General features: G+C 46.9%; 9 protein-coding genes, 12 long non-coding RNA genes and 1 pseudogene across 31 annotated transcripts in view; 18 read left to right on the forward strand and 4 right to left on the reverse strand.

The window, feature by feature from the left end:
• Positions 1-9,199, forward strand: part of PLP2 (proteolipid protein 2) — a 19,052-nt gene extending 9,853 nt beyond the window's left edge. The window contains exons 3-5 of the mRNA XM_083158808.1: positions 1,771-1,866; positions 6,701-6,791; positions 8,848-9,199. Coding sequence (XP_083014934.1) covers positions 1,771-1,866; positions 6,701-6,791; positions 8,848-8,867 — 207 coding nt within the window. The 3' untranslated portion in view covers positions 8,868-9,199. The remainder of the gene's footprint in view (positions 1-1,770; positions 1,867-6,700; positions 6,792-8,847) is intronic.
• Positions 9,200-14,868: 5,669 nt separating this feature from the next.
• PRICKLE3 (prickle planar cell polarity protein 3) lies at positions 14,869-54,851 on the reverse strand. 4 transcript variants are annotated; one of them, XM_083158809.1, is made up of 8 exons: positions 54,733-54,851; positions 28,156-28,241; positions 25,168-25,348; positions 24,343-24,456; positions 22,640-22,780; positions 21,496-21,699; positions 18,641-18,827; positions 14,869-16,002 (listed from the first exon to the last, which is right to left on the reverse strand). In XM_083158809.1, exons 1-8 carry the CDS (start codon positions 54,763-54,765, stop codon positions 15,320-15,322), a joined length of 1,629 nt encoding a protein of 542 aa, XP_083014935.1. In that variant the 5' UTR covers positions 54,766-54,851; the 3' UTR covers positions 14,869-15,319. The 4 variants fall into 4 exon arrangements, with proteins under 4 accessions (XP_083014935.1, XP_083014937.1, XP_083014938.1 ...); XM_083158811.1 differs by lacking the exon at positions 54,733-54,851 and adding an exon at positions 30,714-30,792; XM_083158812.1 differs by lacking the exon at positions 54,733-54,851 and adding an exon at positions 30,205-30,392.
• Positions 54,852-70,853: 16,002 nt separating this feature from the next.
• Positions 70,854-72,498, reverse strand: PIGH (phosphatidylinositol glycan anchor biosynthesis class H). The gene has a single exon (XM_083158813.1). It carries the CDS (start codon positions 72,380-72,382, stop codon positions 71,726-71,728), a length of 657 nt encoding a protein of 218 aa, XP_083014939.1. The 5' UTR covers positions 72,383-72,498; the 3' UTR covers positions 70,854-71,725.
• A 3,781-nt stretch (positions 72,499-76,279) lies between these two features.
• Positions 76,280-85,157, reverse strand: LOC146035396 (RIB43A-like with coiled-coils protein 2). 3 transcript variants are annotated; one of them, XM_083158814.1, is made up of 9 exons: positions 85,014-85,157; positions 84,582-84,670; positions 82,986-83,104; positions 82,818-82,899; positions 81,562-81,906; positions 80,613-80,731; positions 80,303-80,530; positions 78,429-78,595; positions 76,280-76,470 (listed from the first exon to the last, which is right to left on the reverse strand). In XM_083158814.1, exons 3-9 carry the CDS (start codon positions 83,100-83,102, stop codon positions 76,389-76,391), a joined length of 1,140 nt encoding a protein of 379 aa, XP_083014940.1. In that variant the 5' UTR covers positions 83,103-83,104; positions 84,582-84,670; positions 85,014-85,157; the 3' UTR covers positions 76,280-76,388. The 3 variants fall into 3 exon arrangements, with proteins under 3 accessions (XP_083014940.1, XP_083014941.1, XP_083014942.1); XM_083158815.1 differs by lacking the exon at positions 85,014-85,157 and having other exon boundaries at positions 84,582-84,689; XM_083158816.1 differs by lacking the exons at positions 84,582-84,670; positions 85,014-85,157 and adding an exon at positions 83,902-84,277.
• LOC146035398 (uncharacterized) lies at positions 84,958-88,666 on the forward strand. The gene is made up of 3 exons (XR_014460630.1): positions 84,958-85,237; positions 86,891-87,073; positions 88,061-88,666. It is a non-coding gene; the product is annotated as an uncharacterized LOC146035398 (long non-coding RNA).
• Positions 88,667-96,029: 7,363 nt separating this feature from the next.
• CACNA1F (calcium voltage-gated channel subunit alpha1 F) lies at positions 96,030-200,346 on the forward strand. 3 transcript variants are annotated; one of them, XM_083158817.1, is made up of 49 exons: positions 96,030-97,592; positions 101,781-101,957; positions 102,934-103,210; positions 103,964-104,069; positions 107,117-107,256; positions 107,345-107,487; positions 108,681-108,833; positions 112,933-113,129; positions 115,311-115,414; positions 116,208-116,368; positions 121,651-121,734; positions 124,124-124,205; positions 125,723-125,749; positions 127,935-128,095; positions 128,851-129,076; positions 137,516-137,723; positions 140,920-141,039; positions 142,009-142,091; positions 145,600-145,642; positions 146,303-146,348; positions 146,434-146,566; positions 149,769-149,898; positions 149,983-150,042; positions 152,732-152,838; positions 154,456-154,543; positions 157,366-157,473; positions 158,605-158,657; positions 160,587-160,733; positions 162,894-163,095; positions 164,757-164,915; positions 167,876-167,986; positions 177,000-177,083; positions 177,765-177,785; positions 179,793-179,921; positions 184,904-184,969; positions 185,072-185,163; positions 186,338-186,497; positions 188,503-188,630; positions 189,622-189,718; positions 190,013-190,115; positions 191,051-191,152; positions 192,272-192,402; positions 193,895-193,999; positions 194,096-194,334; positions 196,215-196,337; positions 197,213-197,373; positions 197,454-197,560; positions 198,347-198,604; positions 198,724-200,346. In XM_083158817.1, the coding sequence occupies exons 2-49, from the start codon at positions 101,927-101,929 to the stop codon at positions 199,009-199,011; spliced, it is 6,084 nt and encodes a 2,027-aa protein (XP_083014943.1). In that variant the 5' UTR covers positions 96,030-97,592; positions 101,781-101,926; the 3' UTR covers positions 199,012-200,346. The 3 variants fall into 3 exon arrangements, with proteins under 3 accessions (XP_083014943.1, XP_083014944.1, XP_083014945.1); XM_083158818.1 differs by lacking the exon at positions 177,765-177,785; XM_083158819.1 differs by lacking the exon at positions 121,651-121,734.
• Positions 200,347-224,117: 23,771 nt separating this feature from the next.
• SYP (synaptophysin) lies at positions 224,118-244,465 on the forward strand. Of its 2 annotated transcripts, none has more exons than XM_083158821.1 (7): positions 224,118-224,259; positions 226,301-226,366; positions 234,557-234,681; positions 235,708-235,903; positions 236,474-236,665; positions 238,808-239,126; positions 243,564-244,465. In XM_083158821.1, exons 1-6 carry the CDS (start codon positions 224,242-224,244, stop codon positions 239,105-239,107), a joined length of 897 nt encoding a protein of 298 aa, XP_083014947.1. In that variant the 5' UTR covers positions 224,118-224,241; the 3' UTR covers positions 239,108-239,126; positions 243,564-244,465. The 2 variants fall into 2 exon arrangements, with proteins under 2 accessions (XP_083014947.1, XP_083014946.1); XM_083158820.1 differs by having other exon boundaries at positions 224,121-224,259; positions 238,808-239,111.
• A 5,323-nt stretch (positions 244,466-249,788) lies between these two features.
• On the forward strand, positions 249,789-264,608 carry LOC146035405 (3-hydroxyacyl-CoA dehydrogenase type-2-like). Of its 3 annotated transcripts, none has more exons than XM_083158822.1 (7): positions 249,789-249,911; positions 251,436-251,501; positions 253,274-253,438; positions 258,776-258,940; positions 259,520-259,648; positions 261,869-261,977; positions 264,035-264,608. In XM_083158822.1, exons 2-7 carry the CDS (start codon positions 251,478-251,480, stop codon positions 264,223-264,225), a joined length of 783 nt encoding a protein of 260 aa, XP_083014948.1. In that variant the 5' UTR covers positions 249,789-249,911; positions 251,436-251,477; the 3' UTR covers positions 264,226-264,608. The 3 variants fall into 3 exon arrangements, with proteins under 3 accessions (XP_083014948.1, XP_083014949.1, XP_083014950.1); XM_083158823.1 differs by having other exon boundaries at positions 249,820-249,900; positions 251,434-251,501; XM_083158824.1 differs by lacking the exon at positions 249,789-249,911 and adding an exon at positions 250,022-250,144.
• Positions 249,829-481,888, forward strand: LOC146035406 (3-hydroxyacyl-CoA dehydrogenase type-2-like). The gene is made up of 7 exons (XM_083158825.1): positions 249,829-249,900; positions 469,135-469,202; positions 470,766-470,930; positions 476,587-476,751; positions 477,268-477,396; positions 479,786-479,894; positions 481,464-481,888. Exons 2-7 carry the CDS (start codon positions 469,179-469,181, stop codon positions 481,652-481,654), a joined length of 783 nt encoding a protein of 260 aa, XP_083014951.1. The 5' UTR covers positions 249,829-249,900; positions 469,135-469,178; the 3' UTR covers positions 481,655-481,888.
• LOC146036838 (3-hydroxyacyl-CoA dehydrogenase type-2-like) lies at positions 275,415-287,860 on the forward strand. The gene is made up of 5 exons (XM_083160703.1): positions 275,415-275,471; positions 281,867-282,031; positions 282,377-282,505; positions 285,256-285,364; positions 287,670-287,860. Exons 1-5 carry the CDS (start codon positions 275,415-275,417, stop codon positions 287,858-287,860), a joined length of 651 nt encoding a protein of 216 aa, XP_083016829.1.
• On the forward strand, positions 298,930-303,024 carry LOC146036558 (uncharacterized). The gene is made up of 3 exons (XR_014460850.1): positions 298,930-299,095; positions 302,360-302,524; positions 302,870-303,024. It is a non-coding gene; the product is annotated as an uncharacterized LOC146036558 (long non-coding RNA).
• LOC146036559 (uncharacterized) lies at positions 317,092-319,866 on the forward strand. Its single transcript, XR_014460851.1, has 3 exons — positions 317,092-317,261; positions 319,277-319,441; positions 319,787-319,866. It is a non-coding gene; the product is annotated as an uncharacterized LOC146036559 (long non-coding RNA).
• Positions 331,715-334,684, forward strand: LOC146036560 (uncharacterized). The gene is made up of 3 exons (XR_014460852.1): positions 331,715-331,946; positions 333,988-334,153; positions 334,499-334,684. It is a non-coding gene; the product is annotated as an uncharacterized LOC146036560 (long non-coding RNA).
• On the forward strand, positions 348,626-351,420 carry LOC146036562 (uncharacterized). Its single transcript, XR_014460853.1, has 3 exons — positions 348,626-348,796; positions 350,827-350,991; positions 351,337-351,420. It is a non-coding gene; the product is annotated as an uncharacterized LOC146036562 (long non-coding RNA).
• Positions 380,584-403,531, forward strand: LOC146036563 (uncharacterized). Its single transcript, XR_014460854.1, has 3 exons — positions 380,584-380,721; positions 401,293-401,401; positions 402,970-403,531. It is a non-coding gene; the product is annotated as an uncharacterized LOC146036563 (long non-coding RNA).
• Positions 413,283-427,899, forward strand: LOC146035401 (uncharacterized). Its single transcript, XR_014460631.1, has 3 exons — positions 413,283-413,466; positions 425,665-425,773; positions 427,338-427,899. It is a non-coding gene; the product is annotated as an uncharacterized LOC146035401 (long non-coding RNA).
• Positions 439,194-442,292, forward strand: LOC146035402 (uncharacterized). The gene is made up of 3 exons (XR_014460632.1): positions 439,194-439,360; positions 441,421-441,585; positions 442,168-442,292. It is a non-coding gene; the product is annotated as an uncharacterized LOC146035402 (long non-coding RNA).
• LOC146035403 (uncharacterized) lies at positions 444,462-446,821 on the forward strand. Its single transcript, XR_014460633.1, has 2 exons — positions 444,462-444,675; positions 446,263-446,821. It is a non-coding gene; the product is annotated as an uncharacterized LOC146035403 (long non-coding RNA).
• Positions 481,889-493,030: 11,142 nt separating the features above from the next.
• Positions 493,031-495,972, forward strand: LOC146036564 (uncharacterized). The gene is made up of 3 exons (XR_014460855.1): positions 493,031-493,206; positions 495,101-495,265; positions 495,848-495,972. It is a non-coding gene; the product is annotated as an uncharacterized LOC146036564 (long non-coding RNA).
• A 2,121-nt stretch (positions 495,973-498,093) lies between these two features.
• LOC146036565 (uncharacterized) lies at positions 498,094-500,496 on the forward strand. Its single transcript, XR_014460856.1, has 2 exons — positions 498,094-498,353; positions 499,938-500,496. It is a non-coding gene; the product is annotated as an uncharacterized LOC146036565 (long non-coding RNA).
• A 42,105-nt stretch (positions 500,497-542,601) lies between these two features.
• Positions 542,602-542,810, reverse strand: LOC146039983 (U2 spliceosomal RNA; annotated as a pseudogene).
• Positions 542,811-543,836: 1,026 nt separating this feature from the next.
• Positions 543,837-546,255, forward strand: LOC146036566 (uncharacterized). Its single transcript, XR_014460857.1, has 3 exons — positions 543,837-543,989; positions 544,471-544,536; positions 546,112-546,255. It is a non-coding gene; the product is annotated as an uncharacterized LOC146036566 (long non-coding RNA).
• The last annotated feature ends 14,692 nt before the right edge of the window (positions 546,256-560,947 follow it).

Raw genomic sequence — 560,947 nt, forward strand, 5'->3', positions numbered from 1 at the left:
CCATGAAACGCTGGGTTTTCCCATATGCAAATTGCCCGGCCAATCGCCCCACTGTGTGTGCTCGCAGACAGCGCCTGCACATGTGCATATAAACTATGCAAATGCGCAGTCGCAAACAATCGGTCCCCCGGGCAAACGCTCGGGAGACTGATTGAATCAGAATTACCTTCTTAATCCATGGTATGCTATTAGTTTAGTCCAGAGGTTCCCTGGGGCCTGATTCAGAGTTGATTGCAAAAGCTAAATCTTTCTCAAATGGGCAAAACCATGGGGGTTATTCAGACCTGATCACACGGCTGCGAATTCACAGGCTGACCGATTATCGATAGACTGTGATGCTATTGCATAAGGTCATTAAATGAAATCCGTTGGGTTTAGCTGTTCACCTTATGCTGGCCACACATTAGACCAACTTTCCTCCAACCATCCAACTAGTTGCTTGGATGGAATAAACATCTGGTACTGGATGGGAGCAAAGGACAATCAGAAATGTGCTCACAAGCCCAGGAAAATGGACAAAAACATTCGGTCAAATTGTTTAAATCAAACGGTATCCGGACAATGGATCTAAGGCAAAAAGATAGAACACCATTAGGTCGACACCATTAGTTCGACAAGCAAAAAGGTCGATGTGGGGTTTTTCACTGTTTTTTGAGCCAACATCTGCCGACAGGCGGTATTTCATGCCTTACCATCCACTAGGGCGTGGAGGGAGAATAAAATAGTGTGCCGAGCGTAGCGAGGTACCGTGCCCGAAGCATGGGGAGCAATGCGAGGGGATGCGGTGCACTTTAAACTGTGTCTGTGTCGACAATCGGGTCTAAAAAAAACCATGTCGACCTTTTTGCATTTCAACCTTTTTGCTTTTCGACCTTTTTGCTTGTCGAACTAATGGTGTTCTATCTTTTTGCTTTACATCCCTTGTCCCGGTTCCAAATCAAACAGGTTCCACTACAATACCGTGTCTGAGCGACAGTTTTTGTCCTTTTCTAGATTTTGGGGGGAAATTTCTGAAGTAAATATTACATTTTCTCCCATGCAGTACCATGTTTTTATTCCATCCAAGCAACTAGTTGGATGGTTGGAGGAAAGTTGGCCTGATGTGTGGCCAGCATTACGGTTGAGGTGGACAAGTTATGTTGAGGTGGACAAGGTTGCATCATCTCTTTGCCCATGTATAGTATGATTGGCTTTGCCTATCACATTGACCATGAGAAACACCAGATCTGGGATTTTCCCATAAGCAGATGGTCACTGGTTAACATCTCGGACAAAGTGTAAATTTCATTAGTCACTTTGACAGAAATGCTCAGCACTAAAAATGGATTCCCTCCCTAATTGCCTTCTCTGCCCCTGCACTGCTATTTAAATCATCTGAATCTGAATCTGCAAAAATAAATATTGTTTCATATGTAGATGTATAACATTAATAAGCCTAGCATATATTTATATGCCTAGTGTGAACAGAGCCGGACACACCCCTTACAGCCTTAGCTCCGCCCACCGCAGCACTTGCTTCCACCTGCAGTTGTGCACATATAGGTGCGATGGGTGTAGGGCCTGATTCAGTATAATTTTCGCAAATTTACCAGTTGCAGAGGGGCGCCTAGCACAGCGTAAAAGCCGCCCTGCAATGGTCACTTGTATAAAAAGAACTATCCTTGTCATTTTGATTAATAGTGCTGTGTGGTTAAGGGAGTTCTGGGGAAAGTATCATGTATTGTTGTGGTAATGTGTTCTATATTTTCTGTTTCTCTGTCATCACATTAGGATTTTATACGTGCTGCAGTCGGCAGTGGTCTCCTCATTATTCTGTCCTTAGTGTGCCTAATCCGTGGTGGCGATGGCGCTGGGATAGCTGGATCGGTGAGTAAAACATCTCTAGTGGAGATGTGTCAAACCTTCTGATGAGGGCAGGTTGAGAAGTTTCCCACAGCAACTAATCAACTTGCAGATGTCATTTTCTTGTAAGTTCTATCAAATCAATCAGATAGGATTCTGATAGGAACCAATCAGATTCGACTTCTTATTTATTTAAAGCCACATTACAATATTTAATTATTAATGTTTTCTGCTAAGCGTATAGATTGTAAGCTTGCGAGCAGGGCCCTCATTCCTTTGACTGTCTGTAAATACCCTGTTTGTTGTATCAGTCTTCTTTGTAAAGCGCAACAGAATATGCTGCGCTATATAAGAAACTGTTAATAAATAATATTAAATAAGTGACATTGACCAGAAACCATGAGGTGAGATTTAATAGGATGAGAGATTCAGAAAGTGAGAGATTTGGGAAGAAATCTCCTGGTTTTATTTTTAAAGCGGCAATCATTTACACTGCAAAACCAGTTTGATTCTGAAGTGTAAATGATTGCCGCTTTAAAAAAAACTGGCGATTTCTTCCCAAATCTCTCACTTTCTGAATCTCTCATCCTATTAAATCTCACCCCATCTTTCTAACCAGCAGGGTGGCAGTATTTCTGCAGGTATCCTGCATTCTGCTATCTGGCCTGTAGGTGGAGACAGGTAGCTTGAAGCACAGTAGTGTATGTGACTTACAGTATGTTGGCACGTGATTTTCTTGTGTACTGTATATAGTTTTCCTGTTTGGGTGATCCGATCTTGTATGGTCACACCTACCTGACTTCTTGACCTCTGAGTTTTTTGAGTATCCTGAAAACTCCCTCTTGTGACAGTACTGGATCCTGTTTATTGGAACTTTCCTTGGTCTTTAGTAATTGGAGTTCCTGGTCTGTTCTTGCCTTGCCCGGAGTTTGCTGACCTTTATCCTGTTTCTCCAGATTTATAGGTGTGATTCAGGTTCACTCACAAAGCACATATGGTGTGCTAATGGACAAAACCCTGTGCACTGCAGGTGGGGCAGATGTAACGTGTGCAGAGAGAGTTAGATTTGGGTGAGCTGTTTTGCTTCTGTGCAGGGTAAATACTGGCTGCTTTATTTTTACACTGTATTATAGATATCAGTTTGAAGTATAAACGCCACCCAAATCTAAAGGCCCCCATACATAGAGCCGACTTGTCCTAAGGACAAGTCGGACCCTATTCTCCTCCGAGCCGCCCGGCAGCTCCCCGGGAGGCTCACATACGATGAGGACTTTGATGTGCCATTTTTTACATGTGATAAATCGCATGCGATTTATCACATGTAAAAAAAATATCAGGGAGCTGCAGGGCGGTGAGGAGCAGTGGGGGCGGGAGGCTGGGGAGGAAGCAGTGGGGCAGCAGCGCGTTACCAGGTCAGTGCTGGGGTGGGCGGCAGTGACCATCAGTCTCACTCTCCACTGTCCGTGTCCAGACTCCAGCGCTGTAGAGGGCAGCAGCCGCGGCTATTAGATCTTTAAAATATGTCAAATGACTGCCCGGCTAATGATTGGCTGAGATAGAGCACTCTCATCCAATCAGCGGCCGCGGAGGTAGGCCACTGATTGGCTGAGAGTGCTCTATCTCAGCCAATCAAAAGCCGGAGAGTCATTTGACATATTTTAAAGTTCTAATAGCCGCGGCTGCTGCCCGCTACAGCGCTGGAGTCTGGACACGGATAGTGGAGAGTGAGACTGATGGTCACCGCCGCCCGCCCAGCCAGCACTGATCTGGTAACGCGCTGCTGCTCCACTGCTTCCTCCCCAGCCGCCTGCCCCCACTGCTCCTCACCGCCCCGACTGATCACATCGTTTGTCCCGCCGGTCCGACCCCTGGGGCCAGGTCCGATACGCACGGGACCGCGCATCAAACCCGACCCCATGTCACAAAGAACCGATTTGGTCCGATTTATCGGGCCGATTGATCGCAATCGGCCAAAATCGGTCCAAATCGGCTTGATGTATGCCCACCTTAACTCTCTCTGCACATGTTACATCTGCCCCATCTCTCTCTCTATCTATCTATCTATCTATATATATATATATATATATATATATATATTATCCATTACTTTAGTATGATAGTGCTTATCCTAATATGTAACAGCAATGTAAGGACTAACACTACTTACAATCCCTATGCAGAAACAGGGATTATCTGCAGCGCTGGGTTAATGTGCAATTCTTTAAATGGGGTTCGCAGGTTTTCAAAATTAACAGATTGTTCCAGAAGTTTTTTCTTCTTTTACTTAAAAAAACTTTTATTTATGAAGCCAATATATATGCAAAAAAAACTTTTGCCAAAGATATAAGTAAAAAACTTTTTCCAAAGATATGAATAAAAAATTGCAAAAAATACAAAATATAAAACACAGTATACAGTCTCGTTCCTTGCAGAAAAAAAGTTTTAAAATAGGCTCACCGGACCTCTCGGGGGCAGAATCTCCTACCACTTAGATGTTTCTCAGTGGGATTTCTTTAGCAGGATGAAATGCTGCTCCTTCACTGGTACTCTTCCCTTCAGGCACCACACTGCCACTGTGGTGACCCTTCGGGTTTTCCCTGTGTTTGGATAAAGTATTCCCTCGTGTGTAGGAGATAGGGACAGGTAATCCTTAGAGCCAAAAGAACACACAGCCTGCGTTCCTCTCACCAGCCAGCACCTGCCTGCGCTCGCAGTCTGGCAGGGTCACCGGGACGCTGATCTTTAAATGTATGCTGTGGGGCTCCGATGTTATCTGGATACCTCTCCCAGGCTTCACTTGAATGTATGTGAGCCTCTCGGGGTGCGATTGTATATACCCCGGTACTGCTCCCTTGTGTCTGGCGGCTTTTTACTTTTCTGTGAGCTCCAATCTCCAGCTGCTCATCTACTAGTTTCAACCTCTTGGGTCTTTCTCAAGATGCAGCTGGAGAGTGCAGCTCCTGATTATTTATCCTCCCTGAGAGTTCTGGTTTGCCTGTTCCTGGGCTTCATGTTCTTTCTTGTACATGTTGCCCAGCTTTCTTAAAGTTGTATACACATATAAAAAAGCATGAAAAATTCTTACACATAACTGTGAAGAAAATCTTAAAATGTTTATTTTAGAAAGCATACAATTTATTTTAGAAAACAATTATTTTTGTTTTGATGGTACATTCTTTCTGCAGTGCGCCGGGACGGCGATGGGGACGAGATTCGCCCCCAGCTTCGCTAATATTTTCATGGAGACGTGGGAGGAGTCAGATGTGTGGCGAAGTCTGGGGGCGAGTCTCGTCCTCCATCAACGTTATATTGATGACGTGATAATGATATGGAGAGGGGGTGAAAAAGCACTGCAAGAGGCCCAGGAATGTTTAAATAATAACAATATGGGGATTATTCTAACTTTTATGTCAAGTGAAAAATGTATAAATTTTTTAGATTTAACTGTGTACATTGAAGAAGACAAGATCCTGACAAAAACATATTACAAACCAACAGAGAGGAACGCAGGCTGTGTGTTCTTTTGGCTCTAAGGATTACCTGTCCCTATCTCCTACACACGAGGGAATACTTTATCCAAACACAGGGAAAACCCGAAGGGTCACCACAGTGGCAGTGTGGTGCCTGAAGGGAAGAGTACCAGTGAAGGAGCAGCATTTCATCCTGCTAAAGAAATCCCACTGAGAAACATCTAAGTGGTAGGAGATTCTGCCCCCGAGAGGTCCGGTGAGCCTATTTTAAAACTTTTTTTCTGCAAGGAACGAGACTGTATACTGTGTTTTATATTTTGTATTTTTTGCAATTTTTTATTCATATCTTTGGAAAAAGTTTTTTACTTATATCTTTGGCAAAAGTTTTTTTTGCATATATATTGGCTTCATAAATAAAAGTTTTTTTAAGTAAAAGAAGAAAAAACTTCTGGAACAATCTGTTAATTTTGAAAACCTGCGAACCCCATATAAAGAATTGCACATTAACCCAGCGCTGCAGATAATCCCTGTTTCTGCATAGAGATTGTCCATTGAAATAATCATTGATTGAATATTTTCACCTGGGATTCAGCAGCTGCAGGGGGAGAGCGCTTGAGACTGTGTGGACTGACTTTTTTAAAGACTACTTACAATCCCCTATTAGGGATTTTAGAGATTCACAGGATGTGGTTCGCCTTGACTTGGCATCAGGGCTGTCTTATCAGCATTGTTGCCCCTGGAGCAAGCATTGCTTTTGGGGCCCCTCCACACCCATTCGTGGAGAAAATCGTAAACAAAAATATAAAATCATACCATGCCCCTTCTTTGTTGCCCCTCCGTGCTACCTCTCCACTTGCTTCCATACAGTGAACGTCTGTCAGCACTCTTAATTGGTGGATTGCTCTAGCCATCCAATAATCCGCATGCTGACAGCCATTCCCTGTCTGGCTGCAGGCTGGGATACAGGTAGAGAATGATGGACTCTGATTGGTGAATAGATCCCGCCATCCACCAATCAGCATCCGCATGCCATTCATTTTCTGGCTGCTGGCTATGAAGCAGGAAGAGACTTCTACCCAACTACTCAGATTGTGTGTAATTCCAGCAGACCGTTTTCCCTAATGCCTCCCCAAAAGCTTAGGAAGCAGATTTCCACAACCCAATCTGCCCCAGCTTGAACCCCTCTAGAATTGGGAAGCTGCCCATTGAGCCCATACATTAAGATGGCCCTGCGTGGCATCTCCTTTTTGGAAGGGTTGGTAAGACTACCCCTTGTGGTTAATAGTAGTATGTGATGACAATATGTTGAGGTTATGTGATAACACCTGTAAGTATAGATAAATGGAAACTGCTCAGTGGCCATGACCATGTCCTTGTATCCCTTGCAGGTCTTTGGGCTTCTAGCAGGGATCCTGTTCGGCTATGACGCTTTTATCTCGTTCCCTGCGCTAAGGAGAACGCATGCACCAACTGCGACTGGTGAGTACGCTGCCATTATACCAGGGACACTCTCCCTATGTGCAGCTGTGGGCTGCTTCCATTACTATCAATGGGGTAGATGAATTAAGCCTGGTAAAGTGATACAGCGGGGATAAAGTGGAAGGTGATAACGCACCAGCCAATCAGATGCATTTGAGAAATGGCAGTTATGAGTCATTTGGCTGGTGTGTTATCACCTTCACCTTTCTTACCACTTTCTCACTTACATCTGCCCTAATGTCCCATCATTTGTTGTCTGTAACTATAGCGGGATGTGCTGCGGCAGTGTCCAGCTGCGCACATTGCAGGCTACGTTATGTACGTATCCCTCACACTGATTCACTTTTGAAATTTTGGGGGACTTGTTGCCCCTAGCAACCCATGACTTCTAGGGCCTGATTCAGCAAGGCTCGCTAAGCAGCGGCCGTTTGCTTAACGATCCCTGAAATGCCGCCCGGCCGAAAGTCTAGCCCCCCACTCGCCGAATCCACTTGGTACCGAGGGTATGTACTGTACGCAATATTTCTTTACCCTTCGCTAATAAAAGTCAGTTTTAATAAACTGACTTTTATTTCCTTCAGTGTTTGCCGAAGAGGCGGCGGGCGCTGATATCATGTGACTTCAGCGGACCACCACCGGCAGGCATCACCCCGCCTGCGTTCCCATAAAATGCTGGGCGTTCCCCTGCCCGCTCTCTCCCTCCCGTACCCGTTCGAGCATCAAAATTCAGGACAAAAAAGGGAAAAACTCATGTTGAACTTTTGAATATCGACCTTCCCATTGTCGATCTAAAACTTGTGTCGACCTTCTGACCATGTCGACATATTTTATGTGCCGACCTAAGCCTTGTTGACCCTTAGGTGTCAACCTTATGTATGTCAACATTCATAGTGTCCCGCTGTTGGCATATGTCCGTCGGGATGCCGGGCAACGGGATGTTAACTACATCCCATTTAAATAAGAGTATTAGCCCAAACCATTATGGTCAGGACACGTCTGATTATTTCATTTATAAATATGAATACAGTAAAGTAGTATAGATACTTGTTTCCTAGCACGGCCACCCCGATTTCCATCGGGGTGGTCGTGTCGGAAAAATTGCGTCGGTCGCATCGCATGCGATTTGGTCGCATGCGATGCGACCGACGCGACCTACCTGATTTTTTAATTGAATCAAATGTGAATAGGGTCCCTGGGACCCGATTTTACATTGGATTCAATGTAAAATATTCCCTAGACCCCCAATTTTACACCGTAAACCCCACCCCACGATTGACGCCAACCCGAAGCGCAGCGAGCCCGCGAGGGGCGGCGGTGCGCGTCCTCCGACCTTTTCATTCCCCTACTATCCACATCGGCGTGGAGTTGAGAACATAAAGTGTGGTGAGCCCGAAGTGTGGCGAGCGTAGCGAACCCCGCGAGGGGACGCGTATAACTTCACAGGTATACGCGTACACTCGCCACACTTCGGGCTCGGTGCGCTCGCCACACTTTATATTCTCAACTCCACGACGACGTGGATAGTAGGGGAATGAAAAGGTCCGAGGACGCGTACTGCCGCCCCTCGCGGGCGCGCTGCGGGTTCACGTCAATTGTGGGGTGACGACGGGGCCATATATAATGTGAAATGGGTCATATTGGCCCATTTCACATTGTTTCCTATGTGAGATGGACTTAATCAAGTCCATCTCATCTTGTGCCATTATAATGGCACAAGACCAACGCGATGCTCCCGATTTCAATGTTAAAAAATATTTTAACATTGAAGCCTATGGCAAAATCGTGGGCATCGCGTCAGTCGCGTCGGGGCCAATGTTAATGGTTGCGACCGACGCGATGCCCGCGATTTTCCCTTTGCCGGCAAAATGGACCTGATATCAAAGGAAATCGGGTCCATCGCGGGCATTGTGTACCTTAACTTAAAGGTACACGATGCCCGCGATTGTGGCCGTGTACCGTAGTATATAAAGAAACGTAGCACTATAACCCATATACAAAGGGCAATGTGGCCTAACTTATAGCACCATTCTGTAACCTGTCGCTCTTCCCTTCTCAGAGTCTCCGGATAATATCTAACGCCCGACCCTGAACGGGAGAGATCCCAACGCCTCACACAAGCTACAAGCCAACAACATGCCTCTGCCCACCCTGTGCAGCTCTCCTGGTGATGAGGAAGCCGGCGGCATAGGGAGTGTCGGGCCACAGTGGAAGACGACTACGTGTACACATATAAGCAGATGAATGGGTGACGGTGTTCATGTTAATTGGACGGATGGGATACTTGGTGCGTGTGCTAGTTTGTGTCCGCTGACTGCCGTGGGTCCACTATGGTTGGATGTTTTACTTGTAAAATCTGAGCTTTTTTTAATACTGTTGTCACAACACACAAATAAACATATTAATATCAATATTATCGTCGTGCAAGGTGGGACATAGGGTAAATCGATGCCTTTGATCCACATAAATTAAATATGACATTATACTGACTGCACCTTTAGGGGGGAATTCAATTAGCTACGGTAATTTACAGCTGCTAATTGAGTTCCCCGGGGGTTATTCACATTTTCCATTATAACCCGATTATGAGATGAGAGATCTATTTCACATGGGATGTTGCTATGGGCAACCAATCAGATACTATCTTTTATCTTCTAGAAGGTGCTAAATAAATAAGAAGTAGGTTCTGATTGGTTACCAGCACCAGGCTCAAAGAGCCGGGCCTGGTTTAAAAAAAAATCAGGGAAAAATTGGCATAGGGCTCCGCTGATTTTTTAAAACCTGCCCCAGGGCAGGGTCTGGTTCCCAAAATACGGGGGACAAAATGAATAGGGGTCCTCCGTATTTTAAGAACCATGCCCAACCAGCCAGCAGGGTAATGTCACAGCCGGGGGACTCTTATTATATAAGGTCCCGTGGCCAAAACATTAACCCTACTGACCAGTCAGCGTGGGTAGGGGTCCTGGGGGAGTGGGGACACCTGCCCCTCCAGAACTTACCTGCCCAGACTGAAGCCTGGTGCTGTCCCGGGTACCCCTGGGCTGTGAGTACCGGGCTGATTAAAGTGTAAAAAACAGACAAAACCATTGGGTTTTGCTGTGGAACGATGAGTCCCAGCAAACCTGGAATGCATACTGGGACTTGGAGAACCACAAGTCCCAGCATGCGGCCCATGAATGGGCTTGCTGGGACTCAGTTCCACAGCAAAACCAATAGTTAAATTAAAGCACACTGACACTAGTAAAATAAAACTTTAATACACACAGAGCCCCTACATACTGATACTTGCCTATCTTGAACCCATAGGTAGGTCCCCATCCATCGCTCCCCGGGTCCGGTGTACAAAAACTCGTATTTTTACTATACAAAAACGAATTATTTAGGCGTATTTCCCCCTATGTGTTTTAGCCTGACAAAAAAAAATAAAACACAGGGAATTAGCACGGGCAATTGAATAACCTCCTTATTCTGCTTTACAGGTTATACACTGTAAACCTTGGTATATCTGTACATTTTTGCGTTCTCTTTTTGGTGTGTAGGTGGGCGATGTAAGAGTACAGGGTATCTCATTAAAGGTAAAGTCAGCCTGTAGCAGGTTTTTTCTTAGTTTTTTATTTATATATTATTATGGTTTTAGAGGTATTAGGAGGATGTTAGCAGGATTTCTTTTCCAGTCATTTATGTATCCTCATTTTACACTTTGGGCCTTATTCTAGTTCACTCTTTCTGACAAAATCCATCTTAGATGGACAAACCCATGTGCACTGCAGGTGGGGCAGATGTAACTTGTGCAGAGAGAATTAGATTTGGGTGGGGTTTTACATCAAAGTGAGATCTATATTGCAGTGTAAAAAATAGCAGTCAGTATTTACCCTGCACAGAAATAAAATAAATCACCCAAATCTAATTCTCTCTGAACATTTTAAATCTGCCCCCCTGCAGTGCACATGGTTTTGTCCATTTAAGAAGAAACTTGTCAGAAAGAGTGAACTAGAATAAGGCCCATTGATTCCTCATAGGACACAGAGACAGTATCACTTGCAGAACACAAGGGGGCACTGGAACATCATCACTTGCCGAGCACAAGGGGACACAGGGACCATATCACTTGAAGTATACAAGGGGGCACTGAAACATCATCACTTGCAAAACACTAGAGGGCACTGAAACATCATCACTTGCAGAACAAAGGGACAGTATCACTTGCAGAACACAAGGGGGCACTGGAACATCATCACTTGCAGAACACAAGGTAACACAGGGACAGTATCACTAGCAAAACACTAGAGGGCACTGGAACATCATCACTTGCAGAACACAAGGGAACAGAGGGACAGTATCACTTGCAGAACACAAGGGGCACTGGAACATCATCACTTGCAGAACACAAGGGAACACAGGGACAGTATCACTTGCAGAACACAAGGGGGCACTGGAACATCATCACTTGCAGAACACAAGGGGACACAGGGACGGTATCAATCACTAAGAGCAGTGGTTCACAACCTGGGGATGTGTACCACTGTGGGTACGCTGCAGACCAATTGGGGGACGCTGCAGACCAATTGGGGGTACTTGAAAATAATATTGGTAATGGCGGAAGAAGAGGCAGAATTCTCATTGCCATAGAGATGAACCACGTTGCGTCACTTCTGGTTCCATCATCAGGGTCTCCTCGTGCTTTTGCTTGACCAGCAATCCACTGGGAGCTACCTGTGCTGCCCTCAGACATCAGCGAGCATCTGCCCCGTGCTGATACCAGTAAAGGAAGCAGCGAATCCCCAGAGACAGTACACAGCCAGCAGCTAAACATAGAGGGACCCGATTCCTGACCGCACACTGCTCCTCCGCTACTCCGTAATATAAGGATACACATATCGCTCACTTCCACTCCACTAGTAAGTACTGTGGATATTTTAAATTGAAAGGAGGGGTATTCATAAATGAAACGCCTAATCAACGTTCCACAAGGGTGTCTGTATTGCAAATTAACAAATTTAAAGGACCCTGTCGACCTTTTGGGGTAGACCAATTAACTGTCTTAACTAGACGCTGTGGGGGACATTTACCAAAATGGATTCGTAGAAAAAAAGGTGTATTCGTAGGGAAAAATACACCTTTTTTTTACGAATTTGTATTTTCGGGATTTACAATCCCAAAAATACAACAATTCGTATTCCTAAAGATGGAACATTCGTATTTGTATTTACAAATACGAATGTCCTACACCATCGATAGGATACGACAGAAATCACCATTCAAAAGAATGGTGGTTCCTGATGTACTAAGCAGCCGTACTGATAATACGGCTGCTTAGTGGTGTGAAACACCCACGCAAATACGACAGGAAAATAGAACACCATTTTCCTGTTTGCTTTAAGCCTGCACGGATCAGTCAGATCCGTGCAGGCTGCGTTGTAAAAAAATAGAAAAAAAAATAAATATTAAAAAAAAAAACAGCGTGGGGTCCCCCCCCACAGCTGTAACCAGCACCAGGCTGAAGGAGCCGGGGCCGGTAATTAAAAATCAGGGAACCCGACAAATAGGGGTTCCCCGATTTTTAACAACCAGCCCCAGGCTCCAGGTCCGGGGCTGGTTCCCAAAATACGGGGGACAAAATGACTAGGGGTCCCCCGTATTTCAAGAACCAGTCCCAGGCACAACCAGCCAGCAGGGTAATGTCACAGCCGGGGGACACTTATAATATAAGGTCCCGCGGCCAAAACATTAACCCTACCGACCAGTCAGCCTGGCCAGGGGCCCTGGGGGAGTGGGGACCCCCCCAATGAAGGGGTCCCCCCCCTCCAGGACTTACCTGACCAGGCTGAAGCCTGGTACTGTCCCCGATGCCCCTGGGCGGTGGGCATCGGGCTGATTATGGTGTAAAAAAATAGATTAAACTATTGTTTTTTACTGTGGCACTACAAGTGCCAGCAAGCTGGGACTTGGAGAACCACAAGTCCCAGCCTGCTGGGCATTAAAGGGCCCGCTGGCACTTGTAGTTCCACAGTTAAAAAAATAGTACACAAAACACACTGACACACTTTTAAAATAAAACTTTAATACATACAAAGCCCACACATACTAATACTTACCTATCTTCTTCCCGTAGGTCGCCCTGGTCCTGTGTCGTCGTCTTCTGGTCCTGTGTTGTCTTCTGGCTCCATGTCGACCGTCGCTGTCGCCGTCCGGATCCGACGAAATCCATTTGGGAAGCTGTGGAAGGAAACCATACTCACCTGTCCTAGCGCGACGTAGTCCAGGTAAGTGTCTTGGCAAAAAAACAAACCGAACACCCGAAACCAGACCGGACAGGGAGACGCACGGTACTCTGTGTACATCGTGCGGCTCCGCCTCCCGAATGCCGCTATTGGCCGCCTTGCGGCCTAGCGGCCAATCAGGAGCCGCTAGGCCGCAAGGCGGCCAATAGCGGCATTCGGGAGGCGGAGCCGCACGATGTACACAGAGTACCGTGCGTCTCCCTGTCCGGTCTGGTTTCGGGTGTTCGGTTTGTTTTTTTGCCAAGACACTTACCTGGACTACGTCGCGCTGGGACAGGTGAGTATGGTTTCCTTCCACAGCTTCCCAAATGGATTTCGTCGGATCCGGACGGCGACAGCGACGGTCGACATGGAGCCAGAAGACGACACAGGACCAGAAGACGACGACACAGGACCAGGGCGACCTACGGGAAGAAGATAGGTAAGTATTAGTATGTGTGGGCTTTGTATGTATTAAAATTTTATTTTAAAAGTGTGTCAGTGTGTTTTGTGTACTATTTTTTTAACTGTGGAACTACAAGTGCCAGCGGGCCCTTTAATGCCCAGCAGGCTGGGACTTGTGGTTCTCCAAGTCCCAGCTTGCTGGGGAGGCTTGCTGGCACTTGTAGTGCCACAGTAAAAAACAATAGTTTAATCTATTTTTTTTATACCATAATCAGCCCGATGCCCACCGCCCAGGGGCATCGGGGACAGTACCAGGCTTCAGCCTGGTCAGGTAAGTCCTGGAGGGGGGGGGACCCCTTCATTGGGGGGTCCCCACTCCCCCAGGGCCCCTGGCCAGGCTGACTGGTCGGTAGGGTTAATGTTTTGGCCGCGGGACCTTATATTATAAGTGTCCCCCGGCTGTGACATTACCCTGCTGGCTGGTTGTGCCTGGGACTGGTTCTTGAAATACGGGGGGACCCCTAGTCATTTTGTCCCCCGTATTTTGGGAACCAGCCCCGGACCTGGAGCCTGGGGCTGGTTGTTAAAAATCGGGGAACCCCTATTTGTCGGGTTCCCTGATTTTTAATTACCGGCTCCAGGCTCCTTCAGCCTGGTGCTGGTTTCGGCTGTGGGGGGGACCCCACGCTGATTTTTTTTAAAATTTATTTATTTATTTATTTTTTTTACACATTGCAGCCTGCACGGATCTGACTGATCCGTGCAGACTGCTACAAATAATTTGTATTAGCGGCCGTATATATGTGCCGCTAATACGAATTGTTACACCATCGGAGGGTTACAAAGCAGTCGTATCTGACTGCTTTGTAATTTCCCCTCCGGAACACGACTTTGCATACGACTTAAACAGTCGTATGCAACCGTAGGGGAAATACCAATACGAAAAACTAGGTTTTTCATATTGGTAAATTTCCCCCTGTAGATCTATCAACCAGAACCAGAATGCATGACAGTATACCAGTTATGTAGGGTACACACCAGGATGACCCGTGAGCGGGTCATCAGTGGCTCATCCGACCTGCTCACGGTGACGCGGGGGGGCACGACCCGCTCATGATGTGCACCGTGAGCGGGTCCGATCCGATGGCGACCCGCACCCGGCTGTATGGTCGTCATTGAGATCCTACCTGCAGCAGGTAGGATCTCAATAACGACCGACCGACCCGCGGGACCGCGCATCGGATCGGTATCGGTCCACACCAGGACAGAAAAGGGCCCAATCAGCACACAATCTACATCCAATTGGTCGGAATTGGATCTAGATTGAGGGGATCGGGCCCTAGTCGTCCTGGTGTGTACCCAGCATTAGTGTATTCGTGCCTACAGCAAAGTACTCTTGTCTCTGTACAATTGAATGTTTCCAACATTAATGTTTTATTGGTCTATGAGAATTTATAATACGTTTGTCACAATATAACAATAAACATATCAATATCACACTCTGTTATAGTGCAAAAGGGAGCACCGGGTAGATCAGCCGGCTCAATATCATTGAAATGAAATGTTAAACCTAAAAACACTGCTTAAGTGTGACCAGCTTCAAAAGTGCCAAAGTGTGCAAACCCTGACTTTTTATTCTGGATTGTGCCCAGTTCAAGCAACCGCTTCTGGTTCCTCCAACAGTTGTTCCTGGTCATGATGACCGATGCAGAGCGGAAATGGATGTATTGGATGAAATGTGGTCAGAGTGCTTTTAAGTGTAAACATTGGTTTGGATAGAACCCTGAGATTCCTTCAAGCTGTCTGAGTTCTGTAGGACACCTTAGTGGCAGATAGTGGCCTCTCGATGGCCATGCTACATTTATATCAGGACAGGTTACAGTTCTTTTCTTTCTTCTTTGGTGTGGAGGCTGGAGTGGAAGGAGCAGAATATCCGGGAGGTCTCATAAAAGTAGGCAAAGGAATGGGTTCTCCTAAAAAGTAACCATCCTCCTCATCATCTGAAGAAGAAGAGGAAGAGAAAGATGGATAGGAAAACTGTATGGGTTCCTTGAGTTCAGTGCTAAGAGGAATCCTAAAAGTGACCCGGTGTCCTGTCCGATGTTGACTTCTGAGGTCAGGCATGGAGCGTCTTTGGGTAGATCCACGGGAGAATTCGGCAGGAGCGCCCCTCAAGCTGGAATGGATGGATCTTATAGGAGTTATGTGGTTGGGGCAGGGCTGTAATGTCCTAGACTGGTCTATCATAGACATAGCTCTCCTTCCTCCCCCCATTCTTCGCTCTCCAAAACTTTCTCCCTCTGGGTCTGCGTTCGTAGATGTGCCGACATCTCTTGTCTCCTTGCGTGGAGATACTTCTGATTGTGCTGGGCTGACAGGGCGCTCGCTGCTGCCCGGTGACAGACTGCAGGGCTTGGAGCAGTAAATTTGCCCATGACGTGGTAGGAATGGTCTGCCTAGAAGGGAGGTCCCACACCTTCCACAACAGAAGCAGCGTTCCGATGCGTGCCAATGCTGTCCACCATGCGACAGCTGTCCTTCATCGACACCTAGCAACAAACAGATAATAGGTTTAATTGTGGAAGACTGCCACTGATTATAATGAATTGTTAGAGGAGAACATAGACTTTATAGCTAATAATATACAGTAAGATATTGGGACATATTATAAAGCACAGACAAAACAACTCTCATAAGCAAAAGTATATGTCAGGGTTGGCTACCGGACCCTCACCATGAGGGAGAACATACTCTGTTCCTGGACTTCCCTGGTAATGTAGGATTGCCATCACCTGTGGGGAGCTAGGTAATTGATAAGACAGGTGTTTCACCACAGGTGCTGGCAATCCTACATTGCCAGGGAAGTCCAGGAACAGAGCATTTTCTCCCACATGGAGGGGGTCAGGTAGGCAACCCTGATGTAAGTTCTCTGTTTAAGAAGAGACACATTACGGATACAGGACAGCTATGAAATGTTGGCATGTCTTCAGAATGTCAAAATACGCATATTCAACATCACCAACATTGATACAGTCATACTGTAGACCTGTTCATTATGCCAACATTGTGAATGGTCAGCAGTCAGTCAGAAGCCTATCCATAACTATAATAGCAGTCTAACCATAATTGCAGCCTCAGTATAACAGCCGCTTAAACCTAACCTGAATTGCAGCCTAGCCATACCTCCAAACTGTCCATATTTTGCGGGACAGTCCCATTTTTGGAACTTTCCGCTGTCCCACCTGTGAGCAGCCGTGTCCCATGGCAGGGGGGTGGGGGGATTTAGATGGGAGGCCACCTGTCACTCACTGCTCTGCTTAGCATAGCAGCGCTGAATAGATGCTGTGTTTATGCATGCAGCACCTATTCATGGGAGAGCGCCCCCTTTTGCTGAGGTATAGAATAGACAGCTCAAATGCTGACATATCTGGTTGTCAGAGTGGGGCTTTTGATGCACCCATATGACACTCCCATGACATTCCCACAAGACACACCGGTTCCACACACTCACCTTGTTACTGCTCAGCAGCCACCCCAGCACACCCATTTAACAGGACGATGAACGGACATACACAAAGAAGGTATATATTTGTCAGCCCCTATAGAGCACGCAGTTGTCCTGAGACTTCTTTCATTGTACATTAATGTTGCACCCACTGGGTAATGTGTGGCCTAAGAATGAATCCCTCTCTGATACCAATAACTGGTTATAGTTCATAGCAGGGCCGGTGCTAGGGTGTCCGGCGCCCTCCTGCAAACCATACATTTTGCGCCCTTTCACATTGCAATTGCAACAAGCTGCAGACCGATTGTGGGAGTGCATGCAACATGCGATCCTATGGAGGATCTCGGGTGCATGTACATGTATGCAGACACCATCTCAGTGCTGTGTCCGCAAAATGCTGCAGGCACTAAAGATGCCCATACACGCTGCGAGAATCGCATACAATATGGGCTAGATCGCATCGCACGGCATGCATGCAATGTGTGTGCGATGCGATCCGAAAGCAGTACAAAAAGTATGTGCAGCACTCGTGACTGAGGGGAGAGGAGATGGAAGAAGAGGGCAGGAGATAGAGGGGGCGGAGTGTTGACGAATAGCAGTGGCACTGGCACAGCACACTGAGAAGAGGGAAGGAAGGGGAGGTGGCGCTGCTGCCTGTTCGTCATTTGATTGACAGCTGACAGGCGCAGGGAGCAATGGGTAGGGGGCGGATCCGGACATGACATGTCATCCAGGCATTCACAGACAGCGCTACATGCCTCAGCGCAAGTGACCGTGAGGAAGAGGGGGCAGGTCGCAGGAGGAGGACAGTGTGTGCGTGGTGCAGGGAGCTGCTGAGCCTCTCCATACTGCCACCCGCTGTCAGACAGGCGCTGCGGGCAGCGTGCAGGAGGCAGTGACAGTGAGGGCTGAGGCAGCTTTAGCAGAGCAGGGAGGGAGACAGCGCCGTTTCAGCATGGCGCCTCCCTGCTTTGCAGGAGCTGCTGAGTGGGTAGCGCCGGCCCTGGTTCATAGGAAAGACAGTGTCTAGGTCAACAATTCATAGGTAGATACAAAAAAGGAGATCAGGCACAAGGTCACCATTGACAGAATGTGTCCTGCACATGGACCTCCAATTAGTGTAGCACGTACAGTGCTGCAGAAAGGTCTGCCGGGACCTGCAACATTTTGGGGGTGTGGTCTACTTGAGGGAGGCATTGCCATGCCGGAAATTTGAGTAAAATAATTATGCTGGCGTGGTGGAGGGGAGGGGGGTGTAGTGACACATTAAGGCAGTGGTTTAGCAGCAGCAGCCTCTTCTGTGCCCAACACACTGCAGCTGTTCAGCTGCTGCCCAAAAGGGAGTGGGGAGACCAGGACCGGGCCGGGTAATTAGTAACCGCTCCCCCCCTGCTCTAGGTGGATATTAGCTGTTAAGGTATGAACATGGATGTTAAGGTATGAAACAGTCCCGCCCAAAAATGTAAAAAAAAATTTTTTTAAACAAATGTATCGACTTCATGTGTCGACCATCGCCATGTTGACCTTTTTTGACAATGTCAACCTAATATGTGTCGATTTTTTTTTTAAAATCAGTGTGACCTACTGCATATCAACCTTTTGTCTGTAGACCTAGACATTGTCGGCTTATCATCCGGTTCCCCATTAAACTAAAACAAGTGGTGACACCAGGCTCTGTTTACCAATGCTCTCTCCACAGCTGTCACAGTACTGCGCATAGAGTCTCTCATAGCAGTGGGAGCAATATGGCCGCTTGTCCTTCATTATGTAACTCTGTCCTCCAAGTGCGCATTCACACTCAAAGCAGCAGAAGTGCCTTTTGTGCCAATGGTAACCCTCAGCTTCGGTGCACTCCACGGAGAAGATGACCTGAAAGAAAGAACTGTTATCTATAATTGGCATAAATAGTTTTTCCTGCCAACCTTGGTTGATCAGTTGAAATAAATTGTATGAACGTTATTTCATATAGATATGTGTTTGGGCCCAAATTCACTATGGGCCTGATTCAGACTTAATCACTGAACTGCAAATTTGCAGTATATAGTCACTGCTCAGACAGCAATAAAACCCGCCCCATGCAAGTCTGCAAATGAATTGCGATTGGATAGCTATTCATAATTAATCTGCAATTCACTTACCATTGAATCATTTTCCCAGTCTGTGCAAATGTAAAGGCCACCTATATACTATGCGATTTTGGGACGATTTCATCCGATTTCGGCACTTTGGGATGCGGGATGGGACGCGCAGTGGCGGGTATTAGATTTTTAAAACACCTGTCAAATGACTAGCCATTCTCTGATTGGGTGAGAGCTCAGCCAATCAGAGAACGGCCAGTCATTTGACAGGTATTTTAAAAATCTAATACCAGCCACTGCACGTCCTGTCCCGCAGCGCTGCTGATATCTGTGATCACACCGCTCGGCCAGGTCACCACTTGCCGGCGCCACCAGCTAAGCGCTCAGGGACCCGCTGCCCACCCCACTGCTCCCCCTGATGAGGATCACCGCCGGCCCCCTGACCCTCACCGCCCACCCCCTGCGCCCGACGTGATAAATCACAAGCGATTTATTACATGTAAAATTTGGCTCATCAAGTGCCAAATTGTGTGTGAGCCTCCCGGGGAGCTCCCGGGCGGCTCACAGGAGAATTGGGTCCGACTTGTCCTAAGGACAAGTCGGCCTAATGTATGGGGGCCTTAAGTCTGACCCTTCCACAACTCTATGACTGAGACAGGCTGTTTGAGGACCCTCCCTTAAAATGCCATTCACGCCTGCGTTTTTTGGACACTCCCAGAAAATGGCCGGTTACCACCCCCAAATGCAGACTACCTGTCCATCAAATTGTGAGGGGATTGTGATTAGATATTTTCACTATCTCTGTAGGTATGTTGGCTTGCACGCTACGATCCGTACCCATATGCAGCCATTTGATAATAGAACTGCTTGTGAATTCACACAACAGCAATCAGCTCTGAATAACCTCCTATGTCCACTACTATGTGCTGGAGGAGGACCCTGTTCCTTTTACGATATCTGTGGCTTCCTGCTTTCCTCCATGCCATTCCTCACATTGTGACTGTGCCCCGGTTACATGGCTATCTGTGACTGTGCCCCGGTTAGGGGCCAATTTATCACCATACGCATCTGAGGATAACATTGGCCCAACTTGCAATGCGATAACTGACTACATCTCAAGGATGTATCAATAATCGCATGCAGGGAAGCTCTGGCCATAAAGCTATGTCTGCAACGGGTCTCTGCAGCACTATCGGGGTATTTTTCAAAAATTCTGTGCTGCACTACCAGCACCACCCGTCGCGATGTGACCTCCAGCGCGTGTGCAATCTGCACCCTGCAATTCTGTCCTCTGAGTCCTGTGATTCGCCAGATGAAGCTAACTTTATTAACACAGGACTCACTGACATTTTTTGTTCACATTTGTTTGTTTTTTTGTAAATTTGGCCAGATGCATTTTCCATTACAAGGGGGAGATTTACTAAAATGGGAGTTCTATTTCACACGGGATGTTGCTATGGGCAACCAATCAGATTCTATTTGTTTTTCTTCTAGATTGGTTGTCCATAGCAACATCCCATGTGAAATAGAACTCACATCTAGTAAATCCCCCCAAAGTATAGGAAATGTGATCTTGTTACTTTAAAAAAATGTTAATTAAAGGGCATTTTCATGAAAACTGCTCCAAATGCCCTTGAATGCTTTCCAGTGATACTTATGGAACACCCCTTTTCACATTATTTCAGTGCTTCTATCACATACCTAGACCCACAACACATAGTTGCCTACCCTCCTGCATTCTGCAGGAGACTCTCTGACATAGCAGCAATCTCCCTCTCTCCCTCATTAGTCTAGCAATCTCCCTCATGTCACCTAGCCCACATTACACTGTTACACCATAGTTACCTCCCCTCATGCATTCTGCAGGAGACTCCCTGAAATAGCAGCAATCTCCCTCTCTCCCTCATTAGTCTAGCAATCTCCCTCATGTCACCTAGCCCACATTACACTGTTACACCATAGTTACCTCCCCTCATGCATTCTGCAGGAGACTCCCTGAAATAGCAGCAATCTCCCTCTCTCCCTCATTAGTCTAGCAATCTCCCTCATTTCACCAAACCCACATTACACTGTTACATTTTAGGGGAAAAAAAGAGATACAGTAGATACAGTTACATTGAATCATCAGCACCATTTCCCAGCACTTTACCAAGTACAGTATCTCTTACTAACTGCTTTGGGGCTCATCTACATTTGGATATAAATTATTTTACTAGATTCCTGTCAGATGTAGCAGTACACAACCACGCTTCTAGGTGCCACGTTCACAATCTCTTTTCACAATCTCTCCATATATGGAACTAGACACGCCTTTTGGGAGGAGCATGACACGCCCCCTCAATGGGGCTCTTTGCAAAATTCTATTACCATGAATAATCTCCCTGAAACTAGTTTTCAAACGTAGGCATGTATGCCACAACATTAGCTCATGTGTGCATTCCCTTGGGGACAACACCCACCTCATCACATGCTAAGCACCGCGGACGTTGAAGCTCAGCATGGTGGCGGCCACAGTACACCTGTCCTCCCTGGTAGAAGTAGATGAGGTCACACAGGAGCTCCGAACACTGGGTACAGGTGAAACATTGGGGGTGCCAGCATGTGCCCAGTCCGGCTCTGGATGCAAATACTGCCACATCACCTCCACTGATCTGATGCCCACACTGCACAATAACAAAAGGATTCTTTTAAGTCATGGTCCTAATAATGACCCTGTGATTTACCCGTAGCAATTACAATGGTACAGTTATCTTGCACTAGATTGACCAGAGCTAGGAATCTGCTATAAATTGCAGACCATTTGGTTAAATGACATCAAGATAGTAAGGGCCAGATGTACTAATCTTGATGACACGTAGAGTGATAATCCACCAGCCAATAAGCTCCTACCTGCCATGTCACAGGCTGTGTTTGAAAAATGACAGGTAGGAGCTGATTGGCTGGTGGTTTTTCACTCTCCATTTTATCACTTTTTAAGGCTTAGTGTGATGTCAGCCACCCATCCCAAGCAGGCATGGACGCACCTGTATTAGGAGGGGTACGCCCAACGTTTCTATGGGCATGCCCTTAAAACGTGGGGCGTTCCCCTGCGTTCGCCGCCCTGCTCGCCCATCTGTGAGCGAACACCTCCTTTTTCTCTGGGGATTTGCACATGCGTATATTCACGTATGCACAAACATCAGGACTGGGGGGGGGGGGGGGGGGGCAATTTGGACCTTAACCATCAGGTCTGAATAAGCCCCATAGTAGGGCCAGATGTACTAAGCTTGAAAAGTAATAAAATGGAGAGTGATAAACCACCAGCCAATCAGCTCGTAACTGCCATTTCACAGGCTGTGTCTGTAAAACAATAGGTAGGAGCTGATTGGTTGGTGGTTTATCACTTTCCATTTTATCACTTTTCAAGCATAGTACATCTGGCCCAAAGACTTTTGTAAATACTAACTGGTGACATTATTATTAACATGTATCTCTATAGCACTACTGTATACGGTTGGATAAATGTGATCTTAAACTTGAACAAGGGCCTTATATCAATGTGTCCATATTCACCCATCCTCAAATCGCACCAAAGAGCCCCATGAATTTGTGAAGTGTTCTTACCTTGCGGCACACCGTCCCACTCATGGTTCTGGAGACCGGACGTACAGACCCGCGACCCAAATTTTCCAGTCTCCGTTTTTGGCTGAAGAGTGTCAGCAGCTCCGCCTCTTCCTCTCCCTGCAAAGAGCAGCAGTACCGGGCCTGGCACAGGACCGGCTTACAACTAACAGCAGTACTGGGCCTGGCATAGAACAAACAGCAGCACCGGGGTGTGCCACATAACCATGCAAAGAGCCACACATGGGGTAAGGAAGGAGAATAGGAGACAGTTCAGGTGTACATGAAAAAGCACAGTGCAGGGAATGCCAGAGCTGAGTGCAAGAGAAGATGTTGGAACTGCTAAACGACTTATGGCACATAAGGGGAACTGTTAGGAACTGGGGGGGAAGATTTATTAAGCTTGGTGAAGTGATAATGTGGCTGGTACTTTATCACTGGCCAATCAGCTCTCAACTGTGTAGTTACAGGCTTGGTTTGAAAAATGACAGCTGATTGGCCGGTGATAAAGTACTAGCCACTTTATCACTTCACCAAGCTTAGTAAATCTGCCCCTCATTGCGGTAAGTCTGCGGTGGAGTATGAGATTCTCTATACCAATACAGAGAGGCACAGCAGTGCTTCACCTGAACAGAGGGGAAACAATGAGTTTCACGCGTTTCAAAGGTTCTGTGCCAGGGGCGGAACGAGAACTTTGTGGGGCTGATAGCAAAATCTTGAAAGCCCCCACCCCAGCCTTTGTCACTACAAGGCCCGTAGGGACATGAAAGAGGGGGAGTGAAAGAGAAAGAAGGTGTCAGGAGAGAAAGAGAGAGAAGCCATACCTCCCAACTGTCCCGATTACAGTGGGACAGACTCGCTATTTGGAGACTGTAACGCTATCCCTCCCGTGTGTGTCAATGCCCTGCAGGAGATCACTGCTGCTCTGCACCTGTGCACAGCATTTTCTCACTGCAGGGATGAGTGAGGGAGGGCAGGGAGGGGGCCGATGGCTGCCCAGTTGCTTGAAGAATGCTGTGCACACCCTGAAAAATGATAAAAATGGGGCTTGCGGGACTAGGTCACGCCCACTTTACCAAAGGTTCCTCCCACTATAGCCTATTAGTTTTGCCTAATTTTTGGGTCGGTTGCGCCTGCGTTGAGGCAGGTCCCGAATTTGAGGGTTTGCCAAAGTTGGGAAGTATGGAGAAGAGCTAGTTACGGGAGAAAAAAAAAGATAAAGAGAGAGGGGGGGGGGGGGGGGGGGGTATGGAAGAGTGTTAGGGCCAGATGTATCAAGCTTCAATAAGTGATAAATGGAGAGTGACAGACAGCCAACCAATCGATCAGCTCTACAAGCTAGTTTTAAATAAAATGGCAGTTAAGAGCTGATTGTCTGGTTGTTTATCACTCTCCACTTTAGTACTTTTTGAAGCTTGATACATCTGGCCCTTAGGAAGAGAGGAGGAGAAAGTGAGGGAGAAGAAGGACACTATTTGACTACAACACAAGACTGGGGGTGGGGGGCATAACCGGACAGATGGATGAAGGAGGGCAGCCGTGAAAAGTGGCTAAACCTATCTAATATTGCCATGTAGGCATCTAGACCTCTGAGTTTGGGAAGTTGAAAGGCAGTATAAGGATAGAGAGGCTTGCTGACAGACCAGACCTCAAGCAGTGGAAATGTTGGGCCGAGTCTTCAGTGTGGAGTTGACCATCTCTCTTACCTCACTGTCATGTGGGGGTAGTTGGTGGAGCAGTTGCCTCAGCCTGTATCTTTCTCCTGTACCCTGTACGTAGGGAACCTTGTCCTCCGGAATACAACTGAAGTATTGCTGGATCTGAGAGAGCAGATAATCGGGGGGTAGGAATTTAATCATTGTAAGCCTACCCTGTTTGATATATTAGTAGTACTTTGCCATTGTATAGCATAATCAAAGCTACAATCATTTACAATACAAATACAAGAGTGATATTGCCTAGAAATTTTAAGTGTAATAAATAAAAGTTGTATTTTATATGCAATTTATACATATCAATTTACTAATTGTGCCTCAGAATAGACCAGTGTTTTTCAACCACTGAGCCGTGGCGCACTAGTGTGCCTTGAGCTGTTCTCAAGTGTGCCCCCAGATCTAGAGATGCCCAAACCAGTTTACTGCCACCACCAACTGTTATTTACTGGTCTCTTCTTTTGAGTGACCATTGAATAATTTCTGTTCCACTCGGCCACATGTGAGGAGATGTGTAAGCAAACATCTCCACTTGCATTATAGCAAGCGGGGTCCGGGTGGTGGTGGTGGGGGGAGCGGGCGTTCAGCGGAACGGTGGCTAGGCTGTACATAACAGGCATGAATCAGGCCCTGTGTTCACGACATTGAACTGTGACCTATGATAAGGGGACAAGCCTATGCTATGTGTTATAAGTAAACAGCTATACAATTTCTGACCATTTGTACCACTCCAGTTGTCTCAGCCATGAGTTTTCATGCATGACAATCACTGACAGCACTGGGAAGAATAAGCCTTTATATAAACAACAAGAGATGTACCTGCTCAGGGGTTAGTCCTGGGGGTACCCACGCGTACTTCTCCATCGCAGTGTCAGAACTGCTTTCACCTGAGGACAGGCGATGGGCACCCACCATTCGGCAGAGAGAACGCTCCAGATCCTGAGGAGCTGCAGCGCTGCCATGCTCCTCCCACGGGCATTGACAGTGTTGGCAAATTTTCCTGCGTCAAAGAAAAATGCTGTAAAACGGGTATGGATCGTTTGATCACCATGAAAAAGGTTGACATCATTAGGTCGACGTGACAAAAGGTTGCTATAGGGTTAGGTCGACAGGGTCAAAAGGTTGACGCACGCATTAGGTTGACATGGGCAAGGTCGACAGTCAAAAGGTTGACACAGGGGTTTGCACCTTTTTCTGGGCCCAAATGTCGACACAGTCGACATGGACACAGGAAAAAGTGCTCGCCATGCTTCGGGCTCGCTGCCTTGCTTCGCTTATCACACTAATTATAATCACCTTCAAGCCCTAGTGTATGGTAGGGCATGAAATACAACCTGTTGGCACATACGGTTGAAAAAAACTTGAAAACCCCTTTGTTAAAGTTTTAAATGTCGACCTTGCCCATGTCGACCTAATGTTTGTGTTGACCTTTTGACCTTGTCGACCTAACCTCATGTCAAGCTTTTGTTATGTCGGCCTTGCTGCATGTCAACCTAATGGTGTCGACCTTTTGACCGTTCCCTGTAAAACATGTCACCATTCAGTAACCTGCATAAAAGGAATATACAGTTGTAGAGTGATCACTACATGGAGAGGATATACTGTATAGAAAACAGTAGGCAACACAGGGATTATTGTCCTTTGGGGCATATACATCAACACTGGGAGAATGATACAGTAGAGAGAGATAAAGTATCAACCAGTTAGCTCCTATGAATCTACAGGCAATGTTTGAAAAATAACAGGAACTGATTGGTTGTTACTTTAGGGGCGATTCAGACAAATTAATTCGGCCCCGTGTCTGATGGTGGGGGGTTTGCACACGTGAAAACTCCAGGAGCAGCTTCAGAGGGGACGGGCGGGGAAGACAGGGGGGATGGAGCAGGATAACGCCCAGTGTTTTATGGGCGTGACCATCAAATTATTTCTCTCCCCTTCAGCTGCATGAGAGGGGAAGTGTTCTTGGGAAAAGGTCAACATGGTTCTAGGTCAAAAGGTCATTAGTTCGACAGGCCATTAGTTCGACAGATCATTAGTTCGACAATGTCTAGGTCGACAGTGAAAAGGTTGACATGGGGTTTTTCACTGTTTTTTTACTTGAATGTCAACACAGTCGACATGGACACAGTTTAAAGTGCACCGCATCCCCTCGCATCGCTTGCTGCGTCGGCACACTATTTTATTCTCCCACCATGCCCTAGTGGATGGTAGGGCATGAAATACCGACTGTCGAACTAATGACCTGTCGAACTAACGACCTCTCGAACTAATGTCCTGATGGCCTAGACCCATGTCGACCTATACCCATGTCGACCTATACCCATGTCGACCTAATCATGCTGTAGACCAAATGACCGCATCCCCTCTTGAATGAAGCATTGTCTGGATGGGAGTGAATTACAGTAGCTGACAGTGTCTAGGAATAAAGTCATTAAGTCATCTGTAAAAGGTCGACATTGACAAAAGGTTGACACAAGAAAAATGTGTAAAAGGTCGATGCAATGAATCTGTGTTCGTGGGGGCAAGAGGGTATTGGAAGCAACTAAATAATCTGGTTGTAAATCCCTTCAAAATTGACAAGCTCCTAATTTTGCATTCATAGGCAATGTAGCCTCATCTGCATGATGCTCTCAGCTATGCTACGTCCCAGAGCCAACTCGGGGAGCTGGGAGTTATTTCAGCAGATCTCAGGAATGTGACATATGAAATAACACAGCACAATGTGAGATTAACCTGTGTCACTGTGAATGGAAAAGAGTGAACACTGTAGTAACCCCCTCATAGGACGGGAATTGTACTCAAATCAAATGTATGAATCTTTTTTTTTACAAATGATGTAATTATACATAATATGTAAGGATCTGCATTCTCCCTTATGATACATGAAATTTAACGTAATCCAGTTTCACATTCTGCATTTCTCTATTATATTCCTCTTTATATTCTGCTTATAACAATGTGTTCTTCAGTCTAAGGGTCTATTTATCCTTTTTTTACCATTTCATACGTTACAACTATGGATGACCATTGGTGAGTTATCCATTGATGTTTGCCATTGATGGGTAACATCGATGGTGCGGATCCTTCAGTAAGGGAACCATTGAGATGGTTTCACCCAACGATGGTTGCCCCTGCTTTAGTTTTCCATGACCTGTGGGCCAATCAGGGCCTGGGGGTGGGGTTTTATGGGTGCCAGGGGTGGATGTAAGCTCTGAGTCGCGAAAACCTTAGAGAGAATTAATTTTAAAAAAATCAATCACATTGTAACATCAATGGCGGGAAGCCACTTGGTTCTCCCTAATCAATATTTAAAGTAGTTAACATTGGTCCTAGGTCTTCGATGATTTCAAATCATCGATTGTGATTGGCCGTGCTGAGTGATCACAGACACTTACATTATGAAGCCGCCAAGACGAGGCATCGCTTTTGGATGCGCAATATCACTGCAGAGGCAGATTTTCCACATGGCAACCCAGGCACCTGCCTAAGGACCAGGAGATCCCAAGGGGCCCCATAAAGATATCCTGGCCATCCAAACTATGTCCTCCAGATTAACATGCTACTTAGAATATGTTGCCGAATCAGCATTATAAGTGCAATCATGCTTACAGTTATGCTGGTGATGCAGGCAACACTCTGTACGTAGTATATTTACCTTGTCGACATGCTATAGCGTACATTCCTGGATCAACGTAGAAACTGTTGACATAGTGACCGTCGATCACAAATTTGCACAAATGTAAATATATGAGGTACAGAACCAGATTTGCAAGGGACACCCAATAAACATGTAACATTTTTACATACCTCCACCTGTGAGCAAGGAAGCCCGGACACCGCTCCTTGCAGGAGTAACATGGCTGACCTTGACCGGTGACATTGACCTCTGTTGCCTAGAAGAGATACACAAAGTTCTGACATTAACCTCTGACTACTGCTAATAACAATGAACATAATATTCATACAGCTTATCTACCTCAATAACATTCATTTCCAGACAACTGCCTCACAATGGGGCAGATTTATTAGGCCTGGTGAAGTGATAAAGAAGCCAGTGAGAACACACGAGCCAATCAGCTCCTAACTGTCATGTTACAGACTAGGAACGGGATGCACTAAAGGAAAAATGTGGTAAAACTTAGTTTTTACCGCATTTTGGTAAGCAGGAAAACCCAATTTGCGATGCAGGGGATACCCCATTAAAGCCTATGGGCTTCTTATCGTAACCCGCCACCCTGAACTTACCCCACCGCCCGCATGGACCCCCCCCCCCTCATCTTTGTCCAAGCAGCCTCCTGCTGTGCTGCCCGGACCAGTACCAGTGCCTCTTCCTCCCTAGCCAGATACATCCCCTTCTGCGCACAGGGTGGAGGAGGCGGAGCCTGCTCCACAGCAGCAGCCGGGTAGGAGGAGGGGGGCACCAGGGACCCGTTTACCCTCCACCGGCTGCTTCGCAAACGTTCGAGCAGAGTTAGCATCGCTGCGGGTTCACGTTCATAGTGGGGGTGGCATGGGGGTGCATTTAACATTGTAAGCACCCATTAGGGTGCTTATACAATTTAAAATCGCATCGCATTCTATGGCATTGGGGGGCAGATGTATGATGCGTCGTTATGGGGGAGAAGGGGTATCAGCGCACGTTATGTGCACTGATACCGCTTCTCCCCCATGTATGATAGAGCCGGGAATGCGGTAATGGACAGGGGTGCTATGCGCCCCTGTCCATATCGGCGCTGCTATCAAAATGATAGCAGGCCGAATGTATGAACGGTCAGCATCGCTGACCGTTCCGCATGAAGCCGGATTTGGCTTCGCCAGCCTCAGGCTGGCGAAGCCCTATCTAAACAGCAGGGACAGCGCTGTCCCTGCTGTTAGGTCTGGGCTGCGCTGGGGATCTCGCGTGAACAGCGAGATCCCGCGCATGCCCAGTGCGGCCGGCCGGGGTACAGGAGATAGCGCATCAGTATTAACTGACGCGCTATCTCCAGAAAGGGACATCGCCGAAGGGGGGAGTTAACGCTCCCCCGCTTCGGCAGACAAGATGTTAATACATCTTGTCGATGTCCCTTCCTGCTTCGCCTCGCTATTGAGGCGAAGCAGGAAGTATCATAGCGGCGCGATAAGCGCTGCTATGATACATCTGCCCCATTATGCCATATACAATGGTATATCATTTTAAATTGTATACCATCGGGTGCCAATCGCATCGCATCGCATCGCATACCATTGCATGCCTTATGGTCTGCGATGCTAGTACACAAGTACCATTTTTTCTAGGGGTGCCATGAAAAATATTCTGATACTCTTGGGCGCCGTGGTTCAAAAAGGTTTGGGAACCACTGAATTATGGATTATTTTATCCAAATAATTTTTATTCATTTTTCAGCATTTGAGAGCAAAGGGCTGACTGTCATTTGCTCCGAAACATTACCAGAATTTTGTTTCTACCAGTCAGATTGGACAGATATATCTTTCTGCCTGTACCCAGTATAAAGGTTCACATACACTTGCCACTCTCAGATAAAGTATGTGATATGGGAAAATGTTCCCTTTAAAACAATTTGCAAAAAATGTTCTGTCTCATTTGTTTGATTCAGTTCTCTTTTCTGTTAGGACCTGTGTGAACATTTTAGGTCGTTTTAGGCCAAATATCAGCAGAAATATACAAAATTCTGAAAGGTTTATAAACTTTTAAACATGTGCTTTTTTCCACTGTCACAATCTGGAGTTTATTTACTAAAATGGGAGTTATAATCAGGGCCGGCGCCACCACTAGGCAGCCTTAGGCATTTGCCTAGGGCGCCGGCCACAGGGGGGCGGTGCAGAGCTGCAGATTAAAAGCAGAAAACCAGGTACCTGACTGACGCGCGAGGAGCAGGAGGAACAGGAAGAAAGCAGTCACCAACCCAGCCTTCTGGGAAACAGCAGGTGAGTCCGCAGCACCCCCACACCTGGAGGCTGGTCAGTGTCATCAGCGGGAGGCAGCGCCTGCATCGCCCGCCCCCTGAAGCTGTTCAATTTCATCGGCGGGAGGTAGCGCACGCCCCCCCCCCCCCCCCCCCCCTGGAGATGATCAATGACATTGGTGGGTGGCAGCGCCGGCATAACACCCCCACTGCCCCGTCCGTGTATCTGAATCTGCGGGTGGCAGCGCCCGCCGCCCGCATAACTCCCCCACCCCCTGTCCATGGATCTGGATCAGTAAGAGAGAGCGGCAAATCTCTCAGCACCATTTAAAAAAAATTGCTGGCTGCCTTAGCCTGCGCCTGTCATCATCATAACTGTATGACAGGGCAGGCTGCAGCAGCGCTGGCAGCAGGATCCCCTCACCACTCGTTCCCTCTCTCATGCACTTGGCTGCCCACCTGTCAGTGTCAGCTAGCTACAGGCAGGCAGCGTCCCTCACTCCCCGTGTGTCTCCGGCTTCCTGATCTAAACAGGAAGTCACATGATGCACACGATGTAACTGTGCACTGGAGGAGCCCTGCTGCTCAGCCAGCCTCAGCCCAGCAGTAAGGAGAAGAGCTGCAGGCCTGCAGCAGCCACCCATCAGAGCAGAGACCAGGCAAGTTCTGCTAAATATAATCGGGGGTGGGGGGTGCCACATTAAGGATTGGGGAGGGCTGAGAGTGACATATTAAGCTTTTTTTTGGGGGGGGGGTGTCACATTAAGGTTTAGAGTGGGGGGGGGTTGTCACATTAAGGTTTAGGGGGAGGGAGGGGGGAGCGGGGCACATTAATGTTTGTGGGGAAAGAGTCACAGTAATATATGCCTGGGGGGGGGGGGGGGGGGGGGAGTGTCAAAGTAATGTGCCCCATATATATATACTATATATATATATATATATATATATATATATATATATATATATATACTATATATATATATATATACTATAGCCCTGTACATACATACTACATACACCTGCCGGGTGTATGTATGTATATATGTATGAGAGCGGCAGGGTGTATGTATGTATGTATGTATATATGTATGAGAGCGGCAGGGTGTATGTATGTATGTATGTATGAGAGCGGCAGGGTGTATGTATGTATGTATGTATGTATGAGAGCGGCAGGGTGTATGTATGTATGAGAGCGGCAGGGTGTATGTATGTATGAGAGCGGCAGGGTGTATGTATGTATGAGAGCGGCAGGGTGTATGTATGTATGAGAGCGGCAGGGTGTTTGTATGTATGAGAGCGGCAGGGTGTATGTATGTATGGAGCGGCAGGGTGTATGTATGTATGTATGTATGAGAGCTGCAGGATGTATGTTTGTATGTGAGCGTTGGGTGTATGTATGTATGGAGCTGCAGGATGTATGTATGAGAGCTGCAGGGTGTATGTATGTATGTATGTATGTGAGCGTTGGGTGTATGTATGTATGTATGGAGCTGCAGGGTGTATGTATGTATGTGAGCTGCAGGGTGTATGTATGTATGTATGAGAGCGGCAGGGTGTATGTATGTATGTATGAGAGCGGCAGGGACTGGGTGTATGTATGTTTGAGAGCGGCAGGGTGTATGTATGTATGAGAGTGGTAGGGTGTATGTATGTATGAGAGCGGCAGGGTGTATGTATGTATGTATGAGAGTGGCAGCGTATAAGTATGAATGAGAGTGGCAGGGTGTATGTATGAGAGCGGCAGGGTGTATGTATGTATGTATGTATGTATGAGAGCGGCAGGGTGTATGTATGTATGAGAGCGGCAGGGACCAGGTGTATGTATGTATGAGAGTGGCAGGGACTGGGTGTGTGCATGTATGTATGTATGAGAGTGGCAGGATGTATGTAAGAGAATGGCAGGGACCATGTATGCATGTATGTATGTATGAGAGCGGCAGGGTGTATGTATGTATGAGAGTGGCAGGGTGTATGTAAGAGAATGGCAGGGACCATGTATGTATGTATGTATGTATGAGAGCGGCAGGGTGTATGTATGTATGAGAGCTGCAGGGTGTATGTATGTATGTATGTGAGCGTTGGGTGTATGTATGTATGTATGGAGCTGCAGGGTGTATGTATCTATGTGAGCTGCAGGGTGTATGTATGTATGTATGTATGAGAGCGGCAGGGTGTATGTATGTATGTATGTATGTATGAGAGCGGCAGGGACTGGGTGTATGTATGTTTGAGAGCGGCAGGGTGTATGTATGTATGAGAGTGGTAGGGTGTATGTATGTATGAGAGCGGCAGGGTGTATGTATGTATGTATGAGAGTGGCAGCGTATAAGTATGAATGAGAGTGGCAGGGTGTATGTATGAGAGCGGCAGGGTGTATGTATGTATGTATGTATGTATGTATGTATGAGAGCGGCAGGGTGTATGTATGTATGAGAGCGGCAGGGACCAGGTGTATGTATGTATGAGAGTGGCAGGGACTGGGTGTGTGCATGTATGTATGTATGAGAGTGGCAGGATGTATGTAAGAGAATGGCAGGGACCATGTATGCATGCATGTATGTATGTATGTATGAGAGCGGCAGGGTGTATGTATGTATGAGAGTGGCAGGGTGTATGTAAGAGAATGGCAGGGACCATGTATGTATGTATGTATGTATGTATGTATGTATGTATGAGAGCGGCAGGGTGTATGTATGTATGAGAGCGGCAGGGTGTATGTATGTATGAGAGCGACAGGGTGTGTGTATGTATGTATGTATGTATGAGAGCGGCAGGGTGTATGTATGTATGAGAGCGGCAGGGACCATGTATGTATGTATGTATGTATGAGAGCGGCAGGGTGTATGTATGTATGTATGAGAGCGGCAGGGTGTATGTATGTATGAGAGCGGCAGGGTGTATGTATGTATGAGAGCGGCAGGGTGTATGTATGTATGAGAGCGGCAGGGTGTATGTATGTATGAGAGCGGCAGGGACCATGTATGTATGTATGTATGTATGTATGAGAGCGGCAGGGTGTATGTATGTATGAGAGCGGCAGGGACCATGTATGTATGAGAGCGGCAGGGTGTATGTATGTATGAGAGCGGCAGGGTGTATGTATGTATGAGAGCGGCAGGGTGTATGTATCTATGTATGAGAGCGGCAGGGTGTATGTATGTATGAGAGCGGCAGGGACTGGGTGTGTGCATGTATGTATATGTGAGAGTGGCAGGGTGTATGTATGAGAATGGCAGGGACCATGTATGTATGTATGTATGTATGAGAGCGGCAGTGACCGGGTGTAAGTATGTATGTATGTATGTATGTATGTATAAGAGCGACCGGGTGTATGTATGTATGTATGAGAGCGACAGGGTGTATGTATGTATGTATGTATGTATGAGAGCGACAGGGTGTATGTATGTATGTATGAGAGCGGCAGGGTGTATGTATGTATGAGAGCGGCAGGGAACAGGTGTATGTATGAGAGCGGCAGGGTGTATGTATGTATGAGAGCGGCAGGGTGTATGTATGTATGAGAGCGGCAGGGTGTATGTATGTATGAGAGCGGCAGGGTGTATGTATGTATGTATGAGAGCGGCAGGGACAATGTATGTATGTATGAGAGCGGCAGGGTGTATGTATGTATGAGAGCGGCAGGGACCATGTATGTATGTATGAGAGCGGCAGGGTGTATGTATGTATGAGAGCGGCAGGGTGTATGTATGTATGAGAGCGGCAGGGTGTATGTATGTATGAGAGCGGCAGGGACTGGGTGTGTGCATGTATGTATATGTGAGAGTGGCAGGGTGTATGTATGAGAATGGCAGGGACCATGTATGTATGTATGTATGTATGAGAGCGGCAGTGACCGGGTGTAAGTATGTATGTATGTATGTATGTATAAGAGCGACCGGGTGTATGTATGTATGTATGAGAGCGACAGGGTGTATGTATGTATGTATGTATGAGAGCGGCAGGGTGTATGTATGTATGAGAGCGGCAGGGAACAGGTGTATGTATGAGAGCGGCAGGGTGTATGTATTGTAAGACAGTGGCAGGGAAAGTCATAGACGGCAGGTACCTTTCCCCTAGAATCCTGTCTTATGGCATATAGACTGCAGGCTATTTCAATCTGTGTGGTAAGCTCCAGCTTACAAAGGGTGTTCTGTCCTGGGCTGGTAATCAGGAGAGCACCTGATTCTTTTAAAAAGGAGTCAGCTCTTTCCATAGTGCTCTCTCTCTCCCTGGGTGTTGGAGGCAGTAAGCTGCTGCTAGAGAGAGACAAGGCTGTAAGTACTGCATTACTGGATCTATATCTGCTGTATGTGTCCAGTGTCACATAGTGTGGCCCTGGTATAGAGAGGGACGTTTATTCTGTTTAGTTAGAGCTCAGACGAGCAGGTTTTGTTTTCTGTTTTGCCTGAAGTGTAAAGGCTGTGGTTAGTTTCTTGCTCTGAGTGCTGCAATAAAACTCAGGCAAGCCCTGTTTTGGACCCAAGCCGTGATGTCACTGTCTAAGTCTGTGCCAAATCCTCACCTGTGCCTACCCGTTTGATGCTAAAACCCCACATATGGTGGAGAATGCGAGCAGGCATCTCACTTAAAGAGACATACATCGAACTATAGGACTTTTTGCTACAGCAAGCTGGAAGTTGTTGCTAAAGGCAACCAGCCACAAGTGAGTGTCTGGAGTGCACTGATACTTGCATGTCCTGGCTAAAGGCTGCTGTAACACTGCAACAGGAGACTGTTAAAATGGAGGACCTTTTAAAACACTTGGTGCAGGCAAACGCATGTCAGCAAAAGGTGCATGAGGAGGCCATGCGTGCCCAGGCTGAAACCAATGTTTTGCTGCTTGAATCCAACAGACTAGCCTTAAAGGAACAGCAGCAAATTAATCTGCAATTACAAGAGCAAATACAGAATGTGGCTAAGAGTGTGGCGCAGACTGTGCAAACACCCCAACCCTTGCTTCCAACCACACGGGCTGCAGTACAGAAATCTCTGCAAAAGATGACTCTCACGGATGATGTAGAGGCCTTTCTTGCGGTGTTTGAACGTGTAGCAGAGCGTGAACAGTTACCCGTGGATCAATGGGCAGGTGTGGTAGCACCTTTTCTAACTGGAGAACCACAAAAGGCGTATTTTGATCTGAGTGAGCAGGATGCTAACGACTACGCGAAACTCAAGGGAGAGATCCTTGCTCGCTTAGGCGTAAACATGAGTGTGCGTGCCCGGAAGGTGCATAACTGGACTTTTTCTGAACAGTTACCTGCGCGGTCCCAAATGTATGACCTGGTCCACCTGGTAAGGAAATGGCTACAGCCAGAGGAGTCTACACCAGCGCAGATCGTGGAGAGAGTCGTGCTGGACAAGTATCGATGTTCCTTACCTCCAAAGGTTCAGCGCTGGGTCGGTCAGGGCGACCCTAATGATGCCGAGGGGCTTGTCAACTTGGTTGAGAGGTACAGAGCTACTGAAAATCTACTCCAAGAAGTGCCTCCTGGACATTCCACCCTCAAGAACAGCAAAGCGGCCGGATCATCTGGTAAGACTGTTCCGTTTACTAGAGGGGTGAATAATGTTGTAAAGGGAGGTGGCCTAGATGGGGAACAAACAGTGGAGAGGCGTTCCCAAGGGACAGTGGGGTCCAAACCTGGGTCGCAAAAAGACTGGGGCCGCATACAGTGTTGGCGTTGTCATGGACCTGGGCATATTGCTGCCAATTGCCCCCTTACTTCTGAGCCAATGGAGTGTGATACAGCCTGGCGAAGCTCTTTATATGCACGTTCTGTTTTCTCTGCTGAGACTGTGTCAGAAACTGGACAGCAAATATGTCATGTAAAGGTGGATGGTTATCCCGGGAGGGCTCTTCTGGACTCTGGGAGTTTAGTTACTCTCATCCATGCCAGCTTGGTAGACCCTGGGACACTCACAGGACGTTACATAGGGGTCTTGTGCATACATGGGGACACCAAGGAGTATCCCACAGCTTTAGTCCAGCTAAAGAGTACTTGTGGAACTGTGTCCCATGAAGTGGGCGTGGTAGAGACCCTGATGCATAGTGTGATCCTGGGAAGAGACTTCCCATTGTTCTGGGACTTGTGGAAAAAGAATGTACACTGCACTAGAAATGATGTTAATAATGAGAATGTGTGCCCTGTGATTAGTCCTGAGCCTTTTGATCAGGATACTGAGGTTCAAACGGTAGGGGTGACCACTATTGAATCTGACAGTTTTCCCCTAGCTGTTCTTGCAGGTGAAGCTGAGGAGCAGGAAGAAGCGTGTGATATGCCTGAACTAGAGATGTCACGTGATAATTTTGGGACTGCTCAACTTAGAGATCCCACCTTATTAAGAGCTAGGGAAAATCCTAAAGTCATAAATGGTGAGCCCCAATACCCCAATGCTGACAAAGAGTTCCCATATATGGCCATTAACCAGGATCTACTGTATCGGGTAGATAAAATCTGTGGGGAGATAGTTGAGCAGCTGGCGGTGCCCCGGCCATACCGTAGAATGGTCTTAGACCTTGCTCACAAACACGCGATGGGAGGACACTTAGGTACTGAAAAGACCACACAACGCGTGTTGCAACGGTTTTACTGGCCCGGGGTTCACCGCGCAGTAGAAGACTACTGTAAGTCCTGCCCTGACTGTCAGCTGACTGCTCCCATGACACATTTTAGAAGTCCCCTGGTTCCGTTACCTATTATTGAAGTGCCCTTTGACAGGATTGCAATGGACCTGGTCGGCCCTTTGGTAAAATCCTCAAGGGGATTTCAGTATATTCTCGTGGTGTTGGATTACGCCACTCGTTACCCTGAGGCTATTCCTTTGCGGAATACCTCTTCAAAGTCCATAGCAAAAGAGCTCTTCAACATGTTTACCCGTACCGGCATACCCAAAGAGATCCTTACCGATCAAGGAACCCCCTTCATGTCTAAAGTCATGAAAGAGTTGTGTAAACTGTTGAAAATTAAGCATCTCCGTACATCGGTGTATCACCCACAAACTGACGGTCTTGTGGAAAGGTTTAATAAAACATTAAAGGGGATGTTGAAGAGGGTAGTGAGCAAAGATGGGAAGGACTGGGACTGTCTTCTGCCTTATTTGATGTTTGCGGTTCGTGAGGTGCCCCAATCATCCACAGGTTTTTCCCCTTTTGAGCTAGTATATGGCAGACATCCTCGTGGACTGCTTGATATAGCAAAGGAAACTTGGGAACAGGAGACTACACCCTACAAGAGTGTCATTGAGCATATTTCTCTTATGCAAGACAGAATTGCTGCGGTCATGCCTATAGTCAGGGAACACTTAGAGCAGTCCCAAGAAGCACAAAGTCGAGTGTATAACAGGTCAGCCAGGGTAAGAAGCTTTAACCCAGGTGATCGCGTGTTGGTATTAGTGCCCACCGTAGAAAGCAAATTTCTTGCTAAGTGGCAAGGGCCTTATGAGATCATCGAAAAAGTGGGAAGTGTAAATTATAAAGTGTATCAACCAGGTAAACGGAAGCAAGAACAGTTGTACCATGTGAACTTAATTAAACCCTGGAAAGACAGAGAGGCTCTGACAGCTGTAAGTGCCCCCTCTAGTGATAGCCCAGAGGTGCGTGTGTCAGAGACCCTGTCCAAATCCCAGAAGCAGGAAACTAAAGAGTTAGTACAAAGGAATTATGATGTGTTCTCAGAACTTCCAGGGCGCACCACAGCCATAAAACATGACATTGTCACCGAACCTGGAGTTCGGGTACGCTTAAAACCCTATAGAGTACCAGAAGCGCGTAGACAGGCCATATCTGGGGAGGTCCAGAAAATGTTAGACCTAGGGGTTATCGAGGAGTCTAAAAGTGAGTGGTCAAGCCCGATTGTATTAATTCCAAAACCAGATGGCTCTTTGCGCTTCTGTAATGACTTCCGGAAGCTGAACGAGGTATCAAAATTTGATGCCTACCCAATGCCAAGAGTTGATGAGTTAATTGAAAGACTTGGTCATGCTAGATATTTCTCTACCCTCGACTTAACTAAAGGTTACTGGCAAGTACCTCTTACCGATAGTGCCAAAGAGAAAACAGCGTTTGTCACCCCCGATGGTCTGTTTCAATATCTCTGTTTGCCTTTTGGGTTGCATGGGGCTCCAGCAACTTTTCAAAGGTTAATGGACATTGTTCTTAAACCCCATCGTCAGTATGCCTCGGCATATCTAGACGACATCATAATTTTTAGTGATGACTGGAAGAGTCATTTACCCAAAGTCCAGGCGGTCCTAAATTCCCTCAGAGAGGCGGGGTTGACAGCGAACCCACAAAAGTGTACTTTAGGCCTCGAGGAGGCACGTTACCTGGGGTATGTTATCGGGAGAGGTATAATAAAGCCTCAAATAAATAAAGTGGAGGCTATCCAAAACTGGCCTCGTCCTTCGACAAAAAAACAAGTCAGGGCTTTTTTGGGAATTCTGGGGTATTACCGTAGGTTCATTCCCCAGTTTGCAACCATGGCAGCGCCCCTTACCGATCTTACCAAAGGAGGTAAGGCAGTTATGGTCAGCTGGAACCCAGAGGCTGAAAGGGCATTCCAAGAATTAAAAGTGGCCCTTTGTAATCAACCAGTCCTGATCACTCCAGATTTTAAAAAAGAGTTTGTCGTACAGACTGATGCTTCTGATGTGGGACTAGGTGCTGTCCTCTCCCAAGAAGTTGGTGGAGAGGAACACCCGGTAACATATTTGAGCAGGAAGCTCACACCTGCGGAGAGAAACTACAGTATAGTTGAGCGGGAGTGCTTAGCAATCAAGTGGGCCCTTGAATCCCTAAAGTACTATCTCTTAGGACGCTCCTTTAGATTAATCACTGACCACTCCCCACTTATATGGATGTACCAAGCCAAAGAGAGAAATGCAAGGGTCACGAGATGGTTTCTCAATTTGCAAAATTTCAAATTTACAGTGGAACACAGAGCAGGAAGGCTTCAGGGTAATGCCGATGCCCTATCCCGAACATACTGCCAGTTGGCAGACAGTGTCCGACCCCACAGGTTCGAACAGAGGGGGAGGGTATGTAAGACAGTGGCAGGGAAAGTCATAGACGGCAGGTACCTTTCCCCTAGAATCCTGTCTTATGGCATATAGACTGCAGGCTATTTCAATCTGTGTGGTAAGCTCCAGCTTACAAAGGGTGTTCTGTCCTGGGCTGGTAATCAGGAGAGCACCTGATTCTTTTAAAAAGGAGTCAGCCCTTTCCATAGTGCTCTCTCTCTCCCTGGGTGTTGGAGGCAGTAAGCTGCTGCTAGAGAGAGACAAGGCTGTAAGTACTGCATTACTGGATCTATATCTGCTGTATGTGTCCAGTGTCACATAGTGTGGCCCTGGTATAGAGAGGGACGTTTATTCTGTTTAGTTAGAGCTCAGACGAGCAGGTTTTGTTTTCTGTTTTGCCTGAAGTGTAAAGGCTGTGGTTAGTTTCTTGCTCTGAGTGCTGCAATAAAACTCAGGCAAGCCCTGTTTTGGACCCAAGCCGTGATGTCACTGTCTAAGTCTGTGCCAAATCCTCACCTGTGCCTACCCGTTTGATGCTAAAACCCCACAGTATGTATGAGAGCGGCAGGGACTGGGTGTGTGCATGTATGTATATGTGAGAGTGGCAGGGTGTATGTATGAGAATGGCAGGGACCATGTATGTATGTATGTATGAGAGCGGCAGTGACCGGGTGTAAGTATGTATGTATAAGAGCGACCGGGTGTATGTATGTATGTATGAGAGCGACAGGGTGTATGTATGTATGTATGTATGTATGAGAGCGACAGGGTGTATGTATGTATGTATGAGAGCGGCAGGGTGTATGTATGTATGAGAGCGGCAGGGAACAGGTGTATGTATGAGAGCGGCAGGGTGTATGTATGTATGTATGAGAGCGGCAGGGTGTATGTATGTATGAGAGCGGCAGGGTGTATGTATGTATGAGAGCGGCAGGGACCATGTATGTATGTATGTATGAGAGCGGCAGGGTGTATGTATGTATGAGAGCGGCAGAGACCATGTATGTATGTATGAGAGCGGCAGGGTGTATGTATGTATGTATGAGAGCGGCAGGGTGTATGTATGTATGAGAGCGGCAGGGTGTATGTATGTATGAGAGCGGCAGGGTGTATGTATGTATGAGAGCGGCAGGGACCATGTATGTATGTATGAGAGCGGCAGGGTGTATGTATGTATGAGAGCGGCAGAGACCATGTATGTATGTATGAGAGCGGCAGGGTGTATGTATGTATGAGAGCGGCAGGGTGTATGTATGTATGAGAGCGGCAGGGACTGGGTGTGTGCATGTATGTATATGTGAGAGTCGCAGGGTGTATGTATGAGAATGGCAGGGACCATGTATGTATGTATGTATGTATGTATAAGAGCGACCGGGTGTATGTATGTATGTATGTATGAGAGCGACAGGGTGTATGTATGTATGAGAGCGGCAGGGTGTATGTATGTATGAGAGTGGCAGGGTGTATGTATGAGAGCGACAGGGTGTATGTATGTATGTATGAGAGCGGCAGGGTGTATGTATGTATGTATGAGAGCGGCAGGGTGTATGTATGTATGAGAGCGGCAGGGAACAGGTGTATGTATGAGAGCGGCAGGGTGTATGTATGTATGAGAGTGGCAGGGTGTATGTATGAGAGCGACAGGGTGTATGTATGTATGTATGAGAGCGGCAGGGTGTATGTATGTATGAGAGCGGCAGGGAACAGGTGCATGTATGAGAGCGGCAGGGTGTATGTATGTATGTATGTATGAGAGCGGCCATAATTGAATGGTTGCCGCTCACATGAAGCCACTGCCAGAAATTTTCCAGGGCCACTTTTAGTCTCCAATCCGCCCCTGGCTGTAACAGTACTGGGGCATCAATCAAAGAGCAGCCTTCCCCCCCACCAATGTTCAGCTTCTTCTTGTTAAGGTATGGCACATTGGCACTTGCAGTAGTGGCTGCCTGGGGGAGGGGATTATAATATATTTGTGTATGATATATATATATCTATATCTATATCTATATATATATATATATATATATATATATATATATATATATATATATATATATATATATATATATATACATACATACACATGTATATGTATATACACACATGTCTGAAATATACACACAGAAGATTTGGAATGTTTCCTGTTTGCAGCAGGGCCCTCCTTCCTCCATGAATGTCTGTTTTACCCAGTTTGTTCTTGCAGAGTTCTCAACATTTGTAAAACGCAACGGAATCTGCTGCGCTATATAAGAAACTTTAAATAAATAAATAATGCCTCTTTCTTAAGGGTTAATGGGGGGGGGGGGGGGGAGTCAGAAGAGGTTTTGCCTAGGGTGCCAAAAACTCTTGCACCGGCCCTGGTTATAATTTCAGATAACATATTGCTATAGGCAACCAATCAGATTTTGGTTACTGCATCAAAGGGTTGTCCACAGATTTCACAGTCAGGGTACACTCCTGTGGGCTTTTGATTGTTTGTTCCTAAAGTATTTAACCTCAATAACAGGGGCGTAACTACATTTTGGGCGCCCCCTGCCGTTAACGGGAGGGCGCCCGGGCGCCCGTCCGCTCACCTCATCAACCCCGCCGCATCAACCCCGCCATCCCCCGCAGTCTTACCTACGTTCAGTACGCGGCGCTGGTGTCCCGGCTCCCTTCTTCTGCTATGAGGACTACCACAAAATGTCCGCCCCCATACAGCAGACAACTGTCTGCTAAATGGGGGCGGACATTTTGTGGTGGAGTTTATTTACTAAAATGGGAGTTATAATTTCAGATAACATATTGCTATAGGCAACCAATCAGATTTTGGTTACTGCATCAAAGGGTTGTCCACAGATTTCACAGTCAGGGTACACTCCAAAGCACCTAACGTAATATTACATTACCAGCCCATCACAAAGCTGCTTTTCAACATTGGGAGCAATGACCTCCAGCACCTGGGCACACATATAACAGGAAGCAACAGGTGCTGATAATCAGCCAAACCTTGATAACATCAATTTAGAAAACCTGGACTGGATCTAATTTACCTGCTGCTACTCTAAAGCCTGGACTGCATCTCCCTATGTCAATTTCAGATGTTAAAATACTTGCTTGAACAGCTAAATGTCGTAGACGGTAAAAGAACAGCGCCACCTAGCAGCCATATAATAACAGCATTACCAGTTGAATAAAATAGGAGGGGTCACTTTATCCATAAAGTATTTTTGCTTTTGGTCACACCTCATACAATGCACAGGAAGCGCTGATTGAATGAACATTCTCCTTGACCAGAAACACAACATAATGAAGCAGAGTCTCAGAACAAAGGTTACATAGCAGCAGAGAGAAACCTTGAACAACGTTGGCATGCTTCAGAGACAAAACAACTACTCTGTGACATCACTCTTATCTTCTGGAGGAACAACCCCAAGAGCACAATTATATCAATGTGTATATGATGGGGCTGCTTAAAATGTATAGCTTGGGGTTGGAGGCAAAAATTAGAAATGTGGATAATGTCAGCATTATTCTGGTGGTTATATATTATTTTGGCAAGCTTTAGCAATACAGTCTAGGAAATTCTCTCCCCAGAAAATCTGCAGCAGTAAAGAATTAAAGTTGAGTCAATTTGAATCATTTTGCTGTGGATGAAATAAGACAGACGTCCGATGGTGTTAGCCCACTTTCCAGGGATGGCCATTACCATTAATGATGAAATCATCGATGGTCTATAACCAATGGTATCTACCTTTACCATTGGTGGGAGAGAACCACATGGTTTCCCACCATTGATGATACAGAGCTATTGAATATTTATTTCTTTCCCGAGGTGTTGGGAATCAAAGCATAGCACCTCCCCTGACACCTGGGAAAACACGCCCCCAGACACTTATTGGCCTGCAATTCAGTGAACATTAAAGCAGGGGTGACCATCGATGGATGACAATATCAATGATTCCCTTACAAAAGGGTTTACAGTCACCATCGATTGTTCCCAAATAGTTTTACACCATCCCTTAATCACCAGTATAGTATCTTGTCTGGATTGAGCTTTGTTCATAAATAGGTCCGAAAACTTCCTATGATTAATTATTGGTTTAATTTGTGTTGATAGAAATAAAAATTAGCTTGGACATTTAACAAAATGTGGTAATTAGGTTCATTAAGGTTGAAAGTACTTTGCAAAATCTGGATCTCCTTAGTGTGCCAAAAATAAAAATAATAGAAAGGGCCAGATGTGTCAAGCTTCAAAAAGTGATAACGCAATGAGTAATAAACAACCAGCCAATCAGCTCCTACCTGTCATTTTTCAAACCCAACCTGTAACATATCAGTTAGGAGCTGATTGGCTGGCTGTTTGTCACTCTCTAGTTTATCACTTTTTGAAGCTTGGTGCAGCTTGTCCATGATGTGCAGGGACTAGAGATGTGCGCCCGTCCATTTGTGCTAGATTTGTAGATTTGGGCTTGTATTTGGCTCTGATTCGTTGTGTGGTTTTGGGTTTGGATTTGTCAAACTGCCATGACCAGTTTTGGTTATGGATATTTTTTTTTTTTCATTGAAAAAAAAAAGTGTAAAAAATGTATTCATAGAATTTGGGCTTTTGATTGTTTGTTCCTAAAGTATTTAACCTCAATAACAGGGGCGTAACTACATTTTGGGCGCCCCCTGCCGTTAACGGGAGGGCGCCCGGGCGCCCGTCCGCTCACCTCATCAACCCCGCCGCATCAACCCCGCCATCCCCCGCAGTCTTACCTACGTTCAGTACGCGGCGCTGGTGTCCCGGCTCCCTTCTTCTGCTATGAGGACTACCACAAAATGTCCGCCCCCATACAGCAGACAACTGTCTGCTAAATGGGGGCGGACATTTTGTGGTGGTCCTCATAGCAGAAGAAGGGAGCCGGGACCAGCGCCGCGTACTGAAGACAGGTAAAGACTGCGGGGGATGCCGGCGGGGTGTAACTATAGCACTGCAGCCCCCGGCGCCCGCACATGCACAGCGCCCCCCCCCCCCCCCCCCCCCCCCGCGGTCGCGGGGGCTGCAGTGCTATAGTTACACCAATACTGCTCAATAACATTAATATTTAGTCGCTTCCGGTCTGAAAGTTTTCCTCAAAAATGGGACTAATTCATCAGCACTCTGGACTCTAATACCCCTTTCCCACTGCAGCTCTTAAATGGTAAATTCCCGGGGTTTTTTGCCTTTTTAAACGGGTAGAGCTGCAGTGGGAAAGCTCCAGGTTGCTTTACCCGTTTAACAAATACCGGTATTTGTTAAATGGGTAAAAAGCAGTGTTTTACCCATTTAAGAGCCGTTTTTTGCTAGTGGGAAAGGCTCTGAAACGGTATATGGTAATAATAATAATAATAATAATAAAGGTTAAGAACATGAATGGCTTCCTGCATGTGATGACTGTACAGTGGGGCAAGAAAAGTCCATTTATATGACAGCCAATGTTTACAATGGCTTTAAACGGGTTGCCTTGTGGTTTAAATGGGTACAATGTGAATGTGACAAAAACGATATTTAAATGGCAATTTACCATTTAAGAGCTGCAGTGGGAAAGGGTCTTTATGGCTCTTACCCGTTTAAAGACCCGTTTACAAATACCGGGTCATTGCCCGTTTAGGCAGTGGGATAGCAGCATAAGGGGGAAATTACTAAAATGGGAGTTCTGTTTTAGATGAGGGGCCAAATGTAATTAGCATACCTCCAAACATTTGTATGCTGTGAAGAGGGACACATCTCGCAGCATTGGGGGTGTGGCCTAGTGATATGAGGTGTGGCCTATCCAACGAGGCCACTCCCCCATTTTCAACGCTGTGGGGGCATGGCGATCATCTCTCACATGCGCACACGTCTATTCTGTAGCATTTGTGGCTGGGGAGATAGTGACAGGGGGGTGACACTGTGCCAACTCCCCCCCCCTACCGCCGCGGGACACTGCCAGCCCTAGGCGGGATGTGGGAATGTCCCAAAAAAAAGGAACGTTCCCGCGAAAAGCGGGACAGTTGGGAGGTATGTAATAGGGTGTGAGAATTAGAAAGTTAGAGATTTTGGGAGAGTTTTCCCATTTTTCAAAGCAGCAATCATTTACACTGCAATACCAGGATGGTTTGCCATGTAAATGATCGGTGCCAAACTCTCCCAACATCTCTCACTTCCTGATTCTCACACCCAACTACATTTGTCCCTTTCTATCTATTAACTCAGACCCGTCCCAAATTTAATGGGACAGTGACAGGTAATTAACATTTGTTCCTGGAAATTTCAATAGATTTCAATATTAATCCACTGCACAGTATTCATCTTTGTTATTTTGCAAATTGGATACATTTCTTATTATCTGGGCAGGTTAATTAGTAACGGGGGGACTTTGGCCTGTTCCAATGGTGAGGGGTCTGTGCATGCACGTATTTGCACATGTGTAGGCCTCCTGTGCGAACACCTTTGGCGAGTTTCACATGGGCAGGAGCCGGAGCAGGGAAATTTGATTTTATGGGCGTCCCCATGACAACGCTAAGCATTCTCTTGGGAACGCAGGCTGCCGATGCCGTATTAGGTCGACATGGTCAAAAGGTAAACGCAACCAATAAGTCGACACAGAAAAGGCCGAAGTACGTGTTTCATGGTTTTTTGTGTCTATGTTTGCATAAGTCGACATGGACATTGTATAAGTATACTGTGTCCCCTTGCATTCCCCCCTTATAAAAAAAAAAACCTGAAAAACCAATGTCGACCCTTTCCATGTCATCATATTGCTTGTGCCGATCTTTTAACCATGTCGACCTAATGCATGTTGACCCAGCACCACATTCAAACCTTGCACACAATATGTCACAGGGCTACTATTCAGCAAATGTAGACAGTTGCCTGGAGCACCCATATTTTTGGGGCACCTGAAACAATGAATAGTGAATATTTGTTACTCATTTGGTGACGAACTACACTGTGAGCTGTTCGCTTCATATACGAACATGTGAATTCCTTGCTGCTGCACCGCCATGTTCTTCAGGGACTGGTTGTGCGGCACCTGGTTATGATGTCATAGCCCACAACATTCGATGATGAGCAGAGGATCCATGCCCAGCCTCTTGCCTGCTGAGGTAATAAGCAGTGACGGTGGGGGCATAGCACATGGGTAAAGAGGAGCTGGGGCAGGCTGTAAAATTTAACATTAACCCTTTGAGTGCCAACAGAACTTGTCAAACTAGGTGTGAAAATTGCCAAGCAAACCTCTTTATTAAACCCTTTGAGTTCCAACATTGAGATCCTCAAATATCCGTTAAAAATGGCAGCGCCGCTCACAGACACTGTTCTCTTTTGGGGTGCAACATTTAACTAAGCTTCAGTTAATTGACTCGGCTGTATTTGTATTTATTTATACTAAAAGAATAGTCGCTATAAGGGGTGCCGGCATTTTTAGCGGATATTTTGAGGATCGCTCTCAGCAAATTTGCCACTCAAAGAGTTAATAAAAAATGACCCATACAACAAAATGACATTTCTCTTTATCTGCGTGCCAACCGAATGCTATTGTTTTATTGTACAGGCCTTATAAGGTAAAAGGTCTGTAAGGATGACATGATGGGAATTGCGTAGCTGCAAGGCCAGATGAGACAGCACAGAGCCCCTAGAATCTCCCGGTTCTCAGCTTTAAGTATAAGGAAGCTGTAAACATAAACTTTAATTGGTCAAAAACACCGGTAATTCTGGTCCTGTGCATTTCCCGAGGGCACATTCGCTGTTATCAGATGACAGGTAGAGATCAAAGCCAAAACAAAGGGGAGAGACGTGTAAAATGCCAGGTGCTCCTCATGAGGTAATTCATCTTCCCTAAGAAATGATGGAAGGCATTAAATAGTTAACTATGGGGTCCACATACATCCGGCATACTAGCTGCTGCTCAGATCCTCTTACTGACACTCCAAGCGCTAGAACAGCAATCATGGCACTAGGGGAAAAGACACAGCATTTCCCCCCACATGGTTCCAGAGCCATAAGGTAAAGGTAGAGGTAAGTACAGCTAATACTGCCCCAAGGCCATCCTTACAGCTCTGGGTTGGTAGTACATCGCTGGGAGCTGTTTTCCCGCCTATTATTTCTTGTTACGTGGGATACCAGTGAACCAGTGGCATATTTATAATGGGTGCACCCATTTTTAAATACTTACCCTCTGGAATCCAGCGACGGAGGCAGCAGCGCTGCAGAAATCTGCGGAAAAATGCCCGCCACGCTATTTTTCACACAATCTGCACATGTATAACAGAGTCTAAGCGCTCTAAAGCTCAGACTCCACACTGCTGCTGCACCAGAAATCACTGGAAAAATAGCTTCCGAGACATTTTTCTGGAGATCTGCGCATGCGCAGTAGGGTCTGAGACCCCCATTGCCTACCACACAGCATACTTGCCTACTTGCTGGCTGCCTTTTCCGGGAGAAGGCAGCCAGCTCAGTGAGGCAGGGGGCGGGGCCGCTGCTGCGAGTGGAAAAGGGGCATGGCGGGGGCAGAGGCAGACTGCCTTGTGGTCGTCTCCAAAGCAGTCGCGTCATTTAGCCACGCCCACCGCCGTGTAATGCCAGTATATCAGGCATTACTGCAATTCGCGTCATCTGACCCACGGATCCTCCGTCGAGGGGGCGGGTTCCTGGGAGTCAGACAGCTTTCCGGGAGGGTTGCCCCCCTTTCCGGGAGGGGGACCCGATTTCCGGGACCCTGCCGGCCATTCTGGGAGGGTTGGCAACCCTGCAATACAGCGCTGCGGCCAGCAACGAGGAGGGGTCTGCACATGTGACTCCTCCTCTCTTAAAACACTACTGCAGTGGACCGTAATAAATTTACTTATTACCAGTTATTTATATAGCGCACACATATTCTGCAGCGCTGTACAGAGAGCTTACAATCCATATTCCCTACCACATGTACATTCTAGGGCAGGGTTGCCGACTTTAAGATTCTCCTCTCCGGGAGAAGCCCGGAGAGGAGAGTTTCAGCAGCCGCTCAGGGGGCGGGGCTTACGAGTGACATCACTAAGCCCCGCCCCATGCTGTTAAAGCAGCGAATTCACGGATCTCCGTGGAGGGGGCGGGGCTAAAATGACGCGATTTTGTCGTTTTAGCTCCGCCCCCTCCTCTGAGACCCGAGGATTGCAGCATTTTAATGCCGCGATCCGGGGGTCAGCGGGGGTCCCCCCTGAATCCGGGAGGGTTGCCCACCCTTCCGGGGGCCGGGAGGGGGTACCCGATTCTCGGGAGACTCCCGGAAATTCCGGGAGGGTCGGCAACCCTGTTCTAGGGTTAATTTTGTTGGGAGTCAATTGACCTTCCAGTATATTTTTGGATTGTGGGAGGAAACCGAAGTACCAGGAGGAAACCCACGCAAGCATGGGGAGAATATACAAACTCTGAACAGTTTGGGCCATGGTGGGAATAGAACCCATGATCTCAGATCTGTGAGGCAGTAATGCTAACCATTACACCATCCATGCTCCCCATATAATATATAATATATATAATATATAAAATAACGTGACTTTAAGGCATGTGCCATGACATTACTGTTGGTATGTATATGGGGCATATTTAATAGCGAGCGATGTTCTTCTTATCACTCATTATTACTAATCTTTCTTTTTTGCTAATTATTTTATGGGTTTCCAGAGGAGAAATACAATCAAACAACACAACATGAGTAAACACTGATAATAAATAGACATCAGCAGTTAGTAGAGACCCGTCAGGTATTAGCATACTGTACCATACGGCCCGATTCCAGCAGTAAGTCCCACTCATCGTACAGTCTCCCGCTGCCCAACCCCCGTAGTCAGTTATCGCATTGCGAGTTGGCCCGATGTGATCACAGCACATCTGCCCCCTCAGATGCGGATGGTGATAAATTGTCAGCTTAGTTATGATTGTAGAGTACCAAGAACCAGCCAGGTAGAAGTTATATACGGACTGGCTTATTATTTTCTTTCATGAGGTGAAATGTCTAAGGATCAGTGATGCGTATCAGTCCACCCTGGTGATTTTCCCAGGGCTGTGCAGAGCTCCGGTGGATAAAGAGACATGACGTGAGAGCCAAGAGTGTGACCTTTATAGGTTATGGATCTGATCGGGCTTGGTTCAGGGTGATAAGGGTGTGGCCTAATATCAGGACAACTGGAAGTCACTGTGAATCATGGCTTATACACGCAATAAAACCCTTTAAAAGGCTTGGAAAATAATTTTAGGCCGTTGACAGGATGTGGTCGATAGGTTGACAGTAATTAGGTCGACACATGATGACTGCATTAGGTGGACATGGTCAACAGGTTGACCCAAGCAGTAGGTTAACATGGAAAAGAACAAAAGATCGACATGAAAAAAGGTTGAAATGAGTTTTTCACAATTTTCTTCAATAAATGGTGGTTTTTCATACTTTACTGTCCAAGAGTTACATTATAATAGTGTTCCAAGCCTAGCAAGGCATCATGCCCGGAGCATAGCCAGCGCAGCCATGACACTAAAAAAACCTTATGTCGACCTTTATATGTTGACCGATTGGCTTTCCACCTAATTACTGTCAACACTATGACCCATACCTGCTGTTGACACAGTTACCTTTCTCTGGTCCCCTGTCGTACATAGAGCACTTAATTATCTGATCATAAGAGCCATAGGAATCCATAGGTTAAACAGATCACGTCCGTACTCTGATCCAATTAACCGTGATCTTGTGGTGCAGGGCCTCACATCAATGGATGCGCTTTACAGCAGCAAGAAATCACACAACAGTGCTTGTTCGCGCATAGGGGCTTTTGCAGCTATGTCCTCATACGTCTTTGCTGCAGTCATGACAACAGGGTTGTTTAACCTCCCGGAATGGTTACCCCTCAAGGCCCCCCGGAAAGGTGGGCAACCATCCTGGATACCAGCGACCCCCCCCCCCCAAAAAAAAATCTCCCTAGCGGGGCTAGAGATGTAAATAGTGTCATAAGGCCCCGGCCCCTCCTCAAAGACCCCAAAATTGTGGTATTTACTGTAATATGTGGGGTGGGGCTTGGTGACGTTTACATCAGGCCGCGCCCACCCGAAGTGCTGTTATCAGTCTCCTCTCCAGTAGGCAACCCTGCACAACAAACAGCCCCCCCACCCTCCCCCCTTGGACACAGGTTGCGTGAGAATCTTCTACTATTTTTCACAGAAAATGTGTCTTAGACACAATGCAATGTGACCGGGACACACAAGGAGACTGTGCTGATTTGTATATCTGTGTGTGACTTAGGTCCTGTTCCTCTGCACAATTGCACACACGACAGGGGCGGCAAGTGAGCTTTAGTGGGCGGGACCAAGCTTTTTGAGGGAGCAGTCTAGACAACACAGGCATGTTCACTTGGGGGGAAGGGAGTGACGGCGGCATTCTTGATTTCACTGTGACTTTGTCGGGGATGTTTCGCGGATCTGTCAGAGGAATCCGTCACAGATCCCTCCCAGCATGCGGCTGCTCTTGTCACTCTGTATACGCAGCACAGAGGGACTCTCAGCTCGCAGACTCGGAAGTCCAGCAACGGAGCCGCATCGCTGTCCTTTGCGTTATTGCTCGCAACGGAACTGTCCTTTGCATTATTAATCGCATATGCTAGTGCATATGGGATTATTAAGAATGTGGTACCCGGTGATGTGTGGCGGGATGCAGCGATGGACTTTGGTGCACCCCGTCCCAAGTCTATTAGTAGTCCAGGAGAGCCAACTGAAATTTGGAAGTTTAGGAGTGTTAGTAACTATGTTTTGGAATATGGGGCCTTATTCTAGTTCACTCTTTCTGACAAAATCCTTCTTAGATGGAAAAAAACATGTGCACTGCAATTGGGGCAGATGTAACTTGTGCAGTAAGAATTAGATTTGGGTGGGGTTTTACTTCAAAGGGAGATCTATATTGCAGTGTAAAAATAGGATTCAGTATTGAATCCCGGCGGTCGGGATCCCGGCGTTCAGAATCCCGACGCCGGAATCCCGACAGCCGAAATGCCGACAAGGGGGGGACGTGGATCGCCCCCCCCCCCTTGCGGGCTCGCTGCGCTCGCCACACAGCGGGCCCGGTGCCTCGCTACGCTCGCCACGCTAATTTATTCTCCCTCCAGGGGTGTCGTGGACACCCCATGAGGGAGAATGTGTCGGCATTTCGGCGGTCGGGATTCCGGCGTCGGGATTCTGAACGCCGGGATCCCGACTGCCGGGATTTTAACTGCATCCCGTAAAAATAAAGCAGTCAGTATTTACCCTGCACAGAAACAAAATAACTCACCCAAATCTAATTCTCTCTGCACATGTTACATCTGTCCCCCTGCAGTGCACATGGTTTTGTCCATCTAAGAAGGATTTTGTCAGAAAGAGTGAACTAGAATAAGGCCCATGGTGAGAACAGGAATCTTAGGGATCAGTAAAGAGCACGCGTTCGGTTTCCGGACAGGTAGATAAAATCTTATGGAGTCTCTGAGGAGATTTGGATCATACTCTTCTCTGCTGGAAGCGGATAACAGCTGTCACGCTAGACCAAAAGTGACTTGAAAACATTAACTTCCCACAGCATCACATCTGGGTCATTGATGTACAGTCACCACATTAGAAGGATACATGTCCCCAGGGCCCTGTGTGTCATAAAGCTGTAATTGATGAAACATAAATGTACCTTTAAACTAAAAACCAGCGGATCAGATGATTCTACAGGGCAGACATTTCTAGAAAAATGCTCCAATTCTATTTGTCATATTGTAGTACAGTATGTGTCATAGCGATTTATCACTATTCCTTTTAGATCTTGTTTCGCTTCTTATGGTATTAATGTCTGACAAGTACATTCCCTTTTGAACAAGGATAACTCTATTTCAGCCCCTCTGTCGATGGTGGGGATCTGTGCAAGCCTAGCGAACAGCGCCAGTGCCCGGATAGGAGACAGACAGCATCGAGTCCCGGGACCTACACAATGGATCTGGCAGGTGCTTGGACCATACTTGCCTACCCTCCCCGAATTGCCACATTTGACTGGCATGGGGGTGAGGCTAAGTGATGTCAGCCTTGTCCCGTCCCCTTGACATGCAGCATCTGGTCTCCTCTCCGGTAGGGATGGCCATCGTTGCAATTGCCATCGATGGCAATTCTGCAACCGGCCATCGATAGTGCTTAACTTTGCAATAGATGACCATCGATATTTTTACATATCGATGGTCATCCATTGTATTTGATTGATTGGCCTGTGGACCAATCAAAACACGGGGGCGGGGCTTCGCGGGTATCGGGTGGAGCTATGCTCCGTGTCCCGGCACTTTGAAAAAAAAAAAGCAAAACCTTCGTTTTTGCTATTCCATCGATGGAGGGAAACCATCTAGTTCTCACCCATCGATGGCAAAAGTATTCGACATCGGCCATGAACCATCGATGAGTTCCTCCCGAATATGCATGCATGTTCCTTCTGGCCTGCAAATGAATGTTAATGTAAACATCCATTTGCATGCCTTACGTGCAAACCCGCGGTGTGAGGAGGGGGCGGGCGGTCCTGCATTCACAGGATGGGCTCTGGTGGACTCGCAAGGCTGCGAATTTGCGGCCTTGCGAATCAGCCAGAATAACCCCCACTGAGCAGCATTTAGGACATTAATGGAAAAGTTATATGTAAAGAAAGAAAAGTCAGGTTGAACTTTGAGGTGACGCTCACACTTTTGCACATCTATGAGCCCTGATAGTTGTCAGACATGTCTCCCCAAAACAGCGAGTTGTCAGGCAGCCTGATTTGCGCTGCAATAGCTATCTGGAGGCACTGATGCCGAACTAAGTCTCGCTGCTGCATGCATCCAGGACACTCCACCAGTGAGGTCCAGGAGTAATCGTTGTAAGAAAAACAACAGCAAAGAAACCCCACAAAGGGTAAAAAGAGCTGTTGGCGCACTTCTAGGCCGCCATATTGCAACATCCCACCAACCACACATATATTAAATCCGTCATAGTTACTGCTTACGACTTTTGTGGTTTTACAAACCCAGATCCAGGCACAGGAATAACACTTTACAGTCATGAAGCTCAAATCGCATTGACGGTGCTGTGAGAGTCATGAATTACAACTCACCGTGTCTGGATTAGGTTTTCATTACCCAGGTTCTGGGTGGCACTCCAAATAACAGCAGACGTAACTCACGTCACGGCACTACTAGCGACTGTCAATAACCTGCGGTTGGTGCCGTTTGCAGTGGCAAACGCAGGATTTTCAGAGGGGGTTACCAAATGTAATCCAAAATCTTCCCCTCTGCAGTGTATTGGGGTAAGGACCTTATTCTGTTCTGTTTGCAACCCTTGTGCATTCGCACGGAGGACCAATGTTATGCGTATGCGCATTTCTGCGCAAATGCATGTATATGCTGGGTGCGTGCGGGCACATGCACCCATGACTGTGGGCAGGGGAAGGGGGACTGCGGTGGATAGTCGCTCCCATGAAAACACTGTGTGTTCTCATGGTAATCGGGCCGTGAAGTGGATGCTGTCGAATGTGCACGCATATCTAAGTGACCTGAGAGTCACTTAAATATGTGTGTCAGCGACCATCGAATGATGTGGGTGTTTCCACATCGCCTGCGAATGGATGTTTATGTTAAGAAAGCAGCGTGCAAGGAAAGGGGCAGGTGGACTGGCATTTGGTGGGCGGCCTCTGGGGGACTCGCAAGACTGCGAATTTGCCGTCTTGCGAGTCAACCAGAATAAGGGCCTAATTACAAGTCTGGGGGAGCAGTAACAGCCTTAAAAATTGGTCTTTTTATACACTGGATACCGTATGAAATACAGTATTAATATTTAACAGTACACGTGGTAAGATAAGTGGTCAGAAAAAGTTTAAACATGTCATAATATATAAATACACAAACATAATAGAACCAGTACTGCACTTTCTAAGCTCACAATCTCTCACTTCATGGTAAGGCTCCTGTCTCTTGCTCCTGGCAGCTGCTCTCTGGTTCATTGCGTTATTTAAGGGCACTGATCTGTGCACACAGTAAATGTGGTAGACGAAGCTGGTACACTAGGCATGCGCAGCAGCTCTGCTCTGTCCCTTACACTGCATGATGTGGTGGCACCTCTATTGCTCCTATTATATATATACTATATTACATAGTTCTATTGTTGTCATAATTTAAGGCACTTGCCAAGAGGAGGGGGTTTCCGGGCAAACAGAACCCCCCCCTATGGCTTGGTGAGTTTATCCAATGCTAAGTGATGCTTCCACACCAGACCAACATGAGTAAGAGGAGCGAAAGACAAACAAGGCTCTGATGCTTTCTGCCCAGGAGACTGTTCTTCATTTTTGATGATGTGTCTCTGATGAAAGGAGTGAGGGCGAGACTGCGGCACACATGCCTGCACTTGTGAGCATCTCCCAGACAAAGAATAACAGGAGAGAACCAGTATATCGACACTATGCCGAATACCAGACGTAGCTGTCCACCTTACCTGAGACCGAAGCCTCCTGGAACTGCGGAACATCCTCACACTCTGGATGCCTCCAGATGACTGTTCCTGTAACTCTTTCCTGGTCTCCAGTTCCGTTCACCTGAAACCAGACCCCACCCCTACACAAAAGACAGAACCTCCCCAGGGGGAAAGGCAGCCAGCCCTACCTGGAAAGAGAAGACAGGCACTCCTAGCTTGGGAGAGAGAACACCACCCCCGGAAACAGCTTTTATAGTACAGAACATAGATGTCTCTTTAACTCTTCAGTGTCTGGCCTTGGGAATTTCTATCCAAAATAAACTGGTTATCAGGGGCCACTTGTTTCCACACCTCCAAATTCACATAGAAAAGGGACAAAACATTTGCTACAAAAATTATTTTTTTCATGTTTGTTTAAAATTCACCCGAAGACTTTTATTAGCTCTAGAGGTATCAAGCTTCAAAAAGTGATAAAGCAGAGAGTGATAAATAACCAGCCAATCAGCTTCTACCTGTCATTTTTCAAAACCAGCCTGTAACATGACAGTTAGGGGCTGATTGTCTGGTTGTTTATTAGTGTACATTATTCACTTTTTTAAGCTTAGTCCAGCTTGGCCCTTATTCAGATCTGATCGCAGTACAAATTTGTTCTCAAAATGGGCAAAACCATGTGCACTGCAGGTGGGGCAGATGTAACAAGTACAGAGAGAGTTACATTTAGGTGGGGTGTGTTAAAACTGAAATATAGATAGCAGTGTAAAAATAAGGCAGTCAGTATTTACCCTGCACAGAAACAAAATAACTCACACAAATCGAACTCTCTCTATACATGTTACATTTGACCCATCTGCAGGGCACATGTTGAGAACAAATTTGTACTGCGATCAGATCTGAATAAGGGCCCTTGCCCGTAAGCAGCAATTCAATTATCTGCGGGAATTTGGCTCAAACGGGGATAGAAATGTATCATATAATACAGCTCACTAACCTAGGGGCCTATTTATGATCCAGCCCTAGAGCAGTTCTTTATTACTGATGCTTATCACAGCAATGACCCAGTCGGCCTAAGTTAATTTCGACCTTATAAGATGTCGACCTAGTACCATGTCGACCTTCAGTGTTTGACCCAATGCATGTCAACCTTCCTGAAATCAACCCTATGACCCTGGAATTTTAGACTTACTTATTAAAAAAAAAATATATTTTTTAATGTAAATTTATACATGATTTAAAAATATATTTTTTTAACATAAGATATTTTCATCATTCATTTTCCTATGTTACTCACAGACAATGACAACTTACCTCATCCGGAGATTACCCTGACCTCATTGTAAGCTGTGCCCACTGACCCATCACAGAGTCTACAAGCACTCAATGCGGCCCGCAGGTGCAGCCGAACGTCAGGCTGCAGTGGATGAGGCCCTTTGTGTTTATGGTACGCCAAACCCACTTGCACGGGCTTGTTTTATTTACTCGTACCTGACATATTCAGTGCTAGGTAAGTAGCTGAGCATCATGTAACATCCCTGCATGACATGCGTGATAACACAGGCTGCCGGCAAGCCCGCCATCACTCATCGCTCTGTAATACGGTGTACAACTGAAAATGATGCTGTCATTTTTCAAACACTTCCTGCAACATGACAGTTAGGAGCTGGTTGGCTGGTTATTTAGGCCTTATTCAGACCTGTGCGCTAGGCTGCATATATTTGCAATTTTTGAGAAAGAGAAGGCTGTCATTAGTGTGGCGCACTGGTAAAGAGAGGTGGTTTTAATAAAAATTAACTTTTAATTATTACATCTTAAAATGGCGACATATAAAACACATAACATACATGGGTAAAGTTTTGACAAGGTAAGGATAAAAAGGAATGAATCCTTGCTTAGTGTGTTTCGATATCCCTTAATGAAAGTTATGGACAGTGGTTGTATCAGTGCCACACTCGATGGGTGCACTGATCACTACCTTCAATAATATCACAAGTATCCCCACTGTTCGGGCCCCCTCACATTTATTTTACGATGATTTGGTGTGTCTTGTTTCAAATCTCCTGGTGTGTATCCACACGCAATTTCCTATGCAATAAATTGGTTGGATATGGAGTATTACACTTAAATTGCATTACAACAGAAAGATATGCCACTGTAGGTGTATGAAAGAGGCCGCAGTGAGGTTGGTGAGGCGGATTCGGGTATTTTGCCTATAGCATATGCCGCTCATACACTACCAAACTCTGGCTTTTATAAATACAGTTGGTTTGTTGGTTGGCTGTGGATATGGTGTAAGACACTGTTTATGATGCGTTTGGTTCATCAATAATCATTGTATTGGAGAAAAAGGTGTGGGGATAATATACAGTGGGCCCCTACTGGGTGAGTCCCCTTAAAATTATTATCATGTGATTAAATGCGTCTTATCACAATCGCCCAGTGTGTACCCACAATGGAGATTGGTACAATAAATTGGTTGGTTCATATATTAGAATTTTTACTGAATATTACAGTTTATTTATTTGTATTCGGTAGCACTTCGGCTGTAAATACGTGGAGGAGCTCCTAACGGTGAATGAGGTCGGCAGGAGTATTTGCTTATAGCATGCCGCTCATACGCCCAGGTTCTCTCTGTACACCTGTCTGTTCTCCGGGGATACACACGGGCAGTGTTATTGTAGGGTGTATGCCGGTGTTACACTGGGAGACACCGCAGTGTGATGGTCACAGTGCGGCTCCCCCTGTCAGTGCAACTTTGTATTCCGGTTACACGCTGATGTTACAGGTAGGCAGTATGGACGCCGGACTCCTTTAGCAGCACAAACGGCTGGCTGCTGAGCAGCAGGACTGGAGGAGATCGTGGTCAGGGTCTGACCCCACAACTCCTGTCCGATAGTCTCTCTAGTACTGTCTGTGGTGCGTAACAATCACAAATCAAAATACATTGTATAATGGTAGAATGGTCCTGATGAAGCTAACGGCGATACGCGCGTGGACCACACACACTTAGTGTGCTAAACTCCCATATCCCTTCCCCAATACACAATGTATTTTGATTTGTGATTGTTGCGCACCACAGGCAGTACTAGAGAGACTATCGGACAGGAGTCGTGGGGTCAGACCCTGACCACGATCTCCTCCAGTCCTGCTGCACAGCAGCCAGCCGTTTGTGCTGCTAAAGGAGTCCGGCGTCCATACTGCCTGCCTATGATTGGTGAACCAAACGCATCATAAACAGTGTCTTACACCATATCCACAGCCAACCAACCAACTGTATTTATAAAAGCCCGAGTTTGGTAGTGTATGAGCGGCATATGCTATAGGCAAAATACCGGAATCCGCCTCACCAACCTCACTGCGGCCTCTTTCATACACCTACAGTGGCATATCTGTCTTTTGTAATGCAATTTAATTGAGGAAGTATAATACTCCTTATCCAACCAATTTATTGCATAGGAAATTGCGTGTGGATACACACCAGGCGATTTGAAACAAGACACACCAAATCATCGTAAAATAAATGTGAGGGGGCCCAAACAGTGGGGATACTTGTGATATTATTAAAGGCAGTGATCAGTGCACCCATCGAGTGTGGCACTGATACAACCACTGTCCGTAACTTTCATTAAGGGATATCGAAACACACTAAGCAAGGATTCATACCTTTTTTATCCTTACCTTGTCAAAAATTTACCCATGTATGTTATGTGTTTTATATGTCGTCATTTTAAGATGTAATAATTAAAAGTTAATTTTTATTAAAACCACCTCTCTTTACCAGGGGCCACACTAATGACAGCCTTCTCTTTCTCAAAAATTGTATCTATTCTTCTGTTCTAGTGGCAGCACACCCTAAAATAAAGACTTATTTTAAAGTCTCATTATATGAAAGGGTTATATCACATACACAGATATCCTCACCTGTGCGATTGGAAAAAAGCCTTTTTTTGTGGGCATATATTTGCAGTTAAACGCCGCCCTGCCAAACTCCCCCGTGAATCCCCACTTTAGCATGTCAGCGGATGTGTACGCTTTCACATCCGCTTGCATTTGGCCATACGGGAGAAAAATCTTTCGATGGTCGCTCACCATTTAATGATTTTATTTTCCCTTCACAGATAAAAGTCAGTATGTCATGTGACGTCAGCCCCCCCTTTGTCACATGACCGCCCCCATCCATCCACCAGAAGTCATCTGGCTATAGATAATTAGTGCTTCCCGTGCGAAGCCGGGGTGGGTAACTAGTGATTTTATAAATATTGATTATATTTATTAATAAAGTGTTGTCTTGTGTACATACGGCGCCTGATGGTTTCTTCCCTTTGCGGCTGAGACTCTGCCTGATTCTGCAGCCTGCGTGCCAGAGACAGATTCACAGTCAGACTCAGCCGTAGCCCATTATGGCGCTTCAGCACCGTCCGGTGGCTGTGACGGCTGCCACAGTGGGGAGAAGTGCCCTGGCTGCTAGCGCAGAACTTTACCTGGTGACTGGCGGGGAGCCCTTTCAGTGTGCACTGTGCGCCTGCCGCAGACCCCGCCGGTGCTGGCTCCCCCAATCCGCCGCGGGGTTTGTGGCCCCATAGTTACGCCACTGGCTGGAGAGGTCCTGACATCTTAGGAGAGGCGCTCTGTCTGAGACAGCATAGGGATGTCTGATGGTCAAAACTGATATGTGCCCAATGTTCCTGTGAGTGGTGGATCTCAGATGTTGGCATTGGGCATCTGTCGATCATTGACCTGCCCCTGTCAAACTCAAAATCGATAGCGGCAGGTGTCGGAAAGGTCAATGCATTGCATTATCGGCATTATCGCTTCCAACCTCAAACATGTGGGAGAAGCAGCATCAGCACACACAATGTGCATCGATAGCATTTCTCCCACATAATGTAGCTTAATACACCTACCCCAGAGTTCTGCAGGAATTAGCCGGAGCTCATTTCATCAGTTCATGTCAGTGACATGTTATAATTGGCGCTAAGTTCAGCAACAGACAAATAACTCCAGGATAAAATGGGTTTTAGTGGGAGTTCAGATTCAGGAATACAATTCATCTTTTCTTTCAGACAATGCAGCAGCGATCTCTTTATACGCCCACTTTGGTCTCTGCTTTACTAAAAGAAAATCCTCAGAATTATCCATGGGTATGAATGCGAGCCTTTGTCAGCGAATTCACAAATACTACTAGAAAAATAACATAAAACAATACTCAGAATGCAAAGGAACGTCAAGGGAAATACCTCCCTATTGTAAGCAGGGGATTTAGTTTTTCTGCCACATACACTTGGGGGCCGATTCTGATACGCTCGCAGTGAACCGAAATCGGCCCCTGCCCCAATGGTCGGGGTTTGTGCATGCGCAGGTCCCAAATGCAAACGGCCACGGCGATTTGCAATTTCCACTGACTTATATTTCGAAAGCCGGGGAAATCATTCAATGATCGCGACCATCAAATGATTTCCCCTGCTGCGGGCATGTGTCTTCATGACACGAGGAGAAACAGCGGCAGGGGGGAGGGGCATGCATTCGCCGTGGGCGGCATTGTAAGGACTCGGTAAGCTTGGAGCTTCGCACCTTGCCAAATCAACCAGAATTACACCCTTGATACACTTATACTGTGTCCATGTTGATATTTTGCTTTTGTACAGCTTTTGCCCATGCCAAACCTTTTTCAAGTGTCGACCTATGGCCTGCCGACCAATAGTGGTTGACCTATTGACAGCAGGGTTGCGGGAGTCTCCCGAAAATCGGGTCGTTCCTCCCGGCCCCCGGAAGGGTGGGCAACCCTCCCGGAATCAGGGGGACCCCCACTGAGCCCCCCCGATCGCGGCATTTATATGCCGCAATCCGCGGGTCTCAGGGGAGGGGGCGGAGCTAAAACGGCACAATTGTGTCATTTTAGCCCCGCCCCCTCCATGGATATCAGTTTTTTCAGCTATTTGCCGTAATGGGGGCGGGGCTTAATGATGTCACATTTAAGCCCCACCCCCAAAACTTGTAATGCAAGATTCCTCTCCGGGCTTCTCCCGGAGAGGATTTTTTGAAAGTCGGAAACCCTGATTGACAGTCGACCTTATTACAGTCAATCCTATGACCCATACCCTTTTAGGGAATGGGGGAAAAAATATACTGATTGGCAGGTGATCTACTGAACATTAAATATAATATATTATGTTCTTAACATGGTTGAACTGTACTGGACCTGTCAAATCTCAGACCACGGAGGGTTCAAACAGGAATCCCAGCAGCAACATAAAAGTCCAGGTAAGAGTCATAATTAAAGTCTTAATATGCCCACACATGGATAGATATCAGATCGAATCAGATATCTATCCAATTTCCTTTAAAATCCAGAACACCCATGATCATGGCCACACACAGAACGATTGAATAAACGATCAGAGGGTTCACTCAATCGTTCAGTGTGGCCATGATCAGGGGTGCTCGGGGTCTGCCACTCTGCCCGCCAATGCACCTCTGACTGCCGCCACACATCTGCATCCCACTGCCACTCACAGACAGATGGAGAGGCCGGTGGCTGGGAGTAGATTTCCCGTGAAATAGGGACGCCTCTGATTGGCTGAGAGAGCTCTCTCAGCCAATCAGCGGCCCCCTTTTTCAAATTAATGGGCTGCCGCTGATTGGCTGACAGAGCTCTCTCAGCCATTCAGTGGCAGCCGTATTCATCTGAAATCTCCTGCCCACTGCTGCCCTCTCTCCCTGTCTGCTAGCGGCAGGGGTGCAGAGGTCGTGTGGCGGGGTGTGGAGTTGCAATAGTGGGTGGGCGGAGGTGCCCGCATCGTTCATCATGCTTACACATGGAACTATGTGGCCATGATCCTGCATGATGGGCCGTTCATCTATCCGCCTGCTGAAGAGATCAGCAGACCTGCGGGCACTCACATCAAATCGTCATCAAGCCCACACATGGTATGTTTTTGAACGATTGGTCGTTCCGATCGGTTGGAAATGGCCATATAATTAAAGAAACTTAACGTGTGTGGGCAGCTTTAAACACATCTCATACTTTTGGCCAAGCTTCCAAAATATGGGCCTGATTTAGCTTCAGTTGTAATTTTGGGAAATTTTTTGCGTCACGCAAACATTAATTCACTGAACCCTGTCATGCCTTAGGGGGAGATTCTCTATTACAGAAATGCGGTAAAAACCCAGTTATCGGGGTTTTTACCGCATTTCTGTATTCTCTAACCTCCCTCCGCAGTGTCACCACTGCGGAGGGAATCGCCAGCAAAAGCTGGCGGTTCCCTGCAGCAGCCTATGGGCTTCTTACCGCAGCGGTGTGTGAGGGATCCGTCACGGATCCCTCCCAGCATGCCCTGCGGCCGGCGCGTCAGTCTGCGCATGCGCAGACGGACTCCCGGGTCATAGACCCGGAAGTCCAGCAACGGCGCCGCATCGCAAGGGACAGCTCTTACCGCAAGAGCTGTCCCTTGCGTTACCGCATATTTTAGAGAATATGCGGTCATTAGAAATGCGGTGGCCGGCGAAGAGGGCTGCGGATTTTAGAGAATCCCGCCCTTAGACTGCTCAGATTTTTTGCAATGTAGATTGATTGAAATCACGATTACTGATTTTTGGTAAGCAAACAAAATTTCCCGGAGTTCCAATAAACCCCTCCTGATGGACCAGTGGTGCCCCTCCCCCCCTCCTCCTGTTGCCTGTTGGAAGTTAGCAGCAGTGTGGGCAGTGGTGCCCTCCCCTCCTAACAGACCATCAGCAGCGCACTGAGGGCAGGCAGTGGTGCCTGACCATACTCCCCCCCCCCCCCCCGCTGGTAGTCAGCAGCACCAGCATCACAGGCAGCAGTGCCCGACCCCCCCCCCTCTCCCCCTAACGGACCAGCGGTGCCCCCCCTGTCCCCCTACTGCTGCCTGATGGAAGTCAGCCACCGTGTGGGCAGTGGTGCCCGACCCCCCCCCCTCCTAATGGACCAGCGTCAGCACACTGAGCACAGGCAGAAGCACCCACCCCCCTGTCCCCCACCTGCTGGAAGTCAGCAGCGGTACGGCCAGTGGTGCCCGACTCCCCTCTCCGAGTCCAAAGGGACCAGCGGCAGCGAACTAAGGGCAGGCAGCCATGCCGACCCTCAGGCAGTGCACTGTACGCCCTGCCAGAGTATGTAACCCCATCGACAGCACATGTTAATCCCAGCCACAGTATGTAACCCCATTGGCAAAGCATGTTAACCCCTGGCAGAGCATGCAGCTTCCGACAGTGTGAAGAGCGCCCGTAGGGCGTGATGAAACACCTAGTATATATATAAAATGGGAGTTAAAACCTACCTTCGGTTAACTCCCCTTCTTCAAGGTTCCTGGGCCCACAGGGTTAACATCGGGGTTGTAGGCAGATCCAGATTACCAGGCACCATTCTCCAAAGCTTTAGGCATCCCATCATGCCTGGCTCCTCTCCCCTATAACTCCGCCTCCATGCTAGGTCACTCAGTTTAGATAACAAGTCCCAGTAGGAAGCAGAGAAGGACAGAAGACAAATTATAGTCACGGTACACAATCACTCAAACAAAAAGGAAAGGGACTGATGACCAAGGTCGCATATGCCCCATTTACAGCAGGCATGTCAGGGAGGGTGCCCTGTGGGCCCAGGAACCTTGAAGAAAGGAAGTTAGCCTAAGGTAGGTTTTTTTTCATAACTCCTGTTTTCTTCTTCAGAACTTGCATGCATCCAGACCTGAATCGGTTAGCTTTGATGGTGTGGTTCTTGAGACAGCCGTCTTAAGAAGAAGGGCTTCTCCGAAAATGTAGCCAAGTCTATGGTTCAGGCTCGCAAGCCGGCTTTGGCACGAATATATTCTTTCTTAATAGGGCCGTCTCAAGAACCACACCATCAAAGCTAACCGATTGAGGTCTGAATGCAGGCAATAGAAACATAGAATTTGACGGAAGATAAGAACCACTTGGCCCATCTAGTCTTCCCCTTTTTTAAACATGTTACCTCAAACCATATTTAATCCTTATTTTTTTGTAAGGATATCAATATGCCTATCCCAAGCATGTTTAAATTGTTCTACTGTATTTGCCTCTACCACCACTGATAGGAGGCTATTCCACTTATCTACAAGTAATTCTTAAGGAGCCCATACACGGTCCGTTGTGGACCGACTCCGTTCTGTACTATGCGATGCGCGCTCCCGCGCATCACATAGTACGGTACAAAAAGTATGTGCTGCACATACTTTTTGTACTAGCTACACATCGCATCGGATCGCAGTGCATGCACAATGCATGCACAAGGCATGCGATCCGATGCGATGCGTGCTATTTAAGTCCCAAACGGATCCGTTAAACGGACCATGTATGGGCAGCTTTACTCAAATTTCCCCTGAATCTTCCTCCCTCAGTGTCAGTGCATGTCCCCGTGTTCTGTTGCTCATCTTCCTGTGAAGAATGTCTCCCACCTGTACCTTGTTAAAACCCTTGATATATTTGAAAGTTTTTATCATGTCCTCCCTTTCCCTTCTCTGCTCTAAAGTATACATATTAAGATATTTTAGTATTTTCTGGTATGTTTTGTGATGTAGGCCATGCACCATTTTAGTTGCCTTTATTTGGACAGTCTCTAATATATTTATATCCTTCTGGAGATATGGAACTGAACACAGAACTGAACACAGTACTCTAGGGGCCAGATTCTCTAATCTTCAAAAGTGATAAAATCCAGAGTGATAAACAGCCAACCAATCAGCTCCTACCTGCCATGTCACAGACTGTGTTTGAAAAATGTCAGGCAGGAGCTGATTGGCTGGCTGTTTATCACTCTCCATTTTATCACTTTTGAAGCTTAGAGAATCTGGCCCTAGATGAGGTCGTACCAATGACCTATAAAGTGGCATTATTACGATTTTTTTTCTGCTACTATGCAACCAAGCTTCTGACTTGCCTTCCTCATTGCTTTGCTACATTGCTTCTCTGCCTTTAAGTCACTTGAAATAGTGACTCCTAGATCTCTTTCCTCCTCAGTAGTTTCCATGGTACTTGTTTCCTAGCACAGCCACACCGATTTACATCGGGGTGGTCGTGTCGGAAAAATCGGGTCGATCGCATCGCATGCGATTTGGTCGCATGCGATGCGATCGACGCGACCGACCGATTTTAGACCCGATTTTTTGATTGAATGAAATGTAAATCGGGTCCCTGGGACCCGATTTTACATTGGATTCAATGTAAAATATTCCCAACCCCCCCAAATTTAACGGCGTAAACCCCACCCCACGATAGACGCCAACCCGAAGCGTGGCGAGCGCAGCGAGCCCGCGAGGGGCGGCGGTGCGCGTCCTCCGACCTTTTCATTCCCCTACTATCCACGTCGGTGTGGAGTTGAGAATAGAATAGTGTGGCGAGCGCAGCGAGCCACCGAGCCCGAAGCGAGGGGACGCGTATACCTGTGAAGTTATACGCGTCCCCTCGCGGGGCTCGCTACGCTTCGGGCTCGGTGGCTCGCTGCGCTCGCCACACTATTCTATTCTCAACTCCACGCCGACGTGGATAGTAGGGGAATGAAAAGGTCGGAGGACGCGCACCGCCGCCCATCGCGGGCTCGCTGCGCTCGCCACGCTTCGGGTTGGCGTCTATCGTGGGGTGACGACGGGGACATCTATAATGTGAAATGGGTCATATTGGCCCATTTCACATTTTTCACATTTTCTCACGATTTCAATGTTAAAAAATATTTTAACATTGAAGCCTATGGAAAAATCGGGGGGCATCGCGTCGGGACCAATGTTAATGGTCCCGACCGACGCGATGCCCCCGATATTTTACCTTTCCCGACACGATTTCAATGTTAAAATATTTTTTAACATTGAAGCCTATGGGAAAATCGGGGGCATCGCGTCGGTCGCGTCGGGACCAATGTTAATGGTCCCGACCGACGCGATGCCCCCGATATTGTGTCCTAGCCGGCAAAATGGACCTGATTTCAAAGGAAATCGGGTCCATCGTGTGGATCGTGTACCTTAACTTAAAGGTACACAATCCATAAGATGGTGGCCGTGCTAGGAAACAAGTACCGTTTCCATTATAGTACCCTTGATACTATAGTGAGCCTTTGGGTTTTTGAGTCCCAAGTGCATAATTTTGCATTTTTTAGCATTAAACTGTAGTTGCCATGCCCTTGACCAATTTTAAAGTTTACTTAGATCATCGGTCATATGATTTACCCCTCCTGGTGTGTCTACTCTGTTGCATATCTTTGTGTCATCTGCAAAAAGGCATACTTTCCTTTCAATACCATTTGCAATGTCACTAACAAAGATATTAAAGAGCACTGGTCGAAGTACAGATCCCTGGGGTACTCCACTGGTAACATGTCCCTCCATAGAATGCACTCCATTTACTACAACTGTCTGTTTCCTATCCTGCAACCAGGATCTTATCAATTTAATTGTTTTATAATCCAATCCCACACTTTCAAGTTTATTTAGCAGCCTGCGATGTGGGACAGTGTCAAATGCCTTACTAAAGTCTAGATATGCCACATCTACAGCCCCCCCTTCATCTAGTATTTTGGTCACAGAGTCAAAAAAGTCAATGAGACTTGTTTGGCATGATCTCCCTGCAATAAAATCATGCTGTTTTAGATCCTGTAAGTTGTTTAATTTAAGATATTCCACTATTCTTTCTTTTAATAGTGTTTACATTAAATTCCCTACTACTGATGTAAGGCTCACTGGTCTGTAGTTACTTGCTTCTTCTTTGCTTCCGCTTTTGTGAAGTGGAACTACGTTTGCTCTTTTCCAGTCCTCTGGAACTGCACCTGTATATAATGACTGGTTGAATAAATCTGTTAATGGCGCTACCAACACATCTTTTAGTTCTTTTAGTATCCTTGGATGCACTCCGTCTGGCCCCATTGATTTATCCACTTTCAGTCTTGAAAGTTCTGTTAGGACTTTCTCCCTAGTAAACGTACTTACATCTACCTTATTTTTATGACTGTCATTGCAACTTAACTGTGGTCCCTTCCCTTCTCCTTCTATAGTGAATATGGAGCAAAAGTAATTATTTAGATGATCTGCAATTGCCTTGCAGATCTTCCACCAGCAATCATTAGGCATAGGGTTAGGGTGTGTGGGGGGGGGATAAGGGTTAGGCTGCGAGAAACGGAGGTAACGGCCAGGCTGTGGGGTGGGGGTAAGAGGGTTTGGCAGCAGGAGGGAGAGGGGGTGAGGTAAGGGTTAGGCTGTGGTGGGGCAGATAGGCTGTGGGGGGGGGGGGGGTAGGATAAAGGTGTAAAAGGGGAGGGTTAGGGTTAAGGCATAGGAGGGGGAGGGTTAAGGTAGGTTGCAGGAGTGGAGGGTTAGGGTTATAATACTGAACAAAATTTTGCGAGATTATGTCAGTTGGGATGCCGCCGTCTGTATTTTGGCCGTCAGCATCCTGACCATAGGGATCCCATACCAAAGTTTTTTTTTTGTTTTTTTTTAAGGCCAGTTTTTTTTATTGAAAATTTTAGCAAAGGAAACTGTACTTATCGGTCACCTTTAGGTTCAATTGTGGTGGTGGACAGGGTTACGCTTCGTTTGGTCCACTGATTTTGATATAAATTTTATTTGGTACTGGACCACCAACCCATGGAACCCCTGCAGCATCCAGTTTGGGAAAGACCAGCGGAGTCTGGTCTTTATAATGATCCCTTGGTGCTTTGAGGGGTTGCAGAAACAGAGAGGGGAATTTACTAAGAGGGGAGTTCTATTACAGATGGGATGTTGCTCTAGGCAACCAATCAGATATTATCTATTATCTTCTAGAAGCTGCTAAATAAGTCGAAGTAGATTCTTATTGGTTGCCCATAGCAACATCACATGTGAAATAGAACTCCCATCTTAGAAAAGTTCCCCCATACTCTACATATATTAGGGATGGCATGGATATACTGAATTTGACATATATTTCTCACATATAATATTGGGCAGAACTATATTGCATCAGGAGCCGGTGGAGGCAACGAGCCAAAGACATTAAGGAACCGATTTCAGGGCTCCCTTCAGCGACTGTAAGGTTTGTCTGGGAGTATGTGGCCTCCAAAAGGCTCACACATAGACACAAGGACATGTCATGGATGGCCATCCAGGGGGAACTTGCCTCAGCAGTCATTCATGCACTCCCGAACAGGGGTTAAAGTGAGGGGGAACAGGGTGGAACGGAGTGCACAGTAATTCTCACAGAAAAGCATTCTAGTTTGCAGGGGGATGCCAAAAACTTTACCACTGGCCCTGTCTATGCCTAACGGGGGTAGGGGAGGGAAGGTTATTAGGTGGCATAGAGAAATTAGTTCCCCCACCTCTGCATGACCACTTTAAGCCCTGCTTCTGAAACTTGTGTAGGTACAGACATTGGGGGTTATTCTAGTTCATTCTTTCTGACAAAATCCTTCTTAGATGGACAAAACCATGTGCACTGCAGGGGGGGCAGATGTAACTTGTGCAGAGAGAATTAGATTTGGGTGGGGTTTTTCTTCAAAGTGAGATCTATATTGCAGTGTAAGATCATGCAGTCAGTATTTTCCCTGCACAGAAACAAAAAAACTCACCCAAATCTAATTCTCTCTGCACATGTTACATCTGCCCCCCTGCAGTGCACATGGTTTTGTCCATCTAAGAAGGATTTTGTCAGAAAGAATTAACTAGAATAAACCCCATTGTCCCTGATGCTTCGTTCACGAGGAAACATCTATGCACCACTTCTGGGACTGCACCTACGCACAGTTGTTGTTGGATGCCCTAGAGCAGGCATCTCCAAACTATGGCCCTCCAGATGTTGTGAAACTACAAGTCTCATCATGCCTTGCCACAGTTTTGCCATTAAGGAATGCTTAAACTATGGCAAGGCATGCTGGGATGTGTAGTTTCACAACAGCTGGAGGGCCACAGTTTGGACATGCCTGCCCTAGAGACTGAACTCAAAGTCTCCGTGCCCAGGAACTGTCTTTCGTAACTTTTGGTACTGTACAGACTATCCCAGGCACCCATACGTATGGGGCGACCCAGGAGGCCTGGCGCCTTATAAACTGTGTAAGGAATTGTCTCATACTGAGGAGGGAGAGAATATCTGTCCAGGACTGCTGCAGGCTGGTGCACAGCCTGCTCAGAGACTATTCCATTAGGGATAGCCCTGAGGAAGAAGAGGACTAAACCCCCCTTCTTCTGGTCCTTTCCCCTTGTTTGAACTGTTTGGGACCGTGACCCCTTCCTCCTCACTTCACAATGTCTGATGTTTTTTGATGTCTTTCTATTTATTGTCCTCCCCTTATATGGGTCTGTCTGATCAATAAAGCTTCAGGCTTGTTATTTCCCCTCCCTCACCCCCCTAGTCTTGTATACGGTTGTGTAATGTTAACACAGGGTTCGCAAAAACGCGCTATATCGCGTGTTTTACCCTAAAACCGTCCCCGGGGACTCAGATTTTAAAACTAAAGGGGTCCCCGAGGACGCGCTGTACTAAACCTGTAAGCCGCTGTGAGCCAATCACAGCAGCAGCCGCCGGGACCCAATCATTGAACAGTGGCCGCCCGGCAGCCAATCACTGTAGGTTTTACGGGTTGCTGCTGCTGCGCACCCTTAAGCCGCGCGCCCTGCATTTTGAGAGCAGGTTACTGTGTCAGAGTCACTGTGCGTCCTTCGGCCGCTCCCCGCCATGTAAGTTCATTCCGCTGCTGAGAGCGGGGGGGACAGGATGGGATGCGGCTGTAACAGCCGCTCTCAGTAGAGTAGGTGAGCGGGCTGTCAGGGTGGCGGGGGACTGGATGTGGCTAAAGAAACTCAGAGCAGCGTGTCAGCTATTCCAGCCACATCCAGTCCCCCGCCGTGCTGATAGCCCGCTCACCTACTCTGCTGAGCAGCATGTACAATGTGGTGGTAAATGGGGCAATGATCAGTACACTCTGGTGGTGGATGGGGGGGGGGTCAATGATCAGTACACTCTGGTGGTGGATGGGGGGGGGGCAATGATCAGTACACTCTGGTGGTGGATGGGGGGCAATGATCAGTACACTCTGGTGGTGGATGGGGGGGTCAATGATCAGTACACTCTGGTGGTGGATGGGGGGCAAGGATCAGTACACTGTGGTGGTGGATGGGGGGGCAACGATCAGTACACTGTGGTGGTGGATGTGGGGGGCAATGATCAGTACAGTGTGTGCTATAATGTGTACTGGGCATTACGGTGTGTTCTATATGTACTGGGCATTATGGTGTGTGCTGTAATGTGTACTGGGCATTACGGTGTGTGCTGTAATGTGTACTGGGCAAAAAAACATGCGCTAAATTTTTTGCGCACTGTCCACTGTTTTCAGATTTATATCATTTCTAGTATATATGTATTTTTATGCAAGTGGGCCAATTGATACTTACCCCCCCAACCCACATGTGCCATGCTGGGGAGAGGAGGCTTTATTCCGTTGGGACCCAGAAAAGGTCCGGTAGGACCCCAATTTTTAGAAGTGAAGGGTCCCCGGGACCCACTTTTTTGGGTGGTTTTCGCGAACACTGTAACATTAGAATGCATAGTATAGTCTATAGCGCAAGTTTATCTTGTACTGTACTTTATAATATGTACTATACTGTTTGCATGTGTGCTGTGTTTTGGCTGTGCTGTGACATGGTATATATATATATATATATATATATATATATATATATATTATAATTGTTATCATCTGTTTTTTTGTATTTGTTATGTACAATAAAGACCTGCTTTTTCAATAAAAAAAAAAAAAAAAAAAGGAGACAAAAGACCTTTACGAAGATGGGAGTTCTTTTGAAGAGAGGATGGTGCCCCTGGCAACCAATCAGATTATACTTATTTATTTAGCACATATGATAGATGGAATCTGATTGGTTGCTATGGGCAACATACCATCTTTAATAGATCTCCCATCTCAGTAAGTTTACCCTTTAAAACTAAATTCATAGGGACCTATGTACTATGTTTCGGTGATTCATTGCATGTACTAATGACATTTTCACTTGGCATTAGTCCCTACAGTAGATGATACGGATTGTGAAGAGTAATTTATTTGGATCACTCAACCACTTCCTGTGAGCAAGTATTTATTAACCAGGTTCATGCATGTGCATTGCCTGTCAGTATTAACTTTCTCTGTAGCTAATTAGCAGAAACGTATATGGTAGGTTAGAGCTAGTTTAAAGCAGTTTGTCCCTGATACGAAGGATCAGTGGATTAAAAAAATCAATGGCATTAAACATCGATGGTAGCACCAAACACTGGCCTTCTCTAGAATTGCAAGCCAATCAGGCAAGAGGGCATTGTTGCTTAATAATTAATAGGCTCCATAATGAGTGTTTGCAGCAGTTATTATTCAAATGGTATAACTTTAATACACATCCATTAACATGTGATCCAGTTACCTAATACAGTATTTCTAAAACACATATAATAATCAATCAAAAATATGCTATATAAATTAGGATTTAAATGAGTGGAGAACAATCAAAACAGGATTAATCTTTAGGGACAATTCCTCTTCACTCCAAGACAACAGTGCATGGTTATGCGACTTGGACCTTCAGGGAAGGACCTCCTGGTCACTCTCAGTGCTGCCTTCAGGGACAAGAGCTTCTGACCACTCCATGCTGGGTCTCAGCGCTGTCCCTCAGGGAAAAGAGCCATTTTGGGTTTCAGGGCTGTCCCTCAGGGAAAAGAGCTTTTGACCCTTCCATGTTGGGTCTCAGTGCTGCCCCTCAGGGAAAAGAGCTTCTGACCCTTCCATGTTGGGTCTCAGTGCTGCCCCTCAGGGAAAAGAGCTTCTGACCCTTCCATGTTGGGTCTCAGTGCTGCCCCTCAGGGAAAAGAGCTTCTGACCCTTCCATGTTGGGTCTCAGTGCTGTCCCTCATGGAAAAGAGCTTCTGACCCTTCCATGTTGGGTCTCAGTGCTGTCCTTCAGGGACAAGAGCCTCTGACCTCTCCATGTTGGGTCTCAGTGATGGTCCTATGGGATAGGACCTCCTGACCCCTCTATGTTGGGTGTCAGTGATGGCCCTCTGGGTTGGTACCTTCAGACCCCTCCATGCTGGGTCTCTGTGCTGCCCCTCTGGTACAGGATCTCCTTACCCCTGTATCCTGGGTCTCTGTGCTGCCCCTCTTAGACAGGACCTCCTGGCAGCTTCTGTAGATCTCCTGTAGGCAGTCCAGGCGCGGCTGGGAGTTATGGAAGAGTGGGATGACCTGTGAGAGCCCCCGGGGGTCGGAGGGGTCCCCCAGCAGGATGCACAGGTAGTAGATGACCCTCTGCATGGAGATCCCCTCATTGATGACCACGTCCCGCACCCGGCACATCTCTATGAAGACGGTGCTCTCCCTGCCCGAGGCGTAGCTCAGTGTCTGCTGTATCCCCAGCGAGCCCAGCAGCAGCAGCGACTCCTGCTCCACCTTCAACAGGTGCAGGTAGAGGAGCAGCCCCAGCACGGTGCAGAGGATCGCGGCAGTGAGCACGGCGCTGTGCTGGGTGTACAGGAAGGCGGCGTAGGCCAGCAGCCAGACCCCGCAGGTGCAGCCGGTCAGGGAGCGCAGGGACAGCTTGGGGCTGGTGACTGTGATCTCCCGGCAGCTGTCGCCGTACGAGTTCTGATGGAGGGTTATCTTATTCCCGTCTATATCCGAGAACTCGCTCCCGGACCCCTCCATGACAACGACCTCCACAATCCGGGCTCTTACTGACGTTGTCAGCTGACCGCATAACTTTTGAAAACGACCGTGCCCTTCTTCCGGGAGGAGAGAGGCGTGGCCGTGACGTAGGCTTTGGTTTGGCTGTGACACGTGACTACCTCTCTCCGGCTCTCTGCATGCTGCATGACCTCTGCTGTCAGCCTGCCACTGATGATGGGCCATATACACAGGGAGCGATTACAGAGTGACCTATTTCACAGGGCCTGTGCTAAGATTTCCGACGCCGTCCTGCAAAATCTTTATTTGTGCCCTCGCATATTCAATAAAGTTACAAAGCACACAAATTAAGGATGTGGTATCATAAGGAAGGGGCATATTATTTATTTATTTCAGGGTTGCCGACTCTCTCGGAATGTCCGTGAGACTCCCGAAATCCTGGGACATCTCACGGACTCCCGGAAGTGTACCCCTTTCTCCCGCAGCTTCCGCGCGTGTACTCACTAGGTAGCGGACGTGATGACTGAGGCAGATTACGCCGCCCGGCGCAACGCGGCAGAGGCAGAAAGAAGCGGAGTGACATTCCCCTGCCCGTGCAGAGGTCAAGATCCTCAGCTGTCACCGTGGAGACCAGTTAGCGCTTCCCAGTGACTTTGGCTCGGGTACAATGGCTGCGGGGCTGGGCTGGAGGCTGCTTTCTGCCTGGTGCGGGCTGCTGGGCAGTGGCTGCTCCCTGTGTGCTGGCATGTACGTGATGCGCAGCAGAGCTACTGTATGCATATGCCATGCGACCTACAGTAGTGTCCCATGCATTGTCCAGGTGGGTTGTGGGTTGCCGCCTGTGAGTTGCTCTATGCCTATGGTAAAGTATGTACCAAACATGTAGCCAGCCAGTTCCCCCATAAAACATCAGATATTTACTGTATCAGGTAAATGTGGGAGGTTTGCCAGGAGGGGGATCTGATTTTTCAGGAGCCTCCCAGGCATTCTGGTAGAGTGGACAAGTATGCCCAGCCCAAAGAGCCTGGGCACAAAATTTGGGAACCACTGTCCTAAGGGCAAGGGAGTTTTGACGTGTGAAAGGAGGCCTACAACTAGATAAACTGATCTGCAAGCCTACAACTAGATAAACTGATCTGCAAGCCTACAACAAGATAAACTGGTACTTGTGTATTATAGCGGCGCCCATCGTATCGCATACCATACAATGCCATACAATGCGATGCGATTAAAAATTGTATAAGCACCCTAATGCTTACAATGTTAAATGCACCCCCACGCCACCCCCCCCCCCACTATAAACGTGAACCCGAAGCGTGGCGAGCGTAGCGAGCCCGCGAGGGGCGGCGGTACGCGTCCTCCGACCTTTTCATACCCCCACTATCCACGTTGGCGTGGAGTTGAGAATAGAAAGTGTGGCAAGCGCAGCGAGCCACCGAGCCCGAAGCGTGGCGAGCGGAAGCGGATACCTTCACAGGTGTCCGCGTCCCCTCGCGGGGATCGCTGCGCTCGCCACGCTTTCTATTCTCAACTCCACGCCAACATGGATAGTGGGGGTATGAAAAGGTCGGAGGACGCGTACCGCTGCGCTCGCCACGCTTTCTATTCTTAACTCCACGCCAACGTGGATAGTGGGGGTATGAAAAGGTCGGAGGACGCGTACCGCTGCGCTCGCCACGCTTCGGGTTCACGTTTATAGTGGGGGGGTGGCGTGGGGGTGCATTTAACATTGTAAGCACCCATTTGGGTGCTTAAAAGCACCCTTTAGGGTGCTTATACAATGTTTCATCGCAATAAACTTAATAAAAGGAAGATTTATCATTTCAGAAGTTCATTTTATACCCTTTCCACACCGCAAAAATAACACGGGTCGATCCTGCATTATTGCATGGTCAATGTGTGGTGTGAAAGGGCCAAGTTAAATATCTCAGGTTCAGCAACCTGGCAATCCGACCTGGGATATAAGCATGTGTTATGACCTGGGTCGGACCCAGGTTGCTCAGCATTTCTGTGGAGGAGGCAGCAGCGCAACCTCAGTGCTGCCTCCTCCCCTGACCACGTTGGGTTATGGTGGTACTCCTCTCATCAAGGTTTCTTTGGTAGAGCCTCGGGGAAATCAACTTCTAAGCATCAACTTCTAAGCATCTTCACTTGATGCTTAGAAGTTGATTTCCCCGAGGCTCTACCAAAGAAACCTTGATGAGAGGAGTACCACCATAACCCAACGTGAGTTTTGGTACGCCCCGTGGAATCAAATTCATCTTATATACTCATGACACTACCCAACAGGGAGTTTATATTAAGAGACATTTACGCAAAGATTATATTGTAATTGTGTTTATTTTATTTTTATGTCTCACGTCTCATCACGGTCTGCTAACCAATATCCGGCTTGAGAGAAAAAAAACCCGCCCTGAAAGGGAAGGATTCCGAACTCACATTTTCAAGTATCTCCACCTTTTGCGCCTTTTTTGTCTATATCCCAATTTCTTCCAAATGTAAAATATACACAGGGCAGCAGCCCTCCTTTGATGTTACTCCAATACACATTACAACAGAGGGTAAGCCCACCCTGTGGTCTCCAACCAATCATCTTAAGTGCCAGAGACGTGCATGCGTTGGGCACATGCACACTCTGAATTGTCCTCTATGGACAGAGGGGAGTGGTTACTCCTCTGAGCCACAGCCCACCTGGGGGGCCAGGTACCACCCAGTTGGCGGTCTGTCTGGCTAGGGGGAAGGTTTCCCTCCAAAACATACTTCCAGGAGCCTGCCAGGGGACCAGCTGAACACCTCTAGCCCAGACGTGAGCTCCAGAGATGGGAAGCCCTGATCCCCTCCCGGGTCTCCTGTCCGCCGACGAAGAGCCCCATGTAGCTCCAGGGATCCACTCAGCTTGTTGGAAAGCTGATGTTCCCTGCTACCATACCTACAGCTCCCAGCTTGAAGGATGTCTGGGAAAGCATTCCGTTTTTGGGGTAAGACTGTGGGGGAACCCAGCAGCCCACACAGGACCCTGGATTCCCTTGGGACACAACAACCAAGTACAGTAAGTGCACTTAACATTTACAATGCATTTAGAATTTTGGCGCCAAGCGCCCTCTGTCCATGATGGCGGCCGCAGTACGGAGGGTGCTGTGGCGCCATTAACCCCGTGTGCCGGGGTCTCTGGCCACAATATGCTTAGGTATCCAGTTTATTTAAAAAATATATAAACATCGGTTAACATCAGTTTCACAGTACCAATGTTTAGGTCTAACAATGTTTTGCAACCAATGTGGAAAAACATAATTAACTTTAGATGTCCCAAAGCATTCCCATGTGCGGTGAGGGGACGCGTTCATTGGAATACCCAGCATTTCATGGGAGGTCCTATGAATACGCTGGGGGTTCGCATTCAAATTAGGCAGTAATACGGCTGCTGGGGGTGGACTGCTGACATCACCGGATGTCAGCGGCCCGCCCTCTTCCCGTACAGGGAACACGCAAGGCTAAGACACCAGAGAGTGTCTTATTTTTGGTTGTCCCTTCCAAATCATTCGATGAGTGGCGTTTAATCCACATGCAAAGCTGCAAAATTCACAACGTTGCGTGTGGACCAGAATAGGATCCCAGGTGTTTTTGATTCTATTAAAAAAAACATGAGTTTTTTCCATATTGCAGGGCAGATAAAGTAATTTAGTTTTGTTTTTTAGATGCGGGTGGAAAAGTTACCTTACGGCTCCAGATTTTAAGCCTGATTCAGGTTGGCTCGCTAGGCAGCGTACATTCGCTGCCTAGTGAGCCCATAAATGCCAGCCAGCCCAAGCCCCCCCCCCCCCCCCCCCCACTGCTGAATCACCTCGAATCATGTGTACGCCGAATCACCTGCGGAAGAAGGGGAAAAAATCTACTAGGCGAATAAAGAGACGGTGCTTGCTATAAGGTATTTTTATTGCATGCAAACATTGCCAGCCATAGAGAGGACCTGTGGGCCGCAGACTGGACCCCGCCAGATCACTGACCGCTTCTCCCAGAATCACTTCATTCAGCGACTGGTGGTGTTAAATTGAGAGTGGAAATGTGCGGTTGGGCTGTTGGTGTATACAACTTTATCCAGGTACTCCATGCTGCAATGACACACAAATGGACATTTATTAGTAACAGATATGCAAGGAGACATCCAGCTTCTCTTATGCCTTACAGAACTGTACTATCCCAGTTATTCATATTGGCATTGATATGTAAAAGAATGCACATCGGCCATAGCTGATCGCGCGTTGTCATCAGCATAGACTGGCAGCAGTGATACTAATTCAGAGCTGATTCTGAAAATGGGAAAAAACATGATGCACTGCAGGTGGGGCAGATGTAATATGTGCAGAAAGAGTTAGATTTGGGTGAGTTATTTTGTTTCTGTGCAGAGTAAATACTGGCTGCTTTGTTCTAACACTGCATTATAGATTCCAGTTTCAATACACCTCACCCCAAATATAACTCTCTCTGCATTTGTTACATCTGTCCCACCTGCAATGCAGCATTGTTTTGAACATTTTGAGAACAAATTTGGCCTGTGATGAGATCTGAATGAGTCCCTTAATACGTCTGCATTTCCGCTTATGTCCAACCTGCATTGCTATAGTCTATACACCCTTAATGAGCTTTGCCAACATGAATACACCCCGATACAGCCTGTCTCTTATAAGTGTAGATGCGATAGGAATGTGCACAAATCTGTCTCCCCTGGTTCTGGAGCAAGCGCACTATGAATACACGCAACATAGACTCTGCAAACAGGTGTACATTACATTCTGTATCAGGCCATACATGGTAAATGAATTTCCTATGCAATATTTAAAGTCCCGCGTTTTTTGTATTATATGGGCTGTGATTAAACACCTGTACATTGCAATATATAGGGGTGAGATTTCCCTGCATTGGTATTCATCTCAGTGCTAGAGAATCCAATGCATGGCTAGAAATGATGCCCAGCCCCTGACTGCATTTTGTGTCAGACCCGTCCTCCATCACTGCAAGAGTGAGAAGAGGTTCCCAGTAACAGTGGCAGATTTTACCTATGGGCTGCAGGACTGCAGCTCCCCAGTAAATTCTGTCAGCTCGTCAGCAATAGTGCAGGCAGATGCAGTCCTTGAGACTTCACAGTTCACTGTGACTGAAAGTGACTTCCTGTTGGAAGTCCTACCTGTCAGTCACCGCAGTAAGGCAGCCTTATTGGGAGGTGTTCCCTTCCTCTGGGACTGCCAGTCTCGGCTGCGATAGGTAGAGAGCTGGCTTCCTATAGGAAGCCACTCCCTGCCTTACTGTGCTGCCCTAGCCGGCTTCTATGGACTTCAGCTAATGCAGCCCATAGAAACCAGGTTTTTGCACATGTGCAGTACCATGGCTGCTGCTGTGCATACACTGGCCCTAGTTTCAATTGAATTGTACAGGTTCGGGGACCAGCTGGTGGGGAAAACCCTACAACACTAAGAGCCGCCACTGGTAATGAACAAATAGAGTTGGCACCTGAATACTAACTTACTAAAATACTAAGAGTCAACCCTTCTATCATTCATTGTAGTTCTTTGTGATGCTAATAGTTGCAGAGACTCAGTCCAGCTGTGGTGCCTGCTACCATCGGCATAGAAAGTTTTTGGGAACAGCTGATTGGGCAAGCCACAGGATCTGTCCAATCAGCAGTGTTGAGCTGCTAGCAGAGGTAAGAATCTCCCATACATCTAGTGTCCTAGGTATAGGATCACTGCAGTTCTAGTATTCGGGTGCAAACATGATTTTCCCTTTTTCACATGATGAATGACAGAGTTTCCATGGATTGTACATGTATGTACTTATATACACTAGTTTGGCACTGATTTATCTATTATATGCCCTGTAAAGAAGCCTCCAGGTGCTTTTAGGAACAGTGACGATCGTTGGGGTTTGAGATTCGGACCTACAAATCAGGACGCATGCATCAAATAAAATCATTGCTGCGCTGCACCTGATATCACTGCTGTGTCCGACTCAGGCCCACTCAATGTATGTGTGCTTTCTAATGGGCAGAGCAATGGTGGTGCCAGCTACTCACTGTGCCTTCTGTTCTCTGCCCAGCTGCTGGTTACACTGATCCAGTCTCTTCCTTATCTCCCTGCTAAACTCTTCCTCTTGCTGCTCCAATGTCATTGCAGCGCGTCCCGCCAGCAGCCGCTGCCTGTCCCACTCAGTGTCGCGCTGCTTCTCCTCTTCCTTCAGCCTCTGAAAAAATAATAATGTGATCATGAGGAAATAATACTTAGGAATATTTAGTTGCGCGTCCCCCAGGTCTGACATGGTGCCACACAGTAGTATATCAAATGTAGCATCATGGCTAGAATTGTTCCTGCTTCTGGTCCATTGCACATACCGCATAATGGGCCTGATTCAGCTTGTAGTACTTATGCAGCTTATCATGTGCAATCCACTGTAATGCAAATGCATGAGGAGGTGCATACCACTGCCTGCCTGCATACCACCTCCTGCCTGCATGCCACCCCCTGCCTGCATACCACCTCCTGCCTGCATACCACCTCCTGCCCGCATGCCACCCCCTGCCTGCATGCCACCCCTGCCTGCATACCACCCCCTGCCTGTATACCACCTCCTGCCTGCATGCCACCCCCTGCCTGCATACAACTGCCTGCCTGCATGCATGCCACCCCCTGCCTACATACCACCTCCTGCCTGCATACCACCTCCTGCCTGCATACCACCTCCTGCCTGCATAACACCCCCTGCCTGCATACCACCTCCTGCCTGCATGCCAACCCCTGCCTGCATACCACCCCCTGCCTGCATACCACCTCCTGCCTGCATACCACCTCCTGCCTGCATGCCACCCCCTGCCTGCATGCCACCCCCTGCCTGCATAACACCTCCTGCCTGCATGCCACCCCCTGCCTGCATACCACCTCCTGCCTGCATACCACCTCCTGCCTGCATACCACAGAGGACCGAACGGATCTGAATAAGGTCCATTGTGTATATATGGCGCTGCTGAGGGCATTACGTGTTTAAAAAAGTTTATGCACCAATGTATGCCCCGCCCCTTTGGTAGCTCCACCCACATCAACGCCCATAGTTCCTGAACCTATTTTCCTTCAAAATAAGGACTGTTTGGCAGGGTACATGGAGAGTGTCCTCAAACTTGAATCATGGCACCCTAGAGTATCAGCACTTTTCAGAACGCCTCTAGTCAAAAGGTTTCTTAGTGATAGATAAAAAAAATAAAAACATTTAAATGAAATGAAGTACATTGTGCTTTGCTGTCACTGTTAGAGTCAGTAATGCGATGGTGGACATAGTTGTGGTCATAATTTTCCATATATTTTATGATTGGCAGCCGCAAGCACTGGTTTTGCCTATATTTTTTACCATAAATAATTTGTTATGATCTTGGACCTCCAAACCGAGGCACCCCTAGTGTCTTATACCCCTTTCACATTGCATATAGTCAGACCACCCGGGTGCCGTTCACACGCTGCGCTGACTCCTCCCCCACCCTGATGACGCTCCGTCCAGACCTCGTCTGAAGTCAGCGTCTGGTTCGCTGTGGGGAGCTGAACCTTGCAAATGCCGGGTCACTCCCGGGACAGAATGCCAGGTTGCTGGACCCGGAAATTGTAAAAAGGCCCTTTCGTATCACACAGAGACCTGGGTCGACCCTGCAACAACCTAGGATCGACCCGAGTTATTTTTGCGATGAGAAAGGGGTATTACAGGTACCCCTGCACGCCTAGGTGCCCAGTTTGGGAACCACTGATATAGTACATATATATTTAGGTGGGATGGATTATTGGCTGCCTTTTTTAGTCTTCAGTGCTAAAAATTCAGTTCTATAAATAGGGGAATTCCATAGTGCAGAGCAGACACAGAAATATAATGCTCCGTTGGAAACATAACCCGGGACTATGCTGATCGTGCTACCTGTTTTTCTTGGCATTGCTTCTCCTGAGTTTCTAAGATGGCTTTCAGCTGTTCTGGACTCATGCCTTTCCACCGATCCGGCACCACCCGGTGTGCCCCAAATGAGCTGACCGCCACCTCAGGGTTTTCTGTCAGGATATCCCCTGTCAGGTGGTTGTATATTTCTGCATAGTTATTGTTTTCCTCTTTCTCCTTCTCCAGCCTCCTGCGCTCAGATGCCTCCATAGCCTAGGTCAGGAGGAAAACCAAGGTCAGGAGGCTACAGGGACTGGTGTTGTCAGGTACAGCCAGAGCGCTCAAGAAGACTTACCAAGGCTTGGTTATAATGATTGGTGGCCATGGTTACCGCCTTCCTGCACTCTTCTTCCATCTTGCTTAGGTGTTGAGCTCTCTCATCCAACTCCACCCTCTTTTTGTCATATAAATTATCTGTTTAAATGAAGATGTGGAGAAAAACAAGGTTATTATATGGAAATAGAAGATGGGCATACAGAGAAAACAAGCATTTCTATTCTTTTCATCCGTCCGTCAACTTCAGTTACTCTGAACAACGTTGTTCCGAGACATATCGGGGGGACACATACGGCGAAAGGCTTGTGATATATAGATCAGTTATAAAATTGTGAGCACTATATTTTTAGTAATGTTCCATTACATTGGGAACCTGCAGTATCTTTTAGTGTTCTTTTCATTATGCATCAAGTAACCCAGTGTAGCTCTAATACCCCTTTCACACCGCACAAATAACCCAGGTAGATCCTGTGTTGTTGCCAGGTCCACCCAGGTCGGCGTGCAGTGTGAAAAGGCCATGTCCAATAATCTGGGTCTAGCAACCCGGCAATCAGACCAGGGATAAAAGAAGTGTTAATCCCAGGTCGGACACGGGTTGCTGGGTAGTGTGAACGGGTAACCGGGTCCAGCGACCTGTGGCTAGTTCACTTCCATGGAGGAGGCAGCAGCGTCACCTCAGTGCTGCCTCCTCCCCCACCTGACATGCCGCTGCTCCGTCCCCACCCCCTGGATGACATCAGTGACCCAGCAATAAGCCAGGTCACTGTGAGCAGCAAACAGCACAAATACTGTGTTGCTCCCGGGACAGACCCGGGTCCACATCCTGGGTGCAACCTGGCATTTGTGATGTGAAAGGGGTAAAAACTAGTTGTGGGATTTAAAGAGTATCAGCATTCTACCGAATGTTATTATACTTCAGTATAACATACACTGTCCTCTATTTATTATCACACACTAATCTGTCTGACCTGCAAACTTGTTCTGTGCCTCGCTCCTCTTCCTCTCGTCTTTCTGCTCTGACAACCACCTTTTGGACAACTCTGTCTGTAACTTCTTCCGTTCCTTTTCACTCAGGTCTTCTCCGGCGAACTTTTGCAAGCTGGCAGGACCACATCTGGGGTCATCGTCACTAACTCTAGCAGGCCTATCCTTCTTTAGAGCATCCGGATCGTACAGGTCAAATTCCCTGCGGCCCTCAGGCTGCTGATGTTGTTCGCTGAAGTTCTGCACAGCGAGGGTTAAGTCTCGGGCGAGCTCCTGCTCTCTCTGTTCCAGCATCAGAGCAATTTTATCATATTGCTGCCGGTCTACATCTGAAGGGTCATAATAAGGGAGCAGTTAGATTTGTGCAATGGGTCAAAGCTATGACTGTGGTAGTTACTAGACTTATTAGAAAATAAAGATGACGTTGTGTGATTAATATTGCAACAATTATCAGTGATAAATAATAATACAAATAATATAGTGGTGACTTGCTATTATGTTTCCATATATATCTTATTGGGATGATATTGATGATTCTCTGTAATTGACAACATGTATATATTGACATACATTGGATATAAAGTTGGGGGCCTAATTCAGACCTGTTCACTAGGCTGCGTACACTCGCAGCCTAACGAACAGGTCAGCGCCACCCACACCCCCTCTCTAGCATGCAAGGAGATGTGTTCCATCGGATGCGGCCAAAGGGGAGACCATCGACTGATTTCTCTCCCTTGGAAATAAATGTCAGTCTAAACTGACTTTTGTTTCCTCCGCAGATCGAAAAAAAGAGGGCGGGCCCTGACGTCATATGACATCAGCCACTTGCCCCCAGCAGGCGTTGGCCCGCCTACGTTCCCAGGGGAACGCTCAGCATTTTTATGGGGGTGCTCCGGTCCCCTGTCTGCCCACTCTGGCTCGGCGAATGTGAAACTCACCAAAGCCGTTCGATCACCGGAGCGTATGATCACCGGAGCGGAGGGGCGGAGCGACAGGAGGGGAGGTGGGAGCGACCACTGAGGGGGGTGCCCCGAGAGGTGATGCGCCAGTGGAACACAGCTGCAGGCACCACTGGCGCACACCTGCATATTGGTAGTATGCCTGTAAATTTTCCAGGTAAGCCTGCTGTGGCAGCGCAGCTGAGCCTGGAAAATTTTCATTCATACCAATACACATAAAGAAGGTTTCCCTGCACTCATGATAAGAAGTGTCAGTTTAGCCTAAAAACAAGAATATGTACCAAAGGCCTCATCCCGAGCTTTCTCAGTTCTCTCCAGAGTCTTCCTTTCTTCTACCTGTCTCTCCAGAGTGGCCACATCCACCTAGAGAAAAAACAGGAACCCTAATAACTTCCATACATGATGTAATAATGGAGGAATCCATGATCTGCGATAGAACACAGACGCACCCCTATTGTCCGATGTTTGGCGTTGAATATCCGACTTTGCCTTTGTTTCTCTTTATTTCTTCTCCTTTCGATCGCAGCAGCATCTTTCAGATCTATCGGCAGATCTAACTTATACATGGCTGCAGACACACATAATGGCATTAATGCACCAATGGTAATTATTTATTTATTACAAGTAATTTACTGTATATAGCGCACACATATTCCGCAGCATTTTACAGACAATATTTGGCCATTCACATCAGGAGCTTACAGAGGGTGACAGTGTAAGGTAGGGGGAGGCAGTGTTTGCCAAACAGGCAGAGGGTGTCAACAGGAGGCATGGGGTCGTGGGGGGGAGGGGCACCTGTTGCACCAATGGAAGTTCTGCCTCTGGTCGCACCATTCTTGGTGTAGATTATCCTTCAGAGTATGGTCTCCAGTGTGAGTGAATATGTGTCTGAGTCCGCAACAAGTTCAGTCGGGATCCCGAACAACAGGGGCTATTCTCCCTCGTATCGGTCCACGACCCCCATAGAGGGGGAGTAGAACCAGTGGCGAGCATAGCGAGCCACCGAGCCCACAGCGTGGCGAGCGCAGCATCGGTGTACCAGCAGTCAGGATTCCGATGAGGCATTACAACTCAATCATAATTGTAACTATGTGCGCACACATGTGCAGCGCGACAGATGCATGTGCACTAAATAAAAATGCTTAAATGAGTGCAAAACTGACATTGCGTCCAACTCAGATTTTGGTACAGTAAAAGCAAAAAGGAAAGAAAATATGTAACAGCGCTGATCACCGGATATTTAGGTTATTACAGTTTATTAATAATGCATTTGCATGGAAATAATAGAATAAAATGTAATCGAATACATGAAAGTAAAAATAAAACGGAATGATAAAATAACGTTGGTTAAGTATAGTCACCCACTGGTTCCACTTAAAAGCTGCAAATGTCCGAATCTTTGGGGGGATAGCACACCCCTTTTATTCCATTTGTAACCTCGGGGGGACAATCAATGCCCTTTCCTCTAAAGACGTCTGTGTTGAGGATTTCTGGCTGTGGAAGCGGCTGGTTCAAAGGTTAGAAAACCCAAGAGGGTAGATGGCGATCCCTCGTTTGGCGGTGGACTACCAAGATGGATGCAATGCCGGACTTTGGAATAGATGAAGCAGCAGTGGTGGATCTCTGGCTGCCTTGACGCGTTTCGCTGCTTTACCTGCAGCTTTTTCAAAAGGACCTTTTGAAAAAGCTGCATACGATATGACACTTTTCACATGATTTTTCATCTTGATGGGTTGAAGTCATTTAAAAAAGGGCCATATTGTACTAGTATATGGGGGCCTTAACTTATATAACAAATAAGACAAATCATGTAGTGCAGGTATGATAATAATAATAATAATAATAATAATAATAATAATAATAATAATAATAATAATATAAGTGGCTCCCTTTCATTATTCAAAATAAACGAGATGCACACAGTATGTACTTAAACTGTACAATAAATAGCATATATAAAATATATAAATAAAGCACGTAAAAAAAACAACAGATGATGAATGCTGTATATATAAATAAATGCATATAGGCACAGTAGTACAGACCTGCTTATCTCATCAGACACCTCTCAGCAACAATATGCGTCGCTATAGCAACAGACGGTACCATTATTGTCCTCAGGAAGCAGCAAGTGCTGGAAGGAGAGGGGGATGCTGAGTATTACAAACCTCTCTATGCTCCTACTCCCACTCATACAATGTTTATTTTTGGTCACACACAATTCTAAAAATATTTTAACAAGATGAACGGTTATAATAGCTAATCAGAGAAGCACAGCATAAGGAGAATAAGGGCTTGTGTGACCTGTAACCCCCTTCTGGTGACAATCTGGGGTTCCTCAGTGAGGCAGCCTGTCACATGACTCCTGATACTTATTTCCCTGGTTGCTAACTTGCTATAGTAACTTGAAACTTTAGAAATCCTTTTACATACATTTTTCATTAGCTACTGAATTAGTAGCCCTATAATAGTAGTACCTGTCATAAAGTTCGATTTGTATCCGCCACTTCCCTTAATAGCCAGCAGGGGTCGCCAAATGATTGTACTCCTGCAGATTAAAAAATATATAATAATTGCTGTAAAAATCGAGTCCTCCTCCACGTTGTGGACGTAAGGTGCAGGTCTATCGCGTGCGTCTGCTCTCTATGGTGCACGAGTACGGTTTGCCAGCAGTTATGATGGCGGTGCCCACACTGCACTTGTATCCTTTTACATGGTCTGGCGTTCTGATTCTGAAGAAAGAGGGATTTCTGGGCGAGAGAGATGGTAGCCAGGAAAGTAGATGGGGGTTGTCCGCTTGTTAGCATTGGTTTCCAGTCATTCATTTTGTTGCCCATGCCTTGTAGAAGTTGTAGCCTGTGTATATTCAGTGTGTGCGCGCTGCCATTTTTAAGTAGGAGATTTTTTACTGTATAGGGTCACATTCATACTAGTATGATTAGAAAACTATGTGTTCTCACTTATACTAGTATTCCATAAAAACCTGATGAAATGGGTGAATAATATGTAATATCAAATTTTTTTTCTGTTACTACCACACATTTATTATATATTACGCACACATTTGCTTAACTTGCTCAATCCACTTGCTACAACATGTGATTACTACTTATTCAGTATTCTGTAAGATGGATATCAGAAACTTATGGTTAGGAACCATCGATATTGCTAATCTGATGAAAGTATTTTTCCCATCAAAGGGCCTGATTCACATTTGATCGCTGATTAGCAAATTTAAAGATCGATCGGTTATCGAATGACTGTATGCATACGGATCGCAGCACGCATGTGTGAGGGTGAATAGCAAAATAAATTGTATATGGGACAGAAAAATGGCATTTGTGGTTGTTAAACAACCTTTTTCAGGAATGATTCAGAAAATGTAGGCATGTCCAGGTGATCGGCCTGTCTCTGCTGTAGATTACCGGTAGGGTCAAACTACCTAATGTGCAGTCTATCTATAATCGCTTAAGCGATCAGGTCTGAATACCCCCCAGTGGCTCTTCAAAGCTGCTGTTTTGCAGAATTTAAACTTAGTGTTATTGGCTTATTGTGATTTTAAATTCAGTGGTCAAAGCTTTAAAACCTGCTGTTTAGTAAAGAAACCTCTCAGAGGTGTGGATCATTAGGTTGACCAAACTAAAGTCGAAATGCATTAGGTTGACAGTCAAAAGTTTGACATGGGTTTTTCACGTGTTTTTTGTCCTGAACGTCGACACAGACACAGAAAAAGTGCACCGGAAATGCTTACCATGATTCAAGCACGGTGTCTCGATATGCTGGGCACACTATTCTCCCTCCACGCCCTAGTGGAGGGGAGGGCATGAAATAACGCCTCTTGGCACATGTCAGTTAAAAACCAATGTCGACCTTTTGACTGTTGACCTTCCTAATGACCCTGTCGACCTTAAACCATGAAGACCTTTTCACTGTCGACCTACTGACCATATACCCCTCTAAGAATATCACTTTGTGTATGGGATACAGTTGAACATTTCTTTATCCACAGCCTGAGATTTCAGCATACGTTGTATTTATTCTCAGTGTGGACAGTAACAGCTTGTGCTCTTCTACTGCGTTATGAGGAGGATTTGTGGTTTGCTAGAATAATGTTATTTGTAGGCTGATTACCGCTGATGGTGATACTATCCGGAGATGGTGATTCTCCTCACTACCCTGGCACCCTCATAGGTATATTTCCCTGCTGCACCTCCCAGGGCTCGCAATCCTATCTCTGTAGTTACAGCCGCTTCCAGGTAACTCGGTTATAGTGAAGGTATGATTAGCACGATGGTGTACTGCTAAGACTAGGCCCAATGTTATCGTCCCTTCCATTTCCATAACCACTATACAGCCAGCTGCACGTCCCATTCCCCTGCTCCAGAGGAGCCCAGATCGCTCACGACACGTTATGCCCGGACGCAGAGCCCAGGAAAGGAGGCGTCAGCAAGACGCTGAGCATCACAGACAATGTTCTCCATGTGTAAGTGTCGCTACTCCAGCTCTTCCCTCACCTGAGGCGGTCATGTTCTGCTGTGTGAGTGGGCTCTAATCTGTTCACTTTGTCATATATGCAGTATAATTCAGTATTCGATGCATGTTGTCGCCTAATCCTAGGTTGTTTGTATTGTACAAAGTAAGGCTGTACTAGACTAATTATGAGGAAACAACGTGGTTGCTGAGCAACCATACAAAAGCCGAGCAACCATACAAAAGCATGTGTCAATGGAGAGTGGTAAAGCATCAACCAATCAGCTCCTACCTGTCCTGTTACAGGCTGGGTTTAAAAAAAATGACCGGAGGAAGCTGATTGGTTTATCACTCTCCATTTTTCACATTGCAAGCTTAGTATATCTTGCCCTACTACTTTCCCAGTTGGATAAATGAATGCACACATCGCTGCATAGCTGAATTTAGCAAGTTTTCCTCATAAACAGCTTGACATTAGCTAATAAGACGAGCAGCTAGTAGGAAAGTCTAACGAATAGCTCCGTCGTACAACCAGCTATTCCCCTTTCTGGAGTACCTAATCACGGTATCCTTAGTACATGGTTTGTTCGGCCACTGGCCATAGTCCAAAGCAACGATTAGGAATCGGTAAGAAAACCTGTCACCACAACATTTGCAGTCGTTGCCTGTTCTGACCTTGTTCCAGCTCATCATTGTGTCTCCTGACCAAAACATGGCTCCCTGAGACTCACTTCCCACATTACTGAATTGGGAAAGTTCCCAGCAGACCTTGGGGATGGTCCGGTCCCGCTCTGTCTCTGATTGGTCCTGATGGGGAGTTGATACTGTCAGGCCTTGTTGTACTGCAGTGCACTCTGTGTATCACCCATACTCATCACGCCATGGCCTGTACAGCTATTTAAGCTTTTAAATATGAAGTTTGTATCACATTATTTGCGAATGTCATTCGACTTTGATGTTAATTTAGCTGGCAAAATGGCTGCCCACTTGGTATTTAGTCACAGTCCTCTTTCAAATGAATCTCTGATTTCAGTGTAATGTTGTATTTGTGCAGACACTGGCAAGCGGATGAAGCCCGTATCCTCCGAGTATCCGTCAGCTCTTTCCTTGAGCACCTCTCACTTGTGGTACGGACAATGGACAGATTCGGACCTGCAGTGTCGGACTCCTGACTCACCCTACAGGCATCTTGCCCTTCTGTTGGGTTACATACTGCGTAGACCAGCAACCTGCGGAGATCTCACGTCATTGTCAGCAGCTAGTAGCACAGAACCTTTCCTGGCTCATTACATGTAACTAGATCTCTGACTATTTAGCACTGGGATGGGGGGGGGGGATGGGGGGAATGTAGATTTTATATAGAAGATATTCATTTATTATGTTTAATGGTTTATTATCGTTTCAAAACCACTTTAGAAATAAATGCTAAACAGTCGTGGTGTAGCATTTATTTATTTGCCATTTTAAAGGCATTGATAATCGGCGGCTTATTATGTCTACCCCATAGACTGTAAGCTCATTTGGGCAGTACTACTGTCTATGTACCTTCTGTTTCATGTAATCCTTTAACCTCTGTGTTAGGTTCCCCTCGATGTCGGTGCTTTAAAAACAAAACCTTTTTGTGAATGGCCACTTTTCATAAAGGAAGTTTGATACTTTTTATTTTATCTTCAACATTATTACATACTTGCAGATTTGTTGCTTCTCCACATCGATGCAATAGAGGGCGGGGCTCTAAAAAAATGGACAGGACATGGAAACGCAAATGCGCTATTCATTGCCCACACTGCTGGCAGTGCACAAGGAGGTGTGGCTACAATGACTCAATTTAGTTTAATTGGCGTCATCTGGGCCTCTCCCCACCACCACACACACACTTTCCATCTGTGAGCGTGGACCGGCGGGGCGAGACGTAGCATGCCACAGGTGACTTGCTTACCAAAATTCTCTGTTACTCCCCCTTGTGTTCATTCTAGCACCCTGGGCCTTTCAAAACTTGTGCAGTTCCTCTTTCCTGCCAGGTGTGTCGCTCTCTGCTTTGCTGCCTCCAGCACAGTCTGGTCTGTAACTCGCCATTGAGATACAGACGCAAGATGTGCTAGAAGCACCAGAGCAGAGAGCAACACCCCAGGTAGGAAAGAGGAACTAATCCCAGACTATCACATGCAGTCATATTAGCAGATACTGTATCTATGACAACTGCTCCACATGTAATTGTCAGCCGCAAAGGTGGATTTTCAACAAGCCAACCTAGGCGCCTGGTTAGGGCCCAGCAGGTTCCAAGGGGCCCCATAAAGATATCCTGGCCATCCAAAATGTTCCCAGAGGGAGCATTGTGTGACTATCGGGTGACATCATGACATCACATGGACCTGCCTATACTCCGAAAGTCCCATTGATGTTCTTTGATAGGATAAAAACTATTAGGGCACACACACACTGGTCTCATGCACTGTATGGGGGCAGTCAGGTTACTTTACACGTGACACAGGTATTAACCCTACTTCCAAAAGACCCAGAGCCTGAGTCAGATTTGTACACAGTGCTGATGGTCACGCAGCTGAGCATTTATCGGTAGACTGTGCGCACCAAAGTACAGAAAAACCGTCCTCAATTGAATAGGTATATATATATATGTAAGCCCGCTCAAAGCAAAAAGCTTCCTTCTGTGTTTGTGGATGTGAGAATGAGATGTAGTTTCACTCTCAGTGTTTCGGAAGTAGGGTGGGTACTGTTCAGCGCTTCAACCGTGGCGATTCTGATCTGCTCGTTAAAAGTCCCGAAAGAAGGCTCCTATTTAGAAGATTAGGTCCTTCCACAAAACAGAAATCCTGTGTGACAGGTGGCTGCTATGTTCTCCGTTGAAAAGTTGTTGCGTCGTCTCGGAATGTTTACTAGGAAATGGATGAGAAACAGCGCTCTCTAGTGTAATAAGTGGGTAGTCACACTTTTGAATAAAAGTAATGTGCGTACTGTGTTTTAGTGATTATTGTGCCCATCAGATTGATCTTTAAAACAATGGTTTACCAGGCTTCTACCCGGACTGCAAGTTGGACATTCCAGATGTCTCCCCACGAGTGCCAATGTGTAATCCGATCACATGTGCCCTGTGATTACATATAGGAAAGAAAAGCTCCAATTAAAATAAAAAAATTGGGAGTTTATTTAAGCAAAAAGCAAACCAGCTTAGACGACTAAAGTGCTGGGGTAGAAACAGGCTGCTCTCTACCTGTTTCGTCTCTTACACCCTGTAGGTATGGGTTGGACTTCATCTCTCCTGATGAAGTCCAACCCAAATCTGCATTGGTTCTTATCAAGGTCCATACACACTGGGCGACTATGCCCAGTGTGTATGGACAGCGATGATGCCAATCATCGCTGCAGGGAAAGCCGCTCAGTGCATACACACTGAGCGGCTTTCCCCCTGCCTGGTGCCGACGGAGGGGGCTATGTAAAGCCGTCCTGAAAGCCGCTCATCTTGTGGTATAACCTCAAACTCAAACTGGGTGTTTTGAGCGACTTTCAGCTCAGTCGCCCAGTGTGTATGGGCCTTTACAAACGTAGTAGGTGCTGAGCCTGGTTTTGGTGTTTTCCCTGACAAACAAATTCCTCTCCTGCGCCTGATGACAGAAGCCCTGAGACAGCCGCCACCGGCTCTCTCTGCTGCACTGTCAGAGTGAGGGATGTCACGTACGCAGAGTGGCGGTTCAGCTTGGTGTCCTTCAGAGCGAAGATGTGCACGGTGCCTTTATCGCTGGAACTACACAGGAAGGAACGGTCATGGCTGAAACTGATGCTGGGGAAACAACACATGGAATACAGCTCTATCATTAAAACTGATACTTTTTGCCATATTGTACTGCTGTTGGTTTGGTGTCACTGTGTTTGTTGGTTCAGAGTTTGTTGTATAGAAGTCTTCTTGTGTGCCCTCAATCCTTTTTATGAACTCAAGGGCGTAACTACCATAGGTGCAAGGGGTGCAGCTGCTATGGGGCCCAGAGCTGAAGGGGGCCTATCTTTGCTGTCTAAGTAATATGTTTTACATACAGTTATCAGTTGCTAAATAGGGGGCCCTTACAAACTTTTGCTATGGGGCCTACAAATATCTAGGTACGCCTCTGTATGAACCTGTCTCAGGGTAAATAATCCATGTGATGAGCCCAAAGCGGAAAACGAGCCCGAAGCGCTGCAAGCAGACACGGAATACACGTCAAGTAATCCGCGCCCCTTGCGGGGCACGCTGCGCTCGCCACGCTTCAGGCTCGCTTTCTGCAGCCCCTGGCGGAGCTCGCCATGCTTCAGACTCAGTGTCTCGCTGTGCTCGCTGCACTTTATAGAATCAACTTCACACCGGACGTGTATAGTGGGGGGGGGGGGGGTGCTAAATCGCATCACATGCAAGTCGTATGCAAATCTACACTAAAGTATCTAAAGTACCAACTTTTCTTACAATTTGACTATACAGTATAGTGAAAATCATAAGCCCAAATCGCACCATGTGTATGCACCTTTAGAGGTAGTAGAAACTGTGGGAGAAAGGTTACTGAGATAATAAATTCTGTTCATGCAAATGGTGCGATGCAGCATAGCAGCCATGTGTCTGAATTAGCAAGGACCGAGACGCCCACTATGTCCACAGACAAAGAAATAGCACTTGATGCGTCACACGTGGCACCATAGAAACCTGCAGCAGCCCTGTGGCAGGTGCAGGTTCTCTAAGTACGCACCCTCTCTGCAGATTTGTCTTTAGCCTCCTCCATTACCACCCAGTCATTATCCGGGAACACTGCCTACATGCCCAGTGTTTAGATTGTTCAAGAATCATGTATGCCCAGCAAGAAAGCAAACTACTTTTATGTATATATTTATATGGGGGTGTGGATGAATAGATTGACAAATGTGACAATGATCAGATAAACCAGTTAGAAGTAAAAAAAAAGTAAGTAAAAACAGTGTCTTTCTCCACAGGAGTCAGGGGGCGGTATTCAATGAGCCTGATTCGCCATGTTTTTATGGCGAATTTGTGCTGTTTGGCGAATTTTTTACAAAAACGGTGAATCACCCTATTCAATGACCACATGGCGAATACATTTCAAGGTTTTTTTCGCCATGATTCACCGAGTAGCAATCGCTATCTTTTTATGGTGAAGTGGAATGTGAACTTCTAAAATAAAGTGTTTTGTTTTTTACATTTGGTGTCTAAAAATCAGGAATTTTATTCTGAGGAGGGGCATGCTACTTTTATTCATGTGCTGTAAGCACATGAATATATATTTAATTTTCAAAAAAAAAATTATTTTTTTAATTTTATTTTACACAGCAGCCAGCAGGGGGCGCCGGAGCCGAGCCGCTCATTACATATTCATATATTCACTGCACTGCACGATCGGGTATAGTGAATATACACTCCCCTGCTGGCACCCCCGGGGGGCAGCCTGTGCTGCCTGGCCCCCGGGGAGCCCACCTGCCCCCCACAAACGTTCAGGGGCAGGCAGAGAGACTTCCATCTCTCTGCCTGGCACCCTCCTCAGGCTCCCTGCGGCAATCGCCGCAGGAGCTCATATTCGCCTGTCAAGGGCAGCGAGCCCCTGACACGTTGAATACCGGAGCCCGCTGGCTCCAGAACGTGGCGAATGTGCAGCGAATCCTAAAAAGGATTCGCTGCACCTCGCAGGTATTCACATTGAATACCGCCCAGGGTATTCCCCTGGATACAGCAAAGCAGCTTACAGGTAATCAGCAGCACAGTCTCCAAACTTTCTAAATTAGATTACTCATTCCGAATGGGACAAAAAAATACTAGAAATGGGTTTAGACCACGCTAGAGTTATTGCAAACAATGGGCCTTATTCTAGTTCACTCTTTCTGACAAATTCCTTCTTAGATGGACAAAACCATATGTACTGCAGGTGGGGCAGATGTTACTTGTGCAGAGAGAATTAGATTTGGGTGGGGTTTTACTTCAAAGTGAGATCTATATTGCAGTGTAAAAATAAAGCAGTCAGTATTTACCCTGCACAGAAACAAAATAACTCACCCAAATCTAATTCTTTCTGCACATTTTAATTCTGCCCCCTGCAGTGCACATGGTTTTGTCCATCTAAGAAGGATTTTGTCAGAGTGAACTAGAATAAGGCCCAATATGCCACGTACAGGTGTTTAATTATGTAATTTTTTTATGGATTCATATTTAGTATCATTTTAAGTGGTTGTTATTGGCATATTGGGCCTTATTCTATTTCACTCTTTCTGACAAAATCCTTCTTAAGCCCCCCCATACACGGTCCGTTTTGTACTTTTAAAGTACGTATCGGATCGCATGCCTTGTGCATGCACTGCGATCCGATACGATTGTGCAGCACATACTTTTTGTAACGTACTATGTGATGCGCGGGAGTGCGCATCGCATAGTACAGAACGGAGCCGGCAAAAACGGAGCGTCTATGGGCTCCTTTAGATGGACAAAACCATGTGCACTGCAGGGGGGCAGATGTAACTTGTGCAGAGAGAATTAGATTTGGGTGAGTTATTTTGTTTCTGTGCAGGGTAAATACTGGCTGCTTTATTTTTACACTGCACTATAGATCTCACTTTGAAGTAAAACCCCACCCAAATCTAATTCTCTCTGCACAAATAACATCTGCCCCACCTGCAGTGCACATGGTTTTGTCCATCTAAGAAGGATTTTGTCAGAAAGAGTGCACTAGAATAAGGACCATTGTTTGCAACACCTCTCCCGGAGAGGCCACCCAGAACGTATGCAACCCTGGATTATAGGTCTCTGACCTAAAAATAAACCTGGCCAGACCACCACAAAATTTGGTGCTCAGTTGCTCCCCCTGAAATGGAGTTGAATAGAGGGATATGACCAGGGCCGGTGCAAGGCACCGGAGCGCCCCAGGCAAAGTGTGATGGGGGCGCCCACCGGCTACATAGGAGGGGGGTGTCTGTGCCATCTGAGGGGTACCTGTGGCGCCCACAGCAACTTAGAGAGCCCCGTCGGGTGCCGCCGTCCAGCCAGGAGAGAGGGAGCCACCCGCTGTACCACCCAGCCGGAGTGAAGTGCTGCCTTCCATCATCATCCACCGGGCGGCGGCGTGGGAATTGCTTCTGATTTTGAAAACACTGGCCACACGCTGATTGGCTAAATCTCAGCAAATCATCGTGCAGCCAGTGTTTTCAAATCCAGAAGAGTACCGCGGGCGGCTCCCTCTCTCCTGGCTGGATGGGGGCACCTGACAGGCCTCTGTAAGTTGCTGTGGGCTCCACAGGTACCCCTTAAGATAGCATAGCATACTATTGTAAAGCGCAACAGAATCTTCGGCGCTATATAAGAAACTGCAAATAAATAAATAGCATGGACCCCCCTGCTGCATATAGGGGGGGGGGGGAGTTCACCTCTGCTCACCTTCGCTCACCTCCATCGGGGGGGGACCTGGCTGCTCCGAACTGCCACCCTCCAGTGGCCAGCGCCCTAGGAAAATGCCTAAAGCTGCCTAGTGGTGGCGCCGGTCCTGGATATGACTCCCCAGGCTCTTGCAGCAAGGAGGGATATGACTCCCCAGGCTCTTGCAGCAAAAAGGGATATGACTCCCCAGGCTCTTGCAGCAAGGAGGGATATGACTCCCCAGGCTCTTGCAGCAAGGAGGGATATGACTCCCCAGGCTCTTGCAGCAAGGAGGGATATGACTCCCCAGGCTCTTGCAGCAAGGAGGAATATGACTCCCCAGGCTCTTGCAGCAAAACTGGATCTCTCTGCCATATTAGGTGACTGTAAAGATCCATGTTCCCTAATCCTATACTAGAAAAGGGATGTGATGGCAGCAAATTATATTATTATTTTATTTATTAACAGTTTCTTATATAGCGCAGCACTTTACAGAGAATAGGCCAGATGTACTAAGCTTGAAAAGTGATAACTGGAGAGTGATAAACAGCCAGCCAATCAGCTCCTGCCTGCCATGTCACAGGCTGTGTTTGAAAAATGATAGGAAGGAGCTGATTGGTTGGTCGTTTATCACTCTCCATTTAATCACTTTTCAAGCTAAGTACATGTGGCCCAATATTTGATTTGAACATTCATATCTGTCCCTGCCCCAGTGGAGCTTACAATCTATATTCCCTACCACATGTACACGCACACATATTCACTCTAGGGTTTATTTTTGTTGGGTGCCAATTAACCTGTCAGTATATTTTTGAATTGTGGGAGGAAACCGGAGCACCTGGAGGAAACCCACGCAAGTGCTGTGAGGCAGTAATGCTAACCATTACACCATCCGTACTGCCCCAATATGACCACCCCTGTGCGTATACTGGGGCCTGATTCAGACCTGATTGCTCATCTGCAAATTTGCAGATGACTGTGAGTAGATGGCCCCACCCAAACAGAAAACCCGCCTCTGTGTAAATCTGTGAGGGAATTACGTAAATTAAGGAATCCTATATTCTGTCGCACATCCATACGCAATTGGGTTGGGATTATTTGTTCTACAGCATTATGGTCGACACCATTAGGTCGACATGGGAAAAGGTCGACATGGTTCTATGTCGACATGGTTCTAGGTCGAAAGGTTGTTAGTTCGACAGGTCGTTAGTTCGACATTGTCTAGGTCGACAGTCAAAAGGTCGACATGGGGTTTTTCAGGTTTTTTTACCTGAATGTCAACACAGTCGACATGGACATAGTTTAAAGTGCACCGCATCCCCTCGCATCGCTCACAAAGCATCAGGCACAGTCCCTCGCTATGCTAGGCACACTATTTATTCTCCCACCACGCTCTAGTGGATGGTAGGGCATGAATTACCACCTGTCAGCACAGGTTGGCTCAAAAAAACAGTGAAAAACTCCATGTCGACCTTTTGACTGTCGACCTAGACAATGTCGAATGAATGACCTGTCGAACTAATGACCTTTCGACCTTTTCCCATGTCAATCTTTTCCCATGTCGACCTAATGGTGTCGACCTAATGACTGTCGACCATAATGCTGTAGACCAAATGACCACATCCCATGCAATTAACTCACCATCTAATGATTTTCCAGGTCTGACCCTCCCACAACTCTGCAACAGAGACAGGCTGACAGGCGCTAGTGCTGATGTCACACACCCTCTCTTAAAACCCCTGGGCACACCTGAGTTTTTTTCAGACACTCACAGAAAACAGCAGGTGTCCACCCCAAACGCCTTTTTCCTGTCCATCAAATTGGATTAGATACTTTTTACTATTTCTGTCTCTATTGATCCGTACGCATGCACATTCGATAATCGAATGGATTGTGAATTTGCACAGTAGTAGTGATTTTGAATCGGACCCACAGTATGACCTTGCAAGCCATGCCGTCAAGCTCCCTAGCTTGACCTCAAGAATAGGAGCGTAGACATAAAAGATGGAGGAAGAGTAACTTAGTAGAAGATCAGATAAAACGAATAAACATAATGAAAAATATCAATCCACAATTACCGTTATGAAATCAGAGTTCCTGTCAAATGAGATCAGGGCACAAACAGTAGGACAGCTTAGCTTTTCTGTAAAGTGCAGATGCTTTGCAAACCAGCCTGCCCTCAGTCTGATGGAATTGTCTCCCAGGCAAGATGGAAAGAGTTTGCAAACTGCTTTGCGGATAAAGCATCCGCCATCTGGGATGGGATCTCCACTGTATTAGTGCCAAGCCTGCCAATGTATGCCAACAGTCTTCATGGACCAACTTTGACCATTTGGATGTAAAAGAAATTTGGCCAAATGTAATATCCTCTGAGTTTTTTTTTTTTTAAAGGGCAGGCATATCCAAGGCTGCCCCTTTAAAAACCATTGCTGTGTGCATCTGAGTCTTTAAATCCCACAACCTGTGATCTGGACCCTGCATCAACCAAGCTTCTAATAGGGTGTATGGACATATTCGGTATTGTAGATGCCAACAAACGTTGAATGCTCTTTGTAGACAGGCATTATTCGTGAACCAATTCCGGAAGCAATTGTTAGACCTCTTCTTAAAAACCTAATTTAGATCCCGACTGCATGACCAACTACAGACCGGTATCAAACCCATTTCTAGAAAAGTTTATTGAGAAAGTTGTTGCAAATCGACTGGAAAACTGTCTGACGACCCACGATATTTATGATCCATTCATCTTGATCCTTCGACATCTGCAGCATTTGATACCTAGCGGTTCCCAACCATTTTTCTCTCCCATACCCCTTGATTAGGCTTTTCATTTATGAGTACCCCTCCTCTCAATTTGACATTTCCACAGTAGTTACGAGTGGAGTGGAAGTGAGCGGTATGTGTGTCCTTATATTGAGGAGTAGTGTGCGGTGAGGAATCGGGTCCCTCTGTGTATGGCCACTGGCTGTGTACTGTCTCCAGGATCCTGCTAATGCCTGTAGGATTAATGTTGTTGCTTCCTCTACCTGTGTTAGCAATGGGCAGATGACCACTGATGTCTGAGGGCAGCGTGGGTAGCTCCTAGTGGATTGCTAGTCAGTCAATAACACAAGGAGGCACTGATGACGCTGCAGACGGAATCGGAAGTGACGAGACATGGTACATCTCCGTGACATCGGGAGAAGCTGACAGGGACGCCGTAAGTGCCGCCGTGAAACTACACAAGGATCGACATGATTCTGATATCAAGGTTTAGCACCAGTAGTCAGTAATATCGACTACTTACCGAGAGGCATCTCGGACCACTCTCCTGTCATTATGAAATTAGATCTCAACTCAGATAGGGGTCGAGGCATATGGGGCAGATGTATGAACCAGCGTTAAGTGCAAAAATGCACTTAACGCTGGTTAACTGGGGGGGATTACGATTTTGCTAATGTATTACTAGCGCACCTAACGTGCGCTAGTGACAGCCCACCGAGTTACGCTCGGCGGGGCTGTCCCCTACAATCCCCCCCAGGGATTAGCGGCCAGGGCGATGTATTAACAGCCTTCAAGGCGTTAATTCGCCCAGCCGCTTCGCCAGCTCAGGGCTAGCGTTGTCCTATCCCCCACTGTGGGGACAATGCTAGCCCTGCGTCTGGCTCGGGCTGCGCTGGAGATCTCGCGTTTTTGCGAGATCTCGCGCATGCCCAGAAAGCTGGCCGAGGGGGGGGGGGGGGGGGCGACGGCGAGTGCGCATGTGTGGGGCGTCGAGGGAGACGATAAGGAGAGCCGTTCACGCTGGGGATAACGGCTCTCCTTATCAGCTGGGATGGGGTTAATACATCTGCCTATAACGTTTGCCCGCTTCTCAACGTTATGCTGGCGAAGCGAGAATCGTTATTCGCCAAACGTTATAGGCAGATATAAACATCTGCCCTATGGAAACTAAACCCGTACTGGCTAAAGACACTCGGGGAAAACAGGGAGCTGGCTGAGCTCTGGCAGGAATACTTGATAAATAATAAGACCTACGAGAATGTTGGTATACGCCACGACGCCCTTAAAGCAGTTATACGGGGGACATTTATTAAAAAAATTAATGAAGTAAAAAGGTCCAGTAAAGTTAAAGAGAAGGAACTAGAGGAACTAGTCCAACAGATAGAGGCAGAATATGTTAAGTCACAATCGGCCTGTGACAGGGGACGCATGCTGAAGGCCCAGGAGGAGTGGGCTGAATACTTATATAGTAAAACAAAAAGGAAGTTAATGTTCTCTGGGCATCAGCAATACTATTTAGCAGAGACAGGGGGCAAGCAGTTGGCTTTCCTGTCACACAACAGCAATATAATAACTGGCATAACTAAACCTAACAGTGAAAAGTGTCATAGCGGTAGTGACATAACGGAGGTATTTGCCACCTACTATATTAACCTATACAAATCTCGGGTTACCCAGACAGAGGATGGGATGCAGCAATATCTAAGTCATGCGAACCTGCGAGCACTGACGGGGGAAGAGGCTATCAAGCTAGAAGAGCCCTTTACGCTACAGGAAGTCGCAAGCGCGATCTCGTCCCTCCCGGCGTCTAAAGCCCCGGGTTGTGACGGGATCCCGGTAGAAGTATACAAACAATATGCTGGCTTCTTTGTTCCATACTTAACTGACCTGTTTAATTTACTACCAGAATGGGGTACCCTCCCCCCGTCAATGCTTGAGTCTAGAATAATAGTAATACCAAAAAAAGACAAGAACTTAATGCTCCCTGAATCATATAGGCCGATATCCCTGTTGAATACAGACGTCAAAATCATGGCCAAAATTCTTGCGATGAGACTGAATTCTATTATAAATTTGAAAATCCACCCAGACCAAACAGGGTTCATGCCAGGGAGATCCACCACCCAGAACCTTCACAGATTATTCTATCATCTGCAGAGGGAACAGGGAAAGGTCTCGGGAGCCTTTGTTGTGTCCTTGGACGCCTCAAAGGCTTTCGACACAGTGGAATGGCAATACCTCTGGGCAGTCCTACATAGATATGCGGATCGAGATTTATTGCCTGGCTGAAATTGCTTTATGATGCACCAATAGCCAGAACCTCTGTGAACGGATACAGTTCAAACACCTTTAAGCTCTATAGAGGAACAAGACAAGGCTGCCCCCTATCACCGGCCCTTTTTGCAATGGCAATCGAGCCGTTAGCCTCCATGATACGAGCTACAGACCAGATAAAGGGGATAAAAATAATGGATCATGAGGACAAAATAGCCCTCTATGCTGATGACATGCTATTGTTTCTGGCTGACGCTGATGAGTCTCTACAGACACTGCTGAGGGTGGTGGACGACTTTGGTTCGTACTCAGGACTCAAAATAAACTGGGAAAAATCCAATATACTCCCTTTGTCAGGTTTAATCCTCCCAGCTCACCAAAACAGCTACCAGCTAAACTGGACCCTAAAATTCAAATACCTTGGGATATGGGTGTCCTCGAATATGAAAGACTATGGGGGTTATTCTAGTTCATTCTTTCTGACAAAATCCTTCTTAGATGGACAAAACCATGTGCACTGCAGGTGGGGCAGATGTTACTTGTGCAGAGAGAGTTAGATTTGGGTGGGGTTTTTCTTCAAAGTGAGATCTATATTGCAGTGTAAAATAAAGCAGTCAGTATTTTCCCTGCACAGAAACAAAATAACTCACCCAAATCTAATGGGCCCCATACATCAGCAATCACAATTTATGGATTTTCAGATATTGGGATATTTTGGCCAGATAAATGGATTTTCAGATCTATCCGACTTTGCCCACACATTACAGATTTTTTCAGTGATCGGCAGATTTTTCCATCTAAAGATTGCATCTTCATATCTGGAAATTGCCCCAATCGATTGTCATTTCAGCTGTTCATAATGTAAATAGATGAAGAAAACTAATTGGGAATGCCCACACATCTAAAAAAGATCTGCAGATAATACCAGATTATTAAGCATGTTTAAAAACCTGATTAAGCAATCGATTGGCGATTGTGATTGGGATTGCCAAAAGGGGGAGCCCACACATCTAAAATTAATTGTGGCAATCATCTCCATATCTGAAAATTGTCACAATTAATTGCTGATGTATGGGGCCCTTTATTCTATCTGCACATGTTACATCTGCCCCCCTGCAGTGCACATGGTTTTGTCCATCTAAGAAGGATTTTGTCAGAAAGAATGAACTAGAATAAACCCCTATGTATCACTTAATATAGACCCAATAACGGAGGAATTTAAAACAAGATCTAATATCTGGAAGAAACTCCCGATAACAGTTACTGGCCGCATAAACATGATAAAAATGATAATTCAACCAAAATATCTGTACGTATGGCAGAATTCACCAATATATGTTCCGAAAAGGTCTTTTTTTTTCCCATGTCACTTAAATTGATTCACTTAAATTCACTTCCCCCTATGGGACACTTAGTGCACAATATTAGGCACCCAGCATTTGATGTGGCACATGTAAGCGTTACTTGAATACTGTAATCTTCTTGTTGTTGTCTACTGTGAATAAATATTCTATGTTCGTTTAAAAAAAAAAAAAGAAACTACACAAGTACCCAAAATATTTGCGGATGTAGCCAGAATACCTACGCTGTCCATACACTGTGTATGGACAGCGACGATGGGGACTATCGCTGGGCTGACAATCACTCAGTGCATATATACTGATGGATTTTTGCCTGTTTAAGTGATTTTCCTGGGGGTGGATGGTTTTCTATACAGTAGCAGGACGCTATGGAAAGCCGTCCACCCCTCCGCTCATCTGCTGGTCATACCATCAGATGAGCGCCGGTGGCCAGCGATGATGCCGGAGCATGCAATAGTGCTCTCATCGCCGGACCATACACACTGGGCGGCTTGTGAGCTGAAATCAGCTCAAACAATAGTGAGCTGCTTTCATCTCAAAATCTCCCAGTGTGTATGGGCCTCGAATGTAAAGACGCCTGCTTCTCACATATATAAACCTCTATATAAATATAATGAGGTTTTGCAACCTCTGTATACAGTACATTCCCTATGTCACTGCCACCCCTTGTCCCTCCCCCCACCTGTTTTAAAGGCTCAGCATTCAATCTGTGGTAATCCCCTGGTGGAGGGAGGGATGAGGGACAAGGCTCAGGGAACCCAGCTTGATCTGGGCACTGCTGGGCAGGGTGCAGCAAAAGATGGAGAGAAAAATGCCCCCCTTTTTACCACCAGGTGAGTTCCCCAAAGATGACACAGGTACCCCATTCTCTGCATAACTCTGACTCAGCCTATCACACTTTGCCTATAGATGATCTGTTGCACTTGCATGATATACCAGCTGTACATCTGTCCATCCACTAATCTCTGTATCTGCCGTCTCCTCTGCAGCCTAGGAGTGAGGAAGAGGAGCGATGCACACAATGCTGGGGAATCACTGAGGTCCAGGGCTGCTGGACAATTGGCAAAGAGTCCGGATGAGATTTTGATGACTGACTACGGTTCCCAAAACAGCCTGATTCCCATTCTGTGAGGAGATGTCAGCGGAGTCAGAGGAGAATGGGAAGGGTGAGTCAGGCCATTGTCACTGAGTGGATATAGGCTGACAGCTGTAAGACAATAGTGCCCAGTGGAGAGGAAACTCATATGCAGTCATTGTTTCCAGGCCAAAACTGTTTAGCTCAGCAACAAGTGAGTGACATCCAAGTATACAGTGAGATTACGCCACATAATCAACTTAAATGAGTTTCCGCTGCTATTATAAGAATTGCACTGGCTTGCATGTATGTCATGATGACTAAATATTCATTCAGTGTTACATCTATCTATCTATCTATCTATCCATCCATCCAGTGGTATATGTTTGTCCCAGTTGCCCAGAGGCAAGATAAACATAGATGATTCAAACCTGCATGGGAGAAGTTCCCCTTGGGAGTAGGAGCCCGGTGGCAGATGACTCCATTGTCTCCCAGAGTTACAGCTCTGTATCTATCTGTCTATCTATCTATCTATCTATCTATCTATCTATCTATCTATCTATCTCATAACCATTTATCCCTATCCTTTTTCTCACTGTGAGTAAAGTTTCCCATACACTTAGCTGAGGTATCGCATGCAGCCTCACACACGACACCTTGGCTACAGCCTGCCGCGGAACCGATGGGCTTCCCAGCTGCTGGACCGCATATGATACATGGTACGCTCTGATTTGGCATACGATGCATCGTACGCAATGCCCTTGACTGCCACAGGATCCAACAAATCCTTGTGGCAGGCATGGTAATCTCCGGATACAATGCCATGTGCACAGGTCTGCGCATCGGATCCGGAGGTAAAAGACATATTATATGGCATTTTTCAAACAGTTTATTGGCCCGATGGTTGAAAATCATGTGAAAAATGGCCATAACGTATAATTGTAGGTGTATTTTACATGAATATAAAATAAAATGGCCCTCCACTCCCCCAGAGACAGCCACCGTACAGCACATTTATTTTGTAATAAAGCTGTTTTTTTGTTTTTTGCCATGTTAAATCCATCCAGGCCCTGCTCCGCCGTATTCCAGTGAGGAGGCGGAGCCTTTTATGGAAACAGCGGAGGCGGTCCTCACTTGTTGGCGGTACTCCATTGATGGGGCGGTGATGAATGGAACGGATACACTAAACTCCACGGCTAGTTCCCAGGCACTCAAGAGGCGCCAGCAATACAGCAAGCACAAAAGTCAAGGAGGCAGCGGGGTCCACAGGAATCCAAGAGCCCTTTTTTGTTTGTACCTCAACAACCCTATCCGGAGGGCCTGTATCAGCATTGTAGAATGGAAGTATCCTTCAAAAGGTTTTATATGTTATGCCTCCATTCAATATTCTTGACCTTGTATATGGAACATATCAAGCCATCTTGAGGTGGCGGGCAGTAAATATAATATATTGTAGCTTACATGTAATTGCCTATTTATTTTATTTATAAATAAATAATATATGTATTTAAATATTCTTATTCGGCAATACTTAACCCTGCTGAGACCCGGGTTGTCACTGCTCACACAGGACGCATGGAGATGATGTCATCTCCTAGTGCTCCTGAGTCAGTCAATCAGCAGTCTTTTACGCATGACCTAGGTCATTAATGAATAACCTTGGTTTCTACACTGGCTTGCACCTGCAATAACCCAGAATCTTGGTTCTGTGTGATAGGGGTATATCTGTCATTTTATAGTTAAATGAATGCTAGAAGGTGATGCGTTGCTATGGGCAAATTCTCCACTTTACCTATTTTAAAGGTTTGACACTGTCTCACAATACTGGGGTCATGGGGTTGATCCCTACCATGGCTCTAAATGGAATTTGTATAATCTCCACGTGCTTGCATGGGTTTCCTCCGGGTGCTCGATAACTGGTAATAAATAATCAAAAATAATATATCTCTTCTAAATACTTATAGAGGTAAAAATTGCACATTTTAAAAGCAACAATTTTAAATAAATATCTAAAGGAGACACTCTAGGAATAAATGTTCTATAGTCTTTGTTTTTTTTCCATCTTGACTGTTATTTTCCTTGACACTTTTACCTCAGACCTTTCGACATCCTCATCCTCATGACCATTTTTGCAAACTGCGTGGCGTTAGGTGTCTATATCCCTTTTCCTGAGGACGATTCGAACATAGCCAACCACAACCTGGTAAGGTGCAACGATCAGGCACCGGAGCGCCCCAGGCGAGTCGGGGTGGGGGCGTCCCGGTGCCAGGGGGGGGGGGGGGGGGCGGTGGTGGTGATACCTGTGTAAAAAACTTGCGGCGCCGGCATCCCTGCAGTGCTGGAGCGAGCAGGGGTGTCCGTGCCGCGGGGGTACCTGAGGCGCTGTCATTGTGTATAAAGCTGGCGGCGGCAGGCGGGGTCCCTGCAGTGAATAGAAAATAACTAGCGCTATGCGCGCGGCGGCGCGGGAAGCGCTAGTTATTTTCTATTCACTGCAGGGACCCCGCCGGCCGCCGCCAGCTTTATACACAATGACAGCGCCGCAGGTACCCCCGCGGCACGGACACTCCTGCCCGCTCCAGCACTGCAGGGACGCCGGCGCCGCAAGCTTTTTACACAGTTCGCTAACCCTCCATGCTGGGGGTGAGGGGCGAACTGCCGCCCTCCAGGTGTCGGCGCCCTAGGCAAATGCCTAGAGCTGCCTAGTGATGGCGCCGGCCCTGGCAACGATCAGTGGACACTGGGTTTACTCTTATATGCCCTTATTGTGGGGCTGCCTAAAATACCTATTTTAAAGTAAAAAAAAAAAAAAAAGTTTGCAAAAGTCCAAAACATTTGCTGTTGGCGCTTTTTTCTCCTTTCACTAATACGGGTATTCCAGACCACGGGCACACTAACAGTGCAGCTTTTATTGATATCCAGGCTTCAGCACAGATGGTAAATCAAAATAAATCCGATACTAATGAAGTCACCTGTGCTCAAGCCTGGATATCACTAAAACCTGCACTGTTGGTGTTCCTAGAGGACCGAGGTTGGGAATGCCTGCATTAATACATTTCAAACGTGGCTCCAGTGGCGTTTTATATAGGGTGCAATGTGCGTGGTGAGGGCCCCCCAGGGGGTCCCTCACTGCACACACAGCACACATTTTTTAATACTTACCCCCTGCAGTCCTGCGATGAAGGCAGCGCCATAATCACCGCAAAAATGGCCGCTGTGCCATTTTTCTGGAGGTCTGTGCATGTGTGATAGTGTGTAAGTGCTCAGATTCTATTGCGCTGGGACGCTGCTCCCGGCAGAGAGGAGGAGGCCCAGATGGAGGAGGGTGCAATGAGTCGCCTCCTCTCTTAAAGTGCCCTTGTGTGGCTTTGCAATTTTGTTTAAAATGATCTGTTGCCTCACATGAGAAGAAAGAGAGATCAATGTGGTGTCATCAAAGTCTCAAATGATATAGGGGGAGATGTACCAATCCTTTTAGAAAGATAAAAGTTGCTCAAAGCAACTAATCACCTTCTGACAGTTTTTTAGCACGGGGGAGATGTATCAAGCAGTGCATAGAATGTAGATGTTGACAAGCATAGAAGTTGCCCATAGGAGGCGATCAATTTGGAGGTACATTCTAGAATCTTTTTCCCTTTATAGCGCTCCAAGGCTTGATACATCTCCCCCATATCGCCTGTATCATCATTTGCTTTGTCCTGCTTCTAATTTTTCTGTTAAGATTTTTTGCTGTTGACCAGCTTTATTATTCCATTGAAATAACAAAGTACAGCTATAAAATTTATTCGCACTACTTACTGGGCTCGGAGCAGAGTTAAACATTAGTAGTACCCCTTTCAGATCGCCAAATCAACCCAGGTTATTGCCGTGTTAAGGCGGGTTGACCTGCGCTCTGAAAGCACCACTGCCATGTTTCCTGGGTCACTACTACGGTTGGAAACGGCTGTGACCCTGGTTGCTGTTCAGTTTGAATGGGTAACCCAGGTCAAGCGACCCGGGTCCCGTTCACAGTATGGAGGAGGCAGCGCTTGGAGACAGCGTCAGTGACATTTGCAGTGTGAAATGGGTATTGCTATTCTATGATTGCCAACATGGTCAATATCGACATTTCAATAATGTTGACATAGTAACTGTTGACATTGTGCTGTTGAGATTATTTCTACATCCCCACCACGGTAACCCCTGCCAAGGTGTGATTATCTTTCCTTGCTAAGTGTATCCTTATGGCTTCATAATGGCTGCTCTTCTAATGGGGCCTACACACGGGGTGATTTCAGGATATTTTCTCGGCAATCTCACTAGATCGCTTACAAAATGCCTCTAATCGCTCTGTGTGTAGGGGCCATATCGGTAGCGATGCGCGACCACACGCATCACTTTTACCCGGCGATTAATATCCAGCATGCAAGATAAATCCAGTTAATTGCTAGGCCAGGCCAGTGTTCTCATCAGAGAACACTGGCCCTGACAGATCACTCAGCACACAGAGCTGACACATCGCTCAGAACACTTCAGCATCTCCCCGTGTGTAGGCCCCTTTAGATTATATTCTGTTTGTGCTCTATAGTCCCTAGGTTTAGTGTGTGTTTTTGAGGAGAGACCATTTTTTCACAAATGGAGACTTCAGAGCATGGATTTAGGGACCTTGGACAGGGCAATCTGAAGACAGCTGGATTCCCCTCCCTCCTGCTCTGAGTTATACGCTAAGCTCCAGTGGTTAAGGCTAATTTTAGACTGTTCAACCAGTAATGAGTTTTAATCCGTCACTATGGGCTTTCCCTAGAGGAGGGGTAGGGGTTCCCCTCTACGTGAAAGAGGCTGTACCACGTGAGACAGGGATTTATCACAGGCTTAGATGGAAATGTGGAAATCTAAATGTTGCTGCCTTTACTGCTGTGTATATTATTATTACGCATTATTTGATATATCGCAGGACATCAGCCGCCTGCACAGTTCTCAGCCCAGACTGCAGGGTAGGAATCATTTCATGGTTAGCGACCATCGAATGATTTTGGCCACGCACGCTACCCTGCGATGGAGGCAAAACATCCATTCGCTGTCCGGTGGGGATATTAGCATGGTGGCGGCCATTCGTATGCCCGGCGGGTGGCGTTAGAAGGCTTGCTAAGCAGCAAATTCCCCCTGTTTAGCGAGCCAACCAGAATGACCCCCAATGTATCTTTTCCAAAAAGCGGCAATAATTCATTCATCTGAATTTGAGTTTTTGTTTTTATATGTGACGTTACCTAGGAACAAGTGGAGTATATCTTCCTCATCATCTTCACTGTGGAAAGCTTCCTGAAGATCATTGCTTATGGACTAGTCATGCACCCCAGTGCCTACATCAGAAACGGGTGGAACCTGTTAGATTTTGTCATCGTTGTTATTGGGTGAGGAACCATGCTGAGATCCGGGCATCACATTCTGTGCGTCTTACCCACTGCTTACGCTGAGTCTGCTGTTTGCTTTGTATTGCAGGCTCTTCAGTGTGATCCTGGAACAGTTTTCGCACAAGCAAGGGGACGCACATCATATGAGTGGGAAGCCTGGGGGGTTTGATGTGAAGGCGCTGAGAGCATTTCGCGTACTGAGACCGCTACGACTTGTTTCGGGTGTTCCAAGTAAGATTGGTTTAAAGTGCAATAGACTGAAGCCTGATTTGAAGGTGGACGCAGCGCTGATGTTTGTGCAGTTGAACGATTTTTTTCTTCTTCTGTGTATGTGCAGCAATTGATCAGTGACTGCGGATATTGGGCAGTATGTTCTAACATCCACTGCCCCTCTTCGCCGGCTGCTGCATCCATACTAATCGCATATGCATTAACATATACGTTTAGTACCGCAATGGTGTATGGCCATCTCAAGTTCTTTTTGCACACTGAAAAACTCCTGCTACTCATTTTAATTGCACTTGATAAAGTAAACACAGTGGTAGATTTGGGGGTACTCCATTAGGTGCACATTTTTACGACAGTCAAAAAATTGCCTCTTTTCGACGATTTTAGGTCAAATTTATATTTAACCTATTCAATTATAGTGGCGATTTTTGACTGACAAAAAAATCGTGGATCGGCGAATTACTCTCCTTTCCACATGTTTTATTCGGTACTTTATCTCTCTACTTTCACAAAGTTCTTCAAAGAACACAAAAATAACAAACATTGGTCCAAGTTTGGATAAATCTCCCCCAAAGGCCATATAGATTTGCAGAATGATGTATTGTTGATATATTTATGCACTGAATTTTATACAACACATACAATTTGGGGGTTATTCTGGTTCACTCGCAAAGACACAATCACTCTCAAATGGTCAAAACCATGTGCACTGCAGGTGGGGCTGATGTAACATGTGCAGAGAGAGTTAGATTTTGGTGTTTTATTGTTTCTGTACTGGCTGCTTTATTTTTACACTGCAATATAGATATCAGTTTGAAGTACAAACCCCACCCAAATCTAACTCTCTCTGCACATGTTACATCTGCCCCACCTGCAGTGCACATGGTTTTGACCATTAGAGAGTGATTGTGCCTTTGCGAGTGAACCAGAATAACTCCCTTTGTACACAGCACTGTAGACATATAATTAGTTTTCCCGCCCAGTCCATCTATCAATGTAATTTCTGGTGGCAGTCAGGCAATGTATTTTACCTCTAAGCTACTGTACTACAGAATATACCCCTTATATCGCCACCAGTGCTTTGTGTTCCACAGCTAGTTCTGTGTCCTGTTGGTAGATGCAGAGTTGCATTGCACTGCATTGTGTTGTTGTTGTGTGTTTGGTGTCATTCTCACTTTTGCTGTTGTGCCTTGCAGGTTTGCACATTGTATTAAATTCTATAATGAAAGCCATGGTGCCCTTGCTTCACATTGCACTGCTGGTCTTGTTTGTCATCATAATTTACGCCATCATCGGTCTGGAACTGTTTATCGGACGTATGCACAAGACCTGTTTCTACCTTGGCTCAGGTAACCTTCATTAAAGTTTTGAGTTTTGAGAAGTGTGAGAATGTGCCCCTAGCAACCATCCAGATTCTTGTTTTTATCCTCTAGAACGGGGATTTACAACCTTTTGCAACAACCTTTTTGGCCAGCACGGACGGTGTAATGGTTAGCATTACTGCCTCACACTGCTGAGGTCTTGGGTTCTATTCCCCCATTGCCCTAACTGTGCAGAGTCTGTATATTCTGCCCGTAACTGTGTGGGTTTCCTCCCACAGTCCAAAAATGTACTGTTAAGTTAGTTGACTCCCAACAGCGGCACACTGAACAATATTAAATTACTAAGACATACTGGTCCCCACAAGAAAAAAAAAATACCCATTGGCTCCCACATGAACAAACAATTCACATTAGCCCCCAGATTTACAAAAAATCATTCTTACTGTTCCCCAAAGAACACAAAAATAAAAAACATTGTTCCCAAATAAACAATACAGGGTCCGTACCAGGCGTATAATGCTTGCAGAACACAGAAGAGACCTTATGCCAATGCCAAGTGTTTTCAGTGTGGAGTGTCCCAGGGTTTAGAGTTAAAACCGTGAAAATCTCATGTCAACCTTTTTACTGTCGACATTCCGACCCTGTCAACCTGAGGCATGTCGACCTATTTCATGTGCCGACCTAAGCCCTCTTGACCTTTAGTGATCAACCTAATGTATGTCGCCAGAAATGCTCTCTGCATTGTATAACTGTCACTGATTCTAATTCTATGTATTATATGGCAGTCACTGATATGGCGGGTATTAATGTTCTCTGTTTTATATGGCAGTCACTGTGATGCTCTCTGTATTGTGTTGCAGTCACAAACTCTCTGTATTATATGGCAGGTATTTATGCTGAATGCCATGGCTATCACTGTTGCTCTTGGTATTATATGGGGGGGTCACCACTTCCATATAAGCGGTGACCCCTCAATAATACCACTTTTCTGTATTATTTGATGATCAGTATAATGTTATTTTTATTGTATGGATGCCATTGATGCTCCCTGTATTATATAGAGACCATTGATGTTCTATTATATGACAGTTAATGATCATTGATCATCTGCATATTACATGGCAGTTATTGACTGGGATGTTCTCTGTATTATATAGCCATCACTGGGATGTTCTCTGTATTATATGATGACCAGAAATGCGCTCTATGTTATATGGCGGTCATTGGATGTGTTATATGGCGGTCATTGGATGTATTATATGGCAGTCATTGGATGTGTTATATGGCGGATATTGGATGTGTTATATGACGGTCATTGGATGTGTTATATGACGGTCATTGTATGTATAATATGGCAGTCATTAGTTGTATTATATGGCGGTCATTGGATGTATAATATGGCAGTCATTAGATGTGTTATATGGCGGCCATTGGATGTTTTCAACATGGCTTCCACTGAGTCTTTGACCCATGTGTCCAGGGGTATATAGGTACACATATAGACATGTGACTTTCTACGTTCAACTGTATATCTCCCCCTCGGCATATATGAAATGCTCATCAATTCATCTCTCAGTTGAAAAAAAAAAAGGGAAAAATAATGTTGCACTCAAAAGTCAAAGAGACAATTGGTCATAACATTGTAGTAAACTCTTCCAGTGGATCCAGGCATTGCTCCATAATAGTGTACAGTTATGGATGGGGTTCTCCAGAATGTGTACTTTTGATCATTCGTTCCTTTTTCACTTTTGAATAAAAACTATATGCACAATAACAATATCGTTAATGATATTATCATCCACATCATCTAGTGCACGGGTGTCAAACACAAGGCCCGCGGGCCAAATCCGGCCCGCCAGACCTCGTCATGTGGCCCGCGCAGGGGCAGTGTGTCTAAAACAGGAGTGCTGCGGGCCGCGTCCACGTCCGCGGCCGCCTTACCTGTTCCTCCACTGTCGGAGGCCATGTTCCTGTAGGCACATATGTATGCGGCTACACAAACATGGCCGCCGGCCTCCACGGCTACGTGGAGGAGGGCCCGGCCACCTGTTCCCTCTGATGCCTGGCAGTGACAGACACTGGGTGGGGACGTCATGACGATGACGCCGCCCGCCCATGCGTCTGTAGAGAAGTAGGAGCAGGCAGGGAAGCTGGACTGGGAGTCGGGGACAGTGTGGCCGCAGCAAGCGGTGAAGAAAAGCTGGAAGCCGCAGCAGCTGCAGGACAGACGGAGAAACAGTAAGTGAGGATGAGGATCACACTCACAATAAAAAAATATATATATCTGCTGTTTCCTGAGGTGTCCCCGTGTATAATAATAATAATGCCATGACACCACAGGCTGCTCCTCCTGTATAATCATTTATGTGTCATGGCATTACTTTTATTATATTATACAGGGGGAGCAGTCTGTGGTGTCATGGCATTATTATTATACAGGGGGAGCAGCCTGTGGTGTCATGGCATTCATTTTATATTATACAGGGGGAGCAGCCTGTGGTGTCATGGCATTATAATTATACAGGGGGACCTACAGATACAACCAGCCCTTTGAGGGTGACCAAACTGCTGATGCGGCCCCCGATGAATTTGAGTTTGACACTCCTGATCTAGTGGATGCTCAATATCATTAGCAATACGCACTCCCAGGGGTCGCTGGGTGACGTCACTGAACGATATTGTTCAGTGTGTATGCCCTATATCATTCGTCCCGGAGCTCCGCCGATATCAGTAATGATGTTGGCGGTAGAACATATTGTATAGGGTGCACCCAGCTTTAAAGAAGTCAGATCTTCAGGTGTGTCCCTTTATATTACTAGGTTGTAGGGCAGGTTTTTGATATGTAAGTCATAGATATTGAAGCCCTTAGTTGTCGTCTAGAGGCCCTGAAATAGTGATTGTTTAGAACCAGAACTGAATAGGAATAGGTCTTTACACTTAGGGGGTTATTCAGACCCGATGGGTTCTCTGCTCATTTGCCGAGCCCTACGATCAGATCGACGCCACTCCCCCATCAATGACAACTATGGCCATCCCTATCCTCTAATGGTTAACTAAGTCTGCTGTGTCTGGTAGCTATCGCCCTCTAGAGGCTGGCCAATCCCATTAGCATGGGCCCCTGCCACTGCATTTCCCTGGTGGGCCTTCATGCCCTAGTCTGACACTGCAGTTTACCACCACGGAGAAGCCCCAGGAAATGCAACCACAGCCAATCCTCCACAATTGCAATGGGCAGAGACAGTCACGCACACGCGGATGTTTCAGAGCAATTTCTATGTCAACTCCTTGAGAGAAAAACGTTAACGCTTGTCGAATAAAATGGATTTTCTGGGGAAACATTCATTTAATATCTAGCACACGTTGCAGCAGAACAGCTTTCAGGCACATTATTAAGGGAACATCTATTGTTCTGCCAGAGCACAGACAAAGTACAAAGCCTCTGCTGGACGATTGCTGTTTTCCGACATCCTTAGTTATATTTCAAGTCCGAAGCTCTACAAAGATTAGTGTATGTGAGTCCACGGGGCACCGATGGAGCGGTTTTCATTTGATTTAATCTGTGAAGCTGCGTATGATCACCATATGTTTCTCTGGACTCTCAGGGCCAGCAAGAGATCTTATTATAGTAAATACTGCGGCTGGCCTTGGCATAACGTTTCTGACCTCTGATATAAAAGAGTCGTATTATGGACGTCAGTGATATCTAATATGGCGTCTCTCATCACTGGCAGAATTCTTCATAATATTCCACGATACGAGCTGAGACAGACAGGGGGAACAGATCTCATTATATTTAGAAATTACACTGTCATGTCTGTTTCCTGACACTTCAGGCATACTGGCTGATTCCTTTATAGAGTGTGTCGCTGCTATAGGCACAGGACTGCTAAGCTGTGCTACAATGGGGCTGATTCAGCCTAGCAAACAGGTCTGAATTACACCCAATGTGCAGTCATCCTCTGATGTCCTCCATTCAGCCCTCGTTACGCTGTAATAAAATGATATTGCTGTGTATTACTTAGGGGTTCCCACACCCAGACTATACTTACACAGTGTCAGATTGTTACTACTGTGATTGGTAACATACCGGTAACTGTTTCATTATTTTTTTTTTGCATTGTGTTAGACCTCGTCTCGGAAGAAGAACCCGCCCCTTGCGCTTTCTCCGGCCATGGGAGGGAATGTCACCTCAACAACACAGAGTGCCGGGGCAAATGGGAAGGGCCCAATGGTGGGATCACAAACTTTGATAATTTCTTCTTCGCCATGCTGACTGTATTCCAGTGCATCACTATGGAGGGCTGGACTGACGTCCTTTACTGGGTGAGAGTCGTAACAGCTATACATCACATGCTACCCATTACAACAGCGGTGGCCAACCGGTCAGAGATAAAGAGCCGAAAAATATCGGTAGTCAAGCTAAAGAGCCAACATCATGCGCGCGCCGAAAAAAGGGGCGTAGTCTATTTTGCCCCCTTGGGTGGGTGTGATACAAATATGCCTCCAATAGTGCAGTGCCATATATACATATGCCCCCAATAGTGCCAGATTCACATATGCCCCCCACGGTGCCAGGTATGCACCACACGGTGCCGGGTATGCCCCTACTGTGCCAGAAAGCTGGTATGCCCCCACAGTACCAAAAAACTGGTATGCCCCCACAGTGCCACAAACTGCTATGCCCCCACAGTGCCACAAACTGCTATGCCTTCACAGTGCAAATTTCCCAGCAGCAGCACTCACCATTGTTGCTGCTGCTGCCGGGCGGGGAGAGGACAGTCTGTTGTCCCCCTGCAGTCCTCCTGTCATGTCACCGATGGCAGGAGAGCACAGCACACCACGCGTCTCCTTCCGCCTCACTTCCCTGTGACTGGGCCATCCACCAATCAAAGCTCGCTGGCCATCTCCTGATTGGCTGCTGGCCCGCGAGCTCTGATTGGTGGACGGCCCAGTCACAAGGATGCACAGTAAGGGGTAGGAGAGATGCGCGATGCGCACTCTCCTCCCCTCAGAAGGAGAAGAGATTCAGGGAACCGACAGCAGGGGGGACTGGGACGGACGGTGGGCAGCAGTGGGAGCAGGAGCCGCACTTTACAAGGGGGAGAGCCGCATGAGGCTCAAGAGCCACAGGTTGGCCACCACTGCATTACAACATGACTTCCTGTATCTCTCTAATCTCCTCTTACCTTCTTCCTGCTCTTCCTTCTTCCCTGTGTCTTACCCATACTTACTTACCTGCATTAAGGACCACTTGGGGGAGTAGCGCAAAAATGCACACAGATGTTTTTGGTGCATGTTTCTGCGTTCAGCTGTGATCATAGAGAAACATGACATCTAATCACTACTGACAAAGACAACCTGCAGAACCGTAGACTCGATGTGTGTTGATTCTGCCTATGTCACTGAGGACTATGCGATTGCTCCAGTGGGCATCTCTATACTTTTCTGGGCGGCAGCATTACTTGTGATGATTAGCGAGTCCATAGGCTGAAGAGTCGTTGCTGCATAGGCATGTGCATAGAAAGGAATCAGGTCCTTTATTAAGCTCGATAAAGTGATAAAGTGTCTGGTTTTTATCACCGGCTTCAATCAGCTCCTAACTGTGAAGTTACAGGCTTGGTCTGAAAAAATGAGAGGTAGCAGCTGAGTGTTGTAGCTGGAGTCATTTCTCATCTACATTCCCTGCTCACAAATAACACCCACCTTGCACAATTCTTCTCCCTCCTTGGACATTTAATCTATGCTCTGCCTTTTGGGGGGCTCGTCCAAAAGGGAACCAGGACCAACTCACTAAAAGAAGCCCTTCCATCACTTCCTGCCAGCTTCTGACCCCTCATCCTGTGTGCCTATCCCTGTGTTAGACCTTCTCTGCCTTTCGCACAAGTCCCCTTTTTATATCCTGTTTTCCCTTATATTCCTCCTTCCCTATACTTACATATTGCACTTAGAACATAAGGTTCACAACTAGTCCTTTACACTGCTTCCCGTATTGCAAAATGGCCATTTTTTAAACACAGGGGCCAATTCAGCATTGCTTATAGCGATCTGAATGCAGCCCCAGCCCTGATGGTCGGGTTTGTGCATGCGTATTTATGCACATGTGCAAACCCCAGCACCGAACAGCTTTGTCAAGTTGCACACTTGCCGGGCCATTCGTTGCAGGGAGGGTGGGCTGGGGGCGGTGTCTTTTATTTCGAGGGGAGTCAGCAGTGGGGTTAACTGGACGTGGGGCAGCGTTAAGTTGCTCGCTTAGCAAGCGGTACTGAATTACCCCCAGAGTCTATAAAATGGCAGTAGGCACTGATTGGCTGGTACTGTCTCCACATTATCACTGTCCAAGGCTCATTATGGATATGGGCAGCCTGCAGAGACACATCTGCGGAGTTTGTCATACATGAGGGCCCAGTATCTGTCGCATTCCTCATTATTACCACGTCAGATAATGTACAGTATGTTGTGTTTCCCCACCTAGGCTGATATTGTCCTTCTCTTATGTATCCCCAGATGCAGGATGCCATGGGTTACGAACTTCCCTGGGTTTACTTCGTCAGCCTGGTTATTTTCGGGTCATTCTTTGTCTTAAACCTTGTTCTGGGTGTGTTGAGTGGGTGAGTGCACGTATTTCCTGGAGATAGAAACACAAATCAGTGTGTTAGACTGAGATTAGACATCCAGAATATATTTGTATTATTCAAATTTATACTTTTCGCACAAGCACGTGTTATATGTGCCTGCATCACACTTGGGGGTTATTTTAGTCCCCTCGCAACGGGGCGAGTTCGGCCCTGTTCCGATGGTGGGGGGACTGCACATGTGCACGGTCTTTTATGTGCATGTGTGGGTCCCCTTTGTGAATGGCTTCGGTGACTTGCATAGTCGCTGAGCCGTTAACAGGGAGCAGGGAGTGCCGGCAGCGGACTACTGCGGGGTCGGGTGTTGCCCATGGGAAATCCCAGCGTTTTATGGTCGTCCCTATGAAAATGCTGGGCATTCCCATGGCTATGCGGGTGGGACGAAGTGTGCCGGGGGCGAAGTGTGACGTCATATGTCCGCCCTGTCTTTGTCCTAGTAGTCACAAATAAAAGTCACTCTCCACTGTGTTTTATTTGCAAAGGCAGGAGAAACCATTTAATGGTCGTGGACCATTGAATGATCTCTCCTGCAGCGGTGGCGGCATGCGAGGGGATGTGTCTTCGTTACACATCTCCTCACATGTTAGTGATGGGATGAGGCTCCTATCCAAAACTATATCCATTGGCTCCTATCCAAAACTATATCCATTCTATTAGCAATTAGGCCTTGGGGTGGAACAAAAGATTAAGAACGGACTGGTAGCATTTAGGGCAGCGCTGGTCTCGTATTTCCACAAATTAACCTACTCTCATATCTGTTCACTCGCAGAGAGTTCTCAAAAGAGAGAGAGAAAGCCAAGGCCAGGGGGGACTTTCAGAAGCTGAGGGAGAAGCAACAAATGGAGGAGGATCTAAAGGGCTATCTAGACTGGATCACACAGGCTGAGGACATTGAACCAGAAAGGGAGGAAGGAGACGAAAGACACCACCGTGAGTATCAGAGAACATAGTTTTTACAGGATTATATGAATAAAAAGCACCTTTCCCTGGATGCTGTAGTGGACTCCCCTGAAGCACTAATTCCACCTACTGTATAACTCAAAATTCTATTTTTATTTCAGTTAAGTTTAAATGCAAAACATTACCTCTTTGTTCTTTGGTGTTGCATTTAATCCCACATGTATGGAGTTCCTGTAACAGTAAAGAGAGACTATCCTCATTGCTGTGTTCAGCAACATATTGCAAGTAAGGTAAAGATAGACACGTCTGCTGCTTCAGCAGAAATAAGAATTGCTTCCAAGGACAGCAGCAAACACCTGGCAGCTCTGACTCCTGATAAGGATGCTCTTCACTTCTGATGAGGCAGCTATTCATGCAAGACAATGCATTTTTGCTCCCAACCAGGCAGCTCTTCGCTCCCAACAAGGCACCTCTTCACTTCTGACAATGCAGCTCCTCACTCTCCCTGGAGAGGCAGCTCTTCACTCAGGGCGAGGCATCTCGTTACTCGCGAAGAGGCATCTCTTCACTCCTGGCAAGGCATCTCTTCACTCATGATGAAGCAGTTCTTCACTCCTGACTTGGGAGATCTATACTCCCAATGAGGCAGCTCTTCATTTCCAATGAGGCAGATCTTCATTTCCAGTGAGGCGGCTCTTCACTTCTGGAGAGGCGTCTCTTCACTCCTGGCAAGGCATCTCTTCACTCATGATGAAGCAGTTCTTCACTCCTGACTTGGGAGATATATACTCCCTATGAGGCAGTTCATTTCCAGTGAGGCAGATCTTCATTTCCAGTGAGGCAGCCCTTCACTTCTGGAGAGGCAGCTCTTCACTTCTGGAGAGGCAGCTCTTCACTTCTGGGGAGGCAGCTCTTCACTACTGGAGAGGCAGCTCTTCACTCCTGGAGAGGCAGCTCTTCGCTCCCAACAAGACACCTCTTCACTTCTGACAATGCAGCTCCTCACTGTCCCTGACGAGGCATCTCTTCTCTCCTGGCAAGGCATCTCTTCACTCGTGACGAAGCAGATCTTCACCCCTGACTTGGAAGATCTTTACTCCCTACGTGGCAGCACTTCATTTCCAATGAGGCACCTCTTCACTCCTGGAGAGATATCTCTTCACTCCTGGAGAGACAGCTCTTCACTCCTGGAGAGGCAGCTCTTCACTCCTGATGAGGAAGCTCATCACTCCTGATAAGACCGCTCTTGATTCCCCCCAACAAAGCAGCTCTTCACTCCTAGCAAGGTATCTCTTCACTCGACAGAAGCAGCTCTTCACTACTGGTAGCTCTTCACTCCCAGAGAGGTATCACTTCACTCCCAGCGAGGCAGCTCTTCACTCCCAATGAGGCAGCACTTCACTCCCAGAGAGGCAGCTCTTCACTCCCAGAGAGGCAGCTCCTCACTCCCAATGAGTAAGATCTTCACTCCCAATGAGTAAGATCTTCACTCCCAGCGAGACAGCTCTTCACTCCCAGAGAGGTATCTCTTCACTCCCAGAGAGGCAGCTCTTCACTCCCAAAGAGGCAGCTCCTCACTCCCAATGAGTAAGATCTTCACTCCCAGCGAGGCAGCTCTTCACTCCCAGAGAGGTATCTCTTCACTCCCAGCGAGGCAGCTCTTCACTCCCAGAGCGGCAGCTCTTCACTCCCAGCGAGGTAGCATTTCACTCCCGGCGAGGCAGCTCTTCACTCCCGGCGAGGCAGCTCTTCACTCCCGGCGAGGCAGCTCTTCACTCCCGGCGAGACAGCTTTTCACTCTTGGTCATGCAGCTTTTCCTGATACAAGATACTTGTTGTCAATCAACAACTCACTGCTGGCAGAAGTCAAAAAGAGTCTTGTCTTACCACAGACCTCAGGGAGCCATATTTTGATTTTTATGTTTAATTTAGTCAACTCCACCGAAAAATTAATTTTCAAATATATTAAAGACTATAACTTTTTCAAATGTTACTTTCCTAGCTGCATGTAATACACTGTGATGTAATTCAGTAGTAGGTACAATATCTGTGCCCTGTCACTTCAGGTGACATCTTTTTAACCTGAGTAAAAGCACATTTTGTCATGAGTAAAAGCTCCTTTTTACCTAAGTATCAGCACCTTTTTTAATTGAGGACCATCACCTTTGTTCCTGAGTACCAGCACCTTTGTTCCTGAGTACCGCCATCTTTGTTCCTGAGTACCGCCATCTTTGTTCTTGAGTACCATCACCTTTGTTCCTGAGTATCGGAACCTATGTTCCTGAGTAATGCCATCTTTTTTCCTGAGTACGACCACCTTTGTTCCTGGGTACTTAGGAAAATGTATGTGATTGAAACCTGAGTAACAGCACCTTTTTACCTGAGTTTCAGCACCTTTTTTAACTGAGGACCATCACCTTTGTACCTGAGTACCAGCACCTTTGTTCCTGAGTACCAGCACCTTTGTTCCTGAGTACCGCCGTCTTTGTTCCTGAGTACAACCACCTTTGTTCCTGAGTACCACCATCTTTGTTCCTGAGTACCGCCGTCTTTGTTCCTGAGGAACATTACCTTTATTCCCGAGTACCGGTACCTTTGTCCCTGAGTAACGGCATCTTTGTTCCTGAATACAACAACCTTTGTTCCTGAGTACCACCACCTTTGTTCCTGGGTATCTAAACAAATGTATCTGATTGAATAAAGTATGAAGTGGAGGCAGAGGATGGAGCAAAGTGGTTATAGCTTATTAAGTCTGAGAGTACTAATTTATTGACTATAGCGTTCATTTGGTAACCCGCAGCACGGCTGGTACATACATACAGTATAGAGACTTTTGAGGAAATTTTGCTTACCTTATAATTTTTTAATAAGGAGATGAAGGTGGGTGGTGTTGGGGGCTGGGGTAGTCATGACACTGGGGGTCACCCAGAGGACCCAGGCCAGCAGGAAGTATTTATATATACATTTTAAGAGGATGACAATCTTCAAACAATGCCTCTCACTGAGGTGGGAGTCTGTTTTCAGGATGTTTTAGATTCTGAAACAAAAATAGGTACTTGTGAGTTATCCGGGCGCCCGATTTTTTGATTGTATGCCTTAAGTTAAGGCATACAATCAGATGCGATGCGATATCCCATCGCATCGCATCGCATGCGACCATCGGATGCGATGACCCGATTTTTCCATAGGAATCAATGTTAAAATGATTCCTATGGAAAAAGGGGTCCTTTTCATACCCCTACTATCCAAGTGGGCATGGAGTTGGATATAAACCTGTGGCGAGCGTAGCGAGCCACCGAGCCCGAAGCGTGGCGAGCGAAGCGAGCCCCGCGAGGGGACGGTATTCCGTGTCCCCTCGCGGGGCTCGCTACGCTCGCCACGCTTCGGGCTCGGTGGCTCGCTACGCTCGCCACAGGTTTATATCCAACTCCATGCCCACTTGGATAGTAGGGGTATGAAAAGGACCCCTTTTTCCCATTGAATTCCATGTTAAAATGGACTCAGTCCATTTTAACATTGATTCCTATGGAAAAATCGGGTCATCGCATCGCATCGCATCGCATCCGATGGTCGCATGCGATGCGATGCGATGTCCCGATCCGACCCGATTTTGAAATCGGGCGCCCAGATAACTCACAAGTACCCAAAAATATTAGTACGGAGTGTGTATAATAATGCGACCCTTTGGATTATTAGAGAATATATGTCATTTATCAGTCCCTGCCCCACTGGAGTTTGTACAGTAAATTTCTTGTATACAAGTGTGATCATACAAGGACAGCCAGATAACCTATCAGTATGTTTTGTTTGGTGTATGGGAAGAAATCAGAGTACCTTGCGGAAACCCACGCAATCGCATGGAAAACACCACACCGACTGGTCTTCAATTGAACTCTTGACCTCACTGCTGTGAGACGATGCTGCCATACTGCAGAGAGGCGGAGAGCCAGACTATAAGAAAGCCTTCCATTTAACCAGGGACATAACTAGGACTTTGTGAACCCAATAGCAAAATTCCAAAAGGGCCCCTGTCTCCGTTGTCACTAAAATATCCCTTAGGGGAGTAAGTTAGAGTGATGAGAGTGAAAGAAAAAGTTAGGGGGAGATAGAGAGAGAGGGGGTTTCATGGAAAAAGAGGGAATGAGAGAGAGCGAGAGACAGGAGCAAAAGAGAAAAGGAGGGTGCACGTGGAAATGTGAGAGTGTCAGAGAGGGAGAAACATTGGAACAAGGAAGAGAAAGTGTGTCAGGGAGAGAGAGCGGGAGAGAGGGTGTCATTGATAGCGAGAGAGACAGTAACAGAGAGAGAGTAAGAAAGAGAAAAACAGTATCAGGGAGAGAGATAGTGTCAGAAATGGAGAAACAGTGTCAAGGGGAGAGAGGGAGAGAGAAACAGCGTCAGAGAGAAAATGGCAGGGAGAGAGTAAATGGAAGAGAGAATAAAGCAATAAAGAGTGAGAGTGTCAAGGAGATAGAGGGAGAGTGAAGGGGAAAGACAGTTGGAGAGTGAAGGGGGGGAGAGACAGTGGGAGAAAGAAAAGGATAGAGGAATGGGGGATATAAATAGTGGGGGAGATAGAGGGGTTTCAGATATAGATATATGGTGTCAGGGAGAGAGAGAGCGGGAGAGACAGTGTAAGAGAGAGAGAGACAGTGTCAGAGGGACAAAGAGGGAGAGAAAAACCATGTCAGAAAGAGAGAGATGGATAGATACAGTGTCAGGGAGATAGCAGGATAGTATCAGGGAGAATAAAGAATGTCAGAGGGAGAGAGAGACAATATTAAGGAGAGAGAGAAAGAGTACCAATGAGATAGACAGTGGCAGGGAGAGTGGGGGGAGGGAGAGAAAGAGAGGGAGGTACATAGACAGGAGAAAAAGGGGGAGGAGAAGAGAATGTATGAGAGGTGGAGGCGGCTGCAGCTTGCACGGGGCTTTCCAGAGATGAGGGTGAATCAATGACCATTAGGGCATACAGGTCCTGGAAACAACTCTGTCCCCATAGCAGCTGCACCCTCAGTAGTTACACCACTGTATCTTACCCTCCATGTCTGTATAAAAGACTAAATTGTGTTATTTGTTTTATATGTGTTATTTCCCTGAAAGCCATGAAAGTGTCCTGGCATGATAAAGGCCATAAATTCTTTCATTCATGTTGGACCTCCGTCCATCTGTCTAACATAATAAGACTTGGTTATTGTATAGAACATTTTGTCTTTTCAATCTCAAATCTTGTCCTGTTCAGTGTTGCCATTTATTTTTTGTGCAAAATGTCTGTTTGTCGCGTGCAATGTCCGTCTGTCTCTTACACACAGGCGTCTCTCTGGCCGACTTGACGGGCAGGAGGAAAGGGAGACTTCAATGGTTAATGCATCCTAACCATTCCTCAGAAACCCACAGTAACTCTCTGGCTTGTGTATTCAGTGACTCAGTTGTAGCCTATTTGTATTGTCTGTAGTACATCCCAATGGACTGTGGGCGGAGACTCCACAGGCCCTTCCCTGCCCAGTGACACGTGACGTGAGCCTGCCTGTACTGTGCTGTGCTGTGGCAGTGTGGTGAATAGCTGTATCTATACATGTAGTATTGTAAGACATTAGTAATAAAGCATATATAATGAAGTTTAGTTGTTGAATGTCACAATACTAATTTAAATACTGTACAATGGATATGATTATATAAACTCCACTGCAACATCGGCAAGTCAAGTATACACAGGTTATGATGACATCCCAAAGTGACATTTTGAAACACTCAGTGGCTTTGCAAGTAATAGGAAACTTCAGTACACAGCACCTGATTGGTTACGTGGCTTGCATAGATTTTGATTGGAGCAGGATTGAGCCAGCCCAGCAGCATTGATGAGCCTGATGAAGCAGAAAGGGCTTCTGTCTATGGATGGCCATCGTTGCCATTGCCATACTATGCAATGGATGACCATTGATGTTTTTACTTTTCAATGGCCATCCATTTTTTTGACTGATTAGCATGTGGGCCAATCAAAACACTGGGGCGGGGCTTAATAGGTGTCAGGGCGGAGCTATGCTCTGTGTCCCGGTCCCTTGGGGACTAAAAACTATTTGTTTATGCTTGACATGGTGAAGGGAAACCATCTGGTTCTCCCCCATTGATGGCAAAACTATTCTACATTGACCATAAACCATTAATGATTTTGAAACATTGATGGCTGTTATCTATACTGCCACTGCCTGATATGGGTTGCGGATAGCATCTTGGTGGTCCGGATGCCGGCAGTTAGAATACTATCACCGGCTTCCCAAGTAGTGTTCAGAAGACCAACATCAAAGAGGATGGAGACAACAGATTGACCATTGCATCGTAAGTATGTGGGGCGAGTTAGGCCGAGGTTTAGGCACTAGGGGGTGTCTATAGACAATTGTCCTCGAGCATTGGGGACGGGACCGATTTCGGAATCAAACGAAGTGAATTAATATTGGGTTTGGCTGTGGAACTAAAAGTCCCAGCAAGCCTCCCCCATATGCAGGTACTTTCATAACCACAAGTACCAGCATGCGGGCATTAAAGGACCTGCTAGGCCAGCCGAACCAATACTAAAAAATTAAAATTTTATTAACATGCATGCACACAAATATACATGCCAGCCCGAGACACACATAATTACCTATGTTTACACATGGACTCGGACCCCTTGTCCTATATGGGGGAAAAAAATAAATACTCACCTAAATCTAGTGTAGATCGTCCCTCTTCATTCCCTCTAGGCATCCAAAGGGATAAAACAAACAAACCGCAAAAAAAGGAACCAAACCAACAGAAGGGAACCCATATATTCATATTGGCTCCCTTCCTCCGAATGCCAGGTCCCCTGCTGTCACTTTCAGGATCCAGCAGCCAATCAGGGATCACCATGTCAGAAACGCTCCATTGATTGGATAAGCTCCGCTGACCTGTCAAAGCAAAGCTCCATAGATTCATCTATACACTAATGCCAAACATCCAGGATTTACTGATATTTTCTTGATTTAACACATATTAATTTGCTCAGAAAAAGGTTACATATTCCATAGCGGACCTGGTACCCATTGCCGTACCATTTTATTATACTGTAGATAGTACATACCCTCAAGCTGGAAGTAGTTGTGATTTAAAATAAGCATAATGTTTTTGACACTTAAATCTCTTTGTTGTGTGAATGTTTATTTGTTTTTTATTTTAGAAAGATTAATTCTGATGATATTTTTGTCCCTGATTATCATCTATGGCTGTAGATGGAGATATTACAATACCAGAAAGCTGTCCAAAGTTCATCATCCCAATTAATTAATTTCAATATGTTCTTAATGTGGGTGCTGTCTTTTGTGTATATTGGTTGGTCGTTCTTTCTAGAGGGTGCAATCAATATGTTTTAATAAATTAGACATTAGAGAACCTATCCTTAAAACTAATGGTCTGCCTGTGAGCATAGCCGCCGATAGTGAGACTGGGCCCCATTATATAGAGGGGGCGTGAACACCGGCAGGGGTAATGCATCCAGGAGGGGGCATTGCCACGCCCCCATGGAAAAAAAATGAAGAAGAGGGAGAGAGATAACTTTCTATATATAGACATTCTATTATGGGGTCTTTGTCTAGGTAAAACTAGAAGTGATGTTTAGAATTGGTCAAAGGTTGTGGGCGAGGCTGAAAATGTATCCGGCAGTGAGGTATATTGTTAGCAGTCATGGAGACTTTACAGCAAGTTCTTAAAGCCATAATGTATTTGTATGAATGTAATGTTTATTCCCAATGTTTTGCATCGTCCCTGCAGCCAGCCTTCCTGCCAGTGAGACCACATCACTCAACACAGAGAACCAAGATGATGAGCATACAAACTGCTGCTCCCTCTGCCTGTGAGTTACTACATGTCAGAATCTTCCCTTGACATATGCTGAAGATGTGTTGGGATTAATACAGCCACATTAGACCTATGAAAGAAAACAATATTACGATGCAGTATGGTCAGCAGCAGTGGCGGATCCAGGGGTGGGGCTGCAGCACGGCTGAGAATTCAAATAGGGAAGCCACACCACTGCTACCAACGACCTTTCCAAACTAACTCACTGTCAGTGGGCGTGTCTCCTCTATTTGAATTTTGAACTGTGCTGCAGCCCCACCTCTGGTGCCACCAATGGTTAGCAGATTGGGACCGACATAGCTGGAGGTCATTTATTCAGAGCAGCGGCTCCCACGACTGTACTTCTGCTGGGCAACTCAATCTGACGATGTGCATAGGTCTGTGGGAGAAAGAAAACTGCATTTACATAGAGTCACTTATTCTGGTCTGTTCACAGTAGGGCTGCGTGTGCACGGGAACCAATGTTTTCGTACTGCACATGCGCATTTCTGTGCTTGTGCATATGCAGGGTGCATGCACCCAAGGTGAACAGACTGTTTGCTGGGTGTACGCACCCAGGCGGAGAGGGGCGGGGGCGTCCCCATTAGCCTATGAGAGAGCCCAGCGTTTCATGGACGCTCCCATGAGAACGCTGGGCATTCTCATGCTAATGAGGCCATGCTAATGTCAGCTGCCCGCCCATTTCCTTCCCAGTGTGCACGCTGAGTCACTTTTATATGCGTGCACTTTCCACATCTTTCTACGGCAGTTCTATTGAAGATGGGATGTTGCTATGGCAATCATTGAGATTCTATCTATTGGTAAATAAATAGATTGTGATTGGTTGCCCATAGCAACATCGCATCTTCAATAGAATTCCCATCTTAGTTAATAAACCCCAACCAGTCTCACGTTTGGTTCTCTTTCTCAGTTATACTGCACTATGGGGCCGATTCAGGCCTGTTCATACAGATTTGAATTTGGCCCTGTCTCCAGCCCCGCTACAACTCCGGAGAGTTGTAGCGAAGCTGGCGTTAACCTGATCGCTAGGCTTCAAATATACGCAGCCTAGCGAGCTGGTCTGAATTACCCCAATGTATATTATTTTCCCCGTTTTTTTATTATTTGCATACTGGAAGTGGGGGCGAGTATATCATTATTTCTATGGAATTACAATGAGGCTTTTCCTGTTTTATATACATATACTGTATTTCTGAAGTATTATAATACTCTTACTTCCATGTAACGCCATTCCCCATACAGTACCAAAGTGCTGTTTGCGCTGAGCTTGTGGCTGGCAGCACAATCCACTTCACATTTCCCTCCAGATGTTGGGTAGTTTTGAGTTTTTTTTTTTTTCACGGTCTACTTTGTGCCCTAAGCACTTAGACGTCTCCCATTGATTACTTTGGGCTGCCTGGTTACCCTGACACATGTGACTTGTACACAGCAGATGTAACCACCCGCTGATAGAAATGTTTTCTTGGAGTCTTTTATGTACTTATTACACTATGTTTTGCTTTGCTTATCCAGGAGCAAGTTGGGCCAGACTGGGTGCTGGTAAGTTCTGCATTCATTGTGGTGTTACGGATGTATCTGTGTGGGAGGAGCATGCGTTGTGGTGGGGCGAATGTATCTGTGTGGTAGGCGCACGCATGTATTGTGGTTCTGTGGATATATTGTGTATCTGTGTGAGAGGAGCATGCATGCTTTTTTTGTGGGGAGGAGCATGCATGCATTGTGGCGGGGTGGATGTATCTGTGAAGAAGGAGCATGCATGCATTGTGGTTCTGTGGATGTATCTGTGTGTTAGGAGCATGCATGCATTGGGGTGGGTGCGTGTATCTGTGTGGGAGGAGCTTGCATGCATTGTGGAGTTCAGTTGTAGCTGTGTGGGAGGAGCATGCATGCATTGGGGTGGGTGCGTGTATCTGTGTGGGAGGAGCTTGCATGCATTGTGGAGTTCAGTATCTATCTGTGTGGGAGGAGCATGCATGCATTGTGGTGGGGCGGATGTATCTGTGGGGTAGGAGCGTGCATTTCATTGTGGTGGGTATGTGTATCTGTGTGGGAGGAGCATGCATGTATTTTGGTAGGGCCGATGTATCTATACACACTGATGTATCTATGTAAGTGGAGCAGAGAGGATGGATACCAGGACAGAGGCCCTGATGCACATGTCAGATGCAGCGGAGCGATTTCTTCCCTCCGTCTTTGCATCTAAACCACCCAGTGCATGCATCCAGATAGTGTGGGTCTTTATTCAGGTTCCAACATAGCTCAAAGTACCAATGTTTTGTACTTTGGGCTTGTGCTGGAACCGTACCACACATGTACAGTAGAGGCCTGTGATGGTGGATGCAGTATAGCATCAGACTGTCAGTGATTGACAGAGTGATTCTGTGTGTGGGCGGAGAGAGTGCGCAGCAATCACTGGCCTTGTATGGATGCACACAAGCGAAGGGCTTTGTAGCAGCATCTGGATAAAATTATAGCAAACAATGCTGCTTAATGTCTTACTGTGTAATGGGGTTTACACGCGGAGAGATTTTTCTGAGTCACCTGAGCAATGTAGATCATTCAGCAAGATCGCTCAGCACACAGCGCTGCACAGCAATGTGCCAGCGCTGTGTGCTGAGTGATCTGTCAGCGCCAATGTTCTCCGGTGACCATGCCCGGTGATCTAATTGGTTTATCCAGCATGCTGGCTCTTAATCGCCGGGCGATAGTGACACGTGGAGCCGTGCATTGCAATCTAATCAAATTAAGTCAGATCGCTTAGAAAATGCCTGAAATCTCCCCATGTGTAGGCCCCATTACTTGCATGTTAAAATCTGCGTTCTAAAAGGGTGATTCTGGATAATTCTCACCTGTTCCGATGTTTGGGGCTCTGCGCATGGTATAGCATGTGCCGGTCCCCTTTGCAAATGGCTTTGGCGGCTTGCATAGTCGCTGAGCTGTTTGCAAGGATAGGGGCAGGTGGACGGCGGCAAGCAAGGGGGTCGCCCATGGGAACACCCAGCATTTTATGGGCATCCCCATGAAAACGCTGGGCTTTCCCATGGGTACATGTGTGGGACAATGTGGGCCCGGGGCAGGTGGCTGAGGTCACAGGACGTCAGCCGCCCTCCACTTCTCCGTCCCGGCACTCGCAGATAAAACTCAGTTCCCACTTACTTCTGTTCGCGAAGCCAGGAGAAATCATCTGGTGGATGTTCGGATGGGCAGCGTCTGTTCGCAGCTTACTGAGCCAACCAGAATAACCCCCCCTTATTGCTTCTGTTTACTGTCAGCACTCCAAGGATTGCTAAACCCTATCTGCAGTGCTAGCAATCAATCAGAGGGGTGTGGTATAGGGGTCCGACAGTCGGGATCCCGACTGGCCGGACCCAGACAGCATGGCGAGCACAGCAAAGCCCCTTGTGGGCCACCTATTCTATTCTCCCTCTATGGGGTCGTGGACCCTCACGAGGGAGAATAGCCGGTGGTCGTCTGGAACCCGGCTGTCGGTGTTTTGACAGTCGGGATCCCGACGTCGGGTGAATGCCTGTCGGGACCCCGACTGTCGGGACCCCGTCTCGCACCCCAGTCAGAGAACATAGCACAGGGCAGGGTAAGTGCCTGTGTGGGAACCCTTATAGTGCCAGAGATACTACTTTATAGATGGATTTGATGGGGGAACTCTGTTTGGAAGGAGAATGGTTGCCAATCAATCATCTTTAAATAAAACATTTCTCTTTAATAGCCGAAAGTTGAAACGTTGGAACCGAGCTTTCCGGAGGCGGTGTCGGCTGGCGGTTAAATCTGTCACGTTTTACTGGATGGTTCTGATCCTAGTCTTTCTGAACACCCTGACCATTGCGTCTGAGCACTACCGGCAACCAGATTGGCTAACTCAGATACAAGGTGAGACGCTACAGGAGCACAAGACTGGAATATGCTAATTATGTTTTATTTTTATTTATTCTCACAGAGACATTAAGAGCCATTCTCTTATAATAAGTGACATAAAATAACAATGATCATGCTATTCTTAGATGGAGTTGTGATCAAAGAAGATGCAGCTTGCATTTACATCAACTCTAAATGAGCGCAAGTCATAGCCAGGTGCAAAAGGGATTGTAATGGCCACATCCTGTGCAGGGAGGGAGAGGGAGGAGAAGTCTGTCACTCACTAGGGTTGGGAATTAGGAGATCTAGAGTCAATGTTCTCTGGCTGAGGGCCCCCCTGAGAGATGGCGGCCTGGGGTACAGTATGCGTCCCCCTTTTAATCTGGCTATGCCCACAGCTCTTCGTGTTTCTTTGGAGCATTGCACTGGTTCCTAGTGAACTAGACTGATACAGTGGGGAAGATGTATTAAGCCTGGTGAAGTGATAAAGAGGAAGGTGATAATGCACCAACCAATCAGCTGTGTTTGAAAAATGACAGAAGATGATTGGCTGATGTGTTAGCTCAATACAACTGGCCCAGTGACAGGTTCCTCCTTCTTATTTACTCTGTGCTATACCAGTAATGAATGCCCAATCCATGGTTTTAGGCTATTGACTTGGACAGAATAGGACTTTGCAGCCGATATTCACGTTGTACTATAGTGTTTGCTTCTCAGCACTCCTTTCCTGATAGTGATCATTGTGACTTCCATGACTTCTCCCATTCCAGGCTATGCTAACAAGGTGCTGCTGTCCCTCTTCACCCTGGAAATGCTCCTGAAGTTGTACAGCCTGGGCATCACCGCCTACTTCGTGTCCTTCTTCAATCGCTTTGACTGCTTTGTGGTGTGTGGAGGGATCCTGGAGACGGTCCTGGTAGAGTTCCACATCATGTCCCCACTCGGGATCTCTGTCCTGCGCTGTGTACGGCTGCTAAGGATCTTCAAAGTCACCAGGTCAGCAGGACTAGGTTCTCTGTCTTATGGGCTAGGGTGTACAGGGCTGGTGCTTCCATTAGGCAGCTGCCTAGGGGCTACAGAATCTTTGGGGGGGGGATTCTGGAGCCCCTGTGACTATCACAGAATTAATGATGACTCTGAGGGAGGTGTCCTTGTTCAACTTAATGCAAGAGGCAGGTGTTGAGCTTCTAAGACGCCACCTCCACGTTCACCTGAGGTTCTGGGCAGTTGGTATGGGTGTATGGGTGGTGGTGGGTGTAGTAAGCTGATGTTTTTGCTAGGGTGCCCTGAGGGTGTATATAATGCACTGGGAAATGAAATGGCTGGTGCACATTGTATACACAAGTGGAATAGCCTACAATCGAAGGTGATACAGTAGAGCAATATATACATGCTTGTAATAGACATAAGGGTATTCGCAGGCCATCGATTAGATCTGAATCAGGGCCAAAGAACTAAGGATCTAAAGGAGTTTGAGGTTATTATAAGCTTAAAGAAGGGACCGACTAGACGGGCCAAGTGGTTCTTATCTGCTGACAAGTTTGGTTTTCTATGTTGACATATAGAAGGTTTTTAGATTATTTAATGTATGCTCAAACCCTAACTGCACCCTATCCCTAACTGCACCCTACCCCTAACTGCACCCTACCCCTAACTGCACCCTACCCCTAACTGCACCCTATCCCTAACTTCACCCTACCCCTAACTGCACCCTAACCCTAACTGTTTCCTGACCTTAACTGCACCCTATCCCTAACTGCACCCTATCCCTAACTGCACCCTACCCCTAACTGCCTCCTAACCCTAAATGCATCCTGACCTTAACTGCACCCTACCCATAACTGCACCCTATCCTTAACTGCACCCTAACACTAACTGCACCCTACCTGCATCCTGACCCTACCCCTAACTGCACCCTACCCCCTAACTGCACCCTACCCCCTAACTGCACCCTACCCCTAACTGCACCCTAACCCTAACTGCACCCAACCCCTAACTGCACCCTAACTGCACCCTAACTGCAATCTAACCCTAACTGCACCCTAACCTTAACTGCACCCTAACCCTAACTGCACCCTACCCCAAACTGCACCCTACCCCTAACTGTACCCTAACTGCACCCTAACCCTAACTGCACCCTAACCCTAACTGCACCCTACCCCTAACTGCACCCTACCCCTAACTGCACCCTAACTGCATCCTGACCCTACCCCTAACTGCACCCTACCCCTAACTGCACCCTAACTCTAACTGCACTCTAACCCTAACTGCAATCTAGCCCTAACTGCACCCTAACCCTAACTGCAATCTAACCCTAACTACAACCTAACCCTAACTGCACCCTAACCCTAACTGCATCCTAACCCTAACTGCACCCTAACCCTAACTACAATCTAACCCTAACTACACCCTAACCCTAACTGTACTCTAACCCTAACTGTACCCTAACCCTAACTGGTACCTAATCCTAACTGCACCATAACCCTATCTGCACCCTAACCCTATCTGCACCCTAACTCTAACTGAACCTTAACTCTAACTGCACCCTAACCCTAAATTCAACCTAACCCTAACATACATCCTAACTTTAAATGCAACCTAACCCTAAATGCAACCTAACCCGAACATACATCCTAACCCTAACTGCACACTAACCCTAACTGCACACTAACCCTAACTGCACCCTAACTCTAACTGCACCCTAACTTTAAATGCAACTTAACCCTAAATGCAACCTAACCCGAACATACATCCTAACCCTAACTGCACCCTAACTGCAACCTAACTTTAAATGCAACCTAACCCTAAATGCAACCTAACCCGAACATACATCCTAACCCTAACTGCACCCTAACTGCAACCTAACTTTAAATGCAACCTAACCCTAAATGCAACCTAACCCGAACATACATCCTAACCCTAACTGCAACCTAACTTTAAATGCAACCTAACCCTAAATGCAACCTAACCCGAACATACATCCTAACCCTAACTGCACCCTAACTGCAACCTAACTGCACCCTAACCCTAACTGCAATCTAACCCTAACTGCACACTAACCCTAACTGCACCCTAGCCCTAACTGCACCCTAACCCTATAATTGAATATCAACAGTTTGATGCAATTGCATATGCAGGCAGTGGGTGGTATGCAGGCAGGGGGTGGTATGTAGGAAGGATGTTATAAGCAGGCATTGGTTGGAATGCAGCCAGGAGGTGGTATGCAGGCAGGGGGTGGCGTGTAGGCAGTGGGTGGAATGCAGGCAGGGGGTGGAATGCAGACAGGGGATGGCGTGTAGGCAGGATGTTATATGCAGGCAGTAAGTGGAATGCAGGCAGTGGGTGGAATGCAGGCAGGGGGTGGCCTGTAGGCAGGATGTTATATGCAGGCAGTGGATGGAATGCAGACAGGAGGTGCATACTTGCCGACTTCTCATCTCCCCTTTGCGGGAGACCGGGGAGAGGCATTGCCCGGAGAGGGCAGCAAGCTCACACCTCACAGAAGGAGGGGGGCGGTTCCATCGCCGGGAGGGGAAAGGGCCGCTCCGAGGGTGGAGCCACGGACGGGCTGCACGATCGGGGGTGTGTCTAGTGCGAGCGCGTCATTTTAGCCATTTTTTTCAGGCATTGCACTGCGGGGGGGGGGGAGCTAAAATGACGTGATCGCGTCATTTGACCCGCGGACCCCCCTGCCAGGAGGGGTGTTCGCGGGAGATTAAGGGAATTGCAGGAGGGTTGCGCCCCTTTCCGGGGGGCCGGGAGGGGGACCCGATTTCCGGGACCCTCCCAGCCATTCCATGAGGGTAGGCAACCCTGAGGAGATGGTATGTAGGCTGGGGGTGGTATGTAGGCATGATGGTATAGTCAGGGGATGGTATGCAGGCAGGGGCTTATATGCAGGGAGTGGGTGGTTTGTAGGCAGGAGGTGGTATGCAGGCAGGGGGTGATATGTAGGCAGGATGTTATATGCAGACAGTGGGTGGAATACAGGCAGGGGGTGGTATGCAGGCAGGAGGTGGTATGCAGGCAGGAGGTGGTATGCAGGCAGGAGGTGGTATGCAGGCAGGGGGTGGAATACAGGCAGGGGGTGGTATGCAGGCAGGAGGTGGTATGCAGGCAGGAGGTGGTATGCAGGCAGGAGGTGGTATGCAGGCAGGGGGTGGAATACAGGCAGGGGGTGGTATGCAGGCAGGAGGTGGTATGCAGGCAGGAGGTGGCATGCAGGCAGGATGTGGTATGTAGGCTGGGGGTGGTATGTAGGCAGGATGGTATAGTCAGGGGATGGTATGCAGGCAGGGGGTTATATGCAGGCAGGGGGTGGTATGTAGGCAGGATGTTCTATGCAGACAGTGGGTGGAATACAGGCAGGAGGTGGTATGCAGGCAGGAGGTGGTATGCAGGCAGGAGGTGGTATGCAGGCAGGGGGTGGTATGCAGGCAGGGGGTGGTATGCAGGCAGGAGGTGGTATGCAGGCAGGAGGTGGTATGCAGGCAGGGGGTGGTATGCAGGCAGGAGGTGGTATGCAGGCAGGGGGTGGTATGCAGGCAGGAGGTGGTATGCAGGCAGGAGGTGGTATGCAGGCAGGAGGTGGTATGCAGGCAGGAGGTGGTATGCAGACAGGAGGTGGTATGCAGACAGGAGGTGGTATGCAGGCAGGAAGTGGTATGCAGGCAGGAGGTGGTGGCAGGCAGGAGGTGGTATGCAGGCAGGAGGTGGTATGCAGGCAGGAGGTGGTATGCAGGCAGGAGGTGGTATGCAGGCAGGGGGTGGTATGCAGGCAGGAGGTGGTATGCAGGTAGGGGGTGGTATGCAGGTAGGGGGTGGTATGCAGGCAGGGGGTGGTATGCAGGCAGGAGGTGGTATGCAGGCAGGAGGTGGCATGCAGGCAGGAGGTGGTATGTAGGCTGGGGGTGGTATGTAGGCAGGATGGTATAGTCAGGGGATGGTATGCAGGCAGGGGGTTATATGCAGGGAGTGGGTGGTATGTAGGCAGGAGTCGGTATGCAGGCAGAGGGTGGTATGTAGGCAGGGGGTGGTATGCAGGCAGGGGGTGGTATGTAGGCAGGATGTTATATGCAGACAGTGGGTGGTATGTAGGCAGGAGTCGGTATGCAGGCAGAGGGTGGTATGTAGGCAGGGGGTGGTATGCAGGCAGGGGGTGGTATGCAGTCAGGAGGTGGTATACAGGCAGGGGGTGGTATGTAGGCAGGAGGTGGTATGCAGGCAGGGGGTGGTATGCAGGCAAGAGGTGGTATGCAGGCAGGAGGTGGTTTGCAGTCAGGGGGTGGTATGTAGGCAGGAGGTTATATGCAGGGTGTGGGTGGTATGCAGGCAGGAGTTTGTATGCAGGCAGGGGGTGGTATGTAGGCAGGAGTTGGTATGCAGGCAGGGGGTGGTATGCAGGCAGGGGGTGGTATGTAGGCAGGAGTTGGTATGCAGGCAGGGGGTGGTACGTAGGCAGGGGGTGGTATGCAGGCAGGATGTTATATGCAGACAATGGGTGGAATACAGGCAGGAGGTGGTTTGCAGTCAGGGGGTGGTATGCAGGCAGGAGGTGGTATGCAGGGAAGAGGTGGTATGCAGGCAGGAGGTGGTATGCAGGCAGGAGGTGGTATGCAGGCAGGGGGTGGTATGCAGGCAGGAGGTGGTATGCAGGCAGGGGGTGGTATGCAGGCAGGAGGTGGTATGCAGGCAGGAGGTGGTATGCAGGCAGGAGGTGGTATGCAGGCAGGGGGTGGTATGCAGGCAGGAGGTGGTATGCAAGCAGGAGGTGGTATGCAGGCAGGGGGTGGTATGCAGGCAGGGGGTGGTATGCAGGCAGGAGGTGGTATGCAGGTAGGGGGTGGTATGCAGGTAGGGGGTGGTATGCAGGCAGGGGGTGGTATGCAGGCAGGAGGTGGTATGCAGGCAGGGGGTGGTATGCAGGCAGGAGGTGGTGTGCAGGCAGGAGGTGGTATGCAGGGAAGAGGTGGTATGCAGGCAGGAGGTGGTATGCAGGCAGGAGGTGGTATGCAGGCAGGGGGTGGTATGCAGGCAGGAGGTGGTATGCAGGCAGGGGGTGGTATGCAGGCAGGAGGTGGTATGCAGGCAGGAGGTGGTATGCAGGCAGGAGGTGGTATGCAGGCAGGGGGTGGTATGCAGGCAGGAGGTGGTATGCAAGCAGGAGGTGGTATGCAGGCAGGGGGTGGTATGCAGGCAGGGGGTGGTATGCAGGCAGGAGGTGGTATGCAGGTAGGGGGTGGTATGCAGGTAGGGGGTGGTATGCAGGCAGGGGGTGGTATGCAGGCAGGAGGTGGTATGCAGGCAGGGGGTGGTATGCAGGCAGGAGGTGGTATGCAGGCAGGAGGTGGCATGCAGGCAGGATGTGGTATGTAGGCTGGGGGTGGTATGTAGGCAGGATGGTATAGTCAGGGGATGGTATGCAGGCAGGGGGTTATATGCATGCAGGGGGTGGTATGTAGGCAGGATGTTATATGCAGACAGTGGGTGGAATACAGGCAGGGGGTGGTATGCAGGCAGGAGGTGGTATGCAGGCAGGAGGTGGTATGCAGGCAGGAGGTGGTATGCAGGCAGGGGGTGGTATGCAGGCAGGGGGTGGTATGCAGGCAGGAGGTGGTATGCAGGCAGGAGGTGGTATGCAGGCAGGGGGTGGTATGCAGGCAGGAGGTGGTATGCAGGCAGGGGTTGGTATGCAGGCAGGAGGTGGTATGCAGGCAGGAGGTGGTATGCAGGCAGGAGGTGGTATGCAGGCAGGAGGTGGTATGCAGGCAGGAGGCGGTGGCAGGCAGGAGGTGGTATGCAGGCAGAAGGTGGTATGCAGGCAGGAGGTGGTATGCAGGCAGGAGGTGGTATGCAGGCAGGGGGTGGTATGCAGGCAGGAGGTGGTATGCAGGTAGGGGGTGGTATGCAGGTAGGGGGTGGTATGCAGGCAGGGGGTGGTATGCAGGCAGGAGGTGGTATGCAGGCAGGAGGTGGCATGCAGGCAGGAGGTGGTATGTAGGCAGGAGTTGGTATGCAGGCAGGGGGTGGTACGTAGGCAGGGGGTGGTATGCAGGCAGGATGTTATATGCAGGGAGTGGGTGGTATGTAGGCAGGAGTCGGTATGCAGGCAGAGGGTGGTATGTAGGCAGGGGGTGGTATGCAGGCAGGGGGTGGTATGTAGGCAGGATGTTATATGCAGACAGTGGGTGGTATGTAGGCAGGAGTCGGTATGCAGGCAGAGGGTGGTATGTAGGCAGGGGGTGGTATGCAGGCAGGGGGTGGTATGCAGGCAGGGGGTGGTATGCAGTCAGGATGTGGTATACAGGCAGGGGGTGGTATGTAGGCAGGAGGTGTTATGCAGGCAGGGGGTGGTATGCAGGCAAGAGGTGGTATGCAGGCAGGAGGTGGTTTGCAGTCAGGGGGTGGTATGTAGGCAGGGGGTTATATGCAGGGAGTGGGTGGTATGCAGGCAGGAGTTTGTATGCAGGCAGGGGGTGGTATGTAGGCAGGAGTTGGTATGCAGGCAGGGGGTGGTATGCAGGCAGGGGGTGGTATGTAGGCAGGAGTTGGTATGCAGGCAGGGGGTGGTACGTAGGCAGGGGGTGGTATGCAGGCAGGATGTTATATGCAGACAGTGGGTGGAATACAGGCAGGAGGTGGTTTGCAGGCAGGAGGTGGTATGCTGGTATGCAGGCAGGAGGTGGTATGCAGGCAGGGGGTGGTATGCAGGCAGGGGGTGGTATGCAGGCAGGAGGTGGTATGCAGGTAGGGGGTGGTATGCAGGTAGGGGGTGGTATGCAGGCAGGGGGTGGTATACAGGCAGGAGGTGGTATGCAGGCAGGGGGTGGTATGCAGGCAGGGGGTGGTATGCAGGCAGGAGGTGGTATGCAGGCAGGAGGTGGTATGCAGGCAGGAGGTGGTATGCAGACAGGAGGTGGTATGCAGACAGGAGGTGGTATGCAGGCAGGAGGTGGTATGCAGGCAGGGGGTGGTATGCAGGCAGGGGGTGGTATGCAGGCAGGGGGTGGTATGCAGGCAGGAGGTGGTATGCAGGCAGGGGGTGGTATGCAGGCAGGAGGTGGTATGCAGGCAGGAGGTGGTATGCAGGCAGGAGGTGGTATGCAGACAGGAGGTGGTATGCAGACAGGAGGTGGTATGCAGACAGGAGGTGGTATGCAGGCAGGAGGTGGTATGCAGGCAGGAGGTGGTATGCAGGCAGGAGGTGGTATGCAGGCAGGAGGTGGTATGTAGCCTGGGGCGTGGTATGTAGGCAGGATGGTATAGTCAGGGGATGGTATGCAGGCAGGAGGTGGTATGCAGGTAGGAGGTGGTTTGCAGGCAGGGGGTGGTATGCAGGCAGGAGGTGGTATGCAGGCAGGAGGTGGTATGCAGGCAGGGGGTGGTATGCAGGCAGGAGGTGGTATGCAGGCAGGAGGTGGTATGCAGACAGGAGGTGGTATGCAGACAGGAGGTGGTATGCAGGCAGGAGGTGGTATGCAGGCAGGAGGTGGTGGCAGGCAGGAGGTGGTATGCAGGCAGGAGGTGGTATGCAGGCAGGAGGTGGTATGCAGGAAGGAGGTGGTATGTAGCCTGGGGCGTGGTACGTAGGCAGGATGGTATAGTCAGGGGATGGTATGCAGGCAGGAGGTGGTATGCAGGTAGGAGGTGGTTTGCAGGCAGGGGGTGGTATGCAGGCAGGAGGTGGTTTGCAGGCAGGGGGTGGTATGCAGGCAGGAGGTGGTATGCAGGCAGGAGGTGGTATGCAGGCAGGAGGTGGTATGCAGGTAGGGGGTGGTATGCAGGTAGGGGGTGGTATGCAGGCAGGGGGTGGTATGTAGGCAGGATTTTATATGCGGGTTGGTAAGCAGGTAGGATTAGGTCGACATACTGCAAGGTCGATGGGGGTCTAGGTCAACATGGGTAAAGGTCAACAGGTCATTAAGTGAACACAAGCATTAGGTCGACATGGTCTACTTCGACATTGGGTTTTTTACTGTTTTTTTACGTGAATGTTGCCACAGTCGATATGGACACAGCTGCGCTCGCAATGCTTCGGGAACACTATTTTATTCTCCCACCACACCCTAGTGTATGGTAGGGCATGAAATACCGCCTGTCGGCACACGTCGGCTCAAAAAACAGTGAAAAACCCCATGTAGTGCATTGGAGCCTTCTGAAGCAGGGGAGTTTATAGTGTACTGTACGCTATAATGATTCATGGGATTATGTCAATGACAATATAGTAATGTACAGCGCTGTAAATCATGGCGCTATATAAATGTGTATTGCATACAGGCACTTGGTTGTAGGTATTGATATTACACTAGTAGCTTGTGTGAAGAGATTATATATACTTCATAAGGATAAGGGTGAGTTACCCCATCTGGTACCCCCTCTCTGTGTCTACCCCCCTCTCTCTTCCTCCCTGCCATCACTCTCCTCTCCAAAATGCAGACACTGGGCCTCGCTAAGTAACCTGGTCGCCTCACTGCTGAACTCCATGAAATCCATTGCTTCTTTACTACTACTCCTCTTCCTCTTCATCATCATCTTCTCCTTGCTTGGGATGCAGCTTTTCGGAGGAAAGTTCAACTTCGATGAGACCCAGACCAAGAGAAGTACATTTGACACGTTCCCGCAGGCACTGCTCACTGTGTTCCAGGTGAGGACAGGGGGTAGGCTCCTTCTGTCACCATGCACACTTTCCCTTGTATTAGGAGTTTTAGGGATACATTTACTAAGATGGGATGTTGCCCATAGCAACCAATCAGAGTCGACTTATTTTATTAGCACTTTTTAGAAGATAATAGATAGAATCGGATTGGTTGCTATGGGCAACATCCCATCTTCAATAGAACTCTCATTTTAGTAAATGACTCTAGGTATATGTGATTCATGGTACCCTACATGGTACACTACAACATACAGTAATAGGCCCCCTTATCTCACAGGATCAGGGCAACATGAATACAAAGCAGAAAGTACAGAAACAATATACAGAAACGGGTATGGATGATTGGGCAGACAGCAACTAGGTCAACACCAGTAGGTGAACATGCAGGAACGTCGACATGAATGAAGGTCAACATGGGTTATATCGACAGGTCATTGGGTCAACACAAGCATTATCTCGACATGGGTCGACAGTCAAAAGGTGGACATGGGGTTTTTCACTTTTTTTGTCCCGAAAGTCGACATGGACTCTCACAAGGCTTGCTGTGCTCGGCACACTATTTTATTCTCCCACCACACCCTAGTGGATGGTAGGGCATGAAATACCGCCTGTCGGCACATGTCGGCTCATAAAAAAGGGGAAAAAACCCATGTCGACCTTTTGACTGTCAACCTTATGCTTGTGTCGACCTAATGGCTTGTTGACCTTACCCATGTTGACCTTCAGTCATGTCGACCTTACTACATGTCGACCTTAATGCATGTTGACCTAGTGGTGTCGACCTAATACTTGTAGACCTAGTAACCGTATCCCACAAAAACTCTAGTGACATCAATCAGGTATGGGTCATAGGATTGACAGTACTTACGCACAGGGCCATCTTAACAGCATTATTATATGCATTATATATGGCAGCGATTTTATGCAGCCTAGCAAGCAGCTCTGAATTGGGCCCAATGTTCCATGTGGTGCTTTTTTGGCATAGGTGTATGACGTGGCAACCAACCCTTTCCTAACTCATATCCAGGATTGTACCCCCACTTATGGCTGTTCTGCAAGGTATGGTGAATGGCTACGGAACCTGCATGATGCTGCATGATGTGCTCGTGTAATGTATCAGGGCCGTAACTAGGGGGGGGCTGGGGGGTCACGCGCACCGGGCGCTGGAGGTGAGGGGCGCTGTGAGGTCCGGTGACAGGTGTGTGGACACTGTAGCGGCATGTTACTTTGACTCCGTCCATCTCCTACTAGCGCGGCTGCAGGAAGCGCTGATGACTTCGAAAAGACTTGCCGGACGCTGATTGGCTGAATTCAGCCAATCAGCGTCCGGCAAGTCTTTTTGTAGTCATCAGCGCTTCCCGCCGCAGCGCTAGTAGGAGACGGACGAAGTCAAAGTAACATGCCGCTACACCATCAGCAGCATGGGCTGAGGAGGAGAAGGGCAGCAGCCGTGGCGGTGAGAGGACTGTGCGGGGAGGGGGGGGTCTCCGGCGCCAGGGACAAGGCGTCATTTGGTCCGGTCCCCCCTGTCAGCTGCTAACTAAGCAGCGGGGAATAAACGCTGTGCGCATGCGCACAGCGTCTATTCCCGCAGCCAGGGGGCTGGGGGCATGGCTAGAGGCTCACAGAGCCTCTGGGTCATGCCCCCATAGCATGCCCCCCCCGGAAATTTCAGCGCGCCACCGGGGCGCAGCAGCATCACTGGAGGGTGGGGGGGGCACCAAATGACTGCCTTGCCCCGGGCGCCGGAAACCCTAGTTTCGGCCCTGAATGTATTTCTGATTGATGAGGGGTAGGGTCCCCTGGTGCATGTACAGCCTCCGCCACCTTAATTCGCTATCAGTTTTGTGCCCTAGCGAGCCATGAAGCATCTGATTGGATGTTAGCGCACCTATCAGAATGTGTTTCTTATACATATTACCATCTCCCCATGAAGAACTATTGGTGGAATACAATTTACTAAAAGGTTACTGCCGAGAAAATGTTTCTCATGCGATCCCATCAATATCGCAGTTTACCATAAAGTGCTGTATACAGGTTCGTGGTAAACCTTGTATTTACTAAATTCAATCAGGTGTTTACTAAAGGCAAATTGAATAACAATTATCTCAAAATCACCAGAAATTCAACTTCACGCAAATATAGAACTTCAAATAGACCCTTGGTCCTTTACCATAGACATCCAGGGGCTTAACTCCTACAGTCAATGGAGGCTCCAGCCTCCGGGCTCCAAGCACTGAAGGGGCACCTGCATGTACCTGTGTGGTTCACAGCAGGATCCAAGTGTGACCACTGCTCTTGCAATTAAGCTCTGACTGTGACGCTTCTGTAGTTAACTGGCTCTATACCAGGAGCCCTGCTAACACCTGCAATAGGGCACAAGATGGCTCCTGCCTGGTACTACTCCGATGTAGATGTCACTAGGAAAGGCTTATTTACTAACAGTCGATTTAAAAATAGAAGTTCAAAAGATTGTCCAAAAATCCCCATCTTTAATAGTTCTTTTTAATTTTCATTCATGTGAATAATCTGGAACCACAATATGATGGAGAAAAGCATGTGACAGAAGCACGTGGGGCAAGTTAGTCCTGGGAAGAAGGTGTTTGTGGGTAATACATTGCTTTGGCCAATAGCAATGCTTTTGTATAATGTTGTTAATTTTTAGTCCATTCTATTAGGGTGACTAGAACATATTTAGAACTTCAAATAGAAACCAATGCACCGACAAAAACAAAATGGAACAAAAATTGGACTATGATCTATTTTTAATAGAAATACTGTTGTTGATTTTTGGGGGATGATGGTACTATTTTGGTCAATTTTAAATAGACTCAAAATCGACTTTTAGTACATATACACTTGAGAAAAAGTTGTAACCATTCTAATGGTCTGTTTGATATTATTATTATTATTATTATTATTATTATTATTATTATTATCTAAGGAACTGTAGTAATAATGGGCCAGATGTATCAAGCTTCAAAAGGTGATAAAATGGAGAGTGATAATCAACCAGCCAATCAGCTCCTACTGTAACTGCCATGTTACAGGCTGGGTTTGAAAAATGGCAGGAAGGAGCTGATTGGCTGGCTGTTTATCACTCTCCATTTTATCACTTTTTGAAGCTTGATACATCTGACCCAATGTCTTTTCTATCTCTCTCCCCTTTATGGATACCATCTAGATACTGACAGGTGAAGACTGGAACGCAGTGATGTATGATGGCATTATGGCCTATGGGGGACCATTCTTCCCCGGAATGCTGGTCTGTGTGTATTTTATCATCCTCTTCATATGTGGAAATTGTATCCTTTAAATTAAACACTTACAACTTGAAGTAACTTGAAAATCAGTGGTCAAAATCATTAAGGGCCTCCGGCGGCTCCTCTATCTAGTAACCAACCTTCTCCTCTACCTGATCTTAATGAATCCCTGTAATAAGATTCAGTGCATGTCCTATGACTGTTTTTTCCCATTCCCTGACATATTGTTATAGTGTATGGGGCCCTTAAGTATCTAGCACACAAGGTGATTGGACAGAGCTGCATCTGTTGTAATCTAGCACACAAGCGGATTGGACAGAGATGCATCTGTTGTATTCCAGCACACAAGCTGATTGGACAGAGCTGCATCTCCTTTGATCTAGCACACAAGCTGATTGGACAGAGCTGCATCTCCTGTAATCTAGCACACAAGCGGATTGGACAGAGATGCATCTGTTGTATTCCAGCACACAAGCTGATTGGACAGAGCTGCATCTCCTTTGATCTAGCACACAAGCTGATTGGACAGAGCTGCATCTGTTGTAATCTAGCACACATGCGGATTGGACTGAGCTGCATCTGTTGTATTCCAGCACACAAGCTGATTGGACAGAGCTGCATCTTTTTTGATCTAGCACACAAGCTGATTGGACAGAGCTGCATCTCCTTTGATCTAGCACACAAGCTGATTGGACAGAGCTGCATCTCCTGTCCTAAAACCACACAGCTCGTTCTCTACTCTGCAGGGAGAATGTCTGGTGCAGAATCAGTAGGTGTAGGGCCCCAGAATTCAGGTGTCCATGGCAAGGTGCCATCTGTGTGCTAGATGTGGATATGGGGGGTGGTGATTTGAAATGTACATTTTTGGGGTAGGCTGATTCAGACAGTCAGGAACATTGTATTTAATAGAAAATATTGTTTCGGAGTTCTATGGAAGACTAAGGGGATGTTTGGGTTTGTGACCATGTCCCCCATGGTTCATGCAGAGGCTTCCTTGACCTGAATGTGCATATATTTTATTGAATGTCTTTTTGGCTATTGCTGTGGACAATCTGGCCGATGGAGACAATATTAATAACAGCAAAGACAAGAAGTAAGAATAATGTCACCGTAAGGGATTGCCGGTACAATATAAATGGTTTCTGAACTAATTCATGATGGAGGGCGGGATTTGCATGGAGATAAACATCCTATGTATAATTACATAGAATGTCCATTCATTCCGCGTGTTCCTATCTCATGTAATGCATGTTGTGTAATGTATTTGGCAGATAAAGAATTGCTCACTTTGGGCAATCGCTTGTTACTTGAATTTGCACCTTATTTATAGTAATTGTAGGGGTCCGCCCCACTCATACACCCCAATCTACTGCTGACTCTTGGCTCTAGAGAAATCCATCTATAGCTCTGGTACAGTGCTCTGCAGACTGCATGTAATACACACAGGTGTGTGCAAGGAAAAGCTCTGCTTTTAGCATTACGCAGCTATTGGCTTCTTGTAATGGGTGACCTCCCTAAATAGTATATGCGAGAGGCGTGTTTATTTGTAGAGGGACTGGAGTATAAGGTAATGCCAATGGGGGCTGGAGTTTAAGATAATGCCATTGGGGCTTGAGTATAAGGCAATGCCATTGGGGCTGGAGTATAAGGTAATGCTGTATAGGCTGGAGTATAAGGTAATGCCATTGGGGCTGGAGTATAAGGTAATGCTGTATAGGCTGGAGTATAAGGTAATGCCATTGGGGCTGGAGTATAAGGTAATGCCATTGGGGCTGGAGTATAAGGTAATGCCATTGGGGCTGGAGTATAAGGTAATGCAGTTGGGGCTGGAGTATAAGGTAATGCCATTGGGGCTGGAGTATAAGGTAATGCAGTTGGGGCTGGAGTATAAGGTAATGCCATTGGGGCTGAAGTATAAGGTAATGCAGTTGGGGCTGGAGTATAAGGTAATGCAGTTGGGGCTGGAGTATAAGGTAATGCCATTGGGGCTGGAGTATAAGGTAATGCCATTGGGACTGGAGTATAAGGTAATGCCATTGTGGCTGGAGTATAAGGTAAAGCTGATGGGGCTGGAGTATAAGGTAATGCCATTGGGGGGCTGGAGTTTAAGATAATGCCATTGGGGCTTGAGTATAAGGTAATGCCATTGGGGCTGGAGTATAAGGTAATGCTGTATAGGCTGGAGTATAAGGTAATGCCATTGGGGCTGGAGTATAAGGTAATGCCATTGGGGCTGGAGTATAAGGTAATGCCATTGGGGCTGGAGTATAAGGTAATGCTGTTGGGGCTGGAGTATAAGGTAATGCCATTGGGGCTGAAGTATAAGGTAATGCAGTTGGGGCTGGAGTATAAGGTAATGCAGTTGGGGCTGGAGTATAAGGTAATGCCATTGTGGCTGGAGTATAAGGTAATGCCATTGGGACTGGAGTATAAGGTAATGCCATTGTGGCTGGAGTATAAGGTAAAGCTGATGGGGCTGGAGTATAAGGTAATGCCATTGGGGGGCTGGAGTTTAAGATAATGCCATTGGGGCTTGAGTATAAGGTAATGCCATTGGGGCTGGAGTATAAGGTAATGCTGTATAGGCTGGAGTATAAGGTAATGCCATTGGGGCTGGAGTATAAGGTAATGCTGTATAGGCTGGAGTATAAGGTAATGCCATTGGGGCTGGAGTATATGGTAATGCCATTGGGGCTGGAGTATAAGGTAATGCCATTGGGGCTGGAGTATAAGGTAATGCCATTGAGGCTGCAGTATAAGGTAATGCTGTTCGGGCTGGAGTATAAGGTAATGCCATTGGGGCTGGAGTATAAGGTAATGCCATTGGGGCTGGAGTATAAGGTAATGCCATTGGGACTGGAGTATAAAGTAATGCTGTATAGGCTGGAGTATAAGTTAATGCAGTTGGGGCTGGAGTATAAGGTAATGCCATTGGGGCTGGAGTATAAGGTAATGCCATTGGGGCTGGAGTATTAGGTAATGCCATTGGAGCTGGAGTATAAGGTAATGCCATTGGGGCTGGAGTATAAGGTAATGCTGTTGGGGCTGGAGTATAAGGTAATGCCATTGATGTTGGAGTATAAGGTAATGCCATTGGGGCTGGAGTATAAGGTAATGCCATTGGGGCTGGAGTATAAGGTAATGCTGTTGGGGCTGGAGTATAAGGTAATGCCATTGATGTTGGAGTATAAGGTAATGCCGTTGGGGCTGGAGTATAAGGTAATGCCATTGGGGCTGGAGTATAAGGTAATGCCATTGGAGCTGGAGTATAATGTAATGCCGTTGGGGCTGGAGTATAAGGTAATGCCATTGGGGCTGGAGTATAAGGTAATGCCATTGGAGCTGGAGTATAAGGTAATGCCATTGGGGCTGGAGTATAAAGTAATGCTGTTGGGTCTGGAGTATAAGGTAATGCCGTTGGGTTTGGAGGTTGGGTATGGAGTATAAGGTAATACCATTGGGTCTGGAGTATAAGGTAATGCCATTGGGTCTGGTGTATAATGTAATGCAGTTGGGGCTGGAGTATAAGGTAATTCCAATTGGTCTGGAGTATAAGGTATTGCTGTTGTGTCTGGAGTATAAGGTAATGCCATTGGGTCTGGATTATAAGGTAATGCAATTGGGTCTGGAGCATAAAGTAATGCCGTTGGGTTTGGAGTATAAGTTAATGCTATTGGGTCTGGAGTATAAGGCAATGCTGTTGGGTATGGAGTATAATTTAATGCCATTGGGTCTGGAGTATATGGTAATGCCATCGGGAATTGGAGTATAAGGTAATGCCATTGGGTATGCAGTATAAGGTAATACTGTTGGGGCTGGAGTATAAGGTAATGCCATATAGGCTGGAGTATAAGGTAATGCCGTTGGGTCTGGAGTATAAGTTAATGCCATTGGGTCTGGAGTATAAGGTAATGTCATTGGGTCTGGAGTTTACGGTAATGCCATTGGGGGCTGGAGTATAAGGTAATACCATTGGGTCTGGAGTATAAGGAAATACTGTTGAGGCTGGAGTATATGGTAATGCCATTGGACCTGGAGTATAAGGTATTGCCATTTGGGATTGAGTATAAGGTAATGCCATAGAGGCTGGAGTATAGGTAATGTCATTGGGGCTGAGGTATAAGTTACTGTAATGCCGTTTGGGCTGGCATATAAGGTAATGTTTTATAAGCTGGAGCAGGGGTTCCCAATCTTTTTCGGGTCACAGAACCCTAGAGTAACATAATTTTTCCAAGGCACCCCTAGGCCCCCCAAAATATATAACATTAAGTAGATTGTGTTTATGTGCTTCTTAGGTTCAGTAATGTGTTACAGGGCAGGATTTGCTTCTGATTGTACACATATTTTATGATTGGCAGCCACCAGCACTGGTTTTGTCCATAAATAGTTGATCTTAAATAGTTTGAATTGGTCCTGGACCACCAACCCATGGCCCCCCTGCTAGAAGCTTAAGGAGATGTGTAATAAGGTGACTGTAAGTGATTTTAATTGGTGCCATAAAATCACAGCAGGTATAACTGGATGTGACTACACTTGCTGCCATTTGAAGGATCTTATATGATAAAAAAACAAGGCTTACATCTGTAAATATTCCGTTACAGGGGGGGTAAGAAGTCAGAGAAGACGGAGGATAACACTGTTCAGGTAAGTACTGTAGTTAGCGTTTTTTTTTTAAATTTATGCTCATACTGATGCGAGTATGCAGCTGATAATATGGGGATTATTATCCGAATGGTGCAGAAGTTCCTATTAGAAGCCACATATTTAAAAGGCAATAATGTTTAATTTCCAGTGATGAGTTTGAATAATGGAAGGTTACCGGATGAATTGATATGATATGGGGAGTGTGAGAACCATTGAAGATGGCATTCTTCTTTGTCATGCTAGCAAGCTCTCTCCTCAACTGAAAGTATATTACCCCATGCTTACCCCATGCAGCAAAGGATTCCACCAGTAAATGATTGACCTTGAAATTCCTTTATTTAAACATAGCCATCATACAAATAAGTCTGCCTTTCATGGCCACGGTGAAGTCTGTAGTTTATGGCCAAGGTGAGAGAGTGGTCCATAACTCTGGAGAAACAAACTGATAAAAGCTGTGAGATGGTAAGGCAGAAAGTGCCACAGAAGAGGTGCAGCTCTGGAGAAGTCCAGAACTGTGAAAGAGAAACTTTAAAACCTTTGATAAAAAAAACAAATACTTGGAAATATATATATATATATATATATATATATATATATATATATATAGTGGGGCATAAATGACTACCTTATGAATACTACCTCTATGCTTTCTTCCTGTAGGTTCCCTGTGAGGAGGAGAATGAGGAAAAAGAGGGAAGTGAGGAATGTAAGTAGATGGTGACCTCTCCTCTATCGGTGCATACATATACATTATTAGTACACTAGTAATATGTCTCATTGTGTCTTCATAGCTGAGGAAGAGGAAGATGAAGAAGCCAGCCTCCCAGATTCTCACCTGGATAAACTTGCAGAGTTTGCACCAAAGGAAAAAGTTCTACCAATCCCAGAGGGCAGTGCCTTCTTCATTCTCAGCAGCACCAACCTGTGAGAGACTTTCTCCAATTCTACTTAGTCTATTTGGCATTGGTGGCCTAACAATGGGTTTGTTTGGAATATAATTTTTTCATTTAATAACATGATATTCTTGTTATCACTCGTTACTAATCTTAAATGGGACAGTACCTTAACCAATCAGCTCCTGCCATTTTTCAAACACATGATAGTTAGGAGCTGATTGGTTGGAGTAATCAGTAATGAGTGATAACAAGAATATTATGTGTTATTAAATATACCGCCTAAGTTTCCTGTAGTTGAGGATATCTTAAACCCCTTTCAGATCGCACCTAATTACCGGTTTCATGCTGGTTTGTTGCCAGTTCGACCGGTAATAGGTGCGATCTGAAAGGGCTTACCAGGTCGAGCAAACTGGCATCAACCTGGCATTACAAACCGGTAAAAAAAGCAGGGTTCTTACCAGTTCATTAGTTGGTTTGCTGTACAGTGTGATCGGGTTAATCGGGTTGAGTGACCCGGTTTCCGTTCACACTGATGGAGGCAGTGCTTGGAGCAGCCTCAGCTGTTATAATCTAGTGTAAACAATTTTGTTTTACACTAGATTATAGAAGAAAGCGCTTAGATACAGTAAGGGGCACATTTTCTAAGCTCCCGTGTTTCTGCCATGGTTAATTAGATCAAGCTTGTGGTTTGAGAACCGATAATTGGTGCTAACACTATTGCTATTAATCTAAAATAACCTTTTTCAAATCAATATTAGCAGCAAAGTAGTTAATATGCTTGTGAATGCATATTAATCAAACAACCCTGCAAAGGTCATGTGGTGAGATGCACTAAACAAAATATGCGGTAAAAACCCAGTTTTCGGGGTATTTACAGCATTTTCATATGCAGTAAAGACCCACTGCCGGGGCTTCATTCTGGGGGGTTACGCTCTAGCTGGCATAACCCCATAGCATCTCTTCGCATCCCCCACCACCCTGCACGACCCCTGCCAGTCCACACCCCCCCCCCCCCCCCCTCACCTATGTCCGGGCTGCCTCCTGCAGCCATATGATCCGGAAGCTACTGGGCTGCAGAAGGGGGGAGACCGCTCACATGTCACCGGCCTGCATATCGTTATCGCATATGTTAGCGGTAGCCGGCAATGTGTGGCGGATAGGGGCCATGGATGTTACTGCAGCCATAATAAGAATTCTCCTGCAGGAGACCGATCGTGTCTCACCCGGACTGCTGCCCCTCAAGGTAAACCCCGTCACTGTGCTCTGCCTAAGTGAAGCCAGATGCAATCTGTGAGACTGCACTGGCTTCACTACAACTTGCAGCGACTTCCTATTAGAATTCCGACCTGTCAGTCAACCAAGGCAGTCCCATTGGAAGGCGGATTTCCTCTCTCCGGGATGCCTCTATGGGCTGCTTCGTTTGCAGCCCATAGAGTCCGGGGTCTACGCATGTACAGAACCGAGGCTGATAACCAGTCCGGGTGCCTGTCATTTGCAGTGTACCGGTACTCAATTTCCCTCCGCCACTTTCTGGCTATGTCGCCGTAGGGTACGGAGTTCTGTATGTGGTATGAAATGGCCACTATTCCTGTGCTTACCGCGAATGAATGCCCATGCGGATATCAGGCTAAGCTGCGGTGGTGCAGGTTTTCAGGATCTCATTGCAGTATAAGGTGTCACTTCTTTCAAATATGTGGTATTTTTGGGTCCGTTCCCTAATGCGTTTCCCTTCTAGCTGGGAGCTTTATCAGAGAGTGATAAAGCTTCCAGTTAGGAGTGAAACGCATTAGAGAACCTACCCCTAATATACCCACTGATGTGGCTGTATTGATTGATACATGTGTGTTCTGCTGTGATTTTAATTTGTATTTGAGCAAACTCTTCCGTGATTTGTGTTTAGTAATGAACGTCCGAATGAACACAAACGTTAGTAAATTTACTCCTAACAGCATACTTGCCTACTTTTGAAAACTAGTTTCAGGGAGATTATAACTGGTAGTAGAATTTTGCACAGAGCCCCATTGAGGGGGCGTGTTTAGTTCCATATATGGAGAGATTGTGAAAAGAGATTGTGAACGTGGCACCTAGAAGCGTGGCTGTGTACTGCTACATCTGAGAGTAATCTTTTAAAATGACTTATATCCAAATGTATGTGAGCCCCAAAGCAGTTAGTAAGAGATTTTTGATTGAAAAAGCAGGTCTTTATTGTACATAAAGAATGCAAAAAACAGACGATAACAAATATCACACATATACCGTGTCGCAGCACAGCCAAAACACAGTACACATGCAGACAGTATAGTACATATTATAAAATACTGTACAGTACAAGATAAACTCACACTATAGACTATACTATGCACTATGCATTCTAACGGTAACATTTACACAACAGTATACAAGACTATGGGTGTGGAGGGTGGGGGGTGGGGGAGGAGGAATCACATGCCCGAAGCTTTATTGACCAGACAGACATATATAAGGGGAGGGCAATAAATAGAAATACATCAACAAAACAACAGACATTGTGAAGTGAGGGGGAAGGGGCCACGGTCCCAAAGTAAGAGATACTATACTTGGTAAAGTGCTGGGAAATGGTGCTAATGATTCAGTGTAAATATATCTGACTATCATTCCTTTTTTCCCAAAAAATATAACAGTGTAATGTGAGCTAGGTGAAATGAGGGAGATTGCTAATGAGGGAGAGAGGGAGATTGCTGCTATTTCAGGGAGTCTCCTGCAGAATGCAGGAGGGTAGGCAACTGTGCCTAACAGTCTTGAATAGTAGTGCTCTTTAAACTTGGGTGAATGCCTCTCAGCAGTATTATTGCAATAGACACGACTAATGTCACTTGTTGCCTTCACAAGGATTAGGGGCGACTCTCGTCTGTTTGGTCCCCGGCAAATTTGCATTGGGGACCAATGTTTACGCTCTGTGCATGCCCATATGTAGGGCTGCTGTGCGGATGCATCGGGTGACTTGCATAGTTGTCAAGGCATTTGCACAGGGGGGTGTTAACCAGAATCATCCCCTTAGTGCAGAAGTCTTTTGAAATTCCATGCCCTTAATGTAAAATCTGCCTGTACCTGTAATGTTTTAAGGTTAATGCTGAATTCATATTAGAAAATCTTTTTTGTTATGACATTTCATTCAAATTCTAATTATGATAAAACACTCCAGCATCTCTAATAACCAGTGTATATTATTCGGATTCCCACCTGTGATTCAGGCTCCGAGTTGGGTGTCATCACTTGATTCACCACCACATTTTTACCAACCTCATCCTGGTCTTCATCATCCTTAGCAGCATCTCCCTGGCAGCAGAAGATCCAATACGCGCCCACTCCTTCCGTAACCACGTGAGTGACACCATAACGACGTACCGGCATTAGAACTTGTCGTGTCGCCGGTTCAGCTGACTGATTGGTTCCTTGTTCTTATAGATTTTGGGTTATTTTGACTACGCATTCACCTCCATCTTCACAGTGGAAATCTTACTGAAGGTGACAACTCTCCCCTTGTGTCTTCCTTGTTGCTAATTTGTGTTCCATATCCGGGATACGGTCGTTTTATCGAATGACATTAGGTCGAATGTCATTTGGTCGACCCCACTAGGTCGAATGTGTAAAAAGGTCGACATGGGTTTATGTCGAACTTCCGACTATGTCGACTGCCATTAGGTCAACTGGGGTTAGGTCGAATTGCTCTTTTGGGGTTTTTTTTGGTGCCGACATGTGCCGACAGGCGGTGGTTCATGCCCTACCATCCACTAGGGCGTGGAGGAGGTTATTAAAGCTGTGGCGAGCGAAGCGAGCCACCGTGCCCGAAGCATCGCGAGCGAAGCGAGCGATGCGAGGGTCCGATTCACTATGTCAACAGTGTCCATGTCGACACTGTTGACATTTCGGCCAAAAAAACCCCAAAAAGAGCAATTCGACCTAACCCCAGTCGACCTAATGGCAGTCGACATAGTCGGAAGTTCGACATAAACCCATGTCGACCTTTTTACACATTCGACCTAGTGGGGTCGACCAAATGACATTCGACCTAATGTCATTCGATAAAACGAACCACATCCCCATATCCTATTGCAGCTAGTGCTTATTTATCTGATTTGTGTTCCAATCCTGACGTGTTTAATTGTATTAGAAATGGTATTCTACTGTCTTACTTCTAATTAATTAATTCATTAATTCATGCATTCATTAATGTATTAATTTAGCTTATTTACTTATTTGCTACTTGCACTTTACCAAATTCTTATTCAACCAGTAAGAATAATAGAAGAGGTCAGGGATGGGTTTTGGCATGTTGGACCGCAGGGCCGGCGCCACCACTAGGCAGCTTCAGGCATTTTCCTAGGGTCCCCCCCTGAGTGGTGCCAAAACTCACCCCCCCCTCCGGAGATACTCGGCACATCTATTGCCACCCTCCCCCAACCCCCCACCTGTGGAGCTCCGCATCACCCGGCACCATCACACACACCTCCACCCCGTGAATATAGGGCATATGCCCTGCACAGGGCATATTCCCGGTGGGCCAACAGTTATCTGAGGCCTGTTTTGTTTGCTGGCATGTGACCTCTCCTGCAGACAGCTGACTGTACTTGTTTAATTGCATTGTCCCTTTAATATTGTTATTTCATCTTTGCAGTACAATACAGCACCAATCAGATCCCTCCCAGCATGCCCCACAGGGAGCACGTCAGCTGATGCATGTGCCGATAGGACGCTGGGTCCCTAAACCCAGAAGTCCTATGATCATAAAGGACAGCTGTTACCGCAAGAGTTATCCTTTGTCCAAAGACGCAGATCCTGGACTCAGCACACCTACAAAATGGGGGTGATAAGCCCTCGCTGTGTAGAACTGTACCTGTTGACACTACCCTACCAGGGCAGGCTTAAAGAGGGGGGGGGGGGGCAAAGGGGGTCAGTCTAGCTAGGTTGCCCCATGTGGTTGGCATGTATTTTTTTTTTTTATTTTTTTTTTTAGCTAAAGGTTTTGTGCATGGGAGTGGGGTAGTGCTGCAGCTTCACCTAACTTCCAATGTGACAATGATTAATGATGCTGAGCATCGGGTGCCAAAGCACACTGACTGCACAAGTATGCAGTGCATTACTGGGAGTTGACTAAGTCCCATGACACTTTGCAGAAGAGGGCAGAGGCTGAGAGGCTTGTGCTGAGTTCTGATTGGTGGAGCTTATCATATGCTTCTCAGGCCCATGGAGGACAGCAGCAGCAGCAGCCTCGTCATGGCAGGGTTTTTAATCAGAGGCAGTACTGTGCCTGTGAGGTCTCCTTCAGTCCTACAGAGTAAGGTGCAGAAGGACAAACACAGGCACACCCCCCCACCCCTGCAGTTACCCATTGACCAAGTTTATACTGCCTTTACTCTGGGTTTTGATTGTAATATTCTCCCGTGCAGTTTGCGGCCAGTAATGACAAGTGCAAGGGAGCCCCCTGTCTAAAGTGCCCCGGGCCCCCCAAAGGCTTAATCTGGCACTGACTGGACACCACTTAAATGAAGTATGTCAATCATGCTGCACATTATTGCCGTAAAAATTCCACCGCAGGCCCAGCTGGGGCGGAAGACCCGGGTCACTGCGGATTCCATGTTGAATTTGCAAAAAGGCCTCTCAAAAATGGCTCCTTCTAGGAGACATACTCTAGAGGTTCTACTAAACCTCCCTGGCAAGAAACAAGTATCCCCTTGCAATGAGCATGTAACCCCAGGTAACAAGCATATGTAACCTCTGGCAACAGTGAGGAGACAATTGGACAGGATTACTACATCCATTAAGAAAGGGGGTCAGATTCTCTAAGCTTCAAAAGTGATGAAATGGAGAGTGATAAACAGCCAGCCAATCAGCTCTTGTCTTACATTTTTCAAACACAGACTGTGACATTGCAGGTAGGAGCTGATTGGCTGGCTGTTTATCACTCTCCATTTTTATCACTTTTGAAGCTTAGAGAATCTAGCCCAGTATATGAGTTTAGTCATGTGATGAAAGCAGTAGGAATATTATAGGTCAGCAGTATGGAATAATATAGGCCTGCAGTATGGAATAATACAGGGATAGGCCTGCTTTCCCCACATAATAGATTCTACCAGTTTCTGTGCCAGTTGCCCTATTCTGTTATTATTCTGCTGCTTAATATCAGGTGTGTGATGTGCCCCTCTCTCTCCTCCAGATGACAGCGTATGGTGCTTTCCTGCACAAAGGCTCTTTCTGCCGCAACTGGTTCAACCTCCTGGATCTGCTCGTTGTCAGCGTGTCTCTCATCTCCTTTGGGATACAGTGAGTCAGGAACACTTGTTCTCTCCCTCAGACTCTCCAGAGGGAACAATCTATATTAAGAAAAATAGCCACAAAAACTGAAGCGTAAGGAATACAGGATAGCTAGTAGAGGAAGTATCTATATACCTTCACTGCTAAAGGAAGATAAGGAATCACATATATAGAGATGCACGGAAATAACTAGTGTGAAAGGCAATGATATTTAATGCTGTTGTACAGACAGTGGCATCACTAGGGCGTGTAACCCTTCAGTGGGGTGACACCAAACAGAGCAGCACTTACACCCACGTCCCCATGTCTCCGCCGGCATTCGGTGCCCGCACCTGACACTGACTGTGAGCTGATGGAAAAAATCACTCACTTTCACACACGCCACCGCATCTGGGTACGAGCGCTAGGGTGCACCCGGCTCTCGATCTTGCCAATGCCAGGCGGCCATGTTCTAGTACGTACCCCTTCGTCACTCCACCCACCTCTGTCCCTCTCTTTGGGTGTTACCTAACGATGGGGAAACAAATAAAAGTGTTTTAAAGCTATACCAGAGACTCTGAGTGACACTTTACAATAAAAAGTAGATTGTCATATATATTTATTAACACACACTCCACACATTGCGTTGATACTAGTCACATATACATATGCGAATAGTAACGCAAAGGGCAGCTATCGCTATCAGACCTGCCCTCTGCAATGCGCTTCGCTGCCTGTTGGGAGGCGGTCCATGGGGCGGTAACACCATAAGTTACTACACCGGGTGACACCAACCTTAGTGACGCCTCTGGGTACAGATGGCTACTGAGCCCATTGCAAAATGTAAGTTTGAAGTGTACAGCGTTTGCTGTTGTCCGGTTGCATCCAGGGTTAGCTGCGCTTGTTACATAAATGCCATGCACTAATCAGATTGAGACCACCAAACCGGTGATTATTCATATTTCACGTGCCATGGGGTCTTCAGCGCTGAAAACCCCTCAACCAATTTTTGGGTAAATTAGCTACCGGTTTCATATGTGACTTTACTGTATCTGGCCCATTGTTTGAAATCTATCATCAAAAATAGCATCATGCTCTCTGTACACTTTTACATGTAAGTAAAGCAAAATAAAACAAGCATCTCAGCAAAACCATGCTGCACTGCATACTGTATTTGGCAGATGTAACATGTGCAGACAGATTGATTTAGATTTGGGTGGGTTATATAGTTTTTGTGCAGGGTAAATACCGTCTGATTTTGCATGTAGCCCACAAATACTGGATAGCTTTATTTGTAAACCACACCCCACCCAAATCTAAATCTCTCTGAATGTTCCATCTGCCCCACCTGCACTGCAGCATGGTTTTGCCCATTTCCTTGATAGTTTTCTTTGCTTACAAACATGATTCAGGCCCATGAATTATTAATTAAATTGAACCAGCGTCCCCTTTTGCGTTGGTATAGAACCTTGATGGCTAACCTTGACACTGCAGCTGTTGTTGAACTACACATCCCAGCATGCTCTGCATCAGATTTAGCATGACCAAATAGCAAAAGTGAAGCAGAGCATGCTGGGATGTGTAGTTCAACAACACCTGGTCTGTATCAGTCCTCCCTTCTGACCCAGCACTGTGTTTATTTTGCAGTTCCAGCGCTATCTCCGTGGTAAAGATCCTGCGAGTACTGAGAGTGCTGCGTCCACTGAGAGCCATTAACAGAGCCAAGGGACTGAAGGTAGAGTCTCCACTTACTGTTTTTATACATCTGTTCTGCTGGTATAATTAGTCATCACTACTGCACCGTGGGGCTATGGCTGAATGTTTAAAGCAGGCATGTCCAATATGCAGCCCTCCAGCTGTTGTGAATCCCTTTTACCTACCCTTCTATATTACATATAGTAATAATAATTATCTGTTTGTTTTTTTTAATAAAAAAATACATTTATACTGCTTTCAAACATATGATGTGCAGTTACCCCGCATTTTAGAGTGCCCAGTCATTTTGTCGGGAGCATCCTGTCCCCCTTTCACACTGCCCTGAGGAAGACCTACGAAGCGTACGCCGGCTGACCTAGCCGTGCGCACAATCCTCGAGCACTACCAACTTGTTTATTGTGTTTATTGAATGTATTTATCAGTCCTTTTTAGGACTCTAATGTAATCAGCAGCCTATCGTCAGGAGTCACCCTTAGACCACAATAGCAGCAACACAAGCTGACAGTGGCACAGGGCAGGACTACCGACGCACGGCGATCTTACTGCGGCATCTGTCCCTGCACAGGGAGTGCGCGCAGATAGCTACCCATCGGACGGAACACAGGCGGTCTCCCCGCTAGCCGCAAAACGACCAGCATGAAAGGTCGGCAGCACGGGGAATGACTGACTACGTCCGTCAGTCTTTACTGTGACAGCTATCTCCCTCTTTGGGAGCGCTTGTCTTAACACGGGGCACATTCAAATTGAGCTGGTCCAAGTGTCCCCCTGCGACCGCGGTGATAATAATACCAATAGGTAAACGGCGCAGAGGAGGACGATAGATCCAGTATCAAACCCGCAATATAGCACTCAAACTGGGGCGTTGTCAGAACCGCTCGCTGTCACTGATATATCAGCGCAGTTGAAGGTGATTTAAAGGAGAGGTCATATACACCCAAAAGCCCGCTCTGCAGCACTTATCATGAAAAGTGACTCCAGATAACGGGAATATATGATTGACAACACCAAGTTACTTGGACTTTATTGTATTTACTTTGTATCCAAAACAGGAGTGACACAAAAGGCGGTATGCCAAACACCAGATACTTAATTAATTAGTCTACTGTAACATATTGAGTGCTAAAAGACATCCTAATTAACTGTTCAAAGGTAGCTATCGATATGGCTGGTTGAAAGTTACATATAAACACATACAACATTTAATTGATTTACAATTTGACACCCCTCTCCTCGAACAAATTATTTTGAAGAAGGAGTATAACAGTGGTGTCACTAAATAATAAAAAATACCTGATTGAGGTAGTTGCTCTTGGAAACCGCACGTGCCTTTTAAAACACACTGTTTTCACTCGTGTTTATGTTTTATGTTGTATGTCATATTTCGTGTTCTTCTTTTAAACAAAATCAATAAAAGGTATATTTTATGACTCAATTCTCTATAAATGGTGCACCACCATATGACAATCCTCTTCTTTCTCTCAATAAAAGTATTGCATTATAATTGTCGGTGGTAGCACACCCCTAGATTCACCATAACTCGTATTCATCCTTACAAGAGGGGGCCCATTCCAAATAAACCCGATACTTATCTCCCTTCCTGTGCAACAGATCAAACAAGCCCTGACATACCCCTTTCACACTGAACAGCAAATTACCAGTAGTGCAGCCACTATTAATTTTGGGGTCTGGGGCTGATTTTTAGAGGCCCCCCCCCCCCCACACACACTCACTCACTTACCACCCGGCTCCATGTCCCAACCCCCTTCTGCTGTGCTGCCTGTGCTCAGTGCGCTGAATAAAGCCTTGCTCCCGGACTTTAGGCTTCTTCCCCTCCGGACACTGGCAGCACTGAGCACAGCAGAGGCAGCGACGGGGGAAGGGGGGTGCGGTGGGCAAAATGAGTTGCCCAGGCCCTTCCGTCTCTCTCTCTGGGGTAGATGTATGAAGCAGAAATAAGGGAGGAGAAATTATAAAGTGTCTGCTTCTATCACTGGCCAATCAGCTCTTAACTGTTCCTTTTCAAACCAAGCCTGTAACTTAACAGTCAGGAGCTGATTTGCTGGTGATAACGTACCAGACATTTTATCACTTCTCCTCCCTTATCACAGCTTCAGACATTTATCCCTCAGAGAGGCCGGGCCCAGGACAGCTGTACCCACTGCACCCCCCTGATGGCGACCCTAATTACCGGGTTAAAAATATCAACCCAGTAATTTGCAGAATAACACATGTCCTTTTTCGGCGTGAAAGGTTCAACCCAGATCCTCGACCCTGGTAAATTCCAGGGTCAGAGACCTGGGATTCTATGACCCGGGTTGACCCTTTTGCATAGAAAATGGACCATTGTTATTTAGCAAATTACTGGGTAGAACAGCTTCACCGGGTAATTTGGTTTTCTGTGTGACAGGGGTATCAATACATACCCTCCAACATGGCCCATTACATTACGTCCAAAATGCTCTGTTCCTGGACTTCCCTGCCAGTGGCGGTTACAGAGGTGGGGCTCCAGCACAGTCCAAAATTCAACGAGGGGGGTCACATCAACTGTCAGTGAGTCCAGGACAGTGATGTTTGGGGGCAGTAGGTGTGGCTCCCAGTTTTGAATATTGGACCGCGGTGCAGGCTCACCTCTGTAACTGCCACTGGCAGGGAAGTCCAGGAACAGAGAATTTGTACCTAACGGAATGGGTCATGTTGGAGGATAACAGATATCCAGGTCCGGCAAGATTTCTGTTGCCTAACCTGCTACTTACACCCAGGGAAGAAGCAGAGGACACAGCTGTCACCTGTTACACAGTTACTGCCTTGTTTACACCGAATGATATAATTCTTTCTCCTCAGCATGTCGTACAATGTGTGTTCGTTGCCATCCGCACTATTGGTAACATCATGATAGTCACCACCCTCCTCCAGTTTATGTTTGCCTGCATCGGAGTCCAACTCTTTAAGGTAAAAGCTCAAAGGGGTAAATTTACAAAGATGGGAGTTCTATTGAAGATGGGATGTTGCCCATAGCAACCAAACAGATAATAGATATAATATGATTGGTTGCCCATAGCAACATCACATCTTCAATAAAACTCCTATCTTGGTAAATTGACCCCACAGTATGTTTATCTGTTGCTTTGTGTGATCATTTTGCACAACTGTACCCATCTATCTGCCCATGTGATTTTAGATGAACCAAAAGCTGTCCCACTGAAATGATTTCACCACCTAATCAGGCTTTAGATTTCATAAGTCTCTTATGGGATGTTTCCCATAGCAACCAATCAGATTCTATTATCTTCTAGAAGGTGCTAAATAAATAAGTAGAATCTGGTTGCTATGGGCAACAACCCATCTTCAATAGAACTCCCATCTTAGTAAATATATCCCTGTGAAGGCCCGCACACACACATCGATTTGCTTTCGATTCGATGTTAGATTCGATTTTCTATTAGATCTGGCATGATATCTTCCCATTCGATTTGGCATTAGATCTGTACTTTTGCATTAGATATCAAATTCGATATTGAATTCGATATACTTGCATGGTACATTGTATACATTCGATTTACTAGATGGAATTCGATATTTCCTTGGCTGCACAGTAGATTTATCTGTTCAATTTTGTGAAAACAGGAGCGCGCATCGAATCGAATGCAGTGACACAAAAACCATTCGATTTAGTTTAGGATTCGATTTGATTTTCCCTCTATAACCAAAATCGAATCGAAAATCGGGAAAAATGGATGCATGTGTACAGGGCTTGAGCCCGATTCAGAGTTATGGGCAATTGGGCCAGATGGTACATGGACATTTGCATACGAGAGCAGCTGCCATCACTAGTGACTCATACGCTCACCCTGAATAGCCCCCAGTTCCACCGATGGCACTGGTATCCTACGTTGCTGCCCAGTTGCACCTATTCAGCCGCCAGTGGCTAGGATACATATGACTCTGTATTGACAGCCTCAGGTGTGAGCGCAGTAGTTGTCTAGGTGTGTCTGTACCTGCTTATTGTTCTCTCTGTGGATAATCCGTTTGTCTCATTAGCCTTTATAATTAATCAGTATTAATTGGGACACCTCTCTGCAGGGCAAATTCTACAGCTGCACTGATGAGGCCAAACACAGCCCAGAGGAGTGCAAGTAAGAGATTTGTCACATGTACTGGATACCTCAGTAACTAGCGCTGTGCACATACAGAAGTGTTATCTTACACATAGCCATAAGTACGCGATGCCAGGCCGCACAGCGCAGCATACAGTAGCTACTTTTTCTCTAATTTTGCATCTTATTTGCACCGAAGAGACACAGGCCAGTATTCAATGCCTCTGATTCACCATATTTTACAGCAAATCTGGCAATTCGCCGGTGTAATGGCGAATTTTCTCTCAGTAAAAACAATTTGCCCTATTCAATGGAGACAATTCGCTGCCAACAGGGCCGGTGCAAGGCACCGGAGCGCCCCAGGCGAGTCGGGGTGGGGGCGCCCCGGTGCCCGGGGGGGGGTACCTGTGTTATAAAGCTGGCGGCTGGCACTGTTCATATAGCTGTCGGCGTCCCTGCAGGTGCTGGAGCGGGCAGGGGTGTCCGTGCCGCGAGGGGGCCTGCGGCGCTGTCAGTGTGTATAAAGCTGCTGGCGGCGGGGTCCCTGCATTGAATAGAGAATAACTAGCGCTATGCGGCCGTGCGGGAAGCGCTTCTGATTTGGAAAACACTTGCCGCCTGCTGATTGGCTGAATCTCAGCCAATCAGCAGGCGGCAAGTGTTTTCAAACCCAGAAGCGCTTCCCGCACCACCGCATAGCGCTAGTTATTCTCTATTCAATGCAGGGACCCCGCCGCCAGCAGCTTTATACACACTGACAGCGCCGCAGGCACCCCCGCGGCACGGACACCCCTGCCCGCTCCAGCACCTGCAGGGACGCCGACAGCTATATGAACAGTGCCAGCCGCCAGCTATAACCCTCCATGCTGGGGGTGAGGGGCGATCTGCCGCCCTCCAGGTGCCGGCGCCCTAGGCAAATGCCTAGAGCTGCCTAGTGGTGGTGCCGGCCCTGGCTGCCAATGAACAGCAAATGTCTGGTGATTCACTGTATGCGATTCACCGCAATTCGCCGGTGGTTTTCAATGGGGTTTTTAGTGGAATTCGCCGAGAGTGTATTCAATGCTCAAATGGAGAACTGCTTTCTCTAGTGATATTCACCATGATTCACTGTTTTGCATTCTTCATCTTTTTTAGGTGAACTGGAATGTGATCTTGTAAAATAAAGGTTTTTTGTTTTTTAGGGTGTCAAAAAATCTGATTTTTTATTCTGTGAAGTGGCATGCTATTTTTATTCATGTGCTTGCAGCATATGAATATATATTGAATTGTTTTTTTGTAACAATTTTTTTTTTTACACTTTCGCCAGCAGGGGGCAGGGAGCCGGGAGCCGCTCATTCACTGCACTCTGGTCACTACATATGCAGGATCGGGACCAGTGAGTGCAGCGGCTCCTTATCCCAGCCCCCTGCCAGCTCTTGGGGGGCTCTCCCTGTGTCCCTGCAAGCCCTCCTTAACCCCCTCAGTGTCCGGCGCACCTGTACAAAGTCATGTGCCCACAGCAGGAGAGATTATTGGATGATCGGCGACCATCCAATGATTTCTGCCTTTGCACATATGTCTGTGGTGACTTATATTTGTGGGTGCCTGAAACTAAGTCAGGGCGAGCGGCCGATGTCATATAACGTCAACTGCCTGCCCCTGTCGGGCATCGGCCTGTCCACACACCCATGGGAACACCCAGAGTTTTCATGGGGACTCCCATGAAATACTGGTCGTTCCCAAGTCCCAGCGCTCCCTGTCCGCTCCCTGTCTCCCCCCCTCTGAGAATGGCCCGGTGACACTGTGAATCGCTGCGGCTGTTCGATGTTGGGGTTTGCAACATGCATGGAAATGCATATGCGCAAACCCCAACCGTTGGGGCAGGGGCCGAATTCGGTTCACAGCAAGTGAACCAGAATAAGCCCCATAGTGTATGAAGACACACAGAGGTGATCAGTCCTTAAATGTTTTTACCTACCCTTGTCACAGGGGAACGTTCATTGTGTACAAGGAGGGCGATGTCACTCACCCAATGGTGCGAGACCGAATCTGGCACAACAGCGAATTCAACTTTGACCATGTACTGTCCGGAATGATGGCTCTGTTTACAGTGTCTACCTTTGAAGGCTGGCCAGCGTGAGTACGGGGGGGGGGGGGCTGATGTATGGATGTACATGATCAAAATGTGTTATTGGGGGGGGGGTGGGATTATTCTGATTCACTCAGAAAGGCACAATCCCTCTCTACATGGACAAAACCATATTCACTGCAGGTGGGGCTGATATAGCAGCAGCGAGAGTTACTTTTGGGTGTTTTATTGTTTCTGTGCAGCGTAAATACTGGCTGCTTTATTTTTACACTGCAATATAGAAATCAGTTTGAATTAAAAACCCCACCAAATCTAACTCTCTCTGCACATGTTACATCAGCCCCACCTGCAGTGCACATGGTTTTGTCCATTAGAGAGTGATTGTGCCTTTCCGAGTGAATCAGAATAACCCCCATAGTGTTATTATAATATACTATGCACATCACAAATATATTTATTGAGGTTGAAGTGGCATTGGTTGCAGTTACACTCCACCCACATTCATTAGGCCGACTTGGTCAAAATCCCAACATTTAAACTGTTGACATGTCAAAAAGTCGACATGCGTTTTTTTTTTCTTCGAAACCGAAATGTTTTTATTTCCCAATCCAAGTGGGCAGATTATAATGGTGTGCCCGAAGCCTGCAAGTGGCGTGAGGGGACGCGGTACACTTAGACTGAACCCTTGTCGACATAGACATCACCTAAACAAAACATTTTGACACGTCGACATGTTAAATGTCTGTATTTTGGCCATGTCGGCATCATGAATGTAGGTATTTTTAACATATCAGTGTTTTCATTGTCTGCCAATGCTTGTCGGTCTTTAAACGCCTGTATTTTGAATGTCTGGAAACCATACTGAACCCCTATGCACATATATACCTGTAATATGTTTCCCTGCCAAAGCTTTGATTTTACACCTAACAAAGTGGTATAATATTACTGGCATGGTCACAAAAATTCCCCCGCTTTTGTGTACTGACATTATTTTTATGGATTCTGTACAGAAAAGGTTATAAAGTGATGGCGGTCAGGTGGTATTTCCATGGCAGTATGCAGGGCTGTAGAGAGCTAGCATGGGCCTGGTACTGAGACAGGGTGTGGCCAATCCAGTGGAGGTGTGACCACAGACACTGCTGTAAAATAGAATATGTGCTGTAGAGGGGGATTTGTTCCCCTCTGAACCTCCTGCAGATCAAATAGCCACACTCACAGCAGCCAACACCTAAGGGTAGAGATTTATTTATATGTACACATACCGCATACCCTCCAACATCTGAACTTTAGAAACCGGTACACATTTGGAAAGGGGGTGTGGCCAATGGCAAAGAGGGCATTGCCATAAGTAAAGGGGGCATGTCCACACCCCCTTTCCGACTATGTACAGGGCACAGTGAATTGAACAGTTCTTTATATATAGACATATCTAGCGCTGGCCCTAACTGGGTAATTAATAGCCATACCCAAAAGAGCAGCGCACTAGAGCCGGCACAGACCAGCATCAAGTCTGGTCACACACTCACACGCTGAGAGCTCCCCTCTTCTCCCGCGGTAATGATGCCACAGATGGAATGCGTCCAAAACATAGACTATGCTCCCCCAGCGTCTCTCAGCCCGGGAGTCCGCTGGTCACATTATGTGAGGTCATGACATTCCACAATGCACCCTGGGACCCGCTGCAATGCACCCCTGGGATCGGGTCACGGGTGCAGAAGAGCTAGAATAGGCAGAGAATACCTTCTTCTTTCAAGCCGCGCACTGCGCGCAGGTTCCTATCGCCTGTCAAAGGGCAAGGGAGGGAGGAGCCAAGGAGTACAATCGGTACACTTTGATTTAGCCGGTACAGACCGTTTAAAAACGATACTGTACCGGCTAAATCGGTACAGTTGGAAGGTATGATACCGCCCGCCCTCATGTTCCTTCCTCCCCCAACGCTCTTCACGGGGCGCTGGTGGCCATACGGGTGACCAATGTTCCTTTGCCAACAAACCTGGGCATGAGTCTCCTGAGTTCTAGCAATGAGTTAACATTAATATACATACTGAAAAGAATTGTATTTTATAAGGAAGGGAAAGATGAGAGACAGGTAACAAACAAACATACAGTCCTTAATTCTAGAACAAGGTGAATAATTGTAGAATTTGGATGTCTGTCCATTCCAGGGATTTATTCTGAGATCTCTTCTTCACTTACTCCCCCTATAGGCTTTTGTACAAGGCCATTGATGCCAATGGGGAAAACGTGGGACCAATATACAATTATCGCGTGGAGATTTCAATCTTTTTCATTGTCTACATTATCATCATTGCATTCTTCATGATGAACATCTTTGTGGGTTTTGTCATCATCACCTTCCGGGCACAGGGCGAGCAGGAGTACAAGAATTGTGAGCTGGACAAAAATCAGGTAACTATGATTCTGTCATTCCGAGCTGATTCCCCTCACACAGCGGACACTGATCACTCAAGACATGACACATTAAGACAGTGACCTAGCATTCTAACCCTGTGACCTTACACCAAGACACTGATCTGTTCATTCATGTGCACTGTGATCTGTGCCCTTGCGGAGTCATTCGATAATCGGACAGAATGCGAATTCGCACAACAGCGTTCAACTCTGAATCGGTCCCGATGTTTAGATACGTTCTTCATCCTCCTTCCACCATCGTCCATTCTACTAAGCTATAGAGCACAAAGGGAGTGACCAGAGGTCACACAGGAGCGCTGATATTATTAAAGGACTGGTGGTTTCTCAGCTATCCGGGTTAAAGCTGCTGCCCTCTATTGTAAGAGGTTTCTGTGGACCTCTAATGGAAACTGCAATGATTGGAGTTATTGAATAAATCACCCGCTCCTATTTATAGGAGGCGCAGCTGTACCAAGAAAACTTAAAATAATATCATTATTAAAAACTGTATCACAAATTGTTATTAAGTTTTCTGGGTACAGCTGTGCCTCCTACAAATAGGAGCGGGTGATTTATTCACCAACTCCAATCGTTGAAGCTATAGAGCAGTTGTGGCCAAACCTGTCCTCAACATCTACCAACAGGTCATGTGTACCAGACAACCTGTGGATCTATAGTAGGAATGAATGCAGCAGGTTTGAAAATGTGACAGTTAGTAATGACTACACCTGTCCTGTGCACCAGCTAGGGGATTTGGAAGACGTGGACCAGTGGTAGCTCTCGAGGACCGGTTTGGCCACCTTTGCTATAGAGCAATCGCTCCATCCCGAGATCTGGTGACACATACATTAGACACTGCCTGACCTCTAAGAAGCCATTATAAGGAACTGTCAGTCAGAAACTTTTTGCTTTGACGAAGGACTCTAGGACATGTGGGCATGCATTTAGACTAGAGGAGAGAAGATTTCGTACCCTAGAAGGAAAAACATTTTTACAGTTATGGCAGTTACATTGTGGAACTCACTTCCTGGAGAGGTGGTGTCGGCAGGCACAATAAATACATTTAAAATAAGGTTGGACAAACATCTATTGCGTAAAAACATCCAGGGGTCCAACCGATAATCATAATTTGTCTAAAATGAAATCAGAATACACAACTTATATAAAGGGATGTAGCAAATAGATCATACCCTCTAACCGAAGGTTGACCCTGATGAACGTATGTCTTTATTCAGCCTTAACTACTATGTAGCTAAGTAAGTGAGCAACATTTAGTGGACCATTTACTGACTTGCGCTACATCATGTCTGGATTTCACTTATACTAACAATATGCTAATGTAATGTCCTCACACACCAGTGTTCCCTTCTCAAGTCAAGGCTAATACCTATTTCAATTGCTGCCCATCGTTCTCTTGACTACTTCCAGTCTTCATAAGCCTCTGACGGTTTCTCCAAAGAATGACCACCATGCTCTTTCCTCTGTGTCTGTGCCTGGCAAAACACGACACATCTGACCGCATTCCCCTGTGATTGTGTACGCTGACTGGTCAGTCTGGACTATCTACACCACATATCGTACTCCTCATGTAATGTCCCACAAACACCTTCCCCTAATGCCAATTTACTTGCTGATGCATCTGCTTCATATCTCCCTAGCGTCAGTGTGTGGAGTACGCACTGAAGGCTCAGCCCCTGCGCCGCTACATCCCAAAGCAGAAATACCAGTACAAAGTGTGGTACATGGTCAACTCCACTGGCTTTGAGTATATTATGTTTGTGCTGATCCTACTCAACACCATTGCCCTAGCCATGCAGGTAAGAGACAGCTTGAATGCTTAGATGTACACTTTACGTAGCTTTCTATTAGCAAATATGGTAACATATTGGATAACAAACACTGCAAATGCCACTAACAAATTTTTCCCCCATATAGAGACACATGGCTTTTTTATCGTCAGCACACTGGCCCTTATTCTGGTTGGTGCGGTAATGTCCGCGTGCGTTCGTGCCGCCGATGTTTTGTGTCTGCGCATGTGCAGAGGCGTCTCTGCGCATGTGCGAACGGAACGCACGTCCAAATTCCGCATGAAATGTGTACACTACGATCAGGGGGTGGAGAGGGGCGTGAAGGGCTGTTTGGGCTCATTACCATATGTTTACACCCCGCGTTTCATGGGCGTTCCCATGAGAACGCTGGGCGTACGTATGGTAATGCGGCCGTGACGCACGTGTAGGGGGCGGACATATGACATTGCCGGATGTCAGCTGCCCGCCCAGATCCCTGCTTTTGCACGGAGAAATGCCCGTGTGGTCTGAGGTTGCGGGAGCTGGCGGACCACTCGGTCCTGCATTCGATGGTCTGCGACCATCGAATGATGGGGGAGGTTCCAAGAGATGGAGGAGGTGTATCCGTGAGAAATCCACTCGTGCTCCGTGCGGTCAGCGGCTTACCGCATTCGGACGGAGTGAGCGATCCGTACGAAAGGCGGGGTTTAGGACGCACAGTCCTGCCCGCATATTCGGCACCGACCAGAATAAGGCCCACAGTGTGGATTATTAGCATCCAGTGAATTCCGAAATAAAGACATCACAAAATAAACAAATAATTGATGTCATCAGTAATTACACACCGTTTTGTGAATCATTTAAAATATATCCACTTTTGGAAGTTGGTTATCACAGCGACACATACACCTCCTGTATTACCTGATTCAACAGGGCTTGCTAAGCATGATTAGCGAGCCCTGAAATGCCTGCTGAACTCATGTGACACCAGCCATCAGCCGCCCGCCCTCAGCAGGCTTCAGTCCGCCCCCGTGTTGCCAGGGGAACGACCAGCATTTTCATGGGGACACCCAAAAAACACTTAGTCGTTCCCATGGTCCAGACCCATTTCCGTCCCAGTCCCTCCCTACAATGAACGGCCTGGCCAGTATGTAACTCGCCAAAGCTGTTCGGTGCCGAGGTTTGCACATGCGCAAACCTGACCAGCAGCGCTGCGGCCAAATTCGTATTGCTATGAGTGACCCTGAATTGGCTCCAATGGTTGTTTTTTTTTCGATGGTTGGTTCTGACTGTTGGAACATTCCCAACAGTCAAAATCATGGACAATCCATTCAATGTTCTGACTGTTTGTAGCATTCCGACAGTAGGAATACACGGGGATTGTCCATATCCACGTATATTTGGTCAAAAAAGGCAGCGGATTCCACAATCCAGTGTCCATTTTTGACCATGCAGATTTGACTTTTTAGAAAGTTGACTGTACACGAGCTTCAATGTGGTCGGAAACGGCCGCGTTGAATAGATGTGTGCCGTTATTTGCGATTGTCAGACATATCGGCACACATTGAGAGTGTTGCTTATAGCAACCAATCAGATTCTAGTACAGCATATACAATTTAAGAATCTAGAACCTTATTGGTGCACATCCACATGCCCTCTTTAGAAGTCTTGATAAAATTTTACCATATAGTGAGGGGATAGTTGGTACTTGTGAATTATCCGGGCACCCGATATTTTGATGGGGTCCGAAAAATCGCGTTGCGTCGCATCGCGTGTTAACCAAATGGCATGCGATGTGACGCGACGAGAGAAGGACCCGATTTTAGCAGTGGACCCGATATTAACATTGGAATCAATGTAAAATGGTCCCTGAGACCCGATTTTACATTTATTTCAATGTAAAAATGCCCAAAACCCCCCAAAAAGTGAAAAAAGTGAAATCCCACCCCCATTGTTAACGCCACCCCACTAATGACGCCAACCCGAAGCGTGGCGAGCACAGCGAGCCTGCGAGGGGCGGCGGTACGCGTCCTCCGACCTTTTCATACCCCCACTATCCACGTCGGCGTGGAGATGAGAATATAAAGTGTGGCGAGCGCAGCGAGCCACCGAGCCCGAAGCGTGGCGAGCGCAGCGAGCCCCGTGAGGGGACGCCGACACCTTCACAGCTATCCGCGTCCCCTCACGGGCTTCACAGGTGTCCGTGTCCCCTCGCGGGGCTCGCTGCGCTCGCCACGCTTCGGGCTCGCCACACTTTATATTCTCAACTCCACGCCGACGTGGATAGTGGGGGTATGAAAAGGTCGGAGGACGCGTACCGCCGCCCCTCGCGGGCTCGCTGCGCTCGTCACGCTTCGGGTTCACGTTGATAGTGGCCTGGTTGAGGCAGAGGGCGGGATTACAATTGGGCGGGATGGGTTAAAATCGCGTCGCATCGCGTGGCATTGTATACCATACAATAGCATCGTATTCTTAATGTACTGTAATACAATTTCAACATCGGGCGCCCGGATAATTCACAAGTACCGGATAGTTAAATGACAAGCTTGTCTTACAATAGATAACGCTGCTCGCCGCCTGAATCACCCCCTTAATCCACACAAATGCAAATCTTTCTCTGTAAATGTGGCAGTATAGGTCGAGTCCTGGGCATAATGGTTTTCCTGCTGGCTGTATAGAGTGGTTGTTTTTTAAATAATAATAGTAATAATTAATATTCTGTGTGACGAATGTATTCATAACTATAGGTGTGATTAATGTATATTTTTAACATCCAATGTACAAAATGGATTTGTATAATAATACAGTGTCCATATTATAATAGTTGAACAGGTGACATCATATATTGTATAATAAATCATATAATAGTTTTGGAAAGAAGCAGACTTGCAGTATACATTGCTTAAGTGTTGACGTTAGAACATATGTCTGAATAAATTTGCAATAATTGCTAATTACTTTTTGTGACCTTCTTAATTTGTATTTTTAAGCATTATGAACAGTCAAAGCCATTTAACTACGCCATGGACATCCTGAACATGGTGTTCACTGGACTTTTCACTGTGGAAATGGTACTAAAACTCATCGCATTCAGACCAAAGGTCAGTCCAATCGGAATGTACGTCCAGCATTTCCGGTATTGTGTCTTCTCACTTTCACTGGCTCTCCATCAGCGTATTATCTCAGTTACTAAAAGATGGGAGTTTTATTGAAGATGGGATTCTGCCCTGAAAAGTCTATACTTAGTTTTCAGATGCCCACTATCTGGGGAATTGGGAGCGGGCGCTGATGTCATGTGATGTCAGCGTGGTGGTCCCCTGCATCCGCCCCCTGCCTGCCCTTCCTGGAACTAATGCCTCGGCGAGTGTGAAACTCATCGAAAGCGTTTGCTCCAGTGGTTTGTATATGCGCATATTCGCTCATGCGCAAACTCCAGCACTTAGCAAACCAATCAGTTTTGATTTTACTCTACAGAGTATGGGTGAATTCAATTCCGGGTCACGACTGTCGATTCGTCCCAACAGCCATGACCCTGGCCAGTTTTCGTTTTGCTCTACAGCATATCGCCAGGTGGGATTCAATGTCCCGCTTCACAATCAACGAAAAGGGGGCATGGCCGCAGAAACGGCCGTGGACTGTCATGATTCGGCCGTGATCGCGACAATTGACGAAACGGCCCTGACACCTTTCAAAGTCAGGCCCGTTCTGTTGATCTGTCTCTTCATTGCTGTCGGACATAGGCGCCCGCCGCTATTAGCGGTGTGGAATGAATACCCCACTGTGTTTGGAAAATGACAGGAGTGGATTGAGTTGCACTTTATCTCCCTACCAGCTTTGATAAATCTCCCCCCTTTATGGGAAAATGCTACATGATATTCCTTAAAAGAAAAACTTACTTTCTCTTGCCAGTGCCGCGAAAGCTGGTGTTCCTATACATTGCGAAAACCTGACGATTCGGTTTCAGTGCATGAGAAATGCAGTAAAAACCCAGAAAATGGAAGATTTTTACCACATTTTCACTTTAGTGCATCTACCCCCATTATACTTGAAAACTTACTTTGATATGCAAAAATAATTATTCTTGAGAAAAAAATTCTTCCAGCTTCCCCATTATAGCCAGTTTAGACTAAATTGTACCAGGCTAAAGGACCTCTGATGACATCACAGCCACATGACACACAGCACCAGGGGGAGGAGCAAGGCCAGAACATGGGACCCATAAGGTACCCTTGATGCGCTTTGAGCTCCGCTTTGCTCACCACTGGGTTAATTTAGTGATTAGATGTTGATGTGGTTGGTGAAACTGCTAGTCCACCAACCTTGCTCCTCCCCCTGCCATCACTTGTCACATGGGGCCTTATTTTGGTTCATTCTTTCTGACAAAATCCTTCTTAGATGGGCAAAACCATGTGCACTGCAGGTGGGGCAGGTGTTACTTGTGCAGAGAGAATTAGATTTGGGTGGGGTTTTACTTCAAAGTGAGATCTATATTGCAGTGTAAAAATAAAGCAGTCAGTATTTTCCCTGCACAGAAACAAAATTACTCACCCAAATCTAATTCTCTCTGCACATGTTACATCTGCCCCCCCCCCTGCAGTGCACATGGTTTTGTCCATCTAAGAAGGATTTTGTCAGAAAGAATGAACCAAAATAAGGCCCATGGTTATGAGGTCTGTAGTTCTTTAGCTCACTTGGATCTAGTAGATACCCATTACAGCCAGATAGAAGTGACAGGTGCTTCCTAAATTCACAGTCATGTGACAACAAAATTGTGCAGTTGCCTTGATACAGACGGAGGGTCAATTTAAGCTCCACTACTTTAGTATGACAAAGAAATTTAATGTTAGTCTATCCATAAATGAATGAGAAAGTATAACCTTTGTGTGTTATTTGACTTAAGTGGCTGATAGCTATATATTGGCTGACATAGGGCCTGATTTTGCATGGATCAGATTAAACGCCCCTTGCAAAATTGCAATGCATTTGCAAATTCATTTGCAAGTCCAGGAACATCAAAGAGTACTTTACATCTGAGTAAGTCTGAGTGTACCACTAATCTACATCAGAGACTGAAAGTGGCCAGCTCTGACGTCAGAGACCCAGCCCAAAAATGCCTGGGCACGTCTGCATATTTTCAAACACACCCAAAAAATGCCATGTTTCCGCCCATAAACGCTGGCGTCCTGTCAAACTGCGACTGCTATTCGTTGGCATATTGAGTCGCTGATTCTGTGTGCACATGCGCAATTTGAACGCAGCACATGTGCAGTTCGATAATTGCACAATTTTTGTTTTCTCTAATTAGAGGTCCATTCTGAAACAGACCCATAATCTGTGCATTTGAGTTGGGCGGACAAATCATAACATTGCAGTACCAACAAACAGCCTGCAGGTGGCGATACATGCTTTTTTTTTTTACTTATTGCCAGTACATGGGCTTAGACCAGGCATTCCCAACCAGGGTCCTCAAGGCACCCCAACAGTGCAGGTTTTTGTGATATCCAGGCTTGAGCACAGGTGACTTAATTAGTACCTGAGTGATTCTGATTAAACCATCTGTGCTGAAGCCTGGATATCACTAAAACCTGCACTGTTGGTGTGCCTTGAGGACCGTGGTTGGGAATGCCTGACTTAAGGTGCGTACACACGGGGCAATATGATCGCTGGCAATATATTGCTAGCAATATATTGCTCAGCAATCATATTGCCCCATGTCCCGTTTTCATCTGCGACCAGAGATGGTCGCAGATGAAAATTTAAACACTGCTGGGTGAAGAGGCAGGGGATGTCGCTGGTCGGAGGAGCATGTTTCTCCCACCAGCGACCATTCAGGGGCTGAAAACGGGAGCGTGCACCCGGCGATTTATCGCTGGTGCACACTCCAATCACTGGCAATATGGTCGCGGAGCGACCATATTCCCAGCGATTTCAGCCCCTATCGCCCCCGTGTGTACACAGCATCAGACTGAACAAAAAAAACATTATAAAGCAATGAATAATCTAAACATTAGTTGTATTCTATAAATATAACTATATGGCAATATTTATATATATGCAAATCATTTATATTATACAAATAATTTATATTATGCAAATAATTTAATGTTTTTGATAATGTTCCGTTTTTAACAATTATAAGGGCATATTCAATTGAACGCATGTTTTTCCCCACAAAACTTAACTTTTTTTCCGAAAAACAAACATGGGGAAACTATTAAAAGAAAGCGGAGGAAAACAGCCAAACCCTAAAAAAATAAATACATAATGGATAACAGTATACATATGTCTATCACGGTCCCAAAGAAAAATATTTTCAGTTTTTAAAATGTTTAAAATGGCTTAGTATTGCATTAAAAAAAAACAAAAAAAGTTTAAACATTTTGGGTGACATCTAATGAGATGCAAAAATGTGATTTGTGGGAGCCAAGGAGCCAAAGATGCTAGCAGCCTCTGTAGCGCTGGGACATTGCGGGGTGAGTTGGCTCTGGAGAAGGGTGGACAGTGCTGAAACCTGGGTCGGTAAGCTCGTACCGAGCAGATCTTTGAATCCTACACATAACATGGTCCTCATGGAGAACCACATCCTCAGACCGCAGGCCCGACTGGGCAGTTTTACTAGCAGCTACTAATTCGCCAATCCTGAATGCCCCAAAGAAGGCAAATGAAAAAGCAACCTTCAGCAGCGCAGTCTCGAAAGCGCTATCAGCCACTTTTTCCAGACAGGCCACTAACTCCCCCAGCATGCGCTCATCTATCGGCCGACGAGTGTCAGGAGGCACTGGCCGTTGCTTTGCCCAGCCCCTTAAAGCTTTTGCCAAAATAAATTACCCTGTGGGATCGCGCTCCCCTCTCAGACGGGCGTGGAACGCGATACCTGCCAAAGCCGCCGCCATAGCCGACTTTGACCTGCCCCTTATGTAATGGCCCCAGACAAATGCGACCAACCGGTCCTCGACCGACTTACCGCAAACGTCCGGTGCCGACTGATACTCCTCCCAGTCCCTCCAGGCCGCCGTGTAAGCCCTACGGGTGGAGGGCGCCAGTGACAGCAGTGCCAAACCCGTCATGCCGATTCTATGATCTGCCATACAAGATTTGGACACCTAAGCTCCCGAAACTTTGTGAACTGAAACCTAGACAGGGCGTCCGCTATGGTGTTTTCTACGCCGGGGACATGTCTAGCTCGGAAATTAATGTTGTTCCTCAGGCAATGGAGCACAAGGTAACGCAGTAGCCTAAGTGCCTCCGGGGAAGACGCCCTCTGATTGTTAATGGCGTGAACCACCCCCAGGTTGTTGCACCAGAACACTATGTTCCTATTCGCCAATCGTGTGGCCCATAGCTGTACCGATACTATGATGGGAAACAGCTCCAACAGTAAAAGATTGACTGTGAAACCCCTGTCAATCCATGACTGCGGCCACCGCGAAACACACCATTCCCCTTGGAAATAAGCCCCGAATCCCGTGGAGCCAGCGGCGTCTGTGAAGAGCTGTAGCTCTTTGCTGGATTCTGGTTCTGTGGGCCATATCAGCTCTCTATGGAATTGCCCCAGAAATGTAGACCACACTTCCAGGTCGTCCCGCATTTCCCGCGACAGCCTGACCGTGTGGTGAGGGTCCCGCACCCCCGCCGTGGCCCTCTCAAGCTTGCGGCAGAAGACCCTACCCATGGGAATGATGCGGCAGGCAAAATTAAAGGATCCTAGCAGGGACTGCAATATTCTCAGCTGTATCCTTTTCCTTTGCAAGCACTCAGCAATTAACCCCTGGAGCTTTGTCACCTTATCCTCGGGGAGTCGGCAGCACCCCGCAGCCGAGTCTATTTCTATACCTAAGTAAGATATGACCCTGGTGGGGCCCTCCGTCTTGTCCGCGGCTATGGGGACCCCCAACTCCCCCAGCAGGGAAACCGCCCGGGACAATATATTTGCACATGTGCCATCGTCTCCTGGTCCCACAAAGAGGAAATCGTCCAGGTAATGGGCTACGCCCGCACATCCAGTAGTGCTCTGGATGCACCAGTGCAGGAACGTACTGAATTTCTCGAAGTAGGAGCAGGAGACAGAACAGCCCATCGGTAGGCACTTATCAATGTAAGAGCCCCCATCCAACCTGAAACCCATGAACCTGAAGGAACTGGGGTGCAAGGGGAGGAGCCTAAACGCGGACTCGATGTCCAGTTTGGCCATAAGGGCTCCCTGGCCAAACCCCCGGACTATGTCTAGCACCTCGTCAAATAGTTGGTATTGTACACTACAAAACTCGTCTGGGATGGCGTCATTTATTGACGCTCCGTGGGGGTGTGACAGGTGCTGTATCAACCTGTATTTTCCCGGGGTCTTCTTAGGGACCACCCCGAGGGGGGAAAAACACATGTCCGGCAGGGGGTCCCCCTGGAAGGGGCCCGCCATCCTGCCCAGGGCCACCTCAGCCTGAACCTTCTGGCGGACCACGTCGGGGAAAACCCTGGCGGACCTGAGATTCCTGATGGAGGAAACTCTGACACCTTCGGGAATGGGGAGGGGGAAACCGAAACTGAAACCATCTAATAAAAACTGAGCGTCTGCCCTGTTGGGGTATCCCATTAACCTGCGGGCCAGGGCTTCTACCACAATTGGGGACGGGGCCTTACTTTCCGCCAGTGCCGGCGTCACCCTGGTCACCGCCCTTGCCTGCTGACCTGCAAGATTTGGAAGGGTGCCCCCCCGCAGTTACTGCATTCGTGACGGAAGCGGCACTTGGCGCCCCTGTCACATTTGCCCTCATTAAATGCAAAGCACTTCTCTTTGCCGCCAGCCTTGGAACCGGGTTTTGTCGCTGGAAATGGCTTCCTGCCTGAGCTATCTGAGCTATGCTGCCCCTTCCCGATGACCTCGAGCCATATCTCCACGTGCTTACAGCCCATGGGCATGACCCTGGACCCAGCATGGGCGAGGCGGAATTTCTCATTGTAATTCCGCCATGCCTGACCCTTATAGTCCATGAACGTCTCGTTCACCAGAAACAGGTAACGCAAGACGTTTACGTGTTCACCTGGCCGTGTGCTTAAGTAACATGAGGAGAAGATCAGGAAACCCTTAAGCCAATTGTGGAAGCCTTTGAAGGCCGCCTCACTACCGCTCCCCGCCTTCTTGGCTGCCTCAAAATCCTTTTTCATGTCGACTGTCAGCGTGAAAAAGTCGACAAACTTTCCCCTCTTGATTTTGTCTTTCACCCCCTTACGCAGGCCCCGGGACACGGCGGTATTGGTGCAATGGACCATATCGCCTGCCGGGGGAACTATTTCTTGCTCTGCCTCCTTCCTAGCCCGCTTAGTGCCACCCACTTTCTTAGCTACCGCGCGCGCAACCATTTTTGCAAATTTGCGCGGGCGCTTGGGGGACCCAGACTCGTCACTGCTAGCCGACGAGTGGGAGGAGGAGGATGCACACTCAGAAGTATCATCATGCTCACCGTCTCCTGAAGCCTCGCCTTGAACCACGGGGTCTACCCGCGGCGTGGCCACCGGCCTTGCGGAAGTAGATGCTTCTGGCCTGGACGTAGAAGCCGGGGTCTCGATCCGCAGGGCAGCGGGTGCTGACCCCCCGGCTGGGGCTGGAGCCGCCACTGGGGTTGCTGGCCGAGATTCAGGAGCCCTCCTGGATCGGTCTGTGTCTTCCTCTTGAGACGACCCTCCGAACACGACACTTGCCCCACCGACTGTGGATACCTCGGGAGATAAAGGGGCAACGTTAGGACCATATCCTGAACCCGTCACCCTCCCCGATCCCCCTGCTGTTGTACCAGAGCTCCCCGGGCCCCCAGTCGCATAAACCTGGTTGACCTGTTGAGCCTGAGGGTACATGCTGGGGTGTGTATAGGCCCCCCCCTGAAACGACTGCTGTTGCCCTCCCGGGCCCTGAGGGTTGGGTGCACCAGCACCCTGCCATGCCCCCCCCGAAATACCCCCCGGGAAACCCCCCGGCAGGCCCTGCTGTTTGGGGGAAGTAAGGGAAGGGGGCCGGCTGGCTCCCCGCGTAGGGCCCATACTGTGGGTTAGGCATGGGATACCCCGAGTACCCCCCTGTATTTGGGGCGGAAAATGCCCACTGCTGCTGCTGCTGCAAGGGGGCGTGCATATAGGCTTGCTGGCCCGCCCCGAACCCGGCATGTCCAAACCCTTGGGGTCCCCCCTGACCCGCCGGAGCCCCGGCGAAACCCTGAGGGGCCGTATGGAAGGGCTGCTGGCCCTGATGCCATTGCTGCTGCGGGGCCTGCCAACCCTGAAAGGGAGGGGCACCGCCATCGACCCGGCCACCGACGAAAGCGCCCGCACGGCCACCGTCCCTGCCTAAGGGGAGGAGCGAACCCCTTACTGGGGCCATGATGTTTGCCAGGGATGCCAGAGCCCCCTGACCTGCGCCGCGCTGACCCCCTGTGTTCACCGGCAGAGGGCTCCATGCAGGGCCCCCGGTGATGACCCGCAGCGGGCTGCCCTGCCCCTGTGCCATCGGGGTACTGGTTCTGGGGGGCACCCCCCCATCCCCCCCACTGCGCAAAACCCCACTAGCACTCACCCCGCTGCCTGATGCGCGCGGGGTGACATTCACAGCATCCTCAGCCTGCACTGCCAGGAGTACGCCAGCAGATGGCGCCAAAGTGCTGTCCCCAGCCGCGCTGCTCGCGGCTGGGCGCACTGTGTGTGCGGAGGAAGCTGCATGCTCCCCGCTCACAGCAGAGCCCTGCTGAGCCGGGGAGATGCTTCTGGGCGTGGGGGGAACCCTGTCCCCCTGTGACTGACACTGCAGGAGACGGCGCGCGCACCCGCGATGACGCGGTCGTCCTGCTACCTCCCCTCCCGCCACGCGCTGGCACTGTGACCAGCGGGCGGGAGGCGTCTGACAACCACCGTGGAGGTGGTGCGGATCTCTTGGGGCGGCCGGACATGGTGAAGCTGCGCGTGGAATACAGGCCTAGCAAACAAAAAAGGTACTTAGCTTCGCGTGCTGCTTCACTGTGTGGATCCGGATTCCAAGAGGAAGTTCCTGCCCCAGAGCTGGACCCTAAATACCCTGCATAAGCTGCCTCCCCTTTTGGTGCTAATTGGCCCAGCTACACCACATGCTAACCTGCCTGTGAATCATCACACTGCTCTGTGCTGCATTGCCTGTGACGTTAACCCCCAAATCCCCGGGCTCTTAACTGCACTCTGGCCTAGACTGCCCTCGTTTTGCCTAGTTCGGCCGGGGGACCTTATGTAAAAAGTGTCCCCCAGCTGTGGCATGACACTGCGGGCTGTTGGGGCCCGGTGCTGTCCCCCGTATTTTTGCAACCAAGAGCGGTCCAAGAGTCCAGGGATGGTTTCAGAAATATAGGGGACCCCTACGCTTTTTGTCCCCCCGTATTTTTGGAACCAGATCTGGCTCAATGATCCCACAAATTCGCACATTTCCTCAAATTCGCACATTTTCATGACTAAAAATCGCACATATTCGTGACTAAAAATCGCCCATTATCGCACTTAATCTCACATTTTTGCCCGGAATATGCAGCTCACTAAATATGCGAATTTGCAGCAAAAAATGCGATTTTAAAAAGTGTGATAATGGGCGATTTTGAAAAGTTACTAAAACTCGCATTCTATTAAATGTCACCCTACAAACAAAATTTGTGTTACATAAACATGCAGTTGATTTTGATGCCACTTTTTAAATAAAAACACCTATACCCTATATCCCAACTAGAAATTTTAAAACACCTGTCCAGTGGTGTCTCCTACTTACGTTTGGCAGAGGGGGCTGCCACTACCCCTATGCCCGGAGATCAGACAGCCACCAGCCCCGAGTCCTGGCATCTGTGCAATGAATCCGGACATGTGCAAACCTCGGGTTTTATGGACTGCGCCAACTGCAGCCCATAGATGCTGGCTAGGGCTGCATGATAAGGCAGCTGTCTACTTATAGCACCCCAAACTGGCAAATCTAATTGATAGCATAGACCCGGCTGTCCTGTATTTCTCCTGCTGTGGGAAAAATAAAAGGACAGCAGACAATTGAATAGGCCCTATAGATTCTGCTCAGCCTTCTTCTCTGTGTCACACTTGTCTCACTCTGTGTCACACTTGTCTCACCAGCATTATTTCTGTGATGCCTGGAACACCTTTGATGCTCTAATTGTAGTGGGCAGCCTTGTGGATATCGCAGTCACAGAAGTTAATGTGAGTATTGGATATAAATAATAAGAGTAAACATAAAAATGTATAATATTGATAGCATTTTGCTAATAAACCTTATACAGTCACATTAGCAGTCCCCTGACACCCTGCTTTTTTAAAGTGCATTAATTTGGGAATATGCTTTTACATTTTGCACACAGATATGACAAATTTGAGCAACTGTATGCAGCCAGGCAGTGAATAACTGTCAGCATGCTGGTTGGTGGATGGTTGAAGCTATCTACCAATCAGAGAGCTGACAAACCATTCACTGTATGGAAGCATGTAGCGAGACAGCTCTGGACCGCAGGAGAGGCATCTAATAAGCTTGTTTTATTGGTTCCCATGAATGGGTGTGTATGGGCCCTAGTGCTTTACTTTACCCAGGGCTTACTATGCTTTTATAGATGTCCCCACTCTCTCTCTCTCTATATATATATATATATATATATATATATATATATATATATATATATGTGCGTGTTATATGTTATACATGTCCGGAAAGAATGTTTCTTAATGATTTATTCTCATGCAAACCATTGTGATAAAAGATTGTGTGTGTAAATTCATATGATCTTCCTGTACATTGTCACATGCAACCTATGGATACGTCGTCATCCTCATCCTCATCCATGTAATAATCCATTATCACCTGGTCGTGTCATGTGTGTGTCCTGTCAGAATGGATGGCATGTTGGGGAGGTAAGTAAATATCTTCATCCATTACACTAGAACAGGATGTCATGTATTGGACAGGATGCAATAAAGAATAAATACGATAAATAAATAAAATAAAAACTGTTTTGGGGGTTTAAACGCAATTGCGAATGCACTAAAGCCATTGCAGAGGGTAACACCAGCTGTATCTGGCATTACCCCATAGAAGTCTGGGCTTATCTCCACAGCGCTGTATTGGGGTGCACATGGGACTAGGGATGGCCATCGGCCATCGATGATTCAAAATCATCGATGGTTCATGGCCGATGTTGAATACTTTTGCCATGGATGGAACAGCAAAACGATGTTTTGCTTTATTTTTCTTTCAAAGTGCCGGGACACGGAGCATAGCTCCGCCCCAACACGTGCAAAGCGCCCCCCCCCCCCCCTGTGTTTTGATTGGCCCACAGGCCAATCAATCAAATACAATGGATGACCATCGATATGTAAAAATATCAATGGTCATCCATTGCAAAGTTTAGCACTATTGATGGCCATTTTCAGAATTGTCATCGATGGCAATGGCAACGATGGCAATCCGTACGTGGGACACTACCTGCATGCCCTACGGCCGCCGGCGTCACTCTGCTTATGCGCTAGAGCAGGGGTCCTCAAACTATTTTGCTCTGAGACCCCATCAGACAATAAAAATAATTACAGGATCCCAGCAAGTTACTGCAGAAGGTCATCACATCACATGTGTAGTCAGCAGACAGCACATACATGGCAGCATTGTGGAGGCACAAAATGATGGGAGGAGTCTGAAGTAACAGACAATCCAACAGATGTATCAGACTCCTTAAATCACTGACTGAAATCAGAAAAGTCATCAGCCTGATAGTCAGCAACATGGAGTCGCGACCCCATGATGAGAAGGTCGGGACCCACTTTGGGGTCAGGAGCCACAGTTTGAGATTTTCAGACCGACCTAACCGGTCAGCTGCGCATGCGCACAAAGCCATCGAAAACACAGGCATTGTCCCAGCGTTAGGAGAGGGCCGCTGACATCAGCCGGTAATTCAGCAGAAAATACGACTGGAAAATACTCTTCATTTTCCATCCGTATTTGGCTGAAGCTTGCACGGATCAGTCAGATCCGTCATATCAGTCAGATCCATGCAGGCTTCTCTGTGGAATAAAACAATAATGAAATAAATAATAATGAAATAAATTATTTTAAAATAAATTATTTAAAAAATGGCATGGGGGATCCCCCCCACTCGGTTATAACCAGCCCTGGGCTCATTGAGCCGATCCTGGTTACAGAAATACTGCTGGGGTCCCACTGTATTTCTATAACCAGCACCAGGCTCTTGGCCCGATCCTGGTTCCCAAAATACGGTGGACAAAAGGAGTAGGGGTCCCCCGTATTTCAGAAATCAGCACCGGGCTCAAACAGCCAGCGGTGTCATGCTACAGCCGGTGGACACTTTTTACATAAGGTCTCCCTGCCAAAGCATGATTACCCTGGTTGGTCAGCCCGGGCCAGGTCCCTGGAGGAGTGGGGAGCCCCCCCCCCAATAATGGGGTCTCCCCCTCAAGGGGAACTCCTGTCCGTGCTGAAAACCGGGGCTGTCCCCACCACCCCTGGGCTAAATAAAACATTGGTGGACAGTGGAAGCAGCAGCCTTGGAGTTTCTCCTGTCCGAGGCTGCTGCTGCACCTCTGGGTAGGAGGATGGGGAGGGAGCAGGGAGGAAGGAGGGGAGCTGCTGCTGCCACCAGATGGGAGGAGGGAGAGGAGGCGAGCCCTGCGATGTCTCGCAGCAGCATGCGCTAATCCTGATGACCTGGCAATGGATTTCTCTGGCGGCAGGTACAACCTAGGAGGTGCTATGCAATGCGCACGGGAACGTACATTGCATCGCACCTCCTGTCATATACATGCAATCTGGGCACTGTGAAATTGCATGTAAATTGCCCTTACTGCATGTAAATCGCCCTAGTGTTTGTGCATCTTAAGTGATACATCTCACGTGTGTTCCTCCTCTAGAGCTCAGAAGACAGCTCCAGGATTTCCATCACTTTCTTCCGCCTCTTCCGTGTCATGCGCTTGGTGAAACTTCTTAGTAAAGGAGAAGGAATAAGGACGCTGCTGTGGACATTTATTAAGTCCTTTCAGGTAGGTGGCTTGTATGTGGTTCTCGCTACAGTTATTCCAGTGACCAAACAGAGGGTTAGCCTTTTAAGTGACTGCCCCCTTAAAAAAAAGAATGCTGCATAGCCCTCGTTAACGAGGTCCTCACTTATCTGTACAGACGAGGGAGGGTGGTCGTTAAAGATGTGCAGGAGCGCTCATTAACAATATTGAGTGTACACACTGGACGAGATAGTGCAAGATATCACTCACCTATCTTTTACTATCTCGTGTGTATGGGGCTTAACTGTTCTAAGGGCCAGATGCACTAAGCTTCAAAAGTGATAAAATGGCGAGTGATAAACAACCAACCAATCAGCTTCTACCTGCCATGTCACAGACTGTGTTTGAAAAATGTCAGGCAGGAGCTGATTGGTTGGCTTTTTATCACTCTTTATCACTTTTGAAGCTTAGTGCATCTAGCCCAAATATATTATTGAGGCAGTGCACTGCAATATCAATGTTCTAGTAGGGTACTTGCCTACTTATTGACTGCTCTGTAGCACAAATCGCATAATTGCCCTGCCCACTTCTTGGCGGTAAGCGGACAGAGGGAGGTGTGCTGGGGAGGGGAGCTCGGAGTGCCATGCGATTTTTCGTGAGCCCTCCAGACATTACGGGAGAGTGGCCAAGTGTGCCTAGTAGCCTACCCTATAGTACCTGTTCTGTGGTACAAGGCGCATTGCTTGTTTCATCTTGCAAGGCAGTGGCCCAACTGCAATGTCACTCAGGACAAATCAAGGATGTGCCCGATAGTATGCAAATAAATTCGGTTTGTCAACATAAGAGGAAATGCTCATCCTCCACAATGTCGCCCAAACACAGCTGCAAGATGGCGCATGCACAGATAGACCATAGAGGCCATCTTGGTTAGGGGATAAAGCATTCCTGGAGGAGGAGCCATATTGTTGGAGACCACACATAAGTCCAATCTATTTCTACCATTTAATGTGAAGGACACAAAGCAAATTCCCTCCTGCAAAATCAGAGTTAGTGGAAGCCAGGACTCGGCCTATAGTGCTCTTACTAATGCTAATGAAAGCATTGGAATAATAGTGACACCCACCTGTAAAAAAACATCCCACTCTACGAGGCTAGACCGAGCTTGTCTTACTGGTATTTCTATGGTTCTGCTCACATCCTGCAGACACTATTTTCTCCTCACTCTATTCATGAAGATATGAGTAGCTCATAATAAGCCAATGTAATACACAGCAAAAATAATCAATAAGAAGAAAGGTCAGAATGTGCAGTAATAAACCGTGCAGCGACTCCTGCGCCACACTGGTACACAGTGTGGGTTGTATTCTATGTACTGTGACCAGGGGGCCCATACGGCAGCCATGTTTGCCTTCCAGAAGCATACCTCCCAACTGTCCCGCTAAACGCGGGAACGTCCCGATTTTTTGGGATGTTCCCGCGCCCGGCAGTGTCCCACTGCGCAGGGGGGGCAGTTGGGAGTCTCTCCCCCCCCCCCCAATCTGACAGAATAAACGCTGTGCGCATGCGCACAGCGTCTATTCGCGGGTGGAAACGGGGCGTGGCCTAATTTGCATAAGATGTGCCCTCATTTACATACACCATGCCCCCTTTTCTAGTATTCTAGTATTCATAAAGCTGGGAGGTATGCAGAAGTCCCACGTCAGCTGCTGCAGCCACGCTAAAAATTGCAGCCAAAATGTCGACTGCGCAGTAACAAAATGAGGGTGCCATGTTTCCGGAGACCTGCGTATGCGCAGTAGACTATGGTTAATGTCAGTCAAAGTGCGGCTACATTGCATTTACAATCCATACGCGTTTTCAGTCACTATTTCCCCTCACCTATGCGCAATATGTACGGTATGCATGCACAGTCGTTCGATAATCGCTCACATTGCAAATTCTCTTATTAGAGACCCATGCTGAATTAGGCCCATGGTATCCCTTCTTGTTTAGCAAAACTCCTCAAAGTGGACACAGAATGAAGCACTTCCATGATGATTCAGATATGTGCACATATCAGCAGCATATGCGTCCTCATTGTGGGGGAGATTCTCTAAGAATCTCCGCCCCCCTTCGCCGCCCATCGCATAATTAATTATCGCATATGCTGTAACATATGCGATAATTAAGGCAAAGGACAGCTCTTGCGTTAAGAGCTGTTCTTTGCAGGGCCATCTTAACAGCAGTGTGGGCCCCTGGGCAAAGCAATACACTGGGGCCCTTACCCATTCTCCCCTCCTAGAGGTGGGGGGTGCTATCAGCAGCAGCTTTGATGTCCCACGGGTGGCAGGGGGTGCTCTATCTTCCACTCAACATGTAGGACCAGGAGCAGTAACTTCTGCTAATTACTCCTTTACTGCACAGGTGGTGGGAGGGAGAACACTAATGTGTGGAAGGGGGCACTGAGCTGAATGAAGGGTCCCTTGTAAATTACTTCCAGGGAGGTAGGGGGTGTTTTATGCGCAGAGGAGGGTTGTATAATGGAGTGGGCTTAATATTCGTCATTTTCCGGTGGAAGGGCAGCTTAACTGCAGATATCGCCATTATCTGGAAATAGATTTCTTAGCCTTCAATAGTATAAAAACCTAGAGTCACAACTTTCAGGAGGTGCTGGGGACTTGGGGATCAGAGATCAGGAGCCAGAGCAATCCATTGACAAAAATATAAAACTGTACACCAGACGTTTGGAGCTGGAGCAGGGACCAGCTGCTGGAAGGCTGATATCTCTGGTTCTAGGCATGATAGAGACAAGCCGCTATTGTCGACAGAAAGGGGAGAGTCCCAGCTTTTGGAATATATTCTCAGAAAACCTCTAAGTCATGGAGAACCAGAGAAATATGACTGGGAAATGCAATTAACAGGTCGGATGCGTACTGCTGCTTTGAAGTTGGATATCTCCAGTTCCCCAGGGCCGATTTTCAAAATTCTGGTATCCCTGGAAAAAGGGGATCCTCAGCTATCACATTGGGCCCTTATACACCTGGGGCCCCTGGGCAAGTGCCCATTAAGCCCATACGAAAAGACGGCCCTGGTTCTTTGTGGTGAGAGTCGCCGGGTCCCAGCAGGTCCCGGCGGCTCTCCCCTTCCTCCCACACCCGGCGCTGCTGCTGGATCAGTGCAGGGAGGAGGTCACAGGTCCGGGCAGCACTGCGCTGTGCTGCCCGGACACAGGTGAGGGGGGAGGGGGCGATGCGGGGCCGCGGGGGGTCGGCGCGGGGCGGCGGAGGGTTGAGATAGAAGCCCATTGGCTTCTATGGGGCATCGCCAGATTTCTCTGGCGATGCCCCCCGCCGCGGTCACCCGGCGGGGGATGCTTACAGCATCCCGAAATGCGGTAAAAACCCTGATAACAGGGTTTTTACCGCATTTTTAGCTTAGAGAATCTCCCCCTGTGTCGTTTAAAGGAATGTGGATCTTCATCTATAGTCAAAGATCTCTGCATCTATACAGCCTCATCGCCTTCATACATCTGCTTTTGATTAACTATCCTGGCTGTCAGTGTACATTCGCTCCAACCCTCTCTTTGGTGCAAGATAGGGATGGCCATCGGTGCAGTCACCATCGATGGCAATACTGCACCCAGCCATTGATAGTAACAAACTATGTAATGGATAACCATCGATAGTTTTAGCTATTGATGGTCACCCATTTTCCTCGACTGACTGGCCCGTTGGCAAATCAGTACATGGGGCGGGGCTTTCAGGGTTGTCAGGGGAGGAGCTATGCTCTGTGTCTCAGCACCTTGAAGAATAAACAAACAAAGGGCGGGATGTTCTAACATCCGCAGCCCTCTATCGCCCCCTTCGCCTGCCACCGCATTCTTAATGATCGCATATGCTCTAACATATGCAATCATTAACGCAAGGGACAGCTCTTGCGATAAGAGCTGTCCCTTGCGATGCGGCGCCGGTGCTGGACTTCCAGGACTGAGACCCGGGAGTCCATCTGCGCATGTGCAGAGCACAGCGATGGCCGCAGGGCATGCTGGGAGGGATCCGTGATGGATCCCTCACACAGCGCTGCGGTAAGAAGCCCATAGGCTTCTGCAGGAAATCGCCAGCTTTTGCTAGCGATTCCCTCCACATCGCTGACACTGCGGAGGGGGGACAGAGCAAACAGAAATGCGGTAAAACCCCTTTAACAGGGTTTTTACCGCATTTCTGCTTTAGAGAATCTTCCCGATTAAACATTGGTTCTGCTGTGCCTTCGATGGAGAGAAACTATATGGTTCTCCCCCATCGATGGCAAAAGTATTCAACATGACCATACCTAGTGCAAGAGGTAAATCTTTTATCAGCCAATCATCTCTGAATGGCCTTATTTTCTGGAAGGTGCTAAAATAAGAAGTAGAATGCTATGAGCAAGATCCCATCTAGTAAATGTCATACTTGCCGACTTTTTAATACTCCTCTCCAGGAGAAGCCCGGAGAGGAGAGAAAGGGGGACGGGACTTGGCTTTGTTTTGGGGGCGGAGCAAGACTGACATCACCAAGCCCCGCCGGCATGACAGACAGCCACACTCATTTGCGGGTCCGCGGATGGGGGAGGGGCTAAAGTGCAGCAAAATTAGCCACGCCCCCTCCCCACGGACCCATGACAAAAATGTGTTTTACACCGCAGGGAAGGGGGGACCATGAGGCTGTGGCGTAATGCGGGAGACTTGCCCACCTTCCAGGGGGCCGGGAGGGGGACCCGAATTGCGGGACCCTCCCGTCCATTCCGGGAGGGTAGGTAGGCAAGTATGGTAAATGTACCCCTATGTGCTTGACAGTAGTCATTCACTTTGTTTCTGATTTCAGAGCTTTCTGAATATAGTGATCTAGAGAACAGACCCCGTAGCTGTACTTTGTTCTTACTAGGCACAATCTTGAACCAAACCTATAACCCATGTATGTTTAATTCATGGATTTCCCCTCTGCTTAGGGCTTGGCAGTGGTTGTATACATCATTATAAGTCTCTCCCTGTGTTTCCCCCCCCCCCCCAGGCTTTACCATACGTCGCTCTTCTGATCGCAATGATATTTTTTATCTACGCTGTCATTGGTATGCAGGTGAGTCCAACGCGTGTTGTGTGTGACCCAGAGCTCTCTCTCTCCGAATCACAGTGTAGGCCACACTAACAAATCTAACCTCTGTGTTGTTGCCTTGTGCAGACATTTGGGAAAATCGCCATGCAGGATGGGACTCAGATCAACCGGAATAACAACTTCCAGACCTTCCCCCAGGCTGTGCTGCTGCTGTTCAGGTACGGGGACCATCACTGCGCCATGTCAAGGACAGAGACAGTCCCTTCACAATGATAAACACTTCATTTATTATACAGGTCCCTTATCCGAAATGCTCAGAACCACAAGTATTTTGGATAAGGGATTATTTCGGATTTTTTCTTTCTTTACATACTCACCTGGTCCCCTGGCGGTGCCGTGACGGTTCTCCCCCCCCCCCCCCCCCCCCCCCCCCACTTCCATGGCGTCTATCGGATTCCTCTTCAGAGGGATCCCCGGTCCCATGGATACACTGCATGGGTGCGCCAGTGACCACACCTGGGACTGTGGATGCTGCTAAAGAGGAATCTGATGGCTGCTGTGGACACCAGGGGGGTGAGGTAAGTATAAAAAAGGTGCGGTGGGACACAACAACAACAACAAAGGCTAAATATTCTGAATACCTACGGTTTTTGTAATATTTCGGTTTTGGGATATCTGGATAAGGCGTATATTCGGAGCCAAGTGAGCAGGTTAGCGCCCCACCACCCGAGTACCCGTGCTACCATGCGAGCAGATGTCCGCTTACACATCTGCTCGGATGCGTCCACACAGAGGAGAAATCATTCGATGGTTAAACACCATCAAATGATTTTTCCTCTGTTTGTAACGAACAGTCAGCCTATACTTACTTTTCTGATGGACACTTCCCAACTAATATAGAGCGGGCACCGACGTCATGTGAAGTCATCTGCCACCCAAGCAGGCAGGGGCACACCTGCGTTCTGATGGGCCCGCCCAGCATTTCTGTGGGCGCACCCACAGTTTTTGTGGGCATTCCCATGAAGGGCTGGGTGGCTAAAAGAACGCTGCTTAGTGAGCGGGTCTGAATCAGACCCCATGTGCGCTGCAGGTGGGGCAGATGTAACATGTGCAGAGAGAGTTAGATTTGGGTGAGTTATTTTGTTTCTGTGCAGAGTAAATACTGACTGCTTTATTCTTACACTGCAATTTAGATTTCAGTCTGGACACATCCCACCCAAATCTAGCTCTCTGCACATGTTACCTCAGCCCCACCTGCAGTGCAGCATGGTTTTGCCCATTAGAGAGCGGTTTTGCTTTTGCGATCAAGTCGGAATTTTTTCAATGTCCAAAACGAATAAATCAATGAAAAATGCACAAAGCCCAGGGAACTGACAGGTGTCTCTTTTCTAGGTGTGCCACAGGCGAGGCCTGGCAGGAGATTATGTTGGCCAGTCTGCCTGGCAAGAGATGTGATATTGAGTCAGACTTTGCTCCAGAGGAAGAGTTTACCTGTGGGAGCAACTTCGCTATCGTTTATTTTATCAGCTTTTTCATGCTTTGCGCCTTCCTGGTAAGTACAACAATGGGTAGACATTGTAGACATATAGATTAAATATACTAGATTCCGAGGTGGACCCAGGTAAAAAGTACTCAGGTCTTAGTAAATTTCCCCCATAGAGCTTAATTCGGACCACAAATCCTGCTTTTTTTCTCAAATAGGCAAAACCATGCTGCACTGCAGTTGGGGCAGATGTAACATGTGCAGAGTGAGATTTGGGTGGGGTGTGTTGAAACTTAAATTTTAATTACAGTGTAAAAATAAAGCAGCCAGTATTTACCCTGCACAGAAACAAAATAACCCACCAAATCCAACTGTACTCCACCTGCAGTGCTGTATGGTTTTGTCCATCTGAGAAAAAAGCAGCTTTGCAATCAGGTCTTAAATAGGCCCATAAACCATACTCTGTCCTCAGTGATATTCAGCTATGGCCGACAATTGTTATAAAGGCTCTGAAACTGAAAACTGATGCAATTGACTTATTACCTTATTTTTATAACACGTATTCCACATTGCTTAACAGAGAATAGTGCAGCCTCTTGCCCCAATGGAGCTTGCAATCTATATGCCCTATCACATAGATGCACACTAGGGTTTATTCAGTGTAAAATGATAGTGTACTCAGGGGGTTATTCAGCTTGGTTTGCAGATTTACAAACATCGCTATTCGGCGATGGGTTCAAATCTGTGCATGTGTTAATGCATGAGTCTTGAAATGCATTCTCAGTGCAAGGGCCTGTCGGGGACAGCGGCGACGCAGTGTTTACAGGACAAGGACAGAGCATTGTGGTGGCATAGTCTGGACAATGCAGGCATGTCCAGACCTTTGGAGGGGTGCAGTGGCTCAAAAGATGTCTGAACTACAAGAACCAGCGGGCCCTTTAATTCTTTTTTACACAGCACAATCAGCCCGGTGCCCACTGCTCTGGAGCACCGGGGACAGCCCCGGGTTTCAGGCCAGGCAGGGTTAATTCTGGAGGGAGGGCCCCTTCATTGGGGGGGGTCTCCACTCCCCCAGGATCCCTGCCTGGCCTGATCAGCCACATGTATTAATACTTTGGCCAGGGGAACTAATATAAATAGTTTCCCCCGGCTGTGGCATTACCCTGCTGGCTGTTTGGGCCCAGTGCTGGTTCTCAAAATACGGGGGACCCCTAGCCCTAGTCATTTTGTATCCTGTATTTTTGGCATCCCCTATTTTGTTTAACCCGTGAATTTCTAGAACCAGGACTGGCTCTTTGGGCCCGGCACTGGATATAGCCATGGGGGCGGAGCCCGGGCCATTTTTTTTTAAATATTTATTTAATTTTTTTTTTTTTTACACACTAAGCCTACATGGATCTGACTGATCCATGCAGACTGCCCATTCGTATTAGTATTTGGCGGCCGCCAAATCCGGATTTGAAAAAACTACGGTTGCCTATGCCATAGGTGAGTTCGAATCCCCTCAATATGAAGGTTAGTAAATCTGCCCTACTTAAGAGTCATATTTTCCCGAAAATACGGACCATGCCAGACGTATACAGTTGTAGCCGGCATAGGCTGTATTTGTATATATTAGTAAATTTCCCCCTGATTGTCCTAATCTGTATGTATGCCTTGCATTTGGCAGCGATTGAAATACAAGGTCTTCTGAGGTAAAAGTATGCAAATATTTCAGCACCATTCCCTTGGCTTTATTTCTGACATGATTTTCCTGCTATTATGATGCACTTTAGCCACTGAGATGTATTAGGTGACTCAATTTCCATATAATATAGTCTAGACTCCACCTGAAGCATGGAAGGCCCTGTTTTATATTCAGAGCACAAAACACAAAGTATATACTGTATGAATTCCTCTCACACATTGGAAATAACTAGCCCCATAGATGTGAGCAAGGGAATGTAGGAGACATTCTAATATGTGTAGAATTTATTCATTTTTAAATGTTTATTAGCACTACATCTAGTCATTTAATGTATTTATTTATTTATTTGCATGGATGTGGTGATTGCGATTGTATTTTTCACTTCAGATCATTAACTTGTTCGTGGCCGTTATTATGGATAATTTCGATTATCTCACAAGGGATTGGTCCATTTTGGGACCGCATCATCTGGATGAGTTTAAGAGAATATGGTCTGAGTATGATCCAGAAGCAAAGTAAGTATTGAAGCTCATATCCTTGCCTCGCAACCAAACACCATATCACCAGCCAAACCACAATACGCGCCATCATTATGCCAGAGCACAATACCCACCATCGCCATGCCAAACCACAGAACCTGCCATCACAAGGCCAAAGCACAATACCCACCATCACAAGGCCAACGCACAATACCCACCATCATCATGCCAAATCACAACACCCACCATCATCATGCCAAACCACAACACCCACCATCACCAGGCCAAAGCACAATACCCACCATCATCATACTAAACCATAACACCTGCCGTCATCATGTCAAACCACAATTCCCGCCATCATCATACCAAACCACAATACCTACCATCACTAGGCCAAAGCACAATACCTACCATCATCATGCCAAACCACAATTCCTGCCATCCTCATGCCAAAGAACAATAGCCGCCATCACCAGGCTTAAGCACAATACCCACCATCATCATACTGAACCACAACACCCGCCATCATCACGACAAACCACAATTCCCGCCATCATCATGCCAAACCACAATACTCACCATCATCAAGTCAAACCACAATTCCCACCATTGTTATACCAAAGCACAAAACCCACCATCATAATGCCAAACCACAACATCCACCATCATCATGCCAAACCACAATTCCTACTATCATCATGCTAAACCACAATACCCGCAACCAGGCCAAAGCACAATACCTGCCATCATCATGCCAAACCACAATACCCACCACCATTTTACCAAACCGCAATCTTTGCTTCTTTGCCATCCTCATACCTAACCACAATCCGTCTTTCATCGCTTCATCTGCTCTCTACCACCAAAGCACCTGATCACCTCTACCATGTCGCACCCTCTCTCTTCCACCCCTTCACCCACTCTTGTCCACCGCTTCACCGACAGTCATCCAACAAATTACCAGAATTCTTCTACCCTTTCCCTCTTCATTAAAGAAGTAATTGGTCCTTTGACTTTTTTCCAGGGGCCGTATTAAACACTTGGATGTGGTGACCTTATTGCGCCGAATCCAGCCTCCCCTGGGATTTGGAAAACTATGCCCGCATCGTGTGGCGTGTAAGGTAAGCGGTCAATGATGAGATATGGGAGTTATCAATATGGTCCTACAATCTGCCATTCCCCATTGTCAGATTCATATGTAAACCATCAGGTCTGATTACAAATACAAATAAGGGTCACTGTTTTCTAACTGATAGATCATCTCAGGGGTAGTTTACTGCCACCAATATATTGTATATATCGTGCCACACTATCCCTTGCATCTTAATTACTTTTCTTAACCAAGAATCTACCTCTTTTACATTCTTAACCTCCCCCCATCAGCTGCTACTTACCATCCTTAAATGTACTTACAGAGATTGGTTGCTATGAATATGCCTCTTAACTCTGATGGTACTGTGACATTCAATGCCACCCTATTTGCCCTGGTCCGAACCTCGTTGAGGATCAAAACTGAAGGTATATTTGTCCTTTGTGTATTATAAGTCTGTTGATAAACATTTGCACATTTGGGAAGTAATTCGGGTAAGTCACATTTCATAAAAACCAAAGGGGTAAAGCTTCGTATTTGTTCTTCACCTCTGACTTTTATCATAAACTGTATATTGCTTAATGTTTTATTGTTCACCCTGCAAAACAAATAAAACTTGTCAATTTAAAAAACAAAAACAAAGGGGTAAATATACTAAGATGGGATTTCTATTGCAGATGGGATGTTGCCCATACTTCTTATTAATTTAGCACCTTCTAGTAGAAACTAATATATAGAATCTGTTCCTATGAGCAAAATCCCATCTTCAATTGAACGCTCATTTTAAGCCCCATACACACTAGAAGATTATCTTTCCAATCTGACTGGTTGGAATGAAAATCCGGCCATTTTTGGGAACAAATCACAATCGACCATTTGCTCCAAAACATTGGAAAATGGACAAAAGCAGTCATCTGCATAAATTGATTCAACCAATTTGTCTGAATGGCTATTTTTGTATTTTTTCCGTGTTTAGGCGCAAATGGTCAATTGTGATTTGCTCTCAAATTTCCAGATTTTCATTTGAACCAGCCAGATTGGAAAGATAAACTGTTAGTGTGTGTATGGGCCGTTAGTTACAGGGCTGTTTAGAGCAAATTTGATAGAAAATCAATGATAATCTCATGCAGACAAAAGTACATAAACAAATATTATGGAGCAGTAGGTCTTGAAAGGTTTATATGTCTTATCTGAGAACAGGGAGGTCCAAGTTATTAAAGTGTTACAATACGTCAAGATTGAAAGGATCAGAACATATTTAATATAAAGCTAAACTTGTGTTTTATCAGTGTATATCCAGAACTATGTAGAGCTATATTTACAAAATGCTCTTCTTTGATAATTACAGACCTTTGTGTTTCAGGGAATCTGGAAGCTGCTAACGAGGAACTAAGAGCCGTCATTAAAAAAATCTGGAAAAGAACCAAGCAGAAGATATTGGATGAGGTCATCCCACCTCCTGAAGGTCAGTACTATACAATCAGAAATACACGGTTACCGGCGATGGAGATGCCGCAGCCTAACCCTTAGTATCCCCTAGTGCCTAAACTTGTGCCAGATGACTGCCAGACAGGGGGATCCCGATGGTCAGTATCCCGACGTCGGAATCCCGACTGCTGGTCCCCCAATAGGGGGATCATGATTCATAGGGGCTTTTCTCCCTTGGGGGGGTCCACGACCCTCATAGATGGAGAATAGAACCTGAGCCGAGTGAAGCGAGCCATCGAACCCACAGCAGGGTGAACGCAACGAGCCCACAAGGGGCTTTTTTGTGCTTGCCCCCCTGTTGGAGCTCCGGGATTCCCCCTGTCGGATCGCCATACCACATCCTGCCTAAAACGAACTCCCCCGCCCCACCTAACATTAACCCACCCAGTGTACTTACAATCCGGATGGCGGCAGTCGGGATTCCTGCATCATTGTCGTCAACAATGTCAGGATTCATCTAAAGGCCTTCTGGGCGTTAGTCAAGATGCGGGCATTGGTATTACATAGTTACATAGTAGGTAAGGCTGAAAAAAGACTTGCGTCCATCTAGTTCAACCTGGTATAGATATCCATTGCTGATTTGGTAGGTTCTGGTATTTTACAGACAAATTATATTTCTTATTTGTACCCATGGATGTTTTTCTCCAGTAAATGTTTGTCCAACTTTGCCTTGAACGCATTTAATGAGCCAGCAGTTACCACCTCTCTGGGAAGAGAGTTCCAGAGTTTGACTGTTCTGACCGTAAAGAAATTTTTTCTACTAGCTGAATGAAATCTTTTTTCTTCTAATCTATACTCTGGTATTCTGGTTGGTAATATCCTGTGTGCCCGGTGCTAACACATCCCATACAATTACTATATTCATATTAATGTTGTCATTGTACAGTACCTACTGTATTTTAAGAGTTCATTTTGAAATACATGTCCATGCCTGATTGGTCCTGCCACCTGATTGGTCTGTAAGCCAATCTGTTTTGTGTATTACATCTATGACCTATCAGATTGATAACTGGGCTGGGCAGGTCAAATTCTAATGTGCCTATAGCTGCCAGTTTGATAAAAATAAATGTTATATATATATTTTTTTTTCCTTCAGAGGAAGAGGTGACAGTGGGGAAATTTTACGCCACCTTCCTAATCCAGGATTACTTTAGAAAATTTCGCCGTAGGAAGGAAAAAGGTCTTCTCGGAACGGAAAACCTGCCAAGCAATTCTACCACATTACAGGTTAATAACCCCAATGTCCTACAGTATATATGTGGTTTTCTTATTATAAGTTATTGGTGCATTCAGCACATATCGGGCCTGATTCTGATAAAATCAAGACACACGTGCAAGGGTGATTCACAAGTATCTGCATTAAAGAAGGCATTGGGGGAAATTTACTAAGATGTGTATTCTACTTCACATGTGATGTTGCTATAGGCAACCAATCAGAATCTACTTCTTATTTATTTAGCACCCTCTAGAAGACAGTAGACAGGATCTGATTGGTTGCCCATAGCAACATCACATGTGAAGTAGAATACATTACATCTTAGTAAATTTCCCCCATTGTCTGTTTGCGTGAATAATAGTAATAATTATTTTATTTATATAGCGCTCTTTCTCCAAAAGGACTCAAGGTGCTTAACAGACAGAATAAATATAGGTACTCTTTACCTACAAGGGCGCCCACGATTTTGATCGTGGGCATCGTAAGGAAAAAAAATTGCGTCGGTCGCATCGCATGCGACCAAAAAAGTGCATGCGACCGACACGATGACCGCGATTTCCCATAGGGAACAATGTTAAATGTCCCAATTGACCCGATTTTCCATAGGGAACAATGTTAAATGTCCCAATTGACCCGATTTTCCATAGGGAACAATGTTAAATGGCCCACAGAGGCCAAATAGGCACCCTGAAGTGTGAAATGGCCCCCCAATTGTTAACGCCACCCCACGATCAACGTCAACCCGAAGCGTGGCGAGCGGCGGCGGTACGCATCCTACGACCTTTTCATACCCCCACTATCCACGTCGGCGTGGAGTTGAGAATAGAAAGTGTGGCTAGCGCAGCGAGCCACCGAGCCCGAAGCGTGGCAAACGCACGCGGACAGCTGTGAAGCCCGCGAGGCGACGCGTATACCTGTGAAGGTGTCCGCGTCCCCTCGCGGGACTCGCTGCGCTCGCCACACTTTACATTCTCAACTCCACACCAACGTGGATAGTGGGGGTATGAAAAGGTCGTAGGACGCGTACCGCCGCCCCTCGCGGGCTCGCTGCGCTCGCCACGCTTCGGGTTGACGTTGATCGTGGGGTGGCGTTAACAATTGGGGGGGCCATTTCACACTTCAGGGTGTCTATTTGGCCTCTGTGGGCCATTTAACATTGTTCCCTATGGAAAATCGGGTCAATTGGGACATTTAACAATCGCGGTCATCGCGTCGGTCGCATCGCATGCGATTTTTTAGTACATGCAATGGCCGCGATGGGCGCCCTTCTAGGTAAAGAGTACCTAAATATAATACAATACATGAAAAATGAAGTACAGAAAAGCTATAAACAATATTTAAGGGAATTGCGGAAATGCTTGAGTAAACAGGAAAGTCTTGAGACTGTTTTTGAAGGATTCTAGAGTGGGGCCAGTGTCTAATTCAGAATCAGGCCCATTATCCGAAAAGGTCAAGTACAGGAAAATAATTGACTCTTACTTGTTCTATATTGGTGCACCCTAGGCTGGGCTGAGGAGCTTGCAGGATTTGGGATCCGAGATCCGCAGAGCACTATCCTGCGAGCTTGAAGAGGATGACATTTCTGCATTTAGAGGATTAGGGCTCCAGGTGGGTGATAAAACCATAGCGGACATCACCGTTCTGATGGGGAGGAGGGGAGTTGTGGGTCATTGGTTCAATCATCATCTCATCTTTCAATTTTAGGTTGCCGAAGAAACACCTTTAGGTGAGAGTGCACCAGGCCTGACCAATGATCGTCAGATCTCTTCATCTGTATTGTCCCTCACCAACTCCATTGGAGGCCGTGATGAGCAGACTCCCGCTCCCCGTAGATCCTCGTTGGTCAATCGATCTGGTGGGGGGTCCAAAGACAGCCTGCTGCCACCTCCTCCACCACCAACCAGTATGACCACTGGGAAAAAGAGGCCACTCAGTGCACGCAGGTTTCTATATCATGCACATAAGTTGTCCCTTAAAAATGTTCTAGAAATGGGCCACCTAGTATTGAGGGTGTTGAATTTAATATTTACTATTCAAAGGAGAGAGGTATCAAACCTTAGAGATAAAGTGGAGACAGTGGCTTCTAACTGTTACTTTATAGACAAAATCAAAGATTCCCAAAAACAGTCCTCAAGGCACCCCAACAGTCCAGGTTTTAAGTATACCCACGACTCAGCACAGGTGGTTAAATCAAATTGACTGAGGTACGAATCACATGTGGCAAAGCATGGATATAGTTAAAACCTGGACCATTGGGGTGCCTTGAGGGGTGCCGGGTGACTCGCCAACATTCCAAATTGTGACGGTCCTTTCTCCTACATCGGAATCCTGACTCCCATAGAGGGAGACTAGAATATGTGACATGTGCAAGGGGCTTCAATGCGCTCAACCCCCGCCTCCCCCATTAGTTAGGCTCCTGACAGTTGGGATTCCGATGTCGGAGAAATAACCATCGGAATCCCAACTGTCAGTGAATTATACCATACCCGCCTTGAGGACCGCGTTTGGAAACCTCTGGACTAAATTATTTCAAATAAATGTTCTAGATAAATGATAGCTAGAACCCGCTACTCAACTTTATCTTGCTAAGATTAGATGTACCTCACCCAAGTTGGTTACCCACTCAGTTACTTCCACCTAGTGCTGGTGAGAACCTCCGTCTTCTATGCCCAAGATGGTGACCTAGGTGAGGTTTTCATCTTGTCTCATGGGTGAAACAGTCCCTTGCCCCTTTGTTTTACTGCAGTGTTGCTTGTTAGCATATAAGAAGTTACTCCTTTGCAAAGCAGGTGCTGCCTGACTTCATATACACTGAGACATTTCAATGTTTGTGCTAATGTAGTGCTATATTTCTTTACATTATGAAGTCTGTCACCTGGTTGTCTCCATTTCCTTTTTCTCTGCCCTCAGTAGGGTCTTGACCTGTCGAACACGTTACAATCTTTAGAAACCAATTACAATTCAAACTGTTTAGATTGTATAGATAATGTATAAGTTCCTCCCAGGACCTGATAAAAAAGGGGTGCCGGGTGACTGGCCAACGGTCAGTATATTAAAGTCAAAATCCTGACTGTTCCACTGTCCGACAGTCGGCCAACCGGGGCTATTCTCCCGACCAACCGGGGCTATTCTCCCAACCAACCGGGGCTATTCTCCCGACCAACCTGGGCTATTCTCCCGACCAACCGGGGCTATTCTCCCGACCAACCGGGGCTATTCTCCCGACCAACAGGGGCTATTCTCCCGACCAACAGGGGCTATTCTCCCGACCAACCGGGGCTATTCTCCCGACCAACCGGGGCTATTCTCCCGACCAACAGAGGCTATTCTCCTGATCAACTGGGGCTATTCTCCCGACCAACCGGGGCTATTCTCCAGACCAACAGGGGCTATTCTCCAGACCAACCGGGGCTATTCTCCAGACCAACCGGGGCTATTCTCCCGACCAACCGGGGCTATTCTCCCGACCAACCGGGGCTATTCTCCCGACCAACATGGGCTATTCTCCCGACCAACAGGGGCTCACCACCCTGTCGGAGTACCGGCGGTATACTGACCATCAGGGACCCGCCAGTCATACTGCCCATGTGCATGTACCGAAGGTTATACAGCTCTCATGCATGTGGTGTGCACAATGTACATAAAGTAATGGTTCCATCAGTAAGTTACATTGGCACAGCCACCTGGCAGTCACCCCACAGTACATCAGGACGGGTGATAGCTAACAAGCATGGAATAAATTGGGCCTTCATTTGTATGAATATAGAAATACACATGTGGTCCTGACACGCAATGCCTAATGCTGAATGTGTGTTATACACAGAAGGAGCTCGGACGGGACCTTTGTGCCTCCAACCTTACATGAGCAAGAAGAAACCAATACAGAAGACGATCAGAGATCTAAATCCGGCAATTCCATGTACATTCCCAACAATGAAGCACAGAGGTATATACTATGTGCCATGTATGTATATAGCAGTACTGAGACAGTGAGGTACATACTGTACATTTTAATAGAAACATTTAAATACCTTAAGCCCCTACACATGGGGTGATGGAGCCCCTGTGATGAGCGAGGTGCTTAAACAGAGATCGCTCAGCACACATTGTTGGCACGCATGCCATGCACCAGGGGTATGTGCTGACCAGTGTTCTCTGGTGAGAAACTGGCGATCTGACTAGATCTGACTGCATGCAGGATCTATCTACTCAGGTGATGACGATGCGTGGAACCGTGCAACTCCGTCGCTTGGGGACATACAAGCGGAGCGATCCATGATTCATATGTAAGCGATCTCAGCAAGATCGCTCAGCATACTTGTCAGCGCCAGTGTTCTCAGGTGAGGACACTGGCCCTGACAGCGGCCATTAGAGATTTATCCAGACTGCTGGGGCCTACACACGGGGTGATTTCAGGGCATTTTCTAAGGGATCTCACTAGATCGCTTACAAAATGCCCCTACATTGCTCCGTGTGTAGGGGCCAATAGCGATGCATGGCCCTGCGCTTCGCTATTGCCCAAGAGTAATATCCAGCAGTCTGAATTAATGTATAATCGCCGCTGTCCGGGACAGTGTACTCACCAGAGAACACTGGCCATGGCAGATCGCTGACACATCGCTGTATGCTGAGCGATCTCGCTGAGATGTATCGCTCATTGTGTATTCCCCACCTGCAGCACAGCATGGTGTTGTCCATTGGAGAACCAGTTTGCTTTTGCAAACCAGCCAGAATCACCTCCTATGTGACACCATTTCCCAATATTAAACCTAAATGAGGCTCATCTTATGCTCTCTCATTCTCATCCTTTGTCCCATTCAGGCAGCAGCAGCATTTTGAGGACTCTCTTCAGCGCTCCGTATCTCCTGAAGAGAGGACGAGGGCTCAATCCACACCTGCGGAACCTCCAGCAGCGCCTCGGGCTAACGGCACTCTGGATGGCAGACCTGCCCCTCGAAGGCGGCTGCTGCCCCCTACTCCTGGTAACTGCGAGTCATTCAATGTATTCAGAAGTGGAACCATGATCCTTGGTAAACATTGTAACGCTCTGATCTCACCACAGGTAGTAAATCTGCATTTAGCATCCAGTGCCTGAAAAGACAGGAAAGCTGTGATGACATCCCTATTCCAGGAACGTACCACCAAAATGCACCACCCAACCGAACCAGGGTAACCTCCAATTATCTCTTATCTTCATTATATTCACCCCTCTGTGCTTCTTTTTACCTGTCCCACATCTGTTTTCTGTCACATATTGCCCCACCCTATGGCAGCTGCGCCTGGTTTAGAGGCGGATACAGTGTGCAGTGGAGTGGTTTTTTTTTTTTTTGCCACTGCTCAGTGTTGCAGGGTTGGCGCAAGCATGCTCAAGCTGACACCTGCATATTCTTGCACTTGAAAATCTGAGAAAAATGGCAATCATTTGTGCCCACGTGTGACTTAGGTCCATTGGGCCCGATTCGGGCCTCATTGCACAGCTGCGAATGAGCAACAGCCAGCGTTCAGGTAGTGAAATCCCGCCTTGCAAATCACTGTGTGAATTGGTGCACCCGTTGTGCAAAATTACATGTACAGCTACGGAGGAATTTGCACCCATGCGAATGAGTCCAAATTCCGTTGCAATCCACACACATTCGAATGGAGTTAAAATAGGGCACCAGTCATCGCAGACTCCACGTAGCCAGATACTTACTCGGTGACTGGGATGAAAACAGGCAGACGACTACTTCCTGTCAATTGCTTTGCAAATGGCTAGTGATCAAAACAAGTTGCAGGAGTTTGTCGCTGACGGGCATCGCGCACCCGCATTGCAGCCCAGATGCATGCACAATTCACCGATAATCGGTCGTCGTGTGAATCCACAGGCATGCGATCAGGTCTGAATTACCCCCTGTGCTTCTTACATCTTCTACAGGTTGTGCGTGTTTTTTTTTACTCATATTTTCTGCCCCTCAGGTTTATGGAAGCTCAGATTCCTGGCAAACAACCAATTACTCTTCCAGTAACTCCTGGGCCAACCCCCCAAAACGTGGGCGCCTTCTTTATGCACCACTTATCTTGGTGGATGAGGACAGCACCCTGCCCACCATCCCTTGCACCCATTGGTATAGAGAGGAAGAGGACAAGGCGCCTTACTGCACCTACACCCAGCTCCGCGTGCCTGGGCAGAGACTGACAGAAAAGAGAGGGAGCGCAGACAGCCTGGTGGAAGCAGTGAGTACATGTGACACTACTAATATACGCCGTTCTATTTTAAATATGGAGATGTTTTACATTTTACAGAATTGTTCTTGTTGTTTCGAATGATTTGTGCTTACTTTGATTTTCTGTAGGTGCTGATATCTGAGGGTCTGGGCCTCTATGCACGGGATCCCAAGTTTGTTGCATTTGCCAAGCGTGAGATTGCAGACGCATGTCACATGACCATCGACGAGATGGAGAGTGCCGCCAGTGACCTTCTAAGCCAGAGTCGCAAAGGCAGTTGGAGTGGGAGTACTGGCGGGCGGCCATCTGGAGATGACATGATGGGGCAAGGACTGTTTTACAGTGATGAGGAATCTGTGCACTGCAGGGACGAGGAAGAGCTGAGGGATGAAATGGCTTGTGTGTCCTCATTCTGAGACTCTATTCCTTCTGAGAGGGAGACTACCCAAATACATCAGCACAGACCGCTGTAGGCTGGTCCCTGCTTGCCCAGAGAGTACGACATTATGATGACTAGTATAAGCTACTAGCCCTACTACGTATTCCTTATAGAGGTGAAGAGGGGGTGACAGACATTTTTTTTTTACCTCAAAATGCACCAAAATAGAAGAAAGACTGTTTGGTGAAGGAAAACTATTGCCCAGATTAGAGATGTGCGGGTTTTACTCAGAACTCAAAAAGGGAATCTTATTGGCTCTAGTCTCTCACATGTTAGGGATAGCCAATAGGATCAATCCGGATAAAGCCAAACTTGAGCTAGGTTAGGAAAAAAGAACCAAGTACATTTGAACGCGCACAGCTATAGACCAGAGGCTCCCAAACGTGGCCCTCAGGGGGCCCTAATGGTCCAGGTTTTAAGTATATCCATGGCTCAGCATAGATGGTTAAATCAAATTGACTGTGGTACTAGGGCCTAATTCAGTACTGTTTACACTCGCAGCCTAGCGAACAGGTCAGCACCGCCCCACCGAACACATGCGAGGGGACGTGTCCGAGAACACATCTCTTCTGTGACCATCGAATGATTTCTCTCCCCTTCAGTAAAAAAAAGTCAGTCAGTCCAAGCAGGGAACGCCACAACTGCGTACCCAGGGAAGGCCCAGCGTTTTCATGGTGATGCCAATAAAAAGCTGGACATTCCCATGATGCCTCCCTCCTCCTTCTCCTACCCGTGCAAAGGCCTCGGCGAGTGTGATACTCACCAAAAGCGTTCACTCAGGGGTCTGCACATATGCAAAATACGGGAACCTCTGCTTATAGCCAAAAGAAATGCTGCTCCCGCATAGCATTTATTATTTGTTCACATTTAAAAATGTAATTTAACTTTATGGAAACTTTGAAGTTATCAATATACCGGTAACACACAGAACACAGTGTAGCTCCCATAGCACAAACCGGTCCTGTTTTACTTACTTATTTATGACATTTGCACATGAAACGACGTTGTCTGCTGAGGTACAACGTATTATATACTCCACTGGGAGGAGCTGTTTGTCCCAATCCCGCCCCTGCAATGCTTCATCATATATCCCACTGACAAATGCATTTCACAACATGAATTGCTTGTTAAAAAAAAAGTGTTGTTAGGCCGGGATTTTGCTTCCTTCAGTCGCCCCACCACAGAAATGAAAGCATATTAAATTAGAAGTATTTAAAATATCTGAGGTCATAAGACTGGTAACTGAAAATACGTTCTGTCTATCTGTATGTTACGTTTTATACATTTTTAAGTGTACATAGGAATTTTCACTTATTTAAAAAAAAAAAAGTTCATTATTTTTGTCTCTCTTTACTTTCATCTGCAAACATGGTAACAAGATTAATATGCAGGAGTTAATCTCCAAGTTCTAAATTGTGGGGTAGATATACTTAAGCGGCTTAAGTTAAGCCAGTGGTGGCGTAACTATAGCCACGCAGCCCCCGCAGTGGCGGGGAGGCGCTGAGAAGGTGTGGGCGCCGGGGAGCTGTGGGGCTATAGTTAGCCGCTGCCGTCTGCCTCTGCCGCCGGCGATTCTGTCTTGCGGGTCCCGGCTCTCTTGCTGCTTATAAAAAAAAATGACATTTGGAAAATGGCTGCCCCCATACGAAAGACAGTTTTTGAGGATGCTAGAGGAGGCGGCGGCCTCCTCTAGCAACCCTAAAAATGGTCTGCAGTATGGGGGCAGCCATTTTCCGAATGTCACTTTTTTTATAAGCAGCAGGAGCCAGGAGAGCTAAATAAACGAACTACTACTGGGGGGGCGCTTGCTAAATTTTCGTCAGGGGGGCGCATAATTAATAGTTACGCCACTGACTTAAGCGCAGGTTTATAGAAATGGAGTTGTTTCCATAGCAACCAATTGTATTCTGCTTTATATAGGGAAGGCCATCGTTGATTAACCATCGATGGTACAATTTATGGTTAACCTCGATAATGTGAAACCAACTGCAAGGGAACCATGAACGGTTCCACCCACCGATTGTCACCCCTGCTTCACCATTCAATGGGCTGTGGGCAATCAGCCTGGAGGTGGGAATTCACATGAGCTTCAAGGGCCAATGCTAGGCTCCATGTTCAGACACGTTTCGCTAAATTTATTTTTGTATCAACGATGGTGGGAAACCTTTGGGTTCTCCCCCATCGATGGTAAACTTATTCTATTTTAAAACATCTATGGTCAATGGGAATCCCTAGTGCCATCAAATATCTAGTACCTTTTAGAACATAATAGGTAGAATCTGATTGGTTTCTATGGGCAACATCTCTACTTCTATAAATCCGCAATTTAATTAATATATCCCTGTGAGGAAGAGCGCATCAAGAGAGGAGTCTCTGCCCAGGCCCCGCCTCTCTAGCTGGTAAAGCAGTAGATTCTGGGCACTAGGGTCACTTGGAGACCCTAGTGCTGTCCCAGAGTCTGGTGTGCGTACACAAGTCTCCAGGAAAATGGAGTGGTTGCCATTTCCGCAGTGGTTTTCCTACCGTGCATGTACAAAACACTGGGAAAATGGCCACCGCACCATTTTTCTGGTGGTTTCTGCAGAGCTGCATGTTGCTATTGTGGCACACCGGCATGCTGTGTGAACTACACACACTTCACTCATTATACACATTACATATACTGTACATGTCTGTGAGTCTGTTTAAGTTGTCAGACATGGTTCCAACAGCTGGGGTGGACATAAATCGGGACTAGCGTGGAATATGGGCGTAGCTAAGAGGCGGTGGGCATGGCATTGGGTGGAGGGGGTGTGGTCTAGTGCTGCGACCATAGGCTTTACCATTTTTCAGGGGCATGCTATGCGCTCCCTTAGCCACTGGGCCTTCCTCCTTGCATTGAAGAGATGCCGTGCAGAGCAGCGGTGATCTTCTCCGGCCCCCCCGCATTGCCACCAGCGGGAGGTACAGTACAGCGGAACAGTCTCCAAATAGCAGGACTGTCCCCCTGTAATCCGGACAGTTGGGAGGTATGGGTAAGGATGATGGATGGGGTTCTTCTTCCATAAATAAAATACTGCCTGGATTATTCGTGAATATCTTCCTCTTAAACATACAGAGTGGATGCGGCAGCCAGCGTAAATCTGCACATCTAGATGTTTGTAGGCTGATACCAGTATTATCATTACCTAAGCATTTGCTACTTCCTCAGTCAGGGTGTTAGTTTTCATGTCCCAATAGATTTTCTTGAAAAGAAACTTCAATGACCTCTACAGAGGAGAAGAACACAGCTGGGTAAGGCTGAGCCAAGTGCTCATTTATGAATGAGCAGCCTCTCTGGGTGCAGCTGGTCTGTAGGGAGCTGATCTGAAGGCACCAGGCAGAGCAGAACTCACTGGGATGTGCTCACTTTATGCAACAAAGACTAAACATCTCCACAAGACAAGTGTCACAAGGCCTTGATCAGAACCACGCAGACAAATGGGGATTGTGCTCATGTAAATAAAACATAATAATGTGTCATTCCTTCCCAGAGAGAAACAAATAATTGATATACAAAGTGCACCAGTTATGCAGGACTGAAGCTTTAACATTTGTAGCGAAGCTGGACTAACTACGACCTATTTTACAGAATGGTAATTAACATACATTCCATTCTTGGGACAAAGCGCTGTAGGAGATTGTCTCCTTCCTTATTAGTTCCTTGTATGTTCTCCTATTCCCCACATTTGTGGCCGTTCTGGGGAATTCCCTGGAACGTAGAATATGGTGAGCGACCGGCGAGGAGGACTTTCCCTTGCCAAGAAAAAAAAGCCATCCTCACCGTACAAACCGCCGTCGCCGCCGCCCGCCGACCCGCAGTGAATATACCTCTAGTCCAGAGTTAGAAATACTATAAATCAGGGATTTTCAACCTTTTTTTAACTCTTGACACTTCATCAGACCCCCACCGGGAAAAACACATTGGCCCCCACAGGAAAACAAACAAACCCATTGGCCCCCATGTAAAAAAAAAAAAAAAAAACACAGGTAACAAAAATAAAATACATTGGCCCTCACATAAAAACAAGAGACCAGTGAATAACAGTTGAACTGGTGGTGGCGGCTGTAAACTAGTGCGGGCAGATTTAGCTCCGGTGGCACACTTGTGAACAGCTCAAGGCACAGTGGTTGAAAAATGCCGCCAATGGATGATGGGGAAGCATCCACTCTGGGGCCCACTCTTCTGTGTTTTATGGGGACTAGATTTTACTATAAAGCCGACAAATGTTTTGTTGTTACACCATTGGGATAATTGTGAGCTGTATAAATGAACCACATTAATAGGAATATACAGTATATGGATGATCGGTGGTGGAAATAACCTTAACCAAGAGCTGGCCCAAGCCTAATTTTTTTGGTATACAAATGTAGATTTTGTCGCCCTCACTGTGGATATTGTGGGAGGAGTTACAATGCAGGTAGGGCATCAATTAGTGCATAATTCTGCTCAAATAAAATTGTCAAAGTTAGGGATGTGAGGGTGGTCGTTATTATGGGATGTAGTTAGAATTCTGACAGACAGGATGCCGATGGTCAAAATACTGACATCACTAGTGTTCACTCTAGGATTTATGGCAGCAGTCCCCTATGATAGCCTCCCTTGGATGTGGTGGGCAATGCCATAGTTGTATGATGTTGCTCTATGGGCTATCACAGTTCCCTGTTTAGAGACTTCCAATGAGATCCCTCCCAGCACCCCTGTGGCGTGCACATAAGCTGACCCATGCACAGATAGGACCAATTGATGCCCCACCCACATAGTAGCCCCACACACAATTTCCATAGCACCCGGTGCCAAACTATTTGCTTATGCAGGGGCCGACACTGACTGTGGTACATGTCGCATCACCCTAGTTACAGCCCTGTTTCATCATATTGGCCCTTCATGGGATTGGTGGATTGTTCAGGGGTTTACCCTGCGGGACCAGTATCAGGATGAGCAAAGGCTGCAGTAATTTGGTGAGAATATAGGTTACCATCCTCTGCATGTTCTGCACTGACATAGGCTCCTCCACCAGGCCCGGTAACCTCAGTCACTTATATCATTTTCACACACACGCATAAATAAGTTGGTACTTTTGTATCACGGCGCCACGCTACGCTACGTTGTCAGCGCGTTGTAGCGCGTGTGTCTCGTGCACAGTAAAGGATGCATTTGTCACTGCTTATTACATTGTGTGGGGTGGGTTTTACTTCAAAGTGAAATCTATATTGCAGTGTAAAAATAATGCAGTCAGTATTTTCCCTGCACAGAAACAAAATAACTCACTCAAATCTAATTCTCTCTGCACGTTACATCTGCCCCCCTTCAGTGCACATGGTTTTGTCCTTCTAAGAAAGAATTTGTCAGAAAGAGTGAACCAGAATAAGGCCCTATCTGAGGGTGAAAAACATATCTTGAGCAGAGGCCTTTCTTTCGTCCCCACTGTACCATTCAACAATCTACCATGGTGAAAAGAAAGATCCAGTTTCATCCGAAAATGTCAAATTAATTTTTTGTTAATAAACCTGACTGATTCATTTCATCATCGGACATTCCTACGGCCATAAAAATATGTTGTTCACCATCTCATTTGAACCGCAGCCCTTTAATGCTTTCTCCTGTCTACTTGAGCAAGGTGTTTAGCAGACAAAGTCAGCGCTGTGGTGCTTCAAGATCTTCAAGATGACCAATCGGAAATCATGCGTCAATTATCAGATAGATCTACAGGGTAATCCTACCAATGGAAGTGGAATCTCATGTTATTTTGGATAAGACAAAAGAGTTTTTGCTGCCTGAATTCCTGGTTGTACCAATTCTATATATGCTACCAAAAATTCATAAGGACTTAAATCCCTCCCCCATGATGTCCCATTGTGTCCACCAAAGGCTCTTTGCTTTGGCCTTTAACCACTCATTGATTTCAATTTGTCCAAAATCAACTTCATTCTCTCTTTGTTGGAATTAATTTTGCACAACAATTGTTTTCTGTATAATGTTTTATTATTTTCAAACCTGTGGGTGTGCGATGGGCTCTGCGATCGCCTCAGCATACACCAATAGTTTTATGTTGAATTTGATATTTTCTTTACAGATCCTATAATTTCAGATCATATCTTGTTATATAAGCGCAACATAGATGATCTGTTCTTGATTTGGTGAGGAGATTATACACCGGAACTTGAGTTGTTACAGAATAACAACAAATCTCACTAAGTAATAACCCAGTGAAATTTACCTTTGATATAGATAAAGATAGAGGGCCAGATGTGCTAAGCCTTGAAAAGGGATAAAATGGAAAGTGATAAACCACCAACCAATCAGCTCCTACCTGTCAGTTTTCAAACACAGCCTGAAACATGACAGGTAGGAGCTGATTGGCTGGCTGTTTATCACTCTCCACTTTATCACTTTTTGAAGCTTGATACATCTGGCCCAGAGTCCATTTACTTGATGTAGATATTTCCATTTCAGAAAGTATGTTCACAAAAGACACAGATAGAAATATGCTACTCCAACCACAAAGTTGTAACCCTCCTAGTCTTATTTAAATACAAGAACGCAAAGCACATACCTCCCAACTTTTCCTGAGCCGGAGGTGGGACGTAGCTGTGCGTGCCGTAGGCGCGACCGAAATTTCGAGGGGTGTGGTCTAATTTCGGGGGCGTGGCCTATACTCACGGCTCTCCCGAGAGGCCACGCGTTTATTGCCCGCTGCTTAGCAGCCGACAGGGGGGACTCCCAACAGCCCCTCCTCACCGCGGGACACTGCCGGCCGCGGGAGGGACAGCGGGACAGGCCCTGATAATCGGGACTGTCCCGCTGTAATCGGGACTGTTGGGAGGTATGAAAGCATGTAGCAGCTATAAGTAATCATTCACTAACTGCAAGTGCAAGAAATAAACAGGATAGATAATTAAGCGTCATGTCATGTACAGAATGCACAATGATGTTGTGGATGATCTGTGCTCGCATGTGTGTGTCATGTTAATCAAAAAGGAGTTGATTTGACTCAGCACATATCCAGACCTTAGGAGAGTACTTTTATCCTAATTTAGCGTACCAACTTTTATCTGCATGGAATCCCTATGAATGCAAGTATCCAAGTTTGAGTGGCTGTCAGCTCAAAGACGCCCAGTGTGTATGGCCCGGCAAAGCCATACACAGAGTGTATGGACTGATCGGCTTTCCCCCCAGCAATGTCATCGCCGTCCATACACGCAGGGCCGCCGAGAGGCAGGGGGGGCGGGTACATTTTACCTGGGCCCGGGCCTGCCAGGGGGGCCCGGTCCAGACACACACTTTGAAAAAAAATATTTGTTGGGGCTGCGGGAGGACTAGCGTCCGCCCGCCCGCCCATGTGTCCGGCCACCCACTTGTTATCTGTGGCTGTCCCTGCCTTCCCCTGCATATAGTGCACAGTCAGTCAGTCAGTGAGAGACAGACGCTAGAAGTGATAGTTCACCTCTAGCGTCTGACAGGAAGCACAGCTCTGCACTTCCTTGTAACGCTGCAGAGCTGTGCTCCCTGTCAGATGCTGGAAGTGAAAAATGACTTCTAGCGTCTGATCAGCGGAAGCAGGGGAGAGTGAGACTGACAGCCAGGGCTCTGCACTGCGGGGCTGGCCCCGCCCACCACACTCGGAGCAGCAGTAGCAGCCAGGCTCCGTGTGTCAGGGACAAGCCCTGCTCCTGCCTCTTCCAGCTCCTATATGTCTGCCTTTAGCTGCCTGCTCCACTACACTGCCGGGTCCCTGCACCACAGGAGGGAGAACAACACAGCCAGGTGAGAGCTGTATCTCCTGGGGCAGTGGGGGCTACAGAAAATGTGTATGTATGTGTGGGGTGGGGGTGGGGTGGGAGGAGTTGGCTGGGTGTAATTTAAAACAGAGCATGGCTTTAATCTGATTTTTTATTTTTTGGGGGGGGGGGGGGGGGGTGTATAATGTAATACTGTATAATGGTGTGTGTGTGTGTGTGTGTGTAATGTAACAGCAGTGTGTGTGTGTACTGGCTGTAAGATGGCATGCTGTGTATAATTTAATATAATGGTGTGTGTGTAATGTGACAGCAGTGTGTGTGTGTGTGTACTGGTTGTAATATGGAGTACTGTGTATAATTTAATATGTGTGTTATGTGGCAGTGTGTGTATGGGGGAGCTGTGCGTAATGCAGGGCTCGACAAACCCCGGGGCCAGGTCGCCAGATTTGCCAGGTATCAGATCACACTGCGCAGAGTGGTGGTTTCTGTCAATGCAACAGCCGGGCAGAGTGGGGGACAATCCCCCTGGCTCCGGCTGTGTCAGATCAAGTCCGCAGTGTGGAGATGGCTTGCGACCAATCGGAGCTCGCACTTCGGGAGCCAAGCAGGAGCAACAGTGTTGGCTCCTGATTGGCTGTCAGACCACAAGCTCCAATTGGCCCTAAAGCCACCTTGAGTTTTGAAATAGCCACGCCGTGGACCTGATCTGATACAGCCGGAGCCAGGTGGATTGTCCCCCACAGCGTTTGTCATTACCGCGCATTGTAGCGGTGGGGAGGGAGAGAGAGGGAAGAGGAGGAGGGGTAATCCCTTATGGCAAATAGCATGTTACCCCTGGCAAAGAGTATGCAACCCCTGGCAAAGAGTATGTTACCCCTGGCATCAAGCAAGTGGTATAATATGTAATGGGTGTGTAGCATGTATAATAGGCATTGCAGTTCACACATTTTCATCCTGGCTCCTACATTTTTAAACATTGGCCAAGCCCTGGTGTAATGTAATAGCATGTATGTACTGGGTGTAATGTGGGGGAATGTGTGTAATGTAATATAGTGGTGTGTACTGACTGCAATATGAGGGGAGGGTTGTGGGGTAGATGGATGTAATGCATACTTATATATGTATAGGCAGCAAAAGAGGCCGAAGTTTTCTTTCACATGTTTAGTGCAGTGTTACAGGAAGCAACATCCGTAACTGAATCAGGCCCAAAGTGTTCCAGAGTTTTCTTCTGCCACTGCAGGAAAATCCCATAGTGGCCATAGGTGCGCCCATAGGTGAAGTTAGACACGCCCTCTGGGCAGAGCATGACACACCCTCTCAGTGACACATTGCGTTCTTTTAGCAGCTCAAATCTCCCTGAAATTAGTTTTCAAAAGTAGGCAAGTATGATTAACCCCTTGGCAACAAGCTAGAACCACTGGCAATGGAAAATAACCCCCTTGGCAACGAGCATTTACCCTTGGCAAAAAATAACCCCTTGGCAACATCCAATAACCCCACCCCTGGCAACGCATATTAACCCCTTGGCAACGAGCAAGAACCCCTGGCAACAGACATTAACCCCCCCTTGGCAACGAGCAAGAACCCTTGGCAACAGACATTAACTCCTCTTGACAACAAGCAATAACCCCTGGCAATGCATATTAACCCCTTGGTAACCGACATTAGCCACCTTGGCAACGGACATTAACCCCCTTGGCAAAACTAAACTTGGCTAAACACTGCATGCGTCTAATAAGGCGGGGAGGCTGAGGGCATGGCCAGCAGTTCACACAGCACTGGCCATGTCCTCACAGCGACAAAACGGCACCCAAAGTTTTTTGGCGTGTGCCTGCGGCACGCACATATATTCCTTTGTCCGCTGCCAAAGTTGGGAGGTATGCACCTCTTTTCTGTAGCTCGCCACTCCAGGGGGGGCCCCGTGACGCTGTTGTACCGGGGCCCAGGATTTCTCTTGGCAGCCCTGCATACACGCTGGTCATGTATGGACCTTTAGAATATTATACTGTATGTAACAACAAGAGGGAAAGAAGACTCTTTTTTGGGGGCACTGTTTACTAAAATTATATAATTTTAACACATTTTATTCTTTATTCCTAAAATGTTAAAATCCCCCTGTTCAGAGTAACATCCTGTAAGCTCATAACATAAAAAAAATATATATATATTTCATTTTAGAAGTTTGCATGGTAAAGAAATATATTTCAATGGTGAACAAGAATAGATGAGCAAAAAAATAGTACAATGTGCAACAATATATGGTGTCAACGTGCACAATGAAAAAATGTGAATACGAGGACAATGATAGGTACAAACAAATACAGAAAATAAGAGAAACGGATGTATCAGCTGATTTGTTTCTTGTGGTTGGCAATGCTAGATAAAGATTTTTTTTTGTTAATCACAAACTATCGTCAATGTTTTTTAATGATACAGTAAGGGTTATGCAGTTATACACAAATTGCAATAAATGCAACAAATATATAGGCGTATATTCTGGTTGAATATGCTCGCAGCTTGACCGATAGTCGGGCTGGGCGCATTTCCGTGCATGTGCTTGGCTGCCCCATTACCATATGGGAACTCCCAGTGTTTCATGGCCGTTCTCATGCTAATGAAGTATGACGAACAGACCGGGGGGGGGGGGGGGGGTTGGGCAGCTGACCGCCTACTTTCCCTCCAAGCAGACACGCACCTGTAAGGTTGCTTTGAGGCAACATTACATATGCGTGAGCGAGCCAATAACACCATTCGATGGTAGGCGACCATCGAATGATAGGGGCAGATCCCACCAGGCTGCGAATAGATGTTACAGTGTAACATCCCTTCGCATCCCCTGCGTGGGGATTTGTCTTGCGAATGTGTGGTGGCCAGCACCATTTGCAAGGCTGTGAATTAGCAGCCTTGCAAATCAACCAGAATAACCCCCATAGTGCGGTAAAATACAAACCCAAGCACTGCCACTAGTTCCGCCTCTGACCCTGCTCCCTTTTCCCAGCACCATCAACCGTCATCATAGCAGTCATCATTTTGGTGCTCCTACCCGCAATATTTTAACCCCTTCCCGACGAGGCCTTTTTTTTTGCGGGACAAGTTGTACTTTTTAATGGTACCATTTACTATACCGTATAATATTCTGGGGAATCAGGAAATAATTCAATGTGGGGTAAAAAGGAAAAAAAACGCAATTCCACAATTTTGTGCTGGTTACGGTTTTTTTGGAGTTCATAGTTCGTTTAAAATGATGGGTTATCTTTATTCTATGGGTCGTTACGATTCCGGTGATACCAAACTTATATAGTTTTCGTTACGTTTTACCACTAAAAAAAAATAGAAAATGTTACGGTTTTTCTAATTTGCGTCGCTTCGCCATGTTCTGCGGCTTATAACTTTTTTATTTTTCCACCTACGGACCTGGGTGAGGGCTCATTTTTTGCGGGCTGAAGTGTACTTTTTAATTAATACCATTATGGGATATGGGCGACTTTCTGATCTCTTTTAGTTATTTTTTTTTGGGTAGGCGATGCGACCAAAAAACGTAGTTTTGGCGTTGGGAATTATTTTCCGTTTACGCCTTTAACCGTGCGGGATAACTAATGTTATATTTTAATAGATCGGACTTTTAGGAACGCGGCGATACCAAATATGTTTATTTTTTTTATTTTTTATTTATTTTTATTTGTGAAATGGGGAAAGGGGGGTGATTTGAACTTTTAATATTTTTTTTATTTTTTTTATTTTTAAACTTATTTTTTTTTTTTTTTTTACTTTTACTACAAGGCCCCCTAGTGTACTTGACCACTAGGGGGCGCGATCGCCTGTACTAGGTTCAGCCATAGAGCTCTATGGCTGAACATAGTGATTTTCAGCACTTTCTATTACATCCTGCCTCAGGCAGGATGTAATAGGAATGCTGACACGGCCAGCACAGGGGTCTACATTAGACCCCTGGCTGCCATGGCAACCGATCGGCACCCTCCGATCTCGCCGCGGGGGGCCCCGATCGGCGCCGGAGGGGGGCGCCCCCCCTCCGATCAGCTATTTAAGCACTGCGGGCGCTTTGCCCGCGGTGCTTAAAGGGTTAAACGGCCACGATCGGCGAACTCGCCGCTCGTGGCCATGAGAGCAGGTACCTGGCTGTAATATACAGCCATTACCTGCTCTCTTTCAAGCCAGCTCACTCCGTGAGCTGGCTTGATTCCCCCGCAACCGACACATGACGTATATATACGTCATGTGTCGGGAAGGGGTTAAATAGAAACAGTGCACACATTTGGTGTGCAGCCCAAACAGGGTGTGTTCTTGCTGGGAAGGGGCATGGCCACACAATTTTACCCCCAATTCAAATTATGCCACACAGAAGTGCAACTTTATTCACATTATATCTTGCGATGGTCTCTTATTCACGTTACATCACACTTAGGGATGCCAATCCCGGGGCATTTTTTCAATCCCGGATTTCGGGATTGAAAAATGCTCAATCCCGGGATTCTCGGGATCCCGGGATTGGCATCCCTAAAAGAAAAACATGCCCTGTCCACCCGTTTAATCGACATGGCAGGGGGGGGGGTGGACATGGGCGGGCATCGACAAGGGGTGGGCGAGCGGGCGGGCATCGACAAGGGGTGGGCAAGCGGGCGGGCATCGACATGGGGTGGGCGAGCGGGCGGGCATCGACATGGGGGGCGGGCGGGCATCGACATGGGCGGGCATCGACATGGGCGGACGGGCGGGCATCGACATGGGCGGGCATCGACATGGGCGGGCGGACAGAGCAGCGCTGCAGCCCCGCAGATTACAGTACCTTACATAGGCGGTCTGGAGAACATAGCGCTGCGGACGGTGAGGGGAGGAGGTCAGTGCGGCCGGAAGCAGTCACCTGTGATAAGGCTGCTGTGGCCTGCGCAGCGTGACAGTCAGAGGTCACGCTGCGCAGGCCGCACGCCGGGGTCGGGAACAGCCGGGCAGCTTCTGAGCGGGTGCTCAGAAGCTGCTCGGCATTAGACTGCGCGTGCGCAGTCTAATCCCGAAATCCCGGGATTGGATACTCCAATCCCGGGATTGAAATCCCGGACATTTTGGGGCCAAATCCCGGGATCCCGCCGATCCCGATCCCGGGATTGGCCACCCTAATCACACTGTAGTACCACTTTACCTTATATACATTACTCCTCACATTATTCACATTATACCCTTAGAAAAAAATCCTGAGAAAATATTGTATTTTAACCACCTCCATGGCCACACTGCAACCCAGCACAAAGCAGTGTGTGCTGGGCAGAGGAGAAGAGCTGCAGCTGCTGCTGTCACTTAAGGGGAGGGGGCCCGGGGCCCCCACTGGGCCCTTCCATCAGACTTTGGCCTGGGTAATTTGTACCCCCTACCCCTTTCTCTCGGCACCCCTGATAATACCACACAGTAATGCCCCTTACATATGACACACATTATTAATGTCCTTATAACCATAATGCCCCTTACACATCATGCCAACCTTTATTAATGCCCTTCATACACATAATGACACACATAATGCCCCTTACACATATGTTGCTCATTATTAATGCCCTTATACACATGACACACATAATGCCCATTACACATATGTTGCACATTATTAATGCCCTTATACACATGACACACATAATGCCTGTTACACATATGTTGCACATTATTAATGCATTTATACATGACACACATAATGCCCCTTACACATATGCCGAACATTATTGCACAGCCAACCCACCCGCAGACAGCACTCGCACAGCCGCTAACACTGTGACCTCTGCCTCTGCTTGGATACAGATGTTTCCTCATACATCTTGTCTCAATAGGCCATTCAGCTCCTGGCCAGTTCTGCTAACGTTGGGTGCCTTTTTTGCTGAAAATTCGTCTTATTTGCATTGTTATGACCAGCACATGCTGCATATCATTTTAATCAGCAGAAGCTGCTGATGCCCCTAGGCATTCCTAGGCCATTGCCTAGTTTGCCTATGCCTAAAGCCGGCCCTGCTTAGCAGCCAGAACCAGCTGTTGTAATTATAGTTCAGCTGCTATAATAGGGCTCTCGAAGAGCTCTAGTTTGCCTTTCATTTTTTGTATATGCAAAAATAATAATAAAAAACACTTGGGGTGACATTCTATGGGATGAGATCTATTTTTTTTAGCGATTTTTTTCGCAAAAACGTCCGAAATCGGATGTTTTTCCATTTTCGCATATTTAATGAGCTGCGAAAATGTGAAAAAAGTGCGATTTTGGCCAACAAATTGGACATTCTGGAATTGCGATGGCTGTTTTTCGCAGCACATCGCATCCAGATGTTTTCACATTGAAAAGTATACAAATCGCATATTTAATGGTATGCGATTTGTATAAATGTGTCTAAAATTCGCACAAAAATCAGACCAGGTTCTGATGGGCGAATTAGCCAGAACCTTGCACAGATCATTGAGATCTGTGCAGGGTTCTGGTGGAAAAAAAGGGTTAAACAGTTAAAAAAACAAAAAACTGCGCGGGGTCCCCCGCCAGAGCATAACCAGCCCCGGGCTCATTGAGCCGGTGCTGGTGACATAAAATCATGGTCCCCGACAAATAGGGGTCCCCTTGATTTAATGAAACCAGCACCAGGCTCAAGTTCCCAAAATACTAATACAAAATGACTAGGGGTCCCCCGCATTTCAAGAACCAGCACCAGACCCAACCAGCCAGCAGGGTAATGCCACAGCCAGTGGACACTTATTATATAAGGTCACGCGGCCAAATCATTATCCCCCTGGCTGGTCAGCATGGGCAGGGGTTCAGGGGAAGTGGGGACCCCCCCCCCCAAAGAAGGGGTCCCCCCCCCTCCAGGACTTACCAGCCCATGCTTGTACCCTCCAGGACTTACCAGCCCAGCCCGACTTTCTCAGCTCCTGATTGGCCGCTAGGCGGCCAATAGAATCAGTCTGAGGAGAGGCGCGGAAGATGAAAATCTCTGCGTCTCTCCAGTCCATGAGCGGGTACCAGCCGGGAGCAGCGCGTCTGGAGCTGAAGATGCCGGGGTCGTCGCCGGGGACCAGGTGAGTAGGATTTCCTTCCTCAGGTACCCCTTTGGATTACTACGGATCCAGAACCCCGGAATCTTCAGCCCAGGAGCCCCGGATCCCGGACCAGCCCCGGAACCAGGACGAAGACCCCGTAACCGGACTCTTCAGCCCAGGAGCCAGGACCCCGGATCCAGGGAACGAGTCACGGGCTCAAGGTAGGTAAGTATTAGTATGTGTGGGCTGTGGATGTATTAAACGTTTATTTTTCTGGGTGTCAGTGTGTGTTTTATTTAACTATTTCTTGTACTGTGGAACTACAAGTGCCAGCGGGCCCTTTAATGCCCCGCATGCTGGGACTTGTGGTTCTCCAAGTCCCAGCATGCGGGGTAGGCTTGCTGGGACTCATAGTTCTACAGTATAAGACAATAGTTTTTATTCTTTTTTTACACTTTTCATCAGCCCAATGCCCACCGCCCAGGGGCATCGGGGACAGCCCCGGACTTTCAGCATGGGCTGGTAAGTCCTGGAGGGGGGGGACCCCTTCTTTGGGGGGTCCCCACTTCCCCAGGACCCCTGCCCATGCTGACCAGCCAGGGGGATAATGCTTTGGCCGCGGGACCTTATATAATAAGTGTCCCCCGGCTGTGGCATTACCCTGCTGGCTGGTTGGGTCTGGTGCTGGTTCTTGAAATGCGGGGGACCCCTAGTCATTTTGTCCCCCGTATTTTGGGAACCAGCGCCGGACCTTGAGCCTGGTGGTGGTTTCATTAAATCAAGGGGACCCCTATTTGTCGGGGACCGTGATTTTATGTCACCAGCACCGGCTCAATGAGCCCGGGGCTGGTTATGCTCTGGCGGGGGACCCCGCGCAGTTTTATTTATTTTTTTACATTGCGATTTCCTGCAAATGTGCGATTTTCAGACCTGAAAATCGCACATTTTCAGGACTAAAGAAATCGCATCAAATCGCACCTATTCGCACTATTTGGGCCGTTTTTCGCATCTCATTAAATATGCGAAAAACGGCCAAATCTTGCGATTTTCAAAAGTGCGATTAGGTGCGGTAAAAAAACATGCAGATTTTACCGCTACTCATAGAATGTCACCCTTTATTTAAAAAAAATAATTTCAACTTGTATATATTTTTATTTTTTTAAATTCTGTAATGAAACACTGCAAAATACAATATTCACAAATACAATATAAAATGGTATGACAAGCCAAAAATAAATTGATGTGGTTACAAACTGTTTAAACTTTGTGGATCCTTTGTCAACAGGTTTCGTCATTCGCAGTAACTGCTGTGATCTATGCTATATGGTGCTCCCATCACACCCTTTAACTGTCATGTGTTTCATAAATGATTGGTGGGAAAAACCTATATCATGAACCACGAAACGGTTTTGTACAGTACGAAACTTGTTGATAACTTTTTCACTTTTTATAAAAAGTAATTAATCAATATCAGTAACAACTACAAATTCTAAAATTGGGATTCATCAGTTTGGGTTCAGAGTACTGTAACATGCCCTTATAAATGCTACTTAAAATGAGGTACGGTCATATTGTCGACAGCACTTGACTGACACCGTTGGGTCGACAGGTGGCAAGGTGGACAGGTGTCTAGGTCGACATGGGTGAAGGTCGACAGGTGTCAAGGTTGACATGGGACAAGGTCGACAGGTCAGAAGGTCGACATTTTTTTTACTGTTTAGGCGGTATTTCATGCCCTACTATCCACTAGGGCGTGGTGGGAGAATGAAATAGTGTGCTGAGCACAGCGAGGCACCATGACTGGAGCATCGCGAGCGTAGCGAGGGGCTGCGGTTGACTTCCAACTGTGTCCATGTCGACAGTGTCGACATTCGGGTAAAAAAAACAGTAAAAAAAAATGTAGACCTACCGACCTAACCCATGTCGACCTAACGCTGTGTCGACCTAAACCCATGTTGACCTTGTCCCCTGTCGACCTTGACACCTGTCGACCTTCACCCATGTCGACCTAGACACCTGTCGACCTTGCCACCTGTCGACCCAACGGTGTCGACCTAATGACTGTCGACCTAAGTGCTGTCGACAATACGATCCACACCCACTTGAAATGACAGTATATAGGTGGCTGGGGGATTTACCGCTGCTGGGGAGGAAGTGCTGGTTATCGACTACACTGGTGGCTTCATAATTTGGGTTCTGCCTGTTATATACCCCTCTAATGGGGGTTATTCAGACCTGATCGAATGTCTGCAAATCAATTGACTGCGCACAGATCATAGCACACATCTGCAGGGCATTTCAGTGATCAAGTCCTGCGTTTGGGGGGTGCTAACCGGCCATTTAATGGGAGTGTCAGGGAAAATGCAGGCGTGGCGAGGTGGTTTCAGGGAGGTTGGGCAATGTCAGCTCCGGCCCTGTGCAGCCTGTTGGATGCAGCCACCAAGTAAGTCCTGGGCTACGCACAGACTGCGCACACTAGAAAAATCATTAAATGGTTAATGATTGCATATGGATTTGCAGCTATTTGCAAGGCTGCAATACTTTCGCAGCCCATTCTCAGGCCTGCACAGGGCGGGATTTCACTCTGGCGGGGCGGCGATTATTTGATCACAGGGCTCTGCTTTTTAGCAGCCCTGCGATCAGGTCTGAATAATCCCTTGTACCAGGAGGTCATACACCAATCGGTCACATTTAACACACTGGTCAGCTGACATATTCCACATCCTGCATGCATACCTCCCAACTTCTGTGCTGCGAGCGTCCGGAAAGGGGGCGGGGCGTATGCTTATTAGCCGCTACCTCATTTTCATACGCACAGCGTCTATTCTATTAGATTGGGGGGTCTCCCAACTGCCACCCCCCCGCAGCGGGACAATGCCTGCCGCGGGTGGGACAGCGGGACAGGACCCGAAAATCGGGACTGTCCCGCTGTAATCGTGACAGTTGGGAGGTATGCGCATGCAATATTTGTGCAAACGACTCCTACTAGTCAGGTGGTTCCTGTAGCATTTGTGCAGCTACCAGAAAGCAAAGGTGGCCGATAAGTTATTATTAATTATTACAATACAATTCCCATTACAACCTGCAGATGGTACTGCATGATTTCTTTTGAACCATTGTATAGAGCAGTGGTTCTAAAAAAAAATTGAATCATGGCACCCTAGAGCAGGCATGTTCAAACTAGAGATGGGCGCCGGGGCTAAAGATTTAGATTTGGATTCGTTGCCGGGATTTGGATTTGGCTTTGTCAAAAGGCGGTGAAAGGCTTTGGATTTGGATTTTTTTTTAAATGGTGAAAAAATGCCACATAAAAGTCACGTAATTTTTGCATTTTTTTTGTCCCTAGAGTAATAGTAACCTCAATAACATTAATTTCCAGCCCTTTCCAGACAATTTTGTCCACTTTACAGCAGTTGTTTTCATTCAATTTAGGCCAAGGTCTGCAGCAAGCTGGCTGGTTATTAACACATGGAACTTCTGACAGTATCAGTATTGTGTATTGGGGTGCAGTACACACAAACAATAAAGAAGAGCAAAATTATTTGTTGGGTTTGTTGGCCACACCGATTTTGATCAAGTCGGAAAAATCGCGTTGATCGCATCACATGCGACCAAATCGCATGCGATGCGACCGACGCGATGAACCCAATTTTTACATTGATTCAAATGTGAATAGGGTCCCTGGGACCCTATTTTACATTGGATTCAATGTAAAATTGTCCCCAGACCCCAATTTTAACCCCCCTGATGGCTCAAATGCCCCCATTGTGAACGACACCCCACGATTGACGCCAACCCGAAGCGCGGCGAGCGTAGCGAGCACGCGAGGGGCGGCGGTACGCGTCCTCCGACCTTTTCATACCCCTACTATCCACGTCGGCGTGGAGTTGAGAATATAAAGTGTGGCGAGCGCAGCGAGCCACCGAGCCCGAAGCATGGCAAGCGCAGCGTGCCCCGCAAGGGGACGCGCATAACTTCACAGGTATATTCTAAACTCCACGCTGACGTGGATAGTAGGGGTATGAAAAGGTCAGAGGACACGTACCGCCGCCCCTCGCGGCACAAGATCGACGCGATCAACGCGATTACAATGTTAAAAATATTTTAACATTGAACCCTATGGCAAAATCACGTTGATCGCGTTGGTCGCGTTGCGTGCCATGTTAGTGCACGCGACTGACGCGATCAACGCGATTTTGCCTTTGCCGGCAAAATGGATCTGATTTCAAAGGAAATCGGGTCCATCGCGTTAGTCATGTACCTTAACTTAAGGTACACGATTACTAACGATTGTGGCCGTTCTAGAAAACAAGTACCAGCAATTTTTTTTTTGTTATGGACGGGGCTTGTATAACACTGCGTGGAAGCAGAACAATCACACACACGGAACTTCTGACAGTATAGTATATGGTGTATTGGGGTGCAGTGCAGTACACAGCACACCACTAACAATGAAAAAAAAAATTAAAAGCTGACTGACACCCTGCCTGTGTACTGTACCCCACTACACTTACTGACAGCCACTGCCCTCTGTGCACTGACACAGCCTGCCTAACACACGACTAGTACAATAACCCAGCCCAAACCCCTCTGCACAGCCCAAACCATACCTCCCAACTTTTGACGTGAAGAAATAGGGACACTCGCGCGGCTATCGTCCGAAAAGGGGCGGGGCGTATGCAAATGAGGGCGTGGCTTATGCTAATTAGCCGCAACCTCATTTTCATACGAGAATAGACGCTGTGCGCATGCGCACAGCGTCTATTCTACTAGATTGGGGGGTCTCCCAACTGCCACCCCCCGCAGCGGGACAATGCCTGCCACGGGTGGGACAGCGGGACAGGACCCTGAAAATCGGGACTGTCCCTCTAAAATCGTGACAGTTGGGAGGTATGCCCAAACCCCTGCACAAACACCTCTGTACAGCCCAAACCCCTCTGCACTGCACAAAACCCTCTGCACATCACCCCTCTGCACGACACCCCTCTGCTGCACAACACCCGTCTGCACAACACCCCTCAGACCCCTGCCAGTAACACCCCGGACTACACTGCAGAGCTGTGCGCAGCTTGTGGAAGCGTGTGACAAATGGTGCAGAATTCTCAGGACGCTGAGCCTATTAAGACTCAGTGTCTCACGAGAATCCGACGCGAGATTCCCGCGTTCGGCCACGCTCAGGTTTCCGAGCAAAGCCGGAAACTTGTGGGCTCGGAGGGCGCTGTACGGAGATTCCACGGAATCCGGACTGCTCATCTCTAGTTCAATCTATGGCCCTCCAGCTGTTGTGAAACTACAAGTCCCATCATGCCTTGCCACAGTTTTGCTATTAGGGAATGCTAAACTATGGCAAAGCATGCTGGGATGTGTAGTTTCGCAACAGCTGGAGGGCCACAATTTGAACATACCTGTCCTAGAGCATCTGAATGTTTTTCACGGCATCCCCTAGGCCAAAAGTTTAGAAAACAATAATAAATTAAGTAAAATGTGTGTAGATGTCCTCCTTAAGTTCAATTATTTGGTGAGGGGGGGCGCTCAAATAATAGTTACGCCACTGCAACATGTTATGCAATGCATGGGGACATGCATAATTCCGACGGCGAAGAATGTGGCACCCCAACACAGTAATTATTGTACATTTGTAAACAAACAATACATTGTGCAATTGTAAATTAACAATTTGTCAGAAGCGGATAACGTAATCGTTAAAATGGTACCTCATTTATCGATTTTGGTAAAGTATGAAGGGTTGAAGAAGGGAGCATCACGAAAAATCACCTTATAGAAATATTATACATGATTGGTTCAACACAGGCACCCCTGCAAGTACCCCAAGGCACCCAAGGATGCCACTGGACACAGTTTGTGAACTTGCAGTCTCCTGGCGGACGATAATCGCTACGCACTACGTGCATAGTTGGAAGTTATGGAATGTATGATGCTTCTGATTTGCATGCATGCCCATATATCAACTATTGCCCCTATTCCGATTGTCACGCTCCCCTGCCTCCTACTCTCAGGGGAGCTATTTATTGCGACTATACATAGTTAGTTATGTGCATGTGAAGCCGCTGTGAATAGATTATTTGCTGGGCGCTGACACACAACAGTGCTGCCAGGGGGCGGCGGACCAGTGAATTTGCCCATGGGAACGCCCAGCATTTCATGGGTATTCACATGAAATGCTGAGTGTTTCCATGGTCGTAGGCCGGTGGTGTGGGGAGCAGGGAGCGCGTTCTGACGCCAGCGGATGTCAGGTGTCCGCATGCTTCCCTCACAGGGCGCCCGTAGATCTAATGATCGCAGCGTGCGAGGGGAGGGGCGGGTGGCTGTGCGGGTGGCAACTGGTGGACTCGAAAAGCTGCAACATTCTCAGCTTTGCGAGTCAACCAGAATAAGTACACACTTCCTCCTATCACATACTAGATGCAATGCCTTTGCATCCAACTCTCATAGACCACAGTTCCTACACCTATGCTCTGCTAAACTTTGCCTTAGTGAGAACTCCACATTACAGCACAGTGGTAGGTGACGATGCAATGGAAATGCTTATAGCTCTGGATCGCCTATATTTGTGTGGGTGTCTGGTCGAATGGTTGACAGTAACCACGCCAACGTTCAGAATGTCAACACCATGAACTAGAACAGCGGTGGCCAACCCGCGGCTCTCGAGCCGCATGCGGCTCTCCCCCTTCTAAAGTGCGGCTCCTGCTCGCACTGCTGCCCGACGTGGCGCCCACCGTCCGTCCCCCATCACCCGCTGCCGGTTCCCGAATACCTTCTGAGGGTAAGAGAGCGCGCATCTCTCCTATCCCTCACTGTGCATCCTTGTGACTTGGCCGCCCGCCAGCTTGCGGGCCGGCAGCCAATCAGGAGCTGGCCCGCGAGATTTGATTGGTGGACGGCCCAGTCACAGGGAAGTGAGAGGGGAAGGAGACGCGCGGTGTGCTCTCCTCCCCTCGGCGACGTGACAGGACTGCAGGGGGATGCCAGACTGTCCTCACCCCGCCCGGCGGCAGCAGCAGCAACAACGGTGAGTGCTGCTGCTGGGAAATTATCACTGGGGGTATAACTAGCACTGTGGGGGGGGGGGCATATGTGTGGCACTGTGGGGGCATATCTGGCACTGTGGGGCATATATGTGTGGCACTGTGGGGGCATATCTGGCACCGTGGGGCATATATGTGTGGCACTGTGGGGGCAAATCTGGCAACGTGGGGCATATATGTGTGGCACTGGGGGCATATCTGGCACCGTGGGGCATATATGTGTAGCACTGGGGGCATACCTAGCACTGTGGGGGGGCATATGTGGCATTGTGGTAACATATCTGGCACTGGGCACATAACTAGCACTGTGGGGGCATATGTGTGGCATTGTGGGGACATACCTGGCACTGGGCACATAACTAGCACTGTAGGGGCATATATGTGTGGCACTGTGGGGGCATATCTGGCACCGTGGGGCATATATGTGTGGCACTGTGGGGGCATATCTGGCACCGTGGGGCATATATGTGTGGCACTGGGGGCATATCTGGCACCATGGGGCATATATGTGTGGCACTGGGGGCATATCTGGCACCGTGGGGCATATATGTGTAGTACTGGGGGCATACCTAGCACTGTGGTGGGGGCATAAAGTTTTGTCATGTAGCCACTCCCCCTTGTGTAATATGACCACTCCCCTAGCCACGCCCCCTAACCACACCCCTTTTGCCACGCGTGCATGATGCCGGCTCTTTGGCTTGATTGCCGATATTTTTCGGCTCTCTACCTCGGACCGGTTGGCCACCCCTGAACTAGAATGTCACCATGGTTCAAACTGTTGAAACTCACTAGGTTGTCATCCTCAAACTGTCAACAAGTTCACAATGTCAGCACCTAAACTGTCTCCTTGTGAAATATCCACAGTTTCAGGATGACGACGGTTAGTGTTAGGCTTCGTGCGGGAGGTCAGGCTGCTTGGAGAGGTTAGGGTCAAGCTGCGGGCAGGGGTTACAGTAAGGCTACAGTAAGGCTGGGGGGGGGGGGGAGGTCATAATTTCCCTGCCTCCGTTTGTTTATCATAAACCATAAAAAGCATTTATACTATAGCAAGTTATAGCAGATTTACTTGGTCATGTATTCATAGTCCATTTAGGAGCCTTAGTAATTGTTGGTTTCTCACTCATTTTAGCAATCACTGCAACTGTGTTAGAAAACATTGAAGGGTGGAGTAATCCCTTAATTTATTGAAAACATTTACAGATGTTACAATCTATCTATTTATAATATATATATATATATATATATATATATATATATATATATATATATATATATATCTATCTATCTCCATGTCTAGCTATCAAATATATAGTGGTAGTAAAAACAGGCTTTATGCTCAAATGCAAATATGTAAACAAATGTTAGTCTTGCAATATTTGTGATTAACTGAAACAATGTGCCCCAACCAAAATGTCCGTCAGCTGTAATAGTGACGCCATTAGTAACCATTTTAGAGGATAAACTGGAGCCCATCTTAAGACAATATTTTTATTTCCTAGCAACCGTTTTTCTTAAAAATTAGAATAGTAATCCTATAATCCTGCCCCCTTCCAATATCCTTTTACCGTAGCAGAGCAATTAAGACGCACGCTACATGTCTTTTACAGTTGCCCTAATTATCTACCTAGAACGCGATTAGCACTGTGTTGCTATGGTAACAGCAGTGATGAGCCGCGGGCGCCATTTTGACTTCGGGCATGACCACTTCATGTCAGCAAGAAGCGCAATAGATAACAAAAGGGAAGAAGCATCTTTTCCAGATGTCATGCTGCCCTGCATGTCTGCCGTGATTTCATCCTTCTGTGTGGATGTCATCCACAATACCTTCACAGTATCAGACTTGTGAATGCATGCTGCAGATTGCCCATACTATGTGTGGCATGGTTAATGCATCATCAAGGACACGGTGTGAATGCAGTTCCCTGAGGTGCAATGCCTGCTGCATTCGTGCCGTGATTCTCCCTTTATATGCTTAAAAATAAATGTATTATTTTGCAACCACATCATGTAGGAGCATTGAATATATACACACACAGTAGGAACAATGAGAGATAATTCGGCATAATACAGTAAATAGAGCCCAAACCAGGCGTGGCACCATTTAAAATCATAATCATTATTATTTCCACCAGAAAGGCCTCTTTGGTAACCAGGAATAAGCAATGCAATCATTAACCCTAATATAACCATTTATAATCCCTGTCAGAATGAAGTGACTCCTATGTGTGTAACTAAGGTCATACGTACATACATCAAGTCAACCACTTGGTCAACAAGCCTTAGATTGACATAGACAGAAGTTCTGTCTGAGAAGGTCAACATGCCTAAGGTCGACAGGGTTATAAGGTAGAAATGGTTTTTCACTTTTTCCCCCGAACGTCGACACAGTTGACATGGACACTGTATTGGTGCACCGCGTCCCCTCGCATGGCTCGCTGCGGTCGCCATGCTTCGGGTATGGATCCTCACTGCGCTCGGCACACTATTCTATTCTCCCTCCACACCCTAGTGGATGGTAGAGCATGAAATACCGCCTGTCGGCACATGTTGACGTAAAAAAAAATTGGTGAAAATCCCATGTCAACTTTTTGACTGCCGACTTTTCCAAAGTCAACCCAATGTCAGGGTGACCTTTTCACCCTGTCGACCTTAAGCATGTCAACCTTTTGTCTGTGTTAACCAAAGGCCTGTCGACCTTCAGTGGTCAAGCCAGTGTATGTCGCCTTTAGTCGTGTCAGCCTAATGACCATTTCCCTTGCATATAGACATACAGTAGGATCAGAGTGATAATTGGCATAATACAGTAATAATGCACAAATCAGGCGTGGCACCATATAATAATTATAATCATTATTATTTCCACCAGAGCCCCTTTGGTAAACTGGACTAAGTAGTGCAATCAGATTACCCCCTAATAGAACCGTTTATCCTCCCATTCAGAATATAGTGACTCCTATGTGTGTAATAAAGAGGACTGGGCTACCCCCATTATACCAGCAGAGTCTATGAGAGGACTAGGAGCTGTCTGATTACATGTGTGGGGCAGTTCACTATGACAGGAGCCCACACAGACAGAGCCAGGGTGGGGGAATGGGTGCGTTCTGCTGCTGGTCACTCATAAAACACGCACGGTTTCCCCCAACCCCGTTGTGACACTCAAACCATCCTGCCCTCAAATGATGAAGATGGGGGGACCGCTAACTAACGTCACCTATCTAACAACATGTGACAACACCGCCCCCTGTCCACAGATCCAATTGGCTGTGACCGAGCCTGCTGTTCTAGGCACCTCTCTTTCCCCATCCGCCGCATAGCGGGCTGTTGTTGATAAAGCGCACTCCCCCCTCCGCGCTGCCGCGATTCACCAGCAGTATTCTGCAGACATGGAGGTGGTCAACCAGGTGAGAGCTTGGGGGAGGGGGAAAGGATGGGGTACACTGGGGGAGAGAGGGGGTGCAATGCAGGGTACAGTCTGCAAATGATGGGGAGGGGGTCAGAGGGATACAATGCAGAGAAGAGAGAAGCAGATGGAAGAAAGGGAGGGTACAGGGAGACGAGAAAATGGTTGGGAGGAGGAGGGGTACAGCTGGGAAGAGGGAGGTGGAGGAGAGCTGGTGACACAGACTCGTCAATACACACACATTATATATATATATATATATATATATATATTATATATATATATATATATATGTGTGTGTGTGCTGAAAAGATCTTCCTTGTATGGTACATATGTGTGCTGCTGCATCCTTCTACATGTTTGCAGCCATCTGTCATTGCAAAGCTGATTGCTGGGAACATTGTGGGGGATGGGCCATATGTGGTGTACAATATGGGATGTATTGCACTGTACATGCTTCATGCACTGTAAGATGACATATATGGGCCAGTATGGTGAACACTGTCGGTCCCCTCCTATAATGTCCTGTTGTGGCCTGCATCACACACAATGACTCTGTGCTGCTGAAATGCATTGAGGACACATGCACGAATAATGCCAAGGCATTTGTGTTATGTTCTTGTTGAATAACATAATAATAATAATAATAATCATGAATAATATTGATACAGTCAGTATATTGCAGACTCATCGCAGGGGTGTTGGTTTCAAATGCATGTTCTCCTTGTCGGTTCTGATCCTTGTCATTTTGTATACTGTATATTTAAACCAAACACATTATTGCACAAAGGGTTGTTACAGATGTTTGCACTGTAGTTATCAATATAATTTCCTCTATTTAGGTCTTATGTGTCATCTGAGCTCCTTACATGTCATCACATCCTGAAGATATACACTCACCTATACACAGTGACATGTATTGTGTGTCTATGGGCTCTTAAGATTTCTATTATACCATCTGAGCCATTTTCACCCGATTTCGATGTATCGAAATGCAAAAGGATCGTATGCTATCTGCCGCCCAGGAAGCAGGTCAAGGGAAATCCCATGGGACTTCTCCCCTCAGGGAAGTCGCACTAGTGTATGGGGCAGTGATTTTCAACCTTTGTCAACTCGCGGCACACCAAAAAAGATTTTAAAATTGTCAAGGCGCACGATCCCATAACACATTGGCACCCACAGGGTAAAAAAATGAAATCCATTGGCCCCCATAAGAAAAAAACAATCACACTGGTCCCCACAAGTAACACAAATAAAACACACTGGCCCTCACATAAAAACAAGAGATTAGTGAATAACAGTTGTACTGGTGGTGGTGGCTGTAAACTGGTTTGGACATCTCTAGCTCTGGTGGCACACTTGAGAACAGCTTAGGGAACACTATTGTACAGGGAGATTCAGCACCTTGGACAGGGAACCACTGCTGTACGCTCAGGTTTTTATTTACAATGCAACCTAAAAAAGATGCCTACGGAGAACTGCAGTTAGGGCCTAATTCTGGCTCAGTAAGCTATGAAGATCGAAAATTTCCGTGTGCCAGAGAGGCTGTCCCGCTTCAGGGCTCATCTCTGCCTTGTGTGTGCTATAATATACAAAAACATGGCACCTGCGTGACTACTTCCTGGTCTAGTCTGCGTAACCCTAGTTCTATCCTTCTGCCGATGTCCATCGTTCTTGCGTACGTTCCGACATTGTTACCGATGATTTCAAATCGTTCATCATGTGTACACACACGAAACGATTTAAAACATTTCACAAAATAATGGTCTATGAGCTTCCTGCATTTGAGCGATTGGTCGTTCCGATCGATCGGGAACGCCCACATCTTGCTTAAAATCTTCCCATGTGTATGTACCTTAAGAAACATAACAGTGGGGTGTGCTTAACTTATCAGCATGTACTCACTGTTCTATGCATGCCCATCTCCAAACCGTCTGAATTACTGACACAGGTTGTGCACATATCAATGTCCAATAGTAAATCACCACCTTTGTATCTATGAATTATATACCACAGTATTCTGAATCTACTTTCATCTGCAGCTGGTGGCAGGGGGGCAATTTCGTATAGTGAAGGAACCACTAGGATTTATCAAGATTCTGGAGTGGGTGAGTGATTTCATTTTATCGATCTATCTATCTTTGATCTATCTATCTATCCTTTCTTATCTTTTGTAGATGCATAGCTATTTTCCAAAGTAACATACAAAATTGAATTACTTTCTGCTTGACTGTATTTGTGTGGTTTGGTATATGCGCTATGGCCCTTATTCAGATCTGATGGCAGAACAAATTTGTTCTCAAAATGGGCAAAACCATGTGCACTGCAGATGGGGCAGATGTAACGTGCAAAGAGAGTTAAATTTGGGTAGGATGTGTTGAAACTGAAATCTAAATGGCAGTGTAAAGATAATGCAGCCAATATTTACCCTGCACAGAAACAATATAACAACCAAATCTAACACTCTCTATACATGTTACATCTGCCCCACCTGCAGTGCACATGGTTTTGCCTATTTTGAGAACAAATTTGTACTGCGATCAGATCTGAATAAGGGCCTATGTGTATATGTCTATGGGCCAGGTGTATCAAGCTTCAAAAAGTGATAACGCAGAGAGTGATAAATAACCAGCCATTAAGCTCAAAACTGCCATTTTTCAAACCCAGCCTGTAACATGACAGTTAGGAGCTGATTGGCTGGTTGTTTATCACTCTCCATTGTATCACTTTTTGAAGCTTAATACCTCCGCTTTGTGTCTCTCTGTAGTTGTGTCTTTATGACTATTTTTCGGTGTGTCTTTAGTAAAACTGAATGTCTCTCTGTGAATATATGTGATGTGTATGTGTAGCTTTGTACATGTGCATTTTTACCATATAAATGTATGTGCATAGGGTGACTTATTCTGTTTATTTTCCTCTTTTTCATATGTGTGCTTGTAAAGGCTTTTTTAAAAACATTTTTGAAGCAATGTAATGCTACTATAGTCACCATAGAGCAGGCATGTCCAAACTGCGGCCCTCCAGCTGTTGTGAAACTACACATCCCAGCATGCCTTGCAATCATTTTAGCATTCCCTAATAGCAAACTGTGGCAAAGCATGATGGGACTTGTAGTTTCACAAACATCTGGAGGGCCATAGTTTGGACATGCCTGCCGTAGAGCAATCTTTCCCATCCTTAAGATCATTAATGGCCCACATTGTAAGGATAGTCATATCTGAGCGCAGGTGATATAATTAGTACCTATTATTTTGATTTAACCATCTGTGCTGAAGCATGAATATCCCTGAAACCTGGACTGTTAGGGTAAGTGGGAGGAGGCAGCACTGAGCTGACGCTGCTGCCTCCTCCATAGAGGTGAATGGGACCTGGGTCGCTCGACCTGAGTTACCCATTCACACCGCCCAGCAACCCAGGTCCGACCTGGGAATAACACTTATTTTATCTCAGGTTGGATTGCCGGGTTGCTGGCCCCGGGATAGTTGACATGGCCCTTTCACACCGCATGCCGACCCGGGTCGACCTGACAACAACCCTGGATCGACCCAGGTTATTTTTGCGGTGAGAAAGGGGTATTACTAATACCGCTTTCAGACCGCACTCCGAACACGGCTTATTGCCGTGTTCGCGGGGCCTAAACACGGGTCACGGTGCGGTCTGAAAAGGCCACCACGGGTCGAGCAACACGGGTGTTCAACCCTGGTATTGACCAGGGTTGAACACGGCTTTGACCCGTGTCAAGTGCAGTGTGAACGGGTGCCTGGGTCGAGCGACCCGTGTCCCGTTCACAGTATGGAGGAGGCAGCACTGTCAGCTCCAAGTACTGCCTCCTCCCAAGCCCCCGATGACGCGCCGCCGCCCAGCACCGCCCCATGTGACGTCATTGCTTCGGCAATATGCCGTGTCGGTGTCGGAACTTTCAGACCGCATTGCCGTGTTGCTCTGGGGATGGGACCCGTGTCCTAATCCCGTGTGCGACACAGCATTTGCGGTCTGAAAGTAGTATAAGATGGGAGTTCTATTGAAGACTGGATGTTGCCTATAGCAACCAATCATATTCTGTCAATTATCTTCTATTATATGCTAAATAAATAAGTAGAATCTGATTGGTTGCTATGGGCAACATCCCATCTTCTATAGACCTCCCATTTTAGTAAATGACCCCTTAGTGTGCCCTGAGTGCTGAGATTGGTAAACGCTGCCATAAAGTAAATGGATATTAGCAGGGCTATTTTTCAGCAGGCTCCAGCAGGAACTGAGGCCCTTATTCTAGTTCACTCTTTCTGAAAAAAATATTTCTTAGATGGACAAAACCATGTGCACTGCAGGTGAGGCAGGTGTTACTTGTGCAGAGATAATTAGATTTGGGTGGGGTTTTACACCTGCCTCACCTGCAGTGCTCATGGTTTTGTCCATCTAAGAAATATTTTGTCAGAAAGAGTGAACTAGAATAAGCGCCTCAGTTCCTGCTGGAGCCTGCTGAAAAATAGCCCTGGATATTAGTATTCACTTTATTTTGTGTACCTGAGAAGAAATGCTCGTTTCCATATAAAGTTCTTCTAGATGGCACAAAATTGAGAGGACAAATCTCATAGACTATTGGTTCCCAAGCTCAGTCACCAAAGCTGGGTACACACTAGTAGCTATATCTGCAGATGGATTGGGCAGTATGTTCTCCATATACGCTGCCCAATCTGTCAGAACTGACATCACAACTGGGTGGGCACATTTGCATGCATTCGTCCCACTGAGTTGTCAATAACAGGCGGCTCCCTGCGCGGCTGTACAGGCAGTCTGTGGATCATGCGTCAAGAACGATGTGCCGATATATCTTTAGATATGTCGGACATTGACTGTGTTGCACAGCTGACACGATATATCTGTGAACGGTGCAGTTGGATCAACCTCGTTCGGAACCAGTTGCCATCAGGGGTGGCTCTGGAGGAGGGGCTGCAGTACAGTTCAAAATTCAAATAAGGGAGCCACACCAACTGCCACCAATTTCCATTCCAAACTGACTCAATGGCATATATATATATATATATATATATATATATATATATATATATTCATTCCCTATATGAATTTTGAACTATGCTGCAGCCCCATCCCTGGATCCGCCACTGCTTTCCATAGAAAGTAATGGCCTTTGCTCAATCTCTGCTAGCTCAATGAACAGGCAAAAGTCAGGTTGTTGTTTTTTAGTGTGTATACAAGGCTCTGTGGGTCCCCGCTAGGCCATGCCATCCAGATTCACTCACCATGTGCCGGTGTTACATGAAGAGACAGACAGCTGAACTGTTCCCTTTCCATATGTATGTGCACAGAAACATGCATGTTTTCTAGTTGTCTGTGTGAGTTTTATCTGCTTCCATCTACCTACAGGTCTCTATCTCTTCTGCCTCCCCTCTATAGTCACCAATGGCTTCTGTTAATGTTCTGACTTGTGCATACTCACACCCGAGGTTACACAGTAATCCTCTTTACTGTGCGCCATGGCCCATGCTCTATAAATACCCATCAGTCTCTGTGGAGATGCAGGAGGTCACAATCCTGTGGATTACCACCAGGATAAATCCAGGCCGGCCTGCCTACTGCAACCTCACAGTACTCAGCCCCAATCCCTCTCCCCTCCACCCTCTGCATGTTCATAATTCGCCTGTGGGCAGGGGTAAAGCGACACTATTCAGCAGGCTTCTGTCATTCATTTTGTCATTATCTGGCCTTTAACCCTCCAAATGCCAGTTAGTGACTCAATCTGTGGGGTTCGGATGTCACTAACTGATGATAAGCAAAATAAGTATCTCATGGCCATGAAATGCCAGGAAGAGCCGTGGCGTACGGAAGTTTCTTCCATGTAAGGTGCTGCCAGCTTGGCATATACAATGAAACGGGTTGTTCTACCCACTTCTTATCAGCATAACATTTGGCAGCGATAGAACGTGGCATATTGTCTCTCTAACATCACATGATATTCCGTATGCCTCATTCCAAGTTCTACATTTCTTTACCAATGTAGGGGGGTGATTCAGCATGGATGGCAAAATCAGCCTCCTTCTTTAATGGACAAAATCATTCTGCACTGCAGGTGGGGCAGATGTAACATGTGCAGAGAGAGTGAGGTCTGGGCGGGTTTGTACTACAAACTGATCCCTATATTACAGTGTAAAATTAAACCAGTCAGTATTTACTCTGCACAGAAACAAAGTAACTCGCCCAAATCTATCTCCCTCTGCACATGTTACATCTGCCCCACCTGCAGTGCACATGGTTTTGCCCATTAGAGAGAGATTTCAGCCAATGTATTATTGGGTCAACCTAGTCCCTAGGTCGACCACTAATGGTCGACAGTGTCTAAGTCGACATCTAGGAATGATCGACATACCCTAGGTCGACAATGACACAAGCTTAAGGCGAACATGTACATGGTTTATCACTGAAAAGGTCGACACAAGTTTCTCACGGTTTTAATGTACAGTATATGGCGACATGGGCTAGATATAAATGTAACACGTCCCCTTGCCAGGCTCGCTGGCTTCAGGCACGGTGCCCCGCTGTGCTCGCTCGGCACCCTATTATAATCTATGCCGACTTGGACGGTAAAGTATGAATCAAGTTGGTTTAAACAAAAAAATCATGAGAAACTCCTTTATGAGTGTCAACCATGTACACGCCGACCCTCTGTCCTCGTCGACTTAGGGGGTGAGATTTAATAGGATGAGAGATTCAGAAAGTGAGAGATTTGGGAAGAAATCTCCAGTTTTTTTAAAGCGGCAATCATTTACACTGCAAGACCAGTTTGATTTTGCAGTGTAAATGATTGCCGCTTTAAAATAACTGGAGATTTCTTACCAAATCTCTCACTTTCTGTATCTCGACCATTCTTAGGTGTCAACCTAGTAACTGTCGACCATTAGTGGCCGACCTAGCGACTAGACCTAGACATTGTCAACCCAGGGACTGGATACCGGCAGAAATTCTGAAAATAGAGTCCAGTGCACAGTACAATTCATTCATAGGGGGTAATTCAGACCTGCTTACTAGGCTGCGGATATTTGCTGCCTAGTGAGCAGGTAAACGCCGCCTCGCCGAATGCGCACCCACCCATCCACCCAAATTCCCGTTCTACAATGCGAGCGGATGTGTACGCTTACACATGTGCCCGCACAGTGGACAAATGGTTCGATGGTTATTCACCATCAAATTAGTTTTTGCTCTGTTCCTTATGGAAAGTAGCGGGGGGCGTTGAAGTCATGTGATGTCATCCGGCCACCCCGAGCAGACGGGCTAGCCTGCGTTGCAGGGGTCCGCCCAGCGTTTCTATGGACAGGCCCACTGTCTTTGTGGGCCCACTCATGTAATGCTGGGTGGGCCCCAGCGACCGTCCTTCTGCTCGCCACTCATAGGCCCTTATTCAGATCTGATCGCAGTACAAATTTGTTCTCAAAATGGGAAAAACCATGTGCACTGCAGGTGGGGCAGATGTAACATGTATAGAGAGAGTTAGATTTGTGTGAGTTATTTTGTTTCTGTGCAGGGTAAATACTGGCTGCATTATTTTTACACTGCAATTTAGATTTCAGTTTCAACACAACCCACACAAATTTACCTCTCTCTGCACATGTTACATCTGCCCCACCACCTGCAGTGCACATGGTTTTGCCCATTTTGAGAACAAATTTGTACTGCGTTCAGATCTGAATAAGGGCCAATGTGCATAAGCGACTATGCGCATGCGCACACCCCACCAACGGAGATGGCGCCGAATTCACAACCGTGTTACGCAGAGCTGTACAGAGAATGTTGAGCATTTGCGCATAAGCATCTATGTGCTTGGTCTGCGCTGGGTGCGAGCAGGCATGGCAAACTGCTAGTTCGTCATCCCATTCACACCTAGCAGTGTGGGCGGGGGGGACGCGAGGCGTTCCCAGGAAAACATTGGGCGTTCCCATGGTGATTCGCCCATGACGTGGGTGCCTGCTTCCCGCACAGGGTGCTCGCAATTGTAAGACACCAGAGAGGTGCTAAACATCCATTCGCAGTCGTGCAGGGAACTCGGCCAGTTGGGGGCGTGGCGGTTGTACAGGCGGCGTTACATCTGCACGCAACTATGCAAATTATGCAGCGTTGCGTGTGGACCAGACTAAAACCTTAAATTCCCTGTAATGCGCACACACACAAGGCCCTTATTCCAATCGCCTCGCTCCCCTGCGTGTTCGCGCAGGGGAGCGATGGCCAGCGTCTGCTCATGCACGGACTGCTAGTACGCCATCCCTTTCGCACCTAGCATTGCGGGCAGAGGGCTGCGATGGGCTGCCCACATGGGAACGGCCAGCGTTTCATGAGTGTTCCCATGAAAACATTTGTGTTCCCATGTTTCATGAGTGTTCCCATGAAAACATTCCCAGCGTTTCATGAGTGTTCCCATGCAATTGTCCAGGTGACGTGGGTGCCGGGGTTGGGCAGCTGACGTCAGCAGATGCCAGCGGCCTTCCCACTTCCCGCACAGGGCGCTCACAGAGGTAAGGTACCTCTCTGGTGCAAGCGCTGGAGAAATCATTCCATGGACGCTGACCATTGAATGATTCCCCCCCCCCCCGCACTCAAGGCTGCTAATGGAGGCTTATGCTAAACATCCTTCCCCATCCATGTGGGAAACATTTCCGTGCGGGCGGCATTTGGTGAAAGCTGCAAGTCAACCAGAATAAGGACCATAATGTGGTCAAAATCTAGATAACCTGGATTCTTGGGATGTTACAAAAAGCCAAGGCACCCAGTGGAAATGTACAAACTCCACACAAATAGGTATTTGGTCAGGAATTGAACTCTTGGCACTAACTAGTGCTGTGTGGCAATAATGCTAACCACTGTGCCACCATGCCAATATCTATGTCCCCGACTGGAGCATAACCGAGTGAAGTCTCTTGAGAGTCAAGAAAAAAGCAATGTTATTATTCTCCATAAATGTTGTTTGTTCCCTTCTAAACTTCAAAAAGTCAAAGGTGCAGATCCTACAGGAGTCATACGGAATCTTTTATAATACAGTTTTTTGTATAACGCACCCCAAAGGTGACGTTTACCTGTTCGCTAAAATGCAAATATATGCAGCCTAGCAAACAGGTCTTAATTAGCGTGTGGCATCGGCAAGTGTGTATTCCCCCCCCCCCCCCCGCCGGGAGGACTATAAGACCCGTATTCAATCCTCAACAACATTTTCGCGAGGCAGGAAAACGGGGGCCAAATGTAATAGGGTGAGAGTTTCAGAAAGTGAGAGATTTTGGGAGAGTTTTCCCATGTTTTTTAAAGCAGCAATCAATTACACGGCAAAACCAGGTTGATTTTGCCATGTAATTGATTGCTGCTTTAAAAAACATGGGAAAACTCTCCCAAAATCTCTCATTTTCGGAAACTCTCACCCTATTACATTTTTTTGGCCGAATTCGATTCCCCTATTCAATCCCAGTGCTTGATTTTTCTCCTGTGTGAAAAATCCAGCATCAGCGAAAACCGATTGTATCAGTGAAATTGCCACAAATTCATGAGGCAAATTGGCTGCCGTTTTCGCCTATTTTTGCATCCGTTTTAGCCCGGGCCGATTCGCGCCCATGCTGATTTGCGTGTGTGTCGTCCCCCTTCCCCCCAAAAAATGAAATGGCATGGGCGAGAATGTACCTGGTGAAAATTTCGACCAAGGTTGAATACGCCCCTAACACGTAATCTTGGCTGGCTTTTTAATAGTCTTTTATAGATATACAAGAGGCCTTCATTTGTGTCTAGAGTTCAGCTTTCCATTCTGAGCCATTATTCAGTCCTATCACTTTCTGGGACATGACTGCCTCTGGGAACTAGTTCTCTAGGCTTACATGAATTTCCCATTGTAGACTTTTCTAGATCTTATCTCAGACTTGTGGAACCTACACACGTAATGATTTTATGTAATTCTCTAAGCGATCTAGTCCAAATAAGTCAGATAGCTTAGAAAACTATACAAAATAACCCTACATGTCTCCGTGTGTTGGGGCGATGCACGGCGCCGCGCCGGCACTATCGCCCGGCGATGTAGATCCTGCATGCAGGATAAATCTAGTAATATCTAGTAATGTGCAGCGCTGTGTGCTAAGTGATCTAGCATCGCTCTGCAACATTACCAGGTGTGTAAGCCCCTTTATGTTTCATTCTAGAGCCTCTGTATTCTTTTTCAGTCTTGCCATTGTTTGTTAATCTGGATGCATGCTCCAATCTAGATTTTGTATTTGTCACCCTATCTTTTTCTGGATTTCTCTGTCTCTCTTTTACAGCTGTTTTCTATCTTTGCCTTCGCAACATGCGGAAGTTATTCTGGACAGTTCGCTTTGAGCATTGAATGTAGCAACAAAACTGAGAGCAAGCCGAATGTTAAAGTGGACTTTGAATATCCGTTTAAGTGAGTGTGCAGTCATGGTGCCGGTGGAACCGCCTGTCCTAGTCAAGTATAAACCTCTGACCTAATCTCTGTGACCTTTATTTCCGCTTATATCTCATTTCCTTGTGCATTAGGCCTTAACCCATCTACTTAACCTTAGGGCCCGATTCAGGTTTGCTCAGATGGGCTGCGAAATTTCAGCCTGTCCGAAAATCGGGGGGACGGCGCATGCCCACTGTCCGCAGTGCGCATGTGCACAGGCTCCGAACGCCTGTACTCAGAAGGGGTATGGGTCATTGGGTCGGCCAAACTAAGGTCAACGTGCATTGGGTCAACCACTGAAGATCAACAGGCCTTAGGTCAACACTTGAAAAGGGTCAAAAGGTCGACACAAGCATTAGGTCAACATTGGGAAATACAACACGGGTTTTTCAAATTTTTTTGTCGACATGGACATTAAAAAAGTGCACACAGCGCGCTCTTATATTCTCCCTCCGCGCCCTAGTGGATGTTAGGGCATGAAATACCGCATGTTGGCTAAAAAAAAATTGTGAAAACCGCATGTTGACCTTTTGATTGTTGACCTTTCCCATGTCGACCTAAGTCCTGTCAACCTTCAGTGGTCGATCCAATGCATGTTGACCTTAATACTGTCGACCTAACGACCGTATCCCCTCAAAAGCCGCTCACTGTATGAATGAGTGACAGCGGGTGGCTGTTGGGGGTGTGATGATGGCATTTTCTGGGTGTTCCCCAAAAAATGCTGGCGTTCCCTGGCCGTCAGGAGGGAGAGCTGTTGATGTCATCAGCGGCTTCCTTTTCCCCACGACATTTGCAGCGCCGTATGAGTCCTGGCTCACTCAGCGCTGCAAGCAGGGAAAAACCTTTCAATGGTGAATGATTTCCCCCCTGTGAGCATGGCTGCAAGTGCGGCCGGCATCTGTTCAGCTGGGCCGAGGCTACCAGCTTGCACCCCAGCGTGCAGGTCTGAATCGGGCTCTTAGTTCATTCTGCATTCTCTGATCTGATTCCTGTCCTCTTCTGCAGGCTGCACCAGGAGTATTTTGATTTCCCCACATGCCGGGGTACTACTAACAAGGTGTTTCTGGTCGGGGATTACTCCTCCTCTGCGGAGTTTTTTGTCACAGTGGCAGTATTCGCCTTTCTGTACTCACTCGGCGCCCTTGTCACATACATATTCCTACAGACCAAATACCGCGAGAACAACAAAGGACCCATGATTGTGAGTCACTCTTCATAAAATTCATTCCGTTACTCAATGAAGGCCCCCATACACTGCTGCCATTTGACCTGAGTCTGACAGATCGGGCTGATAAATCAGACCAAATCGAATGATGATATCGGATCAGACCCATCAGCGGCACATTGCGGGCGCTTTTTAGCTCCCACAATGTATTGGGTCTGATTCCGTAGGTGTGTGCCACACACCTACGGAAGCACCTCTGGCACACACACCTATGTGAAGGGCAGACAGTGGCGGGTGCCTGGCTCTCCCCCCCCCCCCCCCCTCCCCCCACAGCTCCCCAGGAGTTTTACATACAATAAATCGCATTTAAAAATGGCACAGCAAGTGCCACATCGTAAGTGAGCCTCCTAGGGATCTGCCGGGGTAGCTCAAGGGGAATTCGGTCTGACTTATCCTTAGGTCAAGTCAGACTGGTGTATGGGGGCCTTGAGTTTGCATCCACATCAATCCTAGCCTAGAATGACTTATTCCACCCTACTTTCCTTTCTCCCCTGTCTTAGCCATTTACTGTTTCCAAATATGTACGACCTGCCTTTTCCTCCGTAGGACTGCATAGTGACAGCCGTATTCGCCTTTTTGTGGCTGGTAAGTTCGAGTGCATGGGCAAAGGGCTTGTCTGACATCAAGCTTGCTACCGACCCTGAGCTAATCATAGATCAGATAGCAGCTTGCAAGAACGAAGACAACAAGTGTCAAGAAGTCCGGGATCCTGTTATGTCCGGGTTGAACACCTCAGTGGTGAGTAAGCATGTGTGTTATCTAATATTGTGTTGACAGCTCATCCACTTAAGCAGAGTATCCTTGAAGCATATGAATCATAAAAGTGGCCGTTTCATATAATGGTTTCAGCACCTACTGTATCTGGCCAAAAGTTGCTGCTCATTCCATCCAGTGTATTTTTATTTTTTCCAAAATATGTTTTATTGAACCTCATATAACACCATTGTTACAAGTAATACAATTGGAAATATAACAATATTCAATGAGGATCAATCCACATTTTTCCAAATTTTCCACAAAAACAAACCCCCAACATATATCGTAGGTAAAGAAAGATATAATACAAAAAGGCATGGCGTGGCAACTTCAGTGGTAATATGCCAAGGGATTAGACAATGATTTATACACAACTATACCGTGTCTGAGGACATTGGCGATCTTAACTAAAGAAAAAAAGAAATTGCCAAAAATATTTAGTAGTGCCTTAGCAGAAAAACACAATACCAAAAAGAAAATAAAAGAATCTAAATAACGAAATAACGGCCCGCTCCTAGTTCCAAGCCATCTACCCATCCATGGACCGATCCAGCCATCCAGCAGAAAACACAAGGGAGAGAAAGATAGGAACAAAAGAAGGAGAAAGAGTACACATGTAAAGAAGTCACTGGAAGTATGACGTCTAAATAGTGACAGGAGTCTTATTCTGGAGGAGTTGTAGTTGTACCATGAAGTGGACTGTGTGAATTGCCGATTTGGTCCTAGGTGGTAAGATTTGGATATATTTATCCCAACACCGGAATAGGACTTAGGTCATGGATTCCTTATGAAGGGACGTCTCCAGCCAATCCATAGTAAATAGGAAGAGCAACCTAGATTTTGCCATCTCCAGGGAAGGGGCCAGGGTGTGTATCCACTGCTGCAGAGGATTGGTCTGCAACATATCCAAACAGCGCCCACGCCTCATTGCACTGAAAAATCAATTTCAATGAAGTGGTGGCAAAATTGTGTAGGGCGTTCCAGAAAGTTTGGATATGTGGGCAGGACCACAGTGATATAGGTCAGCATCATGGGAGTGACATTTGGGACAGTCAGAATAGTCAGCGGTGCCCATCAGGTAACAGCGCTTAGGGGAGAAGTAGACCATGTGTAGATTTTTGTAAGACATCTCCTGATAGGAACTAGCCGGGATAAGCTTGAGGTTGGAGAGGAATGTGTCTAAAATGGCTTCAGGCTCTAGTGTTGTGGTCTGCAGTGACCAGTTGTCCCTGGATGTCCGAGTCAGGGTCAAGTTCGGGTGTATGTGTGCATATAGTGTAGGTATAGAGTGTGTGCGGGTGCGAATGACGGAATCAAGGGGATTTGTAATGTCTTAAGGCCGCAGTTTAGGGAGTATGGATTGGGAGAGCTGGGAGTCTAAAGAGACATCTGTAAAAATGTTAGAATTTAAATCCAATCTACAGCGAAGTGAAGGACACATGCCAAATTGTAGTATAGGTTAACGCCACCTCTTTGGGTAGTTTGCACTAGCTTGTAAAGACTAATTCTAGTTTTTTTTGAGTTCCAAATAAATTTGGAGACCATAGCATTAAGAGAAGATAGGTCAGATTTAGTGAGTGAGACTGATAAGTAAGATATGGCTGAATTCGTGGTGGGCGCAGATGCCATGTGACGACAGCCACCCACCCCCAGCAGGCATTGGCACACCTGCATTGGCCCAGCGTTTTTATGGGGATACCCATATATTACGCTGTGCGCTCCCCTGCTAACTCCACCTGGCCCTGGACCATGGTTTCCCAGATAGAACGGCTTGGCGAGTGGGAAACTCGATGAAGCCGTTCAGTCCCGTTTTTTATTTCTACCGCTAGTCAACTTTATTTATTTGCACATATAGTCACACACCTCTCTTCACTGAATACGACCACATGGGCAGAAGATCCATGCCCCTGGAGCAGGCCCCATAAATGACATTTACCTGGTGGGACTTTCACGGCGCAGTCCAACACACAATAGCTATTTCCAAGAAAATGAAGGAGGACTTTGATCCGTAATATGCAGCTGAAAATCTGAAATCCCCCTAAGCGCACATACAGTATACCATAAACATACTTCATTTTCTGATGGATTTTCTCCATGTCTGCTATCCTGTTTCCTCTCTTCTAGGCCTTTGGATTTCTCAATTTAGTAATCTGGCTGGGAAACCTCTGGTTTGTATTCAAAGAGACGGGCTGGACAGCTCCATTCATGAAGTATCCACCACCAGCCCAGGAGAAACAGCCTGCTCCTGACACCTACAGTCAGGGCCAGGGCTACGGTCAGCAGGACACTTACGCACAGCAAGGTGGTTACCAACCCGACTACTATGGCCAGCAGCCTGAATACAACCAACAGGGAGGGACATACAGCCAGCAAGGGACATACAGCCAGCAAGGTGTCCCAACCTCTTTCTCCAATCAGATGTGAGCTGGTGAGTGTCTTCATGGTGAGCAACATTAAGCTACACAATGGCGGTCATCTGTGAAGTATACAGCACCATTGTGCTTGCATCAGAGAGCATGTCTCCTGTCCACCTGAGTGATCTGTCTGCAGACTAGAAGTGTGCTTACTGCAAAAAGATGTTGCCCCCCAAAATTCTGTGTAATGTTTAACCAAATTGTAACCACAATTTACATACCAAAATGAAACGATGAACCGTATCCCGGGCTGCAGGTTTGTCCCTGTATGGTGTGGTAACAGCATTTCCATGTCCAGCATGTGAGCTGTAGGATTTATAAATGATCCTGGGTCATTGCTAGTAGCTAGCTAAACAGACCACTTGGGGAATTTAGTCAGGCTTGCGGTTCTAGCGAGGTAAAGAGATCTCACGTACCTAGGAGGTCATTCAGGTTGGATCGCTAAACAGCTGTAGTTCCTCGAAGACGGTCTCCACGGAGCTATTACTACTAGAGAATTGGGTACTTGTGTACAATCACGGCTCCCACGATGTCCATTGCATAGTAAAAAAATCGCTTCGCATGCGATTTTTAACAGAAATGCATCCAAATGCATTGAAATTAGTATCAAACATGTTGAATGGCCCCCAAATGTCATTTTTCAGGCTGTACTACCACACTATCAACGCGAACCCAAAGTGTGGCGAGCACTGCGAGCCCGCGAGGGGCGGCGGTACGCGTCCTACGACCTTTTCATACCCCCAATATCCACGTCGGCGTGGAGTTGAGAATAGAAAGTGTGGCGAGCGCAGCAAGCCACCAAGCCCGAAGCGTGGGGAGTGCAGCGAGCCCCGCGAGGGGACACGGATACCTTCACAGGTGTCCGCGTCCCCTCGCGGGGCTCGCTGTGCTCACCACACTTCGGGCTCGGTGGCTTGCTGCGCTCGCCACACTTTCTATTCTCAACTCCACGCCGTCGCCCCTCGCGGGCTCGCAGCGCTCGCCACGCTTCGGGTTCGCATTGATAGTGGGGGTGGTACAGCCTGAAAAATGACATTTGGGGGCCATTAAACATGTTTGATACTAATTTCAATGCATTTGGATGCATTTATGTTCAAAATCGCATGCGATAGCATGCGTTTTCTATAAAAAATTGCTTAAAAACGGCAAAAATCGCATCCCATTGCATGCCATCGCATGCCACTACATATGGCATGCGATGGGAGCCGTGAAAGTGCACAAGTACCGAGAATTATAATTGTCATATACACCTTGTTGATTGTAATTTAATTTATTTAATGTATTCCTTGTTTTCTGTAAAAAGAACAATAAAGAACAATAAACAATAAAGAAATATATGAATTAAAAAAACAGCGGTAGTTTGCTGCTTAGCAAGCCTTCTAGCGCTACCCACCAGGCTCTGAGCATCTCCGCCAGGCATGCGAATGAAGGTGCAAGAAAAACAGATGCATTGATTTTTCTAAAATGACTCATTTGCTTTCTTGTGATTGAACAGGAAAATCATGCCGCAAGCTTTTTCTGACCCTTATCTCATATAGCCCCTTATTCTGATTGGTTCACTCCCCCGCGCTTTTCACACGAAAGCAATGCTTTCTGCCTGCTCATGTGCTTATGCTGGGTGCGAGCGGGCATGGCGAACTGCTAGTTTGCTGCCCCGTTGGCACCAAGCAGGCGGGGGGCGGCAGCGACTGGCTGCGCCCTTGCAAACGCCCAGCATTTCATGGGTGTTCCAATGGAAATTAGGTAGTGACGTGGGCGCCGGCGTCAGAGAGTGTGTCACCAGAGGGTGTCTTATATTTGCGTGGACCTTCCAAATCATTTGATGGTCCAAGGCTGCAAATGGACGTTTATGTAAAACATTCATTCACAGCCGTGGGTGGGGAATTCGCGGAGTGAGGGGGGGGGATTGGCTGTGCGATCGGCTGGCGGCGTTTTACAACACCTTTAATTAATGGATGAACACGTGGTTGAGGCAATGACGGTCATGCTGTTTTGTTGGGCTGTATTTATAACTTGCTCTTGTCCAGCCTGTACAGTTGCTTATTCATCTCTACCTCACTTCCCTCCCTCACCCTCTTCTTTCATTCTACTCTTTCTACTTTATTATTCTTACATAATTGATCACATTCCACCCATCATGACTCCTCTGACTTATACGTACGTACGTTTGTATATATACGTACGTACGTAGGTACGTACCTACGTACATACATGCATACATACTGACTCGTACAATGTCATGCTATCTTGTTACCTTATCTCTCCCCTAATTTATTTTCCCATCTGACTGTACAACTCCTCTGTTACACTCCATTATTCTCACCTCTATCTGTGTTCCCACCTTTCCATTTCTTCTCAACCTGATCATCACCTTCTGCCACCTCCTCTCTTCTGTTCCTCACACCCTGATCATCACCTTGTGCCACCTTCTCTCTTCTTTTCCTCTCACCCTGATCATCACCTTGTGCCACCTTCTTTATTTCATTGCTTTCACCCTGATCATCACCTTGTGCCACCCTATCTCTTCTGTTCCTCTCACCCTGCTCATCACCTTGTGCCACCTTCTCTCTTCTGTTCCTCTCACCCTGATCATCACCTAGTGCCACCTTCTCTCTTCTGTTCCTCTCACCCCCTGATCATCAACTTGGTCCACCTTCTCTCTTCTGTTCCTCTCACCCTGATCATCACCTGGTGCCAACTTCTCTCTTCTGTTCCTCACACCCTGATCATCACCTTGTGCCACCTTCTCTTCTGTTCCTCTTACCCTGATCATCACCTTGTGCCACCTTCTCTCTTTTATTCCTCTCACCCTGATCATCAACTTGGTCCACCTTCTCTCTTCTGTTCCTCTCACCCTGATCATCACCTGGTGCCACCTTTTCTCTTCTGTTCCTCTCACCCTGATCATCACCTTGTGCCACCTTTTCTTTTCTGATCCTATCACCCTGATCATCACCTTGTGCCACCCTATCTCTGTTCCTCACAACCTGATTATCACCTTGTTCCACCTTCTCTCCTGTTCCTCTCACCCTGATCATCTTATTGTGCCACTTTTCCACCTCTATTACTCTCACCCTGATCATCACCTTGTTTCAGCTTCTCTACTGTTCCTCTCACCCTGATCATCCCATTGTGCCATCTTTCCACCTCTATTACTCTCACCCTGATCATCAACTTGTTTCACCTTCTCTCTTCTGTTACTCTCACCCTGATCATCACATTGTGCCACCTTCTCTCTTCTGTTCCTCTCACCCTGATCATCACCTTGTGCCACCTTCTCTCTTCTGTTCCTCTCACCCTGATCATCACCTTGTGCCACCTTCTCTCTTCTGTTCCTCTCACCCTGATCATCACCTTGTGCCACCTTCTCTCTTCTGTTCCTCTCACCCTGATCATCACCTGGTGCCACCGTCTCTATTCCGGTACTCTCACCCTGATCATCACCTTGTGCCACCTTCTCTCTTCTGTTCCTCTCACCCTGATCATCACCTTGTGTCACCTTCTCTCTTCTATTCCTCTCACCCTGATTATCACCTTGTGCCACCTTCTGTCTTTCATTACTGTCTCCTTAAACTCTCTTCCACTGTATCATTATCTTCCCTTTATCAATTTCCACCTTCTATCCCATCCTTCCCACTCTACTTAACCCTTGACCTCATACCCATAAATGTACAGAGCAGATTTGGCTACTCACTGCCTGAGTGAAGCTTGCAATCTATATTCCATTACCACATGTACACGGGTGTGGGTCATTGGTCGACAGGCCATAGGTCGACCATGAAAAGGTCGACATACCTTAGGTCGGCATGGTAAAAAGGTTGACACAAGCAAAAGGTCAATGAGTTTTTTCACTTTTTTGTCAGTTGACATGGACACCGTATAATTGTACCACGACCCTTCGCATGGCTCAAGAAGCTTCGGGCATATTTTTATAATCTACCGCTATGCCCACTTGGATGGTAAAGTATGAAGAAGTAACTGCGTTGAGTCGATGGGGGAATGCCCAGCGTTTTCATGGGGACGCCCATAAAACGCTGGGTGGTCCCCTGCCCGTGCGACCGCCTCGGTGAGTGTGATACTCCAAACCATGGGTCCTCAAACTGCGGCCCTCCAGATGTGGTGAAACTACAATTCCCAGCATGCCTTGCCACAGTTTTAACACTCCCTTATAGGAAAACTGTGGCAAGGCATGCTGGGATTTGTAGTTTCACCACATCTGGAGGGCCGCAGTTTGAGGACCCATGCTCCAAACCCACACAAACACGGGGAGAATATACAAACTCCACACAGTTAGGGCCATGGTGAGAATGGAACCCGTGGCCCCGGTGGTGTGAGGCAGATGATATCTTTGTTATGTTATGATTTCCTTTCTGAATACTTATATTTGTTTCTCTCATTTATTATCTTTTCTTTCTCTGTTGTTATTTCCTTCATGGCGGTTTACTCTGTTCCCGTATTTCCCGCAGGGTTCTCCGCGGCTGATCAGTGAATTCAAGCTGCAGGTTGTGATATTCTGATGTGCAGTGACGCAGCCCAGCTGCCAGAGTGAATATTAATGGGAGAATGTCGTGTCCGTGATGTTTATGTAATATATATATATATATTTAATTATATATCTGTACCAAAGCACAGGAAAATCCCATCTCATTCTACCAGAGACTGTCTTCCTGCAGAGCATTGCTGTGTAATCCCCTTCCTGTCTTTGCCAGAACCCTGCAGAGCGTTGCTACGTAACCGTTTTCCTACCAGAGTTCAACAGAACACCCCTGTCAATCTCTTCCCTGTCAGGAGGGCCGGGCTGCAGCGTTTTATATTACCCCCCCCCCCCCCCTCCGTGAGTAAATACAGTATTGTGATGTCAGAGAGTGAGATAACAAAGAACGCATTCGCCCTTCTGGCAGGGAATTGGATTTTCAGGGCCGTTAGTTATAATGCACCGTTTTTAAGCTTCTGGTTAGTTTTAGATTTCCTTTAGCAATATGTGATGTCTGCAATTTGCAATGCATTGTAGGCCCCTCTTGCACAATAAGGGGATTGATGCACACTTTAATACTTACTTAAAGATTGCCATTGTGCCCTGTGTAGTTTTGGGGCACTGGGTTCGCGCTAGCAATGTAAAGCAAAACCAGCTGCAGAGTTAATTAGGAGAGTGACACTACCTATGACTAGAACGCTAAAGTGACCTAGGGTCATCCCTGTGCACTCTGGGTACTAACCCCCCCGCTTCCCACACCTGTTGCCCGCTTCTTATGCACATCAGCTCCCAAATTGCCCATGCCCGGTACCCCCTTGTGCTGTATATTGTGTTTGTGACACTAAAGTTGCGTGTTGTAATCCTGACTGGAAAATAAAGACAGGCTGGAACAAACTGTATCTGTGTATTTTATTTTCTCTACAAAAGGTAGCACAACTGTTCTCTATAACAAAAGGCTAAGCCTGCTCCTCACCTCTATAGGTTGAATTCAGGTGTTCTGCTCACCAGCTGTCTTTGAATGAACAATTCAAGTGTTGCTCCATTCACCCGCACACAACCGCCGCTGCTGATATTACTGTTAATGTTGTTCCGTCTTTTTGACGGCTGGGAACTAGTCTTCTAGAAATTCCTGTATTTTACTCTGTTATAGCTATAATTTCCTTAATTGAGTACATAGTATACTACATAAACCCATGTAACTATGCACCAGATCATGGTCAGCATGACAACATAATGGACCTCCCCCTTTTATGTCTAATTAGTTTTTCTCTAGACCAGGGGCCTAATCACATACATAGCCACTGGCAGGTATTCAATGCAGCTGGCGAGGGGGTTAAACAGCGAGGATTGCAGAAAACCAGCGATCCTCGCTGTTTAACCCCTGCACCGGCCGCTCGCTCTATTCAATGTTCTGGGGAAATCCTCGCCATCACAGAACGGCTAGAATACCCCCAAAACAGCGAGACCCGAAGCTAATGCAGAAAACTCGCTGTATTTAGCTGCGAATCTCGCTGCTTCTGGAGCCGCATACGCCAATTCCCCCATGCTCAAAAAATGGAGCGAGGGGTAATTGGTGTATGAGGGGGCTGCGTTGAATACTGACATCTTAGTATCTTAGCAGCCACAGGCCTGCCAACAGGAAGTGTCTGTAACTCCCCTACACTCCATTAAACACCTCCTCTTCAAGTTCGCCGATTGGCTGAGTTGGATCCAACCGGTTACCCGGGGGATCATCAACCCTGCAGCAGCAGACATAGAGTTAGCTTAGGCTGCGTTCACTGCATTTGTTATAGCAGCAACCGCCGGATAGTTTCCCTTGAAACAGAGCTCTAGGCGGGGTATGGCCCTTCCCGTACAGAAGCGGGGGAGGGGAGCAGCATCGGGCAGGTACTGGAAGGAGCATGAGATCCGCACCCTGATCAGCATTCCTCAATCAGTTACTTTTGGTACTTCATTAGAAATCGTCAAAACTGTCCAACGAAAGGATAGGAAAGGGGGCGTGGCCACTCCGCTTCACCCGTGCCCTTCAAATGTAGCAGCTCAAGATGTGGGGGCACTATTAGATGGTGTTATTTACTGGGTATAAGCTCTGCAAAGTTTGCCTTTCCAGTGCTAGACACATATGGGGAATGTTTTCCAAACCTCAAAATGGCCGACTTCTGAGTTTTGACACAAATACATCCTGCCTGAGTTATAGGGACAATGATGCTGATTCTGGTTGACTCCGTAAGCTGCAAGGATCACAGTTTACCCAGTGCCTGAGAGCCCGACCCGGCGAATACCCCTGTGGAGACTGAATTTTATTTGCACCAGCTGGGACAAAGACAGGGCGGGCAGCTGACATCATATGGCCCCACCCCCGGCACACTTCATCCTGCCCGCATTTCAGTGGGAATGGCCAGGGTTTCCATGGGGATGCCCATGAAATGCTTGGCATTCCCATGGGCAACACCCAACCATGCCTCTGTCCACCCAGCTTTCTGCGAATGGCTTGGCGACTATGCAAGTAGCTGAAGCCATTCGCAAAGGAGACACGCAAAAAAAATGCACATTCGCAGTTCCCCAACCATCGGAACGGGCCGAATTTGCCCCGTTCCGAGGCGATTAGAATCACCCCAATGAGGAGACAGTCTTGGCTTATGGGCTTAAATAATATTGGGCTCGATTCAGACTGGGCGCGGTGGTGGATAAACCCTGCATGCAGTGCAGACGGTATCCGGATTGATCATAGACTGACTCATGATAGACAGTCATATGGTCGACGGTAAAAAAGGTTGACAGGGTCAAAAGGTCAACAGGGGTTAAAGGTGGGCACCCAATAGGTCGACAGGGTCTAAAAGTTGACATGGTCAAAAGGTCGACATGCATTTTTTTTACTACATTTTCAGCCGACATGTGCTGACAGGTGGTATTTCATGCCCTTCCATCCACTAGGGCGTGGAGAGAGAATATAATAGTGTGCCGAGCACGGCGAGGCACCAAGCCCGAAGCACGGCGAGTGGACACAGTACGCTTAGACAGTGTCCAGGTCAACAGACACCCTAAAAACATGAAACCCTCATGTCGACCTTTTCCCCTGTAGACCTTTTGTCTGTCGACTTTTGGACCTTTAGACCGTTTTCATGTCGACCTTTTAACCATGTTGACCTTTTGACCCTGTCGACCATTGGTCGACCATATGACTGTCTATCATGAGTCAGTCTATGTTTTATACCATAACCGTGCAGACTTGCTGGGACTTGTAGTTTCACAATGTTGCACATTATCTTTTACACTTAAAGCATCAGCCCGGTGCCCACCGCCCTGGGGCATTGGGGACAGCTCCGTGCTTCAGCCTGGGCAGGGTTAATATTGGAGGGTCCCTGTCTGGGCTGAACAGTCAGTGGGTTAATTCTTTGGCCAGGGGAACAGGTATAAATAGTTTTCCTCGGTTGTGGCATTACCCTGCCGGCTGTTGACCCCTAGTCATTTTGTCCCCAGTATTTTGTGAAGTTTTAGAATTTACGGGGAACCCCTATTAGGTTTTAACCCTGAATTTCTAAAACCAGGACCATGCTCATTGAGCCCGGGGATGGTAATGGCCAGGCAGGGGCAGCACGCCGTTTTTTAAATAATTATTTTTTTCTATTTTTACACTTAGAAGTCTGCGTGGATCTGATTGATCCATGCAGGCTTCAGCCAAATACAACTGGATAATGCGGAGTATTTTCCAGGCCTATACTGGCCATATGTTACACTGGGCCTGAGTCACACCTGTTCTCTAGGCTGCGTATACTTGTAGCCTAGCGAACAGGACAGTGCCGCCCGCCACCACCCACATCCCATCACATGTACCATGTGAGGTGATGTGTACGAGAACACATCCCCTCACATGCAGCCCAAGGGGAGAGAAATCATTTAATGGTCGCCGACCATCAAATGTTTTCTTTCCTCTTCGGAAATAAAATCAGTCTAAACGCAGTCTTTTATTTCCTCCACAGATCACTGAATATGGGGCGGGCACTGAGGTCATGTGACCGAGCAGGCAACGCCACTCCTGAATTCTCAGGGGAATGCCTAGCATTTTTAAAACATCTGCCCCCGCCCACCCCCTGTCAGTGCGAATGCCTTGGCGGGGTCCGCACATGCGCATATCTGCGAATGAGCAGACCACCACCATCAGAAACTGGAAGATAAGCACCACAATTTCGACTAAAACATGTGGACCGGTGAGTAATTCGCTTATCCATGTGTTTTCTGACCATGACAATTTTCCGTCAGTCGAAAAATCGTAACTTTAATTGAATAGTCTAAAATCTGCGAAGAGAGCAGATGTTTCAACTGTCAGAAAAAATGTGCACTACTTAAATACGCCCCCTTAATCCAAGCTTCAGAGATGGCCAACCATGGGAGGTGTCAGGGAGACCTAACAGCAAACAGAGAGCTGCTGGGGCTCTCCATCAGTGAATCGGGGGTTAGTATGTGTCTTTTAGTGCCACTGCCTTGCCACACCCGAGAGTGGAACTGGTGCCCTGCACCGGTGCCTTCGAACCAGCTTCCCTCTCACACCCAGTGGCAGCTCTGGTTTCCCCCCAGAGCCCAGCAGCAGCTCCCAGCACACTACCAATGTGGCTCAGGGGCATCGGGAGATATGTTCACCCACAGTCCTGCAGTGCAGCTCCAGGTTTGGCCTCTCAGCTAAAGTGGCTCCCCTGCAACTGGCCACCTACCACACCACTACCCCCAGTGCACCAGGTGTACTCTTAACATCTCTGTGCAGCAGCCAGAGAAGGTTCAGGTTGCGGCAGTTCAAATACAAGGGGTTATTCTTGTTCACTCGGAAAGGCACAATCACTCTTTAATGGACAAAACTATATGCATTGTCCCACGGTGTGTGTGTGTGTGTGTGTGTGGGGGGGGGGGGGCAGTTTGAAGTCGTCGTCCCCCAAGCCTGAAGAGAAAAGACGCTGTGCGCACAGCGTCTATTCAGTGGCGCAGAGCGGCAGAAAACGGTGGCGTTTTCATAGTCTACGCCCCCTTTACGCTGCGCACCTGTCCCAACCCAGCAGGAGATAAAGTTGGGAGGTATGCTGCAGTGATTGTGTCTTTCCATGTGAACCAGAATAGCCACCCCAGAGTTAAAACACTTGTGCTTAGACCCATTATAACAATTAATACAGGATGGAGATAACCCCTTCAGTGCCACCATTCTCCATGTGGAACAGGGGTCGCCGGCCACATCTACCAATGTACTCAGTTATGATTGCTTACCACAGGATACATAATAAACTACAGGACTGGACTTGTAAGAAGCTGAGTGCTGAGCATGATGTGAGCACTTCTTAGGGCAGGCATGTCCAAAGAGTGGCCCTCCAGCTGTTGTGAAACTACACGTCCCAGCATGCCTTGACATAGTTTTAGCATTCCCTAATAACAAAACTATGGCAATGCATGATGGGACTTGTAGTTTCACAACAGCTGGAGGGCCATAGTTTGGACATGCCTGTCTTAGGGGATCATAAGAAAATGGCCGTCTATATGGGATTTATGCCGTTTAATTGCCAATTTTGCTTAGTTAGGGATGGCGAATACAATGACTGTCATTCCATAGTATGCAGCCATCATCCCGCATCATGTGACATGTTTATTAAAGCAGGGGTAAAGGCGGGCACATGTGGACAGGGGACGTGCAGAGGCAGCGGGCGGGGAATGCTGCGAGCCGGCGAGGGGGACCAGAGAGGCGGGATGGCGAAGCTAGGCGGTGGGCGCACTTAAATAAAACAAACCATACAAATAACTGTGCAGCCATCATTTTTTTTTTTTTATTAATGCAACTTGGCTCCTTGCATTTCAGCTGCATGTGATGAATTGCATGCGATTTATCACATGCAAAAACTTGGCACATCAAGTGGCAAATTCTGTGTGAGCCCTCCTGGGGTGCAGACGGGACAATCAGGTCCAACTTGTCCGAAATGTACTGTATGGGGGTCATAAAGGTAGGTAAGCCTTGCACTTGGGGTCTTTATATGACACAATGCACCTGTTTTAATGCTATTGTTGCTTAGTTTTAATACACGTTCTAAATATGAAGATGGAGCGTGAATGAGAAGCTGACTGCAGCCTTGTGATATAAATAACAATAATTATCCAGCATGGCTTTGCAATTGCATAAAGAAAAACCCTGTAAACGAGAAACAGCTGTTGATAAAGTTTGTTGAACTGAGGGGGTGGAGAGACCCGGAAGTAGAATGAGAGGGTAACCGAGGCAAGAGGGGGAGGAGGGAACAGGACAGATCTCATCACATGGGATGAGTCAGAGGTGACTGAGTGCAGGAACAAGTAGCAGTAGCAGTAGCAGCAGGTGACTATATTGTGTGTGTGTGTGTGTGTTACATGGGGCTGCTGCACAGGGGAGCCATGTATTTGCTGCATGTACACAGGGCCAGCAGCACTAAGGCTGGGTGCTTAGGATAGCAGACTTGTGGGCTCTCTAGCAAATCCCACCATGGCATCAGGGCATCCTGGGAATTGTTGTTCCACCATTGTTTGAGATCCACAGGATGTTATCTAGTGTTATCGAGGAAAAGGCTTCTGGTGAGAGCTGTACGAGAGACCCAGTCTGTGTCAGGGTCTGGCATTCTGTACACAAACCGTGCATAGTCCTGGTGTTTGATTGTGTCAGCACAATACCTTTAATACTACTGGCAAGCAGTGATGGTCCCTTTAAGACTGTGCTGCATTGATTTTTTTTTTTTTTCACCCAGCCATTTAGCTTTTGGATAACTGCAGATGGAATAATCGTTTTCATTAGTTTTAAGCCCTGTACACATGCTTAGATTTGATGTTAGATTCGATTTTCTATTAGATCATCCCATTCGATTTGGCATTAGATCTGTACTTTTGCATTCGATTCGATTTCACAATGTAGGCACAATGTACTCATTCGATTTTACTGGATCGAATTTGAGATTTCCTTGGCTGCATAGTAGATTTTTTGTATTCGATCTTGAGAAAACAGGAGCACGTTTCGAATCGAATGCAGATCGAAAGTGTCCTAAAAACCATTCGATGTGGATTCGATTTTGCTTCTATAAGCAAAATCGAATCGAAAACAGGGAAAAATCTAAGCATGTGTACACAGCTTAAAAGTTAAGGCCCCCATACACTAGCCGATTTTGGTCAGATTTCAGCCAGATCAGTCGGATCTGGCCGAAATCGGACCAAAATCGGCTAGTTTAGATGTCCCCTCAGATCCGATGCGCGGTCCCGTGCGCATCGGATCTGCGTCGGGTGGTCGGACCTGCTGCACGTCCGACCACCCGACTTGGGACCTAGTGGGGCGGCGCGGGTAGAGGGAGCAGGGGGGGCTGGGGACGCTGCGGGGGACACAGGCGGCATAGAGCCGGGCAGGGGGAGCCGGCGGGAGCTGTCAGTACGGAATAAAAAAAAAAAAAAGCCCATACAATGAATGGGCGGCCTGTGATTGGCTGAGCGCTCTCTCAGCCAGTCAGCAATTGGCTGAGAGAGCGCTCAGCCAATCACAGGCTGCCCATTCATTGTATAGGCTTTTTTTTTCTATCACTGACAGCTTCCGGCTCTATGCCGCCTGTGTCCCCCGCAGCGTCCCCAGCCCCCCCACTCCCACCAGCAGCCCTGCTCCCCGGGTTTTTTACATGTGATAAATCGAGACAATTTATCACATGTAAAAAATGGCACATCAAGTGCCAATCTAATCAAGCTCCCCCGGGGAGCAGCCGGGGAAGCTCAGGGGGAAGTCGGGGGCGACTTGTCCTAAGGACAAGTCGCCCTAGTGTATGGGGGCCTTTAGCTTAAAATGATGTTTGCTTTTCTCTGATTAGCTTACTTCTTATCTTCTATGCAATAGATTGGCTGCTGGTTCATCTGTCAGGGATCTGCTTGTGGAAACATGGCAAACTTGAGAAGCCTGAAGGTGAGTTATTAGTGAGTGGCTAGGGAAGAGGACCATGAGACCAGTACCGTGGGAGGTATATACAGAATGTGCTGCAGGTCCTACGGAAAATCAAAGTAGGCCCCTGCACCATTCACTCTTTCATCAAAGCTTCTGCCCAATGGCTGGCAATGGGGGGGGTCTTCCTGCAGATTCCCTCCAGTGGCAGACTGGTGGTGACTGTATCATAGCAGGGTGTCTGGTGACTGTGCAGTCACCCAATCAGCAGCATTGGTTATATCTGGGGCTCCCTCTCCCACGCTGCTTTTGTATACAGCTGGACACCAGGACCCAGCAGTCGATATGCTTCCACAACAACCATCGATGATCACCAGCTGCACCAAGGGTGACCATCGATTGTTTACCATTAACCTGTTTGAAGTCTGTATAGCAGTGATTTTTTAACTCTGCACACCAAAGAAGAATTTAAAATTTACCAAGGTACACCATCAGACCCCCTCCTGCAAAAACACATTGGCTCCCCACAGGATAAATAAACAAACCCATTGGTCCCCATATGAAAAAAAATAATCACACAGTCCTCACAGGTATCAAATATAAATACATTGGCCCGCACATGAAAACTAATATCACATTGGTACCTACATAAAAAAAATAAAAAATTATCATTGTTCCCCAATGTCTCCCATGGAACACAAAATGTAAACACATTGTGCCCCAGATGAAAACAATACAGTCTGTGCTAGTCTCCTCTGCTTCCACAGAAGAGACCTTCTACCAGGGGGGTGTGGTATAGGGGTCCGACAGTCGGGGTCCCAACTGGCCGGACCCAGACAGCATGGTGAACGCAACTAAGCCCCTTGCGGGCTAGCTGCGTGCACGGTGGCTCTCTACGCATTCTAGTCTCCCTCTATGGGGGTCGTGGACCCCCACGAGGGAAAATAGCCGACAGCCAACCCGGCTTTCGGTGTTTTGACCCCGTCCGGCACCCCTACAAGGGTGTAGAGTTAAAAATGCCCTAATGTGAACACCATAACCGTCACTGCTTACCTGTCATTATGTTCTCCTAAGGAGCTAGTGTGGACAGTATAACCGCAGGACACCTGAGCAATTCCTCCTTTTAGCTCCCTGTGACTCGTCTTTAAATCTGATTCGTGTCCTATGCAATCTCCAAGCAGCTTCTTAAGCAACGGGCCCTAGAACCCGGGACTGACACGGACATCAGTAGGGATGGCCATCGCTGCAATAGTGCAAACAGCCATTGATGGTGGCATACTATGCAATGGATGATGGTTTTGCCTATCGATGATCATCTTTTTAGTTTGACTGATTGGCCTATGGGCCAATCAGAACCTTGAGCTTTACGGGTGTCGGGGGCAAACTATACTCCGTGTCCTGGCCCCTTGGGGAGAAAAAAAAACCGATTCAGTTATGCTTGCCATCAATGGAGGAAAATTTAGACGGCAAAAATTTAAATTCCTCCATAGTGCAGTAAACCAATCGGTAAGGTCCCTATAACATGGGTCCTCAAACTGCGGCCCTCCAGATGTGGTGAAACTACAAATCCCAGCATGCCTTGCCACAGTTTTCCTATAAGGGAGTGTTAAAACTGTGGCAAGGCATGCTGGGAATTGTAGTTTCACAACATCTGGAGGGCCGCAGTTAAAGGACCCATGCCCTATAAATTGGTAGCTGCATCCTCATGAATTATGCTTTAGGCCATGTATATATTGTTTTAATGTATTTATTGTATTCCTGTAATTCTTTCTACAATGAAAGTGCTGTTGTTCCAGGGCCTGGTTGGAATTGTCACTGGGGGAGCCTCGGGTCTTGGTCGGGCCACAGTGGAGCGGTTAGTGCGTCATGGAGCCAGCGCCGTCATCCTTGATTTACCAAGCACCGACGGGAGCAGCGTTGCGCAGTCTCTTGGAGAGAAATGTGCATTTGCGCCGACTGATGTAGGTATAAATAAACTAGAGATGTGCACCGAGCTCCAGGTCTTGAATTTGGAATAATGGTTTTGTTTTGGATTTATTTATTTTTAACCCCTTCCCGACATTTGACGTACATGTACGTCATGGCCGGGATGTACTTCCCAACACATGACGTACATGTACGTCATGACTTCAAAGTGCCACTGCGTCTACAGACGCGGTGACAGAGGGACAATGTCTGCTGTAGTAGTAGTAGTAGTACGTTTATTTATAGGGCGCCGCAAAGTGTCCGCAGCGCCGTACATAGCAAACAAAAAAAATGACGAGGTAACGTACAGGGTGTGTTGAAAAATACAGTATAAATGGGGGTATAGCTGGTAGAACTAAAATCAGCATCAGTTCAGAAGTAGGTGTCAAAATTGTCAAGGAGACTAAAGATGAAGTAGAGGAAGGGAAGAACAGGACAGGAGCACAGGTGAGGTAAAGAGGTAGGGTGAGTACGTGAGGAAGGAGGGCCCTACTCATAAGAGTTAACATACTAAAAATAGGTGGGTGGACGAACGAAAAACAATAGGATAAGTAGGAACGGAGGGGAACGGAGGCAGGATAAGAGGATCAAAAGAGGTTAGGAGGAGGGATAGGCTAGTCGAAAAAAGTGGGTTTTGAGGGAGCGCTTGAAGGAGGTAAGGGAATCAGAAAGCCTGATGGGTGGCGGGAGGTTGTTCCAGTGCAGGGGGGCAGCGCGAGAGAAGTCTTGGACACGGGAGTGGGAGGAGGTGATTAGGTGAGAGGTCAGTCGGCGGTCAGCGATGGAGCGAAGAGGACGGGAGGGAGTGTGGATAGAGATCAGTGAAGAGAGGTAAGGAGCGGTGGAGGAGGAGAGAGCTTTGTAGGTGGTGGTGAGGAGTTTAAAGAGAACTCGGAAAGGAATGGGGAGCCAGTGAAGAGATAGACAGAGGAGGGAGGCGGAGGTAGAGCGGCGGGAGAGGAAGATGAGCCTAGCAGCAGCGTTAAGAATGGATTGGAGAGGTGCGAGGCGGGTGAGAGGTAGCCCGGAGAGAAGGATGTTGCAGTAGTCAAGGCGGGAGATGACAAGAGAGTGAATGAGAATTTTGGTCGCGTCAGTGGAGAGGAATGGTCTGATGCGTGAGATGTTGCGTAGGTGACAGCAGACATCCTCCCTCATTGCCCAGGGGGGGCAGCGATGCCCCCCGTCATGGGCGATCGCTGCGATTGGCTGTTCAAACGTGAACAGCCAAAAACAGCGTTTTAATGTGTGATGGGTAAAATTTAGACTCTGCTGCCCCCTAGTGTCCAAAAAAATTGAAGGAGCTTGAAATAATGATTTAAAAATAAGGTTTAGATATGGTCTATGTTAGTTATTAACTATTTTGAGTGGTATGATTATTTGTCTCACAAGCAGAAAATTTTACATTTTGCAAATAGCAAAATGTTCCATTTTTTTACGACATTTTGGTATTTTTCACAAAAAAAAAAAAACTGTATCGACCAAAATTTACCACTAATTTAAAGTACAATGTGTCACGGGAAAACAATCTCAAAATCACTGGGATAAGTAAAAGCAAAAAAAAGTTATCCCCACTTAAGTGAAACATGTCAGATTTGAAAAAAAGGCCTCTGTCAGGAAGGCAAAAACATGCTGCGTCGGGAAGGGGTTAAAGAAAAAAGCTAAAATCAGCGCGGCTTCATATATCTGCCTAATGAAAGTGCATCCAGCAACGTGATCTTATTCACTAACACTGCCAAGATCTCCTTACAAATACAATGATTAATGCATAGTCCCTGCAAGGACAGGGTGGTTTAAGCGTTGCATTTTGCGCTCGATGCAATTAGTCACTTATCAACAAGCGTTGCAGCATGTAGTAAAGCTATATGCATTAAATAAGTAGCAAAGGACAGCTCTCCTGGTAAACGCTAGGAATGGTCATCGTTGCAATATTTGTGTTTGTGGCTTCAAGAGGTTCATCTATATCAGGGCTGGGCAACACCGGCCCTCCAGATGTTAGTGAACTACACATCCCAGGATGCTTTGCATTAGTTTCAGCATGGCCACATAGCAAAACTAATGCAAAGCATCCTGGGATGTGTAGTTCACAAACATCTGGAGGGCCGGTGTTGCCCAGCCCTGATCTATATAGTGTTGATCGAGCATATATTTCCCAAGCCCCCGTAGAAGTAAGTTGGTGCCTGGTAAGTCTGGCTCTTGTAACCGCTTTAATGCATCTTTTTCCATCATTTCAGTCCTGCAAAGGGATACAAAAGTTTTGGGGGAATACGTAAGGTATATTAACTCCATTTTATAAGTTTGTTTATGCTGTAACCACTGTCAAAACTATTATTTATTCGGGTAGTTTTAGATTTGGACGCATATTCCTATATGTATGCAGATAATGCACTATGGGGCAGATTTATTTTGCTTGGTGAAGTGATAATGTGGCTGGTACTTTATCACCGGCCAATCATCTTTTAATTGTGAAGTTACAGGCTTAGTTTGAAAAATGACAGGTAGGAGCTGATTGGCCGGTGATCAAGACCAGACACTTTAGCACTTCCCCAAGCTTAATAAATCTACCCCTATATACTTCTGTTCTGTGACTAGCTGACTATATTAACGATTAACTTCCTTCAGAACAGATGTGACCTGACACTTGCATAATCTAAAATCTCAATCACTTGTTTGCTGATATTGCTATTAGGCCAGGTAATTCCCAGAATGGACTTCCAGCCTTCCAAAAAATGGTCCCCAACCCAGGAACTATCTCCAACTGGCCGTTAACCCCTACACATACCATTTTGTTTCTTAGAATTGCAAGGACATCTCAATGAGATGTTGCCAACTCCATTGACATATATTATTTGTCTCAAAACGCACTGGTCTGAAAGTTATAAAGATATGACCATATATTTATTTTATCCGTATTAGGAAATATTATGATATAATTATGGGGAGGTTAATATTAAAATGTTATGCCTTTTTATATATTCAAGTTCTGGGGACAACGCAGCAGGCATTCTGTCTTTGATACTTGCCCAGAGAGTATCCTTTTTGCTCTCTAATGTGGGTGAGGGTTTTTTTATTCAATAAAAATTCTTCTTTAAGAATCGGACTCCTGATATTTCTTGCATCATGATCGCGACGACATAGAAGGAAATTCATTCCATACCCATTACCTTGAGCTGTGGGTCAGTAATTTAGGTCTATTATCACACTATTAACTGGACAAAAAAGTCCTACTTAGCAAACGGGCTTCGGCCTCTCCCTTCCTAGAAACTGTTAAGTCTAGGCTTATGCAACTTTTATTTTTATTAAAATCTTACAAGTTTTTGAAACCACCTCATGGTTTTTGTACTGTCACATTACTTTCAATTTTGATTACATGGGATGATCGTACTAAGGGTCATCAGTTTATTACGATTTTGTATAGTCTTAAGCAGGGCTATTTTTCAGCAGGCTCCAGCAGGAACTGAGGCCCTTATTCTAGTTCACTCTTTCTGACAAAATATTTCTTAGATGGACAAACCATGTGCACTGCAGGTGAGGCAGGTATAAAACCCCACCCAAATCTAATTATCTCTGCACAAGTAACACCTGCCTCACCTGCAGTGCACATGGTTTTGTCCCTCTAAGAAATATTTTGTCAGAGTGAACTAGAATAAGGGTCTCAGTTCCTGCTGAAGCCTGCTGAAAAATAGCCCTGGTCTTAAGGCCTATATGCAATTTGGGTCCGATTTCATCCGATTCTGGCAGTCCCGTGTGCAGTGGAGGTGGAGATACGTACATGCATTTATGCAGCCAGGTCTGCCCCTCTCCCCGCGGCAGGAAACTGGGATCTCGTGATAAATCTCTTGTAGTAGTACCGCAGGCTCCCAGCTGCTCAAGGGGAATTCAGTGCGAGTTCCCCCACAGAAGTCGAGTAGGGTATGGGACCCTTAAGGTTTACAAGGATAAGTGTTTTAGGAGTCTTTTTCTTGCTATTCTCCCCCCATCATGGCCTATGTTATTCTATTGGGGTATTTCAATGTTTTGTATGTTTCCTAATGTGTTCATTGTGATTTTTAACTATTGATAATGAACTGTCTATGAAAAAACTAACAAACAGTCCCTGTATAATCTGAGGAAAGTGCCTAAATCTTCCAACCACTGCACCCCCTCACCCGGCCGAATGCTAAACCCCCCTTGCACACTTCCTATCAGGATATTCCAGCAGTTGGGATTCAGACACCGGCTGTTCGCTGGAACGCTGGCATCTGGATTCTGACTGCCAGTATCCCACCCACCGTGATATTAATCATCTCTCAAATCCGAGAAGCAGTGAAACCAGTGCTAGTTTATATACATTGGGCTTTATATGGTAAAGAAAAGGCATATATGTGAGAAGGTATAAATGCAAGCACGATCTAGACCACGTGTATTGGTATTTCTTCCTCGAGTCCATATGAGACTGTCCAAACAGTCCGTGCAGCAAACAAATTTGTAGATGAATGGGAAAGATCCACTGGTATTCAGAATGTTCCTAGGTGAATGGCAAAGTCCATACAGAAGTCTATTTCAGTAACAGGAGTCAGGTACAATGTTAATGCATTACTCTGGGCTATGGTGACTCAGCTTCCTCAGGAGAAAGTCCCAATTAAATACTACAGGAGCCTGTCTGATTTTTATTTTTCAGCCCAAATAATCCCGCTTACCTCTCCTTAGTGGAAAATCACTTTTTTCTCTCTGCAAGATGCTGATACAGGGTCAGGTTGAGAAAGGGCAGAGCAGCCCAGACCATCCAATTCTGCACATTGACAGGGCTACAGTGGCCGATGACCATTCAGACAGTTTGACAGGTCCCCAACTTGTCTCTCTACACTCCTGTCTGTCACATCCAATCAGCAGCCGTTCCCATTTTACCAGGCCACTGGTTGCCTGAGACAGCCGTTGTCTCACATAACAGATGTTGACTGGATCAGTCAGAAGACAACTTTATAGACCCAAACTCTGAGATCTGACTCCACTAAGATGATGTTTTGTTTCATTCCCAATTCCGAGTCTGGAAGGACAACGTGCCGGGACTCTGATCTGCTCTGGAAGTCCTAAGTTCGGGTGGGTTTGGTTCCAGGAAACCAAACCTGCTCATCTGTAATATAGATGTCTCACCTATGGTGTACTTGTGATGCTGGTGGCCATATTAAATCTTTTAAAGGACCATGTTTGACTTCAACAAAAAAAAAAGTTTGCCTGCTTCCACTTTTAAATAAAAACATGCAACCTCTTTTTATACATAAATGTTTTTCATATTTTTTATTTTTTTGCGTCAATATTAATCTGATTTGCTTTCTGCCGGTAATTGAATGTAGGTGACCTCCGAGTCGGATGTGACAAATGCGTTGGAGGTGGCCCGTTCCAAGTTTGGAGGAGTGAATATTGTGGTGAACTGCGCTGGGATTGCCGTAGCTATAAAAACCTACAACAAAAGCAAACAGAGGCCGCACAGCTTGGAAGATTTCCAGAGGGTCATAAATGTAGGTTTAAACGATATTAGAACTTGATTTTCTATTTTCTCTGTTTGTATAAGCTATTGTATTAAAACCTGTATTTTGGAAGAATTTCTACAGTTTTCAATCATTTGAGTGTGAACAAATAATGGGCCTGATTCAGACCCGATCGCAGGATGGCCGATTATCGGACCACTGCACATGGTATGCAGTTAACATGCGCAAGGTCCCCCTGGGAATGAATACAGTCTGCATCAAGGCCAATATACGCTGCAGCATCAAACATCAGCTTGGATAATTTAGCGATTAAATTACATTAGTACTTGTTTTTGGTGGTAAGATAAAAAGGGATGCGGTCAATATGCCGGCGGTCGAAATATCGATGCCGGAATCCCGACCGCCGCAATGCCGGCACTTTGTCCACGACAACCATAGAGGGAGAATAAAATAGTGTGCCCATGCTGTTGTGCGCCCGCAAGCGTTCCACAGCCCCCCCTTGTTGACATTGCGGCGGTCGGGATTCCGGCATCGGTATTCCGACCGCCGGCATATCATACCGGACCCGATAAAAGTTGTTGAGTTATATTTTATTTGCTATTCTCTTAGGTGAACATTGCCGGAACTTTTAATGTTATTCGTCTAGCGACAGCAGAGATGGTGAAGAATGAGCCAGATGTTGATGGACAGAAAGGAGTCATCATTAATACAGCCAGCATCGCTGCCTTTGATGGACAGGTCAGGCGCTTCTTTTTATGTAATGACCTAACATTTTGGAGTATGAGAAAGATGTGTTGTGTCATCTGTATGTATTTGTGTGTTGGATACATTCCTCCTACAGTAAATGGAGGGTCTGTCTCTGAGTTGACCTAGAGCGGTGGCAATTCCAGCTAGAAGAAATCCATGCGACTATCCCCCTGCATTCAGCGACCATGACATCTCTGCAGCCTTCAGCTTGGGACAGCGGCATCATTACATTCCTTTGCATCTGCCCCAACCCATTCCTTCATGCGGGAGATCCTCCTGAAACCTCTAAACAGGCTGCAGCTTTGTATACATGGTCACGGGACACTTATACTAGTTGCAGACACCTCACTACCAACCAGTGAGGCCCATTCATCCTTATATCAGGAGCGATACCGGTGCTTATGATTCCAGTTGCTTGTAATCGCTTTCGGTTGTGTACATAGGGGTATGGGTCACAGGGTCGACATATATTTAGGTTTTGACCACTTAAGGTCAACACATGAAATAGGTAGACGTGGGTTGGAAAGTCAATACAACTGATACATTAGGTAGACATGAGTTTTTCACGGTTATTTGTTTTGTTCCGAATTTCGCTGTAAGTCGACATGAACCCCATATCAGTGTACCGCGTCCCTTCGCATGGCTCGCTGTGCTTCGGATCCTATCGTATTCTCCTTCCACGCCCTAGTGGATGGTCAGGTCGGCTAAAAATAAAAACCATGTGAAAAACGCATGTCGACTCTCCCATTGTCGACCTAATGCTTGTGTAGCCCTAAGCCCTGTGAACCGTTAGTGGTCGACCTAATGTATGTTGACCTTTATAGTGTCAACCTAGCGGCTGTATCCCGTACACAGATGCGGACTCTTTAACCTTCACATCTGCACACTATTCCTTGTGCAGATTGTGATAGTGATTTGTGTGCACATTACACAGCTGCAAATGTATTTATTTTTTGTGGACTTTGGACTTGCTAATCATGTCAAGTGAAGTGAGGCAAACGCTCACATCACATCCACCAGCGCCATGGCAACTGCATACATATACTCAGCCTTGGTGCAAAAACATAGGGCCTAATTCAGACCTGGTCGCTCATCTGCAAAGTTGCAGATGACTGCAACTAGATAGCCGTCGCCGAGACAGACAGAAAACCTGCGCAAATCTGTGAGTTCCAGTCTGTGTACATGTGAGTAAGTCTGACCCTTCTACAGTTCTGCGACAGGCAGACCGAAGCACGCACTGGCGTCACACATCCTCCCTTAAAACGCCTGGGCAGGCCTGCATTTTTCTTTTTTGGACACTCAGTTAAAAAAAAAAAGTTCAGTTACCACCCCCCAAACGCCAGCTTCCTGTCAATCCAGTTTGCTATTTGGGCATGCGCACTACAATTTGTGCACATGAATGTCATTCCATGATCAAACGGATTGCAAATTCGCACAACAGCGATCAACTTTGAATCCGGCCCATAGACTTCCGAAATGAGTGTCTGATCATGAAGAGTGGACGCGCCAATAGAGACACTGGAGGCGTGTTTCTCTATGTACATGATCTCATCTGATTATGGAAACTGGATTGATACGCATTTTTGCTTGCAGACATTCCCTGTTTCCTACCTTAAACAATACCTTCCTGTCAATAACTGCGCTGAAATTCTCAGCGAGAGCGGCATCGCAACTCTACCGCGGTGCATGTACAGTCTACCATTAATTGCTCAGTCTTGTGGACATTGACCATGTATTCAAGCTGGAATTGGGCCCTGTGTGTATTGTGTTTTCTCCTTTGGACTCTTTAGCAAACAAAGCACTTTTTTTTTTTTTTTTCTTAAATGGACAAAACCATGCTGCTGTAGGTGGGGCAGATGTAACGTGGGAACCAACCCCCAGTGCTGTGAGGCAGTAATACTAACCATTACATCGTCCATGCTGCTGTTTTTGTTCCTACACAATTGTTAAGTTCTGGGTAGCACAGTAATCTGTCCCTCTCCCCCTCTAATTCTTGTGTTCAGCTAAGAACATGTAGGATAAATGTGTAACTGGTGATTGCACAAGGAAGCAGGTGGAGATCCTGAGGTCCAACGGCACCGTGCTCCTCTCTGGTGTAGTGTGATTTCCCAGCATGGTTTATTTTATATGTATATGAAATTGCCTACTTCTGGTTATTTGTAATGTGTCACATGAGCTTTGCTGTATTGGTCACATTGTGTACTGTTGCAGGTTGGACAGGCGGCCTACTCTGCCTCCAAAGGGGGAATTGTAGGAATGACGCTCCCTATCGCTCGAGATCTGGCTCCACTTGGCATCAGAGTCGTGACCATCGCTCCTGGTACTTTCCTTTTTATATCTGTTTTACTTACATAAATGTGACCTGCTAGGGCAGGGAAGGGGAACCTTTGGCCTTCAACTGTTGTTGAACTACACATACAAGCATGCCGTGCAACTATTTAGCATTGTCAAAAAGCAAAACTGTAGCAGAGCATGCTGGGATGTTTACTTCAGCAACAGCTGGGAGCCAAAGGTTCCCCATCCTTGCACTAGGGAACCATTTGTTTATACTACCTGATGCCTACACATAGTGAAGGCAGCCATTTTGTGTCCAGCAGTAATGTTCTTGGGAATGATGCCTAGTCATACATCTATGACCAGCCCTACAGGGATAGTAGTTGGGGGATTATTCAGTGAGGTCATGGATTGCTGGCAAATTGATAAGCTGTGTAGAGGGTCGGTCCACAAATGTCTGCTGTGAGTTTGTGCGATTTAATAAAGTTACGTTTGCCAGGCATCCTTGTGATCCCTTATCTGGGATCCCCCCCCTCAACTTATTCATATGGGACACCTGTAGTAAAGAAAGAGGGTCCCACTTATACAGATATAGTAATATAAGTAGTTTACATTTTATTTCTCTTTATGCAATTGCAGCCAGGAAATTCACTACAAACTATAAAATCTGATTAGAGTTTTTGTGAAAGAATGCATTACCACACAAAATAGCTGCCTATGTTGTGTCTGTGACTGGGGATACGGTCATTTGGTCTACAGCATGATGGTCGACATGGGTCTAGGTCGACATGGGTCTAGGTGGAAAGGCCGTCAGTTCAACAGGTAATTAGTTCGACAATGTCTAAGTCGACATGGGTTTTTTCACTGTTTTTTGACCCGACGTGTGCCGACAGGCGGTATTTCATGCCCTACCATCCACTAGGGCATGGTGGGAGAATAAAATAGTGTGCCGAGCACAGCCAGGCACCGTGCCCGACGCATAGCGAGCGGATGCAGTGCATGTCGACTATGTTGATGTTCAGGTAAAAAAACAGTGAAAAACCCCATGTCGACCTTTTGACTGTCGACATAGACAAGGTCGAACTAATGACCTTTCGACCTTTTCCCATGTCGACCTAATGACTGTCGACCATCATGCTGTGGACCAAATGATCACAACCCCTGTGACTGATGCTCTCTGTGAGACTGTTACAGCTGAGGAATCCTGATTCAGACGCGTTTGCAGTACTAACAAAGCAGCAGCAAACTGAGGCAGCTGCTCACGTCCACCAAAGCCATCACAACATGCTCGGCAACTGAGTGCGAGTGGTCCCATTGTGCCTTCATGGCTGTTCAAGAATACACATGGGAGTTGTGATGGCGCCATTTTTTGTATGCATATAAGATCGCCTTGTTTTTGCAGACACTCCCCGCTATCTCCGTGACTGAGTTTTCACTGCGAGCAGCATCGCAAGGTTACCTTGGTGCCGTGTGTTGTCTCCCTGTTGTACACTTCCTCCTTAGTCAATACTAGATATGAGTGACTTTTTTCGTTGTGCTATTCTTACTCTAGGAAAGGTTTAAATGATTAACAATGACCCTTTTTTCTTGTAGTGTTCCCAGTGAGGCGTTATGGAGTCTGGTCCCCCCGCTAAAGCCCCATACACACTGGGTGATTTTGAGCTGAAAGCAGCTCAGTTTGTTGCACCAGCTGCTTTCCGCTCCAAACCGGCCTAGTGTGTACGGGAGAGTGGTGATGCGCGCTCTGGCAACATCGCCAGCTGCCCGCACTCATCTGCTGGTATTACAGCAGATGAGACAGGGTGGACAGCTTTCCATAGCTTCCTACTATGGAAAGCTGTCCACGCCCTGGAAAAATCACTGGGCAGGGGGAAATCGCTCGGTGTGTATGCACTTTGCTTGAACACCGTTGGCTTATTTAGTACCTTAAAATTTTTTTTTTTTTTTAAATCTGTTCTCAAGTATGAATATTGCAAAACCCTAGACCGCTAGTGAGCCTTGGGGACCAACATTGGAAAACACTTTTTTTTTTTTTTTCTTGTGTTAGATTTTTTCTGTGCTCCGGAACACTGTAAAATGTCACCGAATATTCTGTCTTTCCAGGCTTGTTCGCAACCCCTCTCCTCCTTGGGCTCCCTGAGAAGGCAAGAGAATTCCTGGCCAAGCAAGTACCTTTCCCCAGCCGACTGGGCCACCCTGAAGAGTATGCCCACCTGGTACAAACCATTGTAGAAAACCCCATGTTGAATGCAGAAGTCATTCGTCTGGACGGTGCCCTTCGTATGCAGCCTTAAGAAAGTTAGAATCTTACGGGGAACCACCAAACCTTCCGTCCACGTCTTAAAGCATTGCTACCGGGTTACACAAGGAGTTGTAAGGCTATTGTGGCATTGATGCCAGGAATGTACCCAGAAATCTATCACTAGATTATTCTAGAAGACGTGGAAGGCCAGCCAGATTTTCTGGAACTGTGATTTTGACCTAATTCTGTTTATGCGGTTTGTAGGATAAAATTAGTTTTCTTATTATCGGATGCTTCTGCTCTTTGATTCATTTTGTTCTTCTCATTGAACATAACAAGTGTTCATTTGGTGTGGGTGGAAATGCATAAGGAACGTCATGTGATACATAACACCAATGGAAACAAATAAACTATGGAAATACATCAGATAACAAAGGTGCATTTTATTTTTTTTTAACAATTTTATTTACAGTTTCTTATATAGCGCACACATATTCGGCAGCGCTTTTACAGAGAATATTTGAACAATCACAACAGTCCCTGCCCCAGTGGAGCTTACAATCTATATTCCCTACCACATGTACACACACACATACAGACATTCTAGGGTTAAGGGATTGTGGTAGGAAACCGGAGAAATGTTCTAATACCCAGGATACCAATGATTCCCTCAAATTTACTGTTTCATTTTAAACAAGTCCAGTTCCCGATAAGTTTGCTTTGCCATGACCATGAATAAAGAACAAGATCAAACACCTAATGTAGCTGGAGTTGATCTAAGTGGGGAATGTTCTTCCCAGGACAACTTCTTGTGGCCCTTTCGCGTATTACATAAAAAAAAAAAAAAAATCTTTTTGTATTCCTGTCCAAAGGAAAAATGACAAATGTGGTCGATAAAGAAATATATTATAAGTCACTCATTTATTTTTATTTTTTATGTAAAAACATCACTGTTACTAGAAAAAATGTACCTGTACAAAGCAGAAGGGCGGCTCACTAGTAAGGAATAAGAACAAGGCTTTCCCTTTAGTGTACAAACAAGTCTGCAAGTGACCACTAGGTGCCGCTAATGCCTAGCAATGCGTTGTAATCAAAATTGGGCCAAATTCACTAAGGTAGCATTAGAACAAGAAAATATAAACTAATATACAGTAATTCAAGAATATACTGTTTTTATTATAGGCTGTATAGTTTATAAAGTAGAAACCATTTTTAAGAAAGCTTTTTTTTTTTGTTATATGATAAATTTCTAGTGAAAGCATACGTCCCAACATTTTGATTTTAGAAGTCTGGATGCTCGCATGGCTGAAATAGGGGTGTGCCCTATGTCACAGGGGGCATGGCCTTACAAGGATACCATCACTACAGGAGCATGGCCAGCGCTGTGTAAGCTGCTGGCCCCCAACCCCTCTGCCTCATGCAGTGCGATCCTTTTGCATGACATTTATCGCATGCGATCCCAGCAAAGTCTGCCCAGCTTAGAAGCAATCCCACAGATTGCTTTGTGCAGCTGGGACGACTGCTGCCAATCACATTCAATTTGGATGCTTTTCATGCAATTGATCGCTGCAATCGCATGCAAAGAGCCCAAATTGCATGTCAATAATCCTATAGTATGGGGACCTGACCCCTCCCTTCTATAATGGCCCCATATACTTGTGTAACATATCTAAGGCTCAAGTCGCATGTGATTTCCCTTGAACTCCCCCTGCAGCTTCTTGGAAGTTCTTCAATGCAATTTTGTAGTTGATGTGCTATTGTCACATGCAATTTATCACAATGCATTCACATTGCCATACATCTGATGCGCTGGACTACAGGGTGCTAGCTGGTTGACAAATCATAGCTGTAAGTGCCCAAACACACCCCGTCCTCCTGGCTGCACACTAAACTGCCCACATACTTTCAGAATGTGGGCAGACGGGATTGAAATGCCGGCATCCTAATTGATGTTGGAATTCTGGCATCGGTCTTCTGACTGTTGGCATCCCATTGAAAGATGAGAGCCTGATGGTCTGATCTGCAACAGACATCAGATGGGACACCAGCTCAGTACACAAATAGCGTACTGGACCAATGGGGTGCATACGCTTAAAGGCTGAATGTATTATACTTTTATGGTAGTGACCACCATACTTTTTGAGGCTTCATCTGTCATGGTTCCATGATTGTATTCCCCCCCCCCCCCCCCCCCCTGATTATTACAAGGCAATATTTTAATCTCCAAAAAATCACTTTAAAAACAAAAACTTAATGGGCTAATATTTTTCCAAATATGCTGATATTTGTTTAATTAAACCAAGCATACCTCCAAACATCTTCAATGTAGAAATCACACGGCTCAGGAAAATGGGTGTGGGTCTATGCCATAGGGGGATCCACATTTTACATCACTACGGGTGCATGGCCAGCACTGTCGTTCTGGTCATGCCCCCAGCCCCTCTGCCTCTCTAAATAGATGCTGGACGGTCCTGCGATAAGCGAGACAGTTGGGGGGGGAATGAATTATATTAAAGCTATTTAATCTTTATTTAGTATAATTTTTTTTTTTTTTTTTTTTGTTAAACATTTTTTATTAAATTTTTTGCATAGAAAAACAGTACACAGAAAATGTGGTATTATGAATGACGAATAAAGAAACGATACCCCATCCAATTCTCGTTTTGTTCGTCTGTCTTCGCCTATGTGGAGTGGTTGCAAGACAACTGTAGATTCTTATATCTAAAGGAGCTAGTATATCGCCCCTTCAGTTACTAGTAATGGTGGAAAGGGGTATACAGGACATAAGTTATCATTGTCATCGGCAATTATATTGCATCCACCATTGGCGTTTATACCAGTGTCAGACTATCGAATGGATCCTCATAAAGCATTACAGAACATTGGGGGGGTATCTGGGTTATAAACAGTCTCCACGTTACTTAAACAGTACAATTATAAAGGTAAAAGGAGGGGGGTGGGAAGCGAGGAAGGGGAAGATTGGGGGGAACACAACACAAATATTTTGTAGGGGATAGCTTTGCCGATAGAAAAGGCCTCATGGTAAATATCTTAAATACATTGCTGTATATGTGGCTAGCCATTTAATCTGTCAGGAGATCCAGCTGCTCATCCAACTAAGTGACAACTGCAGGTAAGGTCAGTTGACGTGTCATGAACCAGGTTGTATTTTCGAAGATTTTCTGTATAGCGGTTTGTATTGGCGCGTCAAGTGTCAAGATGTAAACTTCCCATTTAGCGTAAAAGCGCGCCACCCCTTTTTCTATGTCGGACAATGCAGCCTGCCGTTCAAAGAAAAGGATTTTTAGAATTGAGTTTTTAAGTTCGGTAAGCGAGGGGGGGTTTCTATGTATCCAGTGTGTCAATATCAACTTCTTCGCTAAACCTAATATTAGTGTGAGTAGCGGGGTGATACTTTTTTTGTTTGTACCCAAGTCCCATTCTGCGTAGTAAAAGAACAGGAAGGGGAGAGGGCTATATGTCAGCTTCAATCTAAAGAGTTCATTCAGGAAACCCAGGAGCCTTCTCCAGAATATTTTCACCAGGCCACACTCCCAGAAATTGTGGAAGCAAGTGGCGCCTCTCATTTTGCATTTGGGGCAGAGGCCTGGGTCATCAGGTATGAAGTGGCTTCTCTGCTGTTGAGAAATATAGGCTCTGTTTATAAATTTCAGGTGGGTTTCCTGAAGGGAAGCCGCTTGGAGGTATTTCAATGAGTATGGGAGTGTTTTAAAAAGAGTTTTATATGGGGGAAGCGAAGGTATATCTACTTGCCATCTAAGGGTTAATTGATGCATTAGCTTTTCTTGTGGGGTTGTTACTAGATGTTGGTAGAGGTTTCTAATTCTGTACCCCAGTATATTATGTGGGGCTAGCAGTGAGAGTATCGGGTCTGAGGTGATGGGGGTGGTGAACGACTTTGGCAGGGATTGGGCATAGTGTCGGGCCTGTAAGTACATAAAAAATTGGGTGTGGGGTATGTTTTTTTCTGAAGTCAGGTAAGAGAAGGGATGTATGGAGGAGCCTCCTGGATCAAATATGTTGCGTATGGAAGAAATGCCCTTCTGCCTCCACTCTTGGTATATTTTGTTTTCCAAACCTGGGATGAAACAGGGATTGCCCCAGAAAGTGGAAAAGGGTGAGCTCATAAAATTTCTACCGAACTGTCTATTGATTGCAGTCCACATTCTATATGTGTCTTTAAAAAGGATATTCTCCTTTATCTGGTCAGGGATTTTCCCCCGTGGAGTATGTAATAGAGCTGCCGGAGAGTAGGGGTCAAAAAGGGCCAATTCTAGGGTATTATTAGTGTAGTTAGATTTCTGGAAGAACCAGTCAGTTGCGTATCTGAAAAGTGCTGCGTGCGAGAACGCCTGGGCCTGGGGGAGTCCGAAACCTCCCTCCGATTTTGGGAGGAATAGTCTCGTCATTGCCATTCTAGGTTTTTTAGACGCCCATATGAATTTTGATATCATGGTGTTATATTTAGAGGTATCTTTCTTAGATAATGAGAAAGGTAGCATTTGTAACAAGTAAGACAACTTCGGGAATAAGACGCTTTTTACCACTGTTACGCGGCCATATAGTGAGAGGGGAAGTGTCATCCACCTGTCTATTAATTTGGACATTGCCTGTAGTGCTGGTTTAAAGTTAGTGGCGTACAGTGCTTCTAATTGTAATGGGATTAGTACCCCCAAGTATTTGAGGTGTTGTTGGCATATGCTGTATTGCTGTAAGGACGGACATGCCTCCACTAAGGCAGAGGGCATGGCTATGGGGAAGAGTTGTGATTTAGAGTGATTTATCTTGAAACCTGAAAAAGTGCCAAAGGAGTCTATAATGGACATGGCTGCTGGGATAGCGATCTGTGGATTAGAGAAAAATAAGAGCATGTCGTCGGCAAACATGCTAAGTTTGACTTCTGTTGCGCCTATTCTGATACCTGTAAAGGAGGGGGAGTTGCGTAATCTAACTGCTAGGGGTTCGAGGGCTAGGGCAAACAGCAGGGGGGAGAGAGGGCAACCCTGTCGGGTGCCTCGGAGTATCGGGAACGGGGGGGACAAATAATTATTGGCTAAAACCTGAGAGCTGGCATTTGTGTACAGATTTCTGATTGCATTGGAAAAGGCCTCCGGTATACCAAACTCCCCCAAAGTGGTAAAAAGGTGATCCCATGAGATCATATCAAAAGCCTTTTCGGCATCTAGTGACAGCACAGCATGGGGTTGTCTGGTCTCCGAGGCCTGTAACCACTGCAGAGCCAAAATCAGTTTTCTAACATTTAATACAGAGTGCCTACCCCAAATAAACCCAGTTTGGTCCTTATTTATTACTGAGGGTAAGAGGAATTTGAGCCTAACTGCTAGTTTGGTGTAGAGCTTATAGTCTGTATTAAGCAGGGATATGGGTCGGTAGGAGGAGGGCTGTGTGGGGTCGCGTCCTGGTTTTAATATGACTTTAAGTAGGGCTGAGTTAAAATAGGCAGGTTGAGGGGCACCCTTTAGCAGGGAGTTAAAGAAGGTCGTTAGTGGGGCTGTCAGTTTTGGGGCCAGTAATTTGTAGTATTCATTGGTCAGACCGTCAGGGCCTGGGGCCTTTCCCGTTTTGAGTTGTCCAATTGCTCGGGCTATTTCTTCTTCCGTGAAATCTGCCAATAGTGGACTGGTTTGGTCCGACGTTAAGGTCGGCAAGGTGACCGAGGCCCAGAAGGATGCCTTTTTCGATTCATCAATAGGGGAAGGGGCGTAGAGTCGTGAGTAGAATGAATGTAGTATATTTGAAATGTCCTGTCCTTTGTGTGCCATCGTGCCCTTGTCGTCAGACAGGGCTGTAATAATGGTGGGGGGGTGTTGGCCTTGGAGAATATTGGTCATTAACCGGTTTGATTTACCCCCAAATTTGTGGTACTTATTTTGTGTTTGGAATGTCATACGTGTTTCCATTTTTGATAATAAAGCATCAAACACTGTTTTGGCCTGGGTAAATGCAGTCTTGTTTGGTGTGGTAGGGGTAATTTTAAATGTTTGGTAGGCAGAGGTTAGGGCTGTCTGGGCTTCTAGATATAGTTTCGCCTTTTCTTTGCGAATGTGGGAATTATAGGAAATGATAGTTCCCCGAAGCACTGGTTTGGATGCCTGCCAGAAGAGGAGTGGGGATTCTTTTTCTATGTTCGAGTTGTTATATTTGTAATCCATCCAAGTCGTCTCCAGTAGAGACTTGAACTTGTTGGAGTTTGCCAAGTGGCTGGGGAAGCGCCAGTGGATATATGGGCCCCTATCCTGCGAGGAAAGCAGCGATATCCAACATGCCGCATGGTCTGAGACAGAGATAGTTTCTATTCCAGAGTCATGAACTGATGGGAAAGCTCTAGTAGACAGAAAAATGTAATCTATGCGTGAGAGCGTATTGTGGGCTGCAGACAGGCATGAAAATTCTCTTTCCATGGGGTGGCAGGCCCTCCATACGTCAGTGAGGTGTAAACTGGCCAGTAAATATTGTATACCATGTCTAGGGAGAGCCCTTCTATGTGTTGCTGATGTTTCCCTGTCTAACACATTAGATGAGACCACATTAAAGTCACCTGCCAGAACAATTGTAGAATCTAAATGGGGGGTGAGGAGGGTGACCAAGTTGCGAAAAAACAATTTGGAAAAAGCATTAGGGGCGTATACATTACATAGCGTGTACCGAAGTGAGTGTATGGTGGCCTCCACAAGTACAAATCGTCCCTCCGGATCGGAAACAGTGGAGTGTATAGTCACAGGCATTTGCTTTCTGGCTATAATCACTACACCTCTAGATTTAGAGTTATAGGGGGATGATGCCAGCACCGTCCATCCCAAAGAGTTTAGTTTAAGCGTTTCCGGGAGAGTCAGATGAGTCTCCTGTAAGAAGGCTATCTCTGCCTCTATCTTATGTAAGTAGAGCAGAATTTTTTTCCGTTTAGAGGGGATGTGGAAGCCACCTACATTCAGCGTCACAATTTTCAAATCAGACATTCAGCAATATCTAAAGGGTAATAAACAGTCATGTTAACATCAAATCTAGTTTCGCATGTGAGACCATATATCAAATTTCTATAAAATATCCATTGCTTGCTATCCTCGGCCTTAGAGACAAGACAATACATAAAAGGGTAACACACGAAGGAAGAAGAGGGAAGGGGTTGAACATATGGGGGAAACCAGGAGCTCGGGTCGGCCATTCCAGCGATAAAGAGCGTTGTTGCACAAGTATGTGAAATTGCAAGGAGCAGCACACCCGGGTCTCCTAACGCCCCGAACACACAACATATAAACAAACAGTAAAGAGGACCTCCGGCATCCCATCGGCAGAATAGGCCTCTGGGTACCGTAGTCTCCGGGCTAAGCAGCATAAGCGCGGCAACACAAGGCTCGCCCCAGCCTTCAAATAACTGTTACATTTTTTTTTTTTTTTTTCACGCATAATTTTGAATCAAAAGAACAAAAAAAAATATTTAGCACCCTATAAAGGTTAAAGATGGACCTTAGGGGGGGGGGGGGGGAGGTAGGGGTTAGGCCTTATGGGCTAGTCGAGTCGGTGAGATCTCGCTTTCGGGTAGCCTCTCGGGGGGAAATAGGTGTGACACCAGGTCACCTTTGCAATCAGGGTGGCATCCAAGGAACGTCTGTGTCCAATATATGTGACCAGTAGATGCAGGAGTTTCAAGCTTGTCCCAGCAGGAACGAGGGGGGATTGAATTAAATAGGCATAGTGGCGTCCTTTGGGGGGGACGTGTGAAGGGAGGAGGGGGGAATGGGGGAGGAAATAGTCTCCAGAACTCCCGCATGGAGTGGATTGGTATGGAGCCCAGACTGTGGAAACAATATGGGTGAGTCTGCATCTGTTGGAGAGGTGATAGTCAGTGAAGATTGTCCGTTTGGCTCCCGTGCTCTATCCATCTCTTAAGGTATGTCTCTCTCGATGAAGGAGGTCTGTCTTGTATTGTGTAGTGGAGGGGTAGAAGAGATGACACATCAGTCGTATACTGTGACACTGGGCTGGTCGGTACTGCGGGGTGGAGGATTATTCATCCTGAGGGCCATGTTAGGATTGGACGATGGGGTCGATGGGGTCAGGGCCAGCCGGTGAGAAAGTGGCTTGGGCCTCTTCTAGGAGGTAGGCCTCAGCATCTTGGGCTGTGTTGAATTCCTTAAATGATGTCCCCTTAAAGATACGCAGCTTAGCCGGGTATAGGAGAGCGAATTTTGTCTGGTTTTTCACCAACCGGGCACACAAAGGGGAGAACTCCTTTCTAGCTCTCGTTACTTCAGCTGAGAAATCCTGAAAGATCAGCAATTTGTTGCCTTCCCATTGCAGGGATCTATTCTGGCGGAATGCCGACCAGATCGCCTCTTTATGCTGGTAATTGAGGCATTTAAAAATTACTGCTCTGGGTCTATTCCCTGCATTGTCTCTAGGCTGGCCCAACCTATGAGCCCTCTCAACCACCATCCCCACACACGCGTCCTCTATCTTGAGGAGTGCCGGTAGGGTCATGATCAGAAAGGAGTACAGGTCAGGGCCTCTAAGTGTCTCTGGGAGTCCTATGACACGCAAATTGTTCCTCCTTGAACGATTTTCCAAATCGTCGATTTTCAATTGTAATGCATATGTGGTTTTCTGCAGGGAATCATTTGAGGCTTTAAGTGAGTGAATGTCTTGGAATGCTTCTCCCATGTGTGCCTCTGTGGTATTAACTCTCTTGGAGACTTGTTTAAGTTGAGACTTGATGTCCTGGACTGACTGCTGTATTTTTGCAGCATGTGCGTCTAGTATGGGGTTAATAGTATCTTGTATAGCTCTGACCATGTCAGCGTATGTCAGGGGGGCAGCTTGTAGCTGGGGAGTTTGTGAGCTGACTGGGGAGAATAGTTCAGGCTGTGTGTGCTCCAAGTGTGGTGTCTCTGGTACACTTACTGGTGTAGGCTTCGGTGTGGGCTTAGGAGCCGGGGTCGGCATCAGGGCAGTCTCCTGTGATGTTTCATGCTGCTGCTGCTGCCTTTTCTGTATGCCGGGCGCCATTTTGGAGATGCCTCTGGCGTTGTAGGGGAGCTGTCTGTGCGGTTTCCTGGGCTGCGGGAGCGCCAGGAATCTGTCCATCGGCAGCCGGCTGCTGCCTGTGTGTTCCCCCTGCAGGCTGTGCGCTTAGGGAGCGGGTGACGGGCGGCGTGAGACGCTGGCTGGCTGGGGCGGTGCGGAGCTCAGCACTCTGCTGCCGTTCCCATGGGACCCGGAACCGGAAGCCTATTTAGTATAATTTTATGTACATTTTTCATATTTGTCAATAAAATTAATACGGTTAAATATCTATAATGTACATAATTTGGTCATTAAAAATATATCTACAAATGTGCCCTAGACATTAGATAAGAGGTGGGCAGAGCCTGGCAGCGGCTGGAAGGTTAGTTTCCAACAGGTAATGGCAGGCCCTCAGGGGCTACTGTACTGCCAGAACTTCCAGACCAGCAGCCACAATGGCCGCTCTTGAATGGCTATTGGTCTGCGGCCTCCTCTTGGCTCACGACTGGTTCCATATGTAAAATGCCACCAATGTTGTCTCTGCCTGGCTGACATTTGTTGCTCCAACTGCAATAAGATGGTGGCGGGGACCCTGCCTAAATTGTCTATCCCAGGTTCCCCATTTTCTTGTGGCAGGCTCCTTTGAAGCGGTCACAGCCGATGCCCTGCTGCATGGCATTTATGTGTTTTCTCCACAATTGTACAAGATCGCAGGCTACAACCCTTCCCTCATTCAGTCCAGAGGAAGAGTACCGATACTTGGTAATGTCACTGGATAGAGCTACACCTCCAGTCCCCCACAAGACAATAGGCCCATCATGATGGTATGATGATGACACACATCCAGCTGGTCACATGGTTGTTAATAAGTCAAAAGTGTACAAAATTGTATTTCTACTTTCTTTACAACATTTTTCTATTATTATTCAAGGAGACATTGTGGCATATAGTAATCACTACAGGCCCATGTAGCCTTATATCCAGCACAGCATGCAGGGGAGTGGCAAGGGGCGATACTGGTGGAGCATGAGCTCCAGTTGCCAAAAACTTCAGAGGCTGCGCTACAGGCCGCATCCAGGACCATTACCCACAGTGCAGCTCCCTTGTACCTTGGCCCAGCCAGTGCTGGGCTCTTCCCTGATACAGCCCTGGTTGAGCACACACCAACGATCATGTCACCACACATACTGTAGGGGGTATTCTGGTTGATTCCATCAGATGCAAATTCGCACCCTTGATAGTCAACTAAACCCTGCCTTGAGAATGGTGGTATGCTGGCCCACCATTTGCAAGGCACATTAGTTTGCACTGGCTTTGAATGGATGTTTTACATAAACATCCATTTGCAGCCTGTGAGGTAATACCCAAATCATTCGATGGTCAGTGACCATCGAATGAGGTGGAACATGCACGCATATCTAAGGTTGCTCTGAACAACCTTACATATGCGTGCATGTTCAGAAGGCAGTGGGCGGGCTGCTGACATCTGGTGATATTAGCTGCCCGCCCCCACGTGATCGGCCCATTAGCATGAGAATGCCCATGAAACGCTGGACGCTCCCATATGCTAATGAGATGCACCACGGTACTGGCTCATTTGCTGGTATAAACAATACAGGCCTGATTCAGGACCTTGGAGAGTGCCCCGCATTTGTTCCTGAGCCCTCAATAACAAGGACTACAGCATCTAGACCACTAGGGACACAGCCGATATAGGGGCAGATGTATCGGGTGCTGGACGGGGTCCCGACAGGCATTTACCCGACGTCGGGATCCCAACTGTCAAAATACCGACAGCCGGGTTCCCGACGGCCGTCGGCAATTTTCCCTCATGGGGGTCCACGCGAGCCACCGTGCCCGCAGTGAGCCTGCAAGGGGCTTTGTTGCGCTTGCCATGCTGTCTGGGTACTGCCAGTCGGGATCCCGACATTGGGCTCATGACTGTCGGGATCCCGACTGTCGGACCCCTGTACCACACCCGATGTATTAAGTCTGGAGAAGAGATAAACTGGAGATAGAGTGAAAGGAGATAAAGCACCAGCCAATTAACTGTGTTTGAAAATGACAGTTGGGAGATGATTGGCCGTTGCATTATCTCCAGTTTATCTCCAGTATATCTGTTCTCCGGGCTTAATACATCTGCCCCATAGTTAACTAGTTACCGATATCATTTCGTGACATCACACGCGGACGTTGAACATGCAGGTTGTTAGCTTCATGGCCAAAATTTACCTGCACGTTCTGACGACGAGCTGGGTGATTAACGTTAACGATGCGTGGGAAGTGCGCATGGTTAATGATACTGAGTGTACACACTAGATATTTTATTCTTCTGAGTAATATCTTTTAAAAGGTTGTTTAGTGTATATGGGGTTTAAGGGGCCCATGTACCCATGTACTGTGATAATATCGGCCGAATTTGCAATATGATTATTGATCGCATGGATGTAAACAATAAACCAAAGCGAACATCGCTTCAGGTCCACTGACAAATATAAAATATAACCATGCAGCTAGGTAAAACAGAAAACTATTTCATAAGTATTCATAAAATTACATTCATCTCGTATTTGAAAAACCATACAGAAATTCACATAGGTTCATCTTAAATGGTTCTCAACTCCTTTGGTATTCAAACAAAGGGGGTTATTTTGGTTCACTCTTTCTGACAAAATTCCTTCTTAGATGGACAAAACCATGTGCACTGCAGGGGGGGCAGATGTAACGTGCAGAGAGAATTAGATTGGGGGTAGTTATTTTGTTTCTGTGCAGGGAAAATACTGACTGCTTTATTTTTACACCAATATAGATCTCACTTTGAAGTAAAACCCCACCCAAATCTAATTCTCTCTGCACAAGTTACATCTGCCCCACCTGCAGTGCACATGGTTTTGTCCATCTAAGAAGGAATTTGTCAGAAAGAGTGAACCAAAATAACCCCCAAAGGGACATCAATAACACAGATGTGATTGTATAGCAGCGCTGCTCAAACACCAAGCAACTTTCCATCGCTAGGGGATCAACCACAAACAGTGCTTTGGTGTGGAAGAAAGTGCATCCGTGCTATCACAAATAATTTCTGGTAAAATCCCCAGCAGGAGGACAACGTTACCCAATCAGTGTATATAGGGGGTGATTCTGGTTGGTTTGCAAAAGCAAACTCCTTCTGCAGGTGGGGCAGATGTAACATGTGCAGAGAGAGTTACATTTGGGGGGAGTTATTTTGTTTCTGTGCAGGGTAAATACTGACTGCTTTATTCTTACACTGGAATTTAGATTTCTGTTTGAACATACCCCACCCAAATATAACTCTCTCTACACATGTTACATCTGCCACACCTGCAGTGCAGCATGGTTTTGTGCATTAAAGAAGGAGTTTGCTTTTGCAAACAAACCAGAATCACCCACATGAATCATTTTGTGCTGCTTACCAAGATGTCCTCGCAAAGATTGCAGATAGTTGGTAGATGGTGTAAGAATCCTCATTGTTGTGCAATAAGCTGGTGCGGATAGTGGAATTTCCCACAACTTGCTCAGGTGGGAAAATGGCGTTAAGCCACTATGAGAGAGACACATGGGTTAATTAACCATGCCACGTGGAGATTTAAGCTCATAAAAATAAAGTAAAAACTGTATGTATAGCAGACCATCACATATAGACATTGAACCCTTTCACACTAAACCCAGGTCGCCCATTATATACAAGGCAACCCGGGTTTAACCCTTCTGACAAGGGCATAACTGCCATAGGTGCAGGGGGTGCAGCTGCTATGGGGCCCAGAGCTGAGAGGGGCCCATCTTTACTGTCTAAGTAATGTTTTACATACATTTATTACCATCAGTTGCTAAATAGGGGGCCCTTACAAACTTTTGCTATGGGGCCTACGCATATATATATATATATATGTATAGTTACGCCTCTGCCTTCTGATGGCCAGGGTCAAATTGTCAAATTGGTCGACCCGGGTTATTCAGTTTGATGTTATCACACTGCACCTTGACCCGTCAACCCGGCAACAACCTGGGATTTAGTTGCAGTGTGAAAGGGGTATAGGTGATTACCGAATGTCCAATCAAAAAGAGAAGGAAAGACACCAGAGGTCGGGGTCAATAGGAAGAGGAGGGCACCATCCTTTGTTTCCCCTGAATGCCGGGAATGAGGCAGTGCAGGGCCAGATTAACTAGCCCCTCGGGAACCGGAGATACCGCCAAGCAAAGCTGGAACGTTTTCCCCATAGGACAACATAGGACCAGGTTCCAATGGCTGCCATTTCCTGCCTGGCATCACTGGTAGAACTCAGTCAAACCCAAATCGCTGGGCCTTCAATCTGATACCAGGCTGGTCCATATGAGTTCATTCTAGAGATATTGCGGGTAAAGTGATTTTTATCATTTCTGAAATGTAATTTCATGGCTGTTCATGTTGTTTGAGGACAGATTTCTCTGTAACCAAACAGCCCAGTTTCACAGGACCAAAATCATTCAAAGCCTACATGTAAATGGGTCAGTTGGTTCTGAAGATATAGCTGGTTGTTTAAGGGAGGGGGGGGGGTGTTCTCTCCCCCTCACACCAGAAAATGCAGGTACTAGGCCCGGGAATGTCCCTGCATGATCCTGGGACCATATTCCCAGGTAAATCCCTGCATTTTCTGGTGTGAAAGGGGTATTATTTCAAATAGCCGGGACCTGCAGTGCTCTGAATACAGCCGGGCAGCCCCCGGCTGTCAATGGCCGTTTTTTTGCCAGCGGCGGATGTATTCCCCCCTTGGCAATGAGCATGTAATCCCACAGGGCAACAAGCTTGGAACCCCTGGCAATGAGCATGTAGGTACACAGCACTTATGTAGCATAATTTTAATAGGCATTATGGTGTTAGGCATAATACGTAGTGTGGCGAAACATGTAATAGGCATTATGGTGTACATTTTTAATGCGCAATGCCCCTGTTTATGAAGAATATTGTGCTTTATTGCTCAATCTTTTTGGTATAGTGTGTATTTTGGCTCAATCCATGTGGCAAAATGTGAATTCTGCCTTAATCTGTGTGGCATAGTGTGAATTTTGACTCAATCCGTGTTCCATAGTTTGAATTTTGGCTCAGTCGGTGTGAATTTTGGCTCATTCCATGTGGCATAATGTGTAAGAGGCAAATACAGTATAAGGGGGTAAGTATCTTAGCACCTTTGGGGGGCACCCGCCAATATATCTCCCTACATTTTTCCTATGCCAGCACCCTGCCTTTTCCAGGCATATATAATAAGTTGAAAGTATTTACAGAAATAGAAACACACCCATGAGCAGACCACCGAAACAGAACATTGGTCACACTACCCACATTATTAGGTGCTGGCCACCACCCCTATTATTGTGCATAATAGGTCCTTGATCATTTTCAGCTCCAGGCCCATTTAGACCTTAATCTGACAATTGGCGACTGTATACGGATAACATAATAACGCAGAGACACGGCACAGACACACAGGAAACCGGATACTGTATACTGAGTGAGGTACAAGATCGCGACTGTATACGGAGAACACAATAACACAGACAGACGGCGCAGACACACAGGAAGTCGGATACTGTATACTGAGGGAGGTAAAAGATGGCGGCTGTATACGGAATCCGGATAACACCAAATAAAATATAATAATAACACAATGACAATTTTCAGGTCACTTTTCTCTTTACGCACTTCTTTATACAGATAGAGTGGGCCTTGCTCTTGTAGGTGACGTCGGAAGATTCGCCATCCGCCATCCCCCGCCAGCTGCCGTGTCCCCGCCGCCTCGCCGACGGTCGCCCCGGGTCCCCGCCGCCCCCCCCCTAACCCTGTCCGTCTCTCTGCAGTGGAGACGGACAGGGTTCCCGTCCCCCCGCCGACGGGAAACTGAGACGCGCGTGCGAGACGCGCGCGTCTCAGTCAGATGGGGCGCCTCTCGCCAGATTTTGGCGCTGGCGCAGCGGCAGCAAAAATGAGAGGTGCTCCATCTGTATTACACTATTTATCTGGTGTATTAGTTATGTGACAATCAGTTTTATGATAATTAATACTATTTATATGTTAAACAATTGTATTACACAAATGCCACCACCAGCCTCTGTCCTTCCCCCACTTATTCTCCTCGGGTATATAGATAATATTATCTATACAGAATATTTCCTGCTGAAAATAAATATATAGATAATATTATCAATATATAAAAATAAAAATCAGGTTGTTTCGATGTGTCCCTCCCTTGCCACGTGCTGGGTCTCGGGACTCGAACCTGCAACCTGTGGCTCCCCGTAGCTTGGACTAATAGACACGCGCCACTGTGCCAACCAGCCAGAAGAGCCTCTCTGTGTAACTCGTAGCTCCACTGCAGTGACGTCATCCGCTCTGTGCTGCACCATCGCCACCTATTGGCAGCTGATGGAACTACACCCGGAACGACTGTGTAATCCTTGCTTGCATACAGTACTCTGAGCTCCGCTCCCGGTCATCTCCCTGCTTCTGTGGAAGTAGGGTCAGAGTGTCTGCTCCTGCCGCTGCTGCAGTGATGTGGGTCCCAGTACCTTGGATGAAAGAGGCTTCCAGAATATCAGGCTCATGGGGAGGTAAGCAGAGGGGAGGACATTTAACTCCTAGCAGGTTACTATGCGGAAGGGGGGTAGGGGTCTTTTGTGTACACAATCATGCTACAAATAAGATGTAATAACAGGTCTGGGGGGTTTGGTTACTGAAGTACTGCTGTTCTTCTGGAGGGGGGGGGGGGGGGGGGGCGTTGGACTGGAAGTGCTGCTTTTCTACTTGGGGAGGATTTACTGGAAGTGCTGCTGTTCTATTGGGGGGGGGGGGGGTGGGGGGGTGTACTGGAAGTGCTGCTGTTCTGCTGGAGGGGGGTACTGGAGGTGCTGCTGTTCTACGGGGGGGGGGGGGGTGCTGGAAGTACTACTGTTCTACTGGGGGGTGGGATACTGGAAGTGCAGCTGTTCTACTGGAGGGGGGTCTGGATGTGCTACTGTTCTACTGGAGGGGGGGACTGGAAGTGCTGCTGTTCTACTGGAGGGGAGTACTGGAAGTGCTGCTGTTCTACTGGGGTGGGTGTATGGAAAGTGCTGCTGTTCTACTGGGGGGGGGGGTTACTGGAAGTGCTTCTGTTCTACTGGGGTGGGTGTATGGGAAGTGCTGCTGTTTTGCTCAAGGGGGGGGGGTGTATTGGTAGTGATGCTGTTATAGTGGGGGGAGGGGCCACTGGAAGTGCTGCTGTTGTGCTGGGGGGGTACTGGAAGTGCAGTTCTACTAGGGGAGGACACTGGGAGTGCTGTTCTTCTATGGTTGCGGGGGGGGGGATATTTAAGCTGCTGTTGAGTGATCGTGGGGGGGTGGTAAATTACCTGTGCTGCTGAAGCCTCTCACATCCTGCTCTGTCCCACACTTATAAAATCTTTCACACCTGACCACGCACTCCATCTGTAGCCTTTGCTGCCGTGCCTGCCTCTACCTCCATTGCCATGGCCCTGGCTCGGTCTGGGAGGCGAGGCTCCGGACTGCATGAAGGAATTCCTATTTCCAAACTTATGTAAAGTGCAACGGAATATGCTGCGCTATATAAGAAACTGTAAATAAATAAATAAATAATATGTGTTTCAGCACTGTATATGTATTCTCTATGTGTGTGTGTTGGCAGTGTGTGTATATATGCTATATATCGCGTGAACATCCCATTTTTTTGGGACGTTCCGGGGCCGGCAGTGGCAGGGGGGTGAAGTTGGTAGTCCCCCGTATTACCCGACGCTGGGCGCATCTATTCCTGCAGGCAGAGGGACTGACTGGCCAGCAGCTCACAGCGCATAATATGATGTAACAATGGGCCTTATTTTGGTTCATTCTTTCTGACAAAATCCTCTGGGCTATGGTGACTCGGCTTCCTCAGGAGAAAGTCCCAATTAAACACTACAGGAGCCTGTCTGATTTTTATTTTTCAGCCCAAATAATCCCGCTTACCTCTCCTTAGTGGAAAATCACTTTTTTCTCTCTGCAAGATGCTGATACAGGGTCAGGTTGAGAAAGGACAGAGCAGCCCAGACCATCCAGTTCTGCACATTTACAGGGCTACAGTGGCCGATGACCATTCAGACAGTTTGACAGGTCCCCAACTTGTCTCTCTACACTCCTGTCTGTCACATCCAATCAGCAGCCGTTCCCATTTTAACGGGCCACTGGTTGCCTAAGACGGCCATTGTCTCACATAGCAGACATTGACTGGATCAGTCAGAAGACAACTTTATAGACCCAAACTCTGAGATCTGACTCCACTAAGATGATGTTTTGTTTCATTCCCAATTCCGAGTCTGGAAGGACAACGTGCCGGCACTCGGATCTGCTCCGGAAGTCCTGAGTTCGGGTGGGTTTGGTTTCCAGGAAACCAAACCTGCTCATCTGTAATATAGATATGTCTATGGTGTACTTGTGAAGCTGGTGGCCATATTAAATCTTTTAAAGGACCATGTTTGACTTCAACAAAAAAAAAAAAGTTTGCCTGCTTCCACTTTTAAATAAAAACATGCAACCTCTTTTTATACATAAATGTTTTTAATATTTTTTATTTTTTTGCGTCAATATTAATCTGTTGTGTGATTTGCTTTCTGCCGGTAATTGAATGTAGGTGACCTCAGAGTCCGATGTGACAAATGCGTTGGAGGTGGCCCGTTCCAAGTTTGGAGGAGTGAATATTGTGGTGAACTGCGCTGGGATTGCCGTAGCTATAAAAACCTACAACAAAAGCAAACAGAGGCCGCACAGCTTGGAAGATTTCCAGAGGGTCATAAATGTAGGTTTAAACGATATTAGAACTTGATTTTCTATTTTCTCTGTTTGTATAAGCTATTGTATTAAAACCTGTATTTTGGAAGAATTTCTACAGTTTTCAATCATTTGAGTGTGAACAAATAATGGGCCTGATTCAGACCCGATCGCAGGGCGGCCGATTATCGGACCACTGCACATGGTATGCAGTTAACATGCACAAGGTCCCCCTGGGAATGAATACAGTCTGCATCAAGGCCAATATACGCTGCAGCATATGGCATTGCGGCGGTCGGGATTCCGACCGCCGGCATATCATACCGGATCCGATAAAAGTTGTTGAGTTATATTTTATTTGCTATTCTCTTAGGTGAACATTGCCGGAACTTTTAATGTTATTCGTCTAGCGACAGCAGAGATGGTGAAGAATGAGCCAGATGTTGATGGACAGAAAGGAGTCATCATTAATACAGCCAGCATCGCTGCCTTTGATGGACAGGTCAGGCGCTTCTTTTTATGTAATGACCTAAAATTTTGGAGTATGAGAAAGATGTGTTGTCATCTGTACGTATTTCTGTGTTGGATACATTCCTCCTACAGTAAATGGAGGGTCTGTCTCTGAGTTGACCTAGAGCGGTGGCAATTCCAGCTAGAAGAAATCCATGCGACTATCCCCCTGCATTCAGCGACCATGACATCTCTGCAGCCTTCAGCTTGGGACAGCGGCATCATTACATTCCTTTGCATCTGCCCCAACCCATTCCTTCATGCGGGAGATCCTCCTGAAACCTCTAAACAGGCTGCAGCTTTGTATACATGGTCACGGGGGATGCAGTTAAAATCCCGGCGGTCGGGATCCCGGCGTTCAGAATCCCGACCGCCGAAATCCCGACACATTCTCCCTCCGTGGGTGTCCACGACACCCCTGGAGGGAGAATAAATTAGTGTGCCGAGCGTAGCGAGCCCGCAAGGGGGGGCGATCCACGTCCCCCCCCCCCCCTTGTCGGGATTTTGGCTGTCGGGATTCCGGCGTCGGGATTCTGAACGCCGGGATCCAGTACTGAATCCGGTCACGGGACACTTATACGGGATGCGGTCAATTTGCCGGCGGTCGGGATCCCGGCGTTCAGAATCCCGGCGTTCAGAATCCCGACACTGGAATCCCGACCGCCGAAATCCCAAAACTTTCTCCCTCCGTGGGTGTCCCATAGAGGGAGAATAAAATAGCGTGCCGAGCGTAGCGAGGCACCGGGCCCCCTGCGTGGCGAGCGCAGCGAGCCCGCAAGGAGGGGCGATCCACGTGTCCCCCCCCATGTCGGGATTTCGGCGGTCGGGATTCCAGTGTCGGGATTCCGTCCGCCGGGATCCCAAACGCGGGGATTACGTATCGGATACACTTATACTATGTGTAGACACCTCACTACCAACCATTCATCCTTAAATCAGGAGAGATACCGATGCTTCTGATTCCAGTTGCTTGTAATCTCTTTCGGTTGTGTACATAGGGGTAAGGTCGACACATGAAATAGGTAGACCTGGGTCGGAAAGTCAATACAATTTATACATTTGGTCGACAGTCAAAAGGTCGACATGAGTTTTTCACGGGTTTTTGTTTTGTTCCGCAATTCGGCGTAAGTCTACATGAACCCCATATCAGTGTACCGCGTCCCTTCACATGGCTCGCTGCACTTGCCGTGCTTCGGATCCTATTATATTCCCCTTCCACGCCCTAGTGGATGGTCGGGTATGAAATACCTCCTGTCGGCACAAGTCGGCTAAAAAAAAAAGTTGAAAAACTCATGTAGACTCTCCCATTGTCGACCTAATGCTTGTGTAGCCCTAAGCCCTGTGAACCGTTAGTGGTCGACCTAATGTATGTTGACCTTTATAGTGCCAACCTAGCGGCTGTATCCCGTACACAGATGCGGACTCTTTAACCTTTACATCTGCAAACTATTCCTTGTGCAGATTGTGATAGTGATTTGTGTGCACATGCGTACACAGCTGCAAATGTATTTATTTTTTGAGGACTTTGGACTTGCTAATCATGTCAAGTGAAGTGAGGCAAACGCTCACATCACATCCACCAGCGCCATGGCAACTGCATACATATACTCAGCTTTGGTGCAAAAACATAGGGCCTAATTCAGACCTGGTCGCTCATCTGCAAAGTTGCAGATGACTGCAACTAGATAGCCGCCGCCGAGACAGACCGAAAACCTGCGCAAATCTGTGAGTTCCAGTCTGTGTACATGTGAGTAAGTCTGACCTTTCTACAGTTCTGCGACAGGCAGACCGAAGCACGCACTGGCGTCACACATCCTCCCTTAAAATGCCTGGGCAGGCCTGCAAGTTTGGTTACCACCCTCCAAACGCCAGCTTCCTGTCAATCCAGTTTGCTATTTGGGCTCGCGCATGCGCACTACGATTTGTGCACATGAATATCATTCCATGATCAAACGGATTGCAAATTCGCACAACAGCGATCAACTTTGAATCAGGCCCATAGACTTCCGAAATGAGTGTCTGATCATGAAGAGTGGACGCGCCAATAGCGACACTGGAGGCGTGTTTCTCTATGTACATGATCTCATCTGATTATGGAAACTGGATTGACCCGTCTTTCTGCTTGCCGACATTCCCTGTTTCCTACCTTAAACAATACCTTCCTGTCAATAACTGCGCTGAAATTCTCAGCGAGAGCGGCATCGCAACTCTACCGCGGTGCATGTACAGTCTACCATTAATTGCTCAGTCTTGTGGACATTGACCATGTATTCAAGCTGGAATTGGGCCCTGTGTGTATTGTGTTTTCTCCTTTGGACTCTTTAGCAAACAAAGCACTTTTTTTTCTCAAATGGACAAAACCATGCTGCACTGTAGGTGGGGCAGATGTAACGTGGGAACCAACCCCCAGTGCTGTGAGGCAGTAATACTAACCATTACATCGTCCATGCTGCTGTTTTTGTTCCTACACAATTGTTAAGTTCTGGGTAGCACAGTAATCTGTCCCTCTCCCCCTCTCTAATCCTTGTGTTCAGCTAAGAACATGTAAGATAAATGTGTAACTGGTGATTGCACAAGGAAGCAGGTGGAGATCCTGAGGTCCAACGGCAGCGTGCTCCTCTCTGGTGTAGTGTGATTTCCCAGCATGGTTTATTTTATATGTATATGAAATTGCCTACTTCTGGTTATGTGTAATGTGTCACATGAGCTTTGCTGTATTGGTCACATTGTGTACTGTTGCAGGTTGGACAGGCGGCCTACTCTGCCTCCAAAGGGGGAATTGTAGGAATGACGCTCCCTATCGCTCGAGATCTGGCTCCACTTGGCATCAGAGTCGTGACCATCGCTCCTGGTACTTTCCTTTTTATATCTGTTTTACTTGCATAAATGTGACCTGCTAGGGCAGGGAAGGGGAACCTTTGGCCTTCAACTGTTGTTGAACTACGCATACAAGCATGCCGTGCAACTATTGAGCATTGTCAAAAAGCAAAACTGTAGCAGAGCATGCTGGGATGTTTACTTCAGCAACAACTGGGAGCCAAAGGTTCCCCATCCTTGCACTAGGGAACCATTTGTTTATACGGGATGCAGTTACAATCCCGGCGGTCGGGATCCCGGCGTTCAGAATCCCGACCGCCGAAATGCTGACACTTTCTCCCTCCTGGGGTGTCCACGACACCCCTGGAGGGAGAATAAATTAGTGTGCCGAGCGTAGCGAGGCACCGGGCCCGCTGCGTGGCGAGCGTAGCGAGCCCGCAAGGGGGGGCGATCCACGTCCCCCCCTTGTCGGCATTTCGGCTGTCGGGATTCCGAACGCCGGGATCCCGACCGCCGGGATTCAATACTGAATCCGTTTATACTACCTGATGCCTACACATAGTGAAGGCAGCCATCTTGGGAATGATGACTAGTCATACATCTATGACCAGCTCTACATGGATAGTAGTTGGGGGATTATTCAGTGAGGTCATTGATTGCTGGCAAATTGATAAGCGGTGATTAGAGGGCGGGTCCACAAATGTCTGCTGTGAGTTTGTGCGCTTTAATAAAGTTACGTTTGCCAGGCATCCTTGTGATCCATTATCTGGGATCCCCCCCCCCCCCCGCCTCAACTTATTAATATGGGACACCTGTAGTAAAGAAAGAGGGTCCCACTTATACAGATATAGTAATATAAGTAGTTTACATAAAGTGTCAGCAGCCATTTTATTTCTTAAGCAACTCTTTATGCAATTGCAGCCAGGAAATTCACTACAAACTATAAAATCTGATTAGAGTTTTTGTGAAAGAATGCATTACCACACAAAATGGCTGCCTATGTTGTGTCTGTGACTGGAGAAGCGGTCATTTGGTTGACAGTCATTAGGTCGACATGGGTCTAGGTCGACAAGGGTCTAGGTGGAAAGGTCATTAATTCAACAGGTAATTAGTTTGACAATGTCTAGGTCAACATGGGGTTTTTCACTGTTTTTTGAGCCGACAGGCGGTATTTCATGCCCTACCATCCACTAGGGCGTGGTGGGAGAATAAAATAGTGTGCCCGACGCATAGCGAGCGGATGCAGTGCATGTCGACTATGTTGACATTCAGGTAAAAAAAACTGTGAAAAACCCCATGTGGACCTTTTGACTGTCGACATAGACATTGTCGAACTAATGACCTTTCGACCTTTTCCCATGTCGACCATCATGCTGAAGACCAAATGATCCCAACCCCTGTGACTGATGCTCTCTGTGAGACTGTTACAGCTGAGGAAGCCTGATTCAGATGCGTTTGCAGTACTAACAAAGCAGCAGCAAACTGTGAGGCAGCCGCTCACGTCCACCAAAGCCATCACAACATGCTCGGCAACTGAGTGCGAGTGGTCCCATTGTGCCTTCATGGCTGTTCAAGAATACACATGGGAGTTGTGATGGCGCCATTTTTTGTATGCATATAAGATCGCCTTGTTTTTGCAGACACTCCCCGCTATCTCCGTGACTGAGTTTTCACTGCGAGCAGCATCGCAAGGTTACCTTGGTGCCGTGTGCTGTCTCCTGGTTGTACACTTCCTCCTTAGTCAATACTAGATATGAGTGACTTTTTTCGTTGTACTATTCTTACTCTAGGAAAGGATTAAATGATTAATAATGACCCTTTTGTCTTGTAGTGTTCCCAGTGAGGCGTTATGGAGTCTGGTCCCCCCGCTAAAGCCCCATACACACTGGGTGATTTTGAGCTGAAAGCAGCTCAGTTTGTTGTACGAGCTGCTTTCCGCTCCAAAGCGGCCTAGTGTGTACGGGAGAGTGGTGATGCGCGCTCTGGCATAATCGCCAGCTGCCGCCACTCATCTGCTGGTATTACCAGCAGATGAGACAGGGTGGACAGCTTTCCATAGCTTCCTACTATGGAAAGCTGTCCACGCCCTGAAAAAATCACTGGGCAGGGGGAAATCGCTCGGTGTGTATGCACTTTTCTTGAACACCGTTGGCTTATTTAGTACCTTAAAATTTTTTTTTTTTTTAAATCTGTTCTCAAGTATGAGTATTGCAAAACCCTAGACCGCTAGTGAGCCTTGGGGACCAACATTGGAGAACACTTTTTTTTTTTTCTTGTGTAAGATTTTTTTCTGTGCTCCGGAACACTGTAAAATGTCACCGAATATTCTGTCTTTCCAGGCTTGTTCGCAACCCCTCTCCTCCTTGGGCTCCCTGAGAAGGCAAGAGAATTCCTGGCCAAGCAAGTACCTTTCCCCAGCCGACTGGGCCACCCTGAAGAGTATGCCCACCTGGTACAAACCATTGTAGAAAACCCCATGTTGAATGCAGAAGTCATTCGTCTGGACGGTGCCCTTCGTATGCAGCCTTAAAGTTAGAATCTTACAGGGAACCACCAAACCTTCCGTCCACGTCTTAAAGCATCGCTACCGGGTTACACAAGGAGTTGTAAGGCTATGGTGGCATTGATGCCAGGAATGTACCCAGAAATCTATCACTAGATTATTCTAGAAGACGTGGAAGGCCAGCCAGATTTACTGGAACTGTGATTTTGACCTAATTCTGTTTATGCGGTTTGTAGGTTAAAATTTGTTTTCTGACTATTGGATGCTTCTGCTCTTTGATTCATTTTGTTCTTCTCATTGAACATAACAAGTGTTCATTTGGTGTGGGTGGAAACGCATAAGGAACATCATGTGATACAGAACACCAATGGAAACAAATAAACTATGGAAATACATCAAATAACAAATGTGCATTTTTCTTTTTAACAATTTTATTTACAGTTTCTTATATAGTGCGCACATATTCTGCAGCGCTTTTACAGAGAATATTTGAACAATCACAACAGTCCCTGCCCCAGTGGAGCTTACAATCTATATTCCCTACCACATGTACACACACACATACAGACATTCTAGGGTTAAGGGATTGTGGTAGGAAACCGGAGAAATGTTCTAATACCCAGGATACCAATGATTCCCTCAAATTTACTGTTTCATTTTAAACAAGTCCAGTTCCCGATAAGTTTGCTTTGCCATGACCATGAATAAAGAACAAGATCAAACACCTAATGTAGCTGGAGTTGATCTAAGTGGGGAATGTTCTTCCCAGGACAACTTCTTGTGGCCCTTTCGTGTATTACATAAAAAAAAAAATCTTTTTGTATTCCTGTCCAAAGGAAAAATGACAAATGTGGTCGATAAAGAAATATATTATAAGTCACTCATTTATTTTTATTTTTTATGTAAAAACATCACTGTTACTAGAAAAAATGTACCTGTACAAAGCAGAAGGGCGGCTCACTAGTAAGGAATAAGAACAAGGCTTTCCCTTTAGTGTACAAACAAGTCTGCAGGTGACCACTAGGTGCCGCTAATGCCTAGCAATGCTTTGTAATCAAAATTGGGCCAAATTCACTAAGGTAGCATTAGAACAAGAAAATATAAACTAATATACAGTAATTCAAGAATATACTGTTTTTATTATAGGCTGTATAGTTTATAAAGTAGAAACCATTTTTAAGAAAGCTTTTTTTTTTTGTTATATGATACATTTCTAGTGAAAGCATACCTCCCAACATTTTGATTTTAGAAGTCTGGATGCTCGCATGGCTGAAATAGGGGTGTGCCCTATGTCACAGGGGGCATGGCCTTACAAGGATACCATCACTACAGGAGCATGGCCAGCGCTGTGTAAGCTGCTGGCCCCCAACCCCTCTGCCTCATGCAGTGCGGTCCTTTTGCATGACATTTATCGCATGCGATCCCAGCAAAGTCTGCCCAGCTTAGAAGCAATCCCACAGATTGCTTTCTGCAGCTGGGACGACTGCTGCCAATCACATTCAATTTGGATGCTTTTCATGCGATTGATCGCTGCAATCGCATGCAAAGAGCCCAAATTGCATGTCAATAATCCTATAGTATGGGGACCTGACCCCTCCCTTCTATAAAGGCCCCATATACTTTCAGAATGTGGGCAGACGGGATTGAAATGCCGGCATCCTAATTGATGTTGGAATTCTGGCATCGGTCTTCTGACTGTTGGCATCCCATTGAAAGATGAGAGCCTGATGGTCTGGTCTGCAACAGACATCAGATGGGACACCAGCTCAGTACACAAATAGCGTACTGGACCGATGGCGTGCATGCGCTTAAAGGCTGAATGTATTATACTTTTATGGTAGTGACCATTGTACTTTTTGAGGCTTCATCTGTCATGGTTCCATGATTGTATTCCCCCCCCCCCCCCACCACCGCCCATTACGCCAACCATTACTATTTTAATCTCCAAAAAATCACGTTAAAAACAAAAACTTAATGGGCTAATATTTTTCCAAATATGCTGATATTTGTTTAATTAAACCAAGCATACCTCCAAACATCTTCAATGTAGAAATCACACGGCTCAGGAAAATGGGTGTGGGCCTATGTCATAGGGGGATCCACATTTGTTGCTCCAACTGCAATAAGATGGTGGCGGGGACCCTGCCTAAATTGTCTATCCCAGGTTCCCCAATTTCTGGTGGCAGGCTCCTCTGAAGCGGTCACAGCCGATGCCCTGCTGCATGGCATTTATGTGTTTTCTTCACAATTGTACAAGATCGCAGGCTACAACCCTTCCCTCATTCAGTCCAGAGGAAGAGTACCGATACTTGGTAATGTGACTGGATAGAGCTACACCTCCAGTCCCCCACAAGACAATAGGCCCATCATGATGGTATGATGATGACACACATCCAGCTGGTCACATGGTTGTTAATAAGTCAAAAGTGTACAAAATTGTATTTCTACTTTCTTTACAACATTTTTCTATTATTATTCAAGGAGACATTGTGGCATATAGTAATCACTACAGGCCCATGTAGCCTTATATCCAGCACAGCATGCAGGGGAGTGGCAAGGGGCGATACTGGTGGAGCATGAGCTCCAGTTGCCAAAAACTTCAGAGGCTGCGCTGCAGGCTGCTGCCAGGACCATTACCCACAGTGCAGCTACCTTGGCCTAGCCAGTGCTGGGCTCTTCCCTGATACAGCCCTGGTTGAGCACACACCAACGATCTTGTCACCACACATACTGTAGGGGGTATTCTGGTTGATTCCATCAGATGCAAATTCGCACCCTTGTTAGTCAACTAAACCCTGGCTTGAGAATGGTGGTATGCTGGCCCACCATTTGCAAGGCACATTAGTTCGCACTGGCTTTGAATGGATGTTTTACATAAACATCCATTTGCAGCCTGTGAGGTAATACCCAAATCATCCGATGGTCAGTGACCATCGAATGAGGTGGAACATGCACGCATATCTAAGGTTGCTCTGAACAACCTTACATATGCGTCCATGTTCAGAAGGCAGTGGGCGGGCTGCTGACATCTGGTGATATTAGCTGCCCGCCCCCACGTGATCGGCCCATAAGCATGAGAATGCCCATGAAACGCTGGACGCTCCCATATGCTAATGAGATGCACCACGGTACTGGCTCATTTGCTGGTATAAACAATACAGGCCTGATTCAGGACCTTGGAGAGTGCCCCGCATTTGTTCCTGAGCCCTCAATAACAAGGACTACAGCATCTAGACCACTAGGGACACAGCCGATATAGGGGCAGATGTATCGGGTGCTGGACGGGGTCCCGACAGGCATTTACCCGACGTCGGGATCCCAACTGTCAAAACACCGACAGCCGGGTTCCCGACGGCCGTCGGCAATTTTCCCTCATGGGGGTCCACGCGAGCCACCGTGCCCGCAGCGAGCCTGCAAGGGGCTTTGTTGCGCTTGCCATGCTGTCTGGGTACGGCCAGTCGGGATCCCGACATTGGGCTAATGACTGTCGGGATCCCTGTACCACACCCGATGTATTAAGTCTGGAGAAGAGATAAACTGGAGATAGAGTGAAAGGAGATAAAGCACCAGCCAATTAACTGTGTTTGAAAATGACAGTTGGGAGATGATTGGCCGTTGCATTATCTCCAGTTTATCTCCAGTATATCTGTTCTCCGGGCTTAATACATCTGCCCCATAGTTAACTAGTTACCGATATCATTTCGTGACATCACACGCGGACGTTGAACATGCAGGTTGTTAGCTTCATGGCCAAAATTTACCTGCACGTTCTGACGACGAGCTGGGTGATTAACGTTAACGATGCGTGGGAAGTGCGCATGGTTAATGATACTGAGTGTACACACTAGATATTTTATTCTTCTGAGTAATATCTTTTAAAAGGTTGTTTAGTGTATATGGGGTTTAAGGGGCCCATGTACCCATGTACTGTGATAATATCGGCCGAATTTGCAATATGATTATTGATCGCATGGATGTAAACAATAAACCAAAGCGAACATCGCTTCAGGTCCACTGACAAATATAAAATATAACCATGCAGCTAGGTAAAACAGAAAACTATTTCATAAGTATTCATAAAATTACATTCATCTCGTATTTGAAAAACCATACAGAAATTCACATAGGTTCATCTTAAATGGTTCTCAACTCCTTTGGTATTCAAACAAAGGGGGTTATTTTGGTTCACTCTTTCTGACAAAATTCCTTCTTAGATGGACAAAACCATGTGCACTGCAGGGGGGGCAGATGTAACGTGCAGAGAGAATTAGATTGGGGGTAGTTATTTTGTTTCTGTGCAGGGAAAATACTGACTGCTTTATTTTTACACCAATATAGATCTCACTTTGAAGTAAAACCCCACCCAAATCTAATTCTCTCTGCACAAGTTACATCTGCCCCACCTGCAGTGCACATGGTTTTGTCCATCTAAGAAGGAATTTGTCAGAAAGAGTGAACCAAAATAACCCCCAAAGGGACATCAATAACACAGATGTGATTGTATAGCAGCGCTGCTCAAACACCAAGCAACTTTCCATCGCTAGGGTATCAACCACAAACAGTGCTTTGGTGTGGAAGAAAGTGCATCCGTGCTATCACAAATAATTTCTGGTAAAATCCCCAGCAGGAGGACAACGTTACCCAATCAGTGTATATAGGGGATGATTCTGGTTGGTTTGCAAAAGCAAACTCCTTCTGCAGGTGGGGCAGATGTAACATGTGCAGAGAGAGTTACATTTGGGGGGAGTTATTTTGTTTCTGTGCAGGGTAAATACTGGCTGCTTTATTCTTACACTGGAATTTAGATTTCTGTTTGAACATACCCCACCCAAATATAACTCTCTCTACACATGTTACATCTGCCACACCTGCAGTGCAGCATGGTTTTGTGCATTAAAGAAGGAGTTTGCTTTTGCAAACAAACCAGAATCACCCACATGAATCATTTTGTGCTGCTTACCAAGATGTCCTCGCAAAGATTGCAGATAGTTGGTAGATGGTGTAAGAATCCTCATTGTTGTGCAATAAGCTGGTGCGGATAGTGGAATTTCCCACAACTTGCTCAGGTGGGAAAATGGCGTTAAGCCACTATGAGAGAGACACATGGGTTAATTAACCATGCCACGTGGAGATTTAAGCTCATAAAAATAAAGTAAAAACTGTATGTATAGCAGACCATCACATATAGCATTGAACCCTTTCACACTAAACCCAGGTCGCCCATTATATACAAGGCAACCCGGGTTTAACCCTTCTGACAAGGGCATAACTGCCATAGGTGCAGGGGGTGCAGCTGCTATGGGGCCCAGAGCTGAGAGGGGCCCATCTTTACTGTCTAAGTAATGTTTTACATACATTTATTACCATCAGTTGCTAAATAGGGGGCCCTTACAAACTTTTGCTATGGGGCCTACGCATATATATATATATATATATATATATATATGTACTAGGTGATTCATCGCGCCCTACGGGCGCTCTTCACACCGTCGTAAGGGGCTGCGCCCCCTTAATTTTTGAACATTTGTATATGAGAAATATGGTTAGAATTGTATGTAAGATGGCCTGTATTGCAACTTGAGTTATAGGTGAAATGTGTTAAATAGAGAGCATATGATGTGGAAGGGGGTGTGTATTGTTTTGTTTAATTAAAAAGCGGTTACAGAGTAAGATGTACATTGATAGTGTGGATGGTACAGTGACATTTGTGGGTGTGGGGGGGTGGGCTGTGTGTGCATGTTGTTTAGGTGTGTGTGTGCAATAGTATAGTAGGGTGTTTCTGAGTCAGCGGCTCCCCACTGGCGGAGGTCACGACACAGGAAAACAGGAGGCTGGGTAGTGATAGGGGTGTGTGGGCATAAGGGGGACTAAAGAGGAGGGTGGGAGATACTGTGCAGCTTCTGCCAGTGGGTGAGGGTCCAGCGTGGCAGTACAGGATGGTGGCCCTTAGTCAGTGTCTCCTCCTACTGGGTGGGAGTTCGGGTGCATGAGAGCAGGAGGCTGGGCTATGAGGCATGATAGGGGCATGTGGGCAAAACAGCGTCAGCGACTCCCCAGTGGTGGAAGTTACGGTTCAGGAGAGCAGGAAGCTGGGTAGTGATAGGGGTGTGTGAGTATACGGGGGACTAAAGAGGTGCTTAGGGGTGCCGTGAATTGCGGGAGGGGCGCGGGGGGTGCCGTGAATCAAGGGAGGGAGGGGGCGCAGGTGTCGACGAATCGCGGGAGAGGGCGGGGGTCCGCAAAGCGTGGGAGGGGGCGTGAATTGCGCGAGGGGGGGTTGCGAATCGCGGGAGGGGGGTGCGCGGGGGGTCCATGAATTGCGGGAGGGAGGGGGGCACGGGGCGCGATGAATCACCTAGTTGGTTCTATATTCTTGTAGAAGGATGGTAGGATGTTGCTGTCATTCAGAATGCATTTACATAAACAGTAATAGTAGCAGTAAAAGATCTGACTTAAAACACCTACAGTAAAACAGAACAGGTGTTATATATTATACAAAGAATTGGTTGATGATGTGTAGGTTGACGTGCACATAGTTCATAGTTGTCACTGGAAAAAAATTGCTACACGAAAAAATCAACACAGAAAGTTCAACACATGTAAATGTTGACATAAGTGTGGCACTTCATCGGTGTCCATGTCGACACATGAGAATGAATATGAAAACATTGAAAAAAAGAAAAATAAATCTTCAAAAACTCATGTCAACCTTTTTCATTGTCGACCATAGCCGTGCATGTGCACGGGGGTGGGGGGGGGAGGTAGCAGGTGAGGGGTGTCCGCGAATCACGGGAGGAGGGGTCGTGGGTGGATGCCGTGAATTGCGGGAAGGGGGGTCGCAGGGGGGTGTGGGTGCCGCGAATCGTGGGAGGGCGCGGGGGGTTGCAGTGAATCGCGGGAGGGTGGGTCGTGGGGGTGGGGGGTTGCCGCAATGACAGGAGGGGGGGTCAGGGGTGGGGAATCGCGTTTGGGGGGGTCGTGGGGGGCACTGTGAACCTCGCGAGGGGGGGCCCAGGGGGTTGGCGCTAATCGCGGGAGGGGGGTGCGCGGGGTGCCGCGAATCGCAGGAGGGAGGGGTGTCACGGGGTGGGGCCGCGAATTGCGGGAGTCACCGGGGGGGCTGCGAATTGCGGGGGGGGTGCTGCAAATGGCGGGAGGGGGGTTGCGGGGGGTGCCGCGAATCGCCACAAGAAAGGTCAACAAATGTAATTGTTGACATAAGTGTGGCACTTCATTGGTGTCCATGTCGACACATGAGAATGAATATGAAAACATTGAAAAAGTGAAAAATAAATCTTGTCAACCTTTTTCATTGTCGACCATAGCCATGTCAGTGTTTTGCATGTGCCATTTAATCGTGGGGATGCCGTGAATTGCGGGAGGGGGGGTCACGGGGGGGGGGTGTGGGTGCCGCGAATCGTGGGGGGGGGGCGGGGGTGGGTGGTTGCCGCAATGACAGGAGGGGGGGGGTCAGGGGTGGGGAATCGCGGTTGGGGGGGGGTCGTGGGGGGCACCGTGAACCTCGCGAGGGGGGGCCCAGGGGGTTGGCGCGAATCGCGGGAGGGGGGGCCCATGGGGTTGGCGCGAATCGCGGGAGGGGTGTCACGGGGTGGGGGCGCGAATCGCGGGAGTCACCGGGGGTGCCGCGAATTGCGGGGGGTGTGCTGCAAATCGCGGGAGGGGGGTTGCGGGGGGGTGCCGCGAATCGCCACAAGAAAAAATCAACACAGAAAGGTCAACACATGTAAATGTTGACATAAGTGTGGCACTTCATTGGTGTCCATGTCGACACATGAGAATGAATATGAAAACATTGAAAAAGTGAAAAATAAATCTTGTCAACCTTTTTCATTGTCGACCATAGCCATGTCAGTGTTTTGCATGTGCCATTTAATCGTGGGGATGCCATGAATGAGGGGGGGGGGGGGGGGAGGGAGGGAGGTGCATACCCAACATGACCCTCTCCAGGAGGGACACATTTCTCTGTTTCTGGACTTTCTTCTTAATCTATGGATTACCATCACCTGTGCTTAATCACCTTTCTTATCAATTAACCTGTTTAAAACAGGTGATGACAATCCTAAATTAAGATGGAAGTCCACAAACAGAGCATTCTGTCCCTCCTGGAGAGGGTCATGTTGGGAGGTATGTGGGGCGCTCACCTGGTGTGTCTGGTGAGTAGCTGTGTCTTTGCTGGGTAACATGGGGAGGCAGAGGGTGTCTGGCACTGTGCATACCTCCCAACATGACCTATGCCAGGAGGGCGACAATGCTCTGCCGATGGACTGTCTTCCTAATGTATGATTACCTCCATCTGTGTTGAACAGGTTAATTGATAGGAAAGGTGCTTCAACACAGGTGATGGCAATCATACATTAAAAGGAAAGTGCAGGAGCAGAGCATTGTGTCCCTCCTATGACTGTGGGCTCACTGGGCTGGTTCTCTGTCATGTGAGTCAGAGGCTCCACCCAGCGTTACAGCTTCAGACACACTTTGAGTGACAGATGTAGCCAAATATATAAGAGATAGTTACGCCTCTGCCTTCTGATGGCCAGGGTCAAATTGTCAAATTGGTCGACCCGGGTTATTCAGTTTGATGTTATCACACTGCACCTTGACCCGTCAACCCGGCAACAACCTGGGATTTAGTTGCAGTGTGAAAGGGGTATAGGTGATTACCGAATGTCCAATCAAAAAGAGAAGGAAAGACACCAGAGGTCGGGGTCAATAGGAAGAGGAGGGCACCATCCTTTGTTTCCCCTGAATGCCGGGAATGAGGCAGTGCAGGGCCAGATTAACTAGCCCCTCGGGAACCGGAGATACCGCCAAGCAAAGCTGGAACGTTTTCCCCATAGGACAACATAGGACCAGGTTCCAATGGCTGCCATTTCCTGCCTGGCATCACTGGTAGAACTCAGTCAAACCCAAATCGCTGGGCCTTCAATCTGATACCAGGCTGGTCCATATGAGTTCATTCTAGAGATATTGCGGGTAAAGTGATTTTTATCATTTCTGAAATGTAATTTCATGGCTGTTCATGTTGTTTGAGGACAGATTTCTCTGTAACCAAACAGCCCAGTTTCACAGGACCAAAATCATTCAAAGCCTACATGTAAATGGGTCAGTTGGTTCTGAAGATATAGCTGGTTGTTTAAGGGAGGGGGGGGGGGGGTGTTCTCTCCCCCTCACACCAGAAAATGCAGGTACTAGGCTGATGTAAAAGGGGCCAGCCCGGGAATGTCCCTGCATGATCCTGGGACCATATTCCCAGGTAAATCCCTGCATTTTCTGGTGTGAAAGGGGTATTATTTCAAATAGCCGGGACCTGCAGTGCTCTGAATACAGCTGGGCAGCCCCCGGCTGTCAATGGCCGTTTTTTTGCCAGCGGCGGCTGTCCCCCAGTTACCGCGAGCATGTATTCCCCCCTTGGCAATGAGCATGTAATCCCACAGGGCAACAAGCTTGGAACCCCTGGCAATGAGCATGTAGGTACACAGCACTTATGTAGCATAATTTTAATAAGCATTATGGTGTTAGGCATAATACGTAGTGTGGCGAAACATGTAATAGGCATTATGGTGTACATTTTTAATGCGCAATGCCCCTGTTTATGAAGAATATTGTGCTTTATTGCTCAATCTTTTTGGTATAGTGTGTATTTTGGCTCAATCCATGTGGCAAAATGTGAATTCTGCCTTAATCTGTGTGGCATAGTGTGAATTTTGACTCAATCCGTGTTCCATAGTTTGAATTTTGGCTCAGTCGGTGTGAATTTTGGCTCATTCCATGTGGCATAATGTGTAAGAGGCAAATACAGTATAAGGGGGTAAGTATCTTAGCACCTTTGGGGGGCACCCGCCAATATATCTCCCTACATTTTTCCTATGCCAGCACCCTGCCTTTTCCAGGCATATATAATAAGTTGAAAGTATTTACAGAAATAGAAACACACCCATGAGCAGACCACCGAAACAGAACATTGGTCACACTACCCACATTATTAGGTGCTGGCCACCACCCCTATTATTGTGCATAATAGGTCCTTGATCATTTTCAGCTCCAGGCCCATTTAGACCTTAATCTGACAATTGGCGACTGTATACGGATAACATAATAACGCAGAGACACGGCACAGACACACAAGAAACCGGATACTGTATACTGAGTGAGGTACAAGATCGCGACTGTATACGGAGAACACAATAACACAGACAGACGGTGCAGACACACAGGAAGTCGGATACTGTATACTGAGGGAGGTAAAAGATGGCGGCTGTATACGGAATCCGGATAACACCAAATAAAATATAATAATAACACAATGACAATTTTCAGGTCACTTTTCTCTTTACGCACTTCTTTATACAGATAGAGTGGGCCTTGCTCTTGTAGGTGACGTCGGAAGATTCGCCATCCGCCATCCCCCGCCAGCTGCCGTGTCCCCGCCGCCTCGCCGACGGTCGCCCCGGGTCCCCGCCGCCCCCCCCCCTAACCCTGTCCGTCTCTCTGCAGTGGAGACGGACAGGGTTCCCGTCCCCCCGCCGACGGGCAACTGAGACGCGCGTGCGAGACGCGCGCGTCTCAGTCAGATGGGGTGCCTCTCGCCAGATTTTGGCGCTGGCGCAGCGGCAGCAAAAATAAGAGGTGCTCCATCTGTATTACACTATTTATCTGGTGTATTAGTTATGTGACAATCAGTTTTATGATAATTAATACTATTTATATGTTAAACAATTGTATTACACAAATGCCACCACCAGCCTCTGTCCATCCCCCACTTATTCTCCTCGGGTATATAGATAATATTATCTATACAGAATATTTCCTGCTGAAAATAAATATATAGATAATATTATCAATATATAAAAATAAAAATCAGGTTGTTGCGATGTGTCCCTCCCTTGCCACGTGCTGGGTCTCGGGACTCGAACCTGCAACCTGTGGCTCCCCGTAGCTTGGACTAATAGACACGCGCCACTGTGCCAACCAGCCAGAAGAGCCTCTCTGTGTAACTCGTAGCTCCACTGCAGTGACGTCATCCGCTCTGTGCTGCACCATCGCCACCTATTGGCAGCTGATGGAACTACACCCGGAACGACTGTGTAATCCTTGCTTGCATACAGTACTCTGAGCTCCGCTCCCGGTCATCTCCCTGCTTCTGTGGAAGTAGGGTCAGAGTGTCTGCTCCTGCCGCTGCTGCAGTGATGTGGGTCCCAGTACCTTGGATGAAAGAGGCTTCCAGAATATCAGGCTCATGGGGAGGTAAGCAGAGGGGAGGACATTTAACTCCTAGCAGGTTACTATGCGGAAGGGGGGTGGGGGTCTTTTGTGTACACAATCATGCTACAAATAAGATGTAATAACAGGTCTGGGGGGTTTGGTTACTGAAGTACTGCTGTTCTTCTGGAGGGGGGGGGGGGGGGGCGTTGGACTGGAAGTGCTGCTTTTCTACTTGGGGAGGATTTACTGGAAGTGCTGCTGTTCTATTGGGGGGGGGTGTACTGGAAGTGCTGCTGTTCTGCTGGAAGGGGGTACTGGAGGTGCTGCTGTTCTACGGGGGGGGGGGGGGGGTGCTGGAAGTACTACTGTTCTACTGGGGGGGGGATACTGGAAGTGCAGCTGTTCTACTGGAGGGGGGTCTGGATGTGCTACTGTTCTACTGGAGGGGGGGACTGGAAGTGCTGCTGTTCTACTGGAGGGGAGTACTGGAAGTGCTGCTGTTCTACTGGGGTGGGTGTATGGAAAGTGCTGCTGTTCTACTGGGGGGGGGGGGGGGTTACTGGAAGTGCTTCTGTTCTACTGGGGTGGGTGTATGGGAAGTGCTGCTGTTTTGCTCGAGGGGGGGGGGGGGTGTATTGGTAGTGATGCTGTTATAGTGGGGGGAGGGGCCACTGGAAGTGCTGCTGTTGTGCTGGGGGGGTACTGGAAGTGCAGTTCTACTAGGGGAGGACAGAGCCGGCCTTAGGCATAGGCCAACTAGGCAATTGCCTAGGGCATTTGGAATGCCTGGGGGCAGCAGCAGCTTCTGCTGATTAAAATGATATGCAGCATGCCTATATTCTGTGTGTGAGTGAGGCTGTATCTGCATATGAAATAGTGTATTCATGGAAATCACTGTAACATAGCATTCTGTATGCAGGTACACTGTAACATAGCATTCTGTATGCAGGTACAGCCACAGTCGCTCACAGAATATAGGCATGCCACATATTATTTTAATCATTGGAAGCTCCTTGTGTGTGCTGGTCATAATAATGCAAATAAGACAAATTTTCAGCAAAAAAGGCACCCAACGTTAGCAGAACTGGCCAGGAGCTGCATGGCCTATTGAGGCAAGATGTATGAGGAAACATCTGTATCCAAGCAGAGGTCACAGTGTTAGCGGCTGTGCGAGTGCTGTCTGCGGGTGGGTTGGTTATGCAATAGTGTTAGGCATATGTGTAAGGGGCATTATGTGTGTCATGTATAAATGCGTTAATAATGTGCGACATTTGTAACAGGCATTATGTGTGTCATGTGTATAAGGGCATTAATAATGTGCAGCATATGTGTAAGGGGCATTATGTGTGTCATTATGTGTATGAAGGGCATTAATAAAGTTTGGCATAATGTGTAAGGGCATTATTTTTATATGGACATTAATAATGTGTGTCATGTGTAAGGGGCATTACTGTGTGGTATTATCAGGGGTGCCGAGAGAAAGGGGTAGGGGGTACAAATTACCCAGGCCAAAGTCTGATGGAAGGGCCCAGTGGGGGCCTCAGGCCTCCTCCCCTAAGGGTATAATGTGAATAATGTGACGAGTAATGTATATAAGGTAAAGTGGTACTACTGTGTGATGTAACGTGAATAAGGGACACCATCGCATGATATAATGTGAATAAAGTTGCACTACTGTGTGGCATAATTTGAATTGGGGGTACTATTGTGTGGCCATGCCCCTTCCCAGCAAGAACACACCCCTGTTTGGGCTGCGCACCGAATGTGTGCACTGTTTCTATTTAAAATATTGTGGGTAGGAGCACCAAAATGATGACTGCTATGATGAGGATTGATGGTGCTGGGAAAGGGGAGCAGGGTCAGAGGTGGAACTAGTGGCGGTGCTAGGGGGCACCAGCCAAAATCTTGCCTAGGGCATCAGTTAGGCTAGGGCTGGCTCTGGGGGAGGACACTGGGAGTGCTGTTCTTCTATGGTTGCGGGGGGGGGGGGGGGGATATTTAAGCTGCTGTTGAGTGATCGTGGGGGGGTGGTAAATTACCTGTGCTGCTGAAGCCTCTCACATCCTGCTCTGTCCCACACTTATAAAATCTTTCACACCTGACCGCGCACTCCATCTGTAGCCTTTGCTGCCGTGCCTGCCTCTACCTCCATTGCCATGGCCCTGGCTCGGTCTGGGAGGCGAGGCTCCGGACTGCATGAAGGAATTCCTATTTCCAAACTTATGTAAAGTGCAACGGAATATGCTGCGCTATATAAGAAACTGTAAATAAATAAATAATATGTGTTTCAGCACTGTATATGTATTCTCTATGTGTGTGTGTTGGCAGTGTGTGTATATATGCTATATATCGCGTGAACATCCCATTTTTTGGGGACGTTCCGGGGCCGGCAGTGGCAGGGGGGTGAAGTTGGTAGTCCCCCGTATTACCCGACGCTGGGCGCATCTATTCCTGCAGGCAGAGGGACTGACTGGCCAGCAGCTCACAGCGCATAATATGATGTAACAATGGGCCTTATTTTGGTTCATTCTTTCTGACAAAATCCTCTGGGCTATGGTGACTCGGCTTCCTCAGGAGAAAGTCCCAATTAAACACTACAGGAGCCTGTCTGATTTTTATTTTTCAGCCCAAATAATCCCGCTTACCTCTCCTTAGTGGAAAATCACTTTTTTCTCTCTGCAAGATGCTGATACAGGGTCAGGTTTAGAAAGGGCAGAGCAGCCCAGACCATCCAGTTCTGCACATTTACAGGGCTACAGTGGCCGATGACCATTCAGACAGTTTGACAGGTCCCCAACTTGTCTCTCTACACTCCTGTCTGTCACATCCAATCAGCAGCCGTTCCCATTTTAACGGGCCACTGGTTGCCTAAGACGGCCATTGTCTCACATAGCAGACATTGACTGGATCAGTCAGAAGACAACTTTATAGACCCAAACTCTGAGATCTGACTCCACTAAGATGATGTTTTGTTTCATTCCCAATTCCGAGTCTGGAAGGACAACGTGCCGGCACTCGGATCTGCTCCGGAAGTCCTGAGTTCGGGTGGGTTTGGTTTCCAGGAAACCAAACCTGCTCATCTGTAATATAGATATGTCTATGGTGTACTTGTGAAGCTGGTGGCCATATTAAATCTTTTAAAGGACCATGTTTGACTTCAACAAAAAAAAAAAAGTTTGCCTGCTTCCACTTTTAAATAAAAACATGCAACCTCTTTTTATACATAAATGTTTTTAATATTTTTTATTTTTTTGCGTCAATATTAATCTGTTGTGTGATTTGCTTTCTGCCGGTAATTGAATGTAGGTGACCTCAGAGTCCGATGTGACAAATGCGTTGGAGGTGGCCCGTTCCAAGTTTGGAGGAGTGAATATTGTGGTGAACTGCGCTGGGATTGCCGTAGCTATAAAAACCTACAACAAAAGCAAACAGAGGCCGCACAGCTTGGAAGATTTCCAGAGGGTCATAAATGTAGGTTTAAACGATATTAGAACTTGATTTTCTATTTTCTCTGTTTGTATAAGCTATTGTATTAAAACCTGTATTTTGGAAGAATTTCTACAGTTTTCAATCATTTGAGTGTGAACAAATAATGGGCCTGATTCAGACCCGATCGCAGGGCGGCCGATTATCGGACCACTGCACATGGTATGCAGTTAACATGCACAAGGTCCCCCTGGGAATGAATACAGTCTGCATCAAGGCCAATATACGCTGCAACATATGGCATTGCGGCGGTCGGGATTCCGACCGCCGGCATATCATACCGGATCCGATAAAAGTTGTTGAGTTATATTTTATTTGCTATTCTCTTAGGTGAACATTGCCGGAACTTTTAATGTTATTCGTCTAGCGACAGCAGAGATGGTGAAGAATGAGCCAGATGTTGATGGACAGAAAGGAGTCATCATTAATACAGCCAGCATCGCTGCCTTTGATGGACAGGTCAGGCGCTTCTTTTTATGTAATGACCTAAAATTTTGGAGTATGAGAAAGATGTGTTGTCATCTGTACGTATTTCTGTGTTGGATACATTCCTCCTACAGTAAATGGAGGGTCTGTCTCTGAGTTGACCTAGAGCGGTGGCAATTCCAGCTAGAAGAAATCCATGCGACTATCCCCCTGCATTCAGCGACCATGACATCTCTGCAGCCTTCAGCTTGGGACAGCGGCATCATTACATTCCTTTGCATCTGCCCCAACCCATTCCTTCATGCGGGAGATCCTCCTGAAACCTCTAAACAGGCTGCAGCTTTGTATACATGGTCACGGGGGATGCAGTTAAAATCCCGGCGGTCGGGATCCCGGCGTTCAGAATCCCGACCGCCGAAATCCCGACACATTCTCCCTCCGTGGGTGTCCACGACACCCCTGGAGGGAGAATAAATTAGTGTGCCGAGCGTAGCGAGCCCGCAAGGGAGGGCGATCCACGTCCCCCCCCCCCTTGTCGGTATTTTGGCTGTCGGGATTCCGGCGTCGGGATTCTGAACGCCGGGATCCAGTACTGAATCCGGTCACGGGACACTAATACGGGATGCGGTCAATTTGCCGGCGGTCGGGATCCCGGCGTTCAGAATCCCGGCGTTCAGAATCCCGACACTGGAATCCCGACTGCCGAAATCCCAAAACTTTCTCCCTCCGTGGGTGTCCACGACACCCATAGAGGGAGAATAAAATAGCGTGCCGAGCGTAGCGAGGCACCGGGCCCGCTGCGTGGCGAGCGCAGCGAGCCCGCAAGGAGGGGCGATCCACGTGTCCCCCCCCATGTCGGGATTTCGGCGGTCGGGATTCCAGTGTCGGGATTCCGTCCGCCGGGATCCCAAACGCGGGGATTACGTATCGGATACACTTATACTATGTGTAGACACCTCACTACCAACCATTCATCCTTAAATCAGGAGAGATACCGATGCTTCTGATTCCAGTTGCTTGTAATCTCTTTCGGTTGTGTACATAGGGGTAAGGTCGACACATGAAATAGGTAGACCTGGGTCGGAAAGTCAATACAATTTATACATTTGGTCGACAGTCAAAAGGTCGACATGAGTTTTTCACGGGTTTTTGTTTTGTTCCGCAATTCGGCGTAAGTCTACATGAACCCCATATCAGTGTACCGCGTCCCTTCACATGGCTCGCTGCACTTGCCGTGCTTCGGATCCTATTATATTCCCCTTCCACGCCCTAGTGGATGGTCGGGTATGAAATACCTCCTGTCGGCACAAGTCGGCTAAAAAAAAAAGTTGAAAAACTCATGTAGACTCTCCCATTGTCGACCTAATGCTTGTGTAGCCCTAAGCCCTGTGAACCGTTAGTGGTCGACCTAATGTATGTTGACCTTTATAGTGTCAACCTAGCGGCTGTATCCCGTACACAGATGCGGACTCTTTAACCTTTACATCTGCAAACTATTCCTTGTGCAGATTGTGATAGTGATTTGTGTGCACATGCGTACACAGCTGCAAATGTATTTATTTTTTGAGGACTTTGGACTTGCTAATCATGTCAAGTGAAGTGAGGCAAACGCTCACATCACATCCACCAGCGCCATGGCAACTGCATACATATACTCAGCTTTGGTGCAAAAACATAGGGCCTAATTCAGACCTGGTCGCTCATCTGCAAAGTTGCAGATGACTGCAACTAGATAGCCGCCGCCGAGACAGACCGAAAACCTGCGCAAATCTGTGAGTTCCAGTCTGTGTACATGTGAGTAAGTCTGACCTTTCTACAGTTCTGCGACAGGCAGACCGAAGCACGCACTGGCGTCACACATCCTCCCTTAAAATGCCTGGGCAGGCCTGCAAGTTTGGTTACCACCCTCCAAACGCCAGCTTCCTGTCAATCCAGTTTGCTATTTGGGCTCGCGCATGCGCACTACGATTTGTGCACATGAATATCATTCCATGATCAAACGGATTGCAAATTCGCACAACAGCGATCAACTTTGAATCAGGCCCCTAGACTTCCGAAATGAGTGTCTGATCATGAAGAGTGGACGCGCCAATAGCGACACTGGAGGCGTGTTTCTCTATGTACATGATCTCATCTGATTATGGAAACTGGATTGACCCGTCTTTCTGCTTGCCGACATTCCCTGTTTCCTACCTTAAACAATACCTTCCTGTCAATAACTGCGCTGAAATTCTCAGCGAGAGCGGCATCGCAACTCTACCGCGGTGCATGTACAGTCTACCATTAATTGCTCAGTCTTGTGGACATTGACCATGTATTCAAGCTGGAATTGGGCCCTGTGTGTATTGTGTTTTCTCCTTTGGACTCTTTAGCAAACAAAGCACTTTTTTTTCTCAAATGGACAAAACCATGCTGCACTGTAGGTGGGGCAGATGTAACGTGGGAACCAACCCCCAGTGCTGTGAGGCAGTAATACTAACCATTACATCGTCCATGCTGCTGTTTTTGTTCCTACACAATTGTTAAGTTCTGGGTAGCACAGTAATCTGTCCCTCTCCCCCTCTAATTCTTGTGTTCAGCTAAGGACATGTAAGATAAATGTGTAACTGGTGATTGCACAAGGAAGCAGGTGGAGATCCTGAGGTCCAACGGCAGCGTGCTCCTCTCTGGCGTAGTGTGATTTCCCAGCATGGTTTATTTTATATGTATATGAAATTGCCTACTTCTGGTTATTTGTAATGTGTCACATGAGCTTTGCTGTATTGGTCACATTGTGTACTGTTGCAGGTTGGACAGGCGGCCTACTCTGCCTCCAAAGGGGGAATTGTAGGAATGACCCTCCCTATCGCTCGAGATCTGGCTCCACTTGGCATCAGAGTCGTGACCATCGCTCCTGGTACTTTCCTTTTTATATCTGTTTTACTTGCATAAATGTGACCTGCTAGGGCAGGGAAGGGGAACCTTTGGCCTTCAACTGTTGTTGAACTACGCATACAAGCATGCCGTGCAACTATTGAGCATTGTCAAAAAGCAAAACTGTAGCAGAGCATGCTGGGATGTTTACTTCAGCAACAACTGGGAGCCAAAGGTTCCCCATCCTTGCACTAGGGAACCATTTGTTTATACGGGATGCAGTTACAATCCCGGCGGTCGGGATCCCGGCGTTCAGAATCCCGACGCCGGAATCCCGACCGCCGAAATGCTGACACTTTCTCCCTCCTGGGGTGTCCACGACACCCCTGGAGGGAGAATAAATTAGTGTGCCGAGCGTAGCGAGGCACCGGGCCCGCTGCGTGGCGAGCGTAGCGAGCCCGCAAGGGGGGGCGATCCACGTCCCCCCCCTGTCGGCATTTCGGCTGTCGGGATTCCGTTTATACTACCTGATGCCTACACATAGTGAAGGCAGCCATCTTGGGAATGATGACTAGTCACACATCTATGACCAGCTCTACATGGATAGTAGTTGGGGGATTATTCAGTGAGGTCATTGATTGCTGGCAAATTGATAAGCGGTGATTAGAGGGCGGGTCCACAAATGTCTGCTGTGAGTTTGTGCGCTTTAATAAAGTTACGTTTGCCAGGCATCCTTGTGATCCATTATCTGGGATCCCCCCCCCCCCCGCCTCAACTTATTAATATGGGACACCTGTAGTAAAGAAAGAGGGTCCCACTTATACAGATATAGTAATATAAGTAGTTTACATAAAGTGTCAGCAGCCATTTTATTTCTTAAGCAACTCTTTATGCAATTGCAGCCAGGAAATTCACTACAAACTATAAAATCTGATTAGAGTTTTTGTGAAAGAATGCATTACCACACAAAATGGCTGCCTATGTTGTGTCTGTGACTGGAGAAGCGGTCATTTGGTTGACAGTCATTAGGTCGACATGGGTCTAGGTCGACAAGGGTCTAGGTGGAAAGGTCATTAATTCAACAGGTAATTAGTTCGACAATGTCTAGGTCAACATGGGGCTTTTCACTGTTTTTTGAGCCGACAGGCGGTATTTCATGCCCTACCATCCACTAGGGCGTGGTGGGAGAATAAAATAGTGTGCCGAGCGTAGCGAGGTACCTTGCCCGACGCATAGCGAGCGGATGCAGTGCATGTCGACTATGTTGACATTCAGGTAAAAAAAACTGTGAAAAACCCCATGTGGACCTTTTGACTGTCGACATAGACATTGTCGAACTAATGACCTTTCGACCTTTTCCCATGTCGACCATCATGCTGAAGACCAAATGATCCCAACCCCTGTGACTGATGCTCTCTGTGAGACTGTTACAGCTGAGGAAGCCTGATTCAGATGCGTTTGCAGTACTAACAAAGCAGCAGCAAACTGTGAGGCAGCCGCTCACGTCCACCAAAGCCATCACAACATGCTCGGCAACTGAGTGCGAGTGGTCCCATTGTGCCTTCATGGCTGTTCAAGAATACACATGGGAGTTGTGATGGCGCCATTTTTTGTATGCATATAAGATCGCCTTGTTTTTGCAGACACTCCCCGCTATCTCCGTGACTGAGTTTTCACTGCGAGCAGCATCGCAAGGTTACCTTGGTGCCGTGTGCTGTCTCCTGGTTGTACACTTCCTCCTTAGTCAATACTAGATATGAGTGACTTTTTTCGTTGTGCTATTCTTACTCTAGGAAAGGATTAAATGATTAATAATGACCCTTTTGTCTTGTGTTCCCAGTGAGGCGTTATGGAGTCTGGTCCCCCCGCTAAAGCCCCATACACACTGGGTGATTTTGAGCTGAAAGCAGCTCAGTTTGTTGTACGAGCTGCTTTCCGCTCCAAAGCGGCCTAGTGTGTACGGGAGAGTGGTGATGCGCGCTCTGGCATAATCGCCAGCTGCCGCCACTCATCTGCTGGTATTACCAGCAGATGAGACAGGGTGGACAGCTTTCCATAGCTTCCTACTATGGAAAGCTGTCCACGCCCTGGAAAAATCACTGGGCAGGGGGAAATCGCTCGGTGTGTATGCACTTTTCTTGAACACCGTTGGCTTATTTAGTACCTTAAAATTTTTTTTTTTTTTAAATCTGTTCTCAAGTATGAATATTGCAAAACCCTAGACTGCTAGTGAGCCTTGGGGACCAACATTGGAGAACACTTTTTTTTTTTTCTTGTGTAAGATTTTTTTCTGTGCTCCGGAACACTGTAAAATGTCACCGAATATTCTGTCTTTCCAGGCTTGTTCGCAACCCCTCTCCTCCTTGGGCTCCCTGAGAAGGCAAGAGAATTCCTGGCCAAGCAAGTACCTTTCCCCAGCCGACTGGGCCACCCTGAAGAGTATGCCCACCTGGTACAAACCATTGTAGAAAACCCCATGTTGAATGCAGAAGTCATTCGTCTGGACGGTGCCCTTCGTATGCAGCCTTAAAGTTAGAATCTTACAGGGAACCACCAAACCTTCCGTCCACGTCTTAAAGCATCGCTCCCGGGTTACACAAGGAGTTGTAAGGCTATGGTGGCATTGATGCCAGGAATGTACCCAGAAATCTATCACTAGATTATTCTAGAAGACGTGGAAGGCCAGCCAGATTTACTGGAACTGTGATTTTGACCTAATTCTGTTTATGCGGTTTGTAGGTTAAAATTTGTTTTCTGACTATTGGATGCTTCTGCTCTTTGATTCATTTTGTTCTTCTCATTGAACATAACAAGTGTTCATTTGGTGTGGGTGGAAACGCATAAGGAACATCATGTGATACAGAACACCAATGGAAACAAATAAACTATGGAAATACATCAAATAACAAATGTGCATTTTTCTTTTTAACAATTTTATTTACAGTTTCTTATATAGTGCGCACATATTCTGCAGCGCTTTTACAGAGAATATTTGAACAATCACAACAGTCCCTGCCCCAGTGGAGCTTACAATCTATATTCCCTACCACATGTACACACACACATACAGACATTCTAGGGTTAAGGGATTGTGGTAGGAAACCGGAGAAATGTTCTAATACCCAGGATACCAATGATTCCCTCAAATTTACTGTTTCATTTTAAACAAGTCCAGTTCCCGATAAGTTTGCTTTGCCATGACCATGAATAAAGATCAAACACCTAATGTAGCTGGAGTTGATCTAAGTGGGGAATGTTCTTCCCAGGACAACTTCTTGTGGCCCTTTCGTGTATTACATAAAAAAAAAAATCTTTTTGTATTCCTGTCCAAAGGAAAAATGACAAATGTGGTCGATAAAGAAATATATTATAAGTCACTCATTTATTTTTATTTTTTATGTAAAAACATCACTGTTACTAGAAAAAATGTACCTGTACAAAGCAGAAGGGCGGCTCACTAGTAAGGAATAAGAACAAGGCTTTCCCTTTAGTGTACAAACAAGTCTGCAAGTGACCACTAGGTGCCGCTAATGCCTAGCAATGCTTTGTAATCAAAATTGGGCCAAATTCACTAAGGTAGCATTAGAACAAGAAAATATAAACTAATATACAGTAATTCAAGAATATACTGTTTTTATTATAGGCTGTATAGTTTATAAAGTAAAAACCATTTTTAAGAAAGCTTTTTTTTTTTGTTATATGATAAATTTCTAGTGAAAGCATACCTCCCAACATTTTGATTTTAGAAGTCTGGATGCTCGCATGGCTGAAATAGGGGTGTGCCCTATGTCACAGGGGGCATGGCCTTACAAGGATACCATCACTACAGGAGCATGGCCAGCCCTGTGTAAGCTGCTGGCCCCCAACCCCTCTGCCTCATGCAGTGCGGTCCTTTTGCATGACATTTATCGCATGCGATCCCAGCAAAGTCTGCCCGGCTTAGAAGCAATCCCACAGATTGCTTTGTGCAGCTGGGACGACTGCTGCCAATCACATTCAATTTGGATGCTTTTCATGCAATTAATCGCTGCAATCGCATGCAAAGAGCCCAAATTGCATGTCAATAATCCTATAGTATGGGGACCTGACCCCTCCCTTCTATAAAGGCCCCATATACTTGTGTAACATATCTAAGGCTCAAGTTGCATGTGATTTCCCTTGAACTCCCCCTGCAGCTTCTTGGAAGTTCTTCAATGCAATTTTGTAGTTGATGTGCTATTGTCACATGCAATTTATCGCAATGCATTCACATTGCCATACATCTGATGCGCTGGACTACAGGGTGCTAGCTGGTTGACAAATCATAGCTGTAAGTGCCCAAACACACACCGTCCTCCTGGCTGCACACTAAACTGCCCACATACTTTCAGAATGTGGGCAGACGGGATTGAAATGCCGGCATCCTAATTGATGTTGGAATTCTGGCATCGGTCTTCTGACTGTTGGCATCCCATTGAAAGATGAGAGCCTGATGGTCTGATCTGCAACAGACCTCAGATGGGACACCAGCGTACTGGACCAATGGCGTGCATGCGCTTAAAGGCTGAATGTATTATACTTTTATGGTAGTGACCACCATACTTTTTGAGGCTTCATCTGTCATGGTTCCATGATTGTATTCCCCCCCCCCCCACCGCCCATTAAACCAACCATTTCCCTTCCCCCCCCCCCCCCTGATTATTACAAGGCAATATTTTAATCTCCAAAAAATCACTTTAAAAACAAAAACTTAATGGGCTAATATTTTTCCAAATATGCTGATATTTGTTTAATTAAACCAAGCATACCTCCAAACATCTTCAATGTAGAAATCACACGGCTCAGGAAAATGGGTGTGGGTCTATGCCATAGGGGGATCCACATTTTACATCACTACGGGTGCATGGCCAGCACTGTCGTTCTGGTCATGCCCCCAGCCCCTCTGCCTCTCTAAATAGATGCTGGACGGTCCTGCGATAAGCGAGACAGTTGGGGGGGAATGAATTATATTAAAGCTATTTAATCTTTATTTAGTATAATTTTATGTACATTTTTCATATTTGTCAATAAAATTAATACGGTTAAATATCTATAATGTACATAATTTGGTCATTAAAAATATATCTACAAATGTGCCCTAGACATTAGATAAGAGGTGGGCAGAGCCTGGCAGCTGCTGGAAGGTTAGTTTCCAACAGGTAATGGCAGGCCCTCAGGGGCTACTGTACTGCCAGAACTTCCAGACCAGCAGCCACAATGGCCGCTCTTGAATGGCTATTGGTCTGCGGCCTCCTCTTGGCTCACGACTGGTTCCATATGTAAAATGCCACCAATGTTGTCTCTGCCTGGCTGACATTTGTTGCTCCAACTGCAATAAGATGGTGGCGGGGACCCTGCCTAAATTGTCTATCCCAGGTTCCCCAATTTCTGGTGGCAGGCTCCTCTGAAGCGGTCACAGCCGATGCCCTGCTGCATGGCATTTATGTGTTTTCTCCACAATTGTACAAGATCGCAGGCTACAACCCTTCCCTCATTCAGTCCAGAGGAAGAGTACCGATACTTGGTAATGTGACTGGATAGAGCTACACCTCCAGTCCCCCACAAGACAATAGGCCCATCATGATGGTATGATGATGACACACATCCAGCTGGTCACATGGTTGTTAATAAGTCAAAAGTGTACAAAATTGTATTTCTACTTTCTTTACAACATTTTTCTATTATTATTCAAGGAGACATTGTGGCATATAGTAATCACTACAGGCCCATGTAGCCTTATATCCAGCACAGCATGCAGGGGAGTGGCAAGGGGCGATACTGGTGGAGCATGAGCTCCAGTTGCCAAAAACTTCAGAGGCTGCGGTGCAGGCTGCTGCCAGGACCATTACCCACAGTGCAGCTACCTTGGCCTAGCCAGTGCTGGGCTCTTCCCTGATACAGCCCTGGTTGAGCACACACCAACGATCATGTCACCACACATAGGGGGTATTCTGGTTGATTCCATCAGATGCAAATTCGCACCCTTGATAGTCAACTAAACCCTGCCTTGAGAATGGTGGTATGCTGGCCCACCATTTGCAAGGCACATTAGTTCGCACTGGCTTTGAATGGATGTTTTACATAAACATCCATTTGCAGCCTGTGAGGTAATACCCAAATCATCCGATGGTCAGTGACCATCGAATGAGGTGGAACATGCACGCATATCTAAGGTTGCTCTGAACAACCTTACATATGCGTGCATGTTCAGAAGGCAGTGGGCGGGCTGCTGACATCTGGTGATATTAGCTGCCCGCCCCCACGTGATCGGCCCATTAGCATGAGAATGCCCATGAAACGCTGGACGCTCCCATATGCTAATGGGACGCACCACGGTACTGACTCATTTGCTGGTATAAACAATACAGGCCTGATTCAGGACCTTGGAGAGTGCCCCACATTTGTTCCTGAGCCCTCAATAACAAGGACTACAGCATCTAGACCACTAGGGACACAGCCGATATAGGGGCAGATGTATCGGGTGCTGGACGGGGTCCCGACAGGCATTTACCCGACGTCGGGATCCCAACTGTCAAAACACAGACAGCCGGGTTCCCGACGGCCGTCGGCAATTTTCCCTCATGGGGGTCCACGCGAGCCACCGTGCCCGCAGCGAGCCTGCAAGGGGCTTTGTTGCGCTTGCCATGCTGTCTGGGTACGGCCAGTCAGGATCCCGACATTGGGCTAATGACTGTCGGGATCCCTGTACCACACCCGATGTATTAAGTCTGGAGAAGAGATAAACTGGAGATAGAGTGAAAGGAGATAAAGCACCAGCCAATTAACTGTGTTTGAAAATGACAGTTGGGAGATGATTGGCCGTTGCATTATCTCCAGTTTATCTCCAGTATATCTGTTCTCCGGGCTTAATACATCTGCCCCATAGTTAACTAGTTACCGATATCATTTAGTGACATCACACGCGGACGTTGAACATGCAGGTTGTTAGCTTCATGGCCAAAATTTACCTGCACGTTCTGACGACGAGCTGGGTGATTAACGTTAACGATGCGTGGGAAGTGCGCATGGTTAATGATACTGAGTGTACACACTAGATATTTTATTCTTCTGAGTAATATCTTTTAAAAGGTTGTTTAGTGTATATGGGGTTTAAGGGGCCCATGTACCCATGTACTGTGATAATATCGGCCGAATTTGCAATATGATTATTGATCGCATGGATGTAAACAATAAACCAAAGCGAACATCGCTTCAGGTCCACTGACAAATATAAAATATAACCATGCAGCTAGGTAAAACAGAAAACTATTTCATAAGTATTCATAAAATTACATTCATCTCGTATTTGAAAAACCATACAGAAATTCACATAGGTTCATCTTAAATGGTTCTCAACTCCTTTGGTATTCAAACAAAGGGGGTTATTTTGGTTCACTCTTTCTGACAAAATTCCTTCTTAGATGGACAAAACCATGTGCACTGCAGGGGGGGCAGATGTAACGTGCAGAGAGAATTAGATTGGGGGTAGTTATTTTGTTTCTGTGCAGGGAAAATACTGACTGCTTTATTTTTACACCAATATAGATCTCACTTTGAAGTAAAACCCCACCCAAATCTAATTCTCTCTGCACAAGTTACATCTGCCCCACCTGCAGTGCACATGGTTTTGTCCATCTAAGAAGGAATTTGTCAGAAAGAGTGAACCAAAATAACCCCCAAAGGGACATCAATAACACAGATGTGATTGTATAGCAGCGCTGCTCAAACACCAAGCAACTTTCCATCGCTAGGGGATCAACCACAAACAGTGCTTTGGTGTGGAAGAAAGTGCATCCGTGCTATCACAAATAATTTCTGGTAAAATCCCCAGCAGGAGGACAACGTTACCCAATCAGTGTATATAGGGGGTGATTCTGGTTGGTTTGCAAAAGCAAACTCCTTCTGCAGGTGGGGCAGATGTAACATGTGCAGAGAGAGTTACATTTGGGGGGAGTTATTTTGTTTCTGTGCAGGGTAAATACTGGCTGCTTTATTCTTACACTGGAATTTAGATTTCTGTTTGAACATACCCCACCCAAATATAACTCTCTCTACACATGTTACATCTGCCACACCTGCAGTGCAGCATGGTTTTGTGCATTAAAGAAGGAGTTTGCTTTTGCAAACAAACCAGAATCACCCACATGAATCATTTTGTGCTGCTTACCAAGATGTCCTCGCAAAGATTGCAGATAGTTGGTAGATGGTGTAAGAATCCTCATTGTTGTGCAATAAGCTGGTGCGGATAGTGGAATTTCCCACAACTTGCTCAGGTGGGAAAATGGCGTTAAGCCACTATGAGAGAGACACATGGGTTAATTAACCATGCCACGTGGAGATTTAAGCTCATAAAAATAAAGTAAAAACTGTATGTATAGCAGACCATCACATATAGCATTGAACCCTTTCACACTAAACCCAGGTCGCCCATTATATACAAGGCAACCCGGGTTTAACCCTTCTGACAAGGGCATAACTGCCATAGGTGCAGGGGGTGCAGCTGCTATGGGGCCCAGAGCTGAGAGGGGCCCATCTTTACTGTCTAAGTAATGTTTTACATACATTTATTACCATCAGTTGCTAAATAGGGGGCCCTTACAAACTTTTGCTATGGGGCCTACGCATATATATATATATATATATATATATATATATATATATATATATATATATATATATATATATATATATAGTTACGCCTCTGCCTTCTGATGGCCAGGGTCAAATTGTCAAATTGGTCGACCCGGGTTATTCAGTTTGATGTTATCACACTGCACCTTGACCCGTCAACCCGGCCACAACCTGGGATTTAGTTGCAGTGTGAAAGGGGTATAGGTGATTACCGAATGTCCAATCAAAAAGAGAAGGAAAGACACCAGAGGTCGGGGTCAATAGGAAGAGGAGGGCACCATCCTTTGTTTCCCCTGAATGCCGGGAATGAGGCAGTGCAGGGCCAGATTAACTAGCCCCTCGGGAACCGGAGATACCGCCAAGCAAAGCTGGAACGTTTTCCCCATAGGACAACATAGGACCAGGTTCCAATGGCTGCCATTTCCTGCCTGGCATCACTGGTAGAACTCAGTCAAACCCAAATCGCTGGGCCTTCAATCTGATACCAGGCTGGTCCATATGAGTTCATTCTAGAGATATTGCGGGTAAAGTGATTTTTATCATTTCTGAAATGTAATTTCATGGCTGTTCATGTTGTTTGAGGACAGATTTCTCTGTAACCAAACAGCCCAGTTTCACAGGACCAAAATCATTCAAAGCCTACATGTAAATGGGTCAGTTGGTTCTGAAGATATAGCTGGTTGTTTAAGGGAGGGGGGGGGGGGGGTGTTCTCTCCCCCTCACACCAGAAAATGCAGGTACTAGGCTGATGTAAAAGGGGCCAGCCCGGGAATGTCCCTGCATGATCCTGGGACCATATTCGCAGGTAAATCCCTGCATTTTCTGGTGTGAAAGGGGTATTATTTCAAATAGCCGGGACCTGCAGTGCTCTGAATACAGCCGGGCAGCCCCCGGCTGTCAATGGCCGTTTTTTTGCCAGCGGCGGCTGTCCCCCAGTTACCGCGAGCATGTATTCCCCCCTTGGCAATGAGCATGTAATCCCACAGGGCAACAAGCTTGGAACCCCTGGCAATGAGCATGTAGGTACACAGCACTTATGTAGCATAATTTTAATAGGCATTATGGTGTTAGGCATAATACGTAGTGTGGCGAAACATGTAATAGGCATTATGGTGTACATTTTTAATGCGCAATGCCCCTGTTTATGAAGAATATTGTGCTTTATTGCTCAATCTTTTTGGTATAGTGTGTATTTTGGCTCAATCCATGTGGCAAAATGTGAATTCTGCCTTAATCTGTGTGGCATAGTGTGAATTTTGACTCAATCCGTGTTCCATAGTTTGAATTTTGGCTCAGTCGGTGTGAATTTTGGCTCATTCCATGTGGCATAATGTGTAAGAGGCAAATACAGTATAAGGGGGTAAGTATCTTAGCACCTTTGGGGGGCACCCGCCAATATATCTCCCTACATTTTTCCTATGCCAGCACCCTGCCTTTTCCAGGCATATATAATAAGTTGAAAGTATTTACAGAAATAGAAACACACCCATGAGCAGACCACCGAAACAGAACATTGGTCACACTACCCACATTATTAGGTGCTGGCCACCACCCCTATTATTGTGCATAATAGGTCCTTGATCATTTTCAGCTCCAGGCCCATTTAGACCTTAATCTGACAATTGGCGACTGTATACGGATAACATAATAACGCAGAGACACGGCACAGACACACAGGAAACCGGATACTGTATACTGAGTGAGGTACAAGATCGCGACTGTATACGGAGAACACAATAACACAGACAGACGGCGCAGACACACAGGAAGTCGGATACTGTATACTGAGGGAGGTAAAAGATGGCGGCTGTATACGGAATCCGGATAACACCAAATAAAATATAATAATAACACAATGACAATTTTCAGGTCACTTTTCTCTTTACGCACTTCTTTATACAGATAGAGTGGGCCTTGCTCTTGTAGGTGACGTCGGAAGATTCGCCATCCGCCATCCCTCGCCAGCTGCCGTGTCCCCGCCGCCTCGCCGACGGTCGCCCCGGGTCCCCGCCGCCCCCCCCTAACCCTGTCCGTCTCTCTGCAGTGGAGACGGACAGGGTTCCCGTCCCCCCGCCGACGGGAAACTGAGACGCGCGTGCGAGACGCGCGCGTCTCAGTCAGATGGGGTGCCTCTCGCCAGATTTTGGCGCTGGCGCAGCGGCAGCAAAAATGAGAGGTGCTCCATCTGTATTACACTATTTATCTGGTGTATTAGTTATGTGACAATCAGTTTTATGATAATTAATACTATTTATATGTTAAACAATTGTATTACACAAATGCCACCACCAGCCTCTGTCCTTCCCCCACTTATTCTCCTCGGGTATATAGATAATATTATCTATACAGAATATTTCCTGCTGAAAATAAATATATAGATAATATTATCAATATATAAAAATAAAAATCAGGTTGTTTCGATGTGTCCCTCCCTTGCCACGTGCTGGGTCTCGGGACTCGAACCTGCAACCTGTGGCTCCCCGTAGCTTGGACTAATAGACACGCGCCACTGTGCCAACCAGCCAGAAGAGCCTCTCTGTGTAACTCGTAGCTCCACTGCAGTGACGTCATCCGCTCTGTGCTGCACCATCGCCACCTATTGGCAGCTGATGGAACTACACCCGGAACGACTGTGTAATCCTTGCTTGCATACAGTACTCTGAGCTCCGCTCCCGGTCATCTCCCTGCTTCTGTGGAAGTAGGGTCAGAGTGTCTGCTCCTGCCGCTGCTGCAGTGATGTGGGTCCCAGTACCTTGGATGAAAGAGGCTTCCAGAATATCAGGCTCATGGGGAGGTAAGCAGAGGGGAGGACATTTAACTCCTAGCAGGTTACTATGCGGAAGGGGGGTGGGGGTCTTTTGTGTACACAATCATGCTACAAATAAGATGTAATAACAGGTCTGGGGGGTTTGGTTACTGAAGTACTGCTGTTCTTCTGCAGGGGGGGGGGGGGGGGCGTTGGACTGGAAGTGCTGCTTTTCTACTTGGGGAGGATTTACTGGAAGTGCTGCTGTTCTATTGGGGGGTGGGGTGGGGTGGGTGTACTGGAAGTGCTGCTGTTCTGCTGGAGGGGGGTACTGGAGGTGCTGCTGTTCTACGGGGGGGGGGGGGGGGTGCTGGAAGTACTACTGTTCTACTGGGGGGTGGGATACTGGAAGTGCAGCTGTTCTACTGGAGGGGAGTCTGGATGTGCTACTGTTCTACTGGAGGGGGGGACTGGAAGTGCTGCTGTTCTACTGGAGGGGAGTACTGGAAGTGCTGCTGTTCTACTGGGGTGGGTGTATGGAAAGTGCTGCTGTTCTACTGGGGGGGGGGGGGGGGTTACTGGAAGTGCTTCTGTTCTACTGGGGTGGGTGTATGGGAAGTGCTGCTGTTTTGCTCGAGGGGGGGGGGGGTGTATTGGTAGTGATGCTGTTATAGTGGGGGGAGGGGCCACTGGAAGTGCTGCTGTTGTGCTGGGGGGGTACTGGAAGTGCAGTTCTACTAGGGGAGGACACTGGGAGTGCTGTTCTTCTATGGTTGCGGGGGGGGTGATATTTAAGCTGCTGTTGAGTGATCGTGGGGGGGTGGTAAATTACCTGTGCTGCTGAAGCCTCTCACATCCTGCTCTGTCCCACACTTATAAAATCTTTCACACCTGACCACGCACTCCATCTGTAGCCTTTGCTGCCGTGCCTGCCTCTACCTCCATTGCCATGGCCCTGGCTCGGTCTGGGAGGCGAGGCTCCGGACTGCATGAAGGAATTCCTATTTCCAAACTTATGTAACGTGCAACGGAATATGCTGCGCTATATAAGAAACTGTAAATAAATAAATAAATAATATGTGTTTCAGCACTGTATATGTATTCTCTATGTGTGTGTGTTGGCAGTGTGTGTATATATGCTATATATCGCGTGAACATCCCATTTTTTTGGGACGTTCCGGGGCCGGCAGTGGCAGGGGGGTGAAGTTGGTAGTCCCCCGTATTACCCGACGCTGGGCGCATCTATTCCTGCAGGCAGAGGGACTGACTGGCCAGCAGCTCACAGCGCATAATATGATGTAACAATGGGCCTTATTTTGGTTCATTCTTTCTGACAAAATCCTCTGGGCTATGGTGACTCGGCTTCCTCAGGAGAAAGTCCCAATTAAACACTACAGGAGCCTGTCTGATTTTTATTTTTCAGCCCAAATAATCCCGCTTACCTGATACAGGGTCAGGTTGAGAAAGGGCAGAGCAGCCCAGACCATCCAGTTCTGCACATTTACAGGGCTACAGTGGCCGATGACCATTCAGACAGTTTGACAGGTCCCCAACTTGTCTCTCTACACTCCTGTCTGTCACATCCAATCAGCAGCCGTTCCCATTTTAACGGGCCACTGGTTGCCTAAGACGGCCATTGTCTCACATAGCAGACATTGACTGGATCAGTCAGAAGACAACTTTATAGACCCAAACTCTGAGATCTGACTCCACTAAGATGATGTTTTGTTTCATTCCCAATTCCGAGTCTGGAAGGACAACGTGCCGGCACTCGGATCTGCTCCGGAAGTCCTGAGTTCGGGTGGGTTTGGTTTCCAGGAAACCAAACCTGCTCATCTGTAATATAGATATGTCTATGGTGTACTTGTGAAGCTGGTGGCCATATTAAATCTTTTAAAGGACCATGTTTGACTTCAAAAAAAAAAATAAATGTTTGCCTGCTTCCACTTTTAAATAAAAACATGCAACCTCTTTTTATACATAAATGTTTTTAATATTTTTTATTTTTTTGCGTCAGTATTAATCTGTTGTGTGATTTGCTTTCTGCCGGTAATTGAATGTAGGTGACCTCAGAGTCCGATGTGACAAATGCGTTGGAGGTGGCCCGTTCCAAGTTTGGAGGAGTGAATATTGTGGTGAACTGCGCTGGGATTGCCGTAGCTATAAAAACCTACAACAAAAGCAAACAGAGGCCGCACAGCTTGGAAGATTTCCAGAGGGTCATAAATGTAGGTTTAAACGATATTAGAACTTGATTTTCTATTTTCTCTGTTTGTATAAGCTATTGTATTAAAACCTGTATTTTGGAAGAATTTCTACAGTTTTCAATCATTTGAGTGTGAACAAATAATGGGCCTGATTCAGACCCGATCGCAGGGCGGCCGATTATCGGACCACTGCACATGGTATGCAGTTAACATGCACAAGGTCCCCCTGGGAATGAATACAGTCTGCATCAAGGCCAATATACGCTGCAGCATATGGCATTGCGGCGGTCGGGATTCCGACCGCCGGCATATCATACCGGATCCGATAAAAGTTGTTGAGTTATATTTTATTTGCTATTCTCTTAGGTGAACATTGCCGGAACTTTTAATGTTATTCGTCTAGCGACAGCAGAGATGGTGAAGAATGAGCCAGATGTTGATGGACAAAAAGGAGTCATCATTAATACAGCCAGCATCGCTGCCTTTGATGGACAGGTCAGGCGCTTCTTTTTATGTAATGACCTAAAATTTTGGAGTATGAGAAAGATGTGTTGTCATCTGTACGTATTTCTGTGTTGGATACATTCCTCCTACAGTAAATGGAGGGTCTGTCTCTGAGTTGACCTAGAGCGGTGGCAATTCCAGCTAGAAGAAATCCATGCGACTATCCCCCTGCATTCAGCGACCATGACATCTCTGCAGCCTTCAGCTTGGGACAGCGGCATCATTACATTCCTTTGCATCTGCCCCAACCCATTCCTTCATGCGGGAGATCCTCCTGAAACCTCTAAACAGGCTGCAGCTTTGTATACATGGTCACGGGGGATGCAGTTAAAATCCCGGCGGTCGGGATCCCGGCGTTCAGAATCCCGACCGCCGAAATCCCGACACATTCTCCCTCCGTGGGTGTCCACGACACCCCTGGAGGGAGAATAAATTAGTGTGCCGAGCGTAGCGAGCCCGCAAGGGGGGGCGATCCACGTCCCCCCCCCCCCCTTGTCGGGATTTTGGCTGTCGGGATTCCGGCGTCGGGATTCTGAACGCCGGGATCCAGTACTGAATCCGGTCATGGGACACTTATACGGGATGCGGTCAATTTGCCGGCGGTCGGGATCCCGGCGTTCAGAATCCCGGCGTTCAGAATCCCGACACTGGAATCCCGACCGCCAAAATCCCAAAACTTTCTCCCTCCGTGGGTGTCCACGACACCCATAGAGGGAGAATAAAATAGCGTGCCGAGCGTAGCGAGGCACCGGGCCCGCTGCGTGGCGAGCGCAGCGATCCCGCAAGGAGGGGCGATCCACGTGTCCCCCCCCATGTCGGGATTTCGGCGGTCGGGATTCCAGTGTCGGGATTCCGTCCGCCGGGATCCCAAACGCGGGGATTACGTATCGGATACACTTATACTATGTGTAGACACCTCACTACCAACCATTCATCCTTAAATCAGGAGAGATACCGATGCTTCTGATTCCAGTTGCTTGTAATCTCTTTCGGTTGTGTACATAGGGGTAAGGTCGACACATGAAATAGGTAGACCTGGGTCGGAAAGTCAATACAATTTATACATTTGGTCGACAGTCAAAAGGTCGACATGAGTTTTTCACGGGTTTTTGTTTTGTTCCGCAATTCGGCGTAAGTCTACATGAACCCCATATCAGTGTACCGCGTCCCTTCACATGGCTCGCTGCACTTGCCGTGCTTCGGATCCTATTATATTCCCCTTCCACGCCCTAGTGGATGGTCGGGTATGAAATACCTCCTGTCGGCACAAGTCGGCTAAAAAAAAAAGTTGAAAAACTCATGTAGACTCTCCCATTGTCGACCTAATGCTTGTGTAGCCCTAAGCCCTGTGAACCGTTAGTGGTCGACCTAATGTATGTTGACCTTTATAGTGTCAACCTAGCGGCTGTATCCCGTACACAGATGCGGACTCTTTAACCTTTACATCTGCAAACTATTCCTTGTGCAGATTGTGATAGTGATTTGTGTGCACATGCGTACACAGCTGCAAATGTATTTATTTTTTGAGGACTTTGGACTTGCTAATCATGTCAAGTGAAGTGAGGCAAACGCTCACATCACATCCACCAGCGCCATGGCAACTGCATACATATACTCAGCTTTGGTGCAAAAACATAGGGCCTAATTCAGACCTGGTCGCTCATCTGCAAAGTTGCAGATGACTGCAACTAGATAGCCGCCGCCGAGACAGACCGAAAACCTGCGCAAATCTGTGAGTTCCAGTCTGTGTACATGTGAGTAAGTCTGACCTTTCTACAGTTCTGCGACAGGCAGACCGAAGCACGCACTGGCGTCACACATCCTCCCTTAAAATGCCTGGGCAGGCCTGCAAGTTTGGTTACCACCCTCCAAACGCCAGCTTCCTGTCAATCCAGTTTGCTATTTGGGCTCGCGCATGCGCACTACGATTTGTGCACATGAATATCATTCCATGATCAAACGGATTGCAAATTCGCACAACAGCGATCAACTTTGAATCAGGCCCATAGACTTCCGAAATGAGTGTCTGATCATGAAGAGTGGACGCGCCAATAGCGACACTGGAGGCGTGTTTCTCTATGTACATGATCTCATCTGATTATGGAAACTGGATTGACCCGTCTTTCTGCTTGCCGACATTCCCTGTTTCCTACCTTAAACAATACCTTCCTGTCAATAACTGCGCTGAAATTCTCAGCGAGAGCGGCATCGCAACTCTACCGCGGTGCATGTACAGTCTACCATTAATTGCTCAGTCTTGTGGACATTGACCATGTATTCAAGCTGGAATTGGGCCCTGTGTGTATTGTGTTTTCTCCTTTGGACTCTTTAGCAAACAAAGCACTTTTTTTTCTCAAATGGACAAAACCATGCTGCACTGTAGGTGGGGCAGATGTAACGTGGGAACCAACCCCCAGTGCTGTGAGGCAGTAATACTAACCATTACATCGTCCATGCTGCTGTTTTTGTTCCTACACAATTGTTAAGTTCTGGGTAGCACAGTAATCTGTCCCTCTCCCCCTCTAATTCTTGTGTTCAGCTAAGGACATGTAAGATAAATGTGTAACTGGTGATTGCACAAGGAAGCAGGTGGAGATCCTGAGGTCCAACGGCAGCGTGCTACTCTCTGGCGTAGTGTGATTTCCCAGCATGGTTTATTTTATATGTATATGAAATTGCCTACTTCTGGTTATTTGTAATGTGTCACATGAGCTTTGCTGTATTGGTCACATTGTGTACTGTTGCAGGTTGGACAGGCGGCCTACTCTGCCTCCAAAGGGGGAATTGTAGGAATGACCCTCCCTATCGCTCGAGATCTGGCTCCACTTGGCATCAGAGTCGTGACCATCGCTCCTGGTACTTTCCTTTTTATATCTGTTTTACTTGCATAAATGTGACCTGCTAGGGCAGGGAAGGGGAACCTTTGGCCTTCAACTGTTGTTGAACTACGCATACAAGCATGCCGTGCAACTATTGAGCATTGTCAAAAAGCAAAACTGTAGCAGAGCATGCTGGGATGTTTACTTCAGCAACAACTGGGAGCCAAAGGTTCCCCATCCTTGCACTAGGGAACCATTTGTTTATACGGGATGCAGTTACAATCCCGGCATTCAGAATCCCGACGCCGGAATCCCGACCGCCGAAATGCTGACACTTTCTCCCTCCTGGGGTGTCCACGACACCCCTGGAGGGAGAATAAATTAGTGTGCCGAGCGTAGCGAGGCACCGGGCCCGCTGCGTGGCGAGCGTAGCGAGCCCGCAAGGGGGGGCGATCCACGTTCCCCCCTTGTCGGCATTTCGGCTGTCGGGATTCCGAACGCCGGGATCCCGACCGCCGGGATTCAATACTGAATCCGTTTATACTACCTGATGCCTACACATAGTGAAGGCAGCCATCTTGGGAATGATGACTAGTCATACATCTATGACCAGCTCTACATGGATAGTAGTTGGGGGATTATTCAGTGAGGTCATTGATTGCTGGCAAATTGATAAGCGGTGATTAGAGGGCGGGTCCACAAATGTCTGCTGTGAGTTTGTGCGCTTTAATAAAGTTACGTTTGCCAGGCATCCTTGTGATCCATTATCTGGGATCCCCCCCCCCCGCCTCAACTTATTAATATGGGACACCTGTAGTAAAGAAAGAGGGTCCCACTTATACAGATATAGTAATATAAGTAGTTTACATAAAGTGTCAGCAGCCATTTTATTTCTTAAGCAACTCTTTATGCAATTGCAGCCAGGAAATTCACTACAAACTATAAAATCTGATTAGAGTTTTTGTGAAAGAATGCATTACCACACAAAATGGCTGCCTATGTTGTGTCTGTGACTAGAGAAGCGGTCATTTGGTTGACAGTCATTAGGTCGACATGGGTCTAGGTCGACAAGGGTCTAGGTGGAAAGGTCATTAATTCAACAGGTAATTAGTTCGACAATGTCTAGGTCAACATGGGGTTTTTCACTGTTTTTTGAGCCGACAGGCGGTATTTCATGCCCTACCATCCACTAGGGCGTGGTGGGAGAATAAAATAGTGTGCCGAGCGTAGCGAGGCACCTTGCCCGACGCATAGCGAGCGGATGCAGTGCATGTCGACTATGTTGACATTCAGGTAAAAAAAACTGTGAAAAACCCCATGTGGACCTTTTGACTGTCGACATAGACATTGTCGAACTAATGACCTTTCGACCTTTTCCCATGTCGACCATCATGCTGAAGACCAAATGATCCCAACCCCTGTGACTGATGCTCTCTGTGAGACTGTTACAGCTGAGGAAGCCTGATTCAGATGCGTTTGCAGTACTAACAAAGCAGCAGCAAACTGTGAGGCAGCCGCTCACGTCCACCAAAGCCATCACAACATGCTCGGCAACTGAGTGCGAGTGGTCCCATTGTGCCTTCATGGCTGTTCAAGAATACACATGGGAGTTGTGATGGCGCCATTTTTTGTATGCATATAAGATCGCCTTGTTTTTGCAGACACTCCCCGCTATCTCCGTGACTGAGTTTTCACTGCGAGCAGCATCGCAAGGTTACCTTGGTGCCGTGTGCTGTCTCCTGGTTGTACACTTCCTCCTTAGTCAATACTAGATATGAGTGACTTTTTTCGTTGTGCTATTCTTACTCTAGGAAAGGATTAAATGATTAATAATGACCCTTTTGTCTTGTAGTGTTCCCAGTGAGGCGTTATGGAGTCTGGTCCCCCCGCTAAAGCCCCATACACACTGGGTGATTTTGAGCTGAAAGCAGCTCAGTTTGTTGTACCAGCTGCTTTCCGCTCCAAAGCGGCCTAGTGTGTACGGGAGAGTGGTGATGCGCGCTCTGGCATAATCGCCAGCTGCCGCCACTCATCTGCTGGTATTACCAGCAGATGAGACAGGGTGGACAGCTTTCCATAGCTTCCTACTATGGAAAGCTGTCCACGCCCTGGAAAAATCACTGGGCAGGGGGAAATCGCTCGGTGTGTATGCACTTTTCTTGAACACCGTTGGCTTATTTAGTACCTTAAAATTTTTTTTTTTTTTAAATCTGTTCTCAAGTATGAATATTGCAAAACCCTAGACCGCTAGTGAGCCTTGGGGACCAACATTGGAGAACACTTTTTTTTTTTTCTTGTGTAAGATTTTTTTCTGTGCTCCGGAACACTGTAAAATGTCACCGAATATTCTGTCTTTTCAGGCTTGTTCGCAACCCCTCTCCTCCTTGGGCTCCCTGAGAAGGCAAGATAATTCCTGGCCAAGCAAGTACCTTTCCCCAGCCGACTGGGCCACCCTGAAGAGTATGCCCACCTGGTACAAACCATTGTAGAAAACCCCATGTTGAATGCAGAAGTCATTCGTCTGGACGGTGCCCTTCGTATGCAGCCTTAAAGTTAGAATCTTACAGGGAACCACCAAACCTTCCGTCCACGTCTTAAAGCATCGCTCCCGGGTTACACAAGGAGTTGTAAGGCTATGGTGGCATTGATGCCAGGAATGTACCCAGAAATCTATCACTAGATTATTCTAGAAGACGTGGAAGGCCAGCCAGATTTACTGGAACTGTGATTTTGACCTAATTCTGTTTATGCGGTTTGTAGGTTAAAATTTGTTTTCTGACTATTGGATGCTTCTGCTCTTTGATTCATTTTGTTCTTCTCATTGAACATAACAAGTGTTCATTTGGTGTGGGTGGAAACGCATAAGGAACATCATGTGATACAGAACACCAATGGAAACAAATAAACTATGGAAATACATCAAATAACAAATGTGCATTTTTCTTTTTAACAATTTTATTTACAGTTTCTTATATAGTGCGCACATATTCTGCAGCGCTTTTACAGAGAATATTTGAACAATCACAACAGTCCCTGCCCCAGTGGAGCTTACAATCTATATTCCCTACCACATGTACACACACACATACAGACATTCTAGGGTTAAGGGATTGTGGTAGGAAACCGGAGAAATGTTCTAATACCCAGGATACCAATGATTCCCTCAAATTTACTGTTTCATTTTAAACAAGTCCAGTTCCCGATAAGTTTGCTTTGCCATGACCATGAATAAAGAACAAGATCAAACACCTAATGTAGCTGGAGTTGATCTAAGTGGGGAATGTTCTTCCCAGGACAACTTCTTGTGGCCCTTTCGTGTATTACATAAAAAAAAAATTCTTTTTGTATTCCTGTCCAAAGGAAAAATGACAAATGTGGTCGATAAAGAAATATATTATAAGTCACTCATTTATTTTTATTTTTTATGTAAAAACATCACTGTTACTAGAAAAAATGTACCTGTACAAAGCAGAAGGGCGGCTCACTAGTAAGGAATAAGAACAAGGCTTTCCCTTTAGTGTACAAACAAGTCTGCAAGTGACCACTAGGTGCCGCTAATGCCTAGCAATGCTTTGTAATCAAAATTGGGCCAAATTCACTAAGGTAGCATTAGAACAAGAAAATATAAACTAATATACAGTAATTCAAGAATATACTGTTTTTATTATAGGCTGTATAGTTTATAAAGTAGAAACCATTTTTAAGAAAGCTTTTTTTTTTTTGTTATATGATAAATTTCTAGTGAAAGCATACCTCCCAACATTTTGATTTTAGAAGTCTGGATGCTCGCATGGCTGAAATAGGGGTGTGCCCTATGTCACAGGGGGCATGGCCTTACAAGGATACCATCACTACAGGAGCATGGCCAGCCCTGTGTAAGCTGCTGGCCCCCAACCCCTCTGCCTCATGCAGTGCGATCCTTTTGCATGACATTTATCGCATGCGATCCCAGCAAAGTCTGCCCGGCTTAGAAGCAATCCCACAGATTGCTCTGAACAACCTTACATATGCGTGCATGTTCAGAAGGCAGTGGGCGGGCTGCTGACATCTGGTGATATTAGCTGCCCGCCCCCACGTGATCGGCCCATTAGCATGAGAATGCCCATGAAACGCTGGACGCTCCCATATGCTAATGAGATGCACCACGGTACTGGCTCATTTGCTGGTATAAACAATACAGGCCTGATTCAGGACCTTGGAGAGTGCCCCGCATTTGTTCCTGAGCCCTCAATAACAAGGACTACAGCATCTAGACCACTAGGGACACAGCCGATATAGGGGCAGATGTATCGGGTGCTGGACGGGGTCCCGACAGGCATTTACCCGACGTCGGGATCCCAACTGTCAAAACACCGACAGCCGGGTTCCCGACGGCCGTCGGCAATTTTCCCTCATGGGGGTCCACGCAAGCCACCGTGCCCGCAGCGAGCCTGCAAGGGGCTTTGTTGCGCTTGCCATGCTGTCTGGGTACGGCCAGTCGGGATCCCGACATTGGGCTAATGACTGTCGGGATCCCTGTACCACACCCGATGTATTAAGTCTGGAGAAGAGATAAACTGGAGATAGAGTGAAAGGAGATAAAGCACCAGCCAATTAACTGTGTTTGAAAATGACAGTTGGGAGATGATTGGCCGTTGCATTATCTCCAGTTTATCTCCAGTATATCTGTTCTCCGGGCTTAATACATCTGCCCCATAGTTAACTAGTTACCGATATCATTTCGTGACATCACACGCGGACGTTGAACATGCAGGTTGTTAGCTTCATGGCCAAAATTTACCTGCACGTTCTGACGACGAGCTGGGTGATTAACGTTAACGATGCGTGGGAAGTGCGCATGGTTAATGATACTGAGTGTACACACTAGATATTTTATTCTTCTGAGTAATATCTTTTAAAAGGTTGTTTAGTGTATATGGGGTTTAAGGGGCCCATGTACCCATGTACTGTGATAATATCGGCCGAATTTGCAATATGATTATTGATCGCATGGATGTAAACAATAAACCAAAGCGAACATCGCTTCAGGTCCACTGACAAATATAAAATATAACCATGCAGCTAGGTAAAACAGAAAACTATTTCATAAGTATTCATAAAATTACATTCATCTCGTATTTGAAAAACCATACAGAAATTCACATAGGTTCATCTTAAATGGTTCTCAACTCCTTTGGTATTCAAACAAAGGGGGTTATTTTGGTTCACTCTTTCTGACAAAATTCCTTCTTAGATGGACAAAACCATGTGCACTGCAGGGGGGGCAGATGTAACGTGCAGAGAGAATTAGATTGGGGGTAGTTATTTTGTTTCTGTGCAGGGAAAATACTGACTGCTTTATTTTTACACCAATATAGATCTCACTTTGAAGTAAAACCCCACCCAAATCTAATTCTCTCTGCACAAGTTACATCTGCCCCACCTGCAGTGCACATGGTTTTGTCCATCTAAGAAGGAATTTGTCAGAAAGAGTGAACCAAAATAACCCCCAAAGGGACATCAATAACACAGATGTGATTGTATAGCAGCGCTGCTCAAACACCAAGCAACTTTCCATCGCTAGGGGATCAACCACAAACAGTGCTTTGGTGTGGAAGAAAGTGCATCCGTGCTATCACAAATAATTTCTGGTAAAATCCCCAGCAGGAGGACAACGTTACCCAATCAGTGTATATAGGGGGTGATTCTGGTTGGTTTGCAAAAGCAAACTCCTTCTGCAGGTGGGGCAGATGTAACATGTGCAGAGAGAGTTACATTTGGGGGGAGTTATTTTGTTTCTGTGCAGGGTAAATACTGGCTGCTTTATTCTTACACTGGAATTTAGATTTCTGTTTGAACATACCCCACCCAAATATAACTCTCTCTACACATGTTACATCTGCCACACCTGCAGTGCAGCATGGTTTTGTGCATTAAAGAAGGAGTTTGCTTTTGCAAACAAACCAGAATCACCCACATGAATCATTTTGTGCTGCTTACCAAGATGTCCTCGCAAAGATTGCAGATAGTTGGTAGATGGTGTAAGAATCCTCATTGTTGTGCAATAAGCTGGTGCGGATAGTGGAATTTCCCACAACTTGCTCAGGTGGGAAAATGGCGTTAAGCCACTATGAGAGAGACACATGGGTTAATTAACCATGCCACGTGGAGATTTAAGCTCATAAAAATAAAGTAAAAACTGTATGTATAGCAGACCATCACATATAGCATTGAACCCTTTCACACTAAACCCAGGTCGCCCATTATATACAAGGCAACCCGGGTTTAACCCTTCTGACAAGGGCATAACTGCCATAGGTGCAGAGGGTGCAGCTGCTATGGGGCCCAGAGCTGAGAGGGGCCCATCTTTACTGTCTAAGTAATGTTTTACATACATTTATTACCATCAGTTGCTAAATAGGGGGCCCTTACAAACTTTTGCTATGGGGCCTACGCATATATATATATATATATATATATATGTATAGTTACGCCTCTGCCTTCTGATGGCCAGGGTCAAATTGTCAAATTGGTCGACCCGGGTTATTCAGTTTGATGTTATCACACTGCACCTTGACCCGTCAACCCGGCAACAACCTGGGATTTAGTTGCAGTGTGAAAGGGGTATAGGTGATTACCGAATGTCCAATCAAAAAGAGAAGGAAATACACCAGAGGTCGGGGTCAATAGGAAGAGGAGGGCACCATCCTTTGTTTCCCCTGAATGCCGGGAATGAGGCAGTGCAGGGCCAGATTAACTAGCCCCTCGGGAACCGGAGATACCGCCAAGCAAAGCTGGAACGTTTTCCCCATAGGACAACATAGGACCAGGTTCCAATGGCTGCCATTTCCTGCCTGGCATCACTGGTAGAACTCAGTCAAACCCAAATCGCTGGGCCTTCAATCTGATACCAGGCTGGTCCATATGAGTTCATTCTAGAGATATTGCGGGTAAAGTGATTTTTATCATTTCTGAAATGTAATTTCATGGCTGTTCATGTTGTTTGAGGACAGATTTCTCTGTAACCAAACAGCCCAGTTTCACAGGACCAAAATCATTCAAAGCCTACATGTAAATGGGTCAGTTGGTTCTGAAGATATAGCTGGTTGTTTAAGGGAGGGGGGGGGGGGGGTTGTTCTCTCCCCCTCACACCAGAAAATGCAGGTACTAGGCTGATGTAAAAGGGGCCAGCCCGGGAATGTCCCTGCATGATCCTGGGACCATATTCCCAGGTAAATCCCTGCATTTTCTGGTGTGAAAGGGGTATTATTTCAAATAGCCGGGACCTGCAGTGCTCTGAATACAGCCGGGCAGCCCCCGGCTGTCAATGGCCGTTTTTTTGCCAGCGGCGGCTGTCCCCCAGTTACCGCGAGCATGTATTCCCCCCTTGGCAATGAGCATGTAATCCCACAGGGCAACAAGCTTGGAACCCCTGGCAATGAGCATGTAGGTACACAGCACTTATGTAGCATAATTTTAATAGGCATTATGGTGTTAGGCATAATACGTAGTGTGGCGAAACATGTAATAGGCATTATGGTGTACATTTTTAATGCGCAATGCCCCTGTTTATGAAGAATATTGTGCTTTATTGCTCAATCTTTTTGGTATAGTGTGTATTTTGGCTCAATCCATGTGGCAAAATGTGAATTCTGCCTTAATCTGTGTGGCATAGTGTGAATTTTGACTCAATCCGTGTTCCATAGTTTGAATTTTGGCTCAGTCGGTGTGAATTTTGGCTCATTCCATGTGGCATAATGTGTAAGAGGCAAATACAGTATAAGGGGGTAAGTATCTTAGCACCTTTGGGGGGCACCCGCCAATATCTCTCCCTACATTTTTCCTATGCCAGCACCCTGCCTTTTCCAGGCATATATAATAAGTTGAAAGTATTTACAGAAATAGAAACACACCCATGAGCAGACCACCGAAACAGAACATTGGTCACACTACCCACATTATTAGGTGCTGGCCACCACCCCTATTATTGTGCATAATAGGTCCTTGATCATTTTCAGCTCCAGGCCCATTTAGACCTTAATCTGACAATTGGCGACTGTATACGGATAACATAATAACGCAGAGACACGGCACAGACACACAGGAAACCGGATACTGTATACTGAGTGAGGTACAAGATCGCGACTGTATACGGAGAACACAATAACACAGACAGACGGCGCAGACACACAGGAAGTCGGATACTGTATACTGAGGGAGGTAAAAGATGGCGGCTGTATACGGAATCCGGATAACACCAAATAAAATATAATAATAACACAATGACAATTTTCAGGTCACTTTTCTCTTTACGCACTTCTTTATACAGATAGAGTGGGCCTTGCTCTTGTAGGTGACGGCGGAAGATTCGCCATCCGCCATCCCCCGCCAGCTGCCGTGTCCCCGCCGCCTCGCCGACGGTCGCCCCGGGTCCCCGCCGCCCCCCCCCCCTAACCCTGTCCGTCTCTCTGCAGTGGAGACGGACAGGGTTCCCGTCCCCCCGCCGACGGGAAACTGAGACGCGCGTGCGAGACGCGCGCGTCTCAGTCAGATGGGGTGCCTCTCGCCAGATTTTGGCGCTGGCGCAGCGGCAGCAAAAATGAGAGGTGCTCCATCTGTATTACACTATTTATCTGGTGTATTAGTTATGTGACAATCAGTTTTATGATAATTAATACTATTTATATGTTAAACAATTGTATTACACAAATGCCACCACCAGCCTCTGTCCTTCCCCCACTTATTCTCCTCGGGTATATAGATAATATTATCTATACAGAATATTTCCTGCTGAAAATAAATATATAGATAATATTATCAATATATAAAAATAAAAATCAGGTTGTTTCGATGTGTCCCTCCCTTGCCACGTGCTGGGTCTCGGGACTCGAACCTGCAACCTGTGGCTCCCCGTAGCTTGGACTAATAGACACGCGCCACTGTGCCAACCAGCCAGCAGAGCCTCTCTGTGTAACTCGTAGCTCCACTGCAGTGACGTCATCCGCTCTGTGCTGCACCATCGCCACCTATTGGCAGCTGATGGAACTACACCCGGAACGACTGTGTAATCCTTGCTTGCATACAGTACTCTGAGCTCCGCTCCCGGTCATCTCCCTGCTTCTGTGGAAGTAGGGTCAGAGTGTCTGCTCCTGCCGCTGCTGCAGTGATGTGGGTCCCAGTACCTTGGATGAAAGAGGCTTCCAGAATATCAGGCTCATGGGGAGGTAAGCAGAGGGGAGGACATTTAACTCCTAGCAGGTTACTATGCGGAAGGGGGGTGGGGGTCTTTTGTGTACACAATCATGCTACAAATAAGATGTAATAACAGGTCTGGGGGGTTTGGTTACTGAAGTACTGCTGTTCTTCTGGAGGGGGGGGGGGCGTTGGACTGGAAGTGCTGCTTTTCTACTTGGGGAGGATTTACTGGAAGTGCTGCTGTTCTATTGGGGGGGGGGGGTGGGGTGGGTGTACTGGAAGTGCTGCTGTTCTGCTGGAGGGGGGTACTGGAGGTGCTGCTGTTCTACGGGGGGGGGGTGCTGGAAGTACTACTGTTCTACTGGGGGGGGGATACTGGAAGTGCAGCTGTTCTACTGGAGGGGGGTCTGGATGTGCTACTGTTCTACTGGAGGGGGGGACTGGAAGTGCTGCTGTTCTACTGGAGGGGAGTACTGGAAGTGCTGCTGTTCTACTGGGGTGGGTGTATGGAAAGTGCTGCTGTTCTACTGGGGGGGGTTACTGGAAGTGCTTCTGTTCTACTGGGGTGGGTGTATGGGAAGTGCTGCTGTTTTGCTCGAGGGGGGGGGGTGTATTGGTAGTGATGCTGTTATAGTGGGGGGAGGGGCCACTGGAAGTGCTGCTGTTGTGCTGGGGGGGTACTGGAAGTGCAGTTCTACTAGGGGAGGACACTGGGAGTGCTGTTCTTCTATGGTTGCTGGGGGGGGGGGGGGTGATATTTAAGCTGCTGTTGAGTGATCGTGGGGGGGTGGTAAATTACCTGTGCTGCTGAAGCCTCTCACATCCTGCTCTGTCCCACACTTATAAAATCTTTCACACCTGACCACGCACTCCATCTGTAGCCTTTGCTGCCGTGCCTGCCTCTACCTCCATTGCCATGGCCCTGGCTCGGTCTGGGAGGCGAGGCTCCGGACTGCATGAAGGAATTCCTATTTCCAAACTTATGTAAAGTGCAACGGAATATGCTGCGCTATATAAGAAACTGTAAATAAATAAATAAATAATATGTGTTTCAGCACTGTATATGTATTCTCTATGTGTGTGTGTTGGCAGTGTGTGTATATATGCTATATATCGCGTGAACATCCCATTTTTTTGGGACGTTCCGGGGCCGGCAGTGGCAGGGGGGTGAAGTTGGTAGTCCCCCGTATTACCCGACGCTGGGCGCATCTATTCCTGCAGGCAGAGGGACTGACTGGCCAGCAGCTCACAGCGCATAATATGATGTAACAATGGGCCTTATTTTGGTTCATTCTTTCTGACAAAATCCTCTGGGCTATGGTGACTCGGCTTCCTCAGGAGAAAGTCCCAATTAAACACTACAGGAGCCTGTCTGATTTTTATTTTTCAGCCCAAATAATCCCGCTTACCTCTCCTTAGTGGAAAATCACTTTTTTCTTTCTGCAAGATGCTGATACAGGGTCAGGTTGAGAAAGGGCAGAGCAGCCCAGACCATCCAGTTCTGCACATTTACAGGGCTACAGTGGCCGATGACCATTCAGACAGTTTGACAGGTCCCCAACTTGTCTCTCTACACTCCTGTCTGTCACATCCAATCAGCAGCCGTTCCCATTTTAACGGGCCACTGGTTGCCTAAGACGGCCATTGTCTCACATAGCAGACATTGACTGGATCAGTCAGAAGACAACTTTATAGACCCAAACTCTGAGATCTGACTCCACTAAGATGATGTTTTGTTTCATTCCCAATTCCGAGTCTGGAAGGACAACGTGCCGGCACTCGGATCTGCTCCGGAAGTCCTGAGTTCGGGTGGGTTTGGTTTCCAGGAAACCAAACCTGCTCATCTGTAATATAGATATGTCTATGGTGTACTTGTGAAGCTGGTGGCCATATTAAATCTTTTAAAGGACCATGTTTGACTTCAACAAAAAAAAAAAAGTTTGCCTGCTTCCACTTTTAAATAAAAACATGCAACCTCTTTTTATACATAAATGTTTTTAATATTTTTTATTTTTTTGCGTCAATATTAATCTGTTGTGTGATTTGCTTTCTGCCGGTAATTGAATGTAGGTGACCTCAGAGTCCGATGTGACAAATGCGTTGGAGGTGGCCCGTTCCAAGTTTGGAGGAGTGAATATTGTGGTGAACTGCGCTGGGATTTGCCGTAGCTATAAAAACCTACAACAAAAGCAAACAGAGGCCGCACAGCTTGGAAGATTTCCAGAGGGTCATAAATGTAGGTTTAAACCATATTAGAACTTGATTTTCTATTTTCTCTGTTTGTATAAGCTATTGTATTAAAACCTGTATTTTGGAAGAATTTCTACAGTTTTCAATCATTTGAGTGTGAACAAATAATGGGCCTGATTCAGACCCGATCGCAGGGCGGCCGATTATCGGACCACTGCACATGGTATGCAGTTAACATGCACAAGGTCCCCCTGGGAATGAATACAGTCTGCATCAAGGCCAATATACGCTGCAGCATATGGCATTGCGGCGGTCGGGATTCCGACCGCCGGCATATCATACCGGATCCGATAAAAGTTGTTGAGTTATATTTTATTTGCTATTCTCTTAGGTGAACATTGCCGGAACTTTTAATGTTATTCGTCTAGCGACAGCAGAGATGGTGAAGAATGAGCCAGATGTTGATGGACAGAAAGGAGTCATCATTAATACAGCCAGCATCGCTGCCTTTGATGGACAGGTCAGGCGCTTCTTTTTATGTAATGACCTAAAATTTTGGAGTATGAGAAAGATGTGTTGTCATCTGTACGTATTTCTGTGTTGGATACATTCCTCCTACAGTAAATGGAGGGTCTGTCTCTGAGTTGACCTAGAGCGGTGGCAATTCCAGCTAGAAGAAATCCATGCGACTATCCCCCTGCATTCAGCGACCATGACATCTCTGCAGCCTTCAGCTTGGGACAGCGGCATCATTACATTCCTTTGCATCTGCCCCAACCCATTCCTTCATGCGGGAGATCCTCCTGAAACCTCTAAACAGGCTGCAGCTTTGTATACATGGTCACGGGGGATGCAGTTAAAATCCCGGCGGTCGGGATCCTGGCGTTCAGAATCCCGACCGCCGAAATCCCGACACATTCTCCCTCCGTGGGTGTCCACGACACCCCTGGAGGGAGAATAAATTAGTGTGCCGAGCGTAGCGAGCCCGCAAGGGGGGGCGATCCACGCCCCCCCCCCCCCCTTGTCGGGATTTTGGCTGTCGGGATTACGGCGTCGGGATTCTGAACGCCGGGATCCAGTACTGAATCCGGTCATGGGACACTTATACGGGATGCGGTCAATTTGCCGGCGGTCGGGATCCCGGCGTTCAGAATCCCGGCGTTCAGAATCCCGACACTGGAATCCCGACCGCCGAAATCCCAAAACTTTCTCCCTCCGTGGGTGTCCACGACACCCATAGAGGGAGAATAAAATAGCGTGCCGAGCGTAGCGAGGCACCGGGCCCGCTGCGTGGCGAGCGCAGCGAGCCCGCAAGGAGGGGCGATCCACGTGTCCCCCCCCATGTCGGGATTTCGGCGGTCGGGATTCCAGTGTCGGGATTCCGTCCGCCGGGATCCCAAACGCGGGGATTACGTATCGGATACACTTATACTATGTGTAGACACCTCACTACCAACCATTCATCCTTAAATCAGGAGAGATACCGATGCTTCTGATTCCAGTTGCTTGTAATCTCTTTCGGTTGTGTACATAGGGGTAAGGTCGACACATGAAATAGGTAGACCTGGGTCGGAAAGTCAATACAATTTATACATTTGGTCGACAGTCAAAAGGTCGACATGAGTCTTTCACGGGTTTTTGTTTTGTTCCGCAATTCGGCGTAAGTCTACATGAACCCCATATCAGTGTACCGCGTCCCTTCACATGGCTCGCTGCACTTGCCGTGCTTCGGATCCTATTATATTCCCCTTCCACGCCCTAGTGGATGGTCGGGTATGAAATACCTCCTGTCGGCACAAGTCGGCTAAAAAAAAAGTTGAAAAACTCATGTAGACTCTCCCATTGTCGACCTAATGCTTGTGTAGCCCTAAGCCCTGTGAACCGTTAGTGGTCGACCTAATGTATGTTGACCTTTATAGTGTCAACCTAGCGGCTGTATCCCGTACACAGATGCGGACTCTTTAACCTTTACATCTGCAAACTATTCCTTGTGCAGATTGTGATAGTGATTTGTGTGCACATGCGTACACAGCTGAAAATGTATTTATTTTTTGAGGACTTTGGACTTGCTAATCATGTCAAGTGAAGTGAGGCAAACGCTCACATCACATCCACCAGCGCCATGGCAACTGCATACATATACTCAGCTTTGGTGCAAAAACATAGGGCCTAATTCAGACCTGGTCGCTCATCTGCAAAGTTGCAGATGACTGCAACTAGATAGCCGCCGCCGAGACAGACCGAAAACCTGCGCAAATCTGTGAGTTCCAGTCTGTGTACATGTGAGTAAGTCTGACCTTTCTACAGTTCTGCGACAGGCAGACCGAAGCACGCACTGGCGTCACACATCCTCCCTTAAAATGCCTGGGCAGGCCTGCAAGTTTGGTTACCACCCTCCAAACGCCAGCTTCCTGTCAATCCAGTTTGCTATTTGGGCTCGCGCATGCGCACTACGATTTGTGCACATGAATATCATTCCATGATCAAACGGATTGCAAATTCGCACAACAGCGATCAACTTTGAATCAGGCCCATAGACTTCCGAAATGAGTGTCTGATCATGAAGAGTGGACGCGCCAATAGCGACACTGGAGGCGTGTTTCTCTATGTACATGATCTCATCTGATTATGGAAACTGGATTGACCCGTCTTTCTGCTTGCCGACATTCCCTGTTTCCTACCTTAAACAATACCTTCCTGTCAATAACTGCGCTGAAATTCTCAGCGAGAGCGGCATCGCAACTCTACCGCGGTGCATGTACAGTCTACCATTAATTGCTCAGTCTTGTGGACATTGACCATGTATTCAAGCTGGAATTGGGCCCTGTGTGTATTGTGTTTTCTCCTTTGGACTCTTTAGCAAACAAAGCACTTTTTTTTCTCAAATGGACAAAACCATGCTGCACTGTAGGTGGGGCAGATGTAACGTGGGAACCAACCCCCAGTGCTGTGAGGCAGTAATACTAACCATTACATCGTCCATGCTGCTGTTTTTGTTCCTACACAATTGTTAAGTTCTGGGTAGCACAGTAATCTGTCCCTCTCCCCCTCTAATTCTTGTGTTCAGCTAAGGACATGTAAGATAAATGTGTAACTGGTGATTGCACAAGGAAGCAGGTGGAGATCCTGAGGTCCAACGGCAGCGTGCTCCTCTCTGGCGTAGTGTGATTTCCCAGCATGGTTTATTTTATATGTATATGAAATTGCCTACTTCTGGTTATTTGTAATGTGTCACATGAGCTTTGCTGTATTGGTCACATTGTGTACTGTTGCAGGTTGGACAGGCGGCCTACTCTGCCTCCAAAGGGGGAATTGTAGGAATGACGCTCCCTATCGCTCGAGATCTGGCTCCACTTGGCATCAGAGTCGTGACCATCGCTCCTGGTACTTTCCTTTTTATATCTGTTTTACTTGCATAAATGTGACCTGCTAGGGCAGGGAAGGGGAACCTTTGGCCTTCAACTGTTGTTGAACTACGCATACAAGCATGCCGTGCAACTATTGAGCATTGTCAAAAAGCAAAACTGTAGCAGAGCATGCTGGGATGTTTACTTCAGCAACAACTGGGAGCCAAAGGTTCCCCATCCTTGCACTAGGGAACCATTTGTTTATACGGGATGCAGTTACAATCCCGGCGGTCGGGATCCCGGCGTTCAGAATCCCGACGCCGGAATCCCGACCGCCGAAATGCTGACACTTTCTCCCTCCTGGGGTGTCCACGACACCCCTGGAGGGAGAATAAATTAGTGTGCCGAGCGTAGCGAGGCACCGGGCCCGCTGCGTGGCGAGCGTAGCGAGCCCGCAAGGGGGGGCGATCCACGTCCCCCCCTTGTCGGCATTTCGGCTGTCGGGATTCCGAACGCCGGGATCCCGACCGCCGGGATTCAATACTGAATCCGTTTATACTACCTGATGCCTACACATAGTGAAGGCAGCCATCTTGGGAATGATGACTAGTCATACATCTATGACCAGCTCTACATGGATAGTAGTTGGGGGATTATTCAGTGAGGTCATTGATTGCTGGCAAATTGATAAGCGGTGATTAGAGGGCGGGTCCACAAATGTCTGCTGTGAGTTTGTGCGCTTTAATAAAGTTACGTTTGCCAGGCATCCTTGTGATCCATTATCTGGGATCCCCCCCCCCGCCTCAACTTATTAATATGGGACACCTGTAGTAAAGAAAGAGGGTCCCACTTATACAGATATAGTAATATAAGTAGTTTACATAAAGTGTCAGCAGCCATTTTATTTCTTAAGCAACTCTTTATGCAATTGCAGCCAGGAAATTCACTACAAACTATAAAATCTGATTAGAGTTTTTGTGAAAGAATGCATTACCACACAAAATGGCTGCCTATGTTGTGTCTGTGACTGGAGAAGCGGTCATTTGGTCGACAGTCATTAGGTCGACATGGGTCTAGGTCGACAAGGGTCTAGGTGGAAAGGTCATTAATTCAACAGGTAATTAGTTCGACAATGTCTAGGTCAACATGGGGTTTTTCACTGTTTTTTGAGCCGACAGGCGGTATTTCATGCCCTACCATCCACTAGGGCGTGGTGGGAGAATAAAATAGTGTGCCGAGCGTAGCGAGGCACCTTGCCCGACGCATAGCGAGCGGATGCAGTGCATGTCGACTATGTTGACATTCAGGTAAAGAAAACTGTGAAAAACCCCATGAGGACCTTTTGACTGTCGACATAGACATTGTCGAACTAATGACCTTTCGACCTTTTCCCATGTCGACCATCATGCTGAAGACCAAATGATCCCAACCCCTGTGACTGATGCTCTCTGTGAGACTGTTACAGCTGAGGAAGCCTGATTCAGATGCGTTTGCAGTACTAACAAAGCAGCAGCAAACTGTGAGGCAGCCGCTCACGTCCACCAAAGCCATCACAACATGCTCGGCAACTGAGTGCGAGTGGTCCCATTGTGCCTTCATGGCTGTTCAAGAATACACATGGGAGTTGTGATGGCGCCATTTTTTGTATGCATATAAGATCGCCTTGTTTTTGCAGACACTCCCCGCTATCTCCGTGACTGAGTTTTCACTGCGAGCAGCATCGCAAGGTTACCTTGGTGCCGTGTGCTGTCTCCTGGTTGTACACTTCCTCCTTAGTCAATACTAGATATGAGTGACTTTTTTCGTTGTGCTATTCTTACTCTAGGAAAGGATTAAATGATTAATAATGACCCTTTTGTCTTGTAATGTTCCCAGTGAGGCGTTATGGAGTCTGGTCCCCCCGCTAAAGCCCCATACACACTGGGTGATTTTGAGCTGAAAGCAGCTCAGTTTGTTGTACCAGCTGCTTTCCGCTCCAAAGCGGCCTAGTGTGTACGGGAGAGTGGTGATGCGCGCTCTGGCATAATCGCCAGCTGCCGCCACTCATCTGCTGGTATTACCAGCAGATGAGACAGGGTGGACAGCTTTCCATAGCTTCCTACTATGGAAAGCTGTCCACGCCCTGGAAAAATCACTGGGCAGGGGGAAATCGCTCGGTGTGTATGCACTTTTCTTGAACACCGTTGGCTTATTTAGTACCTTAAAATTTTTTTTTTTTTTAAATCTGTTCTCAAGTATGAATATTGCAAAACACTAGACCGCTAGTGAGCCTTGGGGACCAACATTGGAGAACACTTTTTTTTTTTTCTTGTGTAAGATTTTTTTCTGTGCTCCGGAACACTGTAAAATGTCACCGAATATTCTGTCTTTCCAGGCTTGTTCGCAACCCCTCTCCTCCTTGGGCTCCCTGAGAAGGCAAGAGAATTCCTGGCCAAGCAAGTACCTTTCCCCAGCCGACTGGGCCACCCTGAAGAGTATGCCCACCTGGTACAAACCATTGTAGAAAACCCCATGTTGAATGCAGAAGTCATTCGTCTGGACGGTGCCCTTCGTATGCAGCCTTAAAGTTAGAATCTTACAGGGAACCACCAAACCTTCCGTCCACGTCTTAAAGCATCGCTCCCGGGTTACACAAGGAGTTGTAAGGCTATGGTGGCATTGATGCCAGGAATGTACCCAGAAATCTATCACTAGATTATTCTAGAAGACGTGGAAGGCCAGCCAGATTTACTGGAACTGTGATTTTGACCTAATTCTGTTTATGCGGTTTGTAGGATAAAATTTGTTTTCTGACTATTGGATGCTTCTGCTCTTTGATTCATTTTGTTCTTCTCATTGAACATAACAAGTGTTCATTTGGTGTGGGTGGAAACGCATAAGGAACATCATGTGATACAGAACACCAATGGAAACAAATAAACTTTGGAAATACATCAAATAACAAATGTGCATTTTTCTTTTTAACAATTTTATTTACAGTTTCTTATATAGTGCGCACATATTCTGCAGCGCTTTTACAGAGAATATTTGAACAATCACAACAGTCCCTGCCCCAGTGGAGCTTACAATCTATATTCCCTACCACATGTACACACACACATACAGACATTCTAGGGTTAAGGGATTGTGGTAGGAAACCGGAGAAATGTTCTAATACCCAGGATACCAATGATTCCCTCAAATTTACTGTTTCATTTTAAACAAGTCCAGTTCCCGATAAGTTTGCTTTGCCATGACCATGAATAAAGAACAAGATCAAACACCTAATGTAGCTGGAGTTGATCTAAGTGGGGAATGTTCTACCCAGGACAACTTCTTGTGGCCCTTTCGTGTATTACATAAAAAAAAAAATCTTTTTGTATTCCTGTCCAAAGGAAAAATGACAAATGTGGTCGATAAAGAAATATATTATAAGTCACTCATTTATTTTTATTTTTTATGTAAAAACATCACTGTTACTAGAAAAAATGTACCTGTACAAAGCAGAAGGGCGGCTCACTAGTAAGGAATAAGAACAAGGCTTTCCCTTTAGTGTACAAACAAGTCTGCAGGTGACCACTAGGTGCCGCTAATGCCTAGCAATGCTTTGTAATCAAAATTGGGCCAAATTCACTAAGGTAGCATTAGAACAAGAAAATATAAACTAATATACAGTAATTCAAGAATATACTGTTTTTATTATAGGCTGTATAGTTTATAAAGTAGAAACCATTTTTAAGAAAGCTTTTTTTTTTTGTTATATGATAAATTTCTAGTGAAAGCATACCTCCCAACATTTTGATTTTAGAAGTCTGGATGCTCGCATGGCTGAAATAGGGGTGTGCCCTATGTCACAGGGGGCATGGCCTTACAAGGATACCATCACTACAGGAGCATGGCCAGCGCTGTGTAAGCTGCTGGCCCCCAACCCCTCTGCCTCATGCAGTGCGGTCCTTTTGCATGACATTTATCGCATGCGATCCCAGCAAAGTCTGCCCGGCTTAGAAGCAATCCCACAGATTGCTTTCTGCAGCTGGGACGACTGCTGCCAATCACATTCAATTTGGATGCTTTTCATGCAATTGATCGCTGCAATCGCATGCAAAGAGCCCAAATTGCATGTCAATAATCCTATAGTATGGGGACCTGACCCCTCCCTTCTATAAAGGCCCCATATACTTTCAGAATGTGGGCAGACGGGATTGAAATGCCGGCATCCTAATTGATGTTGGAATTCTGGCATCGGTCTTCTGACTGTTGGCATCCCATTGAAAGATGAGAGCCTGATGGTCTGGTCTGCAACAGACATCAGATGGGACAACAGCTCAGTACACAAATAGCGTACTGGACCGATGGCGTGCATGCGCTTAAAGGCTGAATGTATTATACTTTTATGGTAGTGACCATTGTACTTTTTGAGGCTTCACCTGTCATGGTTCCATGATTGTATTCCCCCCCCCCACCGCCCATTACGCCAACCATTACTCCCCCCCCCCCCCCCCCGATTATTACAAGGCAATATTTTAATCTCCAAAAAATCACGTTAAAAACAAAAACTTAATGGGCTAATATTTTTCCAAATATGCTGATATTTGTTTAATTAAACCAAGCATACCTCCAAACATCTTCAATGTAGAAATCACACGGCTCAGGAAAATGGGTGTGGGCCTATGCCATAGGGGGATCCACATTTTACATCACTACGGGTGCATGGCCAGCACTGTCGTTCTGGTCATGCCCCCAGCCCCTCTGCCTCTCTAAATAGATGCTGGACGGTCCTGCGATAAGCAAGACAGTTGTGGGGAATGAATTATATTAAAGCTATTTAATCTTTATTTAGTATAATTTTATGTACATTTTTCATATTTGTCAATAAAATTAATACGGTTAAATATCTATAATGTACATAATTTGGTCATTAAAAATATATCTACAAATGTGCCCTAGACATTAGATAAGAGGTGGGCAGAGCCTGGCAGCTGCTGGAAGGTTAGTTTCCAACAGGTTATGGCAGGCCCTCAGGGGCTACTGTACTGCCAGAACTTCCAGACCAGCAGCCACAATGGCCGCTCTTGAATGGCTATTGGTCTGCGGCCTCCTCTTGGCTCACGACTGGTTCCATATGTAAAATGCCACCAATGTTGTCTCTGCCTGGCTGACATTTGTTGCTCCAACTGCAATAAGATGGTGGCGGGGACCCTGCCTAAATTGTCTATCCCAGGTTCCCCAATTTCTGGTGGCAGGCTCCTCTGAAGCGGTCACAGCCGATGCCCTGCTGCATGGCATTTATGTGTTTTCTCCACAATTGTACAAGATCGCAGGCTACAACCCTTCCCTCATTCAGTCCAGAGGAAGAGTACCGATACTTGGTAATGTGACTGGATAGAGCTACACCTCCAGTCCCCCACAAGACAATAGGCCGATCATGATGGTATGATGATGACACACATCCAGCTGGTCACATGGTTGTTAATAAGTCAAAAGTGTACAAAATTGTATTTCTACTTTCTTTACAACATTTTTCTATTATTATTCAAGGAGACATTGTGGCATATAGTAATCACTACAGGCCCATGTAGCCTTATATCCAGCACAGCATGCAGGGGAGTGGCAAGGGGCGATACTGGTGGAGCATGAGCTCCAGTTGCCAAAAACTTCAGAGGCTGCGCTGCAGGCTGCTGCCAGGACCATTACCCACAGTGCAGCTACCTTGGCCTAGCCAGTGCTGGGCTCTTCCCTGATACAGCCCTGGTTGAGCACACACCAACGATCATGTCACCACACATACTGTAGGGGGTATTCTGGTTGATTCCATCAGATGCAAATTCGCACCCTTGATAGTCAACTAAACCCTGCCTTGAGAATGGTGGTATGCTGGCCCACCATTTGCAAGGCACATTAGTTCGCACTGGCTTTGAATGGATGTTTTACATAAACATCCATTTGCAGCCTGTGAGGTAATACCCAAATCATTCGATGGTCAGTGACCATCGAATGAGGTGGAACATGCACGCATATCTAAGGTTGCTCTGAACAACCTTACATATGCGTGCATGTTCAGAAGGCAGTGGGCGGGCTGCTGACATCTGGTGATATTAGCTGCCCGCCCCCACGTGATCGGTCCATTAGCATGAGAATGCCCATGAAACGCTGGACGCTCCCATATGCTAATGAGATGCACCACGGTACTGGCTCATTTGCTGGTATAAACAATACAGGCCTGATTCAGGACCTTGGAGAGTGCCCCGCATTTGTTCCTGAGCCCTCAATAACAAGGACTACAGCATCTAGACCACTAGGGACACAGCCGATATAGGGGCAGATGTATCGGGTGCTGGACGGGGTCCCGACAGGCATTTACCCGACGTCGGGATCCCAACTGTCAAAACACCGACAGCCGTCGGCAATTTTCCCTCATGGGGGTCCACGCAAGCCACCGTGCCCGCAGCGAGCCTGCAAGGGGCTTTGTTGCGCTTGCCATGCTGTCTGGGTACGGCCAGTCGGGATCCCGACATTGGGCTAATGACTGTCGGGATCCCTGTACCACACCCGATGTATTAAGTCTGGAGAATAGATAAACTGGAGATAGAGTGAAAGGAGATAAAGCACCAGCCAATTAACTGTGTTTGAAAATGACAGTTGGGAGATGATTGGCCGTTGCATTATCTCCAGTTTATCTCCAGTATATCTGTTCTCCGGGCTTAATACATCTGCCCCATAGTTAACTAGTTACCGATATCATTTCGTGACATCACACGCGGACGTTGAACATGCAGGTTGTTAGCTTCATGGCCAAAATTTACCTGCACGTTCTGACGACGAGCTGGGTGATTAACGTTAACGATGCGTGGGAAGTGCGCATGGTTAATGATACTGAGTGTACACACTAGATATTTTATTCTTCTGAGTAATATCTTTTAAAAGGTTGTTTAGTGTATATGGGGTTTAAGGGGCCCATGTACCCATGTACTGTGATAATATCGGCCGAATTTGCAATATGATTATTGATCGCATGGATGTAAACAATAAACCAAAGCGAACATCGCTTCAGGTCCACTGACAAATATAAAATATAACCATGCAGCTAGGTAAAACAGAAAACTATTTCATAAGTATTCATAAAATGACATTCATCTCGTATTTGAAAAACCATACAGAAATTCACATAGGTTCATCTTAAATGGTTCTCAACTCCTTTGGTATTCAAACAAAGGGGGTTATTTTGGTTCACTCTTTCTGACAAAATTCCTTCTTAGATGGACAAAACCATGTGCACTGCAGGGGGGCAGATGTAACGTGCAGAGAGAATTAGATTGGGGGTAGTTATTTTGTTTCTGTGCAGGGAAAATACTGACTGCTTTATTTTTACACCAATATAGATCTCACTTTGAAGTAAAACCCCACCCAAATCTAATTCTCTCTGCACAAGTTACATCTGCCCCACCTGCAGTGCACATGGTTTTGTCCATCTAAGAAGGAATTTGTCAGAAAGAGTGAACCAAAATAACCCCCAAAGGGACATCAATAACACAGATGTGATTGTATAGCAGCGCTGCTCAAACACCAAGCAACTTTCCATCGCTAGGGGATCAACCACAAACAGTGCTTTGGTGTGGAAGAAAGTGCATCTGTGCTATCACAAATAATTTCTGGTAAAATCCCCAGCAGGAGGACAACGTTACCCAATCAGTGTATATAGGGGGTGATTCTGGTTGGTTTGCAAAAGCAAACTCCTTCTGCAGGTGGGGCAGATGTAACATGTGCAGAGAGAGTTACATTTGGGGGGAGTTATTTTGTTTCTGTGCAGGGTAAATACTGGCTGCTTTATTCTTACACTAGAATTTAGATTTCTGTTTGAACATACCCCACCCAAATATAACTCTCTCTACACATGTTACATCTGCCACACCTGCAGTGCAGCATGGTTTTGTGCATTAAAGAAGGAGTTTGCTTTTGCAAACAAACCAGAATCACCCACATGAATCATTTTGTGCTGCTTACCAAGATGTCCTCGCAAAGATTGCAGATAGTTGGTAGATGGTGTAAGAATCCTCATTGTTGTGCAATAAGCTGGTGCGGATAGTGGAATTTCCCACAACTTGCTCAGGTGGGAAAATGGCGTTAAGCCACTATGAGAGAGACACATGGGTTAATTAACCATGCCACGTGGAGATTTAAGCTCATAAAAATAAAGTAAAAACTGTATGTATAGCAGACCATCACATATAGACATTGAACCCTTTCACACTAAACCCAGGTCGCCCATTATATACAAGGCAACACGGGTTTAACCCTTCTGACAAGGGCATAACTGCCATAGGTGCAGGGGGTGCAGCTGCTATGGGGCCCAGAGCTGAGAGGGGCCGATCTTTACTGTCTAAGTAATGTTTTACATACATTTATTACCATCAGTTGCTAAATAGGGGGCCCTTACAAACTTTTGCTATGGGGCCTACGCATATATATATATATATATATATATGTATAGTTACGCCTCTGCCTTTTGATGGCCAGGGTCAAATTGTCAAATTGGTCGACCCGGGTTATTCAGTTTGATGTTATCACACTGCACCTTGACCCGTCAACCCGGCAACAACCTGGGATTTAGTTGCAGTGTGAAAGGGGTATAGGTGATTACCGAATGTCCAATCAAAAAGAGAAGGAAAGACACCAGAGGTCGGGGTCAATAGGAAGAGGAGGGCACCATCCTTTGTTTCCCCTGAATGCCGGGAATGAGGCAGTGCAGGGCCAGATTAACTAGCCCCTCGGGAACCGGAGATACCGCCAAGCAAAGCTGGAACGTTTTCCCCATAGGACAACATAGGACCAGGTTCCAATGGCTGCCATTTCCTGCCTGGCATCACTGGTAGAACTCAGTCAAACCCAAATCGCTGGGCCTTCAATCTGATACCAGGCTGGTCCATATGAGTTCATTCTAGAGATATTGCGGGTAAAGTGATTTTTATCATTTCTGAAATGTAATTTCATGGCTGTTCATGTTGTTTGAGGACAGATTTCTCTGTAACCAAACAGCCCAGTTTCACAGGACCAAAATCATCCAAAGCCTACATGTAAATGGGTCAGTTGGTTCTGAAGATATAGCTGGTTGTTTAAGGGAGGGGGGGGGGGTGTTCTCTCCCCCTCACTCCAGAAAATGCAGGTACTAGGCTGATGTAAAAGGGGCCAGCCCGGGAATGTCCCTGCATGATCCTGGGACCATATTCCCAGGTAAATCCCTGCATTTTCTGGTGTGAAAGGGGTATTATTTCAAATAGCCGGGACCTGCAGTGCTCTGAATACAGCCGGGCAGCCCCCGGCTGTCAATGCCCGTTTTTTTTGCCAGCGGCGGCTGTCCCCCAGTTACCGCGAGCATGTATTCCCCCCTTGGCAATGAGCATGTAATCCCACAGGGCAACAAGCTTGGAACCCCTGGCAATGAGCATGTAGGTACACAGCACTTATGTAGCATAATTTTAATAGGCATTATGGTGTTAGGCATAATACGTAGTGTGGCGAAACATGTAATAGGCATTATGGTGTACATTTTTAATGCGCAATGCCCCTGTTTATGAAGCATATTGTGCTTTATTGCTCAATCTTTTTGGGATAGTGTGTATTTTGGCTCAATCCATGTGGCAAAATGTGAATTCTGCCTTAATCTGTGTGGCATAGTGTGAACTTTGACTCAATCCGTGTTCCATAGTTTGAATTTTGGCTCAGTCGGTGTGAATTTTGGCTCATTCCATGTGGCATAATGTGTAAGAGGCAAATACAGTATAAGGGGGTAACTATTGTGTTGCATGATTTGTATAAGGGGTATATGGTGTGGTAAACTTAGGTGACCACATAAAAGGTGCTGAAATGTTGTCTACCAAGTTTCATCTTTCAGTATTTTTTTTTTATCACTGGAGTGTCGCCTCACCCCGCAAGTATCTTAGCACCTTTGGGGGGCACCCGCCAATATATCTCCCTACATTTTTCCTATGCCAGCACCCTGCCTTTTCCAGGCATATATAATAAGTTGAAAGTATTTACAGAAATAGAAACACACCCATGAGCAGACCACCCAAACAGAACATTGGTCACACTACCCACATTATTAGGTGCTGGCCACCACCCCTATTATTGTGCATAATAGGTCCTTGATCATTTTTAGCTCCAGGCCCATTTAGACCTTAATCTGACAATTGGCGACTGTATACGGATAACATAATAACGCAGAGACACGGCACAGACACACAGGAAACCGGATACTGTATACTGAGTGAGGTACAAGATCGCGACTGTATACGGAGAACACAATAACACAGACAGACGGCGCAGACACACAGGAAGTCGGATACTGTATACTGAGGGAGGTAAAAGATGGCGGCTGTATACGGAATCCGGATAACACCAAATAAAATATAATAATAACACAATGACAATTTTCAGGTCACTTTTCTCTTTACGCACTTCTTTATACAGATAGAGTGGGCCTTGCTCTTGTAGGTGACGTCGGAAGATTCGCCATCCGCCATCCCCCGCCAGCTGCCGTGTCCCCGCCGCCTCGCCGACGGTCGCCCCGGGTCCCCGCCGCCCCCCCCCCCCTAACCCTGTCCGTCTCTCTGCAGTGGAGACGGACAGGGTTCCCGTCCCCCCGCCGACGGGAAACTGAGACGCGCGTGCGAGACGCGCGCGTCTCAGTCAGATGGGGTGCCTCTCGCCAGATTTTGGCGCTGGCGCAGCAGCAGCAAAAATGAGAGGCGCTCCATCTGTATTACACTATTTATCTGGTGTATTAGTTATGTGACAATCAGTTTTATGATAATTAATACTATTTATATGTTAAACAATTGTATTACACAAATGCCACCACCAGCCTCTGTCCTTCCCCCACTTATTCTCCTCGGGTATATAGATAATATTATCTATACAGAATATTTCCTGCTGAAAATAAATATATAGATAATATTATCAATATATAAAAATAAAAATCAGGTTGTTTCGATGTGTCCCTCCCTTGCCACGTGCTGGGTCTCGGGACTCGAACCTGCAACCTGTGGCTCCCCGTAGCTTGGACTAATAGACACGCGCCACTGTGCCAACCAGCTAGAAGAGCCTCTCTGTGTAACTTGTAGCTCTACTGCAGTGACGTCATCCGCTCTGTGCTGCACCATCGCCACCTATTGGCAGCTGATGGAACTACACCCGGAACGACTGTGTAATCCTTGCTTGCATACAGTACTCTGAGCTCCGCTCCCGGTCATCTCCCTGCTTCTGTGGAAGTAGGGTCAGAGTGTCTGCTCCTGCCGCTGCTGCAGTGATGTGGGTCCCAGTACCTTGGATGAAAGAGGCTTCCAGAATATCAGGCTCATGGGGAGGTAAGCAGAGGGGAGGACATTTAACTCCTAGCAGGTTACTATGCGGAAGGGGGGTGGGGGTCTTTTGTGTACACAATCATGCTACAAATAAGATGTAATAACAGGTCTGGGGGGTTTGGTTACTGAAGTACTGCTGTTCTTCTGGAGGGGGGGGGGGGCGTTGGACTGGAAGTGCTGCTTTTCTACTTGGGGAGGATTTACTGGAAGTGCTGCTGTTCTATTGGGGGGGGTGGGTGTACTGGAAGTGCTGCTGTTCTGCTGGAGGGGGGTACTGGAGGTGCTGCTGTTCTACGGGGGGGGGTGCTGGAAGTACTACTGTTCTACTGGGGGGTGGGATACTGGAAGTGCAGCTCTTCTACTGGAGGGGGGTCTGGATGTGCTACTGTTCTACTGGAGGGGGGGACTGGAAGTGCTGCTGTTCTACTGGAGGGGAGTACTGGAAGTGCTGCTGTTCTACTGGGGTGGGTGTATGGAAAGTGCTGCTGTTCTACTGGGGGGGTTACTGGAAGTGCTTCTGTTCTACTGGGGTGGGTGTATGGGAAGAAGTGCTGCTGTTTTGCTCGAGGGGGGGGGGTGTATTGGTAGTGATGCTGTTATAGTGGGGGGAGGGGCCACTGGAAGTGCTGCTGTTGTGCTGGGGGGGTACTGGAAGTGCAGTTCTACTAGGGGAGGACACTGGGAGTGCTGTTCTTCTATGGTTGCGGGGGGGGGGTGATATTTAAGCTGCTGTTGAGTGATCGTGGGGGGGTGGTAAATTACCTGTGCTGCTGAAGCCTCTCACATCCTGCTCTGTCCCACACTTATAAAATCTTTCACACCTGACCACGCACTCCATCTGTAGCCTTTGCTGCCGTGCCTGCCTCTACCTCCATTGCCATGGCCCTGGCTCGGTCTGGGAGGCGAGGCTCCGGACTGCATGAAGGAATTCCTATTTCCAAACTTATGTAAAGTGCAACGGAATATGCTGCGCTATATAAGAAACTGTAAATAAATAAATAAATAATATGTGTTTCAGCACTGTATATGTATTCTCTATGTGTGTGTGTTGGCAGTGTGTGTATATATGCTATATATCGCGTGAACATCCCATTTTTTTGGGACGTTCCGGGGCCGGCAGTGGCAGGGGGGTGAAGTTGGTAGTCCCCCGTATTACCCGACGCTGGGCGCATCTATTCCTGCAGGCAGAGGGACTGACTGGCCAGCAGCTCACAGCGCATAATATGATGTAACAATGGGCCTTATTTTGGTTTATTCTTTCTGACAAAATCCTCTGGGCTATGGTGACTCGGCTTCCTCAGGAGAAAGTCCCAATTAAACACTACAGGAGCCTGTCTGATTTTTATTTTTCAGCCCAAATAATCCCGCTTACCTCTCCTTAGTGGAAAATCACTTTTTTCTTTCTGCAAGATGCTGATACAGGGTCAGGTTGAGAAAGGGCAGAGCAGCCCAGACCATCCAGTTCTGCACATTTACAGGGCTACAGTGGCCGATGACCATTCAGACAGTTTGACAGGTCCCCAACTTGTCTCTCTACACTCCTGTCTGTCACATCCAATCAGCAGCCGTTCCCATTTTAACGGGCCACTGGTTGCCTAAGACGGCCATTGTCTCACATAGCAGACATTGACTGGATCAGTCAGAAGACAACTTTATAGACCCAAACTCTGAGATCTGACTCCACTAAGATGATGTTTTGTTTCATTCCCAATTCCGAGTCTGGAAGGACAACGTGCCGGCACTCGGATCTGCTCCGGAAGTCCTGAGTTCGGGTGGGTTTGGTTTCCAGAAAACCAAACCTGCTCATCTGTAATATAGATATGTCTATGGTGTACTTGTGAAGCTGGTGGCCATATTAAATCTTTTAAAGGACCATGTTTGACTTCAACAAAAAAAAAAAAGTTTGCCTGCTTCCACTTTTAAATAAAAACATGCAACCTCTTTTTATACATAAATGTTTTTAATATTTTTTATTTTTTTGCGTCAATATTAATCTGTTGTGTGATTTGCTTTCTGCCGGTAATTGAATGTAGGTGACCTCAGAGTCCGATGTGACAAATGCGTTGGAGGTGGCCCGTTCCAAGTTTGGAGGAGTGAATATTGTGGTGAACTGCGCTGGGATTGCCGTAGCTATAAAAACCTACAACAAAAGCAAACAGAGGCCGCACAGCTTGGAAGATTTCCAGAGGGTCATAAATGTAGGTTTAAACGATATTAGAACTTGATTTTCTATTTTCTCTGTTTGTATAAGCTATTGTATTAAAACCTGTATTTTGGAAGAATTTCTACAGTTTTCAATCATTTGAGTGTGAACAAATAATGGGCCTGATTCAGACCCGATCGCAGGGCGGCCGATTATCGGACCACTGCACATGGTATGCAGTTAACATGCACAAGGTCCCCCTGGGAATGAATACAGTCTGCATCAAGGCCAATATACGCTGCAGCATATGGCATTGCGGCGGTCGGGATTCCGACCGCCGGCATATCATACCGGATCCGATAAAAGTTGTTGAGTTATATTTTATTTGCTATTCTCTTAGGTGAACATTGCCGGAACTTTTAATGTTATTCGTCTAGCGACAGCAGAGATGGTGAAGAATGAGCCAGATGTTGATGGACAGAAAAGAGTCATCATTAATACAGCCAGCATCGCTGCCTTTGATGGACAGGTCAGGCGCTTCTTTTTATGTAATGACCTAAAATTTTGGAGTATGAGAAAGATGTGTTGTCATCTGTACGTATTTCTGTGTTGGATACATTCCTCCTACAGTAAATGGAGGGTTGACCTAGAGCGGTGGCAATTCCAGCTAGAAGAAATCCATGCGACTATCCCCCTGCATTCAGCGACCATGACATCTCTGCAGCCTTCAGCTTGGGACAGCGGCATCATTACATTCCTTTGCATCTGCCCCAACCCATTCCTTCATGCGGGAGATCCTCCTGAAACCTCTAAACAGGCTGCAGCTTTGTATACATGGTCACGGGGGATGCAGTTAAAATCCCGGCGGTCGGGATCCCGGCGTTCAGAATCCCGACCACCGAAATCCCGACACATTCTCCCTCCGTGGGTGTCCACGACACCCCTGGAGGGAGAATAAATTAGTGTGCCGAGCGTAGCGAGCCCGCAAGGGGGGGCGATCCACGTCCCCCCCCCCCCCCTTGTCGGGATTTTGGCTGTCGGGATTCCGGCGTCGGGATTCTGAACGCCGGGATCCAGTACTGAATCCGGTCACGGGACACTTATACGGGATGCGGTCAATTTGCCGGCGGTCGGGATCCCGGCGTTCAGAATCCCGGCGTTCAGAATCCCGACACTGGAATCCCGACCGCCGAAATCCCAAAACTTTCTCCCTCCGTGGGTGTCCCCGACACCCATAGAGGGAGAATAAAATAGCGTGCCGAGCGTAGCGAGGCACCGGGCCCGCTGCGTGGCGAGCGCAGCGAGCCCGCAAGGAGGGGCGATCCACGTGTCCCCCCCCATGTCGGGATTTCGGCGGTCGGGATTCCAGTGTCGGGATTCCGTCCGCCGGGATCCCAAACGCGGGGATTACGTATCGGATACACTTATACTATGTGTAGACACCTCACTACCAACCATTCATCCTTAAATCAGGAGAGATACCGATGCTTCTGATTCCAGTTGCTTGTAATCTCTTTCGGTTGTGTACATAGGGGTAAGGTCGACACATGAAATAGGTAGACCTGGGTCGGAAAGTCAATACAATTTATACATTTGGTCGACAGTCAAAAGGTCGACATGAGTTTTTCACGGGTTTTTGTTTTGTTCCGCAATTCGGCGTAAGTCTACATGAACCCCATATCAGTGTACCGCGTCCCTTCACATGGCTCGCTGCACTTGCCGTGCTTCGGATCCTATTATATTCCCCTTCCACGCCCTAGTGGATGGTCGGGTATGAAATACCTCCTGTCGGCACAAGTCGGCTAAAAAAAAAAGTTGAAAAACTCATGTAGACTCTCCCATTGTCGACCTAATGCTTGTGTAGCCCTAAGCCCTGTGAACCGTTAGTGGTCGACCTAATGTATGTTGACCTTTATAGTGTCAACCTAGCGGCTGTATCCCGTACACAGATGCGGACTCTTTAACCTTTACATCTGCAAACTATTCCTTGTGCAGATTGTGATAGTGATTTGTGTGCACATGCGTACACAGCTGCAAATGTATTTATTTTTTGAGGACTTTGGACTTGCTAATCATGTCAAGTGAAGTGAGGCAAACGCTCACATCACATCCACCAGCGCCATGGCAACTGCATACATATACTCAGCTTTGGTGCAAAAACATAGGGCCTAATTCAGACCTGGTCGCTCATCTGCAAAGTTGCAGATGACTGCAACTAGATAGCCGCCGCCGAGACAGACCGAAAACCTGCGCAAATCTGTGAGTTCCAGTCTGTGTACATGTGAGTAAGTCTGACCTTTCTACAGTTCTGCGACAGGCAGACCGAAGCACGCACTGGCGTCACACATCCTCCCTTAAAATGCCTGGGCAGGCCTGCAAGTTTGGTTACCACCCTCCAAACGCCAGCTTCCTGTCAATCCAGTTTGCTATTTGGGCTCGCGCATGCGCACTACGATTTGTGCACATGAATATCATTCCATGATCAAACGGATTGCAAATTCGCACAACAGCGATCAACTTTGAATCAGGCCCATAGACTTCCGAAATGAGTGTCTGATCATGAAGAGTGGACGCGCCAATAGCGACACTGGAGGCGTGTTTCTCTATGTACATGATCTCATCTGATTATGGAAACTGGATTGACCCGTCTTTCTGCTTGCCGACATTCCCTGTTTCCTACCTTAAACAATACCTTCCTGTCAATAACTGCGCTGAAATTCTCAGCGAGAGCGGCATCGCAACTCTACCGCGGTGCATGTACAGTCTACCATTAATTGCTCAGTCTTGTGGACATTGACCATGTATTCAAGCTGGAATTGGGCCCTGTGTGTATTGTGTTTTCTCCTTTGGACTCTTTAGCAAACAAAGCACTTTTTTTTCTCAAATGGACAAAACCATGCTGCACTGTAGGTGGGGCAGATGTAACGTGGGAACCAACCCCCAGTGCTGTGAGGCAGTAATACTAACCATTACATCGTCCATGCTGCTGTTTTTGTTCCTACACAATTGTTAAGTTCTGGGTAGCACAGTAATCTGTCCCTCTCCCTCTCTAATTCTTGTGTTCAGCTAAGGACATGTAAGATAAATGTGTAACTGGTGATTGCACAAGGAAGCAGGTGGAGATCCTGAGGTCCAACGGCAGCGTGCTCCTCTCTGGTGTAGTGTGATTTCCCAGCATGGTTTATTTTATATGTATATGAAATTGCCTACTTCTGGTTATTTGTAATGTGTCACATGAGCTTTGCTGTATTGGTCACATTGTGTACTGTTGCAGGTTGGACAGGCGGCCTACTCTGCCTCCAAAGGCGGAATTGTAGGAATGACGCTCCCTATCGCTCGAGATCTGGCTCCACTTGGCATCAGAGTCGTGACCATCGCTCCTGGTACTTTCCTTTTTATATCTGTTTTACTTGCATAAATGTGACCTGCTAGGGCAGGGAAGGGGAACCTTTGGCCTTCAACTGTTGTTGAACTACGCATACAAGCATGCCGTGCAACTATTGAGCATTGTCAAAAAGCAAAACTGTAGCAGAGCATGCTGGGATGTTTACTTCAGCAACAACTGGGAGCCAAAGGTTCCCCATCCTTGCACTAGGGAACCATTTGTTTATACGGGATGCAGTTACAATCCCGGCGGTCGGGATCCCGGCGTTCAGAATCCCGACCGCCGAAATGCTGACACTTTCTCCCTCCTGGGGTGTCCACGACACCCCTGGAGGGAGAATAAATTAGTGTGCCGAGCGTAGCGAGGCACCGGGCCCGCTGCGTGGCGAGCGTAGCGAGCCCGCAAGGGGGGGCGATCCACGTCCCCCCCTTGTCGGCATTTCGGCTGTCGGGATTCCGAACGCCGGGATCCCGACCGCCGGGATTCAATACTGAATCCGTTTATACTACCTGATGCCTACACATAGTGAAGGCAGCCATCTTGGGAATGATGACTAGTCATACATCTATGACCAGCTCTACATGGATAGTAGTTGGGGGATTATTCAGTGAGGTCATTGATTGCTGGCAAATTGATAAGCGGTGATTAGAGGGCGGGTCCACAAATGTCTGCTGTGAGTTTGTGCATTTTAATAAAGTTACGTTTGCCAGGCATCCTTGTGATCCATTATCTGGGATCCCCCCCCCCCCCCCCCCCCCGCCTCAACTTATTAATATGGGACACCTGTAGTAAAGAAAGAGGGTCCCACTTATACAGATATAGTAATATAAGTAGTTTACATAAAGTGTCAGCAGCCATTTTATTTCTTAAGCAACTCTTTATGCAATTGCAGCCAGGAAATTCACTACAAACTATAAAATCTGATTAAAGTTTTTGTGAAAGAATGCATTACCACACAAAATGGCTGCCTATGTTGTGTCTGTGACTGGAGAAGCGGTCATTTGGTCGACAGTCATTAGGTCGACATGGGTCTAGGTCGACAAGGGTCTAGGTGGAAAGGTCATTAATTCAACAGGTAATTAGTTCGACAATGTCTAGGTCAACATGGGGTTTTTCACTGTTTTTTGAGCCGACAGGCGGTATTTCATGCCCTACCATCCACTAGGGCGTGGTGGGAGAATAAAATAGTGTGCCGAGCGTAGCGAGGCACCTTGCCTGACGCATAGCGAGCGGATGCAGTGCATGTCGACTATGTTGACATTCAGGTAAAAAAAACTGTGAAAAACCCCATGTGGACCTTTTGACTGTCGACATAGACATTGTCGAACTAATGACCTTTCGACCTTTTCCCATGTCGACCATCATGCTGAAGACCAAATGATCCCAACCCCTGTGACTGATGCTCTCTGTGAGACTGTTACAGCTGAGGAAGCCTGATTCAGATGCGTTTGCAGTACTAACAAAGCAGCAGCAAACTGTGAGGCAGCCGCTCACGTCCACCAAAGCCATCACAACATGCTCGGCAACTGAGTGCGAGTGGTCCCATTGTGCCTTCATGGCTGTTCAAGAATACACATGGGAGTTGTGATGGCGCCATTTTTTGTATGCATATAAGATCGCCTTGTTTTTGCAGACACTCCCCGCTATCTCTGTGACTGAGTTTTCACTGCGAGCAGCATCGCAAGGTTACCTTGGTGCCGTGTGCTGTCTCCTGGTTGTACACTTCCTCCTTAGTCAATACTAGATATGAGTGACTTTTTTCGTTGTGCTATTCTTACTCTAGGAAAGGATTAAATGATTAATAATGACCCTTTTGTCTTGTAGTGTTCCCAGTGAGGCGTTATGGAGTCTGGTCCCCCCGCTAAAGCCCCATACACACTGGGTGATTTTGAGCTGAAAGCAGCTCAGTTTGTTGTACCAGCTGCTTTCCGCTCCAAAGCGGCCTAGTGTGTACGGGAGAGTGGTGATGCGCGCTCTGGCATAATCGCCAGCTGCCGCCACTCATCTGCTGGTATTACCAGCAGATGAGACAGGGTGGACAGCTTTCCATAGCTTCCTACTATGGAAAGCTGTCCACGCCCTGGAAAAATCACTGGGCAGGGGGAAATCGCTCGGTGTGTATGCACTTTTCTTGAACACCGTTGGCTTATTTAGTACCTTAAAAAAATTTTTTTTTTAAAATCTGTTCTCAAGTATGAATATTGCAAAACCCTAGACCGCTAGTGAGCCTTGGGGACCAACATTGGAGAACACTTTTTTTTTTTTCTTGTGTAAGATTTTTTTCTGTGCTCCGGAACACTGTAAAATGTCACCGAATATTCTGTCTTTCCAGGCTTGTTCGCAACCCCTCTCCTCCTTGGGCTCCCTGAGAAGGCAAGAGAATTCCTGGCCAAGCAAGTACCTTTCCCCAGCCGACTGGGCCACCCTGAAGAGTATGCCCACCTGGTACAAACCATTGTAGAAAACCCCATGTTGAATGCAGAAGTCATTCGTCTGGACGGTGCCCTTCGTATGCAGCCTTAAAGGGGTTTATTCTAGTTCATTCTTTCTGACAAAATCCTTCTTAGATGGACAAAACCATGTGCACTGCAGGGGGGCAGATGTAACATGTGCAGATAGAATTAGATTTGGGTGAGTTATTTTGTTTCTGTGCAGGGAAAATACTGACTGCTTTATTTTACACTGCAATATAGATCTCACTTTGAAGTAAAACCCCACCCAAATCTAATTCTCTCTGCACAAGTTACATCTGCTCCACCCGCAGTGCACATGGTTTTGTCCATCTAAGAAGGATTTTGTCAGAAAGAATGAACTAGAATAACCCCCAAAGTTAGAATCTTACAGGGAACCACCAAACCTTCCGTCCACGTCTTAAAGCATCGCTCCCGGGTTACACAAGGAGTTGTAAGGCTATGGTGGCATTGATGCCAGGAATGTACCCAGAAATCTATCACTAGATTATTCTAGAAGACGTGGAAGGCCAGCCAGATTTACTGGAACTGTGATTTTGACCTAATTCTGTTTATGCGGTTTGTAGGTTAAAATTTGTTTTCTGACTATTGGATGCTTCTGCTCTTTGATTCATTTTGTTCTTCTCATTGAACATAACAAGTGTTCATTTGGTGTGGGTGGAAACGCATAAGGAACATCATGTGATACAGAACACCAATGGAAACAAATAAACTATGGAAATACATCAAATAACAAATGTGCATTTTTCTTTTTAACAATTTTATTTACAGTTTCTTATATAGTGCGCACATATTCTGCAGCGCTTTTACAGAGAATATTTGAACAATCACAACAGTCCCTGCCCCAGTGGAGCTTACAATCTATATTCCCTACCACATGTACACACACACATACAGACATTCTAGGGTTAAGGGATTGTGGTAGGAAACCGGAGAAATGTTCTAATACCCAGGATACCAATGATTCCCTCAAATTTACTGTTTCATTTTAAACAAGTCCAGTTCCCGATAAGTTTGCTTTGCCATGACCATGAATAAAGAACAAGATCAAACACCTAATGTAGCTGGAGTTAATCTAAGTGGGGAATGTTCTTCCCAGGACAACTTCTTGTGGCCCTTTCGTGTATTACATAAAAAAAAAAATCTTTTTGTATTCCTGTCCAAAGGAAAAATGACAAATGTGGTCGATAAAGAAATATATTATAAGTCACTCATTTATTTTTATTTTTTATGTAAAAACATCACTGTTACTAGAAAAAATGTACCTGTACAAAGCAGAAGGGCGGCTCACTAGTAAGGAATAAGAACAAGGCTTTCCCTTTAGTGTACAAACAAGTCTGCAAGTGACCACTAGGTGCCGCTAATGCCTAGCAATGCTTTGTAATCAAAATTGGGCCAAATTCACTAAGGTAGCATTAGAACAAGAAAATATAAACTAATATACAGTAATTCAAGAATATACTGTTTTTATTATAGGCTGTATAGTTTATAAAGTAGAAACCATTTTTAAGAAAGCTTTTTTTTTTTGTTATATGATAAATTTCTAGTGAAAGCATACCTCCCAACATTTTGATTTTAGAAGTCTGGATGCTCGCATGGCTGAAATAGGGGTGTGCCCTATGTCACAGGGGGCATGGCCTTACAAGGATACCATCACTACAGGAGCATGGCCAGCCCTGTGTAAGCTGCTGGCCCCCAACCCCTCTGCCTCATGCAGTGCGATCCTTTTGCATGACATTTATCGCATGCGATCCCAGCAAAGTCTGCCCGGCTTAGAAGCAATCCCACAGATTGCTTTGTGCAGCTGGGACGACTGCTGCCAATCACATTCAATTTGGATGCTTTTCATGCAATTGATCGCTGCAATCGCATGCAAAGAGCCCAAATTGCATGTCAATAATCCTATAGTATGGGGACCTGACCCCTCCCTTCTATAAAGGCCCCATATACTTGTGTAACATATCTAAGGCTCAAGTCGCATGTGATTTCCCTTGAACTCCCCCTGCAGCTTCTTGGAAGTTCTTCAATGCAATTTTGTAGTTGATGTGCTATTGTCACATGCAATTTATCGCAATGCATTCACATTGCCATACATCTGATGCGCTGGACTACAGGGTGCTAGCTGGTTGACAAATCATAGCTGTAAGTGCCCAAACACACACCGTCCTCCTGGCTGCACACTAAACTGCCCACATACTTTCAGAATGTGGGCAGACGGGATTGAAATGCCGGCATCCTAATTGATGTTGGAATTCTGGCATCGGTCTTCTGACTGTTGGCATCCCATTGAAAGATGAGAGCCTGATGGTCTGATCTGCAACAGACCTCAGATGGGACACCAGCTCAGTACACAAATAGCGTACTGGACCAATGGCGTGCATGCGCTTAAAGGCTGAATGTATTATACTTTTATGGTAGTGACCACCATACTTTTTGAGGCTTCATCTGTCATGGTTCCATGATTGTATTCCCCCCCCCCCCACCGCCCATTACGCCAACCATTACTCTCCCCCCCCCCCCCCCCTGATTATTACAAGGCAATATTTTAATCTCCAAAAAATCACTTTAAAAACAAAAACTTAATGGGCTAATATTTTTCCAAATATGCTGATATTTGTTTAATTAAACCAAGCATACCTCCAAACATCTTCAATGTAGAAATCACACGGCTCAGGAAAATGGGTGTGGGTCTATGCCATAGGGGGATCCACATTTTACATCACTACGGGTGCATGGCCAGCACTGTCGTTCTGGTCATGCCCCCAGCCCCTCTGCCTCTCTAAATAGATGCTGGACGGTCCTGCGATAAGCGAGACAGTTGGGGGGGAATGAATTATATTAAAGCTATTTAATCTTTATTTAGTATAATTTTATGTACATTTTTCATATTTGTCAATAAAATTAATACGGTTAAATATCTATAATGTACATAATTTGGTCATTAAAAATATATCTACAAATGTGCCCTAGACATTAGATAAGAGGTGGGCAGAGCCTGGCAGCTGCTGGAAGGTTAGTTTCCAACAGGTAATGGCAGGCCCTCAGGGGCTACTGTACTGCCAGAACTTCCAGACCAGCAGCCACAATGGCCGCTCTTGAATGGCTATTGGTCTGCGACCTCCTCTTGGCTCACGACTGGTTCCATATGTAAAATGCCACCAATGTTGTCTCTGCCTGGCTGACATTTGTTGCTCCAACTGCAATAAGATGGTGGCGGGGACCCTGCCTAAATTGTCTATCCCAGGTTCCCCAATTTCTGGTGGCAGGCTCCTCTGAAGCGGTCACAGCCGATGCCCTGCTGCATGGCATTTATGTGTTTTCTCCACAATTGTACAAGATCGCAGGCTACAACCCTTCCCTCATTCAGTCCAGAGGAAGAGTACCGATACTTGGTAATGTGACTGGATAGAGCTACACCTCCAGTCCCCCACAAGACAATAGGCCCATCATGATGGTATGATGATGACACACATCCAGCTGGTCACATGGTTGTTAATAAGTCAAAAGTGTACAAAATTGTATTTCTACTTTCTTTACAACATTTTTCTATTATTATTCAAGGAGACATTGTGGCATATAGTAATCACTACAGGCCCATGTAGCCTTATATCCAGCACAGCATGCAGGGGAGTGGCAAGGGGCGATACTGGTGGAGCATGAGCTCCAGTTGCCAAAAACTTCAGAGGCTGCGCTGCAGGCTGCTGCCAGGACCATTACCCACAGTGCAGCTACCTTGGCCTAGCCAGTGCTGGGCTCTTCCCTGATACAGCCCTGGTTGAGCACACACCAACGATCATGTCACCACACATAGGGGGTATTCTGGTTGATTCCATCAGATGCAAATTCGCACCCTTGATAGTCAACTAAACCCTGCCTTGAGAATGGTGGTATGCTGGCCCACCATTTGCAAGGCACATTAGTTCGCACTGGCTTTGAATGGATGTTTTACATAAACATCCATTTGCAGCCTGTGAGGTAATACCCAAATCATCCGATGGTCAGTGACCATCGAATGAGGTGGAACATGCACGCATATCTAAGGTTGCTCTGAACAACCTTACATATGCGTGCATGTTCAGAAGGCAGTGGGCGGGCTGCTGACATCTGGTGATATTAGCTGCCCGCCCCCACGTGATCGGCCCATTAGCATGAGAATGCCCATGAAACGCTGGACGCTCCCATATGCTAATGAGATGCACCACGGTACTGGCTCATTTGCTGGTATAAACAATACAGGCCTGATTCAGGACCTTGGAGAGTGCCCCGCATTTGTTCCTGAGCCCTCAATAACAAGGACTACAGCATCTAGACCACTAGGGACACAGCCGATATAGGGGCAGATGTATCGGGTGCTGGACGGGGTCCCGACAGGCATTTACCCGACGTCGGGATCCCAACTGTCAAAACACCGACAGCCGGGTTCCCGACGGCCGTCGGCAATTTTCCCTCATGGGGGTCCACGCGAGCCACCGTGCCCGCAGCGAGCCTGCAAGGGGCTTTGTTGCGCTTGCCATGCTGTCTGGGTACGGCCAGTCGGGATCCCGACATTGGGCTAATGACTGTCGGGATCCCTGTACCACACCCGATGTATTAAGTCTGGAGAAGAGATAAACTGGAGATAGAGTGAAAGGAGATAAAGCACCAGCCAATTAACTGTGTTTGAAAATGACAGTTGGGAGATGATTGGCCGTTGCATTATCTCTAGTTTATCTCCAGTATATCTGTTCTCCGGGCTTAATACATCTGCCCCATAGTTAACTAGTTACCGATATCATTTCGTGACATCACACGCGGACGTTGAACATGCAGGTTGTTAGCTTCATGGCCAAAATTTACCTGCACGTTCTGACGACGAGCTGGGTGATTAACGTTAACGATGCGTGGGAAGTGCGCATGGTTAATGATACTGAGTGTACACACTAGATATTTTATTCTTCTGAGTAATATCTTTTAAAAGGTTGTTTAGTGTATATGGGGTTTAAGGGGCCCATGTACCCATGTACTGTGATAATATCGGCCGAATTTGCAATATGATTATTGATCGCATGGATGTAAACAATAAACCAAAGCGAACATCGCTTCAGGTCCACTGACAAATATAAAATATAACCATGCAGCTAGGTAAAACAGAAAACTATTTCATAAGTATTCATAAAATTACATTCATCTCGTATTTGAAAAACCATACAGAAATTCACATAGGTTCATCTTAAATGGTTCTCAACTCCTTTGGTATTCAAACAAAGGGGGTTATTTTGGTTCACTCTTTCTGACAAAATTCCTTCTTAGATGGACAAAACCATGTGCACTGCAGGGGGGGCAGATGTAACGTGCAGAGAGAATTAGATTGGGGGTAGTTATTTTGTTTCTGTGCAGGGAAAATACTGACTGCTTTATTTTTACACCAATATAGATCTCACTTTGAAGTAAAACCCCACCCAAATCTAATTCTCTCTGCACAAGTTACATCTGCCCCACCTGCAGTGCACATGGTTTTGTCCATCTAAGAAGGAATTTGTCAGAAAGAGTGAACCAAAATAACCCCCAAAGGGACATCAATAACACAGATGTGATTGTATAGCAGCGCTGCTCAAACACCAAGCAACTTTCCATCGCTAGGGGATCAACCACAAACAGTGCTTTGGTGTGGAAGAAAGTGCATCTGTGCTATCACAAATAATTTCTGGTAAAATCCCCAGCAGGAGGACAACGTTACCCAATCAGTGTATATAGGGGGTGATTCTTTTTTTAATTGTTTCTTTATTTGATTTTAAAATCACAAATTGACAAAATGCTTATCAATACTTTTTTCCACAGACAAGAAAATAACATAAGTACAAAACCATAACTTACCTGATGCTGCTTTCCCACTGCCTACACGGGTAAAGACCCGTTTTTTTTAAACGGGTCTTTAAACGGGTAAGAGCCATAAAGACTCTTTCCCACTGCAGCTTTTAAACGGTAAATTACCGTTTAAAAGCTGTTTTTGTCACATTCACACTTACCCGTTTAAAAACCCGTTTAAGCAGTGTAAAGATAGGGGGGGGGGGGGGGGAGAATTTAAAAAAAAAAAAACGGCGTGGGGTCCCCCCCACTGCCGTAACCAGCACCAGGCTGAAAGAGCCGGGGCTGGTAATAAAAAATCAGGAAACCCGACAAATAGGGGTTCCCTGATTTTTTACAACCAGCCCCAGGCTCCAGGTCCGGGGCTGGTTCCCAAAATACGGGGGACAAAATGACTAGGGGTCCCCCGTATTTTAAGAACCAGCCCCAGGCACAACCAGCCAGCAGGGTAATGCCACAGCCGGGGGACACTTATGATATAAGTTCCCGCGGCCAAAGCATTAACCCTACCGACCAGTCAGCCTGGCCAGGGGCCCTGGGGGAGTGGGGACCCCCCCAATAAAGGGGTCCCCCCCCTCCAGGACTTACCTGACCAGGCTGAAGCCTGGTGCTGTCCTCGATGCCCCTGGGCGGTGGGCATCGAGCTGATGGTATTGTGTAAAAAATTGAATAAAAACCATTGTCTTTTACTGGTGAACTATGAGTCCCAGCAAGCCTCCCCCGCAAGCTGGGACTTGGAGAACCACAAGTCCCAGCCTGCGGGGCATTAAAGGGCCCGCTGGGTCTTGTAGTTCCACAGTAAAAGAAGGAGTTAAATAAACACACTGACACACGTGAAAAATAAAAGTTTAATACATACATAACACATACATACTGATACTTACCTATCTTGAGCCCGTAGGTAGCCCTGGTCCTGATGTCCTGGTCCGTGTCGGCGTCTGTATCCAGTCGGCATCCCTGTCGGCGACGGCGTCGGCGGTCCGTAGTCCGAAGAAATCCATTTGGGAAGCTGTGGAAGGAAACCATACTCACCTGTCCCAGCGCGACGTAGTCCAGGTAAGGTCTTTGCAAAAAAAACAAACCGACACCCGAACCAAGCGAACAGGCAGAGAGCCGCACGGTGTGTTTACATCGTGCGGCTCCGCCCCCGAATGCCGCTATTGGCCGCCTTGCGGCCTAGCGGCCAATCAGGAGCCGCTAGGCCGCAAGGCGGCCAATAGCGGCATTCGGGAGGCGGAGCCGCACGATGTAAACAAACACACGTGCGTCTCCGTCAGTCCGGTCTGGTTCGGGTGTCGGTTTGTTTTTTTTGCAAAGACCTTACCTGGACTACGTCGCGCTGGGACAGGTGAGTATGGTTTCCTTCCACAGCTTCCCAAATGGATTTCTTCGGACTCCGGACCGCCGACGCCGTCGCCGACAGGGATGCCGACTGGATACAGACGCCGACACGGACCAGGACATCAGGACCAGGGCTACCTACGGGCTCAAGATAGGTAAGTATCAGTATGTATGTGTTATGTATGTATTAAACTTTTATTTTTCACGTGTGTCAGTGTGTTTATTTAACTCTTTCTTTTACTGTGGAACTACAAGACCCAGCGGGCCCTTTAATGCCCCGCAGGCTGGGACTTGTGGTTCTCCAAGTCCCAGCTTGCGGGGGAGGCTTGCTGGGACTCATAGTTCACCAGTAAAAGACAATGGTTTTTATTCTATTTTTTACACAATACCATCAGCTCGATGCCCACCGCCCAGGGGCATCGAGGACAGCACCAGGCTTCAGCCTGATCAGGTAAGTCCTGGAGGGGGGGGACCCCTTTATTGGGGGGGTCCCCACTCCCCCAGGGCCCCTGGCCAGGCTGACTGGTCGGTAGGGTTAATGCTTTGGCCGCGGGAACTTATATTTATTATTTTATTTATTAACAGTTTCTTATATAGCGCAGCATATTCCGTTGCGCTTTACAATAGCAGACAGTGAAACAACAAAACAGGGTATTTACAGACAGTCAAAATGTAGGAGGATGTATACTTATGTATATCATAAGTGTCCCCCGGCTGTGGCATTACCCTGCTGGCTGGTTGTGCCTGGGGCTGGTTCTTAAAATACGAGGGACCCCTAGTCATTTTGTCCCCCGTATTTTGGGAACCAGCCCCGGACCTGGAGCCTGGGGCTGGTTGTAAAAAATCAGGGAACCCCTATTTGTCGGGTTTCCTGATTTTTTATTACCAGCCCCGGCTCCTTCAGCCTGGTGCTGGTTTCGGCAGTGGGGGGGGACCCCATGCCGGTTTTTTTTTTAACGGGTAAAGGGCTACCCCTTTCCCACTGCCGAAAAAACGGCTATTACACGTTAAAAACACTGCTTTTTACACGGGTAACAAAAACCGGTATTTGTTACCCGTGTAAAGCAACCTGGAGCTTTCCCACTGCAGCTCTAGCCGTTTAAAAAGGCTAAAAAAACGGCATTTACACGTGTAAAGCCTGCAGTGGGAAAGGGGTATAACATACATACAACATTTGGTGAATTGCTGCCCTTCCCTACCGGGACCATCTACATCCCTAACCATGGGACCATCAAACCTCCTACCCTTTGAGTCGCTCTTTTACAACTTCTATTTGAATCCCTCCAATCCTCTCCTACCCTGTATCTCCTACCCGGATCCCGCGTTTTAATTTCCCTTCTCTGACTAGTATCTAAACCGCTGAGTCACACTGGTTATCTTCTTCCATACTCTATCCTTTAATATTGGATTTACATTTAATTTTTCTTGTGTTACATAAAACTCTACCAACTAGTGTTGTTCTACATCTTATATCTTTTAAACTAAGTCAATTATATATTATTATTCTCTTTTTTTTTTTTATTAACCCTTGTGTAAACAATTATGAGCTTAGGAGCATTCGTGAGAATAATCTATGTTTAGAGTTGTATTGAAAATATGTGTTTTTTTTTTTTTTTTTTTTTTTAAACAAAATACAAAAATCCAAGTGAGAATATCTTCACTTAATCTATTCATCTGTGTCCACACCTCTTTTAGAGTATGGGGAAAAATACCATTTATCCCATATTACGTGAAATCTGCCAATATTGTTTCTGGATAGATACGCCGCTCTCTCATGCTCAAACGTATGGTTAACCAAACTAACCCAGTCATTAATATCCGGTGCTTTTTCTGCCATCCAACGTCTGGCAATACATGTCTTAGCAATCGCCCCGAGATTAATGCCCAGCTGCCTTAAGTCAGAAGCCACCCCGGACCTAGACCATACCCCCAATAGTAGCGCCTTGGGACATATTTCCCCGCTGGGGATGCCTACATTTATCAATACTTCCGCAACTTCCTTCCAAAATTTTTGTAGAGTTGTACACTGCCATAATAAATGCCAGTAGTCACAACCCGCAACCCCACATTTAGGGCAGGAGTCACTTTTATCCCTTACAAACTTTTTAATTTTACTCGGAGTTATGTAGGTACGATGCAGGATATTAAATTGGATCTGCTGAGTCCTAAGGGACGTAGTAGCTAGCTTGGGTATGGCGAGTGCCCGATCCCAATCGTCCAAAGTGAGCTCAGGGATTTCCCCGGACCACTTTGTCATAAGATCGTGCAGGCCGGAGGGCGGCAATATAGATGAAATGTACTTATAACATTTAGATACGCCTTTAGAAGGTCCCAAGTTCCGTAGTAATATTTTGACTGGGTGGTCTTTTATAGTACTAGAGGATGTGTGTAGGTGTTCTTCCATTGCACTTCTAAGTTGTAAGAAACGAAAAAAACATATTATTTGGGATCTGAAAATCAACTTGGAGTTGGGCAAAAGTTTTGACCCCACTTGGCGTGGTCACATGGCCTACATTTCTTATACCAAACTGTGACCAAGCCGCCATTCCCTGATGCCTTCTGATATTCCCAAAAGACTCCAGGGAAGAGAGACTTGTTTCAGGATCAATATCCTTATAGCCTATTGTCCTAGAGATCCAAATCCAAATTTTTATTGCTTGGGTAAGGATCTGAGGGTATTTCTTGCAGCATTTATTCGTCAGCAACGCTTGTAGTGGGGAGTGGCCCGGAATGGTCTTATTTATTAAATTTGATAATTCAACAGTTTTACAGGGATCTACAACCCAATCTCGGAGGTGAACCAATTGCGTTGAAAGATAGTACAGTTTAAAGTTGGGGAGGGAAAGCCCACCAAGATCACGTGGTCTCATGAGTGTAGAAAATTTAACTCTCGGTCTTTTATTTCTCCATATAAATGAAGTTATTATCCCGTTTATTTTCTTAAATATTGCTTCGGGGATATATACAGGGGAGTGTTGCATTAAGTAGAGAAGTTTTGGTAGGATCATCATTTTGATAAGATTTACCCTACCAATCACTGTCAAAGGTAATTTGAGCCAGTTCTTACATTTAGATCTAATTGAGATGATTACTGGTTCTATATTATATTTGACGTAGTCACTTATATCCTTGGAAATTACTACTCCGAGATAGTCGAATCTTTCTACCCTTGGCATGTTGATTACTGTGTCTGGATCTACCCGTGTATCATTATGTATATTATCCACTAATAAGTGGGATTTACTACTATTTATAGTTAGTCCTGAATATAGACCAAATTCGTGAAGGACTTGCATCACCAAAGGAAAATCCTGTTTGTAACTTGCCATCCCCACAAGCAAATCATCCGCATAGAGCGAGACAAGGCTGTCCGCCCCCCCATCCGAGTCCCCCCCTCCTAATATTTTTCTCAGCTTGCATGCAACTGGCTCTATGGCCAGCGAGAACAAAGAGGGGGAAAGCGGACAACCCTGCCTCGTCCCACGGTATATAGAGAATGGGTCTGATACAAATCCATTAATGGTGATTCGTGCACAGGGATTATGATAGATCATTAGAATCCTTTTGATAAAACATGACCCGAAGCCAAACACCTCAAGAGTGGACCTTAGGTATGGCCACTCTAGGGAATCGAAGGCCTTGTTTGTATCAAAAGAGGCCAGAGCAGTCTCTGAACCCGTCATTTTTCTAGCCTGTAGGTAGGAGAAAACTCGTCTAACATTTATGGATGTTGATTTCCCTTTTCTAAATCCCGTTTGATCAACGTGAACTAACTTATCCAACACCTCTCCTATTCTGTTGGCCAATATAGTAGCATATACCTTAGCATCAACTGTGAGGAGCGATATAGGTCTATATGAGTCTGGCCTTAGGGGGTCCTTGCCTTTCTTAAGAATCACTGTAATGACTGCCTCGGTCATTGATCGTGATAGTTGGCCTTCTATTTCCATTTCTTGGAAGAAATATAGCAGCCTACCGGACAAAGTGTCACAGAAAAGCCTATAAATTTCTACCGGTAAGCCGTCAATACCCGGGGCCTTACCAGACGCCATATTTCTTATTGCCCCTTCCACCTCACCCAAAGTGAACGGTGCTTCCAGAGACTCCCTATCTTGGTCCGAAAGGGTAGGCAAATCAATGGCCTTCAGATAATCCAGGCTATTATTATAGTTGGAAGTTAACTTATTAATTGACTTAATAATTGACAAACACCTCCGTAATTTTAGAGGTTTCATTGAGCGTTTCTCCTACAGGAGAACAGATTTTCGAAATTATCCTGGAGGGATCATCAGTTTTTGCCATATAGGCCATCAATTTGCCAGCCCTGTCCGTCATTAAATACCTTTTATGTGAGTCCTTTAATAGCCGAAACTTGGCCAATTCCTGTAAATGTGTGACCCAGGCCCGTTGTGCCAATAACCATTCAGTTTTAACAGAATCTAATTGATTTAAGGTATAAGTTTGTTCTAGAGCTGACATTGTTCTCTGTAAAGTTGTAGCTTTAATCTGAAGCTGTTTTCTAGCATATGCTATTTTTTTAATCAGATTGCCACGTAAGTACGCTTTAGATGAATCCCATACATTACCCGCCTTAGCCGAGTCTATATTAACTCCGAAAAAACCCTCTAGGTCGGATTTTAGATCATTGATGTTTTCCAATTGGGTCAACCATATTGGTTGAAGCTTCCAGAAACTAAAGCCCCGATTTTTATCTGTATCAAGGACCATGACCAGCGGGGAGTGGTCCGAAATGCCCCTTGAGTTGTATTCGATATACCGTATTTTATTAGCTAAGTCCCTTGATGTATAAATCATATCAATTCGAGAAAAATTATTATAGGAAGGGGAGTAACAAGAGTATTGTCGCTGGTTAGGAAACCTCTCTCGCCAAACCTCACACCACCCCAACTCAACCGTGAATCTGGCGAGAGAACTTTCACCAGACGGGGTACCCCTTCTGGGACACCACACGTCAAGACCATAATTCATTACCATGTTAAAATCCCCCGCACATATGAAGGGATTCTCAGCTCTTGCCGCTATAAACTCTAGTGCAGTTCTAAGAATATCAAAGGCAAACGGAGGAGGGATATAAATTGATAATAACGATAGTCTAACGGTGTCAAAAATACCATCAATGAAAACATAACGACCCCTTGGGTCAATCTGAGCAAAAATATGTTCATATACTACAGACCTCTTTATCAAGATTGATACTCCTCGGGAGGCTGATGTGAATGGTGCGTGGAACATATGAGCTATCCAAGGACGCTTCAGGGAACCACACTTGTCCCTAGATAAATGCGTCTCCTGTAGACAAATCACATCAGCCTCCAGAGTTTTACAATACTTGAGAACCAGAGCCCTCTTTACCTTATCATTAAGGCCGCGGACATTCCATGTCACAATTTTAACCATATGTTTCAATTAACAACTGGAAGGACAGAATGCTTTGGAGTACCATAGAGGGGAAGCAAAACTCGTAACAGAAAAAAAACAACAATTCCACCAATACATAAAAAGAAAAACCACACAACATATAACACATATCCCCCCCACCCAACCTCCCCCCACCCTGTATAACCTATCCCATAAGGCATACCTATACCCAAACCTTCCCCACCAAACACCCCTGAGGAGCCTTTACCTAATGACCACACATAGTACGGGAGGCCCGGCTCCTTAAATTCAGGCTGTAGACATAAATATATATAACTCTCCACTTTTAGCAAAAACACATCAAACCCCCACCCTTTACCCCCGGACATATACATTCAATAATCCAGATATTTTCTGTCTCTATTAAACTCCCCCCTCATCCAGAGGCCCTTTTGCCGTAGATAAAAACACCACAGCATTTATTGTTAAGTGTCCAGTGCCAGTTGTCTTGGGCCCGGATAGAATTTGTCCAGCCACTGCGCGGCCTCCGAAGGGAATGAGAAGAATTTAACTTCTCCATCTGCTAGTACTCGAAGTTTAGAAGGGTACAACATGGAGTATTTTAATTCCAAGTCTCTCATCCTAGATTTCACATTCCGGAATTTGGCCCGGTCCTTTTGGACCTCCTGGGGGAGATCGGGAAAAATGGATACCCTGGTTCCATTATAGGTAAAGTCTGGTTTAGCACGGGTCAACCTTAGAATTTGGTCCCGATCCCTGTAATGCAGGATTTTCGCTATAAAGGTGCGAGGTGGTCCCCCTGGGACAGGGGGTCGGGCAGGAATACGATGAGCCCTTTCTACAGTGAATTGAGCAGTAAAATTCTCCTGACCAAACTCTTTCTTGAGCCAGCCCTCTAGAAATTTTTCAGGCTCTCGGCCCTCTACTCGTTCCTCCAACCCCACAATGCGAATGTTATTACGACGTGAACGGCCCTCCAGGTCTGTGACTTTAGCACGTAAGTCCGCCATTTGGCCCATCATAGCCTTAACCTGAATCTGTAGAGGGGCCACAGTGTCGTCTGAATCTGAGACTCGCTTTTCCAGTTCCGTCACCCTGTCCCTGGTTTTCTGCGCATCATCTCTAATCAACATAATATCTGCCTGGACTTTATTAATCTGCTCTGAGAGCCGAACTTCACAGGTATTAACTATTGGCAGAGTGTCTATAAGTACGTGCAGTGTGGTTGTCAGACCTCACACTTAGAAGATATAACCAAATGAAGGCTTTATTCAAGTGGCAGGCTTGTAGGTTACAACAGTACTTTAGTAGTTAACTTCAAGCGGTAATACAAACTGGTACATTGGGAACGACAGTCTCTGGTTGTTACTTAGCTGTAGCGTTTTGGCGCGTGCAGGGTCAATGACAGTTTGCTGGTTTACGCTGCGGTATCTCTCCCAGTCTTGCTGCTGCCAATGATGACTGATCTCCCTGTGCAAAAAGGTCACGCTGGTAACGGGATTACAGCGGGGACTTGCTCCTATGCGCTCCGGTGCACGTGGAGCTACAAACAGCATGGACGGAGTCACATACGCTCTGAGGCACACACTACGCGGGGACTTCCTCACAGGAAAAGGAACGCTGCCAGCAGGGTCAGGGGTCTCTGCCCTGCTATTCGCTTAAGCGAGCTGTCACTCAGGGTGACGCCTAGCTGCGTTAGCTGCAAGGGGACAAGGCAGACTGTGAGCCTTACACTAGACAGTGTATGGAGACAGGCGCTGAGCGCTATAATCTAACACTCCCCCTCGCTCAAGGCTGTCTTCGGCTACATAAAAGAACTTAACACAATGCTTTGTCCTTTTGTGATACCTGTAACCGAAAATATGGTTAGAGAGAAGAGACATTTAGAACATCAAAACTTCAAATCAACATTTTGAACTTAGACAAGTCCACAGTCCTTCACGAACTTAATAAGCAAGTTTGTCGACAGTCCTTTTGTAAGCATGTCAGCGACATTCTGTTCACTTGCAATGTATTCAACATCGATGGACTTGTTCTCCACTAGTTCTCTGATGAAGTGGTGTCTTATCGCGATGTGCTTCGACCTTCCATGGTGCTTGGTAGTACAGGAAAGATCTATTGCTCCCCTGTTGTCACATGCGATACTGATAGTCTCTTCTTCATAAAGTAGACCTAACTCACACAAAGTCTCTTTGATCCAGAGTGCTTCTTTTGATGTCTCTGTAAGAGCCATGTATTCGGCCTCAGTTGTTGAGAGAGCAACTGTTGGTTGTTTTCTACTCGCCCAACTAACTGCTGCTCCGGCCAGTGTGAACAGGTAACGACGATCATCTTCATCTGCTCCCCAGTCGGCATCGCAGAAGACTTTCAAATTTGAATTGCTTGTCTTGGCGAATTTTAATTTCAAGGAACTTGTACCTTTTAGGTATCTCAGAATCCTCTTCACTGCGATCCAGTGTTGTCTTCCAGGATTTATTGCAAATTGGCTCACCCGACTGACTGCATGAGTGATGTCTGGACGGGTTCCAATACTTGCATACATAAGACTTCCAACCACGTTCTTGTAAGGAACATCTTGCATTTCCTCTGCTTCTTCTTGTGTGGTTGGTGACATACCTTTTGTAATCTTGATGCTTTTGTCAATTGGTGTATTTACTGACTTGGAGTCTGCCATCCCATACTTCAAGATTGTTGCCTCGATGTACATTTGTTGGTCGACTGTAACTGTTCCTTCTTTCAGGTTTTGAACAATTCTCATGCCCAACAGATGATTGGCTGGACCTAAGTCTTTCAACTTGAATCTCTGTTTCAGTTGATCTCTCACACTTGTAATGTGATCTTCGTGACCTGCTATAAGTATATCATCCACATAGACTGCTATGATGAACAACTTTTCTCCTAGAGTTTTGTGATAAAGGCAGTGGTCAGTCTCTGATCTAATAAAATTCATTTCAAGTAGTACTGTGTCCAATTTTATGTACCAGCAACGACCACTCTGCTTTAGGCCATATATGGATTTCTTCAGAAGACACACTTTCTCTGTCTGAAGTTCATTCTCATCATAATGATCTGGTGATTCCATATAGATTTCTTCAAGTAGTTCTCCATTTAGGAATGCTGAGTCGAAGTCTAGTTGGTATAGCAGTAAGTCTTGTAAGGTGGCGACTGCAATTACTAACCTGAGAGTGTTATACCTCGCAACAGGTGAGTATATCTCCCCATAGTCAATTCCGGATCTCTGTGTGTATCCCTTAGCAACAAGACGGGCTTTGTAACGGGCAACTTCTCCGTCTGAATTTAACTTCTTGCAGAAGACCCACTTGTTCTTGACTGTCTTGCGGTTGCTTGGCCTATCTACTATGGTCCAAGTATCGTTCTCTCTCAGTGCTGATAGCTCTGTGTCTATTGCAGATTTCCATTTCGTCCAATCACTGCACGCTTTCGCTTCTTGAATACTCTGAGGTTCACTGAAAGCTATATTCGCATATTCTTCCTCATATCTCCTGGCTGGTATGCCCTTGTTTCTTCTTACAGAAGCTCTATTAGTTGGTTCGCTTCCTTCTTCAGTATTTTCTGTTGCAGGTATGCTCTCTATTTCACATACCTCTACTAGTGCTTGCTTTTCTTGCTCTTTTGCTTTTGTGGGTGATGCTGTCTCTTGAAATATCACATCTCTTGATTTTAGAAGACGTCTGTTCTCTGCATCCCAGAGCCTGTACCCTTTGCTCTCCTCACAATAGCCTAGCAATATGCACTGTCTTGATTTTGGGTCAAGTTTCTTCCTTTTCTCCTTTGGTATATGCGCATAAGCTCTGCTCCCAAAGACACGGAGGTGACTGATGTCTGGCTTCTTCCCAGACCAGGCCTCTAAGGGGGTTTTTCCCTTCACGGCCACTGTAGGTATTCTGTTTTTCAGGTATACTGCAGTAGATACAGCTTCTGCCCAAAAACTCTTCTCCAGGCCAGCATCGTTCACCATCGCTCGTGCTCTTTCAACGATTGTTCGGTTCGCCCTTTCACTTACGCCATTCTGTTCAGGCGTATAGGCCATCGTCAGCTGATGCTTTATGCCATGTTTTCTGAGAAAGTCGGTTAGAACTTCATTTTCGTACTCTCCCCCATTGTCGGACCTCAGGACCTTTAGTTTTAGGCCCGTCTGAGTTTCCACTAGGTTCTTGTACTCCACAATTTTCTTGACCACCTCACTTTTCTTCCTTATGAAGTATACGTGTGTCATTCTTGTGGCGTCATCGATGAGAGTCATGAAGTATTTGTAACCACTGGTTGACTCCTCTTCCATTGGTCCGCACACATCTGTGTGCACCAGATCTAACTGTGTTTCTGCTCTGCCTGCTGACTTGGGAAATGGGTTGCGGGTCTGCTTGCCTTTTATGCAACTCTCGCACACAGGTCTTCCGGTGTCCTTCACTGTGATTCCTGTTGCCATCCCATCAGCTAGTTTCTGGACATTATCATATCCTAAGTGTCCCAAACGTCTGTGCCAGAGTTCCATCGACTCATTTTCAGCAGAGGCTGCCAAAGCTACACATTTCTCTGTGTCTAGGACGTATAGTTGGTTGCATCGGGTTGCTGAAGCAATTACAGTCCCTCTTTCATTATGCACCATACACTTGCCCTTAGCAAACTGGACTCTGTAGCCTTTTGCCTCGAGTACGCTGATAGCGATGAGGTTACTTCCCAATTCTGGTACATACAGGACGTCTTGGATATCTGTGACTACTGTCTGTCCCTCAATTCTTAGTCTCACTGTGATTGTCCCAACATTTGAAGCAGTAAGGACCTTTTCACCAATCCCGGTAACTGTTGTGGGGTTACACTGTGTTAAAGAATTGAACCACTCCTTGTTGCAGCTGAAGTGTCTAGAGGCTCCCGAGTCCATGTACCAGAGATCCCTCCTTGGCTTGTCTGTTACATTCAGTGCTGACTCGTTCTTCTTATCATGCCGCTTGTGCATGCCACTAGTGTTCTTCAGCCTGCATTCTGAAGCCTTGTGCCCTACTTTGTGGCACACATAACATTTGAATGTGCATTTCTTGGGTTTCGCACCCTTTGCTACTAAGGCAGAACCCTCAGCTATGGCATCCTTGTGGATTCTCTCTTGGAACTGTAGTAGCTTGGCTCTCACAACTTCAGTTGTAAGCTTGGTTTCATTTGACTCCAGTGCGACAACCAGAAAGTCAAATTCTTCTGTCAAGTTCTGCAGCATTACCATCGCCACTTCTTCCTCATCCACTTTTGCTCCTACACATGCCAATTGCTGAGCTATCGATAGTATCTTATCAATATAATCGTTCATGTCCTTGCATGCATTCAGCTTTGTTCCATACAGTGTGCGTCTCAGACTTATCCTTCTCATTAAGCCTTTATTCTCATAAGCACCTTGTAGAGTTGTCCACATGTCCTTAGCGGACTCCTTCCCACAGATAGTAGAATAAACATGCTGCTCCACAGCCAGGCCTATTGTGCCAATGGCCTTGTCTACCTCTTCTGGGTTTGGACTATCTCCTGGGGCTATTGTGACTTTCCATAGCTTCTCCCTCTTAAGCTGCATTTCCATAGCGAACTTTCATGTAGTATAATTCTCTGAGCCTTTGAGCTTTGGAAAGTTCATGCTATGCCCTGTACTGTGCATTCTCGTTAACTCTTCCACAAATGGCAATTCAGAAATAATTCCTTTGTGTTCTTTTATGTACTGCGCTAGCACTTTGTCTTCAGGGGGTTAATCTTCGCGCACGTGACGTGCTGGGCCCATAACCTATTGGCAGAGTGTCTATAAGTACGTGCAGTGTGGTTGTCAGACCTCACACTTAGAAGATATAACCAAATGAAGGCTTTATTCAAGTGGCAGGCTTGTAGGTTACAACAGTACTTTAGTAGTTAACTTCAAGCGGTAATACAAACTGGTACATTGGGAACGACAGTCTCTGGTTGTTACTTAGCTGTAGCGTTTTGGCGCGTGCAGGGTCAATGACAGTTTGCTGGTTTACGCTGCGGTATCTCTCCCAGTCTTGCTGCTGCCAATGATGACTGATCTCCCTGTGCAAAAAGGTCACGCTGGTAACGGGATTACAGCGGGGACTTGCTCCTATGCGCTCCGGTGCACGTGGAGCTACAAACAGCATGGACGGAGTCACATACGCTCTGAGGCACACACTACGCGGGGACTTCCTCACAGGAAAAGGAACGCTGCCAGCAGGGTCAGGGGTCTCTGCCCTGCTATTCGCTTAAGCGAGCTGTCACTCAGGGTGACGCCTAGCTGCGTTAGCTGCAAGGGGACAAGGCAGACTGTGAGCCTTACACTAGACAGTGTATGGAGACAGGCGCTGAGCGCTATAATCTAACATTAACAGCGTCCAGAACTTGTTGCAAAGTTACTTCAGGGGCCTGTACCTGGCTGGGCAATTTAGAGGGAGTTGTTTGTGGAGTAGCAGGTTGCGAATTATTTGTGGACCGAGCATATTTTTCCAACCGGGCAGCTGCTGTATTCTGACTGGCTTTCCCCATTTTCCCCTCTGAGCTTGGACTGTGTAAAAATATAGATTTGCGAATAAGTAACTGTCTCTCCTGTGTCACTAGCTCAGATATCAAAGGAGTTTTACTGGACTCAAACGTTTTTAGCAAATAAGACTGACACTTCAGTTTGGCTTAACTGTCTGCGTCTCAGTTATTTAGGGGGTAACCAAATCAGCTGTCCTCTACGGACTAAATCCGTCAACCGCGAGTAATCTTCACTGTGTATGGGAGCTTGCACTGCCTCCCACGCAGCATAGACCCTCCAAGCAGTCAGTTGAAATCTCACAGTCCCCTGCCCAAATGCCACGAGGTATAAATATACAGGTGCAGTGATACCTCCACCCTGAGGCAAGTTTAGAGAGTCAGTGAATTATGTACTGCAGTAACTGCTTCTAGCCCAGTTCCACTCTGTGTCTCGGTTATTTAGGGGATAATCAAATCAGCTGTCCTCTAGGGACTAAGTCCGTCCACAGCAGGTGATAGTCACTGAATATGGGAGCTTGCACTGCCTCTCACGCAGCACAAACCCTCCAGGCACTCAGTTGAAATCTCACAGTCCCCTGCCAAGACACCACGAGGTAGAAATATATAGATACACTGTTACCTCAAGCCTGAAGTAAATTCGGAGAGCCAATGGGTTATGTACCGCAGTTTCTGCTTCCAGCCCAGTTCCACTGCTTCATCCCCGGCGTTCCAGGCAGATTTGAAGTTCTCCAGGACTTTGTATCGTCAGCAGCCCACTCGAACTGGTGCCTCTACCACTATGCTGGAGAAACTCTCCTTCCTCCGCTCCCAGCTTCACTGAACCCGACGGAGACCGGGACGTCCACAGCGTCGCGGGAGGATGACGCTGCCGCTTGATGTTGCTTGTGTTGCGCTGCCGGGTGAGGACAGGACTCGCGTCTGGTGCACGGGTATGTAGCTGGGACGCCTCGCGTCCTACCTCTCTTGCAGCCGCTCGCTAGGGAGCAAGGGACACCGGGTTCACACAACAGAGCTCTGGGTCAGCAGGCACTGAGCTATGCCGGGAGAGAGTAGAACTCGTGGAGAGACAAACTGGCGCGCCGGGACTCCCGCTCACGTGACCTCACTCACGTCCTGCCGTGATCACGCTCCCCCCCATATAGGGGGTGATTCTGGTTGGTTTGCAAAAGCAAACTCCTTCTGCAGGTGGGGCAGATGTAACATGTGCAGAGAGAGTTACATTTGGGGGGGAGTTATTTTGTTTCTGTGCAGGGTAAATACTGGCTGCTTTATTCTTACACTGGAATTTAGATTTCTGTTTGAACATACCCCACCCAAATATAACTCTCTCTACACATGTTACATCTGCCACACCTGCAGTGCAGCATGGTTTTGTGCATTAAAGAAGGAGTTTGCTTTTGCAAACAAACCAGAATCACCCACATGAATCATTTTGTGCTGCTTACCAAGATGTCCTCGCAAAGATTGCAGATAGTTGGTAGATGGTGTAAGAATCCTCATTGTTGTGCAATAAGCTGGTGCGGATAGTGGAATTTCCCACAACTTGCTCAGGTGGGAAAATGGCGTTAAGCCACTATGAGAGAGACACATGGGTTAATTAACCATGCCACGTGGAGATTTAAGCTCATAAAAATAAAGTAAAAACTGTATGTATAGCAGACCATCACATATAGACATTGAACCCTTTCACACTAAACCCAGGTCGCCCATTATATACAAGGCAACCCGGGTTTAACCCTTCTGACAAGGGCATAACTGCCATAGGTGCAGGGGGTGCAGCTGCTATGGGGCCCAGAGCTGAGAGGGGCCCATCTTTACTGTCTTAGTAATGTTTTACATACATTTATTACCATCAGTTGCTAAATAGGGGGCCCTTACAAACTTTTGCTATGGGGCCTACGCATATATATATATATATATATATATATATATATATATATATATATATATGTATAGTTACGCCTCTGCCTTCTGATGGCCAGGGTCAAATTGTCAAATTGGTCGACCCGGGTTATTCAGTTTGATGTTATCACACTGCACCTTGACCCGTCAACCCGGCAACAACCTGGGATTTAGTTGCAGTGTGAAAGGGGTATAGGTGATTACCGAATGTCCAATCAAAAAGAGAAGGAAAGACACCAGAGGTCGGGGTCAATAGGAAGAGGAGGGCACCATCCTTTGTTTCCCCTGAATGCCGGGAATGAGGCAGTGCAGGGCCAGATTAACTAGCCCCTCGGGAACCGGAGATACCACCAAGCAAAGCTGGAACGTTTTCCCCATAGGACAACATAGGACCAGGTTCCAATGGCTGCCATTTCCTGCCTGGCATCACTGGTAGAACTCAGTCAAACCCAAATCGCTGGGCCTTCAATCTGATACCAGGCTGGTCCATATGAGTTAATTCTAGAGATATTGCGGGTAAAGTGATTTTTATCATTTCTGAAATGTAATTTCATGGCTGTTCATGTTGTTTGAGGACAGATTTCTCTGTAACCAAACAGCCCAGTTTCACAGGACCAAAATCATTCAAAGCCTACATGTAAATGGGTCAGTTGGTTCTGAAGATATAGCTGGTTGTTTAAGGGAGGGGGGGGGGGGGGGGTGTTCTCTCCCCCTCACACCAGAAAATGCAGGTACTAGGCTGATGTAAAAGGGGCCAGCCCGGGAATGTCCCTGCATGATCCTGGGACCATATTCCCAGGTAAATCCCTGCATTTTCTGGTGTGAAAGGGGTATTATTTCAAATAGCCGGGACCTGCAGTGCTCTGAATACAGCCGGGCAGCCCCCGGCTATCAATGGCCGTTTTTTTTGCCAGCGGCGGCTGTCCCCCAGTTACCGCGAGCATGTATTCCCCCCTTGGCAATGAGCATGTAATCCCACAGGGCAACAAGCTTGGAACCCCTGGCAATGAGCATGTAGGTACACAGCACTTATGTAGCATAATTTTAATAGGCATTATGGTGTTAGGCATACGTAGTGTGGCGAAACATGTAATAGGCATTATGGTGTACATTTTTAATGCGCAATGCCCCTGTTTATGAAGCATATTGTGCTTTATTGCTCAATCTTTTTGGTATAGTGTGTATTTTGGCTCAATCCATGTGGCAAAATGTGAATTCTGCCTTAATCTGTGTGGCATAGTGTGAATTTTGACTCAATCCGTGTTCCATAGTTTGAATTTTGGCTCAGTCGGTGTGAATTTTGGCTCATTCCATGTGGCATAATGTGTAAGAGGCAAATACAGTATAAGGGGGTAACTATTGTGTTGCTTGATTTGTATAAGGGGTATATGGTGTGGTAAACTTAGGTGACCACATAAAAGGTGCTGAAATGTTGTCTACCAAGTTTCATCTTTCAGTATTTTTTTTTTATCACTGGAGTGTCGCCTCACCCCGCAAGTATCTTAGCACCTTTGGGGGGCACCCGCCAATATATCTCCCTACATTTTTCCTATGCCAGCACCCTGCCTTTTTCAGGCATATATAATAAGTTGAAAGTATTTACAGAAATAGAAACACACCCATGAGCAGACCACCCAAACAGAACATTGGTCACACTACCCACATTATTAGGTGCTGGCCACCACACCTATTATTGTGCATAATAGGTCCTTGATCATTTTCAGCTCCAGGCCCATTTAGACCTTAATCTGACAATTGGCGACTGTATACGGATAACATAATAACGCAGAGACACGGCACAGACACACAGGAAACCGGATACTGTATACTGAGTGAGGTACAAGATCGCGACTGTATACGGAGAACACAATAACACAGACAGACGGCGCAGACACACAGGAAGTCGGATACTGTATACTGAGGGAGGTAAAAGATGGCGGCTGTATACGGAATCCAGATAACACCAAATAAAATATAATAATAACACAATGACAATTTTCAGGTCACTTTTCTCTTTACGCACTTCTTTATACAGATAGAGTGGGCCTTGCTCTTGTAGGTGACGTCGGAAGATTCGCCATCCGCCATCCCCCGCCAGCTGCTGTGTCCCCGCCGCCTCGCCGATGGACGCCCCGGGTCCCCGCCGCCCCCCCCCTAACCCTGTCCGTCTCTCTGAAGTGGAGACGGACAGGGTTCCCGTCCCCCCGCCGACGGGAAACTGAGACGCGCGTGCGAGACGTGCGCGTCTCAGTCAGATGGGGTGCCTCTCGCCAGATTTTGGCGCTGGCGCAGCGGCAGCAAAAATGAGAGGCGCTCCATCTGTATTACACTATTTATCTGGTGTATAAGTTATGTGACAATCAGTTTTATGATAATTAATACTATTTATATGTTAAACAATTGTATTACACAAATGCCACCACCAGCCTCTGTCCTTCCCCCACTTATTCTCCTCGGGTATATAGATAATATTATCTATACAGAATATTTCCTGCTGAAAATAAATATATAGATAATATTATCAATATATAAAAATAAAAATCAGGTTGTTTCGATGTGTCCTTCCCTTGCCACATGCTGGGTCTCGGGACTCGAACCTGCAACCTGTGGCTCCCCGTGGCTTGGACTAATAGACACGCGCCACTGTGCCAACCAAGCAGAAGAGCCTCTCTGTGTAACTTGTAGCTCTACTGCAGTGACGTCATCCGCTCTGTGCTGCACCATCGCCACCTATTGGCAGCTGCTGGAACTACATCCGGAACGACTGTGTAATCCGAGCATACACTGAGCTCCGCTCCCGGTCATCTCGCTGCTCCTGCGGAAGTAGGGTCAGAGTGTCTGCTCCTGCCGCTGCTGCAGTGATGTGGGTCCCACCCAGTACCTTGGATGAAAGAGTCTTTTAGAATATCAGGCTCATGGGGAGGTAAGCAGGGGGGAGGACATTTAACTCCTAGCAGGTTAATATGCGGAAGGGGGTGGGGGTCTTTTGTGTACACTTGTATAATCGTGCTACAAATAAGATGTAATAACAGGCCTGGGGGGTTTGGTTACTGAAGTACTGCTTTTCTTCTGGAGGGGGGACTGGAAGTGCTGCTTTTCTACTTGGGGAGGGTTTACTGGAAGTGCTGCTGTTCTATTGGGGGGTGGGGTGTACTGGAAGTGCTGCTGTTCTGCTGGATGGGGGGTACTGGAGGTGCTGCTGTTCTACTGGGGGGTACTGGAAGTACTACTGTTCTACTGGGGGGGGGGGGTACTGGAAGTACTACTGTTCTGCTGGGGGGGATACTGGAAGTGCAGCTGTTCTACTGGAGGGGGGGGGGACTGGATGTGCTGCTGTTCTACTGGAGGGGAGTACTGGAAGTGCTGCTGTTCTACTGGGGGGTGGGGGTGGTTACTGGAAGTGCTTCTGTTTTACTGGGGTGGGTGTATGGGAAGTGCTGCTGTTCTACTAGGGGTGGTGGTTACTGGAAGTGCTTCTGTTCTACTGGGGTGGGTGTATGGGAAGTGCTGCTGTTCTTCTGGAGGGGGGTACTGGTAGTGCTGCTGTTCTACTAGGGGGGGTACTGGTAGTGATGCTGTTATAGTGGGGGGAGGGTGCACTGGAAGTGCTGCTGTGGTGCTGGGGGGGTACTGGAAGTGCAGTTCTACTAGGGGGGGACACTGGGAGTGCTGTTCTTCTATGGTTGCGAGGGATGGGGGTGGTGTAGTGCATCCCTCACAGCCTGTAACATGGCATTTAAGAGCTGATTGGCTGTTACTTTACCTCTCTCCCCTTTATCTCTCTCCAAGGAGGGTATTTAATCCTGGGTGAATTGTTCACCAGGCGAAAAATCAGCAAATTTCGGCCATTTTTGAGGCAAATTCAACTCGCCCTATTCAATCCCAGTGCTTATTTTTCACATGGGCTGAAAATCCAGCATCGGTGAAGACTGTGTGGATAGGAGAAATTTCCAAAAATTCACGTGGTTTTGCCAAATTGGTTTATGTTTTCGCATGTTTTTGCCACTGTTTTTGCCCATCCCGAAAAAAAGGTGAAACGCCATAGTAAAAATTTTAAAACGGGCGATTGAATACTAATCAGAGAATTATTGACGATTTTTCACCTGCCCAGGAAATTCGACCGGATTGAATACCCCCCAAGGCTTAGTACATAGACCGCTCAGTTTGTAAAAGTGTAACAGATCATTTTAAGTACGTTTCCTTTTGTCTCTATTTCCCCTTTCACATGGCACAAATAACCCGTAACCGATGTGAAAGGTCCATTTGAAAACTCTCGGGTCCAGCAACCCGGCATTCCGACACAGGTTAAAATAAGTGTTTTACCCGGGTCTGACCCAGGTTGCTGAACAGTGTAAACAGGTAACACTATTGCGTCAGCTCCAAGCGCTGCCTACTGCCACACCCCCAGATGACACACCTCCTTTGTGATGTCAGCGTCCTGTGGGGCAAATCATCACAAATGCCGGGTCACTCTAGGGGTAGACCCGTGTCAAAAATCCCAGGTGTGATCCCGCATTCACGATGTGAAAAGGGTTTAACCCCTTCCCGACATTTGACGTATATATACGTCATGGCCGGGAAGTACTTCCCGACACATGACGTATATATACGTCATGGCTTCTAACTGTCACTGCGTCTAGAGACGCAGTGACAGAGGGACGATGTCTGCTGTCCCTGACAGCAGACATGTCCCTGCATGCCCAGGGGGGGCTGCGATGCCGCCCCCCCCGTCGGCGATCGCTGTGATTGGCTGTTCAGTGTGAACAGCCAATTACAGCGTTTTCTGTGTCACCGGCGAATAACGTTCGCCGGTGACACGGGATCGGAGGTGATTGGTGCTGTAAAGTACAGCACCAATCACCGCGGGGTGTAAGGGTGACACTGGTGTCACCCCACCTCACCCCGCCCGCCCCCAAAGGCCGTGATTGGTCCGTCGGACCGACGGACCAATCACAGCCATGGAGGGGGGTTTAAACTAACGGGGACTACACTGCAGACGCCATTCCGGTCTGGAATAGCGTGCAGTGCGGTCACCGTGCCCAGCTGTCGCCATTTACTGACCAGAACCTTGCTCAATACTTACCTGATCACTGCTTGGGATCTTGCTTCATCTTGTGACATCCTGTGCTGTGTTGTGCTGCTGCAGTGTCATCGAGTTAGAGAGAGAGAGAGATAGAGAGAGAGATAGAGAGGCCTAGTGACAGAGAGTGCTATATTTTGTGCTGCTGCAGTGTAATAGAGTTATAGATAGAGAGATAGAGAGAGATAGAGAGAGATAGAGAGATAGTGACAGATCGTGCTATATATTTTTTTATATAACTGACTGCTGCCCCCCCCTTTTGTGCTGATCAGTATAAATTAACTGATCAGCAACTTTTTGGGGGCGCAGGGTATTTTTTATATATATATATATATATATATATATATATACCTGCTGCAGTGTCATAGAGTGATAGATAGTGAGAGATAGAGAGATAGAGAGAGATAGTGACAGAGAGTGATAGAGACTGCTATATTTTGTCTGCTGCCCCCCTTTTGTGCACCCCCAGCAACTTTTTGGGGGTGCAGGGGTTATTTTTCATATATATAACTGTCAGTGCTGCTGCTGCAGTGTCATAGAGTGATAGATAGTGAGATAGAGAGAGATAGAGAGAGATAGTGATAGAGAGTGCTAAATTTTGTGTCTGCTGCCCCCGCCTTTTGTGCTGATCACTATATCTGAGGTGATCAGCAACTTTTTAGGGGTGCAGAGGTTTTTTTTTTTTTATATATACCTGCCAGTTGCACTGTCAGTTGCACCAAAGGTTGTGCACCTGCTGCCCCTCACTGGTAATCAGTGTCGCATCACTGATCACCTTTTTTTTTTTTGTGTGTGCTGTGGGGTCTTTTTTTAATTTTTTTTTTACACACACTGTGATTTTGGGGGTGTCCTGTGGCCTCTGTGCGCTGATCAGTGACGTACATCACTGATCATCTTTTTCGGCACAGGGTTGATCTATTTTTTTTTTTTTTTTTGATCAAATTCCTGTTGCCTTTGAGCGCTGTTCAGTGACGGACGTTACTGACCGACATCTGTGCTCAATTTTTGGCGCAGGACCTTTTTTTTTTTTTTTTTTTTAACCCCTTCAATTTTTTTTTTTTTTTAACCCCTTAATTTTTTTTTTTTTTTGTATAAAGTTTTTTTTTTTTTTCTGCACTACATACACACTACACACTACATACCCCCCTGGTTGAAATAAAGTTTGTACCCCCCCCTACACTATACACGTGTTGAAACATTTCACTACCAGTAACACAAAAATAAAAATGGCATCCCAAATGTCATCCCAAATGTCATCCCAGTCATCCAGAAGAATGTATTCAGTGGAGGAGGCATATGCCATGCTTGCTTCTGACTCTGACACAGCCAGTGATGCAAGCGGGGAATTTGAAGGATTCGCCTTAAGCTCCTCTTCCTCCTCTGGTGATGAGGGACCCCCTCAAAGACGCCCCCGTAGAGCAGCTGAGACCCCCCCCCCCAATAATTGATCTCGTATGGACCCCACCACCAGACAATTTTGAGCCCCAGGTTCCTGAGTTTTTGGCCATGCCAGGAATCCAATTTGATTCCACAGGTCTCAGAGAAATTGACTTTTTCAAATTATTTTTCTCTGATGATTTTATAAATTTAATGGTGGACCAAACTAATTTATATGCCCAGCAGTTTATTGCTCAAAACCCCACGTCATCATTTGCTAGGTGGACCCCTGTAGATGCAGTAGAGATGATGACGTTTTGGGGTCTGGTGTTTCATATGGGCATAGTAAAAAAGCCAGAAATTAGGCAATATTGGAGTACAGATGTTCTGTACAGCACCCCATTTTACCGTATGGCCATGCCCCGGGCTCGATTTGAGACGATCCTTAAATTTTTGCATTACAACGATAATGCACAGTGCCCACCCAGAGATGATCCCACCTTTGACCGGCTATTCAAAGTCAGGCCGGTCATTGATCATTTCAGTGCCAAATTTGAAGAGATGTACATCCCAGATAAATTCATTTGCATAGACGAGTCCCTTATACATTTTAAAGGAAGGGTTAAATTCCGCCAGTACCTTCCCAGTAAGAGGGCAAGGTATGGCATAAAAATGTATAAGCTGTGTGAAAGCACCTCAGGGTACACTCACAGGTTTAGGGTATATGAAGGGAAGGATTCAAGAATTGAACCGCCAGAATGCCCCCCCTCCCTCGTAGGTGTTAGTGGAAAAATTGTCTGGGATTTAGTGCACCCCTTCCTGGATAAAGGTTATCACCTCTAGGTGGATAACTTTTACACTAGCATCCCCCTGTTTAAGGCCCTTGGTTCAAGAGGTACAGCAGCTTGCGGTACTGTGCGCAAGAACCAAAGAGGCCTCCCAAAAACGCACATTGCCCAAGTAATGAGAAGGGGTGAAAGCAGGGGAATATGCACCGAAAATATGTTGTTGGTCAAATATAAGGACAAGAGGGATGTCCTTATACTGACAACAATTCACGGAGACAGTACCACCTCCGTCCCTGTACGAGGTACCAGTACCCACACCTCAAAACCTAATTGTATCCTGGATTACAATAGGTACATGGGCGGAGTGGATCTTTCAGATCAGGTACTGAAGCCGTACAGTGCCCTGCGGAAAACAAAAATCTGGTACAAGAAGCTGGCCATGTATATCATCCAGATGGCACTGTATAACGCTTACGTGCTATTCCGTTCTACCGGCCAGAGGGGGACATTTATGCACTTTCAAGAGGAAGTCATAAAGGGCCTAGTATTTGGGAACCAGCAGGCAGAGGTCCCCAGTACTTCTAGTACTGGCCCCCGTATTGTACCAGGGCAGCATTTTCCGAACGAAATCCCCTCCACTGCAAGAAAGGGCAGGACACAAAAAAGGTGCAAAGTTTGCTATAAAAAGGGAATAAGAAAGGAAACTATTTTCCACTGTGAAACTTGCCCCGACAAACCCGGCCTATGTATAAAGGAGTGTTTTAAAATATACCACACATCTATGGATTATTAGGTTCATCATTTCACCGTGCTTCGGGGGTCTTGCTAATGCCACATAGCACCCACCAACATTCCACCAGAATCTGAGCTGCAAAATCCAAAAATCACTCCTTCCCTTCTGAGTCCTGCCATGCACCCAACTGGTATTTTTTGGTCACATATGAGGCATTGCCGTACTCGGGAGAAATTGGGGCACATTTTGGGGTGCTTTGTCTCCTTCATTCCTTCTGAAAATGAAAAATTTTGAGCCAGAACTGCATTTTTGTGTAAAAAAATGTAATTTTTCATTTTCACTGCCCACTTGTATCAAAATTGGTGAAACCCCTGGGGGTTTGAAATGTACACTATACCCCTAGATCAATTCCCTGAGGGGTGTACTTTGCAAAATGGGGTGACTTGTGGGGGGGTTCCACTGTATTGGTGCAACATAGCACCCACCATTCATTCCACCAAAATCTGTGCTGCAAAATCCAAAAATCACTCCTTCCCTTCTGAGTCCTGCCATGCACCCAACTGGTATTTTTTGGTCACATATGAGGCATTGCCATACTCGGGAGAAATTGGGGCACAGATTTTGGGGTGCTTTTTCTCCTTCATACCTTCTCAAAATGAAAAATTTTGAGCCAGAACTGCATTTTTGTGTAAAAAAATGTAATTTTTCATTTTCACTGCCCACTTGTATCAAAATTGGTGAAACCCCTGGGGGTTTGAAATGTACACTATACCCCTAGATGAATTCCCTGAGGGGTGTAGTTTGCAAAATGGGGTCACTTGTGGGGGGGTTCCACTGTATTGGTGCTTTGGGGGTCTTGCTAATGCGACATAGCACCCACCATCATTCCACCAGAATTTGTGCTGCAAAATCCAAATATCACTCCTTCCCTTCTGAGTCCTGCCACTTTTTGGTCACACATGAGGCATTGCCGTACTCGGGAGAAATTGGGGCACATTTTGGGGTGCTTTGTCTCCTTCATTCCTTCTGAAAATGAAAAATTTTGAGCCAGAACTGCATTTTTGTGTAAAAAAATGTAATTTTTCATTTTCACTGCCCACTTGTATCAAAATTGGTGAAACCCCTGGGGGTTTGAAATGTACACTATACCCCTAGATCAATTCCCTGAGGGGTGTACTTTGCAAAATGGGGTGACTTGTGGGGGGGTTCCACTGTATTGGTGCAACATAGCACCCACCATTCATTCCACCAAAATCTGTGCTGCAAAATCCAAAAATCACTCCTTCCCTTCTGAGTCCTGCCATGCACCCAACTGGTATTTTTTGGTCACATGTGAGGCATTGCCGTACTCGGGAGAAATTGGGGCACAGATTTTGGGGTGCTTTTTCTCCTTCATACCTTCTGAAAATGAAAAATTTTGAGCCAGAACTGCATTTTTGTGTAAAAAAATGTAATTTTTCATTTTCACTGCCCACTTGTATCAAAATTGGTGAAACCCCTGGGGGTTTGAAATGTACACTATACCCCTAGATGAATTCCCTGAGGGGTGTACTTTGCAAAATGGGGTGACTTGTGGGGGGGTTCCACTGTATTGGTGCAACATAGCACCCACCATTCATTCCACCAAAATCTGTGCTGCAAAATCCAAAAATCACTCCTTCCCTTCTGAGTCCTGCCATGCACCCAACTGGTATTTTTTGGTCACATGTGAGGCATTGCCGTACTCGGGAGAAATTGGGGCACAGATTTTGGGGTGCTTTTTCTCCTTCATACCTTCTGAAAATGAAAAATTTTGAGCCAGAACTGCATTTTTGTGTAAAAAAATGTTATTTTTCATTTTCACTGCCCAGTTGTATCAAAATTGGTGAAACCCCTGGGGGTTTGAAATGTACACTATACCCCTAGATGAATTCCCTGAGGGGTGTAGTTTGCAAAATGGGGTCACTTGTGGGGGGGTTCCACTGTATTGGTGCTTGGGGGGTCTTGCTAATGCGACATAGCACCCACCAAAATTCCACCAGAATCTGAGCTGCAAAATCCAAAAATCACTCCTTCCCTTCTGAGTCCTGCCATGCACCCAACTGGTATTTTTTGGTCACATGTGAGGCATTGCCGTACTCGGGAGAAATTGGGGCACAGATTTTGGGGTGCTTTTTCTCCTTCATACCTTCTGAAAATGAAAAATTTTGAGCTAGAACTGCATTTTTTTGTAAAAAAATGTAATTTTTCATTTTCACTGCCCAGTTGTATCAAAATTGGTGAAACCCCTGGGGGTTTGAAATGTACACTATACCCCTAGATGAATTCCCTGAGGGGTGTAGTTTGCAAAATGGGGTCACTTGTGGGGGGGTTCCACTGTATTGGTGCTTGGGGGGTCTTGCTAATGCGACATAGCACCCACCAAAATTCCACCAGAATCTGAGCTGCAAAATCCAAAAATCACTCCTTCCCTTCTGAGTCCTGCCATGCAGCCAACTGGTATTTTTTGGTCACATGTGAGGCATTGCCGTACTCGGGAGAAATTGGGGCACATATTTTGGGGGGCTTTTTCTCCTTCATACTTTCTGAAAATGAAAAATTTTGAGCCAGAACTGCATTTTTGTGTAAAAAAATGTAATTTTTCATTTTCACTGCCCACTTGTATCAAAATTGGTGAAACCCCTGGGGGTTTGAAATGTACACTATACCCCTAGATGAATTCCCTGAGGGGTGTACTTTGCAAAATGGGGTGACTTGTGGGGGGGTTCCACTGTATTGGTGCAACATAGCACCCACCATTCATTCCACCAAAATCTGTGCTGCAAAATCCAAAAATCACTCCTTCCCTTCTGAGTCCTGCCATGCACCCAACTGGTATTTTTTGGTCACATGTGAGGCATTGCCGTACTCGGGAGAAATTGGGGCACAGATTTTGGGGTGCTTTTTCTCCTTCATACCTTCTGAAAATGAAAAATTTTGAGCCAGAACTGCATTTTTGTGTAAAAAAATGTTATTTTTCATTTTCACTGCCCAGTTGTATCAAAATTGGTGAAACCCCTGGGGGTTTGAAATGTACACTATACCCCTAGATGAATTCCCTAAGGGGTGTAGTTTGCAAAATGGGGTCACTTGTGGGGGGGTTCCACTGTATTGGTGCTTGGGGGGTCTTGCTAATGCGACATAGCACCCACCAAAATTCCACCAGAATCTGAGCTGCAAAATCCAAAAATCACTCCTTCCCTTCTGAGTCCTGCCATGCACCCAACTGGTATTTTTTGGTCACATGTGAGGCATTGCCGTACTCGGGAGAAATTGGGGCACATATTTTGGGGTGCTTTTTCTCCTTCATACCTTCTGAAAATGAAAAATTTTGAGCCAGAACTGCATTTTTGTGTAAAAAAATGTTATTTTTCATTTTCACTGCCCAGTTGTATCAAAATTGGTGAAACCCCTGGGGGTTTGAAATGTACACTATACCCCTAGATGAATTCCCTGAGGGGTGTAGTTTGCAAAATGGGGTCACTTGTGGGGGGGTTCCACTGTATTGGTGCTTGGGGGGTCTTGCTAATGCGACATAGCACCCACCAAAATTCCACCAGAATCTGAGCTGCAAAATCCAAAAATCACTCCTTCCCTTCTGAGTCCTGCCATGCACCCAACTGGTATTTTTTGGTCACATGTGAGGCATTGCCGTACTCGGGAGAAATTGGGGCACAGATTTTGGGGTGCTTTTTCTCCTTCATACCTTCTGAAAATGAAAAATTTTGAGCCAGAACTGCATTTTTGTGTAAAAAAATGTAATTTTTCATTTTCACTGCCCACTTGTATCAAAATTGGTGAAACCCCTGGGGGTTTGAAATGTACACTATACCCCTAGATGAATTCCCTGAGGGGTGTACTTTGCAAAATGGGGTGACTTGTGGGGGGGTTCCACTGTATTGGTGCAACATAGCACCCACCATTCATTCCACCAAAATCTGTGCTGCAAAATCCAAAAATCACTCCTTCCCTTCTGAGTCCTGCCATGCACCCAACTGGTATTTTTTGGTCACATGTGAGGCATTGCCGTACTTGGGAGAAATTGGGGCACATATTTTGGGGTGCTTTTTCTCCTTCATACCTTCTGAAAATGAAAAATTTTGAGCCAGAACTGCATTTTTGTGTAAATAAATTTAATTTTTCATTTTAACTGCCCAGTTGTATCAAAATTGGTGAAACCCCTGGGGGTTTGAAATGTACACTATACCCCTAGATGAATTCCCTGAGGGGTGTAGTTTGCAAAATGGGGTCACTTGTGGGGGGGTTCCACTGTATTGGTGCTTGGGGGGTCTTGCTAATGCGACATAGCACCCACCAAAATTCCACCAGAATCTGAGCTGCAAAATCCAAAAATCACTCCTTCCCTTCTGAGTCCTGCCATGCACCCAACTGGTATTTTTTGGTCACATGTGAGGCATTGCCGTACTCGGGAGAAATTGGGGCACATATTTTGGGGTGCTTTTTCTCCTTCATACCTTCTGAAAATGAAAAATTTTGAGCCAGAACTGCATTTTTGTGTAAAAAAATGTAATTTTTCATTTTCACTGCCCACTTGTATCAAAATTGGTGAAACCCCTGGGGGTTTGAAATGTACACTATACCCCTAGATGAATTCCCTGAGGGGTGTAGTTTGCAAAATGGGGTCACTTGTGGGGGGGTTCCTAACTTTTAGCATCTTATGGTGCCTAGAAACCTACATGGTGCCTAAAAAATAATCTCATAAAAAGGAGGCTCCAAAATCAAGTAGGTGCTCCTTCTATTATGAAGCCTGTGGTTTGGTCAACGTGCACACTAGGGCCACATATAGGATATTTATGAAAACAAAAGAATTGGGGGAATCAATTTTTAGTCACATTTCTCTAGTAAAATGTACTGTGTTCCTTAGAAAAATGTATTCAAATTGCAAATCTGCAAAAAAAAATGAAATTTTGAAATTTCACCTACACTTTGTTTTAATTTCTGTGAAACACCTAAAGGGTTAACAAACTTCCAAAATGCTGTTTTGAATACTGTGAGGGGTGCAGTTTTTGAAATAGTATCATTTATGGGGGTGTCTCACATACAAGTCCCTCAAAGTCACATCAGAACTGAACTGGTCCCTAAAAAAATCAGTGTTTGAAATTTTCTTGAAAATTTGAGAATTTGCTATTCATATTGTAAGCCTCCTAGTGTCCAAAAAAATTAAAAGGAAGTTGAAATAATGATGTCAACATAAAGTAGACATATGGTCTATGTTAGTTATTAACTATTTTGAGTGGTATGATTATTTGTCTCACAAGCAGAAAATTTAACATTTTGCAAATTGCTAAATTTTCCATTTTTTACGACATTTTGGTATTTTTCACAAAAAAACACAGACTGTATTGACCCAAATTTACCACTAATTTGAAGTACAATGTGTCACGAAAAAAAAATCTCAAAATCACTGGGATAAGTAAAAGCAAAAAAAAGTTATCCCCACTTAAGTGAGACATGTCAGATTTGAAAAAAAGGGCTCTGTCAGGAACGCAAAAACTGGCTCTGTCAGGAAGGGGTTAAATGTCTTTGTGGCCTATGTAAGTTCTGTAAGTGTAATGGGTTAGAATGCCGTGGGTTCTCTAACCTCCGCCAGTGATCACTTCTTGGTTTTCTTCTTATGCGCCTAGTGGGGTACGCTTTCCATGCATCCTCCATCCCCCACTCCTCCATACTGACCTTGTCATTGGAAAGGCCGCACGTAGTTGGGTTGTGGTTTCATGATACCTCCGATCTAATAATTCTGGTGCTAATAAACTCAATCTCCATCCTTTGCCCATACTCCCCTACTTTTTTTCCTCCCCTTTTGATGGGCACATTATGGGGTGGAGCAGAATATTTTGCGCTATTTCCGCCATGTTCCCATGGAGCAATGATGCAATACTCAGAGGGAGGCTGGGCTGTGAGATTTTGATTCGCTGAGACTGTCCGCGTCACGCCCCTATCCCGCCCATGATGTATTAAAGCAGCATGTACTCCTCCAGCGGAGGTTGCCACAACTGCATGTACTGTAAAACATTGCCTCCTGTTTGGCTGTTAGGCATGGGGTATGGGTCATAGAATTGACCCAATAAAGGTTGCCACTCAATAGGTTGACCACTGTTGGTCAACAGGCCATAGGTCGACACCTTATAAAGGTCAACATGGCTTAGCTCGAGAAGGACAAAAGGTCGGCAAAAGCAATAGGTCTACTTACAAAAGTTCGACATGAAGGTCGACATGAGTTTTTCACAGTGTCTGTGTCGACTTAGGTCAACATGAACTGTATTTCAGTGTACCGCTTCGCTCGCCAGGCTTCCGGCACGATGTCTCGCTACCCTAGTCAACCTTTTTCATGTCCACATTTTCTATTTCCTATGTTGACCTATTGCTTGTGTTGAACTTTTGTCACTGTCGACGTAGCCATGTCAACCTTTTTAAAGTATCGACCTATGGTCTGTTGGCCAATAGTAGGCGATCTATCGAGTGTCCACCTAATTAGTGTCGACCCATGGAACGCACACGCCAGGCTTGCAGGTTGTACTGTATGGTATGACTGCACGCCAGGTCACTGGGTTTGAAGAAATTACGGTACTTCCTCATCTTTGCGGCCAGCGCTACGCCAGTTATGTTAGCCGCTACTTAACTGCTACGTAAGGATTTTCGGCAAATCTACTTTAGAGGCATTTTTTGAGGTAAAAGATGTTTAGTAAATTTGTCCCCTGGCGGGCTTGCTTCACTCGCCACGCTTCGGGCTTGGTGGCTCAGTTCGCTCACCTGAACTTTACTAATGGTAAATGCAGGGGGCCGGCGGCCATTTTCCTGTAGCTGCGGCCGTGTTCTGGAAGCCGCGACTAGCGCAGGAGGGCTGTCTGGAGGAGGTGGATGGTGATCCAGCGCGGCCCGCAGCCAGTGACTGGCTAAGCGGCCCGGGGGGCACATGGCACCGTGCCCCCCGGCCCAGCCCACCCCTGCCCGTATTACCCGACCCTGGGCGCATCTATTCCTGCAGGCAGAGGAGCTGACTGCGCGGCCAGCAGCTCACAGAGCATAATATGATGTAACAATATGTTCTATTGTGTTGGTGTAAGGTAGCCTCTTCCTGCAAGTCCACGCCTATTGAAACAAGGCCACACCCCCTTTCGGGGGAGCAAATATTTCCACTTTTGAAACGTCTATGAGGTGGCAACACATTTTTTAGTGCACTGGGATCCAAATTGTCCAGAAATGCTCCTCTTACCCACCACTTCTGCTATATAAGCAGCTAAATCACGGACAGCCATACAAGTCCCTCAGTCCCAGCAACCCGGGTAGAGTCCGCCCCAGGGAGTATTGACGCCACCTCCACCTCCTATAGTCCTGCCCTGGTGTCAATTATTTTCTCAGGCTTTTAAGTGATATATTAAGTTTGGGCCTGATAAATGTAAACCCAGTGGTTTACGTTACCAATATGGCCCATTCCACGAGGTACAACATTCTCTGCTGCCGAACCTCCTTCTGAATGTAAGATTCCTGTCACCTGTGTGGAATTACTTCATTGATAAGAAAAGTGTTCAGCTCAGCTGACAGCAACCATGAATTATGCGGGAAGTCCAGATACGGAGCCTCTCTCCCTCCTGGAATGGGTCATGTTGGGAGGTACAGTATGTAGACATTTCTATTTTTCACAGGCCCAGACAAAGTAGAAGTTGTCAAAGTTGTGTACGGTCTGGGCCTGGACCAATGAATGAGCTGTATTACCAGTGCTATTGCTAATGGTGTACAGAGGAGGAGTGCTTGATGTCTGCACTCTCGCCCCTCAGGGTGCACAGGGAAGCAGACGCCCCCATGTCTTGTTCCAAGTCCTTGGCTGCAGAAAGCTTGGTCTGTCTAGGCTTGTTGTGAATGACAGCCAGCTTTCTGCCGTTCCTTGCTATTCCTCATGTCATCCAACTAAGGGAAAGAAAAGCATATACTGACATCATCACCCAGGTGCACTGTGCATTCCCTGCAGGGTTCCCACTCAGCGGGCGTCACCCACGTTCCTCTTCCCCCAATAACTTGGGCTGTCAGGGCCAAGAATCCACTGAGTTCAATTAATCTGAGGAGGCAAAGCTATTGCTGGGCATCATTCTGCTATCATTACACATAGCACAGATGTAACATGTACAGAGAGAGTTACATTTGGGTGAGTTATTTTGTTTCTGTGCAGAATAAATAATGGCTGCTTTATTATACTGCAATATAGCATACCTCCCAACTTTTACTCCGAAGGACCCAGGACACTCGCATGTGTGACCTAACGGAAGGGGCGTGGCCTATACCAGAGGCTCTCCTGCGAGGTCACACCCCCTTTTCCATCACTGTGGGGGCATGCCCAGCAGCTCCATCAGCTGCTGGCTATGCCCCAGCCCCTCTGGCTGCAGGAATAGATGCTGTGCGCATGCGGGTGCGATCTCTCTTCCTTCTCCCGCACATCATCCAGGGAGAGAGGACTGACTGCCTCTGCAGCTGCCTCTCTCCCCAGTCAGCACCCAGCAGCTTGTGCTCTGCTGGGGAGAGAGAGGCTTCTGCTGCTGCTGCTGCTGCAACAGCAGTCAGTCTTTTCTATGAATGAATGGGCAGATGGGTGAGTTAGGTGGAAGAAGGCAGCAGGACCCTTCAGCAAGCCTGAGCCCAGCTTAAAAGTAGCCCCCCCTTCTTTCTTGACGCCACTGGCAACCAGCCATCTGAAGAAGCATAGGTCTACTCAGATTGGCTGCTAAAACTGTAGCTGGGGCCAGTAATTGTGCATTGGGAAAGATGCAGACACTAACTTTGACACGCCCAGTAAACTGGGCTGACGTGCCCCTCCCCATTTTGAAACGGACATTCTCCCCGCCCCCAAAGAGCTGCAGCATGTTAATTAAGCTACAGCTTCCCCAACACTGCAACTGCAGCATGGCAGCATATCAGACCCTACAACTGTACCGTTTTAGCCAGTACAGTACCGTTTTTTTGTGGTCTGTACCGGCTAAAACTAATGTCACTAACAACACACCATTCAAAAATATTATGACAATGTATTTATTTAGCCCAGAGATTACCTTTAAACCATTGCTTCGGCTTTAATTAACAACATGTTCGCAGAGTATTCCAAATCGAAGTTACATGGAAAAAGTAGAATAGTTTTATCACAATGTAATCAAGTAACCTTGGCAGGAAAAAAAATCACCAGATATCTTTTATGGTGAATGAAATCAAGCGACCATGTGAAGGTGCATTAGCCTTCAGATCAGTGAAAGATCTGGAAACAAGTTGAGTGTAGACTAGCAGATAAATAATGTGGTAACATCACATGAGGATAAGCATAAGATAAAATGGTACTCTTTACCTAGAAGGGCGCGCATCGCGGTGATCGCGGGCATCGCGGGTAGTACATTAACGGCACCCGCGATCACCACGATTTCCCATAGGGTTCAATGTTAAATTTAGTGGTGACCGCGATTTTACATTCAATGCTTCAATGCCCGCGATTTTGACATAGGAATCAATGTTAAATGGGCTACAGAGCCCAAATAGGCACAATTAACCCTTAAATGTCCCCCCAAATTTTTAACGCCAACCCGAAGCGTGGCGAACGGCGGCGGTACGCGTCCTCCGACCTTTTCATGCCCTACTATCCACATCGGCGTGGAGTTGAGAATAGAATAATGTGGCGAGCCACCGAGGCCCGAAGCGTGGCGAGCGGACGCGGATACCTTCACAGTTATACGCGTCCCCTCGCGGGCTTCACAGGTGTCCGTGGCGACGCGGACACCTGTGAAGTCCGCCAAGGGACGCGTTTACCTGTGAAGGTATCTGCGCTCGCCACGCTTCGGTCCTCGGTGGCTCGCTGCGCTCGCCACACTATTCTATTCTCAACTCCACGCCGACGTGGATAGTAGGGCATGAAAAGGTCGGAGGACGCGTACCGCCGCCCCTCGCGGGCTCGCTGCGCTCGCCACGCTTCGGGTTGGCGTGGATCGTGGGGTGGCGTTAAAAATTTGGGGGGACATTTAAGGGTTAATTGTGCCTATTTGCGCATTTAACATTGATTTCTATGTCCAAATCGCGGTCAATCAGCATTTTACATTAAAATCGCGGTCAATCAGCATTTTTAACATTGTTCCCTATGGGAAAATCGCGGTCATCGCGGGCACCCGATTTTTATGTGCCCGCGATGACCGCGATTTTTTACCCCTGATGCCCGCGATTCCAATCGCGGGCGCCGTTCTAGGTAAAGAGTACCGATAAAATATACCATTAATACCCCTTTCAGACAGAAAAAAAGACCCGGGAATTTCCCTGCTCTTGCCGTGTCGACCCGGGTTTTTCTTCTGTCTGAAAGGGTCAACACAGGTCTAAAGTTCCGGGACTTCGACCCAGGTATTTACCTGGGTTTTTCCCGTGTCAGACACGTGTTTGCGGCTGTGTGAAAGGGTCCGACCCGTGTTTTTCTCCCGACAATTAAAAAAAACATGCTGATTGGCTGTGCAGCATGGCGCTGCGCGATTGGCTGATCTTTTCAGCTTCCCTGAAGGCGTGGCAGTGGCGTGCAGTGCAACACTGGACAAAATCAGGGCTCTCCTCCAGTGCAAATACCTGCGTCGAGTGGAAGCCCTCTCCACCAAAAATTGTGCCTTCCTCCTCCTGGCATAACACTGTGCCAGGTAGCATAGTGTAATGCTGTGTAACACCGGGGAGATATATTGCTCAGCCATATATGGCTGAGCAATATATGGCTGAGCAATATATTGCTCAGTTTCTCCTTTACATCAGCGACCAGAGATGGTCGCTGATGTAAAAGAAACTGCCGGGGGGAGTCCGGCAGTGGAAATCAGCTGGTCGCAGGAGCATGTTCCTGCGACCAGCGATCACCACAGGGGCAAAAACGGGAGCGCGCACCCGGCGATATATCGCCGGTGCACACTCCCATTGCGGGCAATATGGTCGCTCAGCGACCATATTTCCCGCGATTTTGCCCTAAATCGCCCCCGTGTGTACGCACCTTAAGCATCTGCATAATGCTCTGATTTGCTGTAAGCAGCAAAACACACAGAGAACTCATGACCTCCAGGTTCTGCAACTTGTCAGCCATGTTTAATGCAATGCAGTGAGCAGACACCTCCCACTTTTCATGATCTCATCTCTGTGTGCCTTTAAAACTGTCCTTTTCTTATGACACACAGAGTTTTGCAGGAAAAATCCGGCTTCTGTGTGAAAGGGGTCGACACGGGAAATACCCAGGTTTTTGCTCCTGTGTGAAAGGGGGTCAGCCCCTTGCTGCCTAGTTCTACCTGGGTTTTTTCTGTCTGAAAGGGGTATCAGAATTTAATTCCGTGACGAGGCAAGAATCGGTAATTATTTTAAGAAATGATAAAATACTGTAGATATTTTTTTTTAAATACATATTTAAGTACTTTTCGTTATCATGTGATCATTGGGGATAATTCAGATCTGAACGCTGCTAAGCGAATGTGCCGCAGCCAGCGAACAGGTAGATGAATCGGGCCCACTAATCACAACTTTACCAACTCTCCCACATTGGCTGGTGGAGTTGCAAATAGACCACGCCCCTTTATGTGAAGCCACACCACAATTTCTGATCTACACTTCAAGAAAGTTGGGAGGTACAGTATAGGTCTAAAGTGCAAGGGGCAGATTTATCAAGTGGCGGCATTTCCCATAGCAACCAGATTGTAGCTATAATCTATGTAGCACATTTAAGATGATATCTACAGGTGTGGATCAGTTGGTCACCAGAAGTTGTTAGACAGTCATTAGGTCGACACCATTAGGTTGACATGTGTCTAGGTCGACATGAGTGTAGGTTGACATGGGTTGGGTCGACGGGGTCATTGGGTCGATAGCCAAAAGGTCGACATGGGGTTTTTCACTGTTTTTACCCGAATGTCGACAAGGAAACAGGTTAAAGTGCACCACGTCCCCTCGCATGGCTCGCATCACTCGCCATGCTTCGGGCTTGGTGCCTCGCTAAGCTCGACACACTATTTTATTCTCCCATCACGTCCTGGTGGATGGTAGGGCATGAAATACCACCTGTCGGCACATATCGGCTCAAAAAAACCAGTGCAAAATCCCATGTCAACCTTTTGACCCTGTCGACCTAATGGCCCTGTCTACCTAACTCATGTCGACCTAAATGCATGTGGACCTAGACACATGTCAACCTAAATGCATGTCGACCTAATGACGGTCTGAATGGATGCTATAAGCAATACCTCCACTTGTCCCCTTGAGATGGTTTTATAAATTTCCCCTCAGAGGAGGCTACAAATTTGTTGGATGAAACCACATTCATGTAATTGCAGCCTATCAATTCACAGGTAAAAACAGTTGTATCACTGGCATTCAGTGACTTCATTGGATTCAGTCTCATTAGTACTAACTCCACCTACAAAATGTCTGCCTTCTAGTTAAAGGAAGTTAAATCTGAGCACAGATCTATTATATTTCTTAAAATATTAGCACTGGCTAAGAAGCAATGATGCAATTCAGACGCTTATAGAAACGTCACATACTCTGGTGTTTATTTACTTTGATAGGAGTTTTATTAAAGGTGCGCACCTCCCAACTGTCCCGATTACAGCGGGACAGTCTGGATATTTGGAGACTGTCCCGCTGTCCCTTCGGCAGGTGGCAATATTGGGGGAAGCTTCAGATCACTGCTGTTGGGCACGTCCCCGAAACTGGCGAAAATACTGTAGATACCGAATGGGTTTTATAGACAGGATACAGGTTGGGGCCTCTCTCCCCACAACTATCCTAGTAAACATGGCTTTATTATACATAGATATACATACATGTAATGTCATATACACATATATATATATATATATATATATATATATATATATATACACACATATAAATCTGTACAAGCTGGGACTGACACTAACTATAATGCATACCTGCCAACTTTTTAAAACTCCTCTCTGGGAGAAGCTGGAGAGGAGTGAAAGGGGGGCTGGACGAGGCTACGTTTTGGGGGCGGGCGAGGCTGATGTCACCAAGCCCCGCCCCCACAACCGACAGCCGCATTAATTCATGGGTCCGTGGATTGGGCTAAAATAATGCGAAATTACGCGATTTGATGCATTTTTGCCCCGCCCCCCTCCCCGCGGACCCATGAAATTCAGAAATTTATACCACGGGGAAGGGGGGGGGGGGGGGGGGAGACAGGAGCTGTGGCTATAATGCGGGAGACTTGCCTACCTTCCCGGGGGGCCGGGAGGGAGACCCATTTTGCGGGACCCTCCCGGCCATTCCAGGAGGGTAGGCAAGTATGCTATAATGGACATTTAGCAACTATGGGGGTTATTCAGACCTGATTGCAAATTCGCATCTGCCCCAACCCATTCCTTCATGTGGGAGATCCTTCTGAAACCCCTAAACAGGCTGCAGCTTTGTATACATGGTCACGGGACACTTATACTATGTGCAGACACCTCACTACCAACCAGTGATGCCCATTCATCCTTATATCAGGAGAGATACCGATGCTTATGATTCCAGTTGCTTGTAACCGCTTTCGGTTGTGTACATAGGGGTATGGGTCATAGGGTCGACATATATTTAGGTTTTGACCACTTAAGAGCAACACATGAAATAGGTAGACGTGGGTCGGAAAGTCAATACAACTGATACATTAAGTCGACATGAGTTTTTCACGTTTTTTTGTTTTGTTCTGAATGTCGACATGAACCCCATATCAGTGTACCGCGTCCCTTCGCATGGCTCGCTGTGCTTCGGATCCTATCGTATTCGCCTTCCACGCCCTAGTGGATGGTCAGGTCGGCTAAAAATAAAAACCATGTGAAAAACGCATGTCGACTCTCCCATTGTCGACCTAATGCTTGTGTAGACCTAAGACCTGTCAACCGTTAGTGGACGACCTAATGTATGTTGACCTTCATAGTGTCAACCTAGTGGCTGTATCCCGTACACAGATGCGGACTCTTTAACCTTTACATCTGCACACTATTCCTTGTGCAGATTGTGATAGTGATTTGTGTGCACATTACACAGCTGCAAATGTATTTATTTTTTGTGGACTTTGGACTTGCTAATAATGTCAAGTGAAGTGAGGCAAACGCTCACATCACATCCACCAGCGCCATGGCAACTGCATACATATACTCAGCCTTGGCGCAAAAGCATAGGGCCTAATTCAGACCTGGTTGCTCATCTGCAAAGTTGCAGATGACTGCAACTAGATAGCCGCCGCCGAGACAGACAGAAAACCTGCGCAAATCTGTGAGTTCCAGTCTGTGTACATGTGAGTAAGTCTGACCCTTCTACAGTTCTGCGACAGGCAGACCGAAGCACGCACTGGCGTCACACATCCTCCCTTAAAACGCCTGGGCAGGCCTGCATTTTTCTTTTTGGACACTCAGTTAAAAAAAAAAAAAAGTTTGGTTACCACCCCCCAAACGCCAGCTTCCTGTCTATCCAGTTTGCTATTTGGGCTCGCGCATGCACACTACGATTTGTGCACATGAATGTCATTCCATGATCAAACGGATTGCAAATTCGCACAACAGCGATCAACTTTGAATCAGCCCCATAGACTTCCGAAATGAGTGTCTGATCATGAAGAGTGGACGCGCCAATAGAGACACTGGAGGCTTGTTTCTCTATGTACATGATCTCATCTGATTATGGAAACTGGATTGATACGCATTTCTGCTTGCAGACATTCCCTGTTTCCTACCTTAAACAATACCTTCCTGTCAATAACTGCGCTGAAATTCTCAGCAAGAGCGGCATCGCAACTCTACCGCGGCGCATGTACAGTCTACCATTAATTGCTCAGTCTTGTGGACATTGACCATGTATTCAAGCTGGAATTGGGCCCTGTGTGTATTGTGTTTTCTCCTTTGGACTCTTTAGCAAACAAAGCACTTTTTTTTTTTTTTTTTTCTCAAATGGACAAAACCATGCTGCACTGTAGGTGGGGCAGATGTAACGTGGGAACCAACCCTCAGTGCTGTGAGGCAGTAATACTAACCATTACATCGTCCATGCTGCTGTTTTTGTTCCTACACAATTGTTAAGTTCTGGGTAGCACAGTAATCTGTCCCTCTCCCCCTCTAATTCTTGTGTTCAGCTAAGAACATGTAAGACATGGGTCTTCAACCTGTGGCCCCCCAGATGTTGTGAAACTACATGTTCCAACATGCATTGCCACATTTTTTTCCTATGAGAGCATACCAAAACTGTCATTGCATGCTGGGACATGTAGTTCTACAACATCTGGAGGGCCACAGGTTGAAGACATGTGATGTAAGATAAATGTGTAACTGGTGATTGCACAAGGAAGCAGGTGGAGATCCTGAGGTCCAACGGCACCGTGCTCCTCTCTGGTGTAGTGTGATTTCCCAGCATGGTTTATTTTATATGTATATGAAATTGCCTACTTCTGGTTATGTGTAATGTGTCACATGAGCTTTGCTGTATTGGTCACATTGTGTACTGTTGCAGGTTGGACAGGCGGCCTACTCTGCCTCCAAAGGGGGAATTGTAGGAATGACCCTCCCTATCGCTCGAGATCTGGCTCCACTTGGCATCAGAGTCGTGACAATCGCTCCTGGTACTTTCCTTTTTATATCTGTTTTACTTGCATAAATGTGACCTGCTAGGGCAGGGAAGGGGAACCATTGGCCTTCAACTGTTGTTAAACTACACATACAAGAATGCCGTGCAACTATTGAGCATTGTCAAAAAGCAAAACTGTAGCAGAGCATGCTGGGATGTTTACTTCAGCAACAACTGGGAGCCAAAGGTTCCCCATCCTTGCACTAGGGAACCATTTGTTTATACTACCTGATGCCTACACATAGTGAAGGCAGCCATTTTGTGTCCAGCACTAATGTTCTTGGGAATGATGCCTAGTCATACATCTATGACCAGCCCTACATGGATAGTAGTTGGGGGATTCTTCATTGAGGTCATTTATTGCTGGCAATAAAGTTACGTTTGCCAGGCATCCTTGTGATCCCCCTCCCCCTCAACTTAGTCATATGGGACACCTGTAGTAAAGAAAGAGGGTCCCAATTATACAGATATAAGTAGTTTACATAAAGTGTCAGCAGCCATTTTATTTCTTAAGCAACTCTTTATGCAATTGCAGCCAGGAAATTCACTACAAACTATAAATTCTGATTAGAGTTTTTGTGAAATAGAATGCATTACCACACAAAATGGCTGCCTATGTTGTGTCTGTGACTGATGCTCTCTGTGAGACTGTTACAGCTGAGGAAGCCTGATACAGATGTGTTTGCAGTGCTAACAAAGCAGCAGCAAACTGTGAGGCAGCCGCCTACAAGCGAACAAACGTCCACCAAAGCCATCACAACATGCTCGGCAACTGAGTGCGAGTGGTCCCATTGTGCCTTCATGGCTGTTCAAGAATATACATGGGAGTTGTGATGTCGCCATTTTTTGTATGCATATAAGATCGCCTTCTTTTTGCAGACACTCCCCGCTATCTCCGTGACTGAGTTTTCACTGCGAGCAGCATTGCAAGTTTACCTTGGTGCCGTGTGCTGTCTCCCTGTTCTACACTTCCTCCTTAGTCAATACTAGATATGAGTGACTTTTTTCGTTGTGCTGTTCTTACTCTAGGAAAGGTTTAAATTATTAATAATGACCCTTTTTTCTTGTGAGGCGTTATGGAGTCTGGTCCCCCCCGCTAAAGCCCCATACACACTGGGTGATTTTGAGTTTAAAGCAGCTCAGTTTGTTGTACCAGCTGCTTTCCGCTCCAAAGCGGCCTAGTGTGTACGGGAGAGTGGTGATGCGCGCTCTGGCATCATCGCCAGCCGCGCCACTCATCTGCTGGTATTACCAGCAGATGAGACAGGGTGGACATCTTTCAATAGCGTCCGACTATGGAAAGCTGTCCACGCCCTGGAGAAATCACTGGGCAGGGGGAAATCGCTTGGTGTGTATGCACTTTGCTTGAACACCGTTGGCTTATTTAGTACCTTCAATTTTTATATTTAAACATCTGTTCTCAAGTATGAATATTGCAAAAACCTAGACAGCTAGTGAGCCTTGGGGACCAATATTGGAAAACACTTTTTTTTTTTTTTTTGTGTAAGATTTTTCTGTGCTCCGGAACACTGCAAAATGTCACCGAATATTCTGTCTTTCCAGGCTTGTTCGCAACCCCTCTCCTCCTTGGTCTCCCTGAGAAGGCAAGAGAATTCCTGGCCAAGCAAGTACCTTTCCCCAGCCGACTGGGCCACCCTGAAGAGTATGCCCACCTGGTACAAACCATTGTAGAAAACCCCATGTTGAATGCAGAAGTCATTCGTCTGGACGGTGCCCTTCGTATGCAGCCTTAAGAAAGTTAGAATCTTACGGGGAACCACCAAACCTTCCGTCCACGTCTTAAAGCATTGCTACCGGGTTACACTAGGAGTTGTAAGGCTATTGTGGCATTGATGCCAGGAATGTACCCAGAAATCTATCACTAGATTATTCTAGAAGACGTGGAAGGCCAGCCAGATTTTCTGGAACTGTGATTTTGACCTAATTCTGTTTATGCGGTTTGTAGGATAAAATTAGTTTTCTGATTATCGGATGCTTCTGCTCTTTGATTCATTTTGTTCTTCTCATTGAACATAACAAGTGTTCATTTGGTGTGGGTGGAAATGCATAAGGAACGTCATGTGATACATAACACCAATGGAAACAAATAAACTATGGAAATACATCAGATAACAAAGGTGCATTTTTTTTTTTTTTAACAATTTTATTTACAGTTTCTTATATAGCGCACACATATTCGGCAGCGCTTTTACAGAGAATATTTGAACAATCACATCAGTCCCTGCCCCAGTGGAGCTTACAATCTATATTCCCTACCACATGTACACACACATACAGACATTCTAGGGTTAAGGGATTGTGGCAGGAGTACCCAGAAGAAACCCACACAGGTGCTGGAGAATATACAAACACCGCACAGTTAGAGCCATGGTTGGAATTGAACCCATGACCTCAGTGCTGTGAGGCAGTAATGCTAACCATTACACCCATCCATACTGCCCACTTTGCAATATTAACATGGCTGTGGAATCATGTTACCATGGGCGTGGGGTGGGGTGGCTGAGGTAGGGGGTGTTTAATGGGTAGCAGGGAGTGTGTGATGGGGGGCAGAGAGTGCAGTGGTTGGGGCAGGGTCTGTGTGATTGGGAGAGGGGGGCATGCAATGAGACACAATTGCATATGAAAAATCTCATCGAGGGTAATCTAACTGACTATGGAACTGGAGAAATGTTCTAATACCATACCTCCCAACTGTCACGATTCCGTCGGGACAGTCCCGATTTTCGGGTCCTGTCCCGACGTCCCACCCGCGGCAGGCATTGTCCCGCTGCGGGGGGTGGCAGTTGGGAGACCCCCCAATGTAGTAGAATAGACGCTGTGCGCATGCGCACAGCGTCTATTCTCGTATGAAAATGAGGTCGCGGCTAATTAGCATAAGCCGCGCCCTCATTTGCATACGCCACGCCCCCTTTTCGGGCGCTCGCGCGGCTTCGCCGCGCGAGTGTCCCTATTTCTTAACATGAAAAGTTGGGAGGTATGTAATACCCAGAATACCAATGATTCCCTCAAATTTATGGTTTAATTTTAAACAAGTCCAGTTCCCGATAAGTTTGCTTTGCCATGACCATAAATAAAGCACAAGATCAAACACCTAATGTAGCTGGAGTTGATCTAAGTGGGAAATGTTCTTCCCAGGACAACTTCTTGTGGCCCTTTCGTGTGTTACATAAAAATATATATATATATATCTTTTTGTATTCATGTCCAGAGGAAAAATTACAAATGTGGTCGATTTAAAGAAATATATTATAAGGCACTATTTTTTTTTTTTTTATGTAAAAACATCACTGTTACTAGAAATAATGTACCTGTGCAAAGCAGAAGGGCGGCTCACTAGTAAGGAATAAGAACAAGGCTTTCCCTTTAGTGTAGAAACAAGTCTGCAGGTGACCACTAGGTGCCGCTAATGCCTAGCAATGCTTTGTAATCAAAATTGGGCCAAATTCACTAAGGTAGCATTAGAACAAGAAAATATAAACATATCTACAGTAATTCAAGAATATACTGTTTTTATTATAGGCTGTATAGTTTATAAAGTAGAAAACCATTTTCAAGAAAGCCCTTTTTTTTTTTATTATGAAAAATTTCTAGTGAAAGCATACCTCCCAACATTTTGATTTTAGAAGTCTGGATGCTCGCATGGCTGAAAAAGGGGTGTGCCCTATGTCACAGGGGGCACGGCCTTACAGGGATACCGTCACTACAGGAGCTTGGCCAGCTCTGTGTAAGCTGTCTCTGTCTCATGCAGTGCGGTCCTTTTGCCTGCCGGTGCGGTCCTTTTGCATGGGATTTATCGCATGCGATCCCACAGATTGCTTCTGCAGCAGGGACGACTGCTGTCAATCACATTCAATTTGGATGCTTTTCATGCGTTTGATCGCTGCAATCGCATGCAAAGAGCCCAAATTGCATGTCAATAATCCTATAGTATGGGGACCTGACCCCTCCCTTCTATAAAGGCCCCATATACTTGTGTAACATATCTACGGCTCAAGTCGCATGTGATTTCCCTTGAACTCCCCCGGCAGCTTCTTGGAAGTTCTTTAATGCAATTTTGTAGTTGATGTGCTATTGTCACATGCAATTTATCACAATGCATTCACATTGCCATACATCTGATGCGCTGGACTACAGGGTGCTAGCTGGTTGACAAATCATAGCTGTAAGTGCCCAAACACACCCCGTCCTCCTTGCTGCACACTAAACTGCCCACATACTCTCAGAATGTGGGCAGACGGGATTGAAATGCCGGCATCCTAATTGATGTTGGAATTCTGGCATCGGTCTTCTGACTGTTGGCATCCCATTGAAAGATGAGAGCATGATGGTCTGGTCTGCAACAGACATCAGATGGAACACCAGTTCAGTACACAAATAGCGTACTGGACCGATGGCGTGCATGCGCATAAAGGCTGAATGTATTATACTTTTATGGTAGTGACCACCATACTTTTTGAGGCTTCAGCTGTCATGGTTCCATGATTGTATTCCCCCCCACCACCCATTACGCCAACCATTACTCCCCCCCCCCCCCCCCCCCCCCCCCCCTGATTATTACAAGGCAATACTATAATCTCCAAAAAATCACTTTAAAAACAAAAACTTAATGGGCTAATATTTTTCCAAATATGCTGATATTTGTTTAATTAAACCAAGCATACCTCCAAACATCTTCAATGTAGAAATCACACGGCTCAGGAAAATGGGTGTGGGCCTATGCCATAGGGGGATCCACATTTTACATCACTACGAGTGCATGGCCAGCACTGTCATGCTGGTCATGCCCCCAGCCCCTCTGCCTCTCTAAATAGATGCTGGACGGTCCTGCGATAAGCGAGACAGTTGGGGGGGAATGAATTATATTAAAGCTATTTAATCTTTATTTAGTATAATTTTATGTACATTTTTCATATTTGTCAATAAAATGAATACGGTTAAATATCTATAGTGTACATAATTTGGTCATTAAAAATATATCTACAAATGTGCCCTAGACATTAGATAAAAGGTGGGCAGAGCCTGGCAGCTGCTGGAAGGTTAGTTTCCAACAGGTAATGGCAGGCCCTCAGGGGCTACTGTACTGCCAGAACTTCCAGACCAGCAGCCACAATGGCCGCTCTTGAATGGCTATTGGTCTGCGGCCTCCTCTTGGCTCACGACTGGTTCCATATGTAAAATGCCACCAATGCTGTCTCTGCCTGGCTGACATTTGTTGCTCCAACTGCAATAAGATGGTGGCGGGGACCCTGCCTAAATTGTCTATCCCAGGTTCCCCAATTTCTGGTGGCAGGCTCCTCTGAAGTGGTCACAGCCAATGCCCTGCTGCATGGCATTTATGTGTTTTCTCCACAATTGTACAAGATCGCAGGCTACAACCCTTCCCTCATTCAGTCCAGAGGAAGAGTACCGATACTTGGTAATGTGACTGGATAGAGCTACACCTCCAGTTCCCCACAAGACAATAGGCCCATCATGACGGTATGATGATGACACACATCCAGCTGGTCACATGGTTGTTAATAAGTCAAAAGTGTACAAAATTGTATTTCTACTTTCTTCCCAACATTTTTCTATTATTATTCAAGGAGACATTGTGGCATATAGGGCCTTATTCGAGTTCACTCTTTCTGACAAAATCCTTCTTAGATGGACAAAACCATGTGCACTGCAGGGGGCAGATGTAACATGTGCAGATAGAAATAGATTTGGTGATTTTTTTTGGTGATTCTTTGCAGGGTAAATACTGGCTGCTTTATTTTAACACTGCAATATAGATCTCACTTTGAAGTAAAACCCCACCCAAATCTAATGAGATCTGCACAAGTTACATCTGCCCCCCTGCAGTGTACATGGTTTTGTCCATCTAAGAAGGATTTTGTCTGAAAGAGTGAACTCGAATAAGGCCCATAGTAATCACTACAGGCCCATGTAGCCTTATATCCAGCACAGCATGCAGGGGAGTGGCAAGGGGCAATACTGGTGGAGCATGAGCTCCAGTTGCCAAAAACTTCAGAGGCTGTGCTGCAGGCTGCTGCCAGGACCATTACCCACAGTGCAGCTACCTTGGCCCAGCCAGTGCTGGGCTCTTCCCTGATACAGCCCTGGTTGAGCACACACCAACGATCATGTCACCACACATAGGGGGTATTCTGGTTGATTCCATCAGCTGCAAATTCGCACCCTTGTTAGTCAACTAAACCCTGCCTTGAGAATGGTGGTATGCTGGCCCACCATTTGCAAGGCACATTAGTTCGCACTGGCTTTGAATGGATGTTTTACATAAACATCCATTTGCAGCCTGTGAGGTAATACCCAAATCATTCGATGGTCAGTGACCATCGAATGAGGTGGAACATGCACGCATATCTAAGGTTGCTCTGAACAACCTTACATATGCGTGCATGTTCAGAAGGCAGTGGGCGGGCTGCTGACATCTGGTGATATTAGCTGCCCGCCCCCACGTGATCGGCCCATTAGCATGAGAATGCCCATGAAACGCTGGACGCTCCCATATGCTAATGAGATGCACCACGGTACTGGCTCATTTGCTGGTATAAACAATACAGGCCTGATTCAGGACCTTGGAGAGTGCCCCGCATTTGTTCCTGAGCCCTCAATAACAAGGACTACAGCATCTAGACCACTAGGGACACAGCCGATATAGGGGCAGATGGATCGGGTGCCGGACAGGGTCCCCGACAGGCATTTTTTATCCGACGTCGGGATCCCAACTGTCAAAACACCGACAGCCGGGTTCCCGACGGCCGTCGGCTATTTTCCCTCGTGGGGGTCCACGCGAGCCACTGTGCCCGCAGCGAGCCCGCAAGGGGCTTTGTTGCGCTTGCCATGCTGTCTGGGTACGGCCAGTCGGGATCCCGACATTGGGCTAATGACTGTCGGGATTCCGACTGTCGGACCCCTATACCACACCCGATGTATTAAGTCTGGAGAAGAGATAAACTGGAGATAGAGTGAAAGCAGATAAAGCACCAGCCAATTAACTGTGTTTGAAAATGACAGTTGGGAGATGATTGGCCGTTGCATTATCTCCAGTTTATGTCCAGTATATCTGTTCTCCGGGCTTAATACATCTGCCCCATAGTTAACTAGTTACCGATATCATTTCGTGACATCACACGCGGACGTTGAACATGCAGGTTGTTAGCTTCATGGCCAAAATTTACCTGCACGTTCTGCCGACGAGCTGGGTGATTAACGTTAACGATGCGTGGGAAGTGCGCATGGTTAATGATACTGAGTGTACACACTAGATATTTTATTCTTCTGAGTAATATCTTTTAAAAGGTTGTTTAGTGTATATGGGGTTTATGGGGCCCATGTACCCATGTACTGTGATAATATCGGCTGAATTTGCAATATGATTATTGATTACATCGCATGGATGTAAACAATAAACCAAAGTGAACATCGCTTCAGGTCCACTGACAAATATAAAATATAACCATGCAGCTAGATAAAACAGAAAGCTAATAAGTATTCATAAAATGACATTCATCTCGTATTTGGAAAACCATACAGAAATTCACATAGGTTAATCTTAAATGGATCTCGACTCCTTTGGTATTCAAACAAAGGGGGTTATTTTGGTTCACTCTTTCTGACAAAATTCCTTCTTAGATGGACAAAACCATGTGCACTGCAGGGGGGCAGATGTAACATGTGCAGAGAGAATTAGATTTGGGTGAGTTATTTTGTTTCTGTGCAGGGAAAATACTGACTGCTTTATTTTTACGCTGCAATATAGATCTCACTTTGAAGTAAAACCCCACCCAAATCTAATTCTCTCTGCACAAGTTACATCTGCCCCACCTGCAGTGCACATGGTTTTGTCCATCTAAGAAGGAATTTGTCAGAAAGAGTGAACCAAAATAACCCCCAAAGGGACATCAATAACACAGATGTGATTGTATAGCAGTGCTGCTCAAACACCAAGCAACTTCCATCGCTAGGGGATCAACCACAAACAGTGCTTTGGTGTGGAAGAAAGTGCATCCGTGCTATCACAAATAATTTCTGGTAAAATCCCCAGCAGGAGGACAACGTTACCCAATTAGTGTATATAGGGGGTGATTCTGGTTGGTTTGCAAAAGCAAACTCCTTCTGCAGGTGGGGCAGATGTAACATATGCAGAGAGAGTTACATTTGGGGGAGTTATTTTGTTTCAGTGCAGAGTAAATACTGGCTGCTTTATTCTTATGGTGCGTACACACGGGGCAATATGATCGCTGGCAATATATTGCTCAGCAATCATATTGCTCAGTGTCCCGTTTTCATCTGCGACCAGACATGGTCGCAGACGAAAATGTCACACGTCGGGAGAAAAGGCAGGCGAAGTCGCTGGTCGGAGGAGCATGCTCCCACGAGCAGCGACCATTCAGGGGCTGAAAACAGGAGCGCACACTCCCATCGCTGGCAATATGGTCGCTCGGCGACCATATTGCCAGCGATATTTGCAATAATCGCCCCTGTGTACACACCATTACAATGCTATTTAGATTTCTGTTTGAACACACCCCACCCAAATATAACTCTGTCTACACATGTTACATCTGCCCCACCTGCAGTGCAGCATGGGTTTGTGCATTAAAGAAGGAGTTTGCTTTTGCAAACAAACCAGAATCACCACCGTAATCCATTTTGTGCTGCTTAGCAAGATGTCCTCGCAAAGATTGCAGATAGTTGGTAGATGGTGTAAGAATCCTCATTGTTGTGCAATAAGCTGGTGCGGATAGTGGAATTTCCCACAACTTGCTCAGGTGGGAAAATGGCATTAAGCCACTATGAGAGAGACACATGGGTTTAATTAACCATGCCACGTGGAGATTTAAGCTCATAAAAATAAAGTAAAAACTGTATGTATAGCAGACCATCACATATAGACATTGAACCCTTTCACACTAAACCCAGGTCGCCCATTATATACAAGGTAACCCGGGTTTAACCCTTCTGACAAGGGCATAACTGCCATAGGTGCAGGGGGTGCAGCTGCTATGGGGCCCAGAGCTGAGAGGGGCCCATCTTTACTGTCTAAGTAATGTTTTACATACATTTATTACCATCAGTTGCTAAATAGGGGGCCCTTACAAACTTTTGCTATGGGGCCTACGCATATATATATATATATATATATATATATATATATATATATATATATATAGTTACGCCTCTGCCTTCTGATGACCAGGGTCAAATTGTCAAATTGGTCGACCCGGGTTATTCAGTTTGATGTTATCACACTGCACCTTGACCCGTCAACACGGCAACAACCTGGGATTTAGTTGCAGTGTGAAAGGGGTATAGGTGATTACCGAATGTCCAATCAAAAAGAGAAGGAAAGACACCAGAGGTCGGGGTCACTAGGAAGAGGAGGGCACCATCCTTTGTTTCCCCTGAATGCTGGGAATGAGGCAGTGCAGGGCCAGATTAACTAGCCCCTCGGGAACCGGAGATACCGCCAAGCAAAGCTGGAACGTTTTCCCCATAGGACCAGGTTCCAATGGCTGCCATTTCCTGCCTGGCATCACTGGTAGAACTCAGTCAAACCCAAATCGCTGGGCCTTCAATCTGATACCAGGCTGGTCCATATGAGTTCATTCTAGAGATATTGCGGGTAAAGTGATTTTTATCATTTCTGAAATGTAATTTCATGGCTGTTCATGTTGTTTGAGGACAGATTTCTCTGTAACCAAACAGCCCAGTTTCACAGGACCAAAATCATTCAAAGCCTACATGTAAATGGGTCAGTTGGTTCTGAAGATATAGCTGGTTGTTTAAGGGGGGGGGGGGGGTGTTCTTTCCCCCTCACACCAGAAAATGCAGGTACTAGGCTGATGTAAAAGGGGCCAGCCCGGGAATGTCCCTGCATGATCCTGGGACCATATTCCCAGGTAAATCCCTGCATTTTCTGGTGTGAAAGGGGTATTATTTCAAATAGCCGGGACCTGCAGTGCTCTGAATACAGCCGGGCAGCCCCCGGCTGTCAATGGCTGTCCTTTCTGCCAGCGGCGGCTGTCCCCCAGTTACCGCGAGCATGTATTCCCCCCTTGGCAATGAGCATGTAATCCCACAGGGCAACACGCATGGAACCCCTGGCAATGAGCATGTAGGTAAACAGCACTTATGTAGCATAATTTTAATAGGCATTATGGTGTTAGGCATAATACGTAGTGTGGCGAAACATGTAATAGGCATTATGGTGTACATTTTTAATGCGCAATGCCCCTGTTTATGAAGCATATTGTGCTTTATTGCTCAATCTTTTTGGTATAGTGTGTATTTTGGCTCAATCCATGTGGCAAAATGTGAATTCTGCCTTAATCTGTGTGGCATAGTGTGAATTTTGACTCAATCCGTGTTCCATAGTGTGAATTTTGGCTCAGTCGGTGTGAATTTTGGCTCATTCCATGTGGCATAATGTGTAAGAGGCAAATACAGTATAAGGGGGTAACTATTGTGTTGCATGATTTGTATAAGGGGTATATGGTGTGGTAAACTTAGGTGACCACATAAAAGGTGCTGAAATGTTGTCTACCAAGTTTCATCTTTCAGTATTTTTTTTTTATCACTGGAGTGCCGCCTCACCCCGCAAGTATCTTAGCACCTTTGGGGGGCACCCGCCAATATATCTCCCTGCATTTTTCCTATGCCAGCACCCTGCCTTTTTCAGGCATATATAATAAGTTGAAAGTATTTACAGAAATAGAAACACACCCATGAGCAGACCACCCAAACAGAACATTGGTCACACTACCCACATTATTAGGTGCTGGCCACCACCCCTATTATTGTGCATAATAGGTCCTTGATCATTTTCAGCTCCAGGCCCATTTAGACCTTAATCTGACAATTGGCGACTGTATACGGATAACACAATAACGCAGAGACACGGCACAAACACACAGGAAACCGGATACTGTATATACTGAGTGAGGTACAAGATCGCGACTGTATACGGAGACCACAGTAACATAGACAGACGGCGCAGACACACAGGAAGTCGTATACTGTATACTGAGGGAGGTAAAAGATGGCGGCTGTATACGGAATCCGGATAACACCAAATAAAATATAATAATAACACAATGACAATTTTCAGGTCACTTTTCTCTTTACGCACTTCTTTATACAGATAGAGTGGGCCTTGCTCTTGTAGGTGACGTCGGAAGATTCGCCATCCGCCATCCCCCGCCAGCTGCTGTGTCCCCGCCGCCTCGCCGACGGACGCCCCGGGTCCCCGCCACCCCCCCCCCCTAACCCTGTCCGTCTCTCTGAAGTGGAGACGGACAGGGTTCCCATCCCCCCGCCGACGGGAAACTGAGACGCGCGTGCGAGACGCGCGCGTCTCAGTCAGATGGGGTGCCTCTCGCCAGATTTTGGCGCTGGCGCAGCGGCAGCAAAAATGAGAGGCGCTCCATCTGTATTACACTATTTATCTGGTGTATAAGTTATGTGACAATCAGTTTTATGATAATTAATACTATTTATATGTTAAACAATTGTATTACACAAATGCCACCACCAGCCTCTGTCCTTCCCCCACTTATTCTCCTCGGGTATATAGATAATATTATCTATACAGAATATTTCCTGCTGAAAATAAATATATAGATAATATTATCAATATATAAAAATAAAAACCAGGTTGTTTCGATGTGTCCCTCCCTTGCCACGTGCTGGGTCTCGGGACTCGAACCTGCAACCTGTGGCTCCCCGTAGCTTGGACTAATAGACACGCGCCACTGTGCCAACCAAGCAGAAGAGCCTCTCTGTGTAACTTGTAGCTCTACTGCAGTGACGTCATCCGCTCTGTGCTGCACCATCGCCACCTATTGGCAGCTGCTGGAACTACATCCGGAACGACTGTGTAATCCGGGCATACACTGAGCTCCGCTCCCGGTCATCTCGCTGCTCCTGCGGAAGTAGGGTCAGAGTGTCTGCTCCTGCCGCTGCTGCAGTGATGTGGGTCCCACCCAGTACCTTGGATGAAAGAGTCTTTTAGAATATCAGGCTCATGGGGAGGTAAGCAGGGGGGAGGACATTTAACTCCTAGCAGGTTACTATGCGGAAGGGGGTGGGGGTCTTTTGTGTACACTTGTATAATCGTGCTACAAATAAGATGTAATAACAGGCCTGGGGGGTTTGGTTACTGAAGTACTGCTTTTCTTCTGGAGGGGGGACTGGAAGTGCTGCTCTTCTACTTGGGGAGGGTTTACTGGAAGTGCTGCTGTTCTATTGGGGGGTGGGGTGTACTGGAAGTGCTGCTGTTCTGCTGGATGGGGGGTACTGGAGGTGCTGCTGTTCTACTGGGGGGTACTGGAAGTACTACTGTTCTACTGGGGGGGGTACTGGAAGTACTACTGTTCTGCTGGGGGGGATACTGGAAGTGCAGCTGTTCTACTGGAGGGGGGGGGGACTGGATGTGCTGCTGTTCTACTGGAGGGGAGTACTGGAAGTGCTGCTGTTCTACTGGGGGGGGGGGTGGTTACTGGAAGTGCTTCTGTTTTATTGGGGTGGGTGTATTGGAAGTGCTGCTGTTCTACTAGGGGTGGTGGTTACTGGAAGTGCTTCTGTTCTACTGGGGTGGGTGTATGGGAAGTGCTGCTGTTCTGCTGGAGGGGGGTACTGGTAGTGCTGCTGTTCTACTAGGGGGGGTACTGGTAGTGATGCTGTTATAGTGGGGGGAGGGTGCACTGGAAGTGCTGCTGTGGTGCTGGGGGGGTACTGGAAGTGCAGTTCTACTAGGGGGGGACACTGGGAGTGCTGTTCTTCTATGGTTGCGAGGGATGGGGGTGGTGTAGTGCATCCCTCACAGCCTGTAACATGGCATTTAAGAGCTGATTGGCTGTTACTTTACCTCTCTCCCCTTTATCTCTCTCCAAGGAAGGTATTTAATCCTGGGTGAATTGTTCACCAGGCGAAAAATCAGCAAATTTCGGCCATTTTTGAGGCAAATTCAACTCGCCCTATTCAATCCCAGTGCTTATTTTTCACATGGGCTGAAAATCCAGCATCGGTGAAGACTGTGTGGATAGGAGAAATTTCCAAAAATTCACGTGGTTTTGCCAAATTGGTTTATGTTTTCGCATGTTTTTGCCACTGTTTTTGCCCATCCCGAAAAAAAGGTGAAACGCCATAGTAAAAATTTTAAAACGGGCGATTGAATACTAATCAGAGAATTATTGACGATTTTTCACCTGCCCAGGAAATTCGACCGGATTGAATACCCCCCAAGGCTTAGTACATAGACCGCTCAGTTTGTAAAAGTGTAACAGATCATTTTAAGTACATTTCCTTTTGTCTCTATTTCCCCTTTCACATGGCACAAATAACCCGTAACCGATGTGAAAGGTCCATTTGAAAACTCTCGGGTCCAGCAACCCGGCATTCCGACACAGGTTAAAATAAGTGTTTTACCCGGGTCTGACCCAGGTTGCTGAACAGTGTAAACAGGTAACACTATTGCTTCAGCTCCAAGCGCTGCCTACTGCCACACCCCAGATGACACACCTCCTTTGTGATGTCAGCGTCCTGTGGGGGAAATCATCACAAATGCCGGGTCACTCTAGGGGTAGACCCGTGTCAAAAATACCAGGTGTGATCCCGCAGTCACGATGTGAAAAGGGTTTAAATGTCTTTGTGGCCTATGTAAGTTCTGTAAGTGTAATGGGTTAGAATGCCGTGGGTTCTCTAACCTCCGCCAGTGATCACTTCTTGGTTTTCTTCTTATGCGCCTAGTGGGGTACGCTTTCCATGCATCCTCCATCCCCCACTCCTCCATACTGACCTTGTCATTGGAAAGGCCGCACGTAGTTGGGTTGTGGTTTCATGATACCTCCGATCTAATAATTCTGGTGCTAATAAACTCAATCTCCATCCTTTGCCCATACTCCCCTACTTTTTTTCCTCCCCTTTTGATGGGCACATTATGGGGTGGAGCAGAATATTTTGCGCTATTTCCGCCATGTTCCCATGGAGCAATGATGCAATACTCAGAGGGAGGCTGGGCTGTGAGATTTTGATTCGCTGAGACTGTCCGCGTCACGCCCCTATCCCGCCCATGATGTATTAAAGCAGCATGTACTCCTCCAGCGGAGGTTGCCACAACTGCATGTACTGTAAAACATTGCCTCCTGTTTGGCTGTTAGGCATGGGGTATGGGTCATAGAATCGACCCAATAAAGGTTGCCACTCAATAGGTTGACCACTGTTGGTCAACAGGCCATAGGTCGACACCTTATAAAGGTCAACATGGCTTAGCTCGAGAAGGACAAAAGGTCGGCAAAAGCAATAGGTCTACTTACAAAAGTTCGACATGAAGGTCGACATGAGTTTTTCACAGTGTCTGTGTCGACTTAGGTCAACATGAACTGTATTTCAGTGTACCACTTCGCTCGCCAGGCTTCCGGCACGATGTCTCGCTACCCTAGTCAACCTTTTTCATGTCCACATTTTCCATTTCCTATGTTGACCTATTGCTTGTGTTGAACTTTTGTCACTGTCGACGTAGCCATGTCAACCTTTTTAAAGTATCGACCTATGGTCTGTTGGCCAATAGTAGGCGATCTATCGAGTGTCCACCTAATTAGTGTCGACCCATGGAACGCACACGCCAGGCTTGCAGGTTGTACTGTATGGTATGACTGCACGCCAGGTCACTGGGTTTGAAGAAATTACGGTACTTCCTCATCTTTGCGGCCAGCGCTACGCCAGTTATGTTAGCCGCTACTTAACTGCTACGTAAGGATTTTCGGCAAATCTACTTTAGAGGCATTTCTTGAGGTAAAAGATGTTTAGTAAATTTGTCCCCTGGCGGGCTCGCTTCACTCGCCACGCTTCGGGCTTGGTGGCTCAGTTCGCTCACCTGAACTTTACTAATGGTAAATGCAGGGGGCCGGCGGCCATTTTCCTGTAGCTGCGGCCGTGTTCTGGAAGCCGCGACCAGCGCAGGAGGGCTGCCTGGAGGAGGTGGATGGTGATCCAGCGCGGCCCGCAGCCAGTGACTGGCTAAGCGGCCCGGGGGGCACATGGCACCGTGCCCCCCGGCCCAGCCCACCCCTGCCCGTATTACCCGACCCTGGGCGCATCTATTCCTGCAGGCAGAGGAGCTGACTGCGCGGCCAGCAGCTCACAGAGCATAATATGATGTAACAATATGTTCTATTGTGTTGGTGTAAGGTAGCCTCTTCCTGCAAGTCCACGCCTATTGAAACAAGGCCACACCCCCTTTCGGGGGAGCAAATATTTCCACTTTTGAAACGTCTATGAGGTGGCAACACATTTTTTAGTGCACTGGGATCCAAATTGTCCAGAAATGCTCCTCTTACCCACCACTTCTGCTATATAAGCAGCTAAATCACGGACAGCCATACAAGTCCCTCAGTCCCAGCAACCCGGGTAGAGTCCGCCCCAGGGAGTATTGACGCCCCCTCCACCTCCTATAGTCCTGCCCTGGTGTCAATTATTTTCTCAGGCTTTTAAGTGATATATTAAGTTTGGGCCTGATAAATGTAAACCCAGTGGTTTACGTTACCAATATGGCCCATTCCACGAGGTACAACATTCTCTGCTGCCGAACCTCCTTCTGAATGTAAGATTCCTGTCACCTGTGTGGAATTACTTCATTGATAAGAAAAGTGTTCAGCTCAGCTGACAGCAACCATGAATTATGCGGGAAGTCCAGATACGGAGCCTCTCTCCCTCCTGGAATGGGTCATGTTGGGAGGTACAGTATGTAGACATTTCTATTTTTCACAGGCCCAGACAAAGTAGAAGTTGTCAAAGTTGTGTACGGTCTGGGCCTGGACCAATGAATGAGCAGTATTACCAGTGCTATTGCTAATGGTGTACAGAGGAGGAGTGCTTGATGTCTGCACTCTCGCCCCTCAGGGTGCACAGGGAAGCAGACGCCCCCATGTCTTGTTCCAAGTCCTTGGCTGCAGAAAGCTTGGTCTGTCTAGGCTTGTTGTGAATGACAGCCAGCTTTCTGCCGTTCCTTGCTATTCCTCATGTCATCCAACTAAGGGAAAGAAAAGCATATACTGACATCATCACCCAGGTGCACTGTGCATTCCCTGCAGGGTTCCCACTCAGCGGGCGTCACCCACGTTCCTCTTCCCCCAATAACTTGGGCTGTCAGGGCCAAGAATCCACTGAGTTCAATTAATCTGAGGAGGCAAAGCTATTGCTGGGCATCATTCTGCTATCATTACACATAGCACAGATGTAACATGTACAGAGAGAGTTACATTTGGGTGAGTTATTTTGTTTCTGTGCAGAATAAATAATGGCTGCTTTATTATACTGCAATATAGCATACCTCCCAACTTTTACTCCGAAGGACCCAGGACACTCGCATGTGTGACCTAACGGAAGGGGCGTGGCCTATACCAGAGGCTCTCCTGCGAGGCCACACCCCCTTTTCCATCACTGTGGGGGCATGCCCCAGCAGCTTCATCAGCTGCTGGCTATGCCCCAGCCCCTCTGGCTGCAGGAATAGATGCTGTGCGCATGCGGGTGCGATCTCTCTTCCTTCTCCCGCACATCATCCAGGGAGAGAGGACTGACTGCCTCTGCAGCTGCCTCTCTCCCCAGTCAGCACCCAGCAGCTTGTGCTCTGCTGGGGAGAGAGAGGCTTCTGCTGCTGCTGCTGCTGCAGCAGCAGTCAGTCTTTTCTATGAATGAATGGGCAGATGGGTGAGTTAGGTGGAAGAAGGCAGCAGGACCCTTCAGCAAGCCTGGGCCCAGCTTAAAAGTAGCCCCCCCTTCTTTCTTGACGCCACTGGCAACCAGCCATCTGAAGAAGCATAGGTCTACTCAGATTGGCTGCTAAAACTGTAGCTGGGGCCAGTAATTATGCATTGGGAAAGATGCAGACACTAACTTTGACACGCCCAGTAAACTGGGCTGACGTGCCCCTCCCCATTTTGAAACGGACATTCTCCCCGCCCCCAAAGAGCTGCAGCATGTTAATTAAGCTACAGCTTCCCCAACACTGCAACTGCAGCATGGCAGCATATCAGACCCTACAACTGTACCGTTTTAGCCAGTACAGTACCGTTTTTTTGTGGTCTGTACCGGCTAAAACTAATGTCACTAACAACACACCATTCAAAAATATTATGACATTATGACAATGTATTTATTTAGCCCAGAGATTACCTTTAAACCATTGCTTCGGCTTTAATTAACAACATGTTCGCAGAGTATTCCAAATCGAAGTTACATGGAAAAAGTAGAATAGTTTTATCACAATGTAATCAAGTAACCTTGGCAGGAAAAAAAATCACCAGATATCTTTTATGATGAATGAAATCAAGCGACCATGTGAAGGTGCATTAGCCTTCAGATCAGTGAAAGATCTGGAAACAAGTTGAGTGTAGACTAGCAGATAAATAATGTGGTAACATCACATGAGGATAAGCATAAGATAAAATGGTACTCTTTACCTAAAAGGGCGCCCATCGCGGTGATCGCGGGCATCGCGGGTAGTACATTAACGGCACCCGCGATCACCGAGATTTCCCATAGGGTTCAATGCAGGGGCGCTCGAACGTTTTTAGGTTGGGGGGGGCAAGATATAATCTCATTTTGGCGCCCCCTAAATTGCTATATGTTACCCCCGGGCACTATACACACTGGCAGCGGCATATACACGTGGGCATTATACACAGGGCAGCGGCATATATGCGTGGGCATTATACACAAGGCAGCGGCATATATGCGTGGGCATTATACACATGGCTGCTGGCATATTAAATAATGAATTTATTTTCAATGTTCTGCCTACAATAACTTATGAATAATCTTTTTTTTATATTTTAGATTATTCATAATATTTTAGGCAGACGATTGAAAATAAATGCATTATTTAATGTCAGCAGCCATCACATGTCATAAGACTGAGCTGCAGCACGTCACAAGAATGAGAAGAGATTAGTTTTAAAAAAAGTTTAACCTACAGTATGTGCTCCAGCCTCCGGCCGCCGCTGGCTGCACCTGATGACCCGGGTCCCGCGGCCACTGTATTCCACGCGTAACAGAAAGAGAAGAGATAGCTGAAGCAGCTGCCAGCTATCTCTTCGCGCCCGGCGGTGCTACTCGGGGAGGTCAGCGGGGGTCACAGACCTCTCTGCGCTCCCTCTGTCGCCTGGCTGCGGCAGTCCCCGGCGCCGCGTCTCCTCACGCTGCTGGAGGTCGGCGGGGGTCACGCTGACGTCCCCGCTCTGCCGCTCAGCCTCCCTCTCTCCGTCCCCGCTCTGCCATTAACCCCTTCTCTCCTGGGGCTTACATAGGCGGACGGGCGGGAGACTGGATCAAGCTTAATCAGCCGCCCGCCCAGCTGCTTTAGCGCCTCATTAATTTTGGGGGGGGCAAGCTGCCCCCTCGCCCCCCCCGTTCCGGCGCCACTGGTTCAATGTTAAATTTAGTGGTGACCGCGATTTTACATTCAATGCTTCAATGCCCGCGATTTTGACATAGGAATCAATGTTAAATGGGCTACAGAGCCCAAATAGGCACAATTAACCCTTAAATGTCCCCCCAAATTTTTAACGCCACCCCACGATCCACGCCAACCCGAAGCTTGGCGAGCGCAGCGAGCCCGCGAGGGGCGGCGGTACGCGTCCTCCGACCTTTTCATGCCCTACTATCCACGTCGGCGTGGAGTTGAGAATAGAATAGTGTGGCGAGCGCAGCGAGCCACCGAGGCCCGAAGCCTCTGTGCCTATTTGCGCATTTAACATTGATTCCTATGTCCAAATCGCGGGCATTGAGGCATTTTACATTAAAATCGCGGTCAATCAGCATTTTTAACATTGTTCCCTATGGGAAAATCGCGGTCATCGCGGGCACCCGATTTTTATGTACCCACGATTTGCCCGCGATGACCGCGATTATTTACCCCCGACGCCCGCGATTCCAATCGCGGGCGCCGTTCTAGGTAAAGAGTACCGATAAAATATACCATTAATACCCCTTTCAGACAGAAAAAAAGACCCGGGAATTTCCCTGCTCTTGCCGTGTCGACCCGGGTTTTTCTTCTGTCTGAAAGGGTCAACACAGGTCTAAAGTTCCGGGACTTCGACCCAGGTATTTACCTGGGTTTTTCCCGTGTCAGACACGTGTTTGCGGCTGTGTGAAAGGGTCCGACCCGTGTTTTTCTCCCGACAATTAAAAAAAACATGCTGATTGGCTGTGCAGCATGGCGCTGCGCGATTGGCTGATCTTTTCAGCTTCCCTGAAGGCGTGGCAGTGGCGTGCAGCGCAACACTGGACAAAATCAGGGCTCTCCTCCAGTGCAAATACCTGCGTCGAGTGGAAGCCCTCTCCACCAAAAATTGTGCCTTCCTCCTCCTGGCATAACACTGTGCCAGGTAGCATAGTGTAATGCTGTGTAACACGGGGGAGATATATTGCTCAGCCATATATGGCTGAGCAATATATGGCTGAGCAATATATTGCTCAGTTTCTCCTTTACATCAGCGACCAGAGATGGTCGCTGATGTAAAAGAAACTGCCGGGGGGAGCCCGGCAGTGGAAATCAGCTGGTCGCAGGAGCATGTTCCTGCGACCAGCGATCACCACAGGGGCAAAAACGGGAGCGCGCACCCGGCGATATATCGCCGGTGCACACTCCCATTGCGGGCAATATGGTCGCTCAGCGACCATATTTCCTGCGATTTTGCCCTAAATCGCCCCCGTGTGTACGCACCTTAAGCATCTGCATAATGCTCTGATTTGCTGTAAGCAGCAAAACACACAGAGAACTCATGACCTCCAGGTTCTGCAACTTGTCAGCCATGTTTAATGCAATGCAGTGAGCAGACACCTCCCACTTTTCATGATCTCATCTCTGTGTGCCTTTAAAACTGTCCTTTTCTTATGACACACAGAGTTTTGCAGGAAAAATCCGGCTTCTGTGTGAAAGGGGTCGACACGGGAAATACCCAGGTTTTTGCTCCTGTGTGAAAGGGGGTCAGCCCCTTGCTGCCTAGTTCTACCTGGGTTTTTTCTGTCTGAAAGGGGTATCAGAATTTAATTCCGTGACGAGGCAAGAATCGGTAATTATTTTAAGAAATGATAAAATACTGTAGATATTTTTTTTTAAATACATATTTAAGTACTTTTCGTTATCATGTGATCATTGGGGATAATTCAGATCTGAACGCTGCTAAGCGAATGTGCCGCAGCCAGCGAACAGGTAGATGAATCATGCCCACTAATCACAACTTTACCAACTCTCCCACATTGGCTGGTGGAGTAGCAAATAGACCACGCCCCTTTATGTGAAGCCACACCACAATTTCTGATCTACACTTCAAGAAAGTTGGGAGGTACAGTATAGGTCTAAAGTGCAAGGGGCAGATTTATCAAGTGGCGGCATTTCCCATAGCAACCAGATTGTAGCTATAATCTATGTAGCACATTTAAGATGATATCTACAGGTGTGGATCAGTTGGTCACCAGAAGTTGTTAGACAGTCATTAGGTCGACACCATTAGGTTGACATGCATTTAGGTTGACATGTGTCTAGGTCGACATGAGTGTAGGTTGACATGGGTTGGGTCTACAGGGTCATTAGGTCGACAGGGTCGTTAGGTTGACAGCCAAAAGGTCGACATGGGGTTTTTCACTGTTTTTACCCGAATGTCGACATCGTCGACAAGGAAACAGGTTAAAGTGCACCACGTCCCCTCGCATGGCTCGCAGCACTCGCCATGCTTCGGGCTTGGTGCCTCGCTAAGCTCGACACACTATTTTATTCTCCCATCACGTCCTGGTGGATGGTAGGGCATGAAATACCACCTGTCGGCACATATCGGCTCCAAAAAAACACTAAAAAATCCCATGTCAACCTTTTGACCCTGTCGACCTAATGGCCCTGTCTACCTAACTCATGTCGACCTAAATGCATGTGGACCTAATGGTGTCGACCTAATGACGGTCTGAATGGATGCTATAAGCAATACCTCCACTTGTCACCTTGAGATGGTTTTATAAATTTCCCCTCAGAGGAGGCTACAAATTTGTTGGATGAAACCACATTCATGTAATTGCAGCCTATCAATTCACAGGTAAAAACAGTTGTATCACTGGCATTCAGTGACTTCATTGGATTCAGTCTCATTAGTACTAACTCCGCCTACAAAATGTCTGCCTTCTAGTTAAAGGAAGTTAAATCTGAGCACAGATCTATTATATTTCTTAAAATATTAGCACTGGCTAAGAAGCAATGATGCAATTCAGACGCTTATAGAAACGTCACATACTCTGGTGTTTATTTACTTTGATAGGAGTTTTATTAAAGGTGCGCACCTCCCAACTGTCCCGATTACAGCGGGACAGTCTGGATATTTGGAGACTGTCCCGCTGTCCCTTCGGCAGGTGGCAATATTGGGGGAAGCTTCAGATCACTGCTGTTGGGCACGTCCCCGAAACTGGCGAAAATACTGTAGATACCGAATGGGTTTTATAGACAGGATACAGGTTGGGGCCTCTCTCCCCACAACTATCCTAGTAAACATGGCTTTATTATACATAGATATACATACATGTAATGTCATATACACATATATATATATATATATATATATATATATATATATACACACATATAAATCTGTACAAGCTGGGACTGACACTAACTATAATGCATACCTGCCAACTTTTTAAAACTCCTCTCTGGGAGAAGCTGGAGAGGAGTGAAAGGGGGGCTGGACGAGGCTACGTTTTGGGGGCGGGCGAGGCTGATGTCACCAAGCCCCGCCCCCACAACCGACAGCCGCATTAATTCATGGGTCCGTGGATTGGGCTAAAATAATGCGAAATTACGCGATTTGATGCATTTTTGCCCCGCCCCCCTCCCCGCGGACCCATGAAATTCAGAAATTTATACCACGGGGAAGGGGGGGGGGGGGGACAGGAGCTGTGGCTATAATGCGGGAGACTTGCCTACCTTCCCGGGGGGCCGGGAGGGAGACCCATTTTGCGGGACCCTCCCGGCCATTCCAGGAGGGTAGGCAAGTATGCTATAATGGACATTTAGCAACTATTTTGCAATCAGACCTGATTGCAAATTCGCATCTGCCCCAACCCATTCCTTCATGTGGGAGATCCTTCTGAAACCTCTAAACAGGCTGCAGCTTTGTATACATGGTCACGGGACACTTATACTATGTGCAGACACCTCACTACCAACCAGTGATGCCCATTCATCCTTATATCAGGAGAGATACCGATGCTTATGATTCCAGTTGCTTGTAATCGCTTTCGGTTGTGTACATAGGGGTATGGGTCATAGGGTCGACATATATTTAGGTTTTGACCACTTAAGAGCAACACATGAAATAGGTAGACGTGGGTCGGAAAGTCAATACAAATGATACATTAAGTCGACATGAGTTTTTCACGTTTTTTTGTTTTGTTCTGAATGTCGACATGAACCCCATATCAGTGTACCGCGTCCCTTCGCATGGCTCGCTGTGCTTCGGATCCTATCGTATTCGCCTTCCACGCCCTAGTGGATGGTCAGGTCGGCTAAAAATAAAAACCATGTGAAAAACGCATGTCGACTCTCCCATTGTCGACCTAATGCTTGTGTAGACCTAAGACCTGTCAACCGTTAGTGGACGACCTAATGTATGTTGACCTTCATAGTGTCAACCTAGCGGCTGTATCCCGTACACAGATGCGGACTCTTTAACCTTTACATCTGCACACTATTCCTTGTGCAGATTGTGATAGTGATTTGTGTGCACATTACACAGCTGCAAATGTATTTCTTTTTTGTGGACTTTGGACTTGCTAATCATGTCAAGTGAAGTGAGGCAAACGCTCACATCACATCCACCAGCGCCATGGCAACTGCATACATATACTCAGCCTTGGCGCAAAAGCATAGGGCCTAATTCAGACCTGGTTGCTCATCTGCAAAGTTGCAGATGACTGCAACTAGATAGCCGCCGCCGAGACAGACAGAAAACCTGCGCAAATCTGTGAGTTCCAGTCTGTGTACATGTGAGTAAGTCTGACCCTTCTACAGTTCTGCGACAGGCAGACCGAAGCACGCACTGGCGTCACACATCCTCCCTTAAAACGCCTGGGCAGGCCTGCATTTTTCTTTTTGGACACTCAGTTAAAAAAAAAAAAAAGTTTGGTTACCACCCCCCAAACGCCAGCTTCCTGTCAATCCAGTTTGCTATTTGGGCTCGCGCATGCACACTACGATTTGTGCACATGAATGTCATTCCATGATCAAACGGATTGCAAATTCGCACAACAGCGATCAACTTTGAATCAGCCCCATAGACTTCCGAAATGAGTGTCTGATCATGAAGAGTGGACGCGCCAATAGAGACACTGGAGGCTTGTTTCTCTATGTACATGATCTCATCTGATTATGGAAACTGGATTGATACGCATTTCTGCTTGCAGACATTCCCTGTTTCCTACCTTAAACAATACCTTCCTGTCAATAACTGTGCTGAAATTCTCAGCGAGAGCGGCATCGCAACTCTACCGCGGTGCATGTACAGTCTACCATTAATTGCTCAGTCTTGTGGACATTGACCATGTATTCAAGCTGGAATTGGGCCCTGTGTGTATTGTGTTTTCTCCTTTGGACTCTTTAGCAAACAAAGCACTTTTTTTTTTTTTTTTCTCAAATGGACAAAACCATGCTGCACTGTAGGTGGGGCAGATGTAACGTGGGAACCAACCCCCAGTGCTGTGAGGCAGTAATACTAACCATTACATCGTCCATGCTGCTGTTTTTGTTTCTACACAATTGTTAAGTTCTGGGTAGCACAGTAATCTGTCCCTCTCCCCCTCTAATTCTTGTGTTCAGCTAAGAACATGTAAGACATGGGTCTTCAACCTGTGGCCCCCCAGATGTTGTGAAACTACATGTTCCAACATGCATTGCCACATTTTTTTCCTATGAGAGCATACCAAAACTGTCAGTGCATGCTGGGACATGTAGTTCTACAACATCTGGAGGGCCACAGGTTGAAGACATGTGATGTAAGATAAATGTGTAACTGGTGATTGCACAAGGAAGCAGGTGGAGATCCTGAGGTCCAACGGCACCGTGCTCCTCTCTGGTGTAGTGTGATTTCCCAGCATGGTTTATTTTATATGTATATGAAATTGCCTACTTCTGGTTATGTGTAATGTGTCACATGAGCTTTGCTGTATTGGTCACATTGTGTACTGTTGCAGGTTGGACAGGCGGCCTACTCTGCCTCCAAAGGGGGAATTGTAGGAATGACCCTCCCTATCGCTCGAGATCTGGCTCCACTTGGCATCAGAGTCGTGACAATCGCTCCTGGTACTTTCCTTTTTATATCTGTTTTACTTGCATAAATGTGACCTGCTAGGGCAGGGAAGGGGAACCATTGGCCTTCAACTGTTGTTAAACTACACATACAAGAATGCCGTGCAACTATTGAGCATTGTCAAAAAGCAAAACTGTAGCAGAGCATGCTGGGATGTTTACTTCAGCAACAACTGGGAGCCAAAGGTTCCCCATCCTTGCACTAGGGAACCATTTGTTTATACTACCTGATGCCTACACATAGTGAAGGCAGCCATTTTGTGTCCAGCACTAATGTTCTTGGGAATGATGCCTAGTCATACATCTATGACCAGCCCTACATGGATAGTAGTTGGGGGATTCTTCATTGAGGTCATTTATTGCTGGCAATAAAGTTACGTTTGCCAGGCATCCTTGTGATCCCCCCCCCCTCAACTTAGTCATATGGGACACCTGTAGTAAAGAAAGAGGGTCCCAATTATACAGATATAAGTAGTTTACATAAAGTGTCAGCAGCCATTTTATTTCTTAAGCAACTCTTTATGCAATTGCAGCCAGGAAATTCACTACAAACTATAAATTCTGATTAGAGTTTTTGTGAAATAGAATGCATTACCACACAAAATGGCTGCCTATGTTGTGTCTGTGACTGATGTTCTCTGTGAGACTGTTACAGCTGAGGAAGCCTGATACAGATGTGTTTGCAGTGCTAACAAAGCAGCAGCAAACTGTGAGGCAGCCGCCTACAAGCGAACAAACGTCCACCAAAGCCATCACAACATGCTCGGCAACTGAGTGCGAGTGGTCCCATTGTGCCTTCATGGCTGTTCAAGAATATACATGGGAGTTGTGATGTCGCCATTTTTTGTATGCATATAAGATCGCCTTCTTTTTGCAGACACTCCCCGCTATCTCCGTGACTGAGTTTTCACTGCGAGCAGCATTGCAAGTTTACCTTGGTGCCGTGTGCTGTCTCCCTGTTGTACACTTCCTCCTTAGTCAATACTAGATATGAGTGACTTTTTTCGTTGTGCTGTTCTTACTCTAGGAAAGGTTTAAATTATTAATAATGACCCTTTTTTCTTGTGAGGCGTTATGGAGTCTGGTCCCCCCCGCTAAAGCCCCATACACACTGGGTGATTTTGAGTTTAAAGCAGCTCAGTTTGTTGTACCAGCTGCTTTCCGCTCCAAAGCGGCCTAGTGTGTACGGGAGAGTGGTGATGCGCGCTCTGGCATCATCGCCAGCCGCGCCACTCATCTGCTGGTATTACCAGCAGATGAGACAGGGTGGACATCTTTCAATAGCGTCCGACTATGGAAAGCTGTCCACGCCCTGGAGAAATCACTGGGCAGGGGGAAATCGCTTGGTGTGTATGCACTTTGCTTGAACACCGTTGGCTTATTTAGTACCTTCAATTTTTATATTTAAACATCTGTTCTCAAGTATGAATATTGCAAAAACCTAGACAGCTAGTGAGCCTTGGGGACCAATATTGGAAAACACTTTTTTTTTTCTTGTGTAAGATTTTTCTGTGCTCCGGAACACTGCAAAATGTCACCGAATATTCTGTCTTTCCAGGCTTGTTCGCAACCCCTCTCCTCCTTGGTCTCCCTGAGAAGGCAAGAGAATTCCTGGCCAAGCAAGTACCTTTCCCCAGCCGACTGGGCCACCCTGAAGAGTATGCCCACCTGGTACAAACCATTGTAGAAAACCCCATGTTGAATGCAGAAGTCATTCGTCTGGACGGTGCCCTTCGTATGCAGCCTTAAGAAAGTTAGATTCTTACGGGGAACCACCAAACCTTCCGTCCACGTCTTAAAGCATTGCTACCGGGTTACACTAGGAGTTGTAAGGCTATTGTGGCATTGATGCCAGGAATGTACCCAGAAATCTATCACTAGATTATTCTAGAAGACGTGGAAGGCCAGCCAGATTTTCTGGAACTGTGATTTTGACCTAATTCTGTTTATGCGGTTTGTAGGATAAAATTAGTTTTCTGATTATCGGATGCTTCTGCTCTTTGATTCATTTTGTTCTTCTCATTGAACATAACAAGTGTTCATTTGGTGTGGGTGGAAATGCATAAGGAACGTCATGTGATACATAACACCAATGGAAACAAATAAACTATGGAAATACATCAGATAACAAAGGTGCATTTTTTTTTTTTTTTTAACAATTTTATTTACAGTTTCTTATATAGCGCACACATATTCGGCAGCGCTTTTACAGAGAATATTTGAACAATCACATCAGTCCCTGCCCCAGTGGAGCTTACAATCTATATTCCCTACCACATGTACACACACATACAGACATTCTAGGGTTAAGGGATTGTGGCATGAGTACCCAGAAGAAACCCACACAGGTGCGGGAGAATATACAAACACCGCACAGTTAGAGCCATGGTTGGAATTGAACCCATGACCTCAGTGCTGTGAGGCAGTAATGCTAACCATTACACCCATCCATACTGCCCACTTTGCAATATTAACATGGCTGTGGAATCATGTTACCATGGGCGTGGGGTGGGGTGGCTGAGGTAGGGGGTGTTTAATGGGTAGCAGGGAGTGTGTGATGGGGGGCAGAGAGTGCAGTGGTTGGGGCAGGGTCTGTGTGATTGGGAGAGGGGGGCATGCAATGAGACACAATTGCATATGAAAAATCTCATCGAGGGTAATCTAACTGACTATGGAACTGGAGAAATGTTCTAATACCCAGAATACCAATGATTCCCTCAAATTTACCGTTTAATTTTAAACAAGTCCAGTTCCTGATACGTTTGCTTTGCCATGACCATAAATAAAGCACAAGATCAAACACCTAATGTAGCTGGAGTTGATCTAAGTGGGAAATGTTCTTCCCAGGACAACTTCTTGTGGCCCTTTCGCGTGTTACATAAATATATATATATATATCTTTTTGTATTCATGTCCAGAGGAAAAATTACAAATGTGGTCGATTTAAAGAAATATATTATAAGGCACTAATTTTTTTTTTTATGTAAAAACATCACTGTTACTAGAAATAATGTACCTGTGCAAAGCAGAAGGGTGGCTCACTAGTAAGGAATAAGAACAAGGCTTTCCCTTTAGTGTAGAAACAAGTCTGCAGGTGACCACTAGGTGCCGCTAATGCCTAGCAATGCTTTGTAATCAAAATTGGGCCAAATTCACTAAGGTAGCATTAGAACAAGAAAATATAAACATATCTACAGTAATTCAAGAATATACTGTTTTTATTATAGGCTGTATAGTTTATAAAGTAGAAAACCATTTTCAAGAAAGCCCTTTTTTTTTTTTATTATGAAAAATTTATAGTGAAAGCATACCTCCCAACATTTTGATTTTAGAAGTCTGGATGCTCGCATGGCTGAAAAAGGGGTGTGCCCTATGTCACAGGGGGCACGGCCTTACAGGGATACCGTCACTCCAGGAGCAAGGCCAGCTCTGTGTAAGCTGTCTCTGTCTCATGCAGTGCGGTCCTTTTGCCTGCCGGTGCGGTCCTTTTGCATGGGATTTATCGCATGCGATCCCACAGATTGCTTCTGCAGCAGGGACGACTGCTGTCAATCACATTCAATTTGGATGCTTTTCATGCGTTTGATCGCTGCAATCGCATGCAAAGAGCCCAAATTGCATGTCAATAATCCTATAGTATGGGGACCTGACCCCTCCCTTCTATAAAGGCCCCATATACTTGTGTAACATATCTACGGCTCAAGTCGCATGTGATTTCCCTTGAACTCCCCCGGCAGCTTCTTGGAAGTTCTTTAATGCAATTTTGTAGTTGATGTGCTATTGTCACATGCAATTTATCACAATGCATTCACATTGCCATACATCTGATGCGCTGGACTACAGGGTGCTAGCTGGTTGACAAATCATAGCTGTAAGTGCCCAAACACACCCCGTCCTCCTGGCTGCACACTAAACTGCCCACATACTCTCAGAATGTGGGCAGACGGGATTGAAATGCCGGCATCCTAATTGATGTTGGAATTCTGGCATCGGTCTTCTGACTGTTGGCATCCCATTGAAAGATGAGAGCATGATGGTCTGGTCTGCAACAGACATCAGATGGGACACCAGTTCAGTACACAAATAGCGTACTGGACCGATGGCGTGCATGCGCATAAAGGCTGAATGTATTATACTTTTATGGTAGTGACCACCATACTTTTTGAGGCTTCAGCTGTCATGGTTCCATGATTGTATTCCCCCCCCACCGCCCATTACGCCAACCATTACTCTCCCCCCCCCCCCCCCCCAATTATTACAAGGCAATACTATAATCTCCAAAAAATCACTTTAAAAACAAAAACTTAATGGGCTAATATTTTTCCAAATATGCTGATATTTGTTTAATTAAACCAAGCATACCTCCAAACATCTTCAATGTAGAAATCACACGGCTCAGGAAAATGGGTGTGGGCCTATGCCATAGGGGGATCCACATTTTACATCACTACGAGTGCATGGCCAGCACTGTCATGCTGGTCATGCCCCCAGCCCCTCTGCCTCTCTAAATAGATGCTGGACGGTAGAAAAAGAGCTGATAACAAGAAGATATCAGGTAGGGGCGCAATTAGCTAGACCTGGTTTGCAAAAATACAAGCTGCAGTACCAAAAAGGGGGTTGTCACTCCCCTGCAAGAAGATACAAAAAAGAAAATACAATAGACTGCGCTAATTAATATAGGAAGGGTGTTAAAGAAATGCTAGTAACCTGAAGGTTGAACATGATTTAATGAAAAATATCAATAAAGATATATAGCAGCTCAGGTTAAAATCAACAGTTTTACATACATTGTGCACATATAAAAATAGGATAAAAAAAATATTTGGAATGAAAAAATGGGGGAAATTTAAAAATTCTTAAAGTGACTGAAAATTGTGTCCATACGGTACCGTATATTTTGGAAAGAGTCCCGCTGGATGGGGGGAGAGGATTGTTGAGCCCACTTGGATCCGTTCCTATTTTGCCTCAAGTGAAAACGACCTGGAAGGCAGGGTGAGGGATAGGCAGCTTGATGTTTAAGGAGTAAGTGGAACTCCTGCTGTTCCTCAGATGCCAGGGGAATAACCTGGTTGTGAATGGTCTCTCCAAATAGATGCCAAGGTAAGGTCTGGAGGCTGGTCCGGTCTCTCAGGTGGTAAAAGCTTTGTGGTCTTGTGGTAAAAATCAGTCACTTTAAGGGTTCACCAACGCGTTTCGCTCTATGGTAGAGCTTTTTCAAGGTGTGTCACACCTTGAAAAAGCTCTACCATAGAGCGAAACGCGTTGGTGAACCCTTAAAGTGACTGATTTTTACCACAAGACCACAAAGCTTTTACCACCTGAGAGACCGGACCAGCCTCCAGACCTTACCTTGGCATCTATTTGGGGAGACCATTCACAACCAGGTTATTCCCCTGGCATCTGAGGAACAGCAGGAGTTCCACTTACTCCTTAAACATCAAGCTGCCTATCCCTCACCCTGCCTTCCAGGTCGTTTTCACTTGAGGCAAAATAGGAACGGATCCAAGTGGGCTCAACAATCCTTGCCCCCCATCCAGCGGGACTCTTTCCAAAATATACGGTACCGTATGGACACAATTTTCAGTCACTTTAAGAATTTTTAAATTTCCCCCATTTTTTCATTCCAAATATTTTTTTTATCCTATTTTTATATGTGCACAATGTATGTAAAACTGTTGATTTTAACCTGAGCTGCTATATATCTTTATTGATATTTTTCATTAAATCATGTTCAACCTTCAGGTTACTAGCATTTCTTTAACACCCTTCCTATATTAATTAGCGCAGTCTATTGTATTTTCTTTTTTAGATGCTGGACGGTCCTGCGATAAGCGAGACAGTTGGGGGGGAATGAATTATATTAAAGCTATTTAATCTTTATTTAGTATAATTTTATGTACATTTTTCATATTTGTCAATAAAATGAATACGGTTAAATATCTATAGTGTACATAATTTGGTCATTAAAAATATATCTACAAATGTGCCCTAGACATTAGATAAGAGGTGGGCAGAGCCTGGCAGCTGCTGGAAGGTTAGTTTCCAACAGGTAATGGCAGGCCCTCAGGGGCTACTGTACTGCCAGAACTTCCAGACCAGCAGCCACAATGGCCGCTCTTGAATGGCTATTGGTCTGCGGCCTCCTCTTGGCTCACGACTGGTTCCATATGTAAAATGCCACCAATGCTGTCTCTGCCTGGCTGACATTTGTTGCTCCAACTGCAATAAGATGGTGGCTGGGACCCTGCCTAAATTGTCTATCCCAGGTTCCCCAATTTCTGGTGGCAGGCTCCTCTGAAGCGGTCACAGCCAATACCCTGCTGCATGGCATTTATGTGTTTTCTCCACAATTGTACAAGATCGCAGGCTACAACCCTTCCCTCATTCAGTCCAGAGGAAGAGTACCGATACTTGGTAATGTGACTGGATAGAGCTACACCTCCAGTCCCCCACAAGACAATAGGCCCATCATGACGGTATGATGATGACACACATCCAGCTGGTCACATGGTTGTTAATAAGTCAAAAGTGTACAAAATTGTATTTCTACTTTCTTCCCAACATTTTTCTATTATTATTCAAGGAGACATTGTGGCATATAGTAATCACTACAGGCCCATGTAGCCTTATATCCAGCACAGCATGCAGGGGAGTGGCAAGGGGTGATACTGGTGGAGCATGAGCTCCAGTTGCCAAAAACTTCAGAGGCTGCGCTGCAGGCTGCTGCCAGGACCATTACCCACAGTGCAGCTACCTTGGCCCAGCCAGTGCTGGGCTCTTCCCTGATACAGCCCTGGTTGAGCACACACCAACGATCATGTCACCACACATAGGGGGTATTCTGGTTGATTCCATCAGATGCAAATTCGCACCCTTGTTAGTCAACTAAACCCTGCCTTGAGAATGGTGGTATGCCGGCCCACCATTTGCAAGGCACATTAGTTCGCACTGGCTTTGAATGGATGTTTTACATAAACATCCATTTGCAGCCTGTGAGGTAATACCCAAATCATTCGATGGTCAGTGACCATCGAATGAGGTGGAACATGCACGCATATCTAAGGTTGCTCTGAACAACCTTACATATGCGTGCATGTTCAGAAGGCAGTGGGCGGGCTGCTGACATCTGGTGATATTAGCTGCCCGCCCCCACGTGATCGGCCCATTAGCATGAGAATGCCCATGAAACGCTGGACGCTCCCATATGCTAATGGGACGCACCACGGTACTGGCTCATTTGCTGGTATAAACAATACAGGCCTGATTCAGGACCTTGGAGAGTGCCCCGCATTTGTTCCTGAGCCCTCAATAACAAGGACTACAGCATCTAGACCACTAGGGACACAGCCGATATAGGGGCAGATGGATCGGGTGCCGGACAGGGTCCCCGACAGGCATTTTTTATCCGATGTCGGGATCCCAACTGTCAAAACACCGACAGCCGGGTTCCCGACGGCCGTCGGCTATTTTCCCTCGTGGGGGTCCACGCGAGCCACTGTGCCCGCAGCGAGCCCGCAAGGGGCTTTGTTGCGCTTGCCATGCTGTCTGGGTACGGCCAGTCGGGATCCCGACATTGGGCTAATGACTGTCGGGATCCCGACTGTCGGACCCCTATACCACACCCGATGTATTAAGTCTGGAGAAGAGATAAACTGGAGATAGAGTGAAAGCAGATAAGCACCAGCCAATTAACTGTGTTTGAAAATGACAGTTGGGAGATGATTGGCCGTTGCATTATCTCCAGTTTATCTCCAGTATATCTGTTCTCCGGGCTTAATACATCTGCCCCATAGTTAACTAGTTACCGATATCATTTCGTGACATCACACGCGGACGTTGAACATGCAGGTTGTTAGCTTCATGGCCAAAATTTACCTGCACGTTCTGCCGACGAGCTGGGTGATTAACGTTAACGATGCGTGGGAAGTGCGCATGGTTAATGATACTGAGTGTACACACTAGATATTTTATTCTTCTGAGTAATATCTTTTAAAAGGTTGTTTAGTGTATATGGGGTTTATGGGGCCCATGTACCCATGTACTGTGATAATATCGGCTGAATTTGCAATATGATTATTGATTACATCGCATGGATGTAAACAATAAACCAAAGTGAACATCGCTTCAGGTCCACTGACAAATATAAAATATAACCATGCAGCTAGATAAAACAGAAAGCTAATAAGTATTCATAAAATGACATTCATCTCGTATTTGGAAAACCATACAGAAATTCACATAGGTTAATCTTAAATGGATCTCGACTCCTTTGGTATTCAAACAAAGGGGGTTATTTTGGTTCACTCTTTCTGACAAAATTCCTTCTTAGATGGACAAAACCATGTGCACTGCAGGGGGGCAGATGTAACATGTGCAGAGAGAATTAGATTTGGGTGAGTTATTTTGTTTCTGTGCAGGGAAAATACTGACTGCTTTATTTTTACGCTGCAATATAGATCTCACTTTGAAGTAAAACCCCACCCAAATCTAATTCTCTCTGCACAAGTTACATCTGCCCCACCTGCAGTGCACATGGTTTTGTCCATCTAAGAAGGAATTTGTCAGAAAGAGTGAAACAAAATAACCCCCAAAGGGACATCAATAACACAGATGTGATTGTATAGCAGTGCTGCTCAAACACCAAGCAACTTCCATCGCTAGGGGATCAACCACAAACAGTGCTTTGGTGTGGAAGAAAGTGCATCCGTGCTATCACAAATAATTTCTGGTAAAATCCCCAGCAGGAGGACAACGTTACCCAATTAGTGTATATAGGGGGTGATTCTGGTTGGTTTGCAAAAGCAAACTCCTTCTGCAGGTGGGGCAGATGTAACATATGCAGAGAGAGTTACATTTGGGGGAGTTATTTTGTTTCAGTGCAGAGTAAATACTGGCTGCTTTATTCTTATGGTGCGTACACACGGGGCAATATGATCGCTGGCAATATATTGCTCAGCAATCATATTGCTCAGTGTCCCGTTTTCATCTGCGACCAGACATGGTCGCAGACGAAAATGTCACACGTCGGGAGAAAAGGCAGGCGAAGTCGCTGGTCGGAGGAGCATGCTCCCACGAGCAGCGACCATTCAGGGGCTGAAAACAGGAGCGCGCACTTGGCGATTTATCGCCGGTGCACACTCCCATCGCTGGCAATATGGTCGCTCGGCGACCATATTGCCAGCGATATTTGCAATAATCGCCCCTGTGTACACACCATTACAATGCTATTTAGATTTCTGTTTGAACACACCCCACCCAAATATAACTCTCTCTACACATGTTACATCTGCCCCACCTGCAGTGCAGCATGGGTTTGTGCATTAAAGAAGGAGTTTGCTTTTGCAAACAAACCAGAATCACCACCGTAATCCATTTTGTGCTGCTTAGCAAGATGTGCTCGCAAAGATTGCAGATAGTTGGTAGATGGTGTAAGAATCCTCATTGTTGTGCAATAAGCTGGTGCGGATAGTGGAATTTCCCACAACTTGCTCAGGTGGGAAAATGGCATTAAGCCACTATGAGAGAGACACATGGGTTTAATTAACCATGCCACGTGGAGATTTAAGCTCATAAAAATAAAGTAAAAACTGTATGTATAGCAGACCATCACATATAGACATTGAACCCTTTCACAATAAACCCAGGTCGCCCATTATATACAAGGCAACCCGGGTTTAACCCTTCTGACAAGGGCATAACTGCCATAGGTGCAGGGGGTGCAGCTGCTATGGGGCCCATCTTTACTGTCTAAGTAATGTTTTACATACATTTATTACCATCAGTTGCTAAATAGGGGGCCCTTACAAACTTTTGCTATGGGGCCTACGCATATATATATATATATATATATATATATATATATATATATATATATATATATATATATAGTTATGCCTCTGCTTTCTGATGGCCAGGGTCAAATTGTCAAATTGGTCGACCCGGGTTATTCAGTTTGATGTTATCACACTGCACCTTGACCCGTCAACCCGGCAACAACCTGGGATTTACAAATGGAAAAATAGTTTTTTAAGATCCAGAAACAGTTCACAGCGCTAACAAACTAAATAAAAAATCAAATAAAAAATCTTGAAAAATAAAGTGAACAAAATCAATGTGGGATTTAGTTGCAGTGTGAAAGGGGTATAGGTGATTACCGAATGTCCAATCAAAAAGAGAAGGAAAGACACCAGAGGTTGGGGTCACTAGTAAGAGGAGGGCACCATCCTTTGTTTCCCCTGAATGCCGGGAATGAGGCCGTGCAGGGCCAGATTAACTAGCCCCTCGGGAACCGGAGATACCGCCAAGCAAAGCTGGAACGTTTTCCCCATAGGACAACATAGGACCAGGTTCCAATGGCTGCCATTTCCTGCCTGGCATTACTGGTAGAACTCAGTCAAACCCAAATCGCTGGGCCTTCAGTCTGATACCAGGCTGGTCCATATGAGTTCATTCTAGAGATATTGCGGGTAAAGTGATTTTTATCATTTCTGAAATGTAATTTCATGGCTGTTCATGTTGTTTGAGGACAGATTTCTCTGTAACCAAACAGCCCAGTTTCACAGGACCAAAATAATTCAAAGCCTACATATAAATGGGTCAGTTGGTTTTGAAGATATAGCTGGTTGTTTAAGGGGGGGGGTGGGGGGGGGTGTTCTCTCCCCCTCACACCAGAAAATGCAGGTACTAGGCTGATGTAAAAGGGGCCAGCCCGGGAATGTCCCTGCATGATCCTGGGACCATATTCCCAGGTAAATCCCTGCATTTTCTGGTGTGAAAGGGGTATTATTTCAAATAGCCGGGACCTGCAGTGCTCTGAATACAGCCGGGCAGCCCCCGGCTGTCAATGGCTGTCCTTTCTGCCAGCGGCGGCTGTCCCCCAGTTACCGCGAGCATGTATTCCCCCCTTGGCAATGAGCATGTAATCCCACAGGGAACCCCTGGCAATGAGCATGTAGGTAAACAGCACTTATGTAGCATAATTTTAATAGGCATTATGGTGTTAGGCATAATACGTAGTGTGGCGAAACATGTAATAGGCATTATGGTGTACATTTTTAATGCGCAATGCCCCTGTTTATGAAGCATATTGTGCTTTATTGCTCAATCTTTTTGGTATAGTGTGTATTTTGGCTTAATCCATGTGGCAAAATGTGAATTCTGCCTTAATCTGTGTGGCATAGTGTTAATTTTGACTCAATCCGTGTTCCATAGTGTGAATTTTGGCTCAGTCGGTGGGAATTTTGGCTCATTCCATGTGGCATAATGTGTAAGAGGCAAATACAGTATAAGGGGGTAACTATTGTGTTGCATGATTTGTATAAGGGGTATATGGTGTGGTAAACTTAGGTGACCACATAAAAGGTGCTGAAATGTTGTCTACCAAGTTTCATCTTTCAGTATTTTTTTTTTATCACTGGAGTGCCGCCTCACCCCGCAAGTATCTTAGCACCTTTGGGGGCACCCGCCAATATATCTCCCTGGATTTTTCCTATGCCAGCACCCTGCCTTTTCCAGGCATATATAATAAGTTGAAAGTATTTACAGAAATAGAAACACACCCATGAGCAGACCACCGAAACAGAACATTGGTCACACTACCCACATTATTAGGTGCTGGCCACCACCCCTATTATTGTGCATAATAGGTCCTTGATCATTTTCAGCTCCAGGCCCATTTAGACCTTAATCTGACAATTGGCGACTGTATACGGATAACACAATAACGCAGAGACACGGCACAGACACACAGGAAACCGGATACTGTATACTGAGTGAGGTACAAGATCGCGACTGTATACGGAGACCACAGTAACACAGACAGACGGCGCAGACACACAGGAAGTCGGATACTGTATACTGAGTAGGGTGGCCAATCCCGGGATCGGCGGGATCCCGGGATTTGGCCCCCAAAACGCCGGGATTTCAATCCCGGGATTGGAATTTCCAATCCCGGGATTTCGGGATTAAACTGCGCATGCGCAGTTTAATGCCGGGCAGCGTCTGAGCACTCAGACGCTGCCCGGCTTCTCCCATACCCCGCAGTGCGCAGCGTGACGAGGTCACGCTGCGCAGGGCACAGCCGCACGTCCACGGCTGCCCGCCCGCCCAGCGCTCCCGGCCACCCGCCCGCCCAGCGCTGACGGCCGGCCACCCGCCCACCCAGCACTCACGGCCGGCCACCCGCCCGCCCACCCAGCGCTCACGGGGACCCAGCGGCAGCGGTCCCTGTCCCTGCCACCCACCCAGCGGTCCCTGCCACCCACCCGCCCACCCAGCGGTCCCTGCCACCCACCCGCCCACCCAGCGGTCCCTGCCACCCAGCGGTCCCTGCCACCCACCCGCCCGCCCAGCGGTCCCTGCCACCCAGCGGTCCCTGCCACCCAGCGGTCCCTGCCACCCACCCAGCGGTCCCTGACACACGCCCACCCACCCAGCGCTCGGGCGGCCAGGGTGTTTTTTATTATTAGGGAAGCCAATCCCGGGATCCCGGGAATCCCGGGATTGAGCATTTTTCAATCCCGAATCCCGGGATTGAAAAAATGCCCCGGGATTGGCATCCCTAATACTGAGGGAGGTAAAAGATGGCGGCTGTATACGGAATCCGGATAACACCAAATAAAATATAATAATAACACAATGACAATTTTCAGGTCACTTTTCTCTTTACGCACTTCTTTATACAGATAGAGTGGGCCTTGCTCTTGTAGGTGACGTCGGAAGATTCGCCATCCGCCATCCCCCGCCAGCTGCCGTGTCCCCGCCGCCTCGCCGACGGACGCCCCGGGTCCCCGCCACCCCCCCCCCCCCCCAACCCTGTCTGTCTCTCTGAAGTGGAGACGGACAGGGTTCCCGTCCCCCCGCCAATGGGAAACTGAGACGCGCGTGCGAGACGCGCGCGTCTCAGTCAGATGGGGTGCCTCTCGCCAGATTTTGGCGCTGGCGCAGCGGCAGCAAAAATGAGAGGCGCTCCATCTGTATTACACTATTTATCTGGTGTATTAGTTATGTGACAATCAGTTTTATGATAATTAATACTATTTATATGTTAAACAATTGTATTACACAAATGCCACCACCAGCCTCTGTCCTTCCCCCACTTATTCTTCTCGGGTATATAGATAATATTATCTATACAGAATATTTCCTGCTGAAAATAAATATATAGATAATATTATCAATATATAAAAATAAAAATCAGGTTGTTTCGATGTGTCCCTCCCTTGCCACGTGCTGGGTCTCGGGACTCGAACCTGCAACCTGTGGCTCCCCGTAGCTTGGACTAATAGACACGCGCCACTGTGCCAACCAACCAGAAGAGAATCTCTGTGTAACTCGTAGCTCAACTGCAGTGACGTCATCCGCTCTGTGCTGCACCATCGCCACCTATTGGCAGCTGATGGAACTACACCCGGAACGACTGTGTAATCCTTGCTTGCATACAGTACACTGAGCTCCGCTCCCGGTCATCTCCCTGCTTCTGCGGAAGTAGGGTCAGAGTGTCTGCTCCTGCCGCTGCTGCAGTGATGTGGGTCCCAGTACCTTGGATGAAAGAGGCTTCCAGAATATCAGGCTCATGGGGAGGTAAGCAGAGGGGAGGACATTTAACTCCCAGCAGGTTACTATGTGGAAGGGGGTGGGGGTCTTTTGTGTACACAATCATGCTACAAATAAGATGTAATAACAGGTCTGGGGGGTTTGGTTACTGAAGTACTGCTGTTCTTCTGGAGGGGGGGGGGGGGGGGGGGGGGCGTTGGACTGGAAGTGCTGCTTTTCTACTTGGGGAGGATTTACTGGAAGTGCTGCTGTTCTATTGGGGGGGGGGGGTTGGGGTGGGTGTACTGGAAGTGCTGCTGTTCTGCTGGAGGGGGGTACTGGAGGTGCTGCTGTTCTACGGGGGGGGGGGGTGCTGGAAGTACTACTGTTCTACTGGGGGGTGGGATACTGGAAGTGCAGCTGTTCTACTGGAGGGGGGTCTGGATGTGCTACTGTTCTACTGGAGGGGGGGACTGAAAGTGCTGCTGTTCTACTGGAGGGGAGTACTGGAAGTGCTGCTGTTCTACTGGGGTGGGTGTATGGAAAGTGCTGCTGTTCTACTGGGGGGGGGGGGGTTACTGGAAGTGCTTCTGTTCTACTGGGGTGGGTGTATGGGAAGTGCTGCTGTTTTGCTCGAGGGGGGGGGGGTGTACTGGTAGTGCTGCTGTTCTACTGGGGGGGGGGTATTGGTAGTGATGCTGTTATAGTGGGGGGAGGGGGCACTGGAAGTGCTGCTGTTGTGCTGGGGGGGGGGGGGGTACTGGAAGTGCAGTTCTACTAGGGGAGGACACTGGGAGTGCTGTTCTTCTATGGTTGCGGGGGGGGGGGGTGATATTTAAGCTGCTGTTTAATGGTCGTGGGGGGGTGGTAAATTACCTGTGCTGCTGAAGCCTCTCACATCCTGCTCTGTCCCACACTTATAAAATCTTTCACACCTGACCACGCACTCCATCTGTAGCCTTTGCTGCCGTGCCTGCCTCTACCTCCATTGCCATGGCCCTGGCTCGGTCTGGGAGGCGAGGCTCCGGACTGCATGAAGGAATTCCTATTTCCAAACTTATGTAAAGTGCAACGGAATATGCTGCGCTATATAAGAAACTGTAAATAAATAAATAAATAATATGTGTTTCAGCACTGTATATGTATTCTCTATGTGTGTGTGTTGGCAGTGTGTATATATGCTATATATCGCGTGAACATCCCATTTTTTTGGGACGTTCCGGGGCCGGCAGTGGCAGAAGGGTGAAGTTGGTAGTCCCCCGTATTACCCGACGCTGGGCGCATCTATTCCTGCAGGCAGAGGGACTGACTGGCCAGCAGCTCACAGCGCATAATATGATGTAACAATGGGCCTTATTTTGGTTCATTCTTTCTGACAAAATCCTCTGGGCTATGGTGACTCGGCTTCCTCAGGAGAAAGTCCCAATTAAACACTACAGGAGCCTGTCTGATTTTTATTTTTCAGCCCAAATAATCCCGCTTACCTCTCCTTAGTGGAAAATCACTTTTTTCTCTCTGCAAGATGCTGATACAGGGTCAGGTTGAGAAAGGGCAGAGCAGCCCAGACCATCCAGTTCTGCACATTTACAGGGCTACAGTGGCCGATGACCATTCAGACAGTTTGACAGGTCCCCAACTTGTCTCTCTACACTTCTGTCTGTCACATCCAATCAGCAGCCGTTCCCATTTTAACGGGCCACTGGTTGCCTAAGACGGCCATTGTCTCACATAGCAGACATTGACTGGATCAGTCAGAAGACAACTTTATAGACCCAAACTCTGAGATCTGACTCCACTAAGATGATGTTTTGTTTCATTCCCAATTCCGAGTCTGGAAGGACAACGTGCCTGCACTCGGATCTGCTCCGGAAGTCCTGAGTTCGGGTGGGTTTGGTTCCAGGAAACCAAACCTGCTCATCTGTAATATAGATATGTCTCACCTAAGGTGTACTTGTGAAGCTGGTGGCCATATTAAATCTTTTAAAAGACCATGTTTGACTTCAACAAAAAAAACTCTTTTTATACATAAATATTTTTAATATTTTTTATTTTTTTGCGTCAATATTAATCTGTTGTGTGATTTGCTTTCTGCCGGTAATTGAATGTAGGTGACCTCAGAGTCCGATGTGACAAATGCGTTGGAGGTGGCCCGTTCCAAGTTTGGAGGAGTGAATATTGTGGTGAACTGCGCAGGGATTGCCGTAGCTATAAAAACCTACAACAAAAGCAAACAGAGGCCGCACAGCTTGGAAGATTTCCAGAGGGTCATAAATGTAGGTTTAAACGATATTAGAACTATATTTTCTATTTTCTCTGTTTGTATAAGCTATTGTATTAAAACCTGTATTTTGGAAGAATTTCTACAGTTTTCAATCATTTTGAGTGTGAACAAATAATGGGCCTGATTCAGACCCGATCGCAGGGCGGCCGATTATCGGACCACTGCACATGGTATGCGGTTAACATGCGCAAGGTCCCCCTGGGAATGAATACAGTCTGCATCAAGGCCAATATACGCTGCAGCATCAAACATCAACTTGGATAATTTAGCGATTAAATTACATTAGTACTGGTTTTTGGTGGTAAGATAAAAAGGGATGCAGTCAATATGCCGGCGGTCTAAATATCGACGCCGGAATCCCGACCGCCGAAATGCCGGCACTTTGTCCACGACAACCATAGAGGGAGAATAAAATAGTGTGCCCGTGCTACGGTGTGCCCGCAAGGGGGGTCGTTCCACAGCCCCCCCTTGTTGGCATTGCGGCGGTCGGGATTCCGGCGTCGGTATTCCGACCGCCGGCATATCATACCGGACCCGATAAAAGTTGTTGTTTTATGTTATTTGCTATTCTTAGGTGAACATTGCCGGAACTTTTAATGTTATTCGTCTAGCGACAGCAGAGATGGTGAAGAATGAGCCAGATGTTGATGGACAGAAAGGAGTCATCATTAATACTGCCAGCATCGCTGCCTTTGATGGACAGGTCAGGCTTTTTTTTATTTTTTTTTATGCAATGACCTAAAATTTTAGAGTATGAGAAAGATGTGTTGCGTCATCAGTATGTATTTGTGTGTTGGATACATTCCTCCTACAGTAAATGGAGGGTCTGTCTCTGAGTTGACCTAGAGCGGTGGCAATTCCAGCTAGAAGAAATCCATGCGACTATCCCCCTGCATTCAGCGACCATGACATCTCTGCAGCCTTCAGCTTGTGACAGCGGCATCATTACATTCCTTTGCATCTGCCCCAACCCATTCCTTCATGTGGGAGATCCTCCTGAAACCTCTAAACAGGCTGCAGCTTTGTATACATGGTCAGGGGACACTTATACTATGTGCAGACACCTCACTACCAACCAGTGAGGCCCATTCATCCTTAACTCAGGAGAGATACCGATGCTTATGATTCCAGTTGCTTGTAATCGCTTTCGGTTGTGTACATAGGGGTATGGGTCATAGGGTCGACATATATTTAGGTTTTGACCACTTAAGAGCAACACATGAAATAGGTAGACGTGGGTTGGAAAGTCAATACAACTGATACATTAAGTCGACATGAGTTTTTCACGTTTTTTTGTTTTGTTCCGAATTTCGCTGTAAGTCGACATGAACCCCATATCAGTGTACCGCGTCCCTTCGCATGGCTCGCTGTGCTTCGGATCCTATCGTATTCTCCTTCCACGCCCTAGTGGATGGTCAGGTCAGCTAAAAATAAAAACCATGTGAAAAACGCATGTCGACTCTCCCATTGTCGACCTAATGCTTGTGTAGACCTAAGACCTGTCAACCGTTAGTGGTTGACCTAATGTATGTTGACCTTTATAGTGCCAACCTAGCGGCTGTATCCCGTACACAGATGCGGACTCTTTAACCTTTACATCTGCAAACTATTCCTTGTGCAGATTGTGATAGTGATTTGTGTGCACATGCGTACACAGCTGCAAATGTATTTATTTTTTGTGGACTTTGGACTTGCTAATCATGTCAAGTGAAGTGAGACAAACGCTCACATCACATCCACCAGCGCCATGGCAACTGCATACATATACTCAGCCTTGGCGCAAAAGCATAGGGCCTAATTCAGACCTGGTTGCTCATCTGCAAAGTTGCAGATGACTGCAACTAGATAGCCGCCGCCGAGACAGACAGAAAACCTGCGCAAATCTGTGAGTTCCAGTCTGTGTACATGTGAGTAAGTCTGACCCTTCTACAGTTCTGCGACAGGCTGACCGAAGCACGCACTGGCGTCGCACTCTGCGACAGGCTGACCGAAGCACGCACTGGCGTCACACATCCTCCCTTAAAACGCCTGGGCAGGCCTGCATTTTTCTTTTTGGACACTCAGTTAAAAAAAAAAGTTTGGTTACCACCCCCCAAACGCCAGCTTCCTGTCAATCCAGTTTGCTATTTGGGCTCACGCATGCGCACTACGATTTGTGCACATGAATATCATTCCATGATCAAACGGATTGCAAATTCGCACAACAGCGATCAACTTTGAATCAGGCCCATAGACTTCCGAAATGAGTGTCTGATCATGAAGAGTGGACGCGCCAATAGAGACACTGGAGGCATGTTTCTCTATGTACATGATCTCATCTGATTATGGAAACTGGATTGACCCGTCTTTCTGCTTGCCGACATTCCCTGTTTCCTACCTTAAACAATACCTTCCTGTCAATAACTGCGCTGAAATTCTCATCGAGAGCGGCATCGCAACTCTACCGCGGTGCATGTACAGTCTACCATTAATTGCTCAGTCTTGTGGACATTGACCATGTATTCAAGCTGGAATTGGGCCCTGTGTGTATTGTGTTTTCTCCTTTGGACTCTTTAGCAAACAAAGCACTTTTTTTTTTTTCTCAAATGGACAAAACCATGCTGCTGTAGGTGGGGCAGATGTAACGTGGGAACCAACCCCCAGTGCTGTGAGGCAGTAATACTAACCATTACATCGTCCATGCTGCTGTTTTTGTTCCTACACAATTGTTAAGTTCTGGGTAGCACAGTAATCTGTCCCTCTCCCCCTCTAATTCTTGTGTTTAGCTAAGAACATGTAAGATAAATGTGTAACTGGTGATTGCACAAGGAAGCAGGTGGAGATCCTGAGGTCCAACGGCACCGTGCTCCTCTCTGGCGTAGTGTGATTTCCCAGCATGGTTTATTTTATATGTATATGAAATTGCCTACTTCTGGTTATTTGTAATGTGTCACATGAGCTTTGCTGTATTGGTCACATTGTGTACTGTTGCAGGTTGGACAGGCGGCCTACTCTGCCTCCAAAGGGGGAATTGTAGGAATGACGCTCCCTATCGCTCGAGATCTGGCTCCACTTGGCATCAGAGTCGTGACCATCGCTCCTGGTACTTTCCTTTTTATATCTGTTTTACTTGCATAAATGTGACCTGCTAGGGCAGGGAAGGGGAACCTTTGGCCTTCAACTGTTGTTGAACTACACATACAAGCATGCCGTGCAACTATTTAGCATTGTCAAAAAGCAAAACTGTAGCAGAGCATGCTGGGATGTTTACTTCAGCAACAACTGGGAGCCAAAGGTTCCCCATCCTTGCACTAGGGAACCATTTGTTTATACTACCTGATGCCTACACATAGTGAAGGCAGCCATTTTGTGTCCAGCACTAATGTTCTTGGGAATGATGCCTAGTCATACATCTATGACCAGCCCTACATGGATAGTAGTTGGGGGATTCTTCAGTGAGGTCATTTATTGCTGGCAATAAAGTTACGTTTGCCAGGCATCCTTGTGATTCTCCCCCCCCCCCCCTCAACTTATTCATATGGGACACCTGTAGTAAAGAAAGAGGGTCCCAATTATATAGATATAAGTAGTTTACATAAAGTCAGCAGCCATTTTATTTCTTAAGCAACTCTTTATGCAATTGCAGCCAGGAAATTCACTACAAACTATAAATTCTGATTAGAGTTTTTGTGAAATAGAATGCATTACCACACAAAATGGCTGCCTATGTTGTGTCTGTGACTGATGCTCTCTGTGAGACTGTTACAGCTGAGGAAGCCTGATTCAGATGCGTTTGCAGTGCTAACAAAGCAGCAGCAAACTGTGAGGCAGCCGCCTACAAGCGAACAAATGTCCATCAAAGCCATCACAACATGCTCGGCAACTGAGTGCGAGTGGTCCTATTGTGCCTTCATGGCTGTTCAAGAATACACATGGGAGTTGTGATGGCGCCGTTTTTTTTATGCATATAAGACCGCCTTGTTTTTGCAGACACTCCCCGCTGTCTCCGTGACTGAGTTTTCACTGCGAGCAGCATTGCAAGTTTACCTTGGTGCCGTGTGCTGTCTCCCTGTTGTACACTTGTAAAATTGTTCCTCCTTAGTCAAGACTAGATATGAGTGACTTGTTGTGCTATTCTTACTCTAGGAAAGGTTTAAATTATTAATAATGACCCTTTTTTCTTGTAATGTTCCCAGTGAGGCGTTATGGAGTCTGGTCCCCCCGCTAAAGCCCCATACACACTGGGTGATTTTGAGTTTAAAGCAGCTCAGTTTGTTGTACCAGCCGCTTTCCCCTCCAAAGCGGCCTAGTGTGTACGGGAGAGTGGTGATGCGCGCTCTGGCATCATCGCCAGCTGCCGGCACTCATCTGCTGGTATTACCAGCAGATGAGACCGGGTGGACCGCTTTCCATAGCTTCCTACTATGGAAAGCTGTCCACGCCCTGGAGAAATCACTGGGCAGGGGGAAATCGCTTGGTGTGTATGCACTTTGCTTGAACACCGTTGGCTTATTTAGTACCTTCAATTTTTTTTATTTAAAATCTGTTCTCAAGTATGAATATTGCAAAAACCTAGACCGCTAGTGAGCCTTGGGGACCAACATTGGAAAACACTTTTTTTTTTCTTGTGTAAGATTTTTTCTGTGCTCCGGAACACTGCAAAATGTCACCGAATATTCTGTCTTTCCAGGCTTGTTCGCAACCCCTCTCCTCCTTGGGCTCCCTGAGAAGGCAAGAGAATTCCTGGCCAAGCAAGTACCTTTCCCCAGCCGACTGGGACACCCTGAAGAGTATGCCCACCTGGTACAAACCATTGTAGAAAACCCCATGTTGAATGCAGAAGTCATTCGTCTGGACGGTGCCCTTCGTATGCAGCCTTAAAGTTAGAATCTTACAGGGAACCACCAAACCTTCCGTCCACGTCTTAAAGCATCGCTCCCGGGTTACACAAGGAGTTGTACGGCTATGGTGGCATTGATGCCAGGAATGTACCCAGAAATCTATCACTAGATTATTCTAGAAGACGTGGAAGGCCAGCAAGATTTTCTGGAACTGTGATTTTGACCTAATTCTGTTTATGCGGTTTGTAGGATAAAATTAGTTTTCTGATTATCGGATGCTTCTGCTCTTTGATTCATTTTGTTCTTCTCATTGAACATAACAAGTGTTCATTTGGTGTGGGTGGAAATGCATAAGGAACGTCATGTGATACATAACACCAATGGAAACAAATAAACTATGGAAATACATCGGATAACAAATGCATTTTTTTTCTTTTTAACAATTTTATTTACAGTTTCTTATATAGCGCACACATATTCGGCAGCGCTTTTACAGAGAATATTTGAACAATCACATCAGTCCTTGCCCCAGTGGAGCTTACCATCTATATTCCCTACCACATGTACGCACACATACAGATGTTCTAGGGTTAAGGGATTGTGGTAGGAAACCGGAGTACCCAGAGGAAACCCACACAGGTATGGGGAGAATATACAAACACTGCACAGTTAGAGCCATGGTGGGAATTGAACCCATGACCTCAGTGCTGTGAGGCAGTAATGCTAACCATTACACCCATCCATACTGCCCACTTAGCCCATGGTAACATGATTCCACAGCCATGTTAATATTGCAAACGGGGTGTGTGATGGGGAGAAGGGGGTGTAGAGTGAGGTAGGGGGTGTTTAATGGGTAGCAGGGAGTGTGTGATGGGGAGCGGGGGGCAGAGAGTGTGGTGGCTGGGGCAGGGTCTGTGTGATTGGGAGAGGGGGGCATGCAATGGGACACAATTGCATATGAAAAATCTCATTGAGGGTAATCTAACTGAGTATGGAACTGGAGAAATGTTTGAATACCCAGAATACCAATGATTCCCTCAAATTTACCGTTTCATTTTAAACAAGTCCAGTTCCCGATAAGTTTGCTTTGCCATGTCCATAAATAAAGCACAAGATCAAACACCTAATGTAGCTAGAGTTGATCTAAGTGGGGAATGTTCTTCCCAGGACAACTTCTTGTGGCCCTTTCGCGTGTTACATAAAAAAATATATATATATATCTTTTTGTATTCATGTCCAGAGGAAAAATTACAAATGTGGTCGATTAAAGAAATATATTATAAGTTTTATGTAAAAACATCACTGTTACTAGAAATAATGTACCTGTGCAAAGCAGAAGGGCGGCTCACTAGTAAGGAATAAGAACAAGGCTTTCCCTTTAGTGTAGAAACAAGTCTGCAGGTGACCACTAGGTGCCGCTAATGCCTAGCAATGCTTTGTAATCAAAATTGGGCCAAATTCACTAAGGTAGCATTAGAACAAGAAAATATATAATTCAAGAATATACTGTTTTTATTATAGGCTGTGTAGTTTATAAAGTAGAAAACCATTTTCAAGAAAGCCCTTTTTTTTTTATTAAGAAAAATTTATAGTGAAAGCATACCTCCCAACATTTTGATTTTAGAAGTCTGGATGCTCGCATGGCTGAAAAAGGGGTGTGCCCTATGTCACAGGGGGCACGGCCTTACAAGGATACCGTCACTACAGGAGCATGGCCAGCTCTGTGTAAGCTGTCTCTGTCTCATGCAGTGCGGTCCTTTTGCCTGCCAGTGCGGTCCTTTTGCATGAGATTTATCGCATGCGATCCCACAGATTGCTTCTGCAGCAGGGACGACTGCTGTCAATCACATTCAATTTGGATGCTTTTCATGCGATTGATCGCTGCAATCGCATGCAAAGAGCCCAAATTGCATGTCAATAATCCTATAGTATGGGGACCTGACCCCTCCCTTCTATAAAGGCCCCATATACTTGTGTAACATATCTAAGGCTCAAGTCGCATGTGATTTCCCTTGAACTCCCCCGGCAGCTTCTTGGAAGTTCTTCAATGCAATTTTATAGTTGATCTATTGTCACATGCGATTTATCGCAATGCATTCACATTGCCATACATTTAATCTGATGCGCTGGACTACAGGATGCTAGGTGGTTGACAAATCATAGCTGTAAGTGCCCAAACACACCCCGTCCTCCTGGCTGCACACTAAACTGCCCACATACTTTCAGAATGTGGGCAGACGGGATTGAAATGCCGGCATCCTAATTGATGTTGGAATTCTGGCATCGGTCTTATGACTGTTGGCATCCCATTGAAAGATGAGAGCATGATGGTCTGGTCTGCAACAGACATCAGATGGGACACCAGTTCAGTACACAAATAGCGTACTGGACCGATGGCGTGCATGCGCATAAAGGCTGAATGTATTATACTTTTATGGTAGTGACCACCATACTTTTTGAGGCTTCAGCTGTCATGGTTCCATGATTGTATTCCCCCCCCCACCGCCCATTATGCCAACCATTACTCTCTCCCCCCCCCCCCCTGATTATTACAAGGCAATACTATAATCTCCAAAAAATCACTTTAAAAACAAAAACCTAATGGGCTAATATTTTTCCAAATATGCTGATATTTGTTTAATTAAACCAAGCATACCTCCAAACATCTTCAATGTAGAAATCACACGGCTCAGGAAAATGGGTGTGGGCCTATGCCATAGGGGATCCACATTTTACATCACTACGGGTGCATGGCCAGCACTGTCGTGCTGGTCATGCCCCCAGCCCCTCTGCCTCTCTAAATAGATGCTGGACGGTCCTGCGATAAGCGAGACAGTTGGGGGGGAATGAATTATATTAAAGCTATTTAATCTTTATTTAGTATAATTTTATGTACATTTTTCATATTTGTCAATAAAATTAATATGGTTAAATATCTATAATGTACATAATTTGGTCATTAAAAATATATCCCCTAGACATTAGATAAGAGGTGGGCAGAGCCTGGCAGCTGCTGGAAGGTTAGTTTCCAACAGGTAATGGCAGGCCCTCAGGGGCTACTGTACTGCCAGAACTTCCAGACCAGCAGCCACAATGGCCGCTCTTGAATGGCTATTGGTCTGCGGCCTCCTCTTGGCTCACGACTGGTTCCATATGTAAAATGCCACCAATGCTGTCTCTGCCTGGCTGACATTTGTTGCTCCAACTGCAATAAGATGGTGGCGGGGACCTATCCCAGGTTCCCCAATTTCTGGTGGCAGGCTCCTCTGAAGCGGTCACAGCCGATGCCCTGCTGCATGGCATTTATGTGTTTTCTCCACAATTGTACAAGATCGCAGGCTACAACCCTTCCCTCATTCAGTCCAGAGGAAGAGTACCGATACTTGGTAATGTGACTGGATAGAGCTACACCTCCAGTCCCCCACAAGACAATAGGCCCATCATGATGGTATGATGATGACACACATCCAGCTGGTCACATGGTTGTTAATAAGTCAAAAGTGTACAAAATTGTATTTCTACTTTCTTCACAACATTTTTCTATTATTATTCAAGGAGACATTGTGGCATATAGTAATCACTACAGGCCCATGTAGCCTTATATCCAACACAGCATGCAGGGGAGTGGCAAGGGGCAATACTGGTGGAGCATGAGCTCCAGTTGCCAAAAACTTCAGAGGCTGCGCTGCAGGCTGCTGCCAGGTCCATTACCCACAGTGCAGCTACCTTGGCCCAGCCAGTGCTGGGCTCTTCCCTGATACAGCCCTGGTTGAGCACACACCAACGATCATGTCACCACACATAGGGGGTATTCTGGTTGATTCCATCAGATGCAAATTCGCACCCTTGCTAGTCAACTAAACCCTGCCTTGAGAATGGTGGTATGCTGGCCCACCATTTGCAAGGCACATTAGTTCGCACTGGCTTTGAATGGATGTTTTACATAAACATCCATTTGCAGCCTGTGAGGTAATACCCAAATCATTCAATGGTCAGTGACCATCGAATAAGGTGGAACATGCACGCATATCTAAGGTTGCTCTGAGCAACCTTACATATGCGTGCATGTTCAGAAGGCAGTGGGCGGGCTGCTGACATCTGGTGATATTAGCTGCCCGCCCCCACGTGATCGGCCCATTAGCATGAGATCGCCCATGAAACGCCGGCCGCTCCCATATGCTAATGGGACGCACCACGGTACTGACTCATTTGCTGGTATAAACAATACAGGCCTGATTCAGGACCTTGGAGAGTGCCCCGCATTTGTTCCTGAGCCCTCAATAACAAGGACTACAGCATCTAGACCACTAGGGACACAGCCGATATAGGGGCAGATGTATCGGGTGCCGGACGGGGTCCCGACAGGCATTTACCCGACGTCGGGATCCCAACTGTCAAAACACCGACAGCCGGGTTCCCGACGGCCGTCGGCTATTTTCCCTCGTGGGAGTCCACGCGAGCCACCGTGCCCGCAGCGAGCCCGCAAGGGGCTTTGTTGCGCTTGCCATGCTGTCTGGGTACGGCCAGTCGGGATCCCGACATTGGGCTAATGACTGTCGGGATCCCGACTGTCGGACCCCTATACCACACCCGATGTATTAAGTCTGGAGAAGAGATAAACTGGAGATAGAGTGAAAGGAAATAAAGCACCAGCCAATTAACTGTGTTTGAAAATGACAGTTGGGAGATGATTGGCCGTTGCATTATCTCAGGTTTATCTCCAGTATATCTGTTCTCCGGGCTTAATACATCTGCCCCATAGTTAACTAGTTACCGATATCATTTTGTGACATCACACGCGGACGTTGAACATGCAGGTTGTTAGCTTCATGGCCAAAATTTACCTGCACGTTCTGACGACGAGCTGGGTGATTAACGTTAACTATACGTGGGAAGTGCGCATGGTTAATGATACTGAGTGTACACACTAGATATTTTATTCTACTGAGTAATATCTTTTAAAAGGTTGTTTAGTGTATATGGGGTTTAAGGGGCCCATGTACACATGTACTGTGATAATATCGGCCAAATTTGCAATATGATTATTGATCGCATGGATGTAAACAATAAACCAAAGCGAACATCGCTTCAGGTCCACTGACAAATATAAAATATAACCATGCAGCTAGATAAAACAGAAAGCTAATAAGTATTCATAAAATGACATTCATCTCGTATTTGAAAAACCATACAGAAATTCACATAGGTTAATCGTAAATGGTTCTCAACTCCTTTGGTATTCAAACAAAGGGGGTTATTTTGGTTCATTCTTTCTGTCAAAATCCTTCTTAGATGGACAAAACCATGTGCACTGCAGGGGGGCAGATGTAACATGTGCAGAGAGAATTAGATTTGGGTGAGTAATTTTGTTTCTGTGCAGGGAAAATACTGACTGCTTTATTTTTACACTGCAATATAGATCTCACTTTGAAGTAAAACCCCACCCAAATCTAATTCTCACTGCACATGTTACATCTGCCCCACCTGCAGTGAACATGGTTTTGCCCATCTAAGAAGGACTTTGTCAGAAAGAATGAACCAAAATAAGGCCCAATACGTCAGGAGGACGCTGCCAGATGGGAGGAGTAACCTTCCTAAACACGGAGGTTGTCCCGGCTTCTAGCTGACTGGGTGGATGCGCGATGACGCTATGACGCATCGGACGCACGCCCCTGTCACACAGGCTGAGCTCCGTGATACGCACGGAGGTGTGTACTGTCCTGCACTCTCTGATTGGAAGAAAACCGGATACTCCATATTTGGAGATCCGGTGGGTGGTAATATGCATGTACAGGGTAACGGAGTAACGTAATTGGCCCTAGTAAATTACACAGGGTGGTGTGAATTAACCTAATTGTTGTTGGCTATATATACGATTCTGGGACACTGAATTAGTGTGGGTCAGTCCAGGATGAAGGCTGGATAAGCCGAAACGGGCTCCGTTGACTGCCATAATGGTGAATATGTTCCATTCATTGAATTGAGACCCATGTCTTATTGTACCTGCTTATTCCATCAGTTGCAGTTGTACCCCAGCAATATATGCTAAATTTCATGTCAGGTGACATATGAAATAAAAATCTTTTTTACAAGTATCATCAGGAGTGCTGCCATCTATATCCTTTGGATATTCTGTTTTCCTACAAATACTTCAGGCTAATCTGCACCCAGTATATCATCAATTGTAATGAGTGCTTGCTCCCCCAAGGTTTTTCTATATCTATATATATATATATATATATATATATATATATATATATATATATATGTATGTATGTATGTATATAAACATATGTATTTATATATTTCTGTCACTGTGGGGGCATATATTTGTGTCACTGTGGGGGCATATGTGCGGCGCTGTGGGGGCATATCTGGCACATCTGGCACTGTGGGGGCATATATTTGTGGCACTGTGGGGGCATATATTTGTGGCACTGTGGGGGCATATATTTGTGGCACTGTGGGGGCATATATTTGTTGCACTGTGGGGGCATATATTTGTTGCACTGTGGGGGCATATGTGTGGCACTGTGGGAGCACATGTGTGGCGCTGTGTGGGCATATATTTGTGGCACTGTGGGGGCATATATGTGTGGCGCTGTGGGGGCATATCTGGCACTGTGGGGGCATATTAGTAAACGGCATCAGTTGTGCGGCAGCGGCACATGGGGCATAATGTGTAATGGCCATTACGGTGTGGGGAGTATTGTATAATTGCCGTCACAGTGTGGGGTCTAATGGGCATCATGGTGTGTGGCGTAATGTGTAATTGTCATCATGGTCTGCGACATAATGTTTAATTGTCATCACGGTGTGCGGCGTAAAATGTAATTGTCATCACAGTGTACGGCGTAATGTGTAATTGGCATCACGGATAAATAGTGTATAATGATTTAAGTAGCCTGTCATTGTTTAGCCTTGATCTGTGAGGCGTACTAGGTCATTGTGTGGCCTTCAGCCCGCCAACTTAAGTGCGGGAGGACAATAACAATTCCTGCGGTAACCAATGTCTGGTCATGCAGGTTGCAAAAGTGTGATGTAAGGTAATTGTTTGGTACTTATGTAATATCTGGGCTCCCGTTTTTCTTATGAGACCGCGTCCCCTCGCAGGGCTCACCACGCTTCGGGCACGGTGGCTCGCTGCGCTCGCCACACTATATAAAATCAACTCCATGCATAGTTGGATAGTAGGGGTATGAAAAAATGGGGTGCATTTAACATGGGAGCCCAGATAATACATAAGTACGTATTGTTTTCCTGCTAGACCACGCCCTTATATTAAGCCACACCCCTTTTAAAATTATGCCACACCCCCTATTTCGGCGCACACCATGTTATGTATTGGGGGGGGGGGCGCATTTTTATTTCTTCGCCCTGGGAGCTAAATTGTCTAGAAACGGCCCTGGCTACTGCAACGTCCTGCGCATTGAAGGCGAAGGCATCATTCAAGGATCTGTGTGATGCTGCCACTTGGTCCTCAGGCATTATGAGCTAGATGTATCCAGAACCCAGTTTGGGGGTCAAGTTCTGCACAGTGTGTTTCAGAATTAAATCTTATAGAGCATGCAATTGTGTCCCTCCCTTTCTTATTATGGCTTTGGTATTTCCCAATGTTAAGGCTGCCATGGGATCGTAGAAGAAAATATCGGATTATACTCACCGATAATTCCTTTTCTTCTTAGAGACCATGGCAGCCATTATTTGCCCTCCCTTTGTGTTCTTTTTTCCCAGGAATGGAAGGAGACACTCAAAAAGACACCAGGGTCTGAGAGGAGCAGGGATTTATACAGGAAGGGGAGGTCCCTGGGAAAAAAGTAACCTGTCTAATTACAAAGAGGAGGGATGAAATCCCAATGTTAAGGCTGCCATGGTCTCTAAGAAGAAAAGGAATTATCGGTGAGTATAATCCGATATTTTATGTAGCACTTTTCTTTCAAAGCTGGCACACCCTGCCAGCTTGTTGCTGGCGGGGTGTGCAACCAGCGAATGTACAGCATACAGGCTTTGCATACAGTGGGGGCAGAGGTATATGATGATGATCATGGTAAAGAAACAGTAAAACAAAGAGTAATACATAGCTTTCCTCAGAGGCTGAGATAGATGGTATCTTGGGAAAAGCAAAAATAAAACATGGCAGTGTTTCGGTTTATGTCCAAATCCAGTCCAATCTCGAGTTCTAACTCATTGCTTGCTTCAGATGATGCCAGGCAAGCCTTGGCCAGGCTTCTCCAAATGTCCCATTTTAAAGGAAAATTTGGGTCAGCTGGTACAGGGGGAGGGGTTGGTGTTTGCACACATTGCTCAGCTTATCTGATTAAAGGTGGGGGATGTTGTAGGCTCCCAGTAACAAAACAGTGTTATCACACTGCACCTTGACCCGGCAACAACCTGGGATTTAGTTGCAGTGTGAAAGGGGTATAGGTGATTACCGAATGTCCAATCAAAAAGAGAAGGAAAGACACCAGAGGTCGGGTCACTAGTAAGAAGTGGGCACCATCATTTGTTTCCCCTGAATGCCGGGAATGAGGCAGTGCAGGGCCAGATTAACAATGGACCTGATGGAGCTCCAGGACCATTTTGTAGCTGAGAGCCAGGGCTTTCCAACGAGCCTGGCCCGCATCGCTAGCCCCTCGGGAACCGGAGATACTGCCAAGCAAAGCTGGAACGTTTTCCCCATAGGACAACATAGGACCAGGTTCCAATGGCTGCCAATTCCCGCCTGGCATCACAGGTAGAACTCAGTCAAACCCAAATCGCTGGGCCTTCAATCTGCTACCAGGCTGGTCCATATGAGTTCATTCTAGAGATATTGCGGGTAAAGTGATTTTTATCATTTCTGAAATGTAATTTCATGGCTGTTCATGTTGTTTGAGGACAGATTTCTCTGTAACCAAACGGCCCAGTTTCACAGGACCAAAATCATTGAAAGCCTACATGTAAATGGGTCAGTTGGTTCTGAAGATATAGCTGGTTGTTTAAGGGGGGGGGGGGGGGGAGGGTTCTCTCCCCCTCACACCAGAAAATGTAGGTACTAGGCTGATGTAAAAGGGGCCAGCCCGGGAATGTCCCTGCATGATCCTGGGACCATATTTCCAGGTAAATCCCTGCATTTTCTTGTGTGAAAGGGGTATTATTTCAAATAGCCGGGACCTGCAGTGCTCTGAATACAGCCGGGCAGCCCCCTGTTCTCTGCCCGGTTGTCCTTTCTGCCAGCGGCGGCTGTCCCCCAGTTACCGCAAGCATGTTTTCCCCCCTTGGCAATGAGCATGTAATCCCACATGGCAACAAGCATGGAACCCCTGGCAATGAGCATGTAGGGAAACAGCACTTAATTTTAATAGGCATTATGGTGTTTGGCATAATACGTAGTGTGGCTGAACATGTAATAGGCATTATGGTGTACATTTTTAATGCGCAATGCCCCTGTTTATGAAGCATATTGTGCTTTATTGCTCAATCTTTTTGGTATAGTGTGTATTTTGGCTCAATCCATGTGGCAAAATGTGAATCCTGCCTTAATCTGTGTGGCATAGTGTGAATTTTGACTCAGTCGGTGTGAATTTTGGCTCATTCCATGTGGCATAATGTGTAAGAGGCAAATACAGTACAAGGGGGTTACTATTGTGTTGCATGATTTGTAGATGGGGTATATGGTGTGGTAAACTTAGGTGACCACATAAAAGGTGCTGAAATGTTGTCTACCAAGTTTCAGCTTTCAGTATTTTCTTTTTATGACTGGAGTGCCGCCTCATCCCGCAAGTATCTTAGTACCTTTGGGGGGCACCCGCCAATATATCTCCCTACATTTGTCCTATGCCAGCACCCTGCCTTTTCCAGGTATATATAATAAGTTGAAAGTATTTACACAAATAGAAACACACCCATGAGCAGACCACCCAAACAGAACATTGGTCACACCACCCACATTATTAGGTGCTGGCCACCACCCCTATTATTGTGCATAATAGGTCCTTGATCATTTTTAGCTCCTGGCCCATTTAGACCTTAATCTGACACTGGCGACTGTATACGGATAACACAATAACGCAGAGACACGGCACAGACACACAGGAAACCGGATACTGTATACTGAGTGAGATACAAGATCGCGACTGTATACAGAGAACACAATAACACAGACAGACGGTGCGGACACACAGGAAGCTGGATACTGTATACTGAGTGAGATACAAGATGGCAGCTGTATACGGAGAACACAATAACACAGACAGACGGTGCGGACACACAGGAAGCTGGATACTGTATACTGAGTGAGATACAAGATGGCAGCTGATACGGATACGGAGAAAACAATAACACAGACACATTCCTCCTAACTGTCACGATTACAGTGGGACAGTCCCGATTTTCAGGTCCTGTCCCGCTGTCCCACCCGCGGCAGTCATTGTCCCACTGCGGGGGGTGGCAATCTAATAGAATAGACGCTGTGCGCACACGCACAGCGTCTATTCTCGTATGAAAATGAGGTTGCGGCTAATTAGCATAAGCCGCACCCTCATTTGCATACGCCCTGCCCCCTTTTCGGCTTCGCCGCGCGAGTGTCCCTATTTCATCATCACAGAAGTTGGGAGGTATGCAGACAGATGGCGCAGACACACAGGAAGCCGGATACTAAGTATAGTCCAAGATGGCGACTGTATACATAAAACACAATGACGTAGTGACATGGCGCACCAAATAAAATATAATAATGACACATTTCAGGTCAATTTTCTCTTTACACACTTCTTTATATTACACTATTTCTCTGGTGTATTAGTTATGTAACAATCAGTTTTATGATAATTAATACTATTTATATGTTAAACAATTGTATTACACAAATGCCACCACCAGCCTCTGTCCTTCCCCCACTTATTCTTCTCGGGTATATAGATAAAATTATCTATACAGAATATTTCCTGCTGAAAATAAATGTATAGATAATATTATCAATATATAAAAATAAAAATCAGGTTGTTTCGACGTGTCCCTCCCTTGCCACGTGCTGGGTCTCGGGACTCGAACCTGCAACCTGTGGCTCCCCGTAGCTTGGACTAATAGACACGCGCCACTGTGCCAACCAGCCAGAAGAGCCTCTCTGTGTAACTTGTAGCTCTACTGCAGTGACGTCATCCGCTCTGTGCTGCACCATCGCCACCTATTGGCAGCTGCTGGAACTACACCCGGAACGACGACTGTGTAATCCGTGCATACAGTACACTGAGCTCCGCTCCCGGTCATCTCCCTGCTCCTGCGGAAGTAGGGTCAGAGTGTCTGCTCCTGCCGCTGCTCCAGTGATGTGGGTCCCAGTACCTTGGATGAAAGAGGCTTTCAGAATATCAGGCTCATGGGGAGGTAAGCAGGGGGGAGGACATTTAACTCCTAGCAGGTTACTATGTGGAAGGGGGTGGGGGTCTTTTGTGTACACTTGTATAATCATGCTACAAATAAGATGTAATAACAGGCCTGGGGGGTTTGGTTACTGAAGTACTGCTGGTCTTCTGGAGGGGGGACTGGAAGTGCTGCTTTTCTACTTGGGGAGGGTTTACTGGAAGTGCTGCTGTTCTGTACGAGAGTCCCAGTCTGTATCAGGGTCTGGCATTCTGTACACAAACCGTGCATAGTCCTGGTGTGTGATTGTGTCAGCACAATACCTTTCATACTACTGGCAAGCAGTGATGGTCCCTTTAAGACTGCGCTGCATTGCTTTTTTCACCCAGCCATTTAGCTTTTGGATAACTGCAGATGTAATAATTGTTTTCATTAGTTTTAAAGTTAGCTTAAAATGATGTTTGCTTTTCTCTGATTAGCTAACTTCTTGTAACATATATGCCTGTATATATGTTAGAGAATAAGGAGGTACATTGTAAACTGCTGTAAATATGTTAAGAGTATAATGAGACAAGTCCCAAACTGTTTTACTAAAAAAAAAGCCATATTGTGTGATGGACTCTTATACCAATATGGCAACATGGACTGAGTAACCAAAATGTATTTGTTGCTGAGAAACTGTCCAAAACTATGTGGCATGGACTCTGATATATGTTAACAACATGGCTAATAGGAAACTTTAATATATATATGCTGCAGCTAATTTATTTGACAAAAAAGGCATCAGTGCAGTGGAATGTATTAATAACATATGGACATTGGTAATGCAGCGTTTACACATATGCTGCTGCCCCCTAAGTGAACCCACAGCCAGCAGCCAATCAAATGGGTTTAGAGAGTGTCCCCGAGGACACTGAATGTGCGGGAAAACAGCTGTTCTCGTGCACTGAGCGGGAGAACAGCTGTCCTCGCGCAGCATCAGCTGACCCACCAGCGGGGATTATAAAAGAGCTGACAGCACAGTGAAGCTCAGGTCAGCTGTTCCCTCTTTCCCGTGCTCACCTCCCTGCTGTCGGCTCAGGAGACTGTAAACTGAGCTTAAACATTGCCGCAGCAGTAGAGGCTATGAGCCAAAGGAAGAGCCCCCTCAAAGCCAGCAGGCAGAAAGTGCAGTTTGCCGCCCATCACCCTGCCCGCCTATAGCACCCGCTCAAGAGCCGCACAGACACCGCTGACGAGTGCTGCCGCCTAGCCAGGGAAGGGCAATCCCAAATACACCCCTCTACACCCAGAGCCTGGCTGTAGTCACACCAGCGCTCTGCGGGAGACGGGAGGTGGTGGAGAAGAAGAGTGCAAAAGACGCCAAGAAACAAATACCTTGCTGCTGGCGGGGAGAATGTCCCGCTGATTGAAGAAGCTTCAGCCACGTATCGCTGCCAGCCCGGTCACGCCGCATCTGCCCAGGGAGAAGCCGCCGAGACACCTCTCCGCTGACTCCGCCTTCCGTTTACAGAGCCGGAGACGTCACTGTCAGAAGCCGGAGAGTTCCACACAAGAGCCGACCAGCCGCCTCCTTGTTACCGCCCACAAGCCAGCCTTGCAGCCGTCTGAAGAGGATTTCGCCGGGCGCCAGTGACCGACAAGCCGCTCGCTCATCTGTCCATCAGAGGCACACCCCCTCCACTGACGCTGTAGTAGGAGGGGGAGAGAGAGAAAGCCGCCGCCCAGCAACTGACAGCTGCCGCCTCCCACCAACACCAAAGCGCTGCCGCTGGGGAAAGCTGGACGGAAAGACTCCCATCTGCACCCCTCCACACCCTGGTGCCGCCCGCTTAAGCAGCGGTCACCAGCGGGAGACGGGAGGCGGTGCTGGGAGCAGAAGACAGACTTCCAACCGCCCCTGCCACTCATAGATGCTTCTGCCGGGACAAGCTCAGAGAAGCGCTGCCTGCTGATCGCTGCTTCTCCCCTCAAAACATTCACTGACAGCTGCAGAGACCTGATCGGCACCTCCCAGCTCGGGAGGAGAAGCCACCCCACTCACGCCCCTCTACACCCAGGCACAGCTTGTCTCGCTAACAGCGCTGCCTGCGGGAGACGGGAGGAGGCGTGGGGAGAGATAGAGCCATTGGAACCAGAAACGCCCTCCGCCAGCACTGTCCAGTAAGCAGCCCACCAGAGAGCTGACAAGTGCAGCGCCGCCTGTGCACCGCCCCTATTAGCACCAGCAGCACTAAGGTTCAGATGCACCCCTCCACACCCAGGGGCTGTGTGTATTAACCGCAGCACCCTGCGGGAGACGGGAGGTGGGGCAACTGAGGGGCATACAGTCACTGGGGCCAGATAAAATAAAAGGGCAGGCATATCCAAGGTGGACAAGCAGAAAGAAAGAGACAGAGAGAGAGAGAGAGAGGGAAAGAGAAGGATAAAGACAAGAGGGACAGTTTGCCAAGATCAAGGAGAAAGGCAGTTGATGACATAGGAAGACAATTGGCCAGGCAGACAGAGCACAGCTACAAGGGAATTGGTGAGCTACAAACTCTATTCATTGCACCTATACACTCTAGGTAGCCAGCTTGTGAACATTTATAGAAAAGTGTACTAACTGCAAGTATTAAGGAAAGCACTGAGTTTAGCCAGACTATATTCAGCTTTACTAAAGTAGAAGATTTCACTACTAGTACAAATAGCTCAGTATTGGGCTTTATGCCAAACCTTTTAACTGTGACTGATTATATTTGGCAACAATTTACCTCAAGCTGCATTAACAGTACAGCAGAGTAACACATTTTGAAGCAATGAGCATTTAAGGAGATTATTTACCTATCTGCAGCTATAACAGTTTCTAAGGGCCCCAACGCGCGCCAACAAGGACATTTATACCTATATACTGTGTTTATTTATACTGGCCAGTAATGGGTAATTTTTGTAATGCATGCACTATTTTTATTGTATAGGCAAATATAAGGGTTTTAGTGTGTTAGTGATATTACCTATATATGTATTCATGAAATGTAATACAATGTTTGTATTTTAAGTATTTACTGCATCTAATTAAATTACTTCTAAGTATACTTACCATTTGTGGGGGATTTCCTTGACGCCATTCACCAGTATCTAGATAAATAAAAAGAGATAGTGGGTTACCCAAGTGACCCATAAATATACTTCTAAACTTGGGTGGAGGCACATTACATTAACCGTTACCCTCATACTTAAAGGAGGGTTACATTTGGAGGCACAGGCCGAGATACGAAATACAGGATATACGCCTGTTTACCAAACAGGAGAAAATGGAGATCATGTCAGGGAAAGATATTTATGAATGGTGTTCAAGGAAAGGAAAAGATGAGGATAAATGTTTTGCAGTAGGAGGAAATTTTTCAGAATTTACTGATGATAGAATAATACAGCAAATAAATAGGCTATGTGGTGTAGTCAGACCTAGGGTGATAGATAAATGTAGAGGAGAATTGGGGAAAGTTGTGGCTGTATTAATTGAGACTGATGAGGACTTAGACAGTGAGTTAATACCAGTAATGATTATAGCTGACAAGGAGATGGGGAGGAGATGGCACATTATGTGGCCTAAAGTAACAGAAGAAGAGGCTGCAAGTGTGCATGCGTCAGCATTCAGGTCTAGAGAAGGAAATGAGAGGGGTGATGCTGATAGAACCACTCAAGAAAATGATACCAACTTAAGTGGTAGTCAATTTGAGACTATGGTAGGCAGAGTAGTCACTCAGTTGGAACGTTGGCACTATGAGGGCAGCTATAGAAGATTAAGAATCTTTTCTGGGATTATCCCTGTACCCACTGGAGAGGAGGCTTATGAAGCCTGGAAGGAGGCTGCCATACAACAAGCCGAAGAATGGCAATGTCCGGATAAAATAAAAAGGCAAAGAATCGTTGAAAGTCTGAGAGGTCCAGCTATGGGGATAGTACAAGCTGCCCGGCGTAGCAACCCAAATGCCACGTTGGACACCTACTTCGAGGCACTCGATTATGCCTTTGGAACCATGGAAGACGTCGGAGATCTAACATCCCGCTTATACCACACTTTCCAAGAATCCGGAGAAAAGCTGAGTACCTTTCTAATTCGTGTAGACAAGCTGCTGTACAAGATTGTGGACAAAGGAGGGATTGAAAAGAAGGATGTCGATAAACAGCGGATGAAGCAGCTCCTAAGGGGGGCTTTGACCAGTGACCCTGTAGCGCAGAAGTTGAGGTGCTCAACAATGCAAGAACCTCCTCCTACCTTTAATGATTTACTCAGAGACATAAAGCAAGATGAAGCACTGATCGAAATGAGGGAAAAGACCGTGAAAAAAGTGAAGGTGGTCCAGCCTACGACAGAAAGCAGTGAGTTCGAGAGCAAGGTTCTTAAGATGTTAGAAGAACAGAATAAAAAGATAGAGGGTTTTTTGACCAAACAGAACTCCAAGACTCCTAATGTGAACAGCTATACCCCACCGAGAGGTTTGGGCAGAGGAAGCGGTAGAGGGTGCTTCAATTGCGGAAGATTTGGACACCGAGCATTTGAATGTAATAGAAATGCATACAGAAACCCTGGCAGAAGTACTGATAACGATGAGCAACAACAAGAAAGCCAGAATCAGGGAAACGGGAGAGGGAGACCTATGAACCCCGCATAGACTCCCTCGAAATCACTTACTGTGCCATGGGAAACTCATGGTGGAATGGGGAATTGCCTGAAGGTTTGGTGGGGCCCTCCTGCCATTTGAATGCGACTATCAACGACAAACCATGTCGAATACTCCTCGACAGCGGATCCCAAGTGTCCATAATCTTTGAAAATTGGTACCAAGAAAACTTGCCTGATGTACCCATTAAACCACTCAGCGGGCTCGTGATATGGGGACTTAGTGCCGAAAAATATCCATATTCGGGCTATGTACAAGTGACTCTTAAATTCCATCAAGAATCATCAGAAGAAGGTGACACTCTGGAGATCCCTTTAATTGCCTTGGTGTGCCCTGATTTATCGAAAGAGAGAGGTGAGACACCAGTGATCGTGGGGACAAATACCCGGTTGTATTCCTTGTTACAAGAATGGCAGGAGGGTGAGAGTGAGCAGTTCAAGACGACTTCTTTCTGCATACAATCTAAAGAAGATAAATTCCATTTCTGCTTTGAGGGGAGCGACCTTCATAAAAGTGATAAAGATGAACTGATCTTTGAACTTGAAAAATACCAACAGGCATTCTCCGAGGGAGAGTGGGACCTTGGCACAGCAAAAGGAGTTGAGCACAGCATCCGACTTACCAACGAGACCCCTTTTAGAGAACGCTCCCGACGGATTGCTCCAGCTGACTTGGAGGATGTGAGACAGCATTTGAAGGGATTGATCGAGAACCAACTAATTATTGAATCTCGGAGCCCTTACGCTTCCCCCATAGTGGTGGCCCGAAAGAAAAGTGGCAAAATCAGAATGTGCGTAGACTATCGTACCCTAAACCAACGTACTATCACTGACCAATACACTGTGCCCAAAGTGGATGAGGCCCTAGACTGCTTGCAGGGGAGCAACTGGTTCTCGGTGCTTGATCTTAGAAATGGTTACTATCAGATCCCTATGAAGCCAGAGGACAGGGAAAAGACTGCTTTTATATGTCCTCTAGGATTCTTTGAATTCCTGAATATGCCCCAAGGGATCAAGGGAGCCCCTGCAACTTTCCAACGGGCCATGGAAAGGATTGTCGGGGATATGGCGTACAGAGAGGTGGTCGTATACCTCGACGATATCATAGTCTTCGGAGCCACTTTGCAAGAACACAATCAGCGCCTTTTAAAAGTACTAGAGAGATTAATCGAAGGTGGATTGAAACTGTCTATCGATAAGTGCCGGCTGTGTCAATCAAAAGTCAAATATCTTGGCCACATCGTCAGTCGGGATGGGGTAGCTACTGACCCTGAAAAGGTGGAGGCGGTGAAGAAATGGCCAAGGCCTATTAAATTGAAAGAACTGAGGTCATTCCTAGGTTTCTGCGGGTATTACCGGAGATTTGTTCCCAACTACTCCAGTGTGGCAAAGCCCCTAACCGACCTCACCAAGGGGTACCCTTCGCAGAACAAGAAAATTAAGAGCAAGAAAGAGTGTTATAAGGTTGGTGAGCCGTTTGGAGAACGATGGACACCAGCGTGCGAAGCAGCTTTCTTATCTCTGAAGAGATGTTTGACTGAAGCACCAGTACTAAGCTATGCGAACCCTGACAGAACCTACACACTCCACATCGACGCCTCTCTAGATGGACTAGGGGGAGTGCTATACCAGGAGCACGAGAATGAATTACGGCCTGTATCATTTGCCAGCAGAGGACTGAGTGAGAGCGAAAGGAGGTACCCGACGCACAAGCTAGAATTTCTGGCTCTGAAGTGGTGCATTGTTGACAAGTTTCACGATTATCTGTATGGAACATCATTTATAGTGCACACTGATAACAATCCACTCACCTATGTGCAGAGTACCGCAAAACTCGATGCCACAGGGCACAGGTGGCTGGCCGCCTTAGCTCTCTATGACTTCTCCTTGAAATACCGTCCGGGTGTCAACAATACAGATGCCGATTCACTCTCCCGTATTCCAGGTCAACAAAGTAACAGCGTAGAAGACGACTGGATTGAAGTGCCTGCCAGCTGTATTAAAGGAATGTGCCATAGTATTGGAGTAGAGCTGCAGTCTGAAAAGAGATGCGTGGATTGTCTAGGGCCTCCGCCGCAAGTCCTACCACTATCATATTGCTGGCTCAGTCAAGTCGAAATGGAGGGACTGCCGAAAGTGAGACAGGATCAACTAAGAAAAGACCAGCGAACTGATCCCGGTATGAAGTATGCCTTCTTGAATAAGTCTGACACTAATGTTTCACAAGACATCAAAGGAGAAGCTGAATTGTTGAGGAGACAGAGAAAAAACTTTATCACTAAGAAAGGAGTAATGTACAGGAAGCATGAAACTGAGAAAGGCCGGTGGCAAATTGTGCTCCCCAAGAAATATCGAGCAACAGTAATGAAGGCCTTACATGATAGGCATGGTCACGTAGGAATGGAAAAGACCTTGAAGTTAATATCTGACCGTTTCTACTGGCCTAATATGAGGAAAGATGTGGAAATGTACTGCAAGAGATGTGGAAATTGTATTGTCCGGAAGACCCTCCCGGGGAGGACGGCCCCTTTAATGAATTTGAAAAGTCAAGGCCCCATGGACTTAGTGTGCATAGATTTCTTGACATTAGAAGTAGACCCAGGGAACAAGTGCAACATCCTAGTAGTCACTGACCACTTCACTCGCTATGCACAGGCGTATGTCACCCCAAATCAAAAGGCCATTACAGTCGCAAATGTGCTCTGGGAGAAGTATTTTGTTCATTATGGCCTTCCCAACAGAATACATTCCGATCAAGGACGTGACTTCGAGAGCAGGCTCATCAAGGAAATGTGCCAAAGATGCGGGATAAAAAAATCCAGAACAACTCCCTACCATCCGCAAGGCGACCCACAACCTGAGAGATTTAATCGTACTCTGTTGGACATGCTGGGGACATTGAGTCCATTAGACAAGCGTCGTTGGAAACAGCAGATCTCTCGGCTAGTACATGCTTACAACTGTACCCGTTGTGACGCCACAGGATATTCGCCATACTACCTCATGTTTGGGCGTGAAGCGAAACTTCCCATTGACGTCAGCTTTGGGACCCCAGATCCCAACCAGTCGAACCAGTCCCATCTAAAGTATATACAGACTCTTCGCAGAGAACTCAAAGAGGCATATGAACTGGCTAAAAAAACTGCTGATAAGTTGGGGAAGAAGAATAAAACCAATTATGACCGCACTGTGCGTGACCACATTCTCCATCCCGGAGACAGAGTACTACTGAGACGGCTGGGACATCCTAAAAAGTTCAAAATATCCTACAGGTGGAAGGAAGAACCTTATGTAGTGATGGAGAAATTTAAAGACTCACCTGTCTACAAAATTCAAAGGGAGGATGGAGAGGGATTCATCTTAACCCATCATCGGCAGAATCTTCTTCCCATTGGACGGGATACTCGAATGGAGGACCTGAAAGAAAGAGACACAGAACCTGTAAGAAAAGAAACGCCTACAAATGACACTGCACAGATACATCAGTCTACAGAACCAGAAGAGAATGGAGATGAAATTGGCCAAGGCTGTTACTTCAAAGACTATGAAAGAGACATTGCCAAAAGCCTTGAGGAAAGTGTACTTAATGATGAACCCCCTACGCCAAGCCCTGCCGTAGCAGATTGGGATTTTACAATTAATGACTCTGACTGTCCTGTCCCTGAAGAATGGGTTGTGGGGGAGGAGGATGTAACAGAGGATTATCCCAGTGACTATACCTTGGAAGATGGGGAAGCATTTGGGGAAGTAACTACAACTAGGCCTAAGAGAGCATGTAGGCCCCCAAACATTGTTACCTATGATCAATTAGGGGTACCCACATATATCCCAAGAGTGACCTACCCTGCCAACTTAGCAGTATGGCCTTATTTTGCAAATACTGAAGTTGTATATTAATAAATGTAAATATTTCTATGATGATCCAAGTTCATTTATTGCCTTGTATCATCAGGGGAAGAATGTAACATATATGCCTGTATATATGTTAGAGAATAAGGAGGTACATTGTAAACTGCTGTAAATATGTTAAGAGTATAATGAGACAAGTCCCAAACTGTTTTACTAAAAAAAAAGCCATATTGTGTGATGGACTCTTATACCAATATGGCAACATGGACTGAGTAACCAAAATGTATTTGTTGCTGAGAAACTGTCCAAAACTATGTGGCATGGACTCTGATATATGTTAACAACATGGCTAATAGGAAACTTTAATATATATATGCTGCAGCTAATTTATTTGACAAAAAAGGCATCAGTGCAGTGGAATGTATTAATAACATATGGACATTGGTAATGCAGCGTTTACACATATGCTGCTGCCCCCTAAGTGAACCCACAGCCAGCAGCCAATCAAATGGGTTTAGAGAGTGTCCCCGAGGACACTGAATGTGCGGGAAAACAGCTGTTCTCGTGCACTGAGCGGGAGAACAGCTGTCCTCGCGCAGCATCAGCTGACCCACCAGCGGGGATTATAAAAGAGCTGACAGCACAGTGAAGCTCAGGTCAGCTGTTCCCTCTTTCCCGTGCTCACCTCCCTGCTGTCGGCTCAGGAGACTGTAAACTGAGCTTAAACATTGCCGCAGCAGTAGAGGCTATGAGCCAAAGGAAGAGCCCCCTCAAAGCCAGCAGGCAGAAAGTGCAGTTTGCCGCCCATCACCCTGCCCGCCTATAGCACCCGCTCAAGAGCCGCACAGACACCGCTGACGAGTGCTGCCGCCTAGCCAGGGAAGGGCAATCCCAAATACACCCCTCTACACCCAGAGCCTGGCTGTAGTCACACCAGCGCTCTGCGGGAGACGGGAGGTGGTGGAGAAGAAGAGTGCAAAAGACGCCAAGAAACAAATACCTTGCTGCTGGCGGGGAGAATGTCCCGCTGATTGAAGAAGCTTCAGCCACGTATCGCTGCCAGCCCGGTCACGCCGCATCTGCCCAGGGAGAAGCCGCCGAGACACCTCTCCGCTGACTCCGCCTTCCGTTTACAGAGCCGGAGACGTCACTGTCAGAAGCCGGAGAGTTCCACACAAGAGCCGACCAGCCGCCTCCTTGTTACCGCCCACAAGCCAGCCTTGCAGCCGTCTGAAGAGGATTTCGCCGGGCGCCAGTGACCGACAAGCCGCTCGCTCATCTGTCCATCAGAGGCACACCCCCTCCACTGACGCTGTAGTAGGAGGGGGAGAGAGAGAAAGCCGCCGCCCAGCAACTGACAGCTGCCGCCTCCCACCAACACCAAAGCGCTGCCGCTGGGGAAAGCTGGACGGAAAGACTCCCATCTGCACCCCTCCACACCCTGGTGCCGCCCGCTTAAGCAGCGGTCACCAGCGGGAGACGGGAGGCGGTGCTGGGAGCAGAAGACAGACTTCCAACCGCCCCTGCCACTCATAGATGCTTCTGCCGGGACAAGCTCAGAGAAGCGCTGCCTGCTGATCGCTGCTTCTCCCCTCAAAACATTCACTGACAGCTGCAGAGACCTGATCGGCACCTCCCAGCTCGGGAGGAGAAGCCACCCCACTCACGCCCCTCTACACCCAGGCACAGCTTGTCTCGCTAACAGCGCTGCCTGCGGGAGACGGGAGGAGGCGTGGGGAGAGATAGAGCCATTGGAACCAGAAACGCCCTCCGCCAGCACTGTCCAGTAAGCAGCCCACCAGAGAGCTGACAAGTGCAGCGCCGCCTGTGCACCGCCCCTATTAGCACCAGCAGCACTAAGGTTCAGATGCACCCCTCCACACCCAGGGGCTGTGTGTATTAACCGCAGCACCCTGCGGGAGACGGGAGGTGGGGCAACTGAGGGGCATACAGTCACTGGGGCCAGATAAAATAAAAGGGCAGGCATATCCAAGGTGGACAAGCAGAAAGAAAGAGACAGAGAGAGAGAGAGAGAGGGAAAGAGAAGGATAAAGACAAGAGGGACAGTTTGCCAAGATCAAGGAGAAAGGCAGTTGATGACATAGGAAGACAATTGGCCAGGCAGACAGAGCACAGCTACAAGGGAATTGGTGAGCTACAAACTCTATTCATTGCACCTATACACTCTAGGTAGCCAGCTTGTGAACATTTATAGAAAAGTGTACTAACTGCAAGTATTAAGGAAAGCACTGAGTTTAGCCAGACTATATTCAGCTTTACTAAAGTAGAAGATTTCACTACTAGTACAAATAGCTCAGTATTGGGCTTTATGCCAAACCTTTTAACTGTGACTGATTATATTTGGCAACAATTTACCTCAAGCTGCATTAACAGTACAGCAGAGTAACACATTTTGAAGCAATGAGCATTTAAGGAGATTATTTACCTATCTGCAGCTATAACAGTTTCTAAGGGCCCCAACGCGCGCCAACAAGGACATTTATACCTATATACTGTGTTTATTTATACTGGCCAGTAATGGGTAATTTTTGTAATGCATGCACTATTTTTATTGTATAGGCAAATATAAGGGTTTTAGTGTGTTAGTGATATTACCTATATATGTATTCATGAAATGTAATACAATGTTTGTATTTTAAGTATTTACTGCATCTAATTAAATTACTTCTAAGTATACTTACCATTTGTGGGGGATTTCCTTGACGCCATTCACCAGTATCTAGATAAATAAAAAGAGATAGTGGGTTACCCAAGTGACCCATAAATATACTTCTAAACTTGGGTGGAGGCACATTACATTAACCGTTACCCTCATACTTAAAGGAGGGTTACATTCTTATCTTTATGCAATAGATTGGCTGCTGGTTCATCTGTCAGGGATCTCCTTGTGGAAACATGGCGAACTTGAGAAGCCTGAAGGTGAGTGGCTAGGGAAGAGGACCATGTGACCAGTACCGTGGGAGGTATATACAGAATGTGCTGCAGGTCCCACGGAAAAGCAAGTAGCCCCCTGCACCATTCACTCTTTCATCCAAGCTTCTGCCCAATGGCTGGCAGTGTGTGTGTGTGTGGGGGGGGGGGTCTTCCTGCAGATTCCCTCCAGTGGCAGACTGGTGGTGACTGTATCATAGCAGGGTGTCTGGTGACTGCACAGTCACCAATCAGCAGCATTGGTTATATCTGGGGCTCCCTCTCCCACGCTGCCTTTGTATACAGCTGGGCACCAGGACCCAGCCGTCGATATGCTTCCACAACAACCATCGATGATCACCAGCTGCACCAAGGGTGACCATCGATTGTTAACCATTAACCTGTTTGAAGTCTGTATAGCAGTGATTTTTTAACTCTGCACACCAAAGAAGAATTTAAAATTTACCAAGGTACACAATCAGACCCCCACCTGCAAAAACACATTGGCTCCCCACAGGATAAATAAACAAACCCATTGGTCCCCATATGAAAAATAATAATCACACAGTCCTCACAGGTATCAAATATAAATACATTGGCCCGCACATGAAAACTAATATCACATTGGTACCTACATAAAAAAAAAAATGATCATTGTTCCCCAATGTCTCCCATGGAACACAAAATGTAAACACATTGTGCCCCAGATGAAAACAATACAATCTGTGCTAGTCTCCTCTGCTTCCACAGAACAGACTTTCTACCAGGGGGGTGTGATATAGGTGAACGCAACTAAGCCCCTTGCGAGCTAGCTGCGTGCACGGTGGCTCTCTACGCATTCTAGTCACCCTCTATGGGGGTCGTGGACCCCCACGAGGGAAAATAGCCGACAGCCATCGGGAACCCGGCTTTCGGTGTTTTGACCCCGTCCGGCACCCCTACCAGGGTGTAGAGTTAAAAATGCCCTAATGTGAACACCATAACCGTCACTGCTTACCTGTCATTATGTTCTCCTAAGGAGCTAGTGTGGACAGTATAACCGCAGGACACCTGAGCAATTCCTCCTTTTAGCTCCCTGTGACTCGTCTTTAAATCTGATTCATGTCCTATGCAATCTCCAAGCAGCTTCTTAAGCAACGGGCCCTAGAACCCAGGACTGACACGGACATCAGTAGGGATGGCCATCGCTGCAATAGTGCAAACAGCCATTGATGGTGGCATACTATGCAATGGATGATGGTTTTACCTATCGATGATCATCTTTTTAGTTTGACTGATTGGCCTATGGGCCAATCAGAACCTTGGGCTTTACGGGTGTCGGGAGTAAACTATACTCCGTGTCCTGGCCCCTTGGGGAGAAAAAAAATGATTCAGTTATGCTTGCAATCAATGGAGGAAAATTTAGACGGCAAAAATGTAATTTCCTCCATAGTGCAGTAAACCAATCGGTAAGGTCCCTGTAAATTGGTAGCTGCATCCTCATGAATTATGCTTTAGGCCATGTATATATTGTTTTAATGTATTTATTGTATTCCTGTAATTCTTTCTACAATGAAAGTGCTGTTGTTCCAGGGCCTGGTCGGAATTGTCACTGGGGGAGCCTCGGGTCTTGGTCGGGCCACAGTGGAGCGGTTAGTGCGTCATGGAGCCAGCGCCGTCATCCTTGATTTACCAAGCACTGACGGGAGCAGCGTTGCGCAGTCTCTTGGAGAGAAATGTGCATTTGCTCCGACTGATGTAGGTATAAATAAACTAGAGATGTGCACCGAGCTCCAGGTCTTGAATTTGGAATAATGTTCTTGTTTTGGATTTATTTATTTTTAAAGAAAAAAGCTAAAATCAGGGCGGCTTCATATATCTGCCCAATGAAAGCGATCCAGCAACGTGATCTTATTCACTAACACTGCCAAGATCTCATTACAAATACAATGCTTAATGCATGGTCCCCGCAAGGACAGGGTGGTTTAAGCGTTGCATTTTGCGCTCGATGCAATTAGTCACTTGCAGCATTTAGTAAAGCTATATGCATTAAATAAGTAGCAAAGGACAGCTCTCCTGGTAAACGCTAGGAATGGTCATCGTTGCAATTTTTGTGTTTGTGGCTTCAAGAGGTTCATCTGAATAGTGTTAATTGAGCATGTATTTCCCAAGCCCCCGTAGAAGTAAGTTGGTGCTGGTAAGTCTGGCTCTTGTAACTGCCTTAATGCGACTTTTTCCATCATTTCAGTCCTGCAAAAGGATACGAAAGTTTTGGGGAAAAACGTAAGGTATATTAACTCCATTTTATAAGTTTGTTTATGCTGTAAACAGTGTCAAAACTATTATTTATTCGGGTAGTTATAGCTTTGGACGAATATTCCTATATGTATGCAGATAATGCACTATGGGGCAGATTTATTAAGCTCGGTGAAGTGATAATATGGCTGGTACTTTATCACCGGCCAATCATCTTTTAATTGTGAAGTTACAGGCTTAGTTTGAAAAATGACAGGTAGGAGCTGATTGGCCGGTGATCAAGACCAGACACTTTAGCACTTCCCCAAGCTTAATAAATCTACCCCTATATCAGAGCCGGCCTTATCCAATTTGGTGCCCTAGGCAAAAAAATTTTTGATGCCCCCTAGCAGATGATACCACCACAAAATTTAGTGTTTACACACAAAAAATAACATGCTGGTTTATGACATTTTTATTGTTAAAGAAACAGGTGCTAAACGCAATATATATATATATTAGTGTAGGTATCAAGATCAAGTCCCCAGACTCAAGACTCACAGTTACACTGGCTGGCTGGAAGAATCACAGGGGCAAGGCACAGGCGCTGATGATGGTGGCGTTTCACCTGCCACCATACACTCCATTTGCTGCTGCGTGGCTCACTGTCGCTGTCCCTCCTCCACTACTCCCAGCACGCGCCGCGGCGGCTGGAGGAGGTGGGACAGAGTGTGGGATGTGAGGGCGAGCACTGAGCTGCCTGCGTCACCGCGTGTGTCACGTGGGGGTGCGCCGCGGCTGGCCGGGCCGATGTGAAAACATTAAGCTGCGCCCGACATCATTGCGAGGGCAGCGGGCGGCGGGCAGCGGACGGGGGGGGGCGGCTGCTGCGGCGCGTGAGCCACTACCGTACAGTACGAGTGTGACCTGCGGTATGTCTCCCAGCCCCAGCTTAACGCAATGCTGCCCCTAGGCATAGGCTGCTGCCCTAGGCAATTGCCTAGCCTGCCTATGCCTAGGGCCGGCCCTGCCCTATATACTTATGTTCTGTGACTAGCTGACTATATTAACGATTAACTTCCTTTAGAACAGATGTGACCTGACACTTGCATAATCTAAAATCTCAATCACTTGTTTGCTGATATTGCTATTAGGCCAAGTAATTCCCAGAATGGACTGCCAGCCTTCCAAAAAATGGTCCCCAACCCAGGAACTATCTCCAACTGGCCATTAACCCCTACACATACCATTTTGTTTCTTAGAATTGCAAGGACATCTCAATGAGATGTTGCCAACTCCATTGACATATATTATTTGTCTCAAAAAGCACTGTTCTGAAAGTTATAAAGATATGACCATATATGTATTTTATCCATATTAGGAAATATCATGATATAATTATGGGGAGGTTAATATTAAAATGTTATGCCTTTTTATATATTCAAGTTCTGGGGACAATGCATCAGGTATTCTGTCTTTGATACTTGCCCAGAGAGTGTCCTTTTTGCTGTCTAATGTGGGTGAGGTTTTTTTATTCAATAAAAATACTTCTTTAAGAATCGGACTCCTGATATTTCTTGCATCATGATTGCGACAAAATAGAAGGAAATTCATTCCATACCCATTAACTTGAGCTGTGGGTCAGTAATTTAGGTGTATTATCACACTATTAACTGGACAAAAAAGTCCTACTTAGCAAACGGGCTTCGGCCTCTCCCTTCCTAGAAACTGTTAAGTCTAGGCTTATGCAACTTTTATTTTGATTAAAATCTTACAAGTTTTTGAAACCACCTGATGGTTTTTGTACTGTCACATTACTTTCAATTTTGATTACATGGGATGATCGTACTAAGGGTCATCAGTTTATTACGATTTTGTATAGTCTTAAGCAGGGCTATGTTTCAGCAGGCTCCAGCAGGAACTGAGGCCCTTATTCTAGTTCACTCTTTCTGACAAAATATTTCTTAGATGGACAAACCATGTGCACTGCAGGTGAGGCAGGTATAAAACCCCACCCAAATCTAATTATCTCTGCACAAGTAACACCTGCCCACCTGCAGTGCACATGGTTTTGTCCATCTAAGAAATATTTTGTCAGAAAGAGTGAACTAGAATAAGGGCCTCAGTTCCTGCTGGAGCCTGCTGAAAAATAGCCCTGGTCTTAAGGCCTATATGCAATTTGGGTCCGATTTCATCCAATTCTGGCAGTCCCGTGTGCAGTGGAGGTGGAGATACGTACTTGCATTCCTGCCGCCAGGTCTGCCCCTCTCTTCGCGGCAGGAAACTGGGATCTCGTGATAAATCTCTTGTAGTAGTACCGCAGGCTCCCAGCTGCTCAAGGGGAATTCAGTGCGAGTTCCCCCACAGAAGTCGAGTAGGGTATGGGACCCTTAAGGTTTACAAGGATAAGTGTTTTAGGAGTCTTTTTCTTGCTATTCTCCCCCCATCATGGCCTATGTTATTCTATTGGGGTATTTCAATTAATGTTTTGTATGTTTCCTAATGTTTTCATTGTGATTTTTAACTATTGATAATGAACAGTCTATGAAAAAACTAACAAACAGTCCCTTTATAATCCGAGGAAAGTGCCTAAATCTTCCAACCACTTCACCCCCTCACCCGGCCGAACGCTAACCCCCCCCCCCCCCTTGCACACTTCCTATCAGGATATTCCAGCAGTTGGGATTCAGACACCGGCTGTTAGCTGGAACGCTGGCATCGGGATTCTGACTGCCAGTATCCCACCCACCGTGATATTAATCATCTCTCAAATCCGAGAAGCAGTGAAACCAGTGCTAGTTTATATACATTGGGCTTTATATGGTAAAGAAAAGGCATATATGTGAGAAGGTATAAATGCAAGCACGATCTAGACCACGTGTATTGGTATTTCTTCCTCGATTCCATATGAGACTGTCCAAACAGTCCGTGCAGAATATATGGAGGTGAGGGGGGTATCCGTGCGCACTATTTTTCCTGCGGAGATATGTGCAGCCCTCTGTTGCCAATTAAGAGTGACACCAACTCTTGGATATACAATTTGGAATGGGGAGATAGGTCAACAGGTTTAGGCGCACATAGCCCGGAGTGGATATGTGAATGATCTGGACCCACAGTGGGGAGTATTTGACCAGAATGAAGATTTATTTAAACATACAATTCACAAGTAAAATTCACAGATAAAAAGTGCAAATGCAAATGGATACACAAAAGTGCAAGTGCAGCAGCAGTACAAGATTCAAAGTGACAATGCATATATATTCAAAAGTGCATGTACAATGAATAGGACGGGGCAATCTGATACTTTTATCTCACCATTCCAGGGTGGTGCGGTGGGCTGGGTGCTATTAGATGGTAAATCCCGGGTAGCAGGAATGAAGCACCACCGCACAGGCTTTGGATGGTGATAAGTAGATGTTACAGCAGAGTCCTCCCGTCAGAGTGTTGGCATCCTCATAACATGTTTCGGAATCTGGTTCCTTCTTCAGGATACCCTATCTGTCCCCGTTTTTTGTGTATACATTCACTGTATATGTATTGCATTTGCACTTTTGTAAAAAATTGGCACTTGCACTTTTTATTGTTTTTTAAATTGTTTTTAATTGTGTGTACAATAAAATTTTCTGGTCATTATATTCCCTTCACGGGTCCAGATTCTTTTTAAACATATCAGCTCAAACACCCTTGCGCCAGTACTCTGCAGACCATAAAAATCCTTTGCTGCATTACATAAGAGTCAGTGTTGCTCTTAAATTTTTGGTCAGCAGAGGGCAGCAGAGTGAGAGAGTTCAAATAGTGCGCAAGCAGTATCATCCAAAACCCACTTGAATATTAAGTTAAGGCATACAATCAGATGCGATGACCCGATTTTTCCATAGGATTCAATGTTAAAATTAACTGAGTCCATTTTAACATGGAATTCAATGGGGAAAAAGGGGTCCTTTTCATACCCCTACTATCCAAGTGGGCATGGAGTTGGATACAAACCTGTGGCGAGCGTAGCGAGGCGAGCGGACGGTATTCTGTGTCCCCTCGCGGGGCTCGCCACACTTCGGGCTCGGTGGCTCGCTACGCTCGCCACAGGTTTATATCCAACTCCATGCCCACTTGGATAGTAGGGGTATGAAAAGGACCCCTTTTCCCATTGAATTCCATGTTAAAATGGACTCATTCCATTTTAACATTGATTCCTATGGAAAAATCGGGTCATCGCATCGCATCTGATTGTATGCCTTAACTTAATCCGATTTGGTCGCATGCGATCCGATCCGATTTCTAAATCTGGCGCCCAGATACTACATAAGTACCCAAATTTGTAGATGAATGGGAAAGATCCACTGGTATTCAGAATGTTCCTAGGTGAATGGCAAAGTCCATTTCAGTAACAGGAGTCCAGGTACAATGTTAATGCATTACTCTGGGCTATGGTGACTCAGCTTCCTCAGGAGAAAGTCCCAATTAAACACTACCTGTCTGATTTTTATTTTTCAGCCCAAATAATCCCGCTTACCTCTCCTTAGTGGAAAATCACTTTTTTCTCTCTGCAAGATGCTGATACAGGGTCAGGTTGAGAAAGGGCAGAGCAGCCCAGACCATCCAGTTCTGCACATTTACAGGGCTACAGTGGCCGATGACCATTCAGACAGTTTGACAGGTCCCCAACTTGTCTCTCTACACTCCTGTCTGTCACATCCAATCAGCAGCTGTTCCCATTTTAATGGGCCACTGGTTGCCTAAGACGGCCATTGTCTCACATAGCAGACATTGACTGGATCAGTCAGAAGACAACTTTATAGACCCAAACTCTGAGATCTGACTCCACTAAGATGATGTTTTGTTTCATTCCCAATTCCGAGTCTGGAAGGACAACGTGCCGGCACTCGGATCTGCTCCGGAAGTCCTGAGTTCGGGTGGGTTTGGTTCCAGGAAATCAAACCTGCTCATCTGTAATATAGATATGTCTCACCTAAGGTGTACTTGTGAAGCTGGTGGCCATACTGTATTAAATCTTTTAAAGGACCATGTTTGACTTTAACAACAAACAAAGTTTGCCTGCTTCCACTTTTAAATAAAAACATGCAACCTCTTTTTATACATAAATGTTTTTAATATTTTTTATTTTTTTTGCGTCAATATTAATCTGTTGTGTGATTTGCTTTCTGCCGGTAATTGAATGTAGGTGACCTCAGAGTCCGATGTGACAAATGCGTTGGAGGTGGCCCGTTCCAAGTTTGGAGGAGTGAATATTGTGGTGAACTGCGCTGGGATTGCCGTAGCTATAAAAACCTACAACAAAAGCAAACAGAGGCCACACAGTTTGGAAGATTTCCAGAGGGTCATAAATGTAGGTTTAAACGATATTAGAACTTGATTTTCTATTTTCTCTGTTTGTATAAGCTATTGTATTAAAACCTGTATTTTGGAAGAATTTCTACAGTTTTCAATCATTTTGAGTGTGAACAAATAATGGGCCTGATTCAGACCCGATCGCAGGGCGGCCGATTATCGGACCACTGCACATGGTATGCGGTTAACATGCGCAAGGTCCCCCTGTGAATGAATACAGTCTGTATCAAGGCCAATATACGCTGCAGCATCAAACATCAACTTGGATAATTTAGCGATTAAATTACATTAGTACTGGTTTTTGGTGGTAAGATAAAAGGGGATGCGGTCAATATGCCGGCGGTCGAAATATCGACGCTGCAATGCCGGCACTTTGTCCATGACCCCCATAGAGGGAGAATAAAATAGTGTGCCGAGCCTTGTCGGCATTGCTGCGTCGGTATTCCGACCGCCGGCATATCATACCGGACCCGATAAACGTTGTTGAGTTATATTTTATTTGCTGTTCTCTTAGGTGAACATTGCCGGAACTTTTAATGTTATTCGTCTAGCGACAGCAGAGATGGTGAAGAATGAGCCAGATGTTGATGGACAGAAAGGAGTCATCATTAATACAGCCAGCATCGCTGCCTTTGATGGACAGGTCAGGCGCTTCTTTTTATGTAATGACCTAAAATTTTGGAGTATGAGAAAGATGTGTTGTGTCATCTGTATGTATTTGTGTGTTGTATACATTCCTCCTACAGTAAATGGAGGGTCTGTCTCTGAGTTGACCTAGAGCGGTGGCAATTCCAGCTAGAAGAAATCCATGCGACTATCCCCCTGAATTCAGCGACCATGACATCTCTGCAGCCTTCAGCTTGTGACAGCGGCATCATTACATTCCTTTGCATCTGCCCCAACCCATTCCTTCATGCGGGAGATCCTTCTGAAACCTCTAAACAGGCTGCAGCTTTGTATACATGGTCACGGGACACTTATACTATGTGCAGACACCTCACTACCAACCAGTGAGGCCCATTCATCCTTATATCAGGAGATACCGGTGCTTATGATTCCAGTTGCTTGTAATCGCTTTCGGTTGTGTACATAGGGGTAAGGTCGACACATGAAATAGGTAGACCTGGGTCGGAAAGTCAATACAATTGGTACATTTGGTCGACAGTCAAAAGGTCGACATGAGTTTTTCACGTTTTTTTGTTTTGTTCCGCAATTCGGCATAAGTCTACATGAACCCCATATCAGTGTACCGCGTCCCTTCACATGGCTCGCTGCACTTGCCATGCTTCGGATCCTATTATATTCCCCTTCCACGCCCTAGTGGATGGTCGGGTATGAAATACCGCCTGTCGGCACAAGTCGGCTAAAAAAAAAAGTGAAAAACTCATGTAGACTCTCCCATTGTCGACCTAATGCTTGCGTAGACCTAAGACCTGTCAACTGTTAGTGGACGACCTAATGTATGTTGACCTTTTATAGTGTCAACCTAGCGGCTGTATCCCGTACACAGATGCGGACTCTTTAACCTTTTACATCTGCAAACTATTCCTTGTGCAGATTGTGATAGTGATTTGTGTGCACATGCGTACACAGCTGCAATGTATTTATTTTTTGTGGACTTTGGACTTGCTAATCATGTCAAGTGAAGTGAGGCAAACGCTCACATCACATCCACCAGCGCCATGGCAACTGCATACATATACTCAGCTTTGGTGCAAAAACATAGGGCCTAATTCAGACCTGGTCACTCATCTGCAAAGTTGCAGATGACTGCAACTAGATAGCCGCCGCCGAGACAGACAGAAAACCTGCGCAAATCTGTGAGTTCCAGTCTGTGTACATGTGAGTAAGTCTGACCCTTCTACAGTTCTGCGACAGGCAGACCGAAGCACGCACTGGCGTCACACATCCTCCCTTAAAACGCCTGGGCAGGCCTGCATTTTTCTTTTTGGACACTCTGTTAAAAAAAAAAATTTGGTTACCACCCCCCAAACGCCAGCTTCCTGTCAATCCAGTTTGCTATTTGCGCATGCGCACTACGATTTGTGCACGTGAATGTCATTCCATGATCAAACGGATTGCAAATTCGCACAACAGCGATCAACTTTGAATCAGGCCCATAGACTTCCGAAATGAGTGTCTGATCATGAAGAGTGGACGCGCCAATAGAGACACTGGAGGCGTGTTTCTCTATGTACATGATCTCATCTGATTATGGAAACTGGCTTGACACGCCTTTCTGCTTGCCGACATTCCCTGTTTCCTACCTTAAACAATGCCTTCCTGTCAATAACTGCGCTGAAATTCTCAGCGAGAGCGGCATCGCAACTCTACCGCGGTGCATGTACAGTCTACCATTAATTGCTCAGTCTTGTGGACATTGACCATGTATTCAAGCTGGAATTGGGCCCTGTGTGTATTGTGTTTTCTCCTTTGGACTCTTTAGCAAACAAAGCACTTTTTTTTTTTTTTTCAAATGGACAAAACCATGCTGCACTGTAGGTGGGGCAGATGTAACGTGGGAACCAACCCCCAGTGCTGTGAGGCAGTAATACTAACCATTACATCGTCCATGCTGCTGTTTTTGTTCCTACACAATTGTTAAGTTCTGGGTAGCACAGTAATCTGTCCCTCTCCCCCTCTAATTCTTGTGTTCAGCTAAGAACATGTAAGACATGGGTCTTCAACCTGTGGCCCCCCAGATGTTGTGAAACTACATGTTCCAACATGCATTGCCACATTTTTTTCCTATGAGAGCATACCAAAACTGTCAGTGCATGCTGGGACATGTAGTTCTACAACATCTGGAGGGCCACAGGTTGAAGACATGTGATGTAAGATAAATGTGTAACTGGTGATTGCACAAGGAAGCAGGTGGAGATCCTGAGGTCCAACGGCACCGTGCTCCTCTCTGGCGTAGTGTGATTTCCCAGCATGGTTTATTTTATATGTATATGAAATTGCCTACTTCTGGTTATTTGTAATGTGTCACATGAGCTTTGCTGTATTGGTCACATTGTGTACTGTTGCAGGTTGGACAGGCGGCCTACTCTGCCTCCAAAGGGGGAATTGTAGGAATGACCCTCCCTATCGCTCGAGATCTGGCTCCACTTGGCATCAGAGTCGTGACAATCGCTCCTGGTACTTTCCTTTTTATATCTGTTTTACTTGCATAAATGTGACCTGCTAGGGCAGGGAAGGGAAACCATTGGCCTTCAACTGTTGTTAAACTACACATACAAGCATGCCGTGCAACTATTGAGCATTGTCAAAAAGCAAAACTGTAGCAGAGCATGCTGGGATGTTTACTTCAGCAACAACTGGGAGCCAAAGGTTCCCCATCCTTGCACTAGGGAACCATTTGTTTATACTACCTGATGCCTACACATAGTGAAGGCAGCCATTTTGTGTCCAGCACTAATGTTCTTGGGAATGATGCCTAGTCATACATCTATGACCAGCCCTACATGGATAGTAGTTGGGGGACTCTTCATTGAGGTCATTTATTGCTGGCAATAAAGTTACGTTTGCCAGGCATCCTTGTGATTCCCCCCCCCCCCCCTCAACTTATTCATATGGGACACCTGTAGTAAAGAAAGAGGGTCCCAATTATACAGATATAAGTAGTTTACATAAAGTGTCAGCAGCCATTTTATTTCTTAAGCAACTCTTTATGCAATTGCAGCCAGGAAATTCACTACAAACTATAAATTCTGATTAGAGTTTTTGTGAAATAGAATGCATTACCACACAAAATGGCTGCCTATGTTGTGTCTGTGACTGATGCTCTCTGTGAGACTGTTACAGCTGAGGAAGCCTGATACAGATGTGTTTGCAGTGCTAACAAAGCAGCAGCAAACTGTGAGGCAGCCGCCTACAAGCGAACAAATGTCCACCAAAGCCATCACAACATGCTCGGCAACTGAGTGCGAGTGGTCCCATTGTGCCTTCATGGCTGTTCAAGAATATACATGGGAGTTGTGATGGCGCCATTTTTTGTATGCATATAAGATCGCCTTCTTTTTGCAGACACTCCCCGCTATCTCCGTGACTGAGTTTTCACTGCGAGCAGCATTGCAAGTTTACCTTGGTGCCGTGTGCTGTCTCCCTGTTGTACACTTCCTCCTTAGTCAATACTAGATATGAGTGACTTTTTTCGTTGTGCTGTTCTTACTCTAGGAAAGGTTTAAATTATTAATAATGACCCTTTTTTCTTGTGAGGCGTTATGGAGTCTGGTCCCCCCCGCTAAAGCCCCATACACACTGGGTGATTTTGAGTTTAAAGCAGCTCAGTTTGTTGTACCAGCTGCTTTCCGCTCCAAAGCGGCCTAGTGTGTACGGGAGAGTGGTGATGCGCGCTCTGGCATCATCGCCAGCCGCGCCACTCATCTGCTGGTATTACCAGCAGATGAGACAGGGTGGACATCTTTCAATAGCGTCCGACTATGGAAAGCTGTCCACGCCCTGGAGAAATCACTGGGCAGGGGGAAATCGCTTGGTGTGTATGCACTTTGCTTGAACACCGTTGGCTTATTTAGTACCTTCAATTTTTATATTTAAACATCTGTTCTCAAGTATGAATATTGCAAAAACCTAGACAGCTAGTGAGCCTTGGGGACCAATATTGGAAAACACTTTTTTTTTTTTTGTGTAAGATTTTTCTGTGCTCCGGAACACTGCAAAATGTCACCGAATATTCTGTCTTTCCAGGCTTGTTCGCAACCCCTCTCCTCCTTGGGCTCCCTGAGAAGGCAAGAGAATTCCTGGCCAAGCAAGTACCTTTCCCCAGCCGACTGGGCCACCCTGAAGAGTATGCCCACCTGGTACAAACCATTGTAGAAAACCCCATGTTGAATGCAGAAGTCATTCGTCTGGACGGTGCCCTTCGTATGCAGCCTTAAGAAAGTTAGAATCTTACGGGGAACCACCAAACCTTCCGTCCACGTCTTAAAGCATTGCTACCGGGTTACACAAGGAGTTGTAAGGCTATTGTGGCATTGATGCCAGGAATGTACCCAGAAATCTATCACTAGATTATTCTAGAAGACGTGGAAGGCCAGCCAGATTTTCTGGAACTGTGATTTTGACCTAATTCTGTTTATGCGGTTTGTAGGATAAAATTAGTTTTCTGATTATCGGATGCTTCTGCTCTTTGATTCATTTTGTTCTTCTCATTGAACATAACAAGTGTTCATTTGGCGTGGGTGGAAATGCATAAGGAACGTCATGTGATACATAACACCAATGGAAACAAATAAACTATGGAAATACATCAGATAACAAAGGTGCATTTTTTTTTTTTTTTCTTTTTAACAATTTTATTTACAGTTTCTTATATAGCGCACACATATTCGGCAGCGCTTTTACAGAGAATATTTGAACAATCACATCAGTCCCTGCCCCAGTGGAGCTTACAATCTATATTCCCTACCACATGTACGCACACATACAGACATTCTAGGGTTAAGGGATTGTGGTAGGAAACCGGATTACCCAGAAGAAACCCACACAGGTGCGGGAGAATATACAAACACCGCACAGTTAGAGCCATGGTTGGAATTGAACCCATGACCTCAGTGCTGTGAGGCAGTAATGCTAACCATTACACCCATCCATACTGCCCACTTTGCAATATTAACATGGCTGTGGAATCATGTTACCATGGGCTAACAGAGTGGGGTGGCTGAGGTAGGGGGTGTTTAATGGGTAGCAGGGAGTGTGTGATGGGGGGCAGAGAGTGCAGTGGTTGGGGCAGGGTCTGTGTGATTGGGAGAGGGGGGCATGCAATGAGACACAATTGCATATGAAAAATCTCATCGAGGGTAATCTAACTGACTATGGAACTGGAGAAATGTTCTAATACCCAGAATACCAATGATTCCCTCAAATTTACCGTTTAATTTTAAACAAGTCCAGTTCCTGATACGTTTGCTTTGCCATGACCATAAATAAAGCACAAGATCAAACACCTAATGTAGCTGGCGTTGATCTAAGTGGGCAATGTTCTTCCCAGGACAACTTCTTGTGGCCCTTTCCCGTGTTACATAAAAATATATATATATATATATCTTTTTGTATTCATGTCCAGAGGAAAAATTACAAATGTGGTCGATTTAAAGAAATATATTATAAGGCACTAATTTTTTTTTTTTTTATGTAAAAACATCACTGTTACTAGAAATAATGTACCTGTGCAAAGCAGAAGGGTGGCTCACTAGTAAGGAATAAGAACAAGGCTTTCCCTTTAGTGTAGAAACAAGTCTGCAGGTGACCACTAGGTGCCGCTAATGCCTAGCAATGCTTTGTAATCAAAATTGGGCCAAATTCACTAAGGTAGCATTAGAACAAGAAAATATAAACGTATCTACAGTAATTCAAGAATATACTGTTTTTATTATAGGCTGTATAGTTTATAAAGTAGAAAACCATTTTCAAGAAAGCCCTTTTTTTTTTATTATGAAAAATTTATAGTGAAAGCATACCTCCCAACATTTTGATTTTAGAAGTCTGGATGCTCGCATGGCTGAAAAAGGGGTGTGCCCTATGTCACAGGGGGCACGGCCTTACAGGGATAACGTCACTACAGGAGCATGGCCAGCTCTGTGTAAGCTGTCTCTGTCTCATGCAGTGCGGTCCTTTTGCCTGCCGGTGCGGTCCTTTTGCATGGGATTTATCGCATGCGATCCCACAGATTGCTTCTGCAGCAGGGACGACTGCTGTCAATCACATTCAATTTGGATGCTTTTCATGCGTTTGATCGCTGCAATCGCATGCAAAGAGCCCAAATTGCATGTCAATAATCCTATAGTATGGGGACCTGACCCCTCCCTTCTATAAAGGCCCCATATACTTGTGTAACATATCTACGGCTCAAGTCGCATGTGATTTCCCTTGAACTCCCCCGGCAGCTTCTTGGAAGTTCTTTAATGCAATTTTGTAGTTGATGTGCTATTGTCACATGCAATTTATCGCAATGCATTCACATTGCCATACATCTGATGCGCTGGACTACAGGGTGCTAGCTGGTTGACAAATCATAGCTGTAAGTGCCCAAACACACCCCGTCCTCCTGGCTGCACACTAAACTGCCCACATACTCTCAGAATGTGGGCAGACGGGATTGAAATGCCGGCATCCTAATTGATGTTGGAATTCTGGCATCGGTCTTCTGACTGTTGGCATCCCATTGAAAGATGAGAGCATGATGGTCTGGTCTGCAACAGACATCAGATGGGACACCAGTTCAGTACACAAATAGCGTACTGGACCGATGGCGTGCATGCGCATAAAGGCTGAATGTATTATACTTTTATGGTAGTGACCACCATACTTTTTGAGGCTTCAGCTGTCATGGTTCCATGATTGTATTCCCCCCCCACCGCCCATTACGCCAACCATTACTCTCCCCCCCCCCCTGATTATTACAAGGCAATACTATAATCTCCAAAAAATCACTTTAAAAACAAAAACCTAATGGGCTAATATTTTTCCAAATATGCTGATATTTGTTTAATTAAACCAAGCATACCTCCAAACATCTTCAATGTAGAAATCACACGGCTCAGGAAAATGGGTGTGGGCCTATGCCATAGGGGGATCCACATTTTACATCACTACGAGTGCATGGCCAGCACTGTCATGCTGGTCATGCCCCCAGCCCCTCTGCCTCTCTAAATAGATGCTGGACGGTCCTGCGATAAGCGAGACAGTTGGGGGGGAATTGAATTATATTAAAGCTATTTAATCTTTATTTAGTATAATTTTATGTACATTTTTCATATTTGTCAATAAAATGAATACGGTTAAATATCTATAGTGTACATAATTTGGTCATTAAAAATATATCTACAAATGTGCCCTAGACATTAGATAAGAGGTGGGCAGAGCCTGGCAGCTGCTGGAAGGTTAGTTTCCAACAGGTAATGGCAGGCCCTCAGGGGCTACTGTACTGCCAGAACTTCCAGACCAGCAGCCACAATGGCCGCTCTTGAATGGCTATTGGTCTGCGGCCTCCTCTTGGCTCACGACTGGTTCCATATGTAAAATGCCACCAATGCTGTCTCTGCCTGGCTGACATTTGATGCTCCAACTGCAATAAGATGGTGGCGGGGACCCTGCCTAAATTGTCTATCCCAGGTTCCCCAATTTCTGGTGGCAGGCTCCTCTGAAGCGGTCACAGCCGATGCCCTGCTGCATGGCATTTATGTGTTTTCTCCACAATTGTAAAAGATCGCAGGCTACAACCCTTCCCTCATTCAGTCCAGAGGAAGAGTACCGATACTTGGTAATGTGACTGGATAGAGCTACACCTCCAGTCCCCTACAAGACAATAGGCCCATCATGATGGTATGATGATGACACACATCCAGCTGGTCACATGGTTGTTAATAAGTCAAAAGTGTACAAAATTGTATTTCTACTTTCTTCACAACATTTTTCTATTATTATTCAAGGAGACATTGTGGTATATAGTAATCACTGTAGGCCCATGTAGCCTTATATCCAGCACAGCATGCAGGGGAGTGGCAAGGGGCGATACTGGTGGAGCATGAGCTCCAGTTGCCAAAAACTTCAGAGGCTGCGCTGCAGGCCGCTGCCAGGACCATTACCCACAGTGCAGCTCCCTTGTACCTTGGCCCAGCCAGTGCTGGGCTCTTCCCTGATACAGCCCTGGTTGAGCACACACCAACGATCATGTCACCACACATAGGGGGTATTCTGGTTGATTCCATCAGATGCAAATTCGCACCCTTGCTAGTCAACTAAACCCTGCCTTGAGAATGGTGGTATGCTGGCCCACCATTTGCAAGGCACATTAGTTTGCACTGGCTGCGAATGGACGTTTTACATAAACATTCATTTGCAGCCTGTGAGGTAATACCCAAATCATTCGATGGTCAGTGACCATCGAATGAGGTGGAACATGCACGCATATGTAAGGTTGCTCTGAGCAACCTTACATATGCGTGCATGTTCAGAAGGCAGTGGGCGGGCTGCTGAAATCTGGTGATATTAGCTGCCCGCCCCCACGTGATCGGCCCATTAGCATGAGAATGCCCATGAAACGCTGGCCGCTCCCATATGCTAATGGGACGCACCACAGTACTGACTCATTTGCTGGTATAAACAATACAGGCCTGATTCAGGACCTTGGAGAGTGCCCTGCATTTGTTCCTGAGCCCTCAATAACAAGGACTACAGCATCTAGACCACTAGGGACACAGCCGATATAGGGGCAAGAAAGAGACAAGGACATGCAGTTTACACTGTCATGTACTATCAGGGAGGGCAATGGTGTGCACTGCAATAATCAACACTTGTTTATATCAATATAAAATTTTTTATTTAAAATAAATAAAAAGCAATAATTTTCAATACATATATGTGCACATCAAGAATTTTTGCAATTGCAAGACAGGACAAACAAGACTTACAACAATTAACATATAGAGGCTTTTTGGAGCATATTTGACTAGTATGAGGCTGGATAGGTTATAAAGTCATTTAAGGCAATGGTTTTTAAGCAAGGCTTTTTGTATATAGTTACCAGTCCCGCATAGATGTTAGAGACAAATTCTCAAAAGATGGTGTGTCCGGCTCAGTAAGTGTCCATAATTCGGGTACACAATTGCCTCTGTGTAATTAGAGGAGCTCTCCTGCTCAGTATGGAGAGGTGGATGGTAGCTCTGCAACACCAATCAATATAGCTGCTGCTCCCGATGGTAGTGACAGCGATAGTCTGCGGTGATTAGAACCTGGTAGTCTGTGGTCAGCAACAAAACGCGTTTCTCCGTCTCAAGGTCAGCGGCTTCCTCAGGAAGCCGCTGAGGAAGCCGCTGACCTTGAGATGGAGAAACGCGTTTTGTTGCTGACCACAGACTACCAGGTTCTAATCACCGCAGACTATCGCTGTCACTACCATCGGGAGCAGCAGCTATATTGATTGGTGTTGCAGAGCTACCATCCACCTCTCCATACTGAGCAGGAGAGCTCCTCTAATTACACAGAGGCAATTGTGTACCCGAATTATGGACACTTACTGAGCCGGACACACCATCTTTTGAGAATTTGTCTCTAACATCTATGCGGGACTGGTAACTATATACAAAAAGCCTTGCTTAAAAACCATTGCCTTAAATGACTTTATAACCTATCCAGCCTCATACTAGTCAAATATGCTCCAAAAAGCCTCTATATGTTAATTGTTGTAAGTCTTGTTTGTCCTGTCTTGCAATTGCAAAAATTCTTGATGTGCACATATATGTATTGAAAATTATTGCTTTTTATTTATTTTAAATAAAAAATTTTATATTGATATAAACAAGTGTTGATTATTGCAGTGCACACCATTGCGCTCCCTGATAGTACATGACAGTGTAAACTGCATGTCCTTGTCTCTTTCTTGTTCTGTCTGAGTTACACATACTCTGACAGGGAGCAGCAAAAAGGTGTGCATTAGTGGGACCGCTCAGATACTTAGAAACCAGCGCTTCTATATAGCCCTTTCTTGGGCTTCCCCCTTCCTCGATATAGGGGCAGATGTATCGGGTGCCAGACGGGGTCCCCGACAGGCATTTTTTATCCGACGTCGGGATCCCAACTGTCAAAACACCGACAGCCGGGTTCCCGACGGCCGTCGGCTATTTTTCCTCGTGGGGGTCCATGCGAGCCACTGTGCCCGCAGCGAGCCCGCAAGGGGCTTTGTTGCGCTTGCCATGCTGTCTGGGTACGGCCAGTCGGGATCCCGACATTGGGCTAATGACTGTCATGATCCCGACTGTCAGAGCCCTGTACCACACCCGATGTATTAAGTCTGGAGAAGAGATAAACTGGAGATAGAGTGAAAGGAAATAAAGCACCAGCCAATTAACTGTGTTTGAAAATGACAGTTGGGAGATGATTGGCCGTTGCGTTATCTCCAGTTTATCTCCAGTATATCTGTTCTCCGGGCTTAATACATCTGCCCCATAGTTAACTAGTTACCGATATCATTTTGTGACATCACACGCGGACGTTGAACATGCAGGTTGTTAGCTTCATAGCCAAAATTGACCTGCATGTTCTGACGACGAGCTGGGTGATTAACGTTAACGATGCGTGGGAAGTGCGCATGGTTAATGATATTGGGTGTACACACTAGATATTTTATTCTTCTGAGTAATATCTTTTAAAAGGTTGTTTAGTGTATATGGGGTTTAAGGGGCCCATGTCCCCATGTACTGTGATGATATCGGCCGAATTTGCTATATGATTATTGATTACATCGCATGGATGTAAACAATAAACCAAAGCGAACATCGCTTCAGGTCCACTGACAAATATAAAATATAACCATGCAGCTAGATAAAACAGAAAGCTAATAAGTATTCATAAAATGACATTCATCTCGTATTTGAAAAACCATACAGAAATTCACATAGGTTAATCTTAAATGGTTCTCAACTCCTTTGGTATTCAAACAAAGGGGGTTATTTTGGTTCACTCTTTCTGACAAAATTCCTTCTTAGATGGACAAAACCATGTGCACTGCAGGGGGGCAGATGTAAAATGTGCAGAGAGAATTAGATTCGGGTGAGTTATTTTGTTTCTGTGCAGGGAAAATACTGACTGCTTTATTTTTACGCTGCAATATAGATCTCCCTTTGTAGTAAAACCCCACCCAAATCTAATTCTCTCTGCACAAGTTACATCTGCCCCACCTGCAGTGCACATGGGTTTGTCCATCTAAGAAGGAATTTGTCAGAAAGAGTGAACCAAAATAACCCCCAAAGGGACATCAATAACACAGATGTGATTGTATAGCAGTGCTGCTCAAACACCAAGCAACTTTCCATCGCTAGGGGATCAACCACAAACAGTGCTTTGGCGTGGAAGAAAGTGCATCCATGCTGTCACAAATAATTTCTGGTAAAATCCCCAGCAGGAGGACAACGTTACCCAATCAGTGTATATAGGGGGTGATTCTGGTTGGTTTGCAAAAGCAAACTCCTTCTGCAGGTGGGGCAGATGTAACATGTGCAGAGAGAGTTACATTTGGGGGGAGTTATTTTGTTTCTGTGCAGGGTAAATACTGGCTGCTTTATTCTTACACTGGAATTTAGATTTCTGTTTGAACACACCCCACCCAAATATAACTCTCTGTACACATGTTACATCTGCCCCACCTGCAGTGCAGCATGGTTTTGTGCATTAAAGAAGGAGTTTGCTTTTGCAAACAAACCAGAATCACCACCGTAATCCATTTTGTGCTGCTTAGCAAGATGTCCTCGCAAAGATTGCAGATAGTTGGTAGATTGTGTAAGAATCCTCATTGTTGTGCAAGAAGCTGGTGCGGATAGTGGAATTTCCCACAACTTGCTCAGGTGGGAAAATGGCTGTAAGCCACTATGAGAGAGACACATGGGTTAATTAACCATGCCACGTGGAGATTTAAGCTCATAAAAATAAAGTAAAAACTGTATGTATAGCAGACCATCACATATAGACATTGAACCCTTTCACAATAAACCCAGGTCGCCCATTATATACAAGGCAACCCGGGTTTAACCCTTCTGACAAGGGCATAACTGCCATAGGTGCAGGGGGTGCAGCTGCTATGGGGCCCATCTTTACTGTCTAAGTAATGTTTTACATACATTTATTACCATCAGTTGCTAAATAGGGGGCCCTTACAAACTTTTGCTATGGGGCCTACGCATATATATATATATATATATATATATATATATATATATATATATATATATATATATATATATATAGTTACGCCTCTGCTTTCTGATGGCCAGGGTCAAATTGTCAAATTGGTCGACCCGGGTTATTCAGTTTGATGTTATCACACTGCACCTTGACCCGTCAACCCGGCAACAACCTGGGATTTACAAATGGAAAAATAGGTTTTTAAGATCCAGAAACAGTTCACAGCGCTAACAAACTAAATAAAAAAATCAAATAAAAAATCGTGAAAAATAAAGTGAACAAAATCAATGTGGGATTTAGTTGCAGTGTGAAAGGGGTATAGGTGATTACCGAATGTCCAATCAAAAAGAGAAGGAAAGACACCAGAGGTTGGGGTCACTAGTAAGAGGAGGGCACCATCCTTTGTTTCCCCTGAATGCCGGGAATGAGGCCGTGCAGGGCCAGATTAACTAGCCCCTCGGGAACCGGAGATACCGCCAAGCAAAGCTGGAACGTTTTCCCCATAGGACAACATAGGACCAGGTTCCAATGGCTGCCATTTCCTGCCTGGCATTACTGGTAGAACTCAGTCAAACCCAAATCGCTGGGCCTTCAGTCTGATACCAGGCTGGTCCATATGAGTTCATTCTAGAGATATTGCGGGTAAAGTGATTTTTATCATTTCTGAAATGTAATTTCATGGCTGTTCATGTTGTTTGAGGACAGATTTCTCTGTAACCAAACAGCCCAGTTTCACAGGACCAAAATAATTCAAAGCCTACATATAAATGGGTCAGTTGGTTCTGAAGATATAGCTGGTTGTTTAAGGGGGGGGGGGGTGTTCTCTCCCCCTCACACCAGAAAATGCAGGTACTAGGCTGATGTAAAAGGGGCCAGCCCGGGAATGTCCCTGCATGATCCTGGGACCATATTCCCAGGTAAATCCCTGCATCTTCTGGTGTGAAAGGGGTATTATTTCAAATAGCCGGGACCTGCAGTGCTGCCCGGCTGTCAATGGCTGTCCTTTCTGCCAGCGGCGGCTGTCCCCCAGTTACCGCGAGCATGTATTCCCCCCTTGGCAATGAGCATGTAATCCCACAGGGAACCCCTGGCAATGAGCATGTAGGTAAACAGCACTTATGTAGCATAATTTTAATAGGCATTATGGTGTTAGGCATAATACGTAGTGTGGCGAAACATGTAATAGGCATTATGGTGTACATTTTTAATGCGCAATGCCCCTGTTTATGAAGCATATTGTGCTTTATTGCTCAATCTTTTTGGTATAGTGTGTATTTTGGCTCAATCCATGTGGCAAAATGTGAATTCTGCCTTAATCTGTGTGGCATAGTGTGAATTTTGACTCAATCCGTGTTCCATAGTGTGAATTTTGGCTCAGTCGGTGGGAATTTTGGCTCATTACATGTGGCATAATGTGTAAGAGGCAAATACAGTATAAGGGGGTAACTATTGTGTTGCATGATTTGTATAAGGGGTATATGGTGTGGTAAACTTAGGTGACCACATAAAAGGTGCTGAAATGTTGTCTACCAAGTTTCATCTTTCAGTATTTTTTTTTTATCACTGGAGTGCCGCCTCACCCCGCAAGTATCTTAGCACCTTTGGGGGGCACCCGCCAATATATCTCCCTACATTTTTCCTATGCCAGCACCCTGCCTTTTCCAGGTATATATAATAAGTTGAAAGTATTTACACAAATAGAAACACACCCATGAGCAGACCACCGAAACAGAACATTGGTCACACTACCCACATTATTAGGTGCTGGCCACCACCCCTATTATTGTGCATAATAGGTCCTTGATCATTTTCAGCTCCAGGCCCATTTAGACCTTAATCTGACAATTGGCGACTGTATACGGATAACACAATAACGCAGAGACACGGCACAGACACACAGGAAACCGGATACTGTATACTGAGTGAGATACAAGATCACGACTGTATACGGAGACCACAGTAACACAGACAGATGGCGCAGACACACAGGAAGTCGGATACTGTATACTGAGTAGGGTGGCCAATCCCGGGATCGGCGGGATCCCGGGATTTGGCCCCCAAAACGCCGGGATTTCAATCCCGGGATTGGAATTTCCGATCCCGGGATTTCGGGATTAAACTGCGCATGCGCAGTTTAATGCCGGGCAGCGTCTGAGCACTCAGACGCTGCCCGGCTTCTCCCATACCCCGCAGTGCGCAGCGTGACGAGGTCACGCTGCGAGGTCACGCTGCGCAGGGCACAGCCGCACGTCCACGGCTGCCCGCCCGCCCAGCGCTCCCGGCCACCCGCCCGCCCACCCAGCGCTGACGGCCGGCCACCCGCCCACCCAGCACTCACGGCCGGCCACCCGCCCGCCCACCCAGCGCTCACGGGGACCCAGCGGCAGCGGTCCCTGTCCCTGCCACCCACCCAGCGGTCCCTGCCACCCACCCGCCCACCCAGCGGTCCTTGCCACCCACCCGCCCGCCCACCCAGCGGTCCCTGCCACCCAGCGGTCCCTGCCACCCACCCGCCCGCCCACCCAGCGGTCCCTGCCACCCAGCGGTCCCTGCCACCCAGCGGTCCCTGCCACCCACCCAGCGGTCCCTGACACACGCCCACCCACCCAGCGCTCGGGCGGCCAGGGTGTTTTTTATTATTAGGGAAGCCAATCCCGGGATCCCGGGAATCCCGGGATTGAGCATTTTTCAATCCCGAATCCCGGGATTGAAAAAATGCCCCGGGATTGGCATCCCTAATACTGAGGGAGGTAAAAGATGGCGGCTGTATACGGAATCCGGATAACACCAAATAAAATATAATAATAACACAATGACAATTTTCAGGTCACTTTTCTCTTTACGCACTTCTTTATACAGATAGAGTGGGCCTTGCTCTTGTAGGTGACGTCGGAAGATTCGCCATCCGCCATCCCCCGCCAGCTGCCGTGTCCCCGCCGCCTGCCGACGGACGCCCCGGGTCCCCGCCACCCCCCCCCCCCTAACCCTGTCCGTCTCTCTGAAGTGGAGACGGACAGGGTTCCCGTCCCCCCGCCAACGGGAAACTGAGACGCGCGTGCGAGACGCGCGCGTCTCAGTCAGATGGGGTGCCTCTCGCCAGATTTTGGCGCTGGCGCAGCGGCAGCAAAAATGAGAGGCGCTCCATCTGTATTACACTATTTATCTGGTGTATTAGTTATGTGCCAATCAGTTTTATGATAATTAATACTATTTATATGTTAAACAATTGTATTACACAAATGCCACCACCAGCCTCTGTCCTTCCCCCACTTATTCTTCTCGGGTATATAGATAATATTATCTATACAGAATATTTCCTGCTGAAAATAAATATATAGATAATATTATCAATATATAAAAATAAAAATCAGGTTGTTTCGATGTGTCCCTCCCTTGCCACGTGCTGGGTCTCGGGACTCGAACCTGCAACCTGTGGCTCCCCGTAGCTTGGACTAATAGACACGCGCCACTGTGCCAACCAACCAGAAGAGAATCTCTGTGTAACTCGTAGCTCCACTGCAGTGACGTCATCCGCTCTGTGCTGCACCATCGCCACCTATTGGCAGCTGATGGAACTACACCCGGAACGACTGTGTAATCCTTGCTTGCATACAGTACACTGAGCTCCGCTCCCGGTCATCTCCCTGCTTCTGCGGAAGTAGGGTCAGAGTGTCTGCTCCTGCCGCTGCTGCAGTGATGTGGGTCCCAGTACCTTGGATGAAAGAGGCTTCCAGAATATCAGGCTCATGGGGAGGTAAGCAGAGGGGAGGACATTTAACTCCTAGCAGGTTACTATGCGGAAGGGGGGTGGGGGTCTTTTGTGTACACAATCATGCTACAAATAAGATGTAATAACAGGTCTGGGGGGTTTGGTTACTGAAGTACTGCTGTTCTTCTGGAGGGGGGGGTGGGGTGGGATACTGGAAGTGCAGCTGTTCTACTGGAGGGGGGTCTGGATGTGCTACTGTTCTACTGGAGGGGGGACTGGAAGTGCTGCTGTTCTACTGGAGGGGAGTACTGGAAGTGCTGCTGTTCTACTGGGGTGGGTGTATGGAAAGTGCTGCTGTTCTACTGGGGGGGGGGGGTTACTGGAAGTGCTTCTGTTCTACTGGGGTGGGTGTATGGGAAGTGCTGCTGTTTTGCTCGAGGGGGGGGTGTACTGGTAGTGCTACTGTTCTACTGGGGGGGGGGGTATTGGTAGTGATGCTGTTATAGTGGGGGGAGGGGGCACTGGAAGTGCTGCTGTTGTGCTGGGGGGGGGGGTACTGGAAGTGCAGTTCTACTAGGGGAGGACACTGGGAGTGCTGTTCTTCTATGGTTGCGGGGGGGGGGGGTGATATTTAAGCTGCTGTTGAGTGATCGTGGGGGGGGGTGGTAAATTACCTGTGCTGCTGAAGCCTCTCACATCCTGCTCTGTCCCACACTTATAAAATCTTTCACACCTGACCACGCACTCCATCTGTAGCCTTTGCTGCCGTGCCTGCCTCTACCTCCATTGCCATGGCCCTGGCTCGGTCTGGGAGGCGAGGCTCCGGACTGCATGAAGGAATTCCTATTTCCAAACTTATGTAAAGTGCAACGGAATATGCTGCGCTATATAAGAAACTGTAAATAAATAAATAATATGTGTTTCAGCACTGTATATGTATTCTCTATGTGTGTGTGTTGGCAGTGTGTTTATATGCTATATATCGCGTGAACATCCCATTTTTTTGGGACGTTCCGGGGCCGGCAGTGGCAGAAGGGTGAAGTTGGTAGTCCCCCGTATTACCCGACGCTGGGCGCATCTATTCCTGCAGGCAGAGGGACTGACTGGCCAGCAGCTCACAGCGCATAATATGATGTAACAATGGGCCTTATTTTGGTTCATTCTTTCTGACAAAATCCTCTGGGCTATGGTGACTCGGCTTCCTCAGGAGAAAGTCCCAATTAAACACTACAGGAGCCTGTCTGATTTTTATTTTTCAGCCCAAATAATCCCGCTTACCTCTTCTTAGTAGAAAATCACTTTTTTCTCTCTGCAAGATGCTGATACAGGGTCAGGTTGAGAAAGGGCAGAGCAGCCCAGACCATCCAGTTCTGCACATTTACAGGGCTACAGTGGCCGATGACCATTCAGACAGTTTGACAGGTCCCCAACTTGTCTCTCTACACTCCTGTCTGTCACATCCAATCAGCAGCCGTTCCCATTTTAACGGGCCACTGATTGCCTAAGACGGCCATTGTCTCACATAGCAGACATTGACTGGATCAGTCAGAAGACAACTTTATAGACCCAAACTCTGAGATCTGACTCCACTAAGATGATGTTTTGTTTCATTCCCAATTCCGAGTCTGGAAGGACAACGTGCCTGCACTCGGATCTGCTCCGGAAGTCCTGAGTTCGGGTGGGTTTGGTTCCAGGAAACCAAACCTGCTCATCTGTAATATAGATATGTCTCACCTAAGGTGTACTTGTGAAGCTGGTGGCCATATTAAATCTTTTAAAAGACCATGTTTGACTTCAACAAAAAAAAGTTTGCCTGCTTCCACTTTTAAATAAAAACATGCAACCTCTTTTTATACATAAATATTTTTAATATTTTTTATTTTTTTGCGTCAATATTAATCTGTTGTGTGATTTGCTTTCTGCCGGTAATTGAATGTAGGTGACCTCAGAGTCCGATGTGACAAATGCGTTGGAGGTGGCCCGTTCCAAGTTTGGAGGAGTGAATATTGTGGTGAACTGCGCTGGGATTGCCGTAGCTATAAAAACCTACAACAAAAGCAAACAGAGGCCGCACAGCTTGGAAGATTTCCAGAGGGTCATAAATGTAGGTTTAAACGATATTAGAACTATATTTTCTATTTTCTCTGTTTGTATAAGCTATTGTATTAAAACCTGTATTTTGGAAGAATTTCTACAGTTTTCAATCATTTTGAGTGTGAACAAATAATGGGCCTGATTCAGACCCGATCGCAGGGTGGCCGATTATCGGACCACTGCACATGGTATGCGGTTAACATGCGCAAGGTCCCCCTGGGAATGAATACAGTCTGCATCAAGGCCAATATACGCTGCAGCATCAAACATCAACTTGGATAATTTAGCGATTAAATTACATTAGTACTGGTTTTTGGTGGTAAGATAAAAAGGGATGCGGTCAATATGCCGGCGGTCTAAATATCGACGCCGGAATCCCGACCGCCGAAATGCCGGCACTTTGTCCATGACAACCATAGAGGGAGAATAAAATAGTGTGCCCGTGCTACGGTGTGCCCGCAAGGGGGGTCGTTCCACAGCCCCCCCTTGCTGGCATTGCGGCGGTCGGGATTCCGGCGTCGGTATTCCGACCGCCGGCATATCATACCGGACCCGATAAAAGTTGTTGTTTTATGTTATTTGCTATTCTTAGGTGAACATTGCCAGAACTTTTAATGTTATTCGTCTAGCGACAGCAGAGATGGTGAAGAATGAGCCAGATGTTGATGGACAGAAAGGAGTCATCATTAATACTGCCAGCATCGCTGCCTTTGATGGACAGGTCAGGCTTTTTTTAATTTTTTTTTATGTAATGACCTAAAATTTTTGAGTATGAGAAAGATGTATTGTGTCATCTATATGTATTTGTGTTTTGGATACATTCCTCCTACAGTAAATGGAGGGTCTGTCTCTGAGTTGACCTAGAGCGGTGGCAATTCCAGCTAGAAGAAATCCATGCGACTATCCCCCTGCATTCAGCGACCATGACATCTGCAGCCTTCAGCTTGTGATAGCGGCATCATTACATTCCTCTGCATCTGCCCCAACCCATTCCTTCATGTGGGAGATCCTCCTGAAACCTCTAAACAGGCTGCAGCTTTGTATACATGGTCACGGGACACTTATACTATGTGCAGACACCTCACTACCAACCAGTGATGCCCATTCATCCTTAAATCAGGAGAGATACCGATGCTTATGATTCCAGTTGCTTGTAATCGCTTTCGGTTGTGTACATAGGGGTATGGGTCATAGGGTCGACATATATTTAGGTTTTGACCACTTAAGAGCAACACATGAAATAGGTAGACGTGGGTTGGAAAGTCAATACAACTGATACATTAAGTCGACATGAGTTTTTCACGTTTTTTTGTTTTGTTCCGAATTTCGCTGTAAGTGGACATGAACCCCATATCAGTGTACCGCGTCCCTTCGCATGGCTCGCTGTGCTTCGGATCCTATCGTATTCTCCTTCCACGCCCTAGTGGATGGTCAGGTCGGCTAAAAATAAAAACCATGTGAAAAACGCATGTCGACTCTCCCATTGTCGACCTAATGCTTGTGTAGACCTAAGACCTGTCAACCGTTAGTGGTTGACCTAATGTATGTTGACCTTTATAGTGCCAACCTAGCGGCTGTATCCCGTACACAGATGCGGACTCTTTAACCTTTACATCTGCAAACTATTCCTTGTGCAGATTGTGATAGTGATTTGTGTGCACATGCGTACACAGCTGCAAATGTATTTATTTTTTGTGGACTTTGGACTTGCTAATCATGTCAAGTGAAGTGAGACAAACGCTCACATCACATCCACCAGCGCCATGGCAACTGCATACATATACTCAGCCTTGGCGCAAAAGCATAGGGCCTAATTCAGACCTGGTTGCTCATCTGCAAAGTTGCAGATGACTGCAACTAGATAGCCGCCGCCGAGACAGACAGAAAACCTGCGCAAATCTGTGAGTTCCAGTCTGTGTACATGTGAGTAAGTCTGACCCTTCTACAGTTCTGCGACAGGCTGACCGAAGCACGCACTGGCGTCGCACTCTGCGACAGGCTGACCGAAGCACGCACTGGCGTCACACATCCTCCCTTAAAACGCCTGGGCAGGCCTGCATTTTTCTTTTTCTACACTCAGTTAAAAAAAAAAGTTTGGTTACCACCCCCCAAACGCCAGCTTCCTGTCAATCCAGTTTGCTATTTGGGCTCGCGCATGCGCACTACGATTTGTGCACATGAATATCATTCCATGATCAAACGGATTGCAAATTCGCACAACAGCGATCAACTTTGAATCAGGCCCATAGACTTCCGAAATGAGTGTCTGATCATGAAGAGTGGACGCGCCAATAGAGACACTGGAGGCGTGTTTCTCTATGTACATGATCTCATCTGATTATGGAAACTGGATTGACCCGTCTTTCTGCTTGCCGACATTCCCTGTTTCCTACCTTAAACAATACCTTCCTGTCAATAACTGCGCTGAAATTCTCATCGAGAGCGGCATCGCAACTCTACCGCGGTGCATGTACAGTCTACCATTAATTGCTCAGTCTTGTGGACATTGACCATGTATTCAAGCTGGAATTGGGCCCTGTGTGTATTGTGTTTTCTCCTTTGGACTCTTTAGCAAACAAAGCACTTTTTTTTTTTTCTCAAATGGACAAAACCATGCTGCTGTAGGTGGGGCAGATGTAACGTGGGAACCAACCCCCAGTGCTGTGAGGCAGTAATACTAACCATTACATCGTCCATGCTGCTGTTTTTGTTCCTACACAATTGTTAAGTTCTGGGTAGCACAGTAATCTGTCCCTCTCCCCCTCTAATTCTTGTGTTTAGCTAAGGACATGTAAGATAAATGTGTAACTGGTGATTGCACAAGGAAGCAGGTGGAGATCCTGAGGTCCAACGGCACCGTGCTCCTCTCTGGCGTAGTGTGATTTCCCAGCATGGTTTATTTTATATGTATATGAAATTGCCTACTTCTGGTTATTTGTAATGTGTCACATGAGCTTTGCTGTATTGGTCACATTGTGTACTGTTGCAGGTTGGACAGGCGGCCTACTCTGCCTCCAAAGGGGGAATTGTAGGAATGACGCTCCCTATCGCTCGAGATCTGGCTCCACTTGGCATCAGAGTCGTGACCATCGCTCCTGGTACTTTCCTTTTTATATCTGTTTTACTTGCATAAATGTGACCTGCTAGGGCAGGGAAGGGGAACCTTTGGCCTTCAACTGTTGTTGAACTACACATACAAGCATGCCGTGCAACTATTTAGCATTGTCAAAAAGCAAAACTGTAGCAGAGCATGCTGGGATGTTTACTTCAGCAACAACTGGGAGCCAAAGGTTCCCCATCCTTGCACTAGGGAACCATTTGTTTATACTACCTGATGCCTACACATAGTGAAGGCAGCCATTTTGTGTCCAGCACTAATGTTCTTTGGAATGATGCCTAGTCATACATCTATGACCAGCCCTACATGGATAGTAGTTGGGGGATTCTTCAGTGAGGTCATTTATTGCTGGCAATAAAGTTACGTTTGCCAGGCATCCTTGTGATTCCCCCCCCCCCCTCAACTTATTCATATGGGACACCTGTAGTAAAGAAAGAGGGTCCCAATTATATAGATATAAGTAGTTTACATAAAGTCAGCAGCCATTTTATTTCTTAAGCAACTCTTTATGCAATTGCAGCCAGGAAATTCACTACAAACTATAAATTCTGATTAGAGTTTTTGTGAAATAGAATGCATTACCACACAAAATGGCTGCCTATGTTGTGTCTGTGACTGATGCTCTCTGTGAGACTGTTACAGCTGAGGAAGCCTGATTCAGATGCGTTTGCAGTGCTAACAAAGCAGCAGCAAACTGTGAGGCAGCCGCCTACAAGCGAACAAACGTCCATCAAAGCCATCACAACATGCTCGGCAACTGAGTGCGAGTGGTCCCATTGTGCCTTCATGGCTGTTCAAGAATACACATGGGAGTTGTGATGGTGCCGTTTTTTTTATGCATATAAGACCGCCTTGTTTTTGCAGACACTCCCCGCTGTCTCCGTGACTGAGTTTTCACTGCGAGCAGCATTGCAAGTTTACCTTGGTGCCGTGTGCTGTCTCCCTGTTGTACACTTGTAAAATTGTTCCTCCTTAGTCAAGACTAGATATGAGTGACTTGTTGTGCTATTCTTACTCTAGGAAAGGTTTAAATTATTAATAATGACCCTTTTTTCTTGTAATGTTCCCAGTGAGGCGTTATGGAGTCTGGTCCCCCCGCTAAAGCCCCATACACACTGGGTGATTTTGAGTTTAAAGCAGCTCAGTTTGTTGTACCAGCCGCTTTCCCCTCCAAAGCGGCCTAGTGTGTACGGGAGAGTGGTGATGCGCGCTCTGGCATCATCGCCAGCTGCCGGCACTCATCTGCTGGTATTACCAGCAGATGAGACCGGGTGGACCGCTTTCCATAGCTTCCTACTATGGAAAGCTGTCCACGCCCTGGAGAAATCACTGGGCAGGGGGAAATCGCTTGGTGTGTATGCACTTTGCTTGAACACCGTTGGCTTATTTAGTACCTTCAATTTTTTTTATTTAAAATCTGTTCTCAAGTATGAATATTGCAAAAACCTAGACCGCTAGTGAGCCTTGGGGACCAACATTGGAAAACATTTTTTTTTTTCTTGTGTAAGATTTTTTCTGTGCTCCGGAACACTGTAAAATGTCACCGAATATTCTGTCTTTCCAGGCTTGTTCGCAACCCCTCTCCTCCTTGGGCTCCCTGAGAAGGCAAGAGAATTCCTGGCCAAGCAAGTACCTTTCCCCAGCCGACTGGGACACCCTGAAGAGTATGCCCACCTGGTACAAACCATTGTAGAAAACCCCATGTTGAATGCAGAAGTCATTCGTCTGGACGGTGCCCTTCGTATGCAGCCTTAAAGTTAGAATCTTACGGGGAACCACCAAACCTTCCGTCCACGTCTTAAAGCATCGCTACTGGGTTACACATGGAGTTGTAAGGCTATGGTGGCATTGATGCCAGGAATGTACCCAGAAATCTATCACTAGATTATTCTAGAAGACGTGGAAGGCCAGCAAGATTTTCTGGAACTGTGATTTTGACCTAATTCTGTTTATGCGGTTTGTAGGATAAAATTAGTTTTCTGATTATCGGATGCTTCTGCTCTTTGATTCATTTTGTTCTTCTCATTGAACATAACAAGTGTTCATTTGGTGTGGGTGGAAATGCATAAGGAACGTCATGTGATACATAACACCAATGGAAACAAATAAACTATGGAAATACATCGGATAACAAATGCATTTTTTTTCTTTTTAACAATTTTATTTACAGTTTCTTATATAGCGCACACATATTCGGCAGCGCTTTTACAGAGAATATTTGAACAATCACATCAGTCCTTGCCCCAGTGGAGCTTACCATCTATATTCCCTACCACATGTACGCACAAATACAGATGTTCTAGGGTTAAGGGATTGTGGTAGGAAACCGGAGTACCCAGAGGAAACCCACACAGGTATGGGGAGAATATACAAACACTGCACAGTTAGAGCCATGGTGGGAATTGAACCCATGACCTCAGTGCTGTGAGGCAGTAATGCTAACCATTACACCCATCCATACTGCCCACTTAGCCCATGGTAACATGATTCCACAGCCATGTTAATATTGCAAACGGGGTGTGTGATGGGGAGAAGGGGGTGTAGAGTGAGGTAGGGGGTGTTTAATGGGTAGCAGGGAGTGTGTGATGGGGAGCGGGGGGCAGAGAGTGTGGTGGCTGGGGCAGGGTCTGTGTGATTGGGAGAGGGGGGCATGCAATGGGACACAATTGCATATGAAAAATCTCATTGAGGGTAATCTAACTGAGTATGGAACTGGAGAAATGTTTGAATACCCAGAATACCAATGATTCCCTCAAATTTACCGTTTCATTTTAAACAAGTCCAGTTCCCGATAAGTTTGCTTTGCCATGTCCATAAATAAAGCACAAGATCAAACACCTAATGTAGCTAGAGTTGATCTAAGTGGGGAATGTTCTTCCCAGGACAACTTCTTGTGGCCTTTTCGCGTGTTACATAAAAAAATATATATATATATCTTTTTGTATTCATGTCCAGAGGAAAAATTACAAATGTGGTCGATTAAAGAAATATATTATAAGTTTTATGTAAAAACATCACTAGAAATAATGTACCTGTGCAAAGCAGAAGGGCGGCTCACTAGTAAGGAATAAGAACAAGGCTTTCCCTTTAGTGTAGAAACAAGTCTGCAGGTGACCACTAGGTGCCGCTAATGCCTAGCAATGCTTTGTAATCAAAATTGGGCCAAATTCACTAAGGTAGCATTAGAACAAGAAAATATATAATTCAAGAATATACTGTTTTTATTATAGGCTGTGTAGTTTATAAAGTAGAAAACCATTTTCAAGAAAGCCCTTTTTTTTTTATTAAGAAAAATTTATAGTGAAAGCATACCTCCCAACATTTTGATTTTAGAAGTCTGGATGCTCGCATGGCTGAAAAAGGGGTGTGCCCTATGTCACAGGGGGCACGGCCTTACAAGGATACCGTCACTACAGGAGCATGGCCAGCTCTGTGTAAGCTGTCTCTGTCTCATGCAGTGCGGTCCTTTTGCCTGCCAGTGCGGTCCTTTTGCATGAGATTTATCGCATGCGATCCCAGAGATTGCTTCTGCAGCAGGGACGACTGCTGTCAATCACATTCAATTTGGATGCTTTTCATGCGATTGATCGCTGCAATCGCATGCAAAGAGCCCAAATTGCATGTCAATAATCCTATAGTATGGGGACCTGACCCCTCCCTTCTATAAAGGCCCCATATACTTGTGTAACATATCTAAGGCTCAAGTCGCATGTGATTTCCCTTGAACTCCCCCGGCAGCTTCTTGGAAGTTCTTCAATGCAATTTTATAGTTGATCTATTGTCACATGCGATTTATCGCAATGCATTCACATTGCCATACATCTGATGCGCTGGACTACAGGGTGCTAGGTGGTTGACAAATCATAGCTGTAAGTGCCCAAACACACCCCGTCCTCCTGGCTGCACACTAAACTGCCAACATACTTTCAGAATGTGGGCAGACGGGATTGAAATGCCGGCATCCTAATTGATGTTGGAATTCTGGCATCGGTCTTATGACTGTTGGCATCCCATTGAAAGATGAGAGCATGATGGTCTGGTCTGCAACAGACATCAGATGGGACACCAGTTCAGTACACAAATAGCGTACTGGACCGATGGCGTGCATGCGCATAAAGGCTGAATGTATTATACTTTTATGGTAGTGACCACCATACTTTTTGAGGCTTCAGCTGTCATGGTTCCATGATTGTATTCCCCCCCCACCACCCATTACGCCAACCATTACTCTCCCCCCCCCCTGATTATTACAAGGCAATACTATAATCTCCAAAAAATCACTTTAAAAACAAAAACCTAATGGGCTAATATTTTTCCAAATATGCTGATATTTGTTTAATTAAACCAAGCATACCTCCAAACATCTTCAATGTAGAAATCACACGGCTCAGGAAAATGGGTGTGGGCCTATGCCATAGGGGGATCCACATTTACATCACTACGGGTGCATGGCCAGCACTGTCGTTCTGGTCATGCCCCCAGCCCCTCTGCCTCTCTAAATAGATGCTGGACGGTCCTGCGATAAGCGAGACAGTTGGGGGGGAATGAATTATATTAAAGCTATTTAATCTTTATTTAGTATAATTTTATGTACATTTTTCATATTTGTCAATAAAATTAATATGGTTAAATATCTATAATGTACATAATTTGGTCATTAAAAATATATCCCCTAGACATTAGATAAGAGGTGGGCAGAGCCTGGCAGCTGCTGGAAGGTTAGTTTCCAACAGGTAATGGCAGGCCCTCAGGGGCTACTGTACTGCCAGAACTTCCAGACCAGCAGCCACAATGGCCGCTCTTGAATTGCTATTGGTCTGCGGCCTCCTCTTGGCTCACGACTGGTTCCATATGTAAAATGCCACCAATGCTGTCTCTGCCTGGCTGACATTTGTTGCTCCAACTGCAATAAGATGGTGGCGGGGACCTATCCCAGGTTCCCCAATTTCTGGTGGCAGGCTCCTCTGAAGCGGTCACAGCCGATGCCCTGCTGCATGGCATTTATGTGTTTTCTCCACAATTGTACAAGATCGCAGGCTACAACCCTTCCCTCATTCAGTCCAGAGGAAGAGTACCGATACTTGGTAATGTGACTGGATAGAGCTACACCTCCAGTCCCCCACAAGACAATAGGCCCATCATGATGGTATGATGATGACACACATCCAGCTGGTCACATGGTTGTTAATAAGTCAAAAGTGTACAAAATTGTATTTCTACTTTCTTCACAACATTTTTCTATTATTATTCAAGGAGACATTGTGGCATATAGTAATCACTACAGGCCCATGTAGCCTTATATCCAGCACAGCATGCAGGGGAGTGGCAAGGGGCGATACTGGTGGAGCATGAGCTCCAGTTGCCAAAAACTTCAGAGGCTGCGCTGCAGGCTGCTGCCAGGACCATTACCCACAGTGCAGCTCCCTTGTACCTTGGCCCAGCCAGTGCTGGGCTCTTCCCTGATACAGCCCTGGTTGAGCACACACCAACGATCATGTCACCACACATAGGGGGTATTCTGGTTGATTCCATCAGATGCAAATTCGCACCCTTGCTAGTCAACTAAACCCTGCCTTGAGAATGGTGGTATGCTGGCCCACCATTTGCAAGGCACATTAGTTCGCACTGGCTTTGAATGGATGTTTTACATAAACATCCATTTGCAGCCTGTGAGGTAATACCCAAATCATTCGATGGTCAGTGACCATCGAATGAGGTGGAACATGCACGCATATCTAAGGTTGCTCTGAGCAACCTTACATATGCATGCATGTTCAGAAGGCAGTGGGCGGGCTGCTGACATCTGGTGATATTAGCTGCCCGCCCCCACGTGATCGGCCCATTAGCATGAGAATGCCCATGAAACGCTGGACGCTCCCATATGCTAATAGGACGCACCACGGTACTGGCTCATTTGCTGGTATAAACAATACAGGCCTGATTCAGGACCTTGGAGAGTGCCCCGCATTTGTTCCTGAGCCCTCAATAACAAGGACTACAGCATCTAGACCACTAGGGACACAGCCGATATAGGGGCAGATGTATCGGGTGCCGGACGGGGTCCCGACAGGCATTTACCCGACGTCGGGATCCCAACTGTCAAAACACCGACAGCCGGGTTCCCGACGGCCGTCGGCTATTTTCCCTCGTGGGAGTCCACGCGAGCCACCGTGCCCGCAGCGAGCCCGCAAGGGGCTTTGTTGCGCTTGCCATGCTGTCTGGTTACGGCCAGTCGGGATCCCGACATTGGGCTAATGACTGTCAGGATCCCGACTGTCGGACCCCTGTACCACACCCGATGTATTAAGTCTGGAGAAGAGATAAACTGGAGATAGAGTGAAAGGAAATAAAGCACCAGCCAATTAACTGTGTTTGAAAATGACAGTTGGGAGATGATTGGCCGTTGCATTATCTCCAGTTTATCTCCAGTATATCTGTTCTCCGGGCTTAATACATCTGCCCCATAGTTAACTAGTTACCGATATCATTTCGTGACATCACACGCGGACGTTGAACATGCAGGTTGTTAGCTTCATGGCCAAAATTTACCTGCACGGTCTGCCGACGAGCTGGGTGATTAACGTTAACTATACGTGGGAAGTGCGCATGGTTAATGATACTGAGTGTACACACTAGATATTTTATTCTTCTGAGTAATATCTTTTAAAAGGTTGTTTAGTGTATATGGGTTTTAAGGGGCCCATGTACACATGTACTGTGATAATATCTGCCAAATTTGCAATATGATTATTGATCGCATGGATGTAAACAATAAACCAAAGCGAACATCGCTTCAGGTCCACTGACAAATATAAAATATAACCATGCAGCTAGATAAAACAGAAAGCTAATAAGTATTCATAAAATGACATTCATCTCGTATTTGAAAAACCATACAGAAATTCACATAGGTTAATCATAAATGGTTCTCAACTCCTTTGGTATTCAAACAAAGGGGGTTATTTTGGTTCACTCTTTCTGACAAAATTCCTTCTTAGATGGACAAAACCATGTGCACTGCAGGGGGGCAGATGTAAAATGTGCAGAGAGAATTAGATTCGGGTGAGTTATTTTGTTTCTGTGCAGGGAAAATACTGACTGCTTTATTTTTACGCTGCAATATAGATCTCCCTTTGTAGTAAAACCCCACCCAAATCTAATTCTCTCTGCACAAGTTACATCTGCCCCACCTGCATTGCACATGGGTTTGTCCATCTAAGAAGGAATTTGTCAGAAAGAGTGAACCAAAATAACCCCCAAAGGGACATCAATAACACAGATGTGATTGTATAGCAGCGCTGCTCAAACACCAAGCAACTTTCCATCGCTAGGGGATCAACCACAAACAGTGCTTTGGTATGGAAGAAAGTGCATCCGTGCTATCACAAATAATTTCTGGTAAAATCCCCAGCAGGAGGACAACGTTACCCAATCAGTGTATATAGGGGGTGATTCTGGTTGGTTTGCAAAAGCAAACTCCTTCTGCAGGTGGGGCAGATGTAACATGTGCAGAGAGAGTTACATTTGGGGGGAGTTATTTTGTTTCTGTGCAGGGTAAATACTGGCTGCTTTATTCTTACACTGGAATTTAGATTTCTGTTTGAACATACCCCACCCAAATATAACTCTCTCTACACATGTTACATCTGCCCCACCTGCAGTGCAGCATGGGTTTGTGCATTAAAGAAGGAGTTTGCTTTTGCAAACAAACCAGAATCACCACCGTAATCCATTTTGTGCTGCTTAGCAAGATGTCCTCGCAAAGATTGCAGATAGTTGGTAGATGGTGTAAGAATCCTCATTGTTGTGCAAGAAGCTGGTGCGGATAGTGGAATTTCCCACAACTTGCTCAGGTGGGAAAATGGCGTTAAGCCACTATGAGAGAGACACATGGGTTTAATTAACCATGCTACGTGGAGATTTAAGCTCATAAAAAATAAAGTAAAAACTGTATGTAAAGCAGACCATCACATATAGACATTGAACCCTTTCACAATAAACCCAGGTCGCCCATTATATACAAGGCAACCCGGGTTTAACCCTTCTGACAAGGGCATAACTGCCATAGGTGCAGGGGGTGCAGCTGCTATGGGGCCCAGAGCTGAGAGGGGCCCATCTTTACTGTCTAATGAATGTTTTACATACATTTATTACCATCAGTTGCTAAATAGGGGGCCCTTACAAACTTTTGCTATGGGGCCTACGCATATATATATATATATATATATATATATATATATTCCATTAACAAAAAACCTTACGGTTTCACATGTCCCATTAAGGCTTCTTAAACATGATCTGGCATTTCTGAAACCTGTTGTAACTCTTCCACTCAAACTCCAAAAAGCAATGAAATTCCGATCATTAAGGCTGGCGCCTTAACCCCTTCCCGACATATGACGTACATTTACGTCATATGTCGGTTGCGGGGGAATCAAGCCAGCTCACGGAGTGAGCTGGCTTGAAAGAGAGCAGGTAATGGCTGTATATTACAGCCAGGTACCTGCTCTCACGGCCACGAGCGGCGAGTTCGCCGATCGTGGCCGTTTAACCCTTTAAGCACCGCGGGCAAAGCGCCCGCAGTGCTTAAATAGCTGATCGGAGGGGGGGCGCCCCCCTCCGGCGCCGATCGGGGCCCCCCGCAGCGAGATCGGAGGGTGCCGATCGGTTGCCATGGTAGCCAGGGGTCTAATGTAGACCCCTGTGCTGGCCGTGTCAGCATACCTATTACATCCTGCCTGAGGCAGGATGTAATAGGAAGTGCATAAAATCACTATGTTCAGCCATAGAGCTCTATGGCTGAACCTAGTACAGGCGATCGCGCCCCCTAGTGGTCAAGTACACTAGGGGGCCTTGTAGTAAAAGTAAAAAATAAAAAAAAATAAAGTTTAAAAATAAAAAAAAATAAAAAAATATTAAAAGTTCAAATCACCCCCCTTTCCCCATTTCCCAAATAAAAATAAATAAAAAATAAATAAAATAAACATATTTGGTATCGCCGCGTTCCTAAAAGTCCGATCTATTAAAATATAACATTAGTTATCCCGCACGGTTAAAGGCGTAAACGGAAAATAATTCCCAACGCCAAAACTACGTTTTTTGGTCGCATCGCCTACCCAAAAAAAAATAGCTAAAAGAGATCAGAAAGTCGCCCATATCCCATAATGGTATTAATTAAAAAGTACACTTCAGCCCGCAAAAAATGAGCCCTCACCCAGGTCCGTAGATGGAAAAATAAAAAAGTTATAAGCCGCAGAACATGGCGACGCGACGCAAATTCGAAAAACCGTAAAATTTTCTATTTTTTTTTTTAGTGGTAAAACGTAACGAAAACTATATAAGTTTGGTATCACCGGAATCGTAACGACCCATAGAATAAAGATAACCCATCATTTTAAACGAACTATGAACTCCAAAAAAACCGCAACCAGCGCAAAATTGTGGAATTGCGTTTTTTTTTCTTTTTACCCCACATTGAATTATTTCCTGATTCCCCAGAATATTATACGGTATAGTAAATGGTACCATTAAAAAGTACAACTTGTCCCGCAAAAAAAAAGCCCTCATGTGTCTATATAGCCGGAAAATTAAAAAAGTTACGCTTATTTGAACGCAAGGAGGAAAAAAAAAAAAATAACAAAAAAGGCAATGTCGGGAAGGGGTTAATGGACGTGTTCCTTGCGCAGTACAGATATGGTACGCCATCACAGCCTGTGGGTAAGTGCAGATTCAGCACTCTCACAGAGTGAGATTGCTGTCACTCACACAATGGTGGAGCTGCTAATTCACAGATTTGTGTGCTCATTGTTAGATTGCAGCGCTCAGCGCCTGTCTCCGCATACACTGCTTAGTGTGAGACTTACAGTCTTCCCTTTCCCCCTTGCAGCCAACGTAGTTAAGCGTCACCCTGAGTGACAGGTCGCTTAAGCGAATAGCAGGGCAGAGACCCCTGACCCTGCTGGCAGCGTTACTCTTTCCTGTGAGGAAGTCCCCGCGTTAGAGTGTGCCTCAGATCGTGTGTGACTCCGTCCATGCTGTTTGTAGCTCCACGTGCACCGGAGCGCATAGGAGCAAGTCCCCGCTGTAAACCCGTTACCAGCGTGACCTTTTGCACAGGGAGATCAGTCATCATTGGCAGCAGCGAGACTGGGAGAGATACCGCAGCGTAAACCAGCAGACTGTCATTTACCCTGCACGCGCCAAAACGCTACAGCTAAGTAACAACCAGAGACTGTCGTTACCAAATGTACAAGTTGTATTACTGCTTGAAGTTAACACATGAAGTACTGTTGTAACCTACAAGCCTGCCACTTGAATAAACCCTTCAAACTGGTTATATCTTCTAAGTGTGAGGTCTAACAACCACACTGCACGTACTTATATACACTCTGCCAATAGGTTATGGGCCCAGCACGTCACGTGCGCGAAGATTAACCCCCTGAAGACAAAGTGCTAGCGCAGTACATAAAAGAACACAAAGGAATTATTTCTAAATTGCCATTTGTGGAAGAGTTAACGAGAATGCACAGTACAGGGCATAGCATGAACTTTCCAAAGCTCAAAGGCTCAGAGAATTACACTACATGGAAGTTCGCTATGGAAATGCAGCTTAAGAGGGAGAAGCTATGGAAAGTCACAATAGCCCCAGGAGAAAGTCCAAACCCAGAAGAGGTAGACAAGGCCATTGGCACAATAGGCCTGGCTGTGGAGCAGCATGTTTATTCTACTATCTGTGGGAAGGAGTCCGCTAAGGACATGTGGACAACTCTACAAGGTGCTTATGAAAATAAAGGCTTAATGAGAAGGATAAGTCTGAGACGCACACTGTATGGAACAAAATTGAATGCATGCAAGGACATGAACGATTATATTGATAAAATACTATCGATAGCTCAGCAATTGGCGTGTGTAGGAGCAAAAGTGGATGAGGAAGAAGTAGCAATGGTAATGCTGCATAATTTGACAGAGGAATTTGACTTTCTGGTTGTCGCACTAGAGTCAAATGAGACCAAGCTTACAACTGAAGTTGTGAGAGCCAAACTACTACAGTTCCAAGAGAGAATCCACAAGGATGCCATAGCTGAAGGTTCTGCCTTAGTAGCAAAGGGTGCGAAACCCAAGAAATGCACATTCAAATGTTATGTGTGCCACAAAGTAGGGCACAAGGCTTCAGAATGCAGGCTGAAGAACACTAGTGGCATGCACAAGCGGCATGATAAGAAGAACGAGTCAGCACTGAATGTAACAGACAAGCCAAGGAGGGATCTCTGGTACATGGACTCGGGAGCCTCTAGACACTTCAGCTGCAACAAGGAGTGGTTCAATTCTTTAACACAGTGTAACCCCACAACAGTTACCGGGATTGGTGAAAAGATCCTTACTGCTTCAAGTGTTGGGACAATCACAGTGAGACTAAGAATTGAGGGACAGACAGTAGTCACAGATATCCAAGACGTCCTGTATGTACCAGAATTGGGAAGTAACCTCATCGCTATCAGCGTACTCGAGGCAAAAGGCTACAGAGTCCAGTTTGCAAAGGGCAAGTGCATGGTGCATAATGAAAGAGGGACTGTAATTGCTTCAGCAACCCGATGCAACCAACTATACGTCCTAGACACAGATGAATGTGTAGCTTTGGCAGCCTCTGCTGAAAATGAGTCCATGGAGCTCTGGCACAGACGTTTGGGACACTTAGGATATGATAATGTCCAGAAATTAGCTGATGGGATGGCAACAGGAATCACAGTGAAAGACACCGGAAGACCTGTGTGCGAGAGTTGCATAAAAGGCAAGCAGACCCGCAACCCATTTCCCAAGTCAGCAGGCAGAGCAGAAACACAACTAGCTCTGGTGCACACAGATGTGTGCGGACCAATGGAAGAGGAGTCAACCAGTGGTTACAAATACTTCATGACTCTCATCGATGACGCCACAAGAATGACACACGTATACTTCATAAAGAAGAAAAGTGAGGTGGTCAAGAAAATTGTGGAGTACAAGAACCTAGTGGAAACTCAGACGGGCCTAAAACTAAAGGTCCTGAGATCCGACAATGGGGGAGAGTACGAAAATGAAGTACTAACCGACTTCCTAAAAAGGCATGGCATAAAGCATCAGCTGACGATGGCCTACACGCCTGAACAGAATGGCGTAAGTGAAAGGGCGAACAGAACAATCGTTGAAAGAGCACGAGCGATGGTGAACGATGCTGGCCTGGAGAAGAGTTTTTGGGCAGAAGCTGTATCTACTGCAGTATACCTGAAAAACAGAACACCTACAGTGGCCGTGAAGGGAAAAACCCCCTTAGAGGCCTGGTCTGGGAAGAAGCCAGACATCAGTCACCTCCGTGTCTTTGGGAGCAGAGCTTATGCACATATACCAAAAGAGAGAAGGAAGAAACTTGACCCAAAATCAAGACAGTGCATATTGCTAGGCTATTGTGAGGAGAGCAAAGGGTACAGGCTCTGGGATGCAGAGAACAGACGTCTCCTGAAATCAAGAGATGTGATATTTCAAGAAACAGCATCACCCACAAAAGCAAAAGAGCAAGAAAAGCAAGCACTAGTAGAGGTATGTGAAATAGAAAGCATACCTGCAACAGAAAATACTGAAGGAGGAAGCGAACCAACTAAAAGAGCTTCTGTAAGAAGAAACAAGGGCATACCAGCCAGAAGATATGAGGAAGAATATGCGAATATTGTTTTCAGTGAACCTCAGAGTATTCAAGAAGCGAAAGCGTGCAGTGATTGGGCGAAATGGAAATCTGCAATAGACACAGAGTTATCAGCACTGAGAGAGAACGATACTTGGACCATAGTAAATAGGCCAAGCAACCACAAGACAGTCAAGAACAAGTGGGTCTTCTGCAAGAAGTTAAATTCAGACGGAGAAGTTGCCCGTTACAAAGCCCGTCTTGTTGCTAAGGGATACACACAGAGATCCGGAATTGACTATGGGGAGATATACTCACCTGTTGCGAGGTATAACACTCTCAGATTAGTAATTGCAGTCGCCACTTTACAAGACTTACTGCTATACCAACTAGACTTCGATTCAGCGTTTCTAAATGGAGAACTACTTGAAGAGATCTATATGGAATCACCAGATCATTATGATGAGAATGAACTTCAGACAGAGAAAGTGTGTCTTCTGAAGAAATCCATATATGGCCTAAAGCAGAGTGGTCGTTGCTGGTACATAAAATTGGACACAGTACTGCTTGAAATGAATTTTATTAGATCAGAGACTGACCACTGCCTTTATCACAAAACTCTGGGAGAAAAGTTGTTCATCATAGCAGTCTATGTGGATGATATACTTATAGCAGGTCACGAAGATCACATCACAAGTGTGAGAGATCAACTGAAACAGAGATTCAAGTTGAAAGACTTAGGTCCAGCCAATCATCTGTTGGGCATGAGGATTGTTCAAAACTTGCAAAAGGGAACAGTCACAGTCGACCAACAAACGTACATCGAGGCAACAATCTTGAAGTATGGGATGGCAGACTCCAAGTCAGTGAATACACCAATTGACAAAAGCATCAAGATTACAAAAAGTATGTCACCAACCACACAAGAAGAAATAGAGGAAATGCAAGATGTCCCTTACAAGAACGTGGTTGGAAGTCTTATGTATGCAAGCATTGGAACTCGTCCAGACATCACTCATGCAGTCAGTCGGGTGAGCCAATTTGCAATAAATCCTGGAAGACAACATTGGATCGCAGTGAAGAGGATTCTGAGATACCTAAAAGGTACAAGTTCCTTGAAATTAAAATTCGCCAAGACAAGCAATTCAAATTTGAAAGTCTTCTGCGATGCCGACTGGGGAGCAGATGAAGATGATCGTCGTTCCCACACCGGTTACCTGTTCACACTGGCCGGAGCAGCAGTTAGTTGGGCGAGTAGAAAACAACCGACCGTTGCTCTCTCAACAACTGAGGCCGAATACATGGCTCTTACAGAGACATCAAAAGAAGCACTCTGGATCAAAGAGACTTTGTGTGAGTTAGGTCTACTTTATGAAGAAGAGACTATCAGTATCGCATGTGATAACAGGGGAGCAATAGATCTTTCCTGTACTACCAAGCACCATGGAAGGTCAAAGCACATCGCGATAAGACATCGCTTCATCAGAGAACTAGTGGAGAACAAGTCCATCGATGTTGAATACATTGCAAGTGAACAGAATGTCGCTGACATGCTTACTAAAGGACTGTCGAGAAACTTGCTTATTAAGTTCGTGAAGGACTGTGGACTTGTCTAAGTTCAAAAATGTTGATTTGAAGTTTTTGATGTTCTGAATGTCTTTTTTTCTCTCTAACCATATTTTCGGTTACAGGTATTACAAAAGGACAAAGCATTGTATTGAGTTCTTTTATGTAGCCGAAGACAGCCTTAAGCGAGGGGGAGTGTTAGATTGCAGCGCTCAGCGCCTGTCTCCGCATACACTGCTTAGTGTGAGACTTACAGTCTTCCCTTTCCCCCTTGCAGCCAACGTAGTTAAGCGTCACCCTGAGTGACAGGTCGCTTAAGCGAATAGCAGGGCAGAGACCCCTGACCCTGCTGGCAGCGTTACTCTTTCCTGTGAGGAAGTCCCCGCGTTAGAGTGTGCCTCAGATCGTGTGTGACTCCGTCCATGCTGTTTGTAGCTCCACGTGCACCGGAGCGCATAGGAGCAAGTCCCCGCTGTAAACCCGTTACCAGCGTGACCTTTTGCACAGGGAGATCAGTCATCATTGGCAGCAGCGAGACTGGGAGAGATACCGCAGCGTAAACCAGCAGACTGTCATTTACCCTGCACGCGCCAAAACGCTACAGCTAAGTAACAACCAGAGACTGTCGTTACCAAATGTACAAGTTGTATTACTGCTTGAAGTTAACACATGAAGTACTGTTGTAACCTACAAGCCTGCCACTTGAATAAACCCTTCAAACTGGTTATATCTTCTAAGTGTGAGGTCTAACAACCACACTGCACGTACTTATATACACTCTGCCAATACTCATTGGAATACACACATGCAGTCTATGCAACTGAAGGTCTGAACAGTTATGTGGTGCACTCATCCTAATAAGTACCTGCAATCATCTAAAACGGTCTAGCCCACTGAGTTACTATAGTGTTCATTCTATCACCCGCCATCTTTGAAAACCCATGCAGTTCCGCTTCCCTGCCTGGGGTGTATCTGTCTGCTGTAGTGCTTCTAGCACAGTATGATCTGTATATCAGCACTGCAAACCAGACCTGTGCTAGAAACACTACAGCAGACAGCAACACCCCAGACAGGGTAGAGGAACTGCATGGGTTTTCAAAGATAGCAAGTGCTAGAATAAACACTATTACTAGAACTATCCCACTGAGAGTCCAACATACTGTATATCCATTTCATTTAGTATTCACATGCAGTTACCAGAAACATCTTTCATAATTGCAAAAACTATAATACTCCCAACTACTATGCATCTACACTTTCTTCTCCCACCTTCATGCTGCTCTGTCTTCCCCGATACCTACTGCTGTGTGTATTCCCTCATCTGCACCAATGTGTCTTTCCCCATCTGCGTTGCCCTGTCTTTTCACACAGGTGCCACTGTTTCCTTCTATCTGTGCCACTGGCTTCCCCTCTATTAGTGGTACTCTGTCTCCCCCTCCATCCATGCTGCTCTGCCTGCCTCATCCATGACACAGTTTCCTTCCATCTGCACTGCTGTCTCCCCTCTCCATCTGTACTGCTCTGTTTTCCCTTTATCCCCTTTGCTCCGAACCCCCTCCCCCATCAGTGCTGTCTTTCCTCCAACTGCTCCTCTGTTTCCTACCCAATCGCATCACTCTATCTTACCTTCCCCGATCTGTGCCACTGTTTTCCACCCATCTGCTTCGTTAGTCCCCCATCAGTGCTGCTTAGCCTTCCTACCATCTACGCATTTCTATTCCCCATCCGCACCACACTGCCTCCTACCCCAATCAACACCACTTTTACCCCATCCTCTCTGCTCTGTTTACTGCTCAGACCTTCAGTTGCATAGACTGCATGTGTGTATTCCAATGAGCACACAAATCTGTGAATTAGCAGCTCCACCATTGTGTGAGTGACAGCAATCTCACTCTGTGAGAGTGCTGAATCTGCACTTACCCACAGGCTGTGATGGCGTACCATATCTGTACTGCGCAAGGAACACGTCCATTAAGGCGCCAGCCTTAATGATCGGAATTTCATTGCTTTTTGGAGTTTGAGTGGAAGAGTTACAACAGGTTTCAGAAATGCCAGATCATGTTTAAGAAGCCTTAATGGGACATGTGAAACCGTAAGGTTTTTTGTCAATGGAATTTCATAGCTTTTTTTCAATTATTTTTTTTTTTATTCAGAAATGTAAAATTTCACTGTAAGAATAAACATTGGATTTTTAAAAATGTTTAACAATAACACACCCTTGGCAACAAGCATTACCACTGGCTACACGCATTACAAACCCCTGGCAAGGAGTATGACACCCATCCCAGAGCATGAAAGCACTGGCAATGAGCATGACACCCAGTGTGTAGAAGCTATACTTTAGGACATAATGTATCACAGGCATTGCAGTGTGGGGCATATGGTGCAGGGGACATTACTGTATGGGGCTTAATATGGTGAAAAAATGTTTTTCCTGTGGTGGCAAAGGTCTGTTTGTGAAGAGCCAAAAACTGGGGTGTAAGGTAGTCTTCTCCGGTGAGGCCATGTCCATTTTAATGAGACCACGCCCCTTGCCTGGGGCAGAGATCAAATTACAAATGATATATACATGACACGCTGACCCTGCCAGGTCATGGATCAGCTGCGGGTGTGTGAGTATGTATGGATAGGCTACATATATGTGTGTGTTTGCGCGTATATGAATGTATGGATAGGCTATGGGTGTCAATGATTCCTACCTATACATGACACGCTGACCCTACCAGGTCATGGAACTTTACCAGGCTGGGGGTTCCTCCCGGAGATGGGGACCAGTCTGCTCCTTCTGTCTGACTTGATGGTTTCCCCTCCAGCAGTGAGTTCCAGGCAGCCGCTCCCCTATTCCCCAGTGTCCGCAGATGCTGAGCAGGAAACACAGAGCCAGGCCTCCCCCTTCTGGCATGGCAGTGGTGCTGTCTCCAGAATGGATCGCCAGAGTTAAGGTGAGTGTCGATGGGGTGACCAGGGCGGCAGGCTCCCTGCGGAGGGCTGCTGCGCATGTGCCTCCTCCCATAGTCCTCCCTGCAAAGGACCAGGGCAGGAGCTATACACGACTCGTGCATACTCAGCAGCCCTCCCGGGGCCATTTTGGTTTTGTGCAATGATCAAGTTTGTTTTTTGGGTACGATCAAATTCTGCTAAGAGAAATGTGACCTATTTTAGTCTAAAAAAAAGGGAGGGAGGTAATGAGTCACACCATACCTCTGGTGCTATATTGAATAAAAATAATAATAGCCAAGGAAAGCCGCATATGACAACAAGCAAACCAGCTTGTAAGAAATAAAAGATAATTGGAAAGCTGTCACAGCATTAGCAATTATACCTTTGATTAAAGTTGAAAACTAAATGTAATATAGGTCCCCCTTTTCAATAATGGCACAAGACTCAGTTCAATTGAAATAACAAAAATATTTTATAAACACATAATAAAGTCATATACAAAAATATACATAAATCACATGTAATTAATGGTAAAACAATGTAACCTAAGGTGCTGGTGTCCCAATTAAATAAAAGTAATGAACGTATCAGCAGCAGACCTCACTTGAAGCTCAGGCAGGATGGTGATGGAGCCGGTGGAAAAGAGCTGGGTCATGGTCAGAGCCCACAGCGGGCAGAGGAATCTGCACTGGCCCAGGCAGGTGCAGTGCCGGGGGTGCGGGAGTAGAAGGGGGGTTAGTTGAGGTCTGATAGAGCAGGCAGTAGTAGGAAGGAAGCCGCAGTGAGAGCCTAGCCAGTTTGTGCAGGACGGGGAGGGGCGGTCAGCGGTTGAGAAGCCCCCGAGCAGATGAAAGCTACCGGTCACTGGTCGGCCTCGTGAGAGGTGCGGGCAGGAGGTGTGGGGGGAGAAGGCCGCAAGGGCCAGTGAGAAGGGGACAGTGTACACATGGGGTCACTGAAGGGAGAGGGGGGGACAGTATACATGGGGGCACTGAGGGGGTTATAGGCTGTGGGGTGTGTATGGTTAGGGTAATAGGCTGTGGGGGGAGGGGGGTATGGTTAGGGTTATAGGCTGGGGGGGGAGTGTATGGTTAGGGTTATAGGCTGCGGGGGGGGTGTATGGGTAGGGCTATAGGCTGCGGGGGGGGGTGTATGGGTAGGGCTATAGGCTGCTGGGGGGGTACGGTTAGGGTTATAGGCTGCGGGGTGTGTGTGTATGATTAGGGTTATAGGCTGAGGGGTGTGTATGGTTAGGGTAATAGGCTGCGGGAATGTGTGTGTGTGTGTATGGTTAGGGTTATGGGCTGCGGGGGGTGTTTGGGTAGGGTTTTAGGCTGCGGGGGTGGGGTGTATGGTTAGGGTTATAAGCTGGGGGGTGTATAGTTAGGGTTATAGGCTGCGGGGTGTGTGTATGGTTAGGGTTATAGGCTGCGGGATGTGTGTGTATGGTTAGGTTTATAGGCTGTGGGGTGTGTATGGTTAGTGTAATAGGCTGCAGGGGGAGGTGTATGTTTCGGGTTATAGGCTGCAGGGTGTGTGTTTGATTAGGGTTATAGGCTGCAGGGGCTGTGTATGGTTAGGGTTATAGGCTGCAGTGTGTGTGTGTGTGTGTGTGTGTGTGTGTGTGTGTGTGTTATGGTTAGGTTTATAGGCTGCAGGGTGTGTGTGTATGGTTAGGGTTATAGGCTGTGGGGTGTGTTTATGGTTAGGGTTATAGGCTGCAGGGTGTGTGTGTGTATGGTTAGGTTTATAGGCTGCAGGGTGTGTGTGTGTATGGTTAGGGTTATAGGGTGTGGGGTGTGTGTTATGGTTAGGTTTATAGGCTGCAGGGTGTGTGTGTGTATGGTTAGGTTTATAGGCTGCAGGGTGTGTGTGTGTGTGGTTAGGGTTATAGGCTGTGGGGTGTGTGTATGGTTAGGGTTATAGGCTGCGGGGTGTGTGTATGGTTAGGGTTATAGGCTGCAGGGTGTGTGTATGGTTAGTGTTATAGGCTGCGAGGTGTGTTTGTGTGTATGGTTAGGGTTATAGGCTGCAGGGTGTGTGTATAGTTAGTGTTATAGGCTGTGGGGTGTGTGTATGGTCAGGATAATAGGCTGCGGGGGGGGTATGGTTAGTGTTATTGGGGGGGGAGGTGTATGGTTAGGGTTATAGGCTGTGGGGTGTGTATGGTTAGGGTTATAGGCTGCAGGGTGTGTGTGTGTGTATGGTTAGGTTTATAGGCTGCAGGGTGTGTGTGTGTATGGTTAGGGTTATAGGCTGTGGGGTGTGTGTTATGGTTAGGTTTATAGGCTGCAGGGTGTGTGTGTGTATGGTTAGGGTTATAGGCTGCAGGGTGTGTGTATGGTTAGTGTTATAGGCTGCGAGGATGTGTGTGTATGGTTAGGGTTATAGGCTGCAGGGTGTGTGTATGGTTAGTGTTATAGGCTGCGAGGTGTGTTTGTGTGTATGGTTAGGGTTATAGGCTGCAGGGTGTGTGTATAGTTAGTGTTATAGGCTGTGGGGTGTGTGTATGGTCAGGATAATAGGCTGCGGGGGGGGGGGGGTATGGTTAGTGTTATTGGGGGGGAGGTGTATGGTTAGGGTTATAGGCTGTGGGGTGTGTATGGTTAGGGTTATAGGCTGTGGGGTGTGTATGGTTAGGGTTACAGGCTGTAGTGTGTGTGTATGTGTGTTTAGGGTTATAGGCTGCGGGGGGTGTGTGTGTGTGTGTGTGTGTTTAGGGTTATAGGCTGCGGGGTGTGTGTATGGTTAGGGTTATAGGCTGCGGTGTGTGTATATGGTTAGGTTTATAGGCTGCAGGGTGTGTATGGTTTGAGCTATAGGCTGTGGGGTGTGTGTATGGTTAGGGTTATAGGCTGTGGGGGGGGTGTATGGTTAGGGTTATAGGCTGTGGGGGGTGTGCATGGTTAGGGTTATAGGCTGTGGGGGGTGTGCATGGTTAGGGTTATAGGCTGTGGGGGGTGTGCATGGTTAGGGTTATAGATTGTTGGGGGTGTGCATGGTTAGGGTTATAGGCTGTGGGGGGAGATGTATGGTTAGGCTTATATGCTGGGGGGGGGGGTGTATAGTTAGGGTTATAGGCTGTGGGGTGTGTATGGTTAGAGCTATAGGCTGCGGTGGGGGGGGTGTATGGTTGGGATTATAGGCTGCGCGCGGGGGGTAGGTGTATAGTTAGGGTTATAGGCTGCGGAGTGTATATGGTTAGTGTTATAGGCTGCAGGGGGTGTGTATGGTTAGTGTTATAGGCTGCAGGGGGTGTGTATGGTTAGGGTTATAGGCTGCGGTGTGTGTGTATGGTTAGGGTTATAGGCTGTGGGGTGTGTGTATGGTTAGGGTTATAGGCTGCGGGGTGTGTGTATGGTTAGTGTTATAGGCTGCGGGGTGTATTTTGTTAGTGTCATAGGCTGCAGGGTTTATGTGGTTAGTGTTATAGGCTGCGGGGTGTGTGTATGGTTAGGGTTATTGGCTGTGGGGTGTGTGTATGGTTAGGGTTATAGGCTGCGGGGGTATGCATGGTTAGGGTTATTGGCTGCGGGGAGTGTGCATGGTTAGGGTTATAGACTGCGGGGGGGGGAGGTGTATTGTTAGGATTATAGGCTGCAGGGTGTGAATGGTTAGGGTTATAGGCTGCAGGGTGTGTGTATGGTTAGAGTTATAGGCTGTGGGGTGTGTGTATGGTTAGGGTTATACAGTAGGCTGCGGGGTGTGTATGGTTAGGGTTATAGGCTGTGGGGGGTGTGTATGGTTAGGGTTATAGGCTGTGGGGGGTGTGTATGGTTAGGGTTATAGGCTGTGGGGGGTGTGCATGGTTAGGGTTATAGGCTGTGGGGGGTGTGCATGGTTAGGGTTATAGATTGTTGGGGGTGTGCATGGTTAGGGTTATAGGCTGTGGGGGGAGATGTATGGTTAGGCTTATATGCTGGGGTGTGTGTGTATAGTTAGGGTTATAGGCTGTGGGGTGTGTATGGTTAGAGCTATAGGCTGCGGTGGGGGGGGGTGTATGGTTTGGATTATAGGCTGCGCGCGGGGGGTAGGTGTATGGTTAGGGTTATAGGCTGCGGGGTGTATATGGTTAGTGTTATAGGCTGCAGGGGGTGTGTATGGTTAGTGTTATAGGCTGCGGGGTGTATATTGTTAGTGTCATAGGCTGCAGGGTTTATGTGGTTAGTGTTATAGGCTGCGGGGTGTGTGTATGGTTAGGGTTATTGGCTGTGGGGTGTGTGTATGGTTAGGGTTATAGGCTGCGGGGGTATGCATGGTTAGGGTTATTGGCTGCGGGGAGTGTGCATGGTTAGGGTTATAGACTGCGGGGGGGAGGTGTATTGTTAGGATTATAGGCTGCAGGGTGTGAATGGTTAGGGTTATAGGCTGCGGGGGGGGTTGTATTGTTAGGGTTATAGGCTGCAGGGTGTGTATGGTTAGGGTTATAGGCTGCGGGGGGGAGGTGTATTGTTAGGGTTATAGGCTGCGGGGGGGAGTGTATTGTTAGGGTTATAGGCTGCGCGGTGGGTATGGTTAGGGTTGTAGGCTGCGGGGGGAGGTGTATTGTTAGGGTTATAGACTGCAGGGTGTGTATGGTTAGGGTTATAGGCTGCGGAGGGGGGGGTTCATGGTTAGTGTTATAGGCTGCAGGGTGTGTGCATGGTGTGTCGTAGGCTGCAGGGTGTTTATGGTTAAGTTAATAGGCTGCGGGGTGGGTGTGTATGGTTAGGGTTACAGGCTGCGGGGTGTGTGTATGGTTAGGGTTATAGGCTGCGCGGTGTGTATGGTTAGGGTTATAGGCTGGGGGGTAAGGTGTATTGTCAGGGTTATAGGCTGCAGGGTGTGTATGGTTAGGGTTATAGGCTGTGGGGGGTATGCATGATTAGGGTTATAGGCTGGGGGGAGGTGTATTGTTAGGCTTATATGCTGGGGGGGGTGTGTATAGTTAGGGTTATAGGCTGTGGGGTGTGTATAGTTAGGGTTATAGGCTGTGGGGTGTGTATGGTTAGAGCTATAGGCTGCGGTAGGGGGGTGTATGGTTTGGATTATAGGCTGCGCGCGGGGGGTAGGTGTATGGTTAGGGTTATAGGCTGCGGGGTGTATATGGTTAGTGTTATAGGCTGCGGGGGGTGTGTATGGTTAGTGTTATAGGCTGCGGGGTGTGTGTGTATGGTTAGTGTTATAGGCTGCAGGGTTTATATGGTTAGGGTTATATGCTGTGGGGTGTGTGTATTGTTAGGGTTATTGGCTGCGGGGGGTATGCATGGTTAGGGTTATTGGCTGCGGGGGGTGTGCATGGTTAGGGTTATAGGCTGCGGGGGGTGTGCATGGTTAGGGTTATAGGCTGCGGGGGGAGTTGTATTGTTAGGATTATAGGCTGCACGGTGTGAATGGTTAGGGTTATAGGCTGCGGGGGGGGTGGGTGTATTGTTAGGGTTATAGGCTGCAGGGTGTGTATGGTTAGGGTTATAAGCTGCGGGGGAGGTGTATTGTTAGGGTTATAGGCTGCGGGGGGGAGTGTATTGTTAGGGTTATAGGATGCAGGGTGGGTATGTTTAGGGTTGTAGGCTGCGGGGGGAGGTGTATTGTTAGGGTTATAGACTGCAGGGTGGGTATGGTTAGGGTTATAGGCTGCGGGGGGGAGTGTATTGTTAGGGTTATAGGCTGCAGGGTGGGTATGGTTAGGGTTGTAGGCTGCGGGGGGAGGTGTATTGTTAGGGTTATAGACTGCAGGGTGTGTATGGTTAGGGTTATAGGCTGCGGGGGGGGGGGGTTCATGGTTAGTGTTATAGGCTGCAGGGTGTGTGCATGGTGTGTCGTAGGCTGCAGGGTGTTTATGGTTAAGTTAATAGGCTGCGGGGTGGGTGTGTATGGTTAGGGTTACAGGCTGCGGGGTGTGTGTATGGTTAGGGTTATAGGCTGCGCGGTGTGTATGGTTAGGGTTATAGGCTGCGGGGGTGTGTGTGGGTAGGGTTATAGGCTGTGGAATGTGAATGTAGTAGCTACTAACCTGGCCCACTGTGCTTCAAAGGAGGCTGCTTCTGGTGGACACTCTGGATGATTCACCTCTCTGCAACTCTTCATTCATCCTGTCCGGTCCTCTGGTTCCAGGTTCCCTGCAGCCTTCTTCCCCCTCAGCTCTTCAGTGCACTCTCCTGAGCTTTCTAACCTTCTGCTGCTGGCACCGCGTGGTTCTCCTCTTCTGCTCCCCTCCAGCAGCCAGGACTGGAACGGCACAGAGCAGGGTGAAACATGTCCTGTCCAGGAGTAGAGACATTGAAGAAATCATGATGACTTGCGCTGTGAACGCAAATCCTGGGAATCCCGAGGCTGGCTTGCAGGGGGGGGGGTGTCCGCGTACTTCCCCACTGTGTACACAGGGGGAGGGGCACAGCGTACACATGTGGGGGGCAAGTCGGGCACAGAAAACACACGGGGGGCACAGCGTACACACAGGGGCACAGCTTACACACGGGGGCACTGGGAGGGGGACAGCGCGAAAACGGGGGGGCAGCATACACACGAGGGGCACAGCGTACACACGGGGGGCACTGGGGAGGGTCAACTTACACACGGGGGGCACAGCGTACACACGGGGGCATAGGGTACATACAGGGACAGTGGGGGGACAGGGTACACATGAATTCTCCATATCTAAATTAAGTCTGCAATATATAAAAAAATGGACATAAATATGATTAGTTGGTAATTATACAGATGAGAATCAAAGGGTGAGAAAAAAATGGCATGGGGTTCCCCCTCCTGAGCATAACCAGCCCCGGGCTCATTGAGCCTGACATGATTCCAAAAATACAGGGGACAAAAAGATTAGGGTTCCCCCGTATTTCTGAAACCAGCCCCGGACACTTGGGCCGGTTCTGGTTCCAAAAATACAGGGGACTAAAAAACTGGGGGTCCCCCATATTTTGGAACCAGCACCGGGCTCCAACAGCCTGTGGTGTCATGTCACAGCCGGGGGACACTTTTTACGAAAGGTCCCCCGGCCGTATCATGCTCATTGTGGCTGGTCAGCCCTGGATGGGGTCACTGGGTGAGATAAGACCCCCCCAATAAAGGAGTCAACCCCCCCCGCCTTAATAGGCTTCACCCTTCCAGGGCTGAAGCCCGGGGCTGTCCCCGGTGTCCCTGGGCGGTGGACGCCGGGCTGATATGGTACAATCACGCAAGCAAAACATTGCTTTTTGCAGGTGAACTACAAGTCCCAGCAGGCATCCCCCCCCACATGCTTGGACCTGGTGAACCACAAATCCCAGCATGCGGCGGGCCATTAATGGGAACCCTTGGACTTGTAGTCCACCTGTAAAAAGAATGTTGAAATAAAACAGACACAGTGAAAAGTAAAAGTTTATTGTACACACACTAATTTTACACCTCTACTTATAAATTCCAGGTTCCAGCGTTGCCTCTCATGTCCTGCAGCAGCTCACCCCACACTGACTGGGGGGGGGGGGGGGTGTGCTTTGGAAGCATTCAGCCCTGATTGGCTTTTGGCGTCTCCATGGAGATGCCAACAGCCAATCTGGCTCAAGGTGGAGGAGGATGCAGGGAGGGGGGACGAAGAGTGCCGTAGGATGCTGGGTGGCGTAGGATGCAGGGAGGGGGATACAGAGTGGCGTAGGATGCAGAGAGGGGGGACGCAGGGTGGTGTAGGATGCGGGATGGTGGAGGATGCAGGGAGGGGGAATACAGAGTGGCGTAGAATGCAGGGAGGGGGGACGCAGGGTGGTGTAGGATGCGGGGTGGTGAAGGATGCAGGGAGGGGGGATGCAGAGTGGCGTAGGATGCAGGGAGGGGGGATGAAGAGTGCCGTAGGATGCTGGGTGGCGTAGGATGCAGGGAGGGCGATACAGAGTGGCGTAGGATGCAGAGAGGGGGGACGCAGGGTGGTGTAGGATGCGGGGTGGTGGAGGATGCAGGAAGGGGGAATACAGAGTGGCGTAGGATGCAGTGAGGGGATGCAGGGTGGTGTAGGATGCGGGGTGGTGGAGGATGCAGAGTGGCGTGGGATGCAGAGAGGGGGGACGCAGGGTGGTGTAGGATGCGGGTAGGTGGAGGATGAAGGGAGGGGGAATACAGAGTGGCGTAGGATGCAGGGAGGGTGGACGCAGGGTGGTGTAGGATGAGGGGTGGTGGAGGATGAAGGGAGGGGGAATACAGAGTGGCATAGGATGCAGGGAGGGTGGACGCAGGGTGGTGTAGGATGAGGGATGTAGCATGCAGGGAGGGGGATGCAGAGTGGCGTAGGATGCATGCAGGGAGAGGGGACGCAGGGTGGTGTAGGATAAGGGATGGCAGAGGATGCAGGGAGGGGGAATACAGAGTGGCGTAGGATGCAGAGATGGGGGACGCAGGGTGGTGTAGGATGCGGGGTGGTGGAGGATGCAGGGAGGGATGATGCATAGTGGCATAGGATGAGGGATGGCAGAGGATGCAGGGAGGGGGAATACAGAGTGGCGTAGGATGCAGTGAGGGGATGCAGGGTGGTGTAGGATGCAGAGTGGCGTAGGATGCAGGGAGGGGGGACGAAGAGTGCCATAGGATGCTGGGTGGCGTAGGATGCAGGGAGGGGGATACAGAGTGGCGTAGGATGCCGAGAGGGGGGACGCAGGGTGGTGTAGGATGCCGGGTGGTGGAGGATGCAGGGAGGGGGAATACAGAGTGGCGTAGGATGCAGGGAGGGGGGACGCAGGGTGGTGTAGGATGCGGGGTGGTGGAGGATGCAGGGAGGGGGAATACAGAGTGGTGTAGGATGCAGAGAGGATTAACGCAGGGTGGTGTAGGATGCGGGGTGGTGGAGGAGGCAGGGAGGGGGAATACAGAGTGGCGTAGGATGCAGGGAGGGGGGACGCAGGGTGGTGTAGGATGCGGGGTGGTGGAGGATGCAGGCAGGGGAGATGCAGAGTGGCGTAGGATGCAGGGAGGGGGGACGCAGAGTGGCATAGGATGCAGGGAGGGGGAATACAGAGTGGCGTAGGATGCAGGGAGGGTGGACGCAGGGTGGTGTAGGATGAGGGATGGCAGAGGATGCAGGGAGGGGGAATACAGAGTGGCGTAGGATGCAGAGAGGTGTAGGATGTGAGGTGGTGGAGGATGTGGAGGATGCAGGGAGGGGGGATGCAGAGTGGCATAGGATGCGGGGTGGTGGAGGATGCAGGGAGGGGGAATACAGAGTGGCGTAGAATGCAGGGAGGGGGACGCAGGGTGGTGTAGGATGCGGGGTGGTGGAGGATTCAGTGAGGGGGAATACGGAGTGGCGTAGGATGCAGTGATGGGATGCAGGGTGGTGTAGGATGCGGGGTGGTGGAGGATGCAGGGAGGGGGGATGCAGAGTGGCGTAGGATGCATGCAGGGAGAGGGGACGCAGGGTGGTGTAGGATGAGGGATGGCAGAGGATGCAGGGAGGGGGAATACAGAGTGGCGTAGGATGCAGAGATGGGGGACGCAGGGTGGTGTAGGATGCGGGGTGGTGGAGGATGCAGGGAGGGGGAATACAGAGTGGCATAGGATGCAGGGAGGGTGGACGCAGGGTGGTGTAGGATGCGGGGTGGTGGAGGATGCAGGGAGGGGGAATACAGAGTGGTGTAGGATGCAGAGAGGATGGACGCAGGGTGGTGTAGGATGCAGGGTGGTGGAGGATGCAGGGAGGGGGAATACAGAGTGGTGTAGGATGCGGGGTGGTGGAGGATGCAGGGAGGGTACAGAGTGGCGTAGGATGCAGAGAGGTGTAGGATGTGAGGTGGTGGAGGATGTGGAGGATGCAGGGTGGGGGAATACAGAGTGGCGTAGGATGCAGGGAGGGGGGACACAGGGTGGTGTAGGATGTGGGGTGGTGGTGGATGCAGGGAGGGGGGATGCAGAGTGGCGTTGGATGCAGGGAGGGGGGGACGCAGAGTGCCGTAGGATGCTGGGTGGAGTAGGATGCAGGGAGGGGGATACAGAGTGGCGTAGGATGCAGAGAGGGGGGACGCAGGGTGGTGTAGGATGCGGGGTGGTGGAGGATGCAGGGAGGGGGAATACAGAGTGGCGTAGAATGCAGGGAGGGGGGACGCAGGGTGGTGTAGGATGCGGGGTGGTGAAGGATGCAGGGAGGGGGGATGCAGAGTGGCGTAGGATGCAGGGAGGGGGGATGAAGAGTGCCGTAGGATGCAGGGAGGGTGGACGCAGGGTGGTGTAGGATGAGGGATGGCAGAGGATGCAGGGAGGGGGAATACAGAGTGGCGTAGGATGCAGTGAGGGGATGCAGGGTGGTGTAGGATGCGGGTGGTGGAGAATGCAGGGAGGGGGGATGCAGAGTGACGTAGGATGCCTGCAGGGAGAGGGGACGCAGGGTGGTGTAGGATGAGGGATGTAAGATGCAGGGAGGGGGATGCAGAGTGGCGTAGGATGCATGCAGGGAGAGGGGACGCAGGGTGGTGTAGGATGAGGGATGGCAGAGGATGCAGGGAGGGGGAATACAGAGTGGCATAGGATGCAGAGATGGGGGACGCAGGGTGGTGTAGGATGCGGGGTGGTGGAGGATGCAGGGAGGGGGAATACAGAGTGGTGTAGGATGCAGAGAGGATGGACGCAGGGTAGCGTAGGATGCGGGGTGGTGGAGGATGCAGGGAGGGGGAATACAGAGTGGCGTAGGATGCAGTGAGGGGATGCAGGGTGGTGTAGGATGCGGGGTGGCGTAGGATGGAGGGAGGGGGATACAGAGTGGCGTGGGATGCAGAGAGGGGGGACGCAGGGTTGTGTAGGATGAGGGATGGTAGAGGATGCAGGGAGGGGGAATACAGAGTGGCGTAGGATGCAGAGATGGGGGACGCAGGGTGCAGGGACGTGCAGTCAGGGGAGGCAGGGGAGGCAGTGCCTCCCCTGTCATTAATGATCAAAATGATACAAAGAAGATTCTTATGACACCTATTCTGTTTCATAAATATCTTCTTTATACTAAACTAAAGATTTGCAGTGCCATGTAATATTTAATGTGATTTCGGAGGCACCAAAAGCGGTGCCTCCGGCTGTCTATTACAAAATGCTGGGTCCAAAGGGCGGGCAGGGGGCGAGGACAAGCAGATTTCTGTAAAAGCCCATTCAAAAATCTATTGGAAGCGGCACCGTTCCAGGTGCCGCGGTGACAGGGACGTGCTTTCATCCACTATAACAGCACGTCCCTGTCACTGAAACCAATGTGATTGGTCACGGGCAGGACTTACTGTGCATCCGGCTGTGCTCCCGTCAGACCATCCACGATCACTGACAGCAGCACTCTTGACCCCGTCCCCATCCCCATCCTGCTGTCATTTGGCGCAGTGGTTCCCAAACTGTGCGCTGCGGCTCCCTGGGGTTCCGCAGCTCTGTCACAGGGGTGCCGTGGCCGGTGTCCAGGCAGGGTAGCCACATGTATGGGCTGGGCAGAGTCAGCCGTCGCTGGGGGTGGTGTGCAGCAGGCATGTGCTTGGATGACTGCAATGGGGAAACAATGTGCAATGCCCGGAGTCAGCTGAATGTGCTTGAGTGAGCGGAGGCAGCCTGCGCGCAAGGTGGGGGGGAGGTCATGGCAGCTGTCAGAGCAGAGAAGCAGAATAAATGCTGTGCTGGCTGGCAAGCCCTCTACCAGTAGCAGCACCGCCGTCCTTTGCTCCCCCAGAGGTTGCTGGTGAGCGTACCCGGCAGCCAGCAGACGCCGAACAGGAGATCCTGCAGGCACTGAACTGGTGACCCCGTGGGTGCCGAACTAGAGCTCCTGCGGACGTGGAACAGGAGAACCGGCAGCCCGTGATAAGAGGCAGGTGAGGGGACACATGCTATATTTTCAGTGTGAATTTATGAAATATATTATAGTGTGGCGAATGTTGTAGGACCAATTGAAGCAGGAGGGAGGTGTTACTGCAGCAGTTAGTGGAGGATTCTAATGAGGAGAAGGAGGAGTCCACTATGAAAGGACAAAACTAAGGACCTGATTCATACCTGTTCACTAGGCTGCATACACTCATAGCCTAGCGAACAGGTCTGAATTAGGCCCATTTGTCTCTCACTACCCTTACTTTTTCTTCTGCCCCCGCTGTAGTGACAATGGTGGTGGAGGGGGGCCCCATTCAAGGTTTTTCTATGGGGCCCACACAGTTCTAGTTCTGCCCGTGTGTGTGTGTGTGTGTGTGTGTGTGTGTGTGTGTGTGTGCTATAATATAAGTGACTAATACAATTAATGGAGGGGGAGGTCTTGGTGCATGGATACATAGGGACACATTTATTAAAAATTGCATCATGTAATGGTCATTATGGTGTGTGGTGTCATATGTAATGGGCACTGCATTGTGTGGCGCAACATGTAATGGGCATTACGGTGTGGGGCATCAAGTGTAATGGGCATTACGGTGTGGGGCATCATATGTAATGGACACTACAGTGTGTGGTGTCAAAGGTAATGAGCATTACTGTATGCAGTTTCATGTGTAATGGGCATTATGGTGTGTGGTGTAGGCCGGGTGCCTCACCAGCCACTAAGCTCACCGCACGTCACTGGCAGGGTGGTGTAGGATGCGGGGTGGTGCAGGATGCAGGGAGGGGGAATACAGAGTGGCGTGGGATGCAGGGAGGAGGGACGCAGGGTGATGTAGGATGCGGGGTGGTGGAGGATGCAGGAAGGGGGAATACAGAGTGGCGTAGGATGCAGAGAGGATGGACGCAGGGTGGTGTAGGATGCGGGGTGGTGGAGGATGCAGGGAGGGGGAATACAGAGTGGCATAGGATGCAGGGAGGGTGGACGCAGGGTGGTGTAGGATAAGGGATGGTGGAGGATGCAGAGAGGGGGAATACAGAGTGGCGTAGGATGCAGGGAGGGGGGACAAAGAGTGCCGTAGGATGCTGGGTGGCGTAGGATGCAGGGAGGGGGATACAGAGTGGCGTAGGATGCAGGGAGGGTGGACGCAGGGTGGTGTAGGATGAGGGATGTAGGATGCAGGGAGGGGGATGCAGAGTGGCGTAGGATGCATGCAGGGAGAGGGGACGCAGGGTGGTGTTGGATGAGGGATGTAGGATGCAGGGAGGGGGATGCAGAGTGGCGTAGGATGCATGCAGAGGATGCAGGGTGGGGGAATACAGAGTGGCGTAGGATGCAGGGAGGGGGGACACAGGTTATTGTAGGATGCGGGGTGGTGGAGGATGCAGGGAGGGGGATGCAGAGTGGCGTAGGATGCAGGGAGGGGGGACGCAGAGTGGCGTAGGATGCTGGGTGGCGTAGGATGCAGGGAGGGGGAATACAGAGTGGTGTAGGATGCAGAGAGGGGGGACGCAGGGTGGTGTATGATGCGGGGTGGTGGAGGATGCAGGGAGGGGGAATACAGAGTGGCATAGGATGCAGGGAGGGTGGACGCAGGGTGGTGTAGGATAAGGGATGGCAGAGGATGCAGGGAGGGGGAATACAGAGTGGCGTAGGATGCAGAGATGGGGGACGCAGGGTGGTGTAGGATGCGGGGTGGTGGAGGATGCAGGTAGGGGGAATATAGAGTGGTGTAGGATGCAGAGAGGATGGACGCAGGGTGGTGTAGGATGCGGGGTGGTGGAGGATGCAGGCAGGGGAGATGCAGAGTGGCGTAGGATGCAGGGAGGGGGGATGCAGAGTGGCGTAGGATGCTGGGTGGCGTAGGATGCAGGGAGGGGGAATACAGAGTGGCGTAGGATGCAGGGAGGGTGGACGCAGGGTGTTGTGGGATGAGGGATGGCAGAGGATGCAGGGAGGGGGAATACAGAGTGGCGTAGGATGCAGAGAGGGGGGACGCAGGGTGGTGTAGGATGCGGGGTGGTGGAGGATGCAGGGAGGGGGGATACAGAGTGGCGTAGGATGCAGGGAGGGGGGACGCAGAGTGGCATAGGATGCTGGGTGGCGTAGAATGCAGGGAGGGGGAATAAAGAGTGGCGTAGGATGCAGAGAGGGGGGACGCAGGGTGGTGTAGGATGCAGGGTGGTGGAGGATGAGGGATGTAGGATGCAGGGAGGGGATGCAGAGTGGCGTAGAATGCATGCAGGGAGAGGGGACGCAGGGTGGTGTAGGATGAGGGATGGCAGAGGATGCAGGGAGGGGGAATACAGAGTGGCGTAGGATGCAGAGATGGGGGACGCAGGGTGGTGTAGGATGCGGGGTGGTGAAGGATGCAGGGAGGGGGAATACAGAGTGGCGTGAGATGCAGGGAGGGGGGACGCAGGGTGGTGTAGGATGCGGGGTGGTGGAGGATGCAGGGAGGGGGAATACCGAGTGGCGTAGGATGCAGAGAGGATGGACGCAGGGTGGTGTAGGATGCGGGGTGGTGGAGGATGCAGGGAGGGGGAATACAGAGTGGCGTAGGATGCAGGGAGGGGGGACGCAGGGTGGTGTAGGATGAGGGATGGCAGAGGATGCAGGGTGGGGGAATACAGAGTGGCGTAGGATGCAGGGAGGGGGGACACAGGGTGGTGTAGGATGCAGGGTGGTGTAGGATGCAGGGAGGGGGGATGCAGAGTGGCGTAGGATGCAGGGAGGGGGGATGCAGAGTGGCGTAGGATGCTGGGTGGCGTAGTATGCAGGGAGGGGGAATACAGAGTGGCGTAGGATGCAGAGAGGGGGGACGCAGGGTGGTGTAGGATGCGGGGTGGTGGAGGGTGCAGGGAGGTGGAATACAGAGTGGCGTAGGATGCAGGGAGGGTGGACGCAGGGTGGTGTAGGATGAGGGATGTAGGATGCAGGGTGGTTGAGGATGCAGGGAGGGGGGATGCAGAGTGGCGTAGGATGCATGCAGGGAGAGGGGACGCAGGGTGGTGTAGGATGCGGGGTGGTGGAGGATGCAGGGAGGGGGAATACAGAGTGGCGTAGGATGCAGAGAAGATGGACGCAGTATGGTGTATGATGCGGGGTGGTGGAGGATGCAGGGAGGGGGAATACAGAGTGGCGTAGGATGCAGGGAGGGTGGACGCAGGGTGGTGTAGGATGAGTGATGTAGCATGCAGGGAGGGGGATGCAGAGTGGCGTAGGATGCATGCAGGGAGAGGGGACGCAGGGTGGTGTAGGATAAGGGATGGCAGAGGATGCAGGGAGGGGGAATACAGAGTGGCGTAGGATGCAGTGAGGGGATGCAGGGTGGTGTAGGATGCAGAGTGGCGTAGGATGCAGGGAGGGGGGACGAAGAGTGCCATAGGATGCTGGGTGGCGTAGGATGCAGGGAGGGGGATACAGAGTGGCGTAGGATGCCGAGAGGGGGGACGCAGGGTGGTGTAGGATGCCGGGTGGTGGAGGATGCAGGGAGGGGGAATACAGAGTGGCGTAGGATGCAGGGAGGGGGGACGCAGGGTGGTGTAGGATGCGGGGTGGTGGAGGATGCAGGGAGGGGGAATACAGAGTGGTGTAGGATGCAGAGAGGATTAACGCAGGGTGGTGTAGGATGCGGGGTGGTGGAGGAGGCAGGGAGGGGGAATACAGAGTGGCGTAGGATGCAGGGAGGGGGACGCAGGGTGGTGTAGGATGCGGGGTGGTGGAGGATGCAGGCAGGGGAGATGCAGAGTGGCGTAGGATGCAGGGAGGGGGGACGCAGAGTGGCATAGGATGCAGGGAGGGGGAATACAGAGTGGCGTAGGATGCAGGGAGGGTGGACGCAGGGTGGTGTAGGATGAGGGATGGCAGAGGATGCAGGGAGGGGGAATACAGAGTGGCGTAGGATGCAGAGAGGTGTAGGATGTGAGGTGGTGGAGGATGTGGAGGATGCAGGGAGGGGGGATGCAGAGTGGCATAGGATGCGGGGTGGTGGCGGATGCAGGGAGGGGGAATACAGAGTGGCGTAGAATGCAGGGAGGGGGACGCAGGGTGGTGTAGGATGCGGGGTGGTGGAGGATTCAGTGAGGGGGAATACGGAGTGGCGTAGGATGCAGTGATGGGATGCAGGGTGGTGGAGGATGCGGGGTGGTGGAGGATGCAGGGAGGGGGGATGCAGAGTGGCGTAGGATGCATGCAGGGAGAGGGGACGCAGGGTGGTGTAGGATGAGGGATGGCAGAGGATGCAGGGAGGGGGAATACAGAGTGGCGTAGGATGCAGAGATGGGGGACGCAGGGTGGTGTAGGATGCGGGGTGGTGGAGGATGCAGGGAGGGGGAATACAGAGTGGCATAGGATGCAGGGAGGGTGGACGCAGGGTGGTGTAGGATGCGGGGTGGTGGAGGATGCAGGGAGGGGGAATACAGAGTGGTGTAGGATGCAGAGAGGATGGACGCAGGGTGGTGTAGGATGCAGGGTGGTGGAGGATGCAGGGAGGGGGATACAGAGTGGCGTAGGATGCATACATATACATATACCTATATACATACATATACCTATACATACATATTACATATACCTAGACATACATATTACATATACCTAGACATACATATTACATATACCTAGACATACATATTACATATACCTAGACATACACAAACATACATACATCCATACATATACATATATATATATATATATATATACACACATATATAAACATATATGCAGTGTCATTAGTAACCTGTACAGAGGGAGCAGAGTATCTTATGGCTCCTGCTTTGTAGCTGCTCCTGTCAGGCTCCTGGTGATCGGTGGAAGCAGCTGGGGGACAGAGACCAGCTGCCTCCGGGGTCCCGGTTCTTCAATGGGCAGCCGGGTGACCGCTTCTGCTGTGGGGGACATAAACCAGCTGCCTCCGGGGGTCCTGGTTCTTCCTCAGCGCCGCAGTGATTGACGGGGACCAGGCTGCCAGGACCTGCTGCGGGGGGTCAGTGGATCTGCGCCGCAGTGGGATAGGTACCAGGCTGCCGGGACCTGCTGCAGGGGGGTCCTGGTTCTTCCTCAGCGCCGCAGTGGGGACGGAGACAGGCTGCCGGGACCTGCTGCGGGGGGGGGGGTCTGCAGATCAGCGCCGCAGTGGGGACGGAGACAGGCTGCCAGGACCTGCTGCGGGGGGTCAGTGGATCAGCGCCGCAGTGGGGACGGAGACAGGCTGCCGGGACCTGCTGCGGGGGCGGGGAGGGGGGTCAGTGGATAGGCGCCGCAGTGGGGACTGCCTCCTGTCGGGAGTGCTGAGCGGCAGTGGGACAGGGGATCAGCTGCCTCTTGGGTCCTCCTGCCTGGTTCTTGTTCAGCGCTGCAGTGGGGATCATCAGCCTGCCGGGACCTGAGTGGATCAGCGCATCTATAGGGGCTGTCTCCTGTCGGGACCCGCTCCGATGCTATACTGAGCGGCAATGGCAGTGGGACAGGGGAGAGAGGGATAACGCCACTATAGCTTTGCGAAGCTATCGGGCAACAAGTTCCGAAAGAAAAATTATTTCGGAGCTTGATACATTTCAAGAGACCGCAGTTCCCATTATAAAGATGGGAACTGCGTAAAGTGTACAAATGCAAAATCTGTCACCTCATTCTTTCGAAAATACCTGCGATAGCAGGATGATATTGTCATGTCACGGTACTGCCTGTTTATCGCAAAGTTTTTCTCCCCCTTGATAAATGCGGCCCCAAGTGTAATGTGCCTGGAGCGTCCAGCAGTTTTGAATTTCCCGGCAGTGCAGTGAATAAATTAATGACGTCACTCCCTCAGCTTACAGCCATATCTGGCACGGCACGGACCATACCAAACTATATAATTACAGCCATGTCAGGGCTAATGATCACCCAGCACCCATCCTTACACCCACCCACACTCCCATGTATAACATAAACACCGCAAATTCCACTTACACAAAAGAATTTCTGTTTGCGAGCAGGAGTCGGCCATCTTGGTACACCCAAGTGAAGCCACTCTGTGTACTCCCCCAGCTGATGGCTTCTGCGGCTGCGCAACAAGTTGGAGCTCCTATCTCTATAATGGGGCATGTTTCACTAAATTATAAAAAAACTGTACCTATCTGAAAATCCTCAACCACAAAAGGCACTCCACTGGGACAATATCTACCTAATAAAACAAACCCCAAGTCTCAATTGTTCCTCTACCCTGAGTTATGCCTTCCCAAAAAAAACCTCATAGACTAACATGGGTGACAAAGTGTCATTTCGCGAGTGTCAGGAAAAAACTGGCAGTTGGAAGTTTAGATCGCTCCCAATTGGTCATTTTTTTATATTTCGACCTGAAATTTGGCACGAAGCACCGGTTGATGATTCTATGCGTACATGCCAAATTTCAGCTCAGTACGCCCAGTCACTTTTGAGGTGCAGTCCCTCAAACACCATGCTCCCATCCGAAAAGTTCCCTATGGGAAAAATCCGTTCGTTGGATTCAGCCTTAATATAAGGGCACTACCGTGCCCTTATAATATAGTTACGCCTCTGCCTTCTGATGACCAGGGTCAAATTGTCAAATTGGTCGACCCGAGTTATTCAGTTTGATGTTATCACACTGCACCTTGACCCGTCAACCCGGCAACAACCTGGGATTTAGTTGCAGTGTGAAAGGGGTATAGGTGATTACCGAATGTCCAATCAAAAAGAGAAGGAAAGACACCAGAGGTCGGGGTCACTAGGAAGAGGAGGGCACCATCCTTTGTTTCCCCTGAATGCCGGGAATGAGGCAGTGCAGGGCCAGATTAACTAGCCCCTCGGGAACTGGAGATACCGCCAAGCAAAGCTGGAACGTTTTCCCCATAGGACAACATAGGACCAGGTTCCAATGGCTGCCATTTCCTGCCTGGCATCACTGGTTGAACTCAGTCAAACCCAAATCGCTGGGCCTTCAATCTTAATCAAAAGATCTCTTTACCTTCATTTTATCCTGATCCGAAAGATGAAGAGGAAGAATTGTTACACAAGTTGGATGTGGTAAGAAGTATTACCATTTACCTACAAAGAATGGAAGAAGTCAGAAAATCAAGAAGCCTATTCGTCATTCCAGAAGGAGCCAGAAAGGGGCTTACACCTACCAAACAGACCATTGCTAGATGGTTGAGAGAAGTTATATCGTTCACGTATAAATTGGAAGGAAGAGAAGTTCCTTCAATCGTTACGGCACACTCCACGAGGGCTACTGCCAGGGCCGTTTCTAGAGGCGGACAAGCCGTGCAGCAGCCCGGGGCGCTGCACGGCTTGTCCGCCTCTGTTAAACAGCCAGGGCGCCCGGCAATGTTCCCTGTAAGGTGTGCGCACAAACATTTTAATTGTGCGCACTACTGTCCGCCGCCCGCCGCTCACTCCCCTGTCAGTGCAGTGGAGCCTGGAGCCAGCCAGCGCCGTGTGCTCTGCCTCTGGGTATAAACTATAAAGTGCTGCGCCGGCGTCTGACGTCAGACGGAGACGCTGGCGCTGCACAGCGCGCAGAAAGAGCTACTCAGGACGGAGCCTGCCCGCATGCCTGCCCACCTTCCTAACCCAGTGCCCACCACATAACTTAAGGCACAGACAGAGCCCTACCACCCCAGACGGTATGTTTAGAAATAAACTCGCCCCCTGAAAATGTTGCACATCTCTCTCTCTATATATATATATATATATATACACACATATGTGTATATATATACACACATATGTGTATGAAAAGGTGCTGGAGGACACACTCGTGCATACCCCTTTCTGGTATTCCTCCCCTTTCTCAAGTGCCTTGCCTATTTGTAAGGGCCTTCTATAAAGGTTCATCATTATCGGATATCACCGATTTTTTTTAAAAAAAGAAAGAAATTCTGGTATTGGTCATAGACTTAGCATACCGCTTTACTCTTGTGTACCCCTGAGGAAGTCTCTTCGGAGACGAAACGCGTCGGGTTTATCCATGCGGTGCCAAAGAATTCGATTCTGCCAATGCTTATTATAATTGTTTTTAATAAATGTTATTGAGAATGTCCGATTGTCTTTTTGCCTAATAACTGAGCACACGACAAGGTGGTGGAATTCTCAATCAGCGCCCTCTACATCTATCTTTTTGTCTTTGCCTTCATCTCCCACTAACAGGGGAGATTTTGTAGAGGTAGTACGCTTTACACCATTGGAAGCGCTCTCAGGGTTAACCCCCTATTTGCATATATATATATACATATAGAGGGTCCTAAGGCGGTCCCTAAGGGTCACAGACCGCGTTCCCGATTCCTGAGGAGGCTCGGCACGGTGGTCGACACTGACTGGTGTCGACTGACTGTTGCGACGAGATACCAGGATATAAATGGTTACCTGATGTGTACTTGTCAGTTGTCTTCCTACAGCATGTATACACCTGATGCAACCCGGCCCCGATGGCTTTGCTTACTGCAGCGTACATTGGTGGCAGCGGGTTACCAGGGCAACGTTGCTTGGCTGTTCTGACAATACGTCAGGAGGACGCTGCCAGATGGGAGGAGTAACCTTCCTAAACACGGAGGTTGTCCCGGCTTCTAGCTGACTGGGTGGATGCGCGATGACGCTATGACGCATCGGACGCACGCCCCTGTCACACAGGCTGAGCTCCGTGATACGCACGGAGGTGTGTACTGTCCTGCACTCTCTGATTGGAAGAAAACCGGATACTCCATATTTGGAGATCCGGTGGGTGGTAATATGCATGTACAGGGTAACGGAGTAACGTAATTGGCCCTAGTAAATTACACAGGGTGGTGTGAATTAACCTAATTGTTGTTGGCTATATATACGATTCTGGGACACTGAATTAGTGTGGGTCAGTCCAGGATGAAGGCTGGATAAGCCGAAACGGGCTCCGTTGACTGCCATATTGGTGAATATGTTCCATTCATTGAATTGAGACCCATGTCTTATTGTACCTGCTTATTCCATCAGTTGCAGTTGTACCCCAGCAATATATGCTAAATTTCATGTCAGGTGACATATGAAATAAAAATCTTTTTTACAAGTATCATCAGGAGTGCTGCCATCTATATTATCCTTTGGATATTCTGTTTTCCTACAAATACTTCAGGCTAATCTGCACCCAGTATATCATCAATTGTAATGAGTGCTTGCTCCCCCAAGGTTTTTCTATATATATATATATATATATATATATATATATATATATATATATATATATGTATGTATGTATATAAACATATGTATTTATATATTTCTGTCACTGTGGGGGCATATATTTGTGTCACTGTGGGGGCATATGTGCGGCGCTGTGGGGGCATATCTGGCACATCTGGCACTGTGGGGGCATATATTTGTGGCACTGTGGGGGCATATATTTGTGGCACTGTGGGGGCATATATTTGTGGCACTGTGGGGGCATATATTTGTTGCACTGTGGGGGCATATGTGTGGCACTGTGGGAGCATATGTGTGGCGCTGTGTGGGCATATATTTGTGGCACTGTGGGGGCATATATGTGTGGCGCTGTGGGGGCATATCTGGCACTGTGGGGGCATATTAGTAAACGGCATCAGTTGTGCGGCAGCGGCACATGGGGCATAATGTGTAATGGCCATTACGGTGTGGGGAGTATTGTATAATTGCCGTCACAGTGTGGGGTCTAATGGGCATCACGGTGTGTGGCGTAATGTGTAATTGTCATCATGGTCTGCGACATAATGTTTAATTGTCATCACGGTGTGCGGCGTAAAATGTAATTGTCATCACAGTGTACGGCGTAATGTGTAATTGGCATCACGGATAAATAGTGTATAATGATTTAAGTAGCCTGTCATTGTTTGGCCTTGATCTGTGAGGCGTACTAGGTCATTGTGTGGCCTTCAGCCCGCCAACTTAAGTGCGGGAGGACAATAACAATTCCTGCGGTAACCAATGTCTGGTCATGCAGGTTGCAAAAGTGTGATGTAAGGTAATTGTTTGGTACTTATGTAATATCTGGGCTCCCGTTTTTCTTATGAGACCGCGTCCCCTCGCAGGGCTCACCACGCTTCGGGCACGGTGGCTCGCTGCGCTCGCCACACTATATAAAATCAACTCCATGCATAGTTGGATAGTAGGGGTATGAAAAAATGGGGTGCATTTAACATGGGAGCCCAGATAATACATAAGTACGTATTGTTTTCCTGCTAGACCACGCCCTTATATTAAGCCACACCCCTTTTAAAATTATGCCACACCCCCTATTTCGGCGCACACCATGTTATGTATTGGGGGGGGGGGGCGCATTTTTATTTCTTCGCCCTGGGAGCTAAATTGTCTAGAAACGGCCCTGGCTACTGCAACGTCCTGCGCATTGAAGGCGAAGGCATCATTCAAGGATCTGTGTGATGCTGCCACTTGGTCCTCAGGCATTATGAGCTAGATGTATCCAGAACCCAGTTTGGGGGTCAAGTTCTGCACAGTGTGTTTCAGAATTAAATCTTATAGAGCATGCAATTGTGTCCCTCCCTTTCTTATTATGGCTTTGGTATTTCCCAATGTTAAGGCTGCCATGGGATCGTAGAAGAAAATATCGGATTATACTCACCGATAATTCCTTTTCTTCTTAGAGACCATGGCAGCCATTATTTGCCCTCCCTTTGTGTTCTTTTTTCCCAGGAATGGAAGGAGACACTCAAAAAGACACCAGGGTCTGAGAGGAGCAGGGATTTATACAGGAAGGGGAGGTCCCTGGGAAAAAAGTAACCTGTCTAATTACAAAGAGGAGGGATGAAATCCCAATGTTAAGGCTGCCATGGTCTCTAAGAAGAAAAGGAATTATCGGTGAGTATAATCCGATATTTTATGTAGCACTTTTCTTTCAAAGCTGGCACACCCTGCCAGCTTGTTGCTGGCGGGGTGTGCAACCAGCGAATGTACAGCATACAGGCTTTGCATACAGTGGGGGCAGAGGTATATGATGATGATCATGGTAAAGAAACAGTAAAACAAAGAGTAATACATAGCTTTCCTCAGAGGCTGAGATAGATGGTATCTTGGGAAAAGCAAAAATAAAACATGGCAGTGTTTCGGTTTATGTCCAAATCCAGTCCAAACTCGAGTTCTAACTCATTGCTTGCTTCAGATGATGCCAGGCAAGCCTTGGCCAGGCTTCTCCAAATGTCCCATTTTAAAGGAAAATTTGGGTCAGCTGGTACAGGGGGAGGGGTTGGTGTTTGCACACATTGCTCAGCTTATCTGATTAAAGGTGGGGGATGTTGTAGGCTCCCAGTAACAAAACAGTGTTATCACACTGCACCTTGACCCGGCAACAACCTGGGATTTAGTTGCAGTGTGAAAGGGGTATAGGTGATTACCGAATGTCCAATCAAAAAGAGAAGGAAAGACACCAGAGGTCGGGTCACTAGTAAGAAGTGGGCACCATCATTTGTTTCCCCTGAATGCCGGGAATGAGGCAGTGCAGGGCCAGATTAACAATGGACCTGATGGAGCTCCAGGACCATTTTGTAGCTGAGAGCCAGGGCTTTCCAACGAGCCTGGCCCGCATCGCTAGCCCCTCGGGAACCGGAGATACTGCCAAGCAAAGCTGGAACGTTTTCCCCATAGGACAACATAGGACCAGGTTCCAATGGCTGCCAATTCCCGCCTGGCATCACAGGTAGAACTCAGTCAAACCCAAATCGCTGGGCCTTCAATCTGCTACCAGGCTGGTCCATATGAGTTCATTCTAGAGATATTGCGGGTAAAGTGATTTTTATCATTTCTGAAATGTAATTTCATGGCTGTTCATGTTGTTTGAGGACAGATTTCTCTGTAACCAAACGGCCCAGTTTCACAGGACCAAAATCATTGAAAGCCTACATGTAAATGGGTCAGTTGGTTCTGAAGATATAGCTGGTTGTTTAAGGGGGGGGGGGGGGAGGGTTCTCTCCCCCTCACACCAGAAAATGTAGGTACTAGGCTGATGTAAAAGGGGCCAGCCCGGGAATGTCCCTGCATGATCCTGGGACCATATTTCCAGGTAAATCCCTGCATTTTCTTGTGTGAAAGGGGTATTATTTCAAATAGCCGGGACCTGCAGTGCTCTGAATACAGCCGGGCAGCCCCCTGTTCTCTGCCCGGCTGTCCTTTCTGCCAGCGGCGGCTGTCCCCCAGTTACCGCAAGCATGTTTTCCCCCCTTGGCAATGAGCATGTAATCCCACATGGCAACAAGCATGGAACCCCTGGCAATGAGCATGTAGGGAAACAGCACTTAATTTTAATAGGCATTATGGTGTTTGGCATAATACGTAGTGTGGCTGAACATGTAATAGGCATTATGGTGTACATTTTTAATGCGCAATGCCCCTGTTTATGAAGCATATTGTGCTTTATTGCTCAATCTTTTTGGTATAGTGTGTATTTTGGCTCAATCCATGTGGCAAAATGTGAATCCTGCCTTAATCTGTGTGGCATAGTGTGAATTTTGACTCAGTCGGTGTGAATTTTGGCTCATTCCATGTGGCATAATGTGTAAGAGGCAAATACAGTACAAGGGGGTTACTATTGTGTTGCATGATTTGTAGATGGGGTATATGGTGTGGTAAACTTAGGTGACCACATGAAAGGTGCTGAAATGTTGTCTACCAAGTTTCAGCTTTCAGTATTTTCTTTTTATGACTGGAGTGCCGCCTCATCCCGCAAGTATCTTAGTACCTTTGGGGGGCACCCGCCAATATATCTCCCTACATTTGTCCTATGCCAGCACCCTGCCTTTTTCAGGCATATATAATAAGTTGAAAGTATTTACACAAATAGAAACGCACCCATGAGCAGACCACCCAAACAGAACATTGGTCACACCACCCACATTATTAGGTGCTGGCCACCACCCCTATTATTGTGCATAATAGGTCCTTGATCATTTTTAGCTCCTGGCCCATTTAGACCTTAATCTGACACTGGCGACTGTATACGGATAACACAATAATGCAGAGACACGGCACAGACACACAGGAAGCTGGATACTGTATAATGAGTTTGAAGAAACTCAGGGAGCCCGAGGTGTGCTCCCACCACCACCAGTGCTGTGCCTAAACACGTGCAAAGGGGGCAGCCGTACGAACGTTTGGACCCTCTCCCAAAGGAGAAAGGCCCCATGGTTCCCCTAACCCCCCTCAACCATAAGGCCGAGGAAGGGAAAAAAGGGATCGGTGGGTCCTCTTTGCCGAAGCTCAGAGAGACCCGCTTTTCCTCCACCCCCGGAAGGGTTTTGGACGGTGGGTCCTCCGCACCCGAAGGTTTGGAGAGACCCTACTTAGGCTTCCCTCCGCCTTGCGGCTCGGGGTTGCCCTCGAGGGGACCGGGACTCTCCCCAAAAGGTGAAGAGTCCCAGCCACGTTTGGGGAACGGAAGGCCCGTTAGGGACAGCCGCACTACCCAAATCAAAAAAACGTGACAAACTAACGAAAAACGTGAAGTGCTCAAAAGTGCAAATCAAAGAAATAAATAAAAGAGGCCCTAGCCAGAAGGCCGGGGTGGGGGTGTAAAAAATTGTCCTACCCCATCCAAAAGGACGAGGTAAGGACGTGTAGCCTAACCTAAAGGGAAGTGCGCAGTGTATGTGCCAGTCAGTGCATGGTGTTGGATATCACCAGTGCAAATCAGGCACCCCCGAGTTTCCCCGGGGGCACAGTGCAGCCTCGGGCTCCAGGCAGCCGACCCTTCAGCGTCCGACCAAGCTTTTCTCCGTCTCACCAGCAGGCATTTTCCAGCCCCCGGCATGGGAATGGGTACTCCACTGGGCTTTTCGAAAGACTCCCTTAGGAGCTGCACCCCCCTCGGAAGAGCAATCTACTCAGTCCCAGTGTTTCTCCGCTCCCAGGGTTAAGATACTAGGCTGAGCTTTTCGCTGTGCCCAGGCTGAGGACCTGCCCCAACCTGAACCAATCTACTCGGTCTCAGCTTTTCTCCGCTCCCTGGGATTGGATACTAGACTGAGCCTTTCGCTGCTCATCCTTCGGGGGCTACAAACCCCGTCAGGAGAGTCAAACTACTAGGCCCAGTGTTTCTCCCCCCCTCTTACCAGTGGATTTACGGAAACAACACCTCCTACCAAAGGCAGAGGTGAAGATACTTAGTGAGACTTTTCACTGCTCCCGGGAAAAAACAGAGGGGTCCCACACCCTCCGCCCATCAGAGCAGCTACTCAGTCCCACCTTTCTCTATTCTCTGCCGGAGGCCAGTCCATACCAACTGATAAGAACAGATGAGTTTGAAGAAACTCAGGGAGCCCGAGGTGTGCTCCCACCACCACCAGTGACGTGACTAAACGCGTGCACAGGGGGCAGCCGTACAGAACTTGTGGCCCTCTCCCAAAGGAGAAAGGCCCCATGGTTCCCCTGACCTCCCTCAGCCATAAGGCCTAGGAAGGAAAAAAGGGATCGGTGGGTCCTCTTTGCCGAAGCTTAGAGAGACCCGCGTTTCCTCCACCCCCGGAAGGGTTTCGGACGGTGGGTCCTCCGCACCCGAAGGTTTGGAGGGACCCGCTTAGGCTTCCCTCCGCCTTGCGGCTCGGGGTTGCCCTCGAGGGAACCGGGACTCTCCCCAAAAGGTGAAGAGTCCCAGTCACGTTTGGGGAACGGAAGGCCCGTTAGGGACAGCCGCACTACCCAAATGAAAAAACGTGACAAACTAACGAAAAACGTGGAGTGCAAAACGTGCAAATCATAAAAAGAAAAGAATAAGGCCCTAGCCAGAAGGCCGGGGGGGGTGTGAAAAATTGTCCTACCCCATCCAAAAGGACAGGGTAAGGACGTGAAGCGCTAACCTAAAGGGAAGTGCGCAGTGCAAGTGCCATTCGTGCAAGGTGACTTGGGATCACCCGTGCATGTCCGGCACCCCCGAGTTTCCCCGGGGGCACAGTGCAGCCTCGGACTCCAGGCAGCCAGCCAGTCAGCGTCCGACCAAGTGTTTCTCCGTCTCACCAGCAGGTACTTTCCAGCCCCTGGCATGGGAATAGGTACTCCACTGGGCTTTTCGAAAGACTCCCTTAGGGGCTGCACCCCCCTCGGAAGAGCAATCTACTCAGTCCCAGTGTTTCTCCGCTCCCAGGGTTAAGATACTCGGCTGAGCTTTTCGCGGTCTCCCCATCAGAGGCTACGAACCTCTGGAACAGGAGCCATCTACTCAGTCCCAGCCTTTCTCCGCTCCCTGGGAATGGATACTAGACTGAGCCTTTCGCTGTCTCATCCTTCGGGGGCTACGAACCCCGTCAAGAGAGTCAAACTACTAAGCCCAGTGTTTCTCCCCCCCTCCTACCAGTGGGTTTACGGAGCCTCCTACCACTGGCAGAGGTGAAGATACTTAGTGAGACTTTTCACTACTCCCGGGAAAAAACAGAGGGGTCCCACACCCTCCGCCCATCAGAGCAGCTACTCAGTCTCACCTTTCTCTATTCTCTGCCAGAGGCCAGTCCATACCCAACTGATAAGAACAGATACTACACTTGATCTTAGCCAAAAGGCCGAGAAGCGTATAATGAGTGAGATACAAGATCGCGACTGTATACAGAGAACACAATAACACAGACAGACGGTGCGGACACACAGGAAGCTGGATACTGTATACTGAGTGAGATACAAGATGGCAGCTGATACGGATACGGAGAAAACAATAACACAGACACATTCCTCCCAACTGTCACGATTACAGTGGGACAGTCCCGATTTTCGGGTCCTGTCCCGCTGTCCCACCCGCGGCAGTCATTGTCCCACTGCGGGGGGTGGCAATCTAATAGAATAGACGCTGTGCGCACACGCACAGCGTCTATTCTCGTATGAAAATGAGGTTGCGGCTAATTAGCATAAGCCGCACCCTCATTTGCATACGCCCTGCCCCCTTTTCGGCTTCGCCGCGCGAGTGTCCCTATTTCATCATCACAGAAGTTGGGAGGTATGCAGACAGATGGCGCAGACACACAGGAAGCCGGATACTAAGTGTAGTCCAAGATGGCGACTGTATACATAAAACACAATGACGTAGTGACATGGCGCACCAAATAAAATATAATAATGACACATTTCAGGTCAATTTTCTCTTTACACACTTCTTTATATTACACTATTTCTCTGGTGTATTAGTTATGTAACAATCAGTTTTATGATAATTAATACTATTTATATGTTAAACAATTGTATTACACAAATGCCACCACCAGCCTCTGTCCTTCCCCCACTTATTCTTCTCGGGTATATAGATAAAATTATCTATACAGAATATTTCCCGCTGAAAATAAATGTATAGATAATATTATCAATATATAAAAATAAAAATCAGGTTGTTTCGATGTGTCCCTCCCTTGCCACGTGCTGGGTCTCGGGACTCGAACCTGCAACCTGTGGCTCCCCGTAGCTTGGACTAATAGACACGCGCCACTGTGCCAACCAGCCAGAAGAGCCTCTCTGTGTAACTTGTAGCTCTACTGCAGTGACGTCATCCGCTCTGTGCTGCACCATCGCCACCTATTGGCAGCTGCTGGAACTACACCCGGAACGACTGTGTAATCCGTGCATACAGTACACTGAGCTCCGCTCCCGGTCATCTCGCTGCTCCTGCGGAAGTAGGGTCAGAGTGTCTGCTCCTGCCGCTGCTCCAGTGATGTGGGTCCCAGTACCTTGGATGAAAGAGGCTTTCAGAATATCAGGCTCATGGGGAGGTAAGCAGGGGGGAGGACATTTAACTCCTAGCAGGTTACTATGTGGAAGGGGGTGGGGGTCTTTTGTGTACACTTGTATAATCATGCTACAAATAAGATGTAATAACAGGCCTGGGGGGTTTGGTTACTGAAGTACTGCTGGTCTTCTGGAGGGGGGACTGGAAGTGCTGCTTTTCTACTTGGGGAGGGTTTACTGGAAGTGCTGCTGTTCTGTACGAGAGTCCCAGTCTGTATCAGGGTCTGGCATTCTGTACACAAACCGTGCATAGTCCTGGTGTGTGATTGTGTCAGCACAATACCTTTCATACTACTGGCAAGCAGTGATGGTCCCTTTAAGACTGCGCTGCATTGCTTTTTTCACCCAGCCATTTAGCTTTTGGATAACTGCAGATGTAATAATTGTTTTCATTAGTTTTAAAGTTAGCTTAAAATGATGTTTGCTTTTCTCTGATTAGCTAACTTCTTATCTTCTATGCAATAGATTGGCTGCTGGTTCATCTGTCAGGGATCTCCTTGTGGAAACATGGCGAACTTGAGAAGCCTGAAGGTGAGTGGCTAGGGAAGAGGACCATGTGACCAGTACCGTGGGAGGTATATACAGAATGTGCTGCAGGTCCCACGGAAAAGCAAGTAGCCCCCTGCACCATTCACTCTTTCATCCAAGCTTCTGCCCAATGGCTGGCAGTGTGTGTGTGTGTGTGTGTGTGGGGGGGGGGGGAGTCTTCCTGCAGATTCCCTCCAGTGGCAGACTGGTGGTGACTGTATCATAGCAGGGTGTCTGGTGACTGCACAGTCACCAATCAGCAGCATTGGTTATATCTGGGGCTCCCTCTCCCACGCTGCCTTTGTATACAGCTGGGCACCAGGACCCAGCCGTCGATATGCTTCCACAACAACCATCGATGATCACCAGCTGCACCAAGGGTGACCATCGATTGTTAACCATTAACCTGTTTGAAGTCTGTATAGCAGTGATTTTTTAACTCTGCACACCAAAGAAGAATTTAAAATTTACCAAGGTACACAATCAGACCCCCACCTGCAAAAACACATTGGCTCCCCACAGGATAAATAAACAAACCCATTGGTCCCCATATGAAAAATAATAATCACACAGTCCTCACAGGTATCAAATATAAATACATTGGCCCGCACATGAAAACTAATATCACATTGGTACCTACATAAAAAAAAAAATGATCATTGTTCCCCAATGTCTCCCATGGAACACAAAATGTAAACACATTGTGCCCCAGATGAAAACAATACAATCTGTGCTAGTCTCCTCTGCTTCCACAGAACAGACTTTCTACCAGGGGGGTGTGATATAGGTGAACGCAACTAAGCCCCTTGCGAGCTAGCTGCGTGCACGGTGGCTCTCTACGCATTCTAGTCACCCTCTATGGGGGTCGTGGACCCCCACGAGGGAAAATAGCTGACAGCCATCGGGAACCCGGCTTTCGGTGTTTTGACCCCGTCCGGCACCCCTACCAGGGTGTAGAGTTAAAAATGCCCTAATGTGAACACCATAACCGTCACTGCTTACCTGTCATTATGTTCTCCTAAGGAGCTAGTGTGGACAGTATAACCGCAGGACACCTGAGCAATTCCTCCTTTTAGCTCCCTGTGACTCGTCTTTAAATCTGATTCATGTCCTATGCAATCTCCAAGCAGCTTCTTAAGCAACGGGCCCTAGAACCCAGGACTGACACGGACATCAGTAGGGATGGCCATCGCTGCAATAGTGCAAACAGCCATTGATGGTGGCATACTATGCAATGGATGATGGTTTTACCTATCGATGATCATCTTTTTAGTTTGACTGATTGGCCTATGGGCCAATCAGAACCTTGGGCTTTACGGGTGTCGGGAGCAAACTATACTCCGTGTCCTGGCCCCTTGGGGAGAAAAAAAAATGATTCAGTTATGCTTGCAATCAATGGAGGAAAATTTAGACGGCAAAAATGTAATTTCCTCCATAGTGCAGTAAACCAATCGGTAAGGTCCCTGTAAATTGGTAGCTGCATCCTCATGAATTATGCTTTAGGCCATTTATATATTGTTTTAATGTATTTATTGTATTCCTGTAATTCTTTCTACAATGAAAGTGCTGTTGTTCCAGGGCCTGGTCGGAATTGTCACTGGGGGAGCCTCGGGTCTTGGTCGGGCCACAGTGGAGCGGTTAGTGCGTCATCCTTGATTTACCAAGCACTGACGGGAGCAGCGTAGCGCAGTCTCTTGGAGAGAAATGTGCATTTGCTCCGACTGATGTAGGTATAAATAAACTAGAGATGTGCACCGAGCTCCAGGTCTTGAATTTGGAATAATGTTCTTGTTTCGGATTTATTTATTTTTAAAGAAAAAAGCTAAAATCAGGGCGGCTTCATATATCTGCCCAATGAAAGCGATCCAGCAACGTGATCTTATTCACTAACACTGCCAAGATCTCATTACAAATACAATGCTTAATGCATGGTCCCCGCAAGGACAGGTTGGTTTAAGCGTTGCATTTTGCGCTCGATGCAATTAGTCACTTGCAGCATTTAGTAAAGCTATATGCATTAAATAAGTAGCAAAGGACAGCTCTCCTGGTAAACGCTAGGAATGGTCATCGTTGCAATTTTTGTGTTTGTGGCTTCAAGAGGTTCATCTGAATAGTGTTAATTGAGCATGTATTTCCCAAGCCCCCGTAGAAGTAAGTTGGTGCTGGTAAGTCTGGCTCTTGTAACTGCCTTAATGCGACTTTTTCCATCATTTCAGTCCTGCAAAAGGATACGAAAGTTTTGGGGAAAAACGTAAGGTATATTAACTCCATTTTATAAGTTTGTTTATGCTGTAAACAGTGTCAAAACTATTATTTATTCGGGTAGTTATAGATTTGGACGCATATTCCTATATGTATGCAGATAATGCACTATGGGGCAGATTTATTAAGCTCGGTGAAGTGATAATATGGCTGGTACTTTATCACCGGCCAATCATCTTTTAATTGTGAAGTTACAGGCTTAGTTTGAAAAATGACAGGTAGGAGCTGATTGGCCGGTGATCAAGACCAGACACTTTAGCACTTCCCCAAGCTTAATAAATCTACCCCTATATCAGAGCCGGCCTTATCCAATTTGGTGCCCTAGGCAAAAAATTTTTTGATGCCCCCTAGCAGATGATACCACCACAAAATTTAGTGTTTACACACAAAAAATAACATGCTGGTTTATGACATTTTTATTGTTAAAGAAACAGGTGCTAAACGCAATATATATATATATTAGTGTATACTCACGATGCCTCAGCGAGATTCAGGCTGCCCGGCGTCTGCGGTGACTTCCGGTGAGCTCCAGAAGGTGGAGAGTGTGTATTGGTCTGACGTGTCATGACGCGTCTGATAGGCGCGTCTCTCTGGCTTGTTGCCAGGATACCGGGAGACGCTGCGGGGACAGGATACGCCGGGCTCACCTTTCCCTTCACTGAGGCACTGTTAATAAAAAATACAAACATAAATACAGTGTACATAGTATGAAAAGCAAGTGATCAATGTGCATGATAAGACTGTACATTTAAGTTACAGATTTGAAAACGCATCAGACCCGCTGATGCTGTGTAAAAAGGTGATGCTGCGGTTTGTGCAGTAGCACCTTAGTGGTGTGATTGACAGATACAGGGAGGTACGGAGTCCAACTGCTGAACGGAACCTGATGGATGGGCATCTAGGGTAGGCTGGTGGAGTAACGGGTTGTTTTAAGATCCCTTCATCGGGATGCTACAGCAGGTAGTACGGCAGCAGAGGCTGCAGTCATACTTATAATATAAGACAGATATGCCTAAGGGTGCTACGTGGCACATTGCAACAAGGGGCAGGTACATACTAGAATCAATGAATAAATAGACACCCTCTATTTGAAGCCAAAAACGTTCATGTTCAGTCTCTCATTAAGACCTTTGGGTTTGCATGTGTCCAATGTGAGGATCCATTTTGCCTCTCGCTTAAGTAGGATGCCTGCTCTGTCACCCCCTCTTAGTGATGCAGGTATCTGATCTATGGCCATATATCTGAGGTCAGATAGTTTATGTCCTTTGTCCACGAAATGCTTGGCCAGCGGTTGGTCAGCTGGTTTGCCCTTTAGTGCGTTGTTGATCGTGGATCTATGCATGGCCATGCGGTCTCTCATGTTCCGGGTGGTCTTTCCCACGTACATCAATTGGCATGGGCATGTGGCCATGTAAACTACATGGGTGGACATGCAGTTTAGGACATGCTTAATTTTATATGACTGAGTTTTAGCGGAGTTGTAGAATGTGCTACCAACAATCATGTGTGAACAAGTGACACATTTTGGACATTTATAACAGCCATTTGGCTTACTTAGGAAGTGTGTCCTGGTACTTTCACTGTTAAAGCCAGATATGTCCGTGTGGACTACATAGTCTCTTATGTTTCTACCTTTTCGGAACACGGTCATAGGTTTTACTTCATTGAGATCTGTAAGGGTCTTATCTGTAGCAACTATCGACCATAGAGCTCTTGTGGCTCGATTTAGTATTCGGCTTGTAGTGGTGAAATTGGACACCCAAGGCATGATGTTCTTTGCACAGCGCTGTTTAGTGGTCAATAACTGTGATCTGGGTATCAACATTATTTCTCTTTTAGTGTTGCTCAGATCCTTATAGTCGTATCCTCTTTCCCAGAACTTTCTGATTGTTTTGTCAAGTTCATCCGATAGTTTATCTGGGTCACTTGTTATGCGTGCTATCCGGTACATTTGAGACCGTGGTAGGCCTTGTTTGAGGGCTCTGGGATGGAAGCTATTGGCCCTAAGCACGGTGTTTTTATCCGTTGGTTTACTATAGGGAGTGGTAGAGATGATGCCATCCTTGATTGTTATCAGGACGTCCAAGTAGGGCATGGATTCCAATGAATACTCGTATGTGACTTTGATGGTAGATGTTCGCTCATTGATGCTGTTGAGGAGGTTTTTCAATGCAGCCTCACCCCCCGTCCAAAATATGCATAAGTCATCTATGTAGCGAGAATACGAGAGGATGTTGTTGGCTATTTCTGCATCATCAAAGAACATCGCTTGTTCCTCTGCAAACATGTATACGTTTGCATATGAAGGGGAGACGTTGCTCCCCATAGAGCATCCCGCTGTCTGAAGAAAAAACTCTTTGTCAAATATGAAATAGTTTTTAGTGAGTACCATCTCTAAGAGGCCCATGAAGAGGTCAATGTTGATACTATCCATCTGTTCCTGCACAAGGAAGTGTCTCATGGCTTGTAGTCCACTCCCATGTGGGATGTTGGTATACAGACTACATATGTCTAACACACAGACAATAGTGTCTGGTGGCAATGGTCCCAATTGGTTGATTTTTACGAGGAAACTGGTAGTGTCCTTAATGAAGGTACGTTGTTTCATCACGAGGGGCTGAAGAATTCCATCTAGGAACTGTGATATTGGTTGTAATAGTGATTTATTCGCCGATATAATCGGTCTCCCCGGTGGTCGTAATTGATCTTTGTGTACCTTTGGTATGGTATAGAGGATAGGTGTCATAGGATGGTCTTGTGTTAAGGCATTTTTTAATTTCTCAGAAATGAGTTTGGCATCGTAGGCTTCTTGTAGGAGTGCATCCACTTGTTTTTTATACTGGAGAGTGGGGTCTCCCCTTAATTTGGTATATGTGGATGTATCTTCTAATTGTTGACGGGCTTCATTGCGGTAGTACTCGATGTCCATGACAACTATCCCGCCCCCCTTATCGGCGGGGCGGATGATGACATCTTTATAGTCAGCTAGGGCTTTTAGTGCTGTCATCTCGGTTTTATTGAGGTTGTAGTGGTGGACTGTGGCTGCTTTAGTGTATTTGTCGACACTCTCATCAAGAAGTCTGGAAAAGGTCTTGATAGCTGGGTTCTGGGATATGGGGTCAAACTTTGACTGGTGTCGTTGATTGATGAAGTTCTGGTGTGGCTCTGTGGGGGCCGTTTGGGGTTTTCCCTGATAGAATTCTCTGAGGCGTAATTTTCTAGAGAATCTATACGAGTCCACTTTCCAGTCTAGATCAGCCCACCGTTGGTACGAATGAAAGGCCCTTATTTAGTACCTGAAGCTCTGTGTCTGTCAAACGTCTCTGAGAAAGATTATAGACTACTGACCCTGTTGTTGGGTTCTTTTTAAGTATCCTCGTGTTCTTTCCTCCCCGACGGGTGGCCGTCCTCGTCCTTTTTTGCCCTGGTTTTTTGGAAACGCCCCTAAAGGGGATTCAGCAATGATGGTTGCTCCTTCGGAGTCTACTTGCGGTGCTTCTGTTTCGCTATTTGAAGAGTACATGGCTCTTGATCTGGCCTCTCTTCTCTTGCGCCAGGATTGGTATGGTTGTTTTTTGGCATATTCATGCCCTCCCATGAGCCATCTATAAACTTGATTTTGTTCATAGTCCTCTCGGACTGTTTGAAATTTGGCCCTCTTGAATTTTAACAGTTCTCGGCGATAGTTATCGCACTGTGATTGTAGTTTAGGGAGCCAATCCTGTGTGGTATCCTCCTGCAGGATATGGATGTTTTGGTGTTCATATTTTAGGACGTCTTCTTTGGTTTTATTAAGTTCTTTGGTGGACTCCTCGATCACGAGGAGGATGAGGTCCATACTACATTTGTTCAGAATGCTCGTCCATTTTCGGCAGAATTCCGGGCTGTAGCGGCCAATAGTGGGCATATTTTTAACACGGAATCCCCTCGGTATCATCTTCTCACGATAATAATCGGAGAGGGAGATTCCGTGTATTTGAAAGTCCACTTCCCTGCGTTTGAGTTTGTATAGCTGTTTGTACACATCATCCGGGGTTAGTTGGCCTCCCATGTCTGCCATATTGTCCTTAAAGAGCAATTTTTCAGCCTCATCCTCCGTATAGGTGAAGAGGCTGCCTCTCATTAGCTGAATACCGCTGCAGCCAGCTGTGTCGCTGTGTTCTGTCTCAGCCATCCTGTGTGCTTGGCGTCCTCAGGCTCAGCAGTATGGATACTGTGGCTTCACTGGTATCTGTGGTGTCGTGCACAGTGACGGAATACACTGTAGATAAACTGGGCTTCAAACGTGCCTTCAATTGATGTGGGGGTGCCTTGGCTCTGGTGGAGGTTGTGGCTCCAATAGGATAGACTCTTGTTTCAGTCCGGCACTCTCCCTTGCTCAGTGCAACACACGTGGGTGCCTTCCGGGTACATGTATAAAGGTCAGTTTCAAACAAGCAGCGGCACTCCACGATTTACTGTGATCAAAGGTTTATTCCAACGTTTCGGGGCGTATTCCCCCCGTTCTCAAGGATACAGTGCAACACAAGTGAAACATACAAAGCGGTTTAAATACCCAAGGTAAAAGTGCATACTCACGATGCCTCAGCGAGATTCAGGCTGCCCGGCGTCTGCGGTGACTACCGGTGAGCTCCAGAAGTTGGAGAGTGTGTATTGGTCTGACGTGTCATGACGCGTCTGATAGGCGCGTCTCTCTGGCTTGTTGCCAGGATACCGGGAGACGCTGCGGGGACAGGATACGCCGGGCTCACCTTTCCCTTCACTGAGGCACTGTTAATAAAAAATACAAACATAAATACAGTGTACATAGTATGAAAAGCAAGTGATCAATGTGCATGATAAGACTGTACATTTAAGTTACAGATTTGAAAACGCATCAGACCCGCTGATGCTGTGTAAAAAGGTGATGCTGCGGTTTGTGCAGTAGCACCTTAGTGGTGTGATTGACAGATACAGGGAGGTACGGAGTCCAACTGCTGAACGGAACCTGATGGATGGGCATCTAGGGTAGGCTGGTGGAGTAACGGGTTGTTTTAAGATCCCTTCATCGGGATGCTACAGCAGGTAGTACGGCAGCAGAGGCTGCAGTCATACTTATAATATAAGACAAAGTGGCGTGCGGTCCGGCACTCTCCCCTCAATAGCTTTGACCTCGGTGCCCTCCACGATGAAGAAGTATGCAGGCAATAACAGGCGGCACTCCAAGGGTTTGTATAAATCTTTGTAATAAAGCTAATAAGACACCAACGTTTCGGGGCCAACAATGCCCCTTTGTCAAGGTGGTGAAAACATACAGTGAATGACATGTGCTGACAAAATCTTACCTTAAGTAAGGTGAGTGCACCGCCCCTCCTTCTGTTCAGTCGGCGCGGGTTCCCGTATCCGTCCCTGTCGCAGGTACCCGGAAGTGTCTGTATGAAGAAGTGACCACTTCCTTAGAAACGCTGGAACGCAAGAAGTACCTGGTGAGCCGCAAGCTGATGTAGCGCAGGGGGCGACTGATGTGCCGCCAGCTGATGTAATAGCCGGAGGGATGCTGACAAGTCTGGCATACGGGATGACCGGCCGCTGTAATGAGGAGAGCGTTTACAATAAATATGCGTGATATATTGAACACATTTAAAACGTGCAAAACATTCGAAGACATGATACAAAACAGATCATGAAAAAAGTGCAAAATAATAAACATACTAAAGAGAAAAATATATCCGACATACATTAAATATGATTTAGTGAGGGACACAGGGTATCTGGAATATTCAGTGATATTACATCTATGATGTTAATATAGATAGAATCTGCTCAGTATAGTAGATAGAATTATATAGTAAACATTAGTTATCCTGAATAATAGTTCGAAATAACCACATCTATTTTTTAAAAAAATGCATGATATTCTAGGTCCGCTTGCATTTCCACAGTGTGGACCAGGGATAGTAATAAAGGAAAGGATGATGCTGAACATCCTTAAAGGAAAACTGAATATGGCAGTTTGTCATTGAGTCCTGAAGGTTTTACTGCGTTTAATCGATGTATCCACGTTGCTTCCAAGCGTAATAATTTGCCATCCCGGTCCCCTCTTCGAATTGAAGGTGGTACATGGTCTATGGCCATGTGTTTCAGGTCCGAAAGTTTGTGGTGAGCCAGAGCAAAATGTTTAGCCACCGGTAAGTCTGTACCTTTGGAGCTGCCACTGAGAGCTTTTTTTATAGAGGACCGATGGTTGGCCATGCGATCCCGCATGGGGCGATTGGTTTTTCCAACGTATATCAGTCCACACGGGCACTGGATGACATAGACAATGTAAGCTGACTTGCAATTAAGGATGTGATTGATGGGGTATTTCTTCATGGTGGTGGGATGAATGAAGGCAGGACCTGTTAGCATATCTGCACATGTAGTGCATTTTATGCATTTATAGCATCCGTTGTTTCTGGTAAGCATATTTCTTGTAGGGTCCTGGTTTTTTTGTTCAAATCCTGTTATGTCCCCATGAACAATTACATCTTTTATATTACGGCCCCTTGTGTAACACAGCATGGGGCGTTTTTTCTGAAAACATGTCAACTGTCGATCTGTCTTGACAATGGGCCACAGGGCCCGAGTTGCCCGAGGTAATACTTTGCTGGTGGGAGTTAGTTTGGTGACAAATGGAATTGCTTCTTCCTTGTCCTTCTTGGGATCTTTTTCTTTGGTAGTAAGGAGTGAGGCTCTTTCCATGTTCAACACCTCCGTCTTTTGTTGTAAGAGCTGTTTTTTGGGGTACCCTCTGTCGGCAAATTTTGTCACAAATGTGTCGAGTACTTCAGGTAACCGATCTTGTTGACTAGTGATTCTGGCCGCCCGGATCATTTGAGATTTTGCTAATGATTTTTTTAAAGGCATAGGATGGAAGCTATTGGACTTCAATGTGGTGTTTCTGTCTGTGGGTTTTATAAACAATTCTGTGTGTATCATGTTGTTGCTGACCTTTACACACACGTCCAAGAAATTGATGGTATTCTTAGAATGTTGCCAAGTTAGTTTAATCGATGATGGACGATTATTGATGGTTTCCATAAGATTTTTAAGTTCTTCTTCCGTTCCCAGCCATATCATAAACAGGTCGTCGATGTACCTACTGTATGTCAAGATTTTATTCGCTGTTGCTGCACTATCAAAGAACATTTCTTGTTCTTGTTGGAGCATGTAGATGTTGGCGAACGATGGCGATACCGGACTGCCCATCGCACATCCCGTCTTTTGGCGAAAGAATTTTCCATCGAACAAGAAGTAATTCTTGGTAAGTGTGAACTCCATCAGCTTCATGTACAGGTCAGGGTCGATGTCATGCATGTTATTTGACATCAGGAAGGCCCTCATTACTGCCAGTCCGTGTGCTTGCGGAATGCTTGTATATAAGCTGGTCACATCCATAGTGACCAGCCAAGCTTCATCAGGGATAACTTCTAAGGCGGACAGCGAATTCAAAAAGGCAGTGGTGTCCTTAATATATGACTTCTGTATGGCAATGATGGGTTGGACGATGGCATCCAAGAATTGTGAGATGGGTTGTATGATGGAATCCTGGGCGCTGATGATGGGGCGACCTGGAGGGTGCTGAGGGGATTTGTGGATTTTTGGGACTGTATAAAAGATGGGGACCCGTGGGGCTTTTTGGGTCAATGCCAGAGATAATTTTTCTGTAATTAGGCCATCTTTAGTTGCCTTGGATAGAATAGCATCAATCTCGGATTTGTATGTGTCTGTTGGATCAGCATCCAATTGTTCATAGACTTGAACATCCATCAATTGTCCATATGCTTCTGATTTATAATCAGCCAGATTCTGTATTACAAGCCCGCCTCCCTTGTCCGCTGGTCTAAATGTCACATCAGTATATTCGCCCAGTTGTTTAAGGGCTAACTGTTGGTCCTTACTCAGGTTTTGATGGACAGGGTGGGGTGCCAAGTTATATCTTGTAACTGAATCATCTAGTAATCTCAAGTATGAAGCTATGGAAGCATTGTTGGACGGTGGATCGAACGTAGAGGTACTTCGGTTCCTGAGGAATTTTTGGTAAACAGGAACACTGGTGGGAATGGTGGTGGACTGCTGTTGAAAATGTTCCTTCAAGCGAAGGTTTCTGCCAAATCGATATAGTTCAGTTTTCCAAGCCAAATCATTGTGTTGGGTAGTGGGTATGAATGATAAGCCAAGGTTCAAAATTTGCATTTCAGTCTCAGTGAAAGATCGGGAGGATAGGTTATAGATTATCGATTCGGCGTTCCCGCCGCTTTTTTTGCAGCTGCCCCGCGAGTTTTGGCCTCCCCTACGGGTGGTCGGCCGCTTGCTTTTCTGGCGGTACTCTTTTTGGAAGTGGCCTGGCCTAAAGGGTCACATACTTCAGGGGCATCTGACTCAACTAGAAAATCACTATCACTGTTTGACGAGTGAGGTGCATTTCTAGGAGTAGTGCTCCGGGCCCGCCTAAACGGTCCTGATTTCTGAGGACGATTAAATGAGCGCTCCGAGGAGGTGCCCGTGAGCCATCTGTATACCAGATTATGTTCGTAGTCATCTTTGACTATTTGGTATTTATTTCTTTTGAACTGAATTAGTTGTTTTTGGTATGCTTCTATTTGATTATGAAGCTTACTGATCCAATCCTGGCTGGTATCAGACGCCAGTTGGGTTTTGTGATCCAGTTCAAACTTGGTTGCTAGTTCTTTTGCAAGATGTAATTCTCTCCCGGATTCCTCCACAACGAGGACCATTAAGTCATGGCTGCACTTATTGAGAATTCCTATCCATTTTCTGCAAAAGTCGACATTGTGTCGACTTATTGTCGGGGTGTTTCGTACCCTGAATCCGCGGGGAATCATATTATCCCGCAGATAGTCTGACAATGAGACTCCATGCAAAAGAAAGTCCACCTCACGTTTTTTTATTCTATACCATTGGCGGTAGAGGTGTTCAGAGTTCGGGCTTTCCTCGATATTGGATAAACTTTGTGTAAAGAGGGCCCTTGTAGTGTCATCTTCTGAGTAGCTAAAGTGCTCTCTTTTATCCAGGGTAAGCCCTTGGAAGCCAGGTATGCTGGAGGTAGGAGGGTTGGCTGTGTTTAAATGTCCATCCGTGGAAGAAGAGGCATGGGGGCTGCTAGTAAACATGCTGTATAGATGGTTGTATAGATGGTTCACTGGTATAACCAGTCTGCTGTAATCCCGTGCAAATAGTGAAGTGATGGGGGAGGGTGGTGGACGATTCACCGTGATATGGCAAGATCTTGCCTCTCCGTTTGGGGGTGCCCTGGCTCCGGGGAACTCCGGGGAGTTCAATGGATACAAAGTGGCGTGCGGTCCGGCACTCTCCCCACAATAGCTTTGACCTCGGTGCCCTCCACGATGAAGAAGTATGCAGGCAATAACAGGCGGCACTCCAAGGGTTTGTATAAATCTTTGTAATAAAGCTAATAAGACACCAACGTTTCGGGGCCAACAATGCCCCTTTGTCAAGGTGGTGAAAACATACAGTGAATGACATGTGCTGACAAAATCTTACCTTAAGTAAGGTGAGTGCACCGCCCCTCCTTCTGTTCAGTCGGCGCGGGTTCCCGTATCCGTCCCTGTCGCAGGTACCCGGAAGTGTCTGTATGAAGAAGTGACCACTTCCTTAGAAACGCTGGAACGCAAGAAGTACCTGGTGAGCCGCAAGCTGATGTAGCGCAGGGGGCGACTGATGTGCCGCCAGCTGATGTAATAGCCGGAGGGATGCTGACAAGTCTGGCATACGGGATGACCGGCCGCTGTAATGAGGAGAGCGTTTACAATAAATATGCGTGATATATTGAACACATTTAAAACGTGCAAAACATTCGAAGACATGATACAAAACAGATCATGAAAAAAGTGCAAAATAATAAACATACTAAAGAGAAAAATATATCCGACATACATTAAATATGATTTAGTGAGGGACACAGGGTATCTGGAATATTCAGTGATATTACATCTATGATGTTAATATAGATAGAATCTGCTCAGTATAGTAGATAGAATTATATAGTAAACATTAGTTATCCTGAATAATAGTTCGAAATAACCACATCTATTTTTTAAAAAAATGCATGATATTCTAGGTCCGCTTGCATTTCCACAGTGTGGACCAGGGATAGTAATAAAGGAAAGGATGATGCTGAACATCCTTAAAGGAAAACTGAATATGGCAGTTTGTCATTGAGTCCTGAAGGTTTTACTGCGTTTAATCGATGTATCCACGTTGCTTCCAAGCGTAATAATTTGCCATCCCGGTCCCCTCTTCGAATTGAAGGTGGTACATGGTCTATGGCCATGTGTTTCAGGTCCGAAAGTTTGTGGTGAGCCAGAGCAAAATGTTTAGCCACCGGTAAGTCTGTACCTTTGGAGCTGCCACTGAGAGCTTTTTTTATAGAGGACCGATGGTTGGCCATGCGATCCCGCATGGGGCGATTGGTTTTTCCAACGTATATCAGTCCACACGGGCACTGGATGACATAGACAATGTAAGCTGACTTGCAATTAAGGATGTGATTGATGGGGTATTTCTTCATAGTGGTGGGATGAATGAAGGCAGGACCTGTTAGCATATCTGCACATGTAGTGCATTTTATGCATTTATAGCATCCGTTGTTTCTGGTAAGCATATTTCTTGTAGGGTCCTGGTTTTTTTGTTCAAATCCTGTTATGTCCCCATGAACAATTACATCTTTTATATTACGGCCCCTTGTGTAACACAGCATGGGGCGTTTTTTCTGAAAACATGTCAACTGTCGATCTGTCTTGACAATGGGCCACAGGGCCCGAGTTGCCCGAGGTAATACTTTGCTGGTGGGAGTTAGTTTGGTGACAAATGGAATTGCTTCTTCCTTGTCCTTCTTGGGAAACACCCCGACAATAGGTCGACACAATGTCGACTTTTGCAGAAAATGGATAGGAATTCTCAATAAGTGCAGCCATGACTTAATGGTCCTCGTTGTGGAGGAATCCGGGAGAGAATTACATCTTGCAAAAGAACTAGCAACCAAGTTTGAACTGGATCACAAAACCCAACTGGCGTCTGATACCAGCCAGGATTGGATCAGTAAGCTTCATAATCAAATAGAAGCATACCAAAAACAACTAATTCAGTTCAAAAGAAATAAATACCAAATAGTCAAAGATGACTACGAACATAATCTGGTATACAGATGGCTCACGGGCACCTCCTCGGAGCGCTCATTTAATCGTCCTCAGAAATCAGGACCGTTTAGGCGGGCCCGGAGCACTACTCCTAGAAATGCACCTCACTCGTCAAACAGTGATAGTGATTTTCTAGTTGAGTCAGATGCCCCTGAAGTATGTGACCCTTTAGGCCCGGCCACTTCCAAAAAGAGTACCGCCAGAAAAGCAAGCGGCCGACCACCCGTAGGGGAGGCCAAAACTCGCGGGGCAGCTGCAAAAAAAGCGGCGGGAACGCCGAATCGATAATCTATAACCTATCCTCCCGATCTTTCACTGAGACTGAAATGCAAATTTTGAACCTTGGCTTATCATTCATACCCACTACCCAACACAATGATTTGGCTTGGAAAACTGAACTATATCGATTTGGCAGAAACCTTCGCTTGAAGGAACATTTTCAACAGCAGTCCACCACCATTCCCACCAGTGTTCCTGTTTACCAAAAATTCCTCAGGAACCGAAGTACCTCTACGTTCGATCCACCGTCCAACAATGCTTCCATAGCTTCATACTTGAGATTACTAGATGATTCAGTTACAAGATATAACTTGGCACCCCACCCTGTCCATCAAAACCTGAGTAAGGACCAACAGTTAGCCCTTAAACAACTGGGCGAATATACTGATGTGACATTTAGACCAGCGGACAAGGGAGGCGGGCTTGTAATACAGAATCTGGCTGATTATAAATCAGAAGCATATGGACAATTGATGGATGTTCAAGTCTATGAACAATTGGATGCTGATCCAACAGACACATACAAATCCGAGATTGATGCTATTCTATCCAAGGCAACTAAAGATGGCCTAATTACAGAAAAATTATCTCTGGCATTGACCCAAAAAGCCCCACGGGTCCCCATCTTTTATACAGTCCCAAAAATCCACAAATCCCCTCAGCACCCTCCAGGTCGCCCCATCATCAGCGCCCAGGATTCCATCATACAACCCATCTCACAATTCTTGGATGCCATCGTCCAACCCATCATTGCCATACAGAAGTCATATATTAAGGACACCACTGCCTTTTTGAATTCGCTGTCCGCCTTAGAAGTTATCCCTGATGAAGCTTGGCTGGTCACTATGGATGTGACCAGCTTATATACAAGCATTCCGCAAGCACACGGACTGGCAGTAATGAGGGCCTTCCTGATGTCAAATAACATGCATGACATCGACCCTGACCTGTACATGAAGCTGATGGAGTTCACACTTACCAAGAATTACTTCTTGTTCGATGGAAAATTCTTTCGCCAAAAGACGGGATGTGCGATGGGCAGTCCGGTATCGCCATCGTTCGCCAACATCTACATGCTCCAACAAGAACAAGAAATGTTCTTTGATAGTGCAGCAACAGCGAATAAAATCTTGACATACAGTAGGTACATCGACGACCTGTTTATGATATGGCTGGGAACGGAAGAAGAACTTAAAAATCTTATGGAAACCATCAATAATCGTCCATCATCGATTAAACTAACTTGGCAACATTCTAAGAATACCATCAATTTCTTGGACGTGTGTGTAAAGGTCAGCAACAACATGATACACACAGAATTGTTTATAAAACCCACAGACAGAAACACCACCATTGAAGTCCAATAGCTTCCATCCTATGCCTTTAAAAAAATCATTAGCAAAATCTCAAATGATCCGGGCGGCCAGAATCACTAGTCAACAAGATCGGTTACCTGAAGTACTCGACACATTTGTGACAAAATTTGCCGACAGAGGGTACCCCAAAAACAGCTCTTACAACAAAAGACGGAGGTGTTGAACATGGAAAGAGCCTCACTCCTTACTACCAAAGAAAAAGATCCCAAGAAGGACAAGGAAGAAGCAATTCCATTTGTCACCAAACTAACTCCCACCAGCAAAGTATTACCTCGGGCAACTCGGGCCCTGTGGCCCATTGTCAAGACAGATCGACAGTTGACATGTTTTCAGAAAAAACGCCCCATGCTGTGTTACACAAGGGGCCGTAATATAAAAGATGTAATTGTTCATGGGGACATAACAGGATTTGAACAAAAAAACCAGGACCCTACAAGAAATATGCTTACCAGAAACAACGGATGCTATAAATGCATAAAATGCACTACATGTGCAGATATGCTAACAGGTCCTGCCTTCATTCATCCCACCACCATGAAGAAATACCCCATCAATCACATCCTTAATTGCAAGTCAGCTTACATTGTCTATGTCATCCAGTGCCCGTGTGGACTGATATACGTTGGAAAAACCAATCGCCCCATGCGGGATCGCATGGCCAACCATCGGTCCTCTATAAAAAAAGCTCTCAGTGGCAGCTCCAAAGGTACAGACTTACCGGTGGCTAAACATTTTGCTCTGGCTCACCACAAACTTTCGGACCTGAAACACATGGCCATAGACCATGTACCACCTTCAATTCGAAGAGGGGACCGGGATGGCAAATTATTACGCTTGGAAGCAACGTGGATACATCGATTAAACGCAGTAAAACCTTCAGGACTCAATGACAAACTGCCATATTCAGTTTTCCTTTAAGGATGTTCAGCATCATCCTTTCCTTTATTACTATCCCTGGTCCACACTGTGGAAATGCAAGCGGACCTAGAATATCATGCATTTTTTTAAAAAATAGATGTGGTTATTTCGAACTATTATTCAGGATAACTAATGTTTACTATATAATTCTATCTACTATACTGAGCAGATTCTATCTATATTAACATCATAGATGTAATATCACTGAATATTCCAGATACCCTGTGTCCCTCACTAAATCATATTTAATGTATGTCGGATATATTTTTCTCTTTAGTATGTTTATTATTTTGCACTTTTTTCATGATCTGTTTTGTATCATGTCTTCGAATGTTTTGCACGTTTTAAATGTGTTCAATATATCACGCATATTTATTGTAA

The sequence above is a fragment of the Crinia signifera genome, chromosome 9 (assembly GCF_055691185.1).
Source record: "Crinia signifera chromosome 9, ASM5569118v1, whole genome shotgun sequence".
Classification (NCBI taxonomy): Eukaryota; Metazoa; Chordata; class Amphibia; order Anura; family Myobatrachidae; genus Crinia; species Crinia signifera.

Excerpts from the sequence above, each read along its gene's own strand:
- LOC146035396 (XM_083158814.1), bottom strand. The coding sequence starts at position 83,102 with ATGTATAAGTTAGATCTGCCGATAGATCTGAAAGATGCTGCTGCGATC. Across the intron at positions 80,531-80,612 it reads ATCATTATAACCAAGCCTTG|GCTATGGAGGCATCTGAGCG; the intron begins GTAAGTCTTCTT and ends CTCCTGACCTAG. Across the intron at positions 78,596-80,302 it reads AGCAATGCCAAGAAAAACAG|AGGCTGAAGGAAGAGGAGAA; the intron begins GTAGCACGATCA and ends TTATTTTTTCAG.
- LOC146035406 (XM_083158825.1), top strand. The coding sequence starts at position 469,179 with ATGGCGAACTTGAGAAGCCTGAAG. Across the intron at positions 470,931-476,586 it reads GTGCATTTGCTCCGACTGAT|GTGACCTCAGAGTCCGATGT; the intron begins GTAGGTATAAAT and ends AATTGAATGTAG. Across the intron at positions 477,397-479,785 it reads TCGCTGCCTTTGATGGACAG|GTTGGACAGGCGGCCTACTC; the intron begins GTCAGGCGCTTC and ends GTACTGTTGCAG.
- LOC146036838 (XM_083160703.1), top strand. The coding sequence starts at position 275,415 with ATGCAGGTTGTTAGCTTCATGGCCAAAATTTACCTGCACGTTCTGACG. Across the intron at positions 282,506-285,255 it reads TCGCTGCCTTTGATGGACAG|GTTGGACAGGCGGCCTACTC; the intron begins GTCAGGCGCTTC and ends GTACTGTTGCAG. Across the intron at positions 285,365-287,669 it reads AGTCGTGACCATCGCTCCTG|GCTTGTTCGCAACCCCTCTC; the intron begins GTACTTTCCTTT and ends CTGTCTTTCCAG.
- PIGH (XM_083158813.1), bottom strand. The coding sequence starts at position 72,382 with ATGGAGGGGTCCGGGAGCGAGTTCTCGGATATAGACGGGAATAAGATA.
- SYP (XM_083158821.1), top strand. Across the intron at positions 234,682-235,707 it reads GACTTTGAATATCCGTTTAA|GCTGCACCAGGAGTATTTTG; the intron begins GTGAGTGTGCAG and ends CCTCTTCTGCAG. Across the intron at positions 236,666-238,807 it reads CCGGGTTGAACACCTCAGTG|GCCTTTGGATTTCTCAATTT; the intron begins GTGAGTAAGCAT and ends CCTCTCTTCTAG.
- CACNA1F (XM_083158817.1), top strand. The coding sequence starts at position 101,927 with ATGTCAGCGGAGTCAGAGGAGAATGGGAAGG. Across the intron at positions 116,369-121,650 it reads AGGAGACGAAAGACACCACC|GCGTCTCTCTGGCCGACTTG; the intron begins GTGAGTATCAGA and ends TCTTACACACAG. Across the intron at positions 158,658-160,586 it reads CACAGCCCAGAGGAGTGCAA|GGGAACGTTCATTGTGTACA; the intron begins GTAAGAGATTTG and ends CCCTTGTCACAG.
- LOC146035405 (XM_083158822.1), top strand. The coding sequence starts at position 251,478 with ATGGCAAACTTGAGAAGCCTGAAG. Across the intron at positions 253,439-258,775 it reads GTGCATTTGCGCCGACTGAT|GTGACCTCCGAGTCGGATGT; the intron begins GTAGGTATAAAT and ends AATTGAATGTAG. Across the intron at positions 259,649-261,868 it reads TCGCTGCCTTTGATGGACAG|GTTGGACAGGCGGCCTACTC; the intron begins GTCAGGCGCTTC and ends GTACTGTTGCAG.
- PRICKLE3 (XM_083158809.1), bottom strand. The coding sequence starts at position 54,765 with ATGTTCCGCAGTTCCAGGAGGCTTCGGTCTCAG. Across the intron at positions 28,242-54,732 it reads CCAGGAGGCTTCGGTCTCAG|GCAACAGAGGTCAATGTCAC; the intron begins GTAAGGTGGACA and ends TATCTCTTCTAG. Across the intron at positions 18,828-21,495 it reads GGTGCTTAGCATGTGATGAG|GTCATCTTCTCCGTGGAGTG; the intron begins GTGGGTGTTGTC and ends TCTTTCTTTCAG.